This window comes from Lissotriton helveticus, chromosome 3_1 (assembly GCF_964261635.1).
Source record: "Lissotriton helveticus chromosome 3_1, aLisHel1.1, whole genome shotgun sequence".
NCBI classification, from domain to species: Eukaryota; Metazoa; Chordata; class Amphibia; order Caudata; family Salamandridae; genus Lissotriton; species Lissotriton helveticus.
The window spans coordinates 33,390,717-33,967,432 of NC_136061.1; the positions used below are offsets into that span (position 1 = coordinate 33,390,717).

The 576,716-nt window shown below is 50.7% G+C and overlaps 2 protein-coding genes across 12 annotated transcripts in view; both read right to left on the reverse strand.

The window, feature by feature from the left end:
• Positions 1-62,885: 62,885 nt before the first annotated feature.
• Positions 62,886-415,010, reverse strand: PTPRN (protein tyrosine phosphatase receptor type N). Of its 4 annotated transcripts, none has more exons than XM_078679171.1 (23): positions 414,812-415,010; positions 306,726-306,776; positions 254,458-254,571; positions 251,850-251,955; positions 247,700-248,021; positions 235,861-236,278; positions 226,426-226,560; positions 208,450-208,484; positions 204,097-204,479; positions 200,543-200,629; positions 199,900-199,979; positions 182,760-182,824; positions 171,053-171,265; positions 149,447-149,647; positions 147,030-147,177; positions 138,774-138,910; positions 135,836-135,913; positions 123,705-123,824; positions 118,117-118,283; positions 94,152-94,205; positions 93,687-93,751; positions 81,125-81,198; positions 62,886-66,592 (listed from the first exon to the last, which is right to left on the reverse strand). In XM_078679171.1, exons 1-23 carry the CDS (start codon positions 414,897-414,899, stop codon positions 66,521-66,523), a joined length of 3,213 nt encoding a protein of 1,070 aa, XP_078535297.1. In that variant the 5' UTR covers positions 414,900-415,010; the 3' UTR covers positions 62,886-66,520. The 4 variants fall into 4 exon arrangements, with proteins under 4 accessions (XP_078535297.1, XP_078535299.1, XP_078535298.1 ...); XM_078679173.1 differs by having other exon boundaries at positions 138,837-138,910; positions 414,812-414,990; XM_078679172.1 differs by having other exon boundaries at positions 235,861-236,275; positions 414,812-414,984.
• A 51,104-nt stretch (positions 415,011-466,114) lies between these two features.
• DNPEP (aspartyl aminopeptidase) overlaps positions 466,115-576,716 on the reverse strand; it is a 1,185,204-nt gene continuing 1,074,602 nt past the window's right edge. For all 8 annotated transcript variants that reach the window (XM_078679177.1, XM_078679176.1, XM_078679182.1 and 5 more), the window contains 3 exons: positions 568,703-568,804; positions 561,291-561,458; positions 466,115-466,370 (listed from right to left, as the gene is read on the reverse strand). In XM_078679177.1, the coding sequence (XP_078535303.1) occupies positions 466,320-466,370; positions 561,291-561,458; positions 568,703-568,804 (321 nt within the window). In that variant the 3' untranslated portion in view covers positions 466,115-466,319. The remainder of the gene's footprint in view (positions 466,371-561,290; positions 561,459-568,702; positions 568,805-576,716) is intronic.

Genomic DNA, 576,716 nt, shown 5'->3' on the forward strand with positions numbered 1-576,716 from the left:
TGACATACGGATCTCTTCCCCTGATGGAGGCAAAAGGGGTGACACCTGTTATCATATCAGGAGAGGTGTGATATACCCAAAAGCATTCTCTTAACATATTATCAACATCCATGTTTTTGGCACACGCTAACTGAGTGAGATCTTTTATCCAGAGCATTGACATATGAGTGGGGTAATTGACTCCAAGGTAGTACTCGGTGGATTCCTCAAGCTTGAGGCCCAGCTCACAGAGGAATGACTTCATTTCCAAAGATGAGAATTGGATGTCATTGTTGGTGACTATGCACGCAGACACACCTTCACATGCAAATTAGTCTCTTAAGAAGTCGATAAGAACTTTTGTCAAAACACATGAAACACATTTGTATTTAATCCAGTGAGATGTGTAGTCCGTGAGAACAATCAAAAACATTTTAGGGATTACTGATTGCCCCGTGGGACAGATTACTTCCAATGCCAACTTAGTCCTTGGAGTCTGGGGAACTACAGTAGGATTACAAGAGAGAGTGCGTATGTTGGAACATGCAGCCAAACTCTTAACAACATCAGTACCTGACACAGCATGAACCATCTCTGGCATGACATACGTTCCCTTGGGAGGCACATCACAGGCATTTCTAATTACAGTTTGCCCTATTTTAGTGGACAACTCAGTACAAATGTTTACTTCCTTGTTGGTTTCATCCACTTCCTCAGCTACAAGAACTTGATATTTATTATTAGGGTCGAGTACTATACCCAGCTCTCTTTGATGTTGTCAACCCAACAGGTTAAACCCTTTAATTACCATGTACACTGTAGAGCTTCCTTTAAATTTAATGCAAATATTCATCATCCCTACCAAAGGAATGTTCTCATCTGCATACCCTACAGCTGAAATGTCAGGTTCTAGCATCTTGTTACCGGAGATATCCAAAATGTCATTTATAAGATCAATGTTGAGTAAGGTTACAGGGGTGCATGAGTCGGCCATCACATCTATAGGCTTACTATCTACAAAGATGGTACATTTGGGATGTAAGATAGGCCTGAGGTCATTGAATTGTCCTAGAGAACTTGGGGAAGTATGACTGTCTCTAACTTTTACTTGAAACACATACTTAGGGGCTAAATCTTCTTCACTGTGCACTACTTTAACTTTCTAGTATTCACTGTTGTTGCACTCTCTACCCAGGTGCCCCTTCTTGTTACACTTAACACAGGTGACATTGCGGGCAGTACAACGCACATCATTGGCAAGGTGATTGGTGCTGCCACATCTAAAGCATTTTAACCTTCCCTTTTCCCTGGCAGAATGGCTAACCTTGTCTTCTCCGGGTTTGACCTTCAAAACCTCATAATCACTGGAATGGGCCTGTGCATCACAGTTACCACGCACAGTAGCAACGAGTTCATTGGGAGTTCTCATCTCTTTGATACACTTGGCAGTATGTTCTACAGAGACTGCAATGCTAACCGCTTCCTTTAAGGTGGGATTTTTTGCTAAGAGTTTTTCTTGGATGAGACTATCGTTTGTACACCTGACAAGTTGGTCCCTGATGAGTGAATCAGTGAGTTCACCAAAGTCGCATAGTTGTGTCAACCCTATCAGAGCAGCTATGTAATTAATAACTGATTCCTGTTTACCTTGGATGCGGGTAAAGAACTTATGATGCTCAAAAACTACGTTCACCCTGTCACCAAAATGTGCCTCTAATTTCAAAAGGGTGACTTTAAACACATCTGTATCATCCTCATCTTCCTCGAGCTCCGGTTCAGGTAAGGTGTCATAAATTTTCCTACCTTGTATGCCTAGGTTTTGCAACAATATATGTTGTTTGCGAACTGCTGAATACCTCTCGCCACCTATGGCAATTAGGTATGAGGCAAATAAATGTATCCATTCCTTCCAGTGAATTTCTGGTTCCCAAATTTCGTTTAAGAATGGAGGAGGTTGGCTCATAGCCTGTCCCGACATAGTGGTGAGGGTAAATTATACTTGCATTCTGGAACACAATGCCCAGTAGGGCTGGGGATGATGTGCGGAAGGGGCGCTACTAACAGGACCAGGATACTGGACTAAAGAAAATAAAAGTTTCTCTATGTAACTTCCAAAAGTAAGGTTACTATCATAAGAGACCAAGGAGCTGCAACTGGAGTATAAATCACTAAAGGGGAACGCAAAGTAGGGGTACCCTGGAGAGAGGCGAGGAGCCTACTGCATGTAACAGAAAAGGAGCAGAATAGAACCACAATAACAGTTCAATGTAAGCTAGGTACAATCTCAGAGAACCGAACTTGTGTGGTGGCAGTACCACTTTTAGCATATAAATACCCACTAAATAAATGAAACATGCAAGAAACTTCACTTGTAAAGAATGCTCAGTGAGTGTAATGCTCTAAATACAATTCAAATAATTGGAACATGGAGGAATTCGCCTGTAAAGCAGTACACGGAAAGCATAACACTATCACAGAGACTCAGACATACTTGGTAGAGGTTTCACATTTGGTACTCTAATAGCAGATGCATGAAAGAAAACTTACTAGTGAACACAGCTACCTGCAATATTCATCACATCATGAAGTAAAACTATATTAGCTAGAAGGGAAATACGAACATGTAAGGGGAAGACAGAGAAGCAGGGAGGGGTGGAGATATCATATGCAATACAAATTATATGCCAATAGTCCAAAGATGAAGGTGTGCGTGTCACCGTGTAGAGGTGCACTCACCGTGCTAAACCACAGTGGAAAGTAAAAGGCAGTGAGAGGGTAGCAAAGTTGTACAGTACCTGAAGCTCACCGCCCACTGACACAATCTTGCCTTAGCAGGTGGTATCCTCCACTATGCACAAAGAAGATGTTTAGAGCACAGATGTTGGCCTTGAGGAAGAGCAGAGCATAGGCGAAAAAAAACACTCAAAATAACGATAGAAACCCCCAGCAGGCAATGAGAAATAGATCCTTGGTGAGGGCAAGCGCACTGTTGTATAGCGCTGAAAGACGGGATCACCTCGCCGTGAGAGGGAAACGGGAACTCGTTAAAACGCTCACTGGAACCCGGCCCTGAGGAGGCTGGTGCGCCGGGAGAAACTTCCTGACAGACTTGAAAGGAAATCTGGCTGTGAGGCGGCTGGGGCCCAGAGTGTCTAGACAGTAACTGACGAAGTTGTAATCCGGCTGGTGAGGCGATGAATCTTGAGGAGCTGACAGGATACTCGTGTAGATCGTCTGAGGCGCTGTGAGGAAAGGTACGCCTAGGGAAGGAACAGAGCTGTAAGCAGGGCCAGCGAGGGAGAACTGACGAAGTTGTAACCCGGCTGGTGAGGCGATGAATCTTGGATGATTGATTGAGGAGCTGACACGATTTGCTTGTGAAGATCGGCTGAGGCGCTGTGCGGAATGGTTCGCCTACGGAAGGAACAGAGCTGTAAGCAGGGCCAGCGAGGGGCTGATGGTAATGAAGGATCGCTGAGGAGCTGACCCACTAGACTCTTGAAGACTAGCTGTGGCGCATTGAAAATGGGCTGGGACGCCAGGGAGGAGGCGTGAGCAAAGCCGGCAAGAGGTGGAGAGACACCGAAAAATTGCCCGAGCAATGCCCTGACACTCCTCGCTGCAAAAAGCCGCAACTCACCGGCCACAGAACGCCGTCGACCCCAGAGGCTCACCCTAAGAGAGCACTAGAGAAGCAGAACAAGCAGGCAGTAATAGCAGCCACGACACGCAGTGTCCCAGAGGCCAACCGGTCCTGGTTACTTCGACACACTGGATCTCATAAAGTCTTCCACACGAAGAAATTGTTAGCTAGGATTCCGTTCAAGGCTAAAAGGCCCGGAATAGGAACTATCCGCAAGACAGCATATTTCCAGCGGATGGTAATTTGAAAGGAGCATAAGCGCAGGGAAACTCCTATGCTCAGTAGGTTGTCACCGTAACCCAGCAAAAGAAGGTTCATCCAGGGATACCCACAATAAGCCTTCCACTTCATGGGATGTTAGGGCACCCCCTGAGAAGGCGCTAGCCTTCTACCTCGCAAAAGAAGACACCTCCATGGAAAAATCACTTCCGAATCGATGAATCATATGTAGAAATGCAGGAAGGAGAGAGTACAGAAAGGGGAGATGACAGAGATGGCCCCCTTCGCCAATTCGTCGCCAGTGTTGTAAGAAAGAGTCCTCTCAGATAAGTTAAGTTCAAACGTCTTTATTCTGTCATCCACTCTCCGCAACTGACAACACTTCCAACATTCCAAAGTGAACTCTAGTGGAACGTTCCAAGAAACAGGTAGAGGCGGGGAGAGCGGGGAAGATACCAAGAGGGAGGAGAGGTAGGAAACACACGGTGGAAGGTGTCCGGGAAAAGAGAAAAGAGATTACAACAGATACATTCTCTGGGATATAAATAAGCAGGAAATAGGCTGTCAAATCCTTTTATTTGCCAGGGCTGCATGTTCCAGATACTTTTTACTTGAATAGATGTTGCCAATTTGTACATCACTGAAGGACAGCTGAAATTCTGGAAAATACATAGCTTTGTCTCTAGTGATCAAATATGTTGGCAAATTGTCCAGATTTGGTAGTTAACCACCAGCTGAGGAATCAGATCTGTCATCGATACTGAATGGAAAAAACATTTCTGGGTAGGTCTCGAACTGTCAATCCACGGCGTCTGGAGTGCTCCCACTGTGTAAAACGATACATTCTGCAGTGATAAGTTGACATGCATATAATGATAATGATAAATGATGATAATGATAAAATCATAATGACTCTCTGTAGGATTCTGCATCCAGGTAAGGATATCTATCAATATATTATGAAGTTGTCTAACTATATTGATGTCCCAAGGACTCGCATAAAGACCCGGTGTGGCAGTGCCATCCAGTGAAATGCACAAAACATGGTATTTGAATTACTTCTGTAGGACCCTAAATTTGAGATGGCATGCTCTGCCAAAGAACGCAATGAACAAGGGCCCCTTCCTGTTGGATATCATAAACCAAATTGCATAGAAATATGATGTCATATGTGACAAGATTACTCTCATTGTAGTCACATGAAGATTGTCTGAGCCTACATGTTTGTTACTTCTGTTTTTGGTTGTGTTTCACAATGCGTTATCAGTTTTAATAAACACATTTGTGACTCCATGTGGACATTTGATATAGAATGAATTATTTCTACGCAATATGGTTTATGGCATCTTATAGAAAGGGACCCTTGTTCCTTTAAAATACTCATACCCATGGGTTCTTAAAACTCCCTGGGTTTCCCTTGTCCCAAAAGAAGCAAAGAACAAAATGAGTCAATGGGTATGCAGTTATATTGACAGCACAGTTGCTTCTTTTATCTCTGTATGAGGAACAATGAGGTTAGAATTCTTATATCACAGACGCTAATAAAGGATTTTCGGAAAGATGGCGCCCAAGTACCATCTGAAAAAGTAATAGCATGTCTGATAGAGACTCCTAGCCTCAGATTCCTTACCTTAGAATTTCCCCAGGCATCAGATTGAATCTGAAGTTTTTCGTGAGCAGTACCCGTGCGAACCCCTAGGTGGCCATGATCGACTCTGCATCAGTCTTCGGTGTCGTCCGCACCATGAGTGACTTTGTAAATGTTTGCCCGTGGTGTTAGGACTGAGACCATAACACCAAGGCGTGCTCCGAAGGCTTTGAGGTAGCGGTCCCCGAAGCTGCTAGCAGCCCTGCATGCGACTCCTTAGCGGTCAAGATCCCAGTCAAAGGGAATGTCCCGGGTTCGTTCGTAGAGCCCAAATTCCTCTTCATCCAGCTCAAAAGCGTTTGGGCATTCAGCTCGGAGGCAGAAGAAGAAGAGTAAGAAGTTGAAGCATTCTTCTACTTCTCATCCGTCAGCTGACGAGACGAGGAAGCCTCAGTGTTCTAGGCCTCTTTCTCCGGAACCTGTGCCTGGGCCGACTGAATTTCTAAAGGCCAGAGCAACCCCCACCCAGCTAAGAGATCTCTGTGAGGCCACTGACTAATTTTTGGGTGGTCTGCCCCAGACGACGCACCTTTAGGCCCTGCAGGGTCAGAAGGGTCCCATTTTGGTTACACTTCAGTGGCTCTGCCCCTGTGGAGCCCTACGGATGCATTCCTGGATAAGGACTAGCACCATTCGAGCCATCTCGACCTTCCCCGGCGCCTGTCCCAACGCCGATGCTCCCGGTGCTGCAGTCTCCATTGTCATCCCTGACTCTAATACAAGGCCTGAAGGGCGTCTCACAACTCCCATGCCGACTGTAGCCTGGCCACTCATATTGGAGCTTGGGCCTTCTGCTAGGCCTTGAGGAAGACTGGAAGAGGTCACTGGACTCTTTAGAATACCAGCCCTGTGATGAACAGAATGTGGATTGGTGTGAGGACCTGGGTGAGGCCAGCGGCCTGGATACTTCTCCAGATGCTGGTCTGCTTTCTCCCCCTACCATGGCTATGGAAGAAGGAGCATCATGCGCAATGGTGATGCGTAGGCTGGTTGAGGTCCTCGACCTTCAGTTGCCCTCGGTAGCTGTCAAGTCTAATCTCTTGATGGAGGTACTGCAACCAGGAGTCGCCATGTCGGAACCCTTGCTCCTGTTCAATGACACCCTCGCTGACATCCTTTTGGGTACCTGGTCCAAAACCAACACAGGGACTTCTGTGAATAGGATGATTGCCTCTTACCATCACCGAGCACCTGGGGTCCCCAACTTCTTCACCCAAGACCCTACCCCCGAGAGCTTGGTGGTCCAAGCTTCCATCTCCCAAGGCACTTCCCCTACCGCACCCCGGGATAGGGAACCAAGAGCCGGGACTCATTTGGGAAGAAGATGTTTTCTTCTGCCAGCCTGGTGTTGCTTTCCATGAACATCACATGCCTTTTGGGCCATTGTTCCCACATTCTGTGGGATACGGTTGTGCAAGTGCTGCCACAGATCCCGTACGCTCTCCTTACAAGCTGTTACTGACGGGAGGGGTTTGAAAAGTTCATGGTTCACTATGGATTCAACACGACAGACTCGCTGGGCAGAGTGGTTTCAACGACAGTGGCCCTCAGAGCCCACTCCCAGCTGAGAACAACTGGCTTCTCGGGGGATGTCCAGGCTTCCCTCATGCACATGCTGTGAGAAGTTGGCCTGGTATATACTGTCCACTAATTAAAGGCGGCAACTTGCACCAATCCAAACAACCCTTATGGTGATTAGGTTAAAGATAACCTTTATAGAAAGCTATCCTAGTGGTAGCTATGGAGAGCAGCCTTCAGGCTAAGTCTTGAATGAATATTAAGCAGCTTGTTTCACCAGAAGGCAACCTTATAGTATTGGTTAAATGAAAGGAAACCAAAGAGTAGTTATAAAGATATGTATTTATTATACATAACACTCTAATATCCTCTACATGAGGATAGAACACAAATCAAATAATACAGTTGCAGTCAATCGTAGGCAGCGCAATACACAGTAGGCTCCAGGGGGAGACCAAACCATATACTAAAATAGTGGCATAAGAACAACGACTCAGGACTAGACCTAGTCTAGAAGGTGTAGAAATGCTGGGACCCCAAGGAACCCCCCAAAGTGAGTGAATAGGGACCCCACGGAGACCGGGTGCAGAGTGAGAACACGACCACGTGCTCCGTACAATTCAATGGGGAAGTCGCGGTTGGAAAATTAAAGATTAAGGACTCGTCCCAGCAGATTACAAAGACAACCCTTGGACCTTAAGAGGTTGGAGAGCCACCCCACCCGTGGATACCTTTGTACCAGAGTTACCTATCCTAGAGGAGCCGGGGTCATAGGTACAAAGGCGTCGGAAACCCTTGTGGTTCTGTATGTAACAAGAGAACAAACGACAGACCAAGGTCCAGATCAACAAATCCACATATACTATCAATTGCGGGGTGGTGCAACACACTTCCTGCACCCGTCGTCCGAAGGTGCGAGTCACAGGCAAACTTTTTCAAGAGAAGGCGGAAGGTGCACTCATAGCAAAGTCAGACACGTAAGCAGTAATTCCAAAAAGTACTTTTTATTCAATCAGTCCTTAAAACCGGCACACAGCCAACACGTTTCGTTTCCAATTGTGCCAAAAGGGAACTTCATCAGGGCTCTTAAATATCCAACCAATCAATGATGGTAAGCAATATGTTTGAGGAAGTAAAGTCTTAAAGGGCACAATCCGCCTGAGACATAGTAGCAGGGAGAGGTGTGGCGCCGCGGCCAGGGCGACTGACGCTGGAATCTGGGGATCAGGGTTCGATCCCCGGCTCCGGCGGCAGGTTAGCCCAGCACCATGTGACTCTGGGCAATAGCTCGCTTAATCTTCCCGACGGCCCCCAGCGCCTAGAGACCCTTACGGGTGATTGTGCGCTTTACAAATGTGGATTATTATTATTATTATTATAGGTAGAAATCTTACACCAATTGATTTGAAGAAGTGTCGTTAGAAAGGTCTTAGAAGTAGTAAAGGGCAGAGTTCAGGTCACCACTTATTTACCAATAAATACTGGCATGTACTCTCTAGAGAATAATTTCGTTAAACGGCATAATAACCGGCAAAGCTTTTAAGATATTTCTAAAGACACTTCAAATCAATTCGTGTACGATTTCTACGTGTCTGACTTTGCTACAAGTGCACCTTCCGCCTTCTCTTGAAAAATGGTTCTGTATGTAAATCTGCAAAGAAATGCTGCTGCTGGAAGAAAGACGAATGTCCGGTGGAATCCAAACGTGGATTCTTGTAGAAACGAACCTGTAAGCAGAGGCGACAGAGTCTGGCTCACTTTGGAGTAACCAGGGTCTCGGTAGTCGAATGCCCACCGATTTCGAATGTTTAAGGTGCGTTGACGGGGATCTTTTAAAAAAAAATTTTTTATTATTGAAGTTCTTGTGTCATAATTTCAATATATAAAAAAAATTACAAAAAATAACATACATTGGCAACCGGAAAGTAAGTATACAGAACAACACAGTTTACAGAATACAAAAGTCCAATATCACTCAAAATATGATCTCCAAATGTTATCAAATTTCCTTATCCCACCAATTCGCTCTGCGTATCGAAATTCACTCGTTCTAACATTTCTCATTTTTTGAAGCCAGCTATTAAACGAAGGAGCTTTTTATTAATTTCCAATTCTGAAGCACCAGGGACCTTGCCACTGACAATAAATAATAGTTTAACCATCTGTTCTAACAATTCAAGATCAGAATCATATCCATACAGTATTAATTTAACGTTATAAGTAATCTGGATCCCACAATACTTTTGTAAATATTCAAAAATCTCATTCCAAAAGGTAAGATTTTAAAACAGTGAGCTGTAATGTGAGACCAATTAGCCGGAGTATAACATCTCTGACATCTAAAACGGATGGCACTAGTATTAGCATACATTTTTGAGATGGCAGCAGGAGTACGGTACAGGAGCCATTTACTAAAAAATAACTTTCTCCTCCAATTAGATCCTCGAAGGACACTAAAATTCAGCTTATTTATACTTTTCCAGGTATTAATAGTAAGAACATAATTCTCCTGTTCTTGCCATTTTTTTATGGCTTTCGTACTCAGATCTTCGTCAATATGTTGAACTAGGCAACGTTTCCATGCCCCTGGCTTCCTCATCTGGGGAATCAAATAAATCGTCCCATAACTGGCTAGAGGAACCAATAATTCTTGGCTCAGCTTGTTCCAGTATCTTAAAAATTGAAGCATAGGAGCCTAATAACAAAAAATTCCCTGAAATTAATTGCTGCATCTCTCCTGGTAACAGCCAATTCCACTCCCTTAAAAAGTCTGATAGGGTATAAAACCCAGCCCTTTCCCATTACAAGCTAGTATCCACTCCAATTTTCATTCCCATAAAAATGAGAGCATTCCTTAAGGGAGTTCTAGAATTAAAGTGCGGGAGAGAATACCTTTTAAGAAAAACATCACGACGTTTAAAAAACCAATACATTATCTTATACCGACTGAGTTTTGGTGATTTAGGGATCTGCAAAGGAGCGGGCGTCTGAGCCTCTTGACAAATTTGATCAAAGAAAAAATTGATAAATATATTTGGACTCGGTATTCCGAATTTAAATCGTTCTAAATATTGTGCAAAATATGCACTATAATAATCTCTGAGATTAGGTACGGATAAGCCTCCTAATTCGGTGTCCACATAAAGTGTCCTCATTGCTATCCTGGGGCTTTTTTTGCCCATATAAACCCTGAGAATAAGGATTCTACTTTTGAGAAATAGCTACTAGGTACAAAACACGGGATAGCGGAGAATAGAAAATTAAATAATGGTAGAATAGACATCTTTATGAGTGCCACCCGCCCCAAAATAGAAAATGGCAGTGAGTCCCATCTAGTAAACAATGATTGTACCTTCCGTAAAAGAGGATCAAAATTCAACATAACTAAATCGGAAACCAAAGTAGAAAACATAACCCCCAAATACCTCTTCGGTCTTAAATTAATACAGCCGACTAAGTCATCATGTAGATCCACTTCCCCCCCACCGCAAACTAATATTTCCGTCTTTTTCTTATTAATTCGATAACCTCCCAAGGCCTCGAATTCTTCAAAAAGCTGTAAAACAGCAGTCTGAGATTGAATATCCGTCTTCATTAGCAGCAGAATATCATCGGCATAGAGTTTAATTTTTGCCATAGATACAATCAGTGGAGGAATATTTACAGATTCGCGAATTGCTGTGGCTAACGGTTCAATAAAAAAAGCAAAAAGAATAGGGGATAAGGGGCAACCCTGCCTGGTGCCCCGTTGGACCGACACTGTGCCCACCATAACGGAATTAATAATTATGTTGGCTCTGGCACCCGTGTATAAGTTTTGGATTAAACTAATAATTTGTGAGGGGATTCCAAAGTGCTTTAAAATAGTAAATAAAGTTGTCCATACCACCAAATCAAAAGCTTCCTCAGCGTCTAATAATAAAATTAAAGCCGGGATTTTTTTTATCTGAAAATAATCTAAAGCCTCCGTGAGAAAATGTGTGTTGGTGACTAACTGCCGGCCTGCCACAAAACCGTTCTGATCTAAATGAATAAGATCCGTTGCAATAGAATTAAAGCGTATTGATAATAATTTTGTGAGGATCTTATAATCGGTATTGAGTAATGTGATAGGCCAGTATGAGTTAGGGTCTTTTGGATCTTTACCTTTCTTCGGAAAGCTGACAACTGTCCCCTCCCCAAAGGAGTTTGAAACTTGGCCACCTAATAACATATAATTGAATAATTGTAATAATAAATCGGAAAGGGCACTAAAGAAAATCTTAAAAAATTAGCTGGGAGGCCGTCCGGACCACAAGCCTTACCAATTGGTAAGTTCTTAACCACTAATTCTAATTCTGATTTAGAAAATAAGTGCATCATTGCAGCACTGTCTACCTGAGATAGAGAGGGCATATCATATCTGGTTAAAAAATTTGAGAGTCTAGAGTGATCTATTTTTTGCTGTTGACTGTAAATCTGTTTATAATGGGACAACATAATAGTGCCAATCGCATCCGACTGTGATACTTCGGCTTGAGTAACGGGGCACTTTAAAGAGTGGATCAAATTTGCGGCAGCTTGCTCTTTTGCCTGCCATACGAGGAGCTTACCAGAGAAATTACTCTCCTCGTAAATCCTCTGAGATTTTATCAAAAATTGCTGTTCACTCTGTGTGAAAAAAAACTTACTAAGTTCACGCTTGGCCTCATTTAATTTTTTTTGTACCTCACTAGAAGGATTAGATTGTCGGAGCAGAGTGAGTGAATGGATTTTTTGATAAAGTAGAATCTTAGTTTGTTTAATAGTACGCCATTCTTCTGCATCTTTACTAATTATGATGCCACGAATAAAGGCTTTTAATGAGTCCCACACAGTATGCAACAGGGCCGTATCTAAATTGCGAGCAATGAACTCAGCAATCTCGATTTTTAAAAAAGAGACCCAGTTACTATCCTGTAGATACTTCTTATTAAATATCCATCTCTTAGAAGGCTTAATTTCTTCCCCTACTTCAAATTCGATTATTAGCATTGCGTGGTCTGAGAACCCGTTGTGTAAGAATTTTAGATAAGAAAATTTTAATAACCTAGAGGCAAAAAAAAAATCCAAACGAGAATAAGATCTGTGTCTTCCTGATCAACAAGTAAATTCTTTCTTCTGTGGAAATTTTGATCGCCATGGGTCACAGAGATCCAATAAAGATATATTCTGCATCATAGACCTTCTTGACTTTGGTTTAGATTGTTTCCTCGAAGCACCAGTGGAATCTAATTTTATATCCATAAGAATATTAAAATCTCCACCTATCACTATATCTCCCCTAACTAAGAGCAACGATTGAAATAACTCCTCATAGATAGGGGCACGATCTTCCACTGGGGCATAGAAACTCACAAAAGTGATTGGTCTCTTCCTATTTTTTATTAAACACGTGACCCAACACCACCGCCCTGCCCCTCCATCTTCAAACTGGATAATTTCCGCATCTAAATTCTGATTTAAAAAAAGAGCGACCCCGCTTTTAGATTCTTGAGCGCATGAAAACCCTCGATATAAAGACCAGGTTTTAAACATAGTAAAGGAATTAATTTTAGCCGCAGGAATGTGAGTTTCTTGCAACAATACAACTGCTGGTCGCTCTGACTTAATCCAGAGCTCAATAGCTCGCATTTGTTTTGATTATTCAGCCCATTAACATTAAAGGAAATCACTCTAACCCCCCCGATAGACATAAATCATTGAAGAAAAAAAACTTCCCGCCAACTTAATTTTCCATCGCAGCCCAACAAGAACTTCAATTTTCCATTCCCCCCCCCCCTACCCCCCTCCCCACCCCAGGTGCTCCCCTCCAGCACCTAGCCCCATGGCCCTGTACTACACCTTCCCCTCCTCCCCACGCTGGCCATATGGCACCAACCCCTTCCATAGAGGCGCCTTGTTATTGCGCCCCTGACCCCATGACCCCCCTGTTCCTCACCTACCCCGCCCTCACAATCATATCTAATCATATCCAGTATCTAATTTGGGCCTAACCCTGCGCCAGCTGGTTAAGCATCTCACGTGCCTCATCAACATCAGTGAACAAATGAAATTTGCCTTTGATCAACACCTTTAACTTTGCCTGCTGTGCATTCGAGGCTTGCACACCTTTGTCCTTAAATAATTGCAAAATCTTTACAAAGTCTTTTCTCCGTCTGGCAGCGGCCGCCGACATGTCGGAAAAAATCCGACATTTAGTAGTTGGATTGGCATGAAATTGTCTTTGCTTAAAAGCTTGTGATAGGATTGTTTCCTTGACACGAACATCAGCAAAATTAACAATAATAGTCCAGGGGAATGGAGAATTAAGAAATGGACGAGCTGGGACTCGATGCACACGTGTGATTGTTAAGTCTCCCTTGAACTCAGGGATAACCTCTCGAGAAAAGAAAGAAGTAATCCATTGCATCATATCCGAGCCCTCGATATTCTCTGGTACGCCCACTACTCGAAGGTTTGACCTTCTATTATAATTTTCTAACTCATCTAATTTAGATTCAAAGGCTTTCGAAGATTTAGAAAGACTAGACATCTCTTTCTGCACAATAGTCATATTGTCTTCCAACCCTGAAATTCTGGTCTCAGTTTCTTGAAGTCGAATTGGAAAAGAAGCCATTGAATCTTCAATTCTATCCAGACGCATACCAATCACTGCCAATTCTGCCTTTTGGAATTGCTTCATCTCTCTTATTTCCCCCAAAATCGGATTTAACATTTCTCTCACTGAAATCTGAGAATCCCCAGTAGTCTCAGTGTCCATCTCCAAAATCGGACTTTGTGCCATTGTAGGTGCCATAGTATTGCCAGTAGAGTCTAAATTGGCTTGCGGCAAAACATTCGAGGCGGCTAAGGGGGCAGCCGTAGAAATACTGTTAGAAGTACTGGTAGAAAAAGTAGAAACTTCATTATCACTCAATAAAGCAGTTTTTCTATTTAAAGATAGAGGGTCTATTAAATTGACTAAGTCGGTAGTTGAAGTCATTGAGTCTGTGCTCTCAGAATTTCTCAAGAGAGGGCTGACTGTTGGAGAAATTAATAAGGTAGGGGCCCCTGGTAGGACTGCCCGAATCCCAGCTGTACTAGCTGTGTTAGCAGTGATGTGTACTACCCCCTTTCGCTCAAATAAAGGAAATTGTTTAGAGACCTTAGGAGTGCAGTCTGTCAGAGCTTTTTTAGAAACCTGTGGACCCTGCGCAGCTGGAGAATTTACACATTGAGCCAATTCCGATGCTTTTACTACTAAGCCCGACAAAGCCATTTCCATTCCCTCCGCGTCCAACTCTAATACTTCCTTCCCCTCACTAGTAATGGAGTTACCAGGGTTCTGTTGGTGAACCTGTGTCGCGTTATCGCCCAGGAAATTGTCCTCACCCTCTTCAGAACTTTCCGAATTTTCAACAGAAGAATTTTCTTTCTCCGTAGCAGATCCTGCCTGCTTAGCTTTTTCTTTTTTATCCTTTAGTTGTTGACGCCGTATTATCGCCCTGGTCCTGGCCGTTAATTGCTTGCCCATAATCAGAGCCGGTACCCTCTGCACAGAATAATTATAGCAAGGTGAAGTCTTCTCACCTAGGGGATCTCCGATTTTTTTCCAATCCTCAGCTTCAGCCACACGCAGAATTAGTCCAATAATACCAAGAAGAGCCAGGTCGTCGGGAATGCTGGGAATGCTGGGACTTGTAGTTCTACCCACACAGCGGCTTCAGCCCTGAACCTTAAGGCTGAAGCGGCGGGGTAGAACGTTTCCGAACACCAGCAGGCAGGACTGGACCCCCCAGCCACTCGTAATTCCTTCAGGCGCACCCTAGTCGATACAGTTCGATATAGCCACCGGCAAAAAACACCACAGCCGTGTCCGAAATTAATCAGCAATTCACGCTTGCACAGCTGATTGGAGCTTCGAACATCCAGGCTCTACGGTGCTCTCACGCGCCGCACATATCTTTCCTTCTCTTTTCGGCGGTATTTAAATGCCTTCTCTTAATCGTGTCCAGAAAGCCTTCGTTTCACCGCGAACACCGTGAACACATCAGAGACGCCAGAGAGCCAGTGCCAGCGCCATCACCCTCGTGGAGCAGAGTGAGGGGGAGGAGCAAGGAACAGGAAGCCCAGGTAATACGTGGAGGCGTGGAACTCTACCGTAGCGGTTCTCCACATCGTTGACGGGGATCTTGACTCTTCAGCTGCAGGGACCAGGTGACGTCTAGGATGACCAGTAGCCGGATTTGAGCTGTCTCACAAAGGATGACAAATGCTGAGGGAGCACCAACAAGCCTTGGCAGCGGCAACCAACGAAGATGGTCAAGTTCAGTGATGATTTGGCCCAGCAAGGACCAGGAGACTCACAACAGCAAAGTTGACCCCCAAATGGACCCACAGGCCGGAGGCACAGGAGTCGCGAGGGACCTCAGTTGGTTTCACAGGATACCAACTAGCAGGGCACAGAGTACGAAGATGCGGGAGTCCTTTGTAGAAAAGATGCGCTGGGGTTAGGGCTACAAATGGCCCAATGCACAGAATTGTTGCATGACAACAAGCATATGCAGCTGCAAGGGAATGCGATGCACAGAGGTACGGGTTATGCGGTCCCCACGAGGGATACTGGCCTCAAACTCGGTGAGAGGGCAGCTCAACCTCGGAGACCTTCATGAACCCAGGATCAGCAGAACGGTCAGCTGATCGGTGCCTGCGAATCCAGGGGAGTGACTCCTTCACCCCAAGGGAAATTCTTCTGTTGTCTTGGAGGTCCACAGGGTCCTGCACTGAGCCCGTATGGATCACGGACACTGGCGAGGCTTTGGATGGCAAGGGGAGACAGAGTCGAGCCCAAGGGAGTTCCAGCTAAGTTCAGCGTGTCCAGATGGTCGAAGTGTAGTGTTTTATTTCTTGCAGAATCTTGTCCACGTAAAATCGAATTTCCTGTAGCCAGGTAACCCATTTTATACCAACTGGAGAGGGTTGGACAGATTCAGGGGACCCTCCTAGGGGAGGGGCAGGACAGGGGTGTCTACACCCATGTCCTCTTTCCAGTTTTGTGGCAGAGCAGGAGCAAATGGCTCCCAGAACTGGTTTGAGCTGGACTATGCACAGGGACACCAAGTGTGCCCCTCGTGCAGACTTTCTGGCACTGTGACAGGGCACCCACCCAGCCCCAATACACTAACTCCTGTCTGGGAGATGGTAGCACCTCCATGTGACAGGATGCCTATCGTGCTGCCTTTCCCTGCTCGAGCTTGGCTCAGCAGCAAGAGGGCAGACTCGTGTCTGTGGCTGGCAGCATCCATTTTGTGCTGTAAGGCTCGAAGAAATTGGTACCGGTCGACTTAAGAACCCTCAGAACCTCGGTTCTGAGGGGAGGAATCATACGTCTGAAACCAGTTACTGGTGTGGAGGTATGATTCCAAGGTGTTTGACACGACATACTTTGTTGCAGTTGTTTTCGGGATAGCATTTACAGCGAGGTTATAATGCACCTCTACCTATATGTCGAGGAGGAGGAGCCGGGAGCCGAGCGGACGTGGATCATCTCGGCTCCCGGTTCACGAGCTGCTCGAACCCGGCTCTAGGCTGCTACAGCCCTTCTTCTGATCGCCCTTCTTCCCCACATGAAGCGGAGCGAATGGGGCATTTGCGGAGCCACAGCGATCGCTCCTAACTAGACGGACAGGTCCGATCTCCCGAAGAGAAGGAAGAGAGGGCGGTGGCGCTCAAAATTGCGGGCGGCACCTCGCCGTGGACTCCGCCGACTGCGGCCGCCACTGGGAGGTAGGATTGCGACCTGCGCTCCCCCGGCTTGCCCAGACTCTCGCCGAGTGTCGCAGCAGCTGACGGGACATAGCACCATCTAGCCTTACTTTAACGGTGCCCCCCACTGAGGGAATGCTCCCAGCGCCTGCCTGACTCCAAGATGGCGGCCGGCGGCGACTTTTGGATGGCGATCGCCGCTTCCTCTGGCTCGCCCCAACTTCTCTCCGGCCTCTTGTTTATCCTGCGGCCCTCGCTCAGACTCGACCTGCTGCCGTTTTGGGGGCCACTGCCACTTCCGGAATGCCCTGTGGGCCTGCAACACGGGCCGGATCTCCGGATCACTCACCCATCCCCCACACAGCACCTCACGGCCAACGCGTGACTGCACAAACACCTTCACCACCTTGCGCACTCTCACGCCCACCGAGCCGGATGACCGCAAGCTCTCCAAGATGGTGACACGCCTGCGGCTGGCCTCCAGCTCATCTCCCACCTGGGCTCCCACCTTCTCTCCTGGACTTCTTGACTTTTTGTTCTGTCCTGGCCGACACTTTGCTGCTGTTTTCGGACAGTTTTCTCTGGACTCTAGCCCTCCTTCCATTCCCTCGCCCTTTAACCCCTTCTCCCCGAGGATGATCCTCAAATGTTTTCTCCCTTTTCTGCTTTCCCTTCTCTCCTTACCCTTGCATCCCTCCCACCCTCCCTTTGTGCTGTGACTGCATCCACACTTATGGAACTCTGCTCTTTGACTTATTGAAATAACTCTAATCACTGGTATTTGCTTTAGACCTTGCACCATATACCATTCCTATGTGACTCTTAGAGTATATCCAGTCTTACCCCTTCCCTATGTATATAGAGATAACTCTAATCACTAGTATATGCAGTAGTCCGCTGTGCTCTCTACCATTCCTATGTGACCCTTAGAGTATATCCATGTGTATCCCTTCCGTATGTATATAGAGATAACTCTAACGACTAGTCGCCTATGTGACTGTTAGAGTATATCCATGTGTATCCCTTCCCTATGTATATAGAGATAACTCTAATCACTAGTTTATGCAGGAGTCCGCTGTGCTCTCTACCATTCCTATGTGACTCTTAGAGTATATCCATGTGTATCCCCTCCCTAAGTAGATTGAGATATCACTAGTATATGCTCAGAGTTTATCCATTTGTATCTCCTTGTGTGACTTTATCTCTTGTACATTTGCAATTTTTTCTGTTTGTACCTTTTTTATAACGCATGTAATCCTAAGTCCGTATGTTTTCAACTGGTTCTTATGTAAGTCAAAAATTTGCAATTTTTTTTCCGCATGTAACCTTCAGTCCTTATGTTTGCAACTGGATCCTATGTAAAGCGCTCTGACACCTTCGGGTAAAGTTCGCGCTATATAAAATCGCACAAATAAAATAAATAAAATAAAATAAATATGTCTGGCGGTGTCACAGACAACCCGGGACAATGGTCGCTGCAGAGGGGCTCTGCTCATGCAGGAGCACCCTCCCACATAAAACCCAGCACCATGCCTTCAGGAATGTTAAGGCCTGCTATAGGGGTGACTTATAGTGTTTTAGGTATAGTAACATATAGATATAGTGAACCTATATCTAAGTAAGTGGTGCAAGTACCAGCTTACACAGGCTGCAGTTATGTTATGTTATCCGTACTTTTGAAGCGCGCTGTAACCCTACGGGCATCCTGGCGCTGAGACACGTGTGCACTACCATCACAAGTGCTGATGGAGAGCCATGCTACGTTCAGAATGCTTATGCTCTGGGAAAGAGCCAGGTCTTTATTTTCTTTCGGAACAGCAACAGGTCCTGCATCTGTCTCAGATCATTAGGAAGACCATTCCAAAGTCGCACTTCTGCAAGCAGACCTGAGGTTCCATTTTGCATGGCCTCTCATGGGTGGCATAATACATGCTTCAGCCCATGGGAGGCCTCTGGGGTACCTATGCCCTGGCTACATGTGCACCATATACTAGGTACTGATAAGGGCACCTCAGTATCCAATCTGGAGTTGTACTAAAGTACATGCATAGCAATTTAGGAAGAAAGCAGATAGGCTGGGGTTCTGAATAGCAGGATCCCAGTCAAACTAGTCAAAACTGTCTAAAAGAGCTACTAGCTCAAATCTCACGGTGAGCTATCTCAACACCCGCTCGCTGGTCAAACACCAACTGGAGATTTTCCAGCTCCTGGACTCGGACAAGCCCGACATACTCTTTGTCACAGAGACATGGTTGAATGAGAATCTACGCCGGATATTCTCGCGGCGGTTCCTAAAGGCTACTATATCCTCCAAACCAATAGACCCACTGGTAAGTTGGGTGGCGGGGTGGCAGCCATTATTAAACATCATATTAGATTCTCTTCAGTAACTACTATCGCGATCCCCTCAGTCGACTGCCTCACTCTTAGACTGGATTCCCCAGTGGCCCCCCTTATTTGTGTTTTAGTTTACCGGCCCCCTCAGCCCATGCCCAATTTTCCGTCTAAATTTAGCGAGATGCTCTCCCAGCTGGTCATTAACAACTCTAAAATCTTGATCCTGGGGGACTTTAACTACTGGCCCTTTGATGATAGAGAGAGTGTCTGTTCGTCCACCTTCTCCGACCTGTTGCTGGGTATGAACTGCTCTCAACACATTCGCCAACCAACTCACATCAAGGGCCATATATTTGACCAGGTATGGACTTACAACCTGGACATCTCCTCTCCCCTTGACCTTCCTTGCACCTGGTCGGACCATTTTATTATTACTTTCTCTCTTGTTATTACTACCCATGTTAGCCGTATCCTTGAGGGCAACCTCTCCACTAGGAATTGGAATAGGGCCGATTTAGGCTCCTTTGTCACTCTACTTAGAGCCTCCTTCCCATCGGAGGACGACTTGCTGGACACCCAAGCGCTGGGCCTGCAGCACTGGCTTGAGTCTGCTAGCGACATTGTAGCCCCACTGAAACAGGTTAGGTTAAACCGCCCCCATGACGCGCAAAGGTGGTTTTCAGAGGAACTTAAAGAAAACTCAAACTTAGACAGGCTGAGCGCTGTTGGCGGCGAGACTATACTCCTGATAAGAAGCTGGTATTCACGACCCTGCTTAAAGACTATAAGCTAGCTATTTTGCAAGCCAAAACATCTTATTTCTCTAAGAAAATTACTGACTCAGCCTCCAAGGCGAGGGACATTTTTTCTATTGTGGAAGAACTTTCACACCCAGATAGGATCACCATCAAACCTTCCCCCTCCCAGGCACTATGTGACTCCCTCAACTCTTTTTTTATTGAAAAAGTTATTAAAATTAAAAATAGTATCTCTTGCTCGGTCCCCTCTAATTTATCCTCCTCTGCTCCAATGTCTGCTGATCACAACTCGCAGCAGATTACACAGATACCACCTATCTCGGAAGACGAGTTTCGAACTTTGTTAAATAAGGTGAGCTCTGGCTCCCCTATTGACTGTTGCCCCCCTCACGATTTGCGTGATGCTTTTTCGGCCTGCCCTATCCCCCCTCTGACTCTCCTCAATAACTCACTCAAAACAGGTTTAGTCCCTAGTTCCTTTAAAACTGCGGTCGTGGTGCCTATCCTCAAGAAACCCAATGCCGACCCCTCCCTCATGAATAATTTTCGTCCCATCTCCCTACTCCCTTACCTCAGTAAAGTCCTCGAGGCCCATGTTACTCACTGTTTGAGTTGATTCATTGAACACTCAAAGTTCCTTGACTCCCAACAGGCCGGGTTTCGACCTGCCCACTCAACTGAGTTAGTCATTCTCGCAGTGATGGAGGAGCTGCGAGAGGGGCGGACGGCAACACCAGCCAGGCTCTGGTACTCCTGGATCTGTCGGCCGCCTTCGACACGGGCGACCATGATATCCTGGTCGGCCGTGTCGAGGAGGCCGGCATCTGGGGTTCAGCCCTTGACTGGGTTAGCTCGTTTGTGAGCGATCGTCATCAGGCTGTCCGTCTATCCCAGTTCTCCGCTGACCAGGTTAAGTTAACATGTGGCGTCCCGCAGGGCTCTTCTCTTTCCCCCCTTCTTTTTAATTTGTACCTTGCCCCTCTCATTCGTTCTTTACGAGGCAGAAATGTCACTGCATTTAATTATGCAGATGACATTCAACTAATCCTCGACATCGATTCCTCGGATCAATCTATCCACAATTTCCAGTCCACTCTGTGTCACATTAGTGACTGGATGGGAGCAATCCACCTGAAACTTAACCCCGATAAGACCAAACTGGTTCTTATCGGGGGTACATCCAATCCATGGAATTCTAACTTCTGGCCTACTGACCTAGGCCTTCCCCCTCGCCCTGCTGATTCTGTCAAAAGCCTTGGGGTGGTCATCTGTAAGGACCTATCGATGAAACCCCAAATCAACGCGGTGGTCTCTTCTAGCTTCTTTCACTTACGTAAAATCCGTAAGATATCCCGATTCCTAACCACAGAGGCCCTCACCCTGGCCTTACTTGCCCTGGTAATTTCCAGGCTCGATTATGCCAACTCTCTCTATGTTGGCATCCCTGCCTACCAACTAAACCGATTACAGCTGGTCCAGAATCAGGCGGCACGATTAATTTTCAATCAGCCTAGGCATCAGCACGTTCGTCCACTATTGAAAACTCCTCATTGGCTCCCTGTTGCTGAACGGTGCAATTTTAAATTGGGATGCACGATCTTTAAAGCACTGGCTGGCCTTGGCCCAGCCTTCATCTCTTCCCTTTTACAACACCACATTCCCCCCCGGAATCTCCGGTCCTCCCATCTTGCGCTACCCAAAACCTCCATCTTCAAACGCAAGAGACATGGAGGGCTCAAATTCTCGTTTCTTGCCCCCTCCTTTTGGAATGCACTCCCCTTGGAGCTTAGGCTCACCACCTCTTACCCTCTTTTTAGGTCCCTCTTGAAAACACATCTGTTCCGTAAGGCGCACAATTAATTCCTCTATCTTCTGCCTTCACCTGTTTCTCCCTGCCTTCTCACTGCCTATAGCGCCATGAAACCGCTGGGTGTAAGTGCGCTCTACAAGAATTTTTTACATTTTTTACATTACAACAGTGGGTGCAATAAGTGGGGGTAACCATAAGAAGCCGATCTTACTTTCTAACACAGGCCCTTGAATGGCAACCCTGTCTTTGGAGTTGAGGCAGATTTGGGGCTCGACCACTTTGAAGATTCTCATGCTACTGTCAGGCCCTTCGGCATCTTTGCAGCCCCATGTCCTCCCCAATCTGCCATTATCTCCTTTCGTGGTTATGAAAGGGGCTTCCAGCGGCGCCAATTCCAGCGCAGCCACCGCATCACGCAGCCTTTGCGTGGCCGAGGAAGCGGTCCAGACTGACCTCGTGGGTCAGGTGGCCAGCCGTCTGGTGAGTCAGCCACCCCCCTACTGCAATGGCCTACTAACCCTCATAGTCTGCCCCTTTACCATCATGGGTACCCAGTTGGCAGCAGGATTCACCATCACCTGGCCCACTGGCAATCCATAACATCGAATAGGTTGGTTTTGCATATATTCTGAAGCGGCTGCTCCCTCCCTTTCAAGACTAATCCTTCATCCATGCCACCATCTCATGATCGGCTGATGTAGGATCACCTGTCTGCTCTCCGTGATGAGGTCACGGCTCTCTTGGCCAAGGGAGCCATAGAGAGAGTTCTGGTGCCAGAAGTAGGCTGCGGTTGTTATTCCCGCTACCTTTTGGTTCCCAAAAAGGGCAAGGATCTTTGTCATCCTCTGTCTCCTAACTCTCAGTCGCTTCCTCAAAAAGGAGAAATTCAAAATGTTCATGTTAGCTCAGGTCTTGCCTGCCCAGGACCCATGAGACTGGATGGTAGCGTTGGACTGCAGGATGCCTATTTTCGTATCCCCGTCCTGCTTGCCTGCCGCGCTATCTGCAGTTTACGGTAATCCATGAGCATTTTTAGTTCACTGTGCTTCCTTTTGGCCTTCCCAGCGCCCCTCGGGTGTTCACCAAGGTGATGGCGGTGGTTGCAGCTCATCTGTGGAGGTCAGGGGTGCCAGGCTTCCCCTACCTCGACAACTGGCTGCTGAACTGAAGGCGGGCTTGCCCCAGGCTGTCGTCTCCTACATCCAGACTACAGCAAACCTTCTGCAATCGCTGGGGTTCACTATCAATGTGCCAAAGTCACACCAGACTTCCCGATCAGACGCTCTCTTTCATTGAAGCTGTTCTGGACACTGTGCAGTTTCTGGCTTATCCTCCCAAGCAGCACGTCCACGATATTCATTGTCGTTCTACCTTGGCCATACAAAAGAGTTCTGCATGGATGACAAAATATTTGTGGGGTATGTTGGTGTGAAGAAAATTCAGGCTGTTCAGAAGCGGACCATCTCCAGATGGGCCATACTCTGCATCCATATCTGCTACGCGCGGTCCTAGAAGCAATCTCCTTCAGGCTTGCAGGCTCATTCCACCAGAGCTAAAGCTGCCACCAGTGCAGTAGCATGTGGATTTCCGAACCTGGATATCTGCCAGGCAGCAACACTGGAGTCCCTGCACACGTTTACCAAACACTACTGCCTGGACAGTCAGGTCCGCAGGGATGGGCACTTTGCCCGTTGGGTCCTGCAGGACTTTCTTGCCTGAAATTAGTTTGTGACCCTCCTCTGGGGATGGTACTGCTTGGGTATCTATTCTAAGACAAGGAATCTGCGGTAGCGTCTTATCTGGTAGAGACTATATAAAGCCGCAGATTCCTTACCGACCCACCCACCCACCCATCCTCTCTGCTCTGCAAAGGATTCTAGGGACAGGGAGGAGCACTTACAGGGCCCTCGTTTGAACACGCCAATGTCCGTGAACTTCGTGCTTCTGGCGTGGAAAGTCGTGAAAATAAACTAGTCAGCACGCCTGGGTGGCGCCTATATAGGTACGTCAAAGTCACGTCCAGCACAGACGACGACGGACATAGAGCCAATTGATGCCACCTACTGGTGCTAAAGGGTACTGCTCACGAAAAATCTTTCAGATTCAATCTGACTCCTGGGGAAGGTCTAAGGTAAGGAATCTATGGCTAGATATAGTTTCTACCAGATAAGGCGTTACTGAATGCAAGTAACTTGTTCTTTAATCCACAAAAGGAATGATGAAGTCGCAGCAAAACTCCAACTATAACCAGGGATGGCGATCACAGCGGTCTCTTCCCCAGTAACAGGTAAGAACCCTCTGTCATGTGGACTGACTTGAGAGTGCTGCGTTTCCGGGACAGGTGAAAAAAAAACTATGCATTTCCTCAGGCTTAGTTTCTGAAAATGATATTTATTACAAAGGTGCAGCATCATTAATTGGGCCAGCTTCGTTTGGATTTAGTGTTGCAGATGTAGTTGCGGTCATAAACTGCATTGCAGCAGATTCAGCCACTGAAGAGGCTGCTTGCCCCACACCAGGATGAGCACTTGAAGGTTATAGTAAAACTGGTGGCCCCTCAGTCCCTGGGATGGGACCAGTAACGTCAACTGGGCTGGTACCTTCATGCGGTATCTCCAGAATACAAAGAGTACGCGCCGGTCTGATCTAGAGGTATCTTGGCAACAGGGGTGGGCTGCTGACCAGAATTGCCCATGTGTTACTTTTTATGTGATAGGCCCCTTCCTGTCCTTCCTAGCACCCGACCGTGGCAACAGGGTTACACAGTGAGCTGGCACAGGTGCTCTGTAGGACCGTCCAATGGCCACTTCTTCAGGGATCTGTTCCTGGTATAGTTCTCTCCATCGACCCTTCTCTTCAGTGAAGAAGTCAGGCAGGCTCTTCTTTTTTGCACATTTATTTCTTGTTTTGATGTTTTGCAACAGATGAATGCATGAAATGTCATCAGATGATTCTGTCTTTCCAGAGAGCTCTCCTCTAGTATACTCATACACAAGTTGATTGCTCGCTGAGCCTGATACAAATTATAGCACCGCCACCACAATCCGGCATCCAGTCCTCTAGCCGTCAATGCTTGTTTAAGTGTGCCATTAGCTCGCTCAACGATTTCATTGAATTCCGGATGGAAGGGGTACAAATATAGCAAATGTACTCCCAGAGCAGACAAAGCACTAAATGATTTTGCTGCAAAAGCCAGGGCGTTGAATGAAAGGTCTAAACCGCTTCCATCTTCTAGGCACTGCCTGTGCCTCGTATGACCGCTCGAGCAGTGGCGTTTTTTGTGGCCAAACCAGAGAAATCTGGAGCTTGAATCGACCATTGACGGAATATACTTATATTGATTATACTTACACTTGGCAAAGGGCAAATGTGGTCGAGTCCCATGCCATCGAAGGATCTATTGGATTTTGTATGCGGAGTAGGCACTGGTCTTAGGAGTACAGGGTTTCATTTGTTGATGAATGCTACATTTGTTGTAAATATTGTGTGCGCATTTTTGGGTAAATGTGCCTACTAATGGGCGTTGATGTTGTATTATTGATGCTAACCCTTCATGAGCTGCTTTGATCAGATATAACTTATTTTTGCCTGTCCCAGATCTCAGGAGATAAAAACTATTGAAGCGTCATCTTTGGTGAGGCTATAGGCAGCAACGTTACAGGTTTGCCCTGCTTTCTTTGCGGCTAAGTCAGCCGCACAGTTCTATTTAGCATGAATTCCTTCACTTTTCTAGGCCTTCGTTTGCTGTACGTGGATCAAGGGTGGATTGTCCTTTAGCGCAGCCGCCTTTCTCCAAAGCTCAGAAGCTTTTCTGGATTCACCATTTGAAGCCCGGAATCCATGTAAGTGCCAGTGGGACAGCTCATTGTAACCTTGTACATAGATTACTGAATCTGATACTAGGCGGGTGGGAACTAACCGATCATCCTATTTTAAGGGCCAGAGGGGAAGGCATGAATCTCAGCTGATTGTGAAGTTAAATCTAATATTCTAGAGTGAATTTGTAGTGCCTCTAAGTAGATATCTTGGAAAACTCCCTATGTTACAGCACAAGCTGCATATTTATTTCTGATATTTAGTCTCTATCTGATTGAGACATCCAGCCCCAGATGTCTTATCTTAGAATCCTTCCCAGGCGCCAGTGCTCCCTATTTCTACCCTTTTCAATGTCCTCGGGGCTCAAGCCTTGTGAGTCCTGTGGACGACAAATATCCGCCACAGACCCTCACTCGGCTTGCATGTGATGTCTGGGTGAGCACCATGGCTTTGATAATGAGACTCTGATGGCCAGCTCTGACTGAAGGTGTGAAGAGAACGTCACATAAAGCTCCTTCGGGGTGGATGTCAGTCATCAAATTCTTGTTGTCGTCCTTGGTGCCCTATGGGCTCCACGGACCCACTGCGCGTCCGCTGTAGGAGCCGTTCTCATTGGCGTCATTCTCCTTCGACGTTCAGAGTTAATAGGCAGTCAAAGTGGCAGTGTCTCGCGCCTTCGTTGTCTACCGCTGGTCCCCGCTCTTCTGTTGAAGTGTCGGGGCATGAGTCCGCCCACGTCTCCCCACCTATCTCGAGGCGTCTTTGACCTAGATGAGACAATTTTCTCAATCTCTTCATTCTATTTGTGGGTCATCACCTTCCTCTAGAGCTCCCTTGGGCCCCATGGAAGTGCATGAGGTTGTGCCTGCGTCCCTGCCCGTGGGTTCTACCTTGGCTTCAAGTGCACCGTCCTTTGATGTTACCACCTTCTGCTTCTGGTCTGCCGACTCTGATCTTGTGTCGGGCTCTTGTCCGCCGGCTCTGATGGTGGTGTTGTCAACGCAGATCAACACTCCTTCCAATGTCGGGCATCCCCTACTCGGCATCGACAGGCTTCGGTTACACCATCGATTGCAGCACCGATGGAGTTGACTGTCTCGGACTCCCTTCCTCTGGTTTTTCTTTCTGAGGGCCATCGTTGTGGAAGTACTACAGAAAGCGTGATATGTCCCCCTTCCATTTCGGGCACGGTTCCATCCTCTATGCGGTATAGCGTGTTACTTGACTTGGGTGACACCAGTGGTTTAGAATCCTCTCCAGCTTCCTGTCTCCTCCTCTTTTGGCTATGCTGGCGAGTTCTGTTCTGGCGGACATACTCAATCGAGTTTCCGTTGTACTGGAATTACAAATTCCTTCTGTCGCATTTTCAACTGACCATTTATTTGGCATTCTCCACTCTGACCAGTTAAACATAGAGCCTGTCCTTCCTTATAGTGACTGTCTTTTCAATGTCTTGTTGGGTGTTTGGGCTAAGCCTGAGACAGGGCTACCTGTGGATCGCTCTAGTTCGCACAGATATCACCCTGCCCTGGAGGATCCCTCCTGACTCCTTAGACATCCATCTAATCATGGCTTTGTGTAGTGCAGGCTACTTTAGCCATCCGAAATATTGATGTATATCCCTCCTGAATGAGTGACCAGCAAATCTGATGCTTGTGTTAGGCATATTTCCTCTTATAGCTCTGCCCTGCGAGCTCTGAACACTTCTTGTGTCCTCGCCCACTTCTCCCACGCCTTGTGGGACTCAGTGGGACAACTCTTGTGGTGTGGAGTCTTAACTTGGTTTTTCCTGATCGTCTGGACATATTGCTTCCCCTTGTTTCAGCTCTTTTCGGCCTTCATGGGGTGGAGTGCCTCTCGACCTTCATAGGGTGGAGTTCGTCTCTCCCTTCTAGGGTTACACCTGGTGTGGAGTTCGTGCTTGCTGCAGGTGCTTTTCTTCTAAATATTCTGTCAGTGACAGATTTAGTTTTCAGCCCTCACATATCTTACTTTGCATCCTCGTGGGAGGCCCGTTCTTACAGCTTTCTTTTGCTGCTTGATGTTTTCTACCGGAGTACTTACTCTATATCAGGTATTCTTTTTACATTGTGCAGATGTACTAAAGTCTTGTTCCCCATTTTTTGGGGACTTTATTTTGTATGCCTTAGGGGCATCTTGTGACCTCCCTAAACACTTAGTATCCCTTATAGGGACTTCAACTTCATCTTTTCTCTTCTCCAAATGTCCTTATGGGTGATTAGTTACCACTGGCAGGCAGACTCTGGGCCTGGGTACCGTTTTCTTTTGCAAGCCGATTTTCTATTTTATCGTGACCCTGGTTCTTCTTTAGCAGTTTGGTGTTCTTTGTATCTGTTTTTACCCTTTAGGTGTTCCTACCTACCTAATTGGCTCAAAGTCACTACTGTTGCTTCCTGCCGAGGGTGGGTAGGGATTTATACATATCTGCCAACGCACCCCTGGGGTAGCTGTTGCGTCTGCTCTTCTTTTCAGTTCTGTTCGACTGTAACCCAGTTGCTTTGGTTGTTGGAGCCATTTTCTGGTGTGCTTCTTTCATGGGAGGCTAGGTTCCCTTTTCTTTCTGTATCTTCCTTCCTCCTCATAGGTGGAGATACTGTTCTCTTCCTCACTGCTCTGTATGCCACTCCCACTTTTTGTGGCGTTATTTTTCTATGTGACGGACGACTTTCTCCCTCCTCCCTTTGGGAGAAGTTCCGTTAACCCCCTTCTTTGGTGGGGGTATTTTATTAAATGTTCCTAGTGCATATACTATCTTCTGTCCAACTACACATTTCTGCAGCTGATGCACTGTCCTCCAATATTAGGGAGCTCTTCCCCTTCCTGGGGTCTGTTCCCCTCATACTTTGTACTCTGAGTTTTTGTCTGAAGCTTAGTGTGGTTTATTACCTGTTTCTCAATTTTCCATGGAGCGTTGGTCAGGTTTCTCGCCTGTTTTTCAAGCCCCCATGGGTTTGACAATGTGTGATTGTCTACCTCACCTGTGTGTTGCCCTCAGTCTCTGCCAGCCCCTTCTGTTTCACCCTGGCCGTCTTCTTCTTCATGGTTGACTCCCACCTGCTGTTTATTCTTCGTTTCAACTGTTACCACCTGCTGGCACCCTTCATCAGTCGCTGGCGTTGGTTCTTGGACGGTTGCTCTTGTTTTCCTGTAGTGGCAATATCCTCCGCTTCCCACGCTTAGGTGGCATTGAGTTGCTGTTTTCAGCCCTATCTTTCTGTCTCCACCTCCGTTACTGTTGTAGCTTCTTCTTTACGACAGTAGGATGTGTTATTTTTGTCCTCTCTTGATCACCTCTCTTCTTGCAGTGCCTTTCGTTCTTCCAAAACTCGTCCTCCTGCACCCTGGCGGAGGATGTTGGTTACCTTTGGTGGGGTGCATATACTTTCGCTCCCCTGTAAGACTTGTGTGTCTACAGGAATTTCTATGTTTTTTCTACGTATATTATCCTTGAATACATTTATCTTTGGATGTATATGTCTCGGCATGTGTATGTATATATATATATATATATATATATATATATATGTATCTCTTCAATGGATCTCTTGAATGGATCGCTTGTAGTGGTCTTGTACTTCTAGGATATATATATGGTTCTGCATTCTTAGTTGTACTTGTCTGTTTTTTCTCTTCAGTGAGAGTCTCCATAACATTTTTCGGAGGGTGCCTTATATACCTTCGAGGTTCTCAACATAAGACTGGTTTTCTTTACCATTCGTGTTGTTTCCGAGCAATGCTCTTCAGCATTCATTGTTCTCTTTCTCTTTTCTCCATCATTATATCATTGGAGGTTTATTTTTTCGTAATCTATCCCTCAACGATCAGTGGGTGCTTTTTTTCATTGCATGTGTTGCTGCCACTGAGCACCCTGTGTGCTCCTTCCATTTGGTTTTGAGCCTGGACTCAATGGACTATTGTCCTTGGTCCCTCTGCATTCCCTGATCTTAGGTTGTGTTCCCTTGGGGGCTGCCTCTTTACTGGTTCTAAACTGTGTTCTTACAGTCTTGAAGCTTTCTACTCCCTATGGGCTTTCCATAGTCCATCTTGGAGATCAGTCCTCTTGGTGAGCATCATGCTTCCTGTTGGAAAATGAGGCAGCATCTGTGAGGCCTCCACAAATAGCATGACTACATTTGTCCTTCACTGGGAACCAAACACCCAATTGTAACGCCTGACTCTCGGAGGGTAGCGTTGCAGAGCAGTCTGAGGCATACTCAAGGGAGGTGGTGTGGGCTAATAATCGCCGTTTGCAGGTGCGCAAAAATAACACTCAATAATTGATTGTCCAGTCTGTACTTTGCTTTATAAAAGTAAGAGTACATTTATTAAACGCACACACCACTCAATACTATGCACCAATTTACAAATATACATACGCGTCGGAATTTCTTTGTGACATTGCGCAACATCTCCAACCCTCCCGCAGGGGGGGGGGGTGTCTAGTACCACCACTCCCATGTATGCACATCATCTTGCCCCCAATGCCTGGAGTGAGGGCCCTGCCCACTGGCACCATCCCAGTGGCAACCCACCCCATTACGTCAACCAGCATTAAAATTGGGTACACTTGCCTTGGTGACACATAACCCTGACTGAGCATCTCCTACTGGCCAGAAAGTATGCACCTCTACATCTTAAGGGCTAACAGTCTGGGTTGTTCCTCACCTAACAGCAGCAGCAAGAATACGTGTTTAAGCACCACTTTAGAATGATAGCACTCATAACATTTGGATATCATAAACAATGCATTGCAATTACAGCCCCTAAAGGCATCACAGATGATCACAGGATTATGCTTATACCACCAGACACCCTAGCGGGAGTGTCTGCTAACATAACCCCACTTTGCTTATGACATCACCTTACACCAGTACTTCACATTACACATGTGACCTTCAGTCCCTTTATATGAAATAACAGTAAAAGCATTTCTGGTGCAATTACACCTCTTCACCTCCAGGGGATGCCCTTCTCCTGACATCCTCAACTCAGCCCTTCGCTCCATGATCACTCCATGATGCACTTCTCAACTCTCCTCCAGCTGTAGAACAAAAGTTCCAGCCCAAGAGGAGTTAACATGCTGGCTGAGCCCTTGAGGGGTTATTCTTTTTAAGTCCCCATGTGACTTAGAGAGGGACTTCCAGTTTCGTGCTGGGGGAGACTGCGCTTCTCAAGCAGCTCCCCCTGCACCTTAGCACAAATTTGGCGGCGACCCTGTTCTCCTGGGGCCACCACAAGCACCAAAATGATGTTTTCCGCATGCCTTGCAAGGCATTATGGGGCACTTCAGGCTCCTTCCCTGCGCATTTTATTGTAGCTGCTCCCCCGCTGCTTCTGAGGGAGCCGCTATCGCGCTGTGGCTTCGCCGCATCTCTCTTTCTTGATGGGTGGCCCAATCCCACCTGGACCCTGTGGAAAAGTAAATTTTGCCATGTTATATGTGCCTACGTGTTCCCCATGTTATGTCATATGTGCATGATCGATATGCATGTATTCCCCTATGATCGATAAATGACGCAATTACAGTTGTGTCCATCTCTAGTATGCCAGTTTCCAGTTTTCGTGAATACAACGAATATCAGGCCTATGTAAAGCTACGTTGCCACGTTTCACAGTGTGCACGTTAATTCATTGAATTATCCCCGTTTCTAGGCCTCAAAAGGGCCCGGACTCAGATTCAGCTCCTGTCTCCTGAACCCTCTCCAAGGAGCGATACAGCCCCCACCTGTATCCCTGACCCTTAGCTTACTTTCATGCCTCGCAGTGCCCGGCTCGGCCTGGCTCTGCCTCTCAGTCTGCCAAGAGTATGTTATGTTTCTAGTTATCAGTCCAGCCCTCCTTCTCTGCATTCCTAAGCTACTGAATCGCATCAATAGTTTCCGTCATGGTCTAGCCTTTATGTCTCCATGTAAGAGAAATACTGTATTAATATTCATAGAATATTCCTCGCACACGCATTACATGTAGAATTATGTATGCACCAGTCTTAATGTCTGTTAGCCTTTACTCTGATAACTTTTGGATTCTATCAACACGTACTCTAAACACAAGATACCAGATATGCTTGGGTACATGTCGCTCTGACACTCCAGACTTTAGTCTCCTCTTCTAGCGCAGAAGTCATAGCCCCCAGTTCTCCCTAGTAACACGTCATTGTCAGTTTGCGCGCACCACTAGGTTAGAGGTCCCAGCTGCTTAGGTAGCCCCCTCCATGTTTCCGCCCCGTTTATGACATATTCTGTTACGTTTGCATCACATGTCTATGTATACGCCCTGTACACGCCTTCTTGTTACCTCATTTCACCCTTATCTTTCGCGACTGCTACAAACTCCGCCTACTGCTACGCCTACTGTATTGAATGCAATGTATTTGTTTAACTATAAATATTGTGCACTGTTATTAAAAGTTACCCCTTATGCGCATCATTCCCAGATCCTGCCCGGCAGCTGTCGGGCCCAGTCATGCCCTGTCGGGCCCTGCCATCCTACTCCCGTACAGGCTGTCCTGTTCTTGTCCTTTATGCTTAATTAAAGCCTGTCAACTCTAGCTACCTCGAATCTTGACTCTTATTTATTGAGCTATCTGTTTGTATGAGTATCCCGAAAAATAGAACCGGTAATTAATTATTTATTTACCACATAATGGCGCCCGAATAGGGACTTGCCCTTTCCCCACGCGCCGGAGAAGCCACGCAGGCCCCCTGATCCTCTGCAGCCGTGACGGAACCATACCGTGCACGTGCAGATATTTCTGCTTCAAGTATCCCTCAGGCCCACGGAGGAGACGGAGGTTGCGGTCCAGCGTCCAGACGAGGCGGTGGAGGAACGCGGCGAGTCCCGACCAGAGCCCAAGCCGAGAGTCCAAGGTCCGAGGTATCCGGAGGCCCACCTGTAACTGAAGTCCGAAGTTCGTCCGTCCGTCGTCGTAGCAGTCCAGTCCAGTCCGAGGCCTTCCGTTCTTGCTGCCCGGTGAGTACCGTTGCTGGGGTAGTATCTAGACAGGGTCAATTGATTTGTCTCTGGTCCGTGGGTTTGGGTACACAGATCCAACACGAAGTGTCCACTTAGGTGGATGCGGGTCCTGACGTGTCTCTTTATGGGACCGGTGAGTTTCGTACTGTTTTAGCAGTGCATCTAGTCATTCTAGTAAAGTTTCTGTTCTAGTAAGTTCTGTTCTCGAGAAATTCATGTATTCTGTTTTCAGTATTTCAGGTAATATTCTGTCCAAACTGTTGTTTTATGTGTTTTTTAATGTCGTGGTATGAGTGATTTGTTTTCATACAGTAATTATTGTGTTTATCGTGTATTGTATTGTGTCCAGACTCCAGCCTAGTTATGCCTCTGTTCTCAAAGTTACGTCAGTTAAAAACTAGAAAAGGTCTGCTCGAGGAAGCAGTTCCTGTCCCGCCTAGGGACAGTCCAGGTCATTTTATGTATCAAAAGCATGGCATAAGTGCCATATTATATCTAGATTTGTGGGTGGAGTACACCAAGGAATTAGAGGAAAAGTATAGATGGCCCGTATCAGGTACGTGGGATGCCGAGTGCATCATGCTAGTAGAAGAAGCATTATGGAAAAAGAAATCCAGACAGTCCCAGAAAGATGCCATCGAGTTATGGCGCAAAGAATCTCATAAAAGAACCGAAAAAGAAATCAGAAGGTTAGAATTAAGTAGAGAATCCTCAGAGAGAGCCCAAGAAAGGGAATTAATCGAAGTAGGTGAACGAGTTAAAGCCGAACAGTCAGACAGACAGAGAAATGCTCTTATTAAGGGTATGTATCCTCTTCTTGCCGAGGGCTTGCCAAAAGCAACCCCGGAAGCACCATGTAATTTTCCGCCGCCATTAGTTCCGATTAAGCTACGTCACAAACCGACCGCAGCTGATATTTTTCTCTCGTCCTATTTGGACGACACAGTCCCAGAATATGCGAATCCTGTTCCGCCAGCTCCTGTAAATAATGTAGTTCCTGTTCCTCCAGCTACCGGGGCACCTGTTACGGTACCCCCGGTCCAGTCCGTAGTACAAGTACCCGCTACATCGGTCACTCTGCCAGCACGAAGAGTATCAGTCGACGATTCTAGTTTAGGGGCCGCGGGAGGAGGTCCTCCTGGTACCCCGCCGCCACACAAACGTGTAACGTTAGTCGAGTTACATGAACGTGCGTTACAGCGTACGCCCAAACATCAGTCCGTTGCAGATATCAGACGAGCTCTTACCGAATGCCGTTATGATCCAGTCCCAGGCGATGATAATATGGTTATATATTCATTGCGTGTAAGACGGGTGACTGAGTATTTGGACACCCTACCGAATATGAAAGAAGATCTAGACAGAATATATTGTTTCATCCGTACAGGAGAAGATCCAGAAAGTATTGGCGAAATCATGTCTCTAAGGAAAGCTGAGACCCAGCTCATGCTATTAAAGTTTCTAATCAATTGTTTAATAAGGGAACAAGATTATCCAGATAAAGATCCGATCGAAATGAAAGTTCTGACAAAGTGGAGTGATCATATAGCCGAGGGTAGACACAAGACACTCAGTAGTATAGACAGTATGTACAAGAAAATTTGTAAGGAAATAATAAGGTTACACGAGCAACGCAAAACAGCACAAGTAAGTGAGAAAGAAGATAACACTGATACTGAAGAAGTAGAAGACGAGAATACCGCCAGAATAGCGTATGTAGGTAAATCTAGATTTCCAGACCGACATTCACGCCTAGAACACAAGAAAGTCTTTCATCTTCCAGCACCAGAACAAGATTCTCTAGAACAAGTATTTCAAGCTACCGATTACATCCTGAAATCACGAATCGGTTATAGTGAACTTAGTACCATGCATGAACAAGAACTAGCCCGGACAGCAGTCCGATGGATTACTGATTCTACCACTTTTCCAGACGAAATAGTGGCACAAATGTTCCTGAAACTGCCCCCAGCCGAGCAGCGACTGGTGGGTATGTATATGATCCAGCACCTCATTACACTGTATGAGGGACAACATTCTGATCCAGGTCCGTTACATGATGTTCTGAACGAGTTACTCCAGTATAAATGGAAAGGTTTAGGTACAGATCTAATTAGTGTCATTCTAGAACAGCGCCACAAATATAGAACGTTTCTGAATCCGCATTTTGTTCACGTCTCACCTCCAGAAAGTAAACCATTTTACATAGATAGACAGCATCCGTTACGAGAAGTACACCCAGTTAGGACAACGGGTGGTGAAATGCAACGAGTATTTGTTTACACCCCTATCACAAAGATGGAACTCTTAGAGATGAAGAAATTAATTCCCTGTCACGACAAAGATCCAGCAGGGTTCCATCGCGAATTAAAAGACATGCTCCGTATGGGAGAATACACGTATCCAGATATCATTAAAATGTTAAAGGTTCTGTTGCCCGCAGGGGTATATGAAAAACTCAAGGAAAAAGAATGGGAGGTGGGAGAGAAAAAGATTGATTGGACAGCTCTAGAAGCTGAAGATAAAATACGAGTACCAGGTACCGGTCTTGGGGACAAATGTAAAGAACTGCCCGAGTTACTGATACAAGTTTTGCCAAGGTTATTAGCCACGAAAAAGGACAATTGGGATGCAATTTCAGCATGCAAACAGAAACAGGATGAAGATACTAGTGATTTTTATTCTAGATTTGAAAAATGTTTTATTATTAACAGTGGTTTGAAGACGAGTAGCGAGTCATACCCTCATCTTTTTGTTACTAAACTAGTCGAGAATTCAAGCCCACAAGTTAAAAATCGAGTTTTGAAAGTCGAAAGTACCTGGCAAGCTAGTACCCCGTCACAAATGTTACAGATGCTCCAGTATCACCAGAATAGAATCAGGGAAGAGCAAGAACATGAAAGGAGACGTATGAAAGACACGAAAATGAAAGTACTAGTTGCACAATCCGTTCCACAAGACAGTCAGAAGAGGGGTCCGAATCAAGCCAGTCATCCTGCAGCTCCCGTTAAAGGGACATGCAATTATTGTAAACAGCCAGGTCATTTTATAAACGAGTGTGCAGTTCTGAAACACAACATAGCTACTGGTAAGACTAAAGAAAGACCACGTCCGCCTAGACAAGAACAAGTTCCACAGACTTCTCAGCCACCACAGAATGCACAACAGACAGTTCCAGCACCGCAGCCTATTGCTGCAACACAGCATGTTACACAGCAGATGTACCAGTATGCCCAGACAGAGTATCCAGAGTATCAACCGTATTCATGAAACAGCCTAGAGAGGGAGGTAGGCTTGCCTCTCATCGAGATACCTGTAGATCAAGAGGGTCCCTATGTACACAGTCAAGTATTGGGGAAAGACAGAAAGTTTTTGATTGATACAGGGGCAAGTAGGACTACTATCAGTCATGACGAGGTTCCAGGGGCTCCGCTCTCAGGCTCTAGAAATGTTTCCCTTGGATTTTCAGGAAAGCCTATTGTTAACGAGATTTCAAAGCCAGTTACTCTAGAAGTTGGTCCATTGTCCCGAACTACTGATTTGTTACTTACGAAATCGTGTCCAGAAAATTTGTTAGGCATTAAAACATTAAAAGAATTAGGTGCAGTTATTTGCTGCTCTCCAGAAGGAATACGATTGTTTTTAAGAGATTTTAAAGGTCACTATGTATTACGTGATTTTGATCCGAGATTATCCAATGTTCCACAGCATTTATGGGCGCAAGGTCCAACTGATGTAGGTTTTATGCAAATCACACCCCATCGTGTGACCCTCAAGCAAGGTATAGTCTTGCCACGAATCAGAAAGTACAGATTGCCACCTGAGGCTGTAGCAGCCTTATCCAAAATTATTGACGAGCTCATTGCTCAAGGAGTGGTTGTAGAAACTGACTCCAATGTATGTAATTCTCCTATCATTCCAGTCATGAAACGTACTGATCCAAATGCACCTCCAGTATATCGATTAGTGATTGACCTTCGAGAACTTAATAAATGTATCATACCCCAGTATCCAGTAGTCCCAGATATTTCATCTCTATTGACAGCTATTGATTCTGAAGCTACATTTTTCACTGTAATAGACCTCAAGAATGCATTTTTCAGTGTTCCGATTCATCCAGACAGCCAGTACCTTTTCGGTTTTTGTTTAAATGGAAGAAGCTATAAATTCACACGAGCTCCTCAAGGTTTCACAGAAAGTCCTAGTATTTACAGTCAAGCACTTAAAAGACAACTAGACAATATTCACATGCCAACTGACACTGCCCTGCTCCAGTATGTCGATGATCTACTGATCACAGCCCGTTCTGAACGTGATTGCGAGCGAGCGTCACTTACAGTTCTGTATTTCCTAGCCGAGATGGGGCACAAGGTGTCCCCTTCGAAGCTCCAGTTCTGTGTCCAGCAAGTGATCTACTTAGGCCACTTACTGTCCAAGTGGGGTAGGCAGTTGACACCAGACCGTATCCAGTTAATAGCGAGTCTTCCACAGCCCAAGACACAGAAGGAGGTACGTGCTTTTATTGGCCTTACTTCTTACTGCAGACAATGGATTCCTCAGTATGCATTTCTAGCAAAGCCACTGATACAGTTAACGACACAGGAGGCAGCCGTATCGACTGTCCTCCCTTGGACATCTGAACATACACTTAGTTTTAATGAATTAAAGAAAGCTTTATGCCAAGCACCTGTTCTAGCTACACCGAACTACAGTAAGCCTTTTACACTTTTTGTCACAGAACGCGATGGTACTGCAATATCTGTTCTCACACAAGATCAAGCCGGACAGTACAAGCCTTGTGCTTATTTTTCGAGCACATTAGATCCAGTAGCCCAGGCTTTGCCTGCGTGCCTCAAGTCAGTTGCAACCACAGCTCTAGCAATCAGACAAAGTGATTCCATAGTATTAGGACACTCTCTGACAGTACAAGTTCCACACTCCGTGGAAGTTCTTTTAAACCGAACACAGACTCAGCACTTGACCATTGCACGTTTAACAGGTTATGAACTGACACTGTTCCAGCCACACATAGAAATCAGACGCTGCAACGTTCTAAATCCTGCTACTCTGTTACCATCAGTTACTTCAAATCCTGCCACACATGACTGTGTGGAAGTCATTAACACTATGACTAAGCCAAGACAAGACCTGACAGACATTGCATTACCTGATCCCGACCTGACACTTTATGTGGATGGTTCATGTATGAGAACTAGTACAGGAGAACTAGTAGCCGCGTATGCAGTGACTACTGACACTGAAGTTATTGAAACACACCGTATTGACACACTGTCTGCTCAAGCAGCAGAGCTAGTTGCTCTGACCCAAGCCTGCATACGTGCCAAGAACCTGAAAGTAAACATATACACAGATTCACGTTACGCATTCGGAGTTGTACACGACTTCGGAGTGCTCTGGCAGGAGAGAGGTTTCATGACTTCTCATGGAACCAAGATTCAGCATGGTCTCCTCATTCAAGCTCTGTTAGATGCAATACATTTACCGACAGCTATCGCTATCATGAAGTGCAAGGCACACACAAAAGTTACTGACATCATTTCCCAAGGTAATGATCTAGCAGATCGAACAGCCAAGCTTACAGCTCAGACACCAGACATTCCAGTTAACAAGACACAGACATACACTCCAGAACAGACTACTTGTATGACAGTTAAGGACCCTACACGGGATGTCATAGACATACAGTTACATGCTACTCCTGAAGAAATCAAGAAATGGTCCGAACAAGGAGGGGTCCAGACAGATCAGGGATGGTTGACGAAGGGAAAAGCCACATGGTTTCTCCCCGACTCTATGGTTCAAGTCATTATCAATACCGCACATAGTCCAGCACACCTAGGAGAAAAAGCCATGTTAGACAGTATTCAGAACCTTTGGTTTAACAAGCATTTACGCGCTGCAGCCAAGCAGAAAGTCCGTACTTGTATGATATGTTGTCAATTTAATCCAGGTAAAAGTGTCCCGGTGGAACAAGGTGGATTCCAACCCCCTGACCACCCTTTTGAAGTCCTCCAGATGGATTATATTCAGATGGAGCGATGTCGAGGTTTCAAGTATGTCCTCGTAGTTGTATGCGCTTTGTCCAGGTGGACAGAAGCATATCCAGTTCCAGATTACACAGCAGCGACCACTGCCAAGCAGTTGGTTCGTGAATTCTTCCCCCGTTATGGACTCCCTAGGGTCGTGTATTCTGATAACGGCCAGCCATTCTCATCTGAGTTAATGAAACATGTTTCCCTCTTGTTAGGGTACCAGTGGAAGATCCATTGTGTGCGCCATCCTGAAGCAGCCGGTCTCGTAGAGAGACATAATCAAACCCTGAAAATCCGTATTGCCAAGACATGTAAAGAGAAAGGTGTAGACTGGCTAGTTGCCCTGCCAGTTGCTTTATTCTTTATGCGAATGGTCGCACACTCCAGATCAGGTCTGTCCCCTTATGAGGTCGTATTCGGCCGCCCCCCAAACATGTGGGGTACACCTAGACCCCGTAGTATTACAGATGTTTCCAGTAATATGTTGACAGATTACCTAGCTTCCTTGATGTCTGCCCTACACTCTTGTCGTTCACAGGTTGCCGCTGCATTTCCAGACAATACTGAAGTGAAACCGCATGAGGTCATTCCAGGGGACCTCGTCCTTGTAAGAAACTTTGATCGTTCAAGTCCGCTGGAGCCTCGTTGGAAGGAGCCACGACTTGTCCTCTTGACCACCCGCATGGCCGTGAAGTTGGAAGGCCGCAAGGGTTGGGTCCATCTGTCTCATGTAAAGAAATTCCATGGAGTCCGATCAAAGACATTTTTAAAGGACATTTCTAAGGACTGTTCCATTTCTAAAGACTGCCTGAAACCAGACATTGATCTAAATCCTGAACTGAAAGTTCCTCTGTTAGAGAAAACTCCACAACAGGAGTATAAGTTGAAGCTACGGTCTAGTAAAATAAGTCAGCCAGTTTAATTGTCTGAGTCCCTCTCGGGTGAAACGGTTAGACAGGTATCTGACATGTATGAGATAGACCCCCATAGTGAGAGAGTTAGTCAAAACTCTATCCGATGTATCGTTTTTCTAAGTTTTATATTGTTTCTAAGTTTGATGGTTACCTGCACAAGTTATGCATTGCATTTATGTTTTCCAATTTCTCATGTAAATACGTTTTCTAATGCTACAGTAGAGCACACATTTAGTGATCTGCCTCCTCACGAGTTATCCTATCGTCTTGCTATGCGCAATAACACATTTATAAGAATGTTGCATTATTCACACCAGACCAGCAATGCTACTAATTGTTGGGTGTGTGGTCGACTCCCCCCTTTCCAGACACCGAAGGGAGTTCTGCCACTCTTTCCTTATCCGTTTTCACATAATGGTTCGTGTGGAGCATGGTCCATGTTAACGTCATCTTCAAATGATATGTCCCTTCTGAATAGAACATGTTCTCCAGACAGGCAAGGTCTCCCCCATAGATCAGGGTTAGATCTAGAAAATGAAGTTTATAATTTAGGTAATTATTCTTCGAATTTTATGGTCCTGAATGTTCAGTCTGATACTACTCCAGACTTACCTGCTATTTCAGTACTACCAGTCAAAGGCGAATTATGTGTCCGAAAGAATGGTTCCGCACATGTAGGACATAGTGATTGTACTACTACTGTCGAGTATAGTGACAGTGGGAAATCTATTTTCAAAGCCTCACGTCATTCTTATTTTGTTTGTGGTCAGACCGCATATGTTCGTCTGCCCCTCGATTGGGATGGAACATGTTACATTGCCTTCCTACTGCCACCAGTTTTTCTAGCCCCATCCGATTATCACAGAAACACACATCTAGTACACGTCAGACATAGAAGGGAGATTGAGTCCCCAATTGTCGATCAAACTGAAACCGCTCTAGAACAGTATACAGATTTCAATAGAGGTTTCTTCTTCTTTATAGGACCTGTCCAGAATAGTAAGTTAATCCGTAGGTTAACCAGAACCCTTGAAGCAGTAGTGAATGAGACTACTTCTGCTCTAGGTAACTTAACCGAAGAGCAATCTGCTATGAGATTTGTCGTGCTCCAAAATCGTCTCGTTCTTGACGTCATACTGGCCGATAGAGGAGGAGCATGTAGAGTCATCGGGTCTAGTTGCTGCATTTTCATTCCTAATAACGCGCCGTCTGTTTATTCAGCTATAACCAGACTTCATAAAATTGCCCATCAGTTACACCAGAATCCAGGCACCTGGACATGGTCCGGTTGGCTCTGGAGTATTATATCTGCTTGGGGATGGAAAGTATTGTCATTTCTAGGTATTGCAGTAATGATCATATTCAGTTGCTGCCTCTGTATACAATGTGGCCCTGCGATTTGCGGCATTTGTGCTACCTCTTGTATTCCTAGTCCTAAGTCCCGTTCCAAGACAATTCGAGACGAGCAAATGATGCTGTATGAAATGATAGATGGTATCATGAATATAGATGTTTCCTGATGGAAACGTAGGGCACAAGGAGGGAATGTGGAAAAGTAAATTTTGCCATGTTATATGTGCCTACGTGTTCCCCATGTTATGTCATATGTGCATGATCGATATGCATGTATTCCCCTATGATCGATAAATGACGCAATTACAGTTGTGTCCATCTCTAGTATGCCAGTTTCCAGTTTTCGTGAATACAACGAATATCAGGCCTATGTAAAGCTACGTTGCCACGTTTCACAGTGTGCACGTTAATTCATTGAATTATCCCCGTTTCTAGGCCTCAAAAGGGCCCGGACTCAGATTCAGCTCCTGTCTCCTGAACCCTCTCCAAGGAGCGATACAGCCCCCACCTGTATCCCTGACCCTTAGCTTACTTTCATGCCTCGCAGTGCCCGGCTCGGCCTGGCTCTGCCTGGCTCTGCCTCTCAGTCTGCCAAGAGTATGTTATGTTTCTAGTTATCAGTCCAGCCCTCCTTCTCTGCATTCCTAAGCTACTGAATCGCATCAATAGTTTCCGTCATGGTCTAGCCTTTATGTCTCCATGTAAGAGAAATACTGTATTAATATTCATAGAATATTCCTCGCACACGCATTACATGTAGAATTATGTATGCACCAGTCTTAATGTCTGTTAGCCTTTACTCTGATAACTTTTGGATTCTATCAACACGTACTCTAAACACAAGATACCAGATATGCTTGGGTACATGTCGCTCTGACACTCCAGACTTTAGTCTCCTCTTCTAGCGCAGAAGTCATAGCCCCCAGTTCTCCCTAGTAATACGTCATTGTCAGTTTGCGCGCACCACTAGGTTAGAGGTCCCAGCTGCTTAGGTAGCCCCCTCCATGTTTCCGCCCCGTTTATGACATATTCTGTTACGTTTGCATCACATGTCTATGTATACGCCCTGTACACGCCTTCTTGTTACCTCATTTCACCCTTATCTTTCGCGACTGCTACAAACTCCGCCTACTGCTACGCCTACTGTATTGAATGCAATGTATTTGTTTAACTATAAATATTGTGCACTGTTATTAAAAGTTACCCCTTATGCGCATCATTCCCAGATCCTGCCCGGCAGCTGTCGGGCCCAGTCATGCCCTGTCGGGCCCTGCCATCCTACTCCCGTACAGGCTGTCCTGTTCTTGTCCTTTATGCTTAATTAAAGCCTGTCAACTCTAGCTACCTCGAATCTTGACTCTTATTTATTGAGCTATCTGTTTGTATGAGTATCCCGAAAAATAGAACCGGTAATTAATTATTTATTTACCACAACCCCCAGGTGACTGGCTGCATTTCGTTTGGGGGCCCGGTCCCACCCGGACCCCCAGGGGTTTCCTCACAGCTCGGGGAGCCCACCCGAGGGTGCTCTTGCGAGGGAGTGCGTTCCTCTTTACTTCAGGGAGGTCTGGTCCCACCCGGACCTCCCGCGAGGCCAGCACGCAGACAAGCAGCCCGGGGGGAGCCCACCCCAGGCTACTCTGGTCGGCTCCCCACGCAGCCCGCACCTCCGTGTGCGGCCGCGGGAGCTGACACCTTCATTCTGGTCTGCCCGCTCCAGCGGGCAGACACGGAGGTTCCCACCGGTCTGGCTGACCTCTGGGGAGTGCGACGGCACTCCCACTCCTCCCTCCAGCTTCGGGTCCCGGTGATTGGTTGCTGGGCCCCCGCCTCCTTTTCGCGGGGAGCGCGCCTGCGCTCCCCGTCTTCGCTTGTCGACGGGGGACAGGGTGAGCTCCTGGAATTCCCGCCTCCTACATCATGGCGGGGGGGCGCAATGCGCGCTCCCCGTCTTCGCTTGTCGCCGGGGACCAGGGTGGGCTCCTGGAATTCCCGCCTCCTACAACATCGCGGGGGGGCCGCAACGCCGCTCACCCCGCCTTTACATCTTCGGGCCCGGGGATGGGGTCCCGGGCCCCTGGGCACTTTTTCATTGGGGGCGCGACGGCACTCCCCCGGCCCCTCTCCTTCCTCATTACCGGGGTCCAGGGTGGGCTCCTGGCCCCCTTCTGGGCAACTTCACAAGGGAGGCGTGACGGCGCCCCACGACTTTGCTTCCTCCTGGGGCAGCCCCTATGACCTGACCCACCCCAGGGGCATGATGCGAACGGCAGCGGAGCCCCACGCGCTTCGTCGTCGGTCTCAGATGGGGTTAAAGGTCGCCTGCCTTCTGGGAGGCATATCTCGACCCCCCCGGAGTGCGATTTGCTTCATTTTCGTCTCCTCTCGCTCCTTTTGGCCAGCCCCAGCCACTAGGAGCACTCTACTTCGCCCTCCGGGTCTCCAAGAGGGGGCATTTTGTAGGGAGCTGGCTTCACTGGCTCCCTGCGCCAGCCTTTCACCTGGCTCTCCTCCTGGGCCTCTCTTCTCCCGGCGCAGAGGCCCCTACTTCTGCGCACCGGTCCTGGGCTCTTCTTCTGGCGCTGGTAGGGCCCTGGGGGCAGTCAGGGGGTTCCTCCTTCCAACTTCCCATTGCCAGGCTCCAGCACCTTCCACCTCAGCAGACCACACCCCAGAGAGAGCTTCTCTTCCTCTGCAAGTTCTTTTAAGAAGAGCTTTGATGCAGCAGTCATTTCAGCTTTGACGTTCAGCAGTTGCATCAGCAGCGTTGATGCAGCAGTTGCATCAGCAGCTTTGATGCAACAGTTGCATCAGCAGCTTTGATGCAGCAGCTGCATCTACAGCTCCGATGCAGCAGCCGCATCTACAGCCTTGATGCAGCTGCCGCATCTACAGCTTTGATGCAGCAGCCGCATCAAGAGCTTTGATGCAGTAGTCTCATCAGCTTTGACACAGTAGTTGCGTCAGCTTTGATAGAGTAGGTGCTTCAGCTTTGATGCAGCAGTTGCATCAGCGGCTTTGATGCAGTAGTCGCGTCAGCTTTGAGGCAGTAGTCGCGTCCGCGTTGACGCAGTAGTCGCGTCAGCTTTGACGCAGTAGTTGCTTCAGCTTTGATGCAGCAGTTGCATCAGCAGCTTTGATGCAGCAGTTGCATCAGCAGCTTTGATGCAGCAGTTGCATCAGCAGCTTTTATGTGGCAACTGTATCAACAGCTTTGATGCAACAGCCGCTTTTACAGCTTTGATGCAGCAGCCGCATCAAGAGCTTTGATGCAGTAGTCGCGTCAGCTTTGATGCGGCAGCCGCATCAGCAGCTTTGATGCAGCAGCCGCATCTACAGATTTTATGCAGCAGCCACATCTACAGCCTTGATGCAGCAGCCGCATCTACAGCTTTGACGCAGCAGGTGCATCAAGAGCTTTGATGCAACAGCTGCTTCTACAGCTTTGATGCAGCAGCCGCATCTACAGCTGTGATGCAACAGGTGCATCAAGAGCTTTGATGCAGCAGCCGCATCAAGAGCTTTGATGCAGCAGCCGCATCAAGAGCTTTGATGCAGTAGTCGCGTCAGCTTTGATGCAGTAGTCGCTTCAGCTTTGATGCAGCAGTAGCATCAGCAGCTTTGATGCGGCAGCCGCATCTACAGATTTGATGCAGGAGATGCATCTACAGCTTTAATGCAGCAGCCACATCTTTGATGCAGCAAACGTATCTACAGCTTTAATGCAGCAGCCGCATCTACAGCTTTAATGCAGCAAACACATCTTTGATGCAGCAGCCGCATCTACAGCTTTAATTCAGCAGCCACATCTTTGATGCAGCAGCCGCATCTACAGCTTTAATGCAGCAGCCACATCTTTGATGCAGCAGCCGCATCTACAGTTTTAATGCAGCAGCCACATCTTTGATGCAGCAGCCGCATCTACAGCTTTAATGCAGCAGCCACATCTTTGATGCAGCAGCCGCATCTACAGCTTTAATGCAGCAGCCACATCTTTGATGCAGCAGCCGCATCTACAGCTTTAATGCAGCAGACTCATCTTTGATGCAGCAGCCGCATTTACAGCTTTAATGCAGCAGCCACATCTTTGATGCAGCAGCCGCATCTACAGCTTTGATGCAGCAGCCACATCTTTGATGCAGCAGCCGCATCTACATCTTTGATGCAGCAGCCTCATCTTTGATGCAGCAGCCGCATCTACAGCTTTAATGCAGCAGCCACATCTTTGATGCAGCAGCCGCATCTACAGCTTTAATGCAGCAGCCACATCTACAGCTTTAATGCAGCAGCCGCATCTTTGATGCGGCAGCCGCATCTACAGCTTTGATGCAGCAGCCACAGCAGCAGCTTTGATGTAACAGGTGCATCAGCATTTGGCACTACAGCACTTTGGCAGCAGGAAGTTGCCATTTGTGTTGTGCGAGTGCCTGTGCAGTGTAAATCTGGGCCTCTTTTTGTAGAAGGTCAATAGGAATATGAACTACCTGTAATCAGTGGCAGGTAGCTGTGGTTGGCAATCAAGGTTTGACGGGCTCATCACATTAAAGTCTTTCAGGGGAGGGTATAACTGTAGGCAGCAGCAAGATAGAACTGATTGTGGTGGTAGCAAACGATCTTCAAGTGGTGTCCCAGGGGTTCATTTCTTACAACATATCCTGGTGGAGGCTGTTCTTGCTTGTTGCTAGGTACCCTACCAGGGTAGCCTGTGGGGGTCCCTCAGGGCAGATTCTGACCTGGAGACCCAAAGGTGGCTGCAGGCTCTGAAGGTTAAGCTGGAGTCCAGGAATTGACGGCACTCGCCATGGAGGAACTTGTTTTTTGTGTGCTTGATCCAGTGTTTCCTCGAGGGAGTTGTCAGCACTAGTGGGGGGGTGAGGACTGGAGGGGAGGATGAGGAAACATTGCTGAAGATTCTGAGGAGCGACTCTCTGGGGTCCTGAGGAACGAGCGGATGACACAGACCCGCGTCAGGTTCAGCTGCACCTGTGTGCAGAGAGGAATGACCTGTACCAGAGACTGAGTTAGGAATCTGCCTCTGTGGACGTCCTGTGGAAGCAGGCAGAGGTTGTTACTGCAAAACGTACGGCAGCTGCAGGTAGAATACACAGTTTGTTTTCTTACCTGAAGACATACGACCAGCAAGTCCCACTTGGACGGTCATAGAAACCCTGTGTCAGTGCTAAAGGCAGGGCAGGTCATCCTTATGGAAGAGGAAGCCTCACACACAAGACTGTGCCATGCTTCATCATCTGCAACCTCGCCCCACCCTGGAAGGCAGGTACCGCCAGGGTGGACTCAACCTCCTGATGGACTTGGCGCAGGAAGGAGTTCTTAAATAAGAGCTACTGGACAGTAAAGGGAACCAGGTCTGTGAATTAAAAATGCCTTAATGTATGCCGGTACAAAAGGGGGTGGTGATGGATGGAGCATCTGAACCAATCAAATACTCACACCCAGTCAACAGATCTGGGTTTAATCCATCACCGTTCTTTAGCCCACTCTGCCACCCCAGTTCAGACATGGCCATATGCAAATCAGTCTGACCCTGTGCCTCATGGGAACAGTCCAGCCCGAACTGCCAAGCCATGTCTTTCCTGGACCGGAAACAAGCTTCCGAGGACCGGTTTCTGGCATTCCAGCCGTCTTCAGCCAGGCTTGCTTGAATCCAGTGGCAAAGTGAGCAAGGGACTCACGTCTGAGCATACCCTGCCAACTTATGGTGAACAAAGTGGTACAAAAGGGGGTGGTGATGGACGGAGCATCTGAACCAATCAAACACTCACACCCAGTCAACAGATCTGGGTTTAATCCATCACCTTTCTTTAGCCCACTCTGCCACCCCAGTTCAGACATGGCCATATGCAAATCAGTCTGACCCTGTGCCGCATGGGAACAGTCCAGCCCGAACTGCCAAGCCACGCCTTCCCTGGACCAGATGCCAGCTATTTGCCTTTAATGATGGGTACATTAGGTAGGGTTAAAACAGGTGGGGCTATAATTTGAGAGTGATAACTCAACCCGTTATAAGAATCAGACCAACATGTTTCTGCCCATCTTAGAAGCCCATACGGGCCTGGGGCAGTCCTCAAGGCCAGGGATCCCTAACTTCCTCTAGGGGATTGTTACAAGTTGACGTCTGTGACTGATCTCCACTTGGTCTCTCTGGGGATGAGCCACGATCCCAAGACTTGCAGTGACGGTGCTTCCATGGACCTGAAGGCCAGACTCTTGGACACCCGGCACCACAAGGCTCCCTGCTGCTTCAGGTCTTGCGGATTCCGACCTCGTTTCCAGATCAGTTCCTGTGACCATTCGGCATCCACGTCCAAGTAATCCTGTAAGTCTAAAAAGAAAAAGCACAGCTCGACTTCACTGTAAGTCCACAGAGAGGTCGCCGAGTGGTCATGGTGCCTCACATTCCCATTGAGCCGGCGCTGACTCTGCACCAGCTTGACTTCCACAGGCCCAGTTCTGGGTCTGCCCTGATCCAGGAGTTTTATGTTGAGATGAGTCACTTCTTTGGCATGACCCTAACCCCCTCTGGCGTGCCTGCGAGCCCCAAAGAACCACAAGATATCCACCTCCCTCAGCACCACTGGGAGCCTTTGGATCCGGAACAAGTCCAGTGCTGAATCCCATTTCCACCCCAAGATCTTCCCGGAGAACGATCCATCAAAGCAAATTCCATTTTCACCAGGGCTGGAGGATCTCCCTGTTTTGGTTTCGTCTGACTCAAAGCTACTGCAACATCGTTGAAAGACTCTTGCAACCCGCTCTATGGTGAAGCCATCTTATCACGAAACCCTTCCTTTGCCCTACAACAGACCGTGCATAATCCATTATCTATTTGGGGATGACTCCAACAATCACTAATTTTGGAATGATCTTGCCCCTTCCTCAGGAGGACAACTGGTAGGAGGAAGTCCAGGATGCTAAGGACCTGGATACTACACCAGAAACTGGTGCTGTCTGTCCACGGAGACAGAGAGTACTCCGTCCTTTGCTATGGTCATGTGGAGGGCAGCGGATGTCCTGTAGGTCCTACTTCTAGTCTAGCAAGAAAAACTAACTTCCTCGCTGAAGTTCTTAACTGGGCTAACCCAACTCTGAACCCCCTTTGCCCTTTAATGAGGCCCTGACCGATGTCTTCTTGGGAGTCTGGTGGTGCAGATGTCTGCATCCTAAGTGAATCCAAATGCGTTCCCTACCACTCCACTGATAAAGAATAAAAATGGCTGGACACCAGCTTGGGATTGCGCTCTGTCAACACCACTTGCCTGCTGGGTCGCCACACCCACGCCCCATGGGACTTGGTTGCCTAGGTTCTGCCAGTGGTCCTGGAGGAGGCCCGAGTTGGCTAGTCACAAGCCAGGGCAGATGGCTGGGTAGCAGCTAAATTTACTATTCTCTTTGGGCTGGATACCATGGGCACTTTGGCCAGGGCTTTTAGCTCCAGAGTGGCTCTCAGCCGTCGCGCCTGGTTGTGCTCCCCTAGCTTTTCTGAGGATGTCCAGGTATTGACATTTCCAGAGATACAATAACAACATTGGCTGAATATACCATATAACAGCTTGAATTGCAAGCAGATCGTATAGTATTAACCCCATCCCTGCCCCTCATGGGCTTTAACCATTTAATGCAAAGTCAAAACCCACACAGTATTTAATTGGCTGTATTTTACAGGGCAGCAAAGATCCTTGGTAGTAACATAGCATAGAAATGAGCAACAGGACTCGAGCGTCCCCCTAAAGTAGTTTCCCCAATCATGTCTGCGCTTCAATCTGACACCATCGCTATGGGCACCAGGAACATTTGAAAGTACTATGAAGTTGTCTGGTCAATGTGGCAAAGTATGAACCAGGGTTGAAGACCACTAGGACCACACGGGGCAAATTAGCAACCAGTGGGGGACAGGTAATTTTCAGTGGTCGTAAATCACCCCTGGCTCCTGTGGCAGGGAGCTTGGCAGGGGAGGCGATGGAGCCTGCGCACAGGAAGTTCTGCGCTATGCGTAAATTCACTAGGCAGAGGAGACTTGGCATCATTAGACTTGTACATGCCAAATTCACAGGGTGTTTGTGAACGAGGGGGTACATCTGCCCAGTATAAGTATGGACCGGTTCTTGCTGGTTAGGGGAGAGGCCCTAGAATTAGCAGGATGTAAGTAGGAATGCCAGCCTTGGTGGGGGGCACTGGCTGCGACGGTCGCCACACCCAGGGCTGTGGCGGAGTTACAGGGCGATCCAGAGGCAGAAAGGTACTCAGGGGTACCCTCTTCAGGAGCACAAAGGGTGCTGAGACCTGATATCCCCAGGAAGTCTGTGCGGTGGACCCTGGGGTGCGACTGCGCCCCATCTGTCCTACGGGCGGTTGGAAACCTGTACAACCGGGGGTCGCTTGAACGCTCCGCCCCTCGTAGCGGGGGGGGGCGTGAGCAAGAGGGTGGACCGATGGTTCACCGGAAGTGGGAGTGGCTATCCCCTCACCACAACCGCTAAGCACCGATTGGCAAAGGCCACGATGCAAGTTGGCCCATCAGGTGGTAGGCTGCAAAGGGCGGCTTGCCTTTGGATCGTCTGTAAGATAACGCACCATGTTGGCGTATGTATATGCTAATAAACCTGCAGCGACTTTATCCCAACAAAAAGTTGTCTTGTCTGCTTATTTACGATACATGCATGATGCTGCGGGAGGGCTGGTGAATGGGCCGATATTGGCACTATGCATGCTGCATGTGTATGGCCAGATAATATTCCAAGCAGGGCACTTCCAGTCCACCCCTCTGCCAGGCTGCCATGCTTCGGGTGGTCCTCTCTGAGACTTCTTGCAACAGCATCATAAACAGTCTACACTATGGGTGCCAGGAAATCGGCAATTTAGAACGCAGCCCCTTATTTAATCCCTTGGGTGCTAAGGACGTGCTGGACGCATCCTCAGCGTTGGAACGCTCATGCTAAGAATGGTCCAGCACACCTTGGCACCCCACCACTGGGGAAGCTCTGGAGCTGCCCTCGCTGGGCCCCCAACCTCTATCCCCCACCACTGATGGCAGCGGAAGCACTTCCGCTGCCACCCCTGGTCCCGGTCCCTCCCCTAGCGATCTGATGACGTCAGCAGGCACACAGAGCGCCTTCAATTAAACACGGCGGGGATGCGCTGGAAGCCATTTGCTTCCAGCACACCCAGGAGTAAAGGTGAGTGTTTACCTCCCGGAATGGCAGAGAGGCACTGAGCAAAAGGAAAGAGTTTATCCTTTCTCCTGGTATTTCTCTGCAATACTTTCCTGCTGAAGATTACAGGTGGGACTTTCGATCACACAGCAGGAATGCCCCCGAGACACCAGGGATTTTTTTGTTGTTGCAAAGCTCACTCCCCATTATTTAGCATTTGTAGCTGCCATATTTTTAGGCCTATTTGCCTCCCAAAGGGAGCAGAAAACCACTAGACATCAGGGAATCATTTAGTTACATGTCGAGGAGCAGCACCGTGGGCAAGAGTCCCTCCCCAAATATATTGCTTCAGGTTTGGGCTGTTTTGTGTCCTCGAGGGGTGTGTGGGCTGGAGGAGGTGGAAAACTACTGGACACCAGGGAATACGTTTCTGTGTGTGTGTGAACTGGAGTATGCGTGTCCTGGCGTTTGGCTGGCTGTGTGGGTGTACTGGCATTTGGCTGATGTGTGGAATGGCTTCTGGCTGGCGATGTGTGTTGCTGGGGTTTGGATGGTGGTGTGTTTGAATTGATGTTTGGCTGGGGTAGGGGTCCCTCCCCTCTAGGGTGTCAATTTATTGCCTTTACTTTGTGCCCCCCTTTGAGGCAGATCAGATCTTTGTGATGCTGGTCAGCCCCCAGGGCAGACTTCATGGTGTTTTATAATGTTAACTCTTTTATTTCGTGTCATCATTTACTTTTGTTAACTTAATGTTTTAGTGCTCCATTTTCATTCTAGTGCAAATCTTTTGAATTTCTTAGTGGCAACTCCTTGCGGTTTCGGAACTGGTAGATCCGTAGGTTGTGTAGCTGAATGTGTTTGGTAAGGAGACCTTTTTAGGTCTTGGCCTACGATGGCTGCGCATGCGCAGTCTCGCTGGCGAGATTGAGTGTTTCTGAGTAAATTTCACTAGCGAGGTTAAGCCCCACCCCTCTTTTCCATTGGCTGGCGTCACCGTTCATGCTAAACGGTGGCCAGCCATTGGAAAAGAGGTTCCAGTGACGTACTCTTTTCTCTTTTAGAGCCATCCCACTTGGACTGGCTTCCTTGACTTACGTGTGTGGTAAAGGGTTTCTTATCCTCTTAATGGGGCAAAACAGATGGCCCCATAAAGAAGATAAAAACCTTTTACCACACACGTAAGTCAGGCCAAGCCCGTCCAAGTGGGACGGCAAAAAGAGGAAACTCTATGTCATGGCGGGCGCATAATCGCAGCACCCGAGCTTTACTTTTAATGTTACAAGTAAAGCACGGGTGCCGCGATTATACCAAAAGTAAAGAAATAGATGCTTTTTATATTTCTTTACATTTGGTATAATCGCGGCACCCGCTCTTTACTTTTAATGTTAAAAGTAAAGCGCGGGTGCCGTCTGCCTGGCAAGCGCTTGTCTTGTTCATGATTGGCAGCATATCTAGGCCCCGTGTTTTGTTCACAGTCGCATTGGCAATACTGGGAATTCGAGGGTGTTCCACTTTAGGAAGGCCTTACTACACCTTATGATTTGTTTTACTTGCTTGCTTTGGCTCGATTGTGTATTCTAGTTCTTATACTTATCAATCAATCAATCATAAAAATGTGTATAGCGCGCTACTCACCCGTAAGGGTCTCAAGGCGCTGAGGGGTGAGGGGGGTCGCTACTGCTCGAACAGCCAGGTCTTGAGTAATTTCCTGAAGGAGAGGTGATCCTGGGTAAGCCGTAGGTGAGTGGGGAGGGAGTTACATGTCTTGGCTGCCAGGTAGGAGAAGGATCTTCCTCCGACTGTGGATTTCCGAATTCTTGGGACGGAGGCGAGGGCGAGGCTGGCGGATCGGAGCTGGCGGGTGGGTGTGTAGAAAGTGAGGAGGGTGTTGAGGTACTTCGGGCCCAAGTCGTGGAGAGCCTTGTGTGCGTGGGTGAGAAGTCTGAACGTGATCCTTTTGTTGAGGGGGAGCCAGTGCAGGTCTTTCAGGTGGGCGGAGATGTGGCTGCGGCGCGGGATGTCCAGGATGAGTCGTGCTGAGGCGTTCTGGATGCGCTGGAGTCTTTTCTGGAGTTTGGCTGTGGTTCCAGTGTAGAGGTTGTTCCCATAGTCCAGGCGGCTGGTGACGAGGGCCTGGGTGACCGTCTTCCTGGTTTCGGTGGGGATCCATCGGAAGATCTTTCGGAGCATGTGCAGGGTGTTGAAGCAGGATGACGCCCAGGTTGCGTGCGTGGTCCGTTGGTTTGGGTGCACTGCCCAGGGCAGGCGGCCACCAGGAGTCGTCCCAGGCGGAGGGTGATGATCCCAGGATGAGAACTTCCGTTTTGTCTGAGTTCAGTTTCAGGCGGCTGTTCTTCATCCACTCAGCGACGTCTTTCATCCCTTCATGCAGGCTGGTTCTGGCGGTGGCGGGGTCGTTGGTGAGGGAGAGGATCAGCTGGGTGTCGTCGGTGTAGGAGATGATGTTAAGGTTGTGTTTGCGTGCGATGGCTGCGAGAGGGCTCATGTAGACGTTGAAGAGGGTTGGCCTGAGTGATGATCCTTGTGGTATGCCGCAGATGACTTCGGTGGCCTCGGATCTGAACGGGGGGAGGCGGACTCTCTGGGTTCTTCCGGCGAGGAACGAGATGATCCACTCCAGTGCCTTCTCTTGGACTCCAATGTTGCTGAGGCGCTGCACTAGGGTGCGATGGCAGACCGTGTCGAACGCTGCAGAGAGGTCAAGGAGGATGAGGGCCGCTGTTTCCCCATTGTCGAGCAGGGATCTGATGTCGTCAGTGGCTGCGATGAGGGCGGTCTGGGTGCTGTGGTTGGCTCGGAAACCGGACTGCGAGGGGTCGAGGGATCCGTTCGTCTCGAGGAAGGCGGCAAGCTGTCTGTTGACGGTCTTCTCGATGACTTTGGCAGGAGAAGGGAGGAGCGAGGTGGGGCAGTAGTCCTTGAGGTCGGTGGGGTCTGCTGTTGGTTTCTTCAGGAGGGCGCTGAGCTCGGCGTGCTTCCAGATCTCCAGGAAGGTGGCGGTGTTGATGACATCCCGGAGTTGGGGTGCGATGATGGAGTCGGCCTTGTTGAAGACGTGGTGGGGGCGGGGGTCGGTTGGTGATCCGGAGTGGATGGTGTTCATCGTGCGGGTGGTGACTTCGGTGCTGATCAGGGTCCAGGAGCAGAGGGTGGTGGTTGGGGGTGTTGGTTCGGTAGTTGGGTGCGTGGCAGGTGCGCCAAAGCTGTTGTGTATATCGGCGATCTTGCGGTGGAAGAACGAGGCGAGTGAGTCGCAGAGGTCTTGCGAGGGGGTTATGTCGTTGGGGTTGGAGAGCTCTTTGACGATGCTGAAGAGTTCCTTGCTGTTGTGGGCGTTGTTGTCCAGTCGATCTGTGAATGCTGTCTTCTTGGTGGTGCGGATCAGCTGGTGGTGTTTGCGGGTGGCATGCTTGAGGGCAGTCATGTTGTCTGTGGTCTGGTCGTGACGCCAGGCTTTCTCGAGGGTGCGGCAGTTCTTCTTGGAGTTCTTGAGTTCGTCAGTGAACCAGGAGGCTTTCTTGCTGCCAGGTCTGCTGGGAGGGTTCTTCAGTGGTGCGAGGTCATTTGCGCAGTTGGTGAGCCAATGGGTGAGGTTGCTGGCTGCTTCATTGGGGTCCGTTGTGCTGGCGGAGGGGGGTGGTAAGCTGCTCGGTGGTGATCTTGCTCCAGCTCCTGCGAGGAATCTGTTGCGGGTGGTGGTGGGTTGTTGTTCTTCTGAAGCTGAAGTGGATGCAGCTATGGTCAGTCCAGTGGAGTCCGGTGGAGTGGCTGAAGGAGATGTGCTTGCTGGAGGAGAAGACGGGGTCCAGCGTGTGGCCGGGGTAGTGGGTGGGGGTGTTTACCAGTTGCTTGAGTCCGAGGTTGGCGAGGTTGTCCAGCAGGGTGGTGGTGTTGCTGTCCTTGTTGTTCTCCAGGTGGAAGTTGAGGTCCCCTAGGAGGATGTAGTCGGCAGAGGGGAGGGTGTACGGGCTGATGAAGTCTGCGATGTCTTCGCTGAATTGTGTGCGTGGTCCCGGGGGTCTGTAGATGAGGGTGCCTCTGAGGGTGGTCTTGGGATCGGTGTGTATCTGGAAGTGGAGTTGTTCGGCGGCGGGGAAGGTGTCGTCGGGGTTGGTCGAGATGTGGATGGTGTTCTTGTGTACGATGGCGATGCCTCCTCCGGTCTGGTTGACGCGGTCCTTCTGGGTAATCTTGTATCCGCCCGGGATGGCTATGGCGATGTCAGGCGCTGAGGAGGCGTTCATCCAGGTTTCTGTAAGGAAGGCGACGTCCGGTGATGTTTTGTCGAGCAGGTTCCAGAGTTCGACGGCGTGCCTGTGGACGGAGCGGGTGTTGAGCAGGATGCACTTGAGGTGGTTGCTGCTGGTGCTCAGCTTGTCGGGTGCGGTGCAGGTCCGGAGGCAGGTGAATTTGCAGGCTTGGCAGGTGAAGGGTCCGTGGGTGTGTTTCGGGGTGGTTTGGTGGCAGGCGGGTTTCGGCCGGCGTTGAGTGCATGGAGGGTGGCGGCGTCGTAGGTCCGTCGTGAGGTCTGGCGTTGTCGGGGGCCAGGGTTCCTGGCGCTGGGCGCGGTCCAGGCGCGGACGGGCGTTGACGGGCTTGCCTTTGGCGCGCCTTCGGCGCACAATCGGCGCGCCCGCTGCGCTTGACCGCTGCGCCTCTCGGGCTCAAACGTTTCCTTCCTCTCATGCGGTGTTATCTCACTATTTCGCAGGTCTCTCTGCCCTTTCTCCACGCTGTGGCTCCCAGGGGACAGTGGCTTCTTTACCAGTGGCATTATTCACAGTTCGTTTTTATTGCCCTGTATTTTCCCCTAGTTTCAGTGGTGGCCGGTAGCCCCGTGCTTCAAGATTTCCTGCAGTGGCCCGGGGTAGCGGAAAAGCCCTTAGTGCACCTTAGCTGTGTTTCCCTTCCCGCTGGGCTCTTACCTCACAGCTCTAGCACGGAGATCCAGGGGGTCTCCCTTGGCGGTATCCTGGGCTGTACCGGAGCTTACGCAGCTCCTAAGTCTGTTTGCCCTCCCACCCGGTACAAGTTCTTGCAGCCGCTCGCTTCTGGGGTCTGATCGGCCTCAGGGGGTTCTGTCTTCAGTTGCCGTGGGTGGTGTGTACGGCTGAATGACTTTCCCCGCAACGCTTGGCCACGGGCTCCCTCCGAGGTTTGTTTCTTACTTATTTGTTCCTCCTCATTCCGGTTTGCGGTGCAGATCACTAAGCTGGTGTTTCGTGCTTATGAGCGCTGCTTCGCATAGTGTTTGCCTGCCATTTTAGTTGTGCGTTCTCCGCAAACCTTCCGTCGTCCGTTTCCTCACTTTTCACACCACACGTGCAGTTGTATGTGAGCCTACAAGCTCCTGGCGATATACGCTTTCCTTCGCCCCCGATATTCTTTCAGTAGGCTGGCATTTGGGGCAGGATGTTGCTGTTTTTTGGCTCTAGGCAACAAGCAAGTACGGTCATCTTGTTTTGTTAGGGGGGGGGGCTGCAGGTGCCTTGAAGCTCAACAAGGCTGACAGTGCTGATATATATATATATATCTATATGACTGGGCGATTTAGGCAAGCGGATACAATTGTTAAGTGTTAAACCATTTAAAATTACGGTGTGTGATTCAGGACTGCTCTGTAAGATTATCACGGAAGGCATTGGGTGTGTTGTCTAACTCGGGTTACGTAGATTTGTAGTCTGTGAACATTTGAATCAGTAGAAATGGCACTTCCCTATAACGAATGTAAATTAATGACTGTTTAAACAACCATTGACAAAGTTAAGAGTTCGGACTGTTGTAAAGTCGGAACTCGGAAGATTTTAGCAAACGTCACCAGCGCTCAAAGAGCAGGTACAGCAAAGCCAGCAGCGGTGCAAGCTTCCCACCCTCCAAAAAGGTTCGGCAGAAGGAAGTGCATCCAGACGCATCCAGAACGCCTCTGCACGCCTTGTCCTCGACATCCCTCGCCGCAGCCACATCACACCCCACCTGAGAGACCTGCACTGGCTCCCGATCAACAAGAGGATAACCTTCAAGCTCCTCACCCACACACACAAGGCACTCCACAACACCGGACCAACGTACCTCAACAGACGACTCTGCTTCTACACCCCCACTCGCCAGCTCCGCTCCACCGACCTCGCCCTCGCTACAGTCCCCCGCTTCCGAAGAGCGACCTCAGGTGGCAGATCGTTCTCCCACCTCGTCGCCAAGACCTGGAACACCCTCCCCATCCACCTACAGCAGCCCTTAGACCTGCTGACCTTCAGAAAACTCCTCAAGACCTGGCTCTTCGAGCAGTAGCAGCATTCCCCACCCCAGCGCCTTGAGACCCTCACGGGTAAGTAGTGCGCTTTACAAATGATATGATTGATTGATTGATTGATTGATTGAAGTGGAGTAAGCTTGCTTTACGTGCAAATAGACCCTGCAGAGGTAGACCTAGTGCAAACATCAGGTGCAACCACAACAGGCGAGCTGTTGGACAGACAACAGCACTACAAATGTACCTCATCCACAAAGCAAGCTTCCCTCGTGGCGTAAGGAACTGTTTCCATGCAGGTCATGCAGACAGCAGAGACGCTGTCACCTGGCTCCCGTGGTGAAAGTCTGTACAGAGTAGGTGCAGTTGATCCGAGCTGTCTGTGGCAAGTGAGATGTATCTTTTTACAGTATCAAGTTCATTGTGTGGATTGTATTGATAGTTTTTTCAAGATCATTATATGTCAATAGTTCTATTTTTCTTTGATACAACTGAGTTTGTTGAGTTCTGATTTCACTGTGTTGTTTAGTGCGGTCTTGTTTGTTGTGTTAGTTTCATAAGTAAGCATTGTGGCTCCCCGTAAGCTTTCTGCCCGGCAGATTTTAGGTTTGTTTTTTAATCTCCCTCTGAACGTGGCTCTGAGATTGACTCTGCATCTGAGGCACAGGACCAAGCTGAAGATTCTTGCAGTGACTTTTTTTGTTAGAGCGGAATCCACTGATGACGAATCCACTATTAGTGCTGATGAAGTGCCTCTTTTAGAGGAGGACAGTGACATGTCGGTGGTGCAGCAAGAGCGAGCTGGGTTGGTGCCTGGGCTTGAAAGCTTCCCATTGGAAGCACTGAACGAACCCTGTGTTGCCCCTAACATGGTGCAGCCTGCTTTACCTGCCTTTATTTGTGTTTCAGGGTGGTGAGTCAATACAGAGAACAGTTTCCCTTTCACTTTCATCCAACTGTTTATTGATGATGTGTTTTTGGATGATATTGTTGAGCAGCCTAATTTGTTTGGTAAACAGTTTTTGAGGGACAACAGGGACAGACTTAAGACCCACACTAGAGCTACCTGGTGGACTCCCACAAACCTCCATGAGATTAAGCAGTTCTGGGGTTTAACTTTCCTGATAGGATTAATGAGGAGCCTTCACTGTCTTTAAATTGGTCTCTTCGTCCCTTGATGGCAACTGCTATATTTCTAGCAACTGTAAGTTGAGATCGGTATTTGCTTTTGCTGCGGATGCAGCATATTTTGATAATGCGACAACATTGCCACAAGATTACCTTGATTGTGACCGTCTCTTCAAAATTCAGCCTGCGCTTGATCATTTAGTAGATAGTTTCTAAGAGATCTGTGTTCCAGGGATCGATATATCTGTGGATGAGTCTCTGGTTTTGTTCATGGGATGGCAGGTGTTCCGACATACGTTCTCAGCAAGGCCGCATGTTATGGTACTAGGCTGAATATGCTGTCTGAAAGGGTCACTGGCTATGCACATACTTTCGGGGTATACACTGGTAGGGATTCTTCACTTGACCCCCCCCTCTTGTCCTACTACTTTTGGAGTCTGTGAGAAATTGTGTGTGAACTTGCCAGAGCGCTTTTTTGCAAAGTTCAACATTTATGAGTGGTTAATTTCTACACAGGTGTGCAATTATTTAAAGAATTGTTCATAATGGGAACTGTGGCATGTGGCACAATCCGCTCTCACCATAAAGGTTACCTTAAAGAGCTTGTGAGTAAAACCTTGGAAGGGGACAGAGAAGTACCTTGTGTAGTAATGAACTTCTTGCTGTGATATTTTCAGACAGAAGAGATGTCCACATGCTGAAAACTACTGATGATAAAAGTACTGCACCTGAGACTGTTTGTTATTTGGTTGCTGAAGTGTGCAAACTTGTGTGCATTTTAGGCTACAACAAGCACATGGGAGGAGTAGATTGTTGGAGCCTTACACTGCTGCTCTGGTACAAGAAGTTGGCTGTTCATCTATTTCATTTAGCCTCCTATTTCATTTGGCATCCTTCAATGCTTACGTTGTTTACAAAGATCGTACTCCAGATTCCAAGATGGCTTTTGTACAGTTTCGGCAGTCTGGATAGGCAGCCTTGTTGCAACTAAGCGAGCAAGTGTTCCTAGAGTTGGAGTGATGGAGAATGTGACTAGATTGAAAGAGCGGCACTTTCCTGAATACACTCTTCCAACATACCAAAAAGACTTTCCTTGTCTGAGATGTGGAGTGTGTGTCTGAAGGGGAGTACAAAACTTGAGTCATATGTACTGCCCAAGTGTCCTTCTGATCCTGGCTTATGTGCGTACCCACATTTCAAATTGAATCATACACAACTCAAGGATCGGGAGCAACCATGACAGTAAAAGGGAACTGACTGTGGTTTGTATTGCTATATCATTTCTGTTTAGAGATCTGGTTGGCAGTAGTCTGATTTGTTTAGCCACAGGTGTTGTGTATGCAATCATAGTTGGTGTTGCATAGTCTACCAATAGGGCTGGTTATTTCTATTTGAACCAAAATGTGCTCTATTTAGTTAAATGTTTTAAATGTACTGGTGCCATTCCACACACTCAAACAGCTGACAGGCGATGTGATTGCTGTCTGTCCTGGGACCGGTTTTGGGTTCCTAATCCTCCTCAGCCAGGCTATCTTGAATCCAGTGGGAAAGTGAGCAAGGGACTCACGTCTGAGCATACCCTGCCACACTTAGGGCAAACAAAGCGATACAAAAGGGGATGATGGACGGAGCGCTTGAGCAAATCAAACACTCACCCCCAGTCAACTGATCTGGGTTTAATCCATCACCATTCTTTAGTTCACTCCACCACCCCAGTTCAGACATGGCCATATGCAAATCAGTCTGACCCTGTGCGTCATGGGAACAGTCCAGCCCCAACTGTCATGCCAAGTCTTCCCTGGACCGGAAAAAAGCATCCTGGGACGGGTTTTGAGTTCATAACCCTCATCAGCCAGGCTATCTTGAATCCAGTGGCAAAGTGAGCAAGAGACCCACGTCTGGGCATACCCTGCCAACTTAGGGCGTACAAAGCGATACCAAAGGGGATGATGGACGGAGCGCTTGAGCAAATCAAACACTCACCCCAAGTCAACTGATCTGAGTTTAATCCATCACCATTCTTTAGCTCACTCCACCACCCCAGTTCAGACATGGCCATATGCAAATCTGTCTGACCCTGTGCCTCGTGGGAACAGTCCAGCCTGAACTGCCAAGCCATATCTTCCCTGGACCAGAAACAAGCATCATGGGACCGGGTTTGGGTTCATAACCCTCATCAGCCAGGCTATCTTAAATCCACTTTGCCACTGGATTCAAGCAAGCCTGGCTGAAGACGGCTGTAATGCCAGAAACAAGGAAGCTTGTTTCCGGTCCAGGGAAGGCATGGCTTGGCAGTTCGGGCTGGACTGTTCCCATGAGGCACAGGGTCAGACTGATTTGCATATGGCCATGTCTGAACTGGGGTGGCAGAGTGGGCTATAGAACGGTGATGGATTAAACCCAGATCTGTTGACTGGGTGTGAGTGTTTGATTGGTTCAGATGCTCCGTCCATCACCACCCCCTTTTGTACCACCTGATTGCAACAGGCTGACCGTGACCATCTCATCTTGCTTCCGCAGGAAGTGATGGCTCTCTTGGCCAAGGGAGGCATCAAGAGGGTGAGGTCATGGTTGCTATTCTCGCTACTTTCTGGTGCCGAAAAGAATGGGTGCCTTCGTCCTATCCTAGAGGTGTGACCTCTCAATTTCTTTGTCAAGAAGAAGTTTAGAATGCTCACGCTTGCTCAACTTCTGTCTGCCCTGGACCCAGGAGACTGGATGATAGTGTTAGACTTACATATTTCCACATTCCTGTCCCACCTGCTCACAGGCATTACCAGAGGTTCACTGTAGGCCACGAGCACATTCGATTCACCATGCTCCCCTTTGGCCTCTCCAGCGCCCCTCGGGTGTTCACCAGGGTGATGGCGGTCGTTGCAGCTCATTTGCAGAGATCAGGGGTCCCAGTCTTCCCTTATCTTGATGACTGGTTGATGAAGGTGGGCTCGCCCAGGCTGTCGTCTCCCACCTCCAGACTGTGGCAGACCTCCTTCTTTCCCTGGAGTTCATTATCAACGTGCCAAAGTCACACCTGACTCCCTCTCAGGTGCTCACTTTCATCGTGGTGATTCTGGACAAAGTGCAGTTTCAGGCTTATCCTCGTGACTGGCGAGTGCAAGATATTTAGGCTATGATACTGATGTTTCAGCCTCTATCCCGGATTTCGGTCAGGATGACCCTGAGGCTGCTGGCCTCATGGTCTCCTGCATCCTGCTGGTGGATCATGCCAGATGGGACTTTGTCCAGATCCCTGAGGGAACTGAGCAACAACTGCAGTGGTGGCTAACAAACCAAGCTTTGGTCAGAGACAGAACCCTCTCCCTTACCCAACCAGATCTTACAGTAGTGACAGATACGCCATTCCTGGGATGGGGCGGCCATCTGGGAGAGGAGGCAAACAGACTCATCTGGTCTCCGGTGGGAATCCGGACTCCACATCAACCTTCTGGAGCTCCAGGCAAGCCGGCTGGCATTGAAAGCCTTTCCACACTCGATCAAGGGTACTGGTGCAGGTGTTCACGGACAACACCACCACCACGTGGTACTGCAACAAACAGGGTGGGGTGGGTCATGGACCCTTTGTCAAGAGGCCCTGCATCTCTGGTTATGGCTGGAACATCAGTGCATATCCCTGGAGGTTAAACACCTGGCAGGCACTCTGAACGCCAGAGCTGACAAACTCAGCCTAAGAAGCCTAACAAATCAAGAGTGGCGTCTCCTTTCGGAGTAGGTGCAAGGTCTCTTTTCAGCAGAGGGGAGAGCCTTGGTTAGATCTGTTCGTCAACGCAGAAAATGTGCAATATCAACACTTCTGCACGCTGGAGTTTCCAAGCCAGCACTCGCTCTGAAGCACTTTTTGTCTCAAGTGGAGCTCAGGCCTCCTGCATGCCTTCACGCCCATAACACTCCTGCCTATGGTTCTCTAGAAGATCAGGAAAGACTGGGCCCAAGTCATCCTTGTGGTTCCGGACTGGGCTTGGAGAGTTTGGTACCCTGAGCTGTTGTTCATGGTTATCCATCCTCCAATCAGGCTGCCCCGTTGGGAAGATCTTCTGTCACAGCAGCAGGAGAGGGTTCTCCACCTGAACCTGTCATTGCTCTGCCTTCTTTTATGGAGATTGAGTGGCAGCAGTCGACAGCTTTTGACCTTCCGCCTGAAGTCTAGAATGTTAACTTGGCATCCAGGTCTCTCTCTACCAAGACTGTATATGCCTGCAGTCATGGCATGGTGTGCTGAGAAACATGTGATCCTATTTCTGCCCCCCTCTCTCAGTCCCTCTCTTTATCCTTTCCCTGCCCAGCAGAGCTCTGCTCTGGGCACCTTGAAGGACTACCTTTCTGTATTTCAGCCTTTCCGCGGTTGCCTGACCAACCTTCCCTCTTCAAATCCTCTATTGCACATAGATTCTTGAAAGGTTTGTAACATATATTTCCCCCTTCGCTCTTTATCATGCCTCAGTGGGATTTTAATCTAGTCCTAACATTCCTGATGTTATGTTATGTTATGTTAAATGTCTCTTCTATAGCGCACGGCTACTCCTCGGAGTGTCCCGGCGCTTTGGCAAAGAGAGCTAAAAGAAAGAGTACACAACATACCGATGTGCACTTCCTTTGAGCCGTTACACAACTGTCCTCTTTGGCTCCTTACCATGAAGACGGCCTTCTTGGTGGCAATATTATCTGCCGGGAGGGTGAGTGAGCTTCAATCTGTCATTCAAGCCTCCATACTTGAACATCTACCCATACAAGCTGGTTCTTAGAACTAGAGTTACCTTTCAGCCGAAAGTCATCACTCCCTTTCATGCAGGTCAGTCCATCACCCTGTCACCCTGTCTACTTTTTACGCTCCGCCAAAGAGGAGAAGCAACTTCACCAACTTGTCTGAAAAAGAGCATTGGCGTTCTACCTTGACTGCATGAAAGAGTTCCGGGTGTACGACCAACTCTTCGTGCGGTATGTCGGAGCACAAAAGGGAAAGGCAGTGCAGAAGCGTACCATCGCCCGTTGGATTGTACACGTGGGGTTCTGGCCCAGGAAATATGCCAGACAGCAATGTGGGTATCTCTGCATATGTTTACCAAGCACTATTGCCTGGGCAGTTAGGTCTGTAGGGATGGAAACTTTGCCTGTTCCGTCCTGTAGGACTTTTTCGTGTGATCTTTGTGTCAGCAGAGCTGTACTGGAGAGCCTAAGTGAGAAGGTGTAGGTGTCACTGTGCATTTGCAGAAGTGTGGTTGCATCTGGGAAGCATGTACGCGTGTTTTGTAGTGTCTACATGAGCAGGTGAATGTACTGCTGTAGTGTGTAGTAACAGTTGTGCGTGCTCCTGTGGAGTACAAGAGTAACTTTCCTTTGAAGGTGTATGCTGCTAGGAGTCTGCTAGCGCGTTTATGTGTGTAGTAGCGTCTTGTGTCAGCAGGTATGTGTACGATGCGGGTGTGTTTTGTGGGTATAACCAGTGTCTGCCACAAAAAGTCATACCATAACAAATAAAATCACATGACACGGCCAGGTGCAGCTGCACAAACTCAACACGTAGACTTTAATTACATCAAAATACAAAATTAAATTATATATTTTCTTTCTATAGAAATTTTTTTCTGCATGAAGTTGTGAACACACAACACTGTATGAGAACGGGGTGAGGTTGGGCAGAGTTAGGACAGAAAAAGGTCAGCATTTTGGCATGACAGCGTCTGCCCCTATTGCCCAGGTGGGCAGTAGCCTGCTGCAGTGGGTGTCTGCCCTCTTCCCTGGATGTGGGCCACTTTGTGCAGTTGCTGTGGACATGTCTGGCTGATGAGCAAGAGCCTGAGCTGTTGACAAGGTTGAGTTTTTGGAATATGGACAAGAAGGCAGAATGAGTGAGAAGATGGCGCGGGGTAAAGGAGGGTTCAGGAAAGGTGGGGATGGGCTCCGAAGCAGCCACAGAGGCATGCCAGAGGGATAAGCCACTTGAGAGTGCCAAGAAGAGAATAAAAGAAGACTGGGACAGAGATGAATAAAAGCCATAAAGATAAGGTAAAAACATGACACACAAGAGGAAGGAAGAGAAACAAAAGAAAGAGTGGGATGTTGCAGCAGTAAAACGACGTACCGACCGGACAGGAAAGGATGCTACATTAAAGAGAAGAAGAAACTGAAAGGACAAAGATGGGAGGAGAAGTAAAGTTAGAAAAGGACACCAAAACCAAGCAGAGGCTGGAAGGGGGAGACGAGGTAGAGGTCCCTTAGATACAGCAGGAGATAGAGATCGAACCGGACGCAAGGTAGGGTTGATCCTGAAGAGCCGGAGGCAGAAACTGGATTGAGACGGGATGAGCTTCATGTGGCGTAGCGTAGCCTCTCACCCAGACACAACACTAAGCGGTAACCATTCCTTGACCAACCTTGTGGATGTCAACATCTATAGGGTCCTTCATGACTGCTTGAGCAGTGCGGTCTCATCGACAAGTGCGGGAAATACTTCCAGTGGTCTCATGGACGAGCCGGTGACCATGCCAGAAGATGTTATGTTATATTTATTTATAGAGCGCACGTTCACCGGGCGGTTTCATGGCGCTGAGGCAACACAAACATTGGACGCAGCATACCATTTAATCACAAGCTAGTCTAAGAAGCCAAGTCTTCAAGAATTTCCTGCATTTGGAATAACGGGGCGATCCTGATATCAGGTGGGAAGGCGTTCCAACGGGGGGCAAGTACAGAGAATCTGGGACTAACAAAGTTTCAGTTTTTTTTTTCAAAAGGAGGACTGGTGAGGAGGTTCAGGTGCATAGATCTCAGATCTCTAGGTGGATGTGTATTTTTTAATACGGGCTGAAATAAAGGCAGGCCTGCTACTCTGTAATGATTTAAAAATAATGCAGCCGGCCTTTAAGATGGAACGCTGTTCTACCCACAGCCAGTGCAGTTTCCTCAACAGGGGGGTGATGTTGCAATTCTGAGGTTGGTGGTACAAAAGCCTGGCTCTCTGATTTTGTACCAGGTGAAGTCAGTGGTTCAAGCCTTTGGGAACGCCCAGATCGAGGGAATTTGCGTAACCGGTCCTTGAGATAACCAGTGCAATAATGGCTTGAGTGAGAGCCTCTAAGGAAAGAAGTTTACCAATCTTTCTAATTTTGTGGAGTTGTGAGAGCAAGATGAAATTACAGCCCCTAGTTGAGGTTTCATGGACACATTTGTGTCAATCAGAACTCCGGGGCTCTTGACTGATTTATTGGGTTGAGGGAGGGAGCCCCTTGTGGGAGGCTAAATTTGTGGAGTTCCACAAGTCATGTTGGCCACCGGTGATGGCCATCTCAGTTTTAGATGTCTTCCACTTGACTATCTTTAGGGTACCATTCCTCGTATCTCCAGTGTCCTCCCCGCGGGCTTGTGGATGAGTGGGTACACCATCCTAGAAGATGATGTTCTTCTGTCCATGTATAGGGCCCCATTCCTTATAACTCTAGTGCGTCCTCCTCGCAGGGCATCTAAAAGTCGAGTTGCTCCTGAGCACTGAGTAGGATCATCATCAGGTGCCGGCGTCCTCGGGGGAAGACGCCATGCTCCAGGCACGCGGGCCCAGCAGGTCCAGACTGACCTTGAACAGTTGCCATCAGTTACAACCCTATTGTGGGCCATGGTTAGTGGCACCTGAGTGACCAAGATCACCATATGAACCTCCTCTGCTTCCTCTCAACAACCTGTGACAGGAAGTGGACAACACCAGTGTCCAGAGGAGATTGGCTGAGGCGGGTATGTCATCAACCAATGAGGAGGCGCCTGTAGTGTGATAAAGAAGGCGGCTGTGCACAATATTCAGGCGGCCGAAGCTGTCCTGGAGATGGAATGTCATAGCTGGGATTGGAAAGCATTCCTTCAACATTGGACACTGCTGGCTCTACAGAGGTGGCTGCAGGAGGTGGTAAGAGCAGCAGCAGCACTGATTATTAGCCTGAAAGCCATATCAAGACCTAACAGCATCTTACCTGATTGGGGACCCCTCACTCTCTCAATAAGGCACAGCACAAAATGCAGGACTCCGACCATCTACAGGCTTCAGAATCCACAAACTGGGGCCGCCGTATTCAGGCAAAACGCTGCTGGAAGCTGCTCCTCTGCACTGAAAGTACTGGACGAAGCGGACGCAGACTGTGGGACTCACTGCAGGAGGCAGACTGCATTCTGCAGGGACCGCGCTGCAGGAAGTGGACCGCAGACTGTGGGACTCACTGCAGGAGGCAGACTGCATTCTACAGGGACCGCGCTGCAGGAAGTGGACGGCAGACTGTGGGACTCACTGCAGGAAGCGGACTGCATTCTGCAGGGACCACGTTGCAGGAAGTGGACCGCAGACTGTGGGACTCACTGCAGGAAGCAGACTGCATTCTGCAGGGACCGCACATCAGGAAGTGGGCCGTCTTCTTCAGGGACCGCGCTGCAGGAAGTGGACCGCAGACTTTGGGACTCACTGCAGGAAGCAGACTGCCTTCTGCAGGGACCGCGCATCAGGAAGTGGGCTGTCTTCTTCAGGGACCGCGCTGCAGGAAGTGGGCCGTCTTCTTCAGGGACAGCGCTGCAGGAAGTGGACCGCAGACTGTGGGACTCACTGCAGGAGGCTGGCTGCCTTCTGCAGTTACCACGCTCCAGGAAGTGGGCCGTCTTCTTCAGGGACCGCGCTGCAGGAAGTGGGCCGTCTTCTTCAGGGACCGCGCTGCAGGAAGTGGACCGCAGACTGTGGGACTCACTGCAGGAGGCAGACTGCCTTCTGCAGGGACCGCGCATCAGGAAGTGGGCTGTCTTCTTCGGGGACCGCGCTGCAGGAAATGGACCGCAGACTGTGGGACTCACTGCAGGAGGCTGGCTGCCTTCTGCAGTTACCACGCTGCAGGAAGTGGGCTGCCTTCTGGATTCAGCAGGACTCAGATTGTAATGTTTTGAACTCACACTGAAGGAAGAAGTCTGCTATTTTAGGACTTGCACTGCAAGAAATGATCTCCCTTCTGTAGGTTTCGCACTGCAGGAAGAGGACAGCCACCTGTAGGCCTCACTGCACACAGGCTTCTGCCCTGTCACTCGAGGGCCCTGGGGCAGTTATCAGGGGTTAGGCAGATGAGCAATGGCTGGTGGAGAAGGGTTCGAGGCAGAGTGGTGCATCCACGGATCACTGCGGCAGCGCCTTCAGGATTGCGTTCACTTCTTCTGCCACAGCAGTGAGCGCAAACTCGAACTGGTCCTAGAGGGGAAGAAAGATACAAGGTTACTCCAAAGTACTCCAACTGCAGCATCATCAGCTCTTTGTAAACAAGGTCAACCATCAACACCCCCATACACTGGCTGTAACCATGGGCAGTACCCCAACACTGACAGGCCACTCCCAAGCCTTAGCCTCCCAGCCCTAAGTGTCAACCCTACTTCAACTACACTTCACCACAGTCACGTCTTAGCATTAACCTTGCCTCGCTTAAGGCTTACACAGCCATTGCCCGCTGTGTAAGCCTTGCTTACTCAGGCCACAACTATATTGAGACGCAGTCTCAGAATTAACTTCACTTCACTCAAGCCTGGAATGGGCGTCTTAGCATTCACCCTGCCTTACCGCAATCACAAGAGCATGTGCTAATGTAGCGCTTGCTGTTACAGGTAAGTAATATTTGAAGTGCTGTAATTGTCAGAAGTAATCTTGGTGAGACTTTAATCACAAACTATCCCATACTCCAGCCATAAACCTGGTAAAGGAGGTAACAACGACCCGGCTTCACACACTACATACCCACTGTTGAGGCTGCCGCATGAGTTATACCAGACCAGCTATGGCCTTATCCTCTGTATGCAGAAAGGTACTTACCTGTAACTACAGTTCACCAGTAGGAGTATCCTCCACAAACTCACAGGCTCTGAATTATCCCCCTCGTCGGGCTGGGGATCCTCAGTTTCATTAACCCGTTTAGCGCGGTGCAAAATCTGCCGCACTGCGGGTGTTCCATTGCGCGGGCGAGGCCGCGTCGGCCAACGGACGTGCGCAGCACTACCGAGGTAGTGCTTGCGATGGCCGTTGGCCGACGGCAGCAACGGAGGGGTTAAGAGAGCAGTTGTAAATATATTGTCCTGTAGCCCATCTACCTCATTGTTTGGGCCTTGAATGCAACTGACTGGCTGGACAGGATTACATTCCACCCCCAGAAGCCGGTGTCAGCTCTTCCTAGCACAAGTGTCTACAGTGTCAGAGTAAAGCCTCGTTGGGAAGGAGCCCTTGCTGCAAGTCAATCAATGAAAGATGCCAGTGCTGCAGAACAGCTGTTACAGACAAATGCCCATGACCAGAGTTAGAGCTTTGACACATTTACATGTTTTGAATCCAGACTAGAAAGCAGGGCAGTCTATAGAATAACATCAGGGAAGGCGGGCGGGAAGCTCATCCTACTCAAATGGATTCTGTATTACGCTTTCTATCTCCCTGCGTTATCGACTCGATGGGTGACCCAGTAGTATTGATGGTACTGTTGGATGTTCCCAAGGACGACTGTTGTGGTCATCCAGAGAAAAGACTGCACTAGCCTCTGAAACCTAAAATAGCCGACCACTGGTCTGATAGTTGAACTCGTCGTAGCCACTTCAAGAGAGCTCTTGGAACCTCACGGGTGTGGGGACTCAGGGGCATATTTACGAGGAATGGCGCAGAGCTGCAGCAGATTTTGCAGCGCCACGCGACGCCATTTCCAAAAAGCAGGGATGCACTGTATTTACAACATTACGATGCACCCCTGTGTTTTTCCTAGTGCTGGCGCTAAAAATAGCAGCCTAGTGCCATAGTGCAAGGGTGCCTGCTTTATAGGGAATGAGTGTTTATGTGCAGGAAGGTGCCCCTTCTTGCACATAAACAATCATTAATGCCATTTTGCTCTTTCTTTATGTGTTGCAGAATGGAGCACAAATAGAAAAAGCAAAAACAAGGGGAAATACATTTATTTCTCCTTGTTGCGCCATTCTAACGCCTGCTCTTGGACAGTGGTAGTCTTTGGCTGTGCCTCAGATTTACAGATCCCTGTAAATGTGGGGCAGCGTAAAAAAGCAATGGGTGTTGTGGTGGAACACCCACAGCAGCACCCATTGCATGCCTCTTTCAATCAGATACCCGTGTGAAAGGGTACCATATTTGCAAAGCGGTGGTAAGCCATGCAAAGTGGCATAATGCCTCTTTGTAAACATGGTGCGGGGCATTGCGCCACTGGAACATAAACTAAAAAGTGATGTTTCAGTAGCGTAATCCCCTTGTAAATATGCCCCTCACTCTTTCTTAGTGTTCATGAGCAAACAGTGAGGGTTACTTTTGAGAGGATCACGGTGCAGAACCAGCCCCGCTTCTTTTGTCACAAAGTTCAGTTGGGGTCTGAAATTACCGGGTTTGTTGAAGGGTCGGGAGGTCTGTTTATAAAAATGTTTGGCTGATGCACAAGCCATGAAAATGAACTTGCATATCTCTCATTGGGGGATCAGAGACATGGGTGAAAAAGCGTAGGCAAAAATCCGTAGTCCGCTAAACTAAAAAGCTTCGCCCCAAGTGCCAAGTTGCCGGGACCTCCTGGTGAAAAAGAAAAGTTTACACACTTTTTATAGTGTTGGTTCCGAAGGACACTGTGCTGCCTTTGCACACCTGTCTTGTCAATATCCCAGATGCCGTCTGAGACCCCATAAACATTTTACATAATGTCTTGGTGTGTGACGAAACCCAGCACATAAATGTTACTACCTGGCCAAAGCTCCTTCAGGGCCTATAATATTCCATCCCAGAGGGTGTCAGAGGTCTGAGGACTATGAACAGAAGTCGGTGTTGAAGAATTGGCGGACAAAAACACAGTGTCCGTCAGGATCAACATGACCAAAGGTGCGTAGCTCTGGATGCTATGCCCGATGTAGGTTCCTCTCCTTTGAAAGATAACCTAGCAACACCTAACAAATTCGGTTAAATTTGCACTAACTCCCTGATCTTCAAAACGAGACATCTCTGGCATCGAAATCAAGAAAATAACGTCTTGTGGAGGTATGGAAAGAAGACCAAGTAGACGTCGCTGGCATCGGAATCAAGACAATAACGTCTTGTAGAGGTATGGAAAGAAGACCAAGTAGACGTCTCTGGCATCGGAATCAAGACAATAACGTCTAGTAGAGGTATGGAAAGAAGACCAAGTAGACGTCTCTGGCATCAGAATCAAGACAATAACGTCTTGTAGTGGTATGGAAAGAAGACCAAGTAGACGTCTCTGGCATTGGAATCAAGACAATAACGTCTTGTAGTGGTATGGAAAGAAGACCAAGTAGATGTCTCTGGAATCGGAATCAAGACAATAACGACTTGTACCGGTATGGAAAGAAGTCCAAGTAGACGTCTCTGGCATCGGAATCAAAACAATAAAGTCTTGTAGAGGTATGGGAAGAAGACCAAGTAGACGTCTCTGGCATCGGAATCAAGACAATAACGTCTGGTAGAGGTATGGAAAGAAGACCAAGTAGACGTCTCTGGCATCGGAATCAAGACAATAACGTCTTGTAGAGGTATGGAAAGAAGACCAAGTAGATGCCAATAACGTCTTGTAGAGGTATGGAAAGAAGACCAAGTAGACGTCTCTGGCATCGGAATCAAGACAATACATTCTTGTAGAGGTATGGAAAGAAGACCAAGTAGATGTCTCTGGCATCGGAATCAAGACAATAACGTCTTGTAGAGGTATGGAAAGAAGACCAAGTAGATGTCAATAACGTCTTGTACAGGTATGCAAAGAAGACCAAGTAGACGTCTCTGGCATCGGAATCAAGACAATAACGTCTTGTAGAGGTATGGAAAGAAGACCAAGTAGACGTCTCTGGCATCGAAATCAAGACAATAACGTCTTGTAGAGGTATGGAAAGAAGACCAAGTAGACGTCTCTGGCATCAGAATCAAGACAATAACGTCTTGTAGTGGTATGGAAAGAAGACCAAGTAGACGTCTCTGGCATCAGAATCAAGACAATACCGTCTTGTAGAGGTATGGAAAGAAGACCAAGCAGACGACTCTGGCATCGAAATCAAGGCAACAACATCTTGTAGAAGTATGGAAAGAAGACCAAGTAGACGTCTCTGGCATCGAATCAAGACAATAACGTCTTGTAGAGGTATGGAAAGAAGACCAAGTAGACGTCTCTGGCATCAGAATCAAGACAATAACGTCTTGTAGTGGTATGGAAAGAAGACCAAGTAGACGTCTCTGGCATCAGAATCAAGACAATACCGTCTTGTAGAGGTATGGAAAGAAGACCAAGCAGACGACTCTGGCATCAGAATCAAGACAATAACGTCTTGTAGTGGTATGGAAAGAAGACCAAGTAGACGTCTCTGGCATTGGAATCAAGACAATAACGTCTTGTAGTGGTATGGAAAGAAGACCAAGTAGATGTCTCTGGCATCGGAATCAAGACAATAACGACTTGTACCGGTATGGAAAGAAGTCCAAGTAGACGTCTCTGGCATCGGAATCAAAACAATAAAGTCTTGTAGAGGTATGGGAAGAAGACCAAGTAGACGTCTCTGGCATCGGAATCAAGACAATAACGTCTGGTAGAGGTATGGAAAGAAGACCAAGTAGACGTCTCTGGCATCGGAATCAAGACAATAACGTCTTGTAGAGGTATGGAAAGAAGACCAAGTAGATGCCAATAACGTCTTGTAGAGGTATGGAAAGAAGACCAAGTAGACGTCTCTGGCATCGGAATCAAGACAATACATTCTTGTAGAGGTATGGAAAGAAGACCAAGTAGATGTCTCTGGCATCGGAATCAAGACAATAACGTCTTGTAGAGGTATGGAAAGAAGACCAAGTAGATGTCAATAACGTCTTGTACAGGTATGCAAAGAAGACCAAGTAGACGTCTCTGGCATCGGAATCAAGACAATAACGTCTTGTAGAGGTATGGAAAGAAGACCAAGTAGACGTCTCTGGCATCGAAATCAAGACAATAACGTCTTGTAGAGGTATGGAAAGAAGACCAAGTAGACGTCTCTGGCATCAGAATCAAGACAATAACGTCTTGTAGTGGTATGGAAAGAAGACCAAGTAGACGTCTCTGGCATCAGAATCAAGACAATACCGTCTTGTAGAGGTATGGAAAGAAGACCAAGCAGACGACTCTGGCATCGAAATCAAGGCAACAACATCTTGTAGAAGTATGGAAAGAAGACCAAGTAGACGTCTCTGGCATCGAATCAAGACAATAACGTCTTGTAGAGGTATGGAAAGAAGACCAAGTAGACGTCTCTGGCATCAGAATCAAGACAATAACGTCTTGTAGTGGTATGGAAAGAAGACCAAGTAGACGTCTCTGGCATCAGAATCAAGACAATACCGTCTTGTAGAGGTATGGAAAGAAGACCAAGCAGACGACTCTGGCATCGAAATCAAGGCAACAACATCTTGTAGAAGTATGGAAAGAAGACCAAGTAGACGTCTCTGGCATCGAATCAAGACAATAACGTCTTGTAGAGGTATGGAAAGAAGACCAAGTAGACGTCTCTGGCATCGGAATCAAGACAATAACGTCTAGTAGAGGTATGGATAGAAGACCAAGTAGACGTCTCTGGCATCAGAATCAAGACGATAACGTCTTGTAGTGGTATGGAAAGAAGACCAAGTAGATGTCTCTGGCATCGGAATCAAGACAATAACAACTTGTACCGGTATGGAAAGAAGTCCAAGTAGACGTCTCTGGCATCGGAATCAAAACAATAAAGTCTTGTAGAGGTATGGAAAGAAGACCAAGTAGACGTCTCTGGCATCGGAATCAAGACAATAACGTCTGGTAGAGGTATGGAAAGAAGACCAAGTAGACGTCTCTGGCATCAGAATCAAGACAATAACGTCTTGTAGAGGTATGGAAAGAAGACCAAGTAGATGTCAATAACGTCTTGTAGAGGTATGGAAAGAAGACCAAGTAGACGTCTCTGGCATCGGAATCAAGACAATAAATTCTTGTAGAGGTATGGAAAGAAGACCAATTAGATGTCTCTGGCATCGGAATCAAGACAATACCGTCTTGTAGAGGTATGGAAAGAAGAACAAGTAGATGTCAATAACGTCTTGTACAGGTATGCAAAGAAGACCAAGTAGACGTCTCTGGCATCAGAATCAAGACAATAACGTCTTGTAGTGGTATGGAAAGAAGACCAAGTAGACGTCTCTGGCATCGGAATCAAGACAATAACGTCTTGTAGTGGTATGGAAAGAAGACCAAGTAGATGTCTCTGGCATCAGAATCAAGACAATACCGTCTTGTAGAGGTATGGAAAGAAGACCAAGCAGACGACTCTGGCATCGAAATCAAGGCAACAACATCTTGTAGAAGTATGGAAAGAAGACCAAGTAGACGTCTCTGGCATCGAATCAAGACAATAACGTCTTGTAGAGGTATGGAAAGAAGACCAAGTAGACGTCTCTGGCATCGGAATCAAGACAATAACGTCTAGTAGAGGTATGGATAGAAGACCAAGTAGACGTCTCTGGCATCAGAATCAAGACGATAACGTCTTGTAGTGGTATGGAAAGAAGACCAAGTAGATGTCTCTGGCATCGGAATCAAGACAATAACAACTTGTACCGGTATGGAAAGAAGTCCAAGTAGACGTCTCTGGCATCGGAATCAAAACAATAAAGTCTTGTAGAGGTATGGAAAGAAGACCAAGTAGACGTCTCTGGCATCGGAATCAAGACAATAACGTCTGGTAGAGGTATGGAAAGAAGACCAAGTAGACGTCTCTGGCATCAGAATCAAGACAATAACGTCTTGTAGAGGTATGGAAAGAAGACCAAGTAGATGTCAATAACGTCTTGTAGAGGTATGGAAAGAAGACCAAGTAGACGTCTCTGGCATCGGAATCAAGACAATAAATTCTTGTAGAGGTATGGAAAGAAGACCAAGTAGACGTCTCTGGCATCGGAATCAAGACAATAACGTCTGGTAGAGGTATGGAAAGAAGACCAAGTAGACGTCTCTGGCATCAGAATCAAGACAATAACGTCTTGTAGAGGTATGGAAAGAAGACCAAGTAGATGTCAATAACGTCTTGTAGAGGTATGGAAAGAAGACCAAGTAGATGTCTCTGGCATCGGAATCAAGACAATAACGACTTGTACCGGTATGGAAAGAAGTCCAAGTAGACGTCTCTGGCATCGGAATCAAAACAATAAAGTCTTGTAGAGGTATGGAAAGAAGACCAAGTAGACGTCTCTGGCATCGGAATCAAGACAATAACGTCTGGTAGAGGTATGGAAAGAAGACCAAGTAGACGTCTCTGGCATCGGAATCAAGAAAATAACGTCTTGTAGAGGTATGGAAAGAAGACCAAGTAGATGTCAATAACGTCTTGTAGAGGTATGGAAAGAAGAGCAAGTAGACGTCTCTGGCATCGGAATCAAGACAATACATTCTTGTAGAGGTATGGAAAGAAGACCAAGTAGATGTCTCTGGCATCGGAATCAAGACAATAACGTCTTGTAGAGGTATGGAAAGAAGACCAAGTAGATGTCAATAACGTCTTGTACAGGTATGGAAAGAAGTCCAAGTAGACGTCTCTGGCATCGGAATCAAAACAATAAAGTCTTGTAGAGGTATGGAAAGAAGACTAAGTAGACGTCTCTGGCATCGGAATCAAGACAATAACGTCTGGTAGAGGTATGGAAAGAAGACCAAGTAGACGTCTCTGGCATCGGAATCAAGACAATAACGTCTTGTAGAGGTATGGAAAGAAGACCCAAGTAGATGTCAATAACGTCTTGTAGAGGTATGGAAAGAAGACCAAGTAGACGTCTCTGGCATCGGAATCAAGACAATAACGTCTTGTAGAGGTATGGAAAGAAGACCAAGTAGATGTCTCTGGCATCGGAATCAAGACAATAACGTCTGGTAGAGGTATGCAAAGAAGACCAAGTAGACGTCTCTGGCATCGGAATCAAGACAATAACGTCTTGTAGAGGTATGGAAAGAAGACCAAGTAGACGTCTCTGGCATCGAAATCAAGACAATAACGTCTTGTACGGTACGGAAAGAAGACCAAGTAGACGTCTCTGGCATCAGAATCAAGACAATAACGTCTTGTAGCGCAATGGAGAGAAGACCAAGTCTATGTCCTGCAGATCTCCTTCGAAGGCACCAATCAAGAGAGCAGAAGTGTTTGCTCTGCTTCTCTTAGAATGTGAAATGATCCCTTTAGAAGAGTCCTGTTCACTGCTTCCTGGTGCTTCTTAAACTATGGTACTATCCATCATGAACTGTTCTGGTTTTTTACAGCTGAGGGCTTGAAAGCACCTCCACAGGCTTTTAGTCATCTACGCAGGTAATGAGATAACTTCATGTAGCTCTCTTAGGAGTAGGTGATGGGTATATGTCGGGCATCACAAACCTGTTGTTCAACATGCTAGGCACTTGCCAGCTCTGGAAACACAGCAATCAGTCACCAGAAGACGAACTCTCATCCATCCAGTTTAAAGTGCAAGGTTTTGTACGGCAACGCAGTACAAAAGCTCGAAAGCCAACACCCAAGCCAACAAGTTGGAGTCCCATGAAGAACAAGAGCAGATTGTGTTCTTGTACTAGACTGGGATTTAGTTTGCGGATTGATAGCACGAAGCAGTGATTTCTGCATTGTGCTAAGCAGTCTTTCTTCTGATGGTCCTGGAAGGGTTCAGTACCATTGGCATTCTCTCTTCGAATGGATACCATTTGACTGCAGTGTGGTGAATTGTTCTGGGTTGGTACAGTACATGGAACATCTCTCCCTTGCAATAAACTACATTCATGAAGAAGGTGAAGGTTTGTAGACATTACGAGCTTCACTTTTTTTGACGCTCCGGTGGCATAGTGCCATTTTCTATTCAAGGCGTCACTAAGCTACTTTGCATGGCTTAAGGCCACCTTGTAAATATGCCCCTTTCTGCCTCAGTCCTCTGTAGTAAAGGGGCGTGCAAAGGGTGTTGCTGTGGGCATTCCATCTCAACACCCTTTACTTTTTGACGCTACCCCAGAAGTACAAGACTGAGGCAGCACAGAAAACAGCGCCGTTCTAACAACCAAGGATTAGCAGGCATTCGAATGCTATATGAGGACAAATTATTCATTTGTCCTCGTTTTTGTCTCTTTCCATGTGTGATGCATTCTGCAGCACACATGGAAAGAGAAAATCACCATTATTGATTGTTCATGTGCAGGAAGGGACACCTTCCGCACATAAACAATCACCTCTGCAGCACAGGCACCCTTGCAATATCGCAGCGGAGTGCCTGCGCTAGGCAGCTTTTTTAGTGCTAGATGAAACACAGGGCTGCGCTGTATTCTTGAGGATATGACGCATCCCTGCATTTTAAAAATGTCAGAGTGGGTGCTGCCGAATTTGGCGCAGCTCCGTTCTCGTACATTTTTTTGTAACTATGCACCTACATTTTGTGGAGTTAGGAACAATAAATCTACACTCGTCTGGATAGACCTGGTTTGAAAGTATAGTGGAAGTCGATATTTTGTCACTCAAAATTGTGACATAAAACCATTAACCTTTACCATGCTCATGACGAGCTCAGCTTGTCATGAGCCGTGGAACGCTCAGGTGTGGGGAGAATTCCACTGCTGTGCTGAGCGTTCCACGGGAGCCGGTGCACCTGTGACGAGCTGAGCTCGTCATGAGCACAGGAGCGCCGTGACTCATGACGAGCTCAGCTCGTCATGAGCATGCTGGCGCTGTGCGCGCCCCCCTCCCCCCCAGCACAGCGGGGGAATTACCCCCGCAGCGAAGGGGCTAAAGAACTTCCTATAATGAGCATGTCTGATAGGTTACTTGCTTTCTTTATAGGAGATGATGGGGCAGATTTACTTACATTACACGCAAGGAAGGGCAGCAGCAAAACTGCGGCACTGCATGAAACTGAGACAGAAGACCTGCTTCTTATTTACGCAGATCTGGCGGATTTCTGCTCTCTGCTTGTGCTGGCGCACTGCGTGCTGCCTAGCGCTAACGAAACCACGTTGCGCCATGGTGCAAGCCTGTCGGCATTCCAGGCAGGATTATTCCTGCACAAAATATTTCCTTAGAAGCATATTCCTCTTCATATGTGTGCTGCAGAATGAGGAAGTAACAAGGAGAAATAAAGACATTTCGCATTGTTACGCCTCTCTGGGGAAGGCGTAGCATTTTGACGCATTCCCACGTTTACACGTCTATGTGGATCTGGGAATGCACCAAAGTCCATGGATGGACGCATGGGCACGCCCACGCTCCACTCATGGAACCCCTACCAATCCAAGGTAAGCGTCACTTTCTATTTACTAAGCCACGCACAGCAGCTTTGCGTGGCTTACCAGATAAAAATGATTTTGCATCACACCTGCTCCACAAAAGTGAAGCAACCCTGGCACAACAGTTTCGTTAATCTGCCCCAAAATGTGCATTGAGTGCCACATATGGATAAGACTTGACATGAAGAATATCTTGTAACTTCCCTTCTTCAACCTCTATGTTCTTTGCCTTGTCCATCCTTCTCCCATTCCTTCCCCAATATCTTAATTACTTGAGAGCCCCCGGAGTCTCGTGCAGTGATGCTGGCGCTGGTTGCTGCTGGAAGCCAAAGATGGCGGGACCGTCACTGACTGGCTGTAGGGAAGGCGGGCAGGAGGGTGTTCAACGAGGGTCTTGTCAATAATTCTACAAGAATGTTTCATTGAGTGGTGTGTGGGATCAGGGTGACACGATGAACTACAACCGCCTTGAGAACCCTTTCTACTGCCTCCCAAAGCACCAGATCACCCCGCAGCTCCCGCCTTATGCAGAAAACCTTCTGTATAGCATCCGTGTCAGATAGGAGTCGAATCCCTGTGCAGGGGCCATCGTCGCCACCACTGCTGCGTAAAATAAATGTGGTGGACATTTAAAAATTACCTGAGCCGGTACCTTGATATAGAACTCTCTTGCGGGACAGACAGTCTTTACCTTCCAGGGGGCCTAAGTCTCTCCCAAGCTTGCTGAAGAACATGAAGGGTGTCTGATGTTTATCACTGAAGACCTGGGGGCTCATTTACAATAAATGGCACTAAGAGGCCATGCAAGCCAGCTTGCTGGGCCGTGCTGCGCCATGAGGAAAGTGCAGGGATGCGTCATATTTACGGCAATACAACGCATCCATGCACTGTCCTTGGTGGTGGTCCCTTTTAGGCAGCCTTGTGCCAATGCCGACACAGTAGCGCCATGGCGCAAGGGCGCCTGCGTTGAAATCAGATTGTTTTTGTATACAAAGGGACACCTTCCTTCACAAAAACAACATTTGTGTCTGCTGCTATGTTGTAAATCTAGGAATGTGTCAAAAAACATGGACGTTGAATGAGAACACCCACCGTAACACCCGTAGCAAGACTCCGCGACGCAGTGTGACGCAACATAGCGACTTGTGCTGCGTTGCCTTATACTTTATTTAGGAGGCCATGAAAAGCTGCGCAGGGTGGCTTTACGTGGCATTGAAGATATGATTAAGAGGCCTGCGTGAATGGAGTGTCATTAAAAGTGAGGCTCTGGTGGCGCAGGCCTCTCCTCAATGAGGCCCCTACCCCTTCAGAAGGACCAGATGTAGTGAGTTTTCCCTGTAGGACACTAAATTAGGTGAGTGCATCCATATTAGTGCGATAAGTGGAGCGGGTATATCGAGGAGCGGGTATATCGAAGAGTGGGCATGTCGAAGTTGCAGGTGTCAATAGACTTCAGTCTAGTGAAGGCCAATCTCCTCTCAGAAAGGGACATTATAACATCCGGGCCACCACTGCACTGAGTGTAGAAATCCCAAGCCTGTCCCAATCAACCCTGACACACTGAGAGAGCAGTCACCAGCGGAAGACATGTACCAGAGACCCCTTAGTTAGTTTCCCTTGCCATCTCACATGAGACAAGGCACCTCCTCACACTACAGGGACCCCTCTGGGTACTGACGGAATGTCATCCAGACCGCGACCTCCATATAGAACTAACGAATGGATCATTTCCCAGGGACCATAGATCTGTACTATACGCCAGGCAGAATCTAGGACACTTTGCCAATCACTGATAACCACAAGGTCTGCGGTACAATAAAATCTGTCGAGGCCAGTCGCCCATCAAAGGTTCATTTGCTGTATTCAGCCAATGGGACTTCGCTCTTCCACGATGACGCCACCCTTAGGAAATGATACACAGGAGGAAAAGGGCGCGATCCAGAACAGAAACTTGTTTCGGAAGTTAAACGCCTTACATAGCACCCCCATTTTAACCAGTGCCACCCGTCCCATGAAGGAGACAGAGAGGGGTCCCTAGTGAAGCCGGTCTTTCTTTAGCCCTTGGAACACAGGAAGAATTGTGTCTGCCCACACTGTGGACCCAGATATTTAAAGCCACAGTGTCACCTAAGAGCGCCCCACATCTCTTGCTTGTCAGACAGGGAAGATGTATCATTCTTTCACATAGCAAAACACCTTGCTGCGCTGAGTGAAAAGTGCAAGAAAGCGCCGTATTTAATACAATACAGTGCATTTCTTTCCTTTCCTAGTGCTGGCTCACTTTAAGCTGTCTAGCACCAACGCAGGCACCCGAGCGCCATTGTGCAAGGAAGCCTGCATTATAGGCAGTATTGTGTTTATGCAGAAGGGACACCTTCCTGTACAAAAACAATCCTGAGAGGCATTTTCCTCATTCTATGTGTGCTGAAGAGTGCAGCACATAAGGAAAGAGGGAAAACGAGGAGAAATAAAGATATTTCTCCTTGTTATGCCTCACATGGGGAGGCGAAACATTTTGATGCATTTTCAGGTTTACCAATAATAATGACTCTGAGAATGCAGCTAAATCCATGGGTGGATGCGTGGAAACACCCGCACTCCACCCATGGAAGGCCTCCCTGCTGCAGAGTAAAGCAAAGCATTTGCGCTGCCTTGCGTTCCTCTAGATTTATCAGGCCGCGCAGGGTCACGCAGGAGGGCCTTTCTGTGGCTTGATAAATCTCACGTAGGTTCTGCGTTGCCCTTGCACACACATGCGCGGCGTAAGGACGACTCAAAACCTTGATGAAGCTGACCCTAGACTTGGCACAGTGCAGAATCGATATCACTCGTAGGCTCCGCGGAAGGGATTGACTCCGGTAGAGAGGGTCATTGCGATAGAACGATACTTTGTCCTCCAGCCCTGGGGTCTGTCGAAAGGTCATTACTCTCTCGTCCAGATGTAGCTTGGTTCTCAGAGGGTCGACTGCTATCACAAAAGATGGGGTGATGGCAGACATCCCTGGTGGGTACCTCGCCCAATGACGAGGGGGTCCAGGAGCACACCATTAATCCTCAACTTTACCATGGACTCTTTAGAAAGTAAACACATGTAAGAGATCCATTTATTCCCACAGTTTGTTCTGGAAAGAAGAAGAACCCTATTTTCCAGAGGGTATCACAAGCTTTTCCTTGTCTATCAGGGGATTAGCCATTGAATGCTGGACCTGGTTATCCAATACCAGGGCGTTACATGTCTAATGTTGTGGCGCGTGCGTCATTGTGGCATAAATCCACTTAGATCAGAGGGATGAATTTTGCATTACTGCCAGAACGCAATCTGTTGGGGACCAGACCTTGGTGTCTGCACTAATGAGTCTAGCGCTAGACCTAGAAGAGTGACACTGGTTTTCCGGTTAGCTCGGCTCCAGGAGCGTTATTATAAGATCCTCACACACGTCCTTGGGGAGCTTTCCCTTTAGTGGGAGGAAACAAACACCTTGAGTAAGGGCTGAGCTCGAGCATCTAAGCATTTACAGAGCCACCCTGGGGAATCTTTATACCCAGGGCTTTCCCAGTGGAGACATTGATGACAGCACCAGAGACATCCACTATCAAAAAGTTATCCGCCATAGTATCCAGTTAGACCTCTAAAAGTCTGGAGACTTGAGGAGTGGCTGTGAAGTCAGAGCGCTTCCCTTGGGCATAAAGGTCTCTGGGCCCAGCAAGTTTCATTACTGTTGGTTCCACTACCAATTCTCACATTTCTGGTTCTACTTCCCCAATGAGCCTCCCTTCCTCCTAGGAATTCTATTGCTTTTGAACTGTGTTCCTCTATGGTGCCAGAAAAACCAAAAAGCAGACTCCGAAAATGCAGCACAAGTCCCTGGGTCCATATACCTGGATTCAGGCCAACGAAGAACACGAGGACTGAAACAGGAGAGCAAACCTCCAGTAAACCTGCCCCACTGCCCAGGCTGAGGACGGTCTGTTGTGACAACAGAAGACAGGAGAGATTCTGACTTCAAAGACGTGGCTGAAGAAGCAGTGGCTGCCATGACTCCAGCCACACAACATGTAGTAAAATATAGATGCGTCCGGGGTGGACTTTACACCTCTCTACCTCACTAACTGCGTAGCATGAAGCAGGGAGGTGCTGTTCTTTCACTCCGTGTGTGCTTCACATGTCACGGGTCACTTTATCTTGAGGCAGGTCTTACCTGGTGCTGCTCATAGATTGCAGTCAAACAAAACACCCCTGCTGGAGACTTTTCTCTGTGTTGATCATTATTTGCATTCCCACCGGAGGCTTCACAGATTGCTGTATGTAATGTGTCTTTAATACAGATGTTTCCACGCCGGATGGCTTAACTTTAGGGAAGATCACATGCTGGTGAACCACAAGCCCTGCCTCAACAACACCCCTTTCTTCCCAGACTACAACCATCGCGACTGCTTCAACATCAGCCCCGTCTCACCTTGGTGCGGACCATCCCGGGCCGCTGGTCACGGATGTGCTCCAGGGAGGCAGCAATGTCAATTTCCTTCACACCTGGCAAGATGGAAGGAGGAGAGACAATAATGAGACATGGGTCCTCTCACCCAGGAAGAAACAGATACTATTCACACACATAAGAATGATAAAGATGGAAGAGAGGAGGGAAAGGCAAAAAGGAAAACATTAATGACATCTATCAAGAAACACACCTGACCAAGGAGGGAAGAATGATGAGCTCTGCCCTGCCAGACATGGGACACAGGGGAGAAGGAATGAGATGAGGCTGATGTCATGGCAGGAAGAGGAATGGGATCTACACACAAGGCAGAACGGGCAACAACAATCCAACACACTCCTAGCAGGAAGAGGAACACCAATGTGTCACATCTGCAGCGCCTGGGTGGAGAGGCACAAACTAATGAAGCATCTCCTGCTTCTGCAGGGAGATAGGAGAGCAGGCATAGGCCTGTCCATCTCACAAGGCAGAAGGAGGAACAATGAGATGTGTCTTGGCCCACACGGTGGAGCTGGGGATAGTGATGTGACCCGTCTCATCGCATGATGATAGTGAGAGCAATAACTGAATACATCCACCCGGGAACCAACATGAGACTTATCCTGGGGCAGAGCGGGATCACTCAAGCCATAAAGCCTGGCCGCTAACAGAATGAGAACTAACTGAGCACTATAGCCCAACAGAGACAAGTTAGTAAGTGACCAGGGGCAGAATCATTTGTTCTCGAGGGGAAGCTGAGGCTTGTTCCCCGCCTCTGGTCAATGTGTATTTAAGTGTGCTGTCATCGGCTCAGCCTGCCAGCGCCACAAAGGCTCGCGCCTCCACTCTTCTGGTAGAGGATCCGCCTGCCAGATGTAGATGTCCGCCAGGCAGGCACTGGAGCAGTGGCCTAGCACGGAGTAAACATTCTCCGTGCAGGTGTTGGGCGTTGTGCATTCTTCTCACCCAGAATGGCTATGCCTTGCAGGAGGTTCTGCGAAGTGAAAATGAGTTATGGTCGTGCTGCCCGTCCCTTGGTGGCCGTGTGGCAGACGGACTGTCAGGTCAGAGGTTCTCGGCCATGGAGCCAGCAGAAGCTCTGGCATTGTAAACGCTGTGGTTCCCCCACCCACTACAATGGATTCTCATTTTAAAATTGGGCGCGCTTGTGGTGAGGTTGTGATGAAAGTGAAACCCTAGACTCCTGGCTCATGCGGAGTACGTGAACCAGAGGCAGTAGATTGAGCAAGGAGGCAGACGGACCAGAGTCCAGACTGAGCCTTCCTTCGCTGTCGTTGATCGATCTTGAGATATGTTTCCATATCATTTATGTAGGATTGGAAATAAAACCTTTGAGCTCATTGGATTGTCTCTGAGGGGCTCAATAAAGTTAAGGAATAATGCGGAGAGGGCGACTTCTTGTGCGACCCTGCGAGTAATTATGGCAGGTTTGAATGGAACACTGCAGCCTTTTGCAGTGTCCAAGTTCAGAAAAATTTAGGGGACCGGTGAGTGACTCTGGTGGGCTCTTTTGCGGTACACTGAGGGTCTTGTGCAAAGTTGTGGGCTGACATATCCGAGTTGAGGGTCTTCTGGCATCAGAGACGCAACGCTGTCACCCTAGACTGGAATTAGGGTAGTATAGCTGCTGTGCATGGAGTGGAATTTGAATGGGTTGTTTGTGGCGATGAGGTGCGACTCCACCGGGCTCATATTTGCTAATCCTGGGCGTAGACCTTGAGTGGTGCAAGGTGACACATGGCAATACAAAGCCTTATTTGATATTTACAAAGCCACGCGAGACGTAATTTACGTGTCTTTTGTAAAGGAATGTAACAAAATGCAGAGGCTTGCGTTGCATTTCTTGGTAGGCATTCCATGAACCCAAGCGCCCACTCATGGATTTCACGTAATTCCAGATTTACTAAGGTTTGTAAAGCTCAAATTGCATGAAATCAGTGCGTCTACCCCAGAGAGGTGCAACGAGGAGAAATGTTTTTTAAGTCTCCATGTTACTTCCTGGTTCTATGTGTGACGCGCTGCATCATGCCTAGAAAGAGGAAAATGCCTCCTAGGGTTGTTTTTGTGCAGGACGGTGTCTTGTCTTACAGAAAACTATCTTTGCCATAACACACGTACGCTTGCAGCATGGTGCTGGGGAGGCACAAGTGCACCGGCGCTGGAAGAGAGCTGAAGAGCTCCATATCTTTGTAAATATGGCGCAGTTCAGCTCTCTCCCATTCACACAACGCAGCGCAGCAACTTGCCTTGCTGCTCTACATTGTGTGGACTCTGAGTACATCTGCCCCTTGGAGTTTGGCGCTCACTGTTTCTTTCTGTATTTTAGACATCCAAAGGGGTCCCGCAGTACTTTCATGAAACTCCTGAATTGAGATGTAATTCAGGGTTCTTGTATATCAAACTGGTGTTATGTTATGTTACGTTGTTTTTGTATAGCATACGGCTACTCGAAAGGAGTGTCCCGACGCTTTTCCACCCGTGGCTCATAAAAGTAACACAACACAGCTAAAACACAAAATCCTAAAAGGAAGAAAAAGAAACAATTTAATAGAAAAAACAGACTAGGGATTAAAAAGCCAAGTCTTCAGGCTCCTCCTAAACTGAAGCAGATTGGCAGTACTGCGCAGCGCAAGCGGAAGCGAATTCCACACCTGAGGCGCTCGGCAGCTGAAGGATCGCCCTCCAGCGCGCGCCTTCCTCACCCGTGGAACCACCGCTTTAAAAAGGGATTCCGAACGGAGAGAGCGAACTGGATGATAGAAGTTCAGTCTCCGCTGTAAATATCCCGCCCCTGATCCATGCAAAGCTTTGTGCATCAGGGTCAAGGATTTAAATGTAAATGTAAATGTAAATGTAAATGTAAATGTAAATGTAAATGTACAGGAATTTATATAGCGCAAATCACCAAGCGGTTTCTAAGCGCTTGCTTAGGGAACCCGTCCTGGTATTCCCCTGTGAGATAACCCCGGCAGGGTATCCGCAAGGTGAAAGCCAGGCATCCCGCCGCGAGGGGCCATTGTGGAGATTAAGCAAGCTATTGCCCAGAGTCGCAGAGTGTGAACCCGTGAATCGAGTAGGCACCGGAGCGAGAATTGTCAAGTCCATGGACATTTTAGGACTCAAGACCCCGCCGAGCCGGGAATTGAACCCTGGTCCCGGGCTGACCTCTGCCTCCAGGTCTGCCTCCTCTAACCAGTGAGCCACACTTCTCCTAAACAGAATCCGCTTCCTAATCGGGAGCCAATGAAGCTTCTGGAGCAACCCTGAGGCACGGGCACGTCTGCCAAGACCAAAAATTGCCCGGGCAGCAGAGTTCTGCACCACCTGAAGGCGCTGAACCAGATAATCTGGAAGGCCAAGAAAGAGGGCGTTTACATAATCCAGCCTAGAGCCGATAAGAGCCTGAACGGTAATCCTCCTGTGTTCCTCCGACAACAGGGGCAAAAATTTGCGAAGCATCTTCAGGATTCCGTAGCAGGTACCAGCCAGACCAAGGATGTGAGTTCGCAACGCCAGCTGATTATCTAGCTTGACACCCAGATTTTTAGCAACCTGGGAGGACTGAGCAGGAGGATTCATGTCAGACGGCCACCAATGCTGCCAATCAGGCTCGACGACACAGCCAAAAAATAAAATCTCAGACTTGCCCGAGTTGGCCCTCAGACTGTTCCGTTGGAACCAGTCGAAGACCAACGCCAGGCAGTCCCGGATTCTCTCTCCATCAAACTCTTGATCTTTCCCGCAAGTGAAGAGGAGTTGCGTGTCGTCGGCATAGGAGACGATCTGGGCCCCACAGGCCTCCACCAAGGCCGCCAAAGGGGACATAAAGATGTTAAATAGCGTGGGGCTCAACACAGAACCCTGTGGAACCCCAACTCCCAGTGGCGGCATCTCGGCGGAGCTCTGGGAAACCCAGACCGTCTGGCGGCGATTTTCCAGGAAAGAGGTGAACCACCTGAGCACCGTCCCCCTGAGGCCGATGTCATAAAGCCTCGCTAAAAGCGCCTTATGGGGGACGGTGTCGAACGCCGCCGACAGATCTAACATGACCAGCATGGCCCTACCGCCGACATCCAGAGTCTCCCTGATAATCTCAGTCACCTCCAACAGAGCCGTTTCCGTACTAAAATTAGGACGGAAACCCGATTGAGAGGAGTGGAGCAGATGGTTAGCCTCCAAAAAGCCCGACAGGACTCCGTGGGCGTATTTTTCCGTGATCTTCGCCAGTGCAGGTAAAAGCGAGATTGGCCTGTAGTTCGCCAAAACCTCGGTGTCAAGACCCGTTTTTTTTAGGAGGGGGATCACCATCGCTCTTTTCCAAGAGCTGGGGACCCTTCCCTCTTCCAAGGAGGAATTGAGGACAGAATTGACCATAGGATTCACCACCGCCGCCATCCCGGCCAAAAATTTGGCAGGGCAGGGGTCAAGTGGCGAGCCAGATTTAAGGTTGGCCAATAACGCCTGAGAGACATCACAGGCAACAGTAGGGAAATCGGATAGCGTCGCCGCAGATATCTGCGGTAGACTACCATCCACCCTAATACCATTGCCTCGCTCCGGTCCCTCCTCAAAGGTGGCCTGAATGGCCTTGATCTTACCTGTGAAGAAGCCAGCCAGATCATGCGCCCAAACATCCGCTGAAGCTGGCGGGGGCGGATGAGAGCTGGAGATAGTAAACTCCTTCACGATATTAAAGATCTCCTTACAGGAGTTCGCCGATGCCTCTATCCTCCTCGCCAGATATTCCCTCTTGGCACCCAGGATGTCCCGATGGTAGGCCTTAACTGCTGCCTTATAGGCAAGTTTGGCCTCCCCATCGTACATACGGCGCCAGGCCCTCTCGGCCACCTTGCACTGACTACGGGCCACACGAAGCGCCTCCGTAAACCACGGGGCCGATTGCCTCGCCACCGTGGACCGGGGGGCAGCCTTGGGGGCTAGATCATCCAACCTGTCTATAAGCCAATGCTGTAGAGACTCCACATCACTATCCAAATCACCCACAAGATGACAAGGGTGATCCAGAAGCGCCTGCTCAAGCAGGTCTGGTGTCACTCTATAAAGTGCTCGCGAGGCTGGTCTGAGCAAAATGGGCGCTCTATAGTCCGAGCGTGCAGATTCCACCACCGAGAAGCTGATCAGCCGGTGGTCAGTCCAAAGCATCTGCCGGGTAGCAACCTCCGTGGGTGGAACAGATGAAAACACTTGATCCAGGGTGTGCCCCTTCTCATGTGTTGGCCCCGACACGCATGGCACGAGACCAAGCGGAGATGTAACGTCCAACAATTTGGCTGCATCAGAGTCATCTGCCACATCCAAATGGAAATTAAAATCACCGGCCACAATGCAATGCTGTGTGGTCAAAGCCAACTCAGAGGCGGCCGTCTGCAGGTCCTCAAAAAAAGAGCCCACCGGGCCGGGTGGCCTATATACCAGCAAGCCCTTCAGGGCCTGACCCGGTGACAGTCGAATTGTAAAAGCCAACGACTCAGCATTCCCAATAGCGTTCAGGGGAAGCACTGAGCAGGAAACGCTCTTTTTCACCACGACCGCCACTCCCCCTCCCCTGCCCTTAACTCTGTCCGCCCGGAAGATGTTGTACAACGGGGGAATGGCTGAGAAGACGTCCGGATTGGAAGCCTCTCCCAGCCAAGTTTCTGTTAGAAACAGACACAGGGGATTTTCCCTGACCAGAAGGTCATGGATGTGCAGGGCATGGCGGCCTACCGACCTCGTATTCAACAATAGGCAAAGATGCTTCACACCAACTGTTGCCGGACGAGGGATAATAGCGCATGTAATCTAGAGTTCTCATTCAGGATTCACGGGGGTTAGAAGCAAAGGGCAGTTTTGCTAATATTTCACACAATGCTGCAGAAGATGTGAACTGGCAGCACTGTGATGTGTTAACACCATCGATGCTGGTGACGGAACCACTCCGGCACCAGCTACGGACGCGCTGTGCTGGTGACGGAGTGGTTCCATCACGGCCCGGCCGCCGCGCCTGCGTGGCGCTGATTTTGCGCCTGCGCGGCGCGTTCTATTGAGCGGGCGAGGCCGTGACGGAACCGCTCCGTCACAAGCACAGCGCGCCCGAGACTCGTGACGGAGTGGTTCCTTCGCGAGCATGGTGGGGCCGCGCGGTGCCCCATGCCTCCTAGCGCCGCGGCGGAATTACCGCCGCAGCCAAGGGGTTAAAGGGAGAGAACAGAAATGCTCCATATTTACACAGATTTACAAAGATATATGGAGCATTTCTGCGCTCTCCTTGTGCTGGCGCACTGTGCGCTGGCGAGCGCCATCACAGGCATCCTTGTGCCATGCTGCAGTGGTGCTGGCTTCACAGGGACACCTTCCTGCACAAAAACAATCCTAAGAGGTAATGTCCTTATTCTCAGGCCTTCACGAGCAACGCCCAGGCTTCGGTGGGCCAGTTTCTGATGGCAGGATATCAAAGCATGCCTGCTGCCAGAACAGCCACAGTCGTTCCACCATATTTGGGGATTTCAGCGAGGTGGGTACGGTTTTTTGCACCACTCTCGCCAAAAGGATGAGATCGAGTTGATGAAAACAACCAGTTTTGATGAGTCCAGCATGTCATGGGCTTGTAATTGGATAAAAAAACTGTGTCCCGGACGCATTCTGAAGCCCAGATTTACAAGGACTTTGCGTGGGGTTTGCATTACTTTTTTTTAACACACACCAGATTCAAAGACTATTGGCGGGAATTGCAATCCAACGCGCTTCGTGATTTGCGTTTTACCCAAAGTAACGCAATCCAGAGCGGTGTGCTACCTTGCATCACTTTGCGTCACGGGAGCGTTCCATGGGTGATGCATTGCCGCGCACATGCAACCACGCCTTAGTTTTGATGCAAATCCCCATCTACAAAGAACTGTAGACAGGAATTTGCACCATCGTGACGAGGAGAAATGTTTTAATTTCTCCTCGTCTGTTCCTCTTTGCATGTGTGCTGCATTCTACAGCACACATGCAAAGTGAGAAATGCCTTAAAGCAGAGTCTTGTGCTGGAGGAAACCCCTTCCTAAACAAAAACCTATGCTGACGACAATAAACACACCCTTTCACTATGGTGCAAGGGTGTCTGCATTTGGTGCATGGCAGTCAAAGGCGTGGCAGCGCAGGAAGGGAGCAAAACAGCACCACAGCTTAATATAGCCTTATAGCCCGCCATAGAGGGCTATACCGGCTATTAAAGGCCCTCCCCAGCGTTAAAGGCCCCGAGCCGAAGGCGAGGGCCTTTAACAAGGGAGAGGGACTTTAATAGCGGTATAGCCCATCTACGAAGGGCTATAAGGCTATTAGAACATTCTGTCACTAGAGGACAGAATGTTCTAACAAAAAAACAAAGCCTTATGGGAGCGCGAGGGTATTGGAATCCCTTCAGATTCCCTGAAGCCTTTGTTCACATCCAGAGCTGTAAACAAAGAAACATTGGAATGTTGGAGCTCCGGGCTTATACCAGCGATTAGAAGCCCGGAGCACTCCATTGTTTTCAATGGAGCTCCCAACATTCCAATGTTCTAATATAGCCTTATAGCCCGCCATAGAGGGCTATACCGGCTATTAAAGGCCCTCTCAAGCGTTAAAGGCCCCGAGTCGAAGGTGTGGGCCTTTAACAAGGGAGAGGGACTTTAATAGCCGGTATAGCCCGACTACGAAGGGCTATAAGGCTATTAGAACATTCTGCCACTAGAGGGCAGAATGTTCTAACAAAAAAGAACAACGCCTTATGGGAGCGTGAGGGGATTGGAATCCCCTCAGGGTCCCTGAAGCCAAAGAAACATTGGAATGTTGGAGCTCCGGGCTTATACCAGCCATTAGAAGCCCGGAGCACGCCATTGTATTCAATGGAGCTCCCAACATTCCAATGTTCTAATAGTCAATACAGCGCTGTTCTGTTCTCTCCTGTTCTAGAAACACAGCGCAGCAACTTCACTTACTGAGCTGTGTTCCGTGATTTGTTAATCTAGGCCTGTTTTTCCTAGCAAGTAGGAGACATTTTTTAGGTCTTGCCTGCAGACACCTTTATTATGGACAGGACCAATACTCACCGCGGTCTTTGAGCCAGCCTATTGCTTATCACTGTTAAGCTTTCCTGTCAGTCTTATCTGATTGTTTCTTATCCAATGGCTTTACTTCCTCTTCCTGTGTTTTTCTCTCCCCAGGAGCATGGCTTCTTTACTATCCTCTCAATTGGATGACGTATATCTTTCCACTGCTTTCATCCAGGGAACTGCTTCCTTCGTTTACTTTTAGCACTCCACTGTGTGCTTGACACACACTAAAATGGTGTGCAGGGATTAGTAGCTCAGTGTTTAATCCTCCAATATCAACTCCCCACTAGTAGGGTGAACCCCTTCGCTGCGGGCTAATTATCCCGCGGTGCTGGGGGGAGGGGGGCGCGCGCAGCACCACGGTGCTTGTGACAAGCTTGACTTGTCACGCTGCACGGTGGCGCTGTGCTCATGACAAGCTGAGCTTGTCATGACCACGCCCGTTTCTTTAGAACGCTCAGCACAGCGGGGGAATTATCCCCACATGTGAGCGCCGCGCGGGTCATGACGAGCTCAGCTTGTCATGAGCACAGCGCCACCGTGCCTCATGACGAGCTGAGCTCGTCATGAGCACGTAAGGAGTTAAAATCTACATAAACTTGATAGGAGGTTCATATTTCCTAAATTTTTTTTACCACTATCATGCTTATTTTTATTAGGGATGGGTGTAATCGCAGAATTTGACTCCACGGAATTCAATTGAGTTACATAAAAACTGAGAGATTCTTCAGAGTTCCACCAACGGGTGGAAATAGGTATGTTCCGCTGCTTGTGCTGTGATTTAGCGCCAGGGATGCGTTCTGCACTGAAAAATCAGCGTAAACGGCACCGCACGGGATGCCAGAGGGTGCAGCTACTTAAGTTGATTTTGCTGCAGCTCAAGTAGATTTTCTACTTGAGCGGCTGAATTCTGACCGCGAACCGTCATGACCGCCCATGTCAGGAAAATCTCACCGGATGTCCTCCTGGCGACCATAAATCACCTTATGGGACACCAAATCTCACTCACAAACTTACAGCCCTAGAGCCACACGTGACAAAAAAATGGTGGCAGATTGGCAGAATTTGGCCGGAAATCGAGTCGGCAAAATTCCACCAGTTCTGTCAGTGGAATGAAATATTTCACCGACCCCTAATTTTTTGTTCATATATATCGATATTCATAGTTGCACATTGATCCGATCTGTTTTGGATATTCTTCTTTATTGAAAATCCTTACCATTGATACGATACATCCTTTCTGAAGTCCCTTGTTTATACTCCAACAGCCAACGCGTTTCGAGGAAATCCTCTTTGTTGAGGCTTCAGATGGTGACCTTTTTCATATATCAAACATCCCAAAGAAAATAATTCAAATATTGTGGCTTGACTCCAACATTCTGCTTTGTTCCTCAGTGGTCTTGGAGCTTGTTTGCATTGTGTCTCTTGTTATATATCGCTTGCCTCAAAGAAGGTATCAGCAACCTTCATGGATTGGCAGCAAGCCTGCATGATGACCAGATCATTCGGACTCTCCGATGTGCTGCTTCTCAATCACATCCCTGCTCCTACGTGCTCGCCACGTTGCACCCCACAGTTAGTCTGTTGCTTCCATTGCCCCTCCACTCTAGAGGCGGCATACCCGGGAGCAGAAGTCGGCCTGGGACCAGGGTTCAATTCCCGACGCGGCAGGGTCGTGGACCAGGGTCAGCGGACTCGACAATTCTCGCCTCGGTGCCTAATCTAACCAGGGGTCCCACTCGGCAACTCTGGGCATTAGCTTGCCTAATCTCCACAATGGCCCCCATCAACGCCGGGGATGCCTGGCTCCACCTTGGGGATTCCCAGTAGGGACCATCCCACAGGGAAAGCCAGGACGGGTTCCCCAGCGGTATACAGCGCCGGGACGCCCCTTTGCTGGGGCATCTGTGCGCTTTACAAGTATACGGCATTTAACATTAACATTTAACTTCCTTCTTGGCTTTTTAATATTTTTTATCCTCCACTCAACTACCTCTTCCTTGCTCTCCCATACGCTTGCTCCCCATTGTTCTCGCCACTCACTAGCATTTACTCTCTCCCACCCGCCTGACTGTTGCTCCGCTATTCCTCTCTTTTACGTCATTATTTTTCGAGGGGTGGGAGGCCGCAACAATTATTTTCTTCTGTGACTCTTCTTTCTTTTCCAATGTCCCACTCCAAGATAAGTATCTGTCATTAAATAAAAAAAAAATTAAATGGTGGTCATACCAGTGTATACGTCATTGCATCATGGCGCGAACGTGCACGTGTGATGGCACATGCAAGTATACACGTCAACACATTTTTTTCTTTTTTCAGCTATAAAATTTGTTTTGCTAATGCTGACAAGCATCAACAATTGTACTGGCAAAGCCAATGTGTCTTCATTGGCCAAACCTAAAAATGAGATCTATTTGCTTTACCAGTGCCTGCTGCTTCATCTTGACCAATTTCTACCATGCTGTGCCCCGCTGTTGTAGAGAGTAAAAAACGGATGACATGGAAGGCCTGCTATATTTAAGGTGGGTCTTCCAACACCATATCACTCAGCCGATGCTCGGCAAGATAGAGTTTTTGTGAGAGTGGCGACTGCAGTGGAAACCCAACATCCCATAACCGCTGTACGTAGCAGTGGATGCAAGAGCTTGGCTGATGGGGCATCTGGCAATTTCTTTGCAGATGGCATGTTTCCTCCAACCTCTAAATGATGATAACAGTCCTAAGAAAGCAGTTGTTTTCAGGAAATGTTGGCCAGTGTAAATATAGTGTGCGGGGTGTTGGTGGTTAGTTTTTACGGAGAGATGTCACTGATGTCTAGTAGTACGGTTAACAATTCCTTTGGTTTCGGCTTCGGCCCTACCTTCATTGACTGGGTGAAACTGCTCTACACCGACCCCTTAGCCCAAGTGGTGGTAAATGGTCGTGTCTCAGCCTCCTTTGCTCTCGGTAGGAGAACGCGCCAGGGCTGCCCCTTGTCTCCTCTCTTATTTGCCCTTGCTTTGGAGCCACTGGCGGCATGGCTGAGATGGGAACCGTCCTTGAGGGGCATTAGATGGAATCCGGAGTTTGAAGATCGCATATCCTTATACGCAGACGATATACTCCTGTATCTTACGTCGCCTCGGAAATCGTTGATTGTCCTTTTTGACGTCTTGACTTCTTTCCGTAAAAATTCCGGTCTTGTAATCAACTGGTCGAAGTCTTGCGTCTATGTTCTCTACGGTGATGCTCCTCTTCTGCCTCGTGGATGTCCTATCTCGGTGGTGCGGGAGGGATTTAAGTACTTGGGGATTTTTATCACCTTGGACCCTGTGCTTCGCTATGAACGCAATTTGTTGCCCCCTCTCCAGCGCCTCCGCGCTGATGTGACTGCGTGGGGTAGGCTCCCTCTCTCTCCTCTGGGACGGGCGGCATTGTTTAAGATGACGTCGCTCCCCCGGTTCCTTTATGCGCTGCAAAATACACTTGATATTGTGCCTGCCCGCTACTTCCGTGAGATTGAAAGTCTACAGAGACAATTGATATGGGGGGGCCGTTCTCGTATCGCTCTTGCGAAGCTGACGCTCCCGTGGTACGACGGGGGTATCGCGTTCCCGGACATCCGCCGCTACTATTGGGCCTCTCAGCTGGGGGCCATCAACCACTGCATTTACGGTCCTTTACCGAACCCGGTGTTTGAGATGGATAGATGGCTGCTACCCGGTGGAGACTATAACAGGGCTCTGTACGCGAGATCTGTTGGTAAATCTCTCACGGGCCCCACAAGGACGGCAGTGCAGGTGTGGTATCGCGCTACAGCGGCCCTGGGCTGGGCTGATAAGCCGACTCGTGCTACCCCGCTTTATGCGTCGGAAAAACTTGGATCCCTCTGAAAGTCGAAGGGTTTCGATAAGTGGGATGTGATCGGTATCAGCAGGGTGAATGATGTGTGGATCAAGGGTAGAATCAAGACGTTTGAGGAGCTGAAAGTTGAGTATGACTTGACTGATAGAGAATCCTTTCGATATGCGCAATCCGACATGCGGTTTGGGGGAAAATCTGGAATCAATGGAACGCATACCGTGGTGATATATGTACTCCCCCCCATTCAGAATTGGACACTGACCCGTCATCCTCCCAGCCTGATGTTTCCTCCACGGGAATCTAGATGTCTTGCTTATTCCTGGTCTCCTCCCCCCTCCCCAATCTCATCACATACTTCTGACATCTGATTTGAAAATGTACCCCCCCCCCCCTTGGCGCCGAAATGACACATTTGTAATGTACTGCCTTGTTTTCTGTTTTCTTTCCTATGTTTTTTGTTATTTGAATTCAATAAAAAGATTAAAAAAAAAAAAAAAACAATTCCTTTGGAGAGCGACTAGAGAAGGCATTTTTATCATGTGGTGGAACATTAAGACCATATCTATACATAGGACACAACATAGTACACTTCCTCCGTTTCTCACCTTTGGCCATTCGGTTAAGAACCATATCTACGAGGATGTACGTTCCCGTCCTTCCAGCTCCGTCACTGAAACACACCAGAAAGAGATGGTCAAGAACATCCCAAAGCGAGGTAGAAAGTCAGCACTCGTTACATATGCCAGTCTAACACCTCAGCCCTTCGCCGAACATATACGACATTGTACCGCCTGCTTATGGTTCGCCTGTCTCTGCTATCAAGACCCTAGCAATGCTGCACGGGGTGGTTAATGAGAGGAATCCCCTTAGAAGGGCTGGAGGCAGGGAAGATCACGCATTGCTGTGAGTCGATCCCACTTCCTACACCTCAATAAGAACTTCAGAGTATTGCGGCTGCCACGTATTCTACTAGAGAATATCCTTCAAGGAAATCTTTCTAGACAAAAAACAGCTGAATCCTTGAATTTGGACTCTAAAATATGTTCCATGTAGCGCCAGGTGAGTGTTACCTGCAGTGCACAATGATTGGACAAGACCGGCCCCGATAGCACTTGTTGACTTTCCTAGAATCAAAAGAAAAAGAAGAATTTGTTAGGAGGAGGGAGCATGGAGCTGCAGGTCACACATTCACTGATGCAATCACTCGCGCTCTAGGAGGGGTCTATCAGCTTGAACTGCCTCAGATGACTCGATGAAGCCGAGATTGACCAGAGGGGCGTATCAAGGTAAGACCCACCATACACATCGAGCAACGACCGCGTGACAAACCTAGAAAAAGGCAAAGTGGCGACTGTAAACAGAGGTAAAGTGCAGAAAAAATGCTTTAGGTAGCTCACACACTTTAGGTTGAAGTTTATAAGACTCTTCAACCCAATGGATCACTCTTTGTAGGGATAATTTACAAGGAACCACATAACTTGAGGCAACTAGAAGTTCAACGAGAACGTGGAAACAGCATTTACAACAAAATGCATAGTGACTGAACCCCATTATGATAGAGGAGGTAATATTTTCTGATGAGGCACGCTTTATGTAGGAACGTGAAGTGGATAAGGAAAAACCATGCACTAGTGGATGCTTTCTTAATATAGTGCAGCACTCTGTTTTATTCATCCTTTGTAAACTGAGCTCCTACAGTTCTTGCCTCCAGGGAAACCTGTACAGCGATTTCTATATAACAGAAAAAGGCGTCTGTCCTATGTTAGTGTTAAAACATTAAAAACCACAACAGATTGTAGTTGTCTATCAAAACATTCTCAGGTGACAAGAGATGGAATACAGCAGGCGGTGTCTTCTTCTTATCCCTGTCTGACGTCTTTCTTTCGCAAATGCATGTAATGTTTCGCCTTCATATATTGTACCCTGTTTTGATCCATGTATCTGTGATTGTATTGTCGCCCCTGTTCCCTTTGTGACTGTATTCTAGACACTGTGACCCCCGCTCCCTGCTTCCCGCCGCCGTACATCGCGGCCCCGCCCCCTTGTCTTCTGTGCCCTCCCCGCTCCCGCCTCCCAGCTGCCCCTCCCTCCCACTTCGCCTTCAATGGAGACCGTGCGCACGCGCAGCATTCACGCGCAGCGGGCGCACCGATTGTGCGCCGAAGGTAAGCCCATCTGCGCCCGTCCGCGCCTGGACCGCGCCCAGTGCCAGGACCCCTGGCCCCCGCCGATGCAAGACCACCCACCAGACCTACGACGCCGCCGCCCTCAATGCACTCAATACCGGCCGGACCCCCGCCTGCTGCCGGGCCACCCCGAAACGCATCCACGGACCCTTCACCTGCAAAACCTGCAAGTTCACCTGCCTCCGAACCTGCACCGCACCCGCCAAGCCAAGCACCAGCAGCAACTACCTCAAGTGCATCCTGCTCAACACCCGCTCCGTCCACAGACACGCCTTGGAACTCTGGAACCTCCTCGACACAACATCACCAGACATCGCCTTCCTCATGGAAACCTGGATGAACGCCTCCTCAGCCCCCGACAGCGCCATCGTCATTCCGGATGGGTACAAGATCATCAGGAGGGACCGCGTCAACCAGACCGGAGGAGGCATCGCCATCGTCTACAAGAACACCATCCGCATCACGACCGACTCCAACGACACCTTCTTCGCCGCCGAGCACCTCCACTTCCAGATACACGCCGACCCAAAGACAACCCTCAGAGGCACCCTCGTCTACAGACCCCCGGTACCACACACACAATTCAGCGAAGACATCACGGACTTCATCAGCCCGCACGCCCTCCCCTCCACGGACTACATCCTCCTAGGGGACCTCAACTTCCACCTGGAGAACAACAAGGACCGCAACACCGCCGCCCTGCTGGACAACCTCGCTGTTGGACTTTGGCCATTAGGGCAGGTTCACCCCTAAACTTTTTGCTGGTAATGGTGACCTGGCAATAGGTAATGGTGACCTGGAGATGGTGATTTTTGGATTCTGCGCACTTTCACTGTGTCCCAGTGGAAAGTGCGTGCGCACTCTGAGTGCATGTGCTGAGCTAGGCCTGCCCGCCCATAGGAATGCATGGGAAATGTATGTGTCCCTGGTAGTTCCTGATGCGTGGGGTATACAGGCTTGAGTCTGGTATGTGTGAACTCGTGTGAGTGAATGCTGCGCAACGGTGTATGCAGCATGTATGTGTCTAGTAGGGAAGCGCCATTTCTAGACATGGCTGTACGTGTGCTGTGAGGGTGCTGGCGTGTGATTGGCTGGAGCTGGCTGGCATGCCAGGCTCCAGGAAGTCTGGATGGGTCTGCCCGGTGGTGAGTGGGAGATTTGCATGAGTAATGTGTGGGAGGAGTGTACCTGTGTCCTGGATGCGCTGGGTTTTCCACACACAATGCTGGCTCCGCCCCCCTGTGGTGTGTCTAATGACCCAAGCCCTGCCAGTGAATAGAGAGGGTGGTTGAGGTAAACAGAGTACTCAAGAACCAGCTGCGACTGGTTCCGCCCCCACCCTGCACCCTTAGACAAAGGAATGCACTGTATAAAAATGGGGCTGTGTCCCCACAGATGTTGTTCTTTTCCAGGATCCTGAGGGGGCTGTTGCTGCTGCTGGGCCAGAGGACCGCCACTTGGGGTGTCTCCCTGCCTGGAGACCCAGTGAGCTGGCTCTGGGCCCAGCCTTGCCCCCCTGCCTGCCCAAGGACTTGCTGGAACTCTGCCCTGCTTGCTGAGGGCACCTGGGAGCACTTTATTCTGCTCGTAGCGCTAGGAGCGCGCTTTATGCCCTCTAGCGCTTTATTTTTGATTATAGCGCTTGGAGCGCTGTGATTATCTGCCTAGCGCCTGGGAGCGCTTTGTTTTACTGATTGCGCTTGTGAGCACTTTGGTTGCAGAGGCCGGTGCCCACCCGGTGTTGTCCGCCCTGATCGAGTGCCTACCTCGATCTGTCCTGAAGAGGGGAGCCGGTGCCCACCCGGCGTTTGTGGCAGATTGTGGCCGTGAGGTCTTTCCCCGGGCCGCCGCTCTGCCTACGGCGACCCGGAAGCAGCTGAGAGGCCGGCCAATCGCGGCGCGGCCTGCCCGTAAGTCCCGCCCCCGCAGCCGGAAGCAGGAAGCGGCCGTCTCCTCCGGGGCTCCCGAGGGAGAGACAGAGCCCGGGGGTGTCCCGCCGAGGAGCCTGGACGTGTGCCCCGGGCGGAGTCCGGAAGAGGAGTTCCCTGCCCGACGGAGCAGAGAGAGGAACCTGCAGAGCCCTGGGTGAGTCCCTCCGTTGTCCAAGGACTCCGGGGCATTTGTTCTTAGAGCCTGCAGGGCTCTGGGGGGACATTATTGATTGAGTCCACGAAGGGCTCCGGCGGCCATTTGCGGTAGAGGGGGGCGTCGGGGCATATTGTCGGTGCCCGCCCCCCCTGTGTGCTCGCCCCAACCAGTGGTACATTTCTTTACGTAGAGCCCCGAGAGGCTCAAGGCAGGCGCTACATTGGTTTGGAGAGCCCACGAGGCTCCTGGGGGGCAAGTTGTATTCACGAGCCCCGAGAGAGGCTTGAGGCACTCCCAGTGTTCCGGGTCCCCCGTGAGGGACCCCCACAGCCCAGTGAGGCTGAATCTGTGTATTCAGAGCCCAGAGAGGCTCAGGGGCCATTGGAGAGGCTCCACAGCGCCACATTTGTGTCATTGAGAGCTCAGAGAGGCTCTAGGGGGCACATCTTTGTTCTGGGGCATAGAACCCAGCGAGGCTCCCACGTTGGCCCCAGTATTGTCTCACACAGCTGCCCAGCACTTCGTGGGCAGCTGCTCCGTTTAGGCCCTGACATTGGGACACATGGACAGTCACAGGTGGTGACTTGTGAGATTGGCGCAATTATTATTGTTTTTACACCTCTGAATGTATTGTTAATGCATCATGTGTTTTCCTCCTTACACCTCTGAATGAATGTCATGCATTGCATCATGTGTCATGTGCTTCCACCCCTACAGGTATTGTGATGTGTAGGTGGTTGCTTTCTCCCTAGTGCAGGTGGTGCTAGTGAGGTCCTGGTTACCAGTGATTACTGGTTGTGTGCTATTTTGTGCTAAAGTAATTTTACATTTAAAGTGCTATTTCTGAAAGTGTTACTTCTGATTCCTGACAGTGGTCCAGGTGGCCCTGTCTTGTAAATATCCCCTGTAAATTCTGCCCGTGCCTCTGGCACATTGTAAAGTGTGTGTTTTATCTAATGTGTTTTGGGTGTAATACAAAGGCTATTTTTATATAACCTTGTGTGGAGTTTCCTTTGTGGTGGGCCTTTGGTTGTTGTTGCTGGGGTGCATGCGCAAATACTTAACTTACATCGCCTCCAAGTTTAGCCTTGCTGCTCGCGCCACGTTACCTAGAGGGTGAGTAGGGGTTATCTTGGCGTGTAACTCCCTTGCCCTGACTTGGGGGTGGTGGTCTCTGACTGACTTTGGCGAAAGCCCTGGCCAGCCGGGGATCCCATTTCCAACACTCGCCAACCTCGGACTCAAGCAACTGGTGACAACCCCCACCCACTACACCGGCCACACGCTTGATCCCCTCTTCTCATCCAGCAAGCACATCACCTTCAGCCACTCCACCGGACTCCACTGGAGCGACCACAGCTGCGTCCACTTCAGCTTCAGAAGAACCACGACCCACCACCACCCGCAACAGGTTCCTCGCAGGAGCTGGGGCAAGATCACCGCCGAGCAGCTCACCACCTCCCTCAGCCAGAACCCACCCGCCAGCACAACGGACCCCAACGAAGCAGCCAACAGCTTCACGCAGTGGCTGACCGCCTGCGCCGACGACCTCGCACCACTGAAGAACCCTCCCAACAGGCCCAGAAGCAAGAAAGCCTCCTGGTTCACCGACAAACTCAAGGACTCCAAGAAGACCTGCCGCACCCTCGAGAAAGCCTGGCTCCTCGACCAGACCACCGACAACATGACCGCCCTCAAACACGCCACCCGCAAGTACCACCAGCTTATCCGCACCACCAAGAAGAAATCACTGAAGGAACGACTGGACAACAACACCCACGACAGCAAGGAACTCTTCAGCATCGTCAGGGAGTTCTCCAACCCCAGCACCGGCAACAACGACATCACTCCTTCACAAGATCTCTGCGACTCTCTCACCTCGTTCTTCCACTGCAAGATCGCCGACATCCACAACAGCTTCGGCGCACCATCCACGCACCCAACCGTTGAACCAACAGCCCCCACCGCCACCCTCCGCACCTGGACCACGGTGACCACCGAAGACACAGCCCGCACGATGAACACCATCCACTCCGGATCCCCAACCGACCCCTGCCCCCACCACATCTTCAACAAGGCCGACTCCACCATCGCACCCAACTCCGGAACATCATCAACACCTCCTTCAACACCGCCACCTTCCCGGAGAGCTGGAAGCATGCCGAGCTCAGCGCCCTACTGAAGAAACCAACAGCGGACCCCACCGACCTCAAGAACTTCCGCCCCATCTCGCTTCTCCCTTTTCCTGCCAAAGTCATCGAGAAGATCGTCAACAGAGAGCTTGCCGCCTTCCTCGAGACGAACGGATCCCTTGACCCCTCGCAGTCCGGTTTCAGAGCCAACCACAGCACCGAGACCGCCCTCATCGCAGCCACCGACGACATCTTAGCCCTGCTCGACAACGGGGAAACAGCGGCCCTCATTCTCCTGGACCTCTCTGCAGCGTTCGACACTGTCTGCCACCGCACTCTAGTTCAACGCCTCAGCAACATCGGTATCCAAGAGAAGGCACTGGAGTGGATCATCTCGTTCCTCGCCGGGAGAACACAGAGAGTCCGCCTCCCCCATTTCGATCCGAGGCCACCGAAGTCATCTGCGGCATACCGCAAGGATCATCACTCAGCCCCACCCTCTTCAACGTCTACATGAGACCTCTTGCAGCCATCGCACGCCAACACAACCTCAACATCATCTCCTACGCTGACGACACGCAGCTGATCCTCTCCCTCACCAACGACCCCGCCACCACCAGAACCAGCCTACACGAAGGGATGAAAGACGTCGCCGAATGGATGAAGAACAGCCACCTGAAACTGAACTCAGACAAGACGGAAGTCCTCATCCAGGGATCATCGCACTCCGCCTGGGACGATTCCTAGTGGCCCCCTGCCCTGGCTCCACTCCCAAGCCAACGGACCACGCACGCAACCTGGGCTTCATCTTGGACTCCTCCCTCTCGATGACCAGACAAGTCAACGCCGTCTCCTCATCATGCTTTCACACCCTACGCATGTTCCGCAAGATCTTCCGATGGATCCCGACCGAAACCAAGAAGACGGTCACCCAGGCACTCGTCACCAGCCGACTGGACTACGGAAACACCCTCTACGCCGGAACCACAGCCAAACTACAGAAAAGACTCCAACGCATCCAGAACGCCTCCACCCGACTCATCCTGGACATCCCCCGACGCAGCCACATCTCCGGCCACCTGAGGGACCTGCACTGGCTCCCCGTCAGCAAGAGGATCACGTTCCGGCTCCTCACCCACGCACACAAGTCTCTCCACGACCTGGGCCCCAAGTACCTCAACGACCGCCTGACCTTCTACACGCCCACCCGCCAGCTACGATCTACTAGCCTCGCCCTCGCCGCCCTACCACGCATCCGAAGAGCCACCGCCGGAGGAAGATCCTTCTCCTACCTGGCGGCCAAGACATGGAACTCCCTCCCCATCCACCTTTGGCTGACCCAGTACCATCTCTCCTTCAGGAGACAACTCAAGACCTAGCTGTTCGAGCAGTAGCGGACCCCTTCCCCCAAGCGCCTTGAGACCCTTCCGGGTGAGTAGTGCGCTATACAAATGTCCTGATTGATTGATTGATTGATTGTTTCTTAAGCCCTAACCAACCTGACACTGTAATCTCTGGGTGGAGTTTATGCAATTCATGTAATCCCAACAAAAGGGCCTGGCATGGAGAGGGACACTCAGTGAGAGCACATAGGCCACTTTGAACCCTACATTTAATGAGCAAAGGAATGAGAGCAATCTCTAACCGCCCGTGCTCCATACAAGGACTATTAGACAGCCCCGCGGGAGGTGGAGTAAGCAGCTGCACATTCTGCAAAAATAGCAGACCTGTGTTGTGAGTCACATCTGTTCAACTCTTCCCTACTCACAGGGACAAAAGAGAAACCAGGAATGATGACAGTGGTGGAACAGGTCAGGAGCAAAGCCAAGCAAAATTAAAATATTGCATTCACGTGAAACCCAAATTTGGGAATCACATCAAACAGTGGATCATTGAAATCTGACCAAAAAACATTCAAAGCAACCAAAGCAATAGACATAATTCACAAAGCGCTGAACATAACACAGCCATGATGGTACAACAACCACCTCCATCAACACACCGATCAACCTTCCCAAACAAAGAGCTCTCCCACCCAGCAAAGCTAACAACCCTGTTAACACATCGAAAAAACAAAGAATCACAGAATACTGCTCCACAAACACTGGATACTAAGTAGTAAAAATAAAACAATGAACTTAATAAACTCAACACCAAGCTCAACACATAGACATACTCAACAATCATGGTAAATAAGCAAACAAGTAATGGAGCTCAAATCCAGAAATAAGCACCAGCTGATTAACACTCAGACGAGCACAGCTGATACACTTTCTGCAACTCATTCAGAATATGACCTGAGGTTTGGGTTCTCCAGACCCTCCACCAATGCAGAGTTAGTCAACGTATTAACTTGAGACAAAGAACCTGGTGGACTGCAACCCACAGACTACCTGGGCATCCCTGAGCAGGGTGGGGTCTGGGCAGTGAGCCATCTGTGAGACTTACAGATGTGCCAGCTGCTAGTAGGTTCCAAACCTCCTTTCAACGTGAATAGACACACTCAGGTATACATACACAATAAAATCTAAATCATGCCCTTTATGCATAAAATGCATACAGCTGTGACGATAAAATCAAAGAGAATTGTGGCAACAACAGCAGCTAATAAGCAGAATATTAAAAACAATTGCAACAGTACAACAGTATTTTAGGGGTTCCGTGCATTTGTTCTCCAACCTCTCCATTCTTGCCCTTGACTAAGCTATCAAAGCACCAAAAGGAATCTGCACAGATTTCTTAGGTGGCCTCGAAAAGGTACCCCTGTCTGTACCAGCCCTAAACCTCACCGCTCCCTCGAAGTGTGAGCTGTCCTCTCTCCAGCACTTGTTTGTATTCAGCTTAAATACCCATTTCATGGGCCTCTTATTCAATGTTATTAAAGATACAAATCTACATATTGCTTCAAACTGAATGTTTTCAAAAACAGCAATCACACTCACCTCCACATACTTCTGCGTATAGGAAACATTATTTACTGTTTGAATTCCATATATTAAAAAAATTGCTAAACTGTCAAATTGTAATGAAAAAAAAAGTTAAAGAACCACCTTTTGTGTCCTAACAATTCTAAATGCAATATGCGTTTCTAAATTAAATAGGTGTACCAAGAACATAAGGACGAGAAATAATGGAAACATTTGAAGATTACACCACAGCTAAGAAAATAAATAAAATAGCAACGGCTGATCAGCAAGAACAGGGATGAAACCTTCAAACCGAGGAAAGAACACAGGTAACACAGCAGAGAGAGGAACTCAGTCACCATAGACAATCCGCGTCATACAGGAGCGAACACGCCCAGCACATACACCTAAACTCAACAAAGGGACCGCTACAAAAACCAAAATGAAACCAATGACAGGCAAAGCAAAACAATAGATGCAAATCAGTGCAATCAATGGTGCTATTATTGCCAAAACCTGTCAAACCCACCAACCTAGGGGTCACCCTGGCCACAATAGCTAAAAAAGTGACAGGACAGGTGTATCTTGTTTATGTGCAGAGTATCTGCAGTTGTCATAAACGTACTATTAACTCATAGTTCGTGAATATCAAAAACAACGTAAACGTGCATTAACGTGTACCTTTACCTTTGTGAATCAGGCCCTGAGTGCAAGGGTGACCCCAAAGTCCAGGCTGCAGAGGGGTAGGATGGTGACCCCAAGGGCCAGGTTGCAGAGGGGAAGGACAGTGACCCCAAGCCCAGGCTGCAGAGGGGAAGGACGGTGACCCCAAGGGCAGGCTGCAGAGGGGAAGGGCGGTGACCCCAAGGGCAGGCTGCGGAGGTGAAGGACGGTGACCCCAAGGGCAGGCTGCAGAGGGGAAGGACGGTGACCCCAAGGGCAGGCTGCAGAGGGGAAGGACGGTGACCCCAAGGGCCAGGCTGCAAAGGGGAAGGACGGTGACCCCAAGGGCAGGCTGCAGAGGGGAAGGACGGTGACCCCAAGGGCAGGCTGCAGAGGGGAAGGACGGTGACCCCAAGGACAGGCTGCAGAGGAGAAGGACGGTGACCCCAAGGGCAGGCGGCAGAGGGGAAGGACGGTGACCCCAAGGGCAGGCTGCAGAGGGGAAGGACGGTGACCCCAAGGACAGGCTGCAGAGGGGAAGGACGGTGACCCCAAGGACAGGCTGCAGAGGAGAAGGACGGTGACCCCAAGGGCAGGCTGCAGAGGGAAAGGACGGTGACCCCAAGGACAGGCTGCAGAGGGAAAGGACGGTGACCCCAAGGGCAGGCTGCGGAGGTGAAGGACGGTGACCCCAAGGGCAGGCTGCGAAGGGGAAGGACGGTGACCCCAAGGGCAGGCGGCAGAGGGGAAGGACGGTGACCCCAAGGGCAGGCTGCAGAGGGGAAGGACGGTGACCCGAAGTCCAGGCTGCAGAGGGGAAGGACGGTGATCCCAAGGGCTGGCTGCAGAGGGGAAGGACGGTGACCCCAAGGGCCAGGCTGCAGAGGGGAAGGACGGTGACCCCAAGGGCAGGCTGCAGAGGGGAAGGACGGTGACCCCAAGGGCCAGGCTGCGGAGGGGAAGGACGGTGACCCCAAGGGCCAGGCTGCAGAGGGGAAGGACGGTGACCCCAAGGGCAGGCTGCAGGGGGAAGGACGGTGACCCCAAGGGCCAGGCTGCAGAGGAGAAGGACGGTGACCCCAAGCGCCAGGCTGCGGAGTGGAAGGACGGTGACCCCAAGGGCAGGCTGCAGAGGGGAAGGACGGTGACCTCAAGGGCCAGGCTGCAGAGGGGAAGGACGGTGACCCCCAAGGGCCAGGCTGCGGAGGGGAAGGACGGTGACCCCAAGGGCCAGGCTGCGGAGGGGAAGGACGGTGACCCCAAGGGTAGGCTGCAGAGGTGAAGGACGGTGACCCCAAGGGCCAGGCTGCAGAGGAGAAGGACTGTGACCCCAAGGGCCAGGCTGCAGAGGGGAAGGACGGTGACCCCAAGGGCCAGGCTGCAGAGGGGAAGGACGGTGACCCCAAGGGCCAGGCTGCGGAGGAGAAGGACGGTGACCCCAAGGGCAGGCTGCGGAGGGGAAGGACGGTGACCCCCAAAGGCAGGCTGCAGAGGGGAAGGACGGTGACCCCAAGGGAAGGCTGCGGAGGGGAAGGACAGTGACCCCAAGGGCCAGGCTGCAGAGGGGAAGGACGGTGACCCCAAGGGCCAGGCTGCAGAGGGGAAGGACAGTGACCCCAAGGGCAGGCTGCAGAGGGGAAGGACAGTGACCCCAAGGGCAGGCTGTGATGGGGAAGGACGGTGACCCCAAGGGCAGGCTGGGGAGGGGAAGGAGGTTGACCCCAAGGGCCAGGCTGCGGAGGGGAAGGACGGTGACCCCAAGGGCCAGGCTGCAGAGGGGAAGGACGGTGACCCCAAGGGCAGACTGCGGAGGGGAAGGACGGTGACCCCAAGGACCTTTTGTTTGATACATTCAGACGGTGTCAGAGAAGCAAAGGAGACTGATCTTTAACATATTCCAGTGGTGACTGGAAACTGGAGAGGGACAGGAGTGGTGCCTCGAAGACTCGAGGTGGTGTAGCGCCCATTGGCAACTGAGCTTGCAGGCGCAGGCCGAACTCAAAGGCTCCCACCTTCAATTCCAATGTTTCACCGAAATATATATGATTCCTCTTGGCGCTTGTTGACCCCGCCTTTACTACGAGTGAGTAGAAATGGTCAAATGGACAATTCTTTATTTTCTTCACAAGATACAGCTTTCTTCATATTATTTCTGACCCAACAATTGCTCCCTAACTTATGAGCATTATAATTCATCCTACCAACTCATGAGTAGTAACGTTACACTCATAAATCCTGTCGCAGGAGGCTCCACCCTCTAACGATAGGGAGTGGAAACTTAGGTAATGCTATATTTGGAATGATGACATGACCATTCTGGGCAGCTTTCGGCCGGAGCCTTGGAAACCCCAATAACTTACCCTACAGCCCTAGTCTCCCCACCAGCTTACTGCTGCAACCATAGTAACCCAGAATTGTCCTGTACAATTGACACTCCTGGGAGTAGCCGCGTGCTTTATAAATACCAAATTAACATAACATAACATAACAACATTCTTCTCCCCAGCAGCTGCCTGCAAGAGTGTTTGGCACCCCAGCTGTTCACTGTAGAGCTCTGGTCACCCCAGCTGTTTTCCTCCAGGGCCGGTCACTCACATGTTTGACCATCTGTATTTTGGAGTGTACCAGTCCAGGGTTCATCGTGGTGCAGGACGCCGCAGAATTGGAATCCCAGTCCGGCACGACGCTTCCGGTGTCTCTCCAGTCGCTGAAGACGTACTCCCATCATGCTCCGTGCAGCAGGGACACCTGTCAATGATCACTTTTGTGACTATGCAACTGGACCAAGATTACTAGCTGCAAACCACAAAAATGACACTGGCAGCTGTGGGAAGAGGAGCGAGTCCACCAAGAGAGGCACCAGAAGATGAGAGAGACCAGGAACCAAAGATACTGGGGAGGTGTGAGCCCCCCTCAGAGTGCCAGAGGAGAGAGGATCACAGGCAAACACATCTGGACAAAGAGACCCCTTAAGGAAGAGTTACAGAGGAGATAGAGGCTCACAGGCAAGCACATCTGGACAAAGAGACCCCTTAAGGAAGAGTTACAGAGGAGAGAGAGGCTCACAGGCAAGCACATCTGGACAAAGAGACCCCTTAAGGAAGAGTTACAGAGGAGAGAGAGGCTCACAGGCAAGCACATCTGGGCAAAGAGAACCTTCAGGAAGAGTTACAGAGGAGAGAGAGGCTCACAGGCAAGCACATCTGGACAAAGAGGCCACTTAAGAAAGAGTTACAGAGGAGAGAGAGGCTCACAGGCAAGCACATCTGGACAAAGAGACCACTTAAGGAAGAGTTACAGAGAAGATAGAGGCTCACAGTCAAGCACATCTGGACAAAGAGACCCCTTAAGAAAGAGTTACAGAGGAGAGAGAGGCTCACAGGCAAGCACATCTGGACAAAGAGACCCCTTAAGAAAGAGTTACAGAGGAGAGAGAGGCTCACAGGCAAGCACATCTGGACAAAGAGAACCTTCAGGAAGAGTTACAGAGGAGGGAGAGGCTCACAGGCAAGCACATCTGGACAAAGAGGCCACTTAAGAAAGAGTTACAGAGGAGAGAGAGGCTCACAGGCAAGCACATCTGGACAAAGAGAACCTTCAGGAAGAGTTACAGAGGAGAGAGAGGCTAACAGGCAAGCACATCTGGACAAAGAGACCCCTTAAGGAAGAGTTACAGAGGAGAGAGAGGCTCACAGGCAAGCACATCTGGGCAAAGAGAACCTTCAGGAAGAGTTACAGAGGAGAGAGAGGCTCACAGGCAAGCACATCTGGACAAAGAGGCCACTTAAGAAAGAGTTACAGAGGAGAGAGAGGCTCACAGGCAAGCACATCTGGACAAAGAGACCCCTTAAGAAAGAGTTACAGGGGAGAGAGAGGCTCACAGGCAAGCACATCTGGACAAAGAGAACCTTCAGGAAGAGTTACAGAGGAGAGAGAGGCTCACAGGCAAGCACATCTGGACAAAGAGGCCACTTAAGAAAGAGTTACAGAGGAGAGAGAGGCTCACAGGCAAGCACATCTGGACAAAGAGAACCTTCAGGAAGAGTTACAGAGGAGAGAGAGGCTCACAGGCAAGCACATCTGGACAAAGAGACCCCTTAAGGAAGAGTTACAGAGGAGAGAGAGGCTCACAGGCAAGCACATCTGGACAAAGAGAACCTTCAAGAAGAGTTACAGAGGAGAGAGAGGCTCACAGGCAAGCACATCTGGACAAAGAGGCCACTTAAGAAAGAGTTACAGAGGAGAGAGAGGCTCACAAGCAAGCACATCTGGACAAAGAGACCCCTTAAGAAAGAGTTACAGGGGAGAGAGAGGCTCACAGGCAAGCACATCTGGACAAAGAGGCCACTTAAGAAAGAGTTACAGAGGAGAGAGAGGCTCACAGGCAAGCACATCTGGACAAAGAGGCCACTTAAGAAAGAGTTACAGAGGAGAGAGAGGCTCACAGGCAAGCACATCTGGACAAAGAGAACCTTCAGGAAGAGTTACAGAGGAGAGAGAGGCTAACAGGCAAGCACATCTGGACAAAGAGGCCACTTAAGAAAGAGTTACAGAGGAGAGAGAGGCTCACAGGCAAGCACATCTGGACAAAGAGACCCCTTAAGAAAGAGTTACAGGAGAGAGAGAGGCTCACAGGCAAGCACATCTGGACAAAGAGACCCCTTAAGGAAGAGTTACAGAGGATAGAGAGGCTCACAGGCAAGCACAGCTGGACAAATAGGACCTTCAGGAAGAGTTACAGGGGAGAGAGAGGCTCACAGGCAAGCACATCTGGACAAAGAGACCCCTTAAGGAAGAGTTACAGAGGATAGAGAGGCTCACAGGCAAGCACAGCTGGACAAATAGGACCTTCAGGAAGAGTTACAGGGGAGAGAGAGGCTCACAGGCAAATACATCTGGACAAAGAGACCCCTCAAGGAAGAGTTACAGAGGAGAGAGAGGCTCACAGGCAAGCACATCTGGGCAAAGAGAACCTTCAGGAAGAGTTACAGAGGAGAGAGAGGCTCACAGGCAAGCACATCTGGACAAAGAGGCCACTTAAGAAAGAGTTACAGAGGAGAGAGAGGCTCACAGGCAAGCACATCTGGACAAAGAGACCCCTTAAGGAAGAGTTACAGAGGATAGAGAGGCTCACAGGCAAGCACAGCTGGACAAATAGGACCTTCAGGAAGAGTTACAGGGGAGAGAGAGGCTCACAGGCAAGCACATCTGGACAAAGAGACCCCTTAAGGAAGAGTTACAGAGGATAGAGAGGCTCACAGGCAAGCACAGCTGGACAAATAGGACTTTCAGGAAGAGTTACAGGGGAGAGAGAGGCTCACAGGCAAGCACATCTGGACAAAGAGACCCCTTAAGGAAGAGTTACAGAGGATAGAGAGGCTCACAGGCAAGCACAGCTGGACAAATAGGACCTTAAGGAAGAGTTACAGGGGAGAGAGAGGCTCACAGGCAAATACATCTGGACAAAGAGAACCTTCAGGAATAATTATAGAGGGGAGAGAGGCTCATAGGCAAACGCATCTGAACAAAGAGAGCCTTCAGCTTGAGTTACAGAGGAGAGAGAGGCTCACAGCCAAAAACATCTGGACAAAGAGACCCCTTAAGGAAGAGTTACAGGAGAGAGAGAGGCTCACAGGCAAGCACATCTGGACAAAGAGACCCCTTAAGGAAGAGTTACAGAGGATAGAGAGGCTCACAGGCAAGCACATCTGGGCAAAGAGAACCTTCAGGAAGAGTTACAGAGGAGAGAGAGGCTCACAGGCAAGCACATCTGGACAAAGAGACCACTTAAGAAAGAGTTACAGAAGAGAGAGAGGCTCACAGGCAAGCACATCTGGACAAAGAGACCCCTTAAGGAAGAGTTACAGAGGATAGAGAGGCTCACAGGCAAGCACATCTGGGCAAAGAGAACCTTCAGGAAGAGTTACAGAGGAGAGAGAGGCTCACAGGCAAGCACATCTGGACAAAGAGGCCACTTAAGAAAGAGTTACAGAGGAGAGAGAGGCTCACAGGCAAGCACATCTGGACAAAGAGAACCTTCAGGAAGAGTTACAGAGGAGAGAGAGGCTCACAGGCAAGCACATCTGGACAAAGAGACCCCTTAAGGAAGAGTTACAGAGGAGAGAGAGGCTCACAGGCAAGCACATCTGGACAAAGAGAACCTTCAGGAAGAGTTACAGAGGAGAGAGAGGCTCACAGGCAAGCACATCTGGACAAAGAGGCCACTTAAGAAAGAGTTACAGAGGAGAGAGAGGCTCACAGGCAAGCACATCTGGACAAAGAGACCCCTTAAGAAAGAGTTACAGGGGAGAGAGAGGCTCACAGGCAAGCACATCTGGACAAAGAGGCCACTTAAGAAAGAGTTACAGAGGAGAGAGAGGCTCACAGGCAAGCACATCTGGACAAAGAGGCCACTTAAGAAAGAGTTACAGAGGAGAGAGAGGCTCACAGGCAAGCACATCTGGACAAAGAGAACCTTCAGGAAGAGTTACAGAGGAGAGAGAGGCTAACAGGCAAGCACATCTGGACAAAGAGGCCACTTAAGAAAGAGTTACAGAGGAGAGAGAGGCTCACAGGCAAGCACATCTGGACAAAGAGACCCCTTAAGAAAGAGTTACAGGAGAGAGAGAGGCTCACAGGCAAGCACATCTGGACAAAGAGACCCCTTAAGGAAGAGTTACAGAGGATAGAGAGGCTCACAGGCAAGCACAGCTGGACAAATAGGACCTTCAGGAAGAGTTACAGGGGAGAGAGAGGCTCACAGGCAAGCACATCTGGACAAAGAGACCCCTTAAGGAAGAGTTACAGAGGATAGAGAGGCTCACAGGCAAGCACATCTGGACAAAGAGCCCCCTTAAGGAAGAGTTACAGAGGATAGAGAGGCTCACAGGCAAGCACATCTGGACAAAGAGACCCCTTAAGGAAGAGTTACAGAGGATAGAGAGGCTCACAGGCAAGCACATCTGGACAAAGAGACCCCTTAAGGAAGAGTTACAGAGGATAGAGAGGCTCACAGGCAAGCACAGCTGGACAAATAGGACCTTCAGGAAGAGTTACAGAGGATAGAGAGGCTCACAGGCAAGCACATCTGGACAAAGAGGCCACTTAAGAAAGAGTTACAGAGGAGAGAGAGGCTCACAGGCAAGCACATCTGGACAAAGAGAACCTTCAGGAAGAGTTACAGAGGAGAGAGAGGCTCACAGGCAAGCACATCTGGACAAAGAGACCCCTTAAGGAAGAGTTACAGAGGATAGAGAGGCTCACAGGCAAGCACAGCTGGACAAATAGGACCTTCAGGAAGAGTTACAGAGGATAGAGAGGCTCACAGGCAAGCACATCTGGACAAAGAGGCCACTTAAGAAAGAGTTACAGAGGAGAGAGAGGCTCACAGGCAAGCACATCTGGACAAAGAGACCACTTAAGGAAGAGTTACAGAGAAGATAGAGGTTCACAGTCAAGCACATCTGGACAAAGAGACCCCTTAAGAAAGAGTTACAGAGGAGAGAGAGGCTCACAGGCAAGCACATCTGGACAAAGAGACCCCTTAAGAAAGAGTTACAGAGGAGAGAGAGGCTCACAGGCAAGCACATCTGGACAAAGAGAACCTTCAGGAAGAGTTACAGAGGAGGGAGAGGCTCACAGGCAAGCACATCTGGACAAAGAGGCCACTTAAGAAAGAGTTACAGAGGAGAGAGAGGCTCACAGGCAAGCACATCTGGACAAAGAGAACCTTCAGGAAGAGTTACAGAGGAGAGAGAGGCTCACAGGCAAGCACATCTGGACAAAGAGACCCCTTAAGGAAGAGTTACAGAGGAGAGAGAGGCTCACAGGCAAGCACATCTGGGCAAAGAGAACCTTCAGGAAGAGTTACAGAGGAGAGAGAGGCTCACAGGCAAGCACATCTGGACAAAGAGGCCACTTAAGAAAGAGTTACAGAGGAGAGAGAGGCTCACAGGCAAGCACATCTGGACAAAGAGACCCCTTAAGAAAGAGTTACAGGGGAGAGAGAGGCTCACAGGCAAGCACATCTGGACAAAGAGAACCTTCAGGAAGAGTTACAGAGGAGAGAGAGGCTCACAGGCAAGCACATCTGGACAAAGAGGCCACTTAAGAAAGAGTTACAGAGGAGAGAGAGGCTCACAGGCAAGCACATCTGGACAAAGAGAACCTTCAGGAAGAGTTACAGAGGAGAGAGAGGCTCACAGGCAAGCACATCTGGACAAAGAGACCCCTTAAGGAAGAGTTACAGAGGAGAGAGAGGCTCACAGGCAAGCACATCTGGACAAAGAGAACCTTCAGGAAGAGTTACAGAGGAGAGAGAGGCTCACAGGCAAGCACATCTGGACAAAGAGGCCACTTAAGAAAGAGTTACAGAGGAGAGAGAGGCTCACAGGCAAGCACATCTGGACAAAGAGACCCCTTAAGAAAGAGTTACAGGGGAGAGAGAGGCTCACAGGCAAGCACATCTGGACAAAGAGGCCACTTAAGAAAGAGTTACAGAGGAGAGAGAGGCTCACAGGCAAGCACATCTGGACAAAGAGGCCACTTAAGAAAGAGTTACAGAGGAGAGAGAGGCTCACAGGCAAGCACATCTGGACAAAGAGAACCTTCAGGAAGAGTTACAGAGGAGGGAGAGGCTCACAGGCAAGCACATCTGGACAAAGAGGCCACTTAAGAAAGAGTTACAGAGGAGAGAGAGGCTCACAGGCAAGCACATCTGGACAAAGAGAACCTTCAGGAAGAGTTACAGAGGAGAGAGAGGCTCACAGGCAAGCACATCTGGACAAAGAGACCCCTTAAGGAAGAGTTACAGAGGAGAGAGAGGCTCACAGGCAAGCACATCTGGGCAAAGAGAACCTTCAGGAAGAGTTACAGAGGAGAGAGAGGCTCACAGGCAAGCACATCTGGACAAAGAGGCCACTTAAGAAAGAGTTACAGAGGAGAGAGAGGCTCACAGGCAAGCACATCTGGACAAAGAGACCCCTTAAGAAAGAGTTACAGGGGAGAGAGAGGCTCACAGGCAAGCACATCTGGACAAAGAGAACCTTCAGGAAGAGTTACAGAGGAGAGAGAGGCTCACAGGCAAGCACATCTGGACAAAGAGGCCACTTAAGAAAGAGTTACAGAGGAGAGAGAGGCTCACAGGCAAGCACATCTGGACAAAGAGAACCTTCAGGAAGAGTTACAGAGGAGAGAGAGGCTCACAGGCAAGCACATCTGGACAAAGAGACCCCTTAAGGAAGAGTTACAGAGGAGAGAGAGGCTCACAGGCAAGCACATCTGGACAAAGAGAACCTTCAGGAAGAGTTACAGAGGAGAGAGAGGCTCACAGGCAAGCACATCTGGACAAAGAGGCCACTTAAGAAAGAGTTACAGAGGAGAGAGAGGCTCACAGGCAAGCACATCTGGACAAAGAGACCCCTTAAGAAAGAGTTACAGGGGAGAGAGAGGCTCACAGGCAAGCACATCTGGACAAAGAGGCCACTTAAGAAAGAGTTACAGAGGAGAGAGAGGCTCACAGGCAAGCACATCTGGACAAAGAGGCCACTTAAGAAAGAGTTACAGAGGAGAGAGAGGCTCACAGGCAAGCACATCTGGACAAAGAGAACCTTCAGGAAGAGTTACAGAGGAGAGAGAGGCTAACAGGCAAGCACATCTGGACAAAGAGGCCACTTAAGAAAGAGTTACAGAGGAGAGAGAGGCTCACAGGCAAGCACATCTGGACAAAGAGACCCCTTAAGAAAGAGTTACAGGAGAGAGAGAGGCTCACAGGCAAGCACATCTGGACAAAGAGACCCCTTAAGGAAGAGTTACAGAGGATAGAGAGGCTCACAGGCAAGCACAGCTGGACAAATAGGACCTTCAGGAAGAGTTACAGGGGAGAGAGAGGCTCACAGGCAAGCACATCTGGACAAAGAGACCCCTTAAGGAAGAGTTACAGAGGATAGAGAGGCTCACAGGCAAGCACAGCTGGACAAATAGGACCTTCAGTAAGAGTTACAGGGGAGAGAGAGGCTCACAGGCAAATACATCTGGACAAAGAGACCCCTTAAGGAAGAGTTACAGAGGAGAGAGAGGCTCACAGGCAAGCAAATCTGGGCAAAGAGAACCTTCAGGAAGAGTTACAGAGGAGAGAGAGGCTCACAGGCAAGCACATCTGGACAAAGAGGCCACTTAAGAAAGAGTTACAGAGGAGAGAGAGGCTCACAGGCAAGCACATCTGGACAAAGAGACCCCTTAAGGAAGAGTTACAGAGGATAGAGAGGCTCACAGGCAAGCACAGCTGGACAAATAGGACCTTCAGGAAGAGTTACAGGGGAGAGAGAGGCTCACAGGCAAGCACATCTGGACAAAGAGACCCCTTAAGGAAGAGTTACAGAGGATAGAGAGGCTCACAGGCAAGCACATCTGGACAAAGAGAACCTTCAGGAAGAGTTACAGAGGAGAGAGAGGCTAACAGGCAAGCACAGCTGGACAAATAGGACCTTCAGGAAGAGTTACAGGGGAGAGAGAGGCTCACAGGCAAGCACATCTGGACAAAGAGACCCCTTAAGGAAGAGTTACAGAGGATAGAGAGGCTCACAGGCAAGCACAGCTGGACAAATAGGACCTTAAGGAAGAGTTACAGGGGAGAGAGAGGCTCACAGGCAAATACATCTGGACAAAGAGAACCTTCAGGAATAATTATAGAGGGGAGAGAGGCTCATAGGCAAACGCATCTGAACAAAGAGAGCCTTCAGCTTGAGTTACAGAGGAGAGAGAGGCTCACAGCCAAAAACATCTGGACAAAGAGACCCCTTAAGGAAGAGTTACAGGAGAGAGAGAGGCTCACAGGCAAGCACATCTGGACAAAGAGACCCCTTAAGGAAGAGTTACAGAGGATAGAGAGGCTCACAGGCAAGCACATCTGGGCAAAGAGAACCTTCAGGAAGAGTTACAGAGGAGAGAGAGGCTCACAGGCAAGCACATCTGGACAAAGAGGCCACTTAAGAAAGAGTTACAGAAGAGAGAGAGGCTCACAGGCAAGCACATCTGGACAAAGAGACCCCTTAAGGAAGAGTTACAGAGGATAGAGAGGCTCACAGGCAAGCACATCTGGGCAAAGAGAACCTTCAGGAAGAGTTACAGAGGAGAGAGAGGCTCACAGGCAAGCACATCTGGACAAAGAGGCCACTTAAGAAAGAGTTACAGAGGAGAGAGAGGCTCACAGGCAAGCACATCTGGACAAAGAGAACCTTCAGGAAGAGTTACAGAGGAGAGAGAGGCTCACAGGCAAGCACATCTGGACAAAGAGACCCCTTAAGGAAGAGTTACAGAGGAGAGAGAGGCTCACAGGCAAGCACATCTGGACAAAGAGAACCTTCAGGAAGAGTTACAGAGGAGAGAGAGGCTCACAGGCAAGCACATCTGGACAAAGAGGCCACTTAAGAAAGAGTTACAGAGGAGAGAGAGGCTCACAGGCAAGCACATCTGGACAAAGAGACCCCTTAAGAAAGAGTTACAGGGGAGAGAGAGGCTCACAGGCAAGCACATCTGGACAAAGAGGCCACTTAAGAAAGAGTTACAGAGGAGAGAGAGGCTCACAGGCAAGCACATCTGGACAAAGAGGCCACTTAAGAAAGAGTTACAGAGGAGAGAGAGGCTCACAGGCAAGCACATCTGGACAAAGAGAACCTTCAGGAAGAGTTACAGAGGAGAGAGAGGCTAACAGGCAAGCACATCTGGACAAAGAGGCCACTTAAGAAAGAGTTACAGAGGAGAGAGAGGCTCACAGGCAAGCACATCTGGACAAAGAGACCCCTTAAGAAAGAGTTACAGGAGAGAGAGAGGCTCACAGGCAAGCACATCTGGACAAAGAGACCCCTTAAGGAAGAGTTACAGAGGATAGAGAGGCTCACAGGCAAGCACAGCTGGACAAATAGGACCTTCAGGAAGAGTTACAGGGGAGAGAGAGGCTCACAGGCAAGCACATCTGGACAAAGAGACCCCTTAAGGAAGAGTTACAGAGGATAGAGAGGCTCACAGGCAAGCACATCTGGACAAAGAGCCCCCTTAAGGAAGAGTTACAGAGGATAGAGAGGCTCACAGGCAAGCACATCTGGACAAAGAGACCCCTTAAGGAAGAGTTACAGAGGATAGAGAGGCTCACAGGCAAGCACATCTGGACAAAGAGACCCCTTAAGGAAGAGTTACAGAGGATAGAGAGGCTCACAGGCAAGCACATCTGGACAAAGAGGCCACTTAAGAAAGAGTTACAGAGGAGAGAGAGGCTCACAGGCAAGCACATCTGGACAAAGAGAACCTTCAGGAAGAGTTACAGAGGAGAGAGAGGCTCACAGGCAAGCACATCTGGACAAAGAGACCCCTTAAGGAAGAGTTACAGAGGATAGAGAGGCTCACAGGCAAGCACAGCTGGACAAATAGGACCTTCAGGAAGAGTTACAGAGGATAGAGAGGCTCACAGGCAAGCACATCTGGACAAAGAGACCCCTTAAGGAAGAGTTACAGAGGATAGAGAGGCTCACAGGCAAGCACAGCTGGACAAATAGGACCTTCAGGAAGAGTTACAGAGGATAGGGAGGCTCACAGGCAAACACAGCTGGACAAAGAGAACGTTCAGGAAGGGTTACAGTGAAGAAAGAGATTTACAGGCATATTAAAGGGACAAAGAGAGCCTAGGGACACATTAACGAAAAGACACATAAAGGAAAATATATGAAAGAAAAAACAGACCCATGGCAGAGATATAGGGTAAAGAAAGACAAAAAAAACATATGCAAATACCCGTGAACCAGGACAACCATCCGGCAACCCACTGAGCAAAAGTAAAGAGGACAGAACAACTCACAGGAAGAAAGAGTTCCTCTGGCTCTAAATACAAAAGAGAGACACATACAGAGGAGGCATGCAAGCACAGCTACAGAGGCGGTATAGAGAGAGCACCAGATGACAGACAGTGCCAGAGAGGAAGATAGAGCTATGAACAAGAGAAGATAGAGAGAGGGGAGGAATCCCACAGCGAGACGTACAGAACAGAACTACTAACAGGCAGAGACTGATTGAAAGAAATGAGAGCCGCAAAGACATTAATACAAAGATAAAATCAAAAATCTATCCATCTGTTCTTGCTGGGTTTTTATACATCTCAGTTCTCACCCTGTCATTCTGTCTTGGCAATTTCTTACTCCTTCAGACATGCCACTAACTTAAAATGTAAAAAAAGAAAAAAGAAAAACTGCAGCAGACCCACTTAGATTCCTCCTTTCCTGCTAAGTTCCATTTGGTTTCTCTTCTCGCCAAACTTCTCACCCTGCTTAAGGAAGCAATTTCCAATAATTCTCACACTATCTGGACTCTAAGGGCCTGATTCATATGTTGGCGGTACGCATACTCCGTAGCAATGATGGCGGAGTATTCTCACCGACAACATAACGGTCCCCGGATGAATTTATATTTGGGGGAACCACAGTTTGGCAACGGCAGAGACTACTCTGTCTCTGCTGTGGCCAAACATCTCCAACCGCCCGATGGAGTACGGGTAGTCGGAGAGATGGCTATATGTCCGTCTGCCCAATTTAGATGGGTGGACATATAGCTGTTTTTTCTGCCCATCACCTCAAGGAAAACCCGGGGGTAGGGGCAGTAAAAAACAAAAAATCCCCCCTTGCCATGGGAGAAAACACTTTGGGGTTTTGTTTTTAAAAATAAAATACGTTTAGAAACTTTGCCGTAGGGCTCCGCCAAGTGTGACAGAGCCATACAGTAAAATCCCATTAGAATGTCAGGAACCACCTTGATGGCGGTTCCTGACAATAGGCAAAATGACTGTCGGGTTGAAGGACATTTCAAAATTTGGCAGGTGGGTACTCCAACAGGGCGATGGAGTAGTTTACTCCGTCGCCCTGATGGAGTACAATCTGTCCTACTAATCAAAAGAAGGAGTGATCCCAACAGTCAAGCAAGGAATATGAGAGAAGCAAAAAGAAAAACAATTATTCTTTTTATGAAGAACACTCACTCACCAACCATGTTGGTGAAATGCTTCATCATCGGGTTCCCACCCGAGCAGCCGAATGCCACTCGGTGCGCTTCGATGCCTGATTTCAGAGGAGCAGGTTGATGTTTACGTGATAAAGTGTAAGTGCGTGGAAGAAAAGGTGAATAAAATTGTCTCTTTTGTTTCCTGTAGTTTATATCATGGAGCAATAAGACAAGGTTAAAAACAGAAGGGGATGCCCTCACAGGTTAAAAATGGCCTGTGACATTTGCAAAGTGTCAATAGTGAAAGGAATCACGGTCTACATGTTTCAGCCTCAATATGTCAGTGCAAGGCTTTCATCAGGACCCCAACAGTGACACGAGGGGTGTGCACTCGCGAAGGTGCACCCGTCTCAGAGTCACACACAGACCACCGCCTACTCACGGTACTCCTTTCAGCGTTCTGTGAAAGGTGCAATCATATATATCACCCAATTTAATCAGAACCCATGGAAACCGTGGGGGCGTCCGCTATAGCCACACCTTCGGCAAGCTGGTACGCCTGCCTGCCTACCTATACACCTTCCAACATGGAATCCCGAGGATCCTTCACCTTTCACAGAACGCTGAAAGTAGTACCATAAGTAGGCGATCATTTTCAAGCATAGCTTGAAGGCTGGTAACTCACGTTGCAGAGACAAACGGCACCCTGAATATCACGGTCTCACTGACTAGCAGAGTCATGTCTCAGGATTAAAGGCGGGTAAACCTGAAACTGAAAGCATACAAACGTTACAATGAAAATTATTTCATATTTTTCTTTGTTGAATTATTTTCTTCAAAAAGCATTTCACGTATGAACTGATTGGCAGCCTTTGCAGAGTCTGCAATGCTTGCATAGTTTGAGACAAAACTCTGCAGAAGGAATCCTTGCAGATCCCTACTTCAGAACCTCCACATTGTACCCAGGCAGCAGTGATGTACAGCAGTACCTCTCGCTTCTAAGTATCTGTAGCACATGCTTCTGCCTGAGTAAGGATGGGCCACCACGGCACCTCCTACCGCTGTCTTGGAATGGCTCACCTGCGGAAGTCCAGGAGTGGTCGCGTGGTGGTCGGGATGCTCTCGGCCGGCCAGCTCAGGAAGTGGAACTGTGTGAGGGTGCGCGTCTCCTGCGACTGCACGTTCTTCAGATAGAAGCTACGCACTAGGAAGTCCTCGCACCAGATGTGTTCGGACACCAGGTTCACCTAAAAAGAAACCGTGAGAATGTGAGTGTTGGACTTGGCCTTTCTGGCAGGTTCACCCCTGAACTTTTTGCATTGAACTCGGAGATAAGTATAGTGATTTCTGGTCTTTGTGCACTTTAGCACTGTGGCGCAGTGTAAAGTGCGTGCGCTCTCTGAGTACGTGTGTGAGATTGGCCTGCCCTCCCATAGGAATGCATGGGGGATATGTGTGTCCATGAAAGTGCCTGATGTGTGGGGAGTGCAGGGTTGAGTTTGGTATGTGCGGACTCGTGTGATTAAATGCTGCGCGATGATGTGCGTGGATTTATTGTGTCTAGTGTGGAAGTGCCACTTCTAGAAGTTGGCCTGTCGGTGCAGTGAATGTGATTTGACTGTCTGGCTTGTGATTGGCTGGAGCTGGCTGGTCTGCCTGGCTCCAGGAGTCAGGATGGGTCTGCCCCGGTGGGGAATGGAGAGATCTGCATGTTGATGGCAGAGTGGAGTGCACCTGGGACCTGAATAGGGCTGGGCCTTCCTTCTACAATGCTGCCTCCGCCCCCTGTGGTGCGACTGATGTCTCTAGCCTGTCCTGTGAATGGGGAGAGGGGCTGAGCACAACAGAGTGCTCCAGAACCAGCTGCGTCTGGTTTTCCCCCACCCTGCACCCTTGAGACAAAGGAATTGTGTGTATAAAAAGAGGCTGTGACCTCATATACAATATTATTGTGCTCAACTTGAATCTACCATTGGCGTGCTGCTGCTGGGGCCAGGGGTAGGCTTGCCTCCCTGGGCCCTGCCCAGTCCCTGAATGCCCTGGATGCTGGAGGATTTCTTTGGGACCCTTCTACTTTTTGATTCCTGAAAGAGGGGGCCTTGCTGATGGTGGGGCCCAGGAGGGACCGCCATGGGGACTGTCTCCTTGCTGGAGTGCCCTGTGTGCTGGCCCTTGGGACGTACATTGTCCCCCCTGCTTCCTAAAAGGCTTCTGGACTTTTGCCTGCCAGCGCCAGGAAAGCGCTGGCCTCCCCTCGAAAATAGCGCATTGCGCCACTGGTGCGGCGATCCCTTTCTCGAGGGATTCCCCGGCGTGGGGATCCCCCTTTTGCTCATTTTTGGCGCGAGTGCCCACCTCGCATCTTTGCCGTACTTTGAGATCCGTGGCGGGTGCCCACCCCACCAGGGACCTGGTGCCGATTGTTTTGCCCCAAGCGGGTGCCCACCCTGCTTATTTTGTGCTAGTGAGGGTGCCTACCCCTCGTTTTGCCCCCGAGAGATCACCGCCGCGGGCGAAACCGGAAGTCAGGCAGCATTGCTCCTGACTGTAGGTGGGACTTCCGGGTTGTCAGAGGAAGTCCCGCCCGCCGCTGCGCTGGGATTGGCTGATGCCCGGCAGGTAGAGGAGACTGCTGCCCGGAGCCACGAAGGCTACACACACTAATTCCTGGTCCCGGGATGGGGGACCGGGTGAAGACCGGGCGAAGCGGGCGCATTGTGAAGGCGGGGCCCCCATGAGGAGAGAAAACTCCGCAAAGCGCTACCACAGCCCGAGGAAGAGAGAGCCTCCCCCACGCCAAGCCGGTAAGTGAAGCCAGCAAGGGGGAAGGTAAAAGGGAAGCACCATGCCGGTGCCTCCCTCCAGGGCAGCCCTGCTTGATAGAGGGTGCCCCAAAGAGACACCCTCTCCCCCGTGGAACCCAGAGTTTGGGCGGCCCCAGATGGCAGTGGGCCGCCCCACCGTTGCCCGGGTGCATGGAGGCTAGAAGGGGCGTCGGGGCACTTTGCCGGTGCCCACCCCCCCTGGTTGTGCTAACTTCATCCTGGGGGCATTTCTGGAGGTAGAGCGGCCCCAGTTGGCAGTGGGCCGCTCCCCCAGTGTGGCAGCAAGTTTAATTCAGAGCCCCGTGGCTCCCATCTGATACGGGGGCATTTCTTGGCCATTCAGAGCCCCGTGGCTCCAACATTGGTGGCCGCCTTTTAGTCCAGAGCCCACGAGGCTCCAACGCGGGCATTTTGGTATAGAGCCCACGAGGCTGCCACGTTGTTTTTGGGCACTGTTAGGTTATTAGAGCTCAGAGGAGAGCCGTAAGGCACGCTGGTGCCAGGCTCAGTTCCAGCTGCCCAGCACTTAGTGGGCAGCTGCATCGTTTAGGCCCTTTCGCATTCTTTCTTGGCTGCCTCCAGACATTCTGGACATTGGGCCTTTGAGCCGCTGAGAGGCCAAGTTGGCCTAGGGTCAGTTTCGTGATCTTCTGCGCAAATGTGATACCTTTTTGCCTATACCTCTAAATGTGTGTTTATGCTTAGGAGGTTGTTTTTCCTAGTATAGTTATGCTAGTGAGTTCATGTTTCCCTGCGTAATATATGCCTAAGGTGTTTAGGATTGCGTAGGGTGTACTTACCTTTTACCAGTGGTTACTGGTTGTGTGCTACATTTGCTATTTGGTGCTACAATTATTCTATGTTCTAAGTGCTATTCCTACAAAGTGCTAGTTCTACCAAGTGCTTATTCCTGACAGTGGTCCTTGTGGCCCTGTCCGATGTATATAATCCCCTGTAAATTCCGCCCGTGCCAGCGGCACAGTGTAAATTGTGTGTTTATTATCTAATGTGTTTGGTATAATACAAAGGCTATTTTTATATATAACCTTGTGTGAAGTTTCCTTTGTGGTGGGCCTTGGGTGTTGTTGCTGGGTGCGCGCGCAAAAGCTTCATACATCGCCTCCGGAATAAGCCTGACTGCTCGTGCCAAGCTACCAAGGGGGTGAGCAGGGGTTATCTTGGCATGTGACTCCCTTGCCCTGACTCGAGTGGTGGTTTCTGCCTGGCTTTGGCGCAAGCCTTAGCCAACCAGAAATCCCCATTTCTAACAGTGAGGAACCCCTGCCGTGCATGCAAGAGGGGGGAAAGTGTCCTGGATCCACAGTGTATGTAGAGACAAGCGGCTAGATACCGAGGGAACGAAGCGCGATGAGAGGTTACAAGATCTGTAAACAGAGTTTCAAGATGTTACATTCACAGGGAGGGCAGTGTCACAAGGACCAACAGAAAGTGAAAACAAAGAACTAGAGGAAGTTACACAGATAGGGAAAACAGCACTGAGAATACATAGATACACAGAGAACACAAGGAGTACCACAGAGACAGCACGGGTCAACAAAGACTCAGATATTTATTTAAAAATGTTATAATATAGCCCACTGACGAGGGCTGCACCAGTTGTTAAAGGCCCTGAAGTCGAGGGAGAGGGCCTTTAGCAACCGGTATAGTCCGAGCCACAAGGGTTATAAGAATATTTCACCCACTAAGTGTAGAATGCTGTAAATTAAGGAATGTTGGCACTCTGGGCTTATAGCAGCCATTATCAGCCTGGAGACTTACTACTGCTCTGTGCCAGGTTTGCGTTATTTTTGTTACACAAACCTGTTGCAAAGCATTATATTGCGATTTACTATCCAACTCAAATCAAGGTTTACGCTGGGTAATTTAATAAAGTGAAGCCAAGTTGCACTATGTTCTGTTTCGCATTTTCTTTTCATTAAGGGGATGTTCAATTGGTGGTACCAGGCGTTTCCATGCAACCAACCTTGGTTGATGCACGTCCCTATCGACAAACGTTCTTAGAGAGGGATTTGCAGCAAAATCTTATGACAACTTGAGGGAGGCATAACAAGGAGAAATGTTTTCATGTGTCCTCGTTTAACCTACTTTGCCTACATGTTGCACTGTACAGCACACATACAAAGCAGGAAATGTGGTAAAGGGATGGTTTTGAACTGGAAGGGTCCACTCTCAGTACAAAAAGTATTCCTTACAGAATACACACATTGTTGAACTATTAAGCTCTTAGGGCGTGTGTGTTGGCACAAAGCGGCTTAAAGTGCACCCGCACAGGGAGAGAGGAAAATAGTGCTGCATCCCAGAAGATATGGTGCTGTTCTGGTCCCTTTCACACAGCACAGCAACTTTACTTTGTCCCCTACATTTCACATGGCCAATGGTTGAAACAGGGGTCCTCAGTAGCCCCCCTCTCCTTTTCTGTATACACTGAGGTATTTGACAGTGCTGACGGCTTAGCACTGAAACTGGGACACACTTTGGTGGGCGGTTTGCATTACACCTTGAAGCTTGAACAGTCTTCGCCAAGCCTACCAATGTTGTAACTCAAATGTTCTGTAACTAAGTGAGACCTGATGTGTGGAGTCCAGACCAGCTAAGTGTCCACAGACTGGTGAGGTTACTTGAGTCCGTTCCACGAATAAACTACACTACTATTTCTACTCAGTCTCCTGATTCACAGAACTTCCCAAAGACAATTAATACATTTGCATACGGATAGGAAGGGGAACAACCTGAAGATAAACCTATCCAAAGCCAGGACTTTGTCTTTTGGTTTTTCAAACTCTGCTTTCATGGGATTGGAAGTTATGACTGTGCTTAACTATCTCTCTTTCCGCATGAGAGGCCAGCCAGTACTGAGTAGTATAATCGTGCCCGGTATTTTAAGTATAATGTATATTTCTTTTATAGAAGAGGATTTATAAGAATCTATACAATACATTTTTACTAAACTATCTAACATCTTGGGGTCTGCAGCACCAAATAATGCACTGAGGTCTCGCAGTGCTATAGGGCATGTACCACCCTTATCCCTTCCTTAAAACCAATGATCCAGATTTTTAGGAGGCGGCTGTTCCACCATGGCCGAGCCTTTGTTTGTCGCAGTTTCCACTTGGTGTTGGGAAGTACTGGTTTCCACAAGGAATGTTGTTACGGTTTGTGACCTGGACAGTAGCTGGCGATGGCTGGTCCATGCTTACTGTAAGTTTTAGTCACTGTGAGACACACGCTTGCTGGATTGTGGTGAGACTTGTTCCTGGGCATGATGTAGCTCAGCCTCAACCTGTTGTTAGACTCTTGAGTCAATCCTTAGGGTGCTTTAGGTAAGGTAAGGTAAGTATACTTGTAAAGCGCACTGTTACTCCATCTCGGAGTGTCCTGGCGCTGTATACCGCTGGGGAACCCGTCCTGGCTTTCCCTGTGAGATGGTCCCTGCTGGGTATCTCCAAGGTGAAACCAGGCATCCCCGGCGTTGATGGGGCCGTTGTGGAGATTAAGCAAGCTATTGCCCAGAGTTGCAGAGTGGGACCCATGATTAGCGTAGGCACCTCGGCGAGAATTATCGAGTCCGCGAACATTGACCCAAGACCCTGCCGCGTCGGGAATTGAACCCTAGTCCCGGGCCAATCTCTGCTTCAGGGTCTGCCGCTTCTAACCAGGGAGCCACACTTCTCCAGGGGCTCTCTGAGGGACTGGGGCAGCCAGGGCCTGCTCTCTTGCTTCTGTTAATGGGGTAATGTTGATGGAAGGTGAGGCTGAGGATTAGTGAATGTGTCATGGCCATGGGTCCATGGTGACAGGGGACGTGAATCCTGCTTTACTTGCCTCGTATATGTGATAGAGAGAGGAGCCTTCATCTGGCCAGTATCGGTCACACTGCTTCACGCCATCTTCCACCAGCGGCGTGAGCATCACGATCACGGTGCAGCCGTTCTCCCAGACCATCTGAAAAGCAACACAAAAGGTTTGTTCACTTGGTGTTCTGAGAAGACAAGGTCACTGGGGCTACTGTATGGTCTACCTTACTACAAATGTTTCAGCTAAAAGCCATAACATACAAACGACGAAAGTGCAACCTAGCACAGAAAGATAAAACTATTACAGTATGCTAAAAATAAAAAGGATAAAAGTCTAGCACAACCATGTTAAAGTCTTGATAGAAACAGTGAAGCTTCTTCGGAAACAAATCAGTATAAAGCTAATACATAAAAGCATTTACTAATCAATTGTGTAAGAATCACCAGCCTGCCAGGCAGGTGCAGCAAATCACCTGTCAATTACTTCTTTCCTCAAGATATGCCGGACAGACCACACGTAGGAGGCAACAGTGCAGACCATAGATATATTGAAGGGGGATAGTGTAGCCCTTGACTCCCACGGCAAAGTGTCAAGAAGGGGGACAAACACCGCTAACACAAATAACTCAACATTACATATTTATCTTTTCATTTCATTTTAGCAACTTTTTCTTTGATCGTTGACAATGAGAAGTAAAACCTATATTTGCTCTATCGAACACAAGGTGCTCCAAAAATAAGGGGGCGACGGCGCAGTGAAAGTGACTATAAGTATAGAAAGTGCTACGTACAGAAATATATACCTGAGGCTGTTATGGATAATAGAGTGTAGAGAATGATGGCTTTGTGGTGGTCCTCAGGATTCTGAATATGATTCTATGTTGCGCCGGGCATCTGCAGGGTCTACAGGCCATGGGTGTCTGTTTCTGATTCTTGCGGTCGACGCACAGCCTGGCTGTCCTGGTTGGACCGTCTGGTGGCGGACGAGTGGTACTCAGGACTCTGAATTTGATTCTTTGTTGTGCCGGGAGAACCTGCAGGGCCTTCAGGCTCTAGCCACCTGTACCTGATCTCTGTGGGTGAGGCACTGCTTTCTGGCCCTGGTTGGCATTCCCCGACACTCCTGGATATATCCGGCAGCAGCCCTGTGTGCGCAGCAGTTCAACCGATGGAACTATAAGGCTCGGAGTAAATGTAAATTGATACTTGTATAGCGCACTACTCACCCACAAGGGTCTCAAGGCGCGTGTACGAATACCGCTGTGGAACCCATCCTGGTTTTCCCTGTGAGGTGTCCACTCCTGGGCACCCCCAAGGTGGAGGCCAGGCATCCTTAGCGTTGTGGGGGCCGTTGTGGAGATTAAGCAAGCTATCGCCCAGAGTTGCAGAGTGGGACTCCATGATTGGAATAGGCACCGAGGCGAGAATTATCAGGTCCGTGGAATTTTGGGCCCAAGACCCGCCGAGGCGGGGAATTGAACCCTGGTCCCTCGCTAGACCTCTGCAACAGGGTCTGCCGCTCTAACCATTGAGCCACACTTCTCCATGTCATCTTTGATATGAGGTGGTTTTCCTACAGTAGTACTATGGTCCTTCAGAGCACTCTATAGTACTTTGCGAACTTCATCCCAACATTGATTGACATCTGGAGATAATGACAGGCTGGAACTCAAGAGAACCCCTCCTGAAAGCAAAAAGTAATCTGTGTGTGCAAATTCAGCTTGCACAGACGGCGCTATAAGGCAAAGTTAAGTTTGAAAATCACAAAATATATGTGAGTTTACACTAACAAAGGAATACATACTAGAGACCCAGTATAAGTAATTCACATGCTACTGGTGTGGAGTGGGTCTTCCTGTATGGAAATGGCCTGGATAATTGACAACATCTACATAATGACTTTTTGTGAGTGTTCACAAATGTCTCCATGACCCAGTCCAACCGCGGACACAGCCTGAGACCTGCTCCTCTCAAGGGCCCAGGCGATAGAGCATTTGTGCATGCACAGTTATACACTATGTCGAATTATGCATAAGAGAGCGGGTTTCTCGTCAATGCAATAGATGATTAAAAAAAAAACGTGCCATACCACTTTAGGAAACCCACAATTTCAAAAAGTAGTGCTTAGAGAAATGTTTGTGACTTATAAAGAATTGTAAATCTGCATTCCAACTGGAGGGTAAACCTACAGATGCATATTTACTGCGGTCTCTGCTTCGAGGCGCAGGGACACGTCACACTGACTGCCTCCCCAATATTCTGTCGAGCCGGGTATGTCCTTGCGTGTCGGTCCTCATCACCAAGTCTGGGACTAATGCATCCACTGTAGGGACCTGTGTTCGACCTCATGGTCACAGGTTCTAATCCCGGTGGATCCACTGAGCCTTTCATCCATCTGAGGTCAATAAAATGAGTACCATTGAGTTGGGTAACAATATACATCTGTTATTCAGCACCTTGAGACCCTTGGGTGATAAGTGCGCTTTACAAATACACGTGTTATGTTATGTTATCACTGTCCCAAATGATGCAACCGTGAGGTGAACCGAAGAGGCTATAGGGCTGAGCCCGTAAGAACCCACCGGGATGTTGTGGTGTTTTATCAACGTAGTAAATACAAGGAACAGTAACCCTAGTGGACTCTATGAATGAAGTTGAGTGGTCTCCCAGCCTAATGTGTCTGCGTACCGAAAGGACCGGTTTTAGCGCTGGTGGTGCTCGGAGTGACAATCACTTTTGGCGCCCCCACGTCCGATGACCGCTTCCTCGGATTCTCTCCTTACCACCTGCAAAAGTGCCCCTCATCTCTCCTATCATGAGATATTGCGAAACACAGCGCCCTCCTGACGTTACAGCGCCCCCTCCACAGGTCAGCGCCCAGTGCGGCTGCATCAGTCGCACTGCCATAAAGCCAGCCCTGTTTACCGACACACCCGAAGAAGGCTGGGAGACCACATCCGAAGAAGGCTGGGAGACCACATCTGAAGAAGGCTGGGAGACCACAACCGAAGAAGGCTGGGAGACCACAACCGAAGAAGACTGGGAGACCACATCCGAAGAAGGCTGGGAGACCACATCCGAAGAAGGCTGGGAGACCACATCCGAAGAAGGCTGGGAGACCACATCCGAAGAAGGCTGGGAGACCACAACCGAAGAAGGCTGGCAGACCACAACCACACAAGGCTGGGAGACCACAACCACACAAGGCTGGGAGACCACAACCGAAGAAGACTGGGAGACCACAACCGAAGAAGACTGGGAGACCACATCCACACAAGGCTGGGAGACCACATCCGAAGAAGGCTGGGAGACCACAACCGAAGAAGGCTGGGAGACCACAACCGAAGAAGGCTGGGAGACCACATCCACACAAGGCTGGGAGACCACAACCACACAAGGCTTGGAGACCACAACCGAAGAAGGCTGGGAGACCACATCCGAAGAAGGCTGGGAGACCACATCCGAAGAAGGCTGGGAGACCACATCCGAAGAAGGCTGGGAGACCACAACCGAAGAAGACTGGGAGACCACAACCGAAGAAGACTGGGAGACCACATCCGAAGAAGGCTGGGAGACCACAACCGAAGAAGGCTGGGAGACCACAACCGAAGAAGACTGGGAGACCACATCCGAAGAAGGCTGGGAGACCACAACCGAAGAAGGCTGGGAGACCACAACCGAAGAAGGCTGGGAGACCACATCCACACAAGGCTGGGAGACCACATCCACACAAGGCTGGGAGACCACAACCGAAGAAGGCTGGGAGACCACATCCACACAAGGCTGGGAGACCACATCCACACAAGGCTGGGAGACCACATCCACACAAGGCTGGGAGACCACATCCACACAAGGCTGGGAGACCACATCCACACAAGGCTGGGAGACCACATCCACACAAGGCTGGGAGACCACATCCACACAAGGCTGGGAGACCACAACCGAAGAAGGCTGGGAGACCACATCCACACAAGGCTGGGAGACCACATCCACACAAGGCTGGGAGACCACATCCACACAAGGCTGGGAGACCACATCCACACAAGGCTGGGAGACCACATCCACACAAGGCTGGGAGACCACAACCGAAGAAGGCTGGGAGACCACAACCGAAGAAGGCTGGGAGACCACAACCGAAGAAGGCTGGGAGACCACATCCACACAAGGCTGGGAGACCACAACCACACATGGCTGGGAGACCACAACCGAAGAAGGCTGGGAGACCACATCCACACAAGGCTGGGAGACCACATCCGAAGAAGGCTGGGAGACCACATCCGAAGAAGGCTGGGAGACCACAACCGAAGAAGGCTGGGAGACCACATCCACACAAGGCTGGGAGACCACATCCGAAGAAGGCTGGGAGACCACAACCGAAGAAGGCTGGGAGACCACATCCGAAGAAGGCTGGGAGACCACAACCGAAGAAGGCTGGGAGACCACATCCGAAGAAGGCTGGGAGACCACATCCGAAGAAGGCTGGGAGACCACATCCGAAGAAGGCTGGGAGACCACATCCGAAGAAGGCTGGGAGACCACATCCGAAGAAGGCTGGGAGACCACACCCGAAGAAGGCTGGGAGACCACAACCGAAGAAGGCTGGGAGACCACATCCACACAAGGCTGGGAGACCACAACCGAAGAAGACTGGGAGACCACAACCGAAGAAGGCTGGGAGACCACAACCGAAGAAGGCTGGGAGACCACATCCACACAAGGCTGGGAGACCACATCCACACAAGGCTGGGAGACCACAACCGAAGAAGGCTGGGAGACCACATCCACACAAGGCTGGGAGACCACATCGGAAGAAGACTGGGAGACCACAACCGAAGAAGGCTGGGAGACCACAACCGAAGAAGGCTGGGAGACCACATCCACACAAGGCTGGGAGACCACATCCACACAAGGCTGGGAGACCACATCCGAAGAAGGCTGGGAGACCACATCCGAAGAAGGCTGGGAGACCACATCCACACAAGGCTGGGAGACCACATCCACACAAGGCTGGGAGACCACAACCGAAGAAGGCTGGGAGACCACATCCACACAAGGCTGGGAGACCACAACCGAAGAAGGCTGGGAGACCACATCCGAAGAAGGCTGGGAGACCACATCCACACAAGGCTGGGAGACCACATCCACACAAGGCTGGGAGACCACATCCACACAAGGCTGGGAGACCACATCCACACAAGGCTGGGAGACCACATCCACACAAGGCTGGGAGACCACAACCGAAGAAGGCTGGGAGACCACATCCACACAAGGCTGGGAGACCACATCCACACAAGGCTGGGAGACCACATCCACACAAGGCTGGGAGACCACATCCACACAAGGCTGGGAGACCACAACCGAAGAAGGCTGGGAGACCACATCCACACAAGGCTGGGAGACCACATCCGAAGAAGGCTGGGAGACCACATCCGAAGAAGGCTGGGAGACCACAACCGAAGAAGGCTGGGAGACCACATCCACACAAGGCTGGGAGACCACATCCGAAGAAGGCTGGGAGACCACAACCGAAGAAGGCTGGGAGACCACATCCGAAGAAGGCTGGGAGACCACAACCGAAGAAGGCTGGGAGACCACAACCGAAGAAGGCTGGGAGACCACATCCGAAGAAGGCTGGGAGACCACATCCGAAGAAGGCTGGGAGACCACATCCGAAGAAGGCTGGGAGACCACATCCGAAGAAGGCTGGGAGACCACATCCGAAGAAGGCTGGGAGACCACACCCAAAGAAGGCTGGGAGACCACAACCGAAGAAGGCTGGGAGACCACATCCGAAGAAGGCTGGGAGACCACAACCGAAGAAGACTGGGAGACCACAACCGAAGAAGGCTGGGAGACCACAACCGAAGAAGGCTGGGAGACCACATCCACACAAGGCTGGGAGACCACATCCACACAAGGCTGGGAGACCACAACCGAAGAAGGCTGGGAGACCACATCCACACAAGGCTGGGAGACCACATCGGAAGAAGACTGGGAGACCACAACCGAAGAAGGCTGGGAGACCACAACCGAAGAAGGCTGGGAGACCACATCGGAAGAAGGCTGGGAGACCACATCCACACAAGGCTGGGAGACCACATCCACACAAGGCTGGGAGACCACATCCACACAAGGCTGGGAGACCACAACCGAAGAAGGCTGGGAGACCACATCCGAAGAAGGCTGGGAGACCACATCCACACAAGGCTGGGAGACCACATCCACACAAGGCTGGGAGACCACATCCGAAGAAGGCTGGGAGACCACAACCGAAGAAGGCTGGGAGACCACATCCACACAAGGCTGGGAGACCACAACCGAAGAAGGCTGGGAGACCACAACCGAAGAAGGCTGGGAGACCACAACCGAAGAAGGCTGGGAGACCACATCCGAAGAAGGCTGGGAGACCACAACCGAAGAAGGCTGGGAGACCACATCCACACAAGGCTGGGAGACCACATCCGAAGAAGGCTGGGAGACCACAACCGAAGAAGGCTGGGAGACCACATCGGAAGAAGGCTGGGAGACCACATCCGAAGAAGGCTGGGAGACCACAACCGAAGAAGGCTGGGAGACCACAACCGAAGAAGGCTGGGAGACCACATCCACACAAGGCTGGGAGACCACATCCACACAAGGCTGGGAGACCACATCCACACAAGGCTGGGAGACCACATCCACACAAGGCTGGGAGACCACATCCACACAAGGCTGGGAGACCACATCCGAAGAAGGCTGGGAGACCACATCCGAAGAAGGCTGGGAGACCACAACCGAAGAAGGCTGGGAGACCACAACCGAAGAAGGCTGGGAGACCACAACCGAAGAAGGCTGGGAGACCACAACCGAAGAAGGCTGGGAGACCACAACCGAAGAAGGCTGGGAGACCACAACCACACAAGGCTGGGAGACCACATCCGAAGAAGGCTGGGAGACCACATCCACACAAGGCTGGGAGACCACATCCACACAAGGCTGGGAGACCACATCCACACAAGGCTGGGAGACCACATCCACACAAGGCTGGGAGACCACATCCACACAAGGCTGGGAGACCACATCCACACAAGGCTGGGAGACCACAACCGAAGAAGGCTGAGAGACCACAACCGAAGAAGGCTGGGAGACCACAACCGAAGAAGGCTGGGAGACCACATCCACACAAGGCTGGGAGACCACAACCGAAGAAGGCTGGGAGACCACAACCGAAGAAGGCTGGGAGACCACATCCACACAAGGCTGGGAGACCACAACCGAAGAAGACTGGAAGACCACATCCGAAGAAGACTGGGAGACCACAACCGAAGAAGGCTGGGAGACCACATCCACACAAGGCTGGGAGACCACAACCACACAAGGCTGGGAGACCACATCCGAAGAAGGCTGGGAGACCACAACCGAAGAAGACTGGGAGACCACAACCACACAAGGCTGGGAGACCACATCCGAAGAAGGCTGGGAGACCACATCCGAAGAAGGCTGGGAGACCACATCCACACAAGGCTGGGAGACCACATCCACACAAGGCTGGGAGACCACATCCGAAGAAGACTGGGAGACCACAACCGAAGAAGACTGGGAGACCACATCCGAAGAAGGCTGGGAGACCACATCCACACAAGGCTGGGAGACCACAACCGAAGAAGGCTGGGAGACCACATCCGAAGAAGGCTGGGAGACCACATCCGAAGAAGGCTGGGAGACCACAACCGAAGAAGACTGGGAGACCACATCCACACAAGGCTGGGAGACCACAACCGAAGAAGACTGGGAGACCACAACCGAAGAAGACTGGGAGACCACAACCGAAGAAGACTGGGAGACCACATCCGAAGAAGGCTGGGAGACCACAACCGAAGAAGGCTGGGAGACCACATCCACACAAGGCTGGGAGACCACAACCGAAGAAGACTGGGAGACCACATCCGAAGAAGGCTGGGAGACCACAACCGAAGAAGACTGGGAGACCACATCCACACAAGGCTGGGAGACCACATCCACACAACCTCAGGGCTGCAGCCAGGACAGCGTCCACCGAGTAAGTACAGGTTGTAAGAATGGGAAGAGAGAAAGGAGGCCAGAACAGGCCCAAGATTGTGAAGGGAGCAGCGGGGAGGGAGACGCAGATACACCTGGAAGACCAGAGCCCCGGACCCATCACAGACAAGTGACCAAGACATGAGGCCTCGGAGCCCAAGAGCCGCGGGCGAGGGAAGGGACTTCCAGCCCCAGTCCTCCATCATGGGCATGATACTCAGAAATACTTGAATATCTCTGCCTACACATGGGAGCCCAAAGCACACTTTATATCAGAAATGTGTAATTTTGTAAAGTAAATATCAAGAAAACAATATGCCTTTAGACATGCAGCATTGTTTTATAATGATACATTCTGCCATTAATTGGTCAAAGTGGCAGGGGCCTGTGTTTCTGCTGATATGAATCCTATAGAGTGGTTCATCATAGTAAGGTTTGATCAAATCCTCATCCTTTCTCTCTTGGGACCACCACTGTGGAGTTTGACTTAAATAGGATTATTTCATTATTCGCTCCCCGCCTTAATCTGTATTTCTCAGTGGAGAACTCTTTTCATACCCGGATGAAAAGTGGCTCTTTAGGGTCACCTCTATGCCTCTGAGAACCTGCATGAAGGAAGCAGCCCTTTAATAACTTTAAAACCACTGGACAGGGTCAGCCCCTGGACACAAGCTATAGGCAGGTGACGCGTCCTCGTTCGAGGTTTGTTGTTGGATAATCCACAGGTCTCTTCCGGGTGAATCCAGGGAACTAACCAATAGCTGAGCCTTAAGAGCAGCCACCTGGAGGTCAGTTCACACCTTTGCAATGATCACTGTCTAGATTTGGACCTCAGTACACACCGTCCAATAGCCCAACACCCTCAGCACATTTTGAGCATTCATTTATCACTTGCCATCTGTGACTTCTGGTCGCCCTCCTCCTGGCTCGGATATTCGATTCTAATCTTCATGAGCATCACGATGTGGAATTAGGTTTGCTCACGTGTAGTCCTGGTCATTCCTCGTTGGCCCTCTCTCTGAACTCACAAACAGCCGCCCCACCCCCGCTTTAAACCGGAAGCACATATAGAAAGCAGTGACTTGCATCCTTACTCGGTGTACTGTCCTACAATGAGCTGTCCTGACACTGCTCATGATTGTGGGGCAGCAGTGAGCCTGGAGTCTCAGCCCCACAATTCCATCTCTTGTTTTTCATCCAAAGGGTCTTTCGAGAGAGCAGGAGACATTATTTCAATTGTATCAAAATATGAAATCGCTGCCTCTAGTTAGGCTTCTTTACTCTTTATAATGTCTTGCATAATGAGAAATGTCTTAAATTAAATGTGTTGTGGGTGTTGAAGAGAGGCAGAGAGAGTCCTAGGAGGCTGGCGTTCGACAGAGCAGCCACACAGAGGAAAGAACTGTGGAGAGACAGAGGGTCTCACAAAGGGTCTCCCCATGAGTGAGTGGATTGTCTCACGCGCTGACCATCGCAGGTCACAGGAGCAGGAAAGAACTACTGAAAGAAAAGACTTTCTGAAATGGACCCAGTAAGGGTGAGACGAGAGAACTTCACAACCGTGGCAGACCACACCCTGGATAACCAGCCATGAACAGTAACCGGCCACTAAAACCAACCTATGCATGAGGTTCGGCACCGGCAAATAATGCAGAGAATATGCAACAAGATTTATTTGAACCCAGATAAAAGACAGGAGACCGCGGAATCCGCATGGCGGTCAAACAAATCTATCCCATTAAATGAAATATCCCTGCAGGCATCCCGAATATGATCCGGGAAGCGACTGTCGCGCAGCCAAGCATGGCGGCGTAAAGCCACAGCGCGGGCCAGGACCCATCCCATAGAGTCAATGGCTTCCAGACAGGTCCTAACGGAAAATTGCGCCATGCTTCGGCCTTGCAGAAGAAGGCGGAGCAATTCCGTCCATGGCCCTTCTGGAATAGAAGGGAGAAGGTGGGCAACTGAGTCCCAAAGAGCAGAGGATGCGTGGGCGAACACACAGGCTGTATTCAAGGCCCGGACACCTGCGCTAGCAGAGGTGAGAAGCCAGCGGCCACAATCATCCAGCCACCGAGATTCCCTGGTGGGAGGTGACAATGGTAAAGATGGTGAAGACTCCAAATTAAAAGCTGCCTAAACAACCAGGCCCTGAGCAGTTGGGTGAAGAGACAAACAGAGAGGATGACCCGGAGCAAGGTGGTGCCTACGAGCAATTGCGCGCTCAGCAGGGTCACCAGAAGCTGGACTTGACCAAGTGCCACAGAGGACGTCAAGGAGCGAATCCCCGAAGGTCAGCAAAGGTTCAACTTCAATAGGCTCCAAATGGAGCAGATCCAATAAAGGATCAGAAAGCAGAGGCACCATTGGGGGCTCAAAGCCAAGCACAGCAGCCGTCCCATGAATAGCGTGTGCAAAGGCAGCACTAGACTCATTTGTCATCCCTGTGCGAGACAACAAACTGTCAGTAGGAGATTGTTGAAGGCTAACCCTACCACTGCACATGAGGAGTGGAGGATCCGGAGACTGACCTGAAGGCCAGGCAACACAGGGTACTTGCACCCTGGCCCCTACATCAGGTGAGTCCAGACAAGCATCAGGTTCCGTATGAGGAGGAGTAAATGGAAGCAACGGCGTCGACGGAGGAGTCAGGGGGAGCAAGCACCAAAGGAGGCGGACTCAACACCGGTCCCGACGTTGACCAACGTCGTATCGGCGTGGGCGACCTCCACAGAGGACTCGACCTGGATGCCGACCGACGCCGATCCCACAGCAAGAGATGCTGGAGCCGGAGTCGAGCGTGGGATAGTACCCAGCGTCGACCCGGGCATCGCCGGTGCCGCCTCTGATGTCGGCTGGGCCCTGGCTTGGTGGGGTCGCGTCGGCTCTGGAATTGGTGTCAACACACACAGCCTGTGCCGGTGAAACTTCCACCAATAAAGACCCAGCATGAGTGGCAACGACCTCTTTGGGGCCCGAAGGCGCACCAGGGAGAGGGGTCGACTCGAAACAAGGCTGTAGCGCCTTACAATAGGCCTCCATTTGGGCACGCGTTGCCCCAACACCCGGAAAGGGTGGATAAGGAGGGTGAGGCTGCCGTGCACCTGTACCCAGCTCAGTGCGAGAGGAATGGGCGACAGTGGCACGGGCAGTGGAAGAAGAACTCCGTAAGCGACGCCTGTGCTTACGCTTACCTGTTGTCGCACAGCGGTTGCGGAAGCGACCTCGGGAACTAGCCAGATTCCGAGAAGAGGAGCGGAGCCGGGCCGGACATACATGCGGCCAGCAATTTCATGCGCCACCCTCTCAAGGACTTTGGCTTCATCCGCAAACAGGCGTCACAGTACTTAGAGTCATGGTGCATGACGAGACACCACATACAAATGAGGTGCAGGTCAGTGCCAGACATCTGACGCTCACAGGCCTTAAAGCCGGAAGGCATAGCACACTGTTCCACCCGACACTGAGGTTTCGAGAAGGCCCAAAAACCAGGCCACGGAACTGCTGGTTTTCCAGGATCCGCGCTTGAATGCGGAAAAGAAGAAAACTGACGTTGGCGCACCAGGGGGGCATATATGGCTCCACAGACGTCATGTCCGTGGATGATGTCAGGGCGTAGCCGGGCGGCGATGCCCCCCGGCGCGCAGAGGTGCTACTGCGGAAAGTTTTACAGATCCAGTCTGACGCCTGGGGACATTCTAAGTTAAGGAATCTGCGGCTAGATCAGATTCATCACTCATATCTCAGCTTTAAATATGTTTCGGAAATTTAACCATTTTTCTTCAAACATCAGCTTATATTTTCTGAAAACACACACATTTTTTACTTGAATTCACACTTTTCAAATGTAGGGGATATATACTAATTTAACCAAGCCCAAGCTTCTACTGTGGTAGGCGGAGCTTCACATAGGGGAGCGTCTTACAGGCAGCTGGAGAGCTACTGATACCTTGAGAGCCTCTCGTTGGAGAAGCCTGACCTAGACCATAAGGCGTCTGAGCCAAGGATGAGAGAGGGAGGAAAGAAACTCAGGAGAGATGGAAAGATTTACAGGTAGAGCAAAACAGCAATTTTTGAATCCATGTCTTTATAGTAAGAAAAAATACATAATCGTGGTCTCACCTGCCAGAAATCTGCAATGGTGTGGGACAGAGGGCCCTGAGTCGCGATGTATGCTGGCATCCGAGGGTCGTGCTCTATCTGAAGGAGACGAGAAACACAAACAAAGGGTCAGTTCTCAGCCTGTAAATCCATCGCAGGCCAAAGAGAGCAGCGGTGATTGACAGCTTCAGCATCTGCAAGTGAGGCTCAACACAGCACAGCAGCACACGTGTCTCTGTGGACACACAGTGGATGTAGGGGGACTTCAAGAGTACAAGATGCACATATATGTACACCACCACAAACACACATGCTCATACAAAACACACCACATACCACACAGGGAATGCAGCCATCCATCTGCCCTCACACAGGCAGGTCAGCTGCCCTCACACAGGCAGGCCTTCGCAGTATGGACTGAATGGAGCAGACCGCCTCTAGGATCATTGACTGCACATCTCAAGAACATCTCAAGATTTACACCAGGGGAGGAGGAGCTACGATAGCAACCAAGATGGCCGCGTGAGTTCCCGGCTCCGTCTCCTGCCAGTAGATCCTGTCAGATATCCTTAATTTGCGCCCTGCCTTCTTGTGTCTGAACTGGTCTGCATCGAAATGGTGCAATCCTGAGATTTCTGCCATTCCGGTGGAAAAAGATATGTCGTGTGGCACTTTGCGGCCTACATCAGCTTGAAAGCCGGGGTCTCGAGTACTGGCCCAGCCGGGCTGAAGTTGAACAACATCGGCCGTGGTTGTGTGACAGGGTCCGGTCAGTTGAGGTGGCAAGTTTTCTTTTGACCCGCTACAGACGGCGATTGGTGTGCTTGGTATACGTTGAAAGAGGGGTGACAACACATCATTGCAGCAGCGGACCGGGGTTCCTGGCCCGGTGGCCCGGTTTTGGGAGCGGCCGGTGATCGCCGGGTGGGGTTCTCCGCCTGCGGTAGCTGCGTCCGGACTATCATTGTCGCCAACGGAGTGTCCCCCTCTGCAGTCTTCCGTTCCGCATCCACTTGTTTTCCCCTCCGAGGGACCGGGCTCTCCGGAGCCGACACTATGATTGAGACCGAATGCAGTGTTGTGGAAGGAACCGGTAGTGTTCCGTCACTACTAACTGTGTTGGCGGCCATAGGGTAATTCCATGAGTGTATTGATGCACACCTACGCACAATGATAACTTGCTTGACTGGAATTGAGCGGACCGGACCCTGTTCCACTGCGGGAAACGGAACTACTCGAGATGCCCTTGATGGCCACTTCGACGGGGGATCCAGACCCTGTGCTGTGGGAGGTGTCGAAGCCTTTGAACGGTGTTGTGTGTGAACGGAGAGAACACGAAGTGGTGACTGGATCGTGTGGCCTACGACTACTGCTGATTGTGGATGGACTACCTGCTGCTCCCCTTCCATAAACCAACGCTGGGAACTGTTGTCGGCCTGGGCCTGCGTTACTCCCCGGTGTGTCTAGGCCACTAAGATGGCGGCCGCAACAACGCTGTGCATCCGTGAGGGTTAGGGGAGTCTCGGACCCTGGTGGAGCTATCGGCACTCTCCACCCTGTGCTACATCCTGGTTTTGACTCTGTTCCGATCTTTTTATGTTTTGACTATCCTGCTGAAGCGGCTATTCGTCCGGAAGGGGTTCGGGTGTCTGCTTGAAGGGGACAAGGTTGAGATTGAGAGACTGAGTTTCACATCGAGTCTCGCTGGACACGGGGTTTGCGATGGTACTATCTATGGAAGGCAGGGCGGTATTTGAAGTTTCCCCTGTTACGCTACGAATTTACAGCTTACTACGTTTTTGATTTACTTTACGGCATTCTTGGTTCGGGCGGGGGGAGGGGGCCGGGGATATGATGGACGATGCCCTCCTCCGTTTCTTCCTTCTTTTAGGGCTAGTTAGCTGGGGCGAGAGGCACGCTGCTAGTGGGTTGGGCTGTAGCCATCTTCAGGGGTGCAGGGTGGGGGATGTTTTTTTTTTGTTTTGTCTTTATTTGTTTCTATGGCCTTCTCTTCTTTCCTTTCTTTCTTCTACGAGATGTGGGTGGATTATCCTGAGCTGCTCTGTTTCTCATATTCGGGTGTCATGTGTTCTGGCTATAATCCTGATTTTGCGGGTGGACGGGCCCTGAAGGTTTCAGCCTAGCCGGGTTGTGGATTGTTATGTCCTTACTCCTGCTACGTATTTGCTAGTGTTGACGCCTCAGTCATCGTTTAATTGATATGTACCCCTTTAGTCTATTTGCCTGTTTACCTCCGCAATGTGCTCTGTTGTACGGTACCCGATGTATGTGCTCACTCTCTTCTTTTTCTTCAAATAATATAAATATATATATAAAAAAAAAAGATTAACACCAGGACCTGAGGTGCAGACGATCAGAGATGGGACTTCGGGCACAGGGTACGAAGAGGAGACGTGAGTACTTGAGGTTAGGAGATCCTCAGATTATTCAGCCAGTCTAGTGATCCTGTGGTCTGAGGGAACCCTGTGTCTATCGACAACAGATGACTTCCTTCATAGTTACATCCGATGCCAACCTGTCTCAACCTGGAGGTGACCAAGGCCTCCGATTGTGATGTGATGGGGGTGTCCTGGCACAAATCCACCTACATTTCTGGCCTGTAGTGACATAACCTGCAAATATAACATCCTGTGTGTAAGTTTACCCTGGTGATTATAAACAAGTTGATATTTTGTACTCAGTATTGTCACAGGTTGGTATTTGTGTGGATGGGATTTTGACAAACTCTCTGCGCGGTGCATGTGATGGGTGTGTGCATGTGACGCGTGCATGCATGTGATGGGTGCGTGCATGTGAGGACAACTATCTATGAATGATCTTTGCAAGGGCTGTTATCCCTCAATGGATCCTTTCACACTGATGCATCCAAGCACGCTCTCTGAGAAGGACATGTTACAGACGGCACAGGATCCGGGCTCTGCTCCCTGCATTCACTCACAGGCCTCTGGAGCCTGCCCTCCTGGGAGGTCTTCTTCAGTCCTGGTCTGGGTAAACCACTTACGATGGGGCTGGCATTGATGAAGTCACTCCGGGAAGGGCTGACGTCGGCTCTCAGCTTGATCCTGGTGTGATCGTCTGAAACAGAACACGGAGTGCGGGTTATACACATACAGATGGACACAGCAGCATATTAATACTCTGCCTGGCTGACTGATTCATCCTCTTGTGCTCAGGTCCTGCTAGTTAGTGAACCTACAGCATGTCAGTCTGGGAGGAGTTATGCAACCGAAGGCCACCCAGCCCCTTCCAATGGCGCATAGTGTCAGTGCTGCACACCCAATGGGCCGGAAGGCGTGACGTATGGATGACTGGCTGTGACTGGTAAGGAACATTGTACTTACCTGTAACCAACTGTCTGCAGCTTGTAGTGTTGTAGATCACAAGCTGTGTGCTATCCTGCCATCCTGAGTTGGGTTTGGAATAGAACAGGTTCTTTGCGTTAAAAAAGTAACTTTCAGTTATGAGAATGACTTGTGATGAAATCCGCGAGACTCACAATGCATCAGCATTGCATATTTCACCCTAGATTCATATATTTCCACCCCATCAACATAGGTGTGTCTGCTTGCGCTTAAGTAAAATATAAAAGCAATCCTTTCAAATACACAGCCGCGCTGCTGTAGAGTCACTGGAGTCTATAGCAGAATCCAAGGAATCCCTCATCGATGTGTTGTCCAAGTTTGTTCCCGCTGCCCCCGCTGCTTGCCTCTTGCCATGTTTCAGTTGCAATGGTGTCCTCATTTGATACTGTGATGATCCTCCCTAAACTGTGTGTGTGGGTGCCGCGCCATCCATCAAACCTCCCTCCATACTTCCGACCATCCGGTTCTAACCAGTTTGTGGCTTCCTTGGGATCTTCAAACAAATAATTCGGCATCTGGATCATTTTGAATCAACCTGACAATATAGGATAAGCCCATGTCCCTGTGCTCATGCTCATCTGCCAGGAAGAGAGAGCAATGGTTCTAGGCTGTCAGCAAGTAATCTGGGAAAACCGAGACCTCCCAATCTGCAGTAGTGGCCTGCCTGCCTTCCATGCATTCCTCAGTATGATCTCTCTAGTTCAGAATTCGCACTTCCGCTTCCTTATGTGGTCCCAAATTCAGCCAGCATTTCTGAATCAATGAGACCATAACAGAGCCCACAAGGCCTCAAGAACGCCTTTCTCACACATGTTATTTCTCCATGAGCGGCTCTCTGAGTCCTCTGCCCTGTTTTCTAAGGGGTTGCACTCTTTCCGTTAGCTCCATCATTTGTGTTTGCAGCATGGCAGCATTTGACTGCAGTGTTTTAAGGATGATTTTGTTCTTTGTAAAAAAGTCGGCTTTCATCTTTTATTGTTTGCAAAAGAGGCCATAATCTATTGCTCCTTAGTCGATCTTACATTCTAGGGCAGCACAACCTGGGGATTGCCGTGCGTTTGATGTCTACCCCAGTTCCACACAGTTTGTGAATACCACATGACAATCAATCGCAGAAAACTCCCACCAGTCATCAAATTTCCACCAATTCACTGCTCTTGTTATTTTGACCCTCCGTGTGTCAAGGGTGGGTGTTCCTCTTGAATACTCCTTCCTGTCTATTTGGAGACAGGGACAGCCGGCTTCCGGTCAGGGGCGCTCTGAGCTCATGTCCATCGCTTGCTCTCCACTACTATCTAACCTGAGGCCTCAAGTCAAGGCTACTTCACCATCAATGACAGCTGAACCATTTGCTTTTTTTCACCAGAGCTCTGGCAGTGCCGCTATGCAGCAAATGTATCACTTACAGTTGATCACACACCTATGTCAGTCCTCCCAAGCCACAAACAATTCTAGGGCCTCATTCAGACTCCAGATGGGGGCGCGGTACACTTACCATGACAGCCCTTGCCAGAGCAGCAAGGCCTGGACCAATATCAGCCTTCTGCGACTGGGTCAAACACCACATTGCCAGGACCCCACATGAGTGACAGCGCTGTGTCACCTCTAGTCGCTCCAGATTTGGCTAAGAACTCTCACTCTGCTGGGTGCTTTCAGTCCAAGGTAGCATGGCCTGGGCAGTCCAAGAGCCAATCCCAGACCACGACTGCCAATTTGGGTGCACTTGGTACCGCACTCTTTGCAGTGAAAGGCTGGTCCCTGACAGATTGATTTTGGAATGCACAGCACTGGGTGATTTCTGCTAGCCCATGGGCGTGGAATTATTAATGGACAATTAGTATTATTTAGCAAACTGGGGAAGAAAGTTTTTTAGCTCAGCAACACATGTCAAACACTGTTTAGTTGTTCAGCCCCCGCCAAGGACCCTTCTACCCAATCCTCCCCATCCAAGACCCCCCCCACACCCCTCACTCCCCCCTTTCTCTCACAGAGAAAATCATAGGTCCAGGTTTTGACATTAATGTCATATTTCTCATCGGCAACTTGGGACGGATACAATATTGTACTCAACATTCATGCCTCTCTCCCCAGGGGGGTCAAAGCTTGTGTTGAGACACACTCTATTGTAAGCAGAAGATTACCAGGTCGTTCGCGAAGCCTTTCCAGACTCTGACCATGAGCAGACTCTGAAGAAGTCATTCTGCAATGTTCTTTACTTCTCTTTATCCCTCAAAGTCCCTCTACACATCTGCAGGCAAATTGTATATTCCTGTGCTCTTTGACTGACTATCAGGAAGACTCTGAAGTATACAAAAAAGATATCGATGGAAGACTTGAATTAATCTCAGCCACTGGTAATTACTCAGGCCGCATCCCAGTTCATCGTTATTTTGCCACCTCGGAGGACCTGGCCTGGCAGTTTGAGCTGGACCGCTCCTATTGGAACAGGATTAAGACTGATTTGCATATGGCGGGTCTAATCCAAGGGGGAATGTTGGGCAAAAAAATGGAATGACTGAGATGTGGCACGAGTAATTGCCAATGACTGAGATTACATCCCTTTTTAGTTTATTTCACTGTGACGGCCTGAGGCACCGGGTATGCCTGGATGAGGGTCCCGTGCTCACTGCGCCACTGGAGTCAAGCCGCACTTGGCTGAAGAACCCCAATTAGGGTGAAACTGGTCTGGGGTGCTTGTGTGCTGCTTTACGGAAGACCTGACTAGGCAGTTCAGCCTCGACTGCTGCTATTGGAGCAGGACCAAGACGGATTAGAGTCCAGGTCAGGCAAATCTGAGGGGGTTGGTGGGTGAAATAACACATGGACTGGGATGCGGCCCGACTAAATACCAGTGGCTCAGATTCATTCAAGCATTCTATCCTCCAGTTTATTATTTACTTCATTACTGAGAAGACTCCGCATCCACATGAGGTGCATATCCTTGTGAGGTGGATGTCAGAGAGACGAACTTTCAAGAGATCAACCTGCTGATTTGGGCATCGAGCGATAAACCTGTGTCGCTCGATGGAACGGCATGAAGATACGATCATATCCACTACCTGATCCAGCAGCTGAAACGTGGCCAAGTGTCCCAGCTCAATCTCCATGCATGAAGGGATAGGCTCTGGAGAAGTGGATGGAGAGCTTGCCCCTCTGACTGAGGAGGAGGTCCACCCTCAAAGGAAGACAAAGCAGGAGACACAAGGAGAGGTGCAGAAGGTCTGTGCACCACACCCTTCTCTGTCAATCCAGGACAACTAGGATGACTTGGGCCGGTCTCGGTGGATCTTTCTCAGAACCGTGAGGAATCAAGGGTACAGGAGGAAATGAGTAGCAGAGAGAAAAAGCCCCACTTCAACCAAAACACGTCCCTAAGGCTCCTTGCATTGGATGCTAGAGGGTACAGAACTGTAGGCAATGGAAATTGGAGCGAGTGGAAGAGATCGACGCCGGGAACGCCCCATAGATTAAAGATGCTCTTCACAGCTTCCGGGTGGAGACAACACTTGTGGTTGGCAATATAATGCTTGCTCAGGCCATTAGTTCTGGTGTTCAGTGAGCCCAACACATGATTCAACAGTAGCCACAATCTGTGGCTGTGCTCCCATGACAGGCTTCTTGGCAGAGAGGCTGGGACCCCACTCTCCTGTGTTTGTTGACATACCACATTACCGTTGTTTTTTCTATTAAGATCTGAACTGACTTACAATGAAGGGCTGGGATAAACATCTTGGATACAATGCAAATTGCCTTCAGCTCGAGCAGATTTATGTGAAGACTCTGCTCCTCTGGAGACCAAAGACTGTCAAGGGCGTCGGATCTCCAGTTCCTACAGATGAGCGCCCGCACCGGAGTGGATGCCTCTGTCTCGGGCATGGTTACGGCTAGATAGGGCTTGAAGGACATCCCTCTGCAAAGGTTCTCCTCCACAGCCTACCTGGCAAACTGTGCTGCAGTGTCCTTGGAAACCACAAGGAGTCCGCAAGCTCACCCCTGTGCTGGAACCACTGCCCATCACTGGAGAGCCCTCAAGAAGCCAGCAAATCTAGCAGGTGAAGGACTTACAGGGCTGCATCTCGGTCTCTACCTGGAACCGGTAAGCAGTGCATGAATGTGTCGCGCTCTCTGCTGTGGTGGAAAGACTCCATCCAAAGTGGCATCCAGGACTGCCCTATGGACAGGAGCTGAGGGGTCTTCAGGTGATATCTGGGTTCATTGACAGAAATACCAAAGTTGTTACAGCAAGGATGTTGTCAACTGCAGATGTGACTGCATCACATCCAGAGCCCTGGCCTTTAGAACCAGTCGCCCAAGTACAAAAACGCTGGAATCTCTGACCTCCTCCACTACAACTGCCATTTACGAGGCTGGGTCAGCAGCAAAAAGTAAGGCCAGGTAAAACCTGCTCTTAGGCTGGCGATACAAGGATAAAATATTCATTTCTCGTTGTATTTTGCTCTTTCTATATGTGCTGCATTCTGCAGCACACATAGAAACAGCCAATCGCCTTTCAATATTGTTTACGGGCAGGAAGGTGTCCCTTCCTGCACATAAACACCTTTGCAACATGGCGCAAGGGTGCCTGCGCTGGCGCTAAGCAGCTTTTTTAGCGCCGGCACTAGGAGAAACACATGGGTGCGCGTGCGCTGTATTTTTGTAGATAAGGAGAATCCCAGCATTTACAAATTGTCAGAGCACGGCGTTACAAATGTTGCCTAACACTGCACTCCGACATTTTATTGTAAATATCCCCCTTTGCCACCAGACCTACCTTTCAATATACAGCCAGAACACAACCAGAGAAGTCAAATATTAGACCTAGACAAGCCGAAGACGGCAGATGGAGAGCAAAAAATAACCTTTGTGAAGACTTGTGGTACTAATGCCATACCAAATGGAGGACGACAATTGGTAGTTAAATTCCCTATGCATCACAAGTATTTCCTGTGGGATTTTAGGATTGGTATTTGTAACTATGTGCCTTGTAAGTCAAGTGACACCATCCAGGTTCCGAGATCAAGCGTCAAGAGACCCTGTGCCAGGGATAGCATCTTCAACTTCTTGTTGTGGAGAAAGAGGTTCAAGACCCTGAGGTCAAGGGTCTGCTATGCTTCTGTAGAAAAAGGAAGTGTTGGAAATAGCATCCTTGACCAATGTCCTGCTCTGGCACCACCTCAACGGCTCCTTTCTGAAACAAAGGTGCCACTTTTTGATGCATAAAGTGGTTCTGCAAAAGGACTGACTCGGGAGAGGAATCCGAGGAGGACACTGGTGATAGGGTAGGGTATATCTCTTTTCCACAATTTGTAGGACCCACTGGTCTGAAGTTATGGCTTTCCAGTCCTATAGAAAAAGGGAAAGCCTGCCTCCCACTGGCCTCATTTAGACTGACAAGACAGAACTGGGGCTGCTTCCCTGTGATGACTGGGGAGGAAGAGGAGGAGTGGGTGACTGTTTGAGAGGCTGGACATCCTCTTTTTTTTCCACGACCTCTGTATTGTCGTAGGATAGGTTTCTGGGAGTGTTGTTCGGTGAAGGCTGCCTCATGGGGGGGAAAGTTGAGGCCCTTTCCAAAGCTTCAAAACTTCTGTAACCCTAGAAAGTCTTTCCTTTTGAACTGCAAACCAAGCCATCGAGCCATGGCATAACTTGGCTTAAAATATTTAAAGACTGAGTCGGCCTAGACTCTGAATAATTTGGTGCCTTCAAAGGGAAGGTCCATCAGTGATTCTGAGGAGAATCCTGAAGTTGTCGATCAGGTGTGTCTCTGGCCCTAGATAGATGTTGCCATAGACCTAGTGACTGAATTTTCTGTATCCAGACCCATCCAGACCAGATTGCATCCCTTGTCCAGGTGCTGCTCGGTCATCTCTGATGAGGTCTTGAAAGTGAACGTGAATTTCCTGGGTAAGGTTAGGGTTGAGAGTGTCCGCGATGTCCCAGAGTGCGTTCACATAGATTTTCAGCATACACGTGGCATTTGATGAGTGCTAGGTTTTGAGCCACCAAGATTTTCTTGGCCCAGGCCACCATTTGTTTCGATTCCCTGTTCGCTGGAGCAGCAGGGAAAGTGCCAGGAGATGGTCAAGAGGAGGACGAAGCCTGAAAAACAAGGTTTTCTGAGGAAAGGTGCCACGTCAAAGATAAGGGGTCACCTGTGGCAGGTCTACATCGCCTGACAGTAGATTTGTTGTCGCAGTGGTCGAGGATGGTTTGGACCACGCAGGCAGCACAGGGGTCACTGCCGCCTCATTAAATGGAAGGGGCCGTATGAAGTGTGCACACAGGGATGAAGGACCTCTGTGAGAATATTAGATTTTGTTTCCTGAGTAGACCGAGGCAGTTCCAGGACGTCTGCAGACTTCCATATAATGGAATGATAGGAGGTATCAATGTTGCTTGCCTAGTTCAGGCTGTGAGTGTCTTGCAATGGTTCCTGAGGATCTTACCGTTATGAGTCCGTGTCAAAGAGATAATTTAGAGAGGCGTGAACCTATTATTATTAACACAGGGACCGATTCAGAAAACTAACTTAAGACAAAATCCTAAACTGACTACCATTTTGGTATTCACAGAAGACACTTACTCATGTTGGTATTCACAGAAGATGCTTACTCATTTCGGTATTCACAGAAGTTAGGAGTCTTAACTTTAGGACTCCTAAATGCCTTCTGTGAATACCGAAATACCGATTTTTCTCAGTTTAGGAGTGGTAGAGTTACGACTCCTAACTTTAGGACTCCTAAATGCCTTCTGTGAATACCGAAAGTCTTAAAATAGGATTTTTCTCAGTTTAGAGTTAGGACTTCTAACTTTAGGACTCCTAAATGCCTTCTGTGAATACCGAAAGTCTTAAAGTTAGGATTTTTCTCAGTTTAGGAGTAGTAAAGTTAGGAGTCCTAACAGATCAAATAGAATAGGCGCGCCTGTTTTGCCCTTCTCCAGGAGGCCTCTCAGATGTCCCGCGACTCCTAGAAGGGTGGGCTTGGTGCTGTGTCCTTTCCTGAATCCCGACTGAGAAGAGTGAAGATAATCCTGTGCCACTACAAACTCAGAGAGGTGCTGATTTTCATGCTTCTCCATTACTTTCGCCATCATGGGGAGCATGGACACTGGTCTATAACTGGACCAGTTCTCAGGGTCGAAGTTCTCTTTCTTCAATAAGGGCCGGACTGGGGCACGTTTCCATGCCTGGGGATCTTCCTTTGAATAAGGGAGGTGTTCAGAAGTCCCAATAATACTTCAAGATGTCTGGCTCCAAAGAACTGAGCTCGGCTAGAGGGAAAAGATCTCCTGGGGAGACTGATCTTATTGTCGTCAGTAAGGACAGAAAAATCGGTCAATCCAGCGAATCGTAGCAAGTCACCCAAAGTCTGCTCGGCCCGAGACAAGCTTACTCTGGCTTTTCTAAGTAGCAGACTCCTCAGTGATGTTTGGTACCCTGTCACTTTTCTCTTCTGTTTTAAGTGGCGACCAATTTCATGTGCTAATATTTACAAATTTACTGAAGGTATTATTCAAATCCAAGCACCCTTTCTGGTGTAAATTGGTGTAACTTTTTTCGCTGCAGTGGTCGGCTCTTTTTTCTTGGGGAGCTAAAATGTGAAACCCATCTTTCCTTCCCTTGCATGGAATTGCACCGCAAAGACTCAGTGCAACTGTAGTACAGACCCTTCCATCTGGACGTATGCTGTTAGGAGATGACCAAAAGCATTGCTGCTTTTCATTTAATAGTTAGAGCCTTTGCTGAAGAAGGGCTTCGAGCAGCCTGAGGCACAGAGGAGCGGTCATAGCGACAAAGGTGCAGCTAGGAGAGGCACGTGGGTACTTACATGGCACATACTCCGGGTTGCGGCTTTTCTTCAGGTTGGTCGGGTCCTGGGCCAGGGAGCAGGAGTTGGGCTCGGCTTGGTACGCGCACAACGCCTGCCACTCCTTGGCGAGCCGGTCGCGGTTCCTCAGGTGGTCCTCCATGTAGGACTGAAAAACAAAGAAAGAGCAGATACCACTGAGAGGGGAGCAGCAAAGGGCTCATGGTGATGCTGCCCTGGGTGAGGGGTGAGAGGAGGTGTCGGACTTGGGCCTTTTTGGCAGGTTCACCTCTAGACGGTTTGCCTTCAGCCTCTGGCATGGTGGTTGTGATTTTAGGTCTCTGCGCACTTTAGCACTGTGTCCCAGTGTAAAGTGCGTGCACTCTCTGAGTGCGTGTGGTGAGATTGGCCTGCTCTCCCATAGGAATGCATGGGGGATATGTGTGTCCATGGTAGTTCCTGATGTGTGGGGAGTGCAGGGGCGAGTTTGGTATGTGCAAACTCGTGAGAGTAAATGCTGCGCGATGATGTGCGCGGATTTAATGTGTCTAGTGTGGAAGTGCCACTTTTAGAAGTTGGCATATCTGTGCAGTTAATGTGATTTGACTGTCTAGCTTGTGATTGTCTGGAGCTGGCTGGTGTGCCTGGCTCCAGGAGTCAGGATGGGTCTGCCCCGGTGGTGAATGGAGAGATCGCATGTTGATGGGAGGGAGGAGTGCACCTGGGACCTGAATGGGGCTGGGCCTTCCCTCCACAATGCTGGCTCCACCCCCTGTGGTGTGTCTGATGTCCCTGGCCTGTCTTGTGAATAGACAGGGGAGCTGAGCAAAACAAAGTGCTCCAGAACCAGTTGCATCTGGTTCGCCCCTTGCCTGCACCTTCGGAGACAAAGGATTTTGTGTATAAAAGAGGGGTTGTGACCCCATGGAAATGTTCTCGTCTTGGACTGGAATCTACCAGGGGCGTGCTGCTGCTGGGGCCCAGGGGAAGGCTTGCCTCCCAGCAAACTGCACAACACATGCAACACAGTCAGCAAACTGCACAACACATGCAACACAACCAGCAAACTGCACAACACATGCAACACAGCCAGCAAACTGCAAAACACATGCAGCACAGCCAGCAAACTGCACAACACATGCAACACAGCCAGCAAACTGCACAACACATGCAGCACAGCCAGCAAACTGCACAACACATGCAATACAGACAGCAAACTGCACAACACATGCAGCACAGCCAGCAAACTGCACAACACATGCAATACAGACAGCAAACTGCACAACACATGCAACACAGCCAGCAAACTGCACAACACATGCAGCACAGCCAGCAAACTGCACAACACATGCAGCACAGCCAGCAAACTGCACAACACATGCAACACAGACAGCAAACTGCAGAGTGTAGCCAGAGGAAGTACACAGCCTAAAAATACCAAAGAATACAGCCATAAAAAAAAAGTACAGCCAGAGAATGGGCAGCGATACACTGTGAACAGGAACAACAACATAAAAACAAGAATACAACCAGAAAACGCACAATATATGAATGGAATACAACGAAAACAGAGAGGAAGCAAAATGTACATATATACAGAGGAAAATGAAAGCCAAGGAAACCAAAGAATACAACCCGAAAAAAAAAAATCATTTATTGAACTCAAAACAGGAAGCTACAGAAAGCAAAGAATATAGCCAGAGAACACACACAATCCAACAAAAGAAGCCAAAGAATGGACCCAGACAACCCAAAGAAGGCAGATGGAGAGAAAAATTAATCCATACAACAACCAACGGTAACACAAAGAATACAGCCAGAAAAAAAAATTTCACAGACAATTAGCCCTCCACCAGACCAGCCCTTCCACACGTCTGTATCCCGCGTCCAGGTCACTAATTCCACTCTTCTCTGAGCCATGCCAGAGTCCAGTCCAGCCTTTACACGCCTCTCTGTTTCTCTCCCACCTGCCTATGCATGCCTCCAGCAGTCCAGCTCCATAACATATCTCTGTATCCACCCTACAGCTCATCATTTCCACACATCTCTGTATCCCTCCATCAGGTCAGTATTTTTACAGTTTTTACTTCACCAGCCCTCACCCATCTGCCTTTAATTCTATACTAGCCCATCACATATCTGTATTGCTCAGCTGTTTCTATCCGTATTGTAGCCTATACCGTATACATCTATCCAGCCACCTGCCTTTTCACACCTCGCATCCTTATGCCACACCAGCCAACACTCATTAATAGGTGGTAGGGTCATGATTTGAGAAACCCAAAATTATCCTAATTTGACTTTCTACCACCTAATAAAACGTCACTCCAATGCAAGTCAGTGGGAAGTTGCATTCTCATGTGCTTCTTCTCTGAATCCCCCTGTCAGGTGATCCCCGTGCAGTGTTGGGCCGGCCCCATCCACGGTCAGCGACTCACCAATATCATGTGACCAGTGGAGATGTCCATGTTGGATTGCACCGGCTCCTCGCACCAGGAGGGGGTGCTGCTGTGCGAGCTGGGGCTGGCCTGGGGGGCGTCGCTGAACTGCGACGAGACGCTGCTGACGCGGGAATTCTCCGCGGGCCCTTCTGTGCGGCTGAAGAGCGACTTTGCTGCCATGTGTTGCCGGCACAGCTCCTGTGGTGGATGACAAGCAGACTGGAGCTGTGAAACCTCTCCTCTGCTCCCTGGGGCAGTCGGTGGTGACGGGGCAGGGTGTGTAGCAGTGTCATTACCCATGCATCAGAACTGACAGCAATGACAATTAGGAAGAACACAAAAAGGTTATTGTAAGTTAGTGGGCAGAGGAACACAATTAGAGTCCCCGCTTAGTATGGTACTAGAACACAGATCAATCAAGCAACCAATCAACCAGGTTTTGTAAAGCACGGCTAATCACCCGTGGGGGTATCGAGGGGCCGCGAGCTACCGGGGGTGGAGGGTTCAGATGACCAGCCATGTCTTGAGCCATAACACGTGCACCCATGAGAAGGCTAAAAGGTGCACGCGTCCTCCATTACGGCCTTGGTTGATAAACATCTGGGGCCTCATTTATGAAAAGTGACGCATCGCTGCATGAAAACAGCGATGCGTCACTTTTCACTGCGCCCTCCTTGCGACACCAATGATGCGTCATATCTACAGTATGACGCATCATGGCGCAAGGAGTTACAGATACGTCAGTATTTCTGACGTATCTGTATGGCGCAAAAGTGACGCATTGCTGGAGTGTGTCACAAAAGTGATGCAACTCCAGCAATGTGTCCTTTCACATGGGGCAAGCCCCATATGAAAGGGCTTGCGTCAGTCTTACGCCTGCTGTGAGGCAGGCGTAAGAAATTGACGCATTTGTGTCCTAGAAGTGATGCAGTGAAATCTCATAGATTTCACTGCGTCACTTCTACGACCCTTCCTTGCGTCAATACGCCCCCCCTTGCATACATTATACCTGGCGCAGGTATAATGTGGCGCAGGGGTTTACAAAGGGACGCATCTACCTAGATGCGTCACTTTGTAAATATAGTGCAACAAGGCACATTTTTTACGCTGCTGGTGCGTCACAAAAAGTGACGCAACGGCGGTGTAAAAGTGACGCACGGCCTCATAAATGAACAGACAAGACAGAAGGCTAAAATGTATCAGGCCTCTTCTACTACGAACGCCCTTTACCACGTTTCACAACGCCTTGGGAGAAAAGATGGGTAGATCAGACTGTTGACACCTACATGGCACAGGATGATAAACAATCGCTCAATAAGTAATTAACCAAAAAACCCATAACCCAAAATGAAGAGGGGGAGTCCCACCTAAGTCCAAGCTTTGCTATCAACGTGCTAGCCAATGCCTCCCTGTCTGGCTGGATGAGGCTAGCAGGGTGAGGGAGAGTCCCTGGGGTGCTGGGCACAGAGTAGAAGCTGGCTACTGTCCCAACTGGACCCATGCAGAGGGGAGGACTGTTGCCAGAGGGGGGCTAGCTTCCAGAGTCTGCGACCAAGGTCGCGGGAACCAAACGTCATTGCCCTGTATCTAGAAAGGGACCAGTTGCAACAGGGATGTCCATTATACGGGACATCACCAGAATCTGAAGCAGAAACTGCAACCACTGAATAAAAGAACTGGATTTTAAGATTGAGCCTGCCTATGATTTTAAATGATGACATATTCATACAGCAAGTTTTTCAAATTGATCGAGAATCGATGCTATCCTTTGTGGCCAACACAAAACTAGGTTATCGTTGAGGATAGAGATGAAAACTGTTGGTGTCCCTCTGGAAATAAATAGTATGCAGACTTTTGAACAGCATCATTCTTGCAGACGGACATTTCGCCGCCTGCATTGAACTGCTATACCCCTTCCATGCCTGTGACGGAACCACTCCGTCACGAGCCACGGGTGGCGTGTGCTCATGAGGGAGTGGTTCCGGTCTCAGGAGAACGGGTTCCCTCAGTCTGTGGTGGTCTCAGGAGAGAGGTTCCCTCAGTCTGTGGTGGTCTCAGGAGAGAGGTTCCCTCAGTCTGTGGTGGTCTCAGGAGAGAGGTTCCCTCAGTCTGTGGTGGTCTCAGGAGAGAGGTTCCCTCAGTCTGTGGTGGTCTCAGGAGAGAGGTTCCCTCAGTCTGTGGTGGTCGCAGGAGAGAGGTTCCCTCAGTCTGTGGTGGTCTCAGGAGAGAGGTTCCCTCAGTCTGCAGTGGTCTCAGGAGAGAGGTTCCCTCAGTCTGTGGTGGTCTGAGTATCCCTCAGTCTGTGGTGGTCTCAGGAGAGAGGTTCCCTCAGTCTGTGGTGGTCTCCGGAGAGAGGTTCCCTCAGTCTGTGGTGGTCTCAGGAGAGAGGTTCCCTCAGTCTGTGGTGGTCTCAGGAGAGAGGTTCCCTCAGTCTGTGGTGGTCTCAGGAGAGAGGTTCCCTCAGTCTGTGGTGGTCTCAGAAGAGAGGTTCCCTCAGTCTGTGGTGGTCTCAGGAGAGAGGTTCCCTCAGTCTGTGGCGGTCTCAGGAGAGAGGTTCCCTCAGTCTGTGGTGGTCTCAGGAGAGAGGATCCCTCAGTCTTTGATGGTCTCAGAAGAGAGGTTCCCTCAGTCTGTGGTGGTCTCAGAAGAGAGGTTCCCTCAGTCTGTGTTGGTCTGAGTATCCCTCAGTCTGTGGTGGTCTCAGGAGAGAGGTTCCCTCAGTCTGTGGTGGTCTCAGGAGAGAGGTTCCCTCAGTCTGTGGTGGTCTCCGGAGAGAGGTTCCCTCAGTCTGTGGTGGTCTCAGGAGAGAGGTTCCCTCAGTCTGTGGTGGTCTCAGGAGAGAGGTTCCCTCAGTCTGTGGTGGTCTCCGGAGAGAGGTTCCCTCAGTCTGTGGTGGTCTCAGGAGAGAGGTTCCCTCAGTCTGTGGTGGTCTCATGAGAGAGGTTCCCTCAGTCTGTGGTGGTCTCAGGAGAGAGGTTCCCTCAGTCTGTGGTGGTCTCAGGAGAGAGGTTCCCTCAGTCTGTGGTGGTCTCAGGAGAGAGGTTCCCTCAGTCTGTGGTGGTCTCAGGAGAGAGGTTCCCTCAGTCTGTGGTGGTCTCATGAGAGAGGTTCCCTCAGTCTGTGGTGGTCTCAGGAGAGAGGTTCCCTCAGTCTGTGGTGGTCTCAGGAGAGAGGTTCCCTCAGTCTGCGGTGGTCACAGGAGAGAGGTTCCCTCAGTCTGCGGTGGTCTCAGGAGAGAGGTTCCCTCAGTCTGTGGTGGTCTCAGGAGAGAGGTTCCCTCAGTCTGTGGTGGTCTCAGGAGAGAGGATCCCTCAGTCTGTGGTGGTCTCAGGAGAGAGGTTCCCTCAGTCTGTGGTGGTCTCAGGAGAGAGGTTCCCTCAGTCTGTGGTGGTCTCAGGAGAGAGGATCCCTCAGTCTGTGGTGGTCTCGGGAGAGAGGTTCCCTCAGTCTGTTGTGGTCTCAGAAGAGAGGTTCCCTCAGTCTGTGGTGGTCTCAGGAGAGAGGTTCCCTCAGTCTGTGGTGGTCTCAGGAGAGAGGTTCCCTCAGTCTGTGGTGGTCTCAGGAGAGAGGTTCCCTCAGTCTGTTGTGGTCTCAGAAGAGAGGTTCCCTCAGTATGTGGTGGTCTCAGGAGAGAGGTTCCCTCAGTCTGTGGCCGTCTCAGGAGAGAGGTTCCCTCAGTCTGTGGTGGTCTCAGGAGAGAGGTTCCCTCAGTCTGTGGTGGTCTCAGGAGAGAGGTTCCCTCAGTCTGTTGTGGTCTCAGAAGAGAGGTTCCCTCAGTCTGTGGTGGTCTCAGGAGAGAGGTTCCCTCAGTCTGTGGTGGTCTCAGGAGAGAGGTTCCCTCAGTCTGTGGTGGTCTCAGGAGAGAGGTTCCCTCAGTCTGTGGTGGTCTCAGGAGAGAGGTTCCCTCAGTCTTTGATGGTCTCAGAAGAGAGGTTCCCTCAGTCTGTGGTGGTCTCAGAAGAGAGGTTCCCTCAGTCTGTGGTGGTCTCAGGAGAGAGGTTCCCTCAGTCTGTGGTGGTCTCAGGAGAGAGGTTCCCTCAGTCTGTTGTGGTCTCAGAAGAGAGGTTCCCTCAGTCTGTGGTGGTCTCAGGAGAGAGGTTCCCTCAGTCTGTGGTGGTCTCCGGAGAGAGGTTCCCTCAGTCTGTGGTGGTCTCAGGAGAGAGGTTCCCTCAGTCTGTGGTGGTCTCAGGAGAGAGGTTCCCTCAGTCTGGGGTGGTCTCAGGAGAGAGGTTCCCTCAGTCTGTGGTGTCAGGAGAGAGGTTCCCTCAGTCTGTGGTGGTCTCAGGAGAGAGGTTCCCTCAGTCTGTGGCGGTCTCAGGAGAGAGGTTCCCTCAGTCTGTGGCGGTCTCAGGAGAGAGGTTCCCTCAGTCTGTGGCGGTCTCAGGAGAGAGGTTCCCTCAGTCTGTGGTGGTCTCAGGAGAGAGGTTCCCTCAGTCTGTGGTGGTCTCAGGAGAGAGGTTCCCTCAGTCTGTGGTGGTCTCAGGAGAGAGGATCCCTCAGTCTGTGGTGGTCTCAGGAGAGAGGTTCCATCAGTCTGTGGTGGTCTCAGGAGAGAGGTTCCCTCAGTCTGTGGTGGTCTCAGGAGAGAGGATCCCTCAGTCTGTGGTGGTCTCAGGAGAGAGGTTCCCTCAGTCTGTGGTGGTCTCAGGAGAGAGGTTCCCTCAGTCTGTGGTGGTCTCAGGAGAGATGTTCTCTCCGTCTGTGGTGGTCTCAGGAGAGAGGTTCCCTCAGTCTTTGATGGTCTCAGGAGAGAGGTTCCTTCAGTCTGTGGTGGTCTCAGAAGAGAGGTTCCCTCAGTCTGTGGCGGTCTCAGGAGAGAGGTTCCCTCAGTCTGTGGTGGTCTCAGGAGAGAGGTTCCCTCAGTCTGTGGCGGTCTCAGGAGAGAGGTTCCCTCAGTCTGTGGTGGTCTCAGGAGAGAGGTTCCCTCAGTCTGTGGTGGTCTCAGGAGAGAGGTTCCCTCAGTCTGTGGTGGTCTCAGGAGAGAGGTTCCCTCAGTCTGTGGTGGTCTCAGGAGAGAGGTTCCCTCAGTCTGTGGTGGTCTCAGGAGAGAGGTTCCCTCAGTCTGTGGTGGTCTCAGGAGAGAGGTTCCCTCAGTCTGTGGCGGTGTCAGGAGAGAGGTTCCCTCAGTCTGAGGTGGTCTCAGAAGAGAGGTTCCCTCAGTCTTTGATGGTCTCAGGAGAGAGGTTCCCTCAGTCTGTGGTGGTCTGAGTATCCCTCAGTCTGTGGTGGTCTCAGGAGAGAGGTTCCCTCGGTCTGTGGTGGTCTCAGGAGAGAGGTTCCCTCGGTCTGTGGTGGTCTCAGGAGAGAGGTTCCCTCAGTCTGTGGTGGTCTCAGGAGAGAGGTTCCCTCAGTCTGTGGCGGTCTCAGGAGAGAGGTTCCCTCAGTCTGTGGTGGTCTCAGGAGAGAGGTTCCCTCAGTCTGTGGTGGTCTCAGGAGAGAGGTTTCCTCAGTCTGTGGTGGTCTCAGGAGAGAGGTTTCCTCAGTCTGTTGTGGTCTCAGGAGAGAGGTTCCCTCAGTCTGTGGTGGTCTCAGGAGAGAGGCTCCCTCAGTCTGTGGTGGTCTCAGGAGAGAGGCCCCCTCAGTCTGCGGTGGGCTCAAGAGAGAGGTTCCCTCAGTCTGCGGTGGTCTCAGGAGAGAGGTTCCCTCAGTCTGCGGTGGTCTCAGGAGAGAGGTTCCCTCAGTCTGTGGCGGTGTCAGGAGAGAGGTTCCCTCAGTCTGTGGTGGTCTCAAAAGAGAGGTTCCCTCAGTCTTTGATGGTCTCAGGAGAGAGGTTCCCTCAGTCTGTGGTGGTCTCAGGAGAGAGGTTCCCTCAGTCTGCGGTGGTCTCAGGAGAGAGGTTCCCTCAGTCTGTGGTGGTCTCAGGAGAGAGGTTCCTTCAGTCTGTGGTGGTCTCAGGAGAGAGGTTCCCTCAGTCTGCGGTGGTCTCAGGAGAGAGGTTCCCTCAGTCCGTGGCGGTGTCAGGAGAGAGGTTCCCTCAGTCTGTGGCGGTCTCAGGAGAGAGGTTCCCTCAGTCTTTGATGGTCTCAGGAGAGAGGTTCCCTCAGTCTGTGGTGGTCTCAGGAGAGAGGTTCCCTCAGTCTGTGGTGGTCTCAGGAGAGAGGTTCCCTCAGTCTGTGGTGGTCTCAGGAGAACGGGTTCCCTCAGTCTGTGGCGGTCTCAGGAGAGAGGTTCCCTCAGTCTGTGGCGGTCTCAGGAGAGAGGTTCCCTCAGTCTGTGGTGGTCTCAGGAGAGAGGTTCCCTCAGTCTGTGGCGGTCTCAGGAGAGAGGTTCCCTCAGTCTGTGGTGGTCTCAGGAGAGAGGTTCCCTCAGTCTGTGGTGGTCTCAGAAGAGAGGTTCCCTCAGTCTTTGATGGTCTCAGGAGAGAGGTTCCCTCAGTCTGTGGTGGTCTCAGGAGAGAGGTTCCCTCAGTCTGTGGTGTCAGGAGAGAGGTTCCCTCAGTCTGTGGTGGTCTCAGGAGAGAGGTTCCCTCAGTCTGTGGCGGTCTCAGGAGAGAGGTTCCCTCAGTCTGTGGTGGTCTCAGGAGAGAGGTTCCCTCAGTCTGCAGTGGTCTCAGGAGAGAGGTTCCCTCAGTCTGTGGTGGTCTGAGTATCCCTCAGTCTGTGGTGGTCTCAGGAGAGAGGTTCCCTCAGTCTGTGGTGGTCTCCGGAGAGAGGTTCCCTCAGTCTGTGGTGGTCTCAGGAGAGAGGTTCCCTCAGTCTGTGGTGGTCTCAGGAGAGAGGTTCCCTCAGTCTGTGGTGGTCTCAGGAGAGAGGTTCCCTCAGTCTGTGGTGGTCTCAGAAGAGAGGTTCCCTCAGTCTGTGGTGGTCTCAGGAGAGAGGTTCCCTCAGTCTGTGGCGGTCTCAGGAGAGAGGTTCCCTCAGTCTGTGGTGGTCTCAGGAGAGAGGATCCCTCAGTCTTTGATGGTCTCAGAAGAGAGGTTCCCTCAGTCTGTGGTGGTCTCAGAAGAGAGGTTCCCTCAGTCTGTGTTGGTCTGAGTATCCCTCAGTCTGTGGTGGTCTCAGGAGAGAGGTTCCCTCAGTCTGTGGTGGTCTCAGGAGAGAGGTTCCCTCAGTCTGTGGTGGTCTCCGGAGAGAGGTTCCCTCAGTCTGTGGTGGTCTCAGGAGAGAGGTTCCCTCAGTCTGTGGTGGTCTCAGGAGAGAGGTTCCCTCAGTCTGTGGTGGTCTCCGGAGAGAGGTTCCCTCAGTCTGTGGTGGTCTCAGGAGAGAGGTTCCCTCAGTCTGTGGTGGTCTCATGAGAGAGGTTCCCTCAGTCTGTGGTGGTCTCAGGAGAGAGGTTCCCTCAGTCTGTGGTGGTCTCAGGAGAGAGGTTCCCTCAGTCTGTGGTGGTCTCAGGAGAGAGGTTCCCTCAGTCTGTGGTGGTCTCAGGAGAGAGGTTCCCTCAGTCTGTGGTGGTCTCATGAGAGAGGTTCCCTCAGTCTGTGGTGGTCTCAGGAGAGAGGTTCCCTCAGTCTGTGGTGGTCTCAGGAGAGAGGTTCCCTCAGTCTGCGGTGGTCACAGGAGAGAGGTTCCCTCAGTCTGCGGTGGTCTCAGGAGAGAGGTTCCCTCAGTCTGTGGTGGTCTCAGGAGAGAGGTTCCCTCAGTCTGTGGTGGTCTCAGGAGAGAGGATCCCTCAGTCTGTGGTGGTCTCAGGAGAGAGGTTCCCTCAGTCTGTGGTGGTCTCAGGAGAGAGGTTCCCTCAGTCTGTGGTGGTCTCAGGAGAGAGGATCCCTCAGTCTGTGGTGGTCTCGGGAGAGAGGTTCCCTCAGTCTGTTGTGGTCTCAGAAGAGAGGTTCCCTCAGTCTGTGGTGGTCTCAGGAGAGAGGTTCCCTCAGTCTGTGGTGGTCTCAGGAGAGAGGTTCCCTCAGTCTGTGGTGGTCTCAGGAGAGAGGTTCCCTCAGTCTGTTGTGGTCTCAGAAGAGAGGTTCCCTCAGTATGTGGTGGTCTCAGGAGAGAGGTTCCCTCAGTCTGTGGCCGTCTCAGGAGAGAGGTTCCCTCAGTCTGTGGTGGTCTCAGGAGAGAGGTTCCCTCAGTCTGTGGTGGTCTCAGGAGAGAGGTTCCCTCAGTCTGTTGTGGTCTCAGAAGAGAGGTTCCCTCAGTCTGTGGTGGTCTCAGGAGAGAGGTTCCCTCAGTCTGTGGTGGTCTCAGGAGAGAGGTTCCCTCAGTCTGTGGTGGTCTCAGGAGAGAGGTTCCCTCAGTCTGTGGTGGTCTCAGGAGAGAGGTTCCCTCAGTCTTTGATGGTCTCAGAAGAGAGGTTCCCTCAGTCTGTGGTGGTCTCAGAAGAGAGGTTCCCTCAGTCTGTGGTGGTCTCAGGAGAGAGGTTCCCTCAGTCTGTGGTGGTCTCAGGAGAGAGGTTCCCTCAGTCTGTTGTGGTCTCAGAAGAGAGGTTCCCTCAGTCTGTGGTGGTCTCAGGAGAGAGGTTCCCTCAGTCTGTGGTGGTCTCCGGAGAGAGGTTCCCTCAGTCTGTGGTGGTCTCAGGAGAGAGGTTCCCTCAGTCTGTGGTGGTCTCAGGAGAGAGGTTCCCTCAGTCTGGGGTGGTCTCAGGAGAGAGGTTCCCTCAGTCTGTGGTGTCAGGAGAGAGGTTCCCTCAGTCTGTGGTGGTCTCAGGAGAGAGGTTCCCTCAGTCTGTGGCGGTCTCAGGAGAGAGGTTCCCTCAGTCTGTGGCGGTCTCAGGAGAGAGGTTCCCTCAGTCTGTGGCGGTCTCAGGAGAGAGGTTCCCTCAGTCTGTGGTGGTCTCAGGAGAGAGGTTCCCTCAGTCTGTGGTGGTCTCAGGAGAGAGGTTCCCTCAGTCTGTGGTGGTCTCAGGAGAGAGGATCCCTCAGTCTGTGGTGGTCTCAGGAGAGAGGTTCCATCAGTCTGTGGTGGTCTCAGGAGAGAGGTTCCCTCAGTCTGTGGTGGTCTCAGGAGAGAGGATCCCTCAGTCTGTGGTGGTCTCAGGAGAGAGGTTCCCTCAGTCTGTGGTGGTCTCAGGAGAGAGGTTCCCTCAGTCTGTGGTGGTCTCAGGAGAGATGTTCTCTCCGTCTGTGGTGGTCTCAGGAGAGAGGTTCCCTCAGTCTTTGATGGTCTCAGGAGAGAGGTTCCTTCAGTCTGTGGTGGTCTCAGAAGAGAGGTTCCCTCAGTCTGTGGCGGTCTCAGGAGAGAGGTTCCCTCAGTCTGTGGTGGTCTCAGGAGAGAGGTTCCCTCAGTCTGTGGCGGTCTCAGGAGAGAGGTTCCCTCAGTCTGTGGTGGTCTCAGGAGAGAGGTTCCCTCAGTCTGTGGTGGTCTCAGGAGAGAGGTTCCCTCAGTCTGTGGTGGTCTCAGGAGAGAGGTTCCCTCAGTCTGTGGTGGTCTCAGGAGAGAGGTTCCCTCAGTCTGTGGTGGTCTCAGGAGAGAGGTTCCCTCAGTCTGTGGTGGTCTCAGGAGAGAGGTTCCCTCAGTCTGTGGCGGTGTCAGGAGAGAGGTTCCCTCAGTCTGAGGTGGTCTCAGAAGAGAGGTTCCCTCAGTCTTTGATGGTCTCAGGAGAGAGGTTCCCTCAGTCTGTGGTGGTCTGAGTATCCCTCAGTCTGTGGTGGTCTCAGGAGAGAGGTTCCCTCGGTCTGTGGTGGTCTCAGGAGAGAGGTTCCCTCGGTCTGTGGTGGTCTCAGGAGAGAGGTTCCCTCAGTCTGTGGTGGTCTCAGGAGAGAGGTTCCCTCAGTCTGTGGCGGTCTCAGGAGAGAGGTTCCCTCAGTCTGTGGTGGTCTCAGGAGAGAGGTTCCCTCAGTCTGTGGTGGTCTCAGGAGAGAGGTTTCCTCAGTCTGTGGTGGTCTCAGGAGAGAGGTTTCCTCAGTCTGTTGTGGTCTCAGGAGAGAGGTTCCCTCAGTCTGTGGTGGTCTCAGGAGAGAGGCTCCCTCAGTCTGTGGTGGTCTCAGGAGAGAGGCCCCCTCAGTCTGCGGTGGGCTCAAGAGAGAGGTTCCCTCAGTCTGCGGTGGTCTCAGGAGAGAGGTTCCCTCAGTCTGCGGTGGTCTCAGGAGAGAGGTTCCCTCAGTCTGTGGCGGTGTCAGGAGAGAGGTTCCCTCAGTCTGTGGTGGTCTCAAAAGAGAGGTTCCCTCAGTCTTTGATGGTCTCAGGAGAGAGGTTCCCTCAGTCTGTGGTGGTCTCAGGAGAGAGGTTCCCTCAGTCTGCGGTGGTCTCAGGAGAGAGGTTCCCTCAGTCTGTGGTGGTCTCAGGAGAGAGGTTCCTTCAGTCTGTGGTGGTCTCAGGAGAGAGGTTCCCTCAGTCTGCGGTGGTCTCAGGAGAGAGGTTCCCTCAGTCCGTGGCGGTGTCAGGAGAGAGGTTCCCTCAGTCTGTGGCGGTCTCAGGAGAGAGGTTCCCTCAGTCTTTGATGGTCTCAGGAGAGAGGTTCCCTCAGTCTGTGGTGGTCTCAGGAGAGAGGTTCCCTCAGTCTGTGGTGGTCTCAGGAGAGAGGTTCCCTCAGTCTGTGGTGGTCTCAGGAGAACGGGTTCCCTCAGTCTGTGGCGGTCTCAGGAGAGAGGTTCCCTCAGTCTGTGGCGGTCTCAGGAGAGAGGTTCCCTCAGTCTGTGGTGGTCTCAGGAGAGAGGTTCCCTCAGTCTGTGGCGGTCTCAGGAGAGAGGTTCCCTCAGTCTGTGGTGGTCTCAGGAGAGAGGTTCCCTCAGTCTGTGGTGGTCTCAGAAGAGAGGTTCCCTCAGTCTTTGATGGTCTCAGGAGAGAGGTTCCCTCAGTCTGTGGTGGTCTCAGGAGAGAGGTTCCCTCAGTCTGTGGTGTCAGGAGAGAGGTTCCCTCAGTCTGTGGTGGTCTCAGGAGAGAGGTTCCCTCAGTCTGTGGCGGTCTCAGGAGAGAGGTTCCCTCAGTCTGTGGTGGTCTCAGGAGAGAGGTTCCCTCAGTCTGCAGTGGTCTCAGGAGAGAGGTTCCCTCAGTCTGTGGTGGTCTGAGTATCCCTCAGTCTGTGGTGGTCTCAGGAGAGAGGTTCCCTCAGTCTGTGGTGGTCTCCGGAGAGAGGTTCCCTCAGTCTGTGGTGGTCTCAGGAGAGAGGTTCCCTCAGTCTGTGGTGGTCTCAGGAGAGAGGTTCCCTCAGTCTGTGGTGGTCTCAGGAGAGAGGTTCCCTCAGTCTGTGGTGGTCTCAGAAGAGAGGTTCCCTCAGTCTGTGGTGGTCTCAGGAGAGAGGTTCCCTCAGTCTGTGGCGGTCTCAGGAGAGAGGTTCCCTCAGTCTGTGGTGGTCTCAGGAGAGAGGATCCCTCAGTCTTTGATGGTCTCAGAAGAGAGGTTCCCTCAGTCTGTGGTGGTCTCAGAAGAGAGGTTCCCTCAGTCTGTGTTGGTCTGAGTATCCCTCAGTCTGTGGTGGTCTCAGGAGAGAGGTTCCCTCAGTCTGTGGTGGTCTCAGGAGAGAGGTTCCCTCAGTCTGTGGTGGTCTCCGGAGAGAGGTTCCCTCAGTCTGTGGTGGTCTCAGGAGAGAGGTTCCCTCAGTCTGTGGTGGTCTCAGGAGAGAGGTTCCCTCAGTCTGTGGTGGTCTCCGGAGAGAGGTTCCCTCAGTCTGTGGTGGTCTCAGGAGAGAGGTTCCCTCAGTCTGTGGTGGTCTCATGAGAGAGGTTCCCTCAGTCTGTGGTGGTCTCAGGAGAGAGGTTCCCTCAGTCTGTGGTGGTCTCAGGAGAGAGGTTCCCTCAGTCTGTGGTGGTCTCAGGAGAGAGGTTCCCTCAGTCTGTGGTGGTCTCAGGAGAGAGGTTCCCTCAGTCTGTGGTGGTCTCATGAGAGAGGTTCCCTCAGTCTGTGGTGGTCTCAGGAGAGAGGTTCCCTCAGTCTGTGGTGGTCTCAGGAGAGAGGTTCCCTCAGTCTGCGGTGGTCACAGGAGAGAGGTTCCCTCAGTCTGCGGTGGTCTCAGGAGAGAGGTTCCCTCAGTCTGTGGTGGTCTCAGGAGAGAGGTTCCCTCAGTCTGTGGTGGTCTCAGGAGAGAGGATCCCTCAGTCTGTGGTGGTCTCAGGAGAGAGGTTCCCTCAGTCTGTGGTGGTCTCAGGAGAGAGGTTCCCTCAGTCTGTGGTGGTCTCAGGAGAGAGGATCCCTCAGTCTGTGGTGGTCTCGGGAGAGAGGTTCCCTCAGTCTGTTGTGGTCTCAGAAGAGAGGTTCCCTCAGTCTGTGGTGGTCTCAGGAGAGAGGTTCCCTCAGTCTGTGGTGGTCTCAGGAGAGAGGTTCCCTCAGTCTGTGGTGGTCTCAGGAGAGAGGTTCCCTCAGTCTGTTGTGGTCTCAGAAGAGAGGTTCCCTCAGTATGTGGTGGTCTCAGGAGAGAGGTTCCCTCAGTCTGTGGCCGTCTCAGGAGAGAGGTTCCCTCAGTCTGTGGTGGTCTCAGGAGAGAGGTTCCCTCAGTCTGTGGTGGTCTCAGGAGAGAGGTTCCCTCAGTCTGTTGTGGTCTCAGAAGAGAGGTTCCCTCAGTCTGTGGTGGTCTCAGGAGAGAGGTTCCCTCAGTCTGTGGTGGTCTCAGGAGAGAGGTTCCCTCAGTCTGTGGTGGTCTCAGGAGAGAGGTTCCCTCAGTCTGTGGTGGTCTCAGGAGAGAGGTTCCCTCAGTCTTTGATGGTCTCAGAAGAGAGGTTCCCTCAGTCTGTGGTGGTCTCAGAAGAGAGGTTCCCTCAGTCTGTGGTGGTCTCAGGAGAGAGGTTCCCTCAGTCTGTGGTGGTCTCAGGAGAGAGGTTCCCTCAGTCTGTTGTGGTCTCAGAAGAGAGGTTCCCTCAGTCTGTGGTGGTCTCAGGAGAGAGGTTCCCTCAGTCTGTGGTGGTCTCCGGAGAGAGGTTCCCTCAGTCTGTGGTGGTCTCAGGAGAGAGGTTCCCTCAGTCTGTGGTGGTCTCAGGAGAGAGGTTCCCTCAGTCTGGGGTGGTCTCAGGAGAGAGGTTCCCTCAGTCTGTGGTGTCAGGAGAGAGGTTCCCTCAGTCTGTGGTGGTCTCAGGAGAGAGGTTCCCTCAGTCTGTGGCGGTCTCAGGAGAGAGGTTCCCTCAGTCTGTGGCGGTCTCAGGAGAGAGGTTCCCTCAGTCTGTGGCGGTCTCAGGAGAGAGGTTCCCTCAGTCTGTGGTGGTCTCAGGAGAGAGGTTCCCTCAGTCTGTGGTGGTCTCAGGAGAGAGGTTCCCTCAGTCTGTGGTGGTCTCAGGAGAGAGGATCCCTCAGTCTGTGGTGGTCTCAGGAGAGAGGTTCCATCAGTCTGTGGTGGTCTCAGGAGAGAGGTTCCCTCAGTCTGTGGTGGTCTCAGGAGAGAGGATCCCTCAGTCTGTGGTGGTCTCAGGAGAGAGGTTCCCTCAGTCTGTGGTGGTCTCAGGAGAGAGGTTCCCTCAGTCTGTGGTGGTCTCAGGAGAGATGTTCTCTCCGTCTGTGGTGGTCTCAGGAGAGAGGTTCCCTCAGTCTTTGATGGTCTCAGGAGAGAGGTTCCTTCAGTCTGTGGTGGTCTCAGAAGAGAGGTTCCCTCAGTCTGTGGCGGTCTCAGGAGAGAGGTTCCCTCAGTCTGTGGTGGTCTCAGGAGAGAGGTTCCCTCAGTCTGTGGCGGTCTCAGGAGAGAGGTTCCCTCAGTCTGTGGTGGTCTCAGGAGAGAGGTTCCCTCAGTCTGTGGTGGTCTCAGGAGAGAGGTTCCCTCAGTCTGTGGTGGTCTCAGGAGAGAGGTTCCCTCAGTCTGTGGTGGTCTCAGGAGAGAGGTTCCCTCAGTCTGTGGTGGTCTCAGGAGAGAGGTTCCCTCAGTCTGTGGTGGTCTCAGGAGAGAGGTTCCCTCAGTCTGTGGCGGTGTCAGGAGAGAGGTTCCCTCAGTCTGAGGTGGTCTCAGAAGAGAGGTTCCCTCAGTCTTTGATGGTCTCAGGAGAGAGGTTCCCTCAGTCTGTGGTGGTCTGAGTATCCCTCAGTCTGTGGTGGTCTCAGGAGAGAGGTTCCCTCGGTCTGTGGTGGTCTCAGGAGAGAGGTTCCCTCGGTCTGTGGTGGTCTCAGGAGAGAGGTTCCCTCAGTCTGTGGTGGTCTCAGGAGAGAGGTTCCCTCAGTCTGTGGCGGTCTCAGGAGAGAGGTTCCCTCAGTCTGTGGTGGTCTCAGGAGAGAGGTTCCCTCAGTCTGTGGTGGTCTCAGGAGAGAGGTTTCCTCAGTCTGTGGTGGTCTCAGGAGAGAGGTTTCCTCAGTCTGTTGTGGTCTCAGGAGAGAGGTTCCCTCAGTCTGTGGTGGTCTCAGGAGAGAGGCTCCCTCAGTCTGTGGTGGTCTCAGGAGAGAGGCCCCCTCAGTCTGCGGTGGGCTCAAGAGAGAGGTTCCCTCAGTCTGCGGTGGTCTCAGGAGAGAGGTTCCCTCAGTCTGCGGTGGTCTCAGGAGAGAGGTTCCCTCAGTCTGTGGCGGTGTCAGGAGAGAGGTTCCCTCAGTCTGTGGTGGTCTCAAAAGAGAGGTTCCCTCAGTCTTTGATGGTCTCAGGAGAGAGGTTCCCTCAGTCTGTGGTGGTCTCAGGAGAGAGGTTCCCTCAGTCTGCGGTGGTCTCAGGAGAGAGGTTCCCTCAGTCTGTGGTGGTCTCAGGAGAGAGGTTCCTTCAGTCTGTGGTGGTCTCAGGAGAGAGGTTCCCTCAGTCTGCGGTGGTCTCAGGAGAGAGGTTCCCTCAGTCCGTGGCGGTGTCAGGAGAGAGGTTCCCTCAGTCTGTGGCGGTCTCAGGAGAGAGGTTCCCTCAGTCTTTGATGGTCTCAGGAGAGAGGTTCCCTCAGTCTGTGGTGGTCTCAGGAGAGAGGTTCCCTCAGTCTGTGGTGGTCTCAGGAGAGAGGTTCCCTCAGTCTGTGGTGGTCTCAGGAGAACGGGTTCCCTCAGTCTGTGGCGGTCTCAGGAGAGAGGTTCCCTCAGTCTGTGGCGGTCTCAGGAGAGAGGTTCCCTCAGTCTGTGGTGGTCTCAGGAGAGAGGTTCCCTCAGTCTGTGGCGGTCTCAGGAGAGAGGTTCCCTCAGTCTGTGGTGGTCTCAGGAGAGAGGTTCCCTCAGTCTGTGGTGGTCTCAGAAGAGAGGTTCCCTCAGTCTTTGATGGTCTCAGGAGAGAGGTTCCCTCAGTCTGTGGTGGTCTCAGGAGAGAGGTTCCCTCAGTCTGCGGTGGTCTCAGGAGAGAGGTTCCCTCAGTCTGCGGTGGTCTCAGGAGAGAGGTTCCCTCAGTCTGTGGTGGTCTCAGGAGAGAGGTTCCCTCAGTCTGTGGTGGTCTCAGGAGAGAGGTTCCCTCAGTCTGCAGCGGTCTCAGGAGAGAGGTTCCCTCAGTCTGTGGCGGTGTCAGGAGAGAGGTTCCCTCAGTCTATGGTGGTCTCAGAAGAGAGGTTCCCTCAGTCTTTGATGGTCTCAGGAGAGAGGTTCCCTCAGTCTGTGGTGGTCTCAGGAGAGAGGTTCCCTCAGTCTGTGGTGGTCTCAGGAGAGAGGTTCCCTCAGTCTGTGGCGGTGTCAGGAGAGAGGTTCCCTCAGTCTGTGGTGGTCTCAGGAGAGAGGTTCCCTCAGTCTGTGGTGGTCTCAGGAGAGAGGTTCCCTCAGTCTGTGGTGTCAGGAGAGAGGTTCCCTCAGTCTGCAGCGGTCTCAGGAGAGAGGTTCCCTCAGTCTGTGGTGGTCTCAGGAGAGAGGTTCCCTCAGTCTGTGGTGGTCTCAGGAGAGAGGTTCCCTCAGTCTGCGGCGGTCTCAGGAGAGAGGTTCCCTCAGTCTGTGGTGGTCTCAGGAGAGAGGTTCCCTCAGTCTGCAGCGGTCTCAGGAGAGAGGTTCCCTCAGTCTGTGGTGGTCTCAGGAGAGAGGTTCCCTCAGTCTGCAGCGGTCTCAGGAGAGAGGTTCCCTCAGTCTGCAGCGGTCTCAGGAGAGAGGTTCCCTAAGTCTGTGGCGGTCTCAGGAGAGAGGTTCCCTCAGTCTGCAGCGTTCTCAGGAGAGAGGTTCCCTCAGTCTGTGGTGGTCTCAGGAGAGAGGTTCCCTCAGTCTGTGGTGGTCTCAGAAGAGAGGTTCCCTCAGTCTGCAGCGGTCTCAGGAGAGAGGTTCCCTCAGTCTGTGGTGGTCTCAGGAGAGAGGTTCCCTCAGTCTGCAGCGGTCTCAGGAGAGAGGTTCCCTCAGTCTGCAGCGGTCTCAGGAGAGAGGTTCCCTCAGTCTGTGGCGGTCTCAGGAGAGAGGTTCCCTCAGTCTGCAGCGGTCTCAGGAGAGAGGTTCCCTCAGTCTGTGGTGGTCTCAGGAGAGAGGTTCCCTCAGTCTGTGGTGGTCTCAGAAGAGAGGTTCCCTCAGTCTGTGGCGGTCTCAGGAGAGAGGTTCCCTCAGTCTGTGGTGATCTCAGGAGAGAGGTTCCCTCAGTCTGTGGTGGTCTCAGGAGAGAGGTTCCCTCAGTCTGTGGTGGTCTCAGGAGAGAGGTTCCCTCAGTCTGTGGTGGTCTCAGGAGAGAGGTTCCCTCAGTCTGTGGTGGTCTCAGAAGAGAGGTTCCCTCAGTCTGTGGTGGTCTCAGGAGAGAGGTTCCCTCAGTCTGTGGCGGTCTCAGGAGAGAGGTTCCCTCAGTCTGTGGTGGTCTCAGGAGAGAGGTTCCCTCAGCCCGTGGTGGTCTGAGTATCCCTCAGTCTGTGGTGGTCTCAGGAGAGAGGTTCCCTCAGTCTGTGGTGGTCTCAGGAGAGAGGTTCCCTCAGTCTGTGGTGGTCTCAGGAGAGAGGTTCCCTCAGTCTGTGGCCGTCTCAGGAGAGAGGTTCCCTCAGTCTTTGATGGTCTCAGGAGAGAGGTTCCCTCAGTCTTTGATGGTCTCAGGAGAGAGGTTCCCTCAGTCTTTGATGGTCTCAGGAGAGAGGTTCCCTCAGTCTGTGGCCGTCTCAGGAGAGAGGTTCCCTCAGTCTGTGGCGGTCTCAGAAGAGAGGTTCCCTCAGTCTGTGGTGGTCTCAGGAGAGAGGTTCCCTCAGTCTGTGGCGGTCTCAGGAGAGAGGTTCCCTCAGTCTGCGGTGGTCATAGGAGAGAGGTTCCCTCAGTCTGTGGTGGTCTGAGTATCCCTCAGTCTGTGGTGGTCTCAGGAGAGAGGTTCCCTCAGTCTGTGGTGGTCTCAGAAGAGAGGTTCCCTCAGTCTGTGGTGGTCTCAGGAGAGAGGTTCCCTCAGTCTGTGGCGGTCTCAGGAGAGAGGTTCCCTCAGTCTGTGGTGGTCTCAGGAGAGAGGTTCCCTCAGTCTGTGGTGGTCTGAGTATCCCTCAGTCTGTGGTGGTCTCAGGAGAGAGGTTCCCTCAGTCTGTGGTGGTCTCAGGAGAGAGGTTCCCTCAGTCTTTGATGGTCTCAGGAGAGAGGTTCCTTCAGTCTGTGGTGGTCTCAGAAGAGAGGTTCCCTCAGTCTGTGGCGGTCTCAGGAGAGAGGTTCCCTCAGTCTGTGGTGGTCTCAGGAGAGAGGTTCCCTCAGTCTGTGGCGGTCTCAGGAGAGAGGTTCCCTCAGTCTGTGGTGGTCTCAGGAGAGAGGTTCCCTCAGTCTGTGGTGGTCTCAGGAGAGAGGTTCCCTCAGTCTGTGGTGGTCTCAGGAGAGAGGTTCCCTCAGTCTGTGGTGGTCTCAGGAGAGAGGTTCCCTCAGTCTGTGGTGGTCTCAGGAGAGAGGTTCCCTCAGTCTGTGGTGGTCTCAGGAGAGAGGTTCCCTCAGTCTGTGGCGGTGTCAGGAGAGAGGTTCCCTCAGTCTGAGGTGGTCTCAGAAGAGAGGTTCCCTCAGTCTTTGATGGTCTCAGGAGAGAGGTTCCCTCAGTCTGTGGTGGTCTGAGTATCCCTCAGTCTGTGGTGGTCTCAGGAGAGAGGTTCCCTCGGTCTGTGGTGGTCTCAGGAGAGAGGTTCCCTCGGTCTGTGGTGGTCTCAGGAGAGAGGTTCCCTCAGTCTGTGGTGGTCTCAGGAGAGAGGTTCCCTCAGTCTGTGGCGGTCTCAGGAGAGAGGTTCCCTCAGTCTGTGGTGGTCTCAGGAGAGAGGTTCCCTCAGTCTGTGGTGGTCTCAGGAGAGAGGTTTCCTCAGTCTGTGGTGGTCTCAAGAGAGAGGTTTCCTCAGTCTGTTGTGGTCTCAGGAGAGAGGTTCCCTCAGTCTGTGGTGGTCTCAGGAGAGAGGCTCCCTCAGTCTGTGGTGGTCTCAGGAGAGAGGCCCCCTCAGTCTGCGGTGGGCTCAAGAGAGAGGTTCCCTCAGTCTGCGGTGGTCTCAGGAGAGAGGTTCCCTCAGTCTGCGGTGGTCTCAGGAGAGAGGTTCCCTCAGTCTGTGGCGGTGTCAGGAGAGAGGTTCCCTCAGTCTGTGGTGGTCTCAAAAGAGAGGTTCCCTCAGTCTTTGATGGTCTCAGGAGAGAGGTTCCCTCAGTCTGTGGTGGTCTCAGGAGAGAGGTTCCCTCAGTCTGCGGTGGTCTCAGGAGAGAGGTTCCCTCAGTCTGTGGTGGTCTCAGGAGAGAGGTTCCTTCAGTCTGTGGTGGTCTCAGGAGAGAGGTTCCCTCAGTCTGCGGTGGTCTCAGGAGAGAGGTTCCCTCAGTCCGTGGCAGTGTCAGGAGAGAGGTTCCCTCAGTCTGTGGCGGTCTCAGGAGAGAGGTTCCCTCAGTCTTTGATGGTCTCAGGAGAGAGGTTCCCTCAGTCTGTGGTGGTCTCAGGAGAGAGGTTCCCTCAGTCTGTGGTGGTCTCAGGAGAGAGGTTCCCTCAGTCTGTGGTGGTCTCAGGAGAACGGGTTCCCTCAGTCTGTGGCGGTCTCAGGAGAGAGGTTCCCTCAGTCTGTGGCGGTCTCAGGAGAGAGGTTCCCTCAGTCTGTGGTGGTCTCAGGAGAGAGGTTCCCTCAGTCTGTGGCGGTCTCAGGAGAGAGGTTCCCTCAGTCTGTGGTGGTCTCAGGAGAGAGGTTCCCTCAGTCTGTGGTGGTCTCAGAAGAGAGGTTCCCTCAGTCTTTGATGGTCTCAGGAGAGAGGTTCCCTCAGTCTGTGGTGGTCTCAGGAGAGAGGTTCCCTCAGTCTGCGGTGGTCTCAGGAGAGAGGTTCCCTCAGTCTGCGGTGGTCTCAGGAGAGAGGGTCCCTCAGTCTGTGGTGGTCTCAGGAGAGAGGTTCCCTCAGTCTGTGGTGGTCTCAGGAGAGAGGTTCCCTCAGTCTGCAGCGGTCTCAGGAGAGAGGTTCCCTCAGTCTGTGGCGGTGTCAGGAGAGAGGTTCCCTCAGTCTATGGTGGTCTCAGAAGAGAGGTTCCCTCAGTCTTTGATGGTCTCAGGAGAGAGGTTCCCTCAGTCTGTGGTGGTCTCAGGAGAGAGGTTCCCTCAGTCTGTGGTGGTCTCAGGAGAGAGGTTCCCTCAGTCTGTGGCGGTGTCAGGAGAGAGGTTCCCTCAGTCTGTGGTGGTCTCAGGAGAGAGGTTCCCTCAGTCTGTGGTGGTCTCAGGAGAGAGGTTCCCTCAGTCTGTGGTGTCAGGAGAGAGGTTCCCTCAGTCTGCAGCGGTCTCAGGAGAGAGGTTCCCTCAGTCTGTGGTGGTCTCAGGAGAGAGGTTCCCTCAGTCTGTGGTGGTCTCAGGAGAGAGGTTCCCTCAGTCTGCGGCGGTCTCAGGAGAGAGGTTCCCTCAGTCTGTGGTGGTCTCAGGAGAGAGGTTCCCTCAGTCTGCAGCGGTCTCAGGAGAGAGGTTCCCTCAGTCTGTGGTGGTCTCAGGAGAGAGGTTCCCTCAGTCTGCAGCGGTCTCAGGAGAGAGGTTCCCTCAGTCTGCAGCGGTCTCAGGAGAGAGGTTCCCTAAGTCTGTGGCGGTCTCAGGAGAGAGGTTCCCTCAGTCTGCAGCGTTCTCAGGAGAGAGGTTCCCTCAGTCTGTGGTGGTCTCAGGAGAGAGGTTCCCTCAGTCTGTGGTGGTCTCAGAAGAGAGGTTCCCTCAGTCTGCAGCGGTCTCAGGAGAGAGGTTCCCTCAGTCTGTGGTGGTCTCAGGAGAGAGGTTCCCTCAGTCTGCAGCGGTCTCAGGAGAGAGGTTCCCTCAGTCTGCAGCGGTCTCAGGAGAGAGGTTCCCTCAGTCTGTGGCGGTCTCAGGAGAGAGGTTCCCTCAGTCTGCAGCGGTCTCAGGAGAGAGGTTCCCTCAGTCTGTGGTGGTCTCAGGAGAGAGGTTCCCTCAGTCTGTGGTGGTCTCAGAAGAGAGGTTCCCTCAGTCTGTGGCGGTCTCAGGAGAGAGGTTCCCTCAGTCTGTGGTGATCTCAGGAGAGAGGTTCCCTCAGTCTGTGGTGGTCTCAGGAGAGAGGTTCCCTCAGTCTGTGGTGGTCTCAGGAGAGAGGTTCCCTCAGTCTGTGGTGGTCTCAGGAGAGAGGTTCCCTCAGTCTGTGGTGGTCTCAGAAGAGAGGTTCCCTCAGTCTGTGGTGGTCTCAGGAGAGAGGTTCCCTCAGTCTGTGGCGGTCTCAGGAGAGAGGTTCCCTCAGTCTGTGGTGGTCTCAGGAGAGAGGTTCCCTCAGTCTGTGGTGGTCTGAGTATCCCTCAGTCTGTGGTGGTCTCAGGAGAGAGGTTCCCTCAGTCTGTGGTGGTCTCAGGAGAGAGGTTCCCTCAGTCTGTGGTGGTCTCAGGAGAGAGGTTCCCTCAGTCTGTGGCCGTCTCAGGAGAGAGGTTCCCTCAGTCTTTGATGGTCTCAGGAGAGAGGTTCCCTCAGTCTTTGATGGTCTCAGGAGAGAGGTTCCCTCAGTCTTTGATGGTCTCAGGAGAGAGGTTCCCTCAGTCTGTGGCCGTCTCAGGAGAGAGGTTCCCTCAGTCTGTGGCGGTCTCAGAAGAGAGGTTCCCTCAGTCTGTGGTGGTCTCAGGAGAGAGGTTCCCTCAGTCTGTGGCGGTCTCAGGAGAGAGGTTCCCTCAGTCTGCGGTGGTCATAGGAGAGAGGTTCCCTCAGTCTGTGGTGGTCTGAGTATCCCTCAGTCTGTGGTGGTCTCAGGAGAGAGGTTCCCTCAGTCTGTGGTGGTCTCAGAAGAGAGGTTCCCTCAGTCTGTGGTGGTCTCAGGAGAGAGGTTCCCTCAGTCTGTGGCGGTCTCAGGAGAGAGGTTCCCTCAGTCTGTGGTGGTCTCAGGAGAGAGGTTCCCTCAGTCTGTGGTGGTCTGAGTATCCCTCAGTCTGTGGTGGTCTCAGGAGAGAGGTTCCCTCAGTCGATGGTGGTCTCAGGAGAGAGGTTCCCTCAGTCTGTGGTGGTCTCAGGAGAGAGGTTCCCTCAGTCTGTGGTGGTCTCAGGAGAGAGGTTCCCTCAGTCTGTGGTGGTCTCAGGAGAGAGGCCCCCTCAGTCTGTGAAGGTGTCAGGCAGTGAATGTGTCACTCTGTGCTGATGTCAACAGAGTGGCATCTTAAGTTTGTGCTTGTGGTGGGGGAGGGGCTTGTTCAGTCTAGGCTGCCCCTAGTGACAGAAACCCTCCTAGTCGAGCTGATGTCAGAAAAGGGATTTTGACTTGGTGTTGATGTGAGAGAGGAGATGATTAAGTCAATAGCAGTAAAGGACAGGGCTATCAGTCTGTGCTGTGTTCTGGGTAGAGCTCTCAGACTTTACTAGTGTCAGGAGAGGGCCCTCAGTCTGTGTTGGTTTCTGGGTAGAGCTCTCAGACTTTGCTAGTGTCCGGAGAGGGCCCTCAGTCTGTGTTGTTGTCAGGACAGGGCTCTCATTTGTCTGGTTTCAGGAGCAGAAGCTCCCTCAGTCTGTGCTTCAGTCCTCCCCTCCTGAGGGAGCAGCCCAGTCACCATCCTGTGACCCTCTCCACTGCCCTCACAGCCCTCTGGTTGGCTCCGCCCCCTGGTCACACACCATACCTGGTACTCCAGGGAAGAGTCGGGCGCCCCATCTGGTCCAACGCCCGCCAGGCGCTCCTTCTCTCTCTGCTTGGAATGCTGGCGCAGGCAGTAGATGACTGAGGCCGCAATGACGATGCCAGCGATGCAGGCCAGGGCGATGAAGGTGAGCAGGACGAACCGGAAGGTGTCCCCGAAGTGGGACACACGCTGCACGTCCTTAGCCACGTTCCTCTGTGGAAAGAGAGAAGGGCACAGGTGAGGGTAGATCACAATCTCAAGCACAACTGTGACTTCATGTCTGGAGTCTGGGTGGCAACTGTATTCCATAGCATCATATACAGCACACACCAACCAGCAGCAGAGGGCAGCATCCACACAGAAATAAAACCATAGCTGTTGGACTTGGCCCTTCTGGCAGGTTCACCCCTGAACTTTTTGCCTTTTAATATTACATAAGTATAGTGATTTCTGGTCTTTGCACACTTTGACACTGTGTCCCAGTGTAAAGTGCGTGCGCTCTCTGAGTGCGTGTGCGAGATTGGCCTGCCCTCCCATAGGAATCCATGGGGAGTGTGTGTGTCCATGGTAGTTCCTGATGTGTGGGGAGTGCAGGGGCGAGTTTGGTATGTGCGAACTCGTGAGAGTAAATGCTGCGCGATGATGTGTGCGGATTTACTGTGTCTAGTGTGGAAGTGCCACTTCTAGAAGTTGGCATGTCTGTGTAATAAAGATGAATTGACTCTCTGGCTTGTGATTGGCTGGAGCTGGCTGGTGTGCCTGGCTCCAGGAGTCAGGATGGGTCTGCCCCGGTGGTGAATAGAGAGATTGACAGCCAGATGGGTGGGAGGAGTGCACCTGGGACCTGAATAGGGCTGGGCCTGTCCCTACACAATGCTGGCTCCGCCCCCTGTGGTGCGACTGATGTCCCTAGCCTGTCCTGTGAATGGGGAGAGGGGCTGAGCACAACAGAGTGCTCCAGAACTACCTGCGTCTGGTTTTCCCCCCACCCTGCACCCTAGAGACAAAGGATTTGTGTGTATAAAAAGAGGCTGTGACCTCCTGTAAAATGTTCTTGTTCTTGTTTCCTGACTTGAAACTAACAGGGGCGTGCTGCTGCTGGGGCCTAGGGGAAGGCTTGCCACCCTGGGCCCTGCCCAGCCCCTGGATGCCTGCTGGACTGTGTTGCTGGGACCCTTCTTGCTGTAGGGGTCCTCCCTTGGGGGCTTAGTGGTCTCCGTGCCCCCCTAGAACCTGGGAAGCGCTTAATCCTACTTTGCCCTGTGACTGAGGGAGCCTACCCCTCATGGCTGCCCTTATTAACGGCAGCACGGGTGCCCACCCGCTTATTTCCATATTTGGAAGCAGGTGCCTACCCTGCATGATGCCCGCATCTTTTCTTCTAACTTCGGGTGCCCAACCCGATTATGGCCCCTGATTTATTATGCCCGCATCTGTTCTTCTAATTTCAGGTGCCCACCTGATTATGGCCGCATCTTGAGTTTAAAATTCGAGGGTGCCCACCCCTCATTCTGCCCCCGAGAATCACCGCCGCGGCCCGAGCCGCGCACAAAATCCCTGCAGATGCTGCCCCGGCCCGACCCGGAAGCCAGGTGGCCTGGCCTGACTCGGGGCGGGCCCAGGGCGCCTCACTTCCGCTTCTCCCCGGCCGGGGAGAAGCCGCGCAGAGCCTCGCGGGCTCCATTGTCTAAGTCCCGGTCCCGACATGGGGGACCGAGTGAAGCCGGGCACCTGGTGAGGCGGGGCTCTCGTTAGTGGAGAGAGCCCCGCAAGCGACACAGCGATCGACGCGAAGGGGGCGAGACACATTTCAGTGCCTGCCCCCGCCGCACAACCGGAGTAGCACCAGTCCTGGGAGAGGAGCCCCAAGATAAGCAGCCCGGTGAGTCAGAGAGGGCTGGGGGGCTCCTAGGGGACTATTGAGGGTGCCACCATTGGTTTACAGTCCCCGTGAAAGGGGGCTTGAGGGAGCCTTATTTCCTGTGCAGAATGCCCGAGCGCCCCACATGGCAGAGGGCCGCTCCCACGACCTGGTCAATGGCCCATAGAGCCCGAGGACTCCAACAGAGGGGCACAGTGAGTTCCAGAGCCTCCGTGGCCCCCTGTTGGTCACAGTTGTTTTCAGAGCCAGATGACTCCAATGTCCTGTTAATTAATTACTGAACCCCGGGTGGCTCCAACATTTTGCAAACCAGTCTTTGCCCAGGCCCAGAGGGGCCCATGCTTTATTTTGGGGCACTATTCTCCTTTCAGAGCCTTGGTGGCTCCAATGTTTTGGCCCCAGAGTATCTTGAGCCTAGATGGCTCCAGCATTGTGCACACCATAGCTTCATAGACAGCACACACCAACCAGCAGAGGGCAGCATCCACACAGAAATAAAACCATAGCATCATATACAGCACACACCAACCAGCAGAGGGCAGCATCCATACAGAAATAAAACCATAGCATCATATACAGCACACACCAACCAGCAGAGGGCAGCACCCACACAGAAATAAAACCATAGCATCATATACAGCACACACCAACCAGCAGAGGGCAGCACCCACACAGAAATAACACCATAGCTTCATAGACAGCACACACCAACCAGCAGAGGGCAGCATCCACACAGAAATAAAACCATAGCATCATATACAGCACACACCAACCAGCAGAGGGCAGCATCCATACAGAAATAAAACCATAGCATCATATACAGCACACACCAACCAGCAGAGGGCAGCACCCACACAGAAATAAAACCATAGCATCATATACAGCACACAACAACCAGCACAGAGCAGCACCCACACAGAAATAAAACCCTAGCATCAAAGACAGCACACATCAACCAGCAGAGGGCAGCATCCACACAGAAATAAAACCATAGCATCACATACAGCACACACCAACCAGCAGAGGGCAGCATCCACACAGAAATAAAACCATAGCATCACATACAGCACACACCAACCAGCAGAGGGCAGCATCCACACAGAAATAAAACCATAGCATCATATACAGCGCACACCAACCAGCAGAGGGCAGCATCCACACAGAAATAAAACCATAGCATCATATACAGCACACACCAACCAGCAGAGGGCAGCATCCACACAAAAATAAAACCATAGTATCACATACAGCACACACCAACCAGCAGAGGGCAGAATCCACATATAAATAAAACCATAGCATCACATACAGCACACACCAACCAGCAGAGGGCAGCATCCACACAGAAATAAAACCATGGCATCATATACAGCACACACCAACCAACAGAGGGCAGCATCCACACAGAAATAAAACCATAGCATCATATTTTTTATTTTTTATTTACGAAAATTTGTACCTCGCAACTTAGCCCAAGGGCATCAAGGCGCCAGATTACAGATAAGAGAACCAGATCCAAAGACTGAACTAACCAGTCAAGCGCACACAACAATATTAATGATATGAGTAATCAAATTGAGATCATTTACAGGATAAGATCACACACGAATGTTCTTTTCAGTCCTGTTTTAATAAGTTTGTGAATGTTTCTCCTATCTAGGAGATCCATACAAAAGGAAAACTTGATATTGTCATGTAATGATAAATATAAAAAATAACACAGTAATGCACAGCACGGGCTGGCGCTGTAGCTGGCAGCGCACAGTAACACACAGCATTGAAGGCTGCAGGGGTTGGCGCTGAGGCTGGCAGCGCACAGGGACACACTGCACTGAAGGCTGCAGGGGTTGGCGCTGAGGCTGGCAGCGCACAGTAATGCACAGCACGGGCTGGCGCTGTAGCTGGCAGCGCACAATAACACACAGCACTGAAGGCTGCATGGGTTGGCGCTGAGGCTGGCAGCGCACAGGGACACACTGCACTGAAGGCTGCAGGGGTTGGCGCTGAGGCTGGCAGCGCACAGTAATGCACAGCACGGGCTGGCGCTGTAGCTGGCAGCGCACAGTAACACACAGCACTGAAGGCTGCAGGGGTTGGCGCTGTGGCTGGCTGCTCACAGTAACGCACAGCACTGAAGGCTGCAGGGGTTGGCGCTGAGGCTGGCAGCGCACAGTAACGCACAGCACTGAAGGCTGCAGGGGTTGGCGCTGAGGCTGGTAGCGTACAGTAACGCACAGCACTGAGGGCTGCAGGGGTTGGCGCTGAGGCTGGCAGCGCACAGTAACGCACAGCACTGAGGGCTGCAGGGGATGGCGCTCAGCGCACAGTAACGCACAGCACTGAGGGCTGCAGGGGTTGGCGCTGAGGCTGGCAGCGCACAGTAACGCACAGCACTGAGGGCTGCAGGGGTTGGCGCTGAGGCTGGCAGCGCACAGTAACGCACAGCACTGAGGGCTGCAGGGGTTGGCGCTGAGGCTGGCAGCGCACAGTAACACACAGCACTGAGGGCTGCAGGGATTGGCGCTGAGGCTGGCAGCGCACAGTAAGGCACAGCACTGAGGGCTGCAGGGGATGGCGCTGAGGCTGGCAGCGCACAGTAAGGCACAGCACTGAAGGCTCCAGGGGTTAGCGCTCAGCGCTCAGTAACGCACAGCACTGGAGGCTGTAGGGGATGGCGCTCAGTGCTCAGTAAAGATGACACACAGGCCTGACGCTGAGCGCTGGGATGAAGCTTTGTCTGGGATGCCCTTGCTGTGCAAGGCCTTCTTTTGATGCTTCCTGTTGCCATGGTTACCTGCCTCTCAGGCGCCCTGTGCGTCAGCAGCCAGGCTGCAAGGAAACAAGAAATGCAAACCCAGGAGCCCCGCTATTCCAAGAATCTGCAGAATAAAAGAACCTTCTGGCAACATCTGGGCCGCACGGCCTTCTGGGGGCCCCAGAGCTCGCATGGTGTATGTATGATGGGCCTTCATGTGTCCAGCGAACGGGTGAAAGGCAACACCTGGACTTGACATGTCTGCATCTCTGCACTGCTCACTGCTGAGCACCACACACCCTGCACGGTGCTGCTCTGTGTCTCCCTGCTGCACGGTGCTGCTCTGTACCTCCCCGCTGCACGGTGCTGCTCTGTACCTCCCGCTGCACGGTGCTGCTCTGTACCTCCCCGCTGCACGGTGCTGTTCTATGCCTCCCCGCTGCACAGTGCTGTTCTATGCCTCCCCGCTGCACGGTGCTGTTCTACGCCTCCCCGCTGCACGGTGCTGTTCTATGCCTCCCCGCTGCATGGTGCTGTTCTATGCCTCCCCGCTGCACGGTGCTGTTCTATGCCTCCCCGCTGCACGGTGCTGTTCTATGCCTCCACGGTGCTGCTCCCTGCCTCCCCGCTGCACAGTGCTGCTCTGTGCCTCTTCCCTGCCTCCTCACTGCACGGTGCTGCTCCCTGCCTCCCCGCTGCACGGTGCTGCTCCGTGCCTCCCCGCTGCACGGTGCTGTTCTATGCCTCCCCACTGCACGGTGCTGTTCTATGCCTCCCCACTGCACGGTGCTGTTCTATGCCTCCCCACTGCATGGTGCTGCTCCCTGCCTCCCCGCTGCACGGTGCTGCTCTGTGCCTCTTCCCTGCCTCCTCGCTGCACGGTGCTGCTCTGTGCCTCTTCCCTGCCTCCCCGCTGCACGGTGCTGCTCTGTGCCTCTTCCCTGCCTCCTCGCTGCACGGTGCTGCTCTGTGCCTCTTCACTGCACGGTGCTGCTCTGTGCCTCTTCCCTGCCTCCTCACTGCACGGTGCTGCTCCCTGCCTCCCCGCTGCACGGTGCTGCTCTGTGCCCCTTCCCTGCCTCCCCACTGCACGGTCCTGCTCCCTGCTTCTTCCCTGCCTCCCCGCTGCACGGTGCTGCTCTGTCCCTCTTCCCTGCCTCCTCACTGCACGGTGCTGTTCTGTGCCTCTTCCCTGCCTCCCCGCTGCACGGTGCTGCTCTGTGCCTCCCCGCTGCACGGTGCTGTTCTATGCCTCCCCGCTGCACGGTGCTGTTCTATGCCTCCCCGCTGCACGGTGCTGTTCTGTGCCCCTTCCCTGCCTCCCCGCTGCACGGTGCTGCTCTGTGCCCCTTCCCTGCCTCCCCGCTGCACAGTGCTGCTCTGTGCCTCTTCCCTGCCTCCCCGCTGCACAGTGCTGGTCTATGCCTCCCCGCTGCACGGTCCTGCTCCCTGCCTCTTCCCTGCCTCCCCGCTGCACGGTGCTGTTCTATGCCTCCCCGCTGTACGGTGCTGTTCTATGCCTCCCCGCTGCACGGTGCTGTTCTATGCCTCCCCGCTGCACGGTGCTGCTCCCTGCCTCCCCGCTGCACGGTGCTGCTCTGTGCCTCTTCCCTGCCTCCCCGCTGCAAGGTGCTGCTCTGTGCCTCTTCCCTGCCTCCTCGCTGCACGGAGCTGCTCTGTGCCTCTTCCCTGCCTCCTCACTGCACGGTGCTGCTCTGTGCCTCTTCCCTGCCTCCTCACTGCACGGTGCTGCTCTGTGCCTCTTCCCTGCCTCCCCGCTGCACGTTGCTGCTCCCTGCCTCCCCGCTTCACGGTGCTGTTCTGTGCCTCTTCCCTGCCTCCTCGCTGCACGGTGCTGCTCTGTGCCCCTTCCCTGCCTCCCCGCTGCACGGTCCTGCTCCCTGCCTCTTCCCTGCCTCCCCGCTACACGGTGCTGTTCTATGCCTCCCCACTGCATGGTGCTGTTCTATGCCTCCCCGCTGCACGGTGCTGTTCTACGCCCCCCCCTGCTGCACGGTGCTGCTCCCTGCCTCCCCGCTGCACGGTGCTGCTCTGTGCCTCTTCCCTGCCTCCTCACTGCATGGTGCTGCTCTGTGCCTCTTCCCTGCCTCCCCGCTGCACGGTGCTGCTCCCTGCCTCCCCGCTGCACGGTGCTGTTCTGTGCCTCTTCCCTGTCTCCCCGCTGCACGGTGCTGTTCTATGCCTCGCCGCTGCATGGTGCTGTTCTATGCCTCCCCGCTGCACGGTGCTGTTCTATGCCTCCCCGCTGCACGGTGCTGTTCTTTGCCTCCCCGCTGCACGGTGCTGTTCTATGCCTCCCCGCTGCACGGTGCTGCTCTGTGCCCCTTCCCTGCCTCCCCGCTGCACGGTGCTGCTCTGTGCCCCTTCCCTGCCTCCCCGCTGCACGGTGCTGTTCTATGCCTCCCCGCTGCACGGTGCTGCTCTGTGCCCCTTCCCTGCCTCCCCGCTGCACAGTGCTGCTCTGTGCCTCTTCCCTGCCTCCCCGCTGCACAGTGCTGGTCTATGCCTCCCCGCTGCACGGTCCTGCTCCGTGCCTCCCCGCTGCACGGTGCTGTTCTATGCCTCCCCGCTGCATGGTGCTGTTCTATGCCTCCCCGCTGTACGGTGCTGTTCTATGCCTCCCCGCTGCACGGTGCTGCTCCCTGCCTCCCCGCTGCACGGTGCTGCTCTGTGCCTCTTCCCTGCCTCCCCGCTGCACGGTGCGGCTCTGTGCCTCTTCCCTGCCTCCTCGCTGCACGGTGCTGCTCGGTGCCTCTTCCCTGCCTCCTCACTGCACGGTGCTGCTCTGTGCCTCTTCCTTGCCTCCTCACTGCACGGTGCTGCTCTGTGCCTCTTCCCTGCCTCCCCGCTGCACGGTGCTGCTCCGTGCCTCCCCGCTGCACGGTGCTGTTCTGTGCCTCTTCCCTGCCTCCTCGCTGCACGGTGCTGCTCTGTGCGCCTTCCCTGCCTCCCCGCTGCACGGTCCTGCACCCTGCCTCTTTCCTGCCTCCCCGCTGCACGGTGCTGTTCTATGCCTCCCCACTGCACGGTGCTGTTCTATGCCTCCCCGCTGCACGGTGCTGTTCTATGCCTCCCTGCTGCACGGTGCTGCTCCCTGCCTCCCCGCTGCACGGTGCTGTTCTGTGCCTCTTCCCTGCCTCCCCGCTGCACGGTGCTGCTCTGTGCCTCTTCCCTGCCTCCCCGCTGCACGGTGCTGCTCCCTGCCTCCCCGCTGCACGGTGCTGTTCTATGCCTCCCCGCTGCATGGTGCTGCTCCCTGCCTCCCCGCTGCACGGTGCTGTTCTGTGCCTCTTCCCTGCCTCCCCGCTGCACGGTGCTGCTCTGTGCCTCCTCCCTGCCTCCCCGCTGCACGGTGCTGCTCCCTGCCTCCCTGCTGCACGGTGCTGCTCTGTGCCTCTTCACCGCCTCCCTGCTGCACGGTGCTGCTCCCTGCCTCCTCACTGCACGGTGCTGTCCCATGCCTCCTCACTGCACGGAGCTACTCCATGCCTCCTTTGCTGGACGGTGTTGCTCCGTTCCTCCTCACTGCACTGTGCTGCTCCGTGCCTCCTCGCTGACTCCTCGCTGCACAGTGCTGCTCTGTGCCTCTTCCCTGCCTCCTCGCTGCACAATGCTGCTCTGTGCCTCTTCCCTGCCTCATCACTGCACGGTGCTGCTCTGTGCCTCTTCCCTGCCTCCCCGCTGCACGGTGCTGCTCTGTGCTTCCTCGCTGCACCGTGCTGTCCCATGCCACCTCACCGCACAATGCTGCTGCGTGCCTCCTCACTGCCTCCTCACTGCACGGTGCTGCTCCATGCCTCCTCACTACCTTCTTGCTGGACGGTGTTGCTCCGTGCCTCCTCACTGCACGGTGCTGCTCTGTGCCTCTTCCCTGCCTCCCCGCTGCACGGTGCTGCTCCCTGCCTCCTCACTGCACGGTGCTGCTCTGTGCCTCTTCCCTGCCTCTCTGCTGCACAGTGCTGCTCTGTGCCTCTTCACCGCCTCCTCACTGCACGGTGCTGTCCCATGCCTCCTCACTGCACGGAGCTACTCCATGCCTCCTTTGCTGGACGGTGTTGCTTCGTTCCTCCTCACTGCACCGTGCTGCTCCGTGCCTCCTCGCTGACTCCTCGCTGCACGGTGCTGCTCTGTGCCTCTTCCCTGCCTCCTCGCTGCACGGTGCTGCTCTGTGCCTCTTCCCTGCCTCATCACTGCACGGTGCTGCTCTGTGCCTCTTCCCTGCCTCCCCGCTGCACGGTGCTGCTCCCTGCCTCCTCACTACACGGTGCTGCTCCCTGCCTCCTCACTGCACGGAGCTACTCTGTGCCTCCTTTGCTGGACGGTGTTGCTCCGTTCCTCCTCACTGCACGGTGCTGCTCTGTGCCTCTTCCCTGCCTCCTCTCTGCATGGTGCTGCTCTGTGCCTTCTCGCTGCACAGTGTTGCTCCGTGCCTCCTCACTGCACGGTGCTGCTCCCTGCCTCATCACTGCACGGTGCTGCTCTGTGCCTCTTCCCTGCCTCCCCGCTGCACGGTGCTGCTCCCTGACTCCTCACTGCACATTGCTGTCCCATGCCTCCTCACTGCACGGTGCTGTCCCATGCCCCCTCACTGCACAGTGCTGCTCCATGCCTCCTCACTGCCTCCCCGCTGCACAGTGCTGCTCTATGCCTCTTCCCTGCCTCCCCGCTGCACGGTGCTGCTCCCTGACTCCTCACTGCACATTGCTGTCCCATGCCTCCTCACTGCACGGTGCTGTCCCATGCCCCCTCACTGCACAGTGCTGCTCCGTGCCTGCTCACTGCATGGTGCTGCTCCGTGCCTCCTCACTGCATGGTGCTGCTTTGTGCCTCCTCGCTCCCTGCTCGCTGCACAGTTTTGCTCCGTGCCTCCTGTTAGATTTGGGGGTCTCTGGTTGGCACAGGTAGGTACTTGTGACAAGCAGGGACCCTCTCCTCTAGTCAGGGCAAGGGAGTTACCCTCTTAAAATAACCCCTGCTCACCCTCTAGGTAGCTTGGCGGGAGCAGATAAGACTTATTTCAGAGGCGTAATAGGTTAAGCCATACAGTAACCAAGTGACACAAATGGACACCACACTTGGATTATATCGAAAATAGTTATCTTTTATCTCAAAGTTAGCACAAGACCATATAACGACAAAAATACCCACAATACTGTTAGCAATAAGGAGTTCTTGCTTAAAGCGTATCTTAAAAGTTCTGTGCGATTCGTATTCCTTGGTTCGGCCCTTACGGTGAAAGAAATGCCTACAAAAAGAGTCTCGCAAGCGCAGCAGACGCTCCAGTCAGAGGCGTACAAAGAGGCAGGGCGAATCATACACAGTACCTTGGATTGAACAGTTCGTCACAAACGATGCGGTGAAAACAAAAGCGTGCACGCGGCGATGTCCTTCTTTCACGGTGCGAGCTATGGCTCGTTGGGGCACAGAGTCGCGTTGCTTGAGGGGACGGTGCTTTGTGCGGTTCGGTTGCTGTTCATTACGGTGTACGAGCCGTACCTTGAGAGCTGGCGCCTTTCAATCCTTTAAGCGCGGTGCGAGGCGGACAGTATGCTGCAGGTGTGCGATGCGTACCCAGCCGCTCTACGCGCTTGCAGTTGTCAGCGGCAGGGTGCGCGTTGGAGTGGTGCGGCTCGAAGGGGGGCGAAACAGTGTGCAGTGCGGGGCCCTCCTTTCACGGTGCGAGCTACGGCTCGTTGGGGCACAGAGTCGTGTTGCTTGAGGTGGACAGCCTGGCACGGGGCTTCCCAGAATACGAGTCGATCCTTCGAGGCGCACACAGCTCCCTGCCTCAGCGCTATGGGGAAATCAGCGTTTCCAGCAGCTTTCCTCAAGGCGGGTGAAGTCCACTGGTCCTGGGACTTCGTTCAGGGGGCAAGCTCACTCGCAAGCCCTTGGAGATATTTAAGCACAAGTTGAAAATAAAGTCTTTGCAGTCTTTCTCCTCTCCTTCAGCAGCAAGGCAACCACTGTAGGCCAATCCCCCAGGTCAGGGACAGTACTACTCCTTACAGCTTTCCCAGTTCCTTCTCGTCGGGCAGAGGTTTCTTCTTGTCAAAGCAGGATATAATTACTTGGGAGCAGGTTCCCAATACTTATACCACTAAATCCTTTCTTCCTCTGGGGTAGAGGGGCCTTTGCCCAGCCTAAACCAGTTCTTGAGCACTTTGTTGACATGACTCTGACTTCTCATTCAGGGAGCAGGCTATGGACATCAGACACTCCACAGGAGGTGGAGCCAGCATTGTGGTGGAGAGGCATAGTCCTATTCAGAGTCCAGGTGCACTCCTCCCACCCATCTTGATGTAAATCTCTCTATTCACCACCAGGCTACCTAGCCCTGCCCTCTGGAATTCCCCAGCCCTGTCGCTCACAGAACCCAGACAGCAGACACACATCCCAGCAGAGGCGGGCTGAAATGGTTAGGCAAGCAAATACCTATTTTCTAAAAGTGGTATTTGCAAACACAGAATATTAAAATAAACTTCACTACAAGATGTATTTTATTATTCTGAGTTCAGGCATACTAAACTTGAATTTCTACTATGTTCCCTGAGTCTGTTAGGATCATAGAATGTAACAATTCTAACAGCCCATTCTGACCTATGAGAAAAGGTAGCCTTGCAATAGTGAAAAACGAAAATGGCTGTAATTCACTATTAGCTGCTCTGTGCCTTTGTTATTATCGAACAAGTTGATGCTGATATGAAAAACTATACATTTAACGCATCTTTGTTAAAAGGCCAGAGGTTACTGGTTAGCAGGTTACTGGTTAGCAGGTCACAGGTGGGTTGGCACGTATAAGGCCAGAGGTTACTGGTTAACCACAGTACATGGGAGTATGGAAATCTTCTAGTACAGAAAGGGCAGATAGATGCATGTGTACAGCATGCCCCGCAGGAGGGCCTGATACCCCCCATGTCATGTCCTCAGAGAGTGCTCCACATACCGTCTCCTCAGGGCTAAGCGCCAGGATACCCGATGGGTGACAGTCATTGCGCTATATAAGAGCACCAATACATACATACATACATACAGGTAAACGCCCTTACCTGTCCGACGCCCGCCTGGATGACCTTCAGCCCCGTCTGCGCCTCCAGGTCACTCTTTGCTGCTCCTGGATGGAGGGAGACAGAAAGAGAGAGAGTGAGTGGCTCCTGGATGGAGGGAGACGGAAAGAGAGGGAGTGAGTGGCTCCTGGATGGAGGGAGACGGAAAGAGAGGGAGTGAGTGGCTCCTGGATGGAGGGAGACGGAAAGAGAGGGAGTGAGTGGCTCCTGGATGGAGGGAGACAGAAAGAGAGGGAGTGAGTGGCTCCTAGATGGAGGGAGACAGAAAGAGAGGGAGTGAGTGGCTCCTAGATGGAGGGAGACGGAAAGAGAGGGAGTGAGTGGCTCCTGGATGGAGGGAGACGGAAAGAGAGGGAGTGAGTGGCTCCTGGATGGAGGGAGACAGAAAGAGAGGGAGTGAATGGCTCCTGGATGGAGGGAGACAGAAAGAGAGGGAGTGATTGGCTCCAAGATGGAGGGAGACACAGAGAGAGAGGGAGTGAGTGGCTCCTGGATGGAGGGAGACAGAAAGAGAGGGAGTGAGTGGCTCCTGGATGGAGGGAGACAGAAAGAGAGGGAGTGAGTGGCTCCTGGATGGAGGGAGACAGAAAGAGAGGGAGTGAGTGGCTCCTGGATGGAGGGAGACAGAAAGAGAGGGAGTGAGTGGCTCCTGGATGGAGAGAGACAGAAAGAGTGGGAGTGAGTGGCTCCTGGATGGAGAGAGACAGAAAGAGAGGGAGTGAGTGGCTCCTGGATGGAGGGAGACAGAAAGAGAGGGAGTGAATGGCTCCTGGATGGAGGGAGACAGAAAGAGAGGGAGTGATTGGCTCCAAGATGGAGGGAGACACAGAGAGAGAGGGAGTGAGTGGCTCCTGGATGGAGGGAGACAGAAAGAGAGGAGTGGCTCCTGGATGGAGGGAGACAGAAAGAGAGGGAGTGAGTGGCTCCTGGATGGAGGGAGACAGAAAGAGAGGGAGTGAGTGGCTCCTGGATGGAGGGAGACAGAAAGAGAGGGAGTGAGTGGCTCCTGGATGGAGAGAGACAGAAAGAGTGGGAGTGAGTGGCTCCTGGATGGAGAGAGACAGAAAGAGAGGGAGTGAGTGGCTCCTGGATGGAGGGAGACAGAAAGAGAGGGAGTGAGTGGCTCCTGGATGGAGGGAGACAGAAAGAGAGGGAGTGAGTGGCTCCTAGATGGAGGGAGACAGAGAGAGAGAGAGAGAGAGAGAGAGTGAGTGGCTCCTGGATGGAGGGAGACAGAAAGAGAGGGAGTGAGTGGCTCCTGCATGGAGAGAGACAGAAAGAGAGGGAGTGAGTGGCTCCTGCATGGAGAGAGACAGAAAGAGAGGGAGTGACTTGCTCCTGGATGGAGGGAGACAGTAAGAGAGGGAGTGAGTGGCTCCTGGATGGAGGGAGACAGAAAGAGAGGGAGTGAGTGGCTCCTGGATGGAGGGAGACAGAAAGAGAGGGAGTGAGTGGCTCCTGGATGGAGGGAGACAGAAAGAGAGGGAGTGAGAGGGAGTGAGTGGCTCCTGGATGGAGGGAGACAGAAAGAGAGGGAGTGCGTGGCTCCTGGATGGAGGGAAACAGAAAGAGAGAGAGTGAGTGGCTCCTGGATTGAGGGAGACAGAAAGAGAGCGAGTGAGTGGCTCCTGGATGGAGGGAGACCGAAAGAGAGGGAGTGAATGGCTCCTGGATGGAGGGAGACAGAAAGAGAGGGAGTGAATGGCTCCTGGATGGAGGGAGACAGAAAGAGAGGGAGTGAATGGCTCCTGGATGGAGGGAGACAAAAAGAGAGGGAGTGAGAGGGAGTGAGTGGCTCCTGGATGGAGGGAGACAGAAAGAGAGGGAGTGCGTGGCTCCTGGATGGAGGGAGACAGAAAGAGAGGGAGTGAATGGCTCCTGGATGGAGGGAGACAAAAAGAGAGGGAGTGAGAGGGAGTGAGTTGCTCCTGGATGGAGGGAGACAGAAAGAGAGGGAGTGCGTGGCTCCTGGATGGTGGGAGACAGAAAGTGAGGGAGTGAGTGGATCCTGGATGGTGGGAGACAGAAAGTGAGGGAGTGAGTGGATCCTGGATGGTGGGAGACAGAAAGAGAGGGAGTGAGTAGCTCCTGGAGGAGAGAGACAGAAAGAGAGGGAGTGAGTGGCTCCTGGATGAAGGGAGGCAGAAAGAGAGGGAGTGAGTGGCTCCTGGAGGAGAGAGACAGTAAGAGAGGGAGTGAGTGGCTCCTGGATGGAGGGAGGCAGAAAGAGAGGGAGTGAGTGGCTCCTGGATGGAGAGAGACAGAAAGAGAGGGAGTGAGTAGCTCCTGGATGGAGGGAGACAGAAAGAGAGGGAGTGAGTAGCTCCTGGATGGAGGGAGACAGAAAGAGAGGGAGTGAGTGGCTCCTGGATGGAGGGAGACAAAAAGAGAGGGAGTGAGTGGCTCCTGGATGGAGGGAGACAGAATGAGAGGGAGTGAGTGGCTCCTGGATGTAGGGAGACAGAGATAGAGGGAGTGAGTGGCTCCTGGATGGAGGGAGACAGAAAGAGAGGGAGTGCGTGGCTCCTGGATGGAGGGAGACAGAATGAGAGGGAGTGAGTGGCTCCTGGATGGAGGGAGACAGAAAGAGAGGGAGTGCGTGGCTCCTGGATGGAGGGAGACAGAATGAGAGGGAGTGAGTGGCTCCTGGATGGAGGGAGACAGAAAGAGAGGGAGTGAGTGGCTCCTGTATGGAGGGAGACTGAAAGAGAGGGAGTGAGTGGCTCCTGGATGGAGAGAGACAGAGATAGAGGGAGTGAGTGGCTCCTGGATGGAGGGAGACAGAAAGAGAGGGAGTGCGTGGCTCCTGTATGGAGGGAGACTGAAAGAGAGGGAGTGAGTGGCTCCTAGATGGAGGGAGACAGAGAGAGAGAGGGAGCGAGTGGCTCCTGGATGGAGGGAGACAGAAATAGAGGGAGTGAGTGGCTCCTGGATGGAGGGAGATAGAAAGAGAGGGAGTGAGTGGCTCCTGGATGGAGGGAGTCAGAAAGAAAGGGAGTGAGCGGCTTCTGGATGGAGGGAGACAGAAAGAGAGGGAGTGAGTGGCTCCTGGATGGAGGGAGACAGAAAGAGAGGGAGTGAGTGTCTCCTGGATGGAGGGAGACAGAAAGAGAGGGAGTGAGTGGCTCCTGCATGGAGAGAGACAGAAAGAGAGGGAGTGACGGGCTCCTGGATGGAGGGAGACAGTAAGAGAGGGAGTGAGTGGCTCCTGGATGGAGGGAGACAGAAAGAGAGGGAGTGAGTGGCTCCTGCATGGAGAGAGACAGAAAGAGAGGGAGTGAGTGGCTCCTGCATGGAGAGAGACAGAAAGAGAGGGAGTGACTTGCTCCTGGATGGAGGGAGACAGTAAGAGAGGGAGTGAGTGGCTCCTGGATGGAGGGAGACAGAAAGAGAGGGAGTGAGTGGCTCCTGGATGGAGGGAGACAGAAAGAGAGGGAGTGAGTGGCTCCTGGATGGAGGGAGACAGAAAGAGAGGGAGTGAGTGGCTCCTAGATGGAGGGAGACAGAGAGAGAGAGAGAGAGAGAGAGAGTGAGTGGCTCCTGGATGGAGGGAGACAGAAAGAGAGGGAGTGAGTGGCTCCTGCATGGAGAGAGACAGAAAGAGAGGGAGTGAGTGGCTCCTGCATGGAGAGAGACAGAAAGAGAGGGAGTGACTTGCTCCTGGATGGAGGGAGACAGTAAGAGAGGGAGTGAGTGGCTCCTGGATGGAGGGAGACAGAAAGAGAGGGAGTGAGTGGCTCCTGGATGGAGGGAGACAGAAAGAGAGGGAGTGAGTGGCTCCTGGATGGAGGGAGACAGAAAGAGAGGGAGTGAGAGGGAGTGAGTGGCTCCTGGATGGAGGGAGACAGAAAGAGAGGGAGTGCGTGGCTCCTGGATGGAGGGAAACAGAAAGAGAGAGAGTGAGTGGCTCCTGGATTGAGGGAGACAGAAAGAGAGCGAGTGAGTGGCTCCTGGATGGAGGGAGACCGAAAGAGAGGGAGTGAATGGCTCCTGGATGGAGGGAGACAGAAAGAGAGGGAGTGAATGGCTCCTGGATGGAGGGAGACAGAAAGAGAGGGAGTGAATGGCTCCTGGATGGAGGGAGACAAAAAGAGAGGGAGTGAGAGGGAGTGAGTGGCTCCTGGATGGAGGGAGACAGAAAGAGAGGGAGTGCGTGGCTCCTGGATGGAGGGAGACAGAAAGAGAGGGAGTGAGTGGCTCCTGGATGGAGAGAGAGAGAGAGAAAGAGAGGGCGTGAGTGTTTCCTGGATGGAGGGAGACAAAAAGAGAGGGAGTGAGCGGCTTCTGGATGGAGGGAGATAGAAAGAAAGGGAGTGAGCGGCTTCTGGATGGAGGGAGACAGAAAGAGAGGGCGTGAGTGGCTCCTGGATTGAGGGAGACAGAAAGAGAGGGAGTGAGTGGCTCCTGCATGGAGAGAGACAGAAAGAGAGGGAGTGACGGGCTCCTGGATGGAGGGAGACAGTAAGAGAGGGAGTGAGTGGCTCCTGCATGGAGAGAGACAGAAAGAGAGGGAGTGAGAGGGAGTGAGTGGCTCCTGCATGGAGAGAGACAGAAAGAGAGGGAGTGACTGGCTCCTGGATGGAGGGAGTCAGAAAGAAAGGGAGTGAGCGGCTTCTGGATGGAGGGAGACAGAAAGAGAGGGAGTGAGTGGCTCCTGGATGGAGAGACACAGAAAGAGAGGGAGGGCCTGCTCCTGGATGGAGGGAGACAGAAAGAGAGGGAGTGAGTGAGTGGCTCCTGGATGGAGGGAGATGGAAAGAGAGGGAGTGAGTGGATCCTGGATGAAGGGAGGCAGAAAGAGAGGGAGGGAGTGAGTGGCTCCTGGGTGGTGGGAGACAGAAAGTGAGGGAGTGAGTGGATCCTGGATGGTGGGAGACAGAAAGTGAGGGAGTGAGTGGATCCTGGATGGTGGGAGACAGAAAGAGAGGGAGTGAGTAGCTCCTGGAGGAGAGAGACAGAAAGAGAGGGAGTGAGTGGCTCCTGGATGAAGGGAGGCAGAAAGAGAGGGAGTGAGTGGCTCCTGGAGGAGAGAGACAGTAAGAGAGGGAGTGAGTGGCTCCTGGATGGAGGGAGGCAGAAAGAGAGGGAGTGAGTGGCTCCTGGATGGAGAGAGACAGAAAGAGAGGGAGTGAGTAGCTCCTGGATGGAGGGAGACAGAAAGAGAGGGAGTGAGTAGCTCCTGGATGGAGGGAGACAGAAAGAGAGGGAGTGAGTGGCTCCTGGATGGAGGGAGACAAAAAGAGAGGGAGTGAGTGGCTCCTGGATGGAGGGAGACAGAAAGAGAGGGAGTGAGTGGCTCCTAGATGGAGGGAGACAGAGAGAGAGGGAGTGAGTGGCTCCTGGATGGAGGGAGACAGAAAGAGGGGGAGTGAATGGCTCCTGGATGGAGGGAGACGGAAAGAGAGGGAGTGAGTGGCTCCTGGATGGAGGGAGACAGAAAGAGGGGGAGTGACTTGCTCCTGGATGGAGGGAGACAGTAAGAGAGGGAGTGAGTGGCTCCTGGATAGAGGGAGACAGAAAGAGAGGGAGTGAGTGGCTCCTGGATGGAGGGAGACAGAAAGAGAGGGAGTGAGTGGCTCCTGGATGGAGGGAGACAGAAAGAGAGGGAGTGAGAGGGAGTGAGTGGCTCCTGGATGGAGGGAGACAGAAAGAGAGGGAGTGCGTGGCTCCTGGATGGAGGGAAACAGAAAGAGAGAGAGTGAGTGGCTCCTGGATTGAGGGAGACAGAAAGAGAGCGAGTGAGTGGCTCCTGGATGGAGGGAGACCGAAAGAGAGGGAGTGAATGGCTCCTGGATGGAGGGAGACAGAAAGAGAGGGAGTGAATGGCTCCTGGATGGAGGGAGACAGAAAGAGAGGGAGTGAATGGCTCCTGGATGGAGGGAGACAAAAAGAGAGGGAGTGAGAGGGAGTGAGTGGCTCCTGGATGGAGGGAGACAGAAAGAGAGGGAGTGCGTGGCTCCTGGATGGAGGGAGACAGAAAGAGAGGGAGTGAATGGCTCCTGGATGGAGGGAGACAAAAAGAGAGGAGTGAGAGGGAGTGAGTGGCTCCTGGATGGAGGGAGACAGAAAGAGAGGGAGTGCGTGGCTCCTGGATGGAGGGAGACAGAATGAGAGGGAGTGAGTGGCTCCTGGATGGAGGGAGACAGAAAGAGAGGGAGTGCGTGGCTCCTGGATGGAGGGAGACAGAATGAGAGGGAGTGAGTGGCTCCTGGATGGAGGGAGACAGAAAGAGAGGGAGTGCGTGGCTCCTGGATGGAGGGAGACAGAATGAGAGGGAGTGAGTGGCTCCTGGATGGAGGGAGACAGAAAGAGAGGGAGTGAGTGGCTCCTGTATGGAAGGAGACTGAAAGAGAGGGAGTGAGTGGCTCCTGGATGGAGAGAGACAGAGATAGAGGGAGTGAGTGGCTCCTGGATGGAGGGAGACAGAAAGAGAGGGAGTGCGTGGCTCCTGTATGGAGGGAGACTGAAAGAGAGGGAGTGAGTGGCTCCTAGATGGAGGGAGACAGAGAGAGAGAGGGAGCGAGTGGCTCCTGGATGGAGGGAGACAGAAATAGAGGGAGTGAGTGGCTCCTGGATGGAGGGAGATAGAAAGAGAGGGAGTGAGTGGCTCCTGGATGGAGGGAGTCAGAAAGAAAGGGAGTGAGCGGCTTCTGGATGGAGGGAGACAGAAAGAGAGGGAGTGAGTGGCTCCTGGATGGAGGGAGACAGAAAGAGAGGGAGTGAGTGGCTCCTGGATGGAGGGAGACAGAAAGAGAGGGAGTGAGTGGCTCCTGCATGGAGAGAGACAGAAAGAGAGGGAGTGACGGGCTCCTGGATGGAGGGAGACAGTAAGAGAGGGAGTGAGTGGCTCCTGGATGGAGGGAGACAGAAAGAGAGGGAGTGAGAGGGAGTGAGTGGCTCCTGCATGGAGAGAGACAGAAAGAGAGGGAGTGACTGGCTCCTGGATGGAGGGAGTCAGAAAGAAAGGGAGTGAGCGGCTTCTGGATGGAGGGAGACAGAAAGAAAGGGAGTGAGCGGCTTCTGGATGGAGGGAGACAGAAAGAGAGGGCGTGAGTGGCTCCTGGATTGAGGGAGACAGAAAGAGAGGGAGTGAGTGGCTCCTGCATGGAGAGAGACAGAAAGAGAGGGAGTGACGGGCTCCTGGATGGAGGGAGACAGTAAGAGAGGGAGTGAGTGGCTCCTGCATGGAGAGAGACAGAAAGAGAGGGAGTGAGAGGGAGTGAGTGGCTCCTGCATGGAGAGAGACAGAAAGAGAGGGAGTGACTGGCTCCTGGATGGAGGGAGTCAGAAAGAAAGGGAGTGAGTGGCTCCTGGATGGAGAGACACAGAAAGAGAGGGAGGGCCTGCTCCTGGATGGAGGGAGACAGAAAGAGAGGGAGTGAGTGAGTGGCTCCTGGGTGGAGGCAGACGGAAAGAGAGGGAGTGAGTGGATCCTGGATGAAGGGAGGCAGAAAGAGAGGGAGGGAGTGAGTGGCTCCTGGGTGGTGGGAGACAGAAAGTGAGGGAGTGAGTGGCTCCTGGATGAGAGAGACAGAAAGAGAGGGAGTGAGTAGCTCCTGGATGAGAGAGACAGAAAGAGAGGGAGTGAGTAGCTCCTGGAGGAGAGAGACAGAAAGAGAGGGAGTGAGTGGCTCCTGGATGAAGGGAGGCAGAAAGAGAGGGAGTGAGTGGCTCCTGGAGGAGAGAGACAGTAAGAGAGGGAGTGAGTGGCTCCTGGATGGAGGGAGGCAGAAAGAGAGGGAGTGAGTGGCTCCTGGATGGAGAGAGACAGAAAGAGAGGGAGTGAGTAGCTCCTGGATGGAGGGAGACAGAAAGAGAGGGAGTGAGTAGCTCCTGGATGGAGGGAGACAGAAAGAGAGGGAGTGAGTGGCTCCTGGATGGAGGGAGACAGAAAGAGAGGGAGTGAGTGGCTCCTAGATGGAGGGAGACGGAAAGAGAGGGAGTGAGTGGCTCCTGGATGGAGGGAGACAAAAAGAGAGGTTGTGAGTGGCTCCTGGATGGAGGGAGACAGAAAGAGAGGGAGTGAGTGGCTCCTAGATGGAGGGAGACAGAGAGAGAGGGAGTGAGTGGCTCCTGGATGGAGGGAGACAGAAAGAGGGGGAGTGAATGGCTCCTGGATGGAGGGAGACGGAAAGAGAGGGAGTGAGTGGCTCCTGGATGGAGGGAGACAGAAAGAGGGGGAGTGAATGGCTCCTGGATGGAGGGAGACGGAAAGAGAGGGAGTGAGTGGCTCCTGGATGGAGGGAGACAGAAAGAAAGGGAGTGAATGGCTCCTGTATGGAGGGGGACAGAAAGAGAGGGAGTGAGTGGCCCCTGGATGGAGGGAGACAGAAAGAGAGGGAGTGAGTGGCTCCTGGATGGAGAGACACAGAAAGAGAGGGAGGGCCTGCTCCTGGATGGAGGGAGACAGAAAGAGAGGGAGTGAGTGAGTGGCTCCTGGGTGGAGGCAGACGGAAAGAGAGGGAGTGAGTGGATCCTGGATGAAGGGAGGCAGAAAGAGAGGGAGGGAGTGAGTGGCTCCTGGGTGGTGGGAGACAGAAAGTGAGGGAGTGAGTGGCTCCTGGATGAGAGAGACAGAAAGAGAGGGAGTGAGAGGGAGTGAGTGGCTCCTGCATGGAGAGAGACAGAAAGAGAGGGAGTGACTGGCTCCTGGATGGAGGGAGTCAGAAAGAAAGGGAGTGAGTGGCTCCTGGATGGAGAGACACAGAAAGAGAGGGAGGGCCTGCTCCTGGATGGAGGGAGACAGAAAGAGAGGGAGTGAGTGAGTGGCTCCTGGGTGGAGGCAGACGGAAAGAGAGGGAGTGAGTGGATCCTGGATGAAGGGAGGCAGAAAGAGAGGGAGGGAGTGAGTGGCTCCTGGGTGGTGGGAGACAGAAAGTGAGGGAGTGAGTGGCTCCTGGATGAGAGAGACAGAAAGAGAGGGAGTGAGTAGCTCCTGGATGAGAGAGACAGAAAGAGAGGGAGTGAGTAGCTCCTGGAGGAGAGAGACAGAAAGAGAGGGAGTGAGTGGCTCCTGGATGAAGGGAGGCAGAAAGAGAGGGAGTGAGTGGCTCCTGGAGGAGAGAGACAGTAAGAGAGGGAGTGAGTGGCTCCTGGATGGAGGGAGGCAGAAAGAGAGGGAGTGAGTGGCTCCTGGATGGAGAGAGACAGAAAGAGAGGGAGTGAGTAGCTCCTGGATGGAGGGAGACAGAAAGAGAGGGAGTGAGTAGCTCCTGGATGGAGGGAGACAGAAAGAGAGGGAGTGAGTGGCTCCTGGATGGAGGGAGACAGAAAGAGAGGGAGTGAGTGGCTCCTAGATGGAGGGAGACGGAAAGAGAGGGAGTGAGTGGCTCCTGGATGGAGGGAGACAAAAAGAGAGGGAGTGAGTGGCTCCTGGATGGAGGGAGACAGAAAGAGAGGGAGTGAGTGGCTCCTAGATGGAGGGAGACAGAGAGAGAGGGAGTGAGTGGCTCCTGGATGGAGGGAGACAGAAAGAGGGGGAGTGAATGGCTCCTGGATGGAGGGAGACGGAAAGAGAGGGAGTGAGTGGCTCCTGGATGGAGGGAGACAGAAAGAGGGGGAGTGAATGGCTCCTGGATGGAGGGAGACGGAAAGAGAGGGAGTGAGTGGCTCCTGGATGGAGGGAGACAGAAAGAAAGGGAGTGAATGGCTCCTGTATGGAGGGGGACAGAAAGAGAGGGAGTGAGTGGCCCCTGGATGGAGGGAGACAGAAAGAGAGGGAGTGAGTGGCTCCTAGATGGAGAGAGACAGAAAGAGAGGGCGTGAGTGGCTCCTGGATGGAGGGAGACAGAAAGAGAGGGAGTGAGTGGCTCCTAGATGGAGGGAGACAGAGAGAGAGGGAGTGAGTGGCTCCTGGATGGAGGGAGACAGAAAGAGGGGGAGTGAATGGCTCCTGGATGGAGGGAGACGGAAAGAGAGGGAGTGAGTGGCTCCTGGATGGAGGGAGACAGAAAGAGGGGGAGTGACTTGCTCCTGGATGGAGGGAGACAGTAAGAGAGGGAGTGAGTGGCTCCTGGATGGAGGGAGACAGAAAGAGAGGGAGTGAGTGGCTCCTGGATGGAGGGAGACAGAAAGAGAGGGAGTGAGTGGCTCCTGGATGGAGGGAGACAGAAAGAGAGGGAGTGAGAGGGAGTGAGTGGCTCCTGGACGGAGGGAGACAGAAAGAGAGGGAGTGCGTGGCTCCTGGATGGAGGGAAACAGAAAGAGAGAGAGTGAGTGGCTCCTGGATTGAGGGAGACAGAAAGAGAGCGAGTGAGTGGCTCCTGGATGGAGGGAGACCGAAAGAGAGGGAGTGAATGGCTCCTGGATGGAGGGAGACAAAAGGAGAGGGAGTGAGAGGGAGTGAGTGGCTCCTGGATGGAGGGAGACAGAAAGAGAGGGAGTGCGTGGCTCCTGGATGGAGGGAGACAGAAAGAGAGGGAGTGAATGGCTCCTGGATGGAGGGAGACAAAAAGAGAGGGAGTGAGAGGGAGTGAGTGGCTCCTGGATGGAGGGAGACAGAAAGAGAGGGAGTGCGTGGCTCCTGGATGGAGGGAGACAGAATGAGAGGGAGTGAGTGGCTCCTGGATGTAGGGAGACAGAGATAGAGGGAGTGAGTGGCTCCTGGATGGAGGGAGACAGAAAGAGAGGGAGTGCGTGGCTCCTGGATGGAGGGAGACAGAATGAGAGGGAGTGAGTGGCTCCTGGATGGAGGGAGACAGAAAGAGAGGGAGTGCATGGCTCCTGGATGGAGGGAGACAGAATGAGAGGGAGTGAGTGGCTCCTGGATGGAGGGAGACAGAAAGAGAGGGAGTGAGTGGCTCCTGTATGGAAGGAGACTGAAAGAGAGGGAGTGAGTGGCTCCTGGATGGAGAGAGACAGAGATAGAGGGAGTGAGTGGCTCCTGGATGGAGGGAGACAGAAAGAGAGGGAGTGCGTGGCTCCTGTATGGAGGGAGACTGAAAGAGAGGGAGTGAGTGGCTCCTAGATGGAGGGAGACAGAGAGAGAGAGGGAGCGAGTGGCTCCTGGATGGAGGGAGACAGAAATAGAGGGAGTGAGTGGCTCCTGGATGGAGGGAGATAGAAAGAGAGGGAGTGAGTGGCTCCTGGATGGAGGGAGTCAGAAAGAAAGGGAGTGAGCGGCTTCTGGATGGAGGGAGACAGAAAGAGAGGGAGTGAGTGGCTCCTGGATGGAGGGAGACAGAAAGAGAGGGAGTGAGTGGCTCCTGGATGGAGGGAGACAGAAAGAGAGGGAGTGAGTGGCTCCTGCATGGAGAGAGACAGAAAGAGAGGGAGTGACGGGCTCCTGGATGGAGGGAGACAGTAAGAGAGGGAGTGAGTGGCTCCTGGATGGAGGGAGACAGAAAGAGAGGGAGTGAGAGGGAGTGAGTGGCTCCTGCATGGAGAGAGACAGAAAGAGAGGGAGTGACTGGCTCCTGGATGGAGGGAGTCAGAAAGAAAGGGAGTGAGCGGCTTCTGGATGGAGGGAGACAGAAAGAAAGGGAGTGAGCGGCTTCTGGATGGAGGGAGACAGAAAGAGAGGGCGTGAGTGGCTCCTGGATTGAGGGAGACAGAAAGAGAGGGAGTGAGTGGCTCCTGCATGGAGAGAGACAGAAAGAGAGGGAGTGACGGGCTCCTGGATGGAGGGAGACAGTAAGAGAGGGAGTGAGTGGCTCCTGCATGGAGAGAGACAGAAAGAGAGGGAGTGAGAGGGAGTGAGTGGCTCCTGCATGGAGAGAGACAGAAAGAGAGGGAGTGACTGGCTCCTGGATGGAGGGAGTCAGAAAGAAAGGGAGTGAGAGGGAGTGACTGGCTTCTGGATGGAGGGAGACAGAAAGAGAGGGAGTGAGTGGCTCCTGGATGGAGAGACACAGAAAGAGAGGGAGGGCCTGCTCCTGGATGGAGGGAGACAGAAAGAGAGGGAGGGAGTGAGTGGCTCCTGGGTGGAGGCAGACGGAAAGAGAGGGAGTGAGTGGATCCTGGATGAAGGGAGGCAGAAAGAGAGGGAGGGAGTGAGTGGCTCCTGGATGGTGGGAGACAGAAAGTGAGGGAGTGAGTGGCTCCTGGATGAGAGAGACAGAAAGAGAGGGAGTGAGTAGCTCCTGGATGAGAGAGACAGAAAGAGAGGGAGTGAGTAGCTCCTGGAGGAGAGAGACAGAAAGAGAGGGAGTGAGTGGCTCCTGGATGAAGGGAGGCAGAAAGAGAGGGAGTGAGTGGCTCCTGGAGGAGAGAGACAGTAAGAGAGGGAGTGAGTGGCTCCTGGATGGAGGGAGGCAGAAAGAGAGGGAGTGAGTGGCTCCTGGATGGAGAGAGACAGAAAGAGAGGGAGTGAGTAGCTCCTGGATGGAGGGAGACAGAAAGAGAGGGAGTGAGTAGCTCCTGGATGGAGGGAGACAGAAAGAGAGGGAGTGAGTGGCTCCTGGATGGAGGGAGACAGAAAGAGAGGGAGTGAGTGGCTCCTAGATGGAGGGAGACGGAAAGAGAGGGAGTGAGTGGCTCCTGGATGGAGGGAGACAAAAAGAGAGGGAGTGAGTGGCTCCTGGATGGAGGGAGACAGAAAGAGAGGGAGTGAGTGGCTCCTAGATGGAGGGAGACAGAGAGAGAGGGAGTGAGTGGCTCCTGGATGGAGGGAGACAGAAAGAGAGGGAGGGAGTGAGTGGCTCCTGGACGCTGTGAGTGACTGACACAAAGAGATATTAGGCCACGGTTGGACTGGCACATAGGGCAATCTGGCAGTGGCAGTAGGGCGGGTCTGACGGGTCAGTGTGTGGGCCGTTTTTTGGCTTCTTGTGGGCCTGTTTATGGTCTGCTGTCCTGGGCTTTACTGTTGATTTCCCTGATATTAAAACAAACATTGTCTGCAGCAAGCACAAATGCATTCACTCACCCTGCAAAACATCTCTACCGGGTGTCTTTACAAGTTCAAGGCGGCCCGATTACAAATATGGGCCACCTTCTTGGCTTTCTACTTCGCCAATGGGGCCACCTTTACTTTGGCGTCTGGGTCTATTTTCTGTTCCAGTCCGAGCCTGCAACCAGGGACACTGAGTTGAGACGCCCTCACACTCAGAGGTTCACTCGCCCATTGCAAAACGCTCTAAGAGGGTCATTTAGAGTTTGGTAGGACCAGGGCCATCTTCAACGCTCGTGGAACTTAGGGCAACAATCTTTGTTGCCCCATCCTTCTCCCCCCACCCCCGGTGACATCCTTCTCCATAGATTCCCTCGCAACCACCCTATAATGGTGCCCCTCATCTCTCTTAAACCCTCTCTCAAATGTCTTTAATTTCCTTTACTCATACCTATGTAGGGTGTCAGAGCACTCTGCATCACACACATTATACAGAGACAAAGACTGAATATGTAATTCAGTTAATTTGAAATGTTATTTAAGAAGAACAGGACCCCCAGCTCTAGGAGACACATGTCCGCCATACTGGGAGGCGCTGGATGTTCAGAGAGCTTCGCCTGGAGAAACAAAGGGACAGATTTACTGCGCTTTCAAGCAGCAAAGAGCAGCAACCGAAGTCGCTGCGCTACGTTGTGTGAAAAGAAAAGAGCACAACAGACCCTCTCTGCTGAGACATGGTGGGGCTGCTCTTTCCCTTGGTGCTGACTCACCTTAGGCTGCCTTGCGCCAACGTATGCACCCTTGCACCATAGTGTAACGGACGCCATGACGCCATGCATAGGTGTACCCTTCCCGTACAAAATTCTATCCTTTGTCAACACTTTATCGCTTCATATGTGTGCTGATCAGTTACACTTACTTTGTGGTGTAATTTGTTTTACAGAATCTCTTTCTACGAATGATAGTAGATCGGGATTAGCATCAAAGCCCGTGGATGGTAGCAGGGGACCGTCCACATACCACCGATGGTGCATCCCTTGGCACAAAGTAGGCAGTGCAAATTAGAGCCTCGTGCTTCTTCATGTTACTTTGGGGCTACTTTCCAGTACAATCAGAACTTGAGCCAGACTTAAATCCAAAAACAAGGCTCGATGCGCAATCATCTGGAGGAGTCTATTAGTGCCCCTTGCGTAATCTAGGTTCCGTGTCGTACCTGGAGACGTGATTCCCGATCTGTTTGACATAAAGCCGATATCACAGATTTCCAGGGCGATAATGTCCCACCAGGTACCGTAGGAGTCCGATATGTATCTGGTCCTGAAGAAGGCCTCTGACCCGTATGAGTGCTAGTTGGCTGAAACATGTTGACCTTTTTTTTATCATCTATTGGATGTGGAGGATGGATTAATAGTCCTCACGACTTCTCACTGTTTTTTAACCTTGCAGCCATCCCAGTTTCATAAATAAAGGTATAGGGGCTTATTTACAAGCCGATTGCGCTGTCGATGCGTCAATTTTACTGATGCACCAACAGCGCAGTGGGCTCCCTCATATTTACAAGACCGTGTAAAGTCGCCCTGCTCTGCTTTTCATGACTGTGTAAATATGTTTCCCTTTAACGTGTAACTCTGTGTGAAAGGGGCGTTCCATGGGTGTTGCTGTGGGTGTTCCCACGCAACACCCATGGAACCTGACGCACTCTTAGATTTATAAAGGTTTGTAAAACTGGGAATGAGTCACAATCCTATGCCTCATCAGGGGAGGCGTAAGGAGACGCAACGAGGAGAAATACTTTTATGTCTCCTCGTTTTTCCCTCTTTCTGTGCTTGCTGCATTCTGAGGCATGCATAGAAAGAGGAAAATTCCTTTAATGATTGTTTTTGTGCAGGAATGTGTCCCTTCCAGCACGAAACAAGCATCCCCTCAGCGCAGGCCCCCTTGCAAAATGATGCACAGGTGCCTGCGCTAGAAGGACATGCATGTGTCGTATCTTGTAGATACGGCGCATTCCTGCCACTTTATTTTGAAGCACGGCAGTTCAGCAGGAAGGCTGACTGTGCTTCCGTGCATCAAAACATTGTAAATGAGGCCCATAGTTTTTAGGGGACGCCAACAATTTTAGTTCACCTTGATTTTCACAGATCCCACCATGTCTCTCAGATAAGAGACTCTACCTCCTGACGGAGGCGAGGCCTAATGATGGCGCACTTAACTACTAGTATTGTAGTGGTGAGATTATACCACTGAAGAAAATAGTAATTGAGGCCTCACTACTATTTTAAGAAGAGACTCCAGTCACTGAGCATGGCGCGGGTGCACTCCTTTTGATTAATTCTATGCCAACTAAGGAAGCAGAGTGTATCCTGCATTAGATGTTTCATCCTCCCTCACCTGATTCTCTCGAAGAGCTGGATGGACCCTGTTCCAAAGAGGTAGATGGACCAGAAATAGCTAAATACTGCCTTAAATATAAAATTCACCAATTTTATCCAGCACGCATACCGTAACTTTAAGAGGCCCGGTTAAACACGCCCTCTTTACCCCCCTTTTTTAACCATTCAATATATTTTATATTAAATTCCTAGCATAAGGGAGGATGAAATGTTAAGATTAGTAGGCCCAGGAATGTTGGTTGTCTTTTTTGTACGTATATTTTACTGACAACAAGGGCAACATAACAAGGCGGAAGAGAAGAGTTCGAATGTGCAATACGTTTTATAATCATCTCCTGTTTTTATTATTACCATCCTGTGTTTTTAATTTTCCTTTAAAATACTATGGAACAAGGAGGTTTCTAGACAACCTCTACTTGATGGTTAATTGATTGTTGCTTTGGTTGTTTCTTTTTTTGCTTCACTTTTAACAGTTGATATCCAATGTGTTCATTGTTATCTTCTTTTAAAGATATATGTCTTATATCTAAATAAAGAAATTTTTGATTTTGATTTTTATATATCTGCTATTGCCGTTAAGAAGATGAATAGGAGAGAAGCAAAGTAACCGAACAGTAGCAGACGAATTAACCCCTCGATTGAGTTGAAGGATACTATTAACATAACGATTAGAGACAGACGAAGCAGCTTTCCGGTCGGGTATCCGGTAAGGTATGGAGTCGCTGTCTACTCTAAGAATGGGCCGAAATGTAGCTCGTAATTGGCACTAAAACGCAAAAGTCTTACTACTGCGGGCTTATGCTATGAAGAGTTCAGACTCATGCACACATATTTTATTTCGAAATGCAGATACATGAAATTTGCCATGACGAAGAGTTTTAGCAAAACACGTTGGCAAATTTTTTATGTAAAGACAAGACAATCTTACGTAAAGATGCATATTGAATCATAAATAAACAAACTCCTGATTACACTTTGATATTTTGGTCATTTAAAATGTTAATATGAACTAAGTTGATTATTGTAACTGTAGCTTACAAACAACTCCCTGCAGATCTATATTCACTTCCCCTGTACCCGAGAGTAACGTGCTATTTTTGGTACAGAGGTAAACATTAAACATTGCAGCCAGGCGCACTGTTGCTCATTAATCATTTAAAAATGTTTACAAACCCAAACAGATTGTGTGCCAAAAAATACATGAAGAGGCTTGGTGGTGAGTTTTATGACTGACACGTGTCACTTTTTCCAAGAGTCCACATCTCATGGCCAATGGGTGGCATTTCTTTCTTTCTGAAAGAGCAGCAGCAGAGAGAAGGGGCACTGCCTACAAAGACTGGCAGTTTAGGGGGCAGCACTGCCTAAAAGAGGGGTAGCACAGTAAAGAGATACTACATAGAAAGAGGGGTAGCACAGAGAAGGGATACTGCATAGAAAGTATGTATGCACAGGGAAGAGAAACTGCATACAGGGAAGGGATGCTGCATAGAAAGACGGGTAGCACAGGGAAAGGATACTACACAGAAAAAGGGGTAGCACAAGTAATGGACTATGCTTGGAAGGAGTTGTAGCACAGGGAAGGGATACTGTATAGAAAAATGGGTAGCACAGAGAAGAGAAACTGCATAGAAAGAGGGGTAGTACAGGGAAGGGATACTGCATAGGAAGAGGGGTAGCACAGGGAAAGGATACTGCATAGAAAGAAGGGTAGCACAAGTAATGGACTCTGCGTGGAAGGAGTGGTAGCACAGGGAGGTAGCATGATCTGGTAATGGTTGGTGGCACTGAGAAGAGCCATTGCCTGGAAACAGTTGAAGTTACAAGCCACATAAGTGCTATGTTTCTAGTGCTCACTCCACAGATCCAGACACTCACTCAGTGCAGACCGCCTGGAACTCACCCGCTTGGTCGGCCACATCCATGAGCGACATGTTCAGTTTGTTGTGCCGTATTCGGAAGGTCACCGCTGGTCCGGACACACTGCACAGACAAAGATACGAGGTGTGAGCACAAGGATGGCGAGTGAATGACGCTAGCGGGAGTGCGTGGGGGCATGTAGTGTTACCTCGGCAAGGATTGTTGGGTTGGCGGTGGTTCAGACACATTGTGCAGAGCTTCAATGCTAACTGGACCTAGCACCAGCACCAGCAGACATGCAGTGTCCAGGGGAACCCCTTGCCCTGCCTGGTCCTGGAGTAGCTCTCAGTGTTATCTCCCATGGACAAGGCATGGCCATGCAGCCAGGGTGAGTCTGCTGTGTTGTGGGGAGCAGTGTCCAGTGAAGGGGAGCTCTGTAGGAGACATTGTAAGTGGCCGGACTCTCAGACATGGCTGCGGAGGAGATGCAAGCCGTGCAGAGGGTTGCGTCTACCCTTCTGGGGATGGACAGATGGCCAGCCCCTGGGAGATCCCTACTAAAGGGTGTACGTTCAAGCAAAGGCCCTATGGGAGTTACAAGGGCCCCTTAGGACTGTACCCCTGATATAGGGAAGTGCAAGCTCAGCTATGCAGATCTTTTCATTGAGACGCTCTGCCTTCCTTACCTCATGTTGATGAAACTGGTGGTGGCCAGGTGTATGCGCTCCGCCAGGGTCTGCAGCAGCCTCATGGCATCTTTCCAACTCAGGGGCCTGGAGAGGGAGGGAAGGGCATGAAGTAGAGGAGAGTGAACAGGTGAGCGAGAACAGAGCCATCAAAAGAGCAGAGGAAAAAACAAGAAACAGAAGGTGTCACTGGGGGAGAATCGAGGACACCTATGTAGACCACAAATGCCCCTACTGATGAAGAGTTAAAATAGGAAGATGATGCATTCCTGTAAAGAGAACTGATATCAATCATGGCTATGTATCATGTCATGTTATAGGAAGTTATACCAAGTCATGTCATGTCATGTCATTCTTCTCTATGAATGAAGCCCTTCAGAGTTGTCTTGACATATAGAATATTGTTTGTGATTCTGAAAGCAGACAGGCAGAGAAATAACCTGATTTAATGAAAGTGAGGAAGTGAACCCTGAGGTGCCCTACAGAAAACCTTTAAAAAAACTGTAAACATCTCATGATAGAAAAGGATCTACCCTCATCACTTCTACACTTTATTCTACATCTAGGAGCATTTCTCAAAGTTCCAGAGAGGGGGCTGCTCCTCTTTGGAAGACCTGTGTAAGGATATCCTTGGAGGTGATCGATTTACGACCAGACTGAGGTGGGACAACTTGTGATTAGACATAGTGCGCATTCTTACTGACCTCAGCTCACTTCTTCATTGTGTAAGAATCCTTCTGCTTTGAGCATCGATAGAGGAACTGCTCCATCTCTGCTGCACAGATATCTCCTGCAGTGGGGCCAGCAGCTGCAACAGGTGTCCGACTGCCCGGTGTGTGCTTCGTGGTGAAGGAGCCTTAAACACTGACTCTTCTGCTATCACCCTGGAAGTGTCCCATCTGACCAGGTTGTGAGGGTTTAATGTGGACATGTGTTGTGCAGTGTAGGGTCTGCATGAATTCAATTTCTACCGCCCCGTCCTACAAACGTTCCAGGCTTCCCTACTCCTGAAAGTGACTCAATGTCTCTGACACTTCTCAATCCTGACAGTTCTCTCTTGAAGAGACCTTGTCCTGCTCAGGTGTATGGAGTGTAGCTGCAAAGGACACTCCCTGCAGCCCTCCTGCAGAAACACCAAGACTCCCCTCATAACATCTCAGCAGAGGTCAATGCAGCTACAATCAACTTCCAAGGTTACAGACCAAACAACACAACTCTTCCTGGGCTCAAACATTGGATTTATCCACAGGTTTCTTCAAGATGTTCAGGAAAGAATCACAGAGGGCTCCCAGCAACGACGACCACTGACCTTAAACCACAATATGTCTTCAGAAATGAGAGACCAACCTCAAACAAAGAAGATATTAATTGTGATGATATTAAATACTGCAGAGGTCCTGCTCGCGGTGTACCTGTGGGTGTTACCTGAAGAGGGGCAACCCCTTCTCTGTTTACCAACTGGGAAATTCTTTTCCATTACAGCTAGAAAACATGCATTAGGGAAAAATGCTATATCAAAAACCATCTACAACTAAATATTATTTTGCTGAGATCTCTTTCACCTGAAAAGACACTGAGCAGATCTCTGTGTGGGCAACATCCGTCAAAGAGATCACGTGAACAGATGTCAAGTTGGTTCTGTACAAGAGAGGAGGTCCTGGTAGGCAGACCTATCACAGAGCCAAACAAATGACACCGCTGACCAGTCACCATCTTAGAGTCAGGCATGCACGTGAGACCCACCAGAGGCGTACCCGTACCCTTTACACTTTTACAGTCACTCTGACCCCCTTTCTTCACCTTCCCTTTCACTTTCTAACAATCCTGCTGCTGGAGCTCAGGCCAGACCTGCAGGACCTGAGCTTCGCTCCATATGAACTGTTGTCTACTTTGCTGTTTTTGTTTCTTGTTTCAGGCGCAGTCTGTGAGTTGGTTTCTACTTCTTCAGTAATGTCTTAAGATATTTTAAAGTTAAGGTTTCGTTACTCTACACCCTAGGAGGGGCAAACAAACAATAATTGTTTTAGAATAAATGAACCTTCTAAATAAATGCAAGTCATTGATCAATGTGCAATCTTTTAATGAATTAAGAAATTCTATATAGATCAGGTTCACATAAATGCATCGTTATTAAGGTAATTAATGTATTTGTGATATATATTAACACTGACTACTTTTACTGTATGGCTTTTGATTTTCAGGATAATAAAATATGATTTATGTATGTTATTAAGCATGTTACTGCTATAAATACACTCATGACGAACCCCGCCCTAAATGTTAAGGGGGGGGGGGGGACTGGAAAAGGAGCTTTGGAGAACAGTTGCATCAAGAGGTTGAGGCATCTGCTCGACCCACCCTGGGGCTATGAGGCTCTAGAAGCCCTAACATGGATTTGTGTCCCTTTATCTTATGTAAGTCCTGGATGGACGTCTTTGTAATCCATGTCTTTGGATGTATGACATTACAATGCATGCTTTTACATCGCATGCTTTTACAACGCGGTTTTTACAACGCATACCATTACAATGCATAGTGCTTTTGGGCGCTGGATAGTGAATAGTTTAATTTACTATTCCAACTCCAGTCCCCGTGGACACTAGGGAAGGTTATTGGATAGTAAATTAACCTATTCCCTATCCTAGAGCGCCTCCCAGCGCAATGCGTTGTAATGGTTTGCGTTGTAAAAGTTGCGATGTAAAGGCACTGCATGGTAAAAGTTGCGTTGTAAGTGATGTTTCCCATGTCTTTGTAGTTACAGCAGGTTTCCATCGAAGAGTTTCATCTGAGGACCTGGCAGTTTTATGAGCATGGACTCTCAACAGTTGCTGATGTAACTCTTTGTGTTCCTCAACACTGTCCTGTCTTCCCTGACTTTGTAATGTTCCTGCCTTCTGTTCTTAAAGCTCCCACAGACCCCCTCTTAAGTCACTTCTGTATCCATGGCCTGAAAGTTATCACGCATCCTCCAAATGTGTTCCTTTGTCGCACATCATGCCTTCACCTCTGTTCCTTCACAAGGGCTCCTCTCACTTTGCACCTTAAGACTCCCCCGGGGTCTGGTTCTGCGCCTCCTTTCACTTTGCACGTTTACCTCCTCTGTTGATACCTCTCACGCCCCCTCTCTCTTTTTACCTTTGTCTCTGCCTCAATACCCCCTCTTGTCTCTCCCTTTCCGACCTTATCTTCAGGCTCAGAAGTATCTTGTCTCTTCGAGCTTCGCACCTTTATCTTTCCCTCTCACTTTACGTTTACCTTCTCCTCCTCCAGTGCAGACAAGCCGCCTTTACCTTTACACCTTTGTGTTCTCCCCCAGATACTGTCGCGTGTTCCCTTGGTTTACACCTGCACTTTGGAATTCCTCATGAGACTCAACCTCACTGGCCCGTTGTTTCCATCCCCTCTCCTGCCTCAGGAGTCTTGTTTGTTTCTCTTCCACCCCCCCCCCCCATCCCTGGCTCACAGGTGTCACCCCATCTCTTACTCCTGATTGGTCAGGATGTATCCATACTCCTCCCCCATCCCTGGCTCCCAGGTGTCACCCCATCTCTTACTCCTGATTGGTCAGGATGTATCCATACTCCTCTGACGCTCCTGCGGACGGGTGTCCGAGCAGCTCCCCCAGCCTGCCCGTCTGGTAGTAATCCTTCTTCTCCATCTCCACCTGGGTGTCGATGCCGGTGAAGGCGGCTTGTCGTGGAAGCTGCAGGACAAAGTCTTCTGGGGCCCCCAGCTTGGCCCGGGGGCCCTCTGCTGGGGCTGTGATCGTGCCAGGCAGCCTCTCCTGCTCCTCTGCCACAGCCGAGGCCTCCTTCTTAGCAGGCTGGGCCCCCCCAGTGCCTGGTGGGGTGGGGTTTGTCACAGATGCTGCAGGGATGGGATACACAGAACCCGGGGTCTCTGCCTCCGGTCCATGCTGCATGTCTCCTTCTGTGACCTGGATGCAAAGAACAGAAGGGGAGGTCAATGACGTAGGATGTCTGTCTGTCTGTCTGTCTGCCAATGCACCACGACCCTGACCTGCAGCCCCCTCAGCTGTTCAAATATCAAGACTAACCCTGGGCATAGTACTACACTACACTAATGGAGCATACGTACAAAAGCTGTGCTTAATCACATAAGCAGCTAAAACAACACCATCCTCAGATACTTTGATAAAGCAATTTTACATGCTGAAGAGCATATAACCAATCCACAAAAGTGAACTTTTTCAATGAAACCATTAGGCAATGAGAGAGGTGATAATTTTGGGGTCCCCCCTAACCTAGGGGGAGGACCAAGCAGATGCCTTGAACACAAAGAGCATAAACAAAAAGCACATCTTGTTCAACTTCGGTGGTGGTCCCATCCTCTTAGGACCACCCCAGGCACAGTTATTGGCAAAAAAACAATCCCAACCAAAGGCCCTGCAAAGCATTATGGGACGAGATTAGCAGGGGCCAGTGAATATTATAGTATCCAATATCAAAATAATTCTACAAAGAGCTGCAGTTCAACCAGTCGTTACTAGATGTTCCTCACGAGTCAAATACAAAACCATTGAAACCCTTCCATCAAGCATTTGCATTTGACTCGTGAGGGACATCTAGTAACCACTAGTTGAACTGCAGCTCTTTGTAGAATTATTTTGATATTGGATACTATAATATTCACTTCCCACTACTAATCTCATCCCATAATGCTTTGCAGGGCCTTTGGTTGGGATTGTTTCTTTGCCAATAATTGTGCTTGGGGTGGTCTTAAGAGTATGGGACCACCACCGAATCGTTCAACAAGATGTGCTTTTTGTTTTCAAGGCATCTGCTTGGTTCTCTCCCTAGGTTAGGGAGGATCCCAAAATCATCACCTCTCACTGCTTGCTAATTATTCAGTTTCACTTTTGTGAAAGTACTATATGCTCTTTAGCATATAAAGATAGAGATACTTATTTTATAGTAACTGGCACTGTGCAAGATGCCATTTGCAATTATTTCACAGTGCAGACAAGTACACAGTGCCATCAGCTACGCTAAGCAGTACTACGTGTAGTTCAAAGTATACTACGTGCAGCTACGTGTAGTGCTACTACGCAAACTACGCCCAGGGTTAATCAAGACACCGCAGGGCTCTGTCGAGGCATCTCACCTTTGGCCTGCAGCCACCCCTGCTGTCCCAAGGCTGAGCCCAAATACACCTCCACCAAGACCCCACGCCCTTGACTGGCAGGATAGCCTGCTATTCCAATACTGGACACAACCAAATCTCTGCAGATACACCTCCTCTGACTCTGACCCTCTGCTATTCCAATCCTAGATAGACACAAAGCTCTGCTGCTATACCTCCCCTCTGACCTCTACCCTCTGACCCTCTTCTATTACAATCCTGGACAGACACAACGCTCTGCTGATGCACCCCTCCTCTGACCTCTGACCCTCTGCTATTACAATCCTGGACAGACACACAGCTCTGCTGATACACCTCTCCTTTGCCCTCCACCCTCTGCTATTCCAATCCTGGACAGACATACAGCTCTGCTGATACACCTCTCCTATGACCCTCTGCTATTCTAGTACTGGACAGACACAACAAAGTTCTGCTGATATACCTCTCCTCTGACCTCCACCCTCTGACCTTCTGCTATTCCAATCCTGGACAGACACAAACCTCTGCTGATACACCTCTCCTCTGACCTCTAACCCTCTGCTACTCCAATCCTGAACAGACACAACGCTCTGCTGATTCACCTCTCCTCTGACCTCCACCCTCTGACCCTCTGCTATCCCAATCCTGGACAGACACTAAACTCTTCTGATACACCTCTCCCCTGACCTCTGACCCTCTGACCCTCTGCTATTCCAATACTGGACACAACCAAAGCTCTGCTGATACACCTCTCCTCTGCCTTCCACCATATGACCCTCCGTTAGTCCAATACTGGACTGACCCAAATCTCTGCTGATACACCTCTCCTCTGACCCCACCCTCTGCTAATGCAACACTAGGACCAATGCACAGCTAAGCCGATGCAGTGCAACCCTGTGCTGCAGCTTCCTCTGCATTTCAATGGGGCTCCAGACATACTCTGCCACTACCCCACAGTCCAATGCCTGAGCCCCTCTCTTTCAGTAGTGGGGCCCAGACACTGCTTTAATGTGAGGGCCACAGCACTTAGTAGTAGCATCCTTCCTGCACCCTAAGCCTTACTGACGTGGTAATGTACATGGCACTCCTGCACGGCTCCAGTACACATCATCCCTGCCCGATAGTAACTACAAGTTACCGTAGACTCGGCACCTCACACCCTCGCCCCTGCAACACAATCCTATCCTACACCCAGTATTAACAATTCAGAGGTATCTCAGTCCTGCCTACACCCAGTATTAACACTGCAGAGGTATCTCAGTCTATCCTACACCCAGCATTAACAATTCAGAGGTATCTCAGTCTATCCTACACCCAGTATTAACACTGCAGAGGTATCTCAGTCTATCCTACACCCAGTATTAACACTGCAGAGGTATCTCAGTCTATCCTACACCCAGTATTAACAATTCAGAGGTATCTCAGTCTATCCTACACCCAGTATTAACACTGCAGAGGTATCTCAGTCTATCCTACACCCAGTATTAACACTGCAGAGGTATCTCAGTCTATCCTACACCCAGTATTAACAATTCAGAGGTATCTCAGTCTATCCTACACCCAGTATTAACACTGCAGAGGTATCTCAGTCTATCCTACACCCAGTATTAACACTGTAGAGGTATCTCAGTCTATCCTACACCCAGTATTAACACTGCAGAGGTATCTCAGTCGTGTCCTACACCCAGTATTAACACTGTAGAGGTATCTCAGTCTATCCTACACCCAGTATTAACACTGCAGAGGTATCTCAGTCTATCCTACACCCAGTATTAACACTGCAGAGGTATCTCAGTCTATCCTACACCCAGTATTAACAATTCAGAGGTATCTCAGTCTATCCTACACCCAGTATTAACACTGCAGAGGTATCTCAGTCTATCCTACACCCAGTATTAACACTGCAGTGGTATCTCAGTCTATCCTACACCCAGTATTAACACTGTAGAGGTATCTCAGTCCATCCTACACCAAGTATTAACAATTCAGAGGTATCTCAGTCTATCCTACACCGAGTATTAACACTGCAGAGGTATCTCAGTCTATCCTACACCCAGTATTAACACTGCAGAGGTATCTCAGTCTATCCTACACCCAGTATTAACACTGCAGAGGTATCTCAGTCTATCCTATACCCAGTATTAACACTGTAGAGGTATCTCAGTCTATCCTACACCCAGTATTAACACTGCAGAGGTATCACAGTCTATCCTACACCCAGTATTAACACTGCAGAGGTATCTCAATCTATCCTACACCCAGTATTAACACTGTAGATGTATCTCAGTCTATCCTACACCCAGTATTAACACTGCAGAGGTATCTCAGTCTATCCTACGCCCAGTATTAACACTGCAGAGGTATCTCAGTCTATCCTACACCCAGTATTAACACTGCAGAGGTATCTCAGTCTATCCTACACCCAGTATTAACACTGCAGAGGTATCTCAGTCTATCCTACACCCAGTATTAACACTGCAGAGGTATCTCAGTCTATCCTACACCCAGTATTAACACTGTAGAGGTATCTCAGTCTATCCTACACCCAGTATTAACACTGCAGAGGTATCTCAGTCTATCCTACACCCAGTATTAACACTGCAGAGGTATCTCAGTCTATCCTACACCCAGTATTAACACTGTAGAGGTATCTCAGTCTATCCTACACCCAGTATTAACACTGAAGAGGTATCTCAGTCCTGTCCTTCCAGACTCCACCCTCACGTCGCCGAGTCTCAAGTAGTTAAACTGCAGTATTTTTCGGCGCATTCATTTCCAACACTTACCCTCTTTAGCTTCAGTTTGTCAGCCTCAGAAGGATCTGTTGAAAGAAAAAGTCACAGGTCAGTTGTGAAGCAATGATCCAGTCCTCAAAGGTGCGAGAGTGAAGGTGGAACTGTCCTTGCTGCTTCCTGAACCCCTCCACAGCTACCAGACCTTCACTACGGATGGGTACCCACCCTGTACCTTCTCATTTGACCTATTATTCAGTATGTCAGTTTATCCTCAACTTGTGTCCTCACCTATACACTCAACTGGACCCTTACCTCATACCCTCAACTGTGCCCTTACCTGTACCCTCACCCTGTATTCTCATACTGTACCCTCACACTCTTTCCTTGCCTGTATCCTCGCCTGTACCCTAACCTCTGTGTCCTTACCCTGTATCCTCACCCTGTATCCTCACCCTGTCTCCTTACCCTGTATCCTCACCCTGCTTTCTCACCTGTAGCCTCACTCTGTACCCTCACCTGTATCCTCACCCTGTATGCTCACCCTGCATCCTCCCTTGTACCCTAGGGACCAGTACTTCCATCAACCCATTGCGCTTCTGCCATAATCCACTGACGTCTACTTGTTCCACTTGGTTGAGGCCAATTGGCAGCTCTAGCCAAGCCTTTTGCAGACACGTGACCCATTTAGCCCTGCCGTTAGGTGCTCTCAACAGGTAAAAGCAGAGTGTAGCACATACTCCAGATTGTACCCAAGCTTCTGCCCAGATTACACTAGGAATACCCAGACACTGGTGACATCAGTAGCAGCCTGCAACAAAAAAAGGTGCCAAGCTTTCTGTCTAAGCTGAAGGGGCACTTTAAATTGAAATATACACCCTATTAAGCACTTGCATTTCCAGATAGAAATAAATTGCCAGAGCTAGAAATGACAAATATGTTTTTAATTATTTCCCCTCTTAAAATTACTCCCATCAAGAACGAGCAATTTCCTTTTTTCACTCGTTGATAAATCATTTTACGCACAGCATCTAAAAGTAGGCAGTAAACAATTCTCATTGGAAAATCTAATGTGAAGAGGAGTTTCTGCAGAAAAATAAAATCAAAGATGGTGTGGAACAGAGATGCTCACAGACTCCAGCTTTGTTAAGTGTATGTTGATCTTGTCTCCAGGATAACGCACATTAGCTGAAAGCTACAAAGATCCTTGCCACTCCACAATCCATACTGCTCCATCCTGATAAAGTAACTGTGCTCTAGGACACCAGGTGGCTGATAAATGCTGCACTTATTATTGTACCTAAATGGTGTCCTGCTGGGAATGCACCTATGGGGGTGAGTATTGGAGCCGCAATGGAGCGTTCAGGGCAGAGCACCAGGACTGTGCCACTAAGTTATACAATCTTGTTGCATTCATGGGAAGAGGTCTATTGTACTTACACCCGGTGTCTGCATGGGCAGGTCTCCACTGTTGCCTTCTATGGGGTCAAAATCCTGAGCGAGGGATCTCAAAGGGATCGCCATCATTTAGGTGGAGTCGAGAGCCCACTAATACTAACACTAACAATAATATTAACACTGATACTAATACTAACATGAATACTCACACTAATGCTAACACTAGCATCATTTTACCACTAATACTAATGCTAATAATAATAATACCAAAAACACTAATAGTAACACTAATGATAACACGAATACTCATACTAATGCTAATAATACTTTTACTAATACTAACACTAACACTAATGCTAACCCTAGTATAAAATTAACACTAATACTCATACTAATGCTAAAACTATTAATAACACTAATACTAATACTCCTACTCCTACTAATGATAATATTAATACTGTTACTAATACAAAAACTAACAATAATAATAACACTAATACTAACACACACTAATGCTAACACTAGCATAATATTACCACTAATACTAACACTAATAATAACACTAATACTAATAGTAACATTAATGCTTACACTAATACTAATACTAATGCTAATACGTATACTGTTACTAATACTAATGCTAACCCTGGTATAATATTAACACTAATACTCGTACTAATGCTAACACTAATAATAACACTAATCTAATATTCTTATTAATGCTCATACGTATACTGTTACTAATACTAACACCAACAATAATAACACCACCAATACAAATAGTAACACTAATGGCAACACTAAAACTTATACTAATGCTAATACTGCTACTAATACTAACAATAATAGCACTAATACTACAAATTATAACACTAATACTCATACTAATGATAATACTTACACTGGTACTGATACTAACACTAACGCTAACCCGAGCATAATATCAACAATAACAATAATAATAACAGTAATACTAATACTAACACAAATAATACTTATACCAATGTTAATACTTATTCTTTTACTAATGCTAACCCTAATAATAACACGAATACTAATACTCATTCTAATGCTAATACTCATACTGTTACTAATACTAACACTAACACCAATGCTAACCTAATAATATTAACACTAATACTAACAATAATGCTAACACTAATACTCATACTAATGCTAACACTAATAATAACACTAATACTAATGCTAATACTTATACTGTTACTAATATTAACACCAACAATAATAACCCTAATACTAATAGTAACACTAATGCTAACAGTAATACTCATACTAACACTAATATTAACACTAATTATAACGCTAATACTCATACTGTTACTAATACTAACACTAACACCAATGCTAACCCTACCATAATATTAACACTAAAACTAACACTAATAATATTAACACTAATACTAACATTAATGATAACACTAATACTCATACTAATGCTAATACTTATACTGTTACTAATACTAACAGTAACATTAATAATACCACTAATACTAAAAGTAACACTAATGCTAATACTTATACTGTTGCTAGTGCTAAAACTAACCATAATATTAACACTAATACTAGCATCATATTACCACTAATACTAACACAAATAATAGCAATAACACTAATACTCATACTAATGCTAACACCAATATAACACTAATACTGATGCTAATACTTATACTGTTACTAATACTAACACCAACAATAATAACACTAATACTAATAGTAACACTAATGCTAACAGTAATACTCATACTAACACTAACACGAACACTAATAATAACGATAATACTCATACTGTTACTAATACTAACACCAATTCTAACCCTACCATAATGTTAACACTAATACTAACACGAACACTAATAATAATAACACTAATACTAACATTAATGATAACACTAATACTCATACTAATGTTAATACTTATACTGTTACTAATACTAACACCAACAATAATAATAACACCAATACTAATAGTAACACTAATTCTCATACTACTGCTAATACTTACACTGTTACAAATACTAACAATAATAATAACACTAATACTAATAGTAACACTAATTATAACACTAATAGTCTAGCATAATATTAACACTAATACTAACACGAACACTAATAATAACACTAATGATAACACTAATAATAATAACACTAATACTATTAGTAACACTAACGATAACACTAATACTCATACTAGTGCTAATACTTATACTGTTACCATGTTACTTATACTGTAGCATAACACTAACACTAACAATAGTAATGACACAAATACTAATACTAACAGGAATACTCCTACTAATACTTATACTGTTACAGATACTAACACTAACAATAATAATAACACTAATACTAACACTAATACTAATAGTAACACTAATGATAACACTAATACTCATACTAATGGTAATACTTATACTGTTGCTAATACTAAGGCTAACCCTGGCCTAATATTAACACTAATACTAATGTTAACACAAATACTGCTATTAATATAAACACCAACACAAATACTAATACAAAAACTAACACTACTGCTAACACTTTCACTAATACTAAAGCTACCACTAACATAATACTAACATTAATGCTTAAGCTAATACTTATACTAATACCGAAACTAACACTTATTCTAACACTAATACTATTACTAATATGAACACAAAAACTAACACTAATATTACCACTAATACTAAAGCTAACACTAATACTGATACTAATACTAACATGAATGCTATAACTAACAGCAATACTGGCAGTAATACTAATCCTCACACTATTAATCATACTAACACTAATACTGGTTCAAATACTAACACTAATGCCAGCCCTAACATAATGCTATTCTAATACTAACACTAATGCTAACACTAACATAGCACTATTACTAATGCTAACACTAATACTTATAATACACTAACACTAATACAAAAACTAGCATACTAATGTGGATACTAATTCTAAGACTTATACTAACACTAACATAATACTAACACTTATACTAGTGCTAGTACTAATACTGATACAAACACTAATACTAAAACTATTACTAACACTAATACTATAACTAACATCAATACTAGCACTAATACTAACACTCATTTTAAAACTAAAACTAACACGAACACTAACATAATTCAATACTTTTATGAATGTGAATACTAATACTGATATTACAACTAACACTATTACTAATACTAACACTAATACTAATACCAACACTTATACTAACACTAATACTATTACTAATGGTAACATTTACACGGATACTAATACTAACACATATACTAAAACTTACACTAATACTCACACTAATACTATTACTAACACTAATACTAAAACCAATACTAACACTAACACCCATGCTAAAACTAACATCAATACTGGCTCTAATACTAATCCTAACAATACACTAATACTGATTCAAATATTAATACTCATGCCAACACTAACATAATACTATTCTAATACACTAATGCTAACACTAACATAACACTATTACTAATGATAACACTAATACTTAAAATACACTAACTCTAATACTAAAACTAGCATACTAATGCTGATACTAATTCTAAGACTTATGCTCACACTAACATAATACTAACACTAATACTAATGCTAGAACTCATACTGATACTAATACTGACACTAATACTAATACTCAAACTAAAACTAACACTAATACTATACCTAACATCAATACTAGCACTAATACTAACACTACTTTTTAAACTAACACCAATACTATCACTGACATAATTCTAATACTATTACGATTGTGAATACTAATACTGATATTACTACTAACACTATTACCAATATTACTAACACTAATAGTAATACTCCTACTAACATTAATACTCACAATAATACTATTACTAATGGTAGCACTTACACTGATACTAATACTAACACTAACACAAATACTAAAACCTACACTAATACTTACACTAAAACTGATGATAATACTAACACTAAAGCTAATACTAACACTAACACCCATACTAACTATAATACTGATACTAATACTAACACTACTAATTCTACCACTAACATAATACTAAAACTAAAACTATTATGAACTCTAAGACTAATACTGACACTAATATTAACAGAAACACTAAAACAAACAATAATACTAATAATATACATTAATACAGATACTAATAATAACACTAAAACTGACACTAATATTAATACTAATACTAACACTTGTGCTCAGACTAACACTGATACTAATACTCACACTAACGTAAAAACTAACATAATACTAATACTATAACTAATGATAACATGAATACTGATAGTAATATTAACACTAACACTAATATAATATTAAAACTAACGCTAACACTAACTCTTATACTAATACTGATACTAATACTAACACTACTACTAACACTAACTCGTATACTAACACTAATACTAAAACGAATATATCACTAATGCTAACACTAATACTGATACTAATTCTAACACTAACAGTAAAGCTAACATTAATACTAACAAACATACTAATATCGACACTAACATATTACTAATAGTATTACTAATGCTAATACTAGCGCTAATGCTGATACTAATACTATTACTAATGCAATCACTAATACTGATACTAATGCTAACACTAATACTATAACTCATGCTAACACTTATACTAATAGTATTTCTAATAATAACAATAATACTATTATTAAATCTAACTCAAATACTGATACTAATACTAACACTAATACTAAAACTAACACTAATACTAACACTAATGCTATTACTAATGTTAACATTACTACTAACACTAATACTGATACAAATACTAACACTCATGCTAATACTAATACTCACACTAATACTATTACTAATGCTAACACTAATACTATAACTAATGCTAACACTAATACTATAACTAATGCTAACACTAATACTGATACTAATATTAATACTAACACTAATACCATTACTAATCCAAACACTAATACTAACACGAACACTAATAATAATAACACTAATACTAACATTAATGATAACACTAATACTCATACTAATGTTAATACTTATACTGTTACTAATACTAACACCAACAATAATAATAACACCAATACTAATAGTAACACTAATTCTCATACTACTGCTAATACTTATACTGTTACAAATACTAACAATAATAATAACACTAATACTAATAGTAACACTAATTATAACACTAATAGTCTAGCATAATATTAACACTAATACTAACACGAACACTAATAATAACACTAATGATAACACTAATAATAATAACACTAATACTATTAGTAACACTAACGATAACACTAATACTCATACTAGTGCTAATACTTATACTGTTACCATGTTACTTATACTGTAGCATAACACTAACACTAACAATAGTAATGACACAAATACTAATACTAACAGGAATACTCCTACTAATACTTATACTGTTACAGATACTAACACTAACAATAATAATAACACTAATACTAACACTAATACTAATAGTAACACTAATGATAACACTAATACTCATACTAATGGTAATACTTATACTGTTGCTAATACTAAGGCTAACCCTGGCCTAATATTAACACTAATACTAATGTTAACACAAATACTGATATTAATATAAACACCAACACAAATACTAATACAAAAACTAACACTACTGCTAACACTTTCACTAATACTAAAGCTACCACTAACATAATACTAACATTAATGCTTATGCTAATACTTATACTAATACCGAAACTAACACTTATTCTAACACTAATACTATTACTAATATGAACACAAAAACTAACACTAATATTACCACTAATACTAAAGCTAACACTAATACTGATACTAATACTAACATGAATGCTATAACTAACAGCAATACTGGCACTAATACTAATCCTCACACTATTAATCATACTAACACTAATACTGGTTCAAATACTAACACTAATGCCAGCCCTAACATAATGCTATTCTAATACTAACACTAATGCTAGCACTAACATAGCACTATTACTAATGCTAACACTAATACTTATAATACACTAACACTAATACAAAAACTAGCATACTAATGTGGATACTAATTCTAAGACTTATACTAACACTAACATAATACTAACACTAATACTAGTGCTAGAACTAATACTGATACAAACACTAATACTAAAACTATTACTAACACTAATACTATAACTAACATCAATACCAGCACTAATACTAACACTCATTTTTAAACTAAAACTAACACGAACGCTAACATAATTCAATACTTTTATGAATGTGAATACTAATACTGATATTACAACTAACACTATTACTAATACTAACACTAATACTAATACCAACACTTATACTAACACTAATACTATTACTAATGGTAACATTTACACGGATACTAATACTAACACATATACTAAAACTTACACTAATACTATTACTAACACTAATGCTAATACTAACACTAATGCTAACACTAATACTAAAACCAATACTAACACTAACACCCATGCTAAAACTAACATCAATACTGGCTCTAATACTGATCCTAACAATACACTAATACTGATTCAAATATTAATACTCATGCCAACACTAACATAATACTATTCTAATACACTAATGCTAACACTAACATAACACTATTACTAATGATAACACTAATACTTAAAATACACTAACTCTAATACTAAAACTAGCATACTATTGCTGATACTAATTCTAAGACTTATGCTCACACTAACATAATACTGGATGGATGGGTTTTTATATAGCGCAATATCACCGCCAGGTCTCAAAGCGCTTTGCATTGGGAACCCGTCCTGGTTTTTCCCTGTGAGATAGCCCCTTACTGGGTATCCCCAAGGTGAAAGCCAGGCATCCCGCCGCGGGGGGCCGTAGTGGAGATTAAGCAAGCTATTGCCCAGAGTTGCAGAGTGTGAACCTGTGATTCGAGTAGGCACCGAAGCGAGAATTACCGAGTCCGTGGACATTTTGGGCTCAAGACCCTGCCGCGTCGGGAATTTAACCCTGGTCCCGGGTCTGATCTCAGCGTCCGGGTCTGCCTCCTCTAACCAGTGAGCCACACTTCTCCACTAACTACTAACACTAATACTAATGCTAGAACTCATACTGATACTAATACTGACACTAATACTAATACTCAAACTAAAACTAACACTAATACTATACCTAACATCAATACTAGCACTAATACTAACACTACTTTTTAAACTAACACCAATACTAACACTGACATAATTCTAATACTATTACGATTGTGAATACTAATACTGATATTACTACTAACACTATTACCAATATTACTAACACTAATAGTAATACTCCTACTAACATTAATACTCACAATAATACTATTACTAATGGTAGCACTTACACTGATACTAATACTAACACTAACACAAATACTAAAACCTACACTAATACTTACACTAAAACTGATGATAATACTAACACTAAAGCTAATACTAACACTAACACCCATACTAACTATAATACTGATACTAATACTAACACTACTAATTCTACCACTAACATAATACTAAAACTAAAACTATTATGAACTCTAAGACTAATACTGACACTAATATTAACAGAAACACTAAAACAAACAATAATACTAATAATATACATTAATACAGATACTAATAATAACACTAAAACTGACACTAATATTAATACTAATACTTGTGCTCAGACTAACACTGATACTAATACTCACACTAACGTAAAAACTAACATAATACTAATACTATAACTAATGAATACTGATAGTAATATTAACACTAACACTAATATAATATTAAAACTAACGCTAACACTAACTCTTATACTAATACTGATACTAATACTAACACTACTACTAACACTAACTCGTATACTAACACTAATACTAAAACGAATATATCACTAATGCTAACACTAATACTGATACTAATTCTAACACTAACAGTAAAGCTAACATTAATACTAACAAACATACTAATATCGACACTAACATATTACTAATAGTATTACTAATGCTAATACTAGCGCTAATGCTGATACTAATACTATTACTAATGCAATCACTAATACTGATACTAATGCTAACACTAATACTATAACTCATGCTAACACTTATACTAATAGTATTTCTAATATCTAACTCAAATACTGATACTAATACTAACACTAATACTAAAACTAACACTAATACTAACACTAATGCTATTACTAATGTTAACATTACTACTAACACTAATACTGATACAAATACTAACACTCATGCTAATACTAATACTCACACTAATACTATTACTAATGGTAACACTAATACTATAACTAATGCTAACACTAATACTGATACTAATATTAATACTAACACTAATACCATTACTAATCCAAACACTAATACTAACACGAACACTAATAATAACAACACTAATACTAACATTAATGATAACACTAATACTCATACTAATGTTAATACTTATACTGTTACTAATACTAACACCAACAATAATAATAACACCAATACTAATAGTAACACTAATTCTCATACTACTGCTAATACTTATACTGTTACAAATACTAACAATAATAATAACACTAATACTAATAGTAACACTAATTATAACATTAATAGTCTAGCATAATATTAACACTAATACTAACACGAACACTAATAATAACACTAATGATAACACTAATAATAATAACACTAATACTATTAGTAACACTAACGATAACACTAATACTCATACTAGTGCTAATACTTATACTGTTACCATGTTACTTATACTGTAGCATAACACTAACACTAACAATAGTAATGACACAAATACTAATACTAACAGGAATACTCCTACTAATACTTATACTGTTACAGATACTAACACTAACAATAATAATAACACTAATACTAACACTAATACTAATAGTAACACTAATGATAACACTAATACTCATACTAATGGTAATACTTATACTGTTGCTAATACTAAGGCTAACCCTGGCCTAATATTAACACTAATACTAATGTTAACACAAATACTGATATTAATATAAACACCAACACAAATACTAATACAAAAACTAACACTACTGCTAACACTTTCACTAATACTAAAGCTACCACTAACATAATACTAACATTAATGCTTATGCTAATACTTATACTAATACCGAAACTAACACTTATTCTAACACTAATACTATTACTAATATGAACACAAAAACTAACACTAATATTACCACTAATACTAAAGCTAACACTAATACTGATACTAATACTAACATGAATGCTATAACTAACAGCAATACTGGCACTAATACTAATCCTCACACTATTAATCATACTAACACTAATACTGGTTCAAATACTAACACTAATGCCAGCCCTAACATAATGCTATTCTAATACTAACACTAATGCTAGCACTAACATAGCACTATTACTAATGCTAACACTAATACTTATAATACACTAACACTAATACAAAAACTAGCATACTAATGTGGATACTAATTCTAAGACTTATACTAACACTAACATAATACTAACACTAATACTAGTGCTAGAACTAATACTGATACAAACACTAATACTAAAACTATTACTAACACTAATACTATAACTAACATCAATACCAGCACTAATACTAACACTCATTTTTAAACTAAAACTAACACGAACGCTAACATAATTCAATACTTTTATGAATGTGAATACTAATACTGATATTACAACTAACACTATTACTAATACTAACACTAATACTAATACCAACACTTATACTAACACTAATACTATTACTAATGGTAACATTTACACGGATACTAATACTAACACATATACTAAAACTTACACTAATACTATTACTAACAGTAATGCTAATACTAACACTAATGCTAACACTAATACTAAAACCAATACTAACACTAACACCCATGCTAAAACTAACATCAATACTGGCTCTAATACTGATCCTAACAATACACTAATACTGATTCAAATATTAATACTCATGCCAACACTAACATAATACTATTCTAATACATTAATTCTAACACTAACATAACACTATTACTAATGATAACACTAATACTTAAAATACACTAACTCTAATACTAAAACTAGCATACTAATGCTGATACTAATTCTAAGACTTATGCTCACACTAACATAATACTAACACTAATACTAATGCTAGAACTCATACTGATACTAATACTAACACTAATACTAATACTCAAACTAAAACTAACACTAATACTATACCTAACATCAATACTAGCACTAATACTAACACTACTTTTTAAACTAACACCAATACTAACACTGACATAATTCTAATACTATTACGATTGTGAATACTAATACTGATATTACTACTAACACTATTACCAATATTACTAACACTAATAGTAATACTCATACTAACATTAATACTCACAATAATACTATTACTAATCAATCAATCAATCATGGACATTTATATAGCGCACTGCTTACCCGGAGGGTCTCAAGGCGCTTGGGGGGGGGGGGTGCTGCTACTGCTCGAACAGCCAGGTCTTGAGCTTCTTCCTGAAGGAGAGGTGGTCTTGGGTCAGGCGCAGGTCGGTCGGGAGGGAGTTCCAGGTCTTGGCGGCCAGGTGGGAGAAGGACCTTCCTCCTGTTGTCGATCTTCGGATGCGGGGGACGGCGGCGAGGGCGTGACTGGCTGATCGGAGGTGGCGTTTGGGAGCGTAGAAGTTGATGCGGTTGTTTAGGTAGCTCGGGCCTTGGTCGTGTAGGGCTTTGTGTGCGTGGGTGAGGAGACGGAAGGTGATTCTCTTGTTGACGGGGAGCCAGTGCAGGTCTCTCAGATGTCCGGAGATGTGGCTGCGTCGGGGGATGTCGAGGATGAGTCTGGCTGAGGCGTTCTGGATCCGCTGGAGTCTCTTCTGGAGCTTGGCGGTGGTTCCGGCGTAGAGGGCGTTGCCGTAGTCCAGTCGGCTGGTGACGAGGGCCTGGGTGACCGTCTTCCTGGTCTCGGTGGGGATCCACCGGAAGATCTTTCGTAGCATGCGCAGGATGTTGAAGCATGACGAGGAGACGGCGTTGACTTGTCTGGTCATGGAGAGGGAGGAGTCCAGGATGAAGCCCAGGTTGCGTGCGTGGTCTGTCGGTGTGGGTGCAGTGCCCAGGGCGGGGGGCCACCAGGAGTCGTCCCAGGCGGAGGGCGAGGAGCCCAGGATGAGGACTTCCGTCTTGTCTGAGTTCAGTTTCAGGCGGCTGGTCGTCATCCATTCGGCTACATCTTTCATCCCTTCGTGAAGGTTGGCTCTGGAAGCGGCGGGGTCGTTGGTCAGTGAGAGGATCAGCTGGGTGTCATCGGCGTAGGAGATGATGTTCAGGTTGTGTTGGCGTGCGATGGGCGCGAGGGGGCTCATGTAGACGTTGAAGAGGGTGGGGCTCAGCGAGGATCCTTGAGGGACGCCGCAGATGACTTCGGTGGCCTCTGACTTGTACGGTGGTAGGCGGACTCTCTGTGTTCTTCCGTCGAGGAAGGAGACGATCCATTCCAGTGCCTTTTCCTGAATTCCGACGTTGCTGAGGCGCTGCACTAGGGTGCGGTGGCAGACAGTGTCGAATGCCGCGGAGAGGTCTAGGAGGATGAGGGCCGCTGTTTCTCCGTTGTCCATCAGGGCTCGGATGTCATCGGTGGCAGCGATCAGAGCGGTCTCGGTGCTGTGGTTGGCTCGGAAGCCAGACTGTGAGGGGTCGAGGGATCCATTCGTCTCGAGGAAGGCGGCCAGCTGTTTGTTGACGGTCTTCTCGATGACTTTGGCTGGAAACGGGAGGAGCGAGATGGGGCGGTAGTTCTTGAGTTCGGTGGGGTCCGCTGTTGGTTTCTTAAGTAGAGCGCTGAGTTCGGCGTGCTTCCAGCTCTCCGGGAAGGTGGCGGTGTCGAAGGAGGTGTTGATGATGTCCCGCAGGTGGGGTGCGATGACAGCGTCGGCCTTGTTGAAGACGTGGTGAGGGCACGGGTCGGTCGGAGATCCGGAGTGGATGGAGTTCATCATGCGGACGGTGTCATCGGTGCTGATCGGAGTCCAGGCGCGGAGGGTGGTGGTGGGTGGTGTTGCTGCGGTCTTTGTGTGCGATGGTTGACTACTGAAGCTGTTGTGTATGTCTGCGATCTTGTTGTGGAAGTAGGAGGCGAGGGAGTTGCAGAGGTCTTGCGATGGGGTGATGTCGTTGTTACCGGCGTTGGGGTTGGAGAGCTCTTTCACGATGTTGAAGAGTTCCTTGCAGTTGTGTGCGTTGGTGTCCAGTCGGTCCTTGAATGCAGTTTTCTTGGTGGCGCGGATCAGTTGGTGGTGCTTCCGGGTGGCAAGCTTGAGGGTGGTCATGTTGCCCGCGGTAGGTTCCCTTCTCCAGACTTTCTCGAGGGCTCGGCAGTTCTTCTTGGAGCTCTTGAGTTCGTCGGTGAACCATGGGGCTTTCTTGCTGCCGGGTCTGCTGGGCGGGGTCCTCAGAGGGGCGAGTTCGTCCGCGCAGTTGCTGATCCACTTTGTGAGGTTGTCGGCGGCCTGGCTGGGGTTCGCTGAGCTGGCGGGAGGGTGCTGACTCAGGGAGGCGGTGAGCTGGTCGGCTGTGATCTTGTTCCAGCTTCTTCGGGCAGCCTGTTGCTGGTGGTGGTGGGTCGTCGTTCTTCTGAAGGTGAAGTGGACGCAGATGTGGTCCGTCCAGTGGAGTCCTGTGGCGTGGCTGAAGGCGATGTCTTTGCTGGATGAGAAGACGGCGTCGAGTGTGTGTCCGGCGAGGTGGGTGGGGGTGGTCACCAGTTGCTTGAGTCCCAGGTTTGCGAGGTTTTCCAGCACGGTGGTCGTGTTGCGGTCGTCGTTGTTCTCCAGGTGGAAGTTGAGGTCCCCGAGGAGGATGTAGTCGGCTGAGGGGAGGGCGAGCGGGTAACTAATGGTAACACTTACACTGATACTAATACTAACACTAACACAAATACTAAAACCTACACTAATACTTACACTAAAACTGATGATAATACTAACACTAAAGCTAATGCTAACACTAACACCCATACTAACTATAATACTGATACTAATACTAACACTACTAATTCTACCACTAACATAATACTAAAACTAAAACTATTATGAACTCTAAGACTAATACTGACACTAATATTAACAGAAACACTAAAACGAACAATAATACTAATAATATACATTAATACAGATACTAATAATAACACTAAAACGGACACTAATATTAATACTAATACTAACACTTGTGCTCAGACTAATACTGATACTAATACTCACACTAACGTAAAAACTAACATAATACTAATACTATAACTAATGATAACATGAATACTGATAGTAATATTAACACTAACACTAATATAATATTAAAACTAACGCTAACACTAACTCTTATACTAATACTGATACTAATACTAACACTACTACTAACACTAACTCGTATACTAACACTAATACTAAAACGAATATATCACTAATGCTAACACTAATACTGATACTAATTCTAACACTAACAGTAAAGCTAACATTAATACTAACAAACATACTAATATCGACACTAACATATTACTAATAGTATTACTAATGCTAATACTAGCGCTAATGCTGATACTAATACTATTACTAATGCAAGCACTAATACGGATACTAATACTAATGCTAACACTAATACTATTACTCATGCTAACACTTATACTAATAGTATTTCTAATAATAACAATAATACTATTATTAAATCTAACTCAAATACTGATACTAATACTAACACTAATACTAAAACTAACACTAATACTAACACTAATGCTATTACTAATGTTAATATTACTACTAACACTAATACTGATACAAATACTAACACTCATGCTAATACTAATACTCACACTAATACTATTACTAATGCTAACACTAATACTATAACTAATGCTAACACTAATACTGATACTAATATTAATACTAACACTAACACTAATACCATTACTAATCCAAACACTAATACTATTACTATTACTAATATTAATACTGACACAAATACTAACACCAAGACTCTAAGACTAACACTAACGCTAATACTAACACTTCTACCCTAATAATATGTTGAATCCCAACCTAAAACAATCTATTCTGAAATATTCTGGGGCATTAGGTGGTACTGTGATTGCCTAGTGGCCCCTCCAGCATGGCCCCTTATGCCCCCACACAAAAATATGTGTTTTTGTAAAATAGGTGCCTGATATGGCAATCCATAGCTTTATGCATAGGGTCAGTTCCAGACAACTGGTGTGGGCTGTACACAAATCTATGTCCTTGTGAGTCTGATGCAATAGAAATGCCATCCCATGTTATGTTAGCAATGTAACAATGTTTGATCCAATAAGGCCTATTAGTGAAGTGGGATAAATTTTCAAAACACAATACTCAGAGACCCCACTCGGCCAGTAATTAACATTTAGTCTGAGAAAAAGCTCAACACACACATCAATTGTGTGTGCTTATGAATTTTTCTCAATTGTTTTTCATACTTACTTATCATTTTCTTGATATAAATCAAGTCCATCTGGTACAATCAAAACATATGAATTTAAAGGAAACTCTATTGCTGAACCTTAGTCACTAAGGTTCAGCAATAGAGTTTCCTTTAAACCGTGATGTTTTTATGTCTGTTTGTGTTGTGACCTTTACCAATTGCGTGTTATTTTTGTTTATTTGTTTCTCTATGTTTTGACTGTACCAGATGGACTTGATTGATATCAATAAAATGATAAACAAGTATGAAAAACTTTTTAGATAAATTCGTAAGCACACAAGATTGAAGTGTATATTGTGCTCTTTCTCAGACTAAAGGATAATTACTGTACCTCGTGATATAATGGCTTGTCTGTTGTACATCAAAGTACACAGCAGTATCATGACTGGGTTGCTCCCCCTATATTGGGGGTTGCTGGGTTGAAGAACTGGATCATGTTAGCCAATGGATATTCAAATATGCACTGTTTTATGGTAATTTCTATGCTAAATTTGGTTGTAAGTGTATGGGCAAAATGTAGCTAATGTTTTAAATTCTTGTTGTTTTATCTTTGATTTGACTTTTTGCATTGAGTTTGTTAGTGCTAGACATTTTGTTTGTTAAGCAAAGTTGTATACATATATAAAAATAAAAAAAACAATAATGTTAATCCTTGCTCTCAATCTGCCCAATTGCTAAGTTCCCTCTGATGTTCACTGCCTGACTTCTTTGGTTTTAATGGTCTCTCCATGCTCAATCATCACCTTTATCCCTGCCCTCCCCCCATCCAATGCAGCAGCACAGCAAGAACATGCCATTCACGCCTTGTATCTTGTCGCGTACTCATTATGTTAATTTTACATTCTCTGCATTAGAACATTAGGATTGAGAGCTTTTTTGAAGTCAATAAAGGGGCTCAGGACGAATAATGGCTGGCACAGACCATCTGCTGAAACATTCCAATGTTTCTCTTTTTGTGTCTGTATTTTTAATTAATAACATTCTACCCTGAGTCGTTGGAATGTTCTAATAGCCTAATAGCCCTTCTGTCTCGGGATTTAAATACCTTCACCCTTAGGGTCAGGACCTTTAACAAATGTTATTGCCTTTAGCAGTGGGCTATAACATTTAATGTGAACAATGGAGTAGCGGGGGCTCTACTGAAGACTGTGGAGGGGCTCAGATTCAGTAGCTGCTGGTATGGACCTTCTGCGACATTTCATTGTTTTCGTTATTATTTCAATTTATAATTTAGAACTTTCTACCCTTAGTAGGTGAAATGTTCTAATAGCACTATAGCCCTTAGGCCTCAGGCTGTAGCAGTTGCAAAAGGCCCCTGCCTTGATATAGGCCCTCGCCTGCGGCTTGAGCCACTAAATAGCTCGTGTTAGAGGTCTTTAATAACTGTTATTGTACTCAGATAATGGCTATAAATCTTAAGTAATAGCTATATTATATGCCAGGCTTCACTTCCAACTTTACCACTTTCATCCATCACTGTGTTTCTTTCAAACTCTACTGTGCATACACATTCTACTTCACATTACTCTCCACTTTCCAGGTTTTCTATTACAAGAGACTGCTTCCGACACCCATGCCGGAGATGCAAGAGAATGCTTCTGACACCCATGCCGGAGATGCAAGAGACTGCTTCTGACACCCATGCCGGAGATGCAAGAGACTGCTTCTGACACCCATGCCGGAGATGCAAGAGACTGCTTCTGACACCCATGCCGGAGATGCAAGAGACTGCTTCTGACACCCATGCCCTAGATGCAAGAGACTGCTTCTGATACCCATGCTGAAGATGCAAGAGACTGCTTCTGACACCCATGCTGGAGATGCAAGAGACTGCTTCTGACACCCATGCCAGAGATGCAAGAGACTGCTTCTGACACCCATGCCGGAGATGCAAGAGACTGCTTCTGACACCCATGCCGGAGATGCAAGAGACTGCTTCTGACACCCATGCCGGAGATGCAAGAGACTGCTTCTGACACCCATGCCGGAGATGCAAGAGACTGCTTCTGACACCCATGCCGGAGCCTTGGACTCACCCAGATTCCGGATCCCCCCGGACTGCAGGAGCTGCACCAGAGCCGAGAGGCTGCCCATCTGCTGCTCACTCAGGTCACGCAGGTCTACGCCATAGTCAGCGAGCACTGACGCAAGCTTCTGGACAGCTGCATCTGCTGGAAGACAAGACAAGATGTGAGGTGCCTCAAACCTGCAAGGTGTACCCAGGATTACAACCTCAAAGCTGATCTGTGGTAAAGGCTGAGATATGAGATTAACGCTGAGGCTAGCGAGGGTCTGATGCCATCCTATCCACCCCCAAAGAGCGCATCGACTCTCCCAGTATCCCTTGGAAGGCAGCCTCCTTAATGACAGTACTGCAGGGATATAGCATATTACCCATTTCCTTCCATGCACTTGTTTTGCTGTGCTCATCAGTGAAAGAAACTTTCACTTCTTCAACACACAGAAGGTGGCGCAGCCAAGGTACCTTGAAGCAGGGAGCTCCAACTCTGGGACTCTTCCCAAACGAGCTGTTGCCATGAGACTCTATGGATTACCGGCCACACGTGCATCAAGGAGAGACACTAAAAGAACTGGTCAGAGGTTCCAATGTTGTGAATGCCTATCACAGCAGAAAAATTGCATCATGTAACTTGGTCAAAGGACAGTGGTGTAGCCAGGGTAACATTACCGCAATGCAAGCATGAAAACTGAGCCTACCCAGGCTTGATAGTGAAAAACTGACACTAAATGGACTGCAGTGGACCCTCACACCTGGCCCCCAGTGCTGCTGCACCTGCTGCACCATTGACAGCTATACCCCTGTCCAATGAGGAGCTGCAGTGGGAAGAGAAGCTGCAACAGCGGGTCTCACCACCATGAATTTTGTCCAGTTCACAATCTGCACCGAACAGCTTCGAACTGAACTGAATTCCGGGGCCTGATGTGTGAGTCTCCATTCAGTGACGACAAGAGTAGAGGGTCTGACGAGCGTGGAATGCTGGGACCAACAAGTCAAGAGAAAACAAACAGGATGTGTGGGCATTCTCCTTTACAGACACAGCAGCTCCCGCTCACATCCATTGCATGCACTGATGTCGTCCAGACATCATGTGACCAGCCAGCTCACCAATCATGTGTAGGAATCTAGGACTGTGTTGTGACGTAATATGTGATATCATGTGCATTGAGTTGTGATAGAGGAGAGAGCTTCTACATCCATCATAATTCATCACAATACACACAAAGTTTGTGATTTTAGACCAAAATCTTCACATTACTTCAAGTTTCTCTGATGGATTCCTTTCTGAACAGGTGTTACATTTTCTTTTAAAATGGCTTCATCACGCCCTGTCGCACTTTTTACATTTTAGTTTTGCTCCAACTGGGCTCCTCTGCTTAACCTTTATTGTGAGAAATTCTTAGTTGCAGTGATTTACACATTTGAAAACCGTTTCTGTTTAAGAGTATTAAAGTATCAATATATTGATACACCCCGGTGTTTGGTGGTATTTGTGGCTGAGTGGAAGTGACGTAACAGATTCTGTGGTCGATGAGTTGACCGTAGACCAGCGCCTTTCAAAGTAAAGAAATAAGAGGTTGGACAAGGGTTCCATGGGATAAAAACAGGACCTTTAATTTGTTCAGGATAAATCTTGGGAGATCAAATTTGATAAATAATTACAGGTTCCTATTTTTAAGGCATTTACGTATTACAATCAGAATATATTTTGTTTGTTTCTAACGACCAGTCTTTGGTGGCGGAAAGGGTCAACCAGTGCACGTCCAGCACTATCTGCTGGATGAAAGACAACTCACTGAAGATTAAAGCAGACAAGACTCAAGTGCTTGTGTTTGGCTCTCAACATTCTATATGGCCCAACGTTTGTTGGCCAGATGTCTCCAGATCCCTCCCCACCCCTGTCAAGTTTGCTAAAAACCTTGGGGTCATTTCTGGTAACACTCTAAGTTTTGATGCACAGGTCAGCTGCATTACTAGCACTTGTTTCTACATCACCAGGACCCTGAAAAAGATCTTCCTCCCATTCCATCAGAATTGCTCCAGACAGTTACTATTGCCCTTGTCACCTCACGGTTGGACTATTGCAATGCACTTTACCTTAACATCAGTAGTTCCTCCTTGAATAAACTTCGGGTCTGATTCTGAACATTCCCAACAGCTCTCGGCTAGAGAAGGGATACGTTCCCTATATTGGCTCCCGAACAGGAGGCGAATTTCTTGCAGAGCCCTATGTTTCGTTTTTAATGCTCTTCATCACAAATGCCCCATCCAATTGAATAAACTCTTTCATTGGTACATTCCTGGAAGACCACTTAGATCCTCAGGCTGCAAAAAACTCAGCATCCCCAGATTTCGGAAGACTAGATGGGGGGGACGCTCCTTTTCGGAGGCTGCCTTCAAGCTCTGGTACACTCTTCCTACCTACATCTCAGAACCAGATTCTCTTATGTCCTTTAAAAAACATCTGAAAACCTGGCTTTTTTCTTCTCAGAATCCTGACTCATCGCTGCACTGCTCCTGCTGGTTGTTCTGTTCTGCTGTAGAGCTTTGGCACCTTCAGGTTTTAGTGTGCTCGATAAATTCTATCCTATCCTATTAGTCTAATGTTAATTTTATTGGTTTCATTAATAGGTGTGTTTTTGACTACATATCCCTTTCTACCACTTATTTATTGTTTATTTAATGCAGGCAAATTTTCCCTTATCTTACCATGTTTTGTGTATAATCTTTACATATCACTGCGTTGTAATTATCTGTCCCTTTACTTTGTCTTTGGCCTGATTTTACTTCCTCCCCAATATTTTTCCTCACGTACTTTCATACACATTCCTGGTCTGATGTAATACCAGGTCGCCTGGACAGAGTTAGCAATAGTTTTCTATCTAGACTGCTGAGAGCTGTCAGCAGGAGGCAGAGCTTGTCTACAAGAGTCAGTGATAATGTGGATTGTTTACAATTTAATAATTGGATGTTTGGAGCATAAGAATTCATTCTCCTTTAACTTAAGACAACTTCAGCCTCATCGTTCATCTTTTTGTGACGTCACTCTTTAACACCTGAGCAGAGGGTACTTTCCCAAGGGCAGAGGAACCATCCACGACTGAGTAACACACTGAGCCACATTTCATGTACTGAGAACAGAAGCTGTGAACACTCAAACTCCATGTGTTAGAACAGTGAGAACATCTTCAAATGTATTTCATTAGCCATATTTGCTTTTCCTTGATTTCTATTGGATGTGAGCATGTGAACCATGTACTAATTGAGTGAATGTGTGAAGCCATTCTCAAAAGCCCTATAAAGGGTGAGACTTCTGTATGTAGGAAGGAGCCCCTTCCCCACACTTTGATGGTAAATCTATGCTGGATCTTAACTAGGACGCTATTGGATTTTTCTGTATTTTCTATTGAACCTAAAGCTATTTTAGTTGATGGCCCAACTTATGAATTTCTGTACTTTAACCCTTTAGATAAATCTTAAAACAGAGATCCTTGTCTGTTGTTCATTACCAGAAATGTTTTATTCTTGCCTTCTGTACCTCTGTCACCTCACTTACTAAAAGAGATACGGTTCCAGCAGTGAGCACCAAAGTCGTATAGGGACTACACCACTCCTGGTCTGGCGCCATCACGAAAAGAAGGAAATAAATGTATAGGTTTGCGCACTGACATCCACCTGGGTGAACGCTCTTGGAGTTCCTGTGGGAGGGATGGTGTGACATCCAGAGTTAGTCTGGGTGTATACCCTTCCACAGCCAGTGCAGAGGGCAGGTGTAACCACCTGGAGTCAGTCTGGGTGAACACTCTTCCAGTGCCTGTGTGGGAGGCTGGTGTGCCATCCGGAGTCAGTCTTTGGGAACACACAGCACCTGTTGGTGGGCTGGTGTACCATCTGGAGTCATTCTGGGTAAACATTCTTCCAGTGCCTGTGGGAGGGCTGGTGTGCCATCAGGATCCATAGTACACAAGGTGCCCAGGGGGCACAAAGGGCGTTTGCGCCTGCTTTGAGCGCTCCCGGGGCACTTTGGTTTTATTGAAGGGGCCGCAGACGTTTGTGCGGCCCCTTCTGTAATACCAATTGCTCTGGCACACATAATGCGCCAGCGCTATCTCCAGAGGGTGGTCCCTCATGGGCATGGGTGTGTACCCCATGCACATAAAGGAATCCCTTTGCCTTTGTGCCCACGCCGAATTACAGATGCAGGCGGAGAGGCAAAGAAGCTCTCAGGAGGTGCACTGACAGTGCGCCACCTAAAAGGTGGCGCACTGTTAATGTGCCCCCTGATGGCAGCCCACTAGAGGAGGGAAAGGAGGTCCCATGGACCCCCCAGACATCCCCTAGCAGGTGGGTGTAGTCAATGGCTGCATCCACCTGCAAGGGGATCTCTAATTTCCCTTCAATGTTCAGGCGGGTTGCCGCCGGCACAGTGAACCACGGAGCAGCTGCTTCAAAGACAGTCAGTATTTCACTTGAATGGGCTGCCCCCAGGGCAACACGGGTTTGCGGCTGCCCTGAGGTCAGCGCTTTCAATGTAATAGGGCACACTTTCCCTGCTTGCACCGGGCGCACCAGTTTTAAGGTGTCTTGCTGTTATTGTTCCCTCTCTGTTTATTAGTTGTTTGTCAAATGGTATGGTCTATGAGAAGCATACCATTGAGGTGGGCAACATTATCAAATATTAGTTAATTGTACTTGTGTGTGACGAATCGGGCAGTGCGGCTTTAATGCCCTTGGCTGCTTGATGCAATTAGAATTCAGTTCTTGAGACTGCTGCTACATCTCTACTTCTCCCTACCACCCTGCGCATGTTCATGATGTGTACATATCAGGGCGTGAACTATGGGAAGCACAAGTGACTCCACAAACAAGGTGATGTCATGAATACAAAGATGCACCGGGTTTGCCGTGTGTATTGGGTTGTTAGGAGCCCAAGGAGACTTACGAGGGTAAGGAGGCATTAGGTAGTGGCACTAGTACGGCTATTGTAGGAAATCTCCCTTTTCTGCGTGGCCATCCCAGATTTTTGCCTTTTGTGGACCCTATATTTCTTAAAGATCTAGAGCTCTGTGCACTTTACACCTGATACCTAATAGTAAACTGACAGTGCACCCCCTTCAAATATGATTAAACTGGCCTATTTCGAACTGGTATATTTAACTTGTCTGTAAGACCCTAATATCAGGTGTAAAAAGTGCACCCATGGCCAGGAAGATAAGCATCACCTTTAGACTGAAGAATCTATTGAACCATCCACTAATGTGACAAGAAAAACATGGCTTCAGGCCTACCATTGTAGCCTCTCAGCAGCAGTATAAATCTGCAGTATAACCTGTTAAAATAACTCTTTTTGATAGGTAAAACCTGCCTTTTAAATAGTAGTAAGCTATCACTATGTAAGTTTTGCATCCCATAAGGAATTTAAAAGTGTGGCACGTAGAAAATTAATATTACCATGTTCCAACGGTGACAAGGCCATACAATCTATTTTCCCTGTGGCATAACTAGCTGTCTTATGTAGAAAATCACAGTAAATATTAAAATAGGAATACTGTATCTCTGAATGTTACCAGCTAGAAAAAAATATTGAAACTACTATTTTTTATTCTATTCAGTGGGGAAGTCAAATTTTTAATATATATTATTGAAAAGTAACTTTTAGAAAGCTACCCTTTATCAGCCTGAACTGTCAGAAGGCTAATTAGCACAAGCCTCTGCCTATGATAAGCCTTGAACAAGTGTAAAAAAAGGTGGTAAATACCTCCCTGCGGCAAACAATAGGCTAACTTGAATGGGTAGATATGAGTTCTCTGAACTTCACCGAAAAGGCTGGGTGCGGAAAACTTTTTGACACTATGGGCCAGATGTAGGTATCCAAATACCGGTCGGTAACGGTCGAAAATACAGATGTTCGGCCGTTACCGACCGGTATTTGGATACTGAGATGTAGGGCATGTCAAAATACAGATTTGGTAATTTTACCGAATCGGTAATTTTACCAAATCGGTAAATTTACCGATTCTGTAAAATTACCGATTTGGTGAAATTAATGAATCTGTATTTTGACAAGTAGGGAGAACTGTAAACAGTGCTACAGGGCCTTAAGGATTCGTTATTTACCACCAACTATTAGTTGGTGGTAAATAACGAATTCCTATGTAAATGCAAATATGTGCATTTACATTTATTTATACATGCCCATAGGAATGAACAGCAATTACCGAATCGGTAAATACCGATTCGGTAATTACCGAATCTTAACGATTCGGTAAAAAATACCGAATAATTACCTACATAGGTTTTACCGATTCTAAAATACCGAATCGGTAAAATTCGGTATTTTAGAATCTGTAAAACCTTTTTACCTACATCTAGCCCTATATTGTTATAGCCTGCTTCACAGGTTTGTTGAGCCACACGTAACAGTTGGAGCATACTTGAAAGGAAGAGAACAGGATGCCAAGATGATTCTTGTGGAACCCCTGTCTATTTGCAGTGGGACCCTGCTGTTGTTCTGCCAGACTTCTGTCTCTGGGTTTTTATGGGTAGGGTGCCTGTCTAACTGGATTTTATTATTAGATGTGGGAGGACACTAGGATTACCATAGTACTCCCCCTAAACACACCCCAGCCCTCAGAGCTGAAACTGAGTGTTTCCGAACACTTTCGTTGTCTTGAATTAGGCCTGACCCTATGCATTGTGGGCCTGTTTCCAATAGGATAAACAGGAAGTATTGCAAATGTAGGTAGGCCAGGGCCTGGGATCTTTTATCCCATTGGTTATGGATGGACCAGGAGTCACCACCACCCACTTGCTTATGCCAGTCATAAATGTGGCACCGCTAGGCACCCACTCTATAAAACTTTATGGACCTGCGAAGATCAGAAGAGAATTGGGTGTGACCCGAGAAGAGCTCTACGGACTGCATCAGCTACCTCTTGATCCCAGGACATAGAAGTGGACTCCAAGGGTCATATGGCGGATCTCCTGTGTGGTTTTGGGAGACTACAAGCTGCAAAAGCCCTATTCCTGGAAGTACCCAGCTGACCAGTGCCAACTGGACCTGGACTGGTCCCTGCCGTTGGCCTTTGCCTGACAACATGTGAGTCTCTAATTTCCGCCTTGAGGTCCTGAAGGTAAAAGCTTTGACCAGAATGAATCTGGTTGGTGCATCGAACCTGTGCTCCATCACTGTCAGTCTCAAATTGCGCCAGGGTCCCGGTTTACAGAGACCATTGACTCTCATTGGCATTTTGCACTTCTGGGTGTGTTTTCTACTTATACAAATAAAAAAATTCATACCTCCAGTTCCCCTTATTGGATTTTTGTCCTGTTGGTGTTATTTGTATGAAATTTTACTCTATTTTTATAATTTTCTTGGGATTTTTATTGATTTGCATTTTGTCTTTATATGTTTAGATACCGTACAGACACTTTACCCTTTGCCCTAAGTAATCCTGTTTGCTTTGTGCCATAGCCACCAGGGGGTTGAGCTCAAGTTTATTCAGTGACTTTGAGGGTTCACAATAACTTTGATAAGTGTTGTGATTATTCCTTGAGGTGTACAGTCACCCACCCCAAATAATAATCTGGTTTATTGCAGCTGTTATTTAAATCAAGTGCTGGCATAGATCCAGAGCGCTCTCCCAACTTGGCTATGGCATCCCTTATAAAAGGCGGTTACAGCCCTTGCTCTGAACGAGCTTTGCCACTGAGTATGTTTGCTTGCCGTCTGTTTCTCGCTCTGTCTCTGGCATTGCCATTACATATGGATCCTGCAGCACAAGTACTTGCTCTGACCATCACAGAGATGAGAGGCGCCCAGGGGTTCTGCAGAGGATGGCAGGAGGTACAGATGAGGCTTGTGGGTGCTCCTAGGCTTGGAGGAGACATGGAGTAGGTGTTCAGAGGCACCGAGGAGGATAGCAGGTGCTTCTAGGTGTAGCAGAGGCCTTTAGGAGCTCAAAGACATAGAGGACGTTGGCATGTGGCCAAAGGTACAGAAGAGGCTGGAAGGGGTCGTGAAAGATGGAAGCTGTCCTGGGGTATATCTGAGGTTGGTCTTTGCTATGGAGGACAGAGGAGGCTGGTAGATGCCCAGAGGCCTATAGAAGGGTGGAAGCTACGTAAAGGCATAGAGTAGGATGGTAGGTGATCCCAGATGGTAGGTGCTCAGAATCATAGAGGAAGATGGTAGGTGCTAAGAGGTATAGTGAGGATGGTAGGTGCTCAGAGGTAAAGAGGAGGATAGTAGGTATTCTGAGGTACAGAGAAGGATGGTTAATGATGATAGCTATAGAGGAGGGTGGTGGGTGTAGTGGAGGATAGAAAGTGAAAGGTGTTTTGTGGTATAGAGGAGGATGGAAGGTGTAGTTGAGAAGAGGAGGTGCTCTGGGGCATAGAGGAGGATGGAAGGTATAGTGAGGTATAGAGGAGGATGGAAGATATAGTGGAGAATAGAAGGTGCTCTGAGGTATAGAGGAGGATGGAAGGTATAGTGAGGTATAGAGGAGGATGGAAGATATAGTGGAGAATAGAAGGTGCTCTGAGGTATAGAGGAGGATGGAAGGTATAGTGAGGTATAGAGGAGGATGGAAGATATAGTGGAGAATAGAAGGTGCTCTGGAGTATAGAGGAGGATGGAAGGTGCAGTTGAGAAGAGGAGGTGCTCTAGGGCATAGAGGAGGATGGAAGGTGTAGTGGAGGATAGAAGGTGCTCTGAGGCATAGAGGAGGATGGAAGGTGTAGTGGAGGATAGAAGGTGCTCTGGAGTATAGAGGAGGATGGAAGGTGCAGTTGAGAAGAGGAGGTGCTCTAGGGCATAGAGGAGGATGGAAGGTGTAGTGGAGGATAGAAGGTGCTCTGAGGTATAGAGGAGGATGGAAGGTGCAGTGGAGGATAGATTGTATATAAAGGAGGGTGCTAGGTGCTCAGAGGTGCTCAGACATGTGGGGGGCTGGTAGGTGCTCAGACATGTGGGTGGCTGGTAGGTGCTAAGACCTGTACTGAGAGGAGCGGGAGGTGCTCAGAAGTATGAGAGAATGGCCTGTGCTCAGAGATATAGAGGGTCAGTAGACACTCAGAAGTATACTCAGGATGGTAATTGATTCTCAAAGGTATATAAAGGAGGGTGGTAGGTGCTCAGGCATGTGGGGGTGGGGGGCTGGTAGGCGCTAAGACCTGTACTGAGAGGAGCTGCAGGTCTTCAGAGGCATATAGAGAAGAATGGTAGGTGCTAAGAGGAATGTGGAGGAGAAATGTAGTGTTATCTCAGAGGTATATAGAGGCTACTGGTAGATGTTCAGAGTAGTGTTGTGACAGTAGGTAGTCATAGGTATACTGACAAGAGTAGTTACAACTTAGAGGTGTATATAGGACAACGGCAGGGGCTCAGATAAGTAGTGGGATGGTAAGTGCTCTGATGTGGTTCAAGCTGGTAATAACTGCGAGTTACCTGTCTCTGGTCCAACAGACCTCATTTCCAGGCCTGGCTGCGGCTCTCTCTCTCCCATGTAGTCAAGGCCGCTGTCATCGTACGCCTCTGGGAAATCCATGGGTCGGTCGCTGTTGTCATAGTCGCGGGGCTCTCTCATGGCCACTGGCTGTGCCCTGTTCGCAGAGGTGCTCCCTCGCTCAGGCTTCTCCCGGGGCAGGTACAACGGTGCCAGGTCCTGAGGAATGGAACTAGGCTGACCCAGCTGCTTCATGTATGAGGAGAGAGCACCGGTCCACGCCGAGGCCTTGAACGATGGGGCTCCTCCTCTGGTGAGAGGGGGTGCGGCCTCAACCCTCTGTTCCGGTGGAAAGCCCACGGAGAGAGAACTGAACTTCAGGGGACCGGAGTGCCCCGAATCCACCTGAAAATTCAGCTGCTACCAGAAGAAAATACAAAGAGCAACGTCAAGGCTGTTGCATCATTTAAAGCTTTGCATCAGTGAGTACAGACTCCGAAACAAAATAAGGTAACTCTAACTGACTCTTCTGACTCTTCTGGCACCCACCGTGGAAATATACCATTCTACAGGACAAAAAGGACCTCAAAACCCGGCTCTTCGAATGACCCTAACCGAGCTGCCCATCCCCCACCCCCAGCACCTTGAGACCCTCATGGGTGAGTAGGGCGCTTTATAAACCCCTGATTGATTGGTTGATTACTTCTGACCAGCCTGGATCCTCTGTGTCTGCTAGTTCCAGGGAATGCAGGAACAAGTACCAAAACCATTAATAAACCACTCGTTGACGTAGAGAGCTTCACATGCTGGTTCTGTGAAAATGTATTTATCTTTTTCTTAGTAATCCATACATTTTACGAAAAGATTTAAAGTTAGGAAAGTGAATGCTGCAAAACTAATGAATTGGGGCCCGATGTAGGTAAATATGAAATACCGATTCCTAAATACCGAATTTTACCGATTCGATATTTAGGAATCGGTATTTCATATGTAGCTAAAAATTCAGTAAAAAATACCGAATCGGTAAAATTCGTTATTACCGAATCGGTAATAAGGAATCACCTTCCCATTCATTCCTATGGGCCTGGAGGCCCATAGGAATGAATGGGAAGCCATTCACTATTACCGATTCGGTAAATACCGAATCAGTAATAGGAGAAGCATTTACAAGGGTGGCAGGGTGTCACATTGACACCCTCTTGCACCCCTGAATCGTGCATGGGTGCACATGTGGCGCACATACATGCCCTAAGGCATGTATGTCTGCCACACGGCACTGAGAAAAAAGCAAAAAATTCCTTTATTAAAGGTATTCGGTATTTACCACCAACTTGTAGTTGGTGGTAAATAACGAATCCTGATAGCAAAAAGGAACTCACTTGAGTGCCTCCTACATAGTTTTTAAGGATTCAGTAATTTACTGATTCCTTAAAATAAGGAATCGGTAAATTACCGAATCCTTAAAAGCTGCCTCCTGCATTAGAAGAGGCTAAATACTGGTCGGTAACGGGATAATTACTGATTTTTGGCCGTTACCGACCAGTATTTAGTTACCTACATATGGCTTTAAGTTTTTTTAACTTCAGTAACACCTTATCTGGTACAGACAGATCTCTCTGCAAATTCCTTACCTTTGAATTATTTCCAGGCGCCAGACTGGATCTGGAAGCTTTTTCTACAGCAGTACCTATGCAGGTCGTAAGAGGCCTGAACCAACTTGTACAAAAACTTGGGAAGAATAAGATGAGTCGCAAAGAACAGTCTGTGAGAAGTTGGCCTGATAGGTGATGTTTCCAATTCTGGAACCACCTATTATCAGACCAAACAATCCCTCATTGGTGAGCAGCGGTGCGGATTTGAGCTTGCTGTTGTTTTACCATTGCAATCTTTGTATCAAATTGAAAGATCACATCAAGTACCTCTAGGTACATATAAATCAAAAGCTTAGCATATTAAGTTCTACTGAACTTAGTAGTTGTAGATTAAAGGGATTAGCACACCCTGACTACAACTCACTAGCAAGGTACAGTAGGAAAACACTTAGTGTAGGTAGGTGCATCACTTACACCACACTAGAGTCATGTCTGACACAGGAAAAGCCTCAGGGTCTACTCCTGTGACAGTTGACCTTACCCAGGCAACTTCCAGCTATGACAAACTAACCCGAAAGGACTTGGTTGCCTTGTGCAAATCAAGAGGGTTAAAAAGGGGCAGAAGCCCCACCTGTCCAATCCTGATAGCCATTCTAGAACAGGATGACTTAGAAAGGGCGAAGGGAATTCCCCTAAGGTCAGGAGATGGAGAGAACCCACCTGTAACTGGCACCCCTCAGGAGGAAGAAGGAGAAGAAGGAGAAGAGGGGGATGAGGACTCAGAGGTTGAGGACACAGAAGACCAGGATCAGGAGGGTAGCCAGGTTGGAGTTGCCAGGCTTAGCCAGGCCAACTTAAACCTACTGGGGAATGGAGAGAGCCAGCACCTCCCCAGACTCTATAGCATTCTCCCAGGCAACAGAAGAGTGAGATCTCCCTCAGGGGACTCTCATATTTCTAGTGCCTCAAGAGAATCTGAGAGAGGTATGACTGCCTCTCAAAAGACTGAGCATAGGGCCAGAATGAGGGCTGTCAAACTCCAAATAGAGAGGGAGGAGGTAGCCCTGGCTCAAGCTAAACTTACCTTGGCTCAAGCTAGACTTACCTTGGCAAGAGAGCAGAAATTGTGTGGCTTAGATGCCACTGGTGGCAGCAATATTCCTAAAGAGAAACCCAGGTCCTATGATAGTAGAAACCTGACAAAGATTGTGCCCCCCTACAAGGAAGGGGATGACATCCACAAGTGGATAACTGCTCTTGAGAGAGCCTGCATGGTACAGCAGGTTCCTGAGGAACAGTGGGCAGCAATCTTATGGTACTCCTTTTCAGAGAAAGGGAGAGATAAGCTCCTCACTGTTAGACATAAGGGTGCAAACAATTACAAAGTCCTGAAGAGTGTTCTGATAGATGGGTTTGGCTTAACCACTGAACAGTACAGGTTGAAGTTCAGAGACACCCAGAAGACACAGACTCAGGACTGGACTGATTTTGTTGATTGTGCAACTAAGGCTCTGGAGGGTTGGCTACATGGCAGCAAAGTACATGACTTTACAGGATTGTATAATTTGATTATGAGGGAGCAGATCCTAAGTAATTGTCAGAACCAGCTCTTACACCAGCACCTGGTGGACTCTGATCTGACCTCTCCCCAAGAATTGGGAAAGAAGGCAGACAAGTGGGTCAGAACCAGGATTAGGCCTAAGAATCAGGACAGTAACCAGAAGAAGGAGTCTACCAAGCCTCAAGATAAGGGTGGGGATAAAAATAAAGAAAAGACTTCCCCAGGGCCCCAAAACTCCAAGAATGGGGGTGGGTCCCAAGACACTTCTTCAACAGAGAAAAAGCCTTATTGTTATGCCTGTAAACAGGTTGGGCATTACAAAACAGACAACTGTTGTCCCAAGAATAACAATAAAGAGAATATACCTCCAAAGCCAGCTCCAACACCTCCTGTTACTGTCAGCAGTAACCCCCCAGGAAGTGGGAGCACACCCAGGAATCTGGGTGGGTTTACTTTTGGAGCACAGGAGGACCCTGGCCTATCCAGGTCCCCCTCCCCAAATGATCTTGTTTATGAGACTGGCAGGGGGTTTGCCAACTTCTCTGATTGCCCAAATACTTTGAGCAAGTATAGACAAGAACCCATCATCAATGGTTTGAAAGTTGAAGCTTTTAGAGACACAGGGGCTAGCATCACCATGGTGGCTGACTGTATAGTCCCCTCTAAACAACTTTTACCTGGTGCCACATACCAGGTGACAAACATTGATGGCATCAAAACCAATCATCCCATGGCAGTAGTAAGTCTCAGCTGGGGAGGTGTCACTGGCCCAAAGAGAGTGGCAGTGTCATCAAACTTGCCTGTAGACTGCCTACTTGGTAATGATTTGGAAATCTCAGCCTGGGCTGAGGTTGAACAGGAAATCCATTCTAGAATGGTAAATTCCAACGGAAAGGTTAGTGGGGCTGTAATGGCTACAGCCCCAATCCAAGATGTCCTTCCTGAAAAGGTTGGTAGGGCTGAGATACTCTCTGCCCCATCTTTAACAAAAGCTCTTCCTGAACAGAATAGCAAAGCTGTTATGATAACAGCAGAAACCCAAACTGAGTCCCCTCCTGAAAAGGTTGGTGGGGCTGTGATGGCCACAGCCCAAACTCAAACTGATATGTGTGTTGTGAAACCTGAAATGATGGATAACTCCACACAAACAGAGAGCATGGAGGAGGAAGAGAAATCTCCCCCTCACCAGACTTTAGGACAGGATCAGCCTCCTCAGGGAACTGATCTTACCCCTGATGAAGGAACTGCCCCAGAGGTGGTTGGGCCTAGCCTGACAGAACCTCTGATGTCAGTGGACCCTTCTCAGGTGGGACCCAGTCTGGAGCAGGTAACCTGCCCCTCTCTACCTTGCCTTAGCCAGCCCAGGGCTGCAGAGGACAAGAAGGACAGTGAGACCCAGAGGGCCCCCTGTCAAATAAAGCACCCCCATCAACAGATTAGGGGCACCAAAACTAGTAGCCCTAGTGAGGTAAAAACTTTACAACCTCCTGAGGGAGCCCCCTTAAAAACAGTTAGGGACCTCCCCCAGATGGATTCTGTTGGGCACAGCCAAACCTGGGACCCCAAGGGCCCAAACCTGAACTGTCCCTCCAGCAAGCCAAACAGAGGGGCCCAGCCTCCAGCTTTAGGTAGCCAGAGGTTGACCCTGAGAGCACAGTGCAACTCAGTTAAAGAAAGAAAGGCACACATGGTGGAAGATAATTGGAGGAAGCTAAGCCCTAAATTAGTAGAGCCTCACTTCAATACTCCATATCCAAACCAGCCTTTAACTTTGCATAAACACACCCAAGGTAGTGTTTCCCTATGGTGGAGACCCTCTAATACTCCAAGGGTGAGGGACTGCTTAGTGGACCATGAGACAGGGGGTACCCATGCTAGTGCAGGTACTTCCTTATATGGCCACTCAGGCAATATAGGCTTACCTGGCCAAGGATAGCCTTATCTCCTTTCGTTTGGGGGGGGGGGGTTATGTAGGAAGGTGGCTACCTGACTATGGTTACCCCGAATTTTTGCCTGTGTTTAGCTGGTTTTTTGACTTAGTTGACCTGGTTCCCTGCTAATCAGGGCCCCAGGCCATCTGCTCTCTCTGTAAAATGGATTCCATGTACCCTAGGTACATACCACAATTGGAAATGGACTCCTTGTCAGCCCCTGTATAATACACTATAGGTGCCCAGGGCATAGGGGCCACCAAGGCCTACCAGGGGCTGCAGCATATCTTTTGCCACCCCTGGCTGGTTCTTAAATTGACACAACTGGCTGATCACTCAGCTGGGGTAAGGTGGTGTAATGACCCCTTGCTTAGATATAGTATACCTATATCTAAACCTATATCTGGACACATATTAACCTGTGAGCCACTCCTATGGAAGGCCTCATCAATCCTGGAGGCAGAGTGCGTGGTTTCATGTGAGATGGAGCTCTAGCATGAGCTGAGCCTGTCTGCAGCTGTCGGGAACAACTCCCTAAGCTGTTTCAGGATAATGCCATACCATATACTCTTAAGTGCCTTATAATCCTCGCGGTTATATAGCAACTTTGGTTTGGCTTTATCAAAACATGTCGTGTAAGGTGTCATACGATTTGGAATACTATCCCCTCGCCAGTTCTGGCGACGGGGATAGCATTCCACCCCTCTAGAGGGGTAAGACATGTTGCTTTACTTAAATGCGGTTAATTTCTCCAAAGACCTTAGATCCACAAAATCGATGCCTCTGCCACAGACAAATGTCTGGACCCCTGCAGCTGACCGAAACTCGGCCAAATGGGGCCTGGACAAAGGGTTTCCTGTCACAGGAGGGTGTCACCGCCCTCCAGACAGGAGATAGTGGATTGTAGCAGGGAGGTTTGAAAGAAACCAGACACTGCTTGGGGCGCACAAGGCTGCCCCTTGCATAATCCGGCCAAACCGGTTCTGGGGCACTCCAGCCCTCGTGCCAGGGCGGCCTGGATCAAAGGAAGGGGGTGTATCCACCCACTTCTGGGTCCCACCCATAGGGGGAGACCTAGCAGGTAATCACGCCCCCCAGATTCGAATAAGAGTGGGAGCAGTGCCAATGCACATCAGATTTCCTGGAAGAAACATTAGAAACGAAACTCTGGACCCTTGGACCTCCATCTCAACGTGGAAGCCCGAAGAATCTCCCTTGTGGTCAAGGAGTGACCACCCTGCAGCAGCAGGCACCATCCAGCCCTCGACGTCTACTTGGTTGCAGTTCCCGCCGGAACTCGAGCGACTGAGATCGACAAGATCAAGCTTGCCTGCCTTCCAACTGCCCGATCCACAGTCCCTGCAAAGCTGAGACCCGTGGAGGCGACCGGAAGCGTGGGGCACGCCATCTTGAATTGACCACGAGACGCTGACCGTGCAGCCCACGAGTGACCCTCGAAGCTGTGCACCGGGGTTTGAGAAGCCCCCACCCTGAGCTACTCTTGAGCCGAAGTTCAGCCCTCCACACTTGACGAGTGCTGCGTGGGGCCCTTCTGCTCCATTTGGCTCAAAGCGTTGGCCCGGTCACTTGCCAGCCGGCTAGTGGTCCCTGTGCCGACGAAACTACGAAGAAGACTCGTGAATCTGGTTGCTCCAGGTCCACACCAGCTCCCCTGAAAAGGAGCCCCCACTCTGACCTTCCTGGTTCGAGTGAGAAGCAATCTCCCGGTTCCGCGTGGATTGCTCTTGCCAAGTGTTGTTTGCTCCAAACTTGAAGCCGACAGCGCCGACGGTGAGAGCCTGCGTGGGACAGATCGTGACCTGCTCCTGGACGTCGCAGATGCCCCAGAGCCCACGTGACAGCGGAGAGAAGCTCCTCGACGACCACCTGATTGCGCCCGACATTGCCTGGTTCCGTCCTGGTTCCACCCTGGTCACTGCTGAGTGACCCAGACTCTGTCCCCTCTGCTTTCAGGTACCCTTCGACTTGAGTCCACCCTTGGACTCCACCGGACACTTCATCTTCAACCCGCCTGCAGCCCTTTCAGCTTCAAGCACCAAGAGCCTGCGTGTCAAAACCCGACGCCACTTCGACCCTGTGCACCCACTTCCTGTGGGTGAGGTAACTTTGCTCCGCCGGTGTTCCCACACTGGTGCACATCTCTAGGGTCTGTGTCTTAAGTTTTGTTCCTCTAGGTTCAGCGGAAGTGTCCTTAAACTCTAACTTTGCACTTTTTACGCACCATTGGTTAACATTGGTGCATGCGTGCGCTTTCCGCACTGCTCCCGAATCCCGAGGGCCATTCCCGACTTCAGCATTGCTTGTCCTGACTGCTCCCAGCGATTCCCTAGGCCCTAGGCCTAACCACTGCTCGAGTGGCATCTCTTATACAAAGTTGCACAATTATGGATGAGGGCAGGGGGCCACTCAAACCATATACTAAACAAGTGGTATAAGAGATGCCACTCGAGCAGTGGTTAGGCCTAGGGCCTAGGGAATCGCTGGGAGCAGTCAGGACAAGCAATGCTGAAGTCGGGAATGGCCCTCGGGATTCGGGAGCAGTGCGGAAAGCGCACGCATGCACCAATGTTAACCAATGGTGCGTAAAAAGTGCAAAGTTAGAGTTTAAGGACACTTCCGCTAAACCTAGAGGAACAAAACTTAAGACACAGACCCTAGAGATGTGCACCAGTGTGGGAACACCGGCGGAGCAAAGTTACCTCACCCACAGGAAGTGGGTGCACAGGGTCGAAGTGGCGTCGGGTTTTGACACGCAGGCTCTTGGTGCTTGAAGCTGAAAGGGCTGCAGGCGGGTTGAAGATGAAGTGTCCGGTGGAGTCCAAGGGTGGATTCAAGTTGAAGGGTACCTGAAAGCAGAGGGGACAGAGTCTGGGTCACTCAGCAGTGACCAGGGTGGAACCAGGACGGAACCAGGCAATGTCGGGCGCAATCAGGTGGTCGTCGAGGAGCTTCTCTCCGCTGTCACGTGGGCTCTGGGGCATCTGCGACGTCCAGGAGCAGGTCACGATCTGTCCCACGCAGGCTCTCACCGTCGGCACTGTCGGCTTCAAGTTTGGAGCAAACAACACTTGGCAAGAGCAATCCACGAGGAACCGGGAGATTGCTTCTCACTCGAACCAGGAAGGTCAGAGTGGGGGCTCCTTTTCAGGGGAGCTGGTGTGGATCTGGAGCAACCAGATTCACGAGTCTTCTTCGTAGTTTCGTCGGCACAGGGACCACTAGCCGGCTGGCAAGTGACCGGGCCAACGCGTTAAGCCAAATGGAGCAGAAGGGCCCACGCAGCACTCGTCGAGTGTGGAGGGCTGAACTTCGGCTCAAGAGTAGCTCAGGGTGGGGGCTTCTCAAACCCCGGTGCACAGCTTCGAGGGTCACTCGTGGGCTGCACGGTCAGCGTCTCGTGGTCAATTCAAGATGGCGTGCCCCACGCTTCCGGTCGCCTCCACGGGTCTCAGCTTTGCAGGGACTGTGGATCGGGCAGTTGGAAGGCAGGCAAGCTTGATCTCGTCGATCTCAGTCGCTCGAGTTCCGGCGGGAACTGCAACCAAGTAGACGTCGAGGGCTGGATGGTGCCTGCTGCTGCAGGGTGGTCACTCCTTGACCACAAGGGAGATTCTTCGGGCTTCCACGTTGAGATGGAGGTCCAAGGGTCCAGAGTTTCGTTTCTAATGTTTCTTCCAGGAAATCTGATGTGCATTGGCACTGCTCCCACTCTTATTCGAATCTGGGGGGCGTGATTACCTGCTAGGTCCCCCCCTATGGGTGGGACCCAGGAAGTGGGTGGATACACCCCCTTCCTTTGATCCAGGCCGCCCTGGCACGAGGGCTGGAGTGCCCCAGAACCGGTTTGGCCGGATTATGCAAGGGGCAGCCTTGTGCGCCCCAAGCAGTGTCTGGTTTCTTTCAAACCTCCCTGCTACAATCCACTATCTCCTGTCTGGAGGGCGGTGACACCCTCCTGTGACAGGAAACCCTTTGTCCAGGCCCCATTTGGCCGAGTTTCGGTCAGCTGCAGGGGTCCAGACATTTGTCTGTGGCAGAGGCATCCATTTTGTGGATCTAAGGTCTTTGGAGAAATTAACCGCATTTAAGTAAAGCAACATGTCTTACCCCTCTAGAGGGGTGGAATGCTATCCCCGTCGCCAGAACTGGCGAGGGGATAGTATTCCAAATCGTATGACACCTTACACGACATGTTTTGATAAAGCCAAACCAAAGTTGCTATATAACCGCGAGGATTATAAGGCACTTAAGAGTATATGGTATGGCATTATCCCGAAACAGCTTAGGGAGTTGTTCCCGACAGCTGCAGACAGGCTCAGCTCATGCTAGAGCTCCATCTCACATGAAACCATGCACTCTGCCTCCAGGATCGATGAGGCCTTCCATAGGAGTGGCTCACAGGTTAATATGTGTCCAGATATAGGTTTAGATATAGGTATACTATATCTAAGCAAGGGGTGATTACACCACCTTACCCCAGCTGAGTGATCAGCCAGTTGTGTCAATTTAAGAACCAGCCAGGGGTGGCAAAAGATATGCTGCAGCCCCTGGTAGGCCTTGGTGGCCCCTATGCCCTGGGCACCTATAGTGCATTATACAGGGGCTGACAAGGAGTCCATTTCCAATTGTGGTATGTACCTAGGGTACATGGAATCCATTTTACAGAGAGAGCAGATGGCCTGGGGCCCTGATTAGCAGGGAACCAGGTCAACTAAGTCAAAAAACCAGCTAAACACAGGCAAAAATTCGGGGTAACCATAGTCAGGTAGCCACCTTCCTACACAGTCCATAGAAAAATATGTATAATTTGGGGAGAGGAGTTGGCCTAACGGCTAGGGCGGACGACCTCGAATCTGGGGAACTAGGTTTGAGTCTCGGCAATGACGCTGAACATCCTGTGATTATGGGCAAATCACTTAATCTCTCCGTGCCTAACAAAAATGTAATGCAATTGGTGCTATGTAAAGCGCTCTGATACCCGATTCGGGTCAAGTTTGTGCTATATAAAACTCTGTAAAATAAAAAAATAATAAACAAGTGGTATCCGGTAAGGGCACATTGAAACAGCCACCCCGTCAGCATGGGTCTAGACGGAAAAGCAAGCTGGCTGGCAACCAACCACATGGCCTTATATAAAAGGAAAGAAGCAGAAAATGACACCTCTTACTGAGTGGTGATAATCAGGCGAGCAAGAGACCAGCGAAAAGAAAACCAATCTTGCTTGAATAGAAAAATAATGGAGAACTGTAAATGGGTCAAATTGTGCAAGGCCAGCACAGGGAGGCAGGCCTACGCAGCTAACTAGTCTCCGTCTGAAGGAAGAATAACAGACAGGGAAGGGACCTGGCCGAGGCAGTCGACAAGATGGAGGAAATGGCGTGGAAATACCGATGCCACATATGAAGGTCTAAACCAGGGAACCAGTGTAAAGAGCAGAAGTAACCGTGGAGAGGCAGAGTGTACAGCCTAAGGAGGAGGTGGGCTAGAAGGAAAAGGAAAGGTCCTGGCCCACAGGACAATCTGTGCCCTGAAAACAAGCCATGTGACATCATGACTAAGGGTCCTGACGTCACCCAAAATCATAATTGGTATGCTCTTTAGTAGAGGGAGAGCGAACCACCATTGGGGTTGGAACAGTATCCGCGCTCGCGAGAAGCGAGGGAAAAAAAGAATCCCCCGGGACCACCAACCTCCATACGAACCAACCCACAGTGGGAGGGCAAGGAAACCATGTTCAAGACGAGACAAAATATGAAAAATGGATAGAAACCCCAAAGGGGCAACGCCGACAACTGAAGAAGAAGACATGAGCCGCACCGTTCGGAGTCAGGGCACACGCCCAGACATCACATGCAAATAGAATGAGGGTGTGGGGTCGACATCGTGGTCCACAGGACCCCGAAAATATCCAGAAGAAGCACACTTTTTCAATGACAACGTCGGGATAGGCCAAAAATGGGCAGAGGTACTGCTCTCCGGATCTGCGTGGAAGAGCAGAAAGGGAGAAACTGATGTCAGCGCGTTGGGGGAGGGCTTATATGGACTATGCTGACGTCACATCTGGTGGACGACGTCTTTGTGCCGTTGCTTGACGCCCTCGGCCGACGAGCAGAGGTACTGCGGTAGAAAAGTTTCCGGATCCTGTCTAGCGTCTGGGGATAATTCTAAGGCAAGGAATCTGCGGCTAGGCGTCTCTATCAGATATTATATATGCTAATAAACAGTGGCTAGGAAGTATCTGATTTCTAAAGCCTACCAGCATAGCACAGCTCCTATCAGATGTCAAACTGCTAACATAGACTTGAGTCAGCCGCGCACGGCTCCGGGCGCTCTGATCTGTCGGTCACTGACCCCGGTAAGCCCACCCGTCTCTCATCTCACCTTCTTCCCTGGATTCAGTGGGTTCAACCTTTCCACACGTCTTAAACCCCAATACCATGTATGGAGATTCTGTTTGTGCTGGGGGATTCTGAGTACTTGCTACTGCAGAAAGATACTCATGTGCCCAAGAACACTCAACGCACAGCAGTGCCATGTATTTCTGGTTCCAGAGACTCAAACATAAGCCTGCAAGGCTATCTATGAGGCTGCTGTATCACTCCTTTACCCTTACCTCCTGGGCAAGAGGCATCACTTCCAGTGTCACCCTGGCCACTGCCTCCACAGTCTCCAGCTCCTCTTCCCCCCATTTTAACACGACATGAGTCACGACAGGAAGTTGCAGTGCGTGGCTCACCTTGCGATAGGCATAGGGCTTCTGCAGGGACTCCCCGACTGTTCCTTTCTCCGGCTGTGAGGCGCGCAGCATGTAGTGTAAGTACTGTTGAAGCAAGGATGGCAGTAGGCGCTCTGGGGGGCTTTGCAGCAGTGGGCTGGGGTACACACGTCTGTCTGCCAGTGGAGCCTTGAGTCGCTGTGGGGGGTATGAACCCTTCTCCGCTGCCCCCATCTGTTCTTGCAGCCTCTGCTCTGGGTACTGGAGTTTGAGTGCTGAGCCCGTCTTCTCCGAGTCGCTGGGGAGTAGGCGGCGTGGAGTAGAGGCCAGCAGGAGGGACAACCTTCAATACAAAGCAGGGGTAAAGTCTTGGGTCAAGTGATGGTGTATTGCATAATATTGTAGCTTTGCATAGCGCTTCCTACCTCCATACGATGTACTCAAGCTCACGGATAGCATGCACACTGTGTGAGTGCGACTAGATGCATGCCGTCTGGGGACTGAGTCTATCTGGGAAGTGTTCCCATGCCATGTGTAGTGACCACAGACGTGCAGTTATCCAGCACCCAGGGTGAGTACAAACACAGCTGAAGCTAGATAAGAAAGCAGCAGAACTATCCGTGTTTGTACCTCTTGACGTGAGAGAACAAATGTGTGTTTTCATGTCAAGCTGGATTCTGAATGGCTGACTCTGTTCACTTTCCTATTAGGGATGATCCCAGAGTCTGGGAAATGGTAAAGAAACACCATCTCCATCACACGGATGTCTGTGAGACATCAGCATTGTTTCTATCATGGGGAGCTCTGCGTCGACCCCGGACATAGCATTCTTTACTGAAACCTGGACCGACACCACCTCGGGACCGGACATCGACATTCCCCAAGGATACAAGATCTCCAGGAAGGACCGCCCCACCCGCCTGGGGGGAGGAATCGCCAACATCAACAAATCTACCCTCCGCCTGAGCACACTTCCCGACTAGCCCACAGACCTGATGGAACACCTTCACTTCAAGATACTGGCCAGCCCTACCTACACCCTCCGAGGAACCCTCATCTACCGACCCCCTGGACCCCGCAGACTTTTCACCAACTCCATCACGAACATCATCTCCCCGCATGCCATCGCGTTCTCCAACTGCACCCTACTGGGAGACCTCAACTTCCACCTCGACAACCAACTGGACCCCAGCACCACGTCCCTCCTGGACAACCTCCACAACATTGGACTCCGCCAGATCATGACCGAACCCACGCACTCAGCAGGACACACCCTCGACTCCCTCTTCACAACAGGAAACTCCAGCACCTTCAGCCACACCACCAAACTCCCATGGACTGACCATCGATGCGTCCACTTCACCTTCAGAACACCCACCATCCACAGACACCAGCACCTACTCCCACGAAGAAACTGGACCAGAATCACCGACGACCAGCTAACCTCATCACTCAGCAACTCCACCCCAACCATCGCGGAAAATGACAGCCCAAACACCGCAGCCTGAACCCTGCACACATGGATCTCCGACAGCGCCAACACCATAGCCCCCCTCAAGAAAAACAACAGCACCCATGCCAAGAAAGCTAGATGGTTCACCACCGAACTTTGAGAGTCCAGACGCACTTGCCACCGCCTCGAAAAGGCCTGGAGGAACACCAAATCCACAGAAGCCCACAACAACTTCAGAGCCGCCACCAACACCCACCACCAACTCATCAGAAAAACTAGGAAAAAAGTGATTGAAGACAGAATCTCCACTCATGAACACAACAGCAAAGAACTCTTCAACATCATCAAGGAGTTCACCCAACCCACCAGCTCGTCCACCGACATCCCTCCCTCACAAGACCTCTGCGACAAACTCAGCACCTTTATCTACCACAAAATTAAGAGCATTTACAACTTCGATGAAGACAACCAACACACTGAACCCTCACCAACCACCCCCGACACCTTGAAGCCAGCGATCGACAACTAGACAGCCCTCACCACCGAAGACACACTGAAGACGATGAAGTCGATCCACTCCGGGGACCCACGGACCATTGCCCCCACCACATTTTCAACAGACCCACCGACACCATCTCACCCATGCTCTGCCACACCATCAACTGCTCCCTGGCAACCGCCTCGTTCCCCGATGGCTGGAAACACGCTGAGATCAACCCCCTCCTGAAGAAACCCTCGGCGGACCCCACCGACCTCAAAAACTACAGACCCATCTCCCTGCTCCCGTTCCCAGCGAAAGTCACAGAGAATGCCATCAACAGCCAAATCTCCACATTCATCGAAGAGCACAACATCCTCGACTACTCCCAATCCGGCTTAAAAAAACCAGAGTACGGAAATCGCCGCAACAGACAACATCCACACCTTACTGGACAAAGGAGAAACAGCAGCCCTTATCCTCCTCGACCTCTCAGCGGCGTTCGACTCAGTCTCTCACCGCACCCTAATACGCAGACTCCATGATGCAGGGATCCAAGACAAGGCCCTCAACTGGATCAGCTCCTTCACCTCCAGCAGAACGCAGAGGGTCATACTTCCCCCTTTCCTCTCGGATCCTACACCTACCACCTGCGGAGTCCGCTAGGGGTCCTCCCTCAGCCCCACGCTCTTCAACGTCTACATGGCTCAGCTCGCCCCCATCGTCAGAACCTACAGAGTCAAGATAGTGTCATACGCAGACGACACCCAACTCATCCTCTCCCTATCCAACGAACCCAACACCGTCAGACACAACTTTCGAGAAGGCTTGGAAGACGTTGCCAAATGGATGAAAAACAGCTGCCTACAACTAAACACCAACAAAACGGAAGTAGTCATCATGGGCCCGAACCCCGATGCCTGGAATAACACCTGTTGGCCCCCCACCCTCGGAAGCCGGCCCACCCCCACGGACCACACACGCAACCTGGAAATCATCCTGGACTCATAGCTCAAAATGGACCGCCAGATGAACTCCGTCTCGTCCTCCTGCTTCCACACCCTCTGCCTCCTACGTAAGACCTTCAAATGAATCCCCCTCGAACACAGAAAGACCGTCACTCACACCCTGGTCACCAGCAGGATTGACTACGGCAACGCACTCTATTGCGGAATAAACAAAAACCTCACCCGCAAGCTACATAACATCCAAAACTCCGCCGCAAGACTGGTCCTCAACCTGCCAAGACACTGCCACATGTCCCAGCACCTGCACACACTCCACTGGCTCCCCATCGAAGCAAGAGTCCCCTTCAAGATGCTAACCCACGCTCACAAAGCCCTTTACGACACCGGACCAGCATACCTGAACAGCCGACTCAAATTCCACGCACCCCAAAGGACCCAATGATCAGCCCAGCTCTCCTGCGCCGTGGTCCGCCGCACCAGAAAGACGAGATCAGCCGGCCGCTTCTTCTCCTTCCGCGCGGCCAAAGCATGGAACGCCCTTCCGCTCCACCTCAGACAGACAACATCGCTCCCCATCTTCGCAAGAAACCTCAAAACCTGGCTCTTTGACAGACGCCCTCCTTGATGGGCTAGAACCTGCGACCCCACCCCCCAGTGCATTGAGACCCTTACAGGTGAATAGTCCCGCTTAACAAACACCTGATTGATTGATTGATTGATGTCTGTGAGACATCAGCACTGTCTCTGTTACAGACATGTCTTTGAGAGATCAGCATCGTCTCCATCACAGAGATGTCTATGAGACATCAGCACTGTCTCTGTCACAGGGATATCTGTGAGACATCAGCAACGTCTATGTAGGACTGGAACACGCTTCAACATAGGAGTACCTCAGACAGGCCTCTATGACAGGGTCACCTCTGTGGGACTACAACTAGCTTCAACACAGGAGTACCTCAGACAGGCCTCTATGACAGGGTCACCTCTGAAGGACTACAACAAGCTTCAACACAGGACTACCTCAGACAGGTGTGTATCACAGGTTTCTGTCTGCGAGAACACACCTGCCTTGGGGGTACAGCTGTCGCTGAGTGATGAGCTGAGATATTAAGAACCCTCCTTCTACGCCTAGCGCACTACTGATCTTTCTGTATCAGAAGATGGCTCCCAGCCAGTGTCTGAGAGCAGCGAGCATAGACCTCAGAGACTTCCCTGCATGTCTGGCACCGAGACAACCAACAGCCACCTGAAACTTCAGGCAGGCGACATTACCTCTGGTCCACGGTAGGATCCTGGGGGGGCTGGGAGCGGAGTTTGGGGATCCCATCCATCTCTTGGGTGATCACCTGCTGCGTGAGGTCATCTCTCCAAGAGAATCCTGCACACCAGGGGGCAAGCAAACAAAGAATGAAAGGAAGGCTCTCCAAGGGAGAAAGGAAAGCAATTACAAATGTAACTCGAGCATTGAAAAGAACAAATCAGCCAGACACAAAAGATAAATAATCTAAACATAAAAATAAAACGTATTCCGTCAAGAAAGGGATTCAATCAGTCAAAAAGTACCAACCAATCATAAAACAGGAACCTATCGAATCACAAACAGGAATGAATTACTCCATAATACAATCACAAAGGAAAGCAGTCATCGAGAACAATTAAAACAAACAAAGTAACCTATCAGAAAAAAAGAAATCATACAATCACAGAAAAAAGTTCAGACAATCACAAAAAGAAACAAGGATTTGCAATGCAATCGGCCTCGCCTTTGGGACCTTATATGTATTTAGCTATGCAGCACATCAGCCTGGGTGCTGAAACTTCTATTCTTCTTTAACATGGAAGGAAAGTAAGCACCAAACTGCGCAACACCCCAGGTATGGGAACACATGGAGAGAAATATTGCCTTTCAGCAGGCAATGGTATAGTCCAAAGCTCTGTTTTTAAAATAAAATCAGGGCCTTCGGTGGTCATATCACTGGAAATACAAGATTTGAAAAAAATATTATTGTCTACATGTGCTTGTTGAAGACAATTTCTATGGACTAGAATCTAGAGAATGCTAAAGTGATTCTGGTATTTTACTGACCTCTGCTGGTCCTTTTTGATCAAGAAAGTTAAATAGAGGCGGTTGTCAGAAAAAGAAAAACAAGAAAGTCCGTCAGCAGAAAGCAATTCTGGTATTTTACTGACCTCTACTGGTCCTTTCCTATTAAGATATATAGAGGCAGCTGAACAGAAAAAAAGTCCCTAAGCGGATGCAGACATGTCCTAGGGCTGTTCTCCAGAGCTCACAAAGTACATACACATATGTGTATATACTAAAGTATATACAAAAGGTCTCGAATGCTCAACCTAAAAATACTAATTGTAAATAGAAAATACAAGAGTAACCGAAGTAAATCTTCTGACAGACGGAATCTTTCGAGTCTGCAGTTATTAGGTGGAGAGTCCTGGGCAGTTATAATTTCTATCGGCAGGTCCTCGGCTCCATTCGGCAAATCTACAGAAATGTCGGCAGCCCCAGCCCCTGCGCCTCGCCTAAGACGTTCATTTCAAGGTTGATGCAGACTGGTTAAGAGGGGAGAATGTTGTGGTGCAAAAGTGGCATTTCCCATTTGTAGCCAATGGTCACTTTAGGTGTGGGGTGCAGCAAACATCTTTGAACAGAATCACATCCCTCTGGGCACCAGGCAGGCCCTGCCCTGAGAGACCCACCTCTAGGTCTGCTGACAGGCCACTGAGTAGTTCTTGAGATATTTGCACTGCAAAAAGGCTATGAAGGGTTCAACCTTTGCCCATGAAGGGCCATATTATCAAGAACGGCGAGAACATTACCGCCGCTTTAGCGGCAGGAAACTGCAGCTAAAGCGGCAATAAGGGGCTTGATAATATGCCCTAGAGAATTCCCATAGAAGCCCAGGTTTGATGTCCTTCACAGCTAAGCAAGGCCATGATCAGGAGCTAACCTAGAGGGAGTGTTATAATAACCAGGCATGAGCTAAGCAAGGCCATGATCAGGAGCTGAGCTAGAGGGAGTGTAATCATAACCAGGAGTCAGCTAGGCAACACCATGATCAGAAGCTAAGCTAGAGGGAGCGTTACCATAACAAGTCATGAGCTAGGCAGGGCCATGACCAGGAGCTGAGCTAGAGGGAGCGTTAACATAACCAGGCATGAGCTAGGCAAGGCCATGATCAGAAGCTAAGCTAGAGGGAGCGTTATCATAACAAGGTTTGACCTAGGCAAGGTCATGATCAGGAGCCAGCCTAGAGGTAGTGTTATTATAAACTGAGCTAGAGGGATTGGTACCATAACCAGGAGTGAGCTAGGCAAGGCCATGACCAGGAGCTGAATTAGAGGGAGTGTTATCATAACCAGGATTCAGCTAGGCTAGGTCATGATCAGGAGCTGAGCTTGCTGGAGCGTCATCATGACAAGGCGTGAGCTAGGCAACGCCATGATCAGGAGCCGAGGTAGAGGGAGTGTTTTCATAACCAGGAGTCAGCTAGGCAACACCATGACCAGGAGCTGAGCTAGAGGGAGCGTTATCATAATCAGGAGTGAGCTGAGAGCTGTTCTGATCTGGATCTTAGTCGAGGGATTCTTATTCTAACCAGGAGTGAGCTGAGGGATCTTCTGATCTGCATCTCCACTACCGAACCCAGGAGTCTTCTGCACTTGCTTAGTGCACAGGCAGCTTGATCACACACTTCTTGTAAGGTGCAGGGGATCCCTTCATTTGGGCCTGGTTCTGATTAATTTAAGGGCCTGATTCAGGTCTTCCCATAGGACATAACAGTATTTAGATTCTCAATTAGACCCTCCCTCCCTCCCTCTTTTCACGGTGGCCTTGAGAAGCTGTGAGATGAATTCCACCTACCTTGAGCCATGAGGCGCCGGAGCACGTCCTGCATCCGATGGAGCACCTGGGGGGTGACGTCGAAGAAGGTTCGGTCCTGTGACGAGCTGTCCTGGCACCGCCCGAACAAGCCATCTAGGAGCAGAGAGAGCCAGAGAGTGAGCAGACATGTCAGAAGAACAAACCATGGTACATCCAAGGGAAGAGAGCCGGAGAGGGAACAAACATGTCCGAAGGGGCCAAGAACAAACCATGGTACAGCAAAGGGAAGAGAGACGGAGAGGGAACAAACATGTCCGAAGGGGCCAAGAACAAACCATGGTACATCCAAGGGAAGAGAGCCGGAGAGAGCAGACATGTCAGAAGGGGCCAAGAACAAACCATGGTACATCCAAGGGAAGAGAGCCGGAGAGAGCAGACATGTCAGAAGGGGCCAAGAACAAACCATGGTACATCCAAGGGAAGAGAGCTGGAGAGGGAGCAGACATGTCAGAAGGGGCCTCAACAAGCCATGCTACATCCAAGGGAAGAGAGCCGGAGAGAGCAGACATGTCTGAAGGGGCCAAGAACAAGCCATGGTACATCCAAGGCAAGAGAGCCGAAGAGGGAGCAGACATGTCAGAAGGGGCCTCAACAAGCCATGCTACAGCCAAGGGTAGAGAGACGGAAAGAGCAGACATGTCAGAAGGGGCCAAGAACAAACCATGGTACATCCAAGGGAAGAGAGCCGGAGAGAGCAGACATGTCAGAAGGGGCCAAGAACAAACCATGGTACATCCAAGGGAAGAGAGCCGGAGAGAGCAGACATGTCAGAAGGGGCCAAGAACAAACCATGGTACATCCAAGGGAAGAGAGCCAGAGAGAGCAGACATGTCCGAAGGGGCCAAGAACAAACCATGGTACATCCAAGGGAAGAGAGCCAGAGAGAGCAGACATGTCCGAAGGGGCCAAGAACAAACCATGGTACATCCAAGGGAAGAGAGCCAGAGAGAGCAGACATGTCCGAAGGGGCCAAGAACAAACCATGGTACATCCAAGGGAAGAGAGCCAGAGAGAGCAGACATGTCCGAAGGGGCCAAGAACAAACCATGGTACATCCAAGGGAAGAGAGCCAGAGAGAGCAGACATGTCCGAAGGGGCCAAGAACAAACCATGGTACATCCAAGGGAAGAGAGCCAGAGAGAGCAGACATGTCCGAAGGGAACAAGAACAAACCATGGTACATCCAAGGGAGGGGGCCGGAGAGAGCAGACATGTCCGAAGGGGCCAAGAACAAACCATGGTGCATCCAAGGGAAGAGAGCCAGGGAGAGCAGACATGTCAGAAGGGGCCAAGAACAAACCATGGTACATCCAAGGGAAGAGAGCAGGAGAGGGAGCAGACATGTCAGAAGGGGCCTCAACAAGCCATGCTACATCCAAGGGAAGAGAGCCGGAGAGACCAGACATGTCTGAAGGGGCCAAGAACAAACCATGCTACATCCAAGGGAAGAGAGCCGGAGAGGGAACAAACATGTCCGAAGGGGCCAAGAACAAACCATGCTACATCCAAGGGAAGAGAGCCGGAGAGACCAGACATGTCTGAAGGGGCCAAGAACAAACCATGGTACATCCAAGGGAAGAGAGCCAGAGAGAGCAGACATGTCAGAAGGGGCCTCAACAAGCCATGCTACAGCCAAGGGTAGAGAGACGGAAAGAGCAGACATGTCAGAAGGGGCCAAGAACAAACCATGGTACATCCAAGGGAAGAGAGCCGAAGAGGGAGCAGACATGTCAGAAGGGGCCTCAACAAGCCATGCTACAGCCAAGGGTAGAGAGACGGAGAGACCAGACATGTCAGAAGGGGCCAAGAACAAACCATGCTACATCCAAGGGAAGAGAGCCAGAGAGAGCAGACATGTCAGAAGAGGCCAACAACAAACCATGCTACATCCAAGGAAAGAGAGCCAGAGAGAGCAGACATGTCAGAAGGGGCCAAGAACAAACCATGGTACATCCAAGGGAAGAGAGCCGGAGAGAGCAGACATGTCAGAAGGGGCCAACAACAAACCATGCTACATCCAAGGAAAGAGAGCCAGAGAGAGCAGACATGTCAGAAGGGGCCAAGAACAAACCATGGTACATCCAAGGGAAGAGAGCCAGAGAGAGCAGACATGTCCGAAGGGGCCAAGAACAAACCATGGTACATCCAAGGGAAGAGAGCCAGAGAGAGCAGACATGTCCGAAGGGAACAAGAACAAACCATGGTACATCCAAGGGAGGGGGCCGGAGAGAGCAGACATGTCCGAAGGGGCCAAGAACAAACCATGGTGCATCCAAGGGAAGAGAGCCAGGGAGAGCAGACATGTCCGAAGGGGCCAAGAACAAACCATGGTACATCCAAGGGAAGAGAGCCGGAGAGAGCAGACATGTCAGAAGGGGCCAAGAACAAACCATGGTACATCCAAGGGAAGAGAGCAGGAGAGGGAGCAGACATGTCAGAAGGGGCCTCAACAAGCCATGCTACATCCAAGGGAAGAGAGCCGGAGAGACCAGACATGTCTGAAGGGGCCAAGAACAAACCATGCTACATCCAAGGGAAGAGAGCCGGAGAGGGAACAAACATGTCCGAAGGGGCCAAGAACAAACCATGGTACAGCAAAGGGAAGAGAGCCGGAGAGACCAGACATGTCTGAAGGGGCCAAGAACAAACCATGGTACATCCAAGGGAAGAGAGCCGGAGAGGGAACAAACATGTCCGAAGGGGCCAAGAACAAACCATGCTACATCCAAGGGAAGAGAGCCGGAGAGGGAACAAACATGTCCGAAGGGGCCAAGAACAAACCATGCTACATCCAAGGGAAGAGAGCCGGAGAGACCAGACATGTCTGAAGGGGCCAAGAACAAACCATGGTACATCCAAGGGAAGAGAGCCAGAGAGAGCAGACATGTCCGAAGGGGCCAAGAACAAACCATGGTACATCCAAGGGAAGAGAGCCAGAGAGAGCAGACATGTCCGAAGGGAACAAGAACAAACCATGGTACATCCAAGGGAGGGGGCCGGAGAGAGCAGACATGTCCGAAGGGGCCAAGAACAAACCATGGTGCATCCAAGGGAAGAGAGCCAGGGAGAGCAGACATGTCCGAAGGGGCCAAGAACAAACCATGGTACATCCAAGGGAAGAGAGCCAGGGAGAGCAGACATGTCCGAAGGGGCCAAGAACAAACCATGGTACATCCAAGGGAAGAGAGCCGGAGAGAGCAGACATGTCAGAAGGGGCCAAGAACAAACCATGGTACATCCAAGGGAAGAGAGCAGGAGAGGGAGCAGACATGTCAGAAGGGGCCTCAACAAGCCATGCTACATCCAAGGAAAGAGAGCCAGAGAGAGCAGACATGTCAGAAGGGGCCAAGAACAAACCATGCTGCATCCAAGGGAAGAGAGCCGGAAAAGAAGCAGACATGTCAGAATTAGGAGCGGAGAGCTCACGCACGGTAACTAGGGGCCGCTCCTGTCGGCCCTTGGAGGCCAGTCCTGGGAGCGCAGAGCATGTGCAGGGTAATGAGGGAGCAGGGGCTGCCCGTGCCGGTCCTTGAAGGCCGGTGCAAGGAGTACAGAGCACGGGCAGGGTAACCAGGGATCAGCGGTCACTCGTGCAAGCTCTTAAAGGCCGGCCCCAGGAGCACAGAGCATGCGTATGGAAACCAGGAGCAGCGGCGGCTTGTGCCAGCCCTTTAAGGTTGGTCCTAGGAGTGCATAGCACGCGCAGGGTGACCAGGGAGCAGCGGATGCTCGTGCCAGCCCTAAAACGCTAGTCCTAGGAGCGCAGAGCACGTGTAGGGTAACCAGGGAGCAGCAGCGACTCGTGCCAGCTCTTCAAGGCATGTCCTTGAAGCTCAGAGAACAGAATGGGTAACCAGGGAACAGCCGCCTATCGTGCCGGCCCTTCGAGGCCGGTCCTTGGAGAGTAAAGGACGCGCAGGGTAACCAGGGAGCAAAGGTCTCTCGTGCTGGCCCTTCAAGGCAGGTCTTAGGAGCACGGTGCTCGCGCAGGGTAACCAGGGAGGAGCGGCCGCTCGTGCCGACCCTCCAATGCCGGTCCTAGGAGTGCCGTCCACGCGCAGGGTGCAGTGGCCGCTCGTGCCGGCCCCTGAAGGCCAGTCCTAGGAGCGCAGAGCACGTGCAGGGTGCAGTGGCTGCTCGTGCCAGCCCCTGAAGGCCAGTCCTAGGAGCGCAGAGCACGTGCAGGGTGCAGTGGCTGCTCGTGCCAGCCCCTGAAGGCCAGTCCTAGGAGCGCAGAGCACGTGCAGGGTGCAGTGGCTGCTCGTGCCAGCCCCTGAAGGCCAGTCCTAGGAGCGCAGAGCACGTGCAGGGTGCAGTGGCTGCTCGTGCCAGCCCCTGAAGGCCAGTCCTAGGAGCACAGAGCAAACGCAGAGCATGCGCAGGGTGCAGTGGCTGCTCGTGCCAGCCCCTGAAGGCCAGTCCTAGGAGCGCAGAGCACGTGCAGGGTGCAGTGGCTGCTCGTGCCAGCCCCTGAAGGCCAGTCCTAGGACCGCAGAGCACGCGCAGAGTGCAGTGGCTGCTCGTGCCAGCCCCTGAAGGCCAGTCCTAGGAGCGCAGAGCACGTGCAGGGTGCAGTGGCTGCTCGTGCCAGCCCCTGCAGGCCAGTCCTAGGAGCGCAGAGCACGTGCAGGGTGCAGTGGCCGCTCGTGCCAGCCCCTGAAGGCCAGTCCTAGGAGCGCAGAGCACGTGCAGGGTGCAGTGGCCGCTCGTGCCAGCCCCTGAAGGCCAGTCCTAGGAGCTCAGAGCACGTGCAGGGTGCAGTGGCTGCTCGTGCCAGCCCCTGAAGGCCAGTCCTAGGACCGCAGAGCACGTGCAGGGTGCAGTGGCTGCTCGTGCCAGCCCCTGAAGGCCAGTCCTAGGACCGCAGAGCACGCGCAGAGTGCAGTGGCTGCTCGTGCCAGCCCCTGAAGGCCAGTCCTAGGAGCTCAGAGCACGTGCAGGGTGCAGTGGCTGCTCGTGCCAGCCCCTGAAGGCCAGTCCTAGGACCGCAGAGCACGTGCAGGGTGCAGTGGCTGCTCGTGCCAGCCCCTGAAGGCCAGTCCTAGGACCGCAGAGCACGCGCAGAGTGCAGTGGCTGCTCGTGCCAGCCCCTGAAGGCCAGTCCTAGGAGCGCAGAGCACGTGCAGGGTGCAGTGGCTGCTCGTGCCAGCCCCTGCAGGCCAGTCCTAGGAGCGCAGAGCACGTGCAGGGTGCAGTGGCTGCTCGTGCCAGCCCCTGAAGGCCAGTCCTAGGACCGCAGAGCACGTGCAGGGTGCAGTGGCTGCTCGTGCCAGCCCCTGAAGGCCAGTCCTAGGACCGCAGAGCACGTGCAGGGTGCAGTGGCTGCTCGTGCCAGCCCCTGAAGGCCAGTCCTAGGACCGCAGAGCACGCGCAGAGTGCAGTGGCTGCTCGTGCCAGCCCCTGAAGGCCAGTCCTAGGACCGCAGAGCACGTGCAGGGTGCAGTGGACGCTCTTGCTAGCCCTTGGAGGCCGGTCCTAGGAGCTCAGCGCGCGCGCAGAGCATGCGCAGGGTGCAGTGGTCGCTCGTGCCCGCCCCTGCAGGCCAGTCCTAGGAGCGCAGAGCACGCGCAGGGTGCAGTGGCTGCTCGTGCCAGCCCCTGAAGGCCAGTCCTAGGAGCGCAGAGCACGTGCAGGGTGCAGTGGCTGCTCGTGCCAGCCCCTGAAGGCCAGTCCTAGGAGCGCAGAGCACGTGCAGGGTGCAGTGGCTGCTCGTGCCAGCCCCTGAAGGCCAGTCCTAGGACCGCAGAGCACGTGCAGGGTGCAGTGCCTGCTCGTGCCAGCCCCTGAAGGCCAGTCCTAGGACCGCAGAGCACGTGCAGGGTGCAGTGGCTGCTCGTGCCAGCCCCTGAAGGCCAGTCCTAGGACCGCAGAGCACGCGCAGAGTGCAGTGGCTGCTCGTGCCAGCCCCTGAAGGCCAGTCCTAGGAGCGCAGAGCACGTGCAGGGTGCAGTGGCTGCTCGTGCCAGCCCCTGCAGGCCAGTCCTAGGAGCGCAGAGCACGTGCAGGGTGCAGTGGCTGCTCGTGCCAGCCCCTGAAGGCCAGTCCTAGGACCGCAGAGCACGTGCAGGGTGCAGTGGCTGCTCGTGCCAGCCCCTGAAGGCCAGTCCTAGGACCGCAGAGCACGTGCAGGGTGCAGTGGCTGCTCGTGCCAGCCCCTGAAGGCCAGTCCTAGGACCGCAGAGCACGCGCAGAGTGCAGTGGCTGCTCGTGCCAGCCCCTGAAGGCCAGTCCTAGGACCGCAGAGCACGTGCAGGGTGCAGTGGACGCTCTTGCTAGCCCTTGGAGGCCGGTCCTAGGAGCTCAGCGCGCGCGCAGAGCATGCGCAGGGTGCAGTGGTCGCTCGTGCCCGCCCCTGCAGGCCAGTCCTAGGAGCGCAGAGCACGCGCAGGGTGCAGTGGCTGCTCGTGCCAGCCCCTGCAGGCCAGTCCTAGGAGCGCAGAGCACGCGCAGGGTGCAGTGGTCGCTCGTGCCCGCCCCTGAAGGCCAGTCCTAGGAGCGCAGAACACGCGCAGGGTGCAGTGGTCGCTCGTGCCCGCCCCTGCAGGCCAGTCCTAGGAGCGCAGAGCACGCGCAGGGTGCAGTGGCCGCTCGTGCCAGCCCCTGAAGGCCGGTCCTAGGAGCACAGAGCAAACGCAGAGCATGCGCAGGGTGCAGTGGCCGCTCGTGCCAGCCCCTGAAGGCCGGTCCTAGGAGCACAGAGCAAACGCAGAGCATGCGCAGGGTGCAGTGGTCGCTCGTGCCCGCCCCTGCAGGCCAGTCCTAGGAGCGCAGAGCACGCGCAGGGTGCAGTGGTCGCTCGTGCCCGCCCCTGAAGGCCAGTCCTAGGAGCGCAGAACACGCGCAGGGTGCAGTGGTCGCTCGTGCCAGCCCCTGAAGGCCAGTCCTAGGAGCGCAGAGCACGCGCAGGGTGCAGTGGTCGCTCGTGCCCGCCCCTGCAGGCCAGTCCTAGGAGCGCACAGCACGTGCAGGGTGCAGTGGCTGCTCGTGCCAGCCCCTGAAGGCCAGTCCTAGGAGCGCAGAGCACGTGCAGGGTGCAGTGGCTGCTCGTGCCAGCCCCTGCAGGCCAGTCCTAGGAGCGCAGAGCACGTGCAGGGTGCAGTGGCTGCTCGTGCCAGCCCCTGAAGGCCAGTCCTAGGACCGCAGAGCACGTGCAGGGTGCAGTGGCTGCTCGTGCCAGCCCCTGAAGGCCAGTCCTAGGACCGCAGAGCACGTGCAGGGTGCAGTGGCTGCTCGTGCCAGCCCCTGAAGGCCAGTCCTAGGACCGCAGAGCACGCGCAGAGTGCAGTGGCTGCTCGTGCCAGCCCCTGAAGGCCAGTCCTAGGAGCGCAGAGCACGTGCAGGGTGCAGTGGCTGCTCGTGCCAGCCCCTGCAGGCCAGTCCTAGGAGCGCAGAGCACGTGCAGGGTGCAGTGGCTGCTCGTGCCAGCCCCTGAAGGCCAGTCCTAGGACCGCAGAGCACGTGCAGGGTGCAGTGGCTGCTCGTGCCAGCCCCTGAAGGCCAGTCCTAGGACCGCAGAGCACGTGCAGGGTGCAGTGGCTGCTCGTGCCAGCCCCTGAAGGCCAGTCCTAGGACCGCAGAGCACGCGCAGAGTGCAGTGGCTGCTCGTGCCAGCCCCTGAAGGCCAGTCCTAGGACCGCAGAGCACGTGCAGGGTGCAGTGGACGCTCTTGCTAGCCCTTGGAGGCCGGTCCTAGGAGCTCAGCGCGCGCGCAGAGCATGCGCAGGGTGCAGTGGTCGCTCGTGCCCGCCCCTGCAGGCCAGTCCTAGGAGCGCAGAGCACGCGCAGGGTGCAGTGGCTGCTCGTGCCAGCCCCTGAAGGCCAGTCCTAGGAGCGCAGAGCACGTGCAGGGTGCAGTGGCTGCTCGTGCCAGCCCCTGAAGGCCAGTCCTAGGAGCGCAGAGCACGTGCAGGGTGCAGTGGCTGCTCGTGCCAGCCCCTGAAGGCCAGTCCTAGGACCGCAGAGCACGTGCAGGGTGCAGTGGCTGCTCGTGCCAGCCCCTGAAGGCCAGTCCTAGGACCGCAGAGCACGTGCAGGGTGCAGTGGCTGCTCGTGCCAGCCCCTGAAGGCCAGTCCTAGGACCGCAGAGCACGCGCAGAGTGCAGTGGCTGCTCGTGCCAGCCCCTGAAGGCCAGTCCTAGGAGCGCAGAGCACGTGCAGGGTGCAGTGGCTGCTCGTGCCAGCCCCTGCAGGCCAGTCCTAGGAGCGCAGAGCACGTGCAGGGTGCAGTGGCTGCTCGTGCCAGCCCCTGAAGGCCAGTCCTAGGACCGCAGAGCACGTGCAGGGTGCAGTGGCTGCTCGTGCCAGCCCCTGAAGGCCAGTCCTAGGACCGCAGAGCACGTGCAGGGTGCAGTGGCTGCTCGTGCCAGCCCCTGAAGGCCAGTCCTAGGACCGCAGAGCACGCGCAGAGTGCAGTGGCTGCTCGTGCCAGCCCCTGAAGGCCAGTCCTAGGACCGCAGAGCACGTGCAGGGTGCAGTGGACGCTCTTGCTAGCCCTTGGAGGCCGGTCCTAGGAGCTCAGCGCGCGCGCAGAGCATGCGCAGGGTGCAGTGGTCGCTCGTGCCCGCCCCTGCAGGCCAGTCCTAGGAGCGCAGAGCACGCGCAGGGTGCAGTGGCTGCTCGTGCCAGCCCCTGCAGGCCAGTCCTAGGAGCGCAGAGCACGCGCAGGGTGCAGTGGTCGCTCGTGCCCGCCCCTGAAGGCCAGTCCTAGGAGCGCAGAACACGCGCAGGGTGCAGTGGTCGCTCGTGCCCGCCCCTGCAGGCCAGTCCTAGGAGCGCAGAGCACGCGCAGGGTGCAGTGGCCGCTCGTGCCAGCCCCTGAAGGCCGGTCCTAGGAGCACAGAGCAAACGCAGAGCATGCGCAGGGTGCAGTGGCCGCTCGTGCCAGCCCCTGAAGGCCGGTCCTAGGAGCACAGAGCAAACGCAGAGCATGCGCAGGGTGCAGTGGTCGCTCGTGCCCGCCCCTGCAGGCCAGTCCTAGGAGCGCAGAGCACGCGCAGGGTGCAGTGGTCGCTCGTGCCCGCCCCTGAAGGCCAGTCCTAGGAGCGCAGAACACGCGCAGGGTGCAGTGGTCGCTCGTGCCAGCCCCTGAAGGCCAGTCCTAGGAGCGCAGAGCACGCGCAGGGTGCAGTGGTCGCTCGTGCCCGCCCCTGCAGGCCAGTCCTAGGAGCGCACAGCACGTGCAGGGTGCAGTGGCTGCTCGTGCCAGCCCCTGAAGGCCAGTCCTAGGAGCGCAGAGCACGTGCAGGGTGCAGTGGCTGCTCGTGCCAGCCCCTGAAGGCCAGTCCTAGGAGCGCAGAGCACGCGCAGGGTGCAGTGGTCGCTCGTGCCCGCCCCTGCAGGCCAGTCCTAGGAGCGCAGAGCACGCGCAGGGTGCAGTGGCTGCTCGTGCCAGCCCCTGCAGGCCAGTCCTAGGAGCGCAGAGCACGCGCAGGGTGCAGTGGCTGCTCGTGCCAGCCCCTGAAGGCCAGTCCTAGGAGCGCAGAGCACGTGCAGGGTGCAGTGGCTGCTCGTGCCAGCCCCTGAAGGCCAGTCCTAGGAGCGCAGAGCACGCGCAGGGTGCAGTGGTCGCTCGTGCCCGCCCCTGCAGGCCAGTCCTAGGAGCGCAGAGCACGCGCAGGGTGCAGTGGTCGCTCGTGCCCGCCCCTGCAGGCCAGTCCTAGGAGCGCAGAGCACGCGCAGGGTGCAGTGGCCGCTCGTGCCGGTCCTTAAATGCCGGTCCTAGGAGCGCAGAGCACGCACCGGATGCAGCGGACGCTCTTGCTAGCCCTTGGAGGCCGGTCCTAGGAGCTCAGCGCGCGCGCAGAGCATGCGCAGGGTGCAGTGGCCGCTCGTGCCGGCCCCTGAAGGCTGGTCCTAGGAGCGCAGAGCACACACAGGGTGCAGCAGCTGCTTGTGCCAGCCCAATGGAGGCCGGTCCTAGGAGCGCAGAGCACGCGCAGGGTGCAGTGGTCGCTCGTGCCCGCCCCTGAAGGCCAGTCCTAGGAGCGCAGAACACGCGCAGGGTGCAGTGGTCGCTCGTGCCAGCCCCTGAAGGCCAGTCCTAGGAGCGCAGAGCACGCGCAGGGTGCAGTGGTCGCTCGTGCCAGCCCCTGAAGGCCAGTCCTAGGAGCGCAGAGCACGCGCAGGGTGCAGTGGTCGCTCGTGCCCGCCCCTGCTGGCCAGTCCTAGGAGCGCACAGCACGTGCAGGGTGCAGTGGCTGCTCGTGCCAGCCCCTGAAGGCCAGTCCTAGGAGCGCAGAGCACGTGCAGGGTGCAGTGGCTGCTCGTGCCAGCCCCTGAAGGCCAGTCCTAGGAGCGCAGAGCACGCGCAGGGTGCAGTGGTCGCTCGTGCCCGCCCCTGCAGGCCAGTCCTAGGAGCGCAGAGCACGCGCAGGGTGCAGTGGTCGCTCGTGCCCGCCCCTGCAGGCCAGTCCTAGGAGCGCAGAGCACGCGCAGGGTGCAGTGGCCGCTCGTGCCGGTCCTTAAATGCCGGTCCTAGGAGCGCAGAGCACGCACCGGATGCAGCGGACGCTCTTGCTAGCCCTTGGAGGCCGGTCCTAGGAGCTCAGCGCGCGCGCAGAGCATGCGCAGGGTGCAGTGGCCGCTCGTGCCGGCCCCTGAAGGCTGGTCCTAGGAGCGCAGAGCACACACAGGGTGCAGCAGCTGCTTGTGCCAGCCCAATGGAGGCCGGTCCTAGGAGCACAGAGCAAACGCAGAGCATGCGCAGGGTGCAGTGGTCGCTCGTGCCCGCCCCTGCAGGCCAGTCCTAGGAGCGCAGAGCACGCGCAGGGTGCAGTGGCTGCTCGTGCCAGCCCCTGCAGGCCAGTCCTAGGAGCGCAGAGCACGCGCAGGGTGCAGTGGTCGCTCGTGCCCGTCCCTGAAGGCCAGTCCTAGGAGCGCAGAACACGCGCAGGGTGCAGTGGTCGCTCGTGCCCGCCCCTGCAGGCCAGTCCTAGGAGCGCAGAGCACGCGCAGGGTGCAGTGGCTGCTCGTGCCAGCCCCTGCAGGCCAGTCCTAGGAGCGCAGAGCAAACGCAGAGCATGCGCAGGGTGCAGTGGTCGCTCGTGCCCGCCCCTGAAGGCCAGTCCTAGGAGCGCAGAGCAAACGCAGAGCACGCGCAGGGTGCAGTGGTCGCTCGTGCCCGCCCCTGAAGGCCAGTCCTAGGAGCGCAGAACACGCGCAGGGTGCAGTGGTCGCTCGTGCCCGCCCCTGCAGGCCAGTCCTAGGAGCGCAGAGCACGCGCAGGGTGCAGTGGCTGCTCGTGCCAGCCCCTGCAGGCCAGTCCTAGGAGCGCAGAGCAAACGCAGAGCACGCGCAGGGTGCAGTGGTCGCTCGTGCCCGCCCCTGAAGGCCAGTCCTAGGAGCGCAGAACACGCGCAGGGTGCAGTGGTCGCTCGTGCCCGCCCCTGCAGGCCAGTCCTAGGAGCGCAGAGCACGCGCAGGGTGCAGTGGCTGCTCGTGCCAGCCCCTGCAGGCCAGTCCTAGGAGCGCAGAGCAAACGCAGAGCATGCGCAGGGTGCAGTGGTCGCTCGTGCCCGCCCCTGCAGGCCAGTCCTAGGAGCGCAGAGCACGCGCAGGGTGCAGTGGCTGCTCGTGCCAGCCCCTGCAGGCCAGTCCTAGGAGCGCAGAGCACGCGCAGGGTGCAGTGGTCGCTCGTGCCCGCCCTTGAAGGCCAGTCCTAGGAGCGCAGAACACGCGCAGGGTGCAGTGGTCGCTCGTGCCCGCCCCTGCAGGCCAGTCCTAGGAGCGCAGAGCACGCGCAGGGTGCAGTGGTCGCTCGTGCCCGCCCCTGCAGGCCAGTCCTAGGAGCGCAGAGCACGTGCAGGGTGCAGTGGCTGCTCGTGCCAGCCCCTGAAGGCCAGTCCTAGGAGCGCAGAGCACGTGCAGGGTGCAGTGGCTGCTCGTGCCAGCCCCTGAAGGCCAGTCCTAGGAGCGCAGAGCACGCGCAGGGTGCAGTGGTCGCTCGTGCCCGCCCCTGCAGGCCAGTCCTAGGAGCGCAGAGCACGCGCAGGGTGCAGTGGTCGCTCGTGCCCGCCCCTGCAGGCCAGTCCTAGGAGCGCAGAGCACGTGCAGGGTGCAGTGGCTGCTCGTGCCAGCCCCTGAAGGCCAGTCCTAGGAGCGCAGAGCACGTGCAGGGTGCAGTGGCTGCTCGTGCCAGCCCCTGAAGGCCAGTCCTAGGAGCGCAGAGCACGCGCAGGGTGCAGTGGTCGCTCGTGCCCGCCCCTGCAGGCCAGTCCTAGGAGCGCAGAGCACGTGCAGGGTGCAGTGGCTGCTCGTGCCAGCCCCTGAAGGCCAGTCCTAGGAGCGCAGAGCACGTGCAGGGTGCAGTGGCTGCTCGTGCCAGCCCCTGAAGGCCAGTCCTAGGAGCGCAGAGCACGCGCAGGGTGCAGTGGTCGCTCGTGCCCGCCCCTGCAGGCCAGTCCTAGGAGCGCAGAGCACGCGCAGGGTGCAGTGGCCGCTCGTGCCGGTCCTTAAATGCCGGTCCTAGGAGCGCAGAGCACGCACCGGATGCAGCGGACGCTCTTGCTAGCCCTTGGAGGCCGGTCCTAGGAGCTCAGCGCGCGCGCAGAGCATGCGCAGGGTGCAGTGGCCGCTCGTGCCGGCCCCTGAAGGCTGGTCCTAGGAGCGCAGAGCACACACAGGGTGCAGCAGCTGCTTGTGCCAGCCCAATGGAGGCCGGTCCTAGGACCGCAGAGCACGCGCAGGGTGCAGTGGCTGCTCGTGCCAGCCCCTGAAGGCCAGTCCTAGGACCGCAGAGCACGTGCAGGGTGCAGTGGCTGCTCGTGCCAGCCCCTGAAGGCCAGTCCTAGGACCGCAGAGCACGCGCAGAGTGCAGTGGCTGCTCGTGCCAGCCCCTGAAGGCCAGTCCTAGGAGCGCAGAGCACGTGCAGGGTGCAGTGGCTGCTCGTGCCAGCCCCTGCAGGCCAGTCCTAGGAGCGCAGAGCACGTGCAGGGTGCAGTGGCTGCTCGTGCCAGCCCCTGAAGGCCAGTCCTAGGACCGCAGAGCACGTGCAGGGTGCAGTGGCTGCTCGTGCCAGCCCCTGAAGGCCAGTCCTAGGACCGCAGAGCACGTGCAGGGTGCAGTGGCTGCTCGTGCCAGCCCCTGAAGGCCAGTCCTAGGACCGCAGAGCACGCGCAGAGTGCAGTGGCTGCTCGTGCCAGCCCCTGAAGGCCAGTCCTAGGACCGCAGAGCACGTGCAGGGTGCAGTGGACGCTCTTGCTAGCCCTTGGAGGCCGGTCCTAGGAGCTCAGCGCGCGCGCAGAGCATGCGCAGGGTGCAGTGGTCGCTCGTGCCCGCCCCTGCAGGCCAGTCCTAGGAGCGCAGAGCACGCGCAGGGTGCAGTGGCTGCTCGTGCCAGCCCCTGAAGGCCAGTCCTAGGAGCGCAGAGCACGTGCAGGGTGCAGTGGCTGCTCGTGCCAGCCCCTGAAGGCCAGTCCTAGGAGCGCAGAGCACGTGCAGGGTGCAGTGGCTGCTCGTGCCAGCCCCTGAAGGCCAGTCCTAGGACCGCAGAGCACGTGCAGGGTGCAGTGGCTGCTCGTGCCAGCCCCTGAAGGCCAGTCCTAGGACCGCAGAGCACGTGCAGGGTGCAGTGGCTGCTCGTGCCAGCCCCTGAAGGCCAGTCCTAGGACCGCAGAGCACGCGCAGAGTGCAGTGGCTGCTCGTGCCAGCCCCTGAAGGCCAGTCCTAGGAGCGCAGAGCACGTGCAGGGTGCAGTGGCTGCTCGTGCCAGCCCCTGCAGGCCAGTCCTAGGAGCGCAGAGCACGTGCAGGGTGCAGTGGCTGCTCGTGCCAGCCCCTGAAGGCCAGTCCTAGGACCGCAGAGCACGTGCAGGGTGCAGTGGCTGCTCGTGCCAGCCCCTGAAGGCCAGTCCTAGGACCGCAGAGCACGTGCAGGGTGCAGTGGCTGCTCGTGCCAGCCCCTGAAGGCCAGTCCTAGGACCGCAGAGCACGCGCAGAGTGCAGTGGCTGCTCGTGCCAGCCCCTGAAGGCCAGTCCTAGGACCGCAGAGCACGTGCAGGGTGCAGTGGACGCTCTTGCTAGCCCTTGGAGGCCGGTCCTAGGAGCTCAGCGCGCGCGCAGAGCATGCGCAGGGTGCAGTGGTCGCTCGTGCCCGCCCCTGCAGGCCAGTCCTAGGAGCGCAGAGCACGCGCAGGGTGCAGTGGCTGCTCGTGCCAGCCCCTGCAGGCCAGTCCTAGGAGCGCAGAGCACGCGCAGGGTGCAGTGGTCGCTCGTGCCCGCCCCTGAAGGCCAGTCCTAGGAGCGCAGAACACGCGCAGGGTGCAGTGGTCGCTCGTGCCCGCCCCTGCAGGCCAGTCCTAGGAGCGCAGAGCACGCGCAGGGTGCAGTGGCCGCTCGTGCCAGCCCCTGAAGGCCGGTCCTAGGAGCACAGAGCAAACGCAGAGCATGCGCAGGGTGCAGTGGCCGCTCGTGCCAGCCCCTGAAGGCCGGTCCTAGGAGCACAGAGCAAACGCAGAGCATGCGCAGGGTGCAGTGGTCGCTCGTGCCCGCCCCTGCAGGCCAGTCCTAGGAGCGCAGAGCACGCGCAGGGTGCAGTGGTCGCTCGTGCCCGCCCCTGAAGGCCAGTCCTAGGAGCGCAGAACACGCGCAGGGTGCAGTGGTCGCTCGTGCCAGCCCCTGAAGGCCAGTCCTAGGAGCGCAGAGCACGCGCAGGGTGCAGTGGTCGCTCGTGCCCGCCCCTGCAGGCCAGTCCTAGGAGCGCACAGCACGTGCAGGGTGCAGTGGCTGCTCGTGCCAGCCCCTGAAGGCCAGTCCTAGGAGCGCAGAGCACGTGCAGGGTGCAGTGGCTGCTCGTGCCAGCCCCTGAAGGCCAGTCCTAGGAGCGCAGAGCACGCGCAGGGTGCAGTGGTCGCTCGTGCCCGCCCCTGCAGGCCAGTCCTAGGAGCGCAGAGCACGCGCAGGGTGCAGTGGCTGCTCGTGCCAGCCCCTGCAGGCCAGTCCTAGGAGCGCAGAGCACGCGCAGGGTGCAGTGGCTGCTCGTGCCAGCCCCTGAAGGCCAGTCCTAGGAGCGCAGAGCACGTGCAGGGTGCAGTGGCTGCTCGTGCCAGCCCCTGAAGGCCAGTCCTAGGAGCGCAGAGCACGCGCAGGGTGCAGTGGTCGCTCGTGCCCGCCCCTGCAGGCCAGTCCTAGGAGCGCAGAGCACGCGCAGGGTGCAGTGGTCGCTCGTGCCCGCCCCTGCAGGCCAGTCCTAGGAGCGCAGAGCACGCGCAGGGTGCAGTGGCCGCTCGTGCCGGTCCTTAAATGCCGGTCCTAGGAGCGCAGAGCACGCACCGGATGCAGCGGACGCTCTTGCTAGCCCTTGGAGGCCGGTCCTAGGAGCTCAGCGCGCGCGCAGAGCATGCGCAGGGTGCAGTGGCCGCTCGTGCCGGCCCCTGAAGGCTGGTCCTAGGAGCGCAGAGCACACACAGGGTGCAGCAGCTGCTTGTGCCAGCCCAATGGAGGCCGGTCCTAGGAGCGCAGAGCACGCGCAGGGTGCAGTGGTCGCTCGTGCCCGCCCCTGAAGGCCAGTCCTAGGAGCGCAGAACACGCGCAGGGTGCAGTGGTCGCTCGTGCCAGCCCCTGAAGGCCAGTCCTAGGAGCGCAGAGCACGCGCAGGGTGCAGTGGTCGCTCGTGCCAGCCCCTGAAGGCCAGTCCTAGGAGCGCAGAGCACGCGCAGGGTGCAGTGGTCGCTCGTGCCCGCCCCTGCTGGCCAGTCCTAGGAGCGCACAGCACGTGCAGGGTGCAGTGGCTGCTCGTGCCAGCCCCTGAAGGCCAGTCCTAGGAGCGCAGAGCACGTGCAGGGTGCAGTGGCTGCTCGTGCCAGCCCCTGAAGGCCAGTCCTAGGAGCGCAGAGCACGCGCAGGGTGCAGTGGTCGCTCGTGCCCGCCCCTGCAGGCCAGTCCTAGGAGCGCAGAGCACGCGCAGGGTGCAGTGGTCGCTCGTGCCCGCCCCTGCAGGCCAGTCCTAGGAGCGCAGAGCACGCGCAGGGTGCAGTGGCCGCTCGTGCCGGTCCTTAAATGCCGGTCCTAGGAGCGCAGAGCACGCACCGGATGCAGCGGACGCTCTTGCTAGCCCTTGGAGGCCGGTCCTAGGAGCTCAGCGCGCGCGCAGAGCATGCGCAGGGTGCAGTGGCCGCTCGTGCCGGCCCCTGAAGGCTGGTCCTAGGAGCGCAGAGCACACACAGGGTGCAGCAGCTGCTTGTGCCAGCCCAATGGAGGCCGGTCCTAGGAGCACAGAGCAAACGCAGAGCATGCGCAGGGTGCAGTGGTCGCTCGTGCCCGCCCCTGCAGGCCAGTCCTAGGAGCGCAGAGCACGCGCAGGGTGCAGTGGCTGCTCGTGCCAGCCCCTGCAGGCCAGTCCTAGGAGCGCAGAGCACGCGCAGGGTGCAGTGGTCGCTCGTGCCCGCCCCTGAAGGCCAGTCCTAGGAGCGCAGAACACGCGCAGGGTGCAGTGGTCGCTCGTGCCCGCCCCTGCAGGCCAGTCCTAGGAGCGCAGAGCACGCGCAGGGTGCAGTGGCTGCTCGTGCCAGCCCCTGCAGGCCAGTCCTAGGAGCGCAGAGCAAACGCAGAGCATGCGCAGGGTGCAGTGGTCGCTCGTGCCCGCCCCTGCAGGCCAGTCCTAGGAGCGCAGAGCACGCGCAGGGTGCAGTGGCTGCTCGTGCCAGCCCCTGCAGGCCAGTCCTAGGAGCGCAGAGCACGCGCAGGGTGCAGTGGTCGCTCGTGCCCGCCCTTGAAGGCCAGTCCTAGGAGCGCAGAACACGCGCAGGGTGCAGTGGTCGCTCGTGCCCGCCCCTGCAGGCCAGTCCTAGGAGCGCAGAGCACGCGCAGGGTGCAGTGGTCGCTCGTGCCCGCCCCTGCAGGCCAGTCCTAGGAGCGCAGAGCACGTGCAGGGTGCAGTGGCTGCTCGTGCCAGCCCCTGAAGGCCAGTCCTAGGAGCGCAGAGCACGTGCAGGGTGCAGTGGCTGCTCGTGCCAGCCCCTGAAGGCCAGTCCTAGGAGCGCAGAGCACGCGCAGGGTGCAGTGGTCGCTCGTGCCCGCCCCTGCAGGCCAGTCCTAGGAGCGCAGAGCACGTGCAGGGTGCAGTGGCTGCTCGTGCCAGCCCCTGAAGGCCAGTCCTAGGAGCGCAGAGCACGTGCAGGGTGCAGTGGCTGCTCGTGCCAGCCCCTGAAGGCCAGTCCTAGGAGCGCAGAGCACGCGCAGGGTGCAGTGGTCGCTCGTGCCCGCCCCTGCAGGCCAGTCCTAGGAGCGCAGAGCACGCGCAGGGTGCAGTGGCCGCTCGTGCCGGTCCTTAAATGCCGGTCCTAGGAGCGCAGAGCACGCACCGGATGCAGCGGACGCTCTTGCTAGCCCTTGGAGGCCGGTCCTAGGAGCTCAGCGCGCGCGCAGAGCATGCGCAGGGTGCAGTGGCCGCTCGTGCCGGCCCCTGAAGGCTGGTCCTAGGAGCGCAGAGCACACACAGGGTGCAGCAGCTGCTTGTGCCAGCCCAATGGAGGCCGGTCCTAGGAGCGCAGAGCACGCGCAGGGTCGAATGTCTATTTTCAAATGATTTTATATAGCGCACTTATCACCAAGGAGGTCTCAAGGCGCTTTGCAGAAGAAAGGCATTGACCTGCCAGAGTGGAGACACATCACTGGGAGGTTTTTATGTAGGAAAGAGCCACGTCTTTAGACCCCTTCGAAACTCCAAATGATTGGAGAGGGACAAGAGATGAGTGGGTAACCTGTTCCATAGTTGGGGTGCCACATATGAGAAGGATCGACATCCGTTCCTGGACATCCGGACTCTAGGCTGAGACAACAAAAACTTAGAGCTAGAACGCAGGGCTCCGGGCGGGGTATACCAGGCTAATTTTTTTGTTAAATAAGAGGGGCCGATGCCGTGAAGGAGTTTATGGGTTAAACTTAGGATTTTAAATTGGCATCTTTGGCGCACAGGTAACCAGTGCAGTTTTTTAAGAGTAGGTTTAGAAGCAGACCTGGGAGGCAGGCCCAGCACTAGTCTTGCCGCCGCGTTCTGAATAGTTTGTAATTTTGTCAGCAGATTCTCATTTATGGAGGCGAACATGGCATTTCCATAATCGAGCCTGCTGATGATCAGTCCCTGGACCAGCGGCTTTCTGGCTCCAGATGGGAGCCATTTGTAGATTTTACACAGTTGCCAAAGTATACAGAAACAAGTCCCAGCAACCTGGTTGACGTGAACCTTCATAGAAAGATCCCCATCAAGCATGATCCCTAGGTCTCTTACGGCTTCTTTAGGCTCGGGACACGGCCCTAGATCCTGAGGCCACCAGTCCTGAGACCAGAAGGTCTTGGCCTTGCCGAATAGTAGGATTTCGGTCTTACTGCAGTTAAGTTGGAGTTTGTTGTCACTCATCCAGTTCTTAATGTGGATCATACATTGTTTAAAACTGGAGCGGGTTTCCTGGGAGTTAGATCTACAGGTAATGAGTACCTGAGTGTCATCTGCGTATGACACTGTAGAGAAACCATAGGATTTTATGATATGCGCCAGAGGGCAAAGATAAAGGTTAAACAATAAGGGACTAAGGATCTAACCCTGTGGGACCCCCACAGAAAGAGGGATAGTGGCGGATACATGAGAGTTCATCCTGATGTATGAATGACGGTCCTTAAGATAGTCCGCGAACCACGCCAGAGCATTGCCTCTGACACCAACCTCCCACAACCGATGTTTCAGAATGCTGTGGGAGATGGTGTCAAAGGCAGCGGAAAGATCTAATAATACCATAATGGCTGACTCGCCCCTGTCCAAGGAGAGTCGGATGTTATCCACTATTTCTATTACTGCGGTTTCAGTTCCATGGGCGGCACGGAAACCCGACTGCGATGAGTCAAAGAGTGCATGTGTTTCAATGTAAGAAGAAACACGTTTGTTTACCAGATATTCAAGAACCTTGCCAAAATAAGGTAATAGGGATATTGGTCTGTAATTGGACAAAATAGAAGGGTTGCTATTGGGCTTTTTAGGTCGAGGGACCTATAAGCTGCGCATAGCGCAGCTTCCGGTCCAGAGATCTTATGTTTTGGAGTAGGGCAGTTTAAACCCGCCTCTCAGCTCCTTTCGCTTCCATTGGCTGGCTTCCTAAACGGAGGCCAGCCATTGGAAGAGAAGGGAAGAGAAGGGAGTCACTCCAAACAAGCCCCGTCTCTTTCGGATTCGGGGGCGTAAGTTTTGCTGTTCTTTAGCTCGTGACGTCGTCCGTCACTCAGGATAGCAAAACACGCCCCCGAATCCGAAAAATGTTGGAAGCTTGAGCCCGCCATTTTTTAGAATTGGCCTCACCTGCGCCAATTTCCAGCTACTAGGGAAAGAGGCATTCACAAAAGAAGCATTAAAAATGCTGGACAGACCGTCAGCCAGCAACGGAAATAGCTCGCTGCACTTATGGGGGAGCAAAGGATCATTAGGGGATCCTGACTTAATTTTTTTGAGTGCCAATAGCACTTCAGCTGGGGAAGTGGGCTCCAATTCTATCATAGATAGAAGATCCATAGTTTCGAGAAAAGGCTCAGAGTTAGAAGATGCTTCCCCACTTACATCCACTTTTTGAGGTGAGGAAGGGAATGAGGAATATATTAGTTGGATCTTACTGTGAAAATAGGAGGACAGTGAGTTCACCCACTCCAAGGAGGGATCAAATTCTGATTGCTCAACCTGCGGAGTGGTAAACTCCTTAACTATTTTGTACAATTCTTTACTAGATTGGGAGGCCTTGTTTATTCTTTGCGTAATATAAAGAGATTTAGCTGCCTTTATGTGTTTCATATAGTCAGAATGGATTAATTTGTACTTCTTGCGGTTTTCAGGCGTTCGGGACTTCCGCCATAGTCTCTCCGCCGATCTACAATCCGTTTTCTCTCGTTTCAAGGTCTCGGTGAACCAAGGTGAGGCGATTCTTTTCGAATTAACTTTTGTTTCCGGGATAATTTTGTCAAACGTGTTTCTAATAGCCGTTTCTAATTGCCTGGCCATTGATTCAACATCCTTAGGACGGTTGTCCGGCGGCTTAAGATACATCTTAAATGCCTCGAGAGTCAGTTTATGCCAAGTTCGGATGGATATGGATTCTTTATGGGTGGCAGTCTGTGACCTGGAAGATATAGGGAATTTAAATTTTATTAAGAAATGATCCGTCCAGATCATCTGCAGTGGGGGGTCACAATTTAAGTCAGTCATATTAGAAAATACTAAATCCAATAAATGACCAGCTTGATGGGTGGAGCCTTGAACCCGCTGAGTTAATCCCAGGGTTTCCATGGTTGAAATTAAGTGGCAGGAATCCAAGTCGTGTGATAGCTCAGCATGATGATTAAAATCTCCTAATAAAATAAAGTTATCTGTGGCTAGCACGTGGGTGGCTAAAATATCAGACAAATTGTTAACGAAGTCAGATTTACCTCCTGGGGGTCTATATACCAGGGCTGCTCTGCCTACCACTGCCAAGTTATATGTTATGTTAATTATCAGAATTTCAAGCATATCGCTGGAGAGCGAGTCAAGCCGGGTAATCTCTAAGGGGGCCTTTGCGGCTACTGCGATGCCTCCCCCTCGCTTCCCAACTCTATCATGCCTAATCAGGTGGTATTCACTGGGGAATGCCGTGGCTATATCAGGGGAGGCCTGGTTGTGGAGCCACGTTTCCGTAAAGAAACAGATGTCAGGTTTCTGATTGTCCAGTAGGCACCAGAGCTCTAAGGCATGTTTAGGGATAGATCTTGTATTGAGATAGAGAGCGGTGAATAAATTAAGGTCCTTATTTGCACTAGTATTACTTAGTTCCCGCAGACTCACAGGGCTGATTTCCTCCGGATTTGGATTTGGATTTGGAGGGGTATTTATAAAGCGCTGCGTTCGCTCCGGAAGGAGCATCATGGCGCTGAGTAATCCTTGAGGCTAGGTCCAGAGGGCGAGGGGGGAGGCTAAATGGAGGCTCCGGGATCCTACACAATAGGGAGGAGACAGCCATCCTGGCCGAAGCATTCCTAAAAGGGGTGGCAGTAGAACAGACTACCTGGGATTCAACTAAATTATATTGATTTAAAGAGAGCAATTCCTGCCGGTTATAGCAGAGCATGATTTAATATATACGGACCACTTAGGCACCGTAAAAGTTAAAATCGGCAAGGGGTTTGGGCGGTGGGCGGCGTCCTGGCGCGGACGGGCGCAGACGGGCTTGCTTTTGGCGCGCCGCTGCGCGCGTCCGCGCTGTGTGGTGTGTTGGAAATGGGATCCCCGGCTGGCCAGGGCTTTCGCCAAAGTCAGTCAGAGACCACCACACCCAAGTCAGGGCAAGGGAGTTACACGCCAAGATAACCCCTACTCACCCTCTAGGTAACGTGGCGCGAGCAGCAAGGCTAAACTTGGAGGCGATGTAGGCTAAGTATTTGCGCACGCACCCCAGCAACAACAACCAAAGGCCCACCACAAAGGAAACTCCACACAAGGTTATATAAAAATAGCCTTTGTATTACACCAAAACACATTAGATAAAACACACACTTTACAATGTGCCAGGGGCACGGGCAGAATTTACAGGGGATATGTACAAGACAGGGCCACCTGGACCACTGTCAGGAATCAGAAGTAGCACTTTCAGAAATAGCACTTAGTACATAGAATATAGCACAAAATAGCACACAACCAGTAATCACTGGTAACCAGGACCTCACTAGCACCACCTGTACTTGGGAGAAAACAACCACCTATGTATTACAATACCTGTAGGGGTGTAAGAGGAAAACACATGATGCAATGCATGACATTCATTCAGAGGTGTAAAAACAATATCAATTGCGCCAATCTCACAAGTCACCACCTGTGACTGTCCATGTGTCCCAATGTCAGGGCCTAAACGTGGCAGCTGCCCACGAAGTGCTGGGCAGCTGGAGATGAGGATGGGGCCAACGTGGGAGCCTCTCTAGGCTCTGCCCAACTGACTGTGACTCGCTCCTCCTCACGGTCCGAGTGGTCGCTCCCAGTGTCCCTGGCAGACACCTGGTATCGTAGCGCTGCTGTGCTCAGTTTGACTTCATTAAGCTGCTCTGCATTTCGCCTGCTTGTTTACCGCTTTGCCTCATTAGCGCTCACATTATTTCATTGTGCTTGCTGTATTTTAACATTGTTTGCGCGTTTGCCAATAGCGCTCCGCTCTGCTCCCCCCTCCGCCTCCATTTTGTTTGTTGTTGTGCTCCTCGTGTGCCCGACCCGCCTCCCAGCTGAGACGCCCTCCCACTATCTTAAAATAGCGCTCCTCTCCCTCTAGACGCTGTGACTCGCTCCTCCTCACGGTCCGAGTGGTCGCTCCCAGTGTCCCTGGCAGACACCTGGTATCGTAGCGCTGCTGTGCTCAGTTTGACTTCATTAAGCTGCTCTGCATTTCGCCTGCTTGTTTACCGCTTAGCCTCATTAGCGCTCACATTATTTCATTGTGCTTGCTGTATTTTAACATTGTTTGCGCGTTTGCCAATAGCGCTCCGCTCTGCTCCCCCCTCCGCCTCCATTTTGTTTGTTGTTGTGCTCCTCGTGTGCCCGACCCGCCTCCCAGCTGAGACGCCCTCCCACTATCTTAAAATAGCGCTCCTCTCCCTCTAGACGCTGTGACTCGCTCCTCCTCACGGTCCGAGTGGTCGCTCCCAGTGTCCCTGGCAGACACCTGGTATCGTAGCGCTGCTGTGCTCAGTTTGACTTCATTAAGCTGCTCTGCATTTCGCCTGCTTGTTTACCGCTTTGCCTCATTAGCGCTCACATTATTTCATTGTGCTTGCTGTATTTTAACATTGTTTGCGCGTTTGCCAATAGCGCTCCGCTCTGCTCCCCCCTCCGCCTCCATTTTGTTTGTTGTTGTGCTCCTCGTGTGCCCGACCCGCCTCCCAGCTGAGACGCCCTCCCACTATCTTAAAATAGCGCTCCTCTCCCTCTAGACGCTGTGACTCGCTCCTCCTCACGGTCCGAGTGGTCGCTCCCAGTGTCCCTGGCAGACACCTGGTATCGTAGCGCTGCTGTGCTCAGTTTGACTTCATTAAGCTGCTCTGCATTTCGCCTGCTTGTTTACCGCTTTGCCTCATTAGCGCTCACATTATTTCATTGTGCTTGCTGTATTTTAACATTGTTTGCGCGTTTGCCAATAGCGCTCCGCTCTGCTCCCCCCTCCGCCTCCATTTTGTTTGTTGTTGTGCTCCTCGTGTGCCCGACCCGCCTCCCAGCTGAGACGCCCTCGCCCCTCCCCCTCCACTATCCATATATGACAGTAGTTCCCGCGCGCAGCGTTCACGCACAGCGACCGCGCCCAATCCGCGCCGAAGGTGCGCCAAAGGTAAGCCCGTCTACGCCCGTCCGCGCCTGGACCGCGCCCAGCGCCAGACCCCCTGCCCCTCGCGCTCCCCAGCCCTCCCGCATTACCTATGATGCAGCCACCCTCCTAGCCCTTAACCCCGGTCGCACCCTCAACTGCGTCCAAGCCGCTCCTGGACACACCCATGGACCTTTCTCCTGCTACTCCTGCAAATTCAGCGGCACCGACAACATCTCCACTACGATCACACCACAGACTCTCGACCCCAACCACCTACAGTGCATCCTTCTCAACACCCGATCGGTCCACAGACACGCCATCGACCTATGGAACCTACTAGACACCATCTCTCCAGACGTCGCCTTCCTAACAGAAACTTGGATGAACGCTTCCTCCGCCCCAGACATCACCATTGCCATCCCTGAAGACTATAAGATCACACGCAAGGACCGCGCCAACCACACAGGAGGAGGAATCGCCATCGTCCATAAGAAATCAATCCGCATCTCAACCAGCTCTGACGCCAACCTCGCTAACTCCGAACACCTTCACTTCCAGATCCACATCGACCCCAAGACCACACTCAGAGGCACCCTCCTCTACAGACCACCAGGACCCCGCGCAAAATTCAGTGAAGACATCACGGACTTCATCACCCCACACGCGCTCCCCTCCAAAGACTACATCCTTCTGGGAGACCTCAACTTTCACCTCGAAAAGATCAACGACCGCAACACCGCCACCCTCTTAGACAACCTCGCCAACCTCGGACTTAAACAATTGGTCACTTCCCCCACCCACATCGCAGGTCACACACTCGACCCCATCTTCACCTCCAGCAATCATGTCTCCTTCAGCCACACTACGGACCTCCTCTGGACTGACCACAGCTGCGTTCACTTCACCTACAACAAGCCGAAACCCACCAACCACCTCCAACCAACTCTGCAAAGAAACTGGAACAAAATCACCTCGGACCAGATCTCCGCCTCGCTCCTTCTAAACGCCCCAGCCCACTCTTCTAACGCAAACGAAGCCGCCGCCAACTTCACCCTATGGTTATCCAACACCGCCGACACCGTAGCACCACTGAAAAAACGTCAAAGCAAACCTGGCAGCAAAAAGGCCTCATGGTTCAACGATGATCTTAAGAAGTCCAAGAAACTCTGCCGCTCCCTTAAAAAGGCCTGGAAAAAAGAACCAACCACTAGCACCAAGGACGCCTTCAAAAACGCCACCCGCACTCACCACCAACTAATCCGAAAGGCCAAGAAAACAGCATTCAAGGATCGACTTGACAACAATGCCCACAACAGCAAGGAACTTTTCAACATCGTCAAGGAATTCACCAACCCTTCGGCCAACTCCAACGACATCACCCCCTCCCAAGCCCTCTGCGACTCCCTAGCCTCATTCTTCCACAACAAGATTGCAGACATCCACAACAGCTTCGACAACCAACCCGGAAACCAACCCACCCTACCACTTGCTGAACATTCTCCCCCCGTGAACACCCTTAACGACTGGAACCCAATCTCCACTGAGGACATCATCCGCCTGATGAACTCCATCCACTCAGGATCCCCCACAGACCCATGTCCTCACCACATCTTCAACAAAGCAGACTCCGTCATAGCACCGCACCTCCGAGATGTCATCAACTGCTCCTTCAACTCCGCCACCTTCCCGGAAGACTGGAAACACGCTGAACTCACCGCCCTTCTGAAAAAACCCACAGCGGACCCCACCGAACTCAAAAATTACCGCCCCATCTCGCTCCTTCCATTCCCGGCCAAAGTCATCGAGAAAACGGTCAACAACCAGCTCGCCGCCTTCCTCGAAGCCAACAAATCCCTTGACTCCTCACAATCCGGCTTCCGAGCAAAACACAGCACTGAGACCGCCCTCATCGCAGCAACAGACGACATTCGAACTCTACTGGACAATGGAGACACAGTCGCCCTCATCCTCCTCGACCTCTCTGCAGCATTCGACACAGTCTGCCACAGCACCCTTTTACAACGCCTCAATAACATCGGAATCCAAGGAAAAGCACTTGAATGGATCACCTCGTTCCTCTCCGGAAGAACCCAGAGAGTCCGCCTTCCACCATTCAAGTCCGAGACCACTGAAGTCATCTGTGGCGTACCACAAGGATCCTCACTCAGCCCCACCCTCTTCAACGTTTACATGAGCCCCCTCGCGGCCATCGCCCGCCAACACAACCTCAACATCATCTCTTACGCGGATGACACTCAACTAATCCTTTCTCTCACCAATGACCCTAGCACCGCCAAAACTAACCTACACGAAGGAATGAAAGAAGTTGCCGAATGGATGAAACAAAGCCGTCTGAAACTGAACTCAGACAGAACAGAAGTCCTCATCTTAGGTACATCCCCCTCTGCATGGGACGACTCCTGGTGGCCGGAAGCTCTCGGAAAAGCACCCATCCCGACAGACCACGCACGTAACCTAGGCGTCATCCTGGATTCTTCACTCTCAATGAACAGACAAGTCAGCGCCGTATCCTCTTTGTAGGAAGGGGGAGTCTCTAGTTGGCGCAGTGTAGCACTGGCGACAAGCAGGGACTCTCTCTTCCCCGTCAGGGCTGAGGGTTACCTTCAAGACAACCTCTGCTTACCCTCTAGGTAGTGTGGCTTAAGCAGTCTTAGGCTAATCTCTGGAGTACATAGGGTTAAACATTTGCAACATCACACACAATGACCATCAACCCACCACACAATGACACTAGACTGTATTTCTGTAAAAATATCTTCTTTATATATATCTTTAGATCAGGCTTGTAAATACAGTCTTTGCGTAGTTTAAGAAAATAGTTCCAGTTACTCTCTGATTATGTCACAGGTCTTTGTATCAGCGTTAAAAGAATTGTTCTGGTGCTTTTTAAAAAGGGTTGCGGACTCTTCCCTAGTCCTGGTACGTTCCTCCAGCAAGAATTTCAATCAGCCAGGGCCTCTCTGCGCCAACGATCGGACCCGGTCTGCCCAATCTCACGCCTCTAGCGGGATCGGCGGCCGGGGAGTCACTGTCAGCCTGACGAGCGCGCTGCACGGCTGTCAGGGGAGAGAGCGGGGGCCCGGGGAGCGCTCACTGCGCGGCTCCGGGGACTCGGCTGAGGCAGATGGCAGTGCGAGCGAGGTGGGACAGGGGCTCGCACCGCGGGACGGGAAACAGTACCTTTGTCTTTTTGCAGGGGTCGGGTGCAGGCCGGCTCGGTGGTCCACGTCGCGGTGTCTTCCTCCCGAGGTTGGAGCGAGCGGCGGCTCGGCTCTGGCTCGGAGGTTGGCGTTGCGGCGCGGGTCGGGTAGACGGCGACACACCTCAGGTCCTGGAAAAGGGGGGGGCAGAGCCCCGGGTAGCAGCGTGAGGCGCACACAAGCCTCTCAGGTCACAGCAGATACTTGGCCAAGTCCGTTCTTGCGGTGCTTCGCAGTTAGGCAGGCGGTAGGGACGGTGATTAGGCCAGCGAGGCTGGGCCTTTCGGTGTCACCTGGTGCCGGCCAGTTAGCAGATGCGGTGCTCGGCGGGACGGGGTGCCAAGGGCCTCTTAGGAGGGGCGCAGGGATTCTTTCACGGCGCGCTCCTCTTTCCTTCAGCAGCTGTGTCGATCAGATTGCTGGCTCACAGCAGCTCCTTCTTCCAGGAGGACAGGGTAGCGCCCACTGTTCCTGGGGCGCTGGTCAGGGGGCAAGTTCACAGCAAGCCCTTGGAGATCTTGGTAAAAGTTTTGGCACAAGGTGGATAAAAGCAAAGTCTTTCAGTCTTTCTTCTCCTGCTCTCCTTCAGCAGCAAGGCACCCACCACAGGCCAGTCTCTTGGGGTCAGAGTCAGTACTTCTCCTTGCAGCTTCCAGGGTCCTTCTCTTCAGGCAGAGCTTCTTCTTTGCGCAAACTGGATCTAATTTACAAGGAGCAGGGCTCCTACTTTTATACATAGTTTCTTTTGTTCTCACTGGCCAGGGGGGCCTCTGCATAACTGCTTCAGTCTCTGAGTACTTGTTGTGGGTACTTATGACTTCTGTATTCAGTGTGAGGGCAGGCACATCAGCCGCTCCCCAGGGGGGCGGAGCCGGCATTGAGAGGGCAGGAGTGGCCTGAGTACTTTGTTGACAAGCTTCGGTCCTTCCTGGGCCAGGTGCAGGCTGAGTCATCAGTCGCTCCCCAGGAGGGCGGAGCCAGCATTGTGGAGGCAGAGCACAGCCTGATGCATCATTCAGGGGAAACTCCCACCACCCATTAAGGGGTCCTCCTGCTAATCACTACCTGTCAACTCCCAGCCCTGTCACTCACACACACCAGACAGTCAGATCCACATCCAAGCAGAGGCGGGCTGAAATGGTTAGGCAAGCAAATGCTAACTTTCTAAAAGTAGCATTTGCAAACACAGGATATTAAAATAAACTTTACTAAAAGAAGTATTTTATTATTCTGAGTTCAGGCATACTAAACATGAATTTCTACCATGTTCCCTGAGCCTGCTGGGATTATAGAGTGTAATAATTCCAGCAGCCCATCTGGCCTAGAAGGGAACAGGTAGCCTTACAATAGTGAAAAACGAATTTGGCAGTAATTCACTATTAGAACATGGCACACACATCAGGGCATGTTCTACCTTATACTTACAATGCACCCTGCCCTCAGGCCTACCATAGGGGTGACTAATATGAAGTTTAAGGGAAGGTTTAGGGGCTGGCAAGTGTGTGCACTTGCCCAGCCAGGGTGACAGTACCAGACTGCACGCAGGTTCTGCAATGGCAGACCCTAGACACATTTTAAGGCTGCTTCTGTGGGTGGCGCAACCAGCGCTGCAGGCCCACTAGCAGTATTGGCATTCACAAGCCCTGGCACTCCTGGTGCACTTTACTAGGGACTAACAGTAAATCCAATGAACCAATCATGGACATCAATCACATGTACACTTTACAACAGGGAGAGCATATGCACTTTAGCACTGGTCAGCAGTGGCAAAGTGCCCAGAGTCATTAAACCAACAAAAACAGGTCAGAGAGAGTATTGGAGGAAGGCAAAAAGTTTAGGGATGACCCTGCCAAGAGGCCCAGGTCCAACACAACCCCCTTCCAGCCAAAACGCAGGGTAGACCAATCACCACTGTGATGGGCTTCCCTGCTTTGGGCGATAGAACCTGGACCTGGCCCGCAACAGCAGGGGCACATTCCAGTTCTACGCCAATCTGCACCTCCTTCAAATCCTCTGTTCATACTCTCAGGGTCCACCAAGCCAATCCATGGGAAACCCTTCTCTACACCTGTGGACACCACCTGTGCAGCCTTGAACCTTAATTCGCTCACAGGTGTGTCCCAACAGGCAGACAGAAAAATGTCACAGTGGCCACTGACAGTAGTCAGGGCTGAGACCCAGGCCTCATGCCTCTCAGGGCTCCCAAACCTCTGTGGCCTTAAAGAGCGGGGGGCATTAGCCCCAGGTGCTTGGCACCCTTTGTCCACTCTCCCTCCTGTCAGGTCAGGTATGTCATCCTGGCACTGACCCACCAGCTCCAGGTCTGTACCTGGCGGCTGTACCAAAGACTGGGGTGGGCTCTCCCACACCCGGTCCTCCTCCTTGGGGCTCTGTACCCTCCCACCTGGAGTGGTACCCCCTTCCAGAATTGTCAGGGCACCTGTGGCAGGTGACTTGCACAATTCACCCACCAGTTCAGGGGTGCTATCCTGCAACTGGGGCACCAGGTCAGGGGGGACACCCTGCACCTGGCCCTCTATCCTAGGGTCTACACCCTCAAACTGCACCGGGGTCAGAGGCAAGGACTCCCTCCCTCTGCACCCCCTTCCAGAGTACCGCCCACTCCCAACTGGAGTGGTACCCCTAGAAGTGACATGGGCCAGGACACTGATTACAGTGGTCCCACCCTCCAGGTCAGACAACACCTGAACCTGACTCTCCAACTCAGGGACCCAACCCTGCAGTTGAACCATTGCCTGGCGCACCAGGACTTCCCGGGGAGCACGCATGCCCCCCCTGAGGGTGGCACATAGCTCATGTGTCGTGCGACAGTCTGCCCGGCGCGGATCTCCCAACCCCTGTCCCTCTGACAGTGCGGGAAGATCCCCCAGGACAGAAGTGGTGTCCCCCTGGTCATTCACTGGGGACGCAGCCCTGCTGGCTGGCCCCTGACCCACTGGTTCTTCCACTGGGGACTCTTTCCCCCTCTCGCCCCTCTTTCTGGACTTCTGCACCCTCCCAACTGGAGTGGTACTGCCAGTCACCAGAACTACTGGAGCCCTGTTTACAGAGCCTCCACGTTCTCTAGCCACTGGGGGATCCCCCTCAAAGGGTGACTCATCCGGACAGCCTAGGTTCCCCACCTGGTGTTCCCTTAAAGAACCATCCAGGCTCTGAGACTGAGGTCGGGCACTACCGGGACAAAACCCATTCTCACTCCTTCCCCTTAAGGACAGGACGTGAGGCCCTACACCCATCTCACTATTACAGGACCTATCTGGGCTACTCTGCGCCACTTCCACCACTCTGGGCTGGAAGATACCTGAGACACTCCCCACAGGATCACACCCCAATGCCTCTCCAGACCCTCGGGAATCCACCACAAGGTCTGCCTCCAATGTGAGCTCCCTGGGGCCAGAGAACTCACTCTCAAACAGGTGTTGGCATAGCTCTGGAAAACTGGGACTTAAAGTATGCTCTCCCCCAATTGGATTACACAGCCCCCTAGTAGGGTTAACCAAATTATCCTTCACCTCACCATCCAGCGCCTCACACACATACTCCACACCATTCTTCTGAGACTGGCCAGACAGTAGTGAACTGTCTCTGTCACACAACCCACACTCTTCTGGGCGGTCCGTACACTCACCCACCAGGACCTCAACCATGGGGGAATCCCTCCCACCACTAGGACCATGAACTCCTACGCCAGCTACCCTATTCCCTTCAGGGACGCTGCGCACTACTGGAGCTACCTCATGCCCTTGAACCTCCTGGTGTATGTTAACCCCCTCCAAGTCAGGTGCCATATCTCTAGGTGCGCGCGCTATGCTGTCTGCACTAGATACATTAATGTTGCTGCCACCATCTGAGCTGGACTCCACCTCCAACTCAGCAAAGCTCAATCTGTGAGCTACACATATTTCTTGTTGCTGGGCTGAAGCCCTCTTGGCCTCAAGCCCCTCGAGCTCCAAGTCAAGTTTCCTCATTCTTAAGTCATGCGCAAGCTCCATTTTCATTACTTCCAGGGCTAACTTCCTAGATTCTAGCTCCAGTTGCCCATTTATTTCCAGCTCTGCCAACTTCAATTCATGATCTCGGGTTGCCCGTCTGTCCGCCAGCTCCTCTGGCGACAGACCTCGGCCAGAAACACTGCTACCCAATGGGGAGGTTGCACCCCTACACTCTGGAGTCAGGGGTCCCTCCAGCTGCTGTTCTGCATCCTCAAATTCAAAATCCTTTCCAGGGGCATTCCTTGCCTTGACCCAGGCCCTCAGCGCCTTTTGGAACTGCTCCCTTCTGGAGAGTCCGGTCATGGAAATGTTCAAATTTTTGCAGAAGCTCCTGAGCTGTTTCCCAGTGTAGTTTTCTAGTTTCTCCCAATCACAGTCAATAGAAGAAATGGATGCTGCCTTTTCCATTTTCACTGACACAGGCATGACTTCAAAAACACATGGAGATCTCTTCTCGCAAATCATAAATCCAAAAAAAACAAAGTCTGTGGCTTAGTTACTGGACTGTCATCACTGTGCAATGGTCAATAGTTAAGGCATGAATACTGCAAATGTAAATTCGCTATCCTCACCGCTGCGACCAATGTTAGAATTGGGGGTCTCTGGTTGGCGCAGGTTTGTACTTGCGACAAGCAGGGACCCTCTCCTCTAAGTCAGGGCAAAGGATTACTCCCAGAAATAACCCCTACTCGCCCTTTAGGTAGTGTGGCGCAAGCAGTCTTAGGCTAATCTCTGGAGTACATAGGGTTAAACATTTGCAACATCACACACAATGACCATCAACCCACCACACAATGACACTAGACTGTATTTCTGTAAAAATATCTTCTTTATATATATCTTTAGATCAGGCTTGTAAATACAGTCTTTGCGTAGTTTAAGAAAATAGTTCCAGTTACTCTCTGATTATGTCACAGGTCTTTGTATCAGCGTTAAAAGAATTGTTCTGGTGCTTTTTAAAAAGGGTTGCGGACTCTTCCCTAGTCCTGGTACGTTCCTCCAGCAAGAATTTCAATCAGCCAGGGCCTCTCTGCGCCAACGATCGGACCCGGTCTGCCCAATCTCACGCCTCTAGCGGGATCGGCGGCCGGGGAGTCACTGTCAGCCTGACGAGCGCGCTGCACGGCTGTCAGGGGAGAGAGCGGGGGCCCGGGGAGCGCTCACTGCGCGGCTCCGGGGACTCGGCTGAGGCAGATGGCAGTGCGAGCGAGGTGGGACAGGGGCTCGCACCGCGGGACGGGAAACAGTACCTTTGTCTTTTTGCAGGGGTCGGGTGCAGGCCGGCTCGGTGGTCCACGTCGCGGTGTCTTCCTCCCGAGGTTGGAGCGAGCGGCGGCTCGGCTCTGGCTCGGAGGTTGGCGTTGCGGCGCGGGTCGGGTAGACGGCGACACACCTCAGGTCCTGGAAAAGGGGGGGGCAGAGCCCCGGGTAGCAGCGTGAGGCGCACACAAGCCTCTCAGGTCACAGCAGATACTTGGCCAAGTCCGTTCTTGCGGTGCTTCGCAGTTAGGCAGGCGGTAGGGACGGTGATTAGGCCAGCGAGGCTGGGCCTTTCGGTGTCACCTGGTGCCGGCCAGTTAGCAGATGCGGTGCTCGGCGGGACGGGGTGCCAAGGGCCTCTTAGGAGGGGCGCAGGGATTCTTTCACGGCGCGCTCCTCTTTCCTTCAGCAGCTGTGTCGATCAGATTGCTGGCTCACAGCAGCTCCTTCTTCCAGGAGGACAGGGTAGCGCCCACTGTTCCTGGGGCGCTGGTCAGGGGGCAAGTTCACAGCAAGCCCTTGGAGATCTTGGTAAAAGTTTTGGCACAAGGTGGATAAAAGCAAAGTCTTTCAGTCTTTCTTCTCCTGCTCTCCTTCAGCAGCAAGGCACCCACCACAGGCCAGTCTCTTGGGGTCAGAGTCAGTACTTCTCCTTGCAGCTTCCAGGGTCCTTCTCTTCAGGCAGAGCTTCTTCTTTGCGCAAACTGGATCTAATTTACAAGGAGCAGGGCTCCTACTTTTATACATAGTTTCTTTTGTTCTCACTGGCCAGGGGGGCCTCTGCATAACTGCTTCAGTCTCTGAGTACTTGTTGTGGGTACTTATGACTTCTGTATTCAGTGTGAGGGCAGGCACATCAGCCGCTCCCCAGGGGGGCGGAGCCGGCATTGAGAGGGCAGGAGTGGCCTGAGTACTTTGTTGACAAGCTTCGGTCCTTCCTGGGCCAGGTGCAGGCTGAGTCATCAGTCGCTCCCCAGGAGGGCGGAGCCAGCATTGTGGAGGCAGAGCACAGCCTGATGCATCATTCAGGGGAAACTCCCACCACCCATTAAGGGGTCCTCCTGCTAATCACTACCTGTCAACTCCCAGCCCTGTCACTCACACACACCAGACAGTCAGATCCACATCCAAGCAGAGGCGGGCTGAAATGGTTAGGCAAGCAAATGCTAACTTTCTAAAAGTAGCATTTGCAAACACAGGATATTAAAATAAACTTTACTAAAAGAAGTATTTTATTATTCTGAGTTCAGGCATACTAAACATGAATTTCTACCATGTTCCCTGAGCCTGCTGGGATTATAGAGTGTAATAATTCCAGCAGCCCATCTGGCCTAGAAGGGAACAGGTAGCCTTACAATAGTGAAAAACGAATTTGGCAGTAATTCACTATTAGAACATGGCACACACATCAGGGCATGTTCTACCTTATACTTACAATGCACCCTGCCCTCAGGCCTACCATAGGGGTGACTAATATGAAGTTTAAGGGAAGGTTTAGGGGCTGGCAAGTGTGTGCACTTGCCCAGCCAGGGTGACAGTACCAGACTGCACGCAGGTTCTGCAATGGCAGACCCTAGACACATTTTAAGGCTGCTTCTGTGGGTGGCGCAACCAGCGCTGCAGGCCCACTAGCAGTATTGGCATTCACAAGCCCTGGCACTCCTGGTGCACTTTACTAGGGACTAACAGTAAATCCAATGAACCAATCATGGACATCAATCACATGTACACTTTACAACAGGGAGAGCATATGCACTTTAGCACTGGTCAGCAGTGGCAAAGTGCCCAGAGTCATTAAACCAACAAAAACAGATCAGAGAGAGTATTGGAGGAAGGCAAAAAGTTTAGGGATGACCCTGCCAAGAGGCCCAGGTCCAACACTCTTCCTGCTTCAACATTCTTCGCATGCTCAGAAAAACATTTCGCTGGATCCCCACCGAAACAAGGAAAACAGTCACCCATGCTCTGGTCACGAGCCGACTGGACTACGGAAACACCCTCTACGCAGGCACTACCGCTAAACTCCAGAAGAAACTCCAACGAATCCAAAACGCCTCAGCCAGGATCATATTAGACATCCCACGCAACGAACACATCTCTGGTCACCTTAAAGACCTCCATTGGCTACCCGTCAATAAGAGGATCACTTTCCGACTGCTAACCCACGCACACAAATCACTCTACGACATCGGACCAGAATGCCTCAACTCACGACTGTCCTTCTACACCCCCTCCCGCCAACTACGATCTTCCAGCCAAGCCCTCGCCACGGTACCTCGCATCAACAAGACCACCATGGGAGGCAGATCCTTCTCATACCTGGCTGCTAAAACATGGAACTCACTCCCCGCTTACCTTCGCCTTACCCAGAACCATCTAGCATTCAGAAAGCTACTTAAAACGTGGATATTTGACAAGTAATCCTCCTCCCCTTCTAAGCGCTTTGAGACCCTCTGGGTATGTAGTGCGCTATATAAATTCTATGACTTGACTTGACTTGACTTGACTTGACTGTCTCCTGAGCCTCTCTGGGCTCGCGAAACAAATGGCCCCTGCCTCTCTGGCTCGCAAAACAAAAGATGCAGCCTCACTGGGCTGTTGGGGTCCCTCACGGGGGACCTAGAAACACTGGGGGTGCCTCGAGCCACTCTGGGCAGGAGGCACCAATGCGGGGCGTGTGGGAGACCCTCCTGGACTCAAGACTCAAGTAGTGCCCACACGAGCCCCTCGGGCTCTGAAAACAACTGCTGCAACCAAGAGCCTCTCAGGGCAAGAGACAAAATGCCCTCACGAGCCTCTCAGGGCTCGTTACCACTTTTGCCCCCTGAGCCCTTCGTGGGCTGAACATGACCAAATGCTCTCGGAGGTCACGCTAATGAGAGGGGGCAGGGCGGACACCGGCAATGTGTCCCGACGCCCCCCTCTCCTCTTTCCAAGCACCTGCACTCACCAGGTTCTGGCGGGGATCGTCCCTGGTGCTCCGGCTGCTCCTCCGGTGCCGCGGGCGGGGCTCCCTTCCTCCGGGGCCGCGACCAGACGTGGCAGGCTCTGGCACTTCTCCCGGGGCTCCTCTCTCCACTCGGGGAGCCTCGGGGACCCGGCCGGCTGCGTCACTTCTTGCTGCTCGGCTGCGGGGGCGGGACTTCCGGGTCACCCTCCCTCGGGCCGCGCAGCGATTGGTTGGCCGTCCAACCACTTCCGGGTCGCACTTGGCAGCGGCCCGGCAACGTTTTGAAAACACTCCGGGCTGCGGCGGTGACGCTCCCAGGTACGAAGTCGAGGTGGGCACTCGCAAATGAGGTAGCGATCGGGGCAAATGCCGGGTGGGCACCGGCTCTGAACAATAAAGCGCCCCGAGGCGCTCGCAGGAAATAGATCGCGCTCTCAAGCGCTAGCACACCATAAAGCACTTCCAAGCGCTAGGGAGGTACCAATACGGCGCTTCCTGCGCTAGATGCCCAACAAAGCGCTCCCCCAGCTCTACAGGGGAAGTCAAGCGCTCCCAAGCGCTAGAGGACCAAACTAGAGCGCTCTCAGGCGCTATAAATAAAATAGAGGTCCAGCAGAGTCCTTCAGCAAGGCAGGGGGGGCAAGGCTGGGCCCAGAGCCAGCACACTGGGTCTCCAGGCAGGGAGACACCCCAAGTGGTGGTCCTCTGGCCCAGCAGCAGCAACAGCCCCCTCAGGATCCTGGAAGAGAACAACTTCAGTGGGGACACAGCCCCATTTTTATACACCATTTCCCTTTGTTCAAGGGTGCAGAGTGGGGGCGGAACCAGTCGCAGCTGGTTCTTGAGTACTCTGTTTACCTCAACCACCCTCTCTATTCACTGGCAGGGCTTGGGTCATTACACACACCACAGGGGGGCGTAGCCAGCATTGTGTGGGGAAAACCCAGCCCATCCAGGACACAGGTACACTCCTCCCACACATCACTCATGCTAATCTCCCACTCACCACCGGGCAGACCCATCCAGACTTCCTGGAGCCTGGCATGCCAGCCAGCTCCAGCCAATCACACGCCAGCACCCTCACAGCACACGTACAGCCATGTCTAGAAATGGCGCTTCGCTACTAGACACATACATGCTGCATACACCATCTCGCAGCATTCACTCTCACGAGTTCACACATACCAGACTCAAGCCTGTACACCCCACGCATCAGGAACTACCAGGGACACATACATTCCCCAGGCATTCCTATGGGCGGGCAGGCCTAGCTCAGCACATGCACTCAGAGTGCGCACGCACTTTCCACTGGGACACAGTGAAAGTGCGCAGAATCCAAAAATCACCATCTCCAGGTCACCATTTCAAGCAAAAAGTCTAGGGGTGAACCTGCCCTAAGGGCCAAAGTCCAACATAACCCCCTTCCAGCCAAAACGCAGGGGAGAACAATCACCACCGTGATGGACTTCCCTGCTTGGGGCGATAGAACACGGACGCGGGCCCGCAACTGCAGGGACACCCTCCTGTTCTATGCCACGGTGAACCCATGGGATTCCTTCTAACCACACTGTCTGGACCAACTGGGCTACCCCACTGGTACTCCCAAGTTCTCCGCGGCCAGGACCAGGGCCACCCAGGTGCCACTGGTCCATGCCAATTCGCAGAGCGGGGGGTAGTATCCCCTGGCACATAGGAGCCATTCTCCACTCTTCCTGTCTGCAAGACAGGACTAGACTGCCACTGGTTATCCAGCCTAGGGCCTACAACCTCAGGCGGACCAGGAGTCTCAGGGAAGGCTCTCCTCCCCCTACCTCTTCTCCTAGGGTTCCTCCTCCCTCTGCGAGGGGTACCCCTAGAACGCCATTCCAACCCAGGGCTTATCCACTCAGGTTGCACCGGGGTCAGAGGTGGGCTCTCCCACCCTCTGCACCCCCTTCCAGAGGTCTGCCCTCTCCCACCTGGAGAAGTTCCTCTGGAAGAAGAACCGGTCAGGACACTGGTTACAGTCGTCCTACCCTTCAGGTCAGGCCGATCCTGAACCTGGCCTTCCAACCTCTGGTCTAAAACCTTCGGTGGAACAGTTGCCTGGCACTCCAGGACTTCTGGGGACTCACACGCAATCCCCCTGAGGCTAACAAATGTCACATCTGTTGCGTGACTGTCTGTCTGGCGCAGATCTCCCGCCCTCTGTCCACCTGACAGTGCGTGACGATCCCCCAGACCAGAAGTGGTGTTACCATGGTCACTACACGGGAACCTAGCCCAACTGGGTAGTCCCTGACCCACTGGTCCTTCCACTGGGGAACTCCCCCAATCACTCCTCACTCTGGACTCCTGTACCCTCCCTACCGGAGCGGTACTGCCAGACTCTAGAACCATAGGAGCTCTGGTTACAGACGCTCCAGGTCCTCTACTCACTGGGAGATCTTCCTCAAGTGGACTAACAGGACAGCCTAGGTCCCCAACCTGGTGTTCCCTCAAGAAACCATCCAAGTCCTGAGGCAGGGCTTCGTGCATCTGGGGACCCTCGGTCTCCCTCTCACTCCTGCTCCACTGAGCCAGGCAGTGAGCCCCTACACCCTCCTTGCTATCCTGGGACCTAGCTGGGCTACACTGAGCCTCTTCCACCACGCTGGGCTGGAAGATCCCTGAACCACTACTTTTGGAGTCACTCCCTAATGACTCTAGAGAACCTCTGGCCCTTTCCCAGCGGTCGGCTTCCCTTGCCAGTAACTCTGGATCAGTAAATCCAACTTGCAACAGGTGTTGGCGCAACTCTGGCGAACAACCACTGAGCACCTGCTCTTTGACTATAAGATCAAACAAGACTTCAAAATCAGAGTCAGTGTGAACCTCTACCCAAGCCCACAGTGTATCACAACATTCATCCTCAAAATCTACCCAAGACTGGTGAGACAGTTTCCTACTGTCCCTGAACTTCACCCTTAACTCCTCCTCTGGGGAAACAGGTACCAGACTGGGGGAACTGGGACTGGGATTTCCTACACTGAAATCTAAATAGCTGCCACCACTGGACTCACCCCTCCCTGGGGAATCCAGACACTCAACACTGCGCGCAGGGGATAGTCTACCCTCCAGAGCTACTTTGCCTCTGGTGGCGGCCCTCTCAGCCTCCTCTATCCTGTCCTGCGCTAAGACCCTCTCGGTCTCCAGCTGTTGCTTCTTAACCTCCAGCTGTTGCTTTCTAATGCCCAGCTGTGCCATAGCCTGGGCATGCTCCAACCTGAGCCTCTCTAAAGCCAGCTGGTGCTCCCTTTCTCTCCTCCTATCTTCCAGCTCCTCTGGGGACAGGGAAAGCGATGAGGCGCTGCCTCCTAAACTGGACCCAGCAAGGGACTCCCTATCTATGGGGTCCTCACTATCTGCTGGCGTCCCTCTGCTATCATCTTCTTCCTCCTCAGACTCTTCAGGGCTCCCCTCAGACCCACCACCCTCATGGTGTGAGACCCGGGCCCTCTCCGCACTGTGCTCACGCTCCAAGTCATCCTTCTGCCATTGGATCAGGTTACCCCTAAGTTGGGACTGGGTGTCTGACTCATTCACGGCAATGTCTCTCTCTTCGCAAAACTCTCTCAGTTCATGCAAAAACAGACCCCAGACATTAAAAGCAGACTCCATCTTGGCAAGATGCTCACAGACACGTGCAACACAGGGGACTTAACAATCTGAAGTAAGAGTACACAATTCCAAAACTTCAACAATCTCCTTATCAAAGAGAACTCATACTCATGCGTCCAGGAAAACACACCATTCATCCACACACACCCTCCCCTCGGATCGGTAAGGCAGTTTCTACCACCCCTGACTTCTCAACCTGACCAAAAGTGACACAGGTACCAAACTCTGGAAGCAGGGCGGGGGACAAATGTACAGGACACAATTATAAAATGACACTCTTCAGGAGAAGAAACAATGGAATTTCAAAAACAATCCCCTAAAATGTGGTCATCTAAAATGCAGAGTTTTGTGGTGCAGCCAGCTGCTACTAAGGTACAAGGCAAACACAAATCCTTATCCTCACCGCTTGCCGCCAATGTTGGAAATGGGATCCCCGGCTGGCCAGGGCTTTCGCCAAAGTCAGTCAGAGACCACCACACCCAAGTCAGGGCAAGGGAGTTACACGCCAAGATAACCCCTACTCACCCTCTAGGTAACGTGGCGCGAGCAGCAAGGCTAAACTTGGAGGCGATGTAGGCTAAGTATTTGCGCACGCACCCCAGCAACAACAACCAAAGGCCCACCACAAAGGAAACTCCACACAAGGTTATATAAAAATAGCCTTTGTATTACACCAAAACACATTAGATAAAACACACACTTTACAATGTGCCAGGGGCACGGGCAGAATTTACAGGGGATATGTACAAGACAGGGCCACCTGGACCACTGTCAGGAATCAGAAGTAGCACTTTCAGAAATAGCACTTAGTACATAGAATATAGCACAAAATAGCACACAACCAGTAATCACTGGTAACCAGGACCTCACTAGCACCACCTGTACTTGGGAGAAAACAACCACCTATGTATTACAATACCTGTAGGGGTGTAAGAGGAAAACACATGATGCAATGCATGACATTCATTCAGAGGTGTAAAAACAATATCAATTGCGCCAATCTCACAAGTCACCACCTGTGACTGTCCATGTGTCCCAATGTCAGGGCCTAAACGTGGCAGCTGCCCACGAAGTGCTGGGCAGCTGGAGATGAGGATGGGGCCAACGTGGGAGCCTCTCTAGGCTCTGCCCAACTGACTGTCTCCTGAGCCTCTCTGGGCTCGCGAAACAAATGGCCCCTGCCTCTCTGGCTCGCAAAACAAAAGATGCAGCCTCACTGGGCTGTTGGGGTCCCTCACGGGGGACCTAGAAACACTGGGGGTGCCTCGAGCCACTCTGGGCAGGAGGCACCAATGCGGCGTGTGGGAGTCCCTCCTGGACTCAAGACTCAAGTAGTGCCCACACGAGCCCCTCGGGCTCTGAAAACAACTGCTGCAACCAAGAGCCTCTCAGGGCAAGAGACAAAATGCCCTCACGAGCCTCTCAGGGCTCGTTACCACTTTTGCCCCCTGAGCCCTTCGTGGGCTGAACATGACCAAATGCTCTCGGAGGTCACGCTAATGAGAGGGGGCAGGGCGGACACCGGCAATGTGTCCCGACGCCCCCCTCTCCTCTTTCCAAGCACCTGCACTCACCAGGTTCTGGCGGGGATCGTCCCTGGTGCTCCGGCTGCTCCTCCGGTGCCGCGGGCGGGGCTCCCTTCCTCCGGGGCCGCGACCAGACGTGGCAGGCTCTGGCACTTCTCCCGGGGCTCCTCTCTCCACTCGGGGAGCCTCGGGGACCCGGCCGGCTGCGTCACTTCTTGCTGCTCGGCTGCGGGGGCGGGACTTCCGGGTCACCCTCCCTCGGGCCGCGCAGCGATTGGTTGGCCGTCCAACCACTTCCGGGTCGCACTTGGCAGCGGCCCGGCAACGTTTTGAAAACACTCCGGGCTGCGGCGGTGACGCTCCCAGGTACGAAGTCGAGGTGGGCACTCGCAAATGAGGTAGCGATCGGGGCAAATGCCGGGTGGGCACCGGCTCTGAACAATAAAGCGCCCCGAGGCGCTCGCAGGAAATAGATCGTGCTCTCAAGCGCTAGCACACCATAAAGCGCTTCCAAGCGCTAGGGAGGTACCAATACGGCGCTTCCTGCGCTAGATGCCCAACAAAGCGCTCCCCCAGCTCTACAGGGGAAGTCAAGCGCTCCCAAGCGCTAGAGCGCTCTCAGGCGCTATAAATAAAATAGAGGTCCAGCAGAGTCCTTCAGCAAGGCAGGGGGGGCAAGGCTGGGCCCAGAGCCAGCACACTGGGTCTCCAGGCAGGGAGACACCCCAAGTGGCGGTCCTCTGGCCCAGCAGCAGCAACAGCCCCCTCAGGATCCTGGAAGAGAACAACTTCAGTGGGGACACAGCCCCATTTTTATACACCATTTCCCTTTGTTCAAGGGTGCAGAGTGGGGGCGGAACCAGTCGCAGCTGGTTCTTGAGTACTCTGTTTGCCTCAACCACCCTCTCTATTCACTGGCAGGGCTTGGGTCATTACACACACCACAGGGGGGCGGAGCCAGCATTGTGTGGGGAAAACCCAGCCCATCCAGGACACAGGTACACTCCTCCCACACATCACTCATGCTAATCTCCCACTCACCACCGGGCAGACCCATCCAGACTTCCTGGAGCCTGGCATGCCAGCCAGCTCCAGCCAATCACACGCCAGCACCCTCACAGCACACGTACAGCCATGTCTAGAAATGGCGCTTCGCTACTAGACACATACATGCTGCATACACCATCTCGCAGCATTCACTCTCACGAGTTCACACATACCAGACTCAAGCCTGTACACCCCACGCATCAGGAACTACCAGGGACACATACATTCCCCAGGCATTCCTATGGGCGGGCAGGCCTAGCTCAGCACATGCACTCAGAGTGCGCACGCACTTTCCACTGGGACACAGTGAAAGTGCGCAGAATCCAAAAATCACCATCTCCAGGTCACCATTTCAAGCAAAAAGTCTAGGGGTGAACCTGCCCTAAGGGCCAAAGTCCAACATGGTGGTTTTAAGTAGGGAAGGGGGCGGGCAGCTCTGATGACGCTGCTGGTGCACCGGGTGCTTCCTGTCCCTCCGCGCAAGCGGCACAAGCCGTGGCGGAACGGGGACCAGCACAAAGAGGTCAGCAGGTAAGAATTAAGCGGTCGTAGTCACGGCAGCACATTAAAAATGCACACGATAAGATGTTAACGCGGTCGTGGTCACCGCAGACAATGTTAAAAATACAACAGGTAAAACAGCTTGTTAACCTTCAAGTAATTGCAAGCCCCGAACCCACTCAGTAGACAACGCTAGTGCAACACACAGCTAGGTTGCCAATCTCGCCGCTGCGGCTGCTCTTGTCAGCCCTTGGAGGCCGGTCCTAGGAGCGAAGAGCACGCGTAGGGTAACCAGGGAGCAGCAGCCGCTCGTGCCAGCCCTTCAAGGCAGGTCTTAGGAGCGCAGAGCACGCGCAGAGCATGCGCAGGGTGCAGTGGCCGCTCGTGCCAGTCCCTGAATGCCGTTCCTAGGAGCGCAGAGCACGCGCAGGGTGCAGTGGCTGCTCGTGCCAGTCCAATGGAGGCCGGTCCTAGGAGCACAGAACACACGCAGAGCACACGCAGGGTGCAGTGGCCACTCGTGCTGGCCCCTGCAGGCCAGCCCTAGGAGCAGGGGTGGACCAGGCACAACACATGAGAAACAGTGCACGCTAGTCCAGCATGACCAGGTACAACACATGGAGAAGCATTGCGCGCTTCTCCAGCATGACCAGGCACAACACATGAGAAGCAGTGCACGCTAGTCCAGCATGACCAGGTACAACACATGGAGAAGCAGTGTGCGCTTGTCCAGCATGACTAGGTACACCACATGAGAAGCAGTGCACGCTAGTCCAGCATGACCAGGTACAACACATGAGAAGCAGTGCACGCTAGTCCAGCATGACCAGGTACAACACATGCAGAAGCAGTGCAGGCTTGTCCAGCATGACCAGGCACAACACATGAGAAGCAGCGCACGCTTGTCCAGCATGACCAGGCACAACACATGAGAAGCAGCGCACGCTTGTCCAGCATGACCAGGCAAAACACATGGAGAAGCATTGCGCGCTTCTCCAGCATGACCAGGCACAACACATGAGAAACAGTGCACGCTTGCTCAGCATGAACAGGTACAACACATGGAGAAACAGTGTGCGCTTGTCCAGCATGACCAGGCACAACACATGAGAAGCAGCGCACGCTAGTCCAGCATGACCAGGTACAACACAAGGAGAAGCAGTGCATGCTAGTCCAGCATGACCAGGTACAACACATGGAGAAGCAGTGCATGCTAGTCCAGCATGACCAGGTACAACACATGGAGAAGCAGTGCACGCTTGCCCAGCATGATGAGGCACAACACATGGAGAAGCAGCGCACGCTTGCCCAGCATGAACAGGCACAACACATGGAGAAGCAGTGGGCGCTTGTCCAGCATGACCAGGTACAACACATGGAGAAGCAGCGCACGCTTGCCCAGCATGATGAGGCACAACACATGGAGAAGCAGCGCACGCTTGCCCAGCATGATGAGGCACAACACATGGAGAAGCAGCGCACGCTTGCCCAGCATGATGAGGCACAACACATGAAGAAGCAGTGCATGCTAGTCCAGCATGACCAGGTACAACACATGGAGAAGCAGCGCACGCTTGCCCAGCATGACCAGGTACAACACATGAGAAGCAGCGCACGCTTGCCCAACATGACCAGGTACAACACATGAGAAGCAGCGCACGCTTGCCCAGCATGATGAGGCACAACACATGGAGAAGCAGTGCACGCTTGCTCAGCATGACCAGGTACAACACATGAAAAGCAGTGCATGCTAGTCCAGCATGACCAGGTACAACACATGGAGAAGCAGCGCACGCTTGCCCAGCATGACCAGGTACAACACATGAGAAGCAGCGCACGCTTGCCCAGCATGATGAGGCACAACACATGGAGAAGCAGTGCACGCTTGCTCAGCATGACCAGGCACAACACATGGAGAAGCAGCGCACGCTTGCCCAGCATGATGAGGCACAACACATGGAGAAGCAGTGCATGCTAATCCAGCATGACCAGGTACAACACATGGAGAAGCAGCGCAAGCTTGCCCAGCATGACCAGGTACAACACATGAGAAGCAGCGCACGCTTGCCCAGCATGATGAGGCACAACACATGGAGAAGCAGCGCACGCTTGCCCAGCATGACCAGGTACAACACATGAGAAGCAGCGCACGCTTGCCCAGCATGATGAGGCACAACACATGGAGAAGCAGTGCACGCTTGCTCAGCATGAACAGGCACAACACATGGAGAAAAAGTGCACGATTGCTCAAAATGAGCAGGCACAACACATGGAGAACCAGGGCATGCTTGCTCAGCATGAACAGCCACAACCCATGGAGAAGCAGTGCACACTTGTATACAAAGAACAATCACAACACATAGAGAGGAAGTAAGCACTTGCCCAGTATGAACAGGCACAACACATGGAGAAACAGTGCACGCTTGCCTGGCATGAACAGGCACAACACATGTGTTATGTACCCCAATATCGGCTCAGGTACTACAGACACCTTTAACCTACATTACCCTCATATTACACTACATAACGGTTCTTGGGACTGACCTTTTACCTAGTTGAGGTAATGACTGGAGGACCTGGGGTTTTCTCCGAGAGGACTAAGCCTCATCCATTATGCATGAGGATTCTTGGAATCACAGCAGGCCGAACATCCCCTGCATTAAAACTATGTAGAAGGGTCATTCCTTCCGTCATCCTAGTTCGATATGACACAGTGAGGTATATCCCAAGTACATACTCTTGCTAACGTAGAGAGAGGAGAAAATGACTTCCATGCCGACACACTGACGCGAGACGCTGAGGCTCCTGCACGCAGACACTCCAGCTCACAGTGGTCTAACATCCCTAGCGGGGTGTCCACCTCGAGACCAGAACGGGGTCCCACAGTCTCTCATTTCAGGTAATGGGGTGGACATCATCCTAGAGGGATTCTTGGCTTTACACTCACATCCATGCCAGGTACATTTAGGTACATCTAGTTAGGGTTGCCTCGTAGGAGTACGCTTTTATTACCTTCATGTATTTTTCTACTTGTCTGTATTTATTGTTTTAGCACGATGGTAGAAATCTACCATCCTTTTCCTCTGTTAGTGCTTATAATCATTTATATCTGCTATTGTTTAATGGTTGTTTCAGCACACCTATTTTACACTAGAACGACACTGGTTCAATAAATACTTATTGAGAAACGTCCCCATCCTTTATTCTGTGTATCTGTCTCCGAGGCAAAGTGAGCACGAGTGACTGAGCGAAAAGTAGCATTGTTTCCATGAACCCTGATGGGACAGATTTGTCATGTTCGATAGTTGCCAAGAACTATCCTCTCCTTGGTAAGAGGGGTTTCTAGTGGCATTGTGAGCTAGCTGGTATACAGGCTAATATACTGGGTGGAGGTGTTCGGAATCAGTTTGGAGACCAAGCCCACAGCGTATGTTGTCTAAACGCGCAGATCCTATATAGGTTTATAGGAACTACACGACATGTCGCCACCAACGTTGATGGTCCAGACATTGTGGGGGCTGCCGCAACATTTGACATAGATTACCTTTGTGCCGTCTACAGGAATTCGAAAGTTCAGTGACAATTAATCGTGCAAACATTTGCCTGCCTGAGTCGCACTCGTCCAGTGCTGCTGATCAATTTTGAGTTTCTGACTGGCTTTCAAAAATCAGAGATCTTGTTTGAGGGAAGGTGGCCAGAAAAAAGGAATTTAGCCTGACATACTGTGCTCGTGTCCAGTCCTTGGTCTTCAAGGTACGTGAACTGTTATCTTGCCACCTTCGTCTGGATATACAGACAATCGTTTTGGCTCCATTGACCATGTCAAGCTACACCATGTGGCTGATACTTCATAGTATGCCATGGAATAGCAGTTCTTTCCCATAAGACTTTTCTTTGCTGCCTCTGAGCAACACAAATGCTGCTACTCCCCAGCTGATGGAGAGGGAGGCTGAGTCCTCCGACGACAATTTCCTTGGCATGATACCTGCTTCTAATATTTGTTATTCTGCAGCAGATGTCCTTTATAATGATCCATCGTTGGGGAGTCTGTCTGAGTTAGCATTTTCAAGTATAGGTGCTGAGCCCGAACCTCCTATTTTTCAACTGAGTACCATGGGTTACTATATAGACCGAGATAATTTTTCTTTCAACAACTCTATCGTTCTGTACACTCATCCTACCTGGATTTGTATATTTATATCATGGTAAAAACGCACTTATCTAGTCCCACCTTTGATATATGTCTGGATCACACTCTCCTTGGTTTTACTGTTCATGTGGATTGGATTTGTGACAGTTTTTTTCTTACTAATCAACGGCCATTACCTCCTGAAACGCTCTGCTACAGAACTGGTTGCCACCCCCACCCCCATTCTTCATCTCATAAAATGAAAAGAGACCTGCCCTTCGTTAAATTTCCAGTGACTGATGAATTGTTTAGGATAAAGTTCCTTTCAACATATTCGGTTCGACGGAGAACCTGCACATACCATATGTGTTCACAGTTTCTATGGGTGATATAATAGTACCTGGGTTACATTTGGATGATTGGGATGTTGATACTGTACATTCTATGCTTTCTGAATTAGAGTATTATACTGTTTTCAAATCAGAAGACCTATACCTTAATTCCGCTAAATAGGGTGATATGTTCTGCTATCATCATTATGGACACCATTTCCTAAATAGAACTGGTACACAGCATCCCCATTTGAACTATACCCAACGGGGACATTGTCCAACTCCCCCTCCAGATAGTTCCAAAGGTAAAAAGATAGATATACCTATTTCACGGGATATGACGCTTCAGACCCCATGTCATATTATTTTAAATTAACTCCAACACCATCAAATAAATATATCCTTACTCAGACTAAGCTTATGTATACTCCCAAGTTCAAGAATTAGTTGGCCTTAAAGGTTATGTTTACTGGAAGGACGCCATTGATTTAAAATTGATTTGGTGTACAAAGTCCTGGCAGGTTCATGGCACAGAAACCTTATTTCGAGCTTGTTTAATTTCCACACAAATGATTTTCCTGACCGAATCAATCCAGCAAACCACCCGTCTGGGAGTGGCAAAGATTAAATAAATGAATGCCCCGACCATTCCCTCTGTTGCCCGTTTTGATAATTGGCAGAGTTTCACAAATTGCACAGAAGAACAATTAGATAGCATGCTGCAAAATGGTATATTTAATTCTTCATTTTTATCACTGGGGAAGAATGTGATCGTACTGTTGGGCATTCACTGGTTTGTAAACACGTTAAAATTCACGGTGCATGCAACACTTCGGCACCCAATTTGGTTTGGTATTTAAAAGGAATCCCTGTTCCCGCAATCCTCACTTTCATTACGGTACTCTCTATTGGGAGTTATCTCATGCTTAGTGATCAAGACTACTGCGGACTGATGGCTGGAGTCCCGTATATTTTGTTAGTTTCGCAGTTAGTCACTTGTTGCAACAATGTCTTGTTTCCCCCTCCACATGGGATTGTAGATAGCTCACTATGGCCTTTCCAACTTTGAAGGCAGACTTCAATAAACTAAGCAGACTCAAAGCATTATTGTTTCAGCAAGACCTTCGAATTGCAGGTGGCTAGAACTTCTAGTGAGATACTGTCATTGTTAAATACAAACCTTCCCCTGTATTTCAGAGAAGTAGTGCATCAACTCTTTAATGCCTCCAGTACGGCCAGCCTTGCACACTTTTTTTAAGTTGTAGAATCGGGCCTCGTTAGTTCCTTTCAGACCATCTTTGGAGTAATCTTGGCTTTTATCCACTTAATTTTATCTAGTGTATTTGGAGGAATCCCTGTGCTGTTATTCCACATTTGTGGCATTATCATACTGTCCTGCTTCTCCACAATTGATTCTTCTTTTGTGGATGCTCTGGAACTGGCAGTGCTCCAACACTACTGTGAGCGAATAATCATATCTTTGGAATGATTTTACTGCAAGAACTGGACCTGGTTTGTGTCTGACATTTCGGCCAGCCTGGTTTACCTGTGTGCAACCCGTGTTCCATTGCCTCTGGTGTCCCTTCGAATGGTCACTGGATATATGCTTGGCTTCACAGACATCCGCTATTTTGGACTGCTGATGAGTCCCTTAGTGGACTAATTTTTAGAGCTGTCCTTTGGGCTTGTGACTTTTACACCATGTGTAGTTTGAGCCTTTGGCCTATGAGGAACCATGCGCATCGGCGCATGGAACACATGATACAGGCTCGGTTAATACGGATGCAGGTTGCCCGGTAACTGCATGGCTGATACCGAAGAGCATGTTTGTTCACAGAGTTTACACCCTTTCTAACTGATGTCAATAGAATGTTCAGACATTAGGGCTGGTCCCAGGAATGCTGGCAGTATCAACTAGACAGTCACTTCACGGTGTTGTATACATTGTTTAACCCCTTCGGCCCTCATGACGAGCTGAGCTCGTCATGAGCTGTGCCGCTCGCACGCTGATGATGAGCTCAGCTCGTCATGTAACGCGGCTTTTTGAAAAAAGCCGTATAGCGCAAAAGTAGCCGCAGCGCGCATGCAGTTAATGTAGTGTTTGAATACAAACACAGTGCAAGAAACACCAAGCAGCACTAACAAGAGGATTACCTTTCATTTCACACTCTCGAAAACACAGGGTTTGCACTCCGCGCTCTACTCGGTGTCCTGCTAACAGGATTACAGGGATCTGTATCCATATCCCAGATCAGATTTATTTAATCCCATTGACTCTGCCAAGATCCTAGGATTACATTAATGTTCATGGACATTCAATGACCCTGACTGACGCCTGGAACGAGTGTCTGACCTCATTACTCCCAGCAGGTCTTGAGCAGATGGATGGAGAGAAGAAGCAGCTAATTTGCAAGACATCTAATTACTTGATGGTTTGGCGGCTACAATTATCCGGTGCCTTTTAGTCTATCGAAGGCCAACTCTTCCACCAGAATGGTGAGAGCTCTTGCGGTTGGGCAATCATCATGCCAGCTTTGGCACTAAATGGGCAGGGTGCGTGATGAGTGGCGCACTAGTAGCTACGACACGTAGAGAGTGGCAGGTGGTAAAAGCATATATTACACATACACAGCTTCATTTATGGTACAAAAGGGGGTGGTGATGGACGGAGCATCTGAATCAATCAAACACTCACACCCAGTCAAAAGATCTGGCTTTAATCCATCACCGTTCTTTAGCCCACTCTGCGACCCCAGTTCAGACATAGCTATATGCAAATCAGTCTGACCCTGTGCCTCATGGGAACAGTCCAGCCTGAACTGCCAAGCCATGCCTTCCCTGGACCGGAAACAAGCTTCCGAGGACCGGTTTCTGGCATTGCAGCCGTCTTCAGCCCGGCTTGCTTGAATCCAGTGGCAAAGTGAGCAAGGGACTCACGTCTGAGCATACCCTGCCAACTTAGGGCGAACAAAGCGGTACAAAAGGGGGTGGTGATGGACGGAGCATCTGAATCAATCAAACACTCACACCCAGTCAAAAGATCTGGCTTTAATCCATCACCGTTCTTTAGCCCACTCTGCCACCCCAGTTCAGACATGGCTATATGCAAATCAGTCTGACCCTGTGCCTCATGGGAACAGTCCAGCCCGAACTGCCAAGCCATGTCTTCCCTGGACCGGAAACAAGCTTCCGAGGACCGGTTTCTGGCATTGCAGCCGTCTTCAGCCCGGCTTGCTTGAATCCAGAGGCAAAGTGAGCAAGGGACTCACGTCTGAGCATACCCTGCCACACTTATGGCGGCCAAAGCGGTACAAAAGGGGGTGGTGATGGACGGAGCATCTGAATCAATCAAACACTCACACCCAGTCAACAGATATGGGTTTAATCCATCACCATTCTTTAGCCCACTCTGCTCCATTTATGAGCAAACCTGGATAAGGAAATTATTCAAGGATGAGTTTGGGACCACAACATGCATGAACAGAACCTGCGTGAGGATTACCCAGCAGACCCCTAGAGTCAACAGAACAGGAGGCTTACCTGCGGTTCCACATTCTCACAATACTGAAATTCTTTAGCTATCCTGTTTAGTGGAGGTGCGACTTAACATGGTTTGTGGCGAGTGATCTTCTCAGACACTTCTTTCAATTGTTGGCTGTGACAAGATTGAGTCAGAATGGTCTTTAGATCCTTCAACACACTCTTCGCTCACACCTCCACTTCATTATGTTTCACTATCGCATGCGATTGCTCCAGTGCTTCCAACCTGGTGCACGTTTACTCTCATAAGGTGTTCACGGTGGAACCCGCTTGTAGACCACCGTGCAGGACGAGGGCTGGTTCATGTTCTACGGTGATCCACAAAAAGGGGGCAACAGGCCGCTGTGGTGGAGCAAGAAAACTCTGGACCTGTCTATGACAGGAAGCAGCCTTTACATCGCGGCTCGAATAACGCTGTGCCTCAACAACAGGGTCCGAACCACGAATGTGTATTTATAACGCATTCCTTTACCATGTACGTTGTGACAACGACTTACCTTAATGAAAGCGTTGTTGGACTCATGTTGGACTTTAAACCCAACACTTCCCCTACTGCTGCGCAGCCTGGAGTTGGAATATTAAATTATACTATTCCAAAGTCCAGGGCTCGTTGTAACGACTTTCCTGGTAAAGGAATGTGTTGTGAAGACGCATTTGTGGTTCAGAGCACGTTGTTAAGGCAGGGATTTTAAATACCTGTGTGGTTCCAACATACTACCATCTATGACATCGACACAGGAACCTAGAAGATGGCTCGAGGGATAATTTGAATAATACTTTGTTTGAAGAGCAAAGAACCAATCGGCTCAAATCAAGAAAGTGACCAGTGTATGAAGAAAGGTCCACACACCAACATAGTTAACCCCTTCGACGCTTATGATGAGCTGAGCTCGTCATGAGGCACAGTGGAGCTGTGCTCCTGACGAGCTGAGTTTGTAAAAACTGCCGCGGAACGCCCATGCGGGGCTAATTCCCCTCCCGTGCAGGCGTTCCATGGGAGTGGGTGGAGTCGTGATGCGCTCAGCTCGTCATGAGGCACAGTGGAGCTGTGCTCATGACGAGCTGAGCTTGTAAAAACTGCCGCGGAACGCCCAGGCGGGGCTAATTCCCCTCCCGTGCAGGCGTTCCATGGGAGTGGGTGGAGTCGTGATGCGCTCAGCTCGTCATGAGGCACAGTGGAGCTGTGCTCATGACGAGGTGAGTTTGTAAAAACTGCCGCGGAACGCCCAGGCGGGGCTGATTCCCCTTCTGTGCAGGCGTTCCATGGGAGTGGGCGGAGTCGTGACACGCTCAGCTCGTCATGAGCAGAGCTCCACTGTGCAACATGATGCGCTGTCACGAGCACCGCGGCTCCCCCTCTCCTTGCACCACGGGGGAATTAGCCCTGCGTGGAAGGTGTTAAAAGAGACAAATGTGAAAGACAGGGGAAAGTTTTACTTACAAAGGTGTAACAACCCCCCGGGTTCCGCTCTCCCAACTACCCTCCCCACAGGTCACACAGCTCAGGTTTCCTCAACAACTGTTTGGCTTCTCATCTGCGCCTCCCGGCTCAAAGCCCTTGACCAGGTGGGCACACCCAAGCCCTGCTTCCGGCGAGCTCTGATGCCACCGCGCAGCACCAGCACATGCGCACATCACGCAGGAAGTGGTCAACGGCGAGCCGCTGGCCTGGGAGCACCCAGCATGCCCTTCACTCCGCCCACCATCGCCGACACATCTGGAGCTCTGTAAGGAGTACTCTCAACGCTGTGTATCCACAACGGTTAATAAAGCAGAGGTCGTCAAACTGGGGGGCGGGGCTCCCTGGAGGGGTCTTCATCGACCCCCGAGGGGGGGCCAGGCTCTGTCCAAGAGAAGCGTCATGCTTCAAGTGAATAGAATGAGTGGCAGTGAGCCACTCTTTAATGGGCCATCACTAACATCTTTGTTATTTATATCCTGGCTGGGAGTAGGTGTCAAAAGGGAAGGGAAGGGACTCCAAATATTCCTCAAACAGGGTGCAGGGTGCACAGTTGTCCTGTGTCGGTGCCCAGCCCGCCTCTTCATGTGTCTCCGAGCTGGCTCAGCACCAGGGGCTTGTGTTGTGTGTACTTTGGATCCGTCTATCTTAAGGCCAAGGACTCGAACAAAAACTCTGCACGTGAAAGGTGCGATTCCACCCTGCAGACAAGTGAAAGGCGCAGTTACACCCTACACACATGTGAAATGCATGGTTCCACCCTGCACACACGTGAAAGGCACGGTTCCACCCTGCAGACAAGTGAAAGGCACAGTTCCACCCTGCAGACAAGTGAAAGGCACAGTTCCACCCTGCAGACAAGTGAAAGGCACAGTTCCACCCTGCAGACAAGTGAAAGGCACAGTTCCACCCTGCAGACAAGTGAAAGGCACAGTTCCACCCTGCAGACAAGTGAAAGGCACAGTTCCACCCTGCAGACACGTGAAAGGCACAGTACCACCCTGCAGACAAGTGAAAGGCACAGTTCCACCCTGCAGACAAGTGAAAGGCACAGTTCCACCCTGCAGACAAGTGAAAGGCACAGTTCCACCCTGCAGACAAGTGAAAGGCACAGTTCCACCCTGCAGACACGTGAAAGGCATAGTTCCACCCTCCACACAGCTGAAAGACCCAATTCCATCCTGCACACACGAGAAAGAAAGAAAGAAAGAAAGAAAGAAAGAAAGAAAGAACAGCCCTCTCACTGTGCAGCATGCACCAACACACAGTGGCACTCACACTTAAAAAGTACACCTCTAATCACTAAATTGCATGAGTGATACATGAAACATCCACTCACCTGGAACACAGACCTCCTGCTGAGCGCAGAGTCTCCTGTCGAACAAGCACCCTGCAGGAGAGAGGGAGAGAGAGAGAAGAAGATGAGAAGGGCGAAGAGAGGGACTCCTGGCAACAGATGCAACAAAAAACACAGTTAGAGAGGCGTCTCCAGGGATAACAAATAAAATGGTCATTTATTACCATTTCATTTTTCATCCTCGTCCCAAACAGAGCGTCAGGACCGGGGTGGGCGCGGGCTGAGTGACAGCAGCAGGGCGGAGGGTGGGCCGCTATGCACTTTTTAAAGTGCGCATGCCCCTTTGGACGTCTGGCGACAGCCAGCCAGACATGCGCAATGTGAAGCCTCTAACCCAGCTGCCTTAAGACAGCGAGGTTAAAGTAAGTGCCGGCCTCCAGGCGCTGTGGAGCGCCGAGTAAGGCCACTCCCTCCAATCAGGGTGCTGCTCTCACAGCATGAGAGCAGTGCCAGGATTGGTTAAGGGAGTTTCAGCATCCAGTTTATGTGGGTGTCGGCTAAAGAAGAGTCCTGGAGCTGAGGACGTCATTCGGTACGTTTTTTTATTACATTTTGCGTGCGCGTCCACCCCTCCCCCCATTGCTGTATATGCCAGCCGCAAATACCAAATGGGATGTGGCTCCGCACTAGTTTTCAATTATCTGGTAACAGTCTGTATTGTTTTCAGCAGTGTGATTGGTGCTTCATGTGAATCTCCCACTGAGCTGGTTGGGGGTAAAAATACTGATTCAAATGTGTGTTTCTTGGGTCCCAAGATTCACGGTCACATAAGCACTCGAAAAGTAATAAGTTCATTCAAATTCAAAATAAAGGTGTTCACATCTTAATCATGTATCATTTTCATTTATTTTCCATCATTATGTCGTTATTCACTCATCATAACTTTCATCATTTTCGTAATTCGTTTTACAATCAATCTGCCCGATGCATTTCGAGCTAACAGCTCTTCCTCAGGGGACTTTTCATCTGGGCGGTTCTTATGCTTACTCGAGCCCAAAACGTGCGATTATGCCCCGTTGTTTCTGGCGTACGTAGGGAGACTGAGACGCCGTGGGGCATCGAGTAATAACGACATAATGATGGAAAATAAATGAAAATGATACATGATTAAGATGTGAACACCTTTATTTCAAATTTGAATGAACTTATTACTTTTCGAGTGCTTATGTGACTGTATATGCCAGCCGCCACTAGGCGTCTCATGAAAATTTAAGAACACTTTGAGAGCTTCTGTGGTTGCAAGATATTGACCTTCCCACCAGTGACGGCTTCAGGTGACCAGTGGGTGGTGTGGCTGGTCAGCTAAGCGCCTGGAGGGGCATGGTGGGGCTGGCATTGATGACTCCACGACAGTTCATGTTGGTAGGGCATAACTTCTGGCACTCACCAAGAATCAAGAAAACGAGGGTGCAGGGTTATCCCACCAGCACCTTACACTACTCTCCCTTACACTACTCAGGATCACTACAATTTCTGTGAGGGGTTTTAGTATTCAGAAAAATTGGCGCACATCAGGTAACGGTAAAAGTAAACAAAGGATGCTGAAGTAGGAACGGTGCTGCTTGGTCAGGGGAACCCAAAACCCCTGAGAAAGAGTGGGTCCAAGACCACCCTATAAACTGTAAATACAAGGACCAGAGCACACGTAAAGGTAGTAATGGTGGTACGTATAGTATGTAGGTAACAAGGTCTTTTTAAAATGCAAGAACACGAGTACGAAAACAAGATCGACAAAACAAACGTTCAAGCTTAAGGTTTTATAAGTGGTTGTGCTCCTCCTTCAAGAGGAGATCCAAAGAGAGAACCAGCCGACACGTGTTACGTCAGAGGGGCAATCACCCGTGACTCTTCAGGGCTGAGAGGGTCTCTAAGGGGCGTTATCGGGGGACCGGTGATACTTCCAACCCGGTCCTAATCGGGGTGTAAAGTTGCGAAAAGGCAGGATAAGCCGAAATCATGACGTACAATCCCATGTAACAATCTATAAATGACGAGCGGTTAATGTCGTCATGGAATCAAATGGCAGAAGCTGAAATGCAGCGTGGAGTGGTTCGTAATTTGCTGTAACCGGATGCGTTCCGTATCATTTATAGATTGTTACATAGGATTGTATGTCACGATTTCGGCTTATCCTGCCTTTTCACAAATTTACACCCCGATTAGGACTGGGTTGGAAGTATCACCGGTCCCCTGATAACGCTCCTTAGAGACCCTCACAGCCCTGAAGAGTCACTACTCAGGTTCACTGCCCCCTCTCAGAGGCACCCTTTATGCCCATGCCACCCTGGGATCCTTGAGAAGCCTGACCTGAGGGCTCCTGGTGCCCATCTCAAGCGACTGTAACTGAGAGAGTGAGAACGGATGCAGAATGTGGGCCATGCCAGGGAGGAGAGGGGTGGAGCCAAAAGCAAGCAACAATGTAAGGGGGGCAGTCAGGAAGGTCTGCTCCGGTATAACTGCTTAAAACAGTCTGGTCCAGCAGAAGGCCCAGTTCACGAGAACCAAAGACTGAAACTTGCCGTTTAGTCCGAGGCACTAAATGCGCCAATGTCCTGTACTATAAACACCCTTCCAGAGGGGGTACTCCCAGACTGACTCAAGGTGGTCTCTGCTTAAGGAGGAGGCCTGGGGAACTATTATCCTACATCAAACACCCCTTATCTGGCTGACCTGCAGTAAGGGGTCTTTGGGAAGCTGCAAAACTGAGTTGAAACCAGTCACCTGTTCGATGCCTTTCCAGGCAGGATTCAGGATACGTGAGGTCCGAGCAGGTACCGGACGCTACACTGGGTGGTCTTTGTACGAAAGGGTTGAGGCCCACGCAGCAGCCCAAGTTTTGCAAATACTCTCAGCGACCTTTGACACGGTCCACCATGCTATCTCCCCACAATCCTCCCACCATGACATGTCGAACAGCCAGGCCTTCATTTTTTGCGGACCTCGAGTAGCGATCGAGAGTTCCTGATGAACTAAGGAAGGTTATTCCAGGTTTTGGCGGTGATGTAGGAGAAACAGCGTCTTCCTGTTTTGCTTCTGCGGATGCGTGGTATCTCTGCGTGGCTGAGTGTGGCTCAGCATTGTCGTCTAGTTGAATGGTGGAAGTTAACGCGGTGGTTGAGATAGGCAGACCTACCTTGTGGCGGGCTTTGTAGGCACAGATGAGCAGTTTGAAACGGCATCTCTCTGGAGGGGGGCCAGTGTAGCTCTCTGGGGTGAGGTGTGGTGGTCTGTGCGTGGCGGGGGATGTCGAGGGGAGGTTGGTGGCGGTGGCGTGTGCGCGGTGGGGGATGTCGAGGGGAAGGCTGGTGGCGGTGGTGTGTGCGCAGCAGGGGATGTCAAGGAGGACGCTGGTGGCGGTGGTGTGTGCGCTGCGGGGGATGTCAAGGAGGACGCTGGTGGTGGTGGTGTGTGCGCCGCAGGGGATGTGGAGGGGGAGGCTGGTGGCGGTGGTGTGTGTGCTGCGGGGGATGTTGAGGGGGAGGCTGGTGGCGGTGGTGAGTGCAGTGCGGGGGATGACGAGGGGGAGGCTGGTGGCGGTGGTGAGTGCAGTGCGGGGGATGTCGAGGGGGAGGCTGGTGGCCGTGGTGTGTGTGCTGCGGGGCATGTCGAGGGAGAGGCTGGTGGCGGTGGTGTGTGTGCTGCGGGGCATGTCGAGGGAGAGGCTGGTGGCGGTGGTGAGTGCAGTGCGGGGGATGTCGAGGGGGAGGCTGGTGGCCGTGGTGTGTGTGCTGCGGGGCATGTCGAGGGAGAGGCTGGTGGCGGTGGTGAGTGCAGTGCGGGGGATGTCGAGGGAGAGGCTGGTGGCGGTGGTGTGTGGTGCAGGGGATGTCAAGGGGGAGGCTGGTGGCGGTGGTGTGTGTGCTGCGGGGGATGTCGAGGGGGAGGCTAGTGGCAGTGTTCTTGGTAGTCTGGAGTCTTTGTATGAACTGGTTTGAGATACCAGGGTAGAGTGCGTTTCCCTAGTCCAGTCTGCTGGTGATAAGGGCCTGGGTGGCCGTGCATCTGGTGTTTGTGAGAAACCATTTCAATATCTTGCAGCGCATACAAGGGATGAGGAAGCAGGAAGAGGTTACGGCGTTCACCTACTTAGTCATCGTAAGCTTGTCGTCCAAGATGATTCCAAGGTTTCTGCCATAGTCTGTGGGGTGGGGGTGGCTACTCTTCCATACTCTACTACAGCAGTCTCGCAGAGCGAGCAGTGCATGCGCGCTGCCGCTAGGCTCAACGTAAACACTTTAGATTTCTGTCAGGAATGTGTGGGCGGCGAGTGTTTGTTCCAGCACCAGGAGGCCACGCAGGAGAAGGCGCGGCTCCCACTCCTCACCCAGTGAACTGGACCAGAAGCTGCAGACCAGGTCTAAGGACCTCAGAGCCGTGACGGGCAGTAAAGAGTGGCTCTAGTGTGAAGTGAGCCATAGTGCACTCCCTCCTGCAATGCAGATGTGATCAACCACCCTTATGAACTGCGCGGGCCCCTTGCCCCCCCCCCCCAAAGGCAACAGACTCAACTTCTTGGGTGAGACGTAGCAAATTTACTCCACATGAATCAAGGTGGTATAAAAACCACTGTAAACAAATAACATTACACAAAAGAAAATATTGCAAAATACACAGCAAACCCTAACACAGCATTGCACACATCCCCATCTGGGGGCTAGATAGTACAGAAAGACCAGGTGAGAAACCGTTGCATCAAACATTTCTGACATCTCCAGAGACCACATAGCACACTGGTGCCTGCCGGGCATCCCATGACTCTTGGTCATGCCCCACATAAACTCCGGGGAACCCGAGCTAGGGTGAGAAGTGTAGGGCCACCAGCAGGCAAGCCCTCCTTCCAACCAGCCTCACCCCTGAATGGCTTCTCCCGAAGGAGGCGGCCAGCTGGGCAACTTAGTGCACTAAAGCATCAGTGCCATTACACGACCACGATGGGCCACAGGGTGGAGAGGTCACTGGTGAATCCCCCCCCCCCCAACAAGATTATCCTTTTATTCCATCACCTGCGGCAAAGCTTGTTTGTAGGAAAGCCTCAAGCCCCGCATCCGACAGGTGAATGGCTTCTTCATCAAAGAATTCAAAATTACCCAGGTGTAGTGGCCCTTGCCTGGTGGTGTCTCTGGATGCCATCCTGAGAATAGCCCTCACCGAATGGTTTAGCTTTTTCACTGACTCATTGATCCTCTCAGGGTTAGCATCACCGGGCCGTCGCCCGAGGGATGACCACGGACCACAATACCAGGGCGCCCGGGAGCAAATGGCTCCGTTTAGCAAACATCAATGTGAGCCCTTCACGCACTCCCCGTCTCCCCATTGGGATCATGTCATTCCCCCCGACGTGAACGAGTACAATGCTAGGCTTGGGAAGCCTGCCAGGCTCAGGTGCCTCACTTATCCGCGCCAACAGGTGTCGTAGCTTAAGGCTGGCCACGGCCAACCAGTGGTCCTCCATTTTGGATCTCCTCGCCGCACTCTGCCCCCTCCCCTCTGTCACATATGAATACATTCTTACCCTAATTGGGCTAGGCTCACCTGCTCGAAGACATTCAGGTACATGCATCATTGTAGTCATTTGCGATTTCTTAATTGCGATTTTTAAGGAATCACAATTAAGAATTCGCAAATGCCTATGCATGTAGAAATCTCAGAAGAATGTGCGATTTCTGAACATTCCTTAATTGCAACTCGCAAATTGCGAGTCGCAATTAAAGGAATCCCTCCCCATTCATTCCTATGGGCCTATGGGCCCATAGGAATGAATGGGAAGACATTTTCATTCTGCGAATCGCAATTAGCGATTCGTAAACGGAGAATGCGAATTCAAGGGTGCAGGGGTGTCCAAAGGACACCCTGTTGCACCCCTGAAATTGATATGTGCACCCATGTTACGCACACACATGTCCCAGAGGCATGTGTGTGCTTAACATGGGACTTTAAAAACTGCACTTTGATGCTTTAAAAAAAAAAAACGCAATTTACCATCACCTTATATGTGATGGTAAATTGTAATTCTTAATTGCGAAATCGCAAATCTTTTTACTTTCTTGCATTGCATTTAAGGAATCGTAAATTGCGATTCCTTAAATGCAATCGCAATTTAAGAAATCGCAAATTTCTTAAATTGCGAGTTTCATGCATTCCAAAAGCAATTTTTGCGATCGCAAACGGACGATTTTTGCGATTCGCACCGTTTGCGATCGCAAAATGCTTTGATGCATGTGCCTGATTGTTCTTACTTCCATTGTACTATCATTTGTTTTTGCTCTTTTTTTTGTGCAACTGTCCCTGAACCTGCGATCATTCCTGTTTTTCACTCCTACTTGATGTTGATTTTGCATTTATGCTCTTCCTCCCACCCTATTGTAAAGCGCTCTGATATCCCTCGGGATCTTGTTCACGTTATATAAAACTTTATAAATAAAATAAATAAATGACCACTTCTGGTCATGACGCACTTTCTTGTTCCCCACCTCTCCGCGGCGGAGCGACTAATGACGCCCACTTGCAAATGGCCGAAGGGCTCTTGGCCAGCGCTTCCAGCGTTCAGCGCTCTATGCACGTAGCAGAGTCTGGAGACAACGCGCTTTTAATGAGGGGGCCAGCGAGGCAAGCTCAAAGAGCAAGAGAGACCCAGAGCTGGGGGTGGATGAGGCATCGCTCCCGACTGATCTTACATAAATCTAATTAACTCCGCTGGAGTCCGAGCGTCTCTACAGGCGCGGAAGCTGGAGGAGGCAGAGGACAGACCGATCTGGCTGCCTTGGACCGAATGATCTCTGAACGAGCCCGCGGCGAGTCATTAATGCCGACATATGGGACATTAGCGTAGAGAGCCTGTGCGATGCTCTTCCTACACTGAGGAGGAATGCACCGAAAATATCTTTTGGGGGGGGAGTTTTGTATAGTGCAAACTAGACCCGAAGGTATCAGAGCCCTTTACATGAGCACCCATTGCGTTACAGACGGACACATTCTTTATGGGTAGGCACAGGGAGATTACGTGATTTGCCCAGAATCACAGGATGCTGAGCGTCCCTTCCAAGACTCGCACCCGGTTCCGTAGACTGGTTATTCCGTCACTTCTCGCTTCCTGACAATACGTAGGATGGAGTAGCAGGACCCACAACCAGCTGAAATTGGAACTTTCACACTCAGCCCAGATCTCTCACACTCAGAATGCCCAGATTTCTTGAAATATTTTAGGTCTCAGCTAGACAGAGCATGCGCTGTCTCGAAGAGACGTGTTGTGCTCTATCTATGGGTTTATAGGCCGCCCATGTCCTAACACTGGTAAACTTCAGCGTCACTCTCATTTTCTTTGATGGCATTCATCATGGCATGCGGGAATCATGTCCTCTTCGTGTGTTTGGCCCTCCCGTAGAGCATGGACCAAGTACATGTCTCCTTACACTGCTCCCACTTTGAGGAGCTGTTTTGTAACTTGTTTTTAAGCAATCCACAGGAGTACTTGTGTTTAGTACAGATACACACATACCATTAAAACGCATGCACGTGCACATAAACTAATACATTTTTTTAAAAGTTGTTGAAACACGAACACCATTTGTCTGATTTTTTTGCACGCTAGCTCCACGATCCACCTTGCCATAACGCAAATACAAGCCAATGGTATTGGAGTGCTTGTTCCATCCTCCATCTTGCCATAGTGCTAACATTAGGCAATGGTATTGGAGTGCTTGTTCCATCCTCCATCTTGCCATAGTGCTAACATTAGCCAATGGTATTGGAGTGCTTGTTCCATCCTCCATCTTGCCATAGTGCTAACATTAGGCAATGGTATTGGAGTGCTTGTTCCATCCTCCATCTTGCCATAGTGCTAACATTAGCCAATGGTATTGGAGTGCTTGTTCCATCCTCCATCTTGCCATAGTGCTAACATTAGGCAATGGTATTGGAGTGCTTGTTCCATCCTCCATCTTGCCATAGTGCTAACATTAGCCAATGGTATTGGAGTGCTTGTTCCATCCTCCATCTTGCCATAGTGCTAACATTAGGCAATGGTATTGGAGTGCTTGTTCCATCCTCCATCTTGCCATAGTGCTAACATTAGGCAATGGTATTGGAGTGCTTGTTCCATCCTCCATCTTGCCATAGTGCTAACATTAGCCAATGGTATTGGAGTGCTTGTTCCATCCTCCATCTTGCCATAGTGCTAACATTAGGCAATGGTATTGGAGTGCTTGTTCCATCCTCCATCTTGCCATAGTGCTAACATTAGCCAATGGTATTGGAGTGCTTGTTCCATCCTCCATCTTGCCATAGTGCTAACATTAGCCAATGGTATTGGAGTGCTTGTTCCATCCTCCATCTTGCCATAGTGCTAACATTAGGCAATGGTATTGGAGTGCTTGTTCCATCCTCCATCTTGCCATAGTGCTAACATTAGGCAATGGTATTGGAGTGCTTGTTCCATCCTCCATCTTGCCATAGTGCTAACATTAGGCAATGGTATTGGAGTGCTTGTTCCATCCTCCATCTTGCCATAGTGCTAACATTAGGCAATGGTATTGGAGTGCTTGTTCCATCCTCCATCTTGCCATAGTGCTAACATTAGCCAATGGTATTGGAGTGCTTGTTCCATCCTCCATCTTGCCATAGTGCTAACATTAGCCAATGGTATTGGAGTGCTTGTTCCATCCTCCATCTTGCCATAGTGCTAACATTAGGCAATGGTATTGGAGTGCTTGTTCCATCCTCCATCTTGCCATAGTGCTAACATTAGCCAATGGTATTGGAGTGCTTGTTCCATCCTCCATCTTGCCATAGTGCTAACATTAGCCAATGGTATTGGAGTGCTTGTTCCATCCTCCATCTTGCCATAGTGCTAACATTAGCCAATGGTATTGGAGTGCTTGTTCCATCCTCCATCTTGCCATAGTGCTAACATTAGGCAATGGTATTGGAGTGCTTGTTCCATCCTCCATCTTGCCATAGTGCTAACATTAGCCAATGGTATTGGAGTGCTTGTTCCATCCTCCATCTTGCCATAGTGCTAACATTAGCCAATGGTATTGGAGTGCTTGTTCCATCCTCCATCTTGCCATAGTGCTAACATTAGGCAATGGTATTGGAGTGCTTGTTCCATCCTCCATCTTGCCATAGTGCTAACATTAGCCAATGGTATTGGAGTGCTTGTTCCATCCTCCATCTTGCCATAGTGCTAACATTAGGCAATGGTATTGGAGTGCTTGTTCCATCCTCCATCTTGCCATAGTGCTAACATTAGCCAATGGTATTGGAGTGCTTGTTCCATCCTCCATCTTGCCATAGTGCTAACATTAGCCAATGGTATTGGAGTGCTTGTTCCATCCTCCATCTTGCCATAGTGCTAACATTAGCCAATGGTATTGGAGTGCTTGTTCCATCCTCCATCTTGCCATAGTGCTAACATTAGGCAATGGTATTGGAGTGCTTGTTCCATCCTCCATCTTGCCATAGTGCTAACATTAGGCAATGGTATTGGAGTGCTTGTTCCATCCTCCATCTTGCCATAGTGCTAACATTAGCCAATGGTATTGGAGTGCTTGTTCCATCCTCCATCTTGCCATAGTGCTAACATTAGGCAATGGTATTGGAGTGCTTGTTCCATCCTCCATCTTGCCATAGTGCTAACATTAGGCAATGGTATTGGAGTGCTTGTTCCATCCTCCATCTTGCCATAGTGCTAACATTAGCCAATGGTATTGGAGTGCTTGTTCCATCCTCCATCTTGCCATAGTGCTAACATTAGCCAATGGTATTGGAGTGCTTGTTCCATCCTCCATCTTGCCATAGTGCTAACATTAGGCAATGGTATTGGAGTGCTTGTTCCATCCTCCATCTTGCCATAGTGCTAACATTAGGCAATGGTATTGGAGTGCTTGTTCCATCCTCCATCTTGCCATAGTGCTAACATTAGGCAATGGTATTGGAGTGCTTGTTCCATCCTCCATCTTGCCATAGTGCTAACATTAGCCAATGGTATTGGAGTGCTTGTTCCATCCTCCATCTTGCCATAGTGCTAACATTAGCCAATGGTATTGGAGTGCTTGTTCCATCCTCCATCTTGCCATAGTGCTAACATTAGCCAATGGTATTGGAGTGCTTGTTCCATCCTCCATCTTGCCATAGTGCTAACATTAGGCAATGGTATTGGAGTGCTTGTTCCATCCTCCATCTTGCCATAGTGCTAACATTAGCCAATGGTATTGGAGTGCTTGTTCCATCCTCCATCTTGCCATAGTGCTAACATTAGGCAATGGTATTGGAGTGCTTGTTCCATCCTCCATCTTGCCATAGTGCTAACATTAGCCAATGGTATTGGAGTGCTTGTTCCATCCTCCATCTTGCCATAGTGCTAACATTAGCCAATGGTATTGGAGTGCTTGTTCCATCCTCCATCTTGCCATAGTGCTAACATTAGCCAATGGTATTGGAGTGCTTGTTCCATCCTCCATCTTGCCATAGTGCTAACATTAGGCAATGGTATTGGAGTGCTTGTTCCATCCTCCATCTTGCCATAGTGCTAACATTAGGCAATGGTATTGGAGTGCTTGTTCCATCCTCCATCTTGCCATAGTGCTAACATTAGGCAATGGTATTGGAGTGCTTGTTCCATCCTCCATCTTGCCATAGTGCTAACATTAGCCAATGGTATTGGAGTGCTTGTTCCATCCTCCATCTTGCCATAGTGCTAACATTAGGCAATGGTATTGGAGTGCTTTAAGTGCTCACCAGTTACATTACACAATGACATATTCATTTTTCTTGCCTAAACTGCTTTAATGAAGGTTTTTCCCCATAGTTGCTTGTTCATCTCCCCATTCTTGCCTGCTTCTCTGCTTGACCCGTCCCCCCATGACCTCTCGCATTGCTGCTGCATTTTGTTTTGTTGTTTCACAATCCGATGGTATTAGAGCGCTTGTTCCATCCTCCCATAGTGCTAACATTAGCCAATGTATTGGAGCGCTTTCAGTGCTCACCACTTACATTAAACAATGACACATTATTTGTTGTACGCAGGGGGAAGAGTAAGTGATTTGTAACTTTCAGCCGTGCTGAAGTCGATGTGCTGCTAGACAACATGGCTAAAAGACATTCCCATTGACAAGACCAATTAATAGCGTGGGCATTGCTGAGATCTATTGGCTTTGCCAATGCTTGTTTAGGAGTAGGAGCAACTCTGAACACCTGCGGCCACCAGTCATATGACCACATCTCATGTGCCATGACAAACAGGGCAATCTCAGACTTGCCCCCGCTAAGTTTGAGACAATTCTTTCCCATCCAGATGGCCACAGAACAAACATTTGCAGAATCTTACTCTTGTGCACTCTTGATTTTCGGCGATGGATACCATCAGCTGAATATCATCAGGACATGATAGTATCTCAAAGCCAAGGTCAGGGACCACTTTACTGCCAGGGCCATGTAGTTGTGAGCGACCAGTGTATAAGCCTGAGAAGGAGCGGAGCCGTAGACTTTGACATCTGAATATCCTAACTGATCTGACCTGTCTCTCTGGACCTACACTACATGTTGCACCCTTTAGAGCGGGCAACTCCTCTTGGCATTATTGCACACTAGACAATCCTTGCGCATAGGACAGACCTATTGGGGACGTCGACCTACCACTCTCAACAGTCCGACTGGACGTGAGGATCCACACTCTCCCAACATGGCTGTGCCTGGTCTGACCCCCACAGGCGACAACTCCTACAACTCCTACCCTCCCAACCTCAAAAGAACCGCCGCTAAATCCATCAAACACCCCAATTCCGAAAAGGTACCCTGAGTCCCTAGTCTCTGACCATCGATCTACCGCGGACAAGGCCCCAATCATCAATGACCTTATCTTCCACTCCAGGAGAACGTCCGTCTGGCGCAATGCACTCTCGAACCTCCTCAACGTACATAATACCAGGAACATTCCACACGGCAGCAAGCTCACAATCGAACCTTCCGCAAACCTGCGTGCTGACCTCACCATTACCCTATACAAAAACAGCATCATCCTGATCCAAGCTCCACCAAAAGACCTCAACAAATTTGCAGCCCTCTTCGCTCTCCTGACAAAACATGTACACGACCCCCCTTCATCCTCGCTCCCTCTGCACCTTCCCCCTCCAAAACCTCCCGGGGAACTTGCCCTTTCTCCAGCCACAGACTACAGGGCTCTCAACACAGACCGACAGAGCCCCCCTACTATGCATCCAGCGCCTACCAATGCCGACGAGCCCTTACCCCCTACCTCCATTCCACACTCCCATCCCTCTCCTACGGACACCACCCCCTTGGTCCAACCCTCCAGACATCCTAGCCCTTCTACATGCCCACCTACACAAACCATCAGTAGCCTCCCTAAACCCTCTACCTCAAATCCACCCTACCGTGGGGATACTGGAACTCATGACTCTGGTCATCTTAGCCACACTACTAAGCCTACTGCGCTCTCTACCAAGTCCGTTCCCGCACCGCCGACCCCCTGCCCACGAGAGCACCCCTCTTTTAGGGATTTGGATACTCTCCACCGCAAAGCCACTGAATTAACCTTGAGCATCCACAAGTCCTTTACGGACCTCATAAACCTCCTGCACCTCTCCGAGCTCACTCTCTCGAAGATCAGGCTCTCACAGAACTCTACCCCCCACATCCTACTCCAAGCCCCTTCTCCACCCATTCCTGTTACCCCTGAGACACCTGCGCCCTCACAGGCAGCCCTGCTACCTCGCAGAGGAAGAAATACAGGCCCTCCTCCTAACCCACAAACCTACCCCTGCTACGGCTAACACTATGGAACTCTCGGAGGATGAAATTGCTGACCTCCTCGTTAGCTATGAACACTCATGCCCCTCTGACCCGAAGAAAGATCAACCTATACGCACGGTTGCAATCAATCCCTATAGATCAGCCACTCTCTGCAACAGAAGAATAGTCAACAGTAACCTAGCGCTAGTCCCAACCTCCGACCCTAGTCACGATTCGCATACCGTCCCCTCTCTATCCGGTCTCCTTATCAACTGCCGCTCTGCGGTAAGGCATGCCGCCGATGTCGCCAATCTCATCCTGAACCTAAACACAGACGTAGCGATCCTGACGGAATCCTGGCTAAATGAATCCTCTTCGCCCTGCCTAGACCTTCCAGTCCCGCCCAACTATCTCATCGTAAGGCTGGACAGGCAATCACAAAAAAGGGGGGTGGCATTGCCTGCATCTACCGCTCCAACCTCCTTATCACTGAACTTCTGGCCAAACCTACTGATTCCCGCGAATATCTTGCCCTATCTGTCTGCAACAACACCTCCCTTCAGTGCAGACTGCACATCTTTTACCACTCCCCAGGCAAGAATGACACCTTCACAGACTACCTCATGGAAACCATCACAGCAAAGCCGCCCAGAACCCCAATGACATTTTTCTAGGCGACTTCAACTTGCACTGGAACGACCCCAAGGTCAACGCCATCAGAGACGTCCTGGCTCACCAAGCCCTTATCCAAGCCTGCTCCCTCCCTACTCACTCAAAAGGTGCCATTCTAGACTGGATCATCTCCAAGGAATCTGCGGTCAAACTCATTTCCATAGATCCCTGCGACTGGTCTGACCACCACGCTATCACCTTCCGTCTTCCTGGCACTTACAAGACATGGACACCGCAACCGGTGATCCCCAAAAGATGGATCAGAGACATCAAGAACCTTGACCACAAGAAACTGGCTGCCCGCTGTGCATCTGACCTCCCCCTCCCCCCCATATCACCACGGTCGACAACCTCACTGAACATTATTCCACAACAATCTCCAATATAATTGATGACCTTGCCCCGCTAAAACTGAAACAAACCCAGATCAAAGACAGGAACCCCTGGTTCAACGGATTCCTTAAGGATCCTATGGCATAAACTCAAATGTACTGTAATTTCCATTGAAATGAATGGGCACTCCATGACGAGTTACCCTTGTCATTAGCATCCAAGAGGTTACAATGAGAGGAGATCCCTCCGACAAACAGAATGGAACTGGAAAAAGCACTCTTCCGCCGACCATCTTAAACTTCTCCGTCAGGCCAGAAACACCTATAACAAAAAAATAATCAACTCTAAAAAAGTATTCTTCAGAGCGGAACTGGATTACGCTAAGAATAGCAATAAATGATAAGGAATCAGCACCCATCCAAAAAGTGTTTTCTAAATAATTTCAAAGGTCCATAGTGCATATCAAAGTATAGAGTCTTGTAGAAATAAGTCCGGATTTCAGTGAGATTTACTTTTTCCAAAGTTCTTTATTGTAATAATACAAGTCAGGAAAAAATCCAAGATCACATATGGATTCTCTTCTTAGCCGACGCGTTTCGTCTCACACATTGAGACTTCTTCAGGGCTTTATATCGTGATGAAAAAAGCTCGCAAAATTGTAACTCATGCAGGTTCAGTAATCCCTGTCTATATTATTTTTGTGTAGAACGCTAAGAATAGACCTTGCAAATTATTCGAGTTGGTCAAACACCAATCAAACAAACTTGCTAAATCTTCCCAAGAAACCTCTATATCACCAATCCCATGCGAGCAATTCTCCTCCTTCTTCTGTGATAAAATCTCTGCCCTAGGAAAGGAACTCATGTCTGCTACTGATTCCCAAACCCCTCCGGTTCTTCCTCCCCACTCTGCGCTGCCCTCCCAGACCTCCCCCAAAAACCAAGCGTTATGGTCCAACTTCAAAGTCTATGATGAACACTCGATCTCAAAAACTCTTTCCTCCTTAAACCCCAACAATCACTTCAACGACCCTCTCCCCTCAAACTGCTTTGCCTCTGCTTCTCAGGCTATCATCTCTTCTTGGACGACTATAATCAACTCCTCTCTCCTTCAGGGATCGAATCCTGACTCTCTCAAAGCCGGCCAGGTGGTCCCCATTCTAAAAAAAAACACTTTAGATCCTGCTTCTCCTGACAATTACAGACCTATCTCTAACATCCCTCTCCTAGCTAAAGTGTTGGAAAAATGTGTCAAAAATATGGCAAAAAGTGCCCGTTTTCATCTAGACTACATTAGAAAAGTGAAACCATTCATCTCTTCGACAGATCTCAAAATGGCAGTCCAATCCTTGGTTATCTCGAGGATCGAATATGGATGTACAACCTTAGCAGGGCTACCAAAAATGTCCACAGCACCTCTAAAAGCATGCCTCAATGCAGCTGCAAGACTCATCTCCGGATCGAGGAAATTCAACCATATCTCTCCACACCTGAAAGCGTTAAACTGGCTACCGTATGAAGCCAGGATTCAACTAAAAATGGCATGCATTACCCACAAAGCACTCCACTACAATACACCGAGATACCTGGCCAAGCAAATTTAGTTATCAGGAGGAATCAGACCTGCCAGGAGTGCCAAGGAGCTGTTGCTGCGACCACCCATCTTCCGGAAGATGAGAACATATGATAGAGCTTTCTCTGGAGCAGCCCCCAGAATCTGGAACTCACTCCCTCCAAACATTAGGGAAATTCCAAACACGGCAACATTTAAGAAGGAAGCTAAGATCCTCCTGATGAGTAAGTTCCTACCATAGACAAGACAGTTCTCCACTAGCACCGTGACATGGATGTCACCAAACAGAACAGCTTTGTAATTAAAAGAGAAAATCACCAGAGATACTGGAGAGAATCATTAACGGACTCAGGGAGGGAGATTGCATAGAGAAATTACACTCCAGAACTATTAGGTACTAGAAATCCTAGTACTCCTGTGATTTCAAGATGTATCCAAATACTTAAACATATGTCTATCTATATATATTGTTAGGCAACATTTATGACTGTATATTAACCTACCTAATAGCATTGTGTAATGCCGGTTATACAAGATGTATCTTGAAACTAAATCATATAATGTGTCGCACTCTGATACCCAAGGGTCAAGTTCGCGCTATACAAAACTCTTTAAATAAATAAATAAAATAAATAAACTAGATGACTTGCAATCTGGTTTCAGACCTGGGCACAGCACGGAAATCACACTCCTCCACATTGTGGATGATGTCTTTCAAGCCCTTAACCAAGGCAAAACCTGTCTCTTGATCCTCCTTGACCTATCCTCGGCTTTTGACACGGTCAACCACGAAATTCCCCTGAATCGCCTCAAAGTTAGGATGGGCCTGGATGGCACCGTTTTGGCTTGGAACTGCTCGCAGAGAGTCCATATCAATAGCAACCTATCCGCCTCCTCTCTGCTCAAGGTGGGAGTCCCCCAAGGATCAAGCTAATCCCCTACCCTCTTCAATCTTTACCTCGAACCGTTCTCAGAGGTGCTGCGCAACTGCTAATATCTCCTACCACATGTATGCCGACGACACACAGCTCTACATCAAAATCTCTTCTCCAGAGGATATCCGTTCCCTGAATGAGGCCTTGAAACTAACTATCCACTGGCTCACATCCAACCAGCTTAAACTCAACGCCAAAAAAACAGAGTTGCTCTTAATCTCTCCACCCAACACCAATACAGACATTCAAGATTGGACCAAGGCTATCACAGCGCTAAACTGCTCTCCTACCATTGTGGACTCTGGTAAATCCCTGGGAATTACCTTAGACGGCAACCTGAACATGCGGGCCATGTCAATGCAATGGCCAAAACCGCCAGATTTCACCTGAACTACCTACGAAGCCTGAAACCTTTCCTCGACCCTCCTGATCTAAAATCGGCAATCCAGGCCTTAGTCATCTCTCGACTAGAATATGGTTGCTCAACCCTCGCAGGCCTACCCAAGATCTCTCTGGCACCCTTGAAAGCCTGCCTCAACGCCGCCGCCAGGCTTCTAACTGGCTCTAAGAAGTTCGACCATATCTCGCCCCACCTTAAAGCTATGAACTGGCCGCCCCAAGAATATGGAACTCACTCCCACCGCCATCAGAAGAATACCGTCTCTAGCTCACTTCAAAAAGGAGACCAAAACTTTCCTAATGGGCAAATTCCTTTCCTAAAGTTCATGCCACAATCACCCCCTCAACCTGACTTTACCTATCGTCACTGCACGATTCCTTGGCTGCCTCCCCTTATGTTACCCACCCTGCACTTCTGAACAATCTCTCAGGGTGATAATACTGCTTTTCTAGTTTATTGCATCGTTTTTGCACCTATACCTTATAGTAATCGAATAGTATGATTGTTTGTTTTGCCTTATATTGTATCTATTTGTTTCCCTATCCCTTGGCTCTCCTCCCCCTTTGTTCTGTATCCCACCTGATACTACTGTAAAGCGCTCTGATACCCTCACGGGTCTGGTTCGCGCTCTATAAAACACTAAATAAATAAATAAATACTACCAGGGTTTAGTCATTTCTTCAGATCAATCTGAGATGTGCATGAACCATCCCTGGCCAGTGGCGGCTGGCACTCTTGCATAGATCCATTCACAATCGTTTATTGAACAGCTCAGTCTTTACGCACCCACAGCTTTCAGTTTTTCCACAGTGTTTGCCAATTCGAACAATGACATGTGGCACCGGGTGCGCCTGTGGACTTTGAGCCGACTACAGAGTAAACAGCACCGATAGCAGCTGGCTTGCCCCGGGGGAACATGTGCTCAGTATGACCCACAGCAGCCAGCTCGCCCCAGGGGAACATGTGCTCAGTATGACCCACTGCAGCCAGCTCACACCGGGGGAGACATGGGCTCAGTATGACCCACAGCAGCCACCTTCCCCAGGGTGAACTTGTGCTAAGTATGACCCACTGCAGCCAGCTCACACCGGGGGAGACATGGGCTCAGTATGACCCACAGCAGCCAGCTCGCCCCGGGTAACATGTGCTCAGTATGACCCACAGCAGCCAGCTCACCCCGGGGGAACATGTGCTCAGTATGACCCACAGCAGCCAGCTCGCCCCGGGGGAAAATGTGCTCAGTATGATCCATGAAGCAGTACCAAAGGGGATGTTGGACGGAGCACTTGAGCAAATCAAACACTCACCCCAAGTCAACTGATTTGGGTTTAATCCATCACCGTTCTTTAGCTCACTCCACCATCCCAGTTCAGACATGGCCATATGAAAATCAGTCTGACCCTGTGCCTCATTGGAACAGTCCAGCCCGAACTGCCAAGCCATGTCTTCCCTGGACCGGAAACAAGCATCCTGGGACCGGTTACGGGTTCATAACCCTCATCAGCCAGGCTATCTTGAATCCAGTGGCAAAGTGAGAAAGGGACCAACGTCTGGGTATACCCTGCCAATTTAGGGCGATCAAAGCGATACCAAAGGGGGATGATGGACGGAGCATTTGAGCAAATCAAACACTGACCACCAGTCAACTAATCTGGGTTTAATCAATCATCTTTTAATACATGAGAGCCTGCAATCCCTTTATAAAAGCCTGTCTAGAATTTCCTTATTACAGGCAATTTGTGGCATCTCTCGTCTCCTGTAATAATGAAATGCTGCAGCTGCGCAACTGTAATAGCTAAGATAGAAGTTTATCACATATTAATCAATGGGTTTAATGACCTGATCACAGCAAACAGACCACTTGGATGGATGCCCACAAGACCCCCTACTCCAGGGAAAATCCTGAAAGCATTCTCCTCAATACACGTGCTATCATTCTACCCTACTACCAGCCACCATTACCGGCCAAGGTCTCGGAGAAAATCATCAACAGACACCTCACAGAATAGATCAATAACCACCAACCCCTCAACACCACACAGTCTGGTTTTCAACCACAGCACAGAAACTGCTCTCATTGCCACCACGGAGGACATCGCATGACTCTGGACAGAGGCGACACCGCGGCCCTCATCCTCCTGGAACTCTCCACAGCATTTGACTCAGTCTCCTAACCTCATCCAACGCCGACAGGACATCGGAATCAAAGGGCACGCACTCCGTTGGATCTGCTCCTTCCTGGCTGGAGGGACCCAGTCAATCAGCCTGGTCCCATCAAGCTCGGACACCTGCGACCTCATCGGCAGAGTTCTACAAGGGCCATTGAAGAGCCCGACCCTCTTCAACGCATACATGATCCCTCTATCCAGCATCATCTGCTCTCACAGCATCAACGTCCTCGCATATGACGCACAACTCATTCTTTCACCTGCAAGACACCCAGCACCCGGTTCAAATTCAATGATTGCATGACTGAAATCACTCACTGGATAAAGACCGGCTGTCTAAAGCTAAACACCGGCGAGACTAACATTGTGATCTTCAAGAAGAGAACGTTACCGTTTGACTCAACCTGGTGGCCAACAGAGCTAGGACCGACAACCAACTCCCAGCACCCACACCAAGAACCTCGGGATCATCATCGACACCCAACTCTGCATGACTGCCCAAGTCAATGCCGTCACCGCCTCATACTTCCATACCCCGAAGATGCTGAGGAAGATTTTCAAATGGCTCCCAACTAGAAGCTGAAAAACCGTCACGCACACCCTGGCCCCATGCAAGCTAGACTACAGGAACACTGTATACCAGGATCAACAAAAAGCTCACCAGAAGCCTGCAGGCAATTCAGAACTCGGCTGCCATAATCACTCTCCCACTCTCCCACGCCACACTCACATCACGCCACACCTGAAGGAGCTCCGCGGCTCCCCATGCACAAACGAGCACAATTCAAACTCCTCACCCACACTTCGAGCAGGGACGGATTCTCCATTAGGGCTCTGTGGCTGCCACCTGTGATATTCCTTCACATTCCTGGACACATATTAAATAAATCAATTTATTTAGAGATAAGAACGCATCTCTGAACAAATCATTGTATTTAGGTCTGGGCTGTGTGCCCCAGGCTGCCTGCCCCCTCGCTCTGAAGAAGGAGACGGACCCAGGCAATAATCAACTTTCTGACTGACGCACGACGCAGGGCTTACTGTCCTAAAGCCCTTCATAATGAATCATTGCCATTGTATTCTAAGGCAATATCCATGGTAAGTAAGTGACGCTTTCAGAATCAAGGTTTCAGACGTTGAAGTCTCTGTCAGCGAGAGCTGCTGTCCGTCATTCACAGGCATTCAGCCAGATTCATCAAAGCAAAATCGGCTCTGAAAATCGGATTCTGAGAATCCGGCCCTTTGCGAGTGCTATTTTTGCATTTGGGATTCATCATCCCAAATGCAAAAATCGCAATTATAGAAATCGCTAAATTGCGATAAATTGCATTTAGGGAATCTCAATTTGAGATTCCTTAAATGCAATTCATGAACCATTTTAGAATTGCGAATTCGCAATCTGGGGTCGCTATTTACCGCGAAGTCTGACTTCGTGGTAAATAGCGAAAACTTAGAAAAATGCACTTTAGTGCATTTTTCTAAGTTGGATGTTACACACACACATGTCCTTTGGACATGTGTGTGTGCAACACCAGTGTACATGACCATTTCAGGGGTGCTTCAGGGTGTCATTTGGACACCCTGGCACCCTTGAAATCGCTTCCTTATTTGCGATTCGCTAATTGCTAATCGCAAATAAGGAATGACTCCTCATTCATTCCTATGGGCCTTTGGCCCATAGGAATGAATGGGAAAGCCATTCCTTATTTGCGATTAGCAATTAGCGAATCGCAAATAAGGAAGCAGTAGAAATCGCAATAAATTTTGCGATTTCTACATGCATCCCATTTTGCGAGTCTTTAATAGTGATTCCTTAAAAATCGCTATTAAGGGCTCGCAAAAGAGGAGCATGATGAACCTGGGGGATAGATCCCACCCTTTCCCATTCGTCACACGGAGGAGTGGATGCAAGCACATGTGACCTGGTGCCGTGCTCTCTGTAATGGTAAGTGTTAGAATATAAATCTTCTGTTACACGTATTGTGCTGAGACCCCTCACCACACTAACCTCCCCCACTGTGACACCCCAGGCCCTGGCTGCACATCGCTGGCCCCGTTAAAAGTGAAGCTGCTGGATTGGTTTCCCTGTGAAAGATCAGAGTCCAGCGCAAAGAGAGAGAACGTGCTTACAGTGGACAGTTATCTGCTGTATGACATTATAACTGGCCCTGAGTACTAAGTCCTGCAGAGAAGTACTTGCTGCGCGCCTTAAAGTCTCTGCAGTCCGGCTGAGCTGTGTTGGCTGCTCTGATGCATCGCAGCTCTAATGCGGTCGGCCGGCAGAGTGTCTTTAAACCATCCGCACGCCTCACTGCAAGTCCTGCATCCCTGCAGGTGCGTGGCCATGCTGCTAGTCCCCAGACCGACAGCTTGCAATGCAGACTTTAACAATAACATGGTATTAATGGCACCGTTTTATGTTCCTCAGGTTTGATGAAATAATACTTTGAAAAGAAAAGCATTATGTGTAGTTCTTTTTACTTGATTTACAAGATGAAGGTGGACATTATTGATCTTAGCGGCAAGGAGCCATGGCTCTGCAGCCCGCATTACCGCAGTCTCGCACGCCAGTGACACGCCCTCAACATTAATGCCAAAAACATGGATTCATTTACGAACAATGAGTGTTAAAAACATTAAGGCAATGCATGTCAGCGATTTAGTTCCTCTCTTATTTCAAGTTTTACTTAATCTTGCCTCCCTCAGAGTTAGCTTTTTAATCATGTGTTTCTTTCTGTATTTTTCCATGCACACTTTAAGATGTGCAGGTGTTTATGAGGGGCTTTGATTGAGCGCTCCGACGCCAAAGCAAAGTGCCTGCCAGTGGGTTGGCCTCCCTGCAGAGCACACAGGGCAATGGTCACGTGTTCCAGCTGTATTTGCAATCTTATGAGAATGTGTGTGAAGGGCGAGCACAGATGGCAAACTATTTACAGGGCAAAAGTAAATACACTGCTTAAATGTGAGTGAGCGCAGTGTATGTTTGGAAGTGGTGAAGTGAGGGAGATGCAAGGAAGTGCATTCGGGAAGAGTGAAAAGAGGGTGCCGAGGAGGAAAGAGGGGTGGGTGAAGATGTGCAGATGGACGAGATGTGCAGAGAAAAAGGACGTATACATCTAACATAAAGCGCACATATACTGAAAGCCAAAACTCCTTCCACAGGCCTCAATACCATTGGAATCTCAGAATTCAAAAATTTGCAAAGTTAACTATTTACAACAAATCCTTTTTGATACTCATTTATGTTAAACAGCCAACAACCATTGGCAAAGCCAATAGTCCCGACAGGTTTTAGGTGTAAGTCAGTTGTTGTGGTATATATCTGGATGCAATTACTTCTCAGAGAGAAACCAAAATGCTGGTCGGGTAGCACACTGTGGGGATCACAGACATGTATTTTATGTGGTCCCTTTTAGGGTCAACACATTGTTCATCCCACTTAAAGACCTGTCTTCACATATTTCTATATGACTGATTGCAATCAACAGCTGTGGATCCTTCCCGAAGCCTGGTGAGAGTCATTTCTTCTAAAGTTGAAGTCGCCTGCAGTGCAAGACACTGGGCAAGCACACGCTTTAAAAGGCTGAAGTTGTTGCGTTGTACAATTTGCACATTACAGTAACTGTTGAACATATTAATGCAATAAGATATAGGCCAGTTTTTATGTGTTTAATATTTCAAAACTATTCGCTCCCACTGCTTTATAAACCTTGCTTTCTCACAAAATGTATTTGCTTTAACACCTTCGATGCTGATGACGGAACCGCTCCGTCATCAGCTGCGGTGGCGCTGTGCTGATGACGGAGCGGTTCCGTCATGGCCCGCTCGCGGATTCCACGCCTGCGCTGGGCGTTCCATTGAGCGGGCGGGGCCATGACGGAACCGCCCCGTCATGAGCACAGCGCGCCCGCGGCTGGTGACGGAGCGGTTCCGTCACCAGCATGCGGCCGCCGCGCGTCCGCCCCACCCCCTTAGCGCTGCATCGGAATAGCCGCCGTAGCGAAGGAGTTAAAATGCAACATTTGCCAATCTTATTTTCATTTTTTTTCTCTGGAGGAGGATCCAGCCTGGGCCCCACGTTTGTCCATTTAGCTTGCCCACTACATAAAACTCATACCATACTTTTAAGACACACCACTTTCAAATGTCACCAGCGGCCACTGCTTTCAAGGCACTACATAACACTGGCCCAGCAAACCTCAACAATCACATCTGCTTTCACAAACCTTCCAGAAATCTCCTACTCGCACACATTCCACACATGAGCAAAACCAGAGTCGGGGTTGAGCATTGTCCTACATCGCTCCTGTGAGAAGTTGGCCTGGTATATGATGTCCACTTATTAAAGTGGGAGCGTCCAACAAATTAGCCACAAAGGTGGTAAAGAGTGTACTAGTGGTGCTAGGCTTCTTGTTTTTTAGCAATACCAATCACACAGATATAAAAAAGAAAACAAATTTTATGCAACTCAATTCACTAGACATAGGCCAACCATTGTGGAGATTTATCAAACAACAAATTATACCAGTATAGCACACATGTTATTTATGTTCAGACTAAACTAGAGAAAAAAACAGGAAGATTGTTTTGGAAAAATATGTCATTTGTGTATTTATTCAAAAATACAAAATTTTCACAATAGTAACGAATAGTTAAAAAATACGTGCAGTATATTGTACATTTAATTAAAAACATATAAAATCTCTTTCCTTGTATATGCCTCTGTGCGAAGAGCAGGACATTGAAACAGCCCTGGGGCTGGGTCATTAGCATTTCTGATCTTGAGTTGCCTCTTACAGCACCCATTGCATGTTTGTAAATTGCTTTCTATATGAGCTGTACCTTTCTAATAAAATGCTTTAAACATAAAAACATATAAAATCACAATGATAAACAAAACCAATTTATACAATGTGGGTTACAAAATATTCGCAAGAACAGGGGTCGACGCGGCGTTTCGGTTAAGGAGAAACAATTAACAACCTTCTTCAGGACCAAGTTCTAGAAGGAAACAGACAATTACTTTTTTGTGTTTACAGATTTTTATAGACAAAGCATATTACCAGAAAACATTTCCTGTTGGCTACTACTATATGACATTTTATAACTACTAAGTGGTTGGCGCTAGTCAAAAACTGATTATTGGTAACTTTATTGGTATTGTCAAAATACATGACCTTCTATAGGGGGCACCGCTAGTGAATCCCAAAATGTGTTTATCGGGAAGCTTTTACGATAGTGACATCACCTCATACGTAATGTCAAACAGGGACTTAAATTACCTGTATTTTATTGCTGGTTTCCAGATATATCCTAGAGGACCAAGGGCCCGGTTATGCAATCCGGGAAATAACTGTACTGTGTGTTCTCAATGCTTTTGATGTAGCAAGTGCAGTACTAGTGTCTGAAAATAATAATAGGATATAGATCAATATGTTGTATGCTCTGATTATCTAAGCATTTGTAATATTCATAACAGGCATCTACCTTATGCTTGTATTGGGAAGGTTCACGCTCTGGTAGTAGGAGCCACCGATATTGATATTCAGTTTGGCTGTAAGTCAATACACATCTATTACCATATTGCATTCAACGAAGTGGTTCCCAACTGTCCTTGAGGATTCTATTCTCCGCACTTACCCAGGTTTTAATAACTGGCAAATTGATAATACACGAGCTTTTCAATTGGCTTGTGTTGCGGAACGCCTAACCGCAGACCCTAGTACTGCACAAAACTTAACAGAATACCCCTGATGAAGGACGCTCTGTCCGAAATGCATTGGGTGACGATGAAATTACCATAAACAAAATGTGAAATATGAAAACGATCTACCATGATGAGATGATCAAGCATATTAATTTGAAAAAAACATGGAATAAAAGATGAAGCAATCTATTGCAGTATTGATCTGAACTTTATTAGAAAATATTTGATAAAACGATACTCGTTTCTAATAGGTTGTGCTCAGGGAGTTGGCACTTATCCTAAGTGCCGCGGACAATACTTGGATTACAACACCTTCTGTCAGGGGGTGATACCTCTGAAGCACACCACAGCTTATTCACTTTGATTTAAAAGCGGTAGTGCGCAATCCGAACCCTTTCTTGAAGTCCCTCAAATGGACCCACAGACCGAAGGCACAGGAGTCGCGAGGGGACCTCTAGCAGTTTACCAAAGTACCAGTTTGCAGGACACAGAGTGCGAGGAGGTCAAAGTCCTTTGTACGAAATGTGCACAGAGGATGGGGCTTTCGCTGGCCCAATGCACTTAGTTGGGGAGCGCCAACAAGCAAATGCACTTGCAAATGTACGCGGTGCACAGGGGCTCGGGTTATGCAGTCCCTACGAGGGATACTGGCTACAAACTTGGTTATAGGGCAGCTCAACCTCAAGGAATATAGAAACCCACCTCCTGCATTGCTGGAGCCTTTGGAGTCCGCAGGAGCTCAGGATCAGCCAACCGGTCAGTTGCATACGGTGCCTGCGAATGCAGAGGAGTGACTCCTTCACCCCAAGGTAGATACTCCACAGGTCCTGCACGGAACCTGTATGGTGCACGGGCACAGACGATGCTTTGGACGGAGAGGGAGACGAAGTCGGGCCCAGTCGAAGTCCAGCAAAGTCCTGAGTGTCCAGACTGTCGAAGGTCAGTGGTTTTCTTGATCAGAATCTTGTCTACGTTGAATCTAGGGTCCTACAGCCAGGTAAGCGCTTTTGTACCCATGGGAGAAGGCTGGACAGATTCAGGGGAACCCCGCGGGGGAGGGTCTGGACAGTGGAGAGATTACTCCCATGTCCTCTGTCCAGTCTCGAGCCAGAGCAGGACTGGTTTGAACTGGACTATGCACAGGGACACCATATATGCCCTTCGTGCAGACTTTCAGGCACTTTGGAAGTGCACCCACCCAGCCCCAATACACTAAACCCTGTCTGGGAGGTGGTCACACACCCCTGTGACAGGATGCCTATTGTGCTGCCTTCCCCTGCCGGAGCGGAGGGCAGAAATGTGTCTCTGGTCGGCAGCATCCATTTGTGCTGTCCAAGGCGAGAAGGCTGGCACCGGTAAGATCAGGGACCCAACAAAGCTCACTTCAGAATGGTGGAATCATACCCCCCCCCCCGCCAGTTACTGGTGCGGAGGTATGATTCCAAGGTGTTTGATACCAAACACGACATGGTTTGTTGCAGCCGTTTTTGAGTTAGCATTTTACACGAGTATATAATGCACCTCTACCTATTTGTCAGGCTACGTCACAGACTACCCAGGAGAGTGTTCTCCGAAGGCTGCAAGGGTGCTCTGCTCATGCAGGGGCACCCTCTCACATAAAACCGAACACCCTGCCTTCAGAATTGCCACGGCCTGCTACTGGGTTGATTTATAGGTTTTAAGTGTAGTGACCTATAGATATAGTAAACCTATATCTAAAGTAAGTGGTGCATGCACCATCTTACACAGGCTGAAATGTCAGGCCTGTAGTTCCATTTTGCATGGCCTCTCATAGGTGGCATAATACATGCTTCAGCCCATGGGAGGCCTCTGGGGTACCTATGCCTTGGGTACTTGGGTACCATATAGTAGGGACTGATCAGGGTACCCCAGTATCCAATCTGGAGTGTACCTAAGGACATGGCATAACATTTTAGGGAGAAAGCAGATTGACTGGCGTCCTGATTAGCAGGATCCCAGTCAGACTTCTCAAAAACAGTGAGACATCAGCAAAAAGTGGGGTGAACATAAGAAGCAGATCCTACTTTCCTACAGCTCCTGAAGAGTGGAACGAACTGCCGCTACAGATTACCTAAGTGTGCTCCCGCCGCTACAGATTACCATGGTGTGAGACCGCCGCTACAGATTACCGTAGTGTGCTACCTCTGCTACAGATTTCCATAGTGTGCTACCGCCGCTACAGATTACCATGGTGTGAGACCGCCGCTACAGATTACCATAGTGTGCTACCGCCGCTACAGATTACCATAGTGTGCTAATGCCGCTACAGATTACCATAGTGTCCTACCGCCGCTACAGATTACCATAGTGTCCTACCGCCGCTACAGATTACCATAGTGTGCTACCGCCGCTACAGATTACCATAGTGTGCTAATGCCGCTACAGATTACCATAGTGTCCTACCGCCGCTACAGATTACCATAGTGTGCTACCGCCACTACCACCGCTACAGATTACCATAGTGTGCTACCGCCGCTACCACCGCTACAGATTACCATAGTGTGCTACCGCCGCTACCACCGCTACAGATTACCATAAGTGTGCTACCGCCGCTACCACCGCTACAGATTACCATAGTGTGCTACCGCCGCTACCACCGCTACAGATTACCATAGTGTGCTACCGCTGCTAAAGATTACCATAGTGTGCTACCGCAGCTACAGATTACCATAGTGTGCTACCGCCGCTACCGCTGCTACAGATTACCATACTGTGCTACCGCCGCTACCGCTGCTACAGATTACCATAGTGTGCTACCGCCGCTACCGCTGCTACAGATTACCATAGTGTGCTACCGCCGCTACCGCTGCTACAGATTACCATAGTGTGCTACCGCTGCTACCGCCGGTACAGATTACCATAGTGTGCTACCGCCGCTACCGCTGCTACAGATTACCATAGTGTGCTACCGCCGCTACCGCTGCTACAGATTACCATAGTGTGCTACCGCTGCTAGCGCCGCTACAGATTACCATAGTGTGCTACCGTTCCTACTGCCGCTACAGATTACCATAGTGTGCTACCGCCGCTACCGTAGCTACAGATTACCATAGTGTGCTACTGCCGCTACAGATTACCATAGTGTGCTACCGCCGCTACCGCGGCTACAGATTACCACAGTGTGCTACCGCCGCTACCACCGCTACAGATTACCATAGTGTGCGACCGTCGCTACAGATTAGCATAGTGTGCCACCGCTGCTACTGCTGCTACAGATTACCATAGTGTGCGACCGCCGCTACAGATTACCATAGTGTGCTACCGCTGCTACTGCTGCTACAGATTACCATAGTGTGCGAACGTCGCTACAGATTACCATAGTGTGCTACCGCTCCTACTGCGGCTACAGATTACCTTAGTGTGCTACCGCCGCTACAGATTACCATAGTGTGCGACCATCGCTACAGATTACCATAGTGTGCTACCGCTGCTGCTACAGATTACCATAGTGTGCGACCGTCGCTACAGATTACCAAAGTGTGCTATCACTGCTACTGCTGCTACAGCCTACCATAGTGTGCTACCACCGCTACAGATTACCATAGTGTGCTACCGCTCCTACTGCCGCTACAGATTACCATAGTGTGCTACCACTCCTACTGCCGCTACAGATTACCATAGTGTGCTACCGCTCCTACTGCCGCTATAGATTACCATAGTGTGCGACCGTCGCTACAGATTACCATAGTGTGCGACCGCTGCTACTGCTGCTACAGATTACCATGGTGTGCGACCGCTGCTAATGCTGCTACAAATTATCATAGTGTGCTACCGCTGCTACAGATTTCCATACTGTGCTACAGCTCCTACTGCTGCTACAGATTACCATAGTGTGTGACCGCTGCTACTGCTGCTACAGATTATCATAGTGTGCTACCGCCGCTACAGATTTCCATAGTATGCTACAGCTCCTACTGCTGCTACAGATTACCATAGTGTGCGACCGCTGTTACTGCTGCTACAGATTACCATTGTGTGCTACCCGACTAGTATTTTGGTTTCTTTTAGGGATGTATGTCAGTACAACGCGATCTTTTAGATCGCGGTACTTAAAAACGCGGTTATTACAACAAAAGTCGTTACAACAACTTGCGTTGGAGGGCGCGGATTGAGGATTATTATAATTTTATATTCCAACACCAGTCCACGTAACAGTAGGGAAGGTGTTGGAATATAAAATTATAATATTCCTTAACCAACAGCGCCATCCAGCGCAAGTCGTAGTAACAACTTGCATTGTAATGGCAGCGTGGTAAAGGTCGTGCGGTGTAAACACCGCGTTGTAAACGACGTTTACCTCCCTATAGGCTAGATGTAGGTAAATCATTTTTATCGATTCTAAAATACCGAATTTTACCGATTTGGTATTTTAGAATGGGTAAATCTGATGTAGGTAATTATTCGGTATTATTTACCGAATCGGTAAGATTCAGTAAATTGGCAAATAGTCAAGGGTGGCAGGGTGTCACTTTGACACCCTGTTGCACCCCTGATTACGGCTTGTGTGCCATGTGGCCCTAAGGGCAGGTATGTGTGCCACATGTCGCAGGTGTACATGCACAGATTTGCATATACACATGTATTCGTTATTTACCACCAACTAATAGTTGATGGTAAATAACGAATCCTTGAAGCCCTGTAGCACTGTTTACAGTGCCACCTACACCTCAAAATGCAGATTCGGTAAAATTACTGATTCGGTAAAATTACCAAATCTGTATTTTGACATGCCCTACATCTCAGTATCGAAATACCGTCGGTAACGGCCGAAAATCGGTATTTTCGGCCGTTATTGACCGGTATTTGAATACCTACATCTGGCCCTAAGAGATGAAATTGCATGGGGGGGGGGCTGTGGTACAGGTCCGACCAGCAGACCCTCCTCACCGACCCCCCACATCCCCTGTCCCGGGTGGCTCTGGCACAGACCCCCCCCCCCCCTCCCCCCACAGACACCCCTGCACTTCCAGAGTGACAGAGGCCTGCAGCCCCCCTCGACTGCAGGGCGCCTCGCCATCACTGCGGGGGTGCACTGCAATCAAATACAGGCCCAGGGTATCCGCATGCGCCCCCCCCCCCCTCCTGTCACTGTCAGCCAGGACACCCCCCCCCCCCCTCTTCAATCTCCCGGGCTGACGTCACTGCGAGTCTACGCACATATAGCGCCTCCGCTCTAGCGCCTGCACTTGAACCCCTCACCCCCCCCCCCACATTCCAGGAGCCGCTTCCATAGCCGGGCTGACGTCACCACGCGACCACCACGTTACTCGGGGGTGGGGGCTGGATTGGAAATGTGTTCCTCGGTGTTCATCTCCCAGATGGAGCCCCCCTGCCCCCCACCCCTCTCCAGTTATCTATGGATCCCGCCGGCGGCTGGGAGTGAGTCACCGCTGGAAGCAGAGGAGGGTGAGTCACTCCCGCGTCACTCCATTCACTCCCTCCACGGAGCCCATTCACAATCTGACACCCCCCCCCACCCCCGGGATCACCGACCCCCGCCTCTGACGGTAACAAGACGAGAGGCGAGAATGATGGAGAAGAACTCATCCTGCAGAAATCACGGGGGCCCCAGGCCGGCCCCTGCCACAGGGAGGCCAGGGCACAGAGCTCTTGGGGCCCTAGAGATGGGGCTCCTTGTCCTCAGTGATGTTTTTATTATTTATTTTATTTATTTATTTATTTATGCATTTTTATATAGCGCGGACTTTACCCGAAGGCGTCAGAGCGCTTCACAATAGGAACAGAAATGAAACATCATGAGAAACATTACACAAGAACAGATTACAAAAGCATACGTTACGTTACATAAGGTAATAGTGACAATTGTGCGCAAACAAAATACTTGAGGTAGTAAAAAGTGCACAAGAGGAAAAAGTGACAAGTGTGCGGTTACAAGAGAAAACAAAGTATAATGTGAGGTATAATACTGCAATAGGTGCTAGACACTCAGGCACAAGAACAAGCGTTACGTAGGCAAAGGTGGCACTTGTGCAAGTATCAACGGTAAAACAAGCATTTGAAATGCAATAGGTCTCGCATTAGGAAAGTTTGAGCGATTGGTATTGTAAATGACACTTTTTTATATTTATGTGTTGGTTTTGAAAATAGAATATTTAATAGTTTGTCAGTTACAATGTCAATAGTTTTAACTTTCGCAAATGTGACACCTATAGCATTTGTAATGCAATGTGTGTTGTATTTACGTGACTTACATGTATTGATATTACAAATAACAATGGCTTTTAATTTTGTAAATAATTAATACTTAAATAAAAAAAATTGTAATTTATAATGGCAATAGCTTAAACGTTTGTAAATAAATTTTGTGAAGATTATGTTCAGTGTATTTTATTGTGACGAAAATCCAAGAACATTGCATTTGCACATACACACACACAGAGCCACACACACATACATATAGATGTGGTGGTGGTGGATCTGGGGGATATGGTGGTGGTGGATGTGGTGGTGGTGGTGATGGTGGATGTGGTGGTGGTGATGCTGGTGGATGTGGGGGTGGATGTGGTGGTGGTGGTGGATGTGGTGGTGGTGGATGTGGTGGAGGTGGTGGTGGATGTGGTGGAGGTGGGGGATGTGGTGGTGGTGGATGTGGTGAAAGTGGTGGTGGATGTGGTGGTGGATGTGGTGGTGGTAGTGATGGTGGTGGGTGTGGTGGATGAGGTGGTGGATGAGGTGGTGGATGTGGTGGTGGTGGTGGATGTGGTGGTGATGGATGCAGTGGTGGTGGTGCATGCGGTAGTGGTGGAAGTGGTGGTGGATGTGTTGGATGTGGTGGTGGATGTGGTGGTAATGGGTGTGGTGGATGTGGTGGTGGATGTGGTGGTGGATGTGGTGGTAATGGGTGTGGTGGATGTGGTGGTGGATGTGGTGGTGGATGTGGTGGTGGTGGATGTGGTGGTGGATGTGGATGTGGTGGTGGATGTGGTGGTGGTGGTGGATGCGGTGGATGCGGTGGTGGTGGTGGATGCGGTGGTGGTGGAAGTGGTGGTGGATGTGTTGGATGTGGTGGTGGATGTGGTGGTGGATGTGGTGGGTGTGGTGGATGCGGTGGATGTGGTGGTGGTGGATGCGGTTGTGGTGGTGGATGTGGTGGTGGATGTTGCGGTGGATGTGGCGGTGGATGTGGCGGTGGATGTCATGCTGGATGTGGAGGTGATGGTGGATGTGGTGGTGGATGTGGTGGTGGATGCGGTGGATGTGGTGGTGGATGCGGTGGATGTGGTGGTACATGCGGTGGATGTGGTGGAGGTGGATGCGGTGGTGGTGGTGGATGGGGTGGTGGATGTAGTGGTGGTGGGTGTGTTGGATGTGGTGGTGGTGGGTGTGGTGGTGGTGGCGGTGGATGTGGCGGTGGATGTGGCGGTGGTTGTGGCGGTGGTTGTGGCGGTGGATGTGGCGGTGGATGTGGCGGTGGATGTGGCGGTGGATGTGGCGGTGGATGTGACGGTGGATGTGATGGTGGATGTGGTGGTGGATGTGGTGGTGGATGTGGTGGTGGATGTGGTGGTGGATGTGGTGGTGGAGGTGGATGTGGTGGTGGTGGATGTGGTGGTGGTGGATGTGGTGGTGGTGGATGTGGTGGATCATTGAGGTCTATTTTGCATCAATGTATAAAAGTTTCTAAATAACTACACAATAATGTGAAAAGGTGGCGCATAATTTGTTTCATTCACAATGTACCATATAATTTGCTTTTCAAAGCCACATAATAGCGCTGTCGGATAATTCGGGCCGGAGTTGCAGCATTTTGTCAGTCTCCTCCCCACCCTGCGGGTCATCAATGACATCGTTCAGTACCGGGATCTGGACGAAAACAACTGACAGTGATTGAGGGGAGACGGGGGGCGGCATGTGGCCAATTTGTTCAAAAGAGAAGAAAGGGTAAGCTAGAGCAGTGCAGGGTGCGCAGAGTATACGTGCTGGAGAGAGACTCAGTGCTCAAGGTGCTGGTCGGGGTGAGGGGGGCTGGAGATGTGGTGACAGAGGGGAAAGGGTGGGTGAAGGAGCGAGAGCTAGTGCTGGAGAGAGTGGCAGGAGGGGGAATAGAGGTGTTGGAGATGTGGAAGAGAGAAAAAACAGCAAGCTACTCCTGGATGACGGGCGTGGGAGGGGGGCGGTGCTGGAGGATGGGGGGAGGTAATCGAAGAACAGGGCGAGAGAAAAAAAATCAAAGTAAGTGCAAAAAAATTGAGAGGAGAAAATACCATTACCGGAGAAAGGAAAGGCTACAGTCTGAACCCGTGCTCAAGGGGGGTGGGGAGGGGGTCAGTGGTGAAGGGGAAAGGGAGATTGAAGTCGGTGCCGGGGAGGGTGAGAGATAGGCGGAGCAAGATCGACGGCGGAGTCGGGTTCAACGTTACAGCTGGTTGTGGGCAGAGAATGGAGAGTGCGTTGCAGGAGAGAGTGGCAGGAGGGGGAATAGAGGTTGGGAGATGTGGAAGAGAGAAAAAACAGCAAGCTACTCCTGGATGACGGGCGTGGGAGGGGGGCGGTGCTGCAGGATGGGGGGAGGTAATCGAAGAACAGGGCGAGAGAAAAAAAATCAAAGTAAGTGCAAAAAAATTGAGAGGAGAAAATACCATTACTGGAGAAAGGAAAGGCTACAGTCTGAACCCGTGCTCAAGGGGGGTGGGGAGGGGGTCAGTGGTGAAGGGGAAAGGGAGATTGAAGTCGGTGCCGGGGAGGGTGAGAGATAGGCGGGAGCAAGATCGACGGCGGAGTCGGGTTCAACGTTACAGCTGGTTGTGGGCAGAGAATGGAGAGTGCGTCCGAGGAGGGGGATCGGTAGCGAGGGCTGAGGAGCAAGAGGGGTGAGAACCAGCGGTGAGGGGCAGAGTGATCCAGTGCTGGCAGATGAAACAAGACGGAGGGCATTGCTGTGGGGAGGGAGGGGAGTAGAAATGAGACACGGCGGGAGGGGACGGAGCGGGGAGAGCGGCATGAGGGTGTGAAGCAGCAGGGGCCTTTGAAGTGAAGTTAAGCTTCACTTCAAAGGTGTGGGAGGAGTGCTGCTGGTGATTGACTGGCGATTTGATGATGTGCACGCGCATTTTAGGTCAATGCGCTTGCGCATTGACCTAAAAGCGCACGGGCACAGCATCAAATCGCCAGTCAATCGCCAGTCTAAGTAAAGCTTATTTAAGCCCCTATATATCTCGCTCCCGCTCAATGCGCATGCGCATTGAGATAGGTCGCTCGACCTAAACATGTGAGAGGTAGCAAACCGTGTGATACAAGGGCAAAGTGGTGTGTGCATGTTACAAAAGGGCACCAAACACAAGTACATGGAAAATACTGCAAAAAGGCAGACACTCCAATCACAAGAACACACAGGGAAGGCACTTCCATGGTCATGGAAAGTAGAAATTTTCAGTAGTGGGAAGTCTTCCTCCAATAACATGAGGACGTGAATTACTTTTGGAGGTGTCTCTGGAGGAGGAGAACTTTGAGGTCCCTTTTGAAGGCCTGGGAGGAGGCGGTGGTCCGGAGCTGAGGCGGGAAAGAGTTCCAGATTCTCACTGCGTTGCCAGAAAAGGATTGGGCCATTGTTCTCTCCTTCTTGAAAGTGGGAGGTTCAAGCAGTAGATTCTCCGCATTGCGTGAGGGTCTAGAGCCTCCAGAGAATTTCAGTTTATTCGCCAGGTAGCGAGGAGAGGAGGAGTGCAAGGCTTTGTGGGTGATACAGGCAGTCTTGTAGATAGCTCTAGCCTCGAAGGGAAGCCAGCGGAGGGTGGATCACATCGGTGTGATGTGATCGCTTCTTTTGGCCCCATAAATGAAGCGAGCTGCTGAATGGAAAATAGACTTAAGTGGGGACAGGTGAGATTTGGGGAGGCCAGTAAGAAGAGAATTGCAGTAGTCTAGTCTGGAGAGGACCAGCGATTGCACCAGGGTTATAAGGTCCTGCTCCGGGAAGAAGCGTCGGATTCCCCAAAGAAGGCGCAGTTGGTAACGAGCAGATTTTGCAATAGAATTAATGTGGGGAGTTAGATTGAGTTTTTTGTCTAGAATGACACCAAGGGATTTTGCGCTGTCGACAATGATGGGTTTATTGTTTAAATGAGCTGTGTGCCCAGGGCACACAGCTCTCAGGATCCTAGGGCTGGTGGTTTTAGGGCCCCAGTGATGGAGTATGGGGCCCAGGCACTTGGGGGTTCCCCACCAACAACGCCTTTTACCCATCTCCTTGCGAGCTCCACCAGGCACGACACAGCGAGCAGTGCCCTGCCTTCATCGCACACTGGGCAGTGTGGGTGGCGACGCACTGTCCACACCAGCCAACACCCTGGAAGCGTTCGGAGTGGGGCGGCTTGTCGTTCGTTTATTTTATTTTGACAGTTTTATATAGCGCGAACAAGACCCATGCGGGTATCAGAGCGTTTTACAGTGCAGATATAGCGACATAAAAACGTAAAAATACAATGAATTAGGTGAAAACAGTAATGGTAAACATTAGAGAACAGCACATATTTACAAGAGAGTATAAATGATTCAAGTGAATTTGGCCAGAAGAATCGATTTGACTTCGTTTAAAAAAAAGCTGCGGATGGATTAAGTCTCGTTTCTGCGGGCAAGGCGTTCCAAATCCTGGGAGCCAATCCTGAGAAGGAACGGTAGCCCCATCTCACACTGTGGCTCTTGAGGCCTGCCTAGAGGTCAGCCTACAGGGGTCAAGCACCTAGCACCAGGACCTCAATGCCAGGCGTAACACAGCTGCCAAATGTGTGATTCTCACTCGCTATGCGTGAGACTTGAGCATCCAGCCCAGGCTGTGGCACCATCGACCAGCCTGCACACCCTGTGTCCCTGCCCACCCCCCGCCACAGAGACCAGACATCACACAAGCACTGGCAGGGTCCAGGCGGACCAGACGTAGCTAATCACCCGCTGCACCATCGAACAGACTCCTTAGGACAGGCAGAGATCACAGAAGCACTGGCAGGGTCCAGGCGGACCAGGCGTGGCTAATCACCCGCTGCACCATCGATCAGACTCCTTAGAACAGGCAGAGATCACAGAAGCACTGGCAGGCTCCAGGCGGACCAGGCGTGGCTAATCACCCGCTGCACCATCGATCAGACTCCTTAGAACAGGCAGAGATCACAGAAGCACTGGCAGGCTCCAGGCGGATCAGGCGTGGCTAATCACCCGCGGCAGCATCGATCAGACACCTTAGGACAGGCAGAGATCACAGAAGCACTGTCAGGGTCCAGGCGTACCAGGCGTGGCTAATCACCAGCGGCAGCATCGATCAGACTCCTTAGGACAGGCAGAGATCACACAAGCACTGTCACGGTCCAGGCGTACCAGGCGTGGCTAATCACCCGCGGCAGCATCGATCAGACTCCTTAGGACAGGCAGAGATCACAGAAGCACTGGCAGGATCCAGGCAGACAAGGCGTGGCTAATCACCCGCTGCACCATCGATCAGACTCCTTAGGACAGGCAGAGATCACAGAAGCACTGGCAGGGTCCAGGTGGCCCAGGCGTGGCTAATCACCCGCTGCACCATCGATCAGACTCCTTAGGACAGGCAGAGATCACAGAAGCAATAGCAGGGTCCAGGCAGACCAGGCGTGGCTAATCACCCGCTGCACCATCGCTCAGACTCCTTAGGACAGGCAGAGATCACAGAAGCACTGGCAGGGTCCAGGGGGGCCAGGCGTGGCTAATCGCCCGCTGCACCATCGATCAGACTCCTTAGGACAGGCAGAGATCACAGAAGCAATAGCAGGGTCCAGGCAGACCAGGTGTGGCTAATCACCCGCTGCACCATCGATCAGACTCCTTAGGACAGGCAGAGATCACAGAAGTACTGGCAGGGTCCAGGCGGACCAGGCGTGGCTAATCACCTGCTGCACCATCGATCACACTCCTTAGAACAGGCAGCGATCACAGAAGCACTGGCAGGGTCCAGGCAGACCAGGCGTGGCTAATCACCCGCTGCACCATCGATCAGACTCCTTAGGACAGGCAGAGATCACAGAAGCACTGGCAGGGTCCAGGCGGACCAGGCGTGGCTAATCACCCGCGGGAGCATCGATCAGACTCCTTAGGACAGGCAGAGATCACAGAAGCACTGGCAGGGTCCAGGCAGACCAGGCGTGGGTAATCACCCACGGCAGCATCGATCAGACTCCTTAGGACAGGCAGAGATCACAGAAGCACTGGCAGGGTACAGACGGACCAGGCGTGGCTAATCACCCGCGGCAGCATTGATCAGACTCCTTAGGACAGGCAGAGATCACAGAAGCACTGGCAGGGTCCAGGCGGACTAGGCATGGCTAATCACCCACTAGACCATCAATCAGACTCCTTAGGACAGGCAGAGATCACAGAAGCACTGGCAGGGTCCAGGCGGACCAGGCGTGGATAACCACCCGCTGCAGCATCGGTCAGACTCCTTAGGACAGGCAGAGATCACAGAAGCACTGGCAGGGTCCAGGCGGACTAGGCATGGCTAATCACCCACTAGACCATCGATCAGACTCCTTAGGACAGGCAGAGATCACAGAAGCACTGGCAGGGTCCAGGCGGACCAGGCGTGGATAACCACCCGCTGCAGCATCGGTCAGACTCCTTAGGACAGGCAGAGATCACAGAAGCACTGGCAGGATCCAGGCGGACCAGGCGTGGCTAATCACCCGCTGCACCATCGATCAGACTCCTTAGGACAGGCAGAGATCACAGAAGCACTGGCAGGGTCCAGGTGGCCCAGGCGTGGCTAATCACCCGCTGCACCATCGATCAGACTCCTTAGGACAGGCAGAGATCACAGAAGCACTGGCAGGGTCCAGGCCGACCAGGCGTGGATAACCACCCGCGGCAGCATCGATCAGACCCCTTAGGACAGGCAGAGATCACAGAAGCACTGGCAGGGTCCAGGCCGACCAGGCGTGGATAACCACCCGCGGCAGCATCGATCAGATTCCTTAGGACAGGCAGAGATCACAGAAGCACTGGCAGGGTCCAGGCGGACCAGGCGTGGCTAATCACCCGCGGCACCATCGATCAGACTCCTTAGGACAGGCAGAGATCACAGTAGCACTGGCAGGGTCCAGGCGGACCAGGAGTGGCTAATCACCCGCTGCACCATCGATCAGACTCCTTAGGACAGGCAGAGATCACAGAAGCGCTGGCAGGGTCCAGGCGGACCAGGCGTGGCTAATCACCCGCGGCACCATCGATCAGACTCCTTAGGACAGGCAGAGATCACAGAAGCACTGGCAGGGTCCAGGGGGACCAGGCGTGGCTAATCACCCGCCGCACCATCGATCAGACTCCTTAGTACAGGCACAGTGACTGGAAAAGAGCACTTTGGGGGTTACATGAAATCGATCACGAGAATCGAGAACACCACGGCTTGAACCCCTGAGGGGACGAGGAGGGGGGTGTGACCCTCACCGCGGCCCCACCCCACGAGCCTGAGCTGCCGTCAGAAGAGGGGCCCTAAAATGAAGACACAGGCTCTGGATAGGATTAAATGGCATTTAAGAGGCGTTTTCTCCTCAGCGGCGCCTCCGGCTGCTCCTCTGCACCCAGGCACTGCTCTCTTTGCCTACAGACTTCACACATGAATATTTGAACAGATGTTTCCCTGAATAACAGTTATCTCACACATGTTTTCACAAGGAACAGCCAGCTGGCAGGGACAGTGTACACGGGCTGCCCTCTCTTCACCAGTCGGCCCTGCAGGGGGTCAACCTGTGAGGGCTGTTTGTGAAGGCGCCTGCAGGGGCAGTAGAGAGGGTGGGACAGTATGCACAGGGCTACTCTCTCTTCACCAGTACACCTTGCAGGGGGTTCTGAGTGTCAGAGCTGTTTGTGAAGGTGCCCAGCTGGAACACTGACTCACTGTTTTTGACTTAGACTGACTGGGATTCTGCTACCCAGGACCCCTGTCTATCTGCTTTCTCCTGTAAATTGTTTGCATATTATTTATGTACACTCCAGATTGGATTCTGGGGTCCTCTTATACGTCCCTAGTATATGGTATACTATGTACCCAGAGAATAGGTACCCTAGAGGCCTCCCAGGGGCTGCATCATGTATTATGCCACCCCAGAGAGACCATTCAAAATGACACCACAGGTCTGCTACTGCAGCCTGTGTAGGTGGTGCTTCCACCCCTTCTTTAGATATAGGTTACCTATATCTATTCTAAATCACTGCACTTATAAACAACCTATCAGTCACCCCTAAGGCAGGCCTTAACAATCCTGAAGGCAGGGTGCTGGGTTGTATGTAAGAGGTTGCCCATGCATGAGTAGGGCCCCTCTGCAGACTTCAGAACCTATTTTCCGGAGTTCTCTGTGATGCAGCCAACCATATATATTTAAGTGCATTATAACCTTGAGATAAATGCTAACTTTAAAACGGCTGCTTAGAAACATGCTGTGTTTGGTGCCAAACACCATGAAATCATACCTTTCTGCCATTAACTGGCGGGTAGATATGATTCCACCCGCCTAGAGGGATTTATTTGAAACACCGGTACACCCGGTACCAGCTTTCTCGACCTGGGCATCACAAAATGGATGCTGCTAGCCACAGACACGAGTCTGCCCTCCTGCAGCTGAGCCAAGCTCGAGCACACGAAGGCCTGACAATAGGTTTCCTGTCACAGGGAGGTGTGACCACTTCCCAGACAGGCTTTAGTGTATTGGGGCGGGGTGGGTTCACTCTGAGAGTGCTTTGATGTCTGCATTGGGGGCACATTTGGTGTCCCTGTGCATAGTCCAGTTCGAAACCGGTTGCAGGAGCCATTTGCTCCTGCTCTGGTGCGAAACTGGACAAAGGACATGGATGTAGCCACCCCTGTGTCCTAACCCTCCCCTAGGAGGGTCCCCAGAGTTAGTTCAACCCCTTCCCTGGCTAAAAAGTGGAAAACCTGACTACAGGACTTTGCGTTTTACCTGGACTAAACTCTGCAAGCAGAAACTCCCTTGGAGTAAAGGAGTTACTCCCCTGCAGCAGCAGGCACCTAAACGCATCAGACCGGTTTGCATCTCCCGAGCTCCTGAGGACTCAGAAGATTTCTGCAACACAGGAGGTGGGTTCCCGAGCGCCTCTGAAGTCGATCTACTCTCTCAACAATCCTGAGACCAGTATCCCTTGTGGGGACCGTGTAACTGGAACCCAAGTGCGCAGTGTACTTTTGCAGTAGCATATGCTTGTTGGCAATCCGCCTCTGTCCTGCAGCCTGCCTCTCCACCTCTGTCCTGTGGCCTGTCTCTCTGCCCTGCAGCCCGTCTCTCTGCCCTGCAGCCCGTCTCTCTGCCCTGCAGCCCGTCTCTCTGCCCTGCAGCCTGTGTCTCCATCTCTGCTGGTCAGAGCTGGTATCAGCCACGCGCACACACACACAGACACACACAGACACACACACACACAGACACACACACACACACACACGCACACAGACACACACACACACACACAGACACACACACACACACACACAGACACACACACACACACACAGACACACACACACACAGACACACACACACACACACACGCACACACACACGCACACACACACACACACAGACACACACACACACACACAGACACACACACACACACACAGACACACACACACACACACAGACACACACACACACACACACACACAGACACACACACACACACACACACAGACACACACACACACACACAGACACACACACACACACACAGACACACACACACACACACACACACAGACACACACACACACACACACACAGACACACACACACACACACAGACACACACACACACACACAGACACACACACACACACACAGACACACACACACACACAGACACACACACACAGACACACACACAGACACACACACACTGATCCCAGGAGCTGCAGTGATGCCTCTGGGAGCCAGTCTTGCAGATGTCTTGGGCAGATGTGTCTCTTTTGCAGCTGGACCCAGGGAGCTGCAGCTGCTGAGCCGTCTCTGAGCAGACCCCAGCCCCAGCCCCGGTGAGAGGGAGCAGAAGCGCTGATTCCACAACTCAATCTGATGAGCGTCAGAGGACGAGGAGGCAGCGGGGGAGGGAAGTGGGGGGGCAGGCCTCTGACGTCAGAGAGTGAGTCAGCCTCCCGCTGAGAGCAAGTGAAGCAAATATGGACGGCTGCCCCCACAGGGCAGGGGGAGGGGGAGGGGGGACTGATGCAAAGGTAGATCCAGGCCATGGGGCAGCCCAGAGAACGGATGTATGACGGAAGCCCGCAGGCATTTACTACGCAGTCTTTACAACGCAGTCACTACCCTGACTGCGACGTTACCATGTGTTACTTTACCACACAATATGGACTGCCGCCCCCACAGGGCAGGGAAGAGGGGGGTGAGGGGGGGTACTAATACACAGGTAGATCCGGGCCACGGGGCCAGCCCAGAGAACAGATGTATGTCGGAACCACACATGTCTTTACAACGCAGTCTTTACCCCAACTGTGACGTTACCATGCGTTCCTTAACCACGCAATGTGGACTGCTGCCCCCATAGCGCAGGGGGGAGGGGCGGGGGTAGTAATGCACAGGCAGATCCAGGCTATGGGACCAGCCCAGAGAACAGGAAGTGCCACCCAGTGTCGTGGTAAGGGAACTATAGGTCCCAGTGGCAGCAAGGAAATGCGGGCTGACCGACACGTCCGCGCAGGGGACCCTCATAAGAGGGCGGCCCCCTTAGTGGCACAGGATGGCACACGGAGCAGCCTAGTGTTCCGACACGTCCTCGCAGGGGACCATCATAAGAGGGCGGCCCCCTTAGTGCCACAGGATGGCACACGGAGCAGCCTAGTGTTCCGAGACCCCTGTAGGGTCCCGCTCGTCACTTCCTGCCGGGGTGGGGGAAGTATAAATTCCTCCCCCACCCGCCTGGCGGCCTCTTTGTCCCCTCACCCTGACGCCGTTTGGTCGTCCTGTTGACGCCGTGGTACCTTGGTCTGGCGTCGGTTTTCTCCGGTGAGTGTGTGGGCATTGTCTCCCGCTACCCCCCACAATTCGTATCCCATTCTGTTTTGGCTGCGACCGCGTGTTGGAGCCGGGTCGCGCTGGGCAGGGGTTCGGGGCTCATGTGGTCCCTGAGCCCCCCTGTCCTGGCGGTGTTGTGCGTGGGGGAATTGACTTTGTCACAGGTTTGTCCAGCGGATACTCCGGTCTGCCTGGACACTCTGTCCAGCCTCAAGGTGTCATCGTCGCGAGGGCGTCGAATGCTGGTGCGGCCCGGGCAGACAGTGGAGAAGTGTGGCTCAATGGTTAGAGCGGCAGACCCTGATGCAGAGGTCTAGCCCAGGACCAGGGTTCAATTCCCCGCCTCGGCGGGTCTTGGGCTCAATGTCCACGGACTCGATAATTCTCGCCTCGGTGCCTATTCTAAACATGGGTCCCACGATGCAACCCTGGGCAATAGCTTGCTTAATCTCCACAACGGCCCCCACAACGCTAAGGATGCCTGGCCTCCACCTTGGGGGTGCCCAGGAGGGGACACCTCACTCTCACAGGGAAAGCCAGGATGGGTTCCACAGCGGTATGCGCAAAAATGAAGGGTCTTATGTGTCCGTAATTACTCCTCCAATTGTTTGCTTCTTGCTGGCAAGATAGCTCGGATGGTGCATGTCCTCCAGGGTATTGATCCGCGTAACATGGTGTTCGAATCCCAGCGCGGTCGAGCGAGTACTTCAGTAAAAACTTGTGTTTTACAGTGAGTAATGCGTGTCAATGGCAGTGCATGCCAATACAGCGCCTAGGGACCTCAGGTGCTTAGACCTTCTAACTACAAGACATTATTAATGTGATCCAACTCATGGCCAAGTTGATCTTTCAGTTTAGTGTGCAGAGCCTCTGTCTTTTCTCTCACATTCATATTCTTTCTCTAAAACACTTGCATAACAGTTCACACATTGGTCATCAGTGTTTCTGGACAAATCCTCATCTCCCGCACTGTTATGGTTTTTAACCCCTTCGCTGCGGCGGCTATTCCGCCGCAGCGCTAAGGGGGAGGCGGGGCCGCGCGGCGGTCCCGTGCTCGTGACAGAACCGCTCCGTCACGGCTCGCTGGTGAGCTGTGCTTATGACGGAACGGTTCCGTCACGGCCCCGCCCACCTAATAGAACCTTCAGCGCAGGCGCGGAATTCACGCCACGCAGGCGCGGCGAGCGGGCCGTGACGGAACCGTTCCGTCACCAGCCCAGCCCACCCGAGGCTCATGGCGAAACCGTTCCGTCACGAGCATGGGAGGGGTTAATGGCGGTGCACGCTGGCGTACCATTACTGTTCTGTGCTCGTGGCGGCGAGGACAGGGCTTGGGTGACGCATTGGGGAGCAGCTCATAATGGAGAATGCAATTTTGCGATTACTCAGATTACATTAGTTAAACTGTTCATGGTCCACACGTAGCGCGCTAACCGCGCCGCGGATAAAGTACAAGTAGAGGTAACGTACTGCAATACAGGGCAGACACTCAAACGCAAGTACAAACGTTACGTAGGCAATGTTGGCGCTTGTGCAAGTATCGAAAGGAAACACAATGTAAGAGGTAGCAAACAGTGTGTTACAGGTAAAAAGTGACGTGTGCATGTTACAATAAGAGTGCCAAACACAGGGAAAAGGGTAATACGGCAATAAGTGTCAGACTCTCAAACCACAAGAACACACTGGAAAGACACTTCCATTGTCAAGGAGTATAGAATTTTCTATAATAAAAGTTCTTACTTCAGATAATAGAGAGGGCATGAATTTCATTGGGAAGTTTCCTTGAAGGACGAGAACTTTGAGGTCAGTTTGGAAGGCCTGAGAGGAGGAGGTGGTCCTGGGAGGAAAAGTAAAGGAACGAGCAGAGCAGTGGTGACCCGCTTGTAGTTCCCTGACGTGCACGAATCTCTGTTGATGCGGGGGAACCGGGTTCGAGTCTAGTATTGACGCTACGGATCCCCCTGCAGTTAACAATCATGTATTCACTCTTATTTATGTCTTTAGATAGCGTGGACGTTACCCGAAGGTGTCGGAGCGCTTCTCAATAAGAACAAAGCGGATACATGAGGGCACGATAAGGGAACAGTTACAAAAGCAAACGCTAAGTTACATTAAGCAAAGTGACAAGCGTGAGCAAACACTAAGAGGTAGCAAACGGGGCATTACAGGAGGAAAAAGTGACAGGTCTGCAAGTTACATAAAACGTTTAAGTACAAGTAGAGGTAAAATACTGCAATACATGGCAGACAGTCAATCAAAAGAACATACGCTACGTAGGCAATGGTGGCACTTGTGCAAGTACCGGAGGCAAACACAATGTAAGAGGTAGCAATCAGTGTGTTACAAGAGAGAGGTAACGTGTGCATGTTACAAAAGGGTTCCAAACACAGGTAGAGGGGTAATACTGCAATGATTGGCAGACTCTCAATCCACAAGAACACACTGGGAAGACACGTCCATAGTCAAGCAGAATAGAACTTTCTATAATAAATGGCATTCCTTCAGATAATAGAGAGGGCATGAATTGAATTTGGGAGTGTCGTTGAAGGAGGAGAACTTTGAGGTCAGTTTGAAGGCCGGGAAGGAGGAGTTGTGTGTAGGTAGAATGGTAGGGGACGAGTTAAGATGTGGTTCTAAATCACTCGCACCAAAGTGCAATGGTCATTATCTGACTGTGCATTGGTATAATTGACTTAGTTTCAACCACTACTCTACTGCATCAGGCGCTGGAGGTACGAGAATATAATGTGGACAATCTGGTTCTTGTAAATGACAAACAGGCTTTGCCTTTGTAGCATGGGGGGCATTGATGGCCCCCGTCTCATTGCAGAGAATACATATTAGTATATGAGGGGGGGGGCAGGGCTTCTAATGACTGTTTTATGTCTCAAATGCAGGAACCGCGTGGAGAACCGCCCGACGCACATGGGGGGTCACCTGAAGTATCAACAGGTATAAGGGTCATAGCACACTGGGGGCCAGTGTGCTAGGGTCTGGGACACCCAGGTTCTCCCCAGGTGTCATTACTGTCCCTGTTGAGGGGCGCGCAGGTTACACCCCATGGAAGTCATGCATTGGTAGTCAACTGGTGAGTCTGAGCACAGCAGGTAGCTCCTGTGCAATAATGGGATGTTTTCTCTTGTAAAACAACTGACGAGTCGGGGCAATTTGTTGATTGACTGGGCAATAATTGGGGTGTTCGCTCGGTAAGCAGTGGCAGAGTGTGGGCAAATCTTGCATCCCCTGCGACAAAATTGAAATGCGTTTTCTTTTATACAAACGGTGTGTCTGGGTAGATCATGCTTCCCATGTGCAGTAATGTAATGTGTTCTTTTGTGCAGCAACTGAGGCGCAAGTAAGGGGCTCTGATTCTGGCGACCGAGTTAGCGACAGGCTTACCTGCCAAGGCTGGTTAGGGGCTGTTTTCATCGATCTGTTCTCTCTTCCAGATACGCACGGGTTTCGTCTATAAATGGTCAAACCACGCCTAGTAGGCGGGCCTGCCAGGGCTTGGATCAGGACAATCGGATCAAATACACAGACACCCCTCTGAGAAGGTCAGGTGGGAACGGAAGCAGTAATGGCCGGGGCGTGCTCCGGGTCCGGAGCCGGAATGCTGTGCCTGGTTAAGTGCTCTTGGGGGGCGAGGTGGTAACCTGTTTCAGACTTCTTGTAGGGGAGAGTAGAAGCAGTGTTAAGGGTAGCGGTTGTGCAATTACCACGACATCCTTACACATCAACCCCAGTTGTGCTCAATTACCTTAAGCATCTACTGGCGTCAGCGCTTAGGTGGCAGGAGGGGTAACCACAAGGGTAGATGGGCAGAAGACTGGTATGGTAATCATTAGGGGGGTGCCCAGGTGTCTTTCCAGAAGTGATCTGAAGGTCAGTACTTATGACACACCATAGGGTTGCACACAGCAGGGGAGACGGCCTGTCCAGGTGGTCAGGGGCAATGGTATTATCAAAGTCTGAACTTCTGTAAGCACGGCTAGGGCCCGCCCAAAACAATTTGTAACCAGGAGTGCTCCTGTGATGTAGTTAGCTAGGGACTGAATCAATGTTGTTCACTCGGTAAGTCAAGATCATGGTGGACAGCTGCCTTCAGCCAAAGGCATCCTTTTAGCCTTAAGAGGGCCTGGTTTGCTGCTTCGGACACACTGCGAGTTGGACACGGAAGGGTCAGTTCTGTCGGGCGAAGGCTGCGTAATTTAGTGACCTCTTTATGGGAAGGCGTGTGCAGCAGGGACCTGGGGTAGCCGGCTCAGGCTTGCTCCTGGGCTTGTCAAGTTGATGTATTGGACCAACAGGTGCTGCACCATGAGTGAATGATATAGTACAGCATATAGTTTACCGGTTCCGTATGGGACCATCATTAGCAACAGCAGCTGCGCACAGGGGTAACAGTATAACTTCTTTTAGTTCACCCAGGGTGGGGCTGGCAAGGTCATCGGCATGGCGGCCGGAAACGGAATAGGAAAATTCTTATCCGCAAAGGTGCAATGCGCATTCGCCAGTCAAGCAAGCTAAGTTTCAGCAGAACCCTGATTATTGTCGGGAATAAATGCAAGGTTATGGGCTACACATTTATAGACCTTTCTGTGAGCAGGGTGGACGAGTGAGCCATTCCCAGGAGGGTGCGACTGGCCTTGATGGTGCTGAAATGGAAGGGATGGAGTACTAATACGGACTACTCCAGAGCACAGTTTGCAGTCATAGTTGAGAGGAGCAGGAACAGTGCTGATACAGTTCACGGCCTGTAGAGAGTGATCAATTTGCACAGAATTTTGGGCCTACTTTAGCCACACATACCTCCTGCAGTCGGTCCCCACTAGGACCTTCTAGTCTGGCTCCTCTTCGGGTCTGGCGGATACAATAAAGCCTCTAACTGGTCTAATCTCTCTGGACACAGGTTGGTGCGTTTATGGCCATGTAGGCGATTGTTTTGGGATTTTACTTGAAGGGTCCGGATGTGGGCTGGCAAAATTTTAGCAGTCAAAAATGCAATAACTTGTGTTGACGCGCAGTGGAGGGCCTTTAGCTAAATCCACAGGTAAGCTTTCAACTCGACAGTATTTTATGGTATTCAGGTACTAAAGTAGGGGTTCCTTTTGCAGTTGTCACATGCCAGGAAGTACGAGTGATGAAGTAATAGTTCCCCTAGTTGTACAACATGTATATACTGTGTTATAGGGTGCTTGCTAAAAGCTTCGTAGGGTCCAACGAGTGCCAGGCAAAGGGGGACGACTTGTACAAGTGATAAACATGAGGAGATACTCTACACAGTGTTAGAAGGGATGTTGCCGAAGCAAAACTCAAACTGGCCTTATACTCATGATGGAGAAGCTTGCGGCCAGGCAGTGGGCTGTCCAACTAATGTAAGATGTTAAGGGTTGCAAGCACGCACCAAGAGATGGATCCTCGAGATCATCCGAGACAGACAAAAAAGACTCGCCCGATAGCCAGGCTTTTGTGGGTTGCGGGGCAAGAAGGCGAGGGGAACATGGGGTCAGAGCATTTATTGGCTATAACGATTGAAGGGTCCCAGCGGATCCACCAAATGGACTACAGAGAAACAGGTGACACAGAATCTGGTAGTCCGACACCATTACTGGTGGAAGTATCAAGGCACTCGCAGGTGGATAGCAGGGACCGGGCATCGGTGACCGGTCGAAGGTTCACCAAGCAGGGTAGGCTGCGTAAGTTAGCCCTGCTTGAAAGATTGCAGTGTATATTAACAGGCACCATACACTCATTACCTCCAACAAGCTGTGACACCAGGCTATGTTCGACAGGGATCAATCCAAAATAACTGTGAACTTGTCTGGTCAATATGGCAAAGTAATGCCCCCAGAAGAAGACCACAAGGTGCAATTGGCAAACAGTTGGGGACAGGTGAACTTTAGTGGTCTGAAGTCACCCCCTGCTCCCGTGGCATGGAGCTCTGTTGGGGGAGGTGAGGCAGCCGGCGTGCATGAGTTTTATCGGCGCGATGCGTAAATTTTTTGAGTAGAGATTTGGCTTTATTAGACATGAGGCTACATGCCAGATTCGCAGGGTGTTTTCAGGATGAAGGGGTGCAGCTGTCCAGTATATGCATGGACCTGTTTCTAGGATAGGGGTGAGGCCCTAGAATTAGCACATAAGAAATAGTAAGGAGGAATGCCGGTCTTGGTGGGGGGCCCTGGCTGCGACGGTCGCCACACCCAGGGCTGTGGCGGAGTTACAGGGCGATCAAGAGGCGGAAAGGTACTCAGGGGTACCCTCTTCAGGAGCACAAAGGGTGCTGAGGCCTAATATCCCCAGGAAGTATGGGCGGTGGACCCTGGGGTGCGACGGCGCCCCCTCTGTCCTACGGGCGGTTGGAAACCTGTACAACCGGGGGTCGCTTGAACGCTCCGCCCCTCGTAGGGGGGGGGGCCGTGAGCAAGAGGGTGGACCGATGGTTCACCAGAAGTGGGAGTGGCTATCTCCTCACCACAACCGCTTAGCACCGATTGGCTAAGGCCACGATGCAATTTTGGCCCATCAGGTGGTAGGCCGCGAGGGGCGGCTAGCCTTTGGCTCGCCTGTAAGATAACCCACCATGTTGGCATATTCGTATGCTAATAAACCTACAGCAATTTTCTCCACCAAACGAGTTGTCTTGTCTGCTTATTTATGCTACATGTATGTTGCTGCGGGAGGGCTGGTCAGTGGGGCCGATATTGGCACTATGCCTCCCTCCCTGTATTGCAGTTTGGGAGTTAAAAGTCAGCAATAATGAAGGTTCAGTGGGAACCTCAGGCCTCTGGGCCTCGGTGTCACTGCACCTGCTATTCCATTCATAGGTACCCCCTGGTGCTATCCCCATCCTCCAAACCTCGACTCAGAGACTTAAACAGGAAATGTAAACACAGCCTTCTAAAACCAGGAGAGGATGAGGCAAACTTGGAATGTTAACACAGCATTCTAAAACCAGGAGAGGAAGAGGCAAACTGGGAATGTAAACACAGCATTCTAAAACCAGGAGAGGAGGAGAGAACCGAGCAATGTTAACAAAACATTCTAAAACCAAGCCAGGACGAGGCAAACTTGGAATGTTAGCACAGCATTCTAAAACCAGGAGAGGACGAGGCAAACTTGGAATGTCAACACAGCATTCTAAAACCAGGAGAGGTAAAGGCAAACTTGGAATGTCAACACAGCATTCTAAAACCAGGAGAGGTAAAGGCAAACTTGGAATGTCAACACAGCATTCTAAAACCAGGAGAGGTAAAGGCAAACTTGGAATGTCAACACAGCATTCTAAAACCAGGAGAGGTAAAGGCAAACTTGGAATGTCAACACAGCATTCCAAAACCAGGAGAGGTAAAGGCAAACTTGGAATGTCAACACAGCATTCTAAAACCAGGAGAGGTAAAGGCAAACTTGGAATGTCAACACAGCATTCTAAAACCAGGAGAGGTAAAGGCAAACTTGGAATGTTAACACAGCATTCTAAAACCAGGAGAGGTAAAGGCAAACTTGGAATGTTAGCACAGCATTCTAAAACCAAGAGAGGACGAGGCAAACTTGGAATGTTAACACAGCATTCTAAAACCAGGAAAGGACGAGGCAAACTTGGAATGTTCACACATCATTCTAAAACCAGGAGAGGAAGAGGCAAACTTGGAATGTTAGCACAGCATTCTAAAACCAGGAGAGGAAGAGGCAAACTTGGAATGTTCACACAGCATTCTAAAACCAGGAGAGGTAAAGGCAAACTTGGAATGTGAACACAGCATTCTAAAACCAGGAGAGGACGAGGCAAACTTTGAATGTGAACTCAGCATTCTAAAACCAGGAGAAGAGGAGAGAACCGAGGAATGTTAACAAAACATTCTAAAACCAAGCGTGGTCGAGGCAAACTTGGAATGTTAGCACAGCATTCTAAAACCAGGAGAGGACGAGGCAAACTTGGAATGTAAACACAGCATTCTAAAACCAGGAGAGCTAAATGCAAACTTGGAATGTTAACACAGCATTCTAAAACCAGGAGAGGAAGAGGCAAACTTGGAATGTTAGCACAGCATTCTAAAACCAGGAGAGGATGAGGCAAACTTGGAATGTTAGCACAGCATTCTAAAGCCAGGAGAGGACGAGGCAAACTTGGAATGTTAGCACAGCATTCTAAAACCAGGAGAGGATGAGGCAAACTTGGAATGTTAGCACAGCATTCTAAAACCAGGAGAGGATGAGGCAAACTTGGAATGTTAGCACAGCATTCTAAAACCAGGAGAGGACGAGGCAAACTTGGAATATTAGCACAGCATTCTAAAACCAGGAGAGGACGAGGCAAACTTGGAATGTTAGCACAGCATTCTAAAACCAGGAGAGGACGAGGCAAACTTGGAATGTTAGCACATCATTCTAAAACCAGGAGAGGACGAGGCAAACTTGGAATGTTAGCACAGCATTCTAAAACCAGGAGAGGACGAGGCAAACTAGATTGAGTGCATAAGCTGTGGGTGAGTCTTCACTCTCATACACTGAGGGCTGGGGAGGAAGAGTGAGTGCATAAGCTGTGGGTGAGTCTTCACTCTCATACACTGAGGGCTGGGGAGGAAGAGTGAGTGCATGAGCTGCGGGTGAGTCTTTGCTCTCATACACTGAGGACAGGGGGAGGAATACTGAGTGCATGAGCTGTGGGTGAGTCTTCGCTCTCATACACTGAGGGCTCGGGAGGAAGACTGAGTGCATGAGCTGTGGTTGAGTCTTCGCTCTCATACACTGTGGGCTGGGAGAGGAAGAGTGAATGCACGAGCTGTGAGTGAGTCTTCACTCTCATACACTGAGGGCTGGGGGAGGAAGACTTGGGCTGCATGAGCTGTGGGTGAGTCTTCACTCTCATACACTGAGGACTGGGGGAGGAAGACTGAGTGCATGAGCTGTGGGTGAGTCTTCACTCTCATACACTGAGGGCTGGGGGAGGAAGACTGAGTGCATGAGCTGTGGGTGAGTCTTCGCTCTCATACACTGTGGGCTGGGAGAGGAACAGTGAATGCACGAGCTGTGGTTGAGTCTTCACTCTCATACACTGAGGGCTGGGGGAGGAAGACTGAGTGCATGAGCTGTGGGTGAGTCTTCACTCTCATACACTGAGGGCTGGGGGAGGAAGACTGATTGCATGAGCTGTGGGTGAGTCTTCACTCTCATACACGGAGGGCTGGGGGAAAAGACTGAGTGCATGAGCTGCGGGTGAGTCTTCACTCTCATACACTGAGGGCTGGGGGGAGGAAGACTGAGTCCACGGGCTGTGGGTGAGTCTTCACTCTTATACAATGAGGGCTGGGGAGAAAGACTGAGTGCATGAGCTGTGGGTGAGTCTTCACTCTCATACACTGAGGGCTGGGGAGGAAGACTGAGTGCATGAGCTGTGGGTGAGTCTTCACTCTCATACACTGAGCTCTAGGGGGAAAGACTGAGTGCATGAGCTGTGGGTGAGTCTTCACTCTCATACACAGAGGGCTGGGGAGAAAGACTGAGTGCATTAGCTGTGGGTGAGTCTTCACTCTCATAAACTGAGGGCTGGGGAGGAAGACTGAGTGCATGAGCTGTGGGTGAGTCTTCACTCTCATACACTGAGGGCTGGGGGCGGAAGAGTGAGTGCATGAGCTGTGGGTGAGTCTTTGCTCTCATACACTGAGGGCTGGGTAGGAAGACTGAGTGCATGAGCTGTGGGTGAGTCTGCACTCTCATACATGAGGGCTGGGGGAGGAAGACTGAGTGCATGAGCTGTGGGTGAGTCTTCACTCTCATACACTGAGGGCTGGGGAAGGAAGACTTGGGCTGCATGAGCTGTGGGTGAGTCTTCACTCTCATACACTGAGGGCTTGGGGAGGACGACTGAGTGCATGAGCTGTGGGTGAGTCTTCACTCTCATACACTGAGGGCTGGGGAGGAAGACTTGGGCTGCATGAGCTGTGGGTGAGTCTTCGCTCTCATACACTGAGGGCTGGGGGAGAAAGACTGAGTGCATGAGCTGTGGGTGAGTCTTCGCTCTCATACACTGAGGGCTGGGGGAGGAACACTGAGTGCATGAGCTGTGGGTGAGTCTTCGCTCTCATACACTGAGGGCTGGGGGAGGAAGACTGAGTGCATGAGCTGTGGGTGAGTCTTCACTCTCATACACTGAGGGCTGGGGAGGAAGACTTGGGCTGCATGAGCTGTGGGTGAGTCTTCACTCTCTGACACTGTGGGCTGGGGGAGGAAGACTGAGTGCATGAGCTGTGGGTGATTCTTCGCTCTCATACACTGAGGGCTCGGGGGAAGGCTGAACGCATGAGCTGTGTGTGTGTCTTCACTCTCATACACTGAGGGCTGGGGGAGGAAGACTGAGTGCCTGAGCTGTGGGTGAGTCTTCACTCTCATACACTGAGGGCTGGGGAGAAAGACTGAGTGCATGAGCTGTGGGTGAGTCTTCACTCTCATACACTGAGGGCTAGGGAGGAAGACTTGGGCTGCATGAGCTGTGGGCGAGTCTTCACTCTCATACACTGAGGGCTGGGGAGAAAGACTGAGTGCATGAGCTGTGGGTGAGTCTTCACTCTCATACACTGAGGGCTAGGGAGGAAGACTTGGGCTGCATGAGCTGTGGGCGAGTCTTCACTCTCATACACTGAGGGCTGGGGGAGGAAGACTTGGGCTGCATGAGCTGTGGGTGAGTCTTCGCTCTCATACACTGAGGGCTGGGGGGAAGACTGAGTGCATGAGCTGTGTGTGTGTCTTCACTCTCATACACTGAGGGCTGGGGGAGGAAGACTGAGTGCCTGAGCTGTGGGTGAGTCTTCACTCTCATACACTGAGGGCTGGGGAGAAAGACTGAGTGCATGAGCTGTGGGTGAGTCTTCACTCTCATACACTGAGGGCTGGGGAGGAAGACTTGGGCTGCATGAGCTGTGGGTGAGTCTTCGCTCTCATACACTGAGGGCTGGGGGAGAAAGACTGAGTGCATGAGCTGTGGGTGAGTCTTCGCTCTCATACACTGAGGGCTGGGGGAGGAACACTGAGTGCATGAGCTGTGGGTGAGTCTTCGCTCTCATACACTGAGGGCTGGGGGAGGAAGACTGAGTAGATGAGCTGTGGGTGAGTCTTCACTCTCATACACTGAGGGCTGGGGGGAAGACTGAGTGCATGAGCTGTGGGTGAGTCTTCACTCTCATACATTGAGGGCTGGGGGGAAGACTGGGTGCATGAGCTGTGGTGAGTCTTCGCTCTCATACACTGAGGGCTGGGGGAGGAAGACTGAGTGCATGAGCTGTGGGTGAGTCTTTGCTCTAATACACTGAGGGCTGGGGGAGGAAGACTGAGTGCATGAGCTGTGGGTGAGTCTTTGCTCTCATACACTGAGGGCTGGGGGAGGAGGACTGAGTGCATGAGCTGTGGGTGAGTCTTCACTCTCATACACTGAGGGCTGGGGGAAAGTCTGAGTGCATGAGCTGTGGGTGAGTGTTGGACAGGCCCCATGAAGGGCTCGCTCCCTCCCCGCATGACAGGGTCCAGACACCGGCTCTCCGGGTGCTACCCGCAGAAGCAACCCGCAACCCGTCCCCTACGGGACGCCTGCTCCCGGAGATCTCTGTGTCACTGGCCCGGGCCACCGCCAGCACCATTGCCCGGCCCAGCCGCCATCTTGGACACTGCACCACGAGGCCGCGTGGCCTCAGCTCGACCCCAACCCTGGGCCTGGCCAGGCCCCGACATCCCGGCACCACCATCCACCCAGGAGGTGAACATACCACTTGGCAGGTCAATGGGAGGAAGAAGTGTCGATGGCTCTCCCCCGCCAGGTGCCGATCGCCCCCAGCCTCCCCGGGCGCTGGCTCCACCCCCCTGCTGGGTGTCTGGACTTCCTCATCCCGGACCTCCCGACCTCCAAGAGCGAGGGTCCGGACATCAAAGGGGGCCAGACCTATAACTGAGGCAGCACCAGAGCAGGAAGGCAGTTGTATCCTGGAGTCGAGAGACACCGAGAAGAACTCATCCTTGACGGACTGCTGGCGCTGCCGCAGCCCTGCCTTGTGAACTATCGTCCTGCCTGCTGGCGCTGCCGCGGCCTTCTGCAACCTTCATCCTCGTGGGACCTGCTGGCGCTGCCGCGGCCCGTTGCAACCATCATCTTCGTGGGGACCTGCTGGCGCTGCCGCGGCCCGTTGTAACTACCATCTTCGCTGGGACCTGCTGGCGCTGCCGCGGCCCGTTGCCACCTACGACTACTTCGGGACCCGCTGGCGCTGCCGCGGTCCGACCTGCCCGAACACCGAGCTCGAGGATTGTGAGCTACCACCGTCTCATCGCAGTACCCGTGGGTACCAAGACTGTCCCGCTACCCCCTTTCCCTACTAGAGACTAGAATTGAGAGGATCCTCGTGTCCTGATCTCACTGTACCGTATTACCTTACTCCAAGAACGGCCTATAAAGAGTGTTGAATCTTATCTTCGTGTGGTGTCCATCTGTGGGGGGGGAGTTACTTGTCTGTACGATCGCTGGAGACGGCCCTCACCGCAGGCCTCTCCCCTTGTGCTCGGCCGACCCTCCAGGTCCCCGTCTAACATTGGTGGCCAGCGGCGCGATCCGAACCAACGCGTACCGTACAGAGAGTAACTCACCCTACGACTAATCCACAATGACGACCAAAGAGAGCGGATCCGCAGAGAAATTCCAGATGGAAAAGCTGGAAGAATACAACCACCAAGAGCTAAAACAATTTTGCATAGACTTAGGCATTGCTACCACCGGTCTGAGCACAAAAGAAGACTTCAAACACGCCCTGGAATCCTGGGCAGAGACAGATACCGCCGCACCCCGGGACCTCGAAGCCCCGGAGACAAACACCACCCTGACGGAAGAACGGAGAACGGGTCTCTCCCGGGAAGAGATCCAGGAGCGGGAGAAAAATAGACTACACGAGTTAGAATTGGCACGGCTCAAATTAGACGGGGAGTTGAAACTGGCAGAGCAAAAGATAAACTTAGAACACTTACGGCTTCAAGAAGAGCGAGAGGAAAAACAGAGACAGAGGGATCTCGAAGAAAAAAGACTGGCATACGAACACGAGTGCAAGCTAGCAGAAATAGAAATGCGCAAACAAAACAAAGACCTAGGGGTGCCCGAGCCACCGCGCTCCCCAGGTACTACCGAACAGAAGGTCCACATCCCCAAGGATGTGGTCCGTGAATATCATCGGAACGACGACATACAGCAGTGGTTCAAGGCCTACGAGATCGCCATGACTGCCCACCAGATCGCTCGAAGTGACTGGGGAGCCGGTCTATGGGGGAGATTCATCAATGAAGGCCGCGATGCCCTGCTGCAGCTTCCGGACCATCAAATGACGTCCTATGAACACATGAAGGCCGCCCTCCTCAGTCGATATGGGCTGACGCCCGAGATGTACCGCCAGAGGTTCCGCAACTGCACCCGGATCCCAGGTACAACTTGGGTAGAATACGTGAACTATTTCAGCCGAGCCTTCGAGGGGTGGATCAAGGGTAGCAACGTGACCACCTACGAACAGCTCTTCAACCTCCTTGTGTGGGAGCACCTCTCCAACAACTGCTTCGTCGAGCTCAGGCAGCACCTCCTCGACAGTAAATTGACTGAACCACGGCAGCTCGCCGCCGAGGCTGACCGATGGGAGAGCACCCGAGTGGCCCGGAGTGGGCCAAACGAGCAGAACAGAACCAACCAAGGTCATCATCGTCCCCGAGGAGGAGGGGGAGGACAGGGCCGGGGCAGAGACGCCGTCCCGACCTCGCCCGCTCACACCACCCCGCCCCCAGCCGGCCGGGGCAACCCCCCGATGCGCCCGGGGTTCCGAGCCAACGTTACTTGCCACCGATGCCAGCGAATCGGCCACTATGCCAGTGACCCGACCTGCCCAAAGAACCAGACCCCCGGGCCCCGCCAGATGGCTGCCGCCGCCCTAGGAGAAGAGCAAGTCTCCGAGGAACATGAAGAGTACGAGCCGGAACAGCTCGAGTGGGAGCCTGCCGCCATGACCCTGGCCTGCCTAGGGGGAAGAGACATGGTCCCGCGGACTCCACTACCGGCCAACACCCGGAAATATAGCCAGTGGGTGAACATCAATGGGCACAAGGCCGAAGCCCTGCGTGACACCGGGGCCAGTGTGACGGCCGTCCGTTGTCACCTGGTGACCCCAGAACAAATCCTGCCAAACGTTCTTTGCCCCGTCCGATCGGCCGACAATTCGGAGAGCCTGTGTCGGATGGCCTGCGTCCCCTTCGAATGGGGGGGAGTGTCCGGCATGCTAAAAGTGACTGTCCGCGACGATGCCCCCGTGGACTGCCTCCTGGGGAACGATCTCGAGAGTTCCCCGTGGGCGGCTGTTGAAAGAAGAGAGCACCTGGGGATGTTGGGCCTCCCGGGCTGGGCGTGCGTGACAACCCGGTCCATGGCCGCCCGCACCGTCCCTAGACCGGAAGAACCCGAGTGGCCAGCACCTCCTCCCCCGATCGCTCCAGAAGAAGACTCCATCCCTACCGACCCCCCGGAACCAACCCACGAAGGGCCCGCTCAGCCCCACGAACTTCCAGACCTGGCTCAGTGGCGCCAGGAAGGGGGGCCCACCCAAGAACAATTCCGGCAGGAGCAAAAGACATGTCCCTCCCTCGAGGGACTGCGACAGCAAGCACTCGCCCAGGACAAAGGAGACACCACCGGGGCCCACTGGATTTATTAGGACAATGATCTATTGTACAGCGAGCAAAGAATAGCGGAGCTGGGGGCCAGTCGAGTGCTGGTGGTGCCCCACCGCTTCAGAGACTTCCTGTTGAACTTGGCCCATGATGTCCCCCTGGCTGGACACCTGGGGCAAGACAAAACATACAACCGCCTGGTGACTCACTTTTACTGGCCAAAAATGAGAAATGACGTCTCCAACCACTGCCGGTCCTGCCCGACCTGCCAGGCCAGCGGGAAGAGCGGCCGCAAACTCAAGGCGCCCCTGCAACCATTCCCCGTTGTGACCACCCCGTTCGAAAGGGTGGGAATAGACATTGTCGGGCCCCTGGACCCCCGAACAGCACAAGGGCATCGATTCATCCTGGTCCTGGTGGACCACGCCACCCGCTATCCCGAGGCGGTCCCGAGGCGGTCAAACTGTAACAGCCCCAGTGGTGGGTCGAGCCTTAATGGGGATCTTTTCTCGAGTGGGCTTTCCCCGGGAAGTCGTCAGCGACAGGGGTACGAACTTCATTTCAAAGTATATGAAATCCCTCTGGCAGCAGTGCGGAGTCACCTACCGATTCACAACCCCCTATCACCCCCAGGGAAACGGACTGGTCGAGCGGTTCAACCGCACGCTCAAGGGGATGATCATGGGGCTGGAAGAACCCCTACGCCGCCAGTGGGACGTGCTACTACCGTGCCTCCTCTTCGCCTACCGAGAAGTCCCCCAGAAGTCACTCGGCTTCAGCCCCTTCGAACTCCTGTATGGACACCCCGATCGCGGGCCTCTCAGCCTAGTGAAAGAAGAATGGGAAATGGCCCCCCGGAAGACCCCTCCCGACGTCTACAAGTACCTCCTGACCCTCCGCAATCAGACCAGGCGATTCAGAGAGATCGCCAAAGCCAATCTTGAGGCCAGTCAGGAGGACATGAAGAAGTGGTACGATCAACATGCCTCCTCCATCGAGTTTGAGCCTGGTCAGCAGGTATGGGTGATGTCCCCCATCGAGCCTTGTGCCTTGCAGGACAAATGGACGGGGCCCTTTAAGGTGATCGAGCGCAAGAGCCCCGTCACCTATCTCATCGACATGGAATCCCCCCGGAACCCCCTCCGGGTCCTCCACGCCAACAGGCTCAAACCACACTTCGTGCGCTCGGAGCTCAGCCTGCTAATGGCTACCGACAGTGGCGCCGAAGAGGACTCCGAGCCCCTCCCTGATCTACTGAGGACCCGTGAAAGAGATGGTTCGGTGGACGGGGTCCGACTCTCCGAGGCCCTGACCCCGGAGCAGCGCCAAGACTGTCGGGCCCTCCTGCTGCAATTCGCAAACCTATTTTCCCTCACACCGGGAGTCACCTCCTGGAGCCTGCACGACGTGGACACTGGGGACAGTCCCCCTGTCCGACACCGGGCGTACCGAGTGCCGGATCGGGTACGCGCCTGCATCCAAGAAGAAGTCTCCAAGATGCTCGCCCTCGGAGTCATCGAACCCTCGGACAGCCCCTGGGCCAGCCCGGTCGTACTGGTCCCCAAGGCCGCGGCCCCGGGCACCACACCTGAGCTCCGATTCTGCATCGACTATCGGGGTCTGAACGCTGTCACCCGAACCGACGCTCACCCCATCCCCCGAGCCGATGAACTAGTCGACCGCATGGGGGCAGCCCGCTACCTAAGCATCTTCGACCTGACAGCGGGCTACTGGCAGATCGGCCTCACCCCCAGGGCCCAAGAACGTTCCGCTTTCTCCACCCCGGATGGACACTACCATTTCAGAGTGATGCCATTCGGCATGAAAAACGCTCCAGCCACTTTTCAAAGACTTGTGAACCAGGTATTGGCGGGCCTCGAAGAATTCAGCGCCACATACCTGGACGACATCGCGGTATACAGCCGCCACTGGTCAGACCACCTCAGCCACCTCCGAGAGGTCTTGCAGGCCCTCCAACAGGCCGGCCTCACAATCAAGGCCAGCAAGTGTCAAATCGGCCAGGGGTCCGTGACCTACCTCGGACACCAAGTGGGGAGCAGCCTGGTGGCCCCCCTCCAACTCAAGATCGCCGCCATCCAGTCCTGGCAACCCCCCGAAACCCAAACCGAGGTCCGAGCCTTCCTGGGGCTCACCGGATACTACCGGCGGTTCGTGAAGGACTATGGCAGCATTGTGGGGCCCCTCACGGAACTCACGTCCAAGAACCACCCAAAAAGAGTCAGCTGGACTCCCGAATGTCAAACGGCCTTCGAGAAGCTGAAGGCCGCCATGTGCACCGCTCCTGTGCTCCAAGCCCCCGACTACAGCCGCAAGTTCATCGTTCAGACTGATGCCTCAGACCAGGGGGCCGGGGCCGTCCTCTTCCAACTGAACCCCGAGGGAGTCGACCAACCAGTGGCCTTCATCAGCAGACGCCTGCTGGCCCGAGAACAGCGCTGGAGCACTATTGAACGGGAGGCCTTTGCCGTAGTCTGGGCCCTTAAGAAACTCCGGCCCTACCTCTCCGGTACCCACTTCCGGGTACAAACCGATCATCGGCCCCTGCAATGGCTAATGCAGATGCGGGGGGAGAACCCCAAACTGTTGCGTTGGTCCATCTCCCTGCAGGGGATGGACTTCACTGTGGAGCATCGCCCTGGTCAAGACCACGCCAACGCGGATGGCCTGTCCCGCTTTTTCCTCCTCGACGAGGAGAGTCCCCAAGAGGATGGGTGACTCTCCCCGCCTTCAGCTGGGGGGGACGCATGTTGGACAGGCCCCATGAAGGGCTCGCTCCCTCCCCGCATGACAGGGTCCAGACACCGGCTCTCCGGGTGCTACCCGCAGAAGCAACCCGCAACCCGTCCCCTACGGGACGCCTGCTCCCGGAGATCTCTGTGTCACTGGCCCGGGCCACCGCCAGCACCATTGCCCGGCCCAGCCGCCATCTTGGACACTGCACCACGAGGCCGCGTGGCCTCAGCTCGACCCCAACCCTGGGCCTGGCCAGGCCCCGACATCCCGGCACCACCATCCACCCAGGAGGTGAACATACCACTTGGCAGGTCAATGGGAGGAAGAAGTGTCGATGGCTCTCCCCCGCCAGGTGCCGATCGCCCCCAGCCTCCCCGGGCGCTGGCTCCACCCCCCTGCTGGGTGTCTGGACTTCCTCATCCCGGACCTCCCGACCTCCAAGAGCGAGGGTCCGGACATCAAAGGGGGCCAGACCTATAACTGAGGCAGCACCAGAGCAGGAAGGCAGTTGTATCCTGGAGTCGAGAGACACCGAGAAGAACTCATCCTTGACGGACTGCTGGCGCTGCCGCAGCCCTGCCTTGTGAACTATCGTCCTGCCTGCTGGCGCTGCCGCGGCCTTCTGCAACCTTCATCCTCGTGGGACCTGCTGGCGCTGCCGCGGCCCGTTGCAACGATCATCTTCGTGGGGACCTGCTGGCGCTGCTGCGGCCCGTTGTAACTACCATCTTCGCTGGGACCTGCTGGCGCTGCCGCGGCCGTTGCCACCTACGACTACTTCGGGACCCGCTGGCGCTGCCGCGGTCCGACCTGCCCGAACACCGAGCTCGAGGATTGTGAGCTACCACCGTCTCATCGCAGTACCCGTGGGTACCAAGACTGTCCCGCTACCCCCTTTCCCTACTAGAGACTAGAATTGAGAGGATCCTCGTGTCCTGATCTCACTGTACCGTATTACCTTACTCCAAGAACGGCCTATAAAGAGTGTTGAATCTTATCTTCGTGTGGTGTCCATCTGTGGGGGGGGAGTTACTTGTCTGTACGATCGCTGGAGACGGCCCTCACCGGAGGCCTCTCCCCTTGTGCTCGGCCGACCCTCCAGGTCCCCGTCTAACAGTGAGTCTTCACTCTCATACACTGAGGGCTGGGGGGAAGTCTGAGTGCATGAGCTGTGGGTGAGTCTTCACTCTCATACACTGAGGGCTGGGGGAGGAAGACTGAGTGCATGAGCTGTGGGTGAGTCTTTGCTCTCATACACTGGGGGCTGGGGGAGGAAGACTAAGTGCATGAGCTGTGGGTGAGTCTATGCTCTCATACACTGAGGGTTGGGGGAGGAGGACTGAGTGCATGAGCTGTGGGTGAGTCTTCACTCTCATACACTGAGGGCTGGGGGAGGAAGACTGAGTGCATGAGCTGTGGGTGAGTCTTTGCTCTCATACACTGAGGGCTGGGGGAGGAAGACTGAGTGCATGAGCTGTGGGTGAGTCTTTGCTCTCATACACTGAGGGCTGGGGAGGATGACTGAGTGCATGAGCTGTGGGTGAGTCTTTGCTCTCATACACTGAGGGCTGGGGGAGGAAGACTGAGTGCATGAGCTGTGGGTGAGTCTTTGCTCTCATACACTGAGGGCTGGGGGAAGTCTGAGTGCATGAGCTGTGGGTGAGTCTTTGCTCTCATACACTGAGGGCTGGGGGAGGAAGACTGAGTGCATGAGCTGTGGGTGAGTCTTTGCTCTCATACACTGAGGGCTGGGGGAGGAGGACTGAGTGCATGAGCTGGGACTAGAAGTAATGCAGATTACTGGTAAGTAATCACCCCATTACACATTCCAATGGTTGCCTTTGTGTTGTATGAAGGTTGCAGTTCACACACTCTTCTCTTCACTCTCTGCTCTCCAAAGACCCGGCATCTGCGGTTCATTCTAAGGTTTTTTAGAGTCTTTTGAGGCCATTTTCTCCACACTTGAAAAATTCTTTGTTTCATGTAATTCCGACCTCTTAATCCCTCAACATTCAGCCAACACTCCAACATAGGACCATGGCCACGAAGCAATATTCAAGGCTTTAAGTGACTAATAACAACAAAAGGAATAAGTACCATCAAAATGACTCTAAAGTAAAGAACAGACAAAAAGAAGGATCTGTGAGAGGGGTAATAAAGAAGGAATGTAAATATCTGACATTAAACCAGCAATAGGAACGCAAGCTGGATAGAACTAGTCGGAGAGATACAGGAAGGTGAGGAGATAGGTGCATCACGACTAGAGGGGGAGGAGAGGAAGACAACGACACAAGCGGTAGGAGTAGGTATGGAGGTAGGTGTAGAGACCGGTGCAGAGGTACCAGTATAGGAAAGTGCACGTATAGAGGGAGGTGTAAAGGTAGAGAAGGTATAGAAAGGTGCAGCTGTAAAGGTTGAGGGAGTGGTAGAAGTAGGTGTTGAGGGTCAGTGTAGGTGTTTGGTTTGCAGCCATATGTGTGACATTATGACATTCTCCATCAATGGTCCTTCATCACTGATGATGTGATGGACAGTGAGGGATCCATGTTATGATCTTCATTTCTGTCTTTCTTCACTGTGGCATTCTTCTACGCGCAGGTACCTGCTGGCACCTTCCCCGTGCGAGGTTACCTGCCCCGTGCGACGTTACCTGCCCCGTGCGAGGTTACCTGCCCCGTGCGAGGTTACCTGCCCCGTGCGAGGTTACCTGCCCCGTGCGAGGTTACCTGCCCCGTGCGAGGTTACCTGCCCCATGCGAGGTTACCTGCCCGTGCGAGGTTACCTGCCCCGTGCGAGGTTACCTGCCCCGTGTGAGGTTACTTTCCACATGTGTGGTTACCTTCAATGCGTGTGGTTATCCTTCACATGTGTGGTTACCTTCCATGCATGTGGTTATCTTCCACATGTGAGGTTACCTTCCATGCATGTGGTTATCTTCCACATGTGAGGTTACCTTCCATGCATGTGGTTATCTTCCACATGTGAGGTTACCTTCCATGCGTGTGGTTATCTTCCACATGTGAGGTTACCTTCCATGCGTGTGGTTATCTTCCACATGTGTGGTTACCTTCCATGCGTGTGGTTATCCTTCACATGTGTGGTTACCTTCCATGCATGTGGTTATCTTCCACATGTGAGGTTACCTTCCATGCGTGTGGTAATACATGTGAGGTTACCTTCCATGCGTGTGGTTATCTTCCACATGTGAGGTTACCTTCCATGCGTGTGGTTATCTTCCACATGTGAGGTTACCTTCCATGCATGTGGTTACCTTCCCCATGTGAGGTTACTTTCCCCATGTGAGGTTACCTTCCATGCGTGTGGTTATCTTCCACATGTGAGGTTACCTTCCATGCGTGTGGTTATCTTCCACATGTGTGGTTACCTTCCATGCGTGTGGTTATCCTTCACATGTGTGGTTACCTTCCATGCATGTGGTTATCTTCCACATGTGAGGTTACCTTCCATGCGTGTGGTAATACATGTGAGGTTACCTTCCATGCGTGTGGTTATCTTCCACATGTGAGGTTACCTTCCATGCGTGTGGTTATCTTCCACATGTGAGGTTACCTTCCATGCATGTGGTTACCTTCCCCATGTGAGGTTACTTTCCCCATGTGAGGTTACCTTCCCCGCAATTTAAAGAACTTGTACCATTAACCGGTATTGACATTAATTACCATTATATGTAAGGCGTACGGTAATAGCGTCCTTGCTCGATCACATAAACAATTTAATGAACTTGAATTTGAATGAAAAATCTTGTTCAATAAAAAGTCCTTGACACAAGCACAAAGAAAGGAACCATCGCTTTTATCCACATACTGACGACATCAAATCCATTTGAAGGTTACACTCTTCCAAGCACATGTAATTTCTGTGACAGCAGAAAACAGAAATGTATAATTGTAATCCTCAGAGCTTCTGAAAAAGGTTGAACTAAGTCTGTTTTTTGCGGAAAGGTTGCAAAACTCTCATCAAATCCCTGATAATTAATGAGGATCAAAGCTCCGTTAATCTGATTAAACGAGGTAGCCTTCGCCTCGCCTGTGATATGCTTGGGGCTTCCTGGTTAAAGGACTTAAAAGGTGTTGTCCGCTGTCGTCTGAAACTCCCAGAACCAAAACAGGAAAGCAAGCAGCATTACTGTAAAGAGTACGCCCTGCCTCTCCAATATGTCCAGGTGAAGGCCACTGAAACATCGATACAGACCGAAACATGAGATCAACCAAACTAACCCGACTACATCAAACCCCCTGTATACTTACAAGCAAAGAAAATGGAAAAACACAAAACATCGAATGGACAAGAAGCAGTTTTAATATTAAACATCTTAAGAATTAACAACATCATGAAATTTGATCACTTTAAAAAACAATAGATCAAAACGTCATCATCCTTCACCCTCTCTGTTCCTTCTGTGCGCACTGGAGTTGGGCAAAGAACAAGCTCTTGAGACAATAAACTGATCAATGACTCGATTATTCCCTTCACACTCGACACGCAGCACTTCCAACCAGATGTTCCTGCCTTTGCTACAAACAGCGTCATAACCATCACCCCAATTATCCAAACCACAAAGGTTGAGTCCTACTCCACAAGTATTGGTATTAAATCTAACTGAAGTCCTTTCCCCTTAATCACTTTAAAAGATCTTGAAAATGTGGAATCACCTTTCCACAAAGACCTGGAGGTTTCACTTTAGCCCTATGGGCGCACGTCAGACCCCTCCTTTCCTCACACCTGTCCACCTGACAGCCTGCTCTGCTCTGCTCTGCTCACGTTTAATCCTTTTCTTCACCTGAAAAAGGTCAAAGAAAGACCTCCTCGGCTTCTCTTCCACATCAACTGTGAATTAAATTCAAACCCCGACTTCTGGCACCTTATTTGTTGTTCTTTTCTTTTCTTTCTTATCTGCAGGTTTATATAGCACTAACTTGGTCCGTAGCCAGGTGCACCCCCCACACAAGACCCTATAAGAGACCCGACAAACATCTGTTGATGTGAAGAGGCTTTGAAGCTGGCCTCTTAGGAAACTTTAACAAGTCACTTCCCATGTTCTCCTTTGTCCATGCAGACATGAGGCAACCCTCTGTGCTAGGTTGAAATGCCCAATCCATCTCTAACCACTTCCAGGAATAATTATTCAAAATGATAATATACTTTTTAAAGCCGCCAACTGTTGTACAAGGTCCCAGAATGTCCTCACTTAAGCAGTTCAGATACTTAAGGCTCTTATCTGAATTCTGACACCAATTAAAAGCCTTAACACACGTGGCATATATATAATTATCTATACACAGCAATGAGAAACTATCTCTAACCTTTTCCTTAGTGGCAGTTTCCCTTAAATGGCCTTTGTGACAACCCTTCACAGTAACAATCGATCACCTTTAAAGTCACCGCGTCCTCAACACACAGTTCATGTTTAACCTTCCAAAAAGCTTGTCTATCAGGCACCCTCAGTTTGTTCTTAGGTCAAGACCCTTCCTGAAACTTTGCCACCGCCTTAAATATTACATTTCTCCAATGACTCCTTCCACTCCTGGAATGTGTAACTTTTCACACATAGTTGGAGATGCCCACCACCAGAGCAGAGACCTCCCGATTGTACAGTATAGGAAACAATAATAATCATTCTAAAGCAATATTCAAAATACTTTAATGTAGAATAAAATGTAAATGTATTTCACATTATTATTATCAACCTTTAACTAATGAAAAAAAATGTTACAGCATATTAACTCAAAGTAAACGTTATTAAACAATTAAGTAAAATATAGAAATTCAATATATAAACAATATTTGTAATAAAAAAATTAAAAAAATACCTTTGCATAATATTACATTGATATTTATTAAATGTAATTAATAGATCCGTGCTTGTAGCTTCACTCAATGTGCAGTAGCACACACCAGGCAGGTGTGGTCATACAATGTGTCTGCATCTGCACAGTTTGACATGTACAATATGTGTGGACGTCATGCTGTGCCCAGAGTGACTCATTCACCTGCATTTAATGTTTATACACAGCCCCTTGGAAAACTTTCTCAATTGTGTAAGATATACAAATGCACACCGGAAAATTATTTGTGATAAAATAAGTGTCAGGGCCCAAGAGCTTGTCTCTTTCTGTGTCAGTCGTATGCTTGTGCACACTACCGAAAGGCCAATGCATACATGACACGCGTTGGTTACGGCTACGGTCTGTTTTTTATTGGAAGAAAAAATTGATGGAATAAATAAAGAATATACTACAAACAACTCCACTGAAGATTCATCAATTGTACTTGAACAAGTTGTGCTAGTATACGAAATGATTATTGTTATATGAGTTATAATTATATTCAAGAGTGCTGGACCAATGTTTATTTGTTTCTGAGAATAAGACATGATTGTCTTAGGAGGTTTAGGGGTTCTGAATCTCTGGTCCGCTGCACCTAAACTTGAGATAAGGAATCACTAGGGATAGGTGCAATTGTGCTTGGCCCCAAACCCCATGTCTTTGTGTGCTGCAATACAGGACACTTTTCCATTTTGTTGTGCCTTTATGCGGCGACGGAGGGACCCGGAGTCCGCTGCAACACATCTTGTCCACACCCGGCCCTCCAATGTTGAAACCCAAAGACGCTTGGCAAATATCACACCTCTCGGCTAAAAAAAACCTCTGCAGATACCGATGACCTCATCAACTATCGCCGGATCTCCACCTGTCTTTCCTCACAAAAATCATTGAAAGGTTTGTAGCGGAGCAGCTCACCCAACACATCAAAGATGACCTCTTAGACGAATACCAATCCAGTTTCAATCAGGGTTACAGCACCTCAACTTACACATCGACGACACCAAGGACGCCAACTCCATCGCCTGCCTGGAGAACTTGAACAACATTGGCCTCTCCCAACTGGTCACCGAACCCACGTATAAAGCCGGACACACACTCAACCCCATTTTCACCTCCAGCAACAGAATCAAATTCAGCCACACCACAAACCTCACCTGAACTGACCACACCATCATCGTACACTTCACCATCCCCAACGCCCAGCACAACATCACCAGTCATCAGATCCCCTCCCACTGCAACTGGAACAAGGTCACCGAAACTCAGTGGTTACAGGCCCTCACCACCTCACAACCCGAGACCTCAACAAACCTCAACCTAGCCGTACAGAACTTTGGTGCCTGGATCACCGATGGCACCATCAGAGTCACCCCACCGAATCCTACGAAATCTAACAAGACCTTCAAACATGCCAGCTGGTGCACCCCAGAACTCAGAACCACCAAGCACCACTGCCAACTGGAGGAACGGCACGCCACCGTGAATCCCACCGACAGAGCAGCTCACAAAACAGCCATCAGCATCTATCACCCGCACATCAAAGAAGCAAAGAAAGCAGCCATCAGCACCCGCATCGATTCCGCCGCCAACCACAAAAAGGAACTGTTCAAAATAGTCGAAGAATTCGCCAACCCGACCGCCATAAAGAACACCCTCCCCCCCTCCCAAGAACTCCGGAAGACCCTCTCAGACTACTTCCACAGCAAGAGCACCGATATCCACAGCAATTTCAACTTTCAACCCGCCACCCTCAACACTAACGACCTCAATCAATTAATCAAACCAATACTACCTGGTCGCCGCTTACCACCCTGACCACCTCAGCCCTCATGTCTTCCATCCACTCTAGGCGCCCACCGACCCCTCCACCACCACCTCTACAACCTTGTAACAAACCCAATCAGGACACAACTCACCTGCATCCTCAACACCTCCATCTTCACAGCAACCGTCCCGGACAGATGGAAACATGCAGACCCTCATAAAGAAAGACTCCGGTGACCCCAGCGATCTCAAAACAATATCATCTGATCTCCCTGCTCCCCTACCCGGCCAAAGTACTCTAGGAAGCAATCCACCAGCAGCTCGCCGAATTCCTGGAACAAAAACACCTACTGGACGCCACACAATCAGGATTCCGTGCCAACCACAGCACTGAGACCACGTTGAGTGCTGCCACAGACGACATCAGAACACTCCTCGACCACGGAGAAACTGTGGCCCTGCTCCTCATCGACCTCTCCATGTCGTTCAACGCCATCTTTTGCAACACACTCATCAACAGACTCTACGAAGTAGGCATACAGCAAGACAGCCTCAAGTGGATCACCTCCTTCCTTCCAGGATGCACACAGTGCATCTGACTGCCTCCCTTCACCTCCGCACCCAAAGACATCATATGCGGCATACCACAAGGATCCTCCCTCAGCCCCACCTTGTTCAACATCTACATGACCCCCCCTCACAGACCTCGTCAGATCCATGCACTCAACATAATCTCTTATGCAGGTGACCCCTAACTGATCCTCTTGCTCACCGAGGACCCCTCCAACTCCAAAACCAACTTCTGCAATGCAAACGCCAACATAGCCAAGTGGATGAGAGACAACTGCCTCCAACTCAACTCCAACAAAACCGGAGTACTGCTCTTCAGGAGAACACCTCCACATGGGACCACAGCTGGTGGCCTGCAGAACTCGGACCTACACCCACACCGACCGACTAGGCACACATCCTCTGCATAATCCTGGACAGCCAGCTGACCATGAATCATCGAGTCGAAGCAGTCACCTCCTCCTGCTTCCACACTCTTTGAATGTGCCACAGAATCTTCAGATGGATTCCAACCAACACCCGTAAGACCATCCGTCTGACCCCCGTCACCAGCCGACTCGACTACTGCAACGCCCTCTACACTGGCATCTCTACCCAGCTTCTCAGAAGACTCCAGACCATACAGAACGCTGCAGCCAGACTCATCCTTGGCCTCCCCGAACGAACACATATTGCCCCCCCCCCCACCTGAGAGACCTCCATTGGCTCCCCATCCAGAAGAGATGGCAGTTCAAGATCCTCACGCATGACTACAAAGTCCTCCACGTCCTAGGACCTGCCTATATCAACCATCGACTGAACTTCCACAGACTCGCTAGACACCTGCGCTCCTCTTCGCTCACCCTCACATACACACTGTGAATCCATCGCAGTCGCAACGGTGGCCACTCCTTCTCGTACATCGCTGCCACGACCTGGAATGAGCTTCCACTCCCCTCCAGCCTCCTCGCTGGCAGACTTCATAAAGAGACTCGAGACCTGGCTCGCCGACAGAGACCCGGATACCCCTAGCGGTGACAGTAATGCACTTTACAAATGTTAATTGTTCGATTGATTGACAGCACAGAAAAAGCTTTACTGCAGGTGGTTTATGATGCTTTTCAAATTCTAGACACAGACAACTCCTGCCTCCTGATGCTTTTCGATCTATCGTCAGTCTTCGAGATCTGAAATCATTTGCTTATACAACGGTGCTCTCCCGAATCGACTATTATAACTTTCTCTTGACTGGTCTCCCCATAACCTATCTCACCCCCCTGAAATGGATCCTACACGCTGCAGCACGCTTCATATACAGGTCCAAAAGGAATGACCACATCACACCTATGCCGGTCAGTCTCTGCTGGTTGCCCATGATGCCAGGGCCCTATACGAGACTGCTTGCATCACCCATAAGGCCCAACACACAATCACTCCCCGTTACCAAGCGGACAAACTCAAGCTTTCAGGAGGTCCTAGACCATCGTGAAACTACGAAGCATTGCCGCTAGACCCCACAACCTTTAAAGTGGAGCATCACCAGGCACAATCCATCTCGGGTAGACCAACCAGAATGTGGAGCTCACCACCTCCAAACCTTGGCACGACCACCACGCTGGCGGCCTTCAAAATGGGACCGAAAGCCCTCCTCCTTCAACGGTACTTCAGCTAAGACATTGCAGCCAATCCCCTCTATTGAGAACATGTTTACTCACCCCTTGGCCCAGAACTACACTCCCTCCGCTTCATCAGGCGCCTGCACCCTCATTACTGCTGTATGTATCTACAGTATAACATGTTTCCTTTATCTGTCATGATTTACCATTTTGTAATTCTAGAGTTTATGTAACTATATTTGTTCATTCTTGCACCCTCTGTAACCATCCATGTCATGGCATATGTCTACTGTAAAGCACCCTGGAACCTGTGAGTAATACTCATGGTATATACAAATGAATCAAACAAATAAATACATCTGGAGGTAAGCAGCGCACGCCACCAGTCATAGGTCTCCTCTGCTCTGCTCAGCGGCCACATGTCAGTCAAGGCGGTGCCGGTCGGTCTCAATCAGGGACAATCTTACTTTCAAGTGCTTGGGGTCCAGGTCTTTCACATAAGTTCTTAGATTCACAGTCTCTCCTGGCTGGGAGGGCAGTGCGTGATTCTTGGTAGGAGTTCAGCTGGGTCCATCTTGATTTTCCCAAAGAGAAGTTGGGCTACAGTGTTTGCAGCAGCCCTCGGCGCTCGATCTCATGTGGCGCAATGCCCACCTAAGGCGTATTGGCACAGAGCGGCGTGGAGTTTGCAAGTGATGCCACAATGACACTGGGGGCATATTATCAAGCACGGCGTTAACATTATCGTAGAGAATTCCAATAGAAGCCATGTTGACACCAGAACATGGGCTTCTATGGGAATTCTCAAGAGCATATTATCGAGCCCATTATCGCTGCTTTTGATAATTTTAACGCCGTTTCTTGATAATATGCCCCTGGGTTCTTTTCCGGGCAGAAATGACAGCACTTTTGCCCAGAGTTTGAAAACAGGCCTTGGACCACTACGGGTCCTATTTGGCGATTCAATAATAGTAATCTAGTCACATCATTAACACCTGCTGCTTGCGCAGTCCCGCTACGAAGAATGTCCTCCATGAAGAAATAACCATACATACGAATAATGGGACCCGGAGTCGAAAGGGTGGTGTGCACTTCCTCAGATGAAGCGGCTCAGGTTCTGCAGTACACCCATGCTGCTCCAAGGCGTGATGACAAAAGTATGGCTCGAAATGTACTGGTGGGGTAGTCTCCTCCATGAGGGATGCATTTTAGATCTAATAGTGCTTACATATTGGTTGGCTCTCTCTGGGTGTGTTACCTGCCCTCGACATTCGGGTCAGTGATTGGCACCCCGCACCCAAGACAGTCATCAAATGCCAGAGAGATTGGCTGCTCCAATACACATAGGTAAAACCAGAGAAACCCAGAGGCCTTAATTTGAGCCAGTGGTTACTGATGCTCGGCACTGCTACTTAATTGTCAACACCAGCACTTATGATAGTCTGCCACATGGTGGTGCTGTTTGTCTAATTTAGGGATGAGCACAATCACAGTGGTTTATAGATTAAATATACTTTGAAATGACTGTTACCTGTCACACAAGACATTCTTATTGCTTTGGGGACCTGGAATAGTCTCAATTGTCACTCTTTCAGGAGTGTGACGGCTAGGAGTTGTGTTGGTACTGGCACTGGCAGCGCAGGCAGAGGCACAGTGTGTCATAAGATGCAGTGGCCTCCTGACAAGTGCTTTGGCAATTATTATTTTGTTTTACAAATCAAGGACTTCTTGTCTCTGCAGACTCCAGGCTGGTGAAGGTACCTTGGGAAGGATCAGTGCCGAGCCTGGGCCGTCCACACCTGCTAGCGACATCTCGCTCCTCCTGGCCACACCACAAGCAGCAGATCTGCTGATCACACGCAGACCGTGCAGATCGCTGTGGGCAGAAAGGAACAAAATGTATACTTTAAACATGGAGGATAACCCATGATGGAGGAGAGGACGTAGCCTTACGGCTAGAGCGGTTGACCTCGAAGCTGGGGAACCGGGTTCGAGTCTCGGTAGCGACGCTCAACATCCTGTGATTCTGGGCAAATCACTGCATGTCCCCGCGCCTAACAAAATTAATGTGTCCTCATGTAACGAAACTTGTGCTCATGTAAAGCGCTCTGATACCCGATGTGTTGGGTCTAGTTCACGTTATATAAAGCAAAAATACCCATCTCTGGCGAAAACGGAAACCAAGCAGTGCTTAATTTGAGCAGGTGGTTTCCGGTGCTGAGCTCCGGCACTTAATTGGTTACCGGTGCTCAGCATCGGCACCTAATTGTCAACACCACCCTTAGGGCAGTCTGCCACAAGGTGGCGCTGCTCATGTAATTTAAAGATGAGCAGTATAACAGTTGTTTTGGAAATCAATTTACATTAAAAGAATTGCTAATGCCTGCCTCCCCAGCCATTCCTTTACCTTTGGGGACCTGGAATAATCTGAACTGTCGCATTTACATGCGAGAGAGATGGTTAGTAGTTGTTTTGGCAGCGATGACAGGGGCGATGGGTGGTGCCAGCTGCAGTGGCCTCCTGGTCAGAGCCCTGGCACTTCATATTTTACAAATTAAGCACTGAAACCAAGGGATGTGCGGACATCACACCTTGCCTGGACCACAGACGACAAGAGAGAGGGGTTCCCTTTCTGTGCCGAGGGTCGCAGAGGTGCGGCGTCCCATTGCGATGGCCTCCATCCACGAGACATTCCCAGACACAACGCAGGTGCAGAGGAACCACGTACACGAGCTTTAGTCGTAAGATCCGAACAAAGCGGACCAGATCACACGCCGCGGCGCGATTATACAAGTAACGTGTCACCTGGACACACCTCACGGTGACTGGTGAACACCAGATAGAGAGCGCAGCCCTTGAACTGTGCTCTCCAGACTGAGTGACTTGTGAACACCAAGGGCCGTATTACAGAGAGCGCCCTGGGGGTGCAAAGGGCATGTGCGCCCGCTTTGCACGCCCCCTTCTGTAGTACAGATACCACTGGCGCACATGTAGCGTCAGCACTATCACCAGAGGGCACTCCTTAATTTGCAGGGGTGCGTGGCCCCATTCACATGATAGCATCACTTTGACTCTTCATCCGTGTCGTATTATGGACGTGGGCGCAGACGCAAACACGCCTTTAGAAGACGCAGTCAAAGTGCGCCACAAAAAGGTGGTTCACTTTCAGTGCGCCTCCAAAAGGCAGCTCTCAGGAGGGGAGAACCCTCAGACGTCCCCTTGCAGGCAGGTGCAGTCACTGAGATCGAGAGGGGATCTCCCTCCCCTCTTAAAGTGCAGGCTGGTTGCCGCTTGCACAGTGAAACATGGAGTAGCTTTGAAGCTGTCTGCAGACACCCCTGGCGGCTTACCCCAGGTAGGACAGGTCCCATAGCACACCCCTGCTGTCTGCAGACACCCCTGGCGGCTTACCCCAGGTAGGACAAGTCCCATAGCACACCCCTGCTGTCTGCAGACACCCCTGGCGGCTTACCCCGGGTAGGACAAGTCCCAGAGCACACCCCTGTTGTCTACAGACCCAGGTAGGACAAGTCCCAGTGCGATCCCCCTGGTGTGTGCAGACACCAGAGGGCCCATCAGTGGCGGCTGGTAGGGAACAGGGGTGGGGTAGGAGAGAGGGAGGAATATAAAAACAAAACAACACTTACCTTTTCGGACGGCTGCATCTCTCCTCCGCTTCCCTGCTCCCGAAGCAGCTGCAGGGAGCACCCGGCACACAGGTTCCTCTGAGCCAATCACAACGCTGCAATGTAGCATTGTGATTGGTCTGAGCACAGTGGTTTGGCGCTCAGATCAGGACAGGGAGCCTGTGCATATTCCTCACCAGGCTGAGCATTAGAGACTGGTGGGGGATATGCAAAGTGCGCATGACTGCTTGACCGGCCAAAACGACTGACCCAGCAGTCATGCGCACTTGGTGTGCAGAGTCCCCTCCTCCTCCACCCTGAGCCCCCCGCCCGCCCTGCCCACCCTAACCCAGCCCGCAGCCACCAGAAATAAAATGAAGATACCCTTGTTTTTATCGTTTTTTTCGTGTTCGTTTTCAGTGCTCTATGAGCAGTGGGGCGACGCTCCAAAAGTCTCAGCGCGCTCCCCCTGCTGTCTGCAGACACCAGAGGGCCACCCAGCTAGGACAAGTGCCGGTGCGCACCCCCTGCTGTGTGAAGACACCCTCGGTCCAGCCCGCAGCCACCCCCTCGCCAAGCCTGTAATGTTCGGCGCGCGAGGAGGCGTTCTAGCCTACCTGCGATGCCGGAATACGCTAGCGCTGACGCGTGACGTCAGACGCTGGCGAGTATAAATAAAGAGGCGTGGCCTCAGCGCGGCAGTCGGAGCCGCGTGTGTAACTACATAAACCGGCTCCTGTGTGTATTAGCGCTAGCGCGCTGCAACTGATTAACGCAGCGTCTAGAAACGCTACACTGGCGACGAGGGTCTATTTTGAGCCCACGATGCTGTGTTGTCGACCCCTGCTGACTGGAGGGTCGTTCTGCCCTAACTGGTGGCTGTTTCACGCACTGATGTGCCCACGTGGACTCTGCTGAGGGCTATGTTACCGCGTCTGTGGAGGGAAGGTATGAGATGTTTTCCCTGGGCCCCTGCAGTGTTGCCCCACGCCACCTTGAAGGGAGAAGGAGCACTACTCACTGCTAGTCCAAGCCATGTGGACAACAGATACCCGAAGACTGTGCCAAGGCCCTTGTGACCTGGGCTGCCCATCATAGGCACACCCACCGTGGAAGGGGAGACAGAGGGCCAAGCCCGTGAGTGCAGGACGTCGTCCACCTCATTGTGCATTACCGCGAACGGAGGGAAGCGAGGCGCGGCCTACGCAGCATGCTGAGCACGTGCCAAAATGGCGTCAATTCCCGCCTTAGAGCCTTTCATCGTCGACGGTGCCCCGTCGTCCCTCGCCCCACGCTGGAGGGACTGGACTGATCGCCTACCGATATATTTCGAGGGGGCAGGAATATCCAGAGAGAGGCGCAGGGCCTTACTGCTCCACCTAGGAGGCAAGAATATCCACCGCATGTACAAAACCATCGTGGAGGAAACGCCGAAGACATACCTCACACTCCTGATCGCTCTAAATGCCCACTGTGAGCCCATGGCAAACAGAGACTACGAAAGATTTATTTTTCGCCAAGCCAAGCAGGAGGCCGAAGAGTCTCTAGATGCATTCCACGGCAGACTAAAAGAACTAGCAAGCACGTGTGGGTTCCGTGACGAACAGGAGGAGATCCGAGGTCAAATCATCCAAGGCTGTTACTCATCCAAGCTCCGGGTGACCATCCTCCAAGAAGACGGCAAGCCCCTGGCGGATATCCTCACACTCGGCTGCTCGAAGGAACTGTCGCAGGCAAAGGCGTCGCACATGGAAGCAGCCTTACACCGCCCCATCAAGACGGAACAAGTCCACGTGGCCGAAAAGGTGAACGTGGTGAGGCCTAAAGTGCGACAAACTGGAGGGAGGAGACCGCCGGACACCAAGAAGAAAGAATGTGGATACTGCGGAGGCCAACCCCACCGCATGCAGGATTGCCCCAGCAAAAGGGAAGAAATGTAGTGCATGTGGGTGGATGAACCACTTCGCGGCAGTATGCAGATCCACCAGGGTCAAGAAAGAAGCCGCACATGCGGTGCGAGAAGAGACGGATAGCGAGGACATGGATGACGACACCGAAGAGTACCCAGTCCATTATGTATTCGCAATTAACCAGCCACAAAGACAGAAGCGCCGCCTCCCGAAGTGTCGTATCAGGATCCACCAGCAGGAGGTAAAAGCGACCATCGACACGGGGGCATCAATTGAGCTAATGGCCGCCAACGTATACCACCAACTACGCACCAAGCCTCCGCTACGAGAGGCGAAGATCCGAGTATTTGCATACAGACAAAAGACGCCCATCCCACTGATTGGGTGTTTTAAGACACACATACAGCACGGAGAAACGAAGATAGGCACCACCATCTACGTCACGGAAGAAGGTAGCGGCATGCTGTTGAGCAGACAATCAGCCGAAGCACTGAAGCTGATATCGTTCGCTATGACAGTACTGGAGGAGGAATTAGACACCATAATGGAGGAGTTTGGTGAGGTGTTCAAAGGAATCGGGTGTCTAAAAGGGAAAGAGGTATCCTTACACATCGATCCGTCTGTCCAACCGGTGGCGCTGAGGCACAGGCGAATCGCATTTCACCTGAGGCGGAAGGTCGAAGAGGAGCTGGAGGCTCTAGAAAAACAAGGCATCATAGAGCGAGTCAGCGGTCCAACCCCATGGGTATCTGCAATCGTCATTGCCAGGAAGCCAAAACAGCCGGGACAAGTCCGCATATGTGTGGACATGCGCCTCCCCAATGCCGCCGTAACACCTGACGCCCACCATCGATGATATCTTGGGGGAGTTGAATGGGGCAAAGTGGTTCTCCAAGATGGACCTACGATCAGGCTATCACCAGCTGCCACTCCACCCAGACTCGAGGTACATAACCACCTGAGTGAATACAGGATGACCCCTCACATCACGATGGAGGCCGCACCAGGAACAGCCACCATGGGCCGAATAGTGAGTGACACGATTCCTCACCACCCCACCTGGGTCCCAGCACAGGCCAACGAGGAGAAGACCCTAGCCAATCGGACTCGCTCGAACGATCAAGCCAGCCGGCGGAGAGGAGCCAAGGAATCAAGCATTCAACTGCAAGATCAAGTCTATGTCAAGGACCGATACCCAGGAAGCAAGTTTCGACTTCCGTTTGAACCCCAACCCTGGACTGTAACCCGCAGGACAGGCACGATGGTGACCGCCCAGAGAGGAGCTGAAATTGTTACGAGAGATGTATCTTTCTTCAAGAGAGTCCATCCGGGAACGCCTAATGGTCCCATGCTGGGGTCGGAAGGGCTTAGTCTGAACCAACTGAATGAAGACCAGGAGGTGGACCAAGATCCAAATGATGATGGAAACACAATGGACCATGACACCCAGTCGTTGCCCGCTTCACCCAGGGATAGCCTGCCCAGCTCCTCCCCACCCCGAGATGAGCGTAACACCTCCATGTGCAGGACCCCTGAGGCGGCCCCATCCAGAGGTGGACAGTCCCGCTATGGCCTCAGAAAGAACCCAGTACCCTCTTCCCAGCTGGCCGATTACCTGGTGTAACCCTCAAGAACTGAGACTGGCAGACCGGTAACAGATCCATTGTTTTCTTTGCCTACTATGTTTTGCTGTTTTTGGTAAAGGTTGGAAGGAGTGTAATGTTCGGCGCGCGAGGAGGCGTTCTAGCCTACCCGCGCTGCCGGAGTGCGCTAGCGCTGACGTGTGACGTCAGACGCTGGCGAGTATAAATAAAGAGGCGTGGCCTCGGCGCGGCAGTCGGAGCCGCGTGTAGAACCAAAGGGGCAGATGTATCAAGATAGCAATTTGCGATTTCTAATTAGCGATTGTTAAGGAATCGCTATTTAGAAATCGCAAAATGGCATGTATCAAAAAAATCGCTATTTTTTAGCGATTTCTTAATCTTCCTTATTTGCGAATAGATCATTGTGTATATAGTTGTCTTCATGAGAACATGAAATAACAAATTCAATTGATGTTTTTATTGTGTATCAATTATTTGCATAAAATTTGTAGGCCAATTTATATTTTAAGTATGTTTTAGGGACAGCTTTTGATGTATTATGTGTTTCAATTCAAAACATGAAAGTATTTGAGTAAAATTTGCTTTCGTTTTAGCCTTTGGTCAATGGCCTTTGATTGTGTGTGCCATAAATTGTGTTACCTTTGTATCATATTCATGGGCAAAGTAAACAAATAATATCAGTGAAATACCAAAGCAATAGGTATTACGCACCGACAGAACCATTATTATTAATTCTATTACCCGCCCAGGCTCTGAGGGTAACAGGGTTACCCCATTACATTTAATGGTTCTTAAATGCTATGGCAAAATAAGGAATCGCAATTTTTTGCGATTCCTTAACTTGCGAATTTTTGTATACATTCAAAAACATGCAAAAAGGCCGTTTGCGAGTCGCACAAGGCTTGATCCATCTGCCCCAAAGATACCAGCTCCTGTGGTTATTAGCGCGAGCGCGCTGCACCTGATGAACGCAGCGTCTAGAAACGCTACAAAGCCTTCACCCCCTGCACCCCCGAGCCCTGGCCGGCATTGGCATGTGTGCCCGGGCCCTGGCACCAGCCCTTCCAGGCTCCCAGAGCACAGTCTGTCCGGGGGCATCAGGGGGGAATGCTGCCCGGTGCCCTCCGCCCCTGGGGCACCTTGTCGACCCGCTCCTGTTCTATACACCTATCATGGTTTAAAGCCCCTTCTGGAGCAGACGTGACACGCCGTCAATCACAGCGCCTCGACTGACAGCCGGGCTGCTCTTGAGCTCCGCTCAGAGGGGAGGGTGCGGGAGGATTAAAAGTGAATGAAGCTCGAACTGACCTGCTGATGCCCCCCCCCCGGACCCACTCTCGGATCCCACCGGGTCCTTTCACTTCCCTCCCGTGGCTTCTCAGCTGTGAGTGACGGCAGCAGCAGAGGGTCACACCGGGCGTCAGCCTCAAGGGTGCAGGCGCTGCCCACATGCAGCAGCGACCGTGATCCTATCCATAACTTGAATCAGAGACCGTTCCCTCAACATAACCCTAGCCCTGTCTGAAGTCCTAATGTTAACGCTAACTCTAACCCTAAGGGTAACCTTAACACAAACTCCAAACCTAACCCTCACCATAACCTTAACATTAACCCAAAATGTAACACTATCTCACAGCCAGCGCAGGGTGACTTGTACTGCTCCGTCTGTGACGTCAGTTATAGCGCTTATTGCATTATAATTAGGGCTTCCATTTCAATCTTTTTTTTTGACATTTGCCTTTTTTTTCTACATTTATTAGTTACGTAACCTATGTGTGTTTAGTTTGGGTTTTGCACAGACGCGCGTCTGTAGCTCGTCGTTTTCTACATATATTTCACACCTGTCCACTGGCGCTGGACTCGTGGTGGCTTTGAAGCTACAGGTGCCCAGGTATGAAGCATCCGTGCGCTGCTATGAAACACGCAGTGAGATCAACAAGGGACCCCCACCCTTGAAGCTGGGGGTGATAGTTACCATGTATGAGCTCCTTTATTTGAGGGTCCCCCTGGTACCACGCTCCCCTGCTGCTCCCTGCGGCATTAATCACCAGACGTGGCCACTTTAATCGATCCGTGTTGATCTATTTCTGATGCGATTTCCGCCTCCACTTTGGACCACATCGGCCGCTCGGTATCCAGTGTTTCCTCACCCCTGCCTGATATGAAAACAAGCATTGGCGCTCGCACGCGTTCATCTCTGCACCCTTCTCCTTGTTAACCCCCTGGATCCCGGGCTGCAGGTACTGGCTGCCAGGGCCGAGAATCGTTCAAAAAATAGCTTTTTTACGTTTTATCTCAATATTTAACATTAAATGCAGACACACAGGGGGCTTTATGTCTGAATTTATCGGTAAAAACGGAGCCCGGGAGCCTTCATACAATGAGTGGGGGAGGGGCAGCCGCGGTGCACCCCTCACAGCACCTGCTCTCTTATAACTAGACGACATCTCCCACGTCACCGGTGACGTCACTGGCAGCGCCCATGGATTCATAAGCAGGCTTGTATCTGGGGATGGCCGGCGTCTCTTCCATGCGCGTCATCACCGCCGTCATCTCACACCCACTAGTGACGTGGGGGAGGGGCGACTCCCGCTGCAGCTCAGACTCCATCCCACCCCCCACCAGTGTGAGCGCCCCCCCCACACACACACTATTAGTGACGTCATGGGGCGCTCATTGACTGACCACCAGCGCGCCTCGGGGCAGAGGCGCTACACTGGGTGTGAAGCGAGATCTCACGCCGTCAGGCACTCGGCGTATGCCCCCGAGACACCCCCAGTGTGAGGGGTGTCATCCCCAGTGTGAGGGGTGTCAGCGCCAGTGTGAGGGGTGTCATCCCCAGTGTGAGGGGTGTCATCCCCAGTGTGAGGGGTGTCATCCCCAGTGTGAGGGGTGTCATCCCCAGTGTGAGGGGTGTCAGCGCCAGTGTGAGGGGTGTCATCCCCAGTGTGAGGGGTGTCATCCCCAGTGTGAGGGGTGTCATCCCCAGTGTGAGGGGTGTCATCCCCAGTGTGAGGGGTGTCATCCCCAGTGTGAGGGGTGTCATCCCCAGTGTGAGGGGTGTCAGCGCCAGTGTGAGGGGTGTCATCCCCAGTGTGAGGGGTGTCATCCCCAGTGTGAGGGGTGTCATCCCCAGTGTGAGGGGTGTCAGCGCCAGTGTGAGGGGTGTCATCCCCAGTGTGAGGGGTGTCATCCCCAGTGTGAGGGGTGTCATCCCCAGTGTGAGGGGTGTCAGCGCCAGTGTGAGGGGTGTCAGCCCCAGTGTGAGGGGTGTCTTCTCCAGTGTGAGGGGTGTCATCCCCAGTGTGAGGGGTGTCAGCGCCAGTGTGAGGGGTGTCATCCCCAGTGTGAGGGGTGTCATCCCCAGTGTGAGGGGTGTCATCCCCAGTGTGAGGGGTGTCAGCGCCAGTGTGAGGGGTGTCATCCCCAGTGTGAGGGGTGTCATCCCCAGTGTGAGGGGTGTCAGCGCCAGTGTGAGGGGTGTCATCCCCAGTGTGAGGGGTGTCATCCCCAGTGTGAGGGGTGTCATCCCCAGTGTGAGGGGTGTCATCCCCAGTGTGAGGGGTGTCATCCCCAGTGTGAGGGGTGTCATCCCCAGTGTGAGGGGTGTCATCCCCAGTGTGAGGGGTGTCAGCGCCAGTGTGAGGGGTGTCATCCCCAGTGTGAGGGGTGTCATCCCCAGTGTGAGGGGTGTCATCCCCAGTGTGAGGGGTGTCAGCGCCAGTGTGAGGGGTGTCATCCCCAGTGTGAGGGGTGTCATCCCCAGTGTGAGGGGTGTCATCCCCAGTGTGAGGGGTGTCATCCCCAGTGTGAGGGGTGTCATCCCCAGTGTGAGGGGTGTCATCCCCAGTGTGAGGGGTGTCAGCGCCAGTGTGAGGGGTGTCATCCCCAGTGTGAGGGGTGTCATCCCCAGTGTGAGGGGTGTCATCCCCAGTGTGAGGGGTGTCAGCGCCAGTGTGAGGGGTGTCATCCCCAGTGTGAGGGGTGTCATCCCCAGTGTGAGGGGTGTCATCCCCAGTGTGAGGGGTGTCATCCCCAGTGTGAGGGGTGTCATCCCCAGTGTGAGGGGTGTCAGCGCCAGTGTGAGGGGTGTCATCCCCAGTGTGAGGGGTGTCATCCCCAGTGTGAGGGGTGTCAGCGCCAGTGTGAGGGGTGTCATCCCCAGTGTGAGGGGTGTCATCCCCAGTGTGAGGGGTGTCAGCCCCAGTGTGAGGGGTGTCATCTCATCTCTCCCATGAGAGACCCCCTGCAGCGCAGGCTCACCGCAGCGTGAGAGGCCCCCTGGGAGGGGAGCCCCTCTCACAGGCCGCAGGGACCCGGCCAAAACACGTGCCACCTTCCCGGATCACGACCGCTCATGAAACCGCATTTGACAGTCTCCTGGGCTTGTTTTTAGAGAAATGTGTGATATATCATGTATTTTAAAGCTCATAGAGCCAGAAACATTGGTGAAAACTAAAAGCACTACATTTTGGCTGGTGGGTGAAGTGAAATAAAGTGCCCGAAAGGCCACCACGCCTGAAGGGGGCTGCGTGCCACCGGCCGTGTCTTTTTCCCGGCATTACCGGGAATTTCCTGACCGCTAGAAAATGAAGAAAATCACCTAAAGCTGGTATTTTCTCCTCGGATCACCATATACTTTAAACAGTAAGGGGCAGATTTACAAGCCCCCTGCGCCTCTTTTACGTCGCCGTTGCGTCACTTTTGTGATGCAGCGGCGGCGCAAAAGATGCGCCATGGTGTGGGGTATTTACAACGTGACGCATCTCCGAGAGGCATCATGTTGTAAAGCCCTGCGCCAGAAGAGGCGTTCCATCGCAGGGGGGGTCGTTCCGGCGCGGGAACGCCCCTTAAAAGTGGCTGAGTGAAATCTACAAGTTTTCACTCAGTCACTTTTGGGCCCATGCTGCGTCAAAACCCTGCGCCTGCTTGAAGCAGGCGTAAGGATTGACGCAGCATTTGGCAGCATAGGCCCCCCCAGAGCATTGCTGGAGCTGCGTCGCGCTTGCAACGCAACTCCAGCAATGCGCTGCCTTTACGGCACAGATGCGTGACGCATCCATGCTGGCGGAGCCGTGACGCACAATAACTGGCGCAATCCTGCTGATATGCTGGGATGCGCCAGTTATTGTAAATCTGCCCCATAATGTCAGGTGAATGCAGTTTCAAATGTGGTCTAAAGCTGCTTTAATGATCCATGACGGATCGTTAAAACTAAAGAAAGGCGTAAAAGCCATGTTAAGAAGGAATACAGACGTTTTTATTATTGTATAAACAATCCTGTTTCATTATTATGTTCCCCCTTTGGAGACTCCTAAACATAAGCAAACAGAAGGTTATTTTTTACTGTAGTCGTATATCGCTCGGCCAGGGGCAGCGTATGTGAGCACCAGTCACTTTACAGAAGATAAAATTTATTTTTATTTTAGGCCTTGAGAATTAAGTCCTTTGCCAAGAATGACAGGATGCTGAGAGGAGGCTGGGACTGAAACCTATTTCTATATTTCCAAATTCGGCAGCTCTGACCGTAGCATTACATCCTCTCAGTTTTGGTCTCTGGGAGGGCGCCTCCCAGCGAGGCCTGGGAAGGCATACACCCAGGCCCAAAAGGCCATTGCGGGCACCGGGCAATCCCCCGGTGCGCCGCAAGGGTGGGGGCCGGTTTTGGGCCCTGGGAGCCGTTTTTGTTACAGGGCCGTTTTTGCAGCATAGCTGCAAAATCGTCCCTGCATCAAAATCGGCCGAAAACCGGCCCCGGCAAAGAGCTCTGGAGCCGAGGTGCCAACAACAGGCCCTCAGCCAGGCTGATTCACCTACTATTCCCCCTGCCCCGCTAACTATAGCCTCAGGGCGCTGGCCTGGCAGCGGAGGGTGAAGTAAAGCACAGAGCTGAGGTGATGAAGGCCCCGAGGGCCACATCACTGGCCCCCTGCCAGGCCGCTGCACTCTCAGCACCTCCCCTCAGTTTAACAGCACGGCAGGGGCGTGGGACGCTGCTTCTGGGCGTCGGCGTCAGCCTCACGGGGTGGGGCCAGCTTAAGTCTGCAGCGTCCAGAACCATCCCTGCCTAGTGACGTTGTTGCATGTTACCCACTCCATGCCTGCCTTCACATGATGCTGACACTACATTGCAGAGCCCTGGTGGGGAAGACACGGTGAGGCTCTGTGAGCACTGCATCGCTCCGGCACGCGCCCCCAGCGACGCCACCCAACAGACCCTACTCACTCGGACCCCCGCTCACGACAGAAGACACCTTACAGACCATGAAAAGCATCCACTCCGGAGCACCCTCAGACCCCCCCCAACCTACATCTTCCGAAGAGCCGCCAAGGTCATCGCACGCAAATTCAGCTGGACGATCAACTGCTCCCTCGAGACTGCCACATTTCCCAACGTATGGAAACACGTCAAAGTCTACCCCGTCCTGAAGAAACCCTCTGCAGACCCGACAGACCTTAAGAATTTCAGGCCCATCTCACTGCTTCTATTCGCAGCCAAGGTAATCGACAAGGCCGTCAACACCCAGCTAGCAAACTTCATTGAAGCCAACAACATCCTGGATATCTCCCATTCCGGATTCCGCAACAACCACAGCACCGAGGTCGCCACCGCCGACATCCGCGCCCTCCTCAACCAGGGACAAACGGCAGCCCTCATCCTCCTGGACCTCTCAGTTGCCTTTGACACTGTCTCCCACCGCACGCTAGCCACCAGACCCCATGATGCTGGCATCTGAGGAAAGGCCCTTGACTGGATACAATCAATTCTCACAGGCAGAACTTAGCGAGTCAGACTCCCGCCCTACCTCTCAGAACCAACAAAGACCAGGTATGGAGCACCCCAGGGATCCTCCCTCAGGTCTACCCTCTTTAACATCTACATAGCCCCCCTCACTATCATTGTCAGAAACCACAGGCTCAACATCGTCTCCTATGCCGACCACACCCAGGTCATTCTCTCCTTCACCAAGGAACCCAATATCATCAGGCACAACTTTCAAGAAGAGATGAAAGCAGTTGCCACCTGGATGAAGGACAGCTGCCTGAAACTCAACTCCGAGAAAACAGAAGTCCTCATCCTTGGCACCACCCCCTCTGCATGAGATGACTCTTTGTGGCCCCCCGATATTGGACCACCCCAACAGACCATGCACGAAAATCGCTGAATCATACTGGACTCATCGCTCTCTCTGAACCGCCAGATCAACTCAGTATCCTCGGCTTGCTCAACACCCTCTGCATACTCCGCATAACGTTCAGACGGATCCCCTCCAAATGCAGAAAAATTGTCTCACACGCATCACTAGCAGACTGGACTACGGCAACGCCCTCAACTCTGGAATCAACAAAAAACTCCCTCAAAAGCTCCAGATCGTCCAAAACGCCCCAGCCAGACTGATCCTAGACATCCCCTGCCACAGCGAGATCACCCAACACCTCCGCAAACTCCACTGGCTTCCCATCGAAAGAAGAACCTTTAAGCTCCTCACGCATGCATTTGATGCCTTCCACAACTTCGGACCAGCATACCTAAACAACCACCTCTCCTTCCACGCACCCAAGAGAAACCTCCGATCAACCGACCTCTCTCATGGCCACCATGCCACTTGTCTACAAAACCAGAACAGGTGGAAAGTCCTTCTCCTACCACGCAGCCAAGACCTGGAATGACCGCCACCTCCGGCAAAGCCCTCCACTGCTCCAACTCAGGAGGGACCTCAAAAACTGTTCTTTGAAGACCCCAGCACCCTACGGAGCCACTTCCTTCCCCCCAGCACCATGAGACCCTCATGTGTGAGTAGCTGTGCTATACCAGCCCCCTGATTGATTGGTTGAGCTCGGTGGAGAGCTTCTAACAAAAACCAGCCCACAGGTGACCCCTAGGCAAGGGCACAATGCCCGACTGCCCGCCTTCCCAATCTGATGCTAGACACAGTGTTCCCCCAGGATGCCTACATTCTCTCCAGACCCGTGTAACTAGACAACAGCCACAGCCCAGAGCTCGAGGCATACTTGAGATAAACCCTATAAATACAAAAACACCCCAAACAAGTGAGATTTAATGAACCCAACTCCCTGAACATCCACAAACCACACTGATACAACCACAACATACAACAGCCAGGCAAGGGATGGACCCCAATACGACGGAACATGACACGCATTATGGGAGACAACGAGTGCGAAGCGAAAAGGAGAAAATATTAAAGGCAAACACAAATGACTGTGCTTGAGGGCTTACACTAAACTAGGAAACAGAGATGAGTGTAAGTGGGCTGGACTGGATCTATGAAAGAAAGGAGACATGACTACGTGGAAACAGAACAGGTGAAAACTACTGAATACATAGAGGTGAGGGCAAATATTGTACGGTTAATTCAAAGTCCCTGAACTCACACTAGTGTTAGGAGGAAAGAAGACACATGAGGAGTCACCACTGAACAGACAAATCCACCCTGGGGATTTCTCTACCCAAAGTTCAAGACAAAAGATGAATCCACACCAATAGCAACAGTGAAAGTACAAGAGATATAAACATAGTTCACTAACTCCAAACTGAAAGACAAAAGATGAATCCACACCAATAGCAACAGTGAAAGTACAAGAGATAGAAACATAGTTCACTAACTCCAAACTGAAAGACAAAAGATGAATCCACACCAATAGCAACAGTGAAAGTACAAGAGATAGAAACATAGTTCACTAACTCCAAACTTCAAGAGAAAAGATGAATTCACACCAATAACAACAGTGAAAGTACAAGAGATAGAAACATAGTTCACTAACTCCAAACTTCAAGAGAAAAGATGAATCCACACCAATAGCAACAGTGAAAGTACAAGAGATATAAACATAGTTCACTAACTCCAAACTGAAAGAGAAAAGATGAATCCACACCAATAGCAACAGTGAAAGTACAAGAGATAGAAACATAGTTCACTAACTCCAAACTGAAAGAGAAAAGATGAATCCACACCAATAGCAACAGTGAAAGTACAAGAGATAGAAACATAGTTCACTAACTCCAAACTGAAAGACAAAAGATGAATCCACACCAATAGCAACAGTGAAAGTACAAGAGATAGAAACATAGTTCACTAACTCCAAACTTCAAGAGAAAAGATGAATTCACACCAATAACAACAGTGAAAGTACAAGAGATAGAAACATAGTTCACTAACTCCAAACTTCAAGAGAAAAGATGAATCCACACCAATAGCAACAGTGAAAGTACAAGAGATATAAACATAGTTCACTAACTCCAAACTTCAAGAGAAAAGATGAATTCACACCAATAACAACAGTGAAAGTACAAGAGATAGAAACATAGTTCACTAACTCCAAACTTCAAGAGAAAAGATGAATCCACACCAATAGCAACAGTGAAAGTACAAGAGATATAAACATAGTTCACTAACTCCAAACTTCAAGAGAAAAGATGAATTCACACCAATAACAACAGTGAAAGTACAAGAGATATGTATATGGATCACTCACTCCAAACTTCAAGAAAAAAGATGAATCCACACCAATAACAACAACAGTATTATTTGTAACTCCAATATTTCTAACTCCACACCTTAGTAGAAAAGATGAATCCACACCAATAACAACAGTGAAAGTACAAACGATAGATATATGTATCATTAACTCCAAACTTCAAGAGATGAATCCACACCAATAGCAAAAGTGAAACTACAAGAGATAGATATATATCACTATCTCCAAACTTCAAGATGAAAGTTTACTCCACGCCAATACCAACAGTGAAAGTACAAGAGATGCTCACATGGATCACTAACTCCAAACTTGAAGAGAAAAGACGAATCCATAACAACAACAGTGAAAGTATAAGAGATACTTGTGAGCGGATTTACCAAGATTCACACTCTGCAACTATGTGCAATAGTCTCCCTTGCACAACCAAAATTAGCATTGCATTGTATTTACTGCGCATTGTGCCACAGTGATGGCGTCAGCCACACACATGCAAATAACTGTTATTTGTGACAATAAATATGATTTGTCATTTATACAAAGACAGAGAAACAATGCTTTGTATGAGTTTTGTGTTTTGAGTAAACCCTTGAATGCAATTCCTTCATGCAGACAGCCTCCTAAGGGTGAATATCACACCTAATATGCTTTGAAAGCATCGGACCAGAATGCCTCAACTCACGACTGTCCTTCTACACCCCCTCCCGCCAACTACGTTCCTCCAGCCAAGCCCTTGCCGCTGTTCCCCGCATCAACAAGACCACCATGGGAGGCAGATCGTTCTCATACCTGGCAGCTAAAACATGGAACTCACTCCCCGCCTACCTTCGCCTTACCCAGAACCACCTAGCTTTTAGAAAGCAACTTAAAACGTGGATATTTGACAAGTAAGCGTCCTCCCCTCCCTAAGCGCCTTGAGACCCTCTGGGTATGTAGTGCGCTATATAAATTCTCTGACTTGACTTGACTTGACTTGAAATATTTTGAAATTTCCCATTGTCTGTTGTTTGTACTGGGCTACGCTAGTTTGTATGGCTTTAGTTTAGTTGATATGGCATTGCTTGGAGTTCTAGGCCTGTTGGTGGGGTTCCTACCCCATTACACCCACTTTGCAAGAAATCTAAGGGGTTTTGTGCTACGCGACTAGAATTAGATTACTCAACATTATGTTGTTACATATATATTATAATTTATGGAATAATAAAATGTAACAGGAGAGAGGGTGAATTTCAATATCAGTTAATAAGACCAGTTCTAGTAATCCTTGGTATAGTGTAAGGGAAGGGGCATGGGGTATTGAGGCTGACATTGTGACATAGAAGATTTGCTCAGGTAAAATGGGTCATGCTGAGTGTGTAGGGTAAGTTGATACTGTGAGACTCCGTATAGCAGTAGTAGGTAGGAGGTGGAGACAGTTTGAAAGTTGGAAGTATTTAGAGGTCAAGAGGGATGTGACAAAATATAGGGTAGCTTCAGTGCTGGGGAGGAAGTTGGAACGGAATAGTTTACAACTGGAGGTAGTTTCAGCATTGGAGGGGTAGTTTGATGGTGGAGTTTGCATGAAGGTAGGGGTAGTTTGTTTGAAGGGGTGACTTTGTACTAGATGGTAGTAAGTAGAGATACTCTGACTGTAGGCAGAGTTCTTTGACAATAGGAAATAGTTTGAGTGGAGGGGTAGTTTAAAAGTATGGGGTAGCGAGAAGATGGGGTAGTTTTGGTGTTGGAGAGGTTGATTTGGTGCAGTTTGGGTGAAGGAGGTTAGGTTGAAAGGGGAGCAATCATTTGAGCATAGAAGTGCTAGACTGAAGGTAGAAAGGGACAGTGTGAGGGAAGATTGGGATATCTGATGGTTGGGATAGTTTAAGGGGCAGTATCGGGTAAAAGTGCATTAGCCCTGGCTGCGTATTCGTGCCATTCAAAATTAGTTTAAGCTACACTGCAGAGCATCTGCACTGCTGTATAGCATGGCTACAAAGCATTGCCAAAGCAATAGCTCTCATAAGCAAGACCCTTTGGCTTTGCGAGTGCTTGTTGTTTATTACAGCGTCAGCTCAGCAAAGTAAGTCTGTGCTGAAGTGGACATTTAATGTGAATGTGGCAAGCAACACCTGTGTGTTCTTAGTAAAACACACAAAAAGAGCGCGGGCGATATGAAGGTGTAGAGACCTTGGCATTACTCGCGTGCTCACGAGAGATGTTTGTGAGGACAGGCACATACCGTGATATCAGGACTCACCTTCAATTACTTTCAGGAATATTGAAACGAGGCACCTTGGGTGCAATTGATTTTAATATTACATTGGGAAACTAAACTGTTATTAGTATACATTGCCACGGTTCCTTCTGCAGATTCCGTGGGTTGTCCCCTCCTAGTATACCCTTTTCCCCCCACAAAAATATGAAAATATTTCTGTAGATTTTCACATATTTTTTGAAGGCATGGAGCTGTGTCTAGTGACAGGTGCAGGGTCAAGGCTGTCTCTACAATGGGCCACGGGTCAGATCCCCCTTCTGGCCTGGGTAGGTAAAAACTGAATTTTTCACATTCTACTGCATTCTCTGGCATGACACCTTATTGAAATGCTTTCGAGCTCTGGCAGTCTTTAAAAACTCACACTACTACACTGTAGTGACCGACCGTAGGCGGCACTGAGTTGGTGTTGAATGCTCTCTGTTTGGCGGGAGGGAGGAGTAGGATGGCTCCACTGCTCTCTTGGGATGGGGGGGGTCAGGGTATGTAGTTCTCTGCGGCTGGGGCTGTGGGTGGCTCCACTGCTCTCCTGGGATGGGGGGGTCAGGGTATGTAGTTCTCTGCGGCTGGGGCTGTGGATGGCTCCACTGCTCTCTCTTGGGATGGGGGGGGCAGGGTATGTAGTTCTTCTGTGGCTGGGGCAGTGGATGGCTCCACTGCTCTCTCCTGGGATGGGGGGTCAGGGTATGTAGTTCTTCTGTGGCTGGGGCTGTGGATGGCTCCACTGCTCTCTCTTGGGATGGGGGGTCAGGGTATGTAGTTCTTCTGTGGCTGGGGCAGTGGATGGCTCCACTGCTCTCTCTTGGGATGGGGGGGTCAGGGTATGTAGTTCTTCTGCGCTTGGGGCAGTGGATGGCTCCACTGCTCTCTCTTGGGATGGGGGGTCAGGGTATGTAGTTCTTCTGTGGCTGGGGCAGTGGATGGCTCCACTGCTCTCTCTTGGGATGGGGGGGCAGGGCATGTAGTTCTGTGGCTGGGGCAGTGGATGGCTCCACTGCTCTCTCCTGGGATGGGGGGTCAGGGTATGTAGTTCTTCTGTGGCTGGGGCAGTGGATGGCTCCACTGCTCTCTCTTGGGATGGGGGGTCAGGGTATGTAGTTCTTCTGTGGCTGGGGCTGTGGATGGCTCCACTGCTCTCTCCTGGGATGGGGGGTCAGGGTATGTAGTTCTTCTGTGGCTGGGGCAGTGGATGGCTCCACTGCTCTCTCTTGGGATGGGGGGGGAGGGTATGTAGTTCGTCTGCGGCTGGGGCGGTGGATGGCTCCACTGCTCTCTCCTGGGATGGGGGGTCAGGGTATGTAGTTCTTCTGTGGCTGGGGCTGTGGATGGCTCCACTGCTCTCTCTTGGGATGGGGGGTCAGGGTATGTAGTTCTTCTGCGGCTGGGGCTGTGGATGGCTCCACTGCTCTCTCTTGGGATGGGGGGGGGGAGGGTATGTAGTTCTTCTGTGGCTGGGGCTGTGGATGGCTCCACTGCTCTCTCTTGGGATGGGGGGGTCAGGGTATGTAGTTCGTCTGCGGCTGGGGCGGTGGATGGCTCCACTGCGCTCTTGGGATGGGGGAGGCAGGGTATGTAGCTCTTCTGTGGCTGGGGCTGTGGATGGCTCCACTGCTCTCTCTTGGGATGGGGGGGGGGTCAGGGTATGTAGTTCTTCTGTGGCTGGGGCAGTGGATGGCTCCACTGCTCTCTCTTGGGATGGGGGGGCAGGGCATGTAGTTCGTCTGCGGCTGGGGCAGTGGATGGCTCCACTTCTCTCTCTTGGGATGGGGGGTCAGGGTATGTAGTTCGTCTGCGGCTGGGGCGGTGGATGGCTCCACTGCTCTCTCCTGGGATGGGGGGTCAGGGTATGTAGTTCGTCTGTGGCTGGGGCTGTGGATGGCTCCACTGCTCTCTCTCGGGATGGGGGGGGAGGCAGGGTATGTAGTTCTTCTGCGGCTGGGGCAGTGGATGGCTCCACTGCTCTCTCCTGGGATGGGGGGGGTCAGGGTATGTAGTTCTTCTGTGGCTGGGGCTGTGGATGGCTCCACTGCTCTCTCTTGGGATGGGGGGGTCAGGGTATGTAGTTCTTCTGTGGCTGGGGCTGTGGATGGCTCCACTGCTCTCTCTTAGGATGGGGGGCCAGGGTATGTAGTTCTGCTGCGGATGGGGCTGTGGATGGCTCCACTGCTCTCTCCTGGGATGGGGGGGTCAGGGTATGTAGTTCTTCTGCGGCTGGGGCAGTGGATGGCTCCACTGCTCTCTCTCGGGATGGGGGGGGAGGCAGGGTATGTAGTTCTTCTGTGGCTGGGGCTGTGGATGGCTCCACTGCTCTCTCTTGGGATGGGGGGGTCAGGGTATGTAGTTCTTCTGTGGCTGGGGCAGTAGATGGCTCCACTGCTCTCTCCTGGGATGGGGGGTCAGGGTATGTAGTTCTTCTGCGGCTGGGGCAGTGGATGGCTCCACTGCTCTCTCTCGGGATGGGGGGGGAGGCAGGGTATGTAGTTCTTCTGTGGCTGGGGCTGTGGATGGCTCCACTGCTCTCTCCTGGGATGGGGGGGCCAGGGTATGTAGTTCTTCTGCGGCTGGGGCAGTGGATGGCTCCACTGCTCTCTCTTGGGATGGGGGGGTCAGGGTATGTAGTTCTTCTGTGGCTGGGGCTGTGGATGGCTCCACTGCTCTCTCCTGGGATGGGGGGGCAGGGTATGTAGTTCTTCTGTGGCTGGGGCTGTGGATGGCTCCACTGCTCTCTCCTGGGATGGGGGGGGTCAGGGTATGTAGTTCTTCTGCGGCTGGGGCAGTGGATGGCTCCACTGCTCTCTCTTGGGATGGGGGGGTCAGGGTATGTAGTTCTTCTGTGGCTGGGGCAGTGGATGGCTCCACTGCTCTCTCTTAGGATGGGGGGGGCAGGGTATGTAGTTCTTCTGTGGCTGGGGCAGTGGATGGCTCCACTTCTCTCTCTTGGGATGGGGGTCAGGGTATGTAGTTCTTCTGTGGCTGGGGCTGTGGATGGCTCCACTGCTCTCTCTTGGGATGGGGGTCAGGGTATGTAGTTCTTCTGCGGCTGGGGCTGTGGATGGCTCCACTGCTCTCTCTTGGGATGGGGGTCAGGGTATGTAGTTCTTCTGTGGCTGGGGCTGTGGATGGCTCCACTGCTCTCTCTTGGGATGGGGGTCAGGGTATGTAGTTCTTCTGTGGCTGGGGCTGTGGATGGCTCCACTGCTCTCTTGGGATGGGGGGTCAGGGTATGTAGTTCTTCTGCGGCTGGGGCAGTGGATGGCTCCACTGCTCTCTCTTGGTATGGGGGGGCAGGGTATGTAGGTCTTCTGTGGCTGGGGCAGTGGATGGCTCCACTGCTCTCTCCTGGGATGGGGGGTCAGGGCATGTAGTTCTGTGGCTGGGGCAGTGGATGGCTCCACTGCTCTCTCTTGGGATGGGGGGTCAGGGTATGTAGTTCTTCTGCGCTTGGGGCAGTGGATGGCTCCACTGCTCTCTCTTGGGATGGGGGGGGCAGGGTATGTAGTTCTTCTGTGGCTGGGGCTGTGGATGGCTCCACTGCTCTCTCCTGGGATGGGGGGGTCAGGGTATGTAGCTCTTCTGTGGCTGGGGCTGTGGATGGCTCCACTGCTCTCTCCTGGGAGGGGGGGTCAGGGTATGCAGTTCGTCTGTGGCTGGGGCTGTGGATGGCTCCACTGCTCTCTCTTGGGATGGGGGGTCAGGGTATGTAGTTCTTCTGTGGCTGGGGCAGTGGATGGCTCCACTGCTCTCTCTTGGTATGGGGGGCAGGGTATGTAGTTCTTCTGTGGCTGGGGCAGTGGATGGCTCCACTGCTCTCTCCTGGGATGGGGGGTCAGGGTATGTAGTTCGTCTGCGGCTGGGGCGGTGGATGGCTCCACTGCTCTCTCCTGGGATGGGGGGGCCAGGGTATGTAGTTCGTCTGCGGCTGGGGCAGTGGATGGCTCCACTTCTCTCTCTTGGGATGGGGGGTCAGGGTATGTAGTTCTTCTGTGGCTGGGGCAGTGGATGGCTCCACTGCTCTCTCTTGGGATGGGGGGGTCAGGGTATGTAGTTCTTCTGCGGCTGGGGCTGTGGATGGCTCCACTGCTCTCTCCTGGGATGGGGGGGGGCAGGGTATGTAGTTTGTCTGCGGCTGGGGCAGTGGATGGCTCCACTGCTCTCTCTTGGGATGGGGGGTCAGGGTATGTAGTTCTTCTGCGGCTGGGGCTGTGGATGGCTCCACTGCTCTCTCCTGGGATGGGGGGTCAGGGTATGTAGTTCTTCTGCGGCTGGGGCTGTGGATGGTTCCACTGCTCTCTCTTGGGATGGGGGGGGGGGGGCAGGGTATGTAGCTCTTCTGTGGCTGGGGCAGTGGATGGCTCCACTGCTCTCTCTTGGGATGGGGGGGGTCAGGGTATGTAGCTCTTCTGTGGCTGGGGCAGTGGATGGCTCCACTGCTCTCTCTTGGGATGGGGGGGGCAGGGCATGTAGTTCTGTGGCTGGGGCAGTGGATGGCTCCACTTCTCTCTCTTAGGATGGGGGGGCAGGGTATGTAGTTCTCTGCGGCTGGGGCTGTGGATGGCTCCACTTCTCTCTCTTGGGATGGGGGGTCAGGGTATGTAGTTCTTCTGTGGCTGGGGCAGTGGATGGCTCCACTGCTCTCTTGGGATGGGGGGGCAGGGTATGTAGTTCTGTGGCTGGGGCAGTGGATGGCTCCACTGCTCTCTCTTGGGATGGGGGGGGGGGGTCAGGGTATGTAGTTCTTCTGTGGCTGGGGCTGTGGGTGGCTCCACTGCTCTCCTGGGATGGGGGGGTCAGGGTATGTAGTTCGTCTGTGGCTGGGGCAGTGGATGGCTCCACTGCTCTCTCTTGGGATGGGGGGTCAGGGTATGTAGTTCGTCTGTGGCTGGGGCTGTGGATGGCTCCACTGCTCTCTCCTGGGATGGGGGGGGGGGTCAGGGTATGTAGTTCTTCTGTGGCTGGGGCAGTGGATGGCTCCACTGCTCTCTCTTGGGATGGGGGGTCAGGGTATGTAGTTCGTCTGTGGCTGGGGCTGTGGATGGCTCCACTGCTCTCTCCTGGGATGGGGGGGGGGGGTCAGGGTATGTAGTTCTTCTGTGGCTGGGGCTGTGGATGGCTCCACTGCTCTCTCTTAGGATGGGGGGGCAGGGTATGCCGTTCTTCTGTGGCTGGGGCTGTGGATGGCTCCACTGCTCTCTCTTAGGATGGGGGGTCAGGGTATGTAGTTCGTCTGTGGCTGGGGCTGTGGATGGCTCCACTGCTCTCTCTTGGGATGGGGGGGTCAGGGTATGTAGTTCTTCTGCGGCTGGGGCTGTGGATGGCTCCACTGCTCTCTCTTGGGATGGGGGGGGTCAGGGTATGTAGTTCTTCTGCGGCTGGGGCTGTGGATGGCTCCACTGCTCTCTCTTGGGATGGGGGGGGCAGGGTATGCAGCTCTTCTGTGGCTGGGGCAGTGGATGGCTCCACTGCTCTCTCCTGGGATGGGGGGGGGGTCAGGGTATGTAGTTCTGCTGCGGATGGGGCTGTGGATGGCTCCACTGCTCTCTCTTGGGATGGGGGGTCAGGGTATGTAGTTCTTCTGTGGCTGGGGCAGTGGATGGCTCCACTGCTCTCTCCTGGGATGGGGGGGGGGGTCAGGGTATGTAGTTCTTCTGTGGCTGGGGCTGTGGATGGCTCCACTGCTCTCTCTTAGGATGGGGGTCAGGGTATGTAGTTCTTCTGTGGCTGGGGCTGTGGATGGCTCCACTTCTCTCTCTTGGGATGGGGGGTCAGGGTATGTAGTTCGTCTGTGGCTGGGGCTGTGGATGGCTCCACTGCTCTCTCCTGGGATGGGGGGGGGGGTCAGGGTATGTAGTTCTGCTGCGGATGGGGCTGTGGATGGCTCCACTGCTCTCTCTTGGGATGGGGGGTCAGGGTATGTAGTTCTTCTGTGGCTGGGGCAGTGGATGGCTCCACTGCTCTCTCCTGGGATGGGGGGGTCAGGGTATGTAGTTCTTCTGTGGCTGGGGCAGTGGATGGCTCCACTGCTCTCTCCTGGGATGGGGGGGGTCAGGCTATGTAGTTCATCTGCGGCTGGGGCAGTGGATGGCTCCACTGCTCTCCTGGGATGGGGGGGGGGGGGGTCAGGGTATGTAGTTTGTCTGCGGCTGGGGCTGTGGGTGGCTCCACTGCTCTCCTGGGATGGGGGGGGGGGGTCAGGGTATGCCGTTCTTCTGTGGCTGGGGCTGTGGGTGGCTCCACTGCTCTCTCTTAGGATGGGGGGGCAGGGTATGTAGTTTGTCTGCGGCTGGGGCTGTGGGTGGCTCCACTGCTCTCCTGGGATGGGGGGGGGGGGGTCAGGGTATGTAGTTCATCTGCGGCTGGGGCAGTGGATGGCTCCACTGCTCTCCTGGGATGGGGGGGGGGGGTCAGGGTATGTAGTTTGTCTGCGGCTGGGGCTGTGGGTGGCTCCACTGCTCTCCTGGGATGGGGGGGGGGGGTGTCAGGGTATGTAGTTTGTCTGCGGCTGGGGCTGTGGGTGGCTCCACTGCTCTCCTGGGATGGGGGGGGGGGTCAGGGTATGCCGTTCTTCTGTGGCTGGGGCTGTGGGTGGCTCCACTGCTCTCTCTTAGGATGGGGGGGCAGGGTATGTAGTTCTGCTGCGGATGGGGCTGTGGATGGCTCCACTGCTCTCTCCTGGGATGGGGGGGGGGTCAGGGTATGTAGTTTGTCTGCGGCTGGGGCAGTGGATGGCTCCACTGCTCTCCTGGGATGGGGGGGGGGTCAGGGTATGCCGTTCTTCTGTGGCTGGGGCTGTGGGTGGCTCCACTGCTCTCTCTTGGGATGGGGGGGTCAGGGTATGTAGTTCTGCTGCGGCTGGGGCAGTGGATGGCTCCACTGCTCTCTCTTGGGATGGGGGGGTCAGGGTATGTAGTTCTTCTGCGGCTGGGGCAGTGGATGGCTCCACTGCTCTCTCTTGGGATGGGGGGTCAGGGTATGTAGTTCTTCTGCGGCTGGGGCAGTGGATGGCTCCACTGCTCTCTCCTGGGATGGGGGGGCAGGGTATGTAGTTCTTCTGTGGCTGGGGCTGTGGATGGCTCCACTGCTCTCTCTTGGGATGGGGGGGGAGGCAGGGTATGTAGTTCTGCGGCTGGGGCTGTGGATGGCTCCACTGCTCTCTCCTGGGATGGGGGGGCAGGGTATGTAGTTCTTCTGTGGCTGGGGCTGTGGATGGCTCCACTGCTCTCTCTTGGGATGGGGGGGGAGGCAGGGTATGTAGTTCTTCTGTGGCTGGGGCTGTGGATGGCTCCACTGCTCTCTCTTGGGATGGGGGGTCAGGGTATGTAGTTCTTCTGCGGCTGGGGCAGTGGATGGCTCCACTGCTCTCTCCTGGGATGGGGGGGCAGGGTATGTAGTTCTTCTGTGGCTGGGGCTGTGGATGGCTCCACTGCTCTCTCTCGGGATGGGGGGGGAGGCAGGGTATGTAGTTCTTCTGCGGCTGGGGCAGTGGATGGCTCCACTGCTCTCTCTTGGGATGGGGGGGCAGGGTATGTAGTTCTTCTGTGGCTGGGGCTGTGGATGGCTCCACTGCTCTCTCTTGGGATGGGGGGGGAGGCAGGGTATGTAGTTCTTCTGCGGCTGGGGCAGTGGATGGCTCCACTGCTCTCTCTTGGGATGGGGGGGGCAGGGTATGTAGTTCTTCTGTGGCTGGGGCTGTGGATGGCTCCACTGCTCTCCTGGGATGGGGGGGTCAGGGTATGTAGTTCTTCTGTGGCTGGGGCAGTGGATGGCTCCACTGCTCTCTCCTGGGATGGGGGGGGGGGGTCAGGGTATGTAGTTCTTCTGCGGCTGGGGCAGTGGATGGTTCCACTGCTCTCTCTTGGGATGGGGGGTCAGGGTATGTAGTTCTTCTGTGGCTGGGGCTGTGGATGGCTCCACTGCTCTCTCTTGGGATGGGGGGGTCAGGGTATGCAGTTCGTCTGTGGCTGGGGCTGTGGATGGCTCCACTGCTCAATCTTGGGATGGGGGGGGGCAGGGTATGTAGTTCTTCTGTGGCTGGGGCTGTGGATGGCTCCACTGCTCTCTCTTGGGATGGGGGGGGGGGGCAGGGCATGTAGTTCTGTGGCTGGGGCTGTGGACGGCTCCACTGCTCTCTCTTGGGATGGGGGGGCAGGGTATGTAGTTCTTCTGCGGCTGGGGCAGTGGATGGCTCCACTGCTCTCTCTTAGGATGGGGGGGTCAGGGTATGTAGTTCTTCTGCGCTTGGGGCAGTGGATGGCTCCACTTCTCTCTCTTAGGATGGGGGGGTCAGGGTATGTAGTTCTTCTGCGGCTGGGGCAGTGGATGGCTCCACTGCTCTCTCTTAGGATGGGGGGGGTCAGGGTATGTAGTTCTTCTGCGGCTGGGGCTGTGGATGGCTCCACTGCTCTCTCCTGGGATGGGGGGGGGCAGGGTATGTAGTTTGTCTGCGGCTGGGGCAGTGGATGGCTCCACTGCTCTCTCTTGGGATGGGGGGGGGGGGGCAGGGCATGTAGTTCTGTGGCTGGGGCTGTGGACGGCTCCACTGCTCTCTCTTGGGATGGGGGGGCAGGGTATGTAGTTCTTCTGCGGCTGGGGCAGTGGATGGCTCCACTGCTCTCTCTTAGGATGGGGGGGTCAGGGTATGTAGTTCTTCTGCGCTTGGGGCAGTGGATGGCTCCACTGCTCTCTCTTGGGATTGGGGGGGTCAGGGTATGTAGTTCTCTGCGGCTGGGGCTGTGGATGGCTCCACTGCTCTCTTGGGATGGGGGGGGGGCAGGGTATGTAGTTCTGTGGCTGGGGCAGTGGATGGCTCCACTGCTCTGTCTTGGGATGGGGGGGGGGGGCAGGGTATGTAGTTCTTCTGTGGCTGGGGCTGTGGATGGCTCCACTGCTCTCTCTTAGGATGGGGGGGCAGGGTATGCCGTTCTTCTGTGGCTGGGGCTGTGGATGGCTCCACTGCTCTCTCTTGGGATGGGGGGGTCAGGGTATGTAGTTCTTCTGTGGCTGGGGCAGGGGATGGCTCCACTGCTCTCTCCTGGGATGGGGGGTCAGGGTATGTAGTTCTTCTGTGGCTGGGGCTGTGGGTGGCTCCACTGCTCTCCTGGGATGGGGGGGTCAGGGTATGTAGTTCTTCTGCGGCTGGGGCTGTGGATGGCTCCACTGCTCTCTCTTGGGATGGGGGGGGGGTCAGGGTATGTAGTTCGTCTGTGGCTGGGGCAGTGGATGGCTCCACTGCTCTCTCTTGGGATGGGGGGGGTCAGGGTATGTAGTTCTTCTGTGGCTGGGGCTGTGGATGGCTCCACTGCTCTCTCTTAGGATGGGGGGGCAGGGTATGCCGTTCTTCTGTGGCTGGGGCTGTGGATGGCTCCACTGCTCTCTCTTGGGATGGGGGGGTCAGGGTATGTAGTTCGTCTGTGGCTGGGGCAGGGGATGGCTCCACTGCTCTCTCCTGGGATGGGGGGTCAGGGTATGTAGTTCTTCTGTGGCTGGGGCTGTGGGTGGCTCCACTGCTCTCCTGGGATGGGGGGGTCAGGGTATGTAGTTCTTCTGCGGCTGGGGCTGTGGATGGCTCCACTGCTCTCTCTTGGGATGGGGGGGGTCAGGGTATGTAGTTCGTCTGTGGCTGGGGCAGTGGATGGCTCCACTGCTCTCTCTTGGGATGGGGGGTCAGGGTATGTAGTTCTTCTGTGGCTGGGGCAGTGGATGGCTCCACTGCTCTCTCCTGGGATGGGGGGTCAGGGTATGTAGTTCATCTGTGGCTGGGGCAGTGGATGGCTCCACTGCTCTCTCCTGGGATGGGGGGGGGGGTCAGGGTATGTAGTTCTTCTGTGGCTGGGGCTGTGGATGGCTCCACTGCTCTCTCTTAGGATGGGGGGGCAGGGTATGTAGTTCTGCTGCGGATGGGGCTGTGGATGGCTCCACTGCTCTCTCTTGGGATGGGGGGTCAGGGTATGTAGTTCTTCTGCGGCTGGGGCAGTGGATGGCTCCACTGCTCTCTCCTGGGATGGGGGGGGGTCAGGGTATGTAGTTCATCTGCGGCTGGGGCAGTGGATGGCTCCACTGCTCTCTCCTGGGATGGGGGGTCAGTGTATGTAGTTCTTCTGCGGCTGGGGCTGTGGATGGCTCCACTGCTCTCTCTTGGGATGGGGGGGGGCAGGGTATGTAGCTCTTCTGCGGCTGGGGCAGTGGATGGCTCCACTGCTCTCTCTTGGGATGGGGGGGGGGCAGGGTATGTAGTTCTTCTGCGGCTGGGGCAGTGGATGGCTCCACTGCTCTCTCCTGGGATGGGGGGGGTCAGGGTATGTAGTTCATCTGCGGCTGGGGCAGTGGATGGCTCCACTGCTCTCTCTTGGGATGGGGGGTCAGGGTATGTAGTTCTTCTGTGGCTGGGGCAGTGGATGGCTCCACTGCTCTCTTGGGATGGGGGGGAAGGGTATGTAGTTCTTCTGCGGCTGGGGCTGTGGATGGCTCCACTGCTCTCTCCTCGGATGGGGGGTCAGGGTATGTAGTTCATCTGCGGCTGGGGCAGTGGATGGTTCCACTGCTCTCTCTTGGGATGGGGGGTCAGGGTATGTAGTTCTTCTGCGCTTGGGGCAGTGGATGGCTCCACTGCTCTCTCCTGGGATGGGGGGGTCAGGGTATGTAGTTCGTCTGCGGCTGGGGCAGTGGATGGCTCCACTGCTCTCTCCTGGGATGGGGGGGCCAGGGTATGTAGTTCGTCTGCGGCTGGGGCGGTGGATGGCTCCACTGCTCTCTCTTGGGATGGGGGAGGCAGGGTATGTAGTTTGTCTGCGGCTGGGGCAGTGGATGGCTCCACTGCTCTCTCCTGGGATGGGGGGTCAGGGTATGTAGTTCTTCTGTGGCTGGGGCTGTGGATGGCTCCACTGCTCTCTCTTGGGATGGGGGGTCAGGGTATGTAGTTCTTCTGTGGCTGGGGCTGTGGATGGCTCCACTGCTCTCTCTTGGGATGGGGGGCAGGGTATGTAGTTTGTCTGCGGCTGGGGCAGTGGATGGCTCCACTGCTCTCTCTTGGGATGGGGGGTCAGGGTATGTAGTTCTTCTGTGGCTGGGGCAGTGGATGGCTCCACTGCTCTCTCCTGGGATGGGGGGTCAGGGTATGTAGTTCGTCTGCGGCTGGGGCGGTGGATGGCTCCACTGCTCTCTCTTGGGATGGGGGGTCAGGGTATGTAGTTCTTCTGCGGCTGGGGCTGTGGATGGCTCCACTGCTCTCTCTTGGGATGGGGGGCAGGGTATGTAGTTTGTCTGCGGCTGGGGCAGTGGATGGCTCCACTGCTCTCTCTTGGGATGGGGGGTCAGGGTATGTAGTTCTTCTGTGGCTGGGGCAGTGGATGGCTCCACTGCTCTCTCCTGGGATGGGGGGTCAGGGTATGTAGTTCTTCTGCGGCTGGGGCTGTGGATGGCTCCACTGCTCTCTCTTGGGATGGGGGGGGGGAGGGTATGTAGTTCTTCTGTGGCTGGGGCAGTGGATGGCTCCACTGCTCTCTCTTGGGATGGGGGGTCAGGGTATGTAGTTCTTCTGTGGCTGGGGCTGTGGATGGCTCCACTTCTCTCTCCTGGGATGGGGGGGTCAGGGTATGCAGTTCTTCTGTGGCTGGGGCTGTGGAATGCATAGGTCTCTGTGTCTGTGAGCACCCTCTCAGTCAAACTCTACCTCACCCCAGAGCACGCGCCAGAAGTAAGGATGCCTCCGTGGCAAGGACTGAACTCCAGGGGAAGAAATGATCAGTGTGGTCGATTCTTGCAACCAGCAGGTAGAGAGGGGACGCACCGCCCCACAGCGCCCCTCCCTGGACAGGTGCAGGCACGGGAGGAGGGATCGGGGGACTACGCCACATCTGTTTCCGCGGTTCATGCTCCATAGGCCTGTCCCCGGAGCTGAGACGACAAATGCAACCCTCCTGTCGCTGCTGATCTAAACCCAGTGGACAGAGTGAGGACCGGGGCACAAGTCCTAAAAACAGAAGGGGGGAGGGGTGGGGGGGCTGACCAAGTCAGGCAGTGTGCAATTGACATCATGACGCGTGCTACACGACGCATGACATTCCACGTGGCATCACTGGAAGTGACCTCACTGGAAGTGAGGCTCTGATATGTGTATGTTATAACATGTGGCAACTGAAAATGAAGTAAAATATGTTTTTAAAAAAAAGTTGTCTCCTACAAAGCATATCAGTAACATGCAGATCACAGATTTGTATTTTATGTAAATAGGTAAGTGGATTACTGCTTTGAACGCAGACATCCTTTTGTGACTTGCAGTTAATAAATTGTAATCCTTCTTGTAGACCCCAGTGAGAGATGAAGAGTATTTAACTCCTGCACCTTGTAACCCCGACTGTCTCATGTAACACATCTTGTACATTAATTTAAACACTTACATGATTTATTTGGAATGGATAATGTGTGTGTTACGTAAAGCACTCTAACACTCTGCATTGGGATGAGTAACACTATGAAAGAAATAAAATAGTGCTATTTAAATTGTTGTTTGTGTTAATACTGAGATAGACCAACACACCTGGCATTCTTTCAGTGCGTGCACTTTATACATGAAGGTAAAAAGATTGCATCTCTGAAGTACTTGTGAAGAAATAACACGCTGTGGGAGTTTGTGTTTACATTTCTGAGGTTCCAAGACACCTCCAGACACTCGATGAAAAAGAGGATTAATGTCCCCTTAACTTCTGTCTTCATCAGGTGCTCAGCTGGAGGTGGAAGAGAGCCCATGGCTGCCTGCACGTTGCTGCTGAGAATGGAAAGCAGACAACGCTGGGTGCGTTCTTGCTTCCTGGCACCGGCAGACCTGCACTCACGACTGAGCAGATTAACAAGGATACAACCAGGGCTGGATCAGCACCGACGTCTGTCAGACTGACGTGTTCTCTGCTGCACATCGCCCAATTCAGATCCAATATACACAGCCCGGGGCCCGCGACCCATACAGCACAAGTGCCACACGGATGCACAACACCCGTGACCCGTGCATCACCAGTGCCACACGGATGCACAACACCCGTGACCCGTGCATCACCAGTGCCACACGGATGCACAACACCCGGTGCCCGTGACCCGTGCATCACCAGTGCCAGACGGATGCACAACACCAGGGGCCCATGAATCACCAGTGCCACACGGATGCACAACACTAGCTGCCCGTGACCCGTGCACCACCAGTGCCACACGGATGCACAACACCCGGTGCCCATGACCCATGCATCACCAGTGCCACACGGATGCACAACATCAGGTTCCCGTGACCCATGCATCACCAGTGCCACACGGATGCACAACACCAGGTCGCCGTGACCCATGCATCACCAGTGCCACACGGATGCACAACACCAGGTCCCCGTGACCCGTGCATCACCAGTGCCACATGGATGCACAACACCAGGTCCCCCGTGACCCATGCATCATCAGTGCCACACGGATGCACAACACCCGGTGCCCGTGACCCGTGCCTCACCAGTGCCACACGGATGCATAACACCCAGTGTCCCTGACCCGTGCATCACCAGTGCCACACAGATGCACAACACCCGGTGCCCGTGGCCCGTGCATCACCAGTGCCACACGGATGCACAACACCCGGTGCCCGTGACCCGTGCCTCACCAGTGCCACACGGATGCATAACACCCAGTGTCCCTGACCCGTGCATCACCAGTGCCACACAGATGCACAACACCCGGTGCCCGTGGCCCGTGCATCACCAGTGCCACACGGATGCACAACACCCGGTGCCCGTGACCTGTGCATCACCAGTGCCACACTGATGCACAACACCTGGTGCCAGTGACCCGTGCATCACCAGTGCCACACGGATGCACAACACCCGGTGCCCGTGACCCGTGCATCACCAGTGCCACACGGATGCACAACACCCGGTGCCCGTGACCCGTGCATCACCAGTTCCACACGGATGCACAACACCCGGTGCCTGTGACCCATGTATCACCAGTGGATCAATAACAGGGGTTATGCCCACATTACCCTCCCATACCTGGACAAGGAGCATCAAGAGATGAAAAAATAGAACAAACTGGTATTGAGGGATAAATTCAATTTATAATTTTTAGAACATGAAAAATAAATTATCCTGTTCTATATAACTAAATATATAACAATTTACTTACAAAAATTCAGGGGACGTATAAACAAGTACAGAAAACAGGATGGCGCAAAACTAATATGTTCAAAGAAAACAACTTCACTATATACACACATTACAATGCATTATATACAAATCACAAATACAATCTATACATTACATATATATACAAAAATTACAAAAAATTACAAAAAATTTACCCAAAGATAGGTCTCAACATTTCAGACTCAAACAACGTAAACAAGCCTCAGACGTGGGAGAGTCCCAAGATAAAGTAAATAAATAAATAAATAAATAAACCTACCCATCACCAAAACACCTGGGCCGAGAATCTAGTGCACTGCACAACCACACAGGGATTTACAATCTTGGAACATCCACATGCAACAAGGTCTGATCAAAACACTTCTCCCACCCAATATACACTGTATTAAAATGCAGTAAAGAAACATTTTTATAAAGGAAACAAAACTAATAATTACATCCAGGATCAGCTAAATATTTTTTAAGGTTTCAAGTAACAAGTCCAGGGAGAGCCCTCCCATGGTACATCATAAGGAGGAGCCTTCAAAGGAGAGTGAACCACGCAAGTTAAATTAGTGCCCACAGTTCGTCTCGGTCATTGAGTCCATTTGTAGAGGTATGGTATCTATCAATTAATCTCGCCTCAGTTCTATTGAGTTTCTGTTCTAATTCACATCTGTTAGAGGCCGAAATCACTACTAGGACTGACCACATCATATCTTCTTCACTATGTCCTGCATCGGAGTAATGTTGTACCAATGGGGCCCCACTGGTTTTGCACCTAATGCGCGATTTATGCTGTCCAATCCGCATCTTGACAGGTTGAGTAGTCTGGCCAATGTAGGCCAGGTTGCAGGGGCAGGTCACAATATATACAACATTTTTAGTGTTGCAATTAGAAAATGAACGCATAGTATGCGTCTGCCCATTAATCACAACCTCCTTCAAGTTTTTAGTGTTGGGACATACTGTACAGTTCGTACACCGAAAGTGTCCGGTCACTGCTGGTAGGCCTAATAGACTTCTGGTATCTTTCCAGATGGGTAATTCTCTACTCGCTCTCACTAGATGTTGTTTTATATTTTTCCCTTTCCGAAAAGAAAAAAGGGGTTTGGGGATGTTAAGATGTTCAATCAATTTCCAGTTCTTAAGGATAATTTGCTTGACCTTATTAGCTTTGGGGTTAAAGGTCAACACACAGGTCATCTCACTTTTTTCATTTTTTTCTTTGGGAGTCAAAAGGCTCTCTCGCGGCGTGTACCAAGCTCTTTTAAGTGCAGCTTTTACTAATTTCCGAGGGTACCCACGAGCACACAATTTGTCTAACAAAATTTCTGCATTGTCGAAGTAGTCTTGTTTATTCGAGCAATTGCGACGGACGCGTAAAAACTGCCCAAATGGCAAGTTTTCTTGGAGACTTCTGGGGTGGCCGCTGGTAAATTCTAAAAGAGTATTCCGATCAGTCGGCTTGGTAAATAGGTTCATCTCTAGGTGGCCATTGTTATTAAAAATCCACACATCTAAAAAGTTGATTTTCTCGTTACTGAAATTAATCGTAAATTTGAGATCCGGGGTGCATGTATTAATCCACCCATGGAAATGCTCAAGTTCCTCTCTACTCCCTGTCCAGATTAGGAATATGTCGTCGATGAAACGAACCCATCTCGACAAACAATGCCGGAATGGGTTCGCCTCACCAAGGACATATCTCCCTTCGAATTGATCCATCACGAGATTAGCTATCTCAGGGGCGAAGCAACACCCCATAGCTACCCCCTTAAGTTGTAAATACAGATCCCCTTTAAATGAAAAAAAGTTGTTCTTTAAACAAATATTAGCCAAGTCAAGGATAAATTTAGTTGGAACCTGGTGAGGTCTGCTTCTTTGATTTACCACCAACTCCATCACCATGAGAGCTTCATCTTGTGGTATATTCGTGTACAGACTCTCGATGTCGAAGGAGACCAACAACTGCCGGTCTCCATCGAACATCACCAGTGCCACACGGATGCACAACACCCGGTGCCCGTGACCTGTGCATCACCAGTGCCACACTGATGCACAACACCCGGTGCCCCTGACCCGTGCGTCACCAGTGCCACACTGATGCACAACACCCGGTGCCCATGACCCGTGCATCACCAGTGCCACACTGATGCACAACACCCGGTGCCTGTGAACCGTGCATCACCAGTGCCACACGGATGCACAACACCAGGGGCCCGTGACCCATGCATCACCAGTGCCACACTGATGCACAACACCTGGTGCCTGTGACCCGTGTATCACCAGTGACACACGGATGCACAACACCCGGTGCCTGTGACCGTGTATCACCAGTGCCACACTGATGCACAACACCTGGTGCGCGTGACCCATGCGTCACCAGTGCCACACAGATGCACAACACCAGGTGCCCGTGACCCATGCATCACCAGTGCCACACTGATGCACAACACCTGGTGCTTGTGACCCGTGTATCACCAGTACCACACTGATGCACAACACCTGGTGCGCGTGACCCGTGTGTCACCAGTGCCACACTGATGCACAAAACCAGGTGCCCGTGACCTGTGTATCACCAGTGCCACCAACCGGTGCCCGTGACCCGTGTATCACCAGTGCCGCACTGATGCACAACAACCACTGTTCACTGATGCACAACCACCAGGTGCCCGTGACCCATGCATCACCAGTGCCACACTGATGCACAACACCTGGTGCCTGTGACCCGTGCATCACCAGTGCCACATGGATGCACAACACCCGGTGCCCGTGACCCGTGCATCACCAGTGCCACACGGATGCACAACACCCGGTGCCCGTGACCCGTGCATCACCAGTGCCACACGGATGCACAACACCAGGTCCCCGTGACCCGTGCATCACCAGTGCCACACGGATGCACAACACCCGGTGCCCGTGACCCATGCGTCACAAGTCCCACAGGGATGCACAACACCCGGTGCCCGTGACCCGTGCATCACAAGTCCCACAGGGATGCACAACACCAGGTCCCCGTGACCCGTGCATCACCAGTGCCACACGGATGCACAACACCCGGTGCCCGTGACCCGTGCGTCACAAGTCCCACAGGGATGCACAACACCAGGTGCCCGTGACTTGTGCATCACCAGTGCCACACGGATGCACAACACCCGGTGCCCGTGACCCGTGCATCACCAGTGCCACGCGGATGCACCACACCCGGTGCCCATGACCCGTGCATCACCAGTGCCACGCGGATGCACAACATCCGGTGCCCGTGACCCGTGCATCACCAGTGCCACAGGGATGCCAACACCCGGTGCCCGTGACCCGTGCATCACCAGTGCCACGCGGATGCACAACACCCGGTGCCCGTGACCCGTGCATCACCAGTGCCATGCGGATGCACAACACCCGGTGCCCGTGACCCGTGCATCACCAGTGCCACAGGGATGCCAACACCCGGTGCCCGTGACCCGTGCATCACCAGTGCCACAGGGATGCCAACACCCGGTGCCCGTGACCCGTGCATCACCAGTGACACACGGATGCACAACACCCGGTGCCCGTGACCCGTGCATCACCAGTGCCACAGGGATGCCAACACCCGGTGCCCGTGACCCGTGCGTCACAAGTCCCACAGGGATGCACAACACCCGGTGCCCGTGACCCGTGCATCACAAGTCCCACAGGGATGCACAACACCAGGTCCCCGTGACCCGTGCATCACCAGTGCCACACGGATGCACAACACCCGGTGCCCGTGACCCGTGCGTCACAAGTCCCACAGGGATGCACAACACCAGGTGCCCGTGACTTGTGCATCACCAGTGCCACATGGATGCACAACACCCGGTGCCCGTGACCCGTGCATCACCAGTGCCACGTGGATGCACCACACCCGGTGCCCATGACCCGTGCATCACCAGTGCCACGCGGATGCACAACACCCGGTGCCCGTGACCCGTGCATCACCAGTGCCACAGGGATGCCAACACCCGGTGCCCGTGACCCGTGCATCACCAGTGCCACGCGGATGCACAACACCCGGTGCCCGTGACCCGTGCATCACCAGTGCCATGCGGATGCACAACACCCGGTGCCCGTGACCCGTGCATCACCAGTGACACACGGATGCACAACACCCGGTGCCCGTGACCCGTGCATCACCAGTGCCACAGGGATGCCAACACCCGGTGCCCGTGACCCGTGCATCACCAGTGCCACAGCGATGCCAACACCCGGTGCCCGTGACCCGTGCATCACCAGTGACACACGGATGCACAACACCCGGTGCCCGTGACCCGTGCATCACCAGTGCCACAGGGATGCCAACACCCGGTGCCCGTGACCCGTGCATCACCAGTGCCACGCGGATGCACCACACCCGGTGCCCGTGACCCGTGCATCACCAGTGACACACGGATGCACAACACCCGGTGCCCGTGACCCGTGCGTCACCAGTGCCACGCGGATGCACCACACCCGGTGCCCGTGACCCGTGCATCACCAGTGCCACGCGGATGCACAACAGCCACTGCTCAGGTGATCGTGATACACATCACCGAGTTCTCCCGAAGCGCATCACTCAGTCCTCTGAGAAGTGAATGACGGCTTCAGTCGATATCAGTTTTCAGAGTATCAACGCTAATAAATGTCTGTTTCACCAACCAGACTTATGAAAACCTCGTCCAGTTTACAACAACCAACCACACCTTCCACTGAGAAGAAGAACAGAGCTTTGGGATCTGAGCGGCTCTTGTGCACGAGCGGCCTCTGCAGGATCACAACAGGGTCAATCATTGCAAAATTATAAGAATGATCGATTATCCACCAATCAGATCAGACAGATTAACACCTGTGCAACACGAGACATGTCAAGGAAGATACATCCCAAAGGCAGTCCGTGTCTGCACACCACCAGGAAGATGAATCCCAGAGAACTGCACCATATGCACAACACAAGACATGTCAAGGGAGATGAACCCCAAAGGACACCAACATCGGCACAAACCCCAAACATCAAGGCAGAGGGCGCCACAGGGGACAGACGTCTGCACAGTACCAGAGCCGTCAGGGGAGAGGAGTCTCAAGGAACAGAAGGCAAACCATTTAAGGGCGGTGAATCCCGGGGCATCAGCTTCTGTGCACCCCGAAAGTATCCAGGGAAAGGAGTCCAGGGGGCGCCAGCCTCTACATCACACACCGGATGTCCGGGAGAGGAGCCCTCGGGGCTTCCGCCGCTGTGCACTGAGGGGGGGGGGGGGTATTTTGGGTCAGTTCAGAGGGGAGCACGGAGGGCCTGGGACAGGCTTCGGGGGCTGGCAATTCTCTTTGGGGGGTGCGGGGGGGGTCAGTGGCCCTTCAGGGGGCGCTGGGAGTCGTCCCCCCTCTGAGGAGCAGGGCCTGGTGCACGTCGGGCGCCTCTGGTGGTTGACCCTTGTAGCTGTCGAGACCGGGTGTTTCTGCCCCGGCCCTCCCCGGGCAGCGGCGGGGGACTCCTGGGGGTTCGGGGCAGTCTGTGGGTCCTGCCCGCGCCCCCTTGAAAGAGGCTGCTGGACATGTCCCAGGCAGCCCGTTGATGGGGAGGCGCTGGGGTATCTGGGGGAGGAGGGGGCAGGGTCAGTCTCAGGTGAGACGCTACTGCTACCTCCAGGTATGGGGGGCACAATCTCTGGGGGAGAGAGGGAACATGCAATGACCTCTGACCCTACCCTATGGTAGAATCAATGACCTCTGACCCCATCTTATGGTAGAACGAGAGATGGAAAGCTCTCCCACTCACACTGGCCCGGCCCCTCCCACTTGCCCCGCCCCCTTTACATGTTGCATTTTTTTAAACAATATTTTCATTGGGATTTTTACAGACATTTAATACATTACAGATATAGCGCCACCCTTCCTCCTGTACCCTCTGCAGCTGTCCCCGGCTCCTGCCCCGTCTCTCCTGCCCCCTCTCTCCTGCCCCCGGCTCCTGCCCCCTCTCTCCTGCCCCCCCTGCCTCCTGCCCCCTCTCTCCTGCCCCCGGCTCCTCCCCCTCTCTCCTGCCCCCCTCTGTCCTGCCCCCGGCTCATGCCCCCTCTTTCCTGCCCCCGGCTCCTGCCCCCCTCTCTCCTGCCCCCCCTGCCTCCTGCCCCCCCCCTGCCCCCCCTGCCTCCTGCCCCCTCTCTCCTGCCCCCGGCTCCTGCCCCCTCTGCTGCTGCCCCCGGCTCCTGCCCCCTGTACATGTTGCATGTCATTCTGCCCCCTCTTTCCTGCCCCCTCACCGTGGTCTCGTGCCCCGCCCCCGGGGGGGCAGCGCAGCAGCAGCAGGAGGGCGCAGCAGAGCCCCAGCGCTCCCCGGAGCCGCGGCATCCTCTCAGCGGGGCATCCCCGGGGGGCTGGAGGGGGAGAGCCCGGACGGACGGACGGAGCCTCAGCACCGGTGCAGCGCCAGGGAGGCAGTGCGCACGCGCGCCGCGGGGGCTGCACACCTGGGCGCGAGCCAGGGGCGGGGGCGACGGCGCATGCGCGGGCCCCGATCAGGACCAGGGACAGAGGCGGAGAAGACCGCGCATGCGCGCAACACAATCAGGACCAGGGACAGAGCCAGGGGGCGACAGCGCATGCGCGGAAGACAATCAGCACCAGGGACAGAGCCAGGGGGCAACAGCGCATGCGCGGAAGACAATCAGGACCAGGGACAGAGCCGAAGGGGGGGGGGGGGGGGAGGCGCATGCGTCGTCCGGCCCCACGGAAGCAAAGAGTCATCACTGAAAGGAAGAAGTGCGCATGCGCACAGTGCCACCTGGCAGCCTTAGAAATAGGGAGAGCGCTCAGTGTGTTCATTAGCGGGCGGGGCTGCGCATGCGCACAACTGGAGCGACGCGTCAGCACAACGGAGAGCGTCAGGGAAAGGGGCACGTGCGCGCATGCGCACAAACAAAGAAGCCAAATAACCTCACTAATGAATGAAGGAAAGGAAGGGGGGCATGGACACGCGAAAAAAGATGAATGTTTACAATTCACAGGTCAGCTTCACACCCCAAAGAAAAGACAAGAGATCCTATCACCACCAGACAAGAAGCCACGCCCACAGGAGGGACAGGCCACGCCCACAGGAGGGAAGGCCACGCCCACAGCAGGAGGAACCACACACCCTGCCACGAGAATCCAGCCTAGGGAGGGGGGCACCTCCCTGCACCAGAAAACAACCTCACACTCACAGCCAGGGGCGTAGGAGACACTAAAATTCTGGGGGGGACAGGGACAACCTTGAGGACTTCCCAGTGACCCTATACAAATCACCGCCCGTTAAACAAATACAATCGCATACTTTCAAAGTGAAATATTGAGAAAAGCAGGCATGTTGTCACAGTTTGCATGTATGCTTGTTTGTGATTTCATATAGTAATCAGACCAAATGTCAAAAAAACATATATATGAATCTTGCATCTTCATGCACCAAGCAAACAAAGGTCACGGACTTGGGGTGGGGGCGTCGTGTTTGCAAGTGCATTATGGTTTGAAAAATACCTGCTGCTGCATTCCTGGTCTCCAGCAATTTTCAAGCAACAATAAAAATGTGAAGATAACTTTGGTGATTAATGTCCTTTATTGAGAGAGATCGGAGGTTTGTCTAGTGGAAGTTTTGACTCTTGGTACGGTAGCCACAGTGGCGTAATATGCCTGCTGCAAAGAACGTGTACCACGCAGATCACAAAATGCATATCATGTAAATAGGTCAGTGAGTTACTGCTTTTGTCTGAGAGATTCTTTTGGTATTTGCAGTTTATAAGTTAAAATCCTAACATAGAACAGTGAGCTACTAACCATCATCAAAGAACTGCACGAAAACTTCAAGGTATAGATTAGAACGTTATGATTTTTACCCAGTCTTTCCTTATCCTAATGATAGAAAATGGGTTCATTAGGATAGAAATCAATTCTGATTATGAAAGAGAACCCCAAAACCATGGTGTTATGTTTTAAATTCTGAGTTTGTGTTTCTTTAGTGTTGCAAAGCCATCCTCTGCCTTGGGCACTCCCCAACGTTTTGCTGACTGGTACTGGTGGTACCGGTCTGCCCCTGGCCTCTGCCTGATCAGGCACAGGGCCAGTGCTATTCTGAAAGAGACACTTAAAGATACTGTGAAAACACCTACATACACTAGGGTGCACTATGGGTTAGGGTACCCCTATGATTGGCATGGCCTCTCCTATAAGGTCCTAGTACATAATAGGGCAGAGGGATTATGTAGGAAACCGGCTATTTCTGGTAGGCTAAGGCTGATGCCAAAGCCAGGCAGAAACCACCATTCCAGTCAGGGCAAGGAAGTCACACGCCAAGATAACCCCTGCTCGCCCTCTAGGTAGCATGGCGCGGGCAGTCTAGGCTAAACTCGGAGGCGATGTGTAAAGCATTTGCGTCAGCGCACAACAGCAACAACATACTAGGTACACCACAAAAGAGACTCCACACAAGGTTATATTAAAATAACTTTTGTATTGTCAAAAACATATCAGATAGAAATCACACATGTACATTGTGCCAACTGGCACGGCAATATTCACAAGGGATTATTTACAAGACAGGGCCACATGGGCCACTGTCTGAATCAACACTTTGCAGATATAGAAATACTTGTCAGAAATTAGAATAAAAGTATATAAACTTCACTGTAACACAAAGTAACAGTTATAGATCACATCCAGTAACTACTGGGAACAGGTAAGTACCACCTACGCAACCCTAAACTCCTTGGGAGACTGTCACGCAGGGGACCAGGACCTTACTAGGACCACCTGTACTAAGAAAGAAGAACCACCTAAGTATCACACAGCATTTAGGGGTCTAAGAAAGAATACATTACTCATGATGCAATAACCTACATTCAGAGGAGTAGAAAAGACAACCACCTAAGAATAAACACATTTAGGGGTATAAACCAGAACACCTTACCCATGATGCATGAACACATTCAGAGGAGTAATAAAGAGAAACACATGAGGCCTAAAGCATTCAGAGGTGTTAAGAATAAAGCACATGATGCAGTAAAATACATTCAGGGGTGCAGCGCAAGAAGACACAGGATGACTAAACATTCAGAGGTGCAGCGCCTGGAAAGAAAGACACATAATGCATAAACATTCAGAGGTGCCATAACATAAGTCAATAGCGCAAAAACACCCAGTAGGCAATTACTATTAAAAGCATAGAAATCGCATTGCGCCCACACTACATAAGCCACTACCTGTGGCAGTCCCTAGGCCAACTGGCCTTGTTGGGGCTCAGACGCCCTGAGTCTCAGTGTCAGGGTGCGCTGCCATGCAGCGCCAGTCTCAAAGTACAAAAAGCCTAAACGTGGCAGCTGCCCACGAAGTGCTGGGCAACTGTGTACCAGAAGCTGTGGCAGGGCTCTCAGTAGCCCCTAGAACAAATCTGCGCCACCTGAGCCACACAGGCTCTAAAACAGACACTGCGCACGTTGGAGCCACACAGGCCCTGGCCAACACGGGTCAAACGTTGGAGCCACACTGGCTCTAAAGCAACATGCCCCCTGGAGCCTCCCTGGACACGAGCTTCTCCCAGGCAGGAGGGGACGGGCACCAACAATATGCCCCGACGCCCCTACTTATCTAACATGGCCCCCAAGAGCCTCAACAGGCTCTGAACACGACTTAGGGCAGTTGGAGTCCCTCACGGGGGACTCGAGTCACGAAAACGCCCTCCTGAGCCTCAACAGGCTCACCAAACAACATGCGGGCACGAGCCTCTCACAGGGCTCCAAGTAATATGCCCCGCGATCGTCGGGGCGGCCCTCTGCCAAGCGGGGCCGCCCAAAGCATCCTCGCTCCGTTGGAGTCCCTCACGGGGGACTCTGGCACAAATACTGCCCCCGGGTTGTGGGAGCCTCTACAGGCTCTGCGCGACGTTGGGGTGGCCCACTGCCATCGGGGCCGCCCTGCATACACCAGCGTCTTAGGGCCGGTCAAACGCCCGCACCCCACTCACCGGTCTCCTGAGGCGGCGGCTGCACGCGGGGGCTCTCTGCTCCTGCCGCCGGAGCCCCGCCTGCTCCTCCAGATGGCAGCTCCTCCCGCCGGCCTCGATGTGGCGGCTTCCACTGGCGGCGGGGGAATCTCCGGTCTCCCTCTCCACACGGGAGACCGGCAACGACAACCCAGAGCTTCTCCCCAGGCAGGGGGAAGCGGGAACAGCCCTCTCCCGGCCACCATGCGTCCTTCCTCCTCTTCGGCTCCCCACCACGTCACGCAGCTTCCAGGAGTCAGCCAACCACAGCGCGGCTCCTGGACCAGGCTCCCGTCCAAGGACCAATCAGAGCACGGCTCTCCTCGGGTCCCGGCCAATCCGGTCGCGGCCCCTTCGTGGTTGTTTTCTCCGCGGCAGATCGAGCTGGGCACTCGTAAATAATTAAATAAATACGGGCAAGAAGCCTCAGCGCGTCCAGCGCTATAAGTGAGCATAACAGCGCTCCTAAGCGCTAGGAAGTCCAGAGAAAGCGCTCTCAACAGGAAAAGGCAGCCTCTCCATGCTGCCACGGTCCCAGAGCCTCCCAGGGGTAAAGCCAAGTCCCCTCCTCAGCCCAGGCAGGGCAGAGGGGTCCCCCAGGAGTCCAGGCATCCAGGAGCTGGGCAGCACCCACCCCTGGTCGATTCAACTCCAGAGAAAGAAGAACCTTTTGGAAGGGGCAGAGCCCCTTCTTATCCACAGAAAAAGCTTTGAAGTCTTTAGAAGTCTTTGTGTAGGCGAGCCCTAAGCTCTGGGAGTATCTGGTTTCCCTCGCCTGTCAGCCTCAGGTCAGAGGTGACAGGGGGCCATCGGGAGGGAGAGTCATCCAGGGTGGGCCGACAGACACAGCCTGGCACCACCAGAGCTCTTTCCACTCCCCCCTAACAGCAGATGGGGGGCCTTTCATCTACAGCTTGACTCAGACCCCCTCCTCCAGACAGTCCATCTACCAACAGGCCCAGGCATGCCTGGGCCAGGCCCATCAGCCAATCACGTGCTAGCAGACTCACTACACAATTATGCCAACTTCTAAAAGTGGCGCTTCTAGACTACACACAGCCATGCCGCATACACCATTCTGCAGCATTCATTCTCACGAGTTCATACATATCAAACTCGCCCCTGCACTCCCCATGCATCAGGAATCTACCATGGGCATACATATTCCCCATTCATTCCTATGGGAGGGCAGGTCACTCACCATCCATACACAGAAAGCACACGCACTTTACACTGTACCACAGTGAAAAAGTGCGCAGAGGCCTACAATCACCAATCCAGGTTCCAAAAACAGGCTAGGAAAAAGCAAAAAAGTCACGGGGTAAACCTGCCCAAAGGACCGGGTCCAACAGATTAGAACTACCTTTAAGTCCCTAGCATATAATAGGGCATGGCAGTTTTCAGGCCAGCAGCCCTTTCTGCATTTTCATGTGTGCACTGCTGAAGCCTGGGGTCAGTTTACAAGTAGCCCTGTGTTGTAGGACTGCTTTTAAAATGAAAATTGTGCCCAAACTCGACTTTTGGGTTTGGGGAACTTGCAAATTGATCAACTACAATGCTGGGGCAAAATTAAGTTAAGTGGAAAAATGTTTTCCACTTAACTATGGCTGTGTGATATTTGCCACATAATACATCATCTGCTGCATAATCTAACGATTTGACCCAAAACAATTTTGTTGCTCAAACAGATCAAAAATTACTAAGAGAAATGTGACTTATGTTTCTGTGAAGTGTAGGGCCCTTTGCTAAGGTTGACTGGTCACCTTTCCCACTGCTGCATTTGTATGTTACACAGGTACTAATGAGGCAAAAGCTTTGCAGAGGCTTTAGTATGTATAAATATGTCAAAATAATAAAGTATCATAAAATGCACTGCATTACGCTGCAGCCTTTTTATTGTTGCATAATTTAGTCAACACTGCAACATCTTTTTGGCCTCCATTGCTGCATAACTCCAGTGGCCCGAAAGCAGGCTGAAAGTGTTAAAAGTGTTTGTGCATGAAGCAGAGACCATGAAGTTTGCAAACTTAGAAGCTGATTACGATGGCAGGAGGACTTCAGTCCGTCCGCTATCGAATCGGGGAATGGGACCGCTGGCCTTCAAGGTGGCGGCCCCACGATAGGCATTACAATGTGACCGCCACTATGGCATTCGCAGGGCCTATCTTTTACATTGCAGCAGGCGCTGATGGCTGCATCATCCGCCACAATGTGAAAAAGGACATGTTACATATATCACTGCACTACGTGGCAGGCACAATCAGGTGCCTGCCACATGGTGCAGTGATATGTAGGGGGGCATCTTAGATATCCCCTGGGCCCCATGTCTGGGGACTGAGGGGACAGGGGCCTGCTACGGGCCCCCAATGTCCCTTTCCACCAACTTTTTCATGGGGGGGTGAACCACCATGGATAGGCTGGCGGGTAAAGGGTATCGTAATCCCTACTGTGGTGGCTGGTAGGCACCACCAGCATTGTAGGAACCACGAGCCCCTCCGCCACACTGGCGGGCTCAAGGCGCCAGTTGGGTGTGTGGCGGTGGTCTTTCCGACCGCCAGGGAACCACCCGCCATTGTAATATTACTGGCGGTAATGCAGTCAACGATGGCGGTGGAACCGCCACTGACGGGGTGACGGGGCAGTCCCACCTCCATTATAATCACCCCCTAAGTTTGGTGTGCATGCAAATCCTTCATTACTGATCATCCCTGGTGAGTTGCACCACTACTGCTAAAAAAGGCCAATGGAGGTACCAATGGGTGCGGTGGACTGGCCTCAAGGATCTTGTGACCTCTGTGACAGTCACTGTCGATGGTGTGTCTAGGGTGTGCTTCTTTGTATGCCTGCTCGCAAGACTGGAGGTGAACTGCAGTATGGATTGTGGTGGACAGGCCTTCAAGGTTAACTCACACTTGCCGCCATTAGGGTCCACCTACGGGTGCTAAGACACCAGGGCTTCTAAGGTCTATTGGCCCTTCTAAGGTGTAGCATCAGAATGTGCTCTGTCAGGAGTGTGGTCTGGTGGACTGGTCATGACGGCTGAAAATGGTGCTCAAGTTCCAAATTCAGCAGCTCTGGCCAGAGTGCCACATCCTCTCCCACACTGAACACCATACTGCCCAACTGAGAGAAACTTGCACTGCCTTAAGCTACAACTCAATTATGCTGCAAGTAAATTTAAATTATGCACCAGACAACAGTAAAATGCTGCCTGAAAAAAACAAAGAACACCCTGGAAAAAGCTTACACCCATAAGGAATGCAAGAAAACATGTGAAATGTATTCAGGAACAACATGGTTACCTTAACAGTTTTAAACTCATTATTCAGAAATCAGTAAGTGATTTTGCCTGTAAATTTCAGGACATGGCTACAGGACCAGTCAGGAAGGGACCCGTTTCAATGTCCATTGCTTATATCCTTTCAAAATATAAGCAGTTTGGTTTAAAAAAAGACAACATCCCCAAACACACAGCTGCAGTACACATTTTATAAGCTAAAATAATTAAAACAGTTGAAAGCGATCATATTAAACGTTTCTACTCCACTCATCAACCAGGTATTGCAGTCCCTAGGGGAGAGGTGTGGCGCCGCGGCCAGGGCGACTGACGCTGGAATCTGGGGACCACGGTTCACTCCCCGGCTCCGGCGGCAGGTTAGCCCAGCACCATGTGACTCTGGGCAATAGCTTGCTTAATCTTCCCGACGGCCCCCAGCGCCTAGAGACCCTTACGGGTGATTGTGCGCTTTACAAATGTGGACTTTTACTTTTATGGTGCACTTACCCACCCTGAAAAAACAATGTTGTTCAAAGAAAGAAGAAAAAAGAAAGTAGCGCTTTCACTGGCATACTATGTAAAGTGGTGCTAATGTGTGTTGGTGAATAATAACAATCTGGTCTGTCTGCTGACCACTCTGTATCGCTTTATTTAGGTATTTAATAATTTTTTCTCTCCGTCCTGAGGTTTTTCTTTGAAATTATAAAACGTTCAGCAAATGGGGACATTTCCAGCCAAAGTGTTCTTCCTATTTTGAATCCATTTCACAGGGAAACAAATAAAGACAAAGAGAGGCAAGAGAGAGAACGTAAGAGCTGTCTCGAAACCAGAACTTAAGGAGGAGGAAGACAGAGACAGAAAGAGATAGAGGAAAAAGAAAGAGAGAGGGGGAGGAGGGCCGCTGCCAGAGGCAGATCAGGACTCAGGAGAAGTTGACACTGTGCTTGCATTCTCTGAGTATGAAAGAAAAGAGACAGAGTTTTTTCCCTTCTCTGCCCTTCCCAGGACGAGCCTTCCTGCAGCATAACAAAGGGCAGAGGGCGTGGCCTCTTTGACTCCAGGCAGGTCAAGTGCAGGGCCATTAGGTAGCGCTTTCGCGCGCTAATGGCCCTGTGAAGGGAGAGGGGAAATTCTTTTGTCCCCTCGTCCCCCCCACGCTTGTCCCCCGTGTTCCCCCCACTTTAAAATCTGGGGGGGATATATCCCCCTCGTCCCCCACACTTCCTACGCCCATGCTCACAGCGGGGCACCCCCACACACCAAGAACCCCCCCACCCACCGACAGGATACCGACAGGACAACCCCACACACCAAGAACCCCCCCCACCAACCGACAGGACACCCCCACACACCAAGAACCCCCCCACCCACCGACAGGACACCCCCACACACCAAGGACACCCCCACCCACCGACAGGACACCCCCACACACCAAGAACCCCCCCACCAACCGACAGGACACCCCCACACACCAAGAACCCCCCCCACCAACCGACAGGACACCCCCACACACCAAGGACACCCCCACCCACCGACAGGACACCCCCACACACCAAGAACCCTCCCCACCCACCGACAGGACACCCCCACACACCAAGAACCCCCCCACCCACCGACAGGACACCCCCACACACCAAGAACCCCCCCACCCACCGACAGGACACCCCCACACACCAAGAACCCCCCCCACCAACCGACAGGACACCCCCACACACCAAGAACCCCCCCCACCAACCGACAGGACACCCCCACACACCAAGGACACCCCCACCCACCGACAGGACACCCCCACACACCAAGAACCCTCCCCACCCACCGACAGGACACCCCCACACACCAAGAACCCCCCCACCCACCGACAGGACACCCCCACACACCAAGAACCCCCCCACCCACCGACAGGACACCCCCACACACCAAGGACACCCCCACCCACCGACAGGACACCCCCACACACCAAGAACCCTCCCCACCCACCGACAGGACACCCCCACACACCAAGAACCCTCCCCACCCACCGACAGGACACCCCCACACACCAAGGACACCCCCACCCACCGACAGGACACCCCCACACACCAAGAACCCCCCCACCCACCGACAGGACACCCCCACACACCAAGAACCCCCCCACCCACCGACAGGACACCCCCACACACCAAGGACACCCCCACCCACCGACAGGACACCCCCACACACCAAGAACCCTCCCCACCCACCGACAGGACACCCCCAGACACCAAGAACCCTCCCCACCCACCGACAGGACACCCCCACACACCAAGGACACCCCCACCCACCGACAGGACACCCCCACACACCAAGAACCCTCCCCACCCACCGACAGGACACCCCCACACACCAAGAACCCTCCCCACCCACCGACAGGACACCCCCAGACACCAAGAACCCTCCCCACCCACCGACAGGACACCCCCACACACCAAGGACACCCCCACCCACCGACAGGACACCCCCACACACCAAGAACCCTCCCCACCCACCGACAGGACACCCCCACACACCAAGAACCCTCCCCACCCACCGACAGGACACCCCCAGACACCAAGAACCCTCCCCATCCACCGACAGGACACCCCCACACACCAAGAACCCCCCCACCCACTGACAGGACACCCCCACACACCAAGAACCCCCCCACCCACCGACAGGACACCCCCACACACCAAGAACCCCCCCACCCACCGACAGGACACCCCCACATACCAAGAACCCCCCCACCCACCGACAGGACACCCCCACACACCAAGAACCCCCCCACCCACCGACAGGACACCCCCACACACCAAGAACCCCCACACCCACCGACAGGACACCCCCACACACCAAGGACACCCCCACCCACCGACAGGACACCCCCACACACCAAGGACACCCCCACCCACCGAAAGGACACCCCCACACACCAAGAACCCCCACACCCTCCGACAGGACACCCCCACACACCAAGAACCCCCCCACCCACCGACAGGACACCCCCACACACCAAGAACCCTCCCCACCCACCGACAGGACACCCCCACACACCAAGGACACCCCCACCCACCGACAGGACACCCCCACACACCAAGAACCCCCCCCACCAACCGACAGGACACCCCCACACACCAAGAACCCTCCCCACCCACCGACAGGACACCCCCACACACCAAGAACCCCCCCACCAACCGACAGGACACCCCCACACACCAAGAACCCCCCACCCACCGACAGGACACCCCCACACACCAAGAACCCTCCCCACCCACCGACAGGACACCCCCACACACCAAGAACCCCCCCACCCACCGACAGGACACCCCCACACACCAAGAACCCCCCCCCACCAACCGACAGGACACCCCCACACACCAAGAACCCCCCCACCCACCGACAGGACACCCCCACACACCAAGGACACCCCCACCCACCGACAGGACACCCCCACACACCAAGAACCCTCCCCACCCACCGACAGGACACCCCCAGACACCAAGAACCCTCCCCACCCACCGACAGGACACCCCCACACACCAAGGACACCCCCACCCACCGACAGGACACCCCCACACACCAAGAACCCTCCCCACCCACCGACAGGACACCCCCACACACCAAGAACCCTCCCCACCCACCGACAGGACACCCCCAGACACCAAGAACCCTCCCCACCCACCGACAGGACACCCCCACACACCAAGGACACCCCCACCCACCGACAGGACACCCCCACACACCAAGAACCCTCCCCACCCACCGACAGGACACCCCCACACACCAAGAACCCTCCCCACCCACCGACAGGACACCCCCAGACACCAAGAACCCTCCCCATCCACCGACAGGACACCCCCACACACCAAGAACCCCCCCACCCACCGACAGGACACCCCCACACACCAAGAACCCCCACACCCACCGACAGGACACCCCCACACACCAAGAACCCCCCCACCCACCGACAGGACACCCCCACATACCAAGAACCCCCCCACCCACCGACAGGACACCCCCACACACCAAGAACCCCCCCACCCACTGACAGGACACCCCCACACACCAAGAACCCCCACACCCACCGACAGGACACCCCCACACACCAAGGACACCCCCACCCACCGACAGGACACCCCCACACACCAAGAACCCCCCCACCCACCGACAGGACACCCCCACACACCAAGGACACCCCCACCCACCGAAAGGACACCCCCACACACCAAGAACCCCCACACCCACCGACAGGACACCCCCACACACCAAGAACCCCCCCACCCACCGAGAGGACACCCCCACACACCAAGAACCCTCCCCACCCACCGACAGGACACCCCCACACACCAAGGACACCCCCACCCACCGACAGGACACCCCCACACACCAAGAACCCCCCCACCCACCGACAGGACACCCCCACACACCAAGGACACCCCCACCCACCGACAGGACACCCCCACACACCAAGGACACCCCCACCCACCGACAGGACACCCCCACACACCAAGAACCCCCACACCCACCGACAGGACACCCCCACACACCAAGGACACCCCCACCCACCGACAGGACACCCCCACACACCAAGAACCCCCCCACCCACCGACAGGACACCCCTACACACCAAGGACACCCCCACCCACCGACAGGACACCCCCACACACCAAGAACCCCCCCACCCACCGACAGGACACCCCCACACACCAAGGACACCCCCACCCACCGACAGGACACCCCCACACACCAAGGACACCCCCACCCACCGACAGGACACCCCCACACACCAAGAACCCCCACACCCACCGACAGGACACCCCCACACACCAAGGACACCCCCACCCACCGACAGGACACCCCCACACACCAAGAACCCCCCCACCCACCGACAGGACACCCCCACACACCAAGGACACCCCCACCCACCGACAGGACACCCCCACACACCAAGGACACCCCCACCCACCGACAGGACACCCCCACACACCAAGAACCCCCACACCCACCGACAGGACACCCCCACACACCAAGGACACCCCCACCCACCGACAGGACACCCCCACACACCAAGAACCCCCCCACCCACCAACAGGACACCCCCACATACCAAGAAAATACCCCTCCCCCTCCCCACTGGTGATACAGCACTAATTTCATGGTAATTTCTCAATGCAAAAAATCCCGTCTGCCTCTATTTTACTGCCCCATGTTGTAGGGCTGCCTACTGGGCCCTGGGTAGCAGCCCACACTGCCCATGCCTAGCGTCAGCCTTTAGCACAAGGATGCCAGAAAGATGCTCTTTATTCAAGGCTCAGCCACCAGGAGAGCACACCGGAAGAACAGGTCATCATTCTACAACTCTGCATGCCAAAGGACCAACCTTTATGCCCAGGGTGCGGGGAAGGACAGGAGTAGCCTAGCTAGTTTACATTGAATACATTACAGACAACATAACACATCATTCCCCTTACAAAAACAAGGATGTTATCCTTGCATCACTTTCCAAGAAGGAGTTATCAACCACCCAGATGTCTTAACTCTACTCGCTACAGATCCTTCATCAGGATCAACTGTCAAAGGGGAGGGGAGTGCTGAAGTGCCCTCATTACCATCTAGAGTCCAAGATCTGGCATCAGAGTTTGCTTCATCGTCCGATCTATTACAATACGACTGGGATGGTGCAAATTCAGGCTCAAAACAGGAGTATGCTTCAACATTATCCTGATTTTGCTCCTCTTGATAGGCCTTGCTGTGACACACATTTAACCTCTACTGATGCCCCAATATCTCCCATCCTGTGTTACAGCACTTCCTTTGTTCACATTAACCACTTTCATAGGTTAAGAAAATTTGGACTTGCCTTTCTCAACTCTCATGGGGAATTTCACTCAAACTACATCTCCCACTGAAAAGGCATGATGTCTGTAGGAAAGTGCCCCTTTTTGCATGGTTATCTCCAACTTTTTGCCTTTCATCTGATGCAACCTGACTTGATGTACCCTCAGGTGAGAGTACAGTGGCATGAGGAATACGGAAAGTTTAACTCCAAGCCAAGAAAAGTCGTACTTAACTTTTATTGTGATTCCTTAAGGGTGGTATATAGGCATACCACCCCCAGTACTCAAAGTAATCTAAAAGTAACTTTAAAGTATTCTAAAAGTAATTCATGTGCAATTCTAACTGCTTTTTAAAGTGATACCAACCTTTAGCAAATAAAAATCCATCCTCAAATACATTTCTGTGTAAAGGTTTACAATTGAACATATACTTATCTACTTGTACTATAAATCTAATACAAGTACACCATTTTATACTTATCCAATTGGTCTGAATTCAGTCTCTGAGTGTGTAAATCAGTCTCGATTGAGTGAATACAATAAATGCTAAACACATCGTCTGGATAAGCCTAACTACTTGCCCACACTACCACAAAGAGAGCTGTTAGTACTTACCTAATGTAGCCTCTGCTATACCTCTGGGGACTCCCTGGACTATGTGCACACTATACCACACTATCAAACTATCCTTTGAAGCATTCAAACATGTTCTACCACCTGCAAATTGAATTACGGGCACAAGTGTTGATTAACTTGAGGGGAGGAGAGCACACAGAGTTTGAAAGAAAGGTGTGTTTTGGACATCCGATAGCTTGTTTTCGAACTATTTCTATTAGTCAGTGTGGGAGTGGGTATTGTAAATGTATATACTATATAAGATTGTGCGCCACGGATTGAAGTGGCAGTCTCCTGAGAATATACCCTTAGGGTACTTTGTGGACAACTGTGCTTAGCTGCAGCTAATAAATCTGATTTTCTAAGCCCAACAGAGTGTCTCGTGTCTCTGTTCGACAAGGCAGGTGAACCCGGAGATTATAGGCGTGCCCTGCGCCGCTTGGCCCATAAGGCCCGGTTCTCCAGACCCATCAATGGTGGCAGCAATTTATAAAATCTAGAAAAGGAAGGATCCCATGATCCTGAAATCCCCAAATGGATTGTCCCTAAATTTTAGGATGGTGATGACATCAGTCACTTACCTGCCGAACCGCCATCGGGCGGAGCCGTGAGGGGAACGGCGGCGAAGGCAGACGCGAGCGGGACCACACTTCCCAGCGGCCCCTGAGGCAGCAGCGCGCTCGTGACGCGCCTAGAGCGCCCGGAGGCGCCAGTAAAAGCCTGACCCCCCGGGAGCCCAGGGGGGAACACCAGTCACTTACCTGCCGAACCGCCATTGGGCGGAGCCCTGAGGGGAACGGCGACGAAGGCAGACGCGAGCGGGACCACACTTCCCAGCTGCCCCTGAGGCAGCAGCACGCTCGTGACGCGCCTAGAGTGCCCGGAGGCACCAGTCAAAGCCTGACCCCCCGGGAGCCCAGGGGGGGACACCAGTCACTTATCTGCCGAACCGCCATCGGGCGGAGCCGTGAGGGGAACGGCGGCGAAGGCAGACGCGAGCGGGACCACACTTCCCAGCGGCCCCTGAGGCAGCAGCGCGCTCGTGACGCGCCTAGAGCGCCCGGAGGCGCCAGTAAAAGTCTGACCCCCCGGGAGCCCAGGGGGGAACACCAGTCACTTACCTGCCGAACCGCCATCGGGCGGAGCCGTGAGGGGAACGGCGGCGAAGGCATACGCGAGTGGGACCACACTTCCCAGCGGCCCCTGAGGCAGCAGCGCGCTCGTGACGCGCCTAGAGCGCCCGGAGGCGCCAGTAAAAGCCTGACACCCCCTCTCGCCCCGCGAGTCGCGCGTGGGAGCGACCGGGGCTGAGCCCGGGCAAAGGGCGGGCCCTCTGAGGCCAGAGGAGGACGGGCCGGGCCACCCCACTTGGTTACATCAATAGAGGAGGTACAGAGACTTTACATCATTTTAATCATAACTGCTGTTGAACTGCTACTGTTGTTCCTGGGGTTTCTGAGGTTTTGCTTCCAATCCAATATGTCCTTCTGGGAAGAGCTGAATGCCCTGTGTGGCACAAATTATGCCCCGGACGTACCAACCCCCCCCATAGCGGCCAGAGTCACTGATCAAACAATCTGTACGCCCCTGGATGTACTTTCATCTCCTGAGTCAATCCCTTCTCAAGCTAATACTGATCAAATGTGCTGTAGCCCCTTAATATCCCCCCCCAATCTAACCTCATTAGCGTCGGATAAGGCTGGGACTCGAACTAATGATTTTGCATCCCCACTCCAATCGACCCTACTAGCCCAAATCGAGCGATTGCTAAACGCTGTCTTATCACCGCTGGTTGCAAAAATGAATGAGTTGGGGGACAGGCTGATCAGGATTGAAAATATTGTAACAAGGTCCTATTTACCAACTGAAAATACTACCACACCCATATGCTCTACTGTCACTAACATTCATGAAAAGCCGATGAACAATGCTCCCAGGAAAGTTCAAACCTCTGTCTCCCCCACCAAAACCCGCATACCAAGTGGCCGTAATGCTACTTTTAATCCCGGACATACCCCTCACAGAGTACCTAGGATTTCTCGAGAAAGTAGGCACCGAATTGATCTACCCCCTGAAGCTGCCCCATTTGTCACTGTTCTCTCTGGGGTCCCTGCACTCAGTCCAGGCAAACGTGAATTACATCAGGACCTGCTGAATAAAGCCATCTTCTGGCTCAATAACAACAGACCGTTACCATCTGCCCTAGATGGTGGGATCCTGAGCGTCAGGAGGGTGGGGTGGCTAGGTTTGCTGCCCAAGGTCATTCCGGGGGACTTGATTCTAATAAAATTTAAACACAGAACATTGCCACTTACTTACGATCTACCCAGGCCACAGTTGGAGACGGGCCTATCTGTATCTGGGACCTGTATGATTTTTACCCTGGCCCCCGAGCATCAAATTTTAATATCCGGTGAAAAAGGGGACTCTGTGTATTTGGGTTATTACTTTGAACAGTCGATTTGTTATAATATTTTGGTTTGTTTTAAATAGTTATTTTTCCTTTAATTTTGTAATGAAATGTTGAGTTATTTTTGTATGTATGTATTTCTTTCTGTTGCTTTTATGGTTTTAAATTCAAACCGAATAAAGCCTATCTGATTTGATTTGATTTGATTTGACATCACCAAGTGGTTCACAGCTTTTGAGAGGGCTTGTGATTCCAGAAAAGTGAGGAAGACTCACTAAGGGGCACTCCATTTGGAACTGTTCTCTGGTAAGTGCAGAGACAGACTTATGAACCTTAGTGAGGCAGAAGCAGAGTCCTGGAAGGGCACCCTGATTGAGGGATTTGGACTCACTACCGAGGAGTACAGAATTAAATTCAGGGGGGCTCAGAAATCTCAGAGTCAGTCCTGGATGGAATTTGTAGACTACTCAGTAAAGACACTAGGTGGCTGGTTGACTGGAACCAAAGTGCAGAATTATGAAGGACTTTATAAGTGGTTTGTGAAGGAACCCATTTTAAGTAACTGCATTAATAAAAAGCCGCTAAAGTATCTGGTAGACCTAGGTCCAATTTCTTCCCAAGAATTGGGAAAGAAGAAGGGCCACTAGGTCAAGACAAGGATAACCAAGACAACCACTTGGAGTGACCTAAGAAAGTGGTAACAAAGCCTCCCCGGGGGAAGAGGTTGAGAGATCCAAAGATAAAATACAAGAGACTTCTAAAGGCCCCCAAAATACCGGTCAGGGGTGTGGGTGCAGGAACTCTTCCCAGTCGACTAGTGCATACAAGGAGAAAAAGTTTGATATTGCAAAGGCCTGGTGTTTCTGCTGTAACAAGAAGGGACACTGAACTGGAGATGCTGCCTGTCCTAAGAAACCAGCCCCTAGTCCCCCACCAGTTTCTACTGGTGTGGCAAATCTTCATATGGGATCAATAGAGTGTGCCCAGAGCAAATCAGGGTTCACACTGAGGCTGTTTTAGTCTATGAAGGGGAGGGAGTGTTAGCCACTTTGGCTGTCTGTCCCCCTGATTTAAAGAAATACCTGCAGTACCCCTTAGTGAATGGGATTAAGATAGAAGCCCTGAGGGATACAGGTGCCAGTGTCACTATGGTGAGAGATACACTGGTTTTCCCCAGAGCAATACTTAACTGGAAAAACCTATTCGGTTACCAATGCTGGCAGAGTCACTACTTACCATGCCCCGGAGTGGGAGGGATGGGAGAGGGTTGCTGGCCTGAAACAGGTAGCGGTCTCTTCAAAACTCACAGCTGCCTGTCTGCTTGGGAATGATCAGGAATCCTCAGCATGGGCTGAGGTAGAAAGAAAGACACATGAAGCCATGCTGCAAATTCCTGAGATAGTGTGTAAAAACAAGAGCACAATGCCTAGCAAAGGGTGAAAAAGGAGTGTTGGAGCCTGAAATGATGGCCCAACCTCCCAAGAGGAAAGGTAGGAAGACTGTTGAAACAGCATCCACACAGCAAAAAGATCAGGACCCCCCTCCTCAGGGAGAGGACTTGTCATCCCCAGAGAGAACTAAGCCCACGGAGCTTGAACCCTACGAGGTAGGACTCCTGGGACCAGGGGACCCTCTAGGATATAGCTGTGTCTTGGGCAGCAGGTCTGACTCCTCACCCTTGAAGGCCTGAGGCAGCAAGCTACTGCACAGGAGCAGGGAGATGTCAGTGACTCACACAAGGTCTATTGGGAGGTAAGACTCCCGTACACTGAGGCCAGCGACCCCAAACCAGGTGCCACTAGGAGAGTGGTAGTGCCTATGTTGTATAGTGAGTTTCTATACACTTTAGCTCATGACATCCCCCTAACTGGGCATCTGGGCCAGACCAAAACTTGGGAAAGATTGGTCACCCACTTCTATTGACCCCAGATGTCCCACAAAGTGAAGGAGTTTGTAAGCTCCTGTGTCACTTGTCAAGCCAGTGGCAAGACAGTAGGGTACCTCAAAGCCCCCCTAATTCCACTACCTGTGGCTGTGTTACCATTTGAGAGTGTGGGAGTGGATATAGTGGGTCCACTGGTACCTCCCACAGCCTCAGGAAACAAGATCATACTAGTAGCAGTGGAGCAAGCTACTAGGTATCCTGAAGACATCCCCCTTAGGACTACTACAGCCCCTGGGTTAGCCAAAGCACTCCTTGGTGTTTTCAACAGGGTAGGGTTCCCTAAGGAGGTAGTATCAGACCGAGGTACCAAGTTCATGTCTGCATACTTAAAACACATGTGGGATGTTGAGTGATTTATAAGCTACCAACACCTTACCACCCACAAACAAATGGCCTTTTTGAAAGGTTTAACAAGACACTGAAAGGCATGGATGGACTCCCTGAAAATGTCAAAAGGAGATAGGATATTCTGTTACCCTGCCTGCTTTTTGCCTACAGAGAGGTGCCTCAGAAGGGAGTAGGGTTTTCACCCTTTGAACTTCTGTTTGGACACCCTGTAAGGGGACCACTCTCTCTTGTGAGGGAAGGATGGGAGAGACCCCCATCATGTAACAAAGCAAGATGTGGTGGACTGTGTACTATGCCTTCGTTCCGAGATGGCAGAGTAAACACAGAATGCATCCAAACACCTTGAGGCCAGCCAGGATCTCCAGAAGCTTTGGTACTACCAAAAAGCTGCATAGGTAGAATTCCAAACAGGGCAATAGGTGTGGGTCTTGGAGCCAATGGCACCAAGAGCCTTCCAGGGCAAATGGAATGACCCTTACGCTGTCTTAGAGAAAAAGAGTGAGCGTCACGTGGCCCATAGGGACATTGTCGTTTCACTAACTTATGTTCACTCCTCCTCCTCTGTCATTGTTCCTCTTGATCAGTACAACTGCATTATTTACACTGATGGATCTGTGCAGCCAGCCATGGGATCTAAATATGCATATTCCGCAGTCTGCACAATTATAGCAGGTGAGATTGTTGACGGTGATTTTAAACCTCCTTGGTGTGCACACAGTCTCTTGGTGACTGCATGGCTCAGTTGGCGGAGCTCCATGCTGTGGATTTGGCACTTGAATTTGCTGATCCTGATGTTCCTACTCTTGTAGTGTGCGTTTGTTTTACTGTGTACAATCCTTCAATGACAACTTGTTCTTCTGGACGTAAAATGATTTTCGTGATATTAAAGGTAGCGCAATTAAGCATAAAACGTTTTGGGTTAAAGTGGCCGCTCCTAAGGAGCGCTTGCCACTCCCACATGTTAGCCATACTTTGGGCAATTAACGTGTGGGAGCACACGCTGTTGGTAATTCGATGGCTGATGAGGCAGCCAAATCTGTAGTAGCCACTTGATCAGTAGCAGCAGTCACTAGGTCTATGACAAAAATTGATGATGGTATTCTAGCAGCTGTTGCAGCTACGATTCCTTGATTCCCAACGAGGATCGCAGACTCTCTTTGATTATTGCCACTCATGAAGGCGTGGCTTCTGCGCATGCCACCGGAGTGTCAGCAACAGTGTCTCTTTTACAGCAAAGTTTCTGGTGGCATGGATTATATCAACAGACACATAAATATATACGTTGTCAACAAATTAAGCTTTCTACTGTTGCACGTCCGCCTCACACTCAGCTTCACATCTCTAATCAGCCATTTGGCTGCATTTATTTATTTTGAAAGTTTTATAGAGCACGAACAAGACCCTTGCGGATTTCAGAGCGCTTTACATTGAGTAAGGTTCTTTATATATCAATTAAATGCAAGGTAAACACGTATACATAACACCTTATAAAAGTAAAGCAGTAAGGTACAATACAGAAACAATCCAGTTGAGACAGGTAAAGGGTAGATAAAATGTCTAGGTTGTCTAGATGGACCTCTGTCATAATAAGGATTAGTAGCGGGGGCATTTCTTTAGATTATGCTCAGGTGAATTTTGCCATGAGAATCGATTTTACTTCCTTTTTGAAAGATGCAGTAGAAGTGTTAAGTGTGGTTTCTGGGGGTAAGGCATTCCAAATCCTGGGCGCCATCCCTGAGAAGGTTTGTTTATGGGTTTCTTCTTGTTGAATCTTTGCGGTTTCAGTAGTAGGTTTTCTGCACTTCTTGAAGATCGTATCCCACCAGAAATCATCAGTTTCTGTGCCAGATAGCTGGGTGCCTTGTGATGCAAGGCTTTATGCGTCATATGCGCTATTTTCGAATAATTCTTCCAGTGGTAGCCAATTCAAGGATTTTAGGTCTGGGGAGAAGTGGGCCCTTCTTTTAGAACCAGTGATGAGTCTTGCTGCAGCATTTATTGAAACTCTTAAAGGTGCCGTTGTAGCTTTCGGAAGGCCACACAGAGAGACAATTCCGTACTCCACTCTAGGGATAACTAGAGCTTGAACTGCCTGCTTGAAGTCATTGACTGGCAGGAAGGGTTTCAGCTTCCTCAGTGTGTTTATCTGGAAGTTTGCTCCCTTTGTAGCGTTGCTAATATGTTTTTGCATATTGGGGTTACTGTCAAGAGTTATTCCCAGAGATTTCGCAGACTCCACAATGGTTGGCTGAATGTTGAGTGCCGTAAGATGTTTGATCCATTCTTGCATAATGGGAACTTAGGCGGGTGGAGCTATTAGGAGGAATTCGGTTTTTAGGGCATTCAGTTTGAGATGGTTTTCTGCCAGCCATGTCTGGGTATTCCCAAGCATTGAGTTAAACAGTTTGATGTCTTCTAGGGTGTGTATCTTAAGGTATAGTTGTGTGTCATCAGCGTACATGTCATATTGCACGTTAGACGCATGTAGCATTTCGGTGAGAGGTTCCATGAAAAGATTAAACAAAGTTGGGGAAAGTGAGGACCCTTGAGGGACTCCCAACGTTACTGGGACAGGTTTGGACAAGGTGTTGTTGACCTTGAATTTTTGTGTCCGGTTTTATAGAAATGAGGTAAACCAACTTAGCACTGACCCAGATAGACCCATTCTGTGTTTTAGAAGATCTATCAAATTCTCATGTTTGACCGTATCAAAGGCTGATGAGAGGTCTAGTAGGATGAGTAGGTATGTTCTGTTCTGATCGAGGATTTGTAGCGTGTCGTCAATTATGTGTGTCATGGCTGATTCGGTACTATGACCTGCTCGGAAGCCTTATTGGTGTTTGTTAAGAAGGTCAAAGTGATCGATATGCCTTGTCAGTTGGTGGTGTACTCATTTTTCCAATAGTTTGGCCAGGGTAGGAATATTGGAAATAGGGCGATAGTTGTTTAGGTCCGAAGGGTCAACTGAGGGTTTCTTTAGAATGGGTGATACCTGTCCTAATTTGAGGTTGTCCGGGATGCAACCTTGTTGAAGTGAACTGTTAATGATCTTGGTCCAGAGAGGCAGAAGCAGTGGCAATAAGTCTTTAACAGCGTTTGCGGGAAGAGGATTGGTGTAGTGATTGGCAGGCTTCGGGGCACTAAGAATCTTAAATATATCTTCTTCAGTGTAAGTAGCAAAGGATGACCAAGCTGCGCCATGTTTTAGGTCAAACCTTGATGGGATTTGGTGTAGCGCCATTGGAAGTGCAGGGGTGGTTTTCGTATGAGGACCCGAGTGTAAGATTAGATCATTGAGGAGGTCCTTCTTGATGTTGTCAGTCTTCTGAGTAAAGAAGGCAGAACATTCTTCACTGATGAGTTGTGGGCAAGCTAAGTCTTATAGATGTTGGGGTGCATCCTTAGATTGAGTTTTGATTAATTAAACAACAAATTTGGGACGATTTCTTGCTTGGTCTAGTTGGTGGCTGAAAAAGTCTGCTTTAGAGCGCTTGATCTTTCTGTAATATGCATTTCTCTTTTTCCTTAGTATCTTGAGGTGATTGGCAGATGGGACTGATCTCCAATTGCGTTCAGAAGTTCTGAGAGACCTTCTATCCTCGTTGAGTAGACCATTGTACCAGGGCTTAGAGTCTTTTGTGGAGACTCTCTTTAGTTGAAGGGGGGCTACCTCATTTTTTTAAGGCGGTCATGGCATTGAGGTAGTGGTTGGTGAGATCCTGGACTTCGGAAGATCCTGCAGGGGGCAAAAGTAGGTTGTGGCAGGGAGATGGTAATATGTTAGGGTTGAGATTTTTCAGGTCTCTTTTCCATACTTTTGGTCTTGTGGATTGAACGGAGTTAAGTTTCACTGTTTCCTTGATCAAGAAGGTGATGATATGATGGTCTGACCAGTCACAGGGTTAGGATCGACTCAAGCTGAATGGAGTCACTTTTGGAGATTATTATATCCAGGATTGAGCCTTTATTGTGTGTAGGGCTGTTGCAAATTTGGGTGAGGTCTAGATCAACGAGGACATTTTTGAGACTAATGACCACAGCATCATTGTGGTCGTTCCAATGGAGATTGACCACTGCAGTCCTTTGACACCAGAAATGGCTTTAAAACATAGCTTGGTTCCAGTTGATTTGTGCACTAGATTCCTTTGGGTCTGGCCGCAACGTAGTGCTGATGCTCGAACTTTTATTAAGGATTTGCATGCCTTTGTTGGGACATTTGCCTGTGGCACCTTCCATTCTGACCAAGGTCCTGCGTTTGCCTCTAAGGCTTACCGGGATACGATGAAGTCTCTGGGGGTGCAGGTGCAATTTTCATCTCCATACCGGCCTGTGGACAATTCAGTTGTGGAGCGAATAAACCGTGACATAAAGCAAACTTTAACAGCTAGGGTCTTAGGTACTGGCAGGGGTTGGCTGACTCATTTGTATGGAGTTCAACGTGCACTAAATAATCTCCCTAGAAGATCTCTGGGTTGGAGGACCCCATACGAAATGCTCTTTGGCATTAAAATGTTTGTGCCAGACCTTGATGGTCTAGACGTTGTGGCGGCTGCCGCAAAGTTTGATGTAGATAATCATTGTGCTTTGTTACAGGATCTACAAAAAGTTTGTGACTCAGAAGCACGAGCCCAGTTACCCTCTCTGTGGTTCCAGAGGTGCTGATTACTGTTTCTGGCTGGCTTCCTAAAGTTGGAGATCTGGTCTGTGAAAAAGTGGAGAACAAAAAAGAATTTGATCCATCCTACCGTGCATCGGTCAGAGTCCTAGTTGTGAAAGGCGCTTGTACTGTGATCCTGCCTCCTTTACCTGGTTGTAAGGAGAACTGTTACATTTCCATCGAACATGTCAAGCTACACCATATGGCCGATACTGAATAGTATGCCTCCAAGCATTCCACCTCGAGATCTTTCATTGAATCTGATGGTTTCTGTTTCTTCGACTACTTCCCAGCAAACCAAAGGGGAGATGGAATCTTCAATTGATCTATTGCCAGTTTTTCCTAATACATTGATATCTGCAGATATTGAGTCTGTTTCTCCTCCAGTTGAAGTCATATTTGACATTCCTGAAAGTCCCATACTTGCAACATCCGATGCAGAACATCCCCCGTTGTTTCAGCTGGGATCCAGTGGTTATTATATGGATCATAATAGCTTTTCCTCTGACACATCGTTCTTGTCATATTCTGTGCCAGAGACCCCTACCCGTAACCCGGGTTTTCATCTCCTGGTTCAAAAAGAATTATTTGGTCCCATCACGGACGTATATCTAGATGGTGCTTAGACTGATATTCCTCTTCATGTGGAATTGATTTGTGACTGTATTGTTCCTACTGATTAATGGCCATTATTTACTGGAATACTCTACTGTGAATTTTGTTGATGGAGTTCCGGCCCCTCACATATCGTTCCATATAATGAAAAGAGACTACACCTATGTCAATATATCAGCGTTTCCTCTTGATGGCATTGTCTGGGAAAAAGTATCATACGATTGACCATGGCCCGACCAAAATATTGAGCATTCCATACATCTTCCCAGTTTCCCTAGGGGATGCGGTTTTGCCCAACATACACTCGGATGACTGGGATGTTCATGTCGTTCATTCATTGTTCTCTGATTTAAAATATTACCCTGCTTTTGACACTGAGAATTTGTATTTGAATTTGGCTAATTATGCAGATTTATTCTGCTATCAACATTCTGGCCATCATTTTTTAGACAAAACTAAAAATCAAAGACCCTTTTTTAATTATACTCAATAGGAACATTGTCCAACACCATTACAGGGCAGTTTGAAGCCCCAACAAAGTCAATTTGTGTATTTTTATGGTTACAATCTGTCTAACTCGTAGTCTATCTCTATAAATTGAATATGCCTCCACAGTCTAAATATATATTAACGCACACTAGATTTGTTTACTCCATGTCCGTCAGGAATTATTTGTCCGGGAAGGGTTATGATCATTGGTAGGACACAATTGATTTAAAATTCATTAGGGGTACTAAATGTTGGCAAGTGTGGGGCACTAAAGCTTTGCATCAGTCATGTCTGATACTGTCTCAAATCTTATTTTTAAATGACACGGTACACAACTACTTGTTTTGCTTTAGCCACAGCCAAAAATCTAAATATTCCCTCCATTCCATTCTTGGCTCCATATGATACACGGGAAACACACACTAACCACACATTTGAAGACTTGGCTGTCTTATTTCAAAACTGCACACTTAACTCTTCCAATATTGACCTCTTGGGATGGTTAGTATGACTAATAACTTCAAATGCACGTCAATTACGATTTTTGAATACTACAAAAGGTTTTACACAAAGTAGACCTGATCCACGTTTCTCACATTCGCATACAGTTACCACATATTCGGTGGGTAAATTATATCAGCAATGGTTGGAACATTCCACACTATCGTCTGTGAAACAAAACCTTTCTGATTTGTCAGGTGACATTGATTTTGCTGTTTTCTTTTAGGTCCAAAATCCCCTCATACAAAACATTTTATTTATTCAGCTTATAATGAATTTTAGAAAGTGTCTCAGATGGCGGCTGCAGTGCGTCCGCACCAAATTGATCAAGCCATCTTAAAAAAAGTTCTTGCAGTTGGTGATAATAGCAATAATACACTGTCTTTCTGTATATATACTTTGGATAATATTGTATCTCTGTCATTGACATTGTTCAACATGAAGCGTGTGTTTTGTATCATGATCAAAATCAGTTACGTTCTGTAATGCAGTTTGCTTGGACATTGCAAACAATTTAAAATGGTATAGTGCCATTTGAATGCTTCTGCACTGTTTTTGCAGTTTAATTTGACTGGTAAACAAAAATGTATGTCCATGAAAGATGCCACATACACATTGTTACATAGTGAACTATTAGAACAGTTACCGTTCACAGTGGCCAAGACTGATTCAGCTGTGTGGTTAATACATGGGGTTATTTCATTGCCAATCTCCCTTTTTCAGTTTACAGTTTGCATGAAACACTACCCGATTGGTGGATACAAACCCCTCAACAATAATTATATTTACAAATTATGATCTTTACCTTTCACCTACTTATGTCAGCACACAGAGAATGAAGCTTTCCTTACAGGGGAGGAATGGGATTCCACAGTAGGACATTCACTAGTCTGTAAACAACTTAAGCTTCACTGAGCCTGTAACATTTTAGCCCCTAATCTGGCATGTGTTTTTAAGTGGTACCCCTGTCCCAACCATTATTCTTGATTTAACTTTGCTTTCTAACGGTTATCTTATTTTGAATAACCATGACTGCTGCGGTTTGAGAGCTAGCATCCCATATATAGTAACAGTTGCAAATGTGTTACATGTTGCAGTAATGTTCTAATTCCACCCCCACATGGGATTGTAGATAGTTCGCTTTGGCCTTCTATTCCAACTTTGAAAACAGATTTCAATAAACCAAGCAGACTCAAGGCAGATTTGTTTCAACAACAAGTGGCCCTCACATCGGCTCGAGAGACCTTCGAATTGCAGGTGGCAAGAGCTGCAAGCGAGATATACTCGCTGCTAAACACAAATCTCCCACTCCATTTTGGAGAATTAATACACCAAATATTTAATGCATCTGATATGGAGGGCCTTGCTCACTATTTTTTAACTTGTGGGATGTCCTTGTTTCTTCATTTCATATTTTTGGAGCAATACCTGCCTTTTTCATTCTATTTTGTCCCCTGGTGCTCCGGTTGGTTTGCGGCGTGCTGGCTCTCCTATTATTGCTTCGAAATGGAGGCTCGATCTGTGGAGCTGCCAGACTTGGTCCAGTTGCAGCTGTACCATGATCAAATGTGGCAGCTTTTTGGTTCTATGCCAGTGGAGTATTTTACCATCGACTACTAGATGACCTTCCCTTATGACATATGTCAAGGCCTGGGATCACCCAGGTCTGTGGGATGCACTGCTTAAGTCCTTACTATTTCAACAACTTTTAACAGTCTGTTTAACACATTCAATGTTAATAAAAACAATATAGTCCATTTAAATTTCAGAAACATTATATTATAAGGTACAAACAATATTGAAAATCCTACTGTTGCCTATGTGTAAACATTCAAAAATGAAAAGGTGCAACTGACCATTGCCTTTTCATGTTCTTATTGTCAAAACATCAGAACACGTCAATTCACATTAAATTGCATATGAAATCAAACATACAAAATCGAAGAAATTCCCAATGCATTTCGGGTTGTAGAAACCCTTCCGCAGGGGTGCTTTCAGATCAATAATGCGCTGTTGGAATTCAGTTCCTTCCGTGTGGAACCACGCTGTAACGGAGGATCTCCCAGCTCTAACACGGGCGAACGTCCGCAGAGTTTCATGAAGTGATAATGAGGACAAGCGTGCTAGGCGCCACTCGGGTATACGCAACTGGAGTACCAATTACGGTTTCACGGTCACGGTCTCAGTGTCAACGTTGTTAGTAATGAAGATATTAAACATCCAAACGCCGCCGCTCTCTCGCATCGTGTGGGTTTTAATGTAAAATGCACTACAGAGGGCATCTTGGAGATGCCCCCTGAAACCTAACCAACTCCCAGCGTCCTGACTGTTTGGCTACCGAGACTGCCACCACCAGACTTGTTTCTGGGCCCCTGGGTCGAGAACTTGCAGCTCTCAGGGGCCTGAAACAATGCACATCCTGGGACAAGGTGCCAAACCTCCTCCCCCAGAATGGGCAGGGGAAGCTTCAAAGGCATGCCGCCTTTTGTGAGCTTCTCCAGGCCAATTGCTGTACTCAGCAACGGGCCCCCATTGGTTCGGACCCCCACTCTGGCAGGAAGATAGGCGGGTAAACCCTAAGTGAGGCAAGGCAGTGTGCCAGCCTCTGCCAACCCCACCCCTCAGGTGGGAGCGGCGAGGTGAAGCATATCTCAGGGCTCCCGCCATCGTGAGGTTGAGTAGACCTACCCAATCAGAGGTAGGCTACTGCCCCCCTCCCACAGGAGAGGAGCAGGATAGGGGGTATACTCACGCCAGAACAGGGACCCATTGGTCCCTGCCCTTGTCCTACCTATAACGCCCCTAAATTTAGTATTTAGGAGCACTCTGAACCTTCCTTCCTCAGATCCCGATTCTGAAACAAGAAAGAACAAGAAGAAAGAAGACCTGCCGTGCAACTGCTAACAAGAGGACGACACCAACAGACTTGGGCCCAGCCCTACCGGCCTGTTGATCCTTGAACCTGCTCCTGCTAAACCCCGGCGTCTCCAGTGGTCAGCAACCTCAAAAACCCCAGAGGACCTGACTGCCTTGCTCCTTCTAAAGACTGGGACTCCCACGACCATTGGTTCTGCTCAAACAAGCAACACCCCTGGTGCCAGCCAGGAACTGCAAATCCAGCACACTCTGCACCTGCCGAGCCCGGCCTGTGCCTGAGTTGACAAAGACCATGAGGACATCCCCCCATCTCTCCTGATGACGCCTACAGCCTCACAACAAGGGACCCCTCCAAACGTGACCAGCTGAGGGTAAGTTTCCCGACACCAAAAGACACCCCTGTACCCGGCACCCCACAGCCCCCTGTGGCCAACTCCTGGGTGGTTACCTAACCTACAGCTTCCCAACTTACCTCTCAAAGTGGTGGTCGCACCTGAAGAATCTCCGTCCCCGAGTCTGCAGCCTTTGTTCAACATCCAGCTTTCCCATTGAAATACATAGGGCCCCCAAAGGCCCAAAAGCACCCTGCACCCAGCCGCCCGAGTGCCACTGAGAGTGCAGCATCTGCCCTATCCTCCTTCCCCATTTGCACTGTGTAAGTGACCAGGAGCTCAGCTCCCACAGCCGCGTGGTCTGCCTGCTAGCAGCCACCAACCGAAGGCCCCCTATGCTTCTGAGGATTTTTTGGGCCTACTCACTCTGCACCCGGCTGCCCCTGTGTCGCTGCGGGTGTAACAACTGTACTTCCTTGACCCTGGGGGACCCCCAGAGTCTACCCCAAGAACCTTAACTCTGCCAGCCGAGTACTACCCCAAAGACCGATAACTTGATTTTCTCCATAGGGTAACATTGGCTGGGTTTCACTCAGAATTTCTTTTTAAGTGTTGAGTTTTGCAACTTTAAAATATTCACAAAAAATCAGCCGATTAACTAAAACGAAACCAGGAGAGATCCCAGTGCTGTATCTTTGAGCCCAGCACTGAACCTAAAAAGTAATTACAACTGTAACTTACAGTGAACTTCATTTTCCTCCATAGGATAACATTGCTTGGTTTTCACCAAAATTTCTTCTAATTGTCGATTTTCAAAACATACAAATATTCCTTCAAAATGGCCTGTGTAACAAAAACGATTTCTTTCAACTGTTTACAGGAAATGCACCGGGCTGAACCCAGGATCCAGCCCTGAGTAAGAAAAACATTCGAAAAGTGATTTTATTGCATTTACTTAAAACTTCCCATTGAGCTCAATGTTATAATTGTGTTTAACTTGTGTTGCATATTGCAACAACGGTATCTATTGCATGTAAAAGTCAACTGCTATTTGAAAGTATTCAAATGCAACATCTCGTTCTGAGAAAGTATTTATGGTACCTATTTGTGGTTCTAAAATAAACAATATATTTGTATATACAAAACCATTGGCCTAGAGTTCAGTTCTTGAGTGTGTGAGACCATTTGCTGATTGAGTGTGTACAACAAATGCTTTACACTGTCCTCTGATACTGCCTTACTGCTCGACCAAGCTACCACTTTAGAGAGTAGGGTTATATCTAACTTTAGCCTCTGCCAAACCTCTGGGAACTGTGGACTCTGTGCACACGGAACCTTACTTTGGTGCAGTATATACAGACCCACTTTCTTACAATTAGTGCGTGATGTGAGGGTGTGGGAGGGTGTTGAAGTGGCTGGTGAAGCAGAAGACACCCTTGGTGTCGGCTTGGGAGCAGCTCTGGTAGGTGTACCCAGGGTTCAGGGCAAGAAGGGAAGAAGAGGAGTAGCAGTGGTGGGTCGGAGGAGGACCAGGTGTCCTGGTGCTGGGTGCGGAGTACACAGACAAAGAAAGTGAAGAAATGAGAGCAGGAGAATATGAGAGAGAAAAAAGAACACAATTATCTTGATTCAAGGTTAACACCTAATCGCTGAGCAAGGACGTTAGCACATTATGTGCAACACTACATCATCTCGGAGAGCCATTTCCCCTTTCAGTTCTTGAACATCTCTTTTGTTATTTGCCGGAACAACCGCAGAGGCAAACAGGAGTAGAACGCCACGCTCCAGTGTAATTAAATCCGTCAAGGATTTTGAGTGTTCATGCTGTTCGTTTCAAAGCTACTATTTAGGCCAAGCGAGAACACGTTGCTTACTTTCGGTAATGCTCTTTCTGGTGGCTACTGTATAAAACTGCAGATTCCTCACCTTTAGAATATTCCCCAGGAGCCAGACTGGATCCAGAAATGTTCTTCGCTTCTGCGTACCGCGAGATGCTGCTGTGATGCTCGCATTGGCTGGGTTCTGCCCCAGAAGTTACAGATCGGAGCGGTATGTAAGTGCTACCCCGATGTTTGAGGGCAGTACTTTACTCTTTCCACGCCTCCTATGTGGATCCAGAGCTCCTCTCCCTTTTCATTGGTTTTTGACAATTTTCCAAATGAGCACCATGTGCAAGGGAACGATGTCACTACCGCAAAGAACAGGATTTAAACCATGCGGTGACTGTTGGAAACCGATGCTGGTTGTTTGTTTGTTGTCTGAGCATAACTCCAAGATGTGCGATGAGTGTGGTCTCGTGCCCCTGAAGGCAATCTGGGGCAGTGAAGCGAAGCTGTACGTCACTGAACATCAAACGAAGTCACAGACCTCACGTAATTCCCTACTTTATGTAGTGGGCGTGGTCTGGAGCCTGAGGAATATTCCCAAGGTGAAGAATCTGTGGTAAGAGGTATCTATAAGAACATGCGTGCACTCGAGAGTGTCTGCCATCACACTCTCTCTCTCTCTCTCTCTCTCTCTCTCTCTCTCTCTCTCTCTCTCACACACACACACACACACACACGCTATGACAATCAGAGAAAACAATGAAGCTGGCTCAATGCCACCATCATGACCCAGCTGGCAAGCAGTTTACCCACTGCATCTCTTACCAGTAGGGGATATTGTGCACAGAGTGCAATGCCCCATGCTTGCGCTGTTGTGCCGCCTGCCGCTCCCCATGTAAGTGTTCGAGTTGCCTGTCCTCATTGTGCCCGTATTTGTGTTTTTCTCATTGTGCCTATGTCTGTATTCCTGGCGATTCTGTATTGTGAGCACATTGTTGTTGTATTGGTGCCCTTTTTGCCTCTGTCCTCCGTTTTCGCCACCCTTTCTGCTGCTGCTGCCCCCGCGCACTCCCCCCCTGCGTTTCCCTCCCCCTTCACCATTTAATGGCAGCCGCTGCGAGGGAGCGCAAGAAAGATCTCTGACCTCCTGGTCAGCAACCTGCTCTCTCTCCCCACCACCCCCCCAACAGCTCCACTGGTAAGTGTTGGAGTTGCCTGTCCTTATTGTGCCTATGTCTGTATTCCTGGCGATTCTGTATTGTGTGCACGTTGGTATTGTATTTGTGCCATTTTTCCCCGCTGTCCTCTGTTTTCGCCACCCTTTCTGCCGCTGCTGCACCTGCGGCTCCTCCCCCCTGCAGCCTCCCGCCTTCCAGCTACACTTCCCTTCCCTTTCCCCAATTAATGGCGGCCGCACTGCTGGCGCACGAAAAGGCAAGCGTATCTGCGCCTGTCCGTGACCCGACCGCGACCAACGCCAGGGACCCTGATTCTCTGGCCACCCACCGCTAAGACTCAGCTGCCCTCCTCGCACTCAACCCCGGAAGGAACAACAACTGCCAGCTGTCCAAGCCGAGCACCACCCACAGCCAGTTCTCCTGCCGCCACTGCCGCCAGACCTTCACCACCCTCCGCGCCCCCATGGCCACTGCCTCAACGCCGAACACTAACACCACTGAAGCCCTGAGGTGTATCCTCCTCAACGTGTGCTCCCTGCACAGGCACGCTGTATAGATCTGGGACCTCCTCGACATCCTCTCGCCAGACGTTGCTTCTTCACCAAACTTGGACCAACTCCACTTCCACTCCCGACATCGCCACCGCCATCCCTGACGGATACAAGATCCAGAGGAAGGACTGCGCCAACCACCCGGGAGAAGGACTTGCCATCGCACACAAGAGCTCCCTTTGACTCACGACCTCCAGGTCGAGCAACAGCCTTCCCAACACTGAACACCTCCATTTACAGATTCAGACGAGCACCAGAATGACCCTAAGCGGCACCCTTGCCTACAAACCTCCCGGGCCTCGAACTGCGTTCACCACCACTATCGCCGACCTCAAGGTACCGAACGCCATCGCCTCCATGTACTACATACTCATCGGAGACCCCAACTACCACCTCGACAAAATCATTGACCCCAACTCCACTACCCTCCTGGACACCCTCGTCAACCTCGGACTAAAACAACTCGTCACCTCCCCCTCACAAGGCAGGACACACTCAACCCCATCTTCACAGGAGGTAACATCCACTTCAGCCACACCATGCAACCTCCATGGACGGACCACCACTGTGTACACTTCCCTGTCGACAGACCCACGGCACCCAAACCTGCACCCCACCCCCCATGGAGAAACTTGAGCAAGATCACTGAGGAGCAGCTCAACTCCACCCTCAACCAACGCCAACCTCGCAGCCAAGGAACTCCACAGATGGATCTCCAACTGCGCAGACGAGCTCGCACCCCTACACAACCCCGACATACAGCACCCCAGGAAGGCCACCTGGTTCACTGCCGACCTCCAAGAAGCCAGACACACCTGCAGACTTCTAGAAAAACTTGAGAAACAGCAAATCACCGGAAGACCACACCCCCTAGAAGAACGCCATGACAGAGTACCACCAACACATCAGATCCACCAAATGGACCTTGATCCAGTACAAGATCCTCGCCATCTTCAAGGAACTCTTCAGCGTCATCCAGGAATTCACAAAACCCCCCAGCGAAACCATGGACATCACCCCCCTCCTAGGACCTCTGCAACAAGCTCAGCTCCTACTTCCAGCTGAAAATCAAGGGCCTCTACAACAACTTCAACTAACAGACACTAGACTCCAAAGCCACTCCGTCCACCGGCAATGGAAGCCAGCCCACCATCTCCTCCTGGACCCCAGTCACCACCGAAGACACCGCCTTGACCACCAAAGGCATCCACTCAGGAACCCCCATGGACCCCTGCCCCCACACATCTTCCACAGAGCCACCCCCATCACTCCAGAACTATGGCACACCATCAAAGTCATCTTCGAAACCGCCATCTTTCCCGACGACTAGAAATGCAGGGAAGCCAGACCCCTACTCAAGAAGCACTCAGCAGATGCCACGGACATCAAGAGCTACCGATCCATCTCCCTCCGCTTCTTCATGGCAAAAGTCACAGAGAAGACAGTCAAAGTCCACCTAACGAAATTCATCAAAGAAAAGTCCATCCTTGAGCCCTCCCAACCCGGATTCCGCAGCAACCACAGCACTGAGACCGCCCTTCTCGACGCCACAGATGATATCCGCACCACCCGTGACCAAAGACACAACGTAGCCCTGATCCTACTCGACCTCTCTGCAGTCTTCGACACCGTCTCCCACCACACGCTCACCACCAGACTCCACAAAGCGGGCATATAATATAATATAATCCACATTTGTAAAGCGCGAACAATCACCCGTAAGGGTCTCTAGGCGCTGGGGGCCGTCAGGAAGATTAAGCAAGCTATTGCCCAGAGTCACACGGTGCTGGGCTAATCTGCCGCCGGCGCCAGGGATCGAACCGTGATCCCCAGATTCCAGCGTCAGTCACCCTGGCCGCGGCGCCACACCTCTCCCTTCGACTGGCTCCGCTCCTTCCTCACCAGCAGAACTTAAAGAATCAGACTTCCTCCCTTACTCTCAGAACCCATGGAAATCAACTGCTAAGTACCCCAAGGATCATCGCTTAGCCCCACACTCTACTACATCTACATGGCCCCTCTAGCCGCCATCGTCGGACAGCAGGGACTCCGCATAGTATCCTACGCCGACACCCAGCTCAACCTCTCCCTCACCAAGGACCCCACCACCACCAGACTCAACTTCCAGGAAGGAACAAAGGACGTCGCATCCTGGCTGAGCAGCAGCTGCCTGAAGCTCAACTAAGAGAAGACATGAGGTCCTCCCCCTCGGACCCTCCCCCTCTGCATGTGACAACACCTCGTGGCCCACCACCCTAGGCAGCCCCACCACCCCCACGGACCACGCCGGTAACCTCAGCATTGTACTAGACTCCTCCCTCTCCACGACCCGACCAGTCAACGCCATTGCCTCCACCTGCTTCAACACCCTCCGCATCCTACGAAAGATTCAAATGGATCGTCCCCGAATCAAGGAAAACCGTCACCCACGCACTCATAACCAGCAAACTGGACTACGGAATCGCCCTCTATGCTGGGATCAACAAGTCTCTGTGCGGCAAACTCCAGACCATACAGAACACCGCAGCCAGACTTGTCCTTGGCATCCCTCGACAAGAACACATCACCCAGCACCTGCGTAGCCTCCACTGGCTCCCCATCGGGAAAACAGTAACCTTAAAGATACTCGCCCACGCCTACAAATGCCTCCACAACACCAGACCCCAATATCTCAATAACAGAATTTCCTTCCACGTACCCAAGAGGAACTTCCGATCCGCTGACCTCGCACTTGCCGAACCCCCCCGCATCCCCAGAGCAAGAACGGGTGGAAGAACCTTCTCCTACATTGCGGCCAAGACCTGGGACGACCTGCTGATCAACATCAGATGTACCCCCACCCTGCACATCTTCAGGAAGACCCTCAAGACCTGGCTCTTTGAATGACCAGAGCCGTCCCCTTTTCCCCCCTCCCCCAGTGCCTTGACAGCCTCACGGGTGAGTAGCGCGCTTAAAATAACCCTGGATTGATTGATTGCTTCTTCTCAATACAGAGCCTAAAACCTAATGTTTCCCCTGCTGCCCGGTACACCCCCTCGCGTTTTCCCACAGCACCAACATATCCTGCTAGTTGGGAAGCATTCTTTGTGGAACATGGAGACTTTTCAGATGAGTGACTGGATTCCCCAAAGGCTTTCCTCTACTATAACATTATAATAACTCAGAACTTTCTCGATCGTCCTAGTCCCAGAAAATCATCCTTCGCAGTGCAGAAAAGGAGAGCCATGGGACAGTTTACTCGCCAAGCAGAGTGATTTGCATAGGTCCCTTAATTTGCACTATCTCTTGTTTAAAGACAATGAGGCTGACACTTCTGCCACCCCAATGAATGTCTGAGATCAATTTACAGCTCAAGTTATGTGAAGAGCCCTACTAGCTAATGGCAACCCCACTCAACTCTGTGAGCGTCCTGGATTGGTTCTCTGGTTGCAACAAAGTCCTCCCACCTTCTTAATCGATGCCTAAGAATGGGCTCACCAAAGCCTTCATTGGTCTCTCGAAACAGAAAAGCTACTTTGACCCACCTCCCACCCTCAGCTTTACTCTAATGGTACCACTGACCTCCATGTTGGATCCGATTCTCCCAATAGTGCTTGTGGACCTACAACAGTGCCCCTCTCTGCAAAAGCGCCTACATCACAACTGGTATTCCAGATGTAACTGTTGCTTTTCTGGCAGTTCAGGCCAGAATAAAGCAGGGCCAAGTCTGGTTCCTGTCCAAAGTGGTGTGGTGGAAAAAAAAACAATGGACTGGAATGCAACCTGAGTAACTACCAGTGACTGAGATAAATTCAAGCATTCTACCCATTTCCCTTTTTACTGTGCTAAGAGCGATGCTCTAAGTGCACGGGGCATGCCTCGACGTGGTTGGAGGACTCAAGCTGGACTTCAGGGACGACTTTAACCAGGGAGAGAAGGGCTTAGAGTTACTCAAGGTCCCTTCAGAAGGAACCTGTCCTTTCAGTTCAAGTTTGTGGAGTGTGTCCTTGAGCAATTACCGGTGGCTGAGATCATTTCAAGGATCTGTCCATCACTTTTTAGGTCTGGTTTGACAACGCAGCTGACTCCACGCCTTATAGGATAAACAGAAAATACCTTTACGTACTTATGAACGAGGGGCTTTTGGCTACGATAAACTATTTATTACCCAGTTTATAGATTTTGGTTGGGCAGAAGATCTGTACTTTGGCTGAAAAAAAATGAAAGGAAAAGACCATTTGTTAAGCGCGATAGCTACCCTCAGGCGTCCTAGCGCTACAGACAACGCGTCCAGGTGAACAGTAGGAATTTATTCAGGACTAGCTTACGCGTTGCTGCGATCTCCGAAGAAAGGAAATTCAAGGAAACTCGTTCTGATAACATTCAATTTACATTGTGTCATTTTTATTGAAACTTATTCATTTTAATATGGAAAACAAGTGTCGTTTTAATTCTATTTATTTATTCGAGTGCTTGTGGATACACAATTTTGTTTTTCCGTCTGGTGCGTACATCAGTATTCAAAAGATTATGAGGGCCCTGGGGGGCCGATATTTAAAAAATGTTTATGCCAGAAACCTTCGCTGGAGTGTACTCAACAACTTCCTAAAGTTTTTTGGTGATCGGGTGAATGCTGTTTTAATTCTATTTATTTATTCGAGCGCTTGTGGATACACGATTTTTTGTTTTTCCATCTGGTGCGTACATCAGTATTCGAAAGATTATGAGGGCCCCTTCGATATTTAAAAAAAAAAATGATGCCAGAATCCTTCGCAGGAGTGTACTCAACAACTTCCCAAAGTTTCCTGGTGATCGGGTGAATGCTGTTTTAATTCTATTTATTTATTTGAGCGCTTGTGGATACACGATTTTTTGTTTTCTAGTCTTGTGCGTACATCAGTATTCAAAAGATTGGAAGGGCCCTGAGGGGGGGGGCCATATTTAAAAATAAAATTATTCCAGAAACCTTCGCGGGAGTGTAATCAACAACTTCACAAAGTTTCATGGCGATCGGATGAATGGTGTAGTAATGCATAAAGGACAAACAGACAGACAGACAGAAATACATTCGTTTTTATATATATAGATTTATTAAAAAGCAGCAAAAAATGTGCTTGTCTCGCACTTTGTGGAAAAGCTGACGTTCAGGTGATGCCCAGCACAGCAGGACAGATGGTTATCGCAACAAGCCGCTGACCAAGACTATAGGCCTGATCTATTTATTGTGAAAAGGTACAGCAAAGGCAGCACGCCTGGCTTATTTATTGTGAAATACAGATGTTAAAGCTTGTAAGCGTGGGTTGTCATTACGCTGCGTTAATCCTAGTAGACAGTTGTTGCGTCACAGGGAATCTCACGTTTAATCGAGTAGAGTGGGTTCGCCCTTTGGGGTAGAAGATTTTCCCTCTGCTACCCCTTGCTATGCCTTGACTCGCTACTGATTAGTAGCGGCTTAGCGCAGCGATGCAAGAAAGAGTAGCTGTGTGCTATCTATATTACAAATAATAATAACAAGTCCGTCAGATTCACAAAGGCAGAGTGAACTTGCCACTCGTGAGTGCCAACGCGTCATTGCAAGCCAGTCATTATTTTATCTTGGATCACAGATGCATTTTGTATTTTTACCAGAAATGTCTGTGCCCTGAATATAGGGAAACCCTGAACATTTCTGCAAGAACAGTCCTCTCAGGTCTGAGTAAGAGAGGTTCTTGCAGAGCACCAGCTGCATCAAGAGAGCTTCTGGGATCCAGAGGACACCAACGTTTGCGCCCAAAGGACAAAACACAGAGCCAGGTTTTCATTTTGATCGAATATCACATGATCTGCCATAAGCAGGAGCGGAGTGTGATCCAGATTGTTAGCAGTGGGACGAGAGGCGAAGCCAGACTATGGTATGCACGCTCTCTTTTGTGCCCTCGGTCAGTCTTAATCGGTTTGAACTGATGAAGGACATTCATGCCTTCTTCAGAAAAATTCGTCTGAAGAAATTTTTTCTTTCCAGATCGGCATTAGAGGAATCAGACAATGCCACTGGCCTTAAACCCCCGTCTAACTTCACCCCCAGCCTAGATGTTCTTGGGTGGGAGTGTTTGAAAAGGCAGTTGTCAATAAGCTTGGCAAACTGTTGAAGTTTGTCCCCCATCCTGGCTACAATCTACCCATGGATGAGAACATGGCCCTTAAGGAGAAGTGTGGCTCAATGGTTAGAGCGGCAGACCCTGATGCAGAGGTCTGGCCCGGGACCAGGGTTCAATTCCCGCCTCGGCGGGTCTTGAGCTCAAAAATTCCACGGACCTGATAATTCTCGCCTCGGTGCCTATTCCAATCATGGGTCCCACTCTGCAACTCTGGGCAATAGCTTGCTTAATCTCCACAACGGCCCCCACAACGCTAAGGATGCCTGGCCTCCACCTTGGGGGTGCCCAGGAGTGGACACCTCACAGGGAAAGCCAGGATGGGTTCCACAGCGGTATTCATACAAGCGCCTTGAGACCCTAGCGGGTGAGTAGTGCGCTATACAAGTATCAATTTACAAATTACATTTAAAGTACTATGTGGCAACCCTGAACTTACCATTAAGCCTTGCGATAAAGGCGGGGGAATTGTAGTATTTAAGACCAATACATATGTTAACAAAATGAATGCCCTTCTTTCCTCTGACATGCATTATGAGGTGCCCTGAACAGGCCTTGAAACAACGTATCCTTGACCTGGTTACCTCTGCAGTAGACGATGGCCTTATTTGTACCAATGAAGCAGAGTATCTTACCCCCACCTTCACCAGGATGCCAATCATATATGGCCTCCCCAAGGTACATAAGGACTGCGCAGACCCACCGATGCGCCCCATTGTGTCGACGATTGGGTCAGCCACGGAACCCCTGTCCAAGTACATCGACACATTCCTGAAGCCTTTGGTGTGCAAGCTGAGGTCGTACATCAGGGACACCGGTCAATTTATATCTAAAATTGAGAAACTGTCCTTTGATCCCAAATCCGAGTTTTTGGTCACAATAGATCTAGAATCGTTGTATTCCAATATCCCTCAGGATGGGGCCTTGACGGTCCTGGAAGACATCTTGAACAGACAGGCTAACCTCCCTAATGCCACGGTCATCTTGAACTTTTTGAGGGTTGTGCTGGTTGAAAACTATTTTGAGTTTGACAAACAGTACTTCCATCAAGTGAAGGGGGTTAGCATGGGGGCCTCTTCTGCCCCCAGCATAGCTTGTCTCTATATGGGCCATTTCGAAGAAATTAAAGTCTATAACGAGATGGCACCCTGCTTTGAGAACGTGCGAGCCTGGTCCTGCTTCATCGATGATATTTTTTTCATCTGGAGCGGTGACCAGGCCCTACTGGATGAATTTGTCGCCTGGGTCAATGCTGCTGACCCTAATCTTCCGTTTACTGCCAATGCAAGCAGGGAGAAAGTGGAGTTCTTGGACGTGTGGGTAAGACCTGAGGAAGGACAACTATTTGTGTCGTTATATACGAAACCCACCGCCAAGAACACATTACTGGAATACTGGAGTTTTCACCCCCGGTGCCAAAAAGACTCGATCCCCTTTAGCCAGTTTCTCAGACTAAGGAGGAACTGTTCGAGGATGAGTGACTTTCTCCAGCAATCGGATGTTCTGAAGTTAAAACTACTTCAACGAGGATATCCGCGTCGCCTCATCAGGGATTCGTTCAAACGGGCCAGGTATTTTAATAGAGACAGCATGTTCCAGGACCGGGATCAAGCTAAGCAACAGCGATTGGTATGTATTACCAAACATTCCAGTGCCAACAATAAACTAAGACAAGCTGTGAACTCGGCCTGGCACATCTTGAATACCAACGAACAAGGAAACCCCATTGCTAAACCCATATTTGCGTTCAGGTGCAACAAAAACCTCCGCAACCATTTGGTGTGCGGGGTAGTGGCGACCCCTGGAGAACTCAAGCAGACTGGAATTTTCGGTCTACCTCCGGTAGAGGGCAACCACCGCTGTGGAAATTGCCACGCCTGTGCACACGGCCTTACAGGGAGCAATCTTATCATTGGGAACCGCAGCATTAAACTGAATAATATGAGCAATTGTCGATCGGGCAATATTATTTATGTCATCCTATGTCCCTGCGGGCTTCCCTATGTGGGAGAGACAGGGCGTGAATGCCGCACCAGGATGGGCGAGCACAAACATTTGCAACTCTGAGGCGCTGGGTAATATTCTAACTCCCTGTGGTTTGAATCTGTATTTCCTTCGTCTAAGACGCTCCTGAAGATCTTCTCCGAGGACTTAGATTGAGCCCTCGCGATTTGGATATCGTGCCTGCATACTTTCCGGTATGTGTCCCCTTTTATTCTTGCTATATATGCGGTGAGCTATTTCCTGGTGCTCGTTTTGGTTTGGCCGCACCGAAAGGTGACTATTGTCATTCCCCCGATTTTGACTGATTACTATGTTTATACGCTAAGGGGTATGCAGGTCTGTTAACCTGCGGCCGTAAGCTAAAGCTGGCACTCTCCTTGTTGAGAGGGTGTGTGACCCTCCGGGTGAAGTGGAGGGCCCGATTCCTTGACGGCACTCCTACTGAGGCCCATCTTAGTCTCTACTGACTCATGAATTTTTTGTATTTAAACAGTCCCAAGGATTAGTTATCCTAATTTATATATTCCTTTTCACAGATTTCCAGGCTGACCGCTTCCTGTTCGTGAGGCCCCATACCTGACGTGCTTGGCACCTGGGGGAACAGTTGATACTTTTTTCCATCTTTTAAACATTTGAACAGTGGATCTCAGTAAGTTTGGGGTTGTTTTGGAACTTACCTGAGATGTCTGCGGGTGGCCCTCCCATACTCGGTCGGTCTGACCTGATATTCTACCTGCTGTTTTTTTGTAGGCACCCTCCTTACACGGAGAGAGGGAGGCAAATAAACCCACTCCCCTTCCCACCTCCCTTATGGTGTCAGAAGTGGAAACCCCCATCATTGAGGAGGCTGTGTTGCTCCCCCTTGTAGAAGGTAATTTATGGTGTATGGCTTCTGAGAAAGGGGATGAAGTTGAATGATGAATATGTGGCTGTGCACCGTACTTGTGATTTATTGGACCTTAAAGAAATCCTTGTCTGTTCTCTTCCCCTCTGGGCTGTTGCCTGTCCCTCAAGTATGTTTGAGTAGGGTACTAAAAGATGCATGAATGTAGCGGGTGGGAGTAAGGTGTTCCCGTGCCTGGCCTTCGGGCTGGTTTTAAAAGGTCTATTCACCTCTATCCACTTGTGCAACTTTGAGCTTACTGCATATACGACCAATGTGGACATGTAAGGACTGGTATACTACTACAAGCGATGAATGTTACATTGTTTTATCCTGTGCCAAAAATTATTAAGGAAAATGTAGCATAATATAGATGTGAGGATAAGAAACCATGACATTTTGATGAAATTGTGTCTAAATGTGATCAATATTGTAATTACTTGTTCTTTTGTCTACCACAGATTTGCCGTTGTGTATCATTATTTGCCCCCCCATTTTCCTCGTGTGAATGCCCTGATGAAGGTGCGGCAGTAGATCTGGCCGGACACCGAAACGTGCGTTGCCGTTACTATCTCCTGTCCCGCCTTTACGATCTTGGGTCTCCAGCGCTGAGAAGACCTTGCAGGACCGGTTTAGCCTGTCACTCTGGAACTACATCGAGGATAATATATGAATGTAGAGTTGGATGCTTGAATGTGTGTGTTATTTGACTGAAGGATTGATTCTGAATGCGTGAGGAGTGTGTAGTTAGGGGCTAGCTTTGATATTGAACCATTTTTTAAGTATGTATTTGTAAAACAGGAAATTACAACAATAACACTGTATAATCTGGTCTATATATAAAAAATAAATAAAATGAAAATAAAAAATATGTTGCGTTTATAATTGCTGCACGGCTGATTATGTGGTTTGGTCCTAGAATGTGGTGAGCTCAACTTTGCTAACCTTAACCTATTGGACTACTTGTGAGCCAGCTTGATTAATCCTGTAGGGCAGGCACTACTTTTGTTTGGTTGGTCTCTTTTCCCCTGCCTGTCTGGCCAGCATCAGTACCGGGGGGCCCCTTCTTGTATTGGTTATGGTATACACACAACCTATGAATGACAGAGGGGCTGAGCAGGTCTAGGAGTTTAGGCAGCCATCAAACCATGTCTAATGCAGGAGGCTGACTCTACAAGACACCCCACAACTAGGAACCACATTTGGCCTCAACTGGCTGTGTTCCATGTTTTATCTGTCAGAGTATGGTAAGACTCTGTCTTCTTGACCATTTGCAGCCACAGCAGAGAGCCCTTCAGTGACCACGGTGCGAGGTTACCAAGGTGATGATATCTGTGACCCGAAAGGACCAGGTGAGCCATAGCAGGCCTTCCTCCACCATCGTGTTTGATATAGACTGGAGGCAGCGAAGGCTGGGACTTGGGGTGACAGTTCACTTTCAATAAAGTTTGACCGCTAAGATCTCTACGACATCTCCCGGGGTGAGACAAGGAGCGAGCGGGAGCTCAAGGACTCGTCCATTCCACCAAAAGCTGTGACCTTGGACTCATCTGCCTGGCTGCCCTGGATCCCCTCTGAAAGCATCTGCAATGAACACATTGGGAAATATGGCCTTGGAGCTCAGAGCCGGATGTCTATCCTTGACCATGCTTGAGGGGACAGTGTTTGCGCCCCCTGTGGAGCGTCACTTCCACAGCATGGAGCATCTCCACTGGAGTCAGACCTCCCCCCCCCCATCCAGTCCACCAGGTGGTGCACACAGGGCAGGCATAGGCGTTGGACAGGGGAAAGATATTTCACATGTCCCTGCCCTGCAAGGTCTTGTCACACCCCACCTATGTCAGACTCACCACGACAACTGTCTCTGACACTATACCCGACAGCGCCCTTCACACTCCCAACATTTTGCTTGTAACTCACAAGGGGGCGGGAGACAGACCTTCAGAACCTTAGGGGTAACTTCTTCATTATAATGTTGTCTGCTTGTGTGACTGGAACTCATGGGATACTTGTACGGATGCCCAGAGGGCAGAAACAGGCACCGTCTGTGGCATCCATATTACAAATGCCCTTTGATATTTGTGAGCTCCACAGACACATATTGTATTAACCCTTTATCATCCGGATTGTTTCCTGTGATTCCTGCAAGGCGTAAATCTTGTGTCCCTCAGCGGAACACGTCCCATCACACCTGCTTCAAACAGGGCTGGCACACATTGAACTGCACTCCTTGCCATGCCACAGGCTTAGAGACAGCTTGATGGCAGGTTAAGCCACATATTTTTCTCCACATGTTCTCAACTGTCTCTCGTAAATATGTAACTTGCCAGACCCTCCAACGCAAAAAAAAAATGCATTTTAAGTACTGAGATTGATCCGCATTACCACATTAGGGGGGAGGAGGGGGGTTTGCTGGGTACTGCAGAGCCACCAGCAGGGATCATGAACCAATGACAAAAATACATTTTATTTTACCTTGACCCTCCCACCTGGATCTAGGGGTCAGGGAGTGCTTATCTTGCCCTCTTATATAACTTTTCTTAACTTTCTCCAGGACGCGGTACAACGTTTTCTAGTCCTGTATTGGCCACACTCAAGTTGCAACAAGCTAATCAGACCATTCCAGCACCGCAGAACCTTCTTGGCACCCATCTTACAGAGATGTTCAATGGGAGTGAAAGCTCCTGTAGCTTTTTAAATTTTGGGTACAACGGGAGCACTGCAGTACCCAAAGGCCCAACTATCTCTAACTTTTTACTGGATTTACCTTCTTCATGCCTACTCTGTGCACCTTTCTAAATGCTAATTTCTCAAAAACTACTGAACATATTTACAAGAAAAGCACGCTTTCTGAGTTCAGTTCTACCTCTCTGCCAAATTTGGTGTCATTTTGTGAAGTCGCCTTTTCTGTATCAGAGAGCAAACCTTTAGATGGGAATTAAAATGCGAATACACACTTTTGCGACCCAACCTCTTTTTCTTACACCTGTGCTGCCCAGCTTCTTGAGACCCTCACGGGTAAGTAGCGCGCTTACAATTCCCCTGATTGACAGAGTAATATCTATGCATTTCTGCCATTATACATATATTTGTGTTTTAGGGTCTAACATAATGGGGATATCTATTTGGACCACATGGTGAGGACACTTGCAAACACCAAAATGTTGTGCATCAAGGGTCCTACATGTATGTTGGTCCTGATGAAACTTAACTGTTGGAAATGGGATCCCCGGCTGGCCAGGGCTTTCGCCAAAGTCAGTCAGAGACCACCACACCCAAGTCAGGGCAAGGGAGTTACACGCCAAGATAACCCCTACTCACCCTCTAGGTAACGTGGCGCGAGCAGCAAGGCTAAACTTGGAGGCGATGTAGGCTAAGTATTTGCGCACGCACCCCAGCAACAACAACCAAAGGCCCACCACAAAGGAAACTCCACACAAGGTTATATAAAAAATAGCCTTTGTATTACACCAAAACACATTAGATAAAACACACACTTTACAATGTGCCAGAGGCACGGGCAGAATTTACAAGGGATTATTTACAAGACAGGGCCACCTGGACCACTGTCAGGAATCAGAAGTAGCACTTTCAGAAATAGCACTTAGTACATAGAATATAGCACAAAATATAACAATAGAGCGCACAACCAGTAATTACTGGTAACCAGGATCTCACTAGCACCACCTGTACTAGGGAGAAAACAACCACCTATGTATCACAATACCTGTAGGGGTGTAAGAGGAAAACACATGATGCAATGCATAACATTCATTCAGAGGTGTAAGGGGGAAAACACATGATGCATCACAATACATTCAGAGGTGTAAGCAATAACAATTGCGCCAATCTCACAAGTCACCACCTGTGACTGTCCATGTGTCCCAATGTCAGGGCCTAAACGTGGCAGCTGCCCACGAAGTGCTGGGCAGCTGGAGATGAGGATGGGGCCAACGTGGGAGCCTCTCTAGGCTCTGCCCCACTGACTGTCTCCTGAGCCTCTCTGGGCTCGTGAAATAAATGGCCCCTGAGCCTCTCTGGCTCGCAAACCAATCTGGCGCCTCGAGCCTTCTCTCCGGGCTCACAACAAGGTGGGGGCAAGGTGGGGCCTTCTGGGGCCACTCCCCCACAGACACCAAATGCCCTCTGAGCCTCTGGGGCTCGTGAATACAACTTGCCTCTGAGCCTCGCAAGCTCCACAGAAATCACTTGTGCCCCCTAAGCCCCTCCGGGCTCTGAAGCAACAATGGCCGCCGTTGGAGTCCCCCTCCTGGGGACTCGAGCACAATTGGGGCACCTGGAGCCTCTCCTGGCTCTACATAAGCAGGATGCCCCCTGAGCCTCTCAGGGCTCACCAACAATTCCTCGCCGGAAGGGAGAAGGGACCCAGGTCACGGGGGCGGCACCGAAAGCGTGCCCGACACACCCCCCAACCGCCTCACTCAGAGCCCCACTCACCGGTCTGGCAGGCAGCTGCGTCACGAGAGCTCCCGCTCCTCGGGGCTCACAGCAGACTTCTTCCCTTTCTCCTGGACTGGTGGAAGGTCCGGGGCTCTCCCGACACTTGGGAGCCCCGGGCAGGATGCTGTGGCTGCTTCCGGCTTCTCTGTCCTGCTCACCGGATCCCGGGGTCGGCTCCCGGCAGCTTCTGGCTTCCTCCTTCCTGTCCCGGGCCGGCAGCCAATCAGAGCGCGGCCCGGGGAATGACGAGTGTCCCGCAGTACCGCCCCCGGCCTGCCTGACTTCCTGGTCGCGGCCGGGCGGCTACGGGGACAATCTCCGCGGTAATGCCGGGTGGGCACCGGCCTTAGAGATAAATGAAGCGCTCCCACAGCGCTAGTGGCAGAGTACAGCGCAAGATCCTTGGCAGGGTGGGCACCTGCCAAGGGACTGCAAACTCGGCGTGGGCAGCCGCAAAAAAAAGGAAAAGTAAAGCGCTCTCAGCGCTAGGGTGAAGGCACAGCGCTCCCAAGCGCTACCAGCCAAATAAAGCGCTTTTAAGCGCTATAAATGAAATAAAGCGCTCCCAGGTGCCCTCAGCAAGCAGGGCAGAGTCCCAGCAGTCCTTGGGCAGGCAGGGGAGGGCAAGGCTGGGCCCAGAGCCAGCACACTGGGTCTCCAGGCAGGGAGACAGTCCAAGTGGCGGTCCTCTGGCCCAGCGACAGCAGCAACAGCCCCCTCAGGATCCTGGAAGAGAACAACATCTGTGGGGACACAGCCCCATTTTTATACAGTGCATTCCTTTGTTCAAGGGTGCAGAGTGGGGGCGGAACCAGTCGCAGCTGGTTCTTGAGTACTCTGTTTACCTCAACCACCCTCTCTATTCACTGGCAGGGCTTGGGTCATTAGACACACCACAGGGGGGCGGAGCCAGCATTGTGTGGGGAAAACCCAGCCCATCCAGGACACAGGTACACTCCTCCCACACATTACTCATGCTAATCTCCCACTCACCACCGGGCAGACCCATCCAGACTTCCTGGAGCCTGGCATGCCAGCCAGCTCCAGCCAATCACACGCCAGCACCCTCACAGCACACGTACAGCCATGTCTAGAAATGGCGCTTCGCTACTAGACACATACATGCTGCATACACCATCTCGCAGCATTCACTCTCACGAGTTCACACATACCAGACTCAAGCCTGTACACCCCACGCATCAGGAACTACCAGGGACACATACATTCCCCATGCATTCCTATGGGCGGGCAGGCCTAGCTCAGCACATGCACTCAGAGTGCGCACGCACTTTCCACTGGGACACAGTGAAAGTGCGCACAATCCAAAAATCACCATCTCCAGGTCACCATTTCAAGCAAAAAGTCTAGGGGTGAACCTGCCCTAAGGGCCAAAGTCCAACATAACCCCCTTCCAGCCAAAACGCAGGGGAGACCAATCACCACCGTGATGGACTTCCCTGCTTGGGGCGATAGAACACGGACGCGGGCCCACAACTGCAGGGACACCCTCCTGTTCTACGCCATGGTGAACCCAGGGGATTCCTTCTAAACACACTGTCTGGACCAACTGGGCTACCCCACTGGTACTCCCAAGTTGTCCGCGGCCAGGACCAGGCCCTGGGCCACCCAGGTGCCACTGGTCCATGCCAATTCGCAGAGCGGGGGGTAGTAACCCCTGGCACATAGGAGCCATTTTCCACTCTTCCTGTCTGCAAGACAGGACTAGACTGCCACTGGTTCTCCAGCCTAAGGCCTACAACCTCAGGCGGACCAGGAGTCTCAGGGAAGGCTCTCCTCCCCCTACCTCTTCTCCTAGGGTTCCTCCTCCCTATGCGAGGGGTACCCCTAGAACGCCATTCCAACCCAGGACTTATCCACTCAGGTTGCACCGGGGTCAGAGGTGGGCTCTCCCACCCTCTGCACCCCCTTCCAGAGGTCTGCCCTCTCCCACCTGGAGAAGTTCCTCTGGAAGAAGAACCGGTCAGGACACTGGTTACAGTCGTCCTACCCTTCAGGTCAGGTTGATCCTGAACCTGGCCTCCCAACCTCTGGTCTAGAACCTTCGGTGGAACAATTGCCTGGCACTCCAGGACTTCTGGGGATTCACTCGCAATCCCCCTGAGGCTAACAAATGTCACATCTGTTGCGTGACTGTCTGTCTGGCGCAGATCTCCCGCCCTCTGTCCACCTGACAGTGCGTGACGATCCCCCAGACCAGAAGTGGTGTTACCATGGTCACTACACGGGAACCTAGCCCAACTGGGTAGTCCCTGACCCACTGGTCCTTCCACTGGGGAACTCCCCCAATCACTCCTCACTCTGGACTCCTGTACCCTCCCTACCGGAGCGGTACTGCCAGACTCTAGAACCACAGGAGCTCTGGTTACAGACGCTCCAGGTCCTCTACTCACTAGGAGATCTTCCTCAAGTGGACTAACAGGACAGCCTAGGTCCCCAACCTGGTGTTCCCTCAAGAAACCATCCAAGTCCTGAGGCAGGGCTTCGGGCGTCTGGGGAACCTTGGTCTCCCCCTCACTCCTGCTCCACTGAGCCAGGCAGTGAGCCCCTACACCCTCCTCGCTATCCTGGGACCTAGCTGGGCTACACTGAGCCTCCTCCACCACGCTGGGCTGGAAGATCCCTGAACCACTACTTTTGGAGTCACTCACCAATGACTCTAGAGAACCTCTGGCCCTTTCCCAGCGGTCGGCTTCCCTTGCCAGTAACTCTGTATCAGTAAATCCAACTTGCAACAGGTGTTGGCGCAACTCTGGCGAACAACCACTGAGCACCTGCTCTTTGACAATAAGATCAAACAAGACTTCAAAATCAGAGTCAGTGTGAACCTCTACCCAAGCCCACAGTGCTCCACAACATTCATCCTCAAACTTCTCCCACGACTGGTGAGGCAGCTTCCTACTGCCCCTGAATTTCAACCTATACTCCTCCTCTTGGGAAACAGGTACCAGACTGGGGGAACTGGGACTGGGATTTCCTACACTGGAATCCCACCGCTGCCACCAATGTTGGAAATGGGATCCCCGGCTGGCCAGGGCTTTCGCCAAAGTCAGTCAGAGACCACCACACCCAAGTCAGGGCAAGGGAGTTACACGCCAAGATAACCCCTACTCACCCTCTAGGTAACGTGGCGCGAGCAGCAAGGCTAAACTTGGAGGCGATGTAGGCTAAGTATTTGCGCACGCACCCCAGCAACAACAACCAAAGGCCCACCACAAAGGAAACTCCACACAAGGTTATATAAAAAATAGCCTTTGTATTACACCAAAACACATTAGATAAAACACACACTTTACAATGTGCCAGAGGCACGGGCAGAATTTACAAGGGATTATTTACAAGACAGGGCCACCTGGACCACTGTCAGGAATCAGAAGTAGCACTTTCAGAAATAGCACTTAGTACATAGAATATAGCACAAAATATAACAATAGAGCGCACAACCAGTAATTACTGGTAACCAGGATCTCACTAGCACCACCTGTACTAGGGAGAAAACAACCACCTATGTATCACAATACCTGTAGGGGTGTAAGAGGAAAACACATGATGCAATGCATAACATTCATTCAGAGGTGTAAGGGGGAAAACACATGATGCATCACAATACATTCAGAGGTGTAAGCAATAACAATTGCGCCAATCTCACAAGTCACCACCTGTGACTGTCCATGTGTCCCAATGTCAGGGCCTAAACGTGGCAGCTGCCCACGAAGTGCTGGGCAGCTGGAGATGAGGATGGGGCCAACGTGGGAGCCTCTCTAGGCTCTGCCCCACTGACTGTCTCCTGAGCCTCTCTGGGCTCGTGAAATAAATGGCCCCTGAGCCTCTCTGGCTCGCAAACCAATCTGGCGCCTCGAGCCTTCTCTCCGGGCTCACAACAAGGTGGGGGCAAGGTGGGGCCTTCTGGGGCCACTCCCCCACAGACACCAAATGCCCTCTGAGCCTCTGGGGCTCGTGAATACAACTTGCCTCTGAGCCTCGCAAGCTCCACAGAAATCACTTGTGCCCCCTAAGCCCCTCCGGGCTCTGAAGCAACAATGGCCGCCGTTGGAGTCCCCCTCCTGGGGACTCGAGCACAATTGGGGCACCTGGAGCCTCTCCTGGCTCTACATAAGCAGGATGCCCCCTGAGCCTCTCAGGGCTCACCAACAATTCCTCGCCGGAAGGGAGAAGGGACCCAGGTCACGGGGGCGGCACCGAAAGCGTGCCCGACACACCCCCCAACCGCCTCACTCAGAGCCCCACTCACCGGTCTGGCAGGCAGCTGCGTCACGAGAGCTCCCGCTCCTCGGGGCTCACAGCAGACTTCTTCCCTTTCTCCTGGACTGGTGGAAGGTCCGGGGCTCTCCCGACACTTGGGAGCCCCGGGCAGGATGCTGTGGCTGCTTCCGGCTTCTCTGTCCTGCTCACCGGATCCCGGGGTCGGCTCCCGGCAGCTTCTGGCTTCCTCCTTCCTGTCCCGGGCCGGCAGCCAATCAGAGCGCGGCCCGGGGAATGACGAGTGTCCCGCAGTACCGCCCCCGGCCTGCCTGACTTCCTGGTCGCGGCCGGGCGGCTACGGGGACAATCTCCGCGGTAATGCCGGGTGGGCACCGGCCTTAGAGATAAATGAAGCGCTCCCACAGCGCTAGTGGCAGAGTACAGCGCAAGATCCTTGGCAGGGTGGGCACCTGCCAAGGGACTGCAAACTCGGCGTGGGCAGCCGCAAAAAAAGGAAAAGTAAAGCGCTCTCAGCGCTAGGGTGAAGGCACAGCGCTCCCAAGCGCTACCAGCCAAATAAAGCGCTTTTAAGCGCTATAAATGAAATAAAGCGCTCCCAGGTGCCCTCAGCAAGCAGGGCAGAGTCCCAGCAGTCCTTGGGCAGGCAGGGGAGGGCAAGGCTGGGCCCAGAGCCAGCACACTGGGTCTCCAGGCAGGGAGACAGTCCAAGTGGCGGTCCTCTGGCCCAGCGACAGCAGCAACAGCCCCCTCAGGATCCTGGAAGAGAACAACATCTGTGGGGACACAGCCCCATTTTTATACAGTGCATTCCTTTGTTCAAGGGTGCAGAGTGGGGGCGGAACCAGTCGCAGCTGGTTCTTGAGTACTCTGTTTACCTCAACCACCCTCTCTATTCACTGGCAGGGCTTGGGTCATTAGACACACCACAGGGGGGCGGAGCCAGCATTGTGTGGGGAAAACCCAGCCCATCCAGGACACAGGTACACTCCTCCCACACATTACTCATGCTAATCTCCCACTCACCACCGGGCAGACCCATCCAGACTTCCTGGAGCCTGGCATGCCAGCCAGCTCCAGCCAATCACACGCCAGCACCCTCACAGCACACGTACAGCCATGTCTAGAAATGGCGCTTCGCTACTAGACACATACATGCTGCATACACCATCTCGCAGCATTCACTCTCACGAGTTCACACATACCAGACTCAAGCCTGTACACCCCACGCATCAGGAACTACCAGGGACACATACATTCCCCATGCATTCCTATGGGCGGGCAGGCCTAGCTCAGCACATGCACTCAGAGTGCGCACGCACTTTCCACTGGGACACAGTGAAAGTGCGCACAATCCAAAAATCACCATCTCCAGGTCACCATTTCAAGCAAAAAGTCTAGGGGTGAACCTGCCCTAAGGGCCAAAGTCCAACATTAACAATTCGGTCTCAGTAATTAAACATATCTCTTTTACCATGACTAAACGTCGGACAAGAAGGTTCCTGTTTTATTTTTATTTTTTGCTGGAAGGCAGTTGGAGTAACCTTCTGCAAGCTCGGCAAACCCTCATCAAATGCATACATAAGATCATAACAATTGTATCTATAAGTGCTTTGCTATTGAAATATTGGGGAAAATATAAAACAAAAATGCATAAATATAAAATGTAATTTACCACAACAAATGTAAATAAAAAATGGATACAAATAAATACATTAGTTTTATATGCAGCAACACTTGAAAGTTTGAGTTTTTAAATATTTATCCATACATGTATGCACATATGAGACTTTATATAACAACTTTATCTCTTTAGTGTTTTCCATATACATGTATACCTCTTTATGTAGTTATGCATCTATAGATCTATCACTTTACTCCCACTGTAGAAAAAAAACGTATACTCTCTCCAACACCTACTCTCTGTTTTATTCTATACTCCTTTAGATATATCCTCGAACTCCACTCTGACTCACCCCAAACATCATTCTACTACTATGATCCCCAAAACAACTCCTTCTAGACTCTTCCCTCCTCTATCCCTTCTTAGACTCAGCCAAACTTCTTTTTGCTACTATGCACTCCCAATTAAAACTCCCTCCTCTCCTTACCAATCCAGCTAACAGACTCACATGTCCAGCACTGCCAATTAACAGCTTATAGTTCCCACACAAATCCACCAATAATCTACTGTTAGTTCCGGAGTAGCACGCTACTCGCCGAAAAGCGCTTCAATGCCTTGTCCGGGGTAGTAAGCGCTATTTAAATACAATTACAATGCAGCTGGCACTTGTAAATATGTCAATGTCACAAAGCACTCCTGGGGGTTGAAACCAAACCACCCTCACCCACTCCTCACCAAACAGCTGCACCCTTTGACACTAAGGAAATAACACAGACACAAATTAGAAATTGAATTTTATTACAGAAAAGGTAATTCATTAAAGTATGTCACAGCCCATGCCAATTGTCAGGACAGACGCCCTCATTTACATAGAGAGTGACAGCTTGAGTTACAGACCAGTCACAGCCCACCCCTGGTTCCTGGTCCCAGCAGCCTCCAGTCACTGCGACCACCCTGCCGGCTGCCTGGGAGGGGAGAACGGGTTGTCAGTCTACCACCAGGCTGCTGTTGACTCCCGGGAAATATTCAAAGAAGCCCTAGGGATAAAGAGACACACAGAGGGTTAAAGGCGTAACACACAGACTTTACCACAGTCAGTGCAGTGCCTAAAAAGAGCCTGTTTCTGCTGGTTCTCCGGCACAACCCCTCGCCATACAGGAATCTTAGATGCAGATGTGAGCTTGCCAGCAAATTAACAGGGAGAGCCGAGCAGGAACAGAGGCAAGAGACTTTATATACAAATGATGGCAGCGGTTTCAAGAAAATAGCCAGCACCTCTGTTGAGTTTGCAAACATAATCTCACTCAGTCTTAGGGCGTGCTCAATGTAAACACTGTGCCACCAACAGTGTTACCCAGTACATGGAGAAAGCTTTCTCCAGAACCTCAATTTGAGAAATTAAACAAGAGCACAGCACAATAAACGGTTCCAACTGACTATCTTGTCAGTAAACAATTTAATTTCAAAATTGGCAGTCAAAGATCAAACAGTATAACACAGTCTTGATCATAAGTGGATCAGTTCTGGATATGTTGACACGTAGATGAAGCGTACACACAGCCGACACGTGTTGTCATTTGACAACTTTCTCAAAGCTCAGAATCAGTGTCCAGATTATGATTTGAACACCGTTCACTTCTGTTTGTAAGGTGTTCAGGGATATTACTCCATTCCATAAGTATACAAGAAATATCTTAACTATCTTTCCTTACTTTTAATTCTTTTCTTTCTTTTGATCCCTAAAGTGACACGGATATAATTATAGCTTCCAGTACATTATTCTAGTCACCACATTTCGTCAGCTTGTTTTTGGGGTAAAACCGATGTCTAATAAGTAGAAGCAGACTAGCTGGTATCATAATCATATTGGGAACCAATCCTAACTCCTATCAACGGTGCGAACTGGTAAACAGCTCCTCACTAGTGTTGGGCCCCCTGGTATTTTAGTATCCAACTCGAAGATGTATCGGGTTTTTAATTTTCTTAACAAAGCATCCATGTTACCTCCTCTCCTAAGGTGGGGGGCAGCGTCTGATAGATAGTACCTCGGAAGATTCAAACTGTTCTCATGTGTCTCTTTGAAGTGTCAGGCAACAGGGTAAGTGGAATCGGAGTTGGCGATGGACAACCTATCTATAGAGCTATGTATTTGAGAGAGAGAGAGATATAGAGTGGAGAGAGAGAGATCTAGAGTGGAGAGAGAGAGATATAGAGTGGAGAGAGAGAGATATAGAGTGGAGAGAGAGAGAGGGGGCGAGAGAGAGAGAGGGGGGCGAGAGAGAGAGAGGGGGCGAGAGAGAGAGAGGGGGGCGAGAGAGAGAGAGGGGGGCGAGAGAGACAGAGGGGGGCGAGAGAGACAGAGGGGGGCGAGAGAGACAGAGGGGGGCGAGAGAGACAGAGGGGGGCGAGAGAGACAGAGGGGGGGCGAGAGAGACAGAGGGGGGGCGAGAGAGACAGAGGGGGGCGAGAGAGACAGAGGGGGGGCGAGAGAGACAGAGGGGGGGCGAGAGAGACAGAGGGGGGCGAGAGAGAGAGAGAGAGAGAGAGAGAGAAAGAGAGAGAGAGAGAGAGAGAGAGAGATTGGGCTATTCTGGCCTGAGACAACCACTTGACGCCAACATTCGGGCCATGACTTGGCTCGTGACAGGTAAGGAGCCGCGGTCCCCACAGGATCGGACCTAAGCCTCCATCCTCTCCCGCTCCAAGAGCTCGAGGCAGGTGGGGACCTCTGGTGGCCGGGGGTCTGCATCACCGGACTGGAAGGGCAGCTCCTCTCAACACATGAATGAACGCCAGGCCGCCCTTTTAGCACCAGTGTTGGTGATTAAACAGCACAGTGATGAATGATGAACATCATGATCATTCCCTGCGGCAACCAACCACAGCACACACCGCACCAGCTACACACAAACCCAGCTGTCACTCAAAGCTTCACACCGCAGACACGGTGTGTATTTATAGACACAGATTTGATCTCACGCTCTTTTACTGAACATTTATCTTAACCCAAAGGTGCCCTGAAAGGTTGGGGTCCCTGCGGCGTCCGCAAAACCCTCCGCTTCAGCCCCCATGGACCGTAAACAACCGGAGGACAATCTATTTAAACCCAAATTAAACGAAACTCCCAACCCTGGTTCCACCCCCTGAGAGTTTCCAGAAAGCTTCCCACTCTGGTGATGGCATAAGTGATGTGAAGACTGGGGTACAGGGGGGCAGGTACTAAACAAATGAGAGACCACCTGGTGTGGGGTGCACAGAGACAGACCGCCTGGTGTAAATGTAAATGTAAATGTAAATGTACAGGAATTTATATAGCGCAAATCACCGAGCGGTTTCTAAGCGCTTGCTTAGGGAACCCGTCCTGGTATTCCCCTGTGAGATATCCCCGGCAGGGTATCCGCAAGGTGAAAGCCAGGCATCCCGCCGCGAGGGGCCGTTGTGGAGATTAAGCAAGCTATTGCCCAGAGTCGCAGAGTGTGAACCCGTGAATCGAGTAGGCACCGGAGCGAGAATTGTCGAGTCCATGGACATTTTAGGACTCAAGACCCCGCCGAGCCGGGAATTGAACCCTGGTCCCGGGCTGACCTCTGCTTCCAGGTCTGCCTCCTCTAACCAGTGAGCCACACTTCTCCACAGACCGCCTGGTGTGGGTGCACAGAGACAGACCGCCTGGTGTGGGGTGCACAGAGACAGACCGCCTGGTGTGGGGTGCACAGAGACAGACCGCCTGGTGTGGAGTGCACAGAGACAGACCGCCTGGTGTGGGGTGCACAGAGACAGACCGCTTGGTGTGGAGTGCACAGAGACAGACCACCTGGTGTGGGTGCACAGAGACAGACCACCTGGTGTGGGGTGCACAGAGACAGACCGCCTGGTGTGGGGTGCACAGAGACAGACCGCCTGGTGTGGGGTGCACAGAGACAGACCGCCTGGTGTAGGGTGCACAGAGACAGACCGCCTGGTGTGGGTGCACAGAGACAGACCGCCTGGTGTAGGGTGCACAGAGACAGACCGCCTGGTGTGGGGTGCACAGAGACAGACCGCCTGGTGTGGGCTGCACAGAGACAGACCGCCTGGTGTGGAGTGCACAGAGACAGACCGCCTGGTGTGGGTGCACAGAGACAGACCGCCTGGTGTGGGGTGCACAGAGACAGTCCGCCTTGTGTGGGGTGCACAGAGACAGACCGCCTGGTGTGGAGTGCACAGAGACAGACCGCTTGGTGTGGAGTGCACAGAGACAGACCGCCTGGTGTGGGTGCACAGAGACAGACCGCCTGGTGTGGGGTGCACAGAGACAGACCGCCTGGTGTGGGGTGCACAGAGACAGACCGCCTGGTGTGGGGTGCACAGAGACAGATCGCCTGGTGTGGAGTGCACAGAGACAGACCGCCTGGTGTGGGTGCACAGAGACAGACCGCCTGGTGTGGGGTGCACAGAGACAGACCACCTGGTGTGGGGTGCACAGAGACAGACCGCCTGGTGTGGGTGCACAGAGACAGATCGCCTGGAGTGGAGTGCACAGAGACAGACCGCCTGGAGTGGAGTGCACAGAGACAGACCGCCTGGTGTGGGGTGCACAGAGACAGACCGCCTGGTGTGGGGTGCACAGAGACAGACCGCTTGGTGTGGAGTGCACAGAGACAGACCGCCTGGTGTGGGTGCACAGAGACAGACCGCCCGGTGTGGGGTGCACAGAGACAGACCGCCTGGTGTGGAGTGCACAGAGACAGACCGCTTGGTGTGGAGTGCACAGAGACAGACCGCCTGGTGTGGGTGCACAGAGACAGACCGCCTGGTGTGGGGTGCACAGAGACAGACCGCCTGGTGTGGGGTGCACAGAGACAGACCGCCTGGTGTGGGGTGCACAGAGACAGACCGCCTGGTGTGGAGTGCACAGAGACAGACCGCTTGGTGTGGAGTGCACAGAGACAGACCGCCTGGTGTGGGTGCACAGAGACAGACCGCCTGGTGTGGGGTGCACAGAGACAGACCGCCTGGTGTGGGGTGCACAGAGACAGACCGCCTGGTGTGGGGTGCACAGAGGCAGACCGCCTGGTGTGGGTGCACAGAGACAGACCGCCTGGTGTAGGGTGCACAGAGACAGACCGCCTGGTGTAGGGTGCACAGAGACAGACCGCCTGGTGTGGGGTGCACAGAGACAGACCGCCTGGTGTGGGGTGCACAGAGACAGACCGCCTGGTGTGGGCTGCACAGAGACAGACCGCCTGGTGTGGGTGCACAGAGACAGACCGCCTGGTGTGGGGTGCACAGAGACAGACCGCCTGGTGTGGGGTGCACAGAGACAGACCGCCTGGTGTGGGCTGCACAGAGACAGACCGCCTGGTGTGGGGTGCACAGAGACAGACCGCCTGGTGTGGGGTGCACAGGAAGACAGACCGTCTGGTGTGGGGTGCACAGAGACAGACCGCCTGGTGTGGGGTGCACAGAGACAGACCGCCTGGTGTGGGGTGCACAGGAAGACAGACCGTCTGGTGTGGGGTGCACAGGGAGACAGACCACCTGGTGTGGGGTCCACCAGGTGACACACTGCCTGGTATGGGGTGCAGAGGGAGACAAACCACTTGGTATGGGGTGCACAGACAGAGAGGCTGCCTGGTGTGTTGGGTGCACAGAGAGACCGTCTGTTGTGGGGTGCACAGAGAGACAGATCGACTGGTATGGCGTGCACAGAGACCCCCTCTGGTGTGGGTTTGCACAGGGAGATCGACCCCTCGCGGGCGGCTGGTCTGTATTTCTACAGCACAGAGCCTGAGGCCAGCTGTCCTGTGCCGTGCCATGAGAAGGCTGCAGAGATGGGAGGCTTCATCGAACAGCAGCTGAACAGGTCTGACGCCTTGTACAGCAGAGCTATCTCTCGGGTCATGGAGCAGCAGCGTCACAGATGGGAATCCCGGGCAGCAGAGATATCTACAGGATTCCTATTATGGCAGCTCTACATATATGATCCCTTGTCTCAGGGGTTCATCGTACAGCAGCTGTACATATGTGACTCTTTGACAGCAGAGCTATGCCCTGGTCTGCTCTTCCACAGGCTGCACAGATCTGACCCCTGACAGCAGAGCTCTGCTGTCAGGGGTCAGATCTGACCCCTAAAAGCAGAGCTATGCCCTGGTCTGCTCTTTCAGAGGCTGCACAGATCTGACCCCTGACAGCAGAGTTATGCCCTGGTCTGCTCTTTCAGAGGCTGCACAGATCTGACCCCTGACAGCAGAGCTATGCCCTGGTCTGCTCTTTCAGAGGCTGCACAGATCTGACCCCTGACAGCAGAGCTATGCCCTGGTCTGCTCTTTCAGAGGCTGCACAGATCTGACCCCTGACAGCAGAGCTATGCCCTGGTCTGCTCTTTCACAGGCTGCACAGATCTGACCCCTGACAGCAGAGCTATGCCCTGGTCTGCTCTTTCACAGGCTGCAGACATCTGACCCCTGACAGCCGAGCTATGCCCTGGTCTCCTCTTTCAGATGCTGCACAGATCTGACCCCTGACAGCAGAGCTATGCCCTGGTCTCCTCTTTCACAGGCTGCACAGATCTGACCCCGGACAGCAGAGCTATGCCCTGGTCTGCTCTTTCACAGGCTGCACAGATCTGACCCCTGACAGCAGAGCTATGCCCAGGTCTCTTTCACAGGCTGCACGGATCTGACCCCTGACAGCAGAGATATGCCCTGGTCTTCTCTTTCACAGGCTGCACAGATCTGACCCCTGACAGCAGAGCTATGCCCTGGTCTCCTCTTTCAAAGGCTACACAGATCTGACCCCTGACAGCAGAGCTATGCCCTGGTCTTCTCTTTCACAGGCTGCACAGATCTGACCCCTGACAGCAGAGCTATGCCCTGGTCTGCTCTTCCACAGGCTGCACAAATGTGACCCCTGACAGCAGAGCTATGCCCTGTTCTCCTCTTTCACAGGCTGCACAGATCTGACCCCTGACAGCAGAGCTATGCCCTGGTCTGCTCTTTCACAGGCTGCACAGATCTGACCCCGGACAGCAGAGCTATGCGCTGGTCTCCTCTCTCAGATGCTGCACAGATCTGACCCCTGACAGCAGAGCTATGCCCTGGTCTGCTCTTTCACAGGCTGCACAGATCTGACCCCGGACAGCAGAGCTATGCCCTGGTCTCCTCTTACAGAGGCTGCACAGATCTGACCCCTGACAGCTGAGCTATGCCCAGGTCTCTTTCACAGGCTGCACAGATCTGACCCCTGACAGCAGAGCTATGCCCTGGTCTCCTCTTTCACAGGCTGCACAGATCTGACCCCTGACAGCAGAGCTATGCCATGGTCTCCTCTTTCACAGGCTGCACAGATCTGACAGCAGAGCTATGCCCTGGTCTCCTCTTTCACAGGCTGCACAGATCTGACCCCTGACAGCAGAGCTATGCCATGGTCTCCTCTTTCACAGGCTGCACAGATCTGACCCCTGACAGCTGAGCTATGCCCAGGTCTCTTTCACAGGCTGCACAGATCTGACCCCTGACAGCTGAGCTATGCCCTGGTCTCCTCTTTCACAGGCTGCACAGATCTGACCCCTGACAGCAGAGCTATGCCATGGTCTCCTCTTTCACAGGCTGCACAGATCTGACAGCAGAGCTATGCCCTGGTCTCCTCTTTCACAGGCTGCACAGATCTGACCCCTGACAGCAGAGCTATGCCCTGATCTCCGCTTTCACAGGCTGCACAGATCTGACAGCAGAGCTATGCCCTGGTCTCCTCTTACAGAGGCTGCACAGATCCGACAGCAGAGCTATGCCCTGGTCTCTTTCACAGGTTGCACAGATCTGACCCCTGACAGCAGAGCTATGCCCTGGTCTCCTCTTTCACAGGCTGCACAGATCTGACCCCTGACAGCAGAGCTATGCCCTGGTCTCCTCTTTCAGAGGCTGCACAGATCTGACCCCTGACAGCAGAGCTATGCCCTGGTCTCCTCTTTCACAGGCTGCACACATCTGACCCCTGACAGCAGAGCTATGCCCTGGTCTCCTCTTTCACAGGCTGCACAGATCTGACCCCGGACAGCAGAGCTATGCGCTGGTCTCCTTGCACAGATCTGACCCCTGACAGCAGAGCTATGCTCTGGTCTCCTCTTTCACAGGCTGCACAGATCTGACCCCTAACAGCAGAGCTATGCCCAGTTCTCCTCTTTCACAGGCTGCACAGATCTGACCCCTGACAGCAGAGCTATGCTCTGGTCTCCTCTTTCACAGGCTGCACAGATCTGACCCCCTGACAGCAGAGCTATGCCCAGTTCTCCTCTTTCACAGGCTGCACAGATCTGACCCCTGACAGCAGAGCTATGCTCTGGTCTCCTCTTTCAAAGGCTGCACAGATCTGACCCCTGACCGCAGAGCTATGCCCTGGTCTCCTCTTTCAGAGGCTGCACAGATCTGACCCCTGACAGCAGAGCTATGCCCTGATCTCCGCTTTCACAGGCTGCACAGATCTGACAGCAGAGCTATGCCCTGGTCTCCTCTTACAGAGGCTGCACAGATCTGACAGCAGAGCTATGCCCTGGTCACCTCTTTCACAGGCTGCACAGATCTGACCCCTGACAGCAGAGCTATGCCCTGGTCTCTTTCAGAGGCTGCACACATCTGACCCCTGACAGCAGAGCTATGCCCTGGTCTCCTCTTTCACAGGCTGCACAGATCTGACCCCTGATAGCAGAGCTATGCCCTGGTCTCTTTCACAGGCTGCACAGATCTGACCCCTGACAGCAGAGCTATGCCCTGTTCTGCTCTTTCACAGGCTGCACAGATCTGACCCCTGACAGCAGAGCTATGCCATGGTCTCCTCTTTCACAGGCTGCACAGATCTGACCCCTGACAGCAGAGCTATGCCCTGGTCTTCTCTTTCACAGGCTGCACAGATCTGACCCCTGACAGCAGAGCTATGCCCTGGTCTGCTCTTCCACAGGCTGCACAGATGTGACCCCTGACAGCAGAGCTATGCCCTGTTCTCCTCTTTCACAGGCTGCACAGATCTGACCCCTGACAGCAGAGCTATGCCCTGGTCTGCTCTTTCACAGGCTGCACAGATCTGACCCCGGACAGCAGAGCTATGCGCTGGTCTCCTCTCTCAGATGCTGCACAGATCTGACCCCTGACAGCAGAGCTATGCCCTGGTCTCCTCTTTCACAGGCTGCACAGATCTGACCCCTGACAGCAGAGCTATGCCCTGGTCTGCTCTTCCACAGGCTGCACAGATGTGACCCCTGACAGCAGAGCTATGCCATGGTCTCCTCTTTCGCAGGCTGCATAGATCTGACCCCTGACAGCAGAGCTTTGCCCTGGTCGTCTCTTTCACAGGCTGCACAGATCTGACCCCTGACAGCAGAGCTATGCCCTGGTCTCCTCTTTCACAGGCTGTACAGATCTGACCCGACAGCAGAGCTATGGCCTGGTCTCTTCTTTCACAGGCTGCACAGATCTGACCGCTGACAGCAGAGCTATGCCCTGATCTCCTCTTTCAGAGGCTGCATAGATCTGACCCCTGACAGCAGAGCTATGCCCTGGTCTCCTCTTTCACAGGCTGTACAGATCTGACCCGACAGCAGAGCTATGGCCTGGTCTCCTCTTTCACAGGCTGCACAGATCTGACCGCTGACAGCAGAGCTATGCCCTGATCTCCTCTTTCAGAGGCTGCATAGATCTGACCCCTGACAGCTGAGTTATGCCCTGGTCTCCTCTTTCACAGGCTGCACAGATCTGACCCCTGACAGCAGAGCTATGCCATGGTCTCCTCTTACAGAGGCTGTACAGATCTGACCCCTGACAGCAGAGCTATGCCCTGGTCTCCTCTTTACAGGCTGCACAGATCTGACCCCTGACAGCAGAGCTATGCCCTGGTCTCCTCTTACAGAGGCTGACCAGATCTGACCCCTGGCAGTAGAGCTATGCCCTGGTCTCCTCTTACAGAGGCTGCACAGATCTGACCCCTGACAGCTGAGCTATGCCCAGGTCTCTTTCACAGGCTGCACAGATCTGACCCCTGACAGCAGAGCTATGCCCTGGTCTCCTCTTTCACAGGCTGCAGAGATCTGACCCCTGACAGCAGAGCTATGCCCTGGTCTCCTCTTTCAAAGGCTGCACAGATTTGACCCCTGACAGCAGAGCTATGCCCTGGTCGCCTCTTTCACAGGCTGCACAGATCTGACCCCTGACAGCAGAGCTATGCCCTGGTCTCTTTCAGAGGCTGCACACATCTGACCCCTGACAGCAGAGCTATGCCCTGGTCTCCTCTTTCACAGTCTGCACAGATCTGACCCCTGACAGCAGAGCTATGCCCTGGTCTCCTCTTTCACAGGCTGCACAGATCTGACCCCTGACACCAGAGCTATGCCCTGGTCTCTTTCACAGGCTGCACAGATCTGACCCCTGACAGCAGAGCTATGCCCTGGTCTCCTCTTTCACAGGCTGCACAGATCTGACCCCTGACAGCAGAGCTATGCCCTGGTCTCTTTCACAGGCTGCACAGATCTGACCCTAGAGCTATGCCCTGGTCTCCTCTTTCACAGGCTGCACAGATCTGACCCCAGACAGCAGAGCTACGCCCTGGTCTCCTCTTTCAAAGGCTGCACAGATCTGACCCCTGACAGCAGAGCTATGCCCTGGTCTCCTCTTTCAAAGGCTGCACAGATCTGACACCTGACAGCAGAGCTATGCCCTGGTCTCCTCTTTCACAGGCTGCACAGATCTGACCCCTGACAGCAGAGCTATGCCCTGGTCTCCTCTTTTCAAAGGCTGCACAGATCTGACCCCTGACAGCAGAGCTATGCCCTGGTCGCCTCTTTCACAGGCTGCACAGATCTGACCCCTGACAGCAGAGCTATGCCCTGGTCTCCTCTTCCAAAGGATGCACAGATCTGACCCGACAGCAGAGATATGCACTGGTCTCCTCTTCCACAGGCTGCACAGATCTGACCCCTGACAGCAGAGCTATGCCCTGGTCTCCTCTTACAGATGCTGCACAGATCTGACCCCAGACAGCAGAGCTACGCCCTGGTCTCCTCTTTCAAAGGCTGCACAGATCTGACCCCTGACAGCAGAGCTATGCCCTGGTCTCCTCTTCCAAAGCCTGCACAGATCTGACCCGACAGCAGAGCTATGCCCTGGTCTGCTCTTTCACAGGCTGCACAGATCGGACCCATGACAGCAGAGCTATGCCCTGGTCTGCTCTTTCACAGGCTGCACAGATCTGACCCCTGACAGCAGAGCTATGCCCTGGTCTCCTCTTTCAGACGCTGCACAGATCTGACCCCGGACAGCAGAGCTATGCCCTGGTCTCCTCTTTCACAAGCTGCACAGATCTGACCCCTGACAGCAGAGCTATGTCCTGGTCTCCTCTTTCACAGGCTGCACAGATCTGACCCCTGACAGCAGAGCTATGCCTTGGTCTCCTCTTTAACAGGCTGCACAGATCTGAGCCCTGACAGCAGAGCTATGCCCTGGTCTCCTCTTTCAGAGGCTGCACAGATCTGAGCCCTGACAGCAGAGCTATGCCCTGGTCTCCTCTTTCAGAGGCTGCACAGATCTGAGCCCTGACAGCAGAGCTATGCCCTGGTCTCTTTCAGAGGCTGCACAGATCTGACCCCTGACAGCAGAGCTATGCCCTGGTCTCTTTCACAGGCTGCACTGATCTGACCCCTGACAGCAGAGCTATGCCCTGGTCTCTTTCAGAGGCTGCACAGATCTGACCCCTGACAGCAGAGCTATGCCCTGGTCTCTTTCACAGGCTGCACAGATCTGACCCCTGACAGCAGAGCTATGCCCTGGGCTCCTCTTTCACAGGCTGCACAGATCTGACTCCTGACAGCAGAGCTATGCCCTGGTCTGCTCTTTCACAGGCTGTACAGATCTGACCCCTGATAGCAGAGCTATGCCCTGGTCTCCTCTTTCACAGGCTGCACAGATCTGACCCCTGACAGCAGAGCTATGCCATAGTCTCCTCTTTCACAGGCTGTACAGATCTGACCCCTGACAGCAGAGCTATGCCCTGGTCTCCGCTTTCACAGGCTGCACAGATCTGACAGCAGAGCTATGCCCTGGTCTCTTTCACAGGCTGCACAGATCTGACCCCTGACAGCAGAGCTATGCCCTGGTCTCCTCTTTCACAGGCTGCACAGATCTGACCCCTGACAGCAGAGCTATGCCCTGGTCTCCTCTTTCAGAGGCTGCACAGATCTGACCCCTGACAGCAGAGCTATGCCCTGGTCTCCTCTTTCACAGGCTGCACACATCTGACCCCTGACAGCAGAGCTATGCCCTGGTCTCCTCTTTCACAGGCTGCACAGATCTGACCCCGGACAGCAGAGCTATGCGCTGGTCTCCTTGCACAGATCTGACCCCTGACAGCAGAGCTATGCTCTGGTCTCCTCTTTCACAGGCTGCACAGATCTGACCCCTAACAGCAGAGCTATGCCCAGTTCTCCTCTTTCACAGGCTGCACAGATCTGACCCCTGACAGCAGAGCTATGCTCTGGTCTCCTCTTTCACAGGCTGCACAGATCTGACCCCTGACAGCAGAGCTATGCCCAGTTCTCCTCTTTCACAGGCTGCACAGATCTGACCCCTGACAGCAGAGCTATGCTCTGGTCTCCTCTTTCAAAGGCTGCACAGATCTGACCCCTGACCGCAGAGCTATGCCCTGGTCTCCTCTTTCAAAGGCTGCACAGATCTGACCCCTGACAGCAGAGCTATGCCCAGTTCTCCTCTTTCACAGGCTGCACAGATCTGACCCCTGACAGCAGAGCTATGCTCTGGTCTCCTCTTTCAAAGGCTGCACAGATCTGACCCCTGACAGCAGAGCTATGCCCTGATCTCCGCTTTCACAGGCTGCACAGATCTGACAGCAGAGCTATGCCCTGGTCTCCTCTTACAGAGGCTGCACAGATCTGACAGCAGAGCTATGCCCTGGTCACCTCTTTCACAGGCTGCACAGATCTGACCCCTGACAGCAGAGCTATGCCCTGGTCTCTTTCAGAGGCTGCACACATCTGACCCCTGACAGCAGAGCTATGCCCTGGTCTCCTCCTTCACAGGCTGCACAGATCTGACCCCTGATAGCAGAGCTATGCCCTGGTCTCTTTCACAGGCTGCACAGATCTGACCCCTGACAGCAGAGCTATGCCCTGGTCTGCTCTTTCACAGGCTGCACAGATCTGACCCCGGACAGCAGAGCTATGCCCAGGTCTCTTTCACAGGCTGCACGGATCTGACCCCTGACAGCAGAGATATGCACTGGTCTCCTCTTTCAAAGGCTACACAGATCTGACCCCTGACAGCAGAGCTATGCCCTGGTCTCCTCTTTCACAGGCTGCACAGATCTGACCCCTGACAGCAGAGCTATGCCATGGTCTCCTCTTTCGCAGGCTGCACAGATCTGACCCCTGACAGCAGAGCTTTGCCCTGGTCGTCTCTTTCACAGGCTGCACAGATCTGACCCCTGACAGCAGAGCTATGCCCTGGTCTCCTCTTTCACAGGCTGTACAGATCTGACCCGACAGCAGAGCTATGGCCTGGTCTCTTCTTTCACAGGCTGCACAGATCTGACCCATGACAGCAGAGCTATGCCCTGGTCTCCTCTTTCACAGGCTGCACAGATCTGACCGCTGACAGCAGAGCTATGCCCTGATCTCCTCTTTCAGAGGCTGCATAGATCTGACCCCTGACAGCTGAGTTATGCCCTGGTCTCCTCTTTCACAGGCTGCACAGATCTGACCCCTGACAGCAGAGCTATGCCATGGTCTCCTCTTACAGAGGCTGTACAGATCTGACACCTGACAGCAGAGCTATGCCCTGGTCTCCTCTTTACAGGCTGCACAGATCTGACCCCTGACAGCAGAGCTATGCCCTGGTCTCCTCTTACAGAGGCTGACCAGATCTGACCCCTGGCAGTAGAGCTATGCCCTGGTCTCCTCTTACAGAGGCTGCACAGATCTGACCGCTGACAGCAGAGCTATGCCCTGGTCTCCTCTTTCACAGGCTGCACAGATCTGACCCCTGACAGCTGAGCTATGCCCAGGTCTCTTTCACAGGCTGCAGAGATCTGACCCCTGACAGCAGAGCTATGCCCTGGTCTCCTCTTTCAAAGGCTGCACAGATTTGACCCCTGACAGCAGAGCTATGCCCTGGTCGCCTCTTTCACAGGCTGCACAGATCTGAGCCCTGACAGCAGAGCTATGCCCTGGTCTCTTTCAGAGGCTGCACACATCTGACCCCTGACAGCAGAGCTATGCCCTGGTCTCCTCTTTCACAGGCTGCACAGATCTGACCCCTGACAGCAGAGCTATGCCCTGGTCTCCTCTTTCAAAGGCTGCACAGATCTGACGCCTGACAGCAGAGCTATGCCCTGGTCTCCTCTTTCACAGGCTGCACAGATCTGACCCCTGACAGCAGAGCTATGCCCTGGTCTCCTCTTTTCAAAGGCTGCACAGATCTGACCCCTGACAGCAGAGCTATGCCCTGGTCGCCTCTTTCACAGGCTGCACAGATCTGACCCCTGACAGCAGAGCTATGCCCTGGTCTCCTCTTCCAAAGGCTGCACAGATCTGACCCGACAGCAGAGATATGAACTGGTCTCCTCTTCCACAGGCTGCACAGATCTGACCCCTGACAGCAGAGCTATGCCCTGGTCTACTCTTTCACAGGCTGCACAGATCTGACCCCTGACAGCAGAGCTATGCCCTGGTCTCCTCTTACAGATGCTGCACAGATCTGACCCCTGACAGCAGAGCTATGCCCTGGTCGCCTCTTTCACAGGCTGCACAGATCTGACCCCTGACAGCAGAGCTATGCCCTGGTCTCCTCTTCCAAAGGCTGCACAGATCTGACCCGACAGCAGAGCTATGCCCTGGTCTGCTCTTTCACAGGCTGCACAGATCGGACCCATGACAGCAGAGCTATGCCCTGGTCTGCTCTTTCACAGGCTGCACAGATCTGACCCCTGACAGCAGAGCTATGCCCTGGTCTCCTCTTTCAGACGCTGCACAGATCTGACCCCGGACAGCAGAGCTATGCCCATGTCTCCTCTTTCACAGGCTGCACAGATCTGACCCCTGACAGCAGAGCTATGTCCTGGTCTCCTCTTTCACAGGCTGCACAGATCTGACCCCTGACAGCAGAGCTATGCCTTGGTCTCCTCTTTAACAGGCTGCACAGATCTGACCCCTGACAGCAGAGCTATGCCCTGGTCTCCTCTTTCAGAGGCTGCACAGATCTGAGCCCTGACAGAAGAGCTATGCCCTGGTCTCCTCTTTCAGAGGCTGCACAGATCTGACCCCTGACAGCAGAGCTATGCCCTGGTCTCTTTCACAGGCTGCACAGATCTGACCCCTGACAGCAGAGCTATGCCCTGGTCTGCTCTTTCACAGGCTGCACAGATCTGACCCGACATCAAAGCTATGCCCTGGTCTCCTCATTCACAGGCTGCACAGATCTGACCCCTGACGGCAGAGCTATGCCCTGGTCTCCTCTTTCACAGGCTGCACAGATCTGACCCCTGATAGCAGAGCTATGCCCTGGTCTCCTCTTTCACAGGCTGCACAGATCTGACCCCTGACAGCAGAGCTATGCCATAGTCTCCTCTTTCACAGGCTGTACAGATCTGACCCCTGACAGCAGAGCTATGCCCTGGTCTCCTCTTTCAAAGGTTGCACAGATCTGACCCCTGACAGCAGAGCTATGCCCTGGTCTCTTTCAGAGGCTGCACACATCTGACCCCTGACAGCAGAGCTATGCCCTGGTCTCCTCTTTCACAGGCTGCACAGATCTGACCCCTGACAGCAGAGCTATGCCCTGTTCTCCTCTTTCACAGGCTGCACAGATCTGACCCCTGACAGCAGAGCTATGCCCTGGTCTCCTCTTTCACAGGCTGCACAGATCTGACCCCTGACAGCAGAGCTATGCCCTGGTCTCCTCTTCCAAAGGCTGCACAGATCTGACCCGACAGCAGAGATATGCACTGGTCTCCTCTTCCACAGGCTGCACAGATCTGACCCCTGACAGCAGAGCTATGCCCTGGTCTACTCTTACAGAGGCTGCACAGATCTGACCCCTGACAGCAGAGCTATGCCCTGGTCTCCTCTTTCACAGGCTGCACAGATCTGACCCCTGACAGCAGAGCTATGCCCTGGTCTCCTCTTACAGATGCTGCACAGATCTGACCCCTGACAGCAGAGCTATGCCCTGGTCGCCTCTTTCACAGGCTGCACAGATCTGACCCCTGACAGCAGAGCTATGCCCTGGTCTTCTCTTCCAAAGGCTGCACAGATCTGACCCGACAGCAGAGCTATGCCCTGGTCTCTTTCAGAGGCTGCACAGATCTGACCCCTGACAGCAGAGCTATGCCCTGGTCTCTTTCACAGGCTGCACAGATCTGACCCCTGACAGCAGAGCTATGCCCTGGGCTCCTCTTTCACAGGCTGCACAGATCTGACCCCTGGCAGTAGAGCTATGCCTTGGTCTGCTCTTTCACAGGCTGCACAGATCTGACCCCTGATAGCAGAGCTATGCCCTGGTCTCCTCTTTCACAGGCTGCACAGATCTGACCCCTGACAGCAGAGCTATCCCATAGTCTCCTCTTTCACAGGCTGTACAGATCTGACCCCTGACAGCAGAGCTATGCCCTGGTCTCCTCTTTCAAAGGTTGCACAGATCTGACCCCTGACAGCAGAGCTATGCCCTGGTCTCTTTCAGAGGCTGCACACATCTGACCCCTGACAGCAGAGCTATGCCCTGGTCTCCACTTTCACAGGCTGCGCAGATCTGACCCCTGACAGCAGAGCTATCCCTGGTCTCCTCTTTCACAGGCTGCACAGATCTGACCCCTGACAGCAGAGCTATGCCCTGGTCTCCTCTTTCACAGGCTGCACAGATCTGACCCCTGACAGCAGAGCTATGCCCTGGTCTGCTCTTTCACAGGCTGCACAGATCTGACCCCTGAGAGCAGAGCTATGCCCTGGTCTCCTCTTTCAGAGGCTGCACAGATCGGACCACCGACAGCAGAGCTATGCCATGGTCTCCTCTTTCAGAGGCTGCACAGATCTGACTCCTGACAGCAGAGCTATGCCCTGGTCTACTCTTTCAAAGGTTGCACATATCTGACCCCTGACAGCAGAGCTATGCCCTGGTCTCTTTCAGAGGCTGCACATATCTGACCCCTGACAGCAGAGCTATGCCCTGGTCTCCTCTTTCACAGTCTGCACAGATCCGACCCCTGACAGCAGAGCTATGTCCTGGTCTCCTCTTTCACAGGCTGCACAGATCTGACCCCTGACAGCAGAGCTATGCCTTGGTCTCCTCTTTAACAGGCTGCACAGATCTGACCCCTGACAGCAGAGCTATGCCCTGGTCTCCTCTTTCAGAGGCTGCACAGATCTGAGCCCTGACAGCAGAGCTATGCCCTGGTCTCCTCTTTCAGAGGCTGCACAGATCTGAGCCCTGACAGCAGAGCTATGCCCTGGTCTCTTTCAGAGGCTGCACAGATCTGACCCCTGACAGCAGAGCTATGCCCTGGTCTCTTTCACAGGCTGCACAGATCTGACCCCTGACAGCAGAGCTATGCCCTGGTCTCTTTCAGAGGCTGCACAGATCTGACCCCTGACAGCAGAGCTATGCCCTGGTCTCTTTCACAGGCTGCACAGATCTGACCCCTGACAGCAGAGCTATGCCCTGGGCTCCTCTTTCACAGGCTGCACAGATCTGACCCCTGACAGCAGAGCTATGCCCTGGTCTGCTCTTTCACAGGCTGTACAGATCTGACCCCTGATAGCAGAGCTATGCCCTGGTCTCCTCTTTCACAGGCTGCACAGATCTGACCCCTGACAGCAGAGCTATGCCATAGTCTCCTCTTTCACAGGCTGTACAGATCTGACCCCTGACAGCAGAGCTATGCCCTGGTCTCCTCTTTTAAAGGTTGCACAGATCTGACCCCTGACAGCAGAGCTATGCCCTGGTCTCTTTCAGAGGCTGCACACATCTGACCCCTGACAGCAGAGCTATGCCCTGGTCTCCACTTTCACAGGCTGCGCAGATCTGACCCCTGACAACAGAGCTATCCCTGGTCTCCTCTTTCACAGGCTGCACAGATCTGACCCCTGACAGCAGAGCTATGCCCTGGTCTGCTCTTTCACAGGCTGCACAGATCTGACCCCTGAGAGCAGAGCTATGCCCTGGTCTCCTCTTTCAGAGGCTGCACAGATCGGACCACCGACAGCAGAGCTATGCCATGGTCTCCTCTTTCAGAGGCTGCACAGATCTGACTCCTGACAGCAGAGCTATGCCCTGGTCTACTCTTTCAAAGGTTGCACATATCTGACCCCTGACAGCAGAGCTATGCCCTGGTCTCTTTCAGAGGCTGCACATATCTGACCCCTGACAGCAGAGCTATGCCCTGGTCTCCTCTTTCACAGTCTGCACAGATCCGACCCCTGACAGCAGAGCTATGCCCTGGTCTCCTCTTTCACAGGCTGCACAGATCTGACCCCTGACAGCAGAGCAATGCCCTGGTCTGCTCTTTTAGAAGCTGAACAGATCTGACCCCTGACAGCAGAACTATGCCCTGGTCTGCTCTTTCAAAGGTTGCACAGATCTGACCCCTGACAGCAGAGCTATGCCCTGGTCTCCTCTTTCACAGGCTGCACAGATCTGACCCCTGACAGTAGAGCTATGCCCTGGTCTCCTCTTTCACAGGCTGCACAGATCTGACCCCTGACAGTAGAGCTATGCCCTGGTCTCCTCTTTCACAGGCTGCACAGATCTGACCCCTGACAGTAGAGCTATGCCCTGGTCTCCTCTTTCACAGGCTGCACAGATCTGACCCCTGACAGCATAGCTATGCCCTGGTCTCCTCTTTCACAGGCTGCACAGATCTGACCCCTGACAGCAGAGCTGCCCTGGTCTCCTCTTACAGAGGCTGCACAGATCTGAACCCTGACAGCAGAGCTATGCCCTGGTCTCCTCTTTCAGAGGCTGCACACATCTGACCCCTGACAGCAGAGCTAAGCCCTGGTCTCCTCTTTCACGGTCTGCACAGATCTGAACCCTAACAGCAGAGCTATGCCCGGGTCTCCTCTTTCACAGGCTGCACAGATCTGACCCCTGACAGCAGAGCTGCCCTATGCTTCCTTGTACAGCAGCTGGCGGGATCAGACCCCTGAGAACAGATGCCTGGGCTCTCTCCAGTTTGGCCCGGCTCCCTGGGGTGTTAGGCTTGGAGCAGCTTTCTCCTATTCAGTGGCACAGCCTTACCTTGCAGCCCCCACTTCCGGTGCCCCCACTCCCCCCTCCACACGTATGGTCTGGCAGCCTCAACAGACGTCAGCTCCACGCACAGCTGCATCCATGCACCCCTTGGAAGCACTGCCAGGACAGCCAGCCACTCACAGTGCCCCGATCCGTCACCGTGGCAACCCATCACTGACTTGAAGGCCACACTGCGTTGCCATGGTAACTGAAAGAACTGTGGTCCTCTTGATACACGTGTACCTGTAGGCCTGTGCGTCTGCAGCCCTCCTTCCACCCTTCCCCCGGGCCTGTGCCCCGCCCCCCCCAGCATGGAATGTGCCTTTGGGCCCCGTGTACCCCATGGAAGGAACCTCCGGCCCCATGCACCGTGACCTGCACTGTAACCAAACTGAAGCACCGTGACCTGAACTGAAACCAAACTCAAGCACCGTGACCTGCACTGAAACCAAACTCAAGCACCGTGACCTGCACTGTAACCAAACTGAAGCACCGTGACCTGCACTGTAACCAAACTGAAGCACCGTGACCTGCACTGTAACCAAACTGAAGCACCGTGACCTGCACTGAAACCAAACGGAATCACCGTGACCTGCACTGTAACCAACCTGAAGCACCGTGACCTGCACTGTAACCAAACTGAAGCACCGTGACCTGCACTGTAACCAACCTGAAGCACCGTGACCTGCACTGTAACCAAACAGATGCACCATGACCTGCACTGTAACCAAACTGAAGCACCGTGACCTGCACTGAAACCAAACTGATGCACCGTGACCTGCACTGTAACCAACCTGAAGCACCGTGACCTGCACTGTAACCAAACTGAAGCACCGTGACCTGCACTGTAACCAAACTCAAACACCGTGACCTGCACTGAAACCAAACAGATGCACCGTGACCTGCACTGTAACCAAACTGACTCACCGTGACCTGCACTGTAACCAAACTGAAGCACCGTGACCTGCACTGTAACCAAACTCAAACACCGTGACCTGCACTGAAACCAAACAGATGCACCGTGACCTGCACTGAAACCAAACTGATGCACCGTGACCTGCACTGAAACCAAACTGATGCACCGTGACCTGCACTGAAACCAAACTGATGCACCGTGACCTGCACTGAAACCAAACTGATGCACCGTGACCTGCACTGAAACCAAACTGAAGCACCGTGACCTGCACTGTAACCAAACTGATGCACCGTGACCTGCACTGTAACCAAACTGATGCACCGTGACCTGCACTGAAACCAAACTCAAGCACCGTGACCTGCACTGTAACCAAACTCAAGCACCGTGACCTGCACTGAAACCAAACTCAAGCAAAGTGACCTGCACTGTAACCAAACTGAAGCACCGTGACCTGCACTGAAACCAAACTGATGCACCGTGACCTGCACTGTAACCAAACTCAAGCACCGTGACCTGCACTGAAACCAAACTCAAGCACCGTGACCTGCACTGAAACCAAACTCAAGCAAAGTGACCTGCACTGAAACCAAACTCAAGCACCGTGACCTGCACTGAAACCAAACTGATGCACCGTGACCTGCACTGTAACCAAACTGATGCACCGTGACCTGCACTGAAACCAAACTCAAGCAAAGTGACCTGCACTGTAACCAAACTGAAGCACCGTGACCTGCACTGTAACCAAACTGATGCACCGTGACCTGCACTGAAACCAAACTCAAGCACCGTGACCTGCACTGAAACCAAACTCAAGCACCGTGACCTGCACTGAAACCAAACTGATGCACCGTGACCTGCACTGTAACCAAACTGATGCACCGTGACCTGCACTGTAACCAAACTGATGCACCGTGACCTGCACTGTAACCAAACTGATGCACCGTGACCTGCACTGAAACCAAACTCAAGCACCGTGACCTGCAATGAAACCAAACTCAAGCACCGTGACCTGCACTGAAACCAAACTCAAGCACCGTGACCTGCACTGTAACCAAACTGATGCACCGTGACCTGCACTGAAACCAAACTGATGCACCGTGACCTGCACTGAAACCAAACTGATGCACCGTGACCTGCACTGAAACCAAACTGATGCACCGTGACCTGCACTGAAACCAAACTGAAGCACCGTGACCTGCACTGTAACCAAACTGAAGCACCGTGACCTGCACTGTAACCAAACTGATGCACCGTGACCTGCACTGAAACCAAACTCAAGCACCGTGACCTGCACTGTAACCAAACTCAAGCACCGTGACCTGCACTGTAACCAAACTGAAGCACCGAGACCTGCACTGTAACCAAACTGAAGCACCGTGACCTGCACTGAAACCAAACTCAAGCACCGTGACCTGCACTGAAACCAAAACCAAACTCAAGCACCGTGACCTGCACTGAAACCAAACTCAAGCACCGTGACCTGCACTGAAACCAAACTCAAGCACCGTGACCTGCACTGTAACCAAACTCAAGCACCGAGACCTGCACTGTAACCAAACTCAAGCACCGTGACCTGCACTGTAACCAAACTGATGCACTGTGACCTGCACTGAAACCAAACTCAAGCACCGGGACCTGCACTGAAACCAAACTGAAGCACCGTGACCTGCACTGAAACCAAACTCAAGCACCGTGACCTGCACTGAAACCAAACTGAAGCACCGTGACCTGCACTGAAACCAAACTCAAGCACCGTGACCTGCACTGTAACCAAACTGATGCACCGTGACCTGCACTGTAACCAAACTGAAGCACCGAGACCTGCACTGTACCCAAACTGAAGCACCGGGACCTGCACTGAAACCAAATGATGCACCGTGACCTGCACTGTACTAAACTGAAGCACCGAGACCTGCACTGAAACCAAACTGATGCACCGTGACCTGCACTGTAACCAAACTGATGCACCGTGACCTGAACTGTAACCAAATGATGCACCGCGACCTGCACTGAAACCAAATGATGCACCGTGACCTGCACTGAAATCAAATGATGCACCGTGACCTGCACTGAAACCAAACTGATGCACCGTGACCTGCACTGAAACCAAATGATGCACTGTGACCTGCACTGTAACCAAACTGATGCACCGTGACCTGCACTGTAACCAAACTGATGCACCGTGACCTGCACTGTAACCAAATGATGCACCGTGACCTGCACTGTAACCAAACTGATGCACCGTGACCTGCACTGAAACCAAACTGAAGCACCGTGACCTGCACTGTAACCAAACTGAAGCACCGAGACCTGCACTGTAACCAAATGATGCACCGTGACCTGCACTGTAACCAAACTGATGCACCGTGACCTGCACTGTAACCAAACTGATGCACTGTGACCTGCACTGAAACCAAATGATGCACCGTGACCTGCACTGTAACCAAACTGAAGCACCGAGACCTGCACTGTAACCAAATGATGCACCGTGACCTGCACTGAAACCAAATGATGCACCGTGACCTGCACTGTAACCAAACTGAAGCACCGTGACCTGCACTGTAACCAAACTGAAGCACCGTGACCTGCACTGTAACCAAACTAAACCACCGTGACCTGCACTGAAACCAAACTCAAGCACCGTGACCTGCACTGAAACCAAACTGATGCACCGTGACCTGCACTGTAACCAAACTGATGCACCGTGACCTGCACTGAAACCAAACTCAAGCAAAGTGACCTGCACTGTAACCAAACTGAAGCACCGTGACCTGCACTGTAACCAAACTGATGCACCGTGACCTGCACTGAAACCAAACTCAAGCACCGTGACCTGCACTGTAACCAAACTGAAGCACCGTGACCTGCTTTGTAACCAAACTGATGCACCGTGACCTGCACTGTAACCAAATGATGCACCGAGACCTGCACTGTAACCAAACTGATGCACCGTGACCTGCACTGTAAACAAACTGAAGCACCGTGACCTGCACTGTAAACAAACTGAAGCACCGTGACCTGCACTGTAACCAAACTGATGCACCGTGACCTGCACTGAAACCAAACTGATGCACTGTGACCTGAACTGTAACCAAACTGATGCACCGTGACCTGCACTGTAACCAAACTGATGCACTGTGACCTGCACTGAAACCAAATGATGCACCGTGACCTGCACTGAATGAATATGCTACTTACCAGTATGCATCTGTTCTTGGCATGTAGGGCTGCTAACATTCATATCTATAGCATAGATCGCCGCCTAGTGTTGGGTCCGGATGATTGCACATTGTTGTCCTGGAAGAGTCTTCGAAGTATCACGAGATAGGTGGCTCCTCCCCTGGACTACAGTGCGCATGGGCATCGGCTCCATCCCCAGATTCTTTTTAGCCATTGTGGCAGAGATGGAGTGAAATAGTGTAAATGATGTCCATGCTAATGATGAATGCAAGAGAGTGTCTGCAGCCGCTACGGGCACCGGGGAGGAGGGCGGGCGATATGAATGTTAGCAGCCCTACATGCCAAGAACAGATGCATACTGGTAAGTAGCATATTCAGTTCGAGGCATGTGGGCTGCTAAATTCATATCTATTGCATAGAATACACAGCAGTCCCTCCATTAAGAGCGGTTGCCCGTGCCAGCTGCAGAAGCTTGGAAAAGTGTTTTGAGAACAGCCTGTCCTACAGCTGCTTGCTGTTTGGAATGCACATCTACACAGTAATGTTTGGTAAAAGTGTGTGGTGTAGCCCAAGTGGCTGCTCTACAAATGTCTTCCAAGGGAATGTTCCCCAGGAAAGCCATGGAGGCCCCCAATTTGCGTGTGGAGTGCGCCCTTGGGGGTATTGTTAAAGTGCGTTTAGCTTTTTGATAACAGATTTGAATGCACTTAACGATCCATCTGGCTATTCCTGCTTTGGAAATGGGGTTGCCTTTGTGCTGTGGTGAGAAGGCAACAAAAAGTTGTTGTGTCTTTCTAAAGTGTTGAGTTCTGTCAATGTAGTACATTAGCGCCCTCCTAACGTCTAATGTATGAAGCATTCTTTCTGCTACCGTTTGTGGTTTTTGGAAGAATGCAGGCAGGTCAATAGTTTGGTTGATATGAAACTGTGACACCACTTTTGGAAGGAATTTGGGGTTAGTGCGGAGCACTACCCTGTTAGAATGTATTTGGATGAATGGCTCTTGGATTGTGAGCGCTTGCAGCTCGCTAACACGTCTGAGCGATGTGATAGCAATGAGAAAAGCCACTTTCCACGTCAGAAATTGAATTTCGCAGGAGTGCAGTGGCTCGAAAGGTGGGCCCATCAGCCTAGTGAGGACTACATTGAGGTTCCACACTGGAGCTGGTGGTGTTCTTGGAGGAATGACTCGCTTCAGTCCCTCCAGGAAGGCTTTAATGGCAGGCACCCTGAAAACAGAGAGGTGCTGCCTATTCTGGAGATAAGCCGCTGTGGCGGATAAATGTATCTGAATGGAAGCGTACGCTAGATTGCATTTGTAAAGATGTAACAAATAGCAGATGATGTTAGGAATGGATGCATCTAGCGGGTTGATATTGTTGTCAGTACAGTAAATGACAAACCGCTTCCATTTCGCTGCATATCAAGCTCTGGTCGTGGGCTTTCTTGCCTCTCGGATGATGTCCATGCATTCTGGAGGCAGGTTGAGGTAGCCAAATTCTAAGACCTCAGGAGCCAGATCGCCAGATTGAGCTGTTGCGGATCTGGATGCTGAATGTCGCCATGGTTCTGCGTCAAGAGCCTGGATGTGAGATGCAGCCTTTGATGCGGTACCACGGAAAGTTCTAGAAACGTGGTGTACCATGGTTGGCGTGCCCATGTTGGAGCAACCAGGATGAGAGTCATCGAGTGTTGCTTTAGCTTTCTTGCTACCAGCGGAATGAGAGGCGCTGGGGGAAAAGCGTACGCAAATTTGCCTGACCAGTTCATCCATATCGCATTCCCTTGCGATTCCGGGTGAGGGAACCTGGCGGCAAAGCTTTGGCATTTGGCATTTTGCGTTTTCCCTTGTGGCAAACAGGTCTATCTCTGGATGACCCCACTGCTGGAAGTACGGGTGGAGTACTGATGGATGTATCTCCCACTCGTGCATTTGATGGCTGTATCTGCTGAGCAGATCCGCCATCTGATTGTCCTTGCCCGGGAGGTGTTCTGCCATGAGGAAGATGTTCCTCTGAATGGCCCACTTCCACATGCTCTGAGCCAGATGAGACAGCTGTGGTGAGTGAGTACCGCCCTGCTTTTGGATGTAGTACATGGCTGTCATGTTGTCCGTCCGGATCAACACAACCTTGTTGCACAGATGTACTTTGAAGGACTTGAGCGCCATGAAGATTGCCATCAATTCCAGGTAGTTGATGTGCAATCGTTGTTGCTGGGTCGACCACAGTCCCTGCACCGTGTAGTGGAGCACATGCGCTCCCCACCCTTGGAGAGATGCGTCCGTTGTTAGGACAATCTGTGGCACAAGCTCTTGGAACGGTCGTCCCTTGCAAAGGTTGTGTGGATTCCACCAATGCAGAGAGTTGTATGCCCGACCGGTCACCAACACTAGGTCTGTCAGTTGTCCCTGAGCCTGTGTCCATTGATTTGCCAAGCATTCTTGGAGGGGACGCATGTGCAACCTTGCGTGCGGGACTATGAAGATGCAGGAGGCCATCATGCCTATCAACTGCATGAACACTCTCGCTGGCAGGGAGTGTTGCGGTCTGAACCTTTGGATCAGCGACTGAATGCTGTTGATTCTGACTGTGTTTGGCTGAGCCATAGCAGTCAGGGTGTTTATTGTCGCGCCCAGATACTGCCGCACATGGGCTGGTTGAAGGTGCGACTTTGGGTAGTTTAGGGAGAACCCCAGGCTGTGAAGGAGTTGAATAGTGTGGGACATGTGTGAGGCGCACTGTCTTTCCGACTTTGCTTGAACGAGCCAGTCGTCGAGGTACGGGTAGACATGTATGTTTTGTCTCCTGAGGTGCGCCGCCACTGTCGCCAGACACTTTGTAAACACTCTGGGGGCAGTAGTCACCCCGAAGGGTAGGACTTTGAACTGATAGTGCTTGTTGAGAATGGTGAACCTGAGGTATTTTCTGTGGGACGGGTGGAGTGGGATGTGGAAGTAAGCATCCTTGAGGTCTAATGTTGCCAGGAAGTCCCCTTGGTTTAGAAGGGGAAGGATCTGTTGCAGTGTCAGCATGTGAAAGTGTTCTGACAGTATATACATGTTGAGAGGGCGCAGATCCAGAATGGCTCTGAGGGATCCGTCCTTCTTTGGGATGAGGAAGTACAGAGAATAGACCCCTGTTCCTTCCTCCTCCACTGGCACGAGTTCGATTGCTCCTTTTTGCAGCATTACTAGCACTTCCTTGTGATGTATTCCTATAGGTTCTGAATCGATCCCCCTATTCCTGACCCTATTCTGGTTAACAAACTAACAAGTTAAACTAGCAGCCAGCCCATGAGGCAGAAAACCTCCATGATGCAGGAACCGTTATCTGATAAAGCCACACTACGGCACAGGAACGTGTTATCTGATTAGGTCATAACGCTTGCAATCTAATTAGACAAGCGATATTCCTCCAGCCCCTGATAAGGCATACGGAGTTCTCAAAACAAATCAAACCTATGTCAACCTGGAAAAACCCTGCGGCCATTGTTTTGATTTCACCGAGAACTTCAGCAAAAGAATGTGCTAACGACCAAGTCGTATGACATCCTTATTGACGTATCTATGTCCATCCTTACGTCAATCTCGGCACCTTAAAGGTATAAATATTACCGATATTGCCCTATGCAAACACACGCGGTGGTGACGAGACGGAGCAGCCATACTTGCCGAAGCCCAGAGCAGAGCAGACCCCGCTGGCGCAGCCCCGCCTTTCTGACGCGCTGAGAACGAGACGCGCTGCTTTCTCCTGCCGAGAAATCCAGCACCGGCGTTTCCGGGTAGCCCTCGCAGGCAGCCTGGAATATTGAGACCAGAGACGAGAGATACCATCCCTCATCCATCCTAGATTCCAGGTACAGAACTGAATAACCCCTCGCAGAGAATTCTTTAGTCAGTCACTTGGCAAAACAAACTTAACTTAAACTGTAACTTTCTATTCTTGCCCACGTATTAGGCTTAGGTCAGGTACACGGGGTAGGCGTATTTAGAAACACCAGTTGAGTACGTTTAGTCAAATGTATATGTGTATAAATATATTTTATTCATTTTAAACATCTTATGGCTTAGAAACCATATCAATGTTTTTACAGTATTATTTTATACTTCTGCTTTTAATGTATGCACTTTACTTAACCATAAGTATCGCAATAATATCGATCCATTTCTCTTGTATGAGAAAAGAGACTGATCAATAAATAACATCTTTTATTGAACACGCCCGTCTCTTCCTTTTCTCTACAATCTGATGAGACTAAGAATGCACGTACTGACTGAGTAAAATAAATTGCCTTTTGTTCACACGACTCTCGAGATACACTCTTGATTAGGGGAGAGCAAAGTTGTCATGTTCTATGGTTGTCAGAAACTAAATCCCTTCTTGTCTTATCAGGGAAGTTAATTCCTTCCTGAACATTCGAGAAAGTTTCTAGTGAACTCTGAGCTAGCTGGCAAACCCAAAACTTTAAGTCTAATATCGACAGTAGTAGACCTAGTTAACGTCTGGTCTAGGCCTATACTATTGAAGGTATTATTCCAATGCGCAGAGCCTATTGGGATAATAGGAACTACACTACATGGCGCCCAACGCGTTTGGAAGGGCGATAAAACTAACGTAAGACATTTAGAGTAACTCAGTCGTGCTTTCTCACTCAGACCCCTTTTCCCATAATACTCCAAAGACGTCTGGAGTGGGTGAAAGGTTATATCCGCCAGACCTCGCAGGAGGGAACTCCTATGTATGGTTCTTGGTTTAGTCAACGTTGAAGGATACACTGTTCCAAAATATTGTGCATCTAATCTTTGTTTCCATAAAGAAACCTGATCTGCAAACAAACAGAATAACCTTCCTGTCGGTAAAAATGGTAGACAGTGATGATGAAAGAGAGGCAGTTAGACTAGCAACTGAACTCGCAGCAGCTGATACTGCACTGCAAGAAGCAGACCAGGATATAATACTCATCCCGGTCATCAAAAGGAAATCTATAACCTTAAAACTTATAGAAAATGGACTGACACCTAGAGGTGGCACAGTCATATTCGTAATAGAGGCACACGAATATCGGCAGACAGAGGTATACTATTCATGGATACATTTTCCAGCAGCAAATGCTGTAACAAAGTACTTCCACTATTACAAAATAGAGGAACCTCCTGAAATGTACACTCCTTTCGAGGAGGTGGAAGTACCACTTAAATTTCAAGAGCATTTGCTCTTATTTAATGGCGCCCTAAAACACAATAATCACATCACCAGGCTCGGTCCCTTAGGTAGACCAGGAGCAACGTGGCCGGTCCTAGCCGGATACACACCACATCCAGACCTCAACGGGATGTCTGCAGCAGACCTGTTAACACAGCTAAAACAATTAATAAAAATACATAGACAATTAGTCCAGTATGTGATGCGGACTTCAACAATTCAACCAGCAATTAAAATTACACAGCTGACCCCTCACCAGGGGAACACAAATAAAATTACACCACAGAACATACAGTCCTGCCTAGGTAAAGTACCGGCTAAACGGGAACAAATACCATTCTGGCTAGCGCAGAAAATCACCCAAATAGAGGCAGTGTTTCCTGACACCACCCCGTTAGAAAAACACAGGATTCTGACTATCTGTCTTCCAATGGGAATCGCACCACACATTGAGGACTGTGACACTTGGGGTACAGTCTTTGCTTCCAGCTACACAAAAACGCACGGTGTTCCATCCATTTCGGTAATACCAGATGTGCTAAAACAAATTCAAGACGAATTGTTGAAAGTTAGGCTGAAAACCGTCAACATTATCGGCGCCCTCTTGCTCTCCTTAAACCTTTTGTGCGCGTAAAACAGCCGCCATTTTGGACACCATGGCTTACCTGCTCTCGCCGAGAGCCAGCGCGTCTCTCTCTCTCTCTCTCTCTCTCTCCTAGCTTCGCTGGCAACCCCCTGCTTGCACCTGCCTTGAGTCATAAACCCCTCTTCGGCGCTGCTCTGCCCCAGGCCCTCATCCTGTTCCCAGCGCGACACCTCCCTGCTTCCCCGTCATGATCTCCGGCCCTTTTGATGCAAACCCCTTTTCCCCGTGTGCCCGTTTGTCTTCCCCGTTCCCAGGCCGACACCTAGCTCTGCCGATACCAATCCCTTGCCCCTCCCCATACAATAGAAAGCTTCCCTCCTCAAAGGACCCCCGAGATGATCAAAGCCCCCCCCCATCCCACGAGATCCGATCGAAACCCGCACACTCCGTGAATCGGCGGAATACCCAGCTGCGCGATGATCATCACCTGTTGTGAACGGGGCGGGGACTTCCACTGTAACCTTGCGTGGGAACGGGCTGGGAAGGGGGGGATTCTGAGGATGTCTTTCCGTACATCAAAGTATCAACGAGAATGTGTTACATGTAATAAAGAGATAAACTTGTGTATAAGAGGCCAGGCCTCAGGGATGCAGTTAGAGCACCTCAGAACGATACCTTCTGCCGTTTCGTTGTGTTCTCCTCCGGAGAAAATAAAAACCTTGTTTCCTGCCTTCCAGTCTCCAGCGCCTGCCTCTTCAATAGTTTAACTTCTTTGTGGGTTCAAGAGGCGACACCGCCGGGCAAATACTTAAGGATCTTATATTCTGGTTGGTAGTGCCCCCCAGTTGTATTTTTCCACAATTGGCGTCCCAAGCGTGGGGCCCATCAGCGACCCATGGATCCAGTGGGAGAGGTCCTGACGACAAAGTGAACGACTGCAACGATCGGGAACGCGTCTGTCCGATAGACCCTCGTCTGACAGCCGATCATCCGAACTTCACTGGTTCCGAACAGACCTCTCTCGAGTGATCTACGGTCCTGACTGGGAACCATCAGGAGTGCCGCGAGGATAACGAAGAAGAGAGGACGATCGGGCGCTGGATTCGGAAGTCAGGAAACTGTCCATGCGGTCCGGGTAAGGTCGTGTTACCACGACAAGTTGCGAAAAAATTGCTTGATTGCTTGTTTGTTAAATACTAGTATTGCTCTTTTTGTTTATTTGGAGATTCACTGTCTGCAAACGGAGAAACAACAGGCTCTCTCTTTGCAAGCAGTGGAGGATAGGTAGGGCAGACAACCGTGCTTATTTTTCTCCCCCACTCAATAATCACCTGAAACTGAACTGTTGTTCACAAACTATTGTTTCCTGGAGATTCCCTGTCTGCAAACAGGGAAGAGACCACCCTTTTTGCAGATAGTGAAAAGGGTAGGTAACGCAGATCTTTGCGGACCTACTCATTCTCCCCATTGTTATTTATCGGTCTTTTGTTATCTTGATCTATGAGGGATTCACTGTCTGCAAACGGAGAAACAACGGGCTCTCTCTTTGCAAGCAGTGGAGGATAGGTAGGGTAGCAGCCGTGCTTATTTTTTTCTCCCCCACCCAATAATTGCTTGAAACTGAACTGTTGTTCGCAAAACTATTGTTTCCTGGAGATTCCCTGTCTGCAAACAGGGAAGAGACCACCCTTTTTGCAGATAGTGAAAAAGGTAGGTAACGCAGATCTTTGCGGACCTACTCATTCTCCCCATTGTTATTTATTGGTCTTTGGTTATTGTGATCCATGAGGTATTCACTGCCTGCAAACAACGTAGAATAGAAATATTCTGTCTAGTCTTTGCACCTAGTGATAAGATAGGCAGTGCTGACTTTTTAGTCCCTCGTTACGAGCCGTCATGTCTGTCTTCTCCCCACTGATGAGTAGCCTGTTTAGCCCGGACCGCCTATTAGAGATGGACCATCCAGCCCCGCTGGAAGGCACCCCTAATAAGGACATGTTCATGAAGCATGGATTGACCGCTATAGCCTATAGTAAACTATGGCATAAATATACAAAAAAGGGTCAAGAAAGTCAATGGCCCCTGATAGGATCCTTCGATGATGATAAAATAAAAACGCTAGAAACCGCCCTGGGTAAAAACAAGACAACACCTACTATGCTTGACAGCTTCGGCATGTGGCGAAAAGAAACTGAACAGCGTAAAAAGAAAACTGAGAGTAGGTTGGAAAAAGAGCTGCAAAAAGCAGCCCACCTAGCTGCTCAGAAACTAAAAAAGGAGATAGAGGAAAGAGAGAAAGCTAAACAGAAACTAGAAAGGGAAACGCCAAGCCAGTGTCCGGTTAGAACCCCCTCCATGCTCTACCCTGACTTACCCTCGAAACGACAAGCCAATGAGGACCTGCTGTTAGGTCCTCCTATCATCTACATGCCCCCTCCATATGCCCCTTCTCAACCCTTGGCGCAGCACGCGCCACCCCCAGGTACAAGCGAAGGTACCGCCACAGCGTCGGCCCCAATAGCCTCTGTGCCAGCCGAACCCCTTGTATTAAAACCCGCATCAACAACAACGTTAGATGACCATGAGACTCGAGGGGCTGGCCCTGCAAGAACAAACAGACTAGACAAGGATGAGCGAGCGGGGATCGACAAAATAGCGAGGACACTGGTAGAAAGGAAGGATGATGAAGAGTACATCACAGATATGTTCAGCTCGTATACAGGGAGTCACAGACGACATTTTACCGTACGACTGTGTTATCATGTCTTGAATGCATACGAGGACCGATATCGAGACAAAGGTCCCGAGAGCCTAAGGACTCTGTACCGGAAGGTCGATATCGGGGATGAGGGCGAGTGTGATGTGTCGGACCTCCTTACGCGTACGCTTGAGGTTTTCCGCCACCTCACTGAACGAAAGCCAGGAGCTAAATCCGCAGCCCCCGTAGTGACCGAACCACCAACCGAGCAATCTAACACCATGATGCCGATACGTGAGGCTGCCCCTTACTGGGTTCCCCCTCGAGGTACAGGGACTCACGATGATGCAAACAACCAAGATGCAAAGGGAAGGGTAGTATACAACTGGGTCTACCAGCCATGGGACCGGCAAGAGATACTGACATTCCGGAAATCTCTACCCGACCTACGTAAAAACCCCACTGCCTTCTATACTGAATTAGGTACAGCCCTGGGTTCAACGATCATGACCCTGGCTGACATCGACTTGTTCTTCGGGTTATGTCTGCCAGCTGATGTGTGGAAGCAAATCCGGAAAGTCGACCACCTTGAGCTGTTCGGACACACCTGGTCACAACTCGATGACTTGGACAAACAACGGGGACCAGGACAAAAGCCGTTGAAATCCATTCTAGACCTCCCAGATAAAATCGTAGAGAAATTAAAAACCCTAATCCCAGAAAAGAAAGTGGACTGGTCGATAGTAACAGCCTGTCGCCAAAAACCCCAGGAGGATGTATCGGAATACTTCTCCCGGTTTGAAACGGTGTTCTCCGATTACAGCGGCCAGGACATGACCACTGCAACCGGACACCATCTGTTTGTCCAGAATTATGTTAAGGGCCTATCATTGGACATCTCCCAGAAACTACAGGCCAGCGAGAGTAGTTGGGCAGCCTCCAAACCTACAGCGATTCTCCAAATGGCCCAATATTATGAGCATCAGAAAAATGAAAACGATAGGGCGACAGAGAAAAAGAAGAAAGACTTAAAAGAGAGGGTGATGATTGCCAAACTGCAAGGGGTGACTATAGGACGAGACCAATACCGGGGAAACTACCAGACAAACGTCCCTAAGACTGCATTTCCCCAGGACCGCACTCTGACTCCCTACAGTGGACGCACAGACCTTAGAGATGACCAGTGCGCTTTCTGCAAAGGGACTGGCCATTGGAAATCCCAGTGCCCAGTTCTCCTGGAAATGATCAGGAACAGAGACCCCAGGGATGTAGCAAACGGACCGAGACCTAAGGGACCACAACGAGGGCCCCCAAATGACGCGACTAATGACAGATCAAGCAGACCAAATACGTTCGATCGACCCAGACAGAACCAATATCAACAATCTGACTATGACGACACTCACACCTTTGCATAGGACAGCCAAGGGCGAGGGAGGGATCCAGTCGAGCTCTATGTTGACCAGCAGGGCCCTTATGTCACTGCTAAGGTCCTGGGTACCAAGTCTCCATTTCTGGTAGACACTGGCGCAACACGTAGTGCGTTATCTAAACGACTGATTCCAAGGGCACCCTTGTCTGGCTCACTCATAACATCGACAGGTTTCGATGGAACGCCCTCCACCAACCCTTTGTCTGCCCCGATTCTCTTTGACGTAGAAAACAACACCACCGACACCACGTTCTTGCTTTCCTCCAATAGCCCTGACGCCATTATGGGACTTGACTTACTGAAACACTTCCGAGCGACGATTAGGTGTTCTCAAGATGGAGTTCGAGTGTTTCTTTACGACAACCCCGTTCTGCTTAGACATTGTTCCCCCCGACACATGTTTTCCATCACCGACGTCGACGCGTCCCTGCTTGACACTCTACCTCCGTATCTGTGGGCCAAAGCGGATTCGGACGTAGGGCGTATGTTAATTGACCCAGTGCACATTACTGTCCGACCAGACGCAACACTCCCAAAACTCCCACAATATCGGATATCGCCAGAGGGCGAGAAGGCATTGGTAATGATTATCCAGTCACTGATAGACGCAGGAGTGGTAGAGGAAGTGGTTAGCAACGTTTGCAACAGCCCTATCTTGCCCATTATCAAGAAGCAGGGAGAGGGAGATGAGAAAGCATACCGTTTCATCATCGACCTCCGAGAGATCAACAAAGTGGTGGTACCCCAGTACCCTGTGGTCTCAGACATCACCACCATCCTGACCTTGATTCCATCCACTGCCACCACCTTTTCCGTCATCGACCTCAAGAACGCATTCTTCTCCATCCCCATCCACCCAGACAGCCGATATCTCTTCGGCTTTACCCTAAAATCCCGCTCATATAGGTTTTGCCGAGCCCCTCAAGGCTACACGGAGAGCCCTAGCATCTACAGCCAGGCCCTCAAAAGGCAACTAGACCAAGTCCGGTTACCCGACGGGGTGGTGTTGGTACAATATGTCGATGACATCCTTTTGGCAGCCGACACCACCCCTCTAGCGGTTACCGCCACCATTCAACTCTTGCACTTCCTTGCGGAAAATGGCCACAAGGTCTCCAAGAAGAAGTTGCAATTCTGCCTACCCCAGGTCACTTACCTGGGCCACCTTCTGTCCAAAGATGGAAGGAAACTCACCCCTGATCGAATCCAGACCATTCTAGACACCCCTGTCCCTAAAACCCAGAAGCAGGTTCGCTCCCTATTAGGCCTCACCTCCTTCTGCCGACAATGGTTGCCAAACTTCAGCCTCGTTGTAAAACCACTGCTCTCTCTCCTAAACAAAGACGTCCCTTTCCCACTCCCTTGGACTCCTGAGTGTCAAACTTCCTTCACGGAACTACGAGATGCCCTTTGCTCAGCCCCTGTCCTGGGTACCCCTGATTACAGAAAGCCCTTCTCCCTTTTCACTCACGAAAGGGAGGGGTGCGCTTTATCTGTCTTGACCCAGGCCATCGGTCCTAAACAACGACCGTGCGCTTACTTCTCTGCCACTCTTGACCCTGTCGCCAGAGCCTTGCCTGCCTGCCTTCGAGCTGTAGCTGCTGCTGCAGTCTCTATCCGACAGAGCGAGGGGATTGTACTCTCGAATTCCCTCACGGTACTGGTACCCCATGCAGTCGACACCCTCCTGAACCAAACCAAGACGCAACACCTGACGAGTGCACGACTGACTGGATACGAACTGACCTTGCTTGCCCCCCATATCACCCTGAAAAGATGCACCACACTGAACCCAGCAACTCTGTTACCCTTGCCAGAGAACGATCCCAATGTGCACCCCGTACATGACTGCGTGACTCTTACGGACGAACAGACCAGGAGTAGGGTCGATCTCAGAGACACAGCTTTCCCTGACCCCGACGGGGAGTTGTGGGTGGACGGTTCTTGCATCAAACTCTCCGATGGTACCACTTCCGCTGCCTATGCAGTCACCACGGCTCGAACTGTAGTAGAAACAGCCCGCATCACCCAGCGATCTGCCCAGGCAGCGGAACTGATTGCTTTGACGAGAGCCTGCATCCTGGCAACAGGAACCACGGCGAACATTTACACCGACAGCCAGTATGCCTTCGGGGTGGTTCACCATTTTGGGCTCCTCTGGAGGGAGAGAGGATACTTGACCTCACACGGCACACCCATTTTGCACGGGGATTTAGTCTCCGCCTTAATCGAAGCTGTCCTCCTCCCCAACAAACTTGCCGTTATCAAATGCCAGGCACACAAGAAGGTGACAGACATTATTGGACAGGGAAATGCACTAGCCGACATCACCGCCCGAACGACAGCTGAAAATAGAACGACAACACATATGTACGTGACCAGGTCACAAGCAGAAAACTGGACTGACGCCAAGGACCCAATTGGAGACATACAAACGGCTAGCACACAACACGAATTGACTGAATGGGCACGGGTGGGATTGAAAGACGATGAAGGCTGCTGGCGGACAAAAGACACGAACAGATGGTTGCTACCTGATTCATACTTGATTCCCATATTAACCATGGCACACTCCCCTGCCCACATAGGATCAGCCCCCATGATCGAACTTGTCTCCAGGGTTTGGCACAATGACAAGATCCCAGATTCCGCCAAACGCCTGGTCCAACAATGCTTAATATGCCTGCAACACAACCCCGGGAAGGGAACTGTAGTACCCCGGGGGGGATTTGGGGTCCCAAACCACCCATTTGAAGTCCTGCAGATGGACTACATCCAGCTAGACAGATGCCAAGGCCTGAAATATGTACTCGTCGTGGTGTGCGCATTTAGCAAATGGGTGGAAGCATATCCAACCCGTGACAACACCGCTATGGCCACTGCAAAGGTCCTGTTAAAGGAGTTTTTCCCCCGTTATGGCCTCTGTCGTGTTTTATGGAGTGATAATGGCCCCCACTTTGTAGCCAACGTTATCCAGCTCATCCTAAATGGGCTGGGTATCAAACAGAAATTCCACGCAGTCTTCCACCCTCAATCTGCTGGGCTTGTCGAACGACACAATGCCACACTAAAGCTTAAACTGGCCAAAATAGTGGCTACGACGGGCCTGAAATGGCCAGACGCCCTCCCATTGGCATTGCTATCGATGCGCTCTACCCCCACCCGACATCACTTAACCCCTTATGAAGTTGTCTTCGGTCGACCCATGAGCGTCTGGTCTGCCCCGAAACCAACTTCCATTCATGACGTTCCGGATGTCCTAATGTCTGATTATCTGTACAAATTGACTGAAACTTTGTCTGTCCTTCATCAGCAGGTGCAGCAGGCCATCCCCGATGCTTCCAGGGGTCCGGGTCACGCCATCCAGCCGGGGGACTTCGTGCTGATCCGAAACTTCCAGCGATCAAAGAGTTTGGAACCCCGGTGGACGGGCCCCTGGCAAGTGCTGATCACCACTCGGACCGCACTTCGAGTGGAGGGGAAGAAACACTGGCTGCACGCTCATCACTGCAAGAAGGTCTCTCCAGCCCTGGCCACGACAGACACCGTCAACACCCAAGAAGAGCTCCTGAACCAGGACCGACCATCGTTGAACTGCTACCCTGATACAGAGACACTTGAACTTTCAAAACATCCTGACCCCACTGTGCCATCTCGAGAAGGGTATTTCCTGCGTCGAAAGGAGGGAGCTTCGGCTAAGTAGGCCACGGACTAGGTTAGAGGATCTCAGAACGGTGACCCAAACTACCAAGGGTTACCTGGAGAGAAGCTAAAACTAAGTCTGTGGTCCTGCCCACTACCGAGCACCTTGAAGACGAAGATGATGGAAGCGCCAGATAAGAAGATGATGGAAGCGCCAAATAAGAAGCCGACGGAGACAGCAGGAAATACCCACTACAGAAATCCGAGAATAGACAGGCTCCATAGCTCAAAGACAATTGCACTCTTCATCGTAATTCTCCTCTGTTTTCTCCTCATGACTACGCTCTGGATTATGGAAGAACATGCACCTGCTCACGAAACATTCCTAACCACTGCTCAGCCTACCACCGTGAAGGAACATTATCTAATTTCGCTCTCTCCTCAACTAAGAGAGAGACGAAAGGAGTTTTGGAACAACTCTTTCGTGCAACTACTTCACCAGCACAATCTTGCCACCAACGCCACCAACTGCTGGATCTGTGGGTTGCTACCCCATGCCACTGGACATTCAATACCATTCATCCCTTCACCCTTCTCCGTCCACGGCTCCTGCCTCGCCTGGCTGATCCTCTTGCAAGAGAGCTATACGGACAATGCCACCTCCAGCAGAACTGCAGCACATTCTCCTCATGGGGCCGGGCGAAACAAGACAAAGACACACTTCTGCCCGCTGACCCCCAGCGACTCGATCCAAATGGACATCCCGGCCAAAGAACGAATCGAAATGCAGGTGTTCAACAATCCAACCAGACCCACCTTCTCCTATCTGCGGAAACGAACGGCTGCCACTCTGACTGTGGCCCTGACGGTCATCAACGTCACAGGCCACATGTGTGTAGAAGGACTTGGGACACAGCTGGTGGGTCGCAGCGCTTGCCGCTTTACCAGAACTTTGGACTCCACGGATCCACCTTCCTTTGTGTCATCCCCAAACATGTATTTCATCTGTGGCACGAAGGCCTACACCTGGCTCCCCAAAGGCTGGGGGGGCACTTGCTACATCTCCTTCGTCCTTCCTCCAACTTATGTGGCCCCAGCGAATCACCACAGACAAAAACGAGCCAAAGACGTTGAGCAAGCCGACTCAACAGGGGCACAGTTCCTCGATGCTATGAAAGGACTCGTCCCCCTCTGGGGCCCGATGGCAAACAGCCGTGCCATCCGACATTTGACTCAGGCAGTCGAGACAACCATGAACATCACAGCGGGCATCTTTGCCAACAACACTGCCGAGCTCCAAGCGGTCCGTTTGGTGGCTCTTCAGAACCGCCTCGTTCTAGATGTGGTTCTGGCGGACCGTGGAGGAGCATGCCGCATTATTGGGGCCAGCTGTTGTACATACATACCGGACAACTCACCCTCAGTATACAAAGCCATCGAACATCTTCACAGACTCTCTTCGGAAGTTCACCAAGAGCAAGAAGAATGGTCGCTTGGTGGTTGGTTCTGGGACACCGTCAAAATCTGGGGCTGGAGACTGCTCACCATTATCCTGATTCCCGTAGTTGTAATATGTGGCCTATGCTTAGGAATTCAATGTTTGCCACCTATGTGTTCCTTATGTGCGAGTTGTATTTTTCCCAAAACTGTGGACATTGGAAGCGAACATATGAGGGCATTGTATGACACCGAAGTTAGGAATTTGATGAAAATTGACATTGAGTAAGCAAGTTGGCTAGATATGTTGAAAAGGGAGGACTGTTGAAAGTTAGGCTGAAAACCGTCAACATTATCGGCGCCCTCTTGCTCTCCTTAAACCTTTTGTGCGCGTAAAACAGCCGCCATTTTGGACACCATGGCTTACCTGCTCTCGCCGAGAGCCAGCGCGTCTCTCTCTCTCTCTCTCTCTCTCTCCTAGCTTCGCTGGCAACCCCCTGCTTGCACCTGCCTTGAGTCATAAACCCCTCTTCGGCGCTGCTCTGCCCCAGGCCCTCATCCTGTTCCCAGCGCGACACCTCCCTGCTTCCCCGTCATGATCTCCGGCCCTTTTGATGCAAACCCCTTTTCCCCGTGTGCCCGTTTGTCTTCCCCGTTCCCAGGCCGACACCTAGCTCTGCCGATACCAATCCCTTGCCCCTCCCCATACAATAGAAAGCTTCCCTCCTCAAAGGACCCCCGAGATGATCAAAGCCCCCCCCCATCCCACGAGATCCGATCGAAACCCGCACACTCCGTGAATCGGCGGAATACCCAGCTGCGCGATGATCATCACCTGTTGTGAACGGGGCGGGGACTTCCACTGTAACCTTGCGTGGGAACGGGCTGGGAAGGGGGGGATTCTGAGGATGTCTTTCCGTACATCAAAGTATCAACGAGAATGTGTTACATGTAATAAAGAGATAAACTTGTGTATAAGAGGCCAGGCCTCAGGGATGCAGTTAGAGCACCTCAGAACGATACCTTCTGCCGTTTCGTTGTGTTCTCCTCCGGAGAAAATAAAAACCTTGTTTCCTGCCTTCCAGTCTCCAGCGCCTGCCTCTTCAATAGTTTAACTTCTTTGTGGGTTCAAGAGGCGACACCGCCGGGCAAATACTTAAGGATCTTATATTCTGGTTGGTAGTGCCCCCCAGTTGTATTTTTCCACAGAATATGGTCCAGAACCCGCTTTAACTCTTGGTATGAAATTACTGAAAGACTTCAAGCAGGTCTCGGCTATATTATTAGCCAACATAAAGGGAGAAGCAGCAAACGTGGCGATCCGCCAGAGGTTATAGGAGACAGATAGCAGACCAACCAGCTGAAATTGCCAGAATCATAGAAAAATCCTATGAGGAACTAGGTAGAGATAGTTTAGGTGGGATACCAGTAAAACCACAACTGATTGAAAGTCCTGAAAAAATATTTTTTAATAATAATTCAACATCACAGAAAAAGAGCTGGGATGGAAACAAACAATCCAATCCTAAAGAAAAGAAATTCCTGTCCCGAGGAAGGTCTCCTAGGCGAAGAGAAAAATCTCCAAACCAAAGACACAGGTCACCCCAAAGTGACCCCTCTGGGAAAACATATAACCTTAGAAATAGGGATAATATTAAAAAGCCTGATAGATATCAAGACATTGATACACGTCCCTCTCAATCTTTTCAGACTTCCTCGCAGAAATCGGAAAGAAGAGGACGATCAGAACAAAGAGAAGAGCACGCCAAGTCCAAAGACAAGGAACCTGCTCAGCTAAAAAAGAAATTACAATTTCCAAAAAAGAAGGTAGCCAGCATTAAAATAGTTAACAATGCCGAGAATACTGAGGACACAACTGAAAAACGGAGAATGGGCTCAGACAATGCTAGACAGCGCAGCAGAAGTGAGCATAGCTCGCAAAGTCCTTATGAATCATCTGGAGACAGTGGACACGAATGAATATCTTCAAGTGGAAACTGCAGACACCAGAGTTAGCAAACCTCACAAAATATATGAAATAACATTACGTATAGAGGGGGATAAGACTAGAAAAATAATGGGACTATTTTGGGATAATCTCTCCAAGGGCTATGACATCCTTCTAGCTGAAAAAGACTGGCCACCAGAGTTTGTCAGGGAATGCCCTCATGGCGAAGAAATAATTATGCCTGCCTTCTCAAATCATATCCCAATTCATAAAAAATATACACTTGCTAGAAAGTGGGCAGTAGCTCTAGCTCCTGCTTTATATAAAAATCACGTAGGATGGGATGAGGACTCTCCTCCTCACAAAATCCAGTTAAAATCACAACCTACTGCACAAAGGCAGTACCCAATTAAGCAAGAAGCTAAAAAACAGGTAAAAGAAATACTAGATCAGCTAGAATACCAGGGGGTGATTGAAACTTGCACCTCACAAATGAACAACCCTTTGTTTCCGGTCTCCAAACCAGACAATTCATATCGTCTAGTTTTGGATTACCGACACCTTAACACATGTTGCAAAACTTTTGCAGTGCAAAACTCGCATAGTGCTGCACTAATGAATAACATAGTGCCCAAAAAATACAAAACAACATTAGACATCTCTAATGGATTCTTTTGTCAAAACATAGCACCAGAGAGCAGATATTTGTCTGCGTTCTCTATAAATGGCACTCAAAAACTATTCTGTCGGTTACCCCAGGGGTACAAGAACAGCCCGGGAGTATTCTCAGCGAGAGTAACAGAATTACTACAAATATATGATGATGAAGCATTATCTTATGTCGACGACATATACTTAACAGATGATGACTTGGAGACTCACTTGAAGAGAGTGAACACCATAATACTTGGGTTCGCAGCAGAGGGTTACAAATTCAACTTAAAAAAATCCAGAATTGCCCATCTGACAGTCCTGTTCTTAGGATATGAATTATCAAGTGAAGGCAAAAGCCTGGCTGACAATTTTCTAGAGAAATGTGCCGTACTCCAAGCACCTAGAACACTAAAAAAACCTACAGTCAATTCTAGGCTTCCTAAATTTCGGAAGAACATACATTGCAAATTACGCAGAAAGGGTCAAACCCCTTTATGATCTGATAAAACCAGATTTTAAAAGAACAAATTGGACTCAAATACACACAGAAATTTTGAGATCCTTACAAACAGACATGCTAATTAAAACAAAATTAGAAACACGTGATAACACACGCAATCTTGTGATTCGAGTCATCCCAGGAAGATGCGGATTCACATACCTGACCTCTAATGAGGGAGAAAAGGTACCAATTGCATTCAAATCACACTTGTACACTAAGGCTGAAATGAAATTTAGCCCAACGGAAAAAATTCTAACTGCAACACAGACAGCTATAGCAAAAGAACGAGCCCTGGCACAAGGTAAACGAATAATAATCGTGACACCGATACCAGCCCTAGAGGCTGTAACAAAAGCAAGCATTCCGAATGCTAAAGCGCTCCATCCGAGATGGATACAATGGGCTAATTCTCTTGCTGCAACAGACGTGGCATACGAATTTGATCCTAACTTAAAAACACAAGAATTTCTCCAATATGAATTTGAATGTCCTCCGCCGACCGAAATTCTGCCTCTATAACATTACGGCTGTATAATATATACAGACGGATCAGCATAACCCGCAGTTGGGGGTAAACAAGCTTACAGTGCTGCGTGCACCATCGTTAAAGGTCGCTGGCACGAAGGGAAATTTAAACCAACCCTCACTAAAACACAATCTCTAGGAGATTGTACAGCTCAGCGAGCTGAACTACTGGCATTCAAGATGGCGCTTGAAAATACCGATCGAGAATTCCCCACACTCATAGTGTGCGATTCGTATTATTGCGTTCAGTCTTATAATGAATACTTGCAGATCTGGCTTCAGAATGGCTTTAAGGATGCAAAAGGAGGCACAATCAAGCATAAAATGCTCTGGGAACAAGTAGTTCTATTACAAAAAGAACTACCAAAGACTCACGTGATACATACACTGAGTCATCAACGTGATGGCGTTCACGTTGCAGGGAATTCATTGGCTGATGAGGCCGCGAAGGCAGCTGTGCAAACGGCTTCAGTAGCTGCCATCACACGGTCAAAAACAAAAATAGACAGCGAAATATTACAAGCTGTCAGCGCTTCAGAAAAGGATTCGATAGAAACACTCCCGAAAGGCTTTCCAGTAAAATACTCATACATAACTGATGCAAACAATGTTCCTTTTGCTCGAATCCCTGGAGTGGGGGATAGGGCAATTCCAAACATGGAACATAGGTTAGGACTCATAATAGCGGCACACGAAGGGCTCGCTTCTATACATGCTGGCGTCTCAGCCACAGTATCGTTATTAAAACAGAGATACTGGTGGCCACAAATGAGAAGACAAACAAGGAACTATGTTCTAGAATGTGAAATATGTCAAAGAATGAAAGTATCAACGGTGAGACGTCCAGCGCAGACGCCCCTTCTAATCTCGGATAAACCATTAGCCTGTGTTTATCTGGACCACTGTGGTCCCTTACAAAGGGATGGTAACTATAAATATATCTTGGTTGCAGTGGACTCATGCACGAGATTCATATGGATGTGGCCCCAGCGAACAGCTGACGCCAGAACTGTTATAAAAGATTTGCGAGTCTTTATCGGCACATACGCAATTGGTATGCTACATTCTGACAATGGTCCTGCTTTTAGCTCTAGAGCTTATAAGGAGGCCATGGTCAGCATGGGCATTACATTGTGGTACTCTTGTCCATTTCACCCTGAGGGGAACGGAATTGTTGAAAGAAAAAACCGTGACATAAAGCAATCTATAACGGCAAAGGTATTAGGTTCGGGAGCTGGGTGGGTCAAACATCTAATAAGTGTCCAACGTAGTCTAAATAACTTGCCAAGAAATTCTCTGAGGAGATTCAGTCCGTACGAATTATTATTTGGAACTAGGATGTTAATCTCTGACCTTGATAGTCAGACTTCAGTGGTGAAAGAAAAAAGCTTTGATATCAAAGACCGTTTGGCTATTTTGCAGGACTTAAACAAAACAAGAAAAGACCTGAGCAACATAAAGTTGAAACAACAGCCAACAACCACTGAAGAACCACCACCTGTCCCAGCAAGACCTGTCTGGATTCCAAAAGTCGGGGATCTAGTCAGGGAGAAGATCGCGGTAAAGAAGGAATGTCAACGGGACAAGATCAGTTGTACTACCGCAACTTGCTGGTAAAAAGGAGAACCGAGTTGTATCCATCCACCTGGTAAAACCACAATCATGTGGCCGATAACAAATAGTAGGCCAAGTGGACTCCCAATAAGTAGCAGAACACCAAGGTTTGCTACCAGTACAGAGGTCCTAACAAAGAGGCTAATCACATTCGACACGCCTACACAAGAACAACAAGGACTATGCAACAATGCAATGGAACTTAGACCTCTGAAAACCCAAATAAAAACATTTAGCAGAGACACACCAATCTACAATGAAGTACCAAGTGAAAATGCAAGAAACAGTAATCCTGAAGCAATTGGAACAATTGACAGAACTGCATCCGGCTACTTCATCAACTTCGATGATTCCTCTGAAGGCTTCAGTGAATCAAAGACAGCCATCATCAAAAACCTTTAAAGATAAAGCTAAAGAACTTTTGAAACAACTGAAAGAAACATATCTGATTTCTCCATGGATTGAATCTTGGGTGGGTTTTGGTGCATTTATCCTCATACTTTGGCTCATCATGGTACTAACTTTGGGACGCTTCATTGAGGGAAAATATGCTAAAATGGACACAGCAAGTCAGAAAATCAACTTGATCCTCAAACCACACACATCTTCACACGTCGAGAAAAGAGAACTTTCTTCAGTCAACTTCACAGCCAATCCTATACCGGGTGGGGTAGCATGGGACAACACTGACTACGAAATTTATGGTCCGGTTGAAATCCTGAAATATCCACACCAAATTAAGATCTCATTGAGTGACTTTGTAAAACCAAGCTCATTTGCTGATGATTGGGACTTTGAAAGCATTAATAATATGATGTCTGACTTAGTGATGTCTGCTAAATTTACCAAACATGATTATTTGCAGGGTTCTACAAACTATGATAGTATGTATTGTTATAACCACTATGGCAACCATTTTCTACATAGATCTGCACAACCTAGAAATGTTTTAAATTATAATCAATGGGAACATTGTGCAACCCCTCCAAAAGGAAGCTCAAGAACCTTTTATGACAAATATTCATACTTTTCAGGTTTTAACACAAGTAATGCTGAAACATTTTATTTCAAATTGTCAAATAAGACAGGTACAAAGACCATGATAACAAACACGAAATTGATATATTCAGACTCATTCTTTGAACAAATGAATACTTTTGGTTTTGATTATTGGGACAAAAATGTTGAATTGAAAAGTGTTTGGGGTACAAAAGAATGGCAAGTACAGGGAATAGAATCTTTGTTTAGAGCCTGCATGATCCCAGAACAAATTATATTTTTAAATGACACTGTTCAACAAACCACCGGTCTTGGCCTAGCCAAAATCAAAGACTTCAATAAACCGTCTATTCCAAAGCCAACAATGAGCAGCAATAGCTCTACAGATGAAGAGATAGACGTAAATTATGTATTAAACCAAAACAGAACACATCCTGATTGGAAACAGTGGTTGATCTGGCCCACAGATACTAATAACTGTCAAGACAGATTCCTGAACAAAACACAGGGGTTCAAAATGACCAGGCCAGACCCTAGATATCCCCAAAGACATCACCCAGGGATAATAACCACCTACAGTGTGGGCAAATTATGCCTTCAATGGCTACAAACCTCCACACTGGCAGAAATTAAGCAACACCTAACTTTACTTACTGATGGTGCTGACTTGCGTGATTTCATTATGGGACCGCGCAAACAGCGTCAAAAGCGTTTCATAGCAGCCTCTGTATATGCAGCATACAACGAGGCCTGGAAGGTTACTCAAATTGAAACAGCAGAGAGTATACGGGAAATTGACCGTATTAATTTGGAAAAATCACTTTCTGTAGTGGACAATGGGTTAATGACTCTGTCCTCCAGAATTTTTTCTTTGGACAGCATTGTGTCTTCAGCAATCGACATATTATCGCAAGACTTACTGTTGTTACAACACGGTCAGTCTCAATTGCGTTCTATTGTACAGCTTGGCTGGACGTTACAAAATCTGCGTTCAGGCTATGTGCCTTGGCGTTTAATCAACACAACGTCACTATTCTATATCTTTAACCTTACTGATAGACAAATCAGTATGGCACAGAAGGGGGCTGATTATACAATCCTGAGCATTGAGAAACTCGAGAGATTACCAGTGACAATGTCAGAACGACCTGTCAGTGAATGGATAATACATGGGATAATAAATATTCCAATTTCAACCTTCAGGTTTCAATACTGGCAAAAATATATACAGGCTGGCATGTACGAGAAATTGGGAAAGGGGTACATTAAATCAACATGGAACCTGCCCTATTCACATGCATGTGTCAGTAATAAAGGACAGAAAGTGTTTCTTAGTGGCAATAATTGTGCGATGTCACTAAGCGGTACACTTCTGTGTAACGGAATTAGTTTGCATGGAGCCTGTGAAGGGAATTCATACAACCTTTCATGTCACCAGCAAGGCGCACCTGCAACAGAGATAGAACCATTCTTTCAAAGACTCTATAATGGGAGTTACATTCTAATTGTAGATCGCAGATGTTGTAGTCTTATGCCCAGGACTCCTTATCTCGTAACTACGACTGCGAAGGTCAAGTGCTGTGGACGCTCATTGTTCCCCAGCTCCTTTCCAGACAGGGAGGCAAGGGCATGGCCCAACTTGAAAATTACTTCTATTCGAATAGATACTTTAAGCAGAATGAAAACAGTGCTTCTTCAGACGCCGACCAGGCTCACGTCATCAAAAGAAATGAATATGCTACTTACCAGTATGCATCTGTTCTTGGCATGTAGGGCTGCTAACATTCATATCTTAGCATTAGATCGCCGCCTAGTGTTGGGTCCGGATGATCGCACATTGTTGTCCTGGAAGAGTCTTCGAAGTATCCTGAGATAGGTGGCTCCTCCCCTGGACTACAGTGCGCATGGGCATCGGCTCCATCCCCAGATTGTTTTTCGCCATTGTGGCAGAAGATGGAGTGAAAAGTGTAAAGGATGTCCATGCTAATGATTGAATACAATAGTATATCTGCAGCTGCGACAGGCACCGGGGAGGAGGGTGGGCGATATGAATGTTAGCAGCCCTACATGCCAAGAACAGATGCATACTGGTAAGTAGCATATTCAGTTCGAGGCATGTGGGCTGCTAAATTCATATCTTAGCATAGAATACATAGCAGTCCCTCCATCAGCGGCGGTTGCCCGTGCCAGCTGCAGAAACCTGAAAAAGTGTCTTGAGAACAGCCTGTCCTACAGCAGCTTGCTGCTTGGAATGCACATCAACACAGTAGTGTTTTGTAAAGGTATGTGGTGTAACCCACGTGGCTGCTCTGCAAATGTCCTCTAAAGGAATGTTCCCTAGGAAAGCCATGGATGCCCCCAATTTGCGTGTGGAGTGCGCCCTTGGGGGTATCGTTAAAGTGCGCTTGGCCTTTTGATAACAGATTTGGATGCACTTAACAATCCACCTGGCTATTCCTGCTTTGGAAATAGGGTTGCCTTTGTGTTGTGGTGAGAAGGCAACAAAAAGTTGTTTTGTTTTCCTAAAGTGTTGTGTCCTGTCTATGTAGTACATCAACGCCCTCCGTACGTCTAACGTATGGAGCATTCTTTCCGCCACCGTTTGTGGGTTTTGGAAGAATGCCGGCAAGTCAATAGTTTGGTTGAGATGAAACTGTGACACCACCTTCGGAAGGAATTTGGGGTTAGTACGTAGCACTACCCTATTTGGATGAATCTGAATGAATGGCTCTTGGATTGTGAGCGCTTGTAGCTCACTGACACGCCTCAGTGACGTAATAGCAATTAGGAAAGCTACTTTCCACGTTAGGAACTGGAGTTCACACGAGTGCAGTGGCTCGAATGGTGGTCCCATCAGTCTGGTGAGGACCACATTGAGGTTCCACACCGGAGCTGGCGGTGTTCTCGGGGGAATGACTCGTTTCAGACCTTCAAGGAAAGCTTTAATGGCAGGCACCCTGAAGACCGAGAGATGCTGCCTATTCTGAAGATAAGCTGCGATGGCGGATAGATGTATCCGAATAGAAGTGAACGCTAGATTGCACTTGTAAAGATGTAGCAGATAGCAAATGATGTTAGGGATAGATGCATCTAGCGGGTTGATGTCATTGGCTGTACAGTAAATGACAAAACGCTTCCATTTTGCAGCATAGCATGCTCTGGTAGTTGGCTTCCTTGCCTCCTTGATGATGTTCATGCATTCTGGAGGTAGGTTAAGGTATCCAAACTCTAGGACTTCAGGAGCCAGATCGCCAGGTTGAGCTGTTGCGGATCTGGATGCTGAATTTCTCCATGGTTCTGCGTCAAAAGTCTGGGCGTGAGGCGCAGTCTTTGATGCGGCACCACTGAGAGTTCGAGGAACGTGGTGTACCATGCTTGGCGCGCCCACGTTGGAGCAACCAGGATGAGAGTCATCGCGTGCTGCCTTAGCTTTCTTGCCACCAGCGGTATTAGAGGGGCTGGCGGAAAAGCGTACGCAAATTTGCCTGACCAGTTCATCCATATCGCATTCCCCTGCGACTGTGGGTGAGGGAACCTGGCGGCAAAGTGTTGGCATTTTGCGTTTTCTTTTGTTGCAAACAGGTCTATCTCCGGATGACCCCACTGCTGGAAGTACGGGTGGAGTACAGATGGGTGTAACTCCCACTCGTGCATTTGATGGCTGTATCTGCTGAGCAGATCCGCCATCTGATTGTCCTTGCCCGGGAGGTGTTCTGCCATGAGGAAGATGTTCCTCTGAATGGCCCACCGCCACATGCCCTGAGCCAGATGAGACAGCTGTGGCGAGTGGGTGCCCCCCTGCTTTTGAATGTAGTACATCGCGGTCATGTTGTCCGTCCGGACTAACACTACCTTGTTGCACAGATGTACAATGAAGGACTTGAGCGCCATGAAGATTGCCATCAGTTCCAGATAGTTGATGTGCATCTTCTGTTGCTGTGTCGTCCATAGTCCCTGCACTGTGTAAGTGAGCAGATGAGCTCATCATCCCTGGAGAGATGCGTCCGTTGTCAGGATAATCTGTGGCACTGGCTCCTGGAACTGTCGGCCCTTGCAAAGGTTGTGTGGATTCCACCAATGCAGAGAGTCGTATGCCCGACTGGTAACCAACACTAGGTCTGTTAATTGTCCCTGAGCCTGTGTCCACTGATTTGCTAAGCACTCCTGGAGCGGGCGCATATGTAACCGTGCGTGAGGGACTATGAAGATGCAGGAGGCCCTCATGCCTATCAACTGCATGAACACTCTCGCTGGAAGTGAGTGTTGTGGTCTGAACTTTTGGATTAGAGACTGCATGCTGTCTATCCTGACTTGGTTTGGTTGAGCCATGGCCGTCAGGGTATTGATCGTCGCACCTAGAAACTGCCGGACATGTGCCGGCTGAAGATGCGACTTTGGGTAGTTCAACGAGAAACCTAGATCGTGAAGGAGGTGAATGGTAGTCGACATGTCCGCGGCGCACTGTTGTTCCGACTTGGCTTGAACGAGCCAGTCTTCCAGGTAGGGGTAGACATGGATGTTCTGCCTCCTGAGGTGCGCTGCTACTGTCGCCAGACACTTGGTAAACACTCTTGGGGCTGTGGTGACTCCGAAGGGTAGGACCTTGAACTGATAATGCCTGCCTTGGATAGTGAACCTGAGGTATTTCCTGTGGGACGGGTGTAGTGGAATGTGGAAATAAGCATCCTTGAGGTCTAAGGTTGCTAAGAAGTCCCCTTGGTTTAACAAGGGAAGAATCTGTTGCAGTGTAAGCATATGGAAATGTTCTGACAGTATATACAGGTTGAGGGGACGCAGATCCAGAATGGGTCTGAGAGATCCGTCCTTCTTTGGAATAAGGAAGTACAGGGAATATACCCCCGTGCCTTCCTCCCCCACTGGCACGAGCTCTATTGCGCCTTTTTGCAGCATCACCACCACTTCCTGCTGCAATAAGTGCAAGTGCTCTGCGGACATAGGCCTTTGCCTTGGTGGAATGTTGGGTGGAGTGGATTTTAACTCTAGACAATAACCGTACTGGACAAGTTGTCGCACCCACCTGTCTGTGGTGATGTTTCTCCAGACGGGCAGGAACTGCTGTAGTCTCCCCCCGACAGGTGTTAAGTGGTCGGGGGGCAGTGACAGAGAGTCACTGTTTGCTTGGGGTAGAGGAGCGGGAGTTGTTGTTCCCTCTGCCGCGTCCTCTGGTGCTGTTTCCTCGGTAACCCCCCTTGTTCTGTTTGGGGTACGAGGATTGTGCTCCACCTCTAGAGAATTGTGATTGTTGACCCATCTGTCCTCTGGTGACTCCACGTGCACCTGAGCGACGAAAATTATTGCCACGAAACTGTTGTGATTGTAGGGCCCCCATAGACTTAGCAGTTTCGGTGTCTTTTTTAATTTTTTCTAGGGTGGTGTCAACATCTGGACCAAACAGTCTATCAGGATTGACTGGCTGATTAAGTATGGTTGTTTGAATGTCAGGTTTAAACCCCGATATGCGGAGCCACGCCTGTCGTCTCAGCATGACGCTAGTGTTAATGGCCCTAGCGGCTGTGTCCGCGGCATCAAGTGCACACTTTATGGCTGCGTTGGAGATCAGTTTTCCCTCCTCTATAAGCAGTTTGGTGCCCTCTTGAAACTGCGGAGGCAGGTGTTGTAAAACTTGCTCTAGGGTGTCGTAATGCGCCCTATCGTAACGTGCCAAGAGTGCCTGTGTATTTGCAATACGCCAAAAATTGGCAGCCTGTGCAGCTACTCTTTTGCCTCCTGCCTCTAGCACTTTGGACTCCTTATCCGGGGGAGGAGCTTCACCCGTTGTTTGGGAGTTGGCCCTTTTGCGGGCATTTGCGACCACCAGGGAGTCAAGCGGCAACTGTCCCCGAATGTATGCAGGGTCTGCAGGTGCTGGTCTGTACTTCTTTTCGATACGTGGATTGACCACTCTCGCCCTGGTAGGTTCTTTAAAGATGTCCGCAGCATGCTTGAGGACCCCTTTGAGCATAGGCAGTGTCTTTACTGTCCTTTCAGAGACTGAAAAAGTGTCAAATAGAAAGTCTTCTTCTAACGGGTCAGCATGCATGTCCACATCATGATTAGCAGCGGCCCTCTCAATGAGTGCATGAAAACCTGCAGAATCTTCTGTAGGGGATGCACGTGCACTGAAAGGCTGTGGGTCTTGCCCCACATTTTGGGTGCCTTGGTCACCAATGTCATCATATGAATCTGGCTGTGCATCTGGTTCATTGATGGGGAAAGTGTATTGGTCATCCTCATCATATCCCTCACCCTCAGAGTGTTCTGGGGAAGGAGTTGGGCTCCTTCTTGGAGGAGGCTGGATATGTTCCATGAGGCCTGATGCGTCCTGGGGAAGCTTTTTCTTCTTCAGGGGGATGACATAGGAGTCCACTGGCTGTGAAGTGATCCTCCTCTTGTAAAGGGTCAATTTGCCCGTGTCTGCGTCGATAAAACGCTCAGAATCCTCTTCTGAGTCGAGTACCCGACTTGAAAGTGCCCCTGCCGTTGAAGAATCCGACTTCTTTGGCGTCGATTTTGTTGAAAAGGCCTTCGGCGCCTCTTTTGGCGGCAGAAGGAAGAGAAGTTTACCCGCAGGCTTCACCGGAACGTCCATCGGCTTCTGTGGCGATGGCATCGGAGCCGACGTAGCAGAGGCCTTCTCCCTGATTCTCTGTAGTGAAGAGGCAATGGGGGACGCGTCACTTACAGTGGCCTTTGGCACCGACGAGGAGGTCTTGACCTTGCCCTCGTATCCGACGTCCTGTTGGCCCTTCTGAGTTTTGGACGATGATGCCGCAGCCGCCGACCCAGAGTCCTTGGACCGATGCGCAGATGTGCCAGCCTTCGATCCGTTTGATTTTGTCGGCTCCGTCTCCACCACGCGTCCGACTAACGAAGTCCCAGTCGGAACCGGAGCCGTGTCGCTGGCTTTGCCGGCGTCGCAGCGGTTGATCCGTGCCGACCACCCTTCTTAGAGGATCCCTCCTCTGGCGCCGATTTCGACACTGTGGAATCGACAGATTTCTTCGACTTCTGTGGACCGGAGGCCGACGGAGTCGATGAAGCAGCGGGTTTAGTCGTTTTTGGTGGTACGGCCGCCATCTTAGGGACGCTCGAATCCATAAGTTTCGGTTTCGATTTTGGGTCGGCCATTTTAGGTGTAGTCGATACCGTAGGTTTCAGTTTCGGTTTCGATACTGGCTGCGCAGCAAGTATGTCCGTGGCCGGGCCTGAAGGCGGGGCCGTGGCTTGCGGTACGGGGTCTTGGGTAAGGCCGACAGGCGATCCCGTGACCCGATCTCGATCTTCGTAACCTTCGGGGCATAGCTCGTCCCCTGAGCTATCTTCCGCGGCCCCATAAACCTCTTCGACGTCCCCTACCTCGTCGACGTATTCAAGGCCTTGACCCACGACTCAGTCGTCGTCTTCCGGATCTGCCTCGACCTCCGTCCCGGGCGGGGAGATTTGAAGATGATGGCTCTGGTCCTCCTCTTCTTGGTCGCCGAAGATGTTTTCTGGATCCGGGGCCGCTTGTCTGGCCTCAAGGCGCACCGCGCGCCGAAGCTTGAGTGTCTTCTTGGACCTGAATCTTGCGCAGGCCATGCAGTTGTCTTCGTTATGGTCTGGTGAAAGGCATTTGTTACAGACCGGGTGCACGTCTATATGTGGGTATTTGGACCCACAGAGCGGACAGAACTTAAACGGACTCCGCTCCATGCTGGAAAGTTGCGGTCGTGTCGCGATGAGACTCCAAGAGACGGAAGAACTCGAGACCGTACGCAAACAATACCGACGCAAAGAATACAAGGCCTTTTGGCCGTTTAAAGTTAGTTTTTCTCGGTTCCGACAGAGAGACGTCGAGACCGCATCCGAACCCAATGGCGGAAAAAAACAATCTGGGGATGGAGCCGATGCCCATGCGCACTGTAGTCCAGGGGAGGAGCCACCTATCTCAGGATACTTCGAAGACTCTTCCTGGACAACAATGTGCGATCATCCGGACCCAACACTAGGCGGCGATCTAATGCTAAGATATGAATTTAGCAGCCCACATGCCTCGAACCATATGATCTCCAAGTCGCAAGGACGACTGCAGAGATACACTCCTTATTATCAACTAATTCCCCCATACATTTCGCAGAAATCCTGAATGAAATCTTAAATATTTCTGATACCAGTGGGGTCTCAAAAGTATTTAAGACAGTATTTTCGATGGCATTAACACCATTCAAAGCCATACTGGGTATTTTTCCAGATTTCGTCCATTCGATTTTTGGCGGACTTCCCCTCATTTTGGGACTGATTGCAGGAATCCTATTCCTAGTCCTTATATTTCGTTATGGCAAACCATGTCACAGACAGAACACCTGCGACAAGGGAAGAAACAATCCTAGCCATTGGATACCGGGACCGGATATCAAAAATCCTGGGACTATCCCGGCTTAGAGACCTGAACATGACTTGGTTTCTATAATTTTGACCAATGTGGCAACGATGTGTTTTACCTGTATTAAGGTGCCTGCTATGCGGAGAAGAATGCGTGTTAGACACCTGTCTGACGCTACAATCGGATGCGCCGATGGATGCAGAAACATTGTTGAGTCCAATCAAGGCTCACGCTTTGTGCTGCCCTCAAAGGCTACCAATCCTGATGACGGCATTCGTGGAAGCTTCACCACTACGATTAAGGGGTAGTGAAGTTCAAGATGAAAGCAGCATCGATCAGGTACGACCTTCTGTCAGCAATCCAAATCAGAACGTCAATGGAGACAATCATGCGCACGAATGCATGGTTACACCTATTTCCGAGTTAGTGGAACTATCCCAGGAAGCTGTTGACAGCTTTTTCGAAAGCCTAAATGATATGATGTTCTCACCAGAGCAGAAATAGAGACTTTTGAGCAAGCTCGCACACGGCGTTCCCTGAATTTGGCCTTCAACTTTAATAATAAAGTCACATGAACAATTTTCCCTCCAGTTCACGGACAGCAATTTTTTCAGCAGCCCCAAAATATTTTTGCATATTTTTCGGGACACTTATCTTCTGCTTAAAGTAAGAAACTATTCTTAGAGAACTAAAATTTCTAATTTTAGATAGCTTATAGACATTAGCTGCCCGCTGGTATGTTCATAAATATTTTATTCTGTGATGGAATGGTCTCAAACTTTTTTTTCTGTATTAAGAGCCATTTCATGTGTAATTTCTCATATACCAAATAGCAATAATGTATACAAATGCGTGATTACATTAGCATTATTCTACAGCTTGAGTGCATACAATACATATGACTGCATTTTTTCCGTATATTTGATCATTTCAAAATGCATTTATGTATTTTGGGGTGGTAAGGTATACACTATACTCTATAGTATGTTTTACTATGCATAGATTAGTAAATATGTCCATAGTTAGCGTGGAGTGGGTGTGATGTATTCCTATAGGTTCTGAATCGATCCCCCTATTCCTGACCCTATTCTGGTTAACAAACTAACAAGTTAAACTAGCAGCCAGCCCATGAGGCAGAAAACCTCCATGATGCAGGAACCGTTATCTGATAAAGCCACACTACGGCACAGGAACGTGTTATCTGATTAGGTCATAACGCTTGCAATCTAATTAGACAAGCGATATTCCTCCAGCCCCTGATAAGGCATACGGAGTTCTCAAAACAAATCAAACCTATGTCAACCTGGAAAAACCCTGCGGCCATTGTTTTGATTTCACCGAAAACTTCAGCAAAAGAATGTGCTAACGACCAAGTCGTATGACATCCTTATTGACGTATCTATGTCCATCCTTACGTCAATCTCGGCACCTTAAAGGTATAAATATTACCGATATTGCCCTATGCAAACACACGCGGTGGTGACGAGACGGAGCAGCCATACTTGCCGAAGCCCAGAGCAGAGCAGACCCCGCTGCCGCAGCCCCGCCTTTCTGACGCGCTGAGAACGAGACGCGCTGCTTTCTCCTGCTGAGAAATCCAGCACCGGTGTTTCCGGGTAGCCCTCGCAGGCAGCCTGGAATATCGAGACCAGAGACGAGAGATACCATCCCTCATCCATCCTAGATTCCAGGTACAGAACTGAATAACCCCTCGCAGAGAATTCTTTAGTCAGTCACTTGGCAAAACAAACTTAACTTAAACTGTAACTTTCTATTCCCGCCCACGTATTAGGCTTAGGTCAGGTACACGGGGTAGGCGTATTTAGAAACACCAGTTGAGTACGTTTAGTCAAATGTATATGTGTATAAATATATTTTATTCATTTTAAACATCTTATGGCTTAGAAACCATATCAATGTTTTTACAGTATTATTTTATACTTCTGCTTTTAATGTATGCACTTTACTTAACCATAAGTATCGCAATAATATCGATCCATTTCTCTTGTATGAGAAAAGAGACTGATCAATAAATAACATCTTTTATTGAACACGCCCGTCTCTTCCTTTTCTCTACAATCTGATGAGACTAAGAATGCACGTACTGACTGAGTAAAATAAATTGCCTTTTGTTCACACGACTCTCGAGATACACTCTTGATTAGGGGAGAGCAAAGTTGTCATGTTCTATGGTTGTCAGAAACTAAATCCCTTCTTGTCTAATCAGGGAAGTTAATTCCTTCCTGAACATTCGAGAAAGTTTCTAGTGAACTCTGAGCTAGCTGGCAAACCCAAAACTTTAAGTCTAATATCGACAGTAGTAGACCTAGTTAACGTCTGGTCTAGGCCTATACTATTGAAGGTATTATTCCAATGCGCAGAGCCTATTGGGATAATAGGAACTACACTACATCCTGCTGCAATAAGTGCAAGTGCTCTGCCGACATAGGACGTTGTCTTGGGGGAATGTTGGGAGGAGTGGATGTTAACTCCAAACAATAACCGTACTGGATTAGTTTTCTCACCCACCTGTCTGTGGTGATGGACGTCCAGACCGGCAGGAACTGCTGGAGTCTCCCCCCGACAGGTGTTGGATGGTCGGGGGGCAGTGACAGGGAGTCACTGTTTGTTTGCGGCATAGGAACGGGAGTTGTTGTTCCCTCTGCCGCTGCCTTTGGCACTGTTACCTCAGTAACCCCCTCTACCTTGCTTGGGGTACGAGGATTGTGCACCACCTTTTGTGAATTGTGTTTGTTGACCCAATTGTCCTCTGGTAACACCACGCGCTCCTGAGCGACGAAAAGTGTTTCCCCTGAATTGTTGAGACTGAAGTGCCCCCATCGATTTAGCAGTCTCATTGTCCTTTTTAATTTTTTCTAGGGTGGTGTCAACATCTGGCCCAAACAGTCTGTCAGGATTGACAGGCTGATTGAGTATTGTTGTCTGAATATCGGGCTTAAATCCAGATATGCGAAGCCAAGCCTGTCTTCTCAGCATGACACTGGTGTTAATACCCCTAGCCGCTGTATCAGCCACATCAAGCGCACACTTTATTGCAGCGTTTGAGATGAGTTTTCCTTCTTGTATGAGCATCTCGGCCCCTTCCTTAAACTGATCAGGTAGGTGTTGAAGGAGCTGTTCTAGGGTGTCGTAATGCGCCCTATCGTAACGTGCCAATAGTGCCTGTGTGTTTGCTATACGCCAGACATTGGCAGCCTGCGCAGCCACCCTCTTGCCGGATGCCTCAAGCACTTTCGACTCCTTGTCGGGGGGAGGAGCTTCACCCGTCGTTTGGGAGTTGGCCCTCTTGCGGGCATTTGCGACCACCAAGGAGTCTAGAGGCAACTGTCCCCGAATATAGGCAGGGTCCCCAGGTGCTGGCCTGTATTTTTTCTCAATACGTGGGTTCACCACTCTTGCCCTTGTAGGTTCTTTAAAGATCTCTGGTGCATGTTTAAGGACACCTTTCAACATAGGAAGTGTTTTGACTGTTCTTTCGGAGACAGAGAAAGTGTCAAACAGGAAATCTTCCTCCACCGGGTCAGCATGCATGTCTACATTATGATTTGCAGCTGCTCGCTCTATCAAAGCATTGAATGCTGCCGAATCCTCAGTAGGTGATGTACGTGTCCCAAAACCCTGTGGGTCCTGTATCACTTGATGACTTCCCTGGTCCCCAGCGTCGTCATATGGGTCCTGTTGTACATCAGGGTCATTGCCAGCAGGAAAGTTGTATTGGTCATCTTGGTCATCATCGTCACCCCCTGATTGGTTGGGGGAAGGTGATGGACTCCTCCTCCTCGGTGGCTGAAGAGGTACAACAGAGGCAGGTATGTCCTGTGGTGCCTTTTTCTTCTTTAGTGGAATAACATATGACTCCAATGGCTGGGAAGTGATCTTTCTTTTGTAAAGTGTCAATTTCCCTGTGTGGGCATCGATGTAATGCTCTGATTGGTCCTCTGACGCTGGTTGTCGAGCCAAATGCCCACTGGGCGTCGAATATTCCGACATTTCTGTATTTTTCGGCACCGGTCTGGGTGCAAACGCCTTCGGCGCCACCTTCGGTGGTAGAGTGTAGAGTAGCTTGGAGGACGTCTTTGCAGGTGTGTCCACCGGTCTCGGATCCGATGGCGCGGTAGACGCCGACGGCAGAGATTTCTCCCGAATACGTTGGCGGGAGTCGGTGACCTGTTTTGGGAATGAAGCCGAGGGTTTGGCAGCCGATGCTTCATGCTCGTCCGCTTCGGAGGACTTCGGCGTGGCTGAAGGGGCCACCGATGAATCCTCGACTCCTACGGTTCGCGGCCCTGTGGTAGACTAAGCGCCGAAGCCGTTGATGCAGATCCGGCATCTTTGTGCCGATGCGCAGTGCCTCCGGCCTTTGGGTCGTGGGCCTTAGTGGACTTTGCTTCGACCGTGCGTTTGGTGGTCGACGCTGCAGCCGTCAAGACGTGATGGACTACCTTCTTGGAGGACGTGTCCTTGGCCACCGTTTGTGGCGCTGGTGACTCGACAGCCTTCTTCGACTTCGGAGGGCCTGAGGGCGACGGAGTCGAAGATGGAGCAGGCTTTGTTAATTTGGCTGGGACATCGGCCATTTTAGATGTAGTTGAAGCCGTAGGTTTCGTTTTCGTTTTCGCCGGGACGTCGGCCATTTTAGGTGTTGCCGAGACCGATGGTTTCGGTTTCGTTTTCGGTGGGAAGTCGGCCATCTTTGACGATGTCGCCTGCAACGGTTGCGGTTTTGTTTTCGATACGCGCAATGGCGGCTCCACCGGTGTATCCGTGGCCGGGCCAGAAGGCGGGGCTGGGGATAGCGGTGCAGGGTCGTGGGTAAGGCCGAGTGGCGATCCCGTGACCTGAGCCTGAGGCATGTAATGTTCGGGGCATAGCTCTTCCTCTGAGCTATCTTTCGCGGCCCCATAGACTTCTTCGTCGTCCCCTACCTCCTCGACGTATTCAAGGTCTTGGCCCTGTTCTTCGATGTATTCGTCTGGATCGGGCTCGACCTCCGTCGACGGCGGTGAAATTTCAAGATGATGGCTTCTGCCTTCCTCTGCGGGGTCGTAGAAGATGTCATCGGGTGCCGGAGCCGCTCGCTGGGCCTCGAGGCGCGCCGCGCGCCGATGCTTGAGTGTTTTCTTGGACCTGAATTTTGAGCAGGCCATGCAGTTGTCCTCGTCGCGGTCCGGCGAGAGGCATTTATTACAGATTGGGTGCACGTCGATGTGTTGATATTTGGATCCACAGACGGGGCAGCACTTGAACGGAGTCCATTCCATGATCAGGTCGTCGGGGTCTTGCTGCGAGTACAGGGCCTCGTTGTCCGAAGAGTAAAGTACTCCGCAGAATTCCGACACGAAGAGTCGGACGATGCTCGGGACCGATCGCATACAATACCGACGCTAATAGAGAAGGCCTTTTGGCCTTAAGGAAGTACGTTTTTCGATTCCGACAAGGAGACGTCGAAATCACATCCGAACCCAATGGCGGAAAAAACAATCTGGGGATGGAGCCGATGCCCATGCGCACTGTAGTCCAGGGGAGGAGCCACCTATCTCGTGATACTTCGAAGACTCTTCCAGGACAACAATGTGCAATCATCCGGACCCAACACTAGGCGGCGATCTATGCAATAGATATGAATTTAGCAGCCCACATGCCTCGAACACCAAATGATGCACCGTGACCTGCACTGTAACCAAACTGATGCACTGTGACCTGCACTGAAACCAAATGATGCACCATGACCGGCACTGTAAACAAACTGATGCACTGTGACCTGCACTGTAACCAAACTGAAGCACCGTGACCAGCACTGTAACCAAACTGATGCACCGTGACCTGCACTGTAACCAAACTGATGCACCGTGACCTGCACTGTAACCAAACGGATGCACCGTGACCTGCACTGTAACCAAACGGATGCACCGTGACCTGCACTGAAACCAAACTGAAGCACCGTGAACTGCACTGTAACCAAACTGATGCACCGTGACCTGCACTGTAACCAAACTGATGCACCGTGACCTGAACTGTAACCAAACTGATGCACCGTGACCTGCACTGAAACCAAACTGATGCACCATGACCTGCACTGTAACCAAATGATGCACCGTGACCTGCACTGAAACCAAACTGATGCACCGTGACCTGCACTGAAACCAAATGATGCACCGTGACCTGCACTGAAACCAAATGATGCACCGTGACCTCCACTGTTGTGGTAAATAAATAAATAATACCCTATTTTTGACTAGACATATATCATAACAGATAGCTCAATAAATAAGAGTCAAGATTCGAGGTAGTAGGAGTTTTGCAGGTTTAATACAGCATAAGGACAGGAACAGGACAACCTGCATAGGAATAGGATGACAGGGCCCAGCAGCTGCTGGGGCTCGGGTCTGGGATGAGCGCGCTGCCTTTTAATAACAATACATGAGCATATATACATAACGCAAACACATAGCATTACATTGCAGTAGGCGTAGCAGTGGGTGGAGCAGAAGGCGTGACGCGTAGCAGTCGCGAAAGATAAGAGTAAAAAGAAGGTGTAACTCAGACATGTGATACAAACGTAACAGAATATGTCATGAATGGGCGGAAACATAGGAGGGGGCTACCTAAGGAGCCGGGGCCTCTAACCTGGTGGTGCGCGCAAACTGGCAATGACGTGTTACGAGGAGAAGCTGGGGGCTATGAACTCTGTGCTAGGAGCAGAGACTAAAGTCTGGAGGGTCGGAGCGACATGTACCTAAACCCTATCTAGTATCTGATGTTTAGGGAACATGTTGATATAAACTAGAAGTCATGAGGGGAAAAGCTAACTGACTCTAAGACTGGAGCATGCATTTATTCTACATATAGTGCGTGATGAAGAATATTAAATGACCATTAAATACAGTATTTCTCTTAACATGGAGCCGCATAGGCTAGACAATGACGGAAACTATTGATGTAGTTCAGTAGCTTAGGAATGTAGAGAAGGAGGACTAAACTGATAGCTGGAATCATAACATAGTCTTGGCAGACTCAGAGGCAGAGCCAAGCTGCACCGGGCACTGCGAGGCAGGAAGTAAGTGAAAGGTCGAGGATACAGGTGGGGGCTGGATCGCTCCTCAGCGAGGGTTCAGGAGACAGGAGCTGAATCTGATGTCCGGGCCCTGTTGAGGCCTGGAAACGGGGACTTTATAATAGAATAACGTGCACACTGAGAAACGTGGCAACATTACTTTACATAGGCCTGATACTCATATTACTCATGGGGACTGGGAAATGACATACCAGAGGTGGACACAACTATAATTGCGTCTTGAATCGGACATGGGGAATAACATATGCATATTGGTCATGCACACATAACATATGATGGATGACACGTAGAGACACAGAACATGGCAAAATTTACTTTTCCACATTCCCTCCTTGTCACTACGTTTCCATCAGGAAACATCAATATTCATGATACCATCTATCATTTCATACAGTACCATTTGTTCATCTCGAATTGTCTTGGAACGGGATTTAGAACGGGGCTTGGGACTAGGAATACAAGTGGTAGCACACATGCCGCAAATCGCAGGGCCACATTGTATACAGAGGCAGCAGCTGAATATGATCGCTACTGCGATACCTAGAAAGGACAGGACTTTCCATCCCCAGGCGGAAATTATATTCCAGAACCAACCGGACCATGTCCAGGTGCCTGGATCCTGGTGTAATAGATGGGCAATTTTATGAAGTCTGGTTATAGCTGAATAAACAGACGGCGCGTTATTTGGAATGAAAATGCAACAACTGGATCCGATGACTCTACAGGCCCCGCCCCTATCGGCCAGTATGACGTCAAGGACGAGACGATTCTGGAGCACAACAATTCTCATAAAGGATTGCTCTTCGGTTAAGTTACCTAGAGCGGAGGCAGTCTCATCTACTACAGCTTCAAGGGTTCTTGTTAACCTACGGATTAGCTTACTGTTTACAACTGTACCTAAATAAGGGAAAACACCTTTATCAATATCAATGAATTGCTCTGCAGCAGTTTCAGTATAATCGACAATCGGGAGGTTTCTCTTGTGTCTAGTATGTACTAGGAAGGAATTTCTATGATAATCAGGTGGGACTAGGAAAACAGGTGGCAGTAGGAAGGCAATGTAACAGGTTCCCTCCCAATCGAGGGGCAGACGAACATATGCGGTTTGACCACAAACAAAATAAGAATGACGTGAAGCTTTAAAAATAGATTTCCCACTGTCACTATACTGGATAATAGTAGTACAATCACTATGTCCTACGTGTACAGAACCATAATTACGGACACATAATTCGCCTTTGACTGGTAATACTGAAATAGCAGGTGAGTCTGGAGTAGTATCAGACTGAACATTCAGGACCATGAAATTCGAAGAATAGTTACCTAAATTATACACTTCATTTTCTAGATCTAAACCTGTTCTGTGGGGGAAACCTTGCTTGTCTGGGAAACATGTACTGTTAAGAAAAGACATATCTGTTAAGGAGGACGTTAACGTGGACCATGCTCCACACGAACCATTATGTGAAAAAGGATAAGGAAAAAGTGGCAGAACTCCCTTTGACGTCTGGAAAGGGGGGAGTCGACCACACACCCAACAATTAGTGGCATTGCTGGCCTGGTGTGAGTAATGTAACATGCGGATAAATGTATTGTTACGCATAGCGAGGCGGTATGAATATTCGTGAGGAGGCAGATCACTAAACGTGTGCTCTACTGTAACATTAGAAGGCTTATTTACATGAGGAACTGGAAAACACAGGAAAAATGCGTAACTAGTGCAGGATATCAAAAGGCTGAGAAATAATATGAAACTTAGAAAAACGATACATCGGATTGAGTTTTGACTAACTCTCTCACTATGGGGGTCTATTTTATACATGTCAGAAACAGTCTAACCGTTTCACCTAGGGGAGGACTTAGACAATCAAACTGGCTGACTTATTTTACTAGACCTTAATTTCTGTTTATACTCCTGTTGCGGAGTTTTCTCTAACAGGGGAGGGGTTGTGTCAATGTCATTTGCGGGACAGTCCTTAGAAACAATGTTTTGACAAGTCTTGATATCCTGGGAAATGTTCTTGGAGACCGGTTTCAATCCGTAGAATTTCTTGACGTGCGAAAGGTGCACCCAGCCGCGGCGTCCTTCCAATTTCACAGCTGTACGGGTGGTGAGGAGGACCTGACGGGGCTCCTTCCAACGTGGCTCCAGCGGACTTGATCTGTCGAAGTTACGTACGAGCACCATCGAACCTGGAACGATTTCATGCGGTGCCACCTCGGTATTGTCTGGAAATGTGGCGGCAACCTGTGAACGACATGAGTTGAGGGCAGACATCAAGGAAGCTAGGTAATCTGTCAGCATATTACATGAAACATCAGTAATACTTCGGGGTCTAGGAGTACCCCACATGTTAGGGGGGCGGCCGAATACGACCTCATACGGGGACAGACCTGATCTGGAATGTGCGACCATGCGCATATAAAACAAAGCGACTGGCAGAGCTACTAGCCAGTCCACACCCTTATCTTTACATATTTTGGCAATTCGAATTTTCAGAGTCTGATTATGTCTCTCGACTAGACCGGCTGCTTCAGGATGGCGTACACAATGAAACTTCCACTGGTACCCTAACAACAGGGAAACGTGCTTCATCAACTCAGATGAGAATGGCTGACCGTTATCAGAATATACGACTCTAGGGAGTCCATATCGAGGGAAAAACTCACGAACCAACTGCTTGGCAGTGGTCGCGGCTGTGTAATCTGGGACTGGATATGCTTCTGTCCATCTGGACAAAGCGCATACAACTACAAGGACATACTTGAAACCTCGACATCGCTCCATCTGAATATAATCCATCTGGAGGACCTCAAAAGGGTGGTCAGGGGGCTGGAAACCACCTTGTTCCACCGGGACACTTTTACCTGGATTGAACTGACAACATATCATACAGGTACGGACTTTCTGCTTGGCTGCAGCTCGTAAATGCTTGTTGAACCAAATGTTCTGGATACTGTCTAACATAGCTTTTTCTCCTAAATGTGCTGGACTATGTGCGGTATTAATGATGATTTGAACCATAGAGTCGGGGAGAAACCATGTGGCTCTACCCTTTGTTAACCATCCTTGATCTGTCTGGACCCCTCCTTGTTCGGACCATTTCTTGATTTCTTCAGGAGTAGCATGTAACTGGATATCTATGACATCTTGTGTAGGGTCCTTAACTGTCATACATGTAATCGGATCTGGAGTATGTGTCATGTTAACTGGAATGTCTAGAGTCTGTGCTGTAAGCTTGGCTGTGCGATCTGCTAGATCGTTACCTTGAGAAATAATGTCAGTGACTTTCGTATGTGCTTTGCATTTCATGATAGCAATGGATGTCGGTAAATGTATGGCATCTAACAGAGCTTGAATAAGGAGACCATGCTGAATCTTGGTTCCATGAGAAGTCATGAAACCTCTCTCCTGCCAGAGCACTCCAAAGTCGTGAACGACTCCAAATGCGTAGCGTGAATCTGTGTAAATATTAACTTTCAAGTTCTTGGCGTGTATACAGGCTTGTGTCAGAGCAACTAGCTCTGCTGCTTGAGCGGACAGGGTATCAATACGGTGTGTTTCAATAACTTCGGTGTCAGTAGTCACTGCATACGCGGCGACTAGTTCTCCTGTACTAGTTCTCATACATGAACCATCCACATAAAGTGTCAGGTCAGGATCTGGTAACGGAATGTCTGTCAGGTCTTGTCTTGGCTTTGTCGTAATGTTGACTACTTCCACGCAATCATGTGTGGCAGAATTTGAACTAACTGATGGTAACAGTGTAGCAGGGTTCAGGATGTTGCAGCGTCTGATTTCTATGTGTGGCTGAAACAGTGTCAATTCATAACCTGTTAAACGTGCAATTGTCAAGTGCTGTGTTTGTGTTCGGTTTAAAAGAACTTCCACGGAGTGTGGGACTTGTACTGTCAAGGTATGTCCTAAGACTATGGAATCACTTTGTCTGATAGCTAGTGCTGTGGCTGCAACTGACTTGAGGCACGCAGGCAGAGCCTGGGCTACAGGATCTAGTGTGCTCGAAAAATAAGCACAGGGCTTGTATTGTCCTGCTTGATCTTGTGTAAGAACAGATAATGCTGTACCTTCACGTTCAGTAACGAAAAGTGTAAAAGGCTTACTGTAGTTCGGTGTAGCTAGAACTGGAGCTTGGCATAAAGCTTTCTTTAACTCGTTGAAACTAAGTGTATGTTCAGATGTCCAAGGGAGAACAGTCGATACGGCTGCCTCCTGTGTCGTTAACTGTATCAGTTGCTTGGCTAGAAATGCATACTGGGGAATCCATTGTCTACAATAAGAAGTAAGGCCGATAAAGGCACGTACCTCCTTCTGGGTCCTGGGCTGAGGAAGACTCACTATTAACTGGATACGGTCTGGTGTCAACTGCCTACCCCTCTTGGACAGTAAGTGTCCTAAGTAGACCACTTGCTGGACACAGAATTGAAGCTTCGAAGGGGACACCTTGTGCCCCATCTCGGCTAGAAAATACAGAACCGTCAGGGATGCTCGCTCGCAAGCACGTTCAGAACGGGCTGTGATCAGTAGATCATCGACATACTGGAGCAGGGCAGTGTCAGTTGGCATGTGAATATTATCTAGTTGTCTCTTAAGTGCTTGACTGTAAATAATAGGACTTTCTGTGAAACCTTGAGGAGCGCGTGTGAACATATAGCTCCTTCCATTTAAACAAAATCCGAAAAGAAACTGGCTGTCTGGATGGATGGGAACCCTAAAAAATGCGTTCTTGAGGTCTATGACAGTGAAGAACGTGGCTTCGGAATCAATAGCAGTTAACAGGGAAGAGATATCTGGGACAACTGGGTACTGCGGAATAATACATTTGTTAAGTTCCCGTAAATCAATCACTAATCGATATACTGGGGGTGCATTTGGATCAGTACGTTTCATGACTGGAATGATCGGAGAGTTACATACATTGGAGTCAGTTTCTACAACTACTCCTTGAGCCATGAGCTCGTCAATAATTTTGGATAAGGCTGCTACAGCCTCAGGTGGCAATCTATACTGCCTGATTCGTGGTAACACTACACCTGGTTTGAGAGTCACACGATGGGGTGTGATTTGCATATAACCTACATCAGTTGGACCTTGCGCCCATAAATGCTGCGGGACATTAGACAGTCTTGAATCAAAATCTCGTAATACATAGTGACCCTTAAAGTCACGTAGGAACAGACGTATTCCCTCTGGGGAACAACATATAACTGCACCTAACTCTTTCAGTGTTTTAATGCCTAATAGATTTTCTGGACATGACTTAGTAAGTAACAGATCAGTAGTGCGGGACAATGGACCTACTTCTAGAGTGACTGGCTTTGAAATCTCATTAACGATAGGCTTTCCTGAAAATCCAAGGGAAACATTTCTTGAGCCTGAGAGCGGAGCCCCTGGAACTTCGGCATGACTAATTGTGGTCCTACTTGCCCCTGTATCAATCAAAAACTTTCTGTCTTTCCCTAATACTTGACTGTGAACATAGGGACCTTCTTGATCTACAGGTATCTCGATGAGAGGCAAGCCTACCTCCCTCTCTAGGCTGTTTCATGAATATGGCTGGTACTCTGGATACTCAGACTGTGCATACTGGTACATCTGCGATGTAACATGCTGTGTTGCAGCAATAGGCTGCGGTACTGTAACTGTCTGTTGTGCATTCTGTGGCTGAGGAATCTGTGAAACTTGTTCCTGTCTAGGCGGACGTGGTCTTTCTTTAGTCTTACCAGTAGCTATGTTGTGTTTCAGAACTGCACACTCATTTATAAAATGACCTGGCTGTTTACAATAATTGCAGTTCCCTTTAACGGGAGCTGCAGGATGACTGGCTTGATTCGGACCCCTCTTCTGACTGTCTTGAGGAACAGATTGTGCAACTAGTACTTTCATTTTCGTGTCTTTCATACGTTTTCTCTCGTGTTCTTGCTCTTCCCTGATTCTATTCTGGTGGTACTGGAGCATCTGGAGCATCTGGGACGGAGTATTAGCTTGCCAGGTACTTTCGACTTTCAGAACTCGATTTTTAACTTGTGGGCTTGAATTCTCGACTAATTTAGTAACGAAAAGGTGAGGGTATGACTCACTACTTGTCTTGAGGCCACTGTTGATACTGAAACATTTTTCAAACCTAGAATAAAAATCACTAATATCTTCATCTTGTTTCTGTTTACAGGCTGAGATTGCATCCCAGTCTTCTTTTCTCGTTGTTAATAATCTGGGTAAAACTTGAATTAATAATTCTGGTAATTCTTTACATTTCTCTCCTAGACCAGTACCTGGTACACGTATCTTATCTTCTGCTTCTAGGACTGCCCAATCTATCTTTTTCTCTCCCACCTCCCATTCTTTCTCTTTGAGCTTTTCATACACCCCTGCGGGCAGCAGAACCTTTAACATTTTAATGATATCTGGGTAAGTGTATTCTCCCATACGGAGCATGTCTTTTAATTCTCTATGGAACCCTGCTGGATCTTTGTCATGACAGGGAATTAATTTCTTCATTTCGAGGAGTTCCATCTTTGTGATCGGAGTGTATACAAACACTCGCTGCATTTCGCCACCCGCTCCTCTGACTGGGTGGACTTCTCGTAACGGATTCTGTCTGTCTATGTAGAATGATTTACTTTCTGGGGGTGAGACATGAACAAAATGCGGGTTTAAGAATGTTCTATATTTGTGGCGCTGTTCTAGAATGACACTACTTAAATCGGTACCTAGACCTCTCCATTTGTACTGGAGTAACTCGTTCAAGATATCATGTAACGGGCCTGGATCAGAATGTTGACCCTCATACAGAGTAATGAGGTGCTGAATCATATACATACCCACCAGTCGCTGCTCGGCTGGGGGCATTTTCAGAAACATTTGTGCCACTATTTCGTCTGGAAAAGTGGTAGAATCAGTAATCCATCTGACTGCTGATCGGACTAGTTCCTGTTCATGCATAGTACTTAACTCACTATAACCGATTCGTGATTTCAGAATGTGATCGGTAGCTTGAAATACTTGTTCTAGGGAACCTTGTTCTGGTGCTGAATGATGGAAAGTAGACTTGGGTTCTAGACGTAAATGGCGATCTGGAAATCTAGGTTTTCCTACATACGCTATTCTGGCGGTATTCTCATCGTCTTCTTCTTCAGGATCAGAGGTACTTTCTTTCTCGCTTACTTGTGCTGCTTTACGCTGTTCGTGTATCTTTATTATCTCTCTACGGATTTTCTTGTACATACTTTCCATGGCACCAATGGTATTGTGCTTTCCTTCGGCTATATTATCACTCCACTTTGTTAGAGTTTTCATTTCTTCCGGGTCTTTAGACGGGTAATCCTGTTCTCTTATTAGACAGTTAATTAAAAACTTTAATATCATACGCTGAATCTCGGCTTTCCTTTGAGACATGGCATCACTAATACTTTGTGGGTCATCCCCTGTACGGATGAAACGATATATCCTGTCTAGATCTTCTTTCATATTCGGCAGGGTGACTAGATACTCGGTCACTCTCCTTACGCGTACGGAATATAAAACCATATTAAACTCGCCTGGAACTGGGTCATAGACACATTCGCCAAGGGTTTGCCTGATCTCTGCAACAGACTTATTACTTTTAGGAGTGCGCTGTGATGCTTGAGCATGTAATTCGAGTGCTGATAAACGCTTGTATGGCGGCGGGGTTTGAGGAAGACCTCCTCCTGCGGCCCCTAAACTAGAATCATCAACTGATGCTTTTCGTCCTGGCAGGGTCGGTAATTGTAACGTGGGCTGGACTTGTATGGCGGGCTGACCCGGGGGGGGCTGTTAAGGGCACCCCGGTGTCTGGAGGAGCAGGAATTACCTGATTTACAGGGACTGGCGGAGCGCGAACAGGATTTGCATATTCGGGGACTGTGTCGTCCAGATAGGACGAAATAAAAATATCAGCTGCGGTCGGTTTGTGACGTAGCTTGGTCGGAACTAACGGTGGCGGGAAATTACTGGATGCCTCCGGGGTCGCTTTTGGCAAGCCCTCGGCAAGAAGAGGATACATACCCTTAATGAGGGCATTCCTCTGTCTGTCTGATTGCTCAGTTCTAACTCGTTCACCTATCTCGATTAATTCTCTTTCTTGGGCTCGTTCTTGGGATTCTCTACTTAGTTCTGTCTTTCTGATTTCTTTTTCGGTTCTTCTATGAGCTTCTTTGCGCCATAACTCGATGGAGTCTTTCTGTGATTGTCGGCTTTCTTTTTCCATAATGCTTCTTCTACTCGCATGATGCATTCGGCATCCCATGTACCCGATACGGGCCATCTATACTTTTCTTCTAACTGTTTGGTATATTCTACCCATAAATCTAGATACAATATGGCACTTATGCCATGTTTCTGATACATAAAGTGACCTGGACTGTCCCTAGGCGGGACGGGAACTGCTGCTTCCAGCAGACCCTTTCTAGTTTTTAACTGACGTAATTTTGAGAAGAGCGGCATGACTGGACTATAATCTGGACATAATACAATACACAATGAAAACACGAAATCACGTCGCACTCATACTACAACATTAAAATACATGAAGAACATTATAAATAACAGTTCGAACAGAATACCACCTGAAAATACTTGAAATTTCTCGAGAACAGAACTGACTAGAACAGAAACTAGATGCACTGCTGAAACAGTACGAAACTTACCAGTCTCTTAAAGAGACACGTCAGGACCCGCATCCACCGAAGTGGACACTTCGTTTGTGGGACTGTGTACCACCAACCCACAGACCAGAGTCAATTAAATTGACCCTGTCTAGATACCACCCCAGTAACGGTACTCACCGGGCAGCAAGAACGGAAGGCCTCGGACTGGACTGGACTGCTACGACGACGAACTTCGGACTTCAGTTACGGGTGGACCTCCGGATACCTCGGACCTTGGACTCTTGGCTTGGGCTCTGGTCGGGACTCGCCGCGTTCCTCCACCGTCTCGTCTGGATGCTGGACCGCCTCCTCCGTCTCCTCCGTGGGCCTGAGGGATACTTGAGCAGAAATATCTGCCACTGCGCAGAAGAGTTCCGTCACGACTGCAGAGGGTCAGGGGGTCGGCGTGGCTTCACCGACGCGTGGGGAAAGGGCAAGTCCCTGTTCGGGCGCCATTATGTGGTAAATAAATAAATAATACCCTATTTTTGACTAGACATATATCATAACAGATAGCTCAATAAATAAGAGTCAAGATTCGAGGTAGTAGGAGTTTTGCAGGTTTAATACAGCATAAGGACAGGAACAGGACAACCTGCATAGGAATAGGATGACAGGGCCCAGCAGCTGCTGGGGCTCGGGTCTGGGATGAGCGCGCTGCCTTTTAATAACAATACATGAGCATATATACATAACGCAAACACATAGCATTACATTGCAGTAGGCGTAGCAGTGGGTGGAGCAGAAGGCGTGACGCGTAGCAGTCGCGAAAGATAAGAGTAAAAAGAAGGTGTAACTCAGACATGTGATACAAACGTAACAGAATATGTCATGAATGGGCGGAAACATAGGAGGGGGCTACCTAAGGAGCCGGGGCCTCTAACCTGGTGGTGCGCGCAAACTGGCAATGACGTGTTACGAGGAGAAGCTGGGGGCTATGAACTCTGTGCTAGGAGCAGAGACTAAAGTCTGGAGGGTCGGAGCGACATGTACCTAAACCCTATCTAGTATCTGATGTTTAGGGAACATGTTGATATAAACTAGAAGTCATGAGGGGAAAAGCTAACTGACTCTAAGACTGGAGCATGCATTTATTCTACATATAGTGCGTGATGAAGAATATTAAATGACCATTAAATACAGTATTTCTCTTAACATGGAGCCGCATAGGCTAGACAATGACGGAAACTATTGATGTAGTTCAGTAGCTTAGGAATGTAGAGAAGGAGGACTAAACTGATAGCTGGAATCATAACATAGTCTTGGCAGACTCAGAGGCAGAGCCAAGCTGCACCGGGCACTGCGAGGCAGGAAGTAAGTGAAAGGTCGAGGATACAGGTGGGGGCTGGATCGCTCCTCAGCGAGGGTTCAGGAGACAGGAGCTGAATCTGATGTCCGGGCCCTGTTGAGGCCTGGAAACGGGGACTTTATAATAGAATAACGTGCACACTGAGAAACGTGGCAACATTACTTTACATAGGCCTGATACTCATATTACTCATGGGGACTGGGAAATGACATACCAGAGGTGGACACAACTATAATTGCGTCTTGAATCGGACATGGGGAATAACATATGCATATTGGTCATGCACACATAACATATGATGGATGACACGTAGAGACACAGAACATGGCAAAATTTACTTTTCCACACTGTAACCAAACTGAAGCACCGAGACCTGCACTGTAACCAAATGATGCACCGTGACCTGCACTGTAACCAAACTGATGCACCGTGACCTGCACTGTAACCAAACTGATGCACTGTGACCTGCACTCAAACCAAATGATGCACCGTGACCTGCACTGTAACCAAACTGATGCACCGTGACCTGCACTGAAACCAAATGATGCACCGTGACCTGCACTGAAATCAAACAAGCACCGTGACCTGCACTGTAACCAAACTGAAGCACCGTGACCTGCACTGAAACCAAATGATGCACCGTGACCTGCACTGTAACCAAACTGAAGCACCGAGACCTGCACTGTAACCAAATGATGCACCGCGACCTGCACTGAAACCAAATGATGCACCGTGACCTGCACTGAAACCAAATGATGCACCGTGACCTGCACTGTAACCAAACTGAAGCACCGTGACCTGCACTGTAACCCAACTGAAGCACCGTGACCTGCACTGTAACCAAATGATGCACCGAGACCTGCACTGTAACCGAACTGATGCACCGTGACCTGCACTGTAACTGAACTGATGCACCGTGACCTGCACTGAAACCAAATGATGCACCGTGACCTGCACTGTAACCAAACTGATGCACCGTGACCTGCACTGTAACCAAACTGATGCACCGTGACCTGCACTGTAACCAAACAGATGCACCGTGACCTGCACTGTAACCAAACGGATGCACCGCGACCTGCACTGTAACCAAACGGATGCACCGCGACCTGCACTGAAACCAAATGATGCCCCGTGACCTGCACTGTAACCAAACTGATGCACCGTGACTTGCACTGTAACCAAACTGATGCACCGTGAAATGCACTAAAACCAAACGGATGCACCGTGACCTGCACTGAAACCAAACTGAAGCACCGTGAACTGCACTGTAACCAAACTGATGCACTGTGACCTGCACTGTAACCAAACTGATGCACCGTGACCTGCACTGTAACCAAACTGAAGCACCGTGACCTGCACTGTAACCAAACTGATGCACCGTGACCTGCACTGTAACCAAACTGATGCACCGTGACCTGCACTGTAACCAAACTGATGCACCGTGACCTGCACTGTAACCAAACAGATGCACCATGACCTGCACTGAAACCAAACTGAAGCACCGTGAACTGCACTGTAACCAAACTGATGCACCGTGACCTGCACTGTAACCAAACTGATGCACTGTGACCTGAACTGTAACCAAACTGATGCACCGTGACCTGCACTGAAACCAAACTGATGCACCGTGACCTGCACTGTAACCAAACTGATGCACTGTGACCTGCACTGTAACCAAACTGATGCACCGTGACCTGCACTGTAACCAAACTGATGCACCGTGACCTGCACTGTAACCAAACAGATGCACCATGACCTGCACTGAAACCAAACTGAAGCACCGTGAACTGCACTGTAACCAAACTGATGCACCGTGACCTGCACTGTAACCAAACTGATGCACTGTGACCTGAACTGTAACCAAACTGATGCACCGTGACCTGCACTGAAACCAAACTGATGCACCGTGACCTGCACTGTAACCAAACGGATGCACCGCGACCTGCACTGAAACCAAATGATGCACCGTGACCTGCACTGTAACCAAACTGATGCACCGTGACCTGCACTGAAACCAAACTGATGCACCGTGACCTGCACTGTAACCAAACGGATGCACTGCGACCTGCACTGAAACCAAATGATGCACCGTGACCTGCACTGTAACCAAACTGATGCACCGTGACCTGCACTGAAATCAAATGATGCACCGTGACCTGCACTGAAACCAAATGATGCACTGTGACCTGCACTGTAACCAAACTGAAGCACCCAGACCTGCACTGTAACCAAACTGAAGCACCGTGACCTGCACTGTAACTAAACTGAAGCACCGAGACCTGCACTGTAACCAAACTGATGCACCGTGACCTGCACTGTAACCAAACTGAAGCACTGTGACCTGCAATGTAACCAAACTGAAGCACTGTGACCTGCAATGTAACCAAACGGATGCACCGTGACCTGCACTGAAACCAAATGATGTTACCACAAAGCCCCAAGCGACGGGCTCTTGCCCGGACCCCCTACGGAATCCAGAGTCACATTAGACATATAAGCGATAATGCCTGGCTGAGGCAAAAGGAGTTGGCAACATTGAGCCTGATAATACCCTTAACGTGTGGTATTACCATCGCGTTTACCGCCCATTACAAACATGAGGTCCGGAACTGGACTAACCCGGCCCTACTGGTCGGTTACACACGTGTAACTGATCTGGGGCTCTTTTCCATTCACAAATCCCACCTGCTGCCAGCAGACTGAATCAGGTGATCAAGTGGTAACACAGGGTGCAACACTACCACGCCCAGTAACACCTGAAATCGCGCGGAGTGGTAATATCACTGGAAACATATGGTTGCACATGTTACATTATTTGTAATAACTTAAGCTGGGTAATAATGACATCATTTATTTACAATAATTCTTGCTTTCAAAACTGTGGTAACAAGCAACTTGTGAAAAAACAAATGTGTGTGTGTACAAATATAAATGTATATATTGATATATGTGAACTGAAAATATCGTCTGTAAAAGGTTTCACAGGGGTGGTTTTACAATAAGATAGAGTGGCAGCCCTAACCAGCAGCTGTCTGAAACAACCCCCCCTTTCTCCCCCCATGCTCATGCTGAGATAACCTGTGGGCAGGGTGAAAGACGGTGATTGGTAGCTCAGCTTTTCATGATCCTAAAGAATAGATACTCACAAACCTTACCTCAGAGCCACCAACTATGGGCTGCGCTGAAGCCAGCTGGGTGGGGGTTTGCTGTGGAGGTGAGTGTGGGGGGAGAGGTAAGGTGGGCGTTGGGGAAGTGAAGCATATACACCGTCTAGTCAGTGAGTCATGGAGCTATTTTGAGGGTTACATTCCATCCTGCCCTTTAAATTGAGCCTCTAGTCTCTAGAAGAGACAGAGAGATTTGATAATACTGTGTTATGCTATATTTGAATCGCTATCTCTCTACCGCCCCTTAGGGTAAGCTTTCTCTAGCTGCTATCAGTACCTTGAGAGAGTCAAGTGTAAAAACAAAGTCATTTAATTATTAATTCGAATGAAATAGAATTACACAATGTGAAACCAGAAAACCTAGAATCAATCACAGTTTTCCCCATGTGACCAAACTGTGTGATTCTTGACAATTGTTTTATTTCACGCCTTTTTCTTCATTAATACATGTAAGAACACCTTGAAAAACTTCTTGTGTTTGATTTAATAAAATATAATGTTGTTCTTGTTTACCAACAACCCAGGCCACCCAGAGGGTTCAATGTGACACTGACTTGCCTCTTAGATCACGATTGGCGCTGTTGGGGTGAGAGGAGGCATGATGTTTCTACGTTCATTCTTGAAAGCTATCACTTTTGAAAAATGCTTTTCAAAGCACTCATCTGATGTCCTAAGGGAAAAGACTTCTGAAAGGTAATGACAAACCTTTTTGAATTTTGAAGAGAATTAGTCCTATTTTTAGACTTTTGTTGCAAGATGTCTTAAAGAAATGAATGTTTCTAAAGTTATTAGGTACAGTCTCGCTTCATTGCTTCTTCTCTTTTACGTCAGTTAGCTTGGAAAGAAACGCTTGCCTGTCGCACATATTTCTGAAGGTCGGTGTTCTCTCAAGTAACATACAGCCCAGTGCAGTCGTTCACCAGGGGGCTGCACGTGAAAGTCTGGAGGGCTGCAAGCGCCCCACGGGCCATACTTTGAGGATGACTGCCCTATAGCATATAAATGAGAGAGGAGGGGACAGAGAAGGGGTAAGTTTCTCCATATTTCACTGGTGCACAATTGTCCTCAATCTCTGGCTCTTTCATGGAGGGAAAGTGAATGAAAGAGGCGAACCATTCATGGCTGGACTTAGTGCAATCTTGAACATGTATTTGCTTGGATTCTAGTGAATATATGTCCTAATGTCTTGGACGTATGTATATATTGTCCGCGCACTGTCTTTGTAACACATTGGTTCACTATTTGTCACTTGCACTGGGCTGTCACTAGGAGCCCTTCTCTGTGTCTGAACTGTCTGACGTCATGCGTTTATGATACGTGGCCAATGTAAATCTCATACGTGCCTTGGTACCTGTATTCCATTTATCCTGTCAAGATAGCGGTACCCAGTAAGCATCTGTTCTTGGCATGTAGCGCTGTAGATTCACATGCTTTGCATACTCCTGCCATCTAGTGTTGGTTAAAAGGTCAGGTGGCAGCTGCACTCTCAAGCCAGACCCAAGAATCCTTGTAGGTTAAGGACTGCCTTCCCCCCCATCTGTGCTGATACCAGAGAAAGACACCATACATGTAATCTCTTTCAATGTCATGTATGTGCCCCTGAACGTCTGAGCTCAGGCAGCTGGGTAAAGGGATCATAGCTGTGTGGAGGGCAAGCACACAACATCTGCTCAATCAAAACATGTACTCCTGGCTCCCAACATGTGGGCGGAGCTCCGCTCTGTAATTCTCACATAATTGTCTAGCAACAGCTGTGCTTTCAAGGCAGACCATAAACTTGGGACCCTTGACTGGGTAGTAAACATAGGAAATAATAGGGTTGCTGTTGAAACCGGACACTCGTGGACCCTGGTGCGGCTGAACCAGACGCACATGTCAGGTATACCCCTGGAAGGTGTGAGGTTGGACAGGGCAGAGGTAGGTGGGGCCACCACTACTCGCCTTAATAGTTACATGCATTAGAGCCAGCATCCTAGCAGTTGAACACCTGAGCGTGACCTGTAGGGCAGAGCTGCACTGACCGAGCTGTGCGGATCCCAGAGATTAAATCACCCGAGCTGTTGGTGGTTTGGAATGAGGGTGTCGGGTGTGCGGCTGGAACTGCGGTCATAGCGCACCCAGTCGCTCCACTCTTGCACAATAACCGCTGCCCATGGGGTTTCTAATGCTGGCACTCCCACACAATATGGTCAAATGTACCAACTTGCCAACACCCATGTGACCTCTCCGTCATCGCCCACCCATTGTGACCAGTGTGGGCTGGGCGTAACCGGATCGATGCAACAGTTATAGCTGAACTGAACAGAAACCCGCCCGACAATTAAGATCCATAAATTGACACCAACTGGTGGTGCCACTAACCAAGACTGTCACCTGGGGAGACAGATGCTTCACCAACACCGCAGCCAGACTCTGGAACACGCTTCCTTTGGTGATCAGAACTACACCCACACTGTTTGAATTTAGGAAACTGTTGAAAACCTGGCTATTTGACCAGTAGCTCTTCCCTCACCTCATCACCTTTTAAATTTCACACCGCTCTTCCTGAGGCATTAGTTGAGTCATAGCGCCAAGACGCCTACGGGCATACGCTGCGCTTTACAAATCTCAAAAATAAATAAATAAATAAATAAACCCGCCCACGTGGCCACTTCCCATGGTGACGCCGGAGCCTCCCCATTCATCCTCCTCGAGCTCCTCTAGGTCTCGAGCTCACTGCGCCGTCAGACGCTGCAAGGCATCGGGTGTGTTATTCATCAACGTTTTATATGTCAGGGACTTGACTTTCCACGGCATACATTCATCCAACAGCCATTGGGCGAAGGCTCGGGGAGACGCACTCCTTCTGGCAATACCGCCCAAAGTGCGTGACGTAGATGGAGACAGCGACAGGTCTCACGAGGGCAGCTGATAGTTGCGCTATAAGTCTACCCAGGGGAGAACATCCCAGTGAGCCAGAGGTCCCCTACTTGGGAAAGGCCAATTAAATCCCACTTAATAAATCCTTACTGCACCCCCAAGGCACCCAACTCTGCAGTGTTCCTTAGGGGTGTAGCTGGCATGATTTTACCCCTCCATCCCAGGGCCTTCGAAACTGTGTGCCAGAGAGTAAGGATTAGTTACTTACCTGTAATCCTAGTTCTCATCCAGGGGTATACTCATCAAAGTCATAATCTATGAATAATTCCCGCCCATGTGCGGGATCCCGGAGCATATAGAAAATACATATAAATATATATGTATATATATATATATATGTGAAAACATATATTTGCAGCCTAAAACAGTTCCTAACTGGCAAAATTGCCGCAAAATTACATAAATTAGCATACATACAGTAGTACTCTTCCAAACCCTAAGGAAGAAAGAGAGCAGAAAACATTTGTATACAACAATGCTTTATTGCCATAGGAAAAACCTGTAATTGCAGGCATTTGCCAGTAGGCTGCAGTAGAGTATAAAGCAAACAAAGAAAACTGACACCTTGCCTTTAAGGCATTAGAGTAGGGGTACCGTGCCTTTAAGACCTGGAGGCAACCCCCTGCTCCCATGATGCACCACAGGTGACAGTTGGGTCAGTTCTTTTTGGAGGTGCATAACACCTGTGGAGATCCACAATAAAACATCTCATATCTGTGTAACTCTGCTCGTCCGGGGAGGTGGGCGGGAGCTTATGACTTTGATGAGTGAACTAGGATTACAGGTAAGTAACTAATCCTTCTCATCCAGGGGATACTCATCAATAGTCATAATCTATGAATAGATTAGCAAGCTCATACCCAAAGTCTCGCGGACGAGCAAGAAGTATAAAAACTTCACAGAATGACTAAGACATATATTGCAAATACATCTTATGCAAACAAGTTCCTTAACGAGGCCTGCCCTACTCTGGCATCGGCCTGAGTATCTGAGTCCAGGCAATAATGGCGGGTAAAGGTATGGACAGACCGCCAAGTTGCCGCTTTACAAATTTCAGAAATAGGAACATTACGAAGGAGAGCTGTAGTGGAAGCTTTCCCTCTAGTAGAATGTGCATGTGGTTTACCCTGCAAGGACTTGTTAGCTAGTTGATAAGCTAAAGCTATACAGGAGACAATCCAGCGAGAAATGGACCTTTTGGAAGCTGACAGGCCAGTATTAGTACTACCATAATTAACAAAAAGCCGGTCAGACTTTCTAAGAGGCAGGGTTTTTGACAAGCAGAATTTCAGGACCCTCCGAAGATCTAGAGAGTGTAATGACCACTCCGGGGGAGTGGAAGGATTAGGAAAAAAAGTAGGTAAGGTAATAGACTGGTTGATATGAAAGTCTGAAACTACCTTAGGCAGGAAACTTGGGTGCGTTCTTAAGATCACCCTGTTGACATGACAAACGGTGTAAGGTTCCTTGCAACACAAGGCCTGGATTTCACTGACCCTACGGGCAGAGATAATCGCCACTAGAAAGGCAGCTTTCCAGGTCAAGTGCTGCAAAGAAGCCTTATTTATGGGCTCGAAAGGAGCACTCATCAGCTTAGTCAGGACAATATTAAGCTCCCAGGGAGGGGAGGGGGACCTCACCGGTGGGAAGACTTTTTTCAGACCTTCTAGGAAATCTTTAACTACAGGCATAAGGAAGAAAGATGTCTGATTAGGAGACTTCCTATATGCTGTGATTACAGCTAAATGAACCCTGATGGAGGGGTATTTCAGGCCTGATCTCGCTAAATAAAACAGATATGGAAGAATCACCTGCTCTTGGACTTGTACCGGGTCAAGAGAGTGCTCATGACACCATAAGAAGAACCTCTTCCACTTGAAAGCGTAGGACTTCCTAGTGGAGGGTCGTTTTGATTCTTTAAGAATAGTCATGCAGTCTGCTGGGAGGTCTAAATGTCCATACTGGATGACCTCAGGAGCCATGCCGTCAAGCGAAGGGAAGGAAGGTTGGGGTGAAACACCTTCCCCTGGTCTTTGGTCAACAAGTCTGGACGGCATGGTAGGCGCCGGTGAGGAACCTCCGACATCTGAAGAAGATCGGGGTACCACCACTGGCGTGGCCACTCTGGTGCTATCAGGATCATTCTGGTGTTGGTCCTGTAGAACTTCTGGATCACCGCCGGGATCAGAGGCAGGGGAGGAAAAGCGTAGAGTAATGTCTGCGACCAGCTGATCAAAAGACCGTTCCCCAGTGATCCTTGTTGAGGGAACCTGGATGCGAAGACGGGGCATTTTGTATTGGCCGCGTCTGCGAACAGGTCTACGTCTGGTACGCCCCAACACCGAAAAACCTCTTGAGCCACTTCCTCGTTGAGCACCCAATCGTGCGCTTCTACGAAGATTCTGCTGAGGCAGTCTGCTTGGACGTTTTGAATTCCTGGTAGATGAACTGCCACTATGGACAGGCCTCTTGCTAGGAGCCAATGCCAGATGGCTTGTGCTTCCAGGGACAAGACTCTTGACCTCGTGCCTCCCTGTTTGTTCAGATAGAACATAGTTGTCGTGTTGTCCGTCTGAACCTGGAGGTGGTTGGTGCGCAGAGAAGGATAAAGAGACTTGAGAGCCAGATGAACTGCTCGAAGCTCCAGGAAGTTGATATGGTAGCCTTGCTCTACCTCGGACCAGAGGCCTTGTGTAGGAAGGTAGATCCCTGACTATGGTTGCCCCCAACTTTTTGCCTGGTGTTTTGCTGGTTTTCTGACTTAGTTGACCAGGGGCCCTGCTATTCAGGACCCCAGGCCTACTGCTCTCTCTGTAAAATGGATTCCATGTACCTTAGGTACATATCTAATTGGATACTGAGTCACCTTATCAGTCCCTGTACAGTGTACCTTAGGTACCCAGGGCTGAGGTGTACCCAGAAGTCTCCCAGGGGCTGCAGCATGTATTATGCCACCCCTGGGCTGACTAACCAAACAGACACAACTGGCTGCCTGACAGCTGGGGCAAAGTGGTGTACTCACCCTTTGCTTTAGATATAGTATACCTATATCTAAACCTAAATGGACACACAGATCTCCTATCAGTCACTCCTATGGCAGGCCTTGACAATCCTGAAGGCAGAGTGCTTGGAATCGTGTGAGATGGTGCTCTGGCATGAGCTGAGCCTGTCTGCGGCTTTCGGGATCTATCCCTTAGCCGTTTCCATGATATCGCATACCATATACTCTTAAGTGCCTTATAATCCTCGCGGTTATATGCCAACTCTGGTATCGCTTTATCAAAACATGTCGAGTAAGGTGTCATACGAATTGGAATACTAACCCCTCGCCAATTCTGGCGACGGGGTTAGCATTCCACCCTTCTAGAGGGACACGACATGTTGGTAACCTGTAACCCCGGTTAAAGTCAGACAGAGCCTTAGCTCCACAAAATGGATGCTGCCACCGAGACACAAGTCTGCCCTCCTGTTGCTGGGAGTCCTCCCAGCCCAGGAGGCAAGGACAAAGGGTTTCCTGTCAGGGGCGGTGCCAGCACCGTCCCAGACAGGATTTTGTGTATTCTAGGTAGGCAGGGCTTTAGAGGAAGGTGACTGCAAGTGGCACCCCGGTGCTCACTGTGCATAGGCCGGCTTGAACCAGTTCCAGGGGCACACCAGACCCTGAGCTGGGGAAAGCCCGCGAAAGGAGAGGGGTGTAACCACCCCCCTCCTGGTCCCACCCATAGGGCAGGACTTAGTCGCGTGCCAGCCCCCTTTTTCAGGATAAAGGTAGGAGCAGGCCCCCTTCCAAATTAGATCAATCTTTGAATCCTGAACCGACCTTCTACACGAAGAACTCAAGACTCTTCTCAAAATTTTCTCCCTTGTGACTAAGGAGTAGTCACCCTGCAGCAGCAGGCACCAACCAAGCATCGCGGTTTGTTGCCAGTCTCTCCTTCGGATCAAGACTGCTCCAGCACGACGAGAACCGGCTTCCCTGGCACCTCTGACCTCAACCTACATCATCAGCCCAGCTGTGATCCGTGGGTGCGACGAGACCTCGAGGGACCGGCCATCTTCAGAACTGCACGACGCTTGTCCAGCACGACCACCGAGTGACCCTCGACCGAGTGCTTTGGGGTAAGAGAAGCCCCGACCCTGAGCAGCTCCAGCACCGAAGTTCAGTCCCCCTGCATCCACGAGAACTGCGGGGGGCCCTTCTGCTCTTTGCTGCTCACCGCGTTGTCCCGGTCACTTGCCCGTTGGCTAGTGGCCCTTTTACGACGCTTCACGACGACAACTACTGCTGGTCTGGTTGCTCCAGACTAGCCCTTGCTCCCCTCCAAAAGAGGAGCACCCTGGACCCTCCTGGTCCACTCAAGACGCCATTTTAGGTCCACCGCGTGGGTCTTGAATTTGCCAAGACTTGTTGCCCCAATCCTGGGTCCAGCGACGTCGACAGCAAGTACCTTCGTGGGACAGCTCGCACCTCCATCCTGGTCGCCGACAACGCCTCCTGGTCCGAGAGACTGCAGAGCCCAGCAGCGCCCACTCACCTGGTCGAGGTGACTTCGCCCGGTGCCACTCTGGTGCCCACTTAATCACTGGCTAGTGATTCAGAATTTGGTCCCCTCTGCTTACAGGTCTTCTTCTTCCCTGATCCAGACTTGGATCTCCACGAACTTCTTCACTGGCCGCCTGCCAGCAACTTCTTTCTTCAGGCTCCTGGTTCTTCAACGAGGGTTTCCGACGTAACTTCAACCCTATGCAGCCGCAGCCCCTGGGCTAGGTAAACTGAGTACTCCGGTGCTCCAGCATAGTCCAACACCCTAAGTGTTCGGATCCACTCCCGTTTTCGACCCACCTAGTCGGGTTCGCCCGTGAACAGTAACTTTGCAATTGCTAGCCTCCATAGACTTTTTCCCGCCTTACGCGTGAGAGTTCCCACTCTGCACACGACGTCCCTAGGTCTCCTGCTAGTAATCTAAAGGTTCAGTAGTCCAGTCCTAGCGATTCTAAAGCCTATGAGAATAGTACTTACCTGCTAGTAATTTCGCATTCCACTTTTTGTGTATATGGTTTTTCGTGCCCCTCGGGCATTTGTGTAAATTGTGCGACTTTAAGTATTTCTTTAAGAGTTTTGTTGTGTGCTTAGCTCCCTGTCTCATAAAGAGCCAGGGTAGTCTTGTTATAAATAAATATACGTTTATTTTCATAACAACTTGTGTGGTGTCCTTTCACTTGGTGTTCAAGGGGTAATGTGATGGTAAAACAGCTGGCTTAACACGCCCTCTAGAGTCTTAGCCTTAGACTGCTCGTATCCATGCTACTAGGATAGCTGGTCTATAAGGTTGACTTACAACCAATCATCAATATGGGTTGTTTGGACTGATACATAGTGATCACTAGAATAGTGAGCACTGCATATCAGGCCAACTTCTCACACCTTGAACTTGGAGTCGGTCCATGTGAGCACCCCAGCCTTGAAGGGAGGCATCCGTGACAATTGACTGAGATGGAGGAGGACGATGGAACGGCACTCCTCGGAGGAGATTGGATCGTTTCAACCACCATCTGATCGAGTCCCTGGCTTCTTGAGGAAGCAAGACCCGGTCTTCCCACTGATCCGATCTCTGAGACCACTGATATTCGAGGGCTTGTTGTAGAGGTCTCATGTGAAGGCGAGCATTGGGCACGATGTAAATGCATGAAGCCATCGATCCCAGAAGAGAGGACACTTGTCTGGCTGTGGGGGCCTGATTGTCCAGAAGAAGGCGACCCTTCAGGAGCATAGATGACAACCTCTGCTCCGAAGGACACACGCTTGCCTGTAGTGAGTCCAGAGAAGCACCCAGGTAGTGGATCCGCTGAGAAGGGTTGAGAACTGATTTTTTCAGATTGACGTGAAGACCCAACGAGTCCATCAGTTTGAGGCAGAACGACAGATGGTTCTGAAGCAGCGATGGGGTGGAGCTCTTCAACAGCCAATCGTCTAGATATGGATAGACGAAGATATTTCTTTTACGGAGAAAAGCAGCCACCACCGCCATGCACTTGGAGAATGTCCGAGGTGCAGATTTCAGGCCAAACGGCAGCACTCGATATTGGTAGTGACGACGTCCGATCTGAAACCTTAGAAACTTCCGATGCTTGACTGACACTGGTATGTGGAAGTAGGCGTCCTGCAAGTCGATGGCACACATCCAGTCTCCCTGATGAAGATGTGGGAAGATCTGATGCAGGGCGAGCATACGGAACTTTTCTTTTCGTATGAATTTGTTTAGCCTTCGAAGACCTAGAATGGGCCTGTATTCTTTGACAGTTCCTCGTTTTTGAACCAAGAAATAGCGGGAGTACACTCCTTGATTTTTGTGAATTGAGGAGACCTCCTCTATGGCCATCTTCTCTAGAAGGAGGGAGACTTCGTCTTGTAGCAATTGACTCTTGTAACGTGGAAGATGCCGCGATTGTAGGAGGACTTGTGGAGGAGGAGATTTGAACCTCAGCAAGTAACCATGCTGCACAATATTCAGCACCCATCTGTCTTTTGTAATGGATTCCCACTCTGTCAGATGATGAGAAACACTCCCTCCCACCGGAGTGGCGAACAGACGTGGAGGAAGCAATGGCTCAGGGCTTAGGAGGTTGCTTTAAGGAAGGCTGCTGTCTGTTATTGTCACCTCTTCCTCTGCCAGGACGACGCTGCTGGAACTGCGTCTTCTGCTGAGACTGAGATTGCCACTGAGGGGTTTGAACCCTCTGTTGGAAAGACCTCCGGTCTCCTTGGCGAAAGCGTTTCTTGAACTCCTTGCGCTTTTCTAATCCCACAGCCTTGACGGTGTCCATTTCTGCTTTCATTTTGGACATTTCGTCGTCCGCGTGTGGACCAAACAGAGATTTCCCATTGAAGGGCAAATTCAAAATCTTCTTCTGGGCGTCTGGCTTGAGCCCTGTCAGGCGGAGCCAGGCCACTTGAATAGCCATGGGCCGCAAGGTCAGAGGCATCCACTGCGGCGCTAATAACTTGATTGGCTACAAGGCCTCCCTCCTGTATAGTCTCCAGAAAATCTTGGCGATCTTCGTTGGGGAGCTTGTCTGTAAAGCGAGTCAGGGAGTCCCAAAGGTACCTGTCGTACCTTCCAAGCAAGTTTACTATCTTTTTCAGGTGGTACTGAAGAAGAAGTAGAGCCTGCATGGGACTTCATGGCAGCCGCCACAATAATGGAATCCGCAGGAGGATCCGATCTGAGGAACAAGGGGCCTTGTACTTCTTGACTATCCGAGATGGAACAGATCCCACCACTGCTGGTGTGAGGAAAGTAGCCATAGGCGGTTCTAGGAGGCCGGGGACCAGGGGCACTAGAGGCCTGGGCGCTGTGCGATGACGGAGGGTATCAAAAATCACAGAAGTGGGAACCACTGGAGTGTGCAGCGTAATATTCAGCTTTTTTGCTCCCCTGCCCAGAACATCGGAGAAAGTCGCGAGGTCATCAATTGGAGAGACTCGGGAAGGAGGCGTAGAGGAGAAGGTCGGAGAGTAATCTCGGTAAGACGACCTAGACGAGGACGACCTTGTGGAAGATCTTGTACGCCGCCTCTTATGGGATCGGTCACGATTCCTGCTGTGACTGTCTCTGGACCTAGAGCGATGTCTTGATGGAGACCTCGGTCTTGGCCGGATTGGAGATCTTGGTCTGACAGGTGTTCTTGGCCGCACTGGAGAACGTGATCTGGCTCGAGATCTTGGCCTGGGTGAAATACTGGGACTCCGAGGAGATCTAGATGGTCTGGCCGGAGTTTTTGCCTTAGACGGAGAATATGTACGGGAGTAATCCGAGCCCGGACTACTCTGATCTCCAGACACAGCCCCTTAAGGATGTTGAGACACCAAGCTGCGTGACCTGCCCGCAGATCTGGGCGAAGATTCTGGAGAGACCTGCACGATGTTCAAGCCAGGAGATGATGATTTGCCTCCTGAAGTCTCAGAACCAGGGGACTCCACCACCGGCACTTTATCCCTCGACGGCGAAAGCCTCGACGTCGAAGACGTTTGGGTGACTAGTGGAGTCGAGCGGTGTCTTGATGCTCTCGACGGCGATCGATCACGTCGAGCAGGACTCGAATGAGAACCTAGACGTCGATCCAGAGACTTCGACGTCGATCGCCCTCGACTTCGATCAGATGGAGATGCTCCATGACGTCGTATCGACGACGACTCTTGACATCGTGACGACGATGACCTTCCTCGACGTCGCGTCGACGGCGACCTTTCCTGGCGTCGCCTCGGCGTCGACCTCCTTGACGTCGAAGGATGGGATCTGGCAGTCCCTCTCGACGGCGGCCCGCTAGTCAGCGGCGAACTAGATGCCGTCCTAGCTCTCGACACCGATCCCCTCCGGGGCGTCGGAGAGTGTCTCGACGTCGATGGAAGCCTCGACGTCGACGGAGACTTAGATGTAGTAGCAGCCATGTATGGCGCCTCGACGCCGACTTACTTGACTGCGGCGGAGATCTTCGACGTCGTGAAGATGATCTGGGCCTTTTCGACGGCGACCTCGACGGAGTTCTTCGACCTTCATTACTCTTTCCGGGAACAGGAGAAGTGGAATGACGCCGTTTTTGGCCGTGCTTGCTTGTAGGAGAAGATCTAGGGACTGTGGAAGCACCCACCTGGTGACTTTTGTCCATCTCCTGCATGGCATGAAGTTGAATCTTCTCCCTGTCGCGAAGAGTCCGACTTTTTAATTTTTTACAGTGATGGCACTGATCAGGAATGTGTGTAGATGGAAGGCACACAATACACACAGAATGTGGGTCAGTCAGAGCCATCTTTTTGTCACAAGAAGGACATTTCCGAAACAGAGCAGGCATTCTGACAGGAAATTCTTGTGGGTTACCACAGAAAAATAAATCAGAAGCCTTATTTATTCAAAAAAGTGTCGAAATCTAAGAGAAAATTCTCTCAAAAACACAATTTCAGTTGAAAACTGAAGAGCTCAAGCTCCAGGATCCTCAAAGAAGGAGCCGGAAAAAAGAACTGACCCAACTGTCACCTGTGGTGCATCATGGGAGCAGGGGGTTGCCTCCAGGTCTTAAAGGCACGGTACCCCTACTCTTAAAGGCAAGGCAAGGTGTCAGTTTTCTTTGTTTGCTTTATACTCTACTGCAGCCTACTGGCAAATGCCTGCAATTACAGGTTTTTCCTATGGCAATAAAGCATTGCTGTATACAAATGTTTTCTGCTCTCTTTCTTCCTTAGGGGTTTGGAAGAGTACTACTGTATGTATGCTAATTTATGTAATTTTGCGGCAATTTTGCCAGTTAGGAAATGTTTTAGGCTGCAAATATATGTTTTCACATATATATATACATATATATTTACATGTATTTTCTATATGTATTTTCTATATGCTCCGGGATCCCGCACATGGACGGGGATTACTCATAGATTATGACTATTGATGAGTATCCCCTGGATGAGAACCACGGTTGCCGTTGGGCCATAGAGGGTAGTGTTCTTAGCTGTGCCTGTTAGCCCTGAGATAACACCACAGCAGCATAATCAGCCTGTTCATTCGGATTTCAGGCTCATCTAGGGGGAGAATAACCCAGCTGTTAACGGTGGTGAGTTTCCCCGTCCAGTAGTATTTCTGAATATCAGGCAGGGCTATCCCCTCATCATTCCACCCCATGGTGAGTATATGTAGCAGAACTCTTGCCGGGCCCCTGTCCCAGAGCAGTGTCCTAAGATCCCCTCCAATGGCTTGAAAGTATGAGGCATGCACCGGATACGGTGTGCTCTGTAGAATAGAGAGGAAACGGGGTGGGGACATCATTTTAAAAAGAGCGTCTCTGCAGGAAGTGATAGGGGTGGGGACCTTTCAACAACGAACATCTGGCCTCAGTCTGGCCACCAGCGGTGAGAGATTTTTACTGAAAAACAAGTCTGGATCTGTAGTAAGTCAAGGTTGTGAAACCCTTCTGTGACTCCTGTCGCCTCACAGTCATGGGGCAATCGTAATGCCCGCCCTGCAAGAGATAAATTAAAGGTTTTCTCCAATTAATGATATAGCTCGCATAGCGGACAAGATTAGTTATGATCTGCATTAACCTATTCAGTGTACTGACGGCGTCTGTCACATATAGCAGAATCTGATGACCTCACAGTGATCATCCCAGTGCAGACCGACGGGTCTTGTCTGATCCAAGCTGCCAGGGGCTCCAGTATCAGGGCAAAAATCAGCTGCGGCAAGGGACTACCCTGACGGGTGCCACGCTGAAGGGTTCAGAGGGTTGGTCAGGAGTGAGGTACACTGGTAGATTTTTATGTAGCCGAGTCAGTGGGACAGTAGAGGGCGTTGCTGGCTGAAGAGATGCATGGGCAGTGCCCTGGACAGACCATAACTGGACACGCAGAGAGTGCTCGGTCTGGAGAGAGACGGGGACACTCACAGGACAGGAACCATGACAGTGTCAATGCTGTACTGATCAGAAACCAGGTGCATTATTAGTGCTTCAAAGTGCTTCTAAGCTCCCAATTATCACTCAGGCTAAACTATTTTCCTAAGACCACAGTAAGGGCTTTGAAGAGCTTCTTTTAACTTCTTCTCAGTTCCTCATGTCTCATGTTTAAGACTCTCTGGTCCATTCGTGACAGTCACTTAGGTATGTAAGTGTCACACTCTGATGAGACGAGTGTCAAACAATGGTAGATGTACCCCACTTTTTAAATCTCTAAAGGGGGTTCGGCAAGGCTGCATTTTAGCCCCCACGCTCTTCACCATCTATATCAATGGCCTGGGGGCATACCTGCGAGACCAGGACGCGGACGTGCCACGTGCAGGAGAGGTCCATATCCCGGCACTCCTGTACGCGGATGACGCCGTGTTGATTGCCCGTACTGGCGTAGGTTTGCAGCGCCTCTGGGACGCCTTTGGCTCCTTTATGGATAATTTGGATCTTAAGGTCAATGTTTCCAAATCAAACACGATGGTTATGGGGCGTGAGCGTTTCAAAAAAAGACATAAATTATTCTTCTGCAGAGGGGTCCCGGTGGCCAAGGTAACCACATTTCCCTATTTGGGCGTAATGTTTGACCAGAATGGAACATGGGGGCCACAGATAAGAGCAAAGAGGCTGGCGGTTATTAGATCTTCCTCCGTGCTCTTGGGTTTTGCGGGCAAGTTGGGAGCCAGGCCCATGGAAGCCCTTTTAAAAATCTACAAGAGTAAGCCTGTGGCTATTGCACTATATGGAGCCCCTTTGTGGGGGTACGTAAATCTTGACCCCATCCAAAGGGCAGAAAATAGATTTATAAGATCTCTTCTCTCCATTCTCCAGTCAACCCCGACTTATTCCATTCATAGAGAGGTGGGTTTACCCTACCTGTCAGATTTATTGAGTTTAGCACCCCTGACCTTCTGGTTGAAAATGTGGCTGAATGAAGATCTTCCTTTGAACCACATAATATTGAAGGATGTCTTATCACTAGATAAACATAGTAGTATCCCATGGCTGGCCTATTTAATTAAAACATTTACTGAATTGGGTCGACCAGAACTCTTCTTTAGCCCAGATAAAATCAGGGCTTTGGACATAGGCCTTATAAAAAAGTCATTTAGGGATATGAAGGATGTGGCCCGCGAGGAAGTTGAACTGCAGAAGCCAGCAGTTAGGGCACACAACCTCTTGGTAAGTGTACCCTCGCTCGCACCTTACCTCACTTTTGTCACAGTCCCTTATCACAGGTTTTTACTAACTAAATTCAGGTTTAACCTGTTACATTTTTATTTAGGTTCTTTTAATTCTTGGCAGAAGCCAGACTTAGCCCCCCCATGCAGCTGTGACCATTTTTCTGTGCAGGATACAATGCATTTTGTCATGTTTTGTAGCTTGTTCCATGAGCAGAGAAAAAAATATTTGCTCCCCATTCTGAAAGAAGCAGGTTTTACTCAGGTGCGCCCGGCACTGCTCTATTTACAGCTCCTGACAAATCCCCGCACAACTTTCTGTATAGCTAACTTTTTAGTGGCAGCTGCGAGGGTAAAAAAGGGGGGCCAAATTTCGCCTTAAATACTTTTTTTAAAGTTGCTATGTTTTTCTTTTGATATGTAATATAAATGTATTCTCTATTTAATTTTGTATATAGTATTTATAATATGCATCTAGAATGATGTTTTTTAGATAATTGTAGGGTCATGCATGTATGTATCCCTTTTCATGGTCTTATTGTTTTGTTTCTTTGTATGACTTGTAATAAGTCGAATAAAGATATTCTGACTGACTGACTGATATAGCTCGCATAGCGGACAAGATTAGTTATGATCTGCATTAACCTATTCAGTGTACTGACGGCGTCTGTCACATATAGCAGAATCTGATGACCTCACAGTGATCATCCCAGTGCAGACCGACGGGTCTTGTCTGATCCAAGCTGCCAGGGGCTCCAGTATCAGGGCAAAAATCAGCTGCGGCAAGGGACTACCCTGACGGGTGCCACGCTGAAGGGTTCAGAGGGTTGGTCAGGAGTGAGGTACACTGGTAGATTTTTATGTAGCCGAGTCAGTGGGACAGCTGAGGGCGTAGCTGGCTGAAGAGATGCATGGGCAGTGCCCTGGACAGACCATAACTGGACACGCAGAGAGTGCTCGGTCTGGAGAGAGACGGGGACACTCACAGGACAGGAACCATGACAGTGTCAATGCTGTACTGATCAGAAACCAGGTGCATTATTAGTGCTTCAAAGCGCTTCTAAGCTCCCAATTATCACTCAGGCTAAACTATTTTCCTAAGACCACAGTAAGGGCTTTGAAGAGCTTCTTTTAACTTCTTCTCACTTCCTCATGTCTCATGTTTAAGACTCTCTGGTCCATTCGTGACAGTCACTTAGGTATGTAAGTGTCACACTCTGATGAGAAACTTTCCAGTTTGTAAGAAAGTGCTGAGTCCAGCAGTCACAGTGTCCCTCAGATGTCTCATTCTCTAGGTCATTCCCAGGGTCTGAGAGTGCCCACTTCCAAGGAAAAGCTGGCTTTCCAACAGAGATTTGGGATTCATACAACAAAGTGAAGAGACTATGAGAAAGAAACAGTGGCAAAGATAAAGCGTGTGAGAGAGGAATAAAAAGACATTAAGAAGAGGTAGTTTCTTACCTATAACTCCAGTTCTGTAGTAGGGGTATCTCTGTTATAGTCATAATCATGTGAATAGTCCCACCCATGTGCGTGGACCCCGGAACAATCAAAATAGTCTCTTAAGTCCTCTTCTGCAGTCCTGCATAGACACTTAAGAGAAATTCGAAGACAAATAATGCAGCCTGAAATTAACAAGGCTGCGCTGGCCAGTACTTCATCCTGAAGTGAAAAAGGAAAGCCAGATAACACTGAAATTTAAACATTTTGCTAAGTTTCACACATATAGAAACTCCCCTTCAAAAAAATCTTTTGTTATGATAGAGAGCAAGGGTTGGACAGACAAGCCCCATAGGCTGCCATTATGTGGCTGTAAATGGATACCATGCCTTTAAGGAACCCTCCAGAGACCCTCAGTATCCCATCCAAAGGCTAGTTACTTTCAGTTCTTTTTGAAGGTGTATAAAGCCAGGCCTGTAGCATTCAGGATATTATCGTTTCATCCACCTGGGAGGAGGGCGGGCGCTTAGGACTATCACAGAGATACCCCTACTACAGAACTGGAGTTACAGGTAAGAAACTACTCCTTCTTTAGTAGGGGATCTCTGTGTATGGTCATAATCATGTGAATAGAATGGCAAGCCCATCCCAAATAACCAAACCCAGCGGTGGAAGAAACAGACAGAACCACTACTATTCAAATACATTTCTCAGCAAAGCCTGCCCAACCTGAGCATCTGCTCTGGCATCAGAGTCCAGGCAGTAATGTTTAGCAAAGGTATGAACCGACTTCCAAGTGGCAGCCCTACAGATGTCTGCAATGGGGACATTGCGCAGCAAAGCCGCTGTGGCAGCTTTACCTCTGGTAGTTTGTGCCCTAGGCTTACTAACTAGAGTCTAGTTAGCTTTCTGGTAACACAGTTGAATACAGGACACAATCCACCTAGAGATGGACTGTTTAGAGGTAGCAAGACCAGTCCTGACCGATCCATAATTAAAAAATAATTGATCCGATCTACGAATATCCTTAGTCTTATTGAAGTAGAATAGAGGGAATGAAGGGACCTCTCCACCAGAGAGGAAGGATGCTGAAAAAACGTGGGCAAAGTGATTGTTTTATTCACATGAAATCTGACACCACCTTAGGAAGAAACTTTGGGTGAGTTCTCATGACAACCTTAGATGCATGAAACACAGTATACGGCTCTTGACAACAGAGAGCCTGGCTCTCACTCACCCTGCGAGCCGATGTTATAGCCACAAGGAAAGTTGCCTTCCGGGATAGATGCTGTAAAGAAGCCTTATGAATAGGCTCAACAGGCTCCCTCATTAGTCTAGACAGCACAACATTAAGCTCCCACGGAGGTGAAGGATGCCTAATGGGAGGAAACACCTTCTTCAAACCTGCCAGAAAATCTTTGATGACTGGGATTTGGAAAAAGGATGTTTGTGAAGGACATTTCCTATACGCAGTTAATGCTGCGAGGTGAACCTTAATGGAATGAAAATTAAGGCCAGATTGAGCCAAATGCAGTAAGTATGGGAGGATGACATCCTCCTTGCAGGATGTAGGGTCTGCACCCTTAGACGTGCACCAAATGCAGGATCTCTTCCATTTGTATGCATAGGAAATCCTTGTAGATGGTCATTTTGCTTCTTTTAATATCTTCATGCAGTTCTGAGGAAAATTTAAATTTCCATACTGCACTAGCTCAGGAGCCATGCTGCCAAATTCAACGATGAGAGGTTGGGATGCACCATCTGCCCTCCGAACTTCGTGAGAAGGTCCGGCCGACACGGAAGTCAAAGATGTGGCAGGAGAGACCGATGTAGGAGGTCGGGGAACCACCACTGACAAGGCCATTCCGGAGCAAGGAGGATCATCCTGGCCCAGGACTGGGACAGCTTGATCAACACTTTCGGGATCAGGGGAATGGGTGGAAAAGCATAGAGAAAGCTGTTCGACCAGTTGATCCACAGTGCATTCCCCAGCGTCCCCGGTTGGTAAAACCTGGAGGCGAAGTCTCGGCATTTGCTGTTTTCTGCGGTGGCAAACAGATCGATTTCGGGAGTGCCCCATCTTGCGAAGATGTCTCTTAACACTTCATCGTTTAAGACGCACTCGTGATTTTCTTGAACTAGCCTGCCGTGATCGTCTGCCTGAGCATTCTGTACACCTGGCAGATAAGTCGCCGTGATCGTCAAGCCCCGGGCCAGGAGCAACTTCCAGATCGTCTGCGCCTCCTGAGACAGTGTGCGCGATCTTGAGCCCCCTTGCTTGTTGAGGTAATACGTTGTTGTTGTGTTGTCAGTCTATACAAGCAGGGAACTGGTCCGATACAATGGCTGGAAGGTTTTCAGCGCCAAGGGAACTGCTTGGAGTTCCAGAAAGTTGATGTGATATGTGGACTCTGTCTGGGATCACGTCCCTTGTATCTGAAGGTGGTCTGAATGTGCTCCCCAGCCGTGGAGAGACGCATCTGTCACAATGATCTGAGTCGGTATCTCTTTGTGGAACGGAATCCCTCTGAGGAGATTGTGAGGTGAACACCACCACTTCAGGGACTGGACAGCGTGTTGCAAGTTTGATCCTGTCCTCCCAGCTCCCTCGTTTCTGGTCCCACTGATCCTCGAGACATTCCTGCAGCGGCCTCATGTGGAGGCGTGTATGTGGAGTGAGAAAGATACAAGAAGCCATCGAAACCAGGAGAGAGGACACCGTCCTCACCGTCGCAGAGGGAACGGACATGAGAGCCCAAGCCTTCAGAAGGATGGATAAGCGTCGCTCCTCCAAAGGACACGCGCTTGCCTTGAGTGTATCGATGGAGGCTCCCAGGTACTGCAGACACTGAACAGGAGTCGGGACAGACTTTGACATGAAGACCCAATTGGTTCAAAAGAATCGCCGTCCTGTTGAAATGTAGCTGCGCTTCCTGAAACGTGGCGGCTTTGATAAGCCAGTCATCCAGGTACTGATAAATGAACACCTTGTTCTTCCTCAGGTGCGCTGCAACCACCGCCATGCACTTTGAAAAAGTCCTGGGCACAGACTTCAGGCCGAATGGAAGTACTGTATATTGGTAGTGATTGGTGCCGACTTGGAACCGCAGGAACTTCCGATGCTTCTTTGCAATGGGTACATGGAAGTACGCGTCTTGCAGATCTATGGCGTATAGCTACTCCCCTTGATGCAGCTGAGGATAAATGTGGTGCAGGGACAGCATTTGGAACTTTTCTCTGCAAATCCATTTGTTTGCTTTTCGCAAATCGAGAATAGATCTGAATTCGTTTTTGTCCTTTTTGCGCACAAGAAAGAACCTGGATTATAGACCTTTTCCCCTTTGAGGAGGAGGAACCAGTTCTATCGCCCTTTTCCTTAACAGGGTATCGGCCTCCACTTGAAGTTTGCGCAACAGGTATTGCGATCAAACTGGTGGAATAGATGGAGGAGGGCTGATGAAACGTAGACAGTATCCATTGCGAACAATATTCAGCACCCAATTGTCCCAAGTTATTTTTCTCCACTCTGCCAGGTAATTTTTAATGCTTCCCCCCACCGGAGTGGGTAACAGAAGAGGAGGAAGTCGTCCCTCGGGGCTTAGAACCAGCGGGGGCTGTGTTACCCGATGTGGACTGCTGGTTGCCCCAGCCTCACTGATGTCTCTGAAAGGGCTTCCGCTGAAACTGCTGTTGCTGTCCAGCCGGTCGACCCTGTCTGCGTTGGAACCGTTGGGAAGAGTAGCGCCGTTGGTAGGGGCGGAAACTCTTACGCTGTACCTTAGGCTTCTCCAAGTCAACAGCCTTGAGGGTCTCAATCTCCGCTTTCATATGAGCCATTTCTTCGTCCGCATAGGAACCAAAGCGGGTGGAACCCGAGAATGGCAGGTTAGAGATCCGTTGCTGGACCTCCGGTTTCAGGGAAGTGAGACGCAACCATGAATGGCGCCGCAGAGTCACACCATTGCAATATCCATGGCTGCCAGGAGAGAGGTGTCCGCAGCCGCACTGAAGATCTGATTAGAGACCATCAGACCCTCATTGAGAACCTCCTGAAAGTCCTCACGCTTGTCTCAAGGCAGGAGTTCCACGAACTGTTGAAGAGACTTCCACAAGGAGCGGTCATACCGGCCCAAGAGGGCAGTCGAGCTCGCTGCCTTCATTGAAGTGGCTGCAGTGCTGGTGACTTTTCTCCCCGCAGATTCAAGTCTATGGCTTTCTTTGTCCGGTGGAACTGTGGTCGAAGGGGCTGTAGCGTGCTGCTTCTTCGCCGCCACCACTATGACTGAATCCAGAGGGGGATCCACCCGAAGGAATGCAGGGTCCGAGTCCGGGGGTCTGTATTTGTTTTGAAGTCTCGAGGGTGCCGACTTCCCTGAGGCAGGCGTCAGGAACAACGATATTGCCGGTTCCTCCAAACCGAGTACCAAAGGAAGCAGAGGACGAGCGATTTGCTTCAGCTGTAGTGTCTCAAAGTTCACAGACGTGGTAGGGGCAGGCACGGACAGTGCAATGCCCAGTTTCGCCGCTCCCCTTATCAGAACCTCCTGAACCGTGGTAATGTCATCGACAGGTGACACCCTCAGAGGTGGGAAATCCAACAAGGTCCGCGAGTATCTTCCTCCACTAGAGGACTCCGTGTCCCTAGTAAACCTGGAACGTGACCACTCATGACGATGACGAGATCTGGTAGAAGACCGGTGCCGGCTGCGAGAGCGATGTCTCGGCTGGGATCGAGATCTTGGCCTTCTGGCCACCGCCGGGATCACCGGCACAGGTGGAGCCACCGGCGGCCGAGGAAGCGGCTGAGGTGGAGGAGGCGGTGGTGGAGGAGGTGGTGGCAGAGGAGTCAGTGAGCGTGGAGGAGGAGGATGAGGAGTAAGCATAGTAGGTCGCAGCCGAGACTGACGAGGAGCCACAGGTTGAGCTGGTCCGGTGACCTGGTTGGAGAATAGGTCCTGGAATACTCTGAGTCCGAGGTATGAATCACCCTCCTCCGCTTGCGGGCAGGCGTCGAAGAGAAAGCTCTGGAAGCAGTGCCCTTTGATGGCAAACGTCGATGCCGTTGTGACCTTGAACTCTGACGTGGAGATGCTGACCACAGAGGGTGACATGCTTCTCGATGACTAGCTCAGATGGCTTCTGGACGTCGACTTTCTTCTCGACGTCGACTTTCTTCTCGACGTCGACTTTCTTCTCGACGTCGACTTTCTTCTCGACGTCGACTTTCTTCTCGACGTCGACTTTCTTCTCGACGTCGACTTTCTTCTCGACGTCGACTTTTCTCTTGCCGGCATCGATCTTCTCGTCGATGGCGAACGGCGGTGTCGCCTCGACGGCGGTCTCCTAGACTCAGATTGACGCTGTCTGTGATGTCCGAGGTCTCGACGTCCTTCCCCTCGACGTTGATCTTCGACGTGGTTTAGACCCAGAGCCCTGGGTGGACGGGGAGCATATAGTCGTCAAACCTGGTTTCGACGTCGTCGCCCTCAACGTCAACCTGGACCGGCATGGTTTCTGAGCCTTCTTTCAACTGAGGAGCCCCCCAGAGGCCGACGCATGGGTTGTGGAAGAGGAAAGGCTATCTCCATGCCCATATGTCCCACCTGCAGCCTGTTGTCTTCCTTTCTCCAGGCCTTGAAGACGAATCTTCTCCCTGTCACGCAGGGTCCTCCTGGAGAATGACTTGCAGATGAGACATGAGTCAGGAACATGAGATGAAGGAAAACAGAGAATACAAACCCTGTGAGAGTCCGACTTGGCCTTCTTCCTGCCACATTCTGGGCACTTGTCAAATAAGGATGGAATTTTGACAAGAAAAAAGTGGCAGAACTGCCCCAAAAAGACAGCAAAAGGAAGGTAAAGGCCTCAGACAGAGTAAAATACTCAAACTATCAAAAAAGCTCAAAAATCCGAAGATATACCACTAAAGGTAGAGCTCAATGCTCCAGGGTCCTGCTAGCAGGAGCCGGAAAAAAGAACTGAAAGTAACTAGCCTTTGGCTGTGCATCATGGGATACCGAGTGTCTCTGGAGGGTTCCTTAAAGGCACGGTATCCATTTACAGACACATAATGGCAGCCTATGGGGCTTGTCTGTCCAACATTCCTCTCTATCATGACAAAAGATTTTTGTGAAGGTAAGTTTCTATATGTGTAAAACTTAGCAAAATGTTTAAATTTCAGTGTTACCTGGCTATCCTTTTTCACTTCAGGATGAAGTACTGGCCAGCGTAGTCTTGTTAATTTCAGACTGCATTATTTGTCTTTGATTTTCTCTTAAGTGTCTATGCAGGACTGCAGAAGAAGACAACTTAAGAAACTATTTTGATAATTTAGACATGGTTGAGGCATTCCTATAATACCACAATTCTGGTAATCGCATTATGACAACTTATATTGTGATAATAGCTACGGAATTACACCTTGAAATAGTGTATGCATGTATTTCCACTTTTAATCTATTGTGTTTAGCACCAGCGCTTTGTGGAGTCAATGGACACAACTTTCCTGTGCAGAGGAGTTGTAGCACTGATCTATTCGATTCAGATGTTTTCAGACTCTGCTCGAAGAGTGGTCCACACTTACTCTCCACTCCTTTTTCACCCTCAGTCATGAGCACCCCTTGGTAGTGCCACCGAGGGCTGTATACACTCAGAGGCCAGCACATCCCGCCACACTCCCCGCATCCCTCTTACCTGAAAAAGTGAGGTGGTCTGCAGTACCCCGGAAGTGCAGCACATCTCCCGAATGGAGTGCATGGCCAGCTGGGGGCAACCCAAGTCTACGACCCGCAGACCCAGCTTGGAGGCCAGGATGGGCCCAATAGTTGTGCCGCAGGGGGCATCGTTTCGCACCATGAATTCCTGAGAGAAAGAGAGAGCAGGGGTGTCTGTGAGAGTCGGGAGAGTACTGGGAATGAGTGGGAGAGATATGAAATAAGAGATGAGGCAGGAGGAGCATGGAAGCGGGTGTGAAGCAGATAGAGAGAAAGAGAGAGGAAGAGAAACACAGGTACCAAGAAAGAAGCATCTGCAAAGTAGGAAGAGAGTAGGTGAGTCCGAGAAGGACGTAAAATAGCAAACAAAAAATGTAGGAGAGAGGAGCAGTATTGTTATGAAAAGAGACAGTGCAAGAAAATTAAATGAGATCCAGGATACACACAGCAGTAGTGTCAGAGAGGGGAGATCATGAGAAGGAGAGAGAGAAAACTGTGAAGAAAGGGTCACAAAGTGACAGAGACAAATGGCGGGAGAGTGAAAAAGTCATAAATCGGAAGACGAAGACCAAAGGCATGTCAGATGCAGGTAAGAGGGATGGAGGCACCATTGGAGAATGGAGGGAGCTACAGAAAGACAAGGGGAGCGTGAACCCCTGATTCGTCTTTGATATCTCCATCTCAGTGTGGAGGCATCAAGAGAAGGAGTGCTTGAGGATGAGGAGGGAAGTTCAACAATGAATGCTGAGAAGAGTATGGGAAATGACGGTGGAGGAAGAGACAATGGAGGAAAACATGCTGTACAGCACTAAATACACTCCCTCGTAGCCTATCCATTCTTTATATTAGAACATTGTTCATTCAAAGTATATAAAGCATTAATTACAACAGTGACACATAATATTGAAATTTTCCATGACTTTTATTTAATCATAACTTCATTTCTTTTATCATTTAAATGTTCTTAATTCTTTTTATATATATAGGTTTTCTTCATAAGAAACAAATTACACAAAATTCATAGAAAGTTTTCATAATCATTAAATACCATTCTTCTGTACATAAATCTTATTTGAGAGAAATACAAAAGAACACCACCACCTCTGGATTAACTTCAATAAATACAGCCATACCACAACCATTCAAACACATACATCATCATACAAACCTTCATACAACCAGCATATGTACACAGTAGAGGTTATGTGTAACAAGAGAAACCTCTGCGACAAGATAGATTTTAAATTCAGAGCACGAGGCTCAGCACAGGGTCGACGCGCGTTTCGGTGGAGTAAAAAAGATTAGACCAGCTTCCTCAGGACCTTTCCAGATACCCATATCAAACTCACAGCTACCAGGGGACAGTGACAGTTTAGAAAAAGATTTTGGGTGAATAGTCAGTTAATAACTATTATTGTCATCTCTAGTTCCATAAACAGAATCCTCTCAAATGTTCAATGGGGGTGGACTTCTGTAATCCGAAAATAATCTCCTCAATCGAAAAAGTTTTTTTCATGTTCCTTAACTCAGTCCCATTTGTCCAATCATAAAAAAGGGGGCCAAAACTCACCCTCAACACTTATAAAGAGGAAATATGATAGCCAGTCTTCTTTGTTCATATGCGTAGTCACTAATGTTCTAGCTTATGTTCAGGTACTTTATCAATTCATCTAAGACGAAGCTTTAAATAGGCTCCCAAGTCTCTCAACATATTGGACAAGCACTCTCCGCTTGATGTCGGCTCATAGAAAAACATGCTGCACTCCGTCGTCTTGATCCAGACAGTCATGAGCTCCACATTACCGAATGTCTGTCCCATCTGAGTAATGCTTCTGGACATTAACGTGGCTACAGCACCCTTTGGACAGTGTTTGGGTCAATATACCTCTTAAGAGACATCTCACATTCCAGGCTGGAGTAGAACATTTGGCTTGTGGGAAAGATAAACCCGTCACCTGCCTCAGAGACTAGTGACTTGAGTTGTAGTCAATCGGGCTCTTGTACAATTGTGGAATATACCGTGACGAGCCTTACCGGGGAATTCAGAAGTCTGGTCTCGCGAGCCCCTCCAAGATCCTTAACTAAGCAAGAAGGGCTGAGAGCAACCTGTGCACAGATTATGTATCCACCAGAATTGTTACAAAAAGCTGGTAACCTTTTCTTCTGATGGACACGTCTTCCTGAAGACTCCTCTCCTATGAATGAGTCCCAAAGCAACACCTATTGTAAGCAGGACATACTGCCAGTCAACCAAGAAAATCACGCAGCTCAGCGATGACAAAGTATCCATCTTGTGAGCTTGTTTAGTTGAAGTATACAAGAATGACTATGTGGCTATCCAGCAGATGTCAGCTATCAGGACGACTTTAGTGAGAATCGTGGAAGCAGCCCTAATGGAGAGAGTTATAAGAATAAAGGCCAGCAAGGGATTTTGTTCTATTGTTATTTATCAGCGTAATTAGAACCTGTTGTGAAAATCAGGAATCGTAAAACTGTTCTTAGTCAGTAGCTGTGATGAATTGTTCAGACAAATGGTCACAGTAAAAAAATGCGAAAACCAGGATTTTATATTGTCTGAAGATTATTATTTGTTTTCAAGACAAAAAATATATATTTTTATAAAAAAGAAAAAAACATTTTTATAAAATAGGGTACATACAGAAGTGATAAATTAGATATTCAAGGTGTAGGTTATTTTTTCCTTTGATATATCTAAAGAAAAGTCCAGACTGCTAAACACAAGACAACATAATGATTTCAACTACAAAGAAGAAAATCAAAATTGATACAATGGGTTACACGCAGAATTGGACTGAATAGTCGACGTTTCGGTCTTGTAGGGAGTTTTTCATAAGACCATCATCAGGACAAAGAATTTCTACAAACAGTAGATGGATGACCCTCTGTGTAGGGTCCCATTGAGGAACAATAAACAGAATAGTAGGGAACAAATTAACAACTTAGCTATCTTTGGTAAGTCTCTTTCTAGTGGACAGGAACTAAAGATTCCTCACTTTTAGAATACTCCTAGGTACCAGACTGAATCCACAGAATTTTCCCAGAAATATTCCCATACACTGATAGGTGGGTAGGCTCCCGGGGTGACACCATAAAGCTTTGCAAGTGACGAACCGGACGTAAGCACCACCTCTGCACACTGACGTCTGTGCCCTCTGAAGATGATCTGGAGCTCTGCTCTCAACGTTACCAGTTGTTAGAAGACTTCAAAGTTAAGCTCAGACAGGATACAAGGAAAGATGTTGACCAGAAAACAACAGGATTCAAGCCATGCTGTGTCTTGGTCACTGACCCAAACAACGTGCGCGCTCTGGTGCGAGGGAGCCAGCACACTGCTGGTGATGCTGCTTGACTTGAGCCAGTAGCCCCAAGGATCATGCTGTGGCTGGACGCTCCTTAAATCATTCTAGCCCTGAATCTGCTCTCCCTTCAAACAACCTGGACCCAAGGAAGGGCTTATGTATTAGGGACACTCACGTCTCCCGACAACCCGGCTAACCTTATCCAGACATTCCTTCCGAGCACAAAACTGGTGATATCGGCTCTATCTCTGCAGGCTGTAGAGTCCAAGGCGACGCGCAGTACAGCACATACTATGCTGAGTCTTGACCCTCCTGTATTTTTTTGGGCCAATGAGGTCCTGAGGTCTTCGGAGACTGTTGGCAATAACTTGTCCATATCCCATCAAGCAGGAGTCTACCAATCCAAAAGGTACACTGCATTGAGAGAACTGAGGGCCAAGCTGGTCAAAGCTAATATTTTCTTTCCAGTCCTGGGATTTGTAGGAAAAGAAGTCCGCTTCACCTTACCTGTGGATGCCTGAACATCCAGACTTTCAAGTGTAGGGTGCTTAGTCAAAAAAGCTGGGGGAGCTATGTCGCCTCACCATTGGTTGACTGAACGGGGCCCAGAGCATGCCTTAGCCCAGTAAACCATCACAGTGTCAGCAGTAAGGGATTTATTGAATGGCAAAGCGGCTTCAGATGAAGTATGCCTGGCTGGAGAGGTTCCGTTAGCAAATTCACCTTATGTTCCAATAGTGGTCGTTTGTAAGTCCCAAGCTTCAGCTGTCCCCAGCGTCACAGAAGCACTTTACTCTGTCAGTGCCCAAGCGGTGAGTCTATCTCAGCCTCAGGGACTGTGTCCAGCCCTTTGGCATTATTTAAGTTTAAATACAGTCCATCATCAGTATAATGCGAAGGGAGGAAATTCTCCTCCTCGTCATCCTCAGAATCATGAGGGACATTGGGCATTTTCTGAACCACTTAAGTATCTAATCCAAAGAGACCATCCCGCCTCTGGTAGTACTGGCACTGAGGCAGAGGCCTACATGATGTACTTTTTCTTTTTAACGCCTTTGGAATTTGTAGCACGACACAGGGCTGGAGTGGATCAACGCCAGCTTCCTGTTGGGGACAGATGTTGGATCTGAATCTTGGGCTGGCGCCGGTGGAGTTGGTATCCGCATGGGCACAGAATAAACTGGTGTGGACTATTAGGCCATGTGGAACTGTAAAGCAGCATCAGAACGGGCACAAAACCAGGTCTCAGGAGGTTGGTCGCAATCAGGGGGACCCACTAGCAAAAGTCTGTCTGTCGGACATTGCGATTCCATGAGGCTCAAAGGTGTGCCAGAGAGGAATGCAAATGTCTGCAGAGTCAATGTCGGTCCAGGGAATTCAGCACGGGCCGGGACTAGTCGTGGGACCAGGTCAGATTAGGGCAACATCGAAGGGGGAGGAGGGGGGGGATCAATAGCTTGACACTGTTACAATTTCTCCACAGACTTCAAGTGGTAAATTGAGGTCGAGTCCCTCTTGACTTTCTTATGCTCATGACTTTGAAGCAAACTACCACGAGCAAATTATGTTCGGGTCTGTGATTGACCTCTGCTTCCTGCAGTGCCAGCACAATTTGAATTCTGTTGACATATCCCCTAACACACTGTTGTGGTAAAAATTTGAAGAATTGGAAGAAGAAGAAATTTGAGAGCTCACAGCCTGGCGAGGAAAGAAAGGAACTGATGCCCACGTACAGGGGTGGGGCTTATATGTGGATCTGCTCTCATTTTCAAGGCGATAGAGTCACCTCAGAGCCATGTGGTGCCTCTACCGGCACACAAGAGCCTTGCTGAAAATCAGTGGTAGGGATTTGATTTGAGGGAGAGAGCAGTTAAAGATAAGATGTAAGACATGAACCAAGATATCAAGATGTCTGAGATAAAAGCGGCCAAGAGGCGTGGACTCCCCCTTTATCATCGGGTACAAAGGCCCTAGCAGTGGGGTTGCCGCAGAGCCCTGCCTTGACCCCTACAATTTTCAATATCTAATTGACCCCTTTGGCACAGCTTGTAGAATAATTTGGAGCAAAAATGATCTCATCCACCGATGAAACACAGCTGCTTGTCTCCTTCAAAAAAGGTAAAGAGATCAACTTAAGCCTTATCAAATCATGTCTAGGCGCAGTTTTCAATTGGATGCGGCAGAATGAACTTACGTGTAATGGAGACAAGATGCAAGTCCTCTTTTTTTGTCTGACTTCTCCTTTGGATTGCTCCAAGTGCTGACCTGAGCATGCTTCCCCTTTAGCCACACTAGTGGTAAAAAATGTGGGGTTTAAGCTCGACAATCAGCTTTCCTTTCAGCCCCAAGTTGTGGCATTGGTGGACACATTTTTTTAGCTTCTCCGCACAGTATATACATGTTTTCATTTTATTCCCTTACATGCTAGGAAAACGGTGGTTCAGGCCTTAATCACTTCTAGGTTGTATTGTGCCAATGCTCTCATTCTGGGCCTGCCAGGCCAGCTGACCAAAAGGCTCCAGGTAGTTCAAAATGCAGCTGCACGACTTCTTAAGCTACCTCTTAAAACTGCAATATCTCCTTATTTACATCCTCTACATTGACTTACACTCAAGAAAGAATCCTGTTGAAGGCGATTGTCTTCACTCAGACGCTTACATCATATAGCCCCTCAAGATCTCAAATTTAGAGTAGTTTTACTCTCCCATAAGCGAGCTTCACTCCTCTCAGATGGCTCTGGCAGTGGTGCCAAGGATTAAATGTTCAAGGAAAGGTGGTCTAACTTTCTCTTTTACGGTCCCACTCCTTGGAACAAGCTTCCTCTTGAGTCGCGTCTTGAAGTGTCTGAATTTAGATTTAATAAACCATGAAGTCGTGGCTTTTTGATCCGGTTTAATTCCTTTCCCTATAGTCTCAGCGCCGCGACACTCTTCAGAGCATCTGTTGCGCTTTATAAATCCCTGGTTATTCATTTATTCATTTTACGTTACAAGAAGGTAAAGTGGACAGCAAAGGAAACTAGGTGGCAGCATTAACAGTACTTTGGGCTTGGACTAGGCAGATGCACCTTAGTTTAAAACACAAGATGGAAAGGAAGAGGCGCATGAGAAAGAGGTACATGTAATGATACCGAAGTCCAAATTATCAAGGACAATTGCAAAAGAGGTGAATAATTCGACCTCCTTTCAGAAACAAATAATAATAGTTCTAGAGGAAAAAGGAAAACTGTACTCCAATTCTTCAGCAAAGACAATTCTCCCTACCTACTCACGAGCACTGGAGGCTGGGTGAGAGCCTCTAGGACTGAACCTTCTGAATCCAGATGTGCTGGTCAGCAACGCGGAGCTGAAGCAATCTGTACCAATCCCACCACCGAAAGCCCTTTATCGACCCTACTATTCCCAGGCTCCTTCCTTCCTTCCTTATCCATGACCGAGTGACATCAGAAAAGGAATCGGAATCTCCCAATGCACGTTCTGAATCCAAAGGAGGAGCCAGCTGTGGTCTGGAACCCCCACATTCTAACCCTTTAACCTCTGTTTTTAACAAATGAAGGTTAGGCGGGATGATCTCGGGATCTTTGATCCCAATCCCTGGTCGGCATGATCTGGCACCCAGAATCCATACTGCGACGGTATCAATCTCCACTATGGAGGATCTGGCTCAGGTGCCCAAGCCTCACTGGGGCATTTATTGAAGAGACCCTCTTCAACCCCAGGGTGCTCCAGGCTGAGGTCTCAGGCAGACGCACCCCTTGAAGTACGATTCAAACTTGGATAGGGTGAAACAAAGTATGCTACTTAAGGAAGTGGAGACAGCACCGCCCAAGAAACAGATCGCTTCTCAGAGATATCAGAGGAATCCATTCACAGAAAATAAAGAAGTTACAGGAGCTGCTTCACCAGACTCAGAACAAAGGCCTCGAGGCATGCAAGCGGGTTTAAACTATCAGGTGGTGCAGGGACAACTAACTTGCCAACAAACTTCCTAAGACGTTGGAAAGGAGAAAGCAAGAGACAGCAGGATAAAAGAGTTTGAGAAGAGGACACCACACAGAAGCAGCAAACTTTACCTGCACAGGGACATCCAGGCGGCTGGCGATCTCCCGCAAGATGGCTTCGGTGATGGCGGTGGAGGCATAGCGCTGGTTACTGTTCACCTTAATGACTGGACCCTACAGGCAACAAGGAGGGAAAACATGAGTAAATGAGGTTAAAAAAACACAACACTAAACCCACATCAGTGCCCGGGTACCACACTCACCGCCGCCCTCAGGACTTAAGTGGTCATCATCATTTTAGATGCCCAATGTTACCTCCACACCCACGCGGATAAAAACTCCTTGCACCCAACCCATTTCCTCTGTATCACCCGGGGTATAACAACCACCACCAATACCAAGCACACTGTCCTGCTCCCATCTTTATTATATCCACAGTATTCATGGCCCACCCAGGGCTGTCAGAGCGGCTGGATATCTGTACCTTTAACACAACCACCCAACTACTTATGCACCTCCCTCAGTTCAGAAACATCTGTACCTTTAGCAGTGTTTTCTGTTTTATTGAATGGAAGACAGTGTGGACGGTCCCAGTTGCGTCCCCTCTCGGTTGGACTCTGTAGGCTGCGCTTCCCTACAGGGCCGCTCAATGACACACTCTTACGCTGACGCTGCACAAACCCTGAAGGAAACTCTGGCATCAATGCTCTAAGGATCCCTGACCCTGCGAGAGTCCATCTCGCCAACGCTGTTCCCCGCAGTCCCCGCGGACCCTGGTGCCTGCAGGTCTCAGTCTCCCTCCCGCCGCCGCAACCGACATCCAGAAGCGGCAGCCGAGTGGAGGGGGACACAAGACTACATTTCCCGCCCTGCCTTGCGGCGGTAGAACGACGCTGACATCGCGCCAGGCGGCGCTTAAAGACCGCGTCACCACCGCGTCGCGGGAGCGCGCGGGAGTGCCCGGGGCTAAGCCCGGGCAAAGGGCGGGCCCTCTACGGCCCTCATCGGCCAGAAGAGGCTGGGTTGGGTCATCCCCCTACCGTCATCCAAGGCATCGAGTTAATAAGGTATTTGCCTGTGCATTACAGTTCTCAGATAACTTAAGCTATTGGACACTGCATTCTCCTCTGATATACTATGAGGAAGCCAGTTAAAAAGTCAAAGATGCCTACATTAAGATCAAGTAAAAAATCTATAATTGAATCACCGCAACCATTACCAACACTAACGGCCATCGACAAGATGTTGAAACAAACAATAGGGGCGGTATCTAACGCTATTGCAAATACGGAAAGAAGGATGTCTTTACCACCTATGACTATTGTCCAAGACACACAGGAAGCAATCATCAATCTATCTGAAGTAACCCTAGACCCCGCAGAAGACCCGAGCACTAGTTTAGCTATTACTTCCTCCTCTTTTGTTGATCTTCCGTGCACCCAGGCTCCCACTGAAACCAGGAGAGAGCGAACGGACTCACAAAAACAAAAAAAAGAGAGGAAATTAAACACCATGGTAAATAAAGGGCCTAGGGAAGTTTCAAAATGCGAAGAAAAAAAAGGCCAAGGCAAAGCCTCTAATCATAATTTGGTGACACCCACAAACCCGACCACACCAGGAATACCTTGCTGGATTACCAACATGGTGGCTGACCTTAAAATGGACTTAGAACACACAATTACCGCGCAAATTAAACCTCTCATGGTCAAAATCGATAGGCTAACATCCCTGCTAAACAACAAGGTTGTTGGCCTCAAAGGTCAATCAGCACAAGACGGCGTCCCAACAACAACAGCAAGACAGGAGGGGGGCCCAACAACAAAACTAATAAAAGACAAGGCTGTTCCAACAACTGATCCGCCTGCAAATAACCCCCCCAGAGCACCACAAACGAATATAACAGATGTACAAAATTTCTATTTCTATTTCTAGATTTGGTGAAGCGCAACAGCTACCCCGGCAAAGGGGTGTCCCGGCGCTAAGAGACAGGCGCGCAAACAGAGGAAAAAGGGGGGGAGGGGGAGGAGACTAGGAAGTGGGGAATAGGTGAGTCTTAATTGCCTTACGGAAGGCTGGGAGGGAGTCTATGGAACGAATGCTAAAGGGGAGATCATTCCATAGTTTAGGGCCAAGGACGCTAAAGGAGCGGCCTCCAGATCGACAGAGTCGAATCCTGGGGATTGTGAGAAGGAGTTGATTGGTAGAGCGCAAAGCACGACCAGGAACGTAAGGTTGGACAAGGCTACGAAGTAGAGGGGGGTTTCCTTGTTTGACGATTTTAAAGATTGTGACTAAGGCCTTGAATTTAACTCGGTGTTCCACCGGCAGCCAATGGAGCTTACGGATGGTAGCTCTGGCTGAGCATCTGCGTGGGAGTCCAACCAGCGTTCTCGCTGCCGCATTTTGAATGCGTTGGAACCTTGCTGTTTCCGCTTTGTTGGCTCCTAGAAGGAGAACGTTGGCATAGTCCAGGCGATATCCAGGTCCCAGAGATATCACATCACCAAATAATGGCAAAACCAACAGACAAAAAATTCCCCAATCAAATAAACCGAGTCAAGGAACTGTTCAAACAACACATGGAAATAAAGATCAAACGCCGAAAGTTAACGCCAAGACAAATCTGACCTCATCAGCAAAGGCCATAGAAAACAAAACAGTAACCCGTTTCAGGACAATTAATCTCCCCCCTGAAGCTTCGCCCTTCGTAGTCGTGTTGACAGGAGTTCCACCCTTAAGAGAGGGCAAAAGGGAAACACAAGAGGAGTTAAAAAATAAATGTGCACAGTGGTTACAAATACACAGACCACTCCCCCCAACATTTATGGAGAAATCCTCACAGTAAGAAGGGGGGAGTGGATTGGTAGAGGAACAAAAACTATAGCAGGGGATATAATAACAGTGATTTTAGAGACATTGCAGCCGTTAATTTTATCTGCAATGCACCTAGCAGTGCTCACTCACAAATTCACCCTGTACACTTATCTTACTTCTACCCCTACGCACCTCAAAGATCTGTGCAGAGAAATAGATTCCCGACAAATAGGACTTACCAAATGGAACCGCAATATAGATCGGCTCAGTGGCAAATGCCAAACCAAGTGCCAAATTATGTGACCCCAAATTATGATCCCTTTCTAATGCAGCACGCACACTACAATAGGTTTAACGCACTTGAAGAGGTCGACTGACATATATGGGCATATTCACCGTCCACACCCATAAGGACAAGGAAAGAAGGACGGGTGACAATAGGAATGGGAACGGGGGTTGTGAATAGGACAGGACTGGTAGACAGCAAGAGAGGTGGTAAAAAGACTCTAAAGTCCAGAAGGGGAAGATGCAACTCGATAGTACCTCCAGACTATAGGATAACCACCGAACAAAGTAGGATAACCACTGAACAAAGTAGATTAGTTACCAATAGCAGTCCACTATCTTGTACTGATACACGAATTACAGAAGTAAATCAGGTAGTGCACTCATTAAGAGGACTAACAGAACAACCTAGAGTGGATACTCATGAAAACCTACATATTGTATCCTGGAACATAGCAGGACTAGCGGCAAAATTTGAATCGCAAGAATGGCTTAATTACATAAATAAATTCCAAATTATATGCCTGCAGGAAACATGGGTAGTAGAACCAAATGATTATACCTTAGAGGGATATAAAAGTTTCTTTGTTCCGGCCAAAAAGGTATCATCAGGGAGAGCTAGTGGAGGATTAGTAATTTATGTTAATTTACATATCCAGGGAACATGGTTGAATCTGAACTGGAACTCTTATAACTTACAAGTAGTAAGGTTTTGCTCCAATAGATTAAACCTTTTTTTACTTAACTGGTATAATGCTGTTGGAACAATGGCAAAGGGTGCAGCTGTCAATGAACTGGACTCATGTTTAGAAAGACTGTTTGATCTAAATAAGACACCAAGCCCCCCAAGTTTAATACTTTTGGGGGATTTTAACTGTCACCTTTGTGACAATCTAAAACCTTATAACAAAGACTGGTCAAGATGCTCCATTGCGAAAGGGCCGCATTTTGCTCATGTAAAAGAGGGATGGGACCTCGAGAGACTAACGAAAAGGCACGACTTGATCCAAACTCTGGATCTAGTAGAGTTGGGCGAAAATGGAGAACTCAACCCAACATTCAGAGGTAGAGGTTGTCAGTCTTATATCGATTATATTTTAGTCTCGCCCGTATTAAAAAGAAACATCAGTAAAACTGCAATAGACGCTAGCATCTTTAGCGACCATAACCCGGTAATACTCTCCATAAAAGGGTTTGATTTTAAAACATGCCCAAATAACACTGACGTGATAGAAAAGGCAGTGGATCAAGGAAGGAGAATCAAGTGGGCCAGGATTGATGGGGATAGATTTTATAAAAAAACTCATAACAGAGGGTCTAAATGCAATAAATATATGCCTTGATCCAAGGGTGGAAGGAGCCCTAGTGGTCAGGGCATTTGAAGAAATTGCAAGCCACATAAACAACCTTCTAAAGACCTCCAAAACTTTCAAAGTGCCTTCCACCCCCTGCTGGTTCGATTCCCTCTGTACTAAGGCGCACAAAAAATTGAAACTTAGCCTCCATGTTAAACCAAGGGACAAGCTTATAATAGCACAGAACAGGTCTGAATACAAAAAAGCTTTGAATACTCGTAAAAAGAACTTACAAATTCAAGCTTGGGAGGACTTAAGGGACGCTGCTGAAAGGCGTGACACTTCAGGCTTCTGGAAGGTTATTAATACCCCATGCTTCCAGGACCAAGGAGTACCAAAAATAACGAATACCATTTTACCAGAACAATGGCAGAATCACTTTCAGAGCCTCTATAACCACACAGGATATTCAACTCAGGGGGACGAACTAAGACTAACACAGCCTGCAAAACTGGACTTTTCCATGAAAGAAGATGAAATGGGAATAGTAGGGCTTAGCAAAAATAAAGCACCCGGCCCGGATGGAATACCTCCTGATCTCTTCCTAAGCAAAATTGATCTGTGGGCCCCGTTGCTAACGAGGGTTTTGAATGAGGCAGTGGTGGCAGGATTGCCTCGCTCATGGTCAACAGCAACCATAGTTCCGATCTATAAAAAGGGGAACCGTGATGACCCTCAATGCTACCGCCCTATTTTCCTCATTGACGTGACTGCGAAAGTACTGGGGCGTGTCATCTTACACCGTTTGCAAGAATGGGCAGAGGAGCATCAGATCCTCTCAGACATCCAATATGGCTTCAGGGAGGGCAGATCCACCACGACCAGTGTTTGAATTTGTATCTTCTGGCAGCAAAATATACCATCGCCGGGAAGGGGTCCATTTTTATGGGGTTTATGGACCTTTCCGCGGCCTTCGACCGTGTAAACAGAAGAAAGCTCTGGTCATTACTGATTGAACTAGGTGTGGATCAACCCCTTGTGGATATCCTTCAATCTCTACACTGGAATACATCTGCAAGCGTGAGGTACAACCAAGAGGGAAATAAGACCGACCCCATTGCCTGCACCAGTGGAGTAAGGCAGGGCTGCATCTTAGCGCCCTTCCTCTTTTCCATATACATTAACTCCCTGGAAAAAGAACTCCTCAAATTACAGGTGGACTCGCCCCAAATTGGCCAACGTGCAGTGTCGGTATTACTCTATGCCGACGACGCCGTACTGCTGGCCAGAACCCCCCTAGGATTACAAAAGCTGATTGATGGTTTTGTCGAATTCATGGACAAACTGGATTTATCGACAAACCTGGAAAAATCCTACATTATGTCGATAGGGCCAACGAAAAAGTGGAACTTTACTTATCACATTGGACCACACAAGATGGACCAGGTCAAGACCTTTTCATATTTGGGGGTACTGTTCGACAACCACCTAAATTTCAAACCTTTGGTGGAGAAACACGCAACAAAACTGGCAGCGTCAACAGGAGCCATTATGGGGTACGGCCAAAGACTGGGAAGGTGGTCCCCAGAGCAAATATTAAATTTATGTAGATCTATCTGCTGTGCGAAGGTAACCTATGGTGCGGAAGTATGGGGTTTCATGGATAACAAAGTACAGCAAATACAGGTAGAAGAAAATAAATTCTTGAGAAGGATCCTGAAATTTCCCCAGAGTGTCCCGGCGTACATCATCCATGAGGAAGTCGGAGAGCCATTTATAGAAGACTGGATTAAAATCAAACCTCTCCTAGCTTGGGTTAAAATATGGACTAACCCTGAGGCTGTTTTAACAAGACAAATTATAATGGATTGCCTCAAACGTGAAAAAGGACACAATATCCCCTGGTTGAAGTACGTTAAGGACTCGCTAGAAGAGATTGCCTGTATCAACCTTTTCACATCCCCAGAATCCATAACTATCTAGAGCAAAACAATGGTAAAAAAACTTTTCCCAGAACGGTTAGGGATAATAAGGGCTGAGAGCGAAAGTCACAAACCCACTGTTTTATCCTATTGCAAACTTACAGCGAAGCAAGGAATGGAACCATATTTGAGGGTCATGTATAATGCTCAGGATCGTTATTATATGACTCGCTTCAGACTTAACATGCTCCTTCATCTATTTGCGGTTCCTGCTGGGTTCACCCACACAGTGGAGGAGAAGGGTACCTGCGGCTGCGACAACAGGTCTCCGCAGGATACCCTTCACTTTGTTTTATTGTGTCCCTTTTATTTGGTCCCAAGACGCAAGTTTTTAGTGGGGATTCTGAAAGAATCAAAGTTGAGACAAGCAAACTTGGCCTTGAAGTTCCTACAGGAAGCTGAAGACGCTCATACACTATTTTGTACCATAAACTTTATCCGGATAGCACTGCGGTTAAGGAACACTAGAGAAATTGGATTTTAGCATCACCTGACCCCGTGAAAATAATCTTCTTTCCACACTAGACTAATGAAATATGGTTTTAGCTAAAACTCAAATTTTTATTCTTTTTAACAGAAAAACATTTTTGATAATATTGTGTGTATATTGTATATGTGCTTTTATGGTGTCTTTTTAAGTACCGAATAAAGAACTTAAAATGAAAATTGACCAACAACCCAAAAATACTACACTGAAGCCCCAAATTTACTGCAGTGATCAGCGACCAAAATATACTGCAATGACTAACTAACCAAAAATACTTCACTGAGGCCCCACCCAAACATACTCCACTGAGGCCCCACCCAAAACTACTCTACTGAGGCCCCACCCAAGCATACTTCACTGAGGCCGCACCTAAACATACTACGCTGAGGCCCCACCCAAACAAACTTCACTGAGGCCCCACCCAAACACACTCCACTGAGGCCCCACCCACAACACACTCCACTGAGGCCCCACCCAAACATACTCCACTGATGCCCCACCCACAACATTCTCCACTGAGGCCCCACCCAAACACACTCCACTGAGGCCCCACCCAAACACACTCCACTGAGGCCCCACCCAAACATACTCCACTGAGGCCCCACCCAAACACACTCCACTGAGGCCCCACCCAAACACACTCCACTGAGGCCCCACCCAAACATACTCCACTGATGCCCCACCCAAACACACTCCACTGAGGCCCCACCCAAACACACTCCACTGAGGCCCCACCCAAACACACTCCACTGAGGCCCCACCCAAACACACTCCACTGAGGCCCCACCCAAACACACTCCACTGAGGCCCCACCCAAACACACTCCACTGAGGCCCCACCCAAACACACTCCACTGAGGCCCCACCCAAACACACTCCACTGAGGCCCCACCTAAACACACTCCACTGAGGCCCCACCCAAACACACTCCACTGAGGCCCCACCCAAACACACTCCACTGAGGCCCCACCCAAACACACTCCACTGAGGCCCCACCCAAACATACTCCACTGAGGCCCCACCCAAACACACTCCACTGAGGCCCCACCCAAACATACTCCACTGAGGCCCCACCCAAACATACTCCACTGAGGCCCCACCCACAACATACTCCACTGAGGCCCCACCCAAACATACTCCACTGAGGCCCCACCCACAACACACTCCACTGAGGCCCCACCCAAACATACTCCACTGAGGCCCCACCCACAACATACTCCACTG

Excerpts from the sequence above, each read along its gene's own strand:
- PTPRN (XM_078679171.1), bottom strand. The coding sequence starts at position 414,899 with ATGCCGCGGCTCCGGGGAGCGCTGGGGCTCTGCTGCGCCCTCCTGCTG. Across the intron at positions 251,956-254,457 it reads CCGGCGCCTCATGGCTCAAG|GATTCTCTTGGAGAGATGAC; the intron begins GTAGGTGGAATT and ends CCTGGTGTGCAG. Across the intron at positions 149,648-171,052 it reads ACTCTTCCCTGGAGTACCAG|GAGCTGTGCCGGCAACACAT; the intron begins GTATGGTGTGTG and ends CATCCACCACAG.